Below are 576,716 nucleotides of genomic sequence, written 5' to 3' on the forward strand. Positions count from 1 at the left end.
GTGTATACTGTGTGATGCTGAGATACAGGGTACGGAGTCTTGCATTTTAGAACGTGATGAGTCACTTTCAAAGTTGACAGTTCTATAATTCCGTGATTTACACATCAGGGCAAAATTTGAGCATAGGCTGATGATTTCTGACTTGAACCTGAAAGTCTGTGGAATCGGAGGGTTCTTCAAAATGATAAACTACAACTCCCGGCAGGCCTCGGGGCTAGGTAGTCTTCCCCGCCCCCTCCCTTTTTTTTCCGCCAGAGCTGGGAACGACCAATGACGGTTAGTCATTTGAATAGACCAATAACGTATTAAACGGTTCAGGTTGAGGCGGGGCAGTCAAGTCATCCAATCGCACGGAAGAGGTGAAAACATATTAGCCAATCCAAATATGTGGGGGCGGGACCTAAGGTGGGGCGGTGAAAGAAGTTTGCTGACGAAGATGGCGACTGAGGCACAGAGTGAAGGGGAGGTACCAGCCCGCGAATCCGGCCGGAGGTGAGCTGAGTTTGGTCCAGTTTCCTGGGAAACGCGGTCTTGGGCTGTTAGTCCTGCCGCCTTTGCCTTGGGTCACGGTGACGCACGGTTCGGGCTTTGTTTCTCCCATGGCATTTCTCACCGTCGCGCCTGCAGGGGCTGAGGCGCGGGGGACGGGCCTCGGCGCTGGGCTCCAGCCAAGCCCCCCACTCCGTCCTGCCGCTGCCCGAGGAGGCTCCGCCCGCTGCGCTGGCTGCGGACGTCCAGCTGGGGTGGCAGCGCTGATCGCCTTGGCGGCGAGACTCCTCTTGATGGCGAGGAAACGGAAGACCAGGGCTGTTTAGCGAATTCCTCACTGTAACACACAGCTTTTCACATCTTCCCCAAGGCACTTAGTGCATTCAGGTCCGAGCAAGGATTTGAGTGTCAATTGGAAATGGTGTTGAGTCCTTGGGCCAGTTTTTAAACCTTGTCTCCACTTCAGTTTCTTCACCTGCAAAGGGACATGAGGATGCCTATTTCCAAGAGTCAAGATTGAATAAGACAATCCATTTAAAGCTAGCATTGAGCTTAGCCTATAATGACAACTCTAGATTTTCTTCTTCCTAGTTGAACAACTAAGGAGCAGATGTGAGACGGATCTGTAGTCCAGGACATCATGACTTTATTTCCACAGGTGTTCTTTCCTAAACAGCCACACCGAGATTTAGCGTTTCCAGGAGAGAATTTCGAGGTGGTGTTGCCTTAGCCTTGAGACCTAAGTTGTCTTAATTGATTGCAATTTTGTTTTTGGTATAATTCAATAGATTGAGTTTATTTAGGTTGCTCCAGCGTAACTCAGTAAAATACTTCGGTTTGGCGTCTTTTGGTTCCATTTGTACCGAATAGGAGATTCCAAGAATCTTGGGAAACTAATGACTTTGTGACCCGACTTCTTCCTGAGCCCAGATGAGCGTGGTTGAGTGTGTTATTTAAAATATGATACGGGGTCGGGCTTGGTGGCTCACGCGTGTAATCCCAGCACTTTGGGAGGCCGAGGCGAGCGGATCACCTGAGGTCAGGAGTTCGAGACCAGCCTGGCTAACATGATGAAACCCCGTCTCTACTAAAAATACAATAATTAGCTGGGCGTGGTGGTGGGTGCCCGTAGTCCCGGCTACTCTCGAGGCTCAGGCGGAGGTTGCAGTGAGCCGAGATCGTGCCATTGCATTTCACCCTGGATGACAGAGCAAGACTTCGTCTCAAAATAAATAAATAAATAAAAATAAAATAAAATATGATACACAAGAGTTTTCCACTCTTGAAGCTGCCTATAAATGGTTGATCATTTTTGTTTTGCTCGGGAACTGTAGAGATGATTGATATATTTGATTAGATCATCCTTCATCCAGTTCTTTAAAAAATTCTAAATTTTGGTGACAATCTGAGGACAAATAAAATACTATTCCATAGCAAGAGTAGTTTGAATTTCTTTTCTTTCTTTCTTTCTTTCTTTTTTTTTTTTTTTACACAGGGGCTCCTTCTGTCGCCCAGGCTGGAGTGCAGTGGTGCAATCACAGGTCCCTGCAGCCTTAACCTCCTGGGCTCAATTGATCCTCCCTCCTCAGTCTCTTGAGTAGTTGGGACTACAGGCACATGCCACTATGTCCAGCTAGTGTTTTTTTTTTTTGTTGTTGTTTGTAGAAATTGGGGTCTCACCATGTTGCCCTGGGTGGTCTTGAGTTCCTGGCATAAGTGATCCTCCTGCCTTAGGCTCCCAAAGTGCTGGGATTATAGGTGTGAGCCACTGCGCCTGGCCTGAATTTCTTTGTAGTCTATTCCCAGTTGAATTTAAATTTTGAGTGAGAGTATTAGTTAATTACATGATCAGTAGGTATTCACACAATCTTACCTGAACCTGAAACCATTTCATCAATTCCATATTGTAAAAGAGAAGTGAGCCGAGCGCGATGGCTCATGCCTGTAATCCTAGCACTTTGAGAGGCCCAGGCCGGTGGATCAGCTGAGCTCAGGAGTTCGAGATCAGCCTGGGGAACACAGTGAAACCCCGTCTCTACTAAAAACACACAAAATTAGCCGAGTGTGGTGGCGTGTGCCTGTAATCCCACCTACTTGGGAGGCTGAGACAGGAGAATTGCTTGAACCCGTGAGGTGGAGGTTGCAGTGAGCTGAGATCACGCCACTGCACTCCAGCCTGGGCAACAGAATGAGACTCCATCTCAAAAAAAATAAAAATAAAAATAAAGAAGAGAAGTTTGGGGTTTCTGTAAGGCATTTTGAGGGCAGGACCCACATATGTATTTATTACATATTCCCAGTACTTAGCTTTGTGTAGGTGGTCAATAATTAGTGAATAATAGTCTGTCATTTCTAAGAAAAATATTTTCTCGTGGTGATAAATACAAATTCTTTCTTGCTCTGCAGGGATTAATATTTATTTATTTATTTATTTATTTTTGAGACAGAGTCTTGCTCTGTCGTCAGGCTGGAGTGCAGTGGCACGATTTCAGCTCACTGCAACCTCTGCCTCCCAGGTTCAAGCGATTCTCCTGCCTCAGCCTCCCAAGTAGCTGGGACTACAGGTGCATGCCACCACACTCAGCTAATTTTTGTATTTTTAGTAGAGACGGGGTTTCACCATGTTGGCCAGGATGGTCTCGATCTCTTGACCTCGTGATCCGCCCGCCTCAGCCTCCTAAAGTGCTGGGATTACAGGCCTGAGCCACCGCACCCGGCTGCAGGTATTAATCTTTCTAATGTTCTGTTGATAGTGTGGCCCTTGTATTCCATAAAGAAGAGGAAAAAATGGTCTGATTTGCACAGATGAATACATATTTAAATATTGAATGCAGAATATGTGATCATTTAGAACTGCCCAGCTTTTTGTTTTTTCATCAGTATTTTAACACTGCTTCTAATAATTACAAATGCTTTAACTGCTTTTAATAAAATATTTATTTATTTATTTATTTATTTATTTTTGAGATGGAGTTTTGTTCTTGTTGCCCAGGCTGTAATGCAGTGGCATGATCTTGGCTCACTGCAACCTCCACCTCCTGGGTTCAAGCGATTCTCCTGCCTCAGTGTCCCGAGTAGCTGGGATTACAGGCATATGCCACCACGCCTGGCTAATTTTGTGTTTTTAGTAGAGATGGAGTTTCTCCATGTTGGTCAGGCTGGTCTCGAACTCCCGACCTCAGGTGATCCGCCTGCCTTAGCCTCCCAAAGTGTTGGGATTACAGGCGTGAGCCACCATACCGAGCCAAAAGATTTATTTTTAAAAACTTATTATGATTTTTTTTTGAGATTGGATCTCACTTTGTGACCCAGGCTGAAGTGTAGTGGCATGATCATGGCTCACTATAGCCACGACCTGCTGGGCTCAAGCAATCCTCCCACCTCAGCCTCTCAAGTAGCTGGGACCACAGGCATGCGCCACCACACTCAGCTAATTTTTAAAATTTATTCTAGGAATTGAGGCTCCCTATGTTGCTCAGGTAGGCCTCAAACTCCTGGGCTCAAGCATTCCTCTTGGCCCCCAAAGTGTTGGGATTATAGGTGTGAGCTACTGCACCTGGCCAAAGATTTAAACAGGGAAACATTGCTCTGCCTATAAAGATTCCCATGTTATGTTTTTGACCTGTTGATGAGGAACACCCCCTCCCTTCCATTTCTGGTCTTTATTAAGTAGAATCGTCCTTTACAATTTAACACATTTCATTTGTTATACTTTCAAGTTACTCTTAAGCAGACAATACTAAAGGGGAATTCCCAAATAGAAAATATCCACTGCCAGGCATGGTGGCTCACGCCTGTAATCCCAGTATTTTGGGAGGGGGAGGCAGAGACAGGAGGATCACCTGAGGCCAGGAGTTCGCGACTAGCCTGGGCAATATAAGGAGACTCTATAAAAAAATAAAAACACATAGTTAGGTGTGGTGATGCATGCCTGTGGTCCCAGCTACTTGGGAGGCTAAGGTGGGAGGATCACTTGAGCTCGGGAGGTGGAGGCTACAAAGAGCCATCATCCTGCCTTTGCACTCTAGCCTGGGTGACAGAGTGAGACCCAGTACAAACAACAACAACAAAAACAAAAAAAGAAACTATCCACTTTACCAATAATAGTATAAACAGAGACCTTTAAGGGTCAAAGAGAAAAGGTGAAAGCAGGAAATGAAATAAAGCTACTTCTCTTCATAATTGGCAGTAGGGAAATACACACAGCTTAGTATTTTTTAATTAAAAAGAGACATTAAAAGAAAGTGCTAACTGTTATTACATGAAGAGCCAGCTTAGGAACAGACTATAGAATGCCTGGAAATGTTTCTGGAGGACAGGGGAGGTGCCTGATTGTGGAAAGGGTTCTATATCCTGTTAATTTACATATACCTTAGGTATGGAATACTGGTTAGTAAACATGACTTCCTGAGCCTTGTTTTTTTGAGGCGGAGTCTCACTCTGTGGCACAGGCTGGAGTGCAGTGGTGCAATGTTGGCTCACTGCAACCTCCGCCTTCTGGATTCAGGCAATTCTCCTGCCTCAGCCTCCTGAGGAGTGGCAACTACAGGCATGTGCCACCATATCCAGCTAATTTTTGTATTTTTAGTAGACAGGTTTCATCATGTAGGCCAGGCTGGTCTCAAACCCCTGACCTCAGGTGATCCACCCGCCTCGGCCTCCCAAAGTGTTGGGATTACAGGTGTGAGCCACTGCACCTGGCCTGAGCCTTTTTTGTTAAATTGCTTTTTCTGTAATAAGACAGTAATGTGTTCCTTTGAGAAAAATGATTAAACCTTTATTGATCACAGGAAGACTTGTCTGTTCTTATATGCACAAGTTAAGTGAGAAAACCTGGTTTAAATATCTGATCTAGTTTTGTATTTGTGCTGTTAAATTCTTTTTTTTTTTTTTTTTTGAGATAGGGTCTTGCTCTGTCGCCCAGGCTGGAGTGCAGTGGCACGATCTTGGTTCACTGCAAACTTCATCTCCCAGGTTCACGCCATTCTCCTGCCTCAGCCTCCTGAGTAGCTGGGACTACAGGTGCCCGCCACTATGCCTGGCTAATTTTTTTTGTTTTTTTTGTATTTTTAGTAGGGACGGGGTTTCACCGTGTTAGCCAGGATGGTCTCAATCTCCTGACCTTGCCGGGCGCGGTGGCTCAAGCCTGTAATCCCAGCACTTTGGGAGGCCGAGACGGGCGGATCACGAGGTCAGGAGATCGAGACCATCCTGGCTAACACGGTGAAACCCTGTCTCTACTAAAAAATACAAAAAACTAGCCGGGCGAGGTGGCGGCTGCCTGTAGTCCCAGCTACTCGAGAGACTGAGGCAGGAGAATGGCGTAAACCCAGGAGGCGGAGCTTGCAGTGAGCTGAGATCCAGTCACTGCACTCCAGCCTGGGCGACAGAGGGAGACTCCGTTTCCAAAAAAAAAAAAAAAAAAAAAAAAAAATCTCCTGACCTTGTGATTCTCCTGCCTCGGCCTCCCAAAGTGCTGGGATTACAGGCGTGAGCCACCGTGCCTGGCCTGTGCTGTGAAATTCTATCTGAAGGATAATGAGGAGTAGATTTCTTCAGGGGATTTTCTTGAATATGGTTTTATTTTACATTTTATCAATGATCAGGTTGAGAGTTTGATCATATTTGTAAACAAGTCCTGTCTTGGAAGGAGGGGAAAGAAGAAAATAGAATTTTAAAATTAATCTGCATAAACTGGTAAGTGGCATGAAACCAAAGCATAAAGCAAAGCAGATACTGTTGTACAAGTTTACTTTGGTCAGAACAAGTGGGTTGGTAGTATTATAAAGAGTGATATTGGAAATCTGTACACTTTTTGTCATAAACATTAAATTTGGCTTAGGCTAGGTGTGGTGGCTCATGCCTGTAATTGCAGCACTTTGGGAGGCTGAGGTGGGCAGATCACTTGAGGTCAGGAGTTCGAGACCAGCCTGGCCAACATGGTGAAACACTGTCTCTACTAAAAATATAAAAATTAGCTGGGTGTGTGACAGGTGCCTATAATCCCAGCTACTAGGGAGGCTGAGGCAGGAGAATTGCTTGAACCCGGGAGGTGGAGGTTGCAGTGAGCTGAGATTGTGCCACTGTATTCCAGCCTGGGCGACAGAGAGAGACTCTGTCTCTGAAAAAAAAAAAAAAAAAAAAAAAGGAAAGAAAATTATCTGGGTATGGTGGCACATACCCACAGTCCCAGCTACTTGGGAGGCTGAAGCAGGAGGATCACTTGATCTCAAGAGTTTGAGGCTGCAATAAGCTAGAATGCTGCCACTACACTCTGGCCTGGGTGACTGAGACCCTGTTGTTAAAAAAAAATAAGTAAAAAAAAATAAATTTGTTTAAAAAAATTGTATTAAAAAACATAGCCATGTATCATCTTACCTAGTAAGTGTATAGTTAATTAATGTTAACTATATTCGCATTGTTCTGTGTCCAGCCATTTTTTATATGGAACATCTACAACTTACAAATCCATTGAAGCTTTAAGAGTTTATACTTTCGGTCTTGCACAGTGGCTCATGCCTGTAATCCCAGCACTTTGGGAGGCCGAGGCGGGCAGATCACCTGAGGTCAGGAGTTTAAGACCAGCCTGGCCAGCATGGTGAAACCCTGTCTCTACTAAAAATACAAAAAATTAGCTGGGTGCAGTGGCATGCACCTGTAATCCCAGCTACTTGGGAGGCTGAGGCAGGAGAATTGCTTGAACCTGGGAGGTGGAGGTTGTGGTGAGCTGAGATCATACCATTGCACTCCAGCCTGGGCAACAGAGTGAGACTCAGTCTCACAGGAAAAAAAAAAAAAAAAGTATAAAAAAAGAATATATACTTTTTTTTTTCTTTCTTTTTTGTTAAGAGTGTATAGTTTGGCTGAGAGTGGTGGCTCACACCTGTAATCCTATCACTTTGGGAAGCTGAGGTGGTAGGATCACTTGAGCCCAGGAGTTTGAGACCAGCCTGGGCAACCTAGCAAGACATTGTCTCCACTAAAAATAAAAAAAATTAGTCAGGCATGGTGGCACACGCCTGTGGTTTCAGCTACTAGGGAGGCTGAGGCAGGAGGATTGCTTGAGCCTGGGAGGTTGAGGATACAGTGAGCCGTGATTATGCTACCACTCTAGCATGGGCAACTGCGCAAGACCCTGCCTCAAAAAAAACCCAGTATATACTTTTTCCCCTCTTTCCCCGCTATGAAATAAACTTATATAATATTTACTACAGAAGGCTAGAAAAATATGTAGAAAGAAACCCGGGGCTGGGCTCAGTGTCTCACGCCTGTAATCCCAGCACTTTGGGAGGCCAAGGTGGGGGGATCACTTGAGGTCAGTAGTTCCAGACCAGCCTGGCCAACATGGTGAAACCCTGTCTCTACTAAAAAGACAAAAAGTAGCTGGGCGTGGTGTCAGATGTCTGTAATCCCAGCTACTCAAGAGGCTGAGGCAGGAGAATCGCTTGAATGTGGGAGGCAGAAGTTGCAGTGAGCCGAGATTGCACCGCTGTACTGTAGCTTGGGCAAGAGAGTGAGACTCTGTCTCAAAAACAAAAAACAAAAAATACAAATAAAAATAAGAGAAAAAAGCCAGGTGTGGTGGTGTGCACCTGTAGTCCCAGCTACTGGGGAGGCTGAGGTGGGAGAATTGCTTGAACCCAGGAGCTTGAGGCTGCAGTGAGCTATGATGATACCACTGTGCTCCAACCTGGGTGCTAGAGTGAGACCCTGTCTCTAAAAAAAAAAAAGAAAAAAGAAAAATATGTAGGAAAAAAGTAAATAAGCCACTCCAATTTACCAGATAGATACAACCATTATTAACATTGAGACAGTTTTTTTTTTTTTTTTGATAGAGATGAAGTTTCACTATGTTGCCCAGGCTGGTCTTAAACTCTTGGGCTCATGCCATCCTTCCCCCTTGGAACCCCAAAGTGCTGGGATTACAGGTGTGAGCCACCATGTCTGGTTCCTTCTGAGTCTTAAACTTTGTTATCTAAAATGTGACCTATCCAAGACTTGATTTCTATCTTGGTTTCACAATTTCCTCCCAATAAGTGCATCATTTCCGGTTGGAAACAGTACAGCAAAAGAGTGATTGAAATACAAGTATTTTCTTTCTTTCTTTTTTTTCTTTTTTGAGACTGAGTCTTGCTCTGTTGCCCAGGCGGGAGTACAGTGGCATGATCTTAGCTCACTGCAACCTCTGCCTCCCAGGTTCAAGCAATTCTCTCGAGTAGCTGGGACTACAGGCACTCGCCACCATGCCGGCTAATTTTTGTATTTTTAGTAGAGACCAGGTTTCACTATGTTGGCCGGGTTGGTCTCGAACTCCTGACCTCAGGCAATCCGCCCACCTCAGCCTCCCAAAGTGTTGAGATTGCAGGCGTGAGCCACCACGCCCGGCTGGAATACAATTATTTTCGTTTTTAGTCCTCACTGCAGCCCCATGAGGAATTATTATACTTAGTTTAGAGATGAGGAAACTGAGACTGAGAATGGTTATGAAGTGGCAGACTCAGAATCAAAGCCCAGATTGTCTGCCCCAAAGCCTGCGAGGTATCCGGGGAACCACACTGCTCCCGAAGATGCCCTCTGGTCACCTTCAGTGAACACTTTCACCTACACTTTTACTAACCATCTTTTAGGATGGGTTGTTTCCACAGATGCTGGAGTCTATTTATTTTGTGCTGATGTTTTGCTACTATTACCTGATATAAACTAAGTTCAACTAGGCCATAGAAACTACATAGTAATAGCCGGGCGCGGTGGCTCACGCTGTAATCCCAGCACTTTGGGATGCTGAGGTGGGCGGATTGCCTGAGGTCACGAGTTCGAGACCAGACTGGCCAATATGGTGAAACCCCATCTCTACTAAAAATACAAAAATTAGCCAGGCGTGGTGGCAGGCACCTGTAATCTCAGCTACTCGGGAGGCTGAGGCAGGAGAATCGCTTGAACCCGGGAGGCAGAGATTGCAGTGAACCAAGATCATACCATTGCACTCCAGCCTGGGTGACAAGAGTGAGACTCTGTCTCAAAAAAAAAAAAAAAAAGAGAAAAGAAACTACATAGTAATTTAAACAGAGAACGTTTAATAAGTTATTAACTATAACTGAGGATTCGAGTAACAAGGGATTGGCTAGTAAGAAGTAAAGAGATCTCTAAAAAATATAGAAATAGATACAGGAATCAGCTGAGATAGAATGTACAAGGAAGAGATTCCCCTAGGGCAGAGTTCCAGACCTTGCTGGAGATGGCATGGCCATGGCTGACTGAATGGCAGAGACATTGCTCTGAAGGGGAAGATACAGAAGGGAGGGCTCTGATTCATACTGGGACAAACAGACTTACACATTCATATTTGTTAGGATTCTTTCAGTTATATGTGATAGAAACTAAAACTAGCTTAAGCAAAAAGAGACTCTATAATTGGCTCAAGAAACTGAAAAGCCTAGGGGATAAATCAAGTATGGTTTAATCTGTATGGAAAATCTCAAATCTCAATGTCACTAGATATCTACCTCTTTACTGTCTTAGATCTAGTTTCCTCTGTTTTTGCTTCCTAAGAAGGCAGATTCTGTATAAAAAGTGGCAGTAATGGACCACCAACGGTGTCAGTCTTATATCCCACCAACTTAGCAATTTTAGAATTTCACAAGAGTCTTGGAGTTGAGACTTTTTATCCTAGTTTGACTTGTGGGCCTTTGCCTGGATTCGTGAAGGGAACAGAATGTTTCAGTTGGTTAAGCTTGGGTGACATGCTCATAGCCAGTGACCACCAGATCACATAGATTTGAAAGATGGGGAGAAGTTTTTTTTTTTTTTTTGAGACGGAGTCTCGCTCTGTCACCCAGGCTGGAGTGCAGTGGCGCGATCTTGGCTCACTGCAACTCCACCTCCCAGGTTCACGTCATTCTCCTGCCTCAGCCTCCCGAGTTGCTGGGACTAGAGGCGGGTGCCACCATGCCCGGCTAATTTTTTGTATTTTTAGTAGAGACGAGATTTCACTGTGTTAGCCAGGATGGTCTCCATCTCCTGACCTTGTGATCCGCCCCCCTTGGCCTCCCAAAGTGCTGGGATTACAGGTGTGAGCCACTGCGCCTGGCTGAGAAGTTTATTGCTTAAAGGAAAATGGGGGTGCTGTTATCAGAGGAAGGGGAAAATAGATATTGGGAAGGCAAAAGCAGCAGATGTCCACTGTGTTGTCTCTGTAACTCCCCGTGTACCTCTCTTTAAATTTATGTTTTGAAAAGGGTCGACCACTAATGTGTGGTGAAACCATTTTATGTTTCTTAATAAAACCCCAAGAAACCAAAAAGCACCTTAAGTATTAGCTATCGTTTTTCCCCCACTGTCTAAATCCTACTCGTCTTTAAGATCTAGCTCACATCTCTTGTATATGGGTGAAAGAGTCTCTCTCCTGAATTTTTTTTTTTGAGACTGAGTCTGGCTCTGTCGCCCGGGCTGGAGTGCAGTGGCCAGATCTCAGCTCACTGCAAGCTCTGCCTCCCGGGTTTACGCCCATTCTCCTGCCTCAGCCTCCCGATTAGCTGGGTCTACAGGCGCCCGCCACCTCGCCCGGCTAGTTTTTTGTATTTTTTAGTAGAGACGGGGTTTCACCGTGTTAGCCAGGATGGTCTCGATCTCCTGACCTCGTGATCCGCCCGTCTCGGCCTCCCAAAGTGCTGGGATTACAGGCTTGAGCCACCGCGCCTGGCCTCTCCTGAATTCTTGGAGCCTTTATTGTTTGTATCATGCGTTTGGCTGTTAATGATCTTGTATCATCTTTTGTGTTGTGGTCTTCAGCTACTATTTGAAATCGTGTAGCACTTAGTGAATTTTCAATTCCTGGAGGCCAGAGACTTACCTTAATTTTTGTCCCTATACCTTACAATACCTTAAAGTTACAAAGCAGTCAGTAGATCATGATTGGATTGATTTTAAATGACACATGAGTGACTAATTTCTTGTTTGGGTACCATATATCTCAGAAAAGCAATTCATCTTCCTATGCTGGTTGGTGAAAAGATTTATGATTAAGTTTGTGGAATACTGAATACTTCTGGCTGACTAAAAGTATAGAAAGTCTTTTCTTTTTTGAGACAGGGTCTCGCTCTATTATTACTCAGGCTGGAGTGGCAGAGGCAAGAACACACCTTGCTGCAGCCTTGACCTCCTGGACTCAGGTGATCCTCCCACCTCAGCCTCCTGAGTAGTTGGGACCATAGACTCAAGCAATCATGCCTGGCTAATTTAAAAACATTTTCTTTTTTTTTTTTTTTTTTGTAGAGACAGAGTCTCGTCATGTCACCTAGACTGGTCTTGAACTCCTAGGCTCAAGTGATCCTGACACCTTGTCCTCATAAGGTGTTGGAATTATAGGCATGAGCCACTGTGCCTGGCCAGAAACTTTTTTTTTTTTTTTGAGATGGAGTCTCGCTCTGTCACCCAGACTGGAGTGCAGTGGCATGATCTTGGCTCACTGCAAACTCCGCCTCCCCGGGTTTACGCCATTCTCCTGCCTCAGCCTCCTGAGTAGCTGGCACTACAGGCGGCCGCCACCAGGCCTGGCTAATTTTTTGCATTTTCTTTTTTTTTTTTTTTTTTTTTTAGTAGAGATAGGGTTTCACCGTGTTAGCCAGGATGGTCTCGATCTCCTGACCTCATGATCTGCCCACCTTGGCCTTCCAAAGTGCTGGGATTACAGGCATGAGCCACTGCACCCGGCCTCCAGAAACTCTTAAAAATTTTCAATTTGTGAGCTTCTGTAGATATGAACAAGTCATATGCCAGAACAAAAACCATTAGCTGTCTCTTGGATAGTATGTGTCACTCTGGACTTTGGAACAAATGAATATAGAAGTAGTCTTTTAGGACCTAATCTGATCATACATAGAAGTACTTCTAGTTTTAATTGCCTGAGACTCATGGCACTTAAAAGTCTGTAGGAGGCCTGGTGCAGTGGCTCATGCCTGTAATGCTAGCACTTTGGGAGGCCGAGCTGGGATGATCGCTTGAGGCCAGGAGTTTGAGACTAGCTTGGTCAACATAGTGAGACCCTGGGCTATACAAAAAAATTAAAAAATCAGCCAGGTGTGGTGGCACACACCTTTAGTCTTTACACTTTGGGAGGCTGATGTGGGAGGATCCCTTGAGCCCAGGTGTTCAAGCCTGAAGTGAACTGTGATTGCACACTGCTTTATAGCCTGGTCAACAGAGTGAGACCCTGTCTCAGGAAAAAAAAACAAAAACAAAAACAAAAACTGTAGGAAAAGAGAGGCTCATGAAGCATTGACTCTAATTTTCTGAGGAGCAAATATTTTTTAGATAAATGGTAAGAGACTGTATTGTCAGTGAAGCATCCTATAGAACTTTTTCCAAATTAATAGGGAATTTTGATGTTATCTTTTTTCTTTTATTTATTATTATTATTTTTGAGACAGAGTCTTGGTCTGTCACCCAGGCTGGAGTGCAATGGTGCAACTCCACTCACTGCAACCTCCGCCTCCCAGGTTCAAGTGATTCTCCTGCCTCAGCCTCCCGAGTAGCTGGGACTATAGGCGCTTGCCATCACACTTGGCTGATTTTTGTATTTTTAGTAGAGATGGGGTTTTGCCATGTTGGCCAGGCTGGTCTCAAACTCCTGACCTCAGGTGATCCACCCTCTTTGGCCTCCCGAAGTGCTGGATTACAGGTATGAGCCACACTGTGCCTGGCCTTTTTTGTTTGTTTTTGAGATGGAGTCTCACTCTGTTACCCAGGTTGGAGTGCAGTGGCACAATCTCAGCTCACTGCAACCTCCACCTCCCAGGTTCAAGTGATTCTCCTTCTTCAACCTCCCTCGTAGCTGGGATTACAGGTGTGCACCACCACATCCAGCTAATTTTTTTGTATTTTTAGTAGAGATGGGATTTCACCATGTTGGCCAGGCTGGTCTCGAACTCCTGACCCCAAATCATCTGCCCACCTCGGGCTCCCAAAGTGCTGGGATTATAGATGTGAACCACTGTGCCAGATGTTACTGTCTTTTTTTCTTTCTTTCTTTCTTTTTTTTTTTTTGAGAGTCTCGCTCTGTTGCCCAGGCTGGAATGCAGTGGCGCGATCTCACTGCAAGCTCTGCCTCCCGGGTTCACGCCATTCTCGTGCCTCAGCGTCCCAAGTAGCTGGGGCTACAGGTGCCTGCCACCACGCTCGGCTAATTTTTTTTTATATTTTTAGTAGAGACAGGGTTTCACCATGTAATCCAGGATGGTCTTGAACTCCTGACCTCGTGATCCACCTGCCTTGGCCTCCCAAAGTGCTGAGATTACAGGCGTGAGCCCCCGCGCCCGGCCAGATGTTACTTCTTTTTTTTTTTTTTTGAGACGGAGTCTGGCTCTGTTACCCGGGCTGGAGTGCAGTGGCCGGATCTCAGCTCACTGTAAGCTCCGCCTCCTGGGTTCCCGCCATTCTCTTGCCTCAGCCTCCGGAGTAGCTGGGACTACAGGCGCCCGCCACCTCGCCCAGCTAGTTTTTTGTATTTTTTTAGTAGAGACGGGGTTTCACCGTGTTAGCCAGGATGGTTTCGATCTCCTGACCTCGTGATCCACCCGTCTCGGCCTCCCAAAGTGCTGGGATTACAGGCTTGAGCCACCGCGCCCGGCCGTTACTTTCTTAATACAAATAACTTTCTTCCCATTGTACACTAGCGTGAGGGAGGAAAATTAAGGAAGGTGTCAGCAACAGAATTAATGCTTATTCATATGACACCCAAAAAGATAAAAATTACCAAGCAAATAAATAAGTCAATAAATTGGCATTATTGATACTCATCATTCTTGACTGAGAATATTACATTGTCATTCCATTGGGCAGAATCTTAGATTAGGATTCCAAAAATGTTTAGGTTAAGAAGGTAGGCAATCAAGAGTTTTTTCATTTCAGAATAGTTTGCCAATTTAATTTTGGTTAAGATGTATTATTAGTTTGAAATTTGGGCTAGGCATGGTGGCTCATGCCTGTGATCCCAGCACTTTGGGAGGCCGAGGTGGGAGGATCACTTGGGCCCAGGAATTTGAGACCTGGGCAACATAGAAAGACTTGTGTCTACAAATAGTAAAAAAAATTAGCCAGGTGTTGGTGGTGCATGTCTGCGGTCCCAGCTACTTGGGAGGCCGACGTGGGGGAATTGCTTGAGCTCAGGCAGTTGAGGCTACAGTGAGTCATGATTGTGCCATTGTGCTCTAGCCTGGGCAACAATGGGAGACCCAGTCTCAAAAAAAAGAAAACAAAAATAAAACACACACACACACACACACACACACACAAGCAAGCAAGAAAGAAAGTTGTTCAGGTTGAGATCAAATATAGGGGCCAAATATATTTTCAGACTTTTGGAGTCTAAATTAGAGATAATTTTGTAGTTTATACTACAAAACATTGCACAGCTATTCTTAAGGGCAGACCTTAGGGTATAAATGTTTCAAAAATTTTATCTAAGAAATTGGATATCGTTCCCTGAATTGTGGTACTCCTTATTAATGTTGAACTGTCTCTGATATTAAAAAGCACCACCAGCTTGGGCATATAGGGCCTGTTTAGTTTTCTCTTCTCTATGTACAACTTTCATGATACTGGCTTAAATTTGATATGTAGAAAGAGGGAAGACTACAGTCTTTTCTTTGATAGTTGTATTTCTTATCTAACAGCTTTCCAACAAAGTGACACAGTTAAAGCCATGTTTCAGAGCCTTTTAGAGTTGAAAAAGCAGTAAGAGAGAGTGAATACTTCTCTCAGGGTGGTAAATCAGATTTAGACAACTTTAAATATAGCTCGTATTTTGATAAATCTTGCCAAGGTTGTGGTTCTTGGAAAACAAATCAAGTTAGGCAATTCACCAGGGAGGAAACATTTAGTTTTGTGGGTATGCAGTTTTGGTATAGTCAGCCAAAAGATACATCTGCAGGATGCAGTTTTTTTTTTTTTTTTTTTAACTGCCTTGAATTTTGCAGATTCATGGCTTCAACATGTCTTAGAAGCACTTGCATTTCATTTTTCTGTAATTGATTTTTCGACTGTGGATTGTTTCCAGTCCTTTCACTGAGCATATCACCTTACATGTAGGGTTCCATCTAGTGGTAAAAGTGGTAATTGTAGACTATAAGTAGGTTATACAAATTACTATTTTTTTAGTATTACTAGATTGATAAATTTATGCCACTTTGACATGATAGGGCACAGTCCACCTGATTGATACTCATTTGGCACACTCTTCTCAATTCTGTTCACTAAATTATATCTTGAGTTAGGATGAAAATAATGCAGCTTTCAGGCTTTAATAATGCAGTGACTAAATTTAAACTGCTAAGAGTCCTGATATTGTCTGTACAAGACAGCATTTTCTGTCACTTACAGAAAGTTACGTTTGGCTTGTCAAGAAGAAAAGAAACATAATCCCAAAGCAGCAACCATTTAAAATAAAAGAAGACTGCCACAAGGATTCGTGCAGAATATTTAAAATTTTCCTGTTGAACAAAATGATTTCACTGATTTTTTTCTTCAGGGATGATGCTTTCAAATAGCTTATATGCATCTTTTGGAAATCGAAAGATCCTGGAATAGCGTCTTCCATGTGGGACATCTTGAAAGATAGTATTTTGGTTTCAGTGAGTTACGTGAATGAATCTCCAGTCCTTATCAGTGTGATGGTCTGTTTACAGAGTGTAAGTTTGTTTCTTAGATTTGTAGAATTTATAAAGAAAGAAAACTATAGCCTGTATACCAAAGACAAGGACAGTTCTTCCAGAAAAACTGGCTGCATCAAAAGTAGACTTCTGCACAGATTGTGAGGTTGGAGTGAAAGTGGTATTTGTTGTACCTGATGTAGTAACTGTGGTGGGAGTTGTAGAAGAGAAAGGCAGAGTTGTGGTTTTAACTTGGGATACTGGGAGTTATAATTTCCTTTAGGCTTCTGTATTTCCCAAGATTTCCACAAAATCCATAAAAAGTCATTGTGAACTCAACGTACAAAGCCTCAGCAAATCTGCTCAGGTTCACTGAGTGTGAAACACTGGATCTATGTGTCACTGTGGAATTGATTGGCACCAGAGTGGCAGTTGGCACAGAACAGAAGTCTGTCCCGTTCACCACACCACAGTCTCTAACTGTTGAATTATGTGAACAGTAGCTCTTATCTTCTTTACATTCTATCTAAAAGCAGGTATTATTAACAGTGCTTTAAAACAGGAAACACAGCTGTTGCAGCCTTCATAGATTTCTGGTGCTGGAGTGGTGACTGATGGGAAGGATGTCACTGGCACTGGGGTTATCTTGGAGGGGCGACCCACAGCAGTGGGCAGGAGAGCCCTGACATGGTGTCCTCAGCATTGGTATCCAGAGGAACGCTGCCATGCACAACATCCTGTCAATCTCCTGCAGGCCACCTGCCCCAAATTGTTCTTTTTGAGGGATCTTACCTCTATCATTCTTTGGGATAGTTGCCCAGAGCCCTTGTTATTTCTGTATGCCTACATACCTAGCTACTAATTTTCCTGCTTCTGGCCATCTATGTAAAAACTTTTATGATAAGGAAATTAATCTTTAGTATATACTTTGATTTTCTATAATATTTATATCAAATTGAAGTGAGATTGAAGCCAAAACTACTTGGTTTCTTTATTTTTTTTTTTTTCCGAGGCAGAGTCTCGCTCTGTTGCCCAGGCTGGAGTGCAGTGTCGTGATCTCGGCTCACTGCGAGCTCCGCCTCCTGTGTTCATGCTGTTCTCCTGCCTCAGCCTTCGGAGTAGCTGGGACCACAGGCGCCTGCCACCACGCCCGGCTAATTTTTTGTATTTTTAGTAGAGACTGGGGGTTTCACTGTGTTAGCCAGAGTGGTCTCGATCTCCTGACCTCGTGATCTGCCCGCCTCGTCCTCCCAAAGTGCTGGGATTTTAGGCGTGAGCCACTGTGCCCAGCCCAGTATTTGGTTTCTTTAAAAAAATTTGTCATGAAATGTCGATTATACATACAAGTTTATAGAATAATATAATCAATACTCTTCCTATTACCCAGCTTCAGCAAATCTTAAAATTTTGCCATATTTCGGGAGGCTGAGGCAGGAGAATGGCGTAAACCCGGGAGGCAGAGCTTGCAGTGAGCTGAGATCTGGCCACTGCACTCCAGTCCGGGCGACAGAGCGAGACTCCGCCTCAAAAAAAAAAAAAAAAAAAAAAAATTTTGCCATATTTGCTTCAAATGCTCCCCTTTTCCCATAGCTCAATGATTTAGCCACAAGAACGTTATTAGCACTTCAGGAACTCTTTTTTTTTTTTAAAGATGGGGTCTTGGCCGGGCGCGATGGCTCAAGCCTGTAATCCCAGCACTTTGGGAGGCCAAGACAGGCGGATCACGAGGTCAGGAGATCGAGACCATCCTGGCTAACACGGTGAAACCCCGTCTCTACTAAAAAGTACAAAAAACTAGCCGGGCGACGAGGCGGGCGCCTGTAGTCCCAGCTACTCGGGAGGCTGAGACAGGAGAATGGCGTAAACCCGGGAGGCGGAGCTTGCAGTGAGCTGAGATCCGGCCACTGCACTCCAGCCCAGGCGACAGAGCGAGATTCCGTCTCAAAAAAAATAAAATAAAATAAAAAAAATAGGCCGGGCGCGGTGGCTCAAGCCTGTAATCCCAGCACTTTGGGAGGCCGAGACGGGCGGATCACGAGGTGAGGAGATCGAGACCTTCTTGGCTAACATGGTGAAACCCCGTCTCTACTAAAAAATACAAAAAACTAGCCGGGCGACATGGCGGGCGCCTGTAGTCCCAGCTGCTTGGGAGGCTGAGGCAGGAGAATGGCGTAAACCCAGGAGGCGGAGCTTGCAGTGAGCTGAGACCCGGCCACTGCACTCCAGCCTGGGCGGCAGAGCGAGACTCCGTCTCAAAAAAAAAAAAAAAAAAAAAAAAAAAAAAAAAAAATAAATAAATAAATAAAAAAAATAAAAAAAATAAAGATGGGGTCTTGCTCTGCCACCCAGGCTAGAGTGCAGTGGCGCGATCTCAGCTCACTGCAACTCCACCTCCGGGGTTCAAGCAGTTCTGCCTCAGCCTCTCGCGTAGCTGGCATACAGGCGCCCGCCACCATGCCCGGCTAATTTTTGTATTTTTGTATTTTTTTTTTTTTTTTGAGACGGAATCTTGCTCTGTCACCAGGCTGGAGTGCTGTGGCCAGATCTCAGCTCACTGCAAGCTCCGCCTCCCGGGTTCCTGCCATTCTCCTGCCTCAGCCTCCTGGGTAGCTGGGACTACAGGCGCCGCCACCTCGCCCGGCTAGTTTTTTGTATTTTTTAGTAGAGACGGGGTTTCACAGTTTTAGCCAGGATGGTCTCGATCTCCTGACCTCGTGATCCGCCCGTCTCGGCCTCCCAAAGTGCTGGGATTACAGGCTTGAGCCACCGCGCCCGGCCTAATTTTTGTATTTTTGTATTTTTTTTTTTTTTTGAGACGGAATCTTGCTCTGTCACCAGGCTGGAGTGCTGTGGCCAGATCTCAGCTCACTGCAAGCTCCGCCTCCCGGGTTCCTGCCATTCTCCTGCCTCAGCCTCCTGGGTAGCTGGGACTACAGGCGCCGCCACCTCGCCCGGCTAGTTTTTTGTATTTTTTAGTAGAGACGGGGTTTCACAGTTTTAGCCAGGATGGTCTCGATCTCCTGACCTCGTGATCCGCCCGTCTCGGCCTCCCAAAGTGCTGGGATTACAGGCTTGAGCCACCGCGCCCGGCCTAATTTTTGTATTTTTTAGTAGAGACGGGGGTTTCACCATGTTGGCCAGGCTGGTCTCCACCGCCTGACCTCGTGATCCACCTGCTTTGGCTTCCCAAAGTGCTGGGATTACAGGCGTGAGCCACCGTACCCGGCCTCAGGAACTCTTTCATACCTTCATGCCTTCTCTTAATCACTGTCCACCAAAGGTAACCATTATCCTGAATATTATGGTAAATACATTTCTGCTTCTCTTTACAGTTTACCATTTAAGCAAGTACCTCTAAATACTAGTTTCGTTTATTTTTAAAATTTGATATGTCATCATATAGTACGTAGTTGTCTGTGTGTATGTTTGTGTGTGTGTGTGTGTGTGTGTGGCTTCTTTTGCTTTTATTTGTGAGATTTAGCTATGATTGTACATATAGCTAGAGTCTGTCCATTTTCATTACTATGTAATATTCCATTGCAAATAAACAAAGCCATTAAATTAAAATTCTGCTGGACATTTTGCTTTTTTAGTTTTGGCTGTTTAGAAAATAATGTTGTGGGTTGGGTGTGGTGGCTCATGCCTATAATGCCAACACTTTGAGAGCCGAGGTGGGTGGATTGGTTGAGGCCAGGAGTTTGAGACCAGCCTGCTCAACATGGGAAACCCTATCTCTACTAAAAATACAAAAATTAGCTGGGCATGATGGCACTCACCTGTAATCCCAACTACTCAGGAGTCTGAGGCATGAGAAGCGCTTGAACCAAGGAGGCAGAAGTTGCAGTGAGCCAGGGTAGTGCCACTGTACTCCAGCCTGGGCAACAGAATGAGTCTGTCTCAAAAAAAAAAAAAAAAAAAAAAAAAGCAGAAATTAATGAAATAAGCTGGGCGTGGTGAGTCACGCCTATAATCCCAGCACTTTGGGAGGGTAAGGTGGGTGGATCACCTGAGGTCAGGAGTTCGAGACCAGCCTGGCCAACATGGTGAAACCCTATCTCTACTAAAAATACAAAAATTAGCTGGGTATGGTGATGTGTGCCTGTAATTCCAGCCACTGGGGAGGCTGAGGCAGGAGGATTGCTTGAACTCGGGAGGTGGAGGTTGCAGTGAGCCAAGATTGTGCCATTGCACTCCTGCCTAGAAGACACAGCAAGACTCCATCTCAAAGGAAGAAAAAAAAAAAAGAAACTAATGAAATAAACAACAAACATATACAATAGAGAGGTTCAACAAAGCTAGAATTTGGAACTTTGACAAAGCTAATTACATTGAAAAACAAATTTTTTTTTTTTTTTTTTGAGACGCAGTTTCCCTCTGTCGCCCAGGCTGGAGTGCAGTGGCCGGATCTCAGCTCACTGCAAGCTGGGCCTCCCAGGTTTACACCATTCTCCTGCCTCAGCCTCCCAAGTAGCTGGGACTACAGGCGCCCTCCACCTCGCCCGGCTAGTTTTTTGTATTTTTTAGTAGAGACGGGGTTTCACCATGTTAGCCAGGATGGTCTTGATATCCTGACCTCGTGATCTGCCTGTCTTGGCCTCCCAAAGTGCTGGGATTACAGGGTTGAGCCACCGTGCCTCAACCAATCCACCCACCTCGGCTCTCAAAGTGTTGGCATTATAGGCATGAGCCACCACACCCAACCCACAACATTATTTTCTAAACAGCCAAAACTAAAAAAGCAAAATGTCCAGCAGAATTTTAATTTAATGGCTTTGTTTATTTGCAATGGAATATTACATAGTAATGAAAATGGACAGACTCTAGCTATATGTACAATCATAGCTAAATCTCACAAATAAAAGCAAAACAAAAGCTGAAAAACAAATTACCAGTATCAGGAACAAAGAGGAGGACATTACTATGGAACCTAGAGATATTAAAAAAGATAAGAGGATATTATATACAAATTTATACCGATAAAGTTTGAAGGTTTATGTGAGATAGACAAATTCCTTGAAATGTACAACTTAACAAAATTAACACAAGAAGTAAAGGAAAATGTGAGTAGTCCCATAACACAAAATAAGTGGAATGTGTAATGAAAAACTTTTTCACAGAGAAAATTCTAGGTTCAGATGGCTTAATCAGCCAATTCTGTCACATATTTAAAGAAGAAATAACACTAACCTCACATAAATTTTTTCAGAAAATAGAAAAATAAGACATTGGCCAGGCGCGGTGGCTCATGCCTGTGGGAGGCCAAGGCGGGCAGATTGCCTGAGCTCAGGAGTTCAAGACCAGCCTGGGCAACACCATGAAATCCTGTCTCTACCAAAATACAAAAAATTAGATGGGCGAGGCGGCATGTGCCCTGTAGTCCCAGCTACTCAGGAGACTGAGGCAGGAGAACTGCTTGAACCTGGGAGGCGGAGGTTGCGGTGAGTGAGCTGAGATCGTGCCACTGCACTCCAGTTCAGGCGACAGAGTGAGACTCTGTCTGAAAAAAAAAAGACAAAAAAAAAAAAAAAAGACATATTTCCCACCTGGGTGTATAAGGCTAGAACAACCTTGATATAAAACCTAATGAAGACATTACAAGAAAATAAAATTTAAGACTAATCACACTTATGAATGAATGGGAAATTTAAACTATAAGCAAACCAAATTCAACAACATATAAAAATGATAATACATCATAACAAAGTTGAGTTATTTGAGAAATGCAAGGTTGGTTTGACAATAGAAAATCAGTATTATTTACCATAAAGGAAAAAATTATATGATCATCAATAGATGCACAAAAAATTTTTGATAAGTATTTGATAAAATTAAACACCCAATACACAATTTTAAATAAATAAGTAAATATATAAATAAATATATATATCTCCTCTGGAAGGCAGAGGCAGCAGTGAGCCGAGATTGTGCCACTGCACTCCAGCCTGGGTGACAAGAGTGAGACTCTGTCTAAAAAAAAATAAATAAATAACATAGCAAACTGAGAATAAAAATATACCACCTGAATCTGATTTTGCTAAGTGATGAGTAAGGAAAGGTACTATTTTTAAATTTGCTTTATTCTGACAACTTGTGAAGTTGAGATTCTTTTTATGTTTATTAGTCATTAGGTCCCCTCTTCTCTGCATTACTAATCATGTCATTTGACTAATTTTCTGTTGAGTCAAGTGTCTTTTCCTTATTAATTTTTAGGATTACTGATTCATTCTGAATACTGATCCTGGTTATATGCATGGCAAACATCTTTTTTTAATCTGTGGCTTATCTTGTATTTTATTATTACTTTTAGAGTTTTGGATTTATTTATTTATTTATTATGAATGGATAGTATGTTCACATGAATATAAAATCCAGAAAATACAAAAGAGCATACAGTGAAAAGTTTCTCTCCCACTCTTCTTCCCCTTTTATCCATTTCTCTTTAGAGGCATTGTGACTTCATTTTTAAGAAATTTAATGTGTAGTGTCATTTGTTATACAGATAAATTTAATGTAGCTAAATTTATGATTCTTTGGGGATTGTGCTTTTTATGTCTTGTTTAAGAAACTCTTCCTCTGTTGCATTAATTTATTCTATATTGTTTTTTACTGCTTTTAAATTTGGCTTTTCATATTTAGATCTTTATTTTGTTTGGAATTTATTTTTTGTCTGTAATGTGAGGTAGGGATCACCCCTCCCCCATATTGTAAAACTACCTGTTCTATGCTTTTACATTTGTAACTGTTTCATCTAGTATAACTTCAGTGGTGACGGGAGTCTGCTTTTGAGCTTCATCTATGCATTGGCAAATACATTTAATTAACTGGTCTAGTTTTTTATCTCTATTTTTCTACTTGCAGATGAGTGCTCAGAGTCCTAAGTACTGCCTTTCAGGCCTCATAATGTGCCCTTGTATCCTCTAACATGTCTGGAATGTGTGTAGGCTGTGCTGGGGCAGGGAAAGGAGAGTTTCTTTGTCACAACAAACAAGGGGAAAGCTTTTTTCCTGTCTCTTCGATTTACCAATGCCTCATCAGAAGCTTTCAGCACTTATGTAAGAAATATATTTATTTTCTTGAACTTTAGTATATTTAGTTTGTTTTACAATATTGTAGAGTGGAAGGTTGTTTTTGCTTAAATATAGTAGTTTTTTCTTTAATCCTATAAATTTCTTAAGTTCTTAAACATGTTTCTTGATAATTTTAGCTTTATATTGTGGTATTGTGTATTCTTTGGAAAGGGATTAGTGGGCTTTGTGATATGGGGTAACTTTAAGAAAAATAACCCGCTATAACTCTTTTCCATCTTTCACCTTCCATTTGATTTCTCTTTTAACTATTTCCATCTCTTAGATATTGTTTTACCAGATGGTCCACATGGAAAAAGTGAGGAAGTAGGGGAAAAGAAAAGAACTAGCTTAAAGAAATTAAAGTGTGACATAATGAGAGAATGAACATGGGAAGAAAGGGGAGAAAAAACAGAAGGGAAGAGAAACTGAGATTGTTTACGTGTTACTTATGTGTTGCGAGTTCCAAGGTATCTTTTTTCTTGTATTCCTTATAAATAGCTAGGAGCAGTCTTGAACCTGTTTATTCTTCTCCCTGTTTGTGCTGTTTAGGAGGGAGTAGTTTTGGGGGTGATGGCCAAGTAGGAAGAATTCTGTTGAAAAACTATACATGTTGCTTTTAGTTTCTTTCTCACTTGTGTACAATATTTGATCCAGTTTAGTGCTGGAAGGGTCAACTGTGTTGAAAGTGTTAGAATCTTGAGTTTTGCTCTGGACATTCATAAAAGTCTGGAAGTTTTATGTATGTATGTATGTGTTTCTGTTTCAGGAATATAATGGTTGCTATTAATACACATTTTTATGTTAATGCTAATTTGATCTGAATCAGTTATTCAGAATTAAAAGTGATGTGAGTTCCAGAAAATGATTAGTTTAGACTCAATAAGTTATAAGACTCTTTTTGGTACTACACATTTTATGATTTTTCTGGCCCTCCTGGTAGAGTAGTGATTTCTCATTGGCAGTGATTATAAACAATAGTCCTGTATTGACCCTTGCTTCTTGACTGAAATAAGCTGATGTTAAAAAAAGAGGCTCTTGTCAATGATTTAAGATGAAGTTGCTTCTAATTTTATTTGGCTTTTATTTATCATCATTGACATTTGAACAGGAAAAATAACTAGTGTGTAAAAAGGTTGAGGAGACAAGCATTTTAAATTCTATTTTTTTTAGTTACTTCTTGGCTCGAGGACACACATTCCTAGTTTTTAATTTTTGTTATTTCTCATAACACATTATCATTTCAGAGAAAAGAAGGAATCTCCTAGCCACCAACTGAAGATGTGGACTGTTGATTAAATCATGTAATAATTTTTCAAGGAAATAGAGATGAACTTTGAAGTCTACCCATGCCTTGTTTTCACTATACTGTTATTATTAATTATCCATGTAGTATTGACAATGTCCTTTGTAGATTAGTTACATTTAGTATTTAGAAGTGCCGTCATTTTTCCTGGAATAGTGCTTTGGTACCTAGGGTATAATGGACCACTTTTAAGTTGTGATTGCTTTTACTGTGGGTATGTTTGTATGAGTCAGGTGAATTTCAATTCTGCCTGACTGAGATATGATAACTTGTCCTTTCTAGCTTGCGTTATGTCCATTTGTTGGTTATATAATAGATGACTGTTTATATAATAAGGATTAGAACAAGCCATTAGACTTTATTGTTAATGGATACAAACTATATGTCTTCTGTAAGAGTTTCAAGGATACAATTCTTAAATATAACAACATATTAGAAGTAAAAAGGGAATGATATGCTTTGGCTATGTCCCCACACAAATCTCATCTTGAATTCTAGCTCCCATAATCCCCATGTGTTGTAGGAAGAACCCAGTGGGAGGTAATTGAATCATGGGGGCGGGTTTTTCCTGTGCTGTTCTCTTGATAGTGAATAAGTCTCACAAGAGCTGATGTTTTTATAAAGGGCAGTTCCCCTGCACACGCTCTCTTGACTGCTGCCACGTAAGACATGCCTTTGTTCCCCCTTCGCCTTCCACCATGATTGTGAGGCCTCCCCAGCCATGTGGAACTGTGAGTCCATTAAACCTGTCTTTCCTTTATAAATTACTGAGTCTCTGGTATGTCTTTATTAACAGCGTGAGAACAGACTAATACAGTAAATTGGTACCAGTAGAGTTGGGTACTACTGTAAGGATACCTGAAAATGTGGAAGCGACTTTTAAACTGAGTAACAGGCAGAGGTTGGAACAGTTTAGAGGACTCAGAAGACAGGGAAATGTGGGAAAGTTTGGAACTTCCTAGAGATTATGTAGGGCTCAGAATACAGGAAGATGTGGGGAAGTTTGGAACTTCCTAGAGACTTGTTGAATAGCTTTGACCAAAATGCTGATAGTGTTGGCCGGGCGCGGTGGCTCAAGCCTGTAATCCCAGCACTTTGGGAGGCCGAGACGGGCGGATCACGAGGTCAGGAGATCGAGACCATCCTGGCTAACACGGTGAAACCCCGTCTCTACTAAAAAAATGCAAAAAATTAGCCGGGCGAGATGGCGGGCGCCTGTAGTCCCAGCTACTCGGGAGGCTGAGGCGAGAGAATGGCGTAAACCCGGGAGGCGGAGCTTGCAGTGAGCTGAGATCCGGCCACTGCACTCCAGCCTGGGCGACAGAGCGAGACTCCGTCTCAACAAAAAAAAAAAAAGAAAAAAAAAAGAAAAAAAAAAAAAACAAAAAACAAAATGCTGATAGTGTTATGGACAGTGAAGTCCAGACTGAGGTGGTCTCAAGATGCAGATGAGGAACTTGTTGGGAACTTATATAAAGGTCACTCTTGCTAGGAGGAGCCAAATCCTAATTTCTAAGACAATGGGGAAAATGTCTCCAGGGCATGTCAGAGACCTTTGTAGCAGCCCCTCCCATCACAGGCCTGGAAGCCTACGAGGAAAAATGATACTGTGGGCTGGGCCCAGGGCCTTGCTGCTTTGTGCAGTCCCTGGACTTGGTGCCCTGGGTCCCAGCTATGGCTAAAAGGGGCCAGTGTACAGCTCAGGACATTGCTTCAGAGGGCGCAGGCCCCAAGCCTTGGCAGTGTACAATGTGGTTTTGGGCCTGCGGGTGCACAGAAGTCAAGATGTCGGCTCTTAAGTCAGTTAATATTCTCCATTTACCTGAACTTTTTCTTAATTATGAAAACTGGAGAATTCCAAGGGGAAAATGTTGGAGCTATGTGTTCATTTTCTAATTGTTCAGTAACTAATTTCTCTAAAGCCTCCAGTTTCTCCTTACTCAGTGGCCATTGTTCTATCCAAATTGGCTTATCTGTTAACCAGGTATAAGTTCTGGAGGCTTAACAATGGCTGCCGTCAAAAATGATACCCTAATCTTTGGCAGGAACTTTGTCTTTCCACTTGAAGCAGTTCTTTCAAACCTTGCAATTTTTTTTCTAGTCCCATATCAGGGACATACCCTATTTCATGCATCATATGTTGACTTTGAGGGCTATATAATTGTTCTGGAATTAGAACTTGTGCTCCCTGTTGTTGTAATAAATCTCTTCCCCATAAATTTATAGATACAGAAATTACAATTGGTTGAATAGTCCCAGGTTGTCCATCGGGCCCCTCACAATGCAAAATATAACACTTTGATATACTTCAGGGGCTTTACCAACTCCAACTATGTCAGATTGAGTGGGTTGAATTGGCCATGTGGACGACCAGTGCTATAGAAATGACTGAAATGTTGACTCCTATATCTACCAAACCTTTAAATTTCTTTCCCTGAATAGTTATTTCACAGGTAGGGCATTTATTAGTAACTTGATTTACCCAGTAAGCTGCTTTGCCTTGTTTATTTGTGCTTCCAAATCTTCTTGTTCATTTAGTTTCACTTTTTCCCATTCCCACATACGGCACAATCAGGAGCTATGTGCTATCCTGGCTCTGCTATGCGCTATCATGGCCCTGCTATGTGCTATCCTGGCTCTGCTTTCCAGGGAACAGAAGTAGATATAACAATTTGAATTTCCCATTGTAATCTGAATCAGTGACTCCTATATGTATTTGTACCCCTTTTAAACTTAAGCTAGACCTTCCAAAAAGTATTCCTATTGTCCCTGCTGGCAAGGGACCATAGACTCCTGTTGGGACCTTTCGTGGCAGTTCCCCAGGCAGAAGACGCGCAGCTTTTGTGCAGCATAAATCTACTGCGGCGCTATTGGCTGTGGCGGGGGACAGACATTGTATGGGGGGTGAGGGAATGGCCTGAGCTGGAAATGCCTCGGTTTAGAATGGGGCCTGGGACGGGCCCTTCATGGCGTTTCCTGAAATTGGGTTCCTTCCTTTTTTTTTTTTTTTTTTGAGACGGAGTCTCGCTCGTTGCCCAGACTGGAGTGCAGTGGTGCGATCTCGGCTCACTGCAATCTCTGCCTCCTGGGTTCACGCCATTCTCCTGCCTCAGCCTCCCAAGTAGCTGGGACTACAGGTGCCTGCCACCACGCCCGGCTAATTTTTTGTATTTTTAGTAGAGATGGGGTTTCACCATGTTAGTCAGGATGGTCTCGATCTCCTGAGCTCGTGATCTGCCCGTCTCGGCCTCCCAAAGTGCTGGGATTACAGGTGTGAACCACTGTACCCGGCCTAGGGTTCCCTTCTTTATCAAACTTAGAGTGACACTGATTAGCTCAGTGTTTTCCTTTTTTACATTTTGGACATATTTCAGTCTCAGTATTCTTTTTTCCCCTATTGGGTGACTTGACTTGCTGATTTTTTCTACATTCTTTTTTAGTATGACCATGCTTCCCACAGTTAAAACAAGCTCCAGGAAACAGAGTATTTCCTTTATCCACTCTCAGTCTTACCATTGCCTGTGCCAACAAAGTAGCTTTATGCAGATTACCTCCGATACCATCACAGGCCTTGATATAATCAACTAAATGTGCTTTCCCTCTGATAGGTCGCAGAGCAGCCTGGCAATCGGGATTAGCATTGTCGAAAGCTAATAACTGCAACACTATATTCTGAGCAGCCGAATCTGCAATCATCTGTTTAAGATACTCCTGTATCCGAGCTATAAAATCAATGTGTGGGTCTCTTGATCCCTGTTTTGTAGCAGTGAAGGAAGGATATTGTTCTCCACCTGAAGTGATTTTTTTCCGAAGCTCTAATGTACACTCCCCTAAGCTGTTGTATGGCATCATCCTGCATGACCAGCTGTGCATGTAAACCAGCCCAGCTGCCAACCCCAAAAGTTGGTCTGCAGTTATATTAATTTGATGTTGGGCCTGGGCATTTCGAGCAGCCTGAATGGAAGCTTCATCTGCCCACCAAGTTTTAAATTGTAAGAACTGAGCAGGAGTTAGACAAGCTCGAGTAAGAGCATCCCAGTCAGTAGGAATCGTGCGACTGGAAACAGCAACATCCTTTAACAGTCCCATTACAAAAGGAGAACCTGGTCCATACTGATTTATAGCTTGTTTAAATTCTTTGAGTGGGCCAGGCGCGGTGGCTCAAGCCTGTAATCCCAGCACTTTGGGAGGCTGAGACGGGCGGATCACGAGGTCAGGAGATCGAGACCATCCTGGCTAACACGGTGAAACCCCGTCTCTACTAAAAATACAAAAAACTAGCTGGGCGAGGTGGTGGGCGCCTGTAGTCCCAGCTGCTCGGGAGGCTGAGGCAGGAGAATGGCGTGAACCCGGGAGGCGGAGCTTGCAGTGAGCTGAGATCCGGCTACTGCACTCCAGTCCGGGCGACAGAGCGAGACACCGCCTCAAAAAAAAAAAAAAAAAAAAAAAAAAAAATTCTTTGAGTGATTTAAAAGGAGAAGGCTCAAATGTAGCTATAATATTTGCCTGTTTTTCTGGGGGGTGTATTCTAACAGGGAACTGCCAAGCCTCTATATCACCCTCTCCTCTAGCTTGCTGAATTCTTGCCTGAATAGAACTAAGAGCAGTTGCTCGAGGCGCTGCTCGAACAGTCACTGGGGCAACTACTTTTCGCCCAGTGTCCTCTGGAAAAGAAAGATCTGGAGGGTCAGGCCACTCTTTTTCTTCAAAATAATAATGAGGGGATACAGAAAGGTAGGGATGAACCTCTCCCTCCTTTGATGCTTTAGCTTTAGCTGGCAAACAAACCTGCTCTGTAACCTCTTCTGTTACTTCATTATACTCTCCTTCCTCCTCATCATTAATGTGAAAAGGTTCCATGGTGGAACGAACCAGAGCCCACACTTGTCCCATTGTTACCCTGATGCTTCCGAGCTTCCCTTCTTAATCACCAGGGGGATTGCTTTAAGAGTACTTCGGGTGTTCTCCAGCTTAGTTTTCCATGTTCTCCAACCGTCGCTCCGGCGACCTTTTGACCTGGATTCGGGCCCCACAACTTGCTGAGACCAGCTTGGTCGGTGAGACCCTAACCCAGCAGTGCTAGAGGAATTAAAGACACACACACAGAAATATAGAGGTGTGAAGTGGGAAATCAGGGGTCTCACAGCCTTCAGAGTTGAGAGCCCTGAACAGAGATTTACCCATGTATTTATTAATAGTAAGCCAGTGATAAGCATTGTTTTTATAGATTATAGATTAACTAAAAGTATTCCTTACGGGAAACAAAAGGATGGGCCGAAATAAAGGAATGGGTTTGGCTAATTATCTGCAGCAGGAGCATGGCCTTAAGGCACAGATCGTGCTTGCTATTGTTTGTGGTTTTAAGAATGCCTTTAAGGGGTTTTCCACCCTGGGTGGGCCAGGGGTTCCTTGCTCTCATTCCAGTAGACCCATAATCTTCCAGCATGGGCGTCATGGCTATCGTGAACATGTCACCGTGCTGCAGAGATTTTGTTTATGGCCAGTTTTGGGGCCAGTTTATGGCCGGATTTTGGTGCCTGTTCCCAACATGCTACCATGTAAGATGTGCCTTTGTTCCTCCTTCGCCTTCTGCCATGATTGTGAGGCCTCCCCAGTCATGTGGAACTGTGAGTCCATTAAAGCTCTTTTTCTTTATAAATTACCCAGTCTTGGGTATTTCTTCATAGCAGTATGAAAATGAACTAATACAGGGGTAAAGTAGGCATTGGGAAACAAAGAACAGGGAAGAAAATATTTCTGAGATTCAAAGGAGCTTTGCCAGGAGTATAGCCCAATGTAATGTAGGAGTGGAGACCCAGCTAAGATCGGGAGCCCTAGAGAGAAGAACCTGTCTGAGCAGAGGTTGGACTTAGATGATGATAGATGGGTCAGAGGCATCCAGAATTGAAGGATTTTAAAGTAAAACCTATTTGTGGACATGGGAAAAGCGGAATTAATTACCGTTTTGTGTACCTGTAAATGCCTTCCCCTCTGTGAGGCTTTGTGGTTATAAGGAACAGTGTTCAAGGGCATCTGGCTCAGTTAAAGGAAGCAGACTATAAGGAAACCTCTGCCTTTGCGTGGAGTCAGGACCAAGTAACCCAATGAGTAGTGCATAAGAAACATACAAAAATCATGTCCCAAAAGATTTTCTTCTGTGTTTTTCAGTGATGCCATCTGCGGTTTTGTGATCTGCAATGATTCTTCCCTTCGAGGTCAGCCCATTATCTTTAATCCTGACTTTTTTGTGGAGAAACTCCGACATGAGAAACCTGAGGTTTTCACTGAGTTGGTGGTCAGCAATATCACAAGGCTCATCGATTTACCTGGAACTGAGTTGGCTCAGCTGATGGGGGAAGTGGACCTTAAGTTGCCTGGCGGGGCCGGCCCAGCGTCAGGATTCTTCCGGTCTCTCATGTCTCTCAAGCGAAAGGGTAGGAGATGTGTCTGTGAAGGGTGGGCAGGCCTCAGCTGCTCCCTGGGCTTCTCTCTCGACATCTACACATTCACTGAAGAGTTGCTATTAACTTAGAGCTTTTTTTTGGCCGTTTTTTTCAGTTTTTATAAGTAGTAACACCTTAAGTAATTGTAATACAAATTGTAAAAACTATCTAGATAAGTAAATAATTAAACTAAAGCAAATATTTTCAGTCCCTGAGAGATGATGACATGATTAACTTAGGTAGTTATCAGGGGCATCTTGATTTTCGTGCCCTATTAATATGTGAAAATGATCTTTAAAAAACCATAGTTACATAGCTAGAGACTATAGAACAGAAAGCTTGGATTTTCTTTTTTTTCAGGGATGGGGTCTCACTCTGTTGCCGATGTTGGAGTGCAGTGGTGTCATACCTCACTGCAGCCTTGAATTCCTGGGCTCAATCTATCCTTCTGTCTCAGCTCCCAGTAGCTGGGACTACAGATGTATGACGCCATGCCTGACTGTTTTCTATTTTTTGTAGAAATGGGGTCTCACTATGTTGCCCAGGCTGGTCTCAAACTCCTGGCTTCAAGCAGTCCTCCCACCTCAGCCTCCCAAAGCGTGGGGATTACAGGTGTGAGCCACCATGCCTGGCTTTCTGTTTGTTTGTTAAATTAAATACTAACATGCTAGATATCTCCTTCTTACTTACTAGATATATGCTTCTTACTTAAAAAAGAAGATGGTATTTGCCTTCAAAGAACCTACAGTCTAATATTGAACTTGGAGAAAGCTGATTGAGAGTTATCCTGCTTGCATTTTCTGGTGCACTTCCAGTTCTAAGGTTTTTGTTTACTGACCATGTGAAAACGCTTGCTGAATTGTAAAATAGGATGCTTGAGTGGTTTTAAGTATGATGATTTTGTACTATTTGTGTGAAATACAGCCCTGTCATATCGTATGGTTTTTCAGAAAAAGGAGTGATATTTGGGTCCCCACTGACAGAGGAAGGCATTGCCCAGATATATCAACTGATTGAATATCTACACAAAAGTAAGACTACTTGAAATTTTATCGTTCTTTGTTTAATGAAGAATTCTGTTTTCTGTTGAGAGCTAACTGCCTTGAGTTAGTAGGTGCCAATTAACCATCAAAGGAACTAACCAGTGTTAATTTCAGGTGGCATGTTTTTAAATATATGTCCTTTCAAACTTCATCTCATATTCATTTGCTTTATACTCTCAAAGTGTATATAAATTAGACCGTGTCTATGAAGTCACATTTACCTCTTGCCTCAGAGAGACATTTCTTCTGGAAAAATATGTTGTCCCTAAAGAATTGTTGCATTTATTTAAGAGAGCATGATACCTTTTTTCTCCAGAATTCTATGCTTAAAACACACTCTTTACTTTTTTTTTTTTTTTTTTGAGACAAGGTCTCATTCTGTCACCCAGGCTGGGGTGCAGTGGTGCGATCTTGGCTCACTGCAGCCTTGACCTTCCAGGCTCAGGTGATTCTCCCACCTCGGCCTCCCTAGTAACTGGGATCACAAGCTTGCACCACCACACCCGGCTACTTTTTGTAGTTTTTTGTAGAGATGGGGTTTTGCCATATTGCCTAGGCTTGTCTTGAACTGTGCTCAAGTGATTCACCCGCCTAGGCCTCCCAAAGTGTTGAGATTATAGGCATGAGCTATTGCGCCTGGCCTAGGGATGAATAGTTGGGATGACCCTAAAGCTTCTGGGAATCTCTTAGGAATTTGACACATTAGAGTTCTAATTCCTGGAGCAGTACAGAGACTCGATTCATTCTGGGCTGGGAAAATAGTTTATAAGAGCCACAAACATCCACAGATGTATGTAGCCCCTCAAAATGAAGTCTGGGATAAACAAGAAGAGGTCTTTAGGGAGATTTGGCTTTTTTTTTTTTTTTTTGAGACGGAGTCTTGCTCTGCCACCCAGGCTGGAGTGCAGTGGCCGGATCTCAGCTCACTGCAAGCTCCGCCTCCCGGGTTTACTCCATTCTCCTGCCTCAGTCTCCCAAGTAGCTGGGACTACAGGCGCCCACCCCGTCGCCCGGCTAGTTTTTTGTATTTTTAAGTAGAGACAGGGTTTCACCGTGTTAGCCAGGATGGTCTCGATCTCCTGACCTCGTGATCCGCCCGTCTCGGCCTCCCAAAGTGCTGGGATTACAGGCTTGAGCCACCGCGCCCGGCCGAGATTTGGCTTTTTAAAAATTTATTTTTCAAGCTAATCCTGACCATCGATTGGGTTAAATTCAGATTGTCTGTACATACCTCAGGAGATTGAATGACTCCTGGGAGGACTACCTTTAGTTTGGAAGATCTCCAAGTGTCCAGGGGCGTTCAGATATGTCTCCTCAGGAGGTCTGTAGGTTCTAAACTACACTGATGAAAAAAGGCAAAAACTTACTTGAAAGGCTTTGTAAAAGGTCTTTGAAGTGTAGTCTTTAGACTGTGTATTTTAATCATAATATTTCTGCTTCCTTTTTGCCTGTCCTCTGCTTTCTTTTATGCTAAACAGACTTACGAGTAGAGGGTTTGTTTAGAGTACCAGGTAATAGTGTCCGACAGCAAATTTTAAGGGATGCTCTCAATAATGGAACTGACATTGACTTGGAATCAGGGGAGTTTCACTCAAATGATGTTGCCACTTTGCTGAAGATGTTTCTAGGAGAGTTGCCGGAGCCTCTGCTGACACATAAACATTTCAACGCACACCTTAAAATCGCTGGTGAGTATAGGAAGTAAGAAGGAGATGTAAATACATTTCTTTAAATTTAGTAAAGTTCCTAGGAATTTTCTGTTGCTTGTGACCCACAGAAATACTTCTATTAATATTGGTTAAGACTTCGTGTTGTTGCTGGACTTCTCTGGGTACTCAAAGGTATTGGCTAGTTAAATTTAATTTTAATCGAATGGCTTTCTTGATAAATAAGCTTTGTATTGAGATAAGGAGCTGGTAGTAATATATGGTCTGAGTTTTATTTATTTTTGAATCTCTGATAGATTCTCGAGTAGTGTGTTGAACATTATAGTTGGAAACAGGATCTCACTCTGTCACCTAGGCTGGAGTGCAGTGGTGCAACCTTGGCTCACTGCAGCCTTGACTCCCAGGCTCAGGTGAGCCTGCCACCTCAGCCTCCTAAGTAGCTGGGACTATAGGCATGCGGCATCACGCCTGGCAAATTTTTTGTACTTTTTGTAGACACTGGGTTTCGCCATGTTGCCGAGGCTCAAACTCCTGGGCTCAAGCGATCTGCCCACCTTGGCCTCCTGAGGTGCTGGGATTATAGGCGTAGGCCACTGTGCCCAATCCGTTTTAGTTGCTTAATAAATATATGCTTTTCATTGGATTGATTCATATATTTCAGAGGTTTACAGGTTTACAGGTTCGGTATTTGCCTTGGTTTGGGGTTTTTGCTCAGTATTTCTATGCCTCAGTTGAGGACATCTCTACTCTTGAAAAAAAATTTTTTTTTTTTTTTTGAGACGGAGTCTCGCTCTCTCACCAGGCTGGAGTGTAATGGTGCGATCTCGGCTCACTGCAACCTCCGCCTCCCGGGTTCAAGTGATTCTCCTGTTTCAGCCTCCCGAGTAGCTGGGATTACAGGTGCCCGCCACCACACCCAGCTAATTTTTGTATTTTTAGTACAGATGGGATTTCACCATGTTGGCCAGGATGGTCTTGATCTCTTGACCTTGTGATCTGCCCTCCTCAGCCTCCCAAAGTGCTGGCATTACAGGTGTGAGCTACCACGCCCAGCCAAGGAAATTTATTTTTTAAAAAAATTATTTGTTTTCTGAATAGAAACACATAGTTCAAAATTCAGATGATTCAAATAATATACAGTAAGAGCCTTCTCTCCTACACTTGTTCCCCAAGACCCAGTTCTTCTCAGAAACAATCAGTGTTACTGATTAAAAAAATTTTTTTTTCTTTTAAAAAAAGAAAACCTGTTCCCCAGGCTGGTCTCAAACTCCTGGCTTCAAGTGATCCTCCCTGCTCAGTCTCCCAAAGTGCTAGGATTGCAGGCATGAGCTGCAACCCCCGGACCAGTGTTATTGATTTCTAAAGTATCCTTCCAGAGATATTTTGTGTATTCCCAAGTATGTATATTCCTTTTCTCCTATTTTTATGTAACAGGTTATACACATGGTTCTGTGGTTTGCTTTTTTCACTTACTGTATCTTGAAGAATGTTCCATTTTCAGCTCATTAATAGTTTCTTCATACTCCTTTCTATCCATGGGGCAGGGAATTCATTCTTAAATTGCATGTCTGTTATGCTGCTATGGGCTCTAAGTGTTCACAGCATCAATATCCATTACTGCAGTTGCTTAGTTTTCTGCCCCTGAGTATTTTTCCTGTTTCTTCTAATTATATGGAAAAGAAATATAAGGTTTTTTCCTTTTTGAATAATTTTTACTACTTAAAGAAACAAGTGTTGGCCTGGCGCGGTGACTCACGCCTGTAATCTCAGCACTTTGGGAGGCTGAGGTGGGCAGATCATGAGGTCAGGAGATCGAGACCATCCTGGCTAACATGGTGAAAACCCATCTCTACTGAAAATACAAAAAATTAGCTGGGCGTGGTGGTGGCCACCTGTATAGTCCCAGCTACTCTGCAGGCTGAGGCAGGAGAGCAGAGCTTGCAGTGAGCGGAGATCGCACCACTGCACTCCAGCCTGGGGGACAGAGCAAGACTCTGTCTCAAGAAAAAAAAAAGAAACAAGTTTTGAATTAAAAAAATCTAATATGATTAGTTTTTTTTTTTTTTTTAGCACTTCGGAGTCTCGCTCTGTCGCCCAGGCTGGAGTGCAGTGGCCGGATCTCAGCTCACTGCAAGCTCCGCCTCCCGGGTTTCCGCCATTCTCCTGCCTCAGCCTCCCGAGTAGCTGGGACTACAGGCGCCCGCCACGTCGCCCGGCTAGTTTTTTGTATTTTTAGTAGAGACGGGGTTTCACCGTGTTAGCCAGGATGGTCTCGATCTCCTGACCTCGTGATCCGCCCGTCTCGGCCTCCCAAAGTGCTGGGATTACAGGCTTGAGCCACCGCGCCCGGCCTTTTTAGCACTTTTAGTAGCAATCCCAATGATGCAATGAGTAAATATTACTAGAATGTTATATAATTTTACAATTATTTTGGGGAGAAATAAAGATGTTAGACCTTTGAAAAATATTTGGAAAATATTCTTTTTTTTTTTTTTTTTTTTTGAGACGGAGTCTTGCTCTGTCGCCCGAACTGGAGTGCAGTGGCCGGATCTCAGCTCACTGCAAGCTCTGCCCCCCGGGTTCACGCCATTCTCCTGCCTCAGCCTCCTGAGTAGCTGGGACTACAGGCGCCCGCCACCTCGCCCGGCTCCTTTTTTTGTATTTTTAGTAGAGACGGGGTTTCACCGTGTTAGCCAGGATGGTCTCGATCTCCTGACCTCGTGATCCGCCCGTCTCGGCCTCCCAAAGTGCTGGGATTACAGGCTTGAGCCACCACGCCCGGCCTGGAAAATATTCTTTTATAAGTGTTAACATGAAAGATGCTTGTTTTGTTTGCTTTCCAGTTCAGTTCATTCATTTAGTGCAATATTTGAAATTCTCCCTTTTACCACCCCGTGATTGAATGTTCTTTGAGAACATACTGAGGCGTGGCACAGTTGTAGCCTTTCATATGCCTTGCTGATAACTGGAAAGAATTTTTGTTTTCAGTTTCATATTAACAGGGAACATTTTGTAGCAATGTTACCTGCCTTTCCTAAACCTGGAATTATTGAGGTTAAACAGCTTAAATAACACACTGTAATCATTTTTACGTCTGTATGAGTTGTACTCAAATGATTATTAGTGTCCTTTGAAATTCTCGTTATCCAGGGGACTGTTTTCATTGATAACCTTTTTAGTCTGTTAGAGAAGAACCAATAATTCTAACTCCGTTGGGAGCTGCCTGTTATAAGGAGCAGCTTGTGAATAAGGACATATTTATTCTCATTTTTCACTCTCATTTTTCTTTCTTTCTTTATTTTTTTTTTTTTTGAGGCAGCGTCTCGCTCTGTCGCCCGGACTGGAGTGCAGTGGCCGGATCTCAGCTCACTGCAAGCTCTGCCTCCCGGGTTTACGCCATTCTCCTGCCTCAGCCTCCCGAGTAGCTGGGACTACAGGCGCCTGCCACCTCGCCCGGCTAGTTTTTGTATTTTTAGTAGAGACGGGGTTTCACCGTGTTAGCCAGGATGGTCTCGATCTCCTGACCTCGTGATCCGCCCGTCTCGGCCTCCCAAAGTGCTGGGATTACAGGCTTGAGCCACCGCGCCCGGCCTCATTTTTCTTTTAGCTGTAAAATATCTGAGTGGGGAGAAGTGGAGTGAGTGGCATTATGAAAGGCATGTGTGGATCTTTTTTTTAAAATTTTTATATAGAGGTGGGGTTTCGCCATGTTGCCCAGGCTAGTCTCGAACTCCTGGGCTCAAGCGATCTGCCCACATTGGCTTCCCAAAGTGCTGGGGTTACAGGCGTGTGCCACTGCACCTGATTTGGATATGTGTTTATTTCTCTTAAGTATATACCTAGGAATTGAATTTCTTGGTCAAATGGTAACTCTCACTTTTTGAGGAACTGCCAAAATGTTTTCCAGGTGGTTATACCATTTTATATTCCCACCAGCAATATGGGAGGGTTTAATTCTCTCTACATCTTTGCCAACATTTTTGTCAATCTGTTTGTAGTTATAGCCATTGTAGTGGGTATAAGTAGTATGTCACTGTGGTTTTGATTTATAGTTTCTTGATGGCTAATGATACTGAGCATACAAAGCCTTATTGGCCACTTATATACTTTCTGAAGGAATGTCTATTCAAATCCTGTACACATTAAAAAAAATTTTGGCCGGGTGTGGTGGCTCACACCTGTAATCCCAGCACTTTGGGAGGCTGAGGTGGGCAGATCACAAGGTCAGGAGATCAAGACCATCCTGGCTAACACGGCAAAACCCCATGTCTACTAAAAATACAAAAAATTAGCTGGGCGTGGTGGCGGGTGCCTGTAGTCCCAGCTACTCGGGAGGCTGAGGCAGGAGAATCACTTGAACCCGGGAGGCAGAGGTTGCAGTGAGCTGAGAGTGTGTCACTGCACTCCAGCCTGAGTGACAGAGGAAGACTCCGTCTCAAACAAACAAACAAACATTTTTTTGGTCTTTTTATTGTTGAATTGCATTGACATTATTTTGTTGTTATGTTTTGCTGTAATCTTTGAATGATGTTTCGGCTTGAATCTTTTTTCTCCCTTTCTTTGATGGAGTTGAGGGAAGGATAATGGTGAAAGCACTGATTTTTCTTGCTGATATTTCTCCCCGCTTTGCAAATTCTCTTTTGTCCTCAAGATTTGATGCAGTTTGATGATAAAGGAAACAAGACCAATATACCAGACAAGGACCGGCAAATTGAGGCTCTCCAGTTGCTCTTCCTCATTCTCCCTCCTCCTAATCGTAATTTGCTGAAGTTATTGCTTGATCTCCTATACCAGACAGCAAAGAAACAAGACAAGAACAAGATGTCAGCCTATAATCTTGCCCTTATGTTTGCACCCCATGTCCTGTGGCCAAAAAATGTGAGTGTTGACGGGAAGAGTAAAGATTGCTTGGTTTTCTTGGGCTGGGCCTCATTCTATAGCTGTACGTTGGTGAGATTATCAGGAGTCCAAGGTCTAGCCTTCAGCTTTATGAGGTTGGGAACTTACTTTATTTATTAGTTCACTGAAGAGTCATCAGACCTGAGAGGGCCAATTCCTGCTAACTTCACTTATAAATCAATCTCTGATAAACCTACATGGCATTGTATTGTATTAGTGGAAACTCTTAGTGGGAAATTGTAGCTACTGAATAAACTAGAATATTCATTTTGGCTGTTTAGTGTGGAATCCTTAACAGGAAAGGCTTCTTGGGAAATTAAATTAGCTTCTGAAGATCGAATGTTATAAAATTAGAATAGAGCTGTATGATCTTATGGGATAATGTCACCAAGCTTATGGATTTATAGATGAGATGAAACTTAGAGCAATCCTGCCTTGTCCTAACTTTTCTATTTCCTGTATATATAGTCTTCTTGGATGAAGCTGAACTTGCTTCTTATTATGGAGACCATGGTCTTCTCAGTGACTTACATGAGAAATAAACTCATTCTCTCTCTCTTTTTTTTAATGCCTGAGGGATAAAAACACAGAGAAATAAATTCTCTGAAGTCTTTTTCTCTATTTTTTTGAGATAGGGTCTTATTCTGTCGCCCACGCTGGAGGGGAGTAACGCAATCACTGCTCACTGCAGCCTCATCTAAAGTCTTTTAAACAACTTCCTGACCTGGAGGTACATAGCTTATACTCCTGCCCACTTCTAATATGGTTTTACTACGTGATGGAGTTGTGAGCCAGGATAGGTGGGTTGGAAGCCAAACACCAGCGATGTTACCTATGTCTTCTACCTTTTTTTGAGACAGAGTCTTGCTCTGTTGCCCAGGCTGGAGTGCAGTGGTGTAACCTCAGCTTGCTGCAATCTCTGCCTCCTAGGTTCAAGCGATTCGCCTGCCTCAGCCTCCCAAGTAGCTGGGACTACAGGCGTGCGCCACCATGCCTAGTTAATATTTGTATTTTTCTATTTTTGGTAGAGACAGGCTTTTGCCATGTTGGCCAGGCTGGTCTCGAACTACTGACCTCAGGTGATCCACCTGCCGCTGCCTCTTGAAGTTCTGGGATTATAGGCATGAGCGCTGCTGCCTCTTGAAGTTCTGGGATTATAGGCATGAGCCACCGCGCCTGGCCTTTTACTTTTTTTTTTTTTTTAAAGCAGCTGTCTACAAGCCATTTTTTGTTTGTTTAGTCTTTTGCCTTTTCTATGCGTAGGCTTTTCCTTTGTAAACTGGGCATAATACAGTAAGTCCTCAACCTATTAACATTGTTGATAGGTTCTTGGAAACTGAAACTTTAATCAAAATAACCTATAACAAAACAAATTAGTTTTCTCATCAATGTTATAATGAAAAGATGTTGAAGAAAATGATGTTATTCGAGGACCTGCTGTATGTCGGTGCACTTAACGTCATAGTTTCCAAGAACCTATTGACGCCTTAAGTGAGGATATACTGTAATAGCTTTACTACTTACCCCACAAGGCTGTTGGGAAGATAATAGAAATAGGTTATAGTAATTTATAAAAAATTTTTGAGATTATAAGAAATGAGAAAAGGAAGGTAAAGGAGAGAGATTGTGGGAAACATTTTACTTAACAAATAACTAGTGAAAAAATAATAAAGTTCTGGGCCAGGAAGAGCTTCTGGGGGTGAGTAGGGAAGAAGAAGACACATTAACATTTGTCTATATTAAGGAGATCAAGACTCATAATGAAGGAATTTTAGAACTAGCTAACCAAGACTATATAGAAAAGCAGTGAGTAAACTGTGGTTATAAAAAGAAGTGGTGGCTTACGCCTATAATCACAGCACTTTGGGAGGCTGAGGTAGGAGGATTGCTTGAGGCCAGGAGGTTGAGACCAGCCTGGGTAGCACAGTGAGACCTCAAGACCTTGTCTCTACAAAAGGAAAAGACACATAAGCTGGGTGTCGTGGCACATGCCTATGCTCCTAGCTGCTTGGGAGGCTGAAGTGGAAGGATCGCTTGAGCCAAGGAGTTTGCAGCTGCAGTGAGTTATGATTGCACCACTGTACTCCAACCTGGGTGCCAAAAGCGAGACCCTATCTCTAAAAAAAAAAATATTTAAAAGCAAACAGAGTAACAAAGATACATGTTGAAAATGAGGGCTTTGGGATAGTAGAGTTACTGAAGTATTTAAAAAAGACAGGAGAAACAAAGGAAGGAAATCAATGACAATTTTACTGTGTTTTTAAGAAACAGATGTCACCTTTGGTATCAGTAGTGACCATTCTCTTTTGTCTTTGGAGAAACTCTAGTTTTCTAAAGAGGCAGTGGTGTCCTTGATGGCTGGAACAGATTCTGGTTTTTTTGCCCATTTTGAATCCTAGACTAGATTTTCTTTTTTCTTTTTCTTTTTTTTTTGAGACGGATTCTGACTCTGTCACCCAGGTTGGAGTGCAGTGGTGCAATCTCGGCTCACTGCAAGCTCCGCCTCCTGGGTCACGCCATTCTCCTGCCTCAGCCTCCCGAGTAGCTGGGACTACAGGCGCCCGCCACCAGGCCCGGGTAATTTTTTTGTATTTTTTAGTAGAGACGGGGGTTTCACCATGTTAGCCAGGATGGTCTTGATCTCCTGACGTCGTGATCCTCCAGCCTCGGCCTCCCAAAGTGCTGGGATTACAGGTGTGCGCCACTGTGCCCAGTCATCCTAGACTAGATTTTCTTTGCCAATTTTGCTTACATGTCTAATTTTCAAGCAGAATTAGGAAATGAAAATTGGTTTTCAGGGATTTCCTCATCACTTCAGGGACACATTGTTTTTCTAGATTATGTCATATCCTGCTGAACCAAAAAGTCTTTCCAGAATTAAACATTGTATTAGAGGCACCTAGGTTAGGGATAGAAACTTCATACATTTGAAAGAACAAGCTGGCCAGGCACGATGGCTCACGCCTGCAATCCCAGCACTTTGGGAGGCCAAGGCAGGCAGATCACGAGGTCAGGAGTTCAAGACCAGCCTGGCTAACATGGTGAAACCCCATCTCTACTAAAAATAGAAAAATTAGCTGGGTGTAGTGGCGCATGCCTATAATCCCAGCTACTTGGGAGGCTGAGGCAGGAGAATCGCTTGAACCCAGGAGGCCGAGGTTGCACTGAGCTGAGACCGCGCCACTGCACTCCAGCCTGGCGACAGAGCAAGACTCCGTCTCAAAGAAAAAAAAAAAAAAAAAAAAGAAAGAACAAGCTTATTGGTAAGTACTACTTTCCAGCTCTTAATGCCTATTGTTTGGTTTCTTTTCCTCTGAATAGGTCACTGCAAATGACCTTCAGGAGAATATCACAAAGTTAAACAGTGGGATGACTTTTATGATTAAACACTCCCAGAAACTTTTTAAGGTAGGTAAGGGATAGCATTTGGTTGGTAACAGGACAAAGAAAATGGAGCAAGGTGGGATCCTAAGTGGGGCTATAAAGATGACTAAATGAAAAAAAGGTCCTGAATGGGATTGCAAACCAGAATGGGCAGTGGCAAAACCCAGGGATAACAACCACTACGGTGGAAAGGAATAGGAATAGGAGGCTGAGTAGGGCTGGATCCTTTGGGTAACTGGCTCCACCCTCTGAGCCATTCTTCCTTTTTCGCAAAGGAAGCACATGTGGCAGCTGAGTGGTTTTATCCTGCCTGCTTACTGCCAGTAGAATTTTGGGGGTCATTTTGTACTTTTTGGCCCTTTCAATCCAAACAGGCTGTGTTTCTGCTGACATAATTTTCCTAAGAACTTTGTAGGTCTTCTGTGGATTTCAGTGGGATTCATTCCATTAGACAAAGGCCACATAAACAAATCTTTTGAAGATAAATATTTCCCTGCCTGCCTTGTTCACCTGCTGAGAAACCTAAGGGACAGAACCTTTAGGCTTCCTAAAGGCTTTCTGGTTTAAGTGAGAGGGTCTGTGAGGCACGCTTTTACTCTCTTGAAAGGGCCCTTTGTATGACTGAATACTCTGACCTTTTGCTGTTTCTAAGGTTTTAGCAAAAGGTAGCACAGTCACATCCTTGACCTTTTCTTTAGTGTATACTTCCTTGATAGTGAATCTCTTAATTTTAGCATCTTTTTTTTTGAGACAATGTCTCCCTTTGTCGCCCAGGCTGGAGTGCAGTGATACAGTCTTGGCTCACTGCAGCCTCAACCTTCTGGGCTCAAGTGATCCTCCCACCTCAGCCTCCACAGTAGCTGGATTCACAGGCATGCACTGCCATGCCTGGCTGATTTTTGTATTTTTTGTAGAGACAGGGTTTCAACATGTTGCCCAAGCTGGTCTTGAACTCCTGGGTTCAATCCTCCTGCCTCGGCCTCCCAAAGTGCTGGGATTACAGGCATGTGCCAATTTTAGCATCTTTTGCCATCTGGAGAGACTGAAAGTTTCCAAGATCATCCAGTTCTGGTTTCTTTTTTTCTTGCAGTAAAATACTTATAAAATTTGCCATCTTAACCATTTTTAAGTGCACAGTTCTGTGGCATTAAGTACATTCACGCTGTGCAGCCATCATCGCTGTCTATTTCCAGAACTCTTTTCATCTTGCAAAATTGAAACTCTGTGCCCATTAAGCAGTAACTCTGCATAACCCTCCTCCTATCCTTGGCAACCACCATTCTACTTTCCATCTCTATGAATTTGACTTCTCTAAGTACCTGATGTAAGTGGACTCATACAGTATTTGTCTTTCTATGACTGCCTTATTTACACTTAGCACAGTGTGTTCAAGGTTCATCCACACAGTAGCATGTGACAGGATTTCCTTCCTTTTTAAGGGTACATAGTATTCCACTGTGTTTATATACCACATTTTGCTTATCTGTTCATCAGTTGATGGACATCCCTTTATATTCCAGATATCATACTTTATCAGCTATGTGGACAAATATTTTCTCCTATTCTGTGGGTTGCCTTTTTACTTTGTTGATAGTGTGTTTTGTTTTTTTTTTTTTTTTTTTTTTTGAGACGGAGTTTCGCTCTGTGGCCCAGGCTGGAGTGCAGTGGCCAGATCTCAGCTCACTGCAAGCTCCACCTCCCAGGTTTACGCCATTCTCCTGCCTCAGCCTCCCGAGTAGCTGGGACTACAGGCGCCTGCCACCTCGCCCGGCTAGTTTTTTTTTGTATTTTTTAGTAGAGACGGGGTTTCACCGTGTTAGCCAGGATGGTCTCGATCTCCTGACCTCGTGATCCGCCCGTCTCGGCCTCCCAAAGTGCTGGGATTACAGGCTTGAGCCACCGCGCCCGGCCTGATAGTGTGTTTTGATGTGCAAATTTAAAAAAGTTTTATGAAGTCTAATTGGTCTATTTTTTCTCTTGTTGCCTGTCCCTTTGGTGTCATATCCAATAAATCACTGCCAAATCCATTGTCATGAAGCTTTTGCCTTATATTTTCCTCTAAAAGTTTTTATAGTTTTAGGTCTTATATTTATGTCTTTGACCCATTTTGAGTTAATTTTTGTTTCTGGTGTCAGGTAAGGGTCCAACTTCATTCTTTTGCATGTGGTTATATGGTTTTCCCAGCACCATTTGTTGAAGAAACTGTCCTTTCTCCATTGGTCTTGGTCCTTTTATTGAAAAGCATTTGAATATATATGTAAGAGTTTATTTCTGGCTTTCTAGTCTATTCCATTAGTCTACTTATCTGACTTTATACTAGTACCATGGTGGTGTGATTAGTAAATGTTGTAAAGGTGTTGTTGTAAATTCTGAAATCAGGAAGCTTGAATCCTCCAGGTTGGTTCTTCATTTTTGACATTGTTTTGGCTGTTCAAGATGCCTTGAGACTCCATATTAATTTTAGGATGGATTTTCTGTCTTTGCTGCAAAAAACCTCATTGGTATTTTGATGTTTCTAAGGTTGATAGGGATTGTATTGAATCTGTAGATTGCCTTGAGTAGTATTGACATCTTAGCAGTCCTTATCCAATAATATGAACATGGGATATCTTTCCATTTACTTAGTTTTCTCTAATTCCTTTCAGCAGTATTTTATAGTTTTCATTATACAGTAGTTCCCTCTTATCCATGGGAGATATGTTCCAAAGCCCCGAGTACATGCCTGAAACTGTGGCTAGTACCAAACCCTATATGTATACTATACACAAATTTCTTTTTTTTTTTTTTTTTTTTGAGACGGAGTCTCACTCTGTCGCCCAGCTGGAGTGCAGTGGCGCAATCTCAGCTCACTGCAAGCTCCGCCGCCTCCCGGGTTCACGCCATTCTCCTGCCTCAGCCTCCCCTAGAAGCTGGGACTACAGGTGCCTGCCACCACGCCTGGCTAGTTTTTTTGTATTTTTAGTAGAGACGGGGTTTCACCGTGTTCGCTAGGATGGTCTTGATCTCCTGACCTCGTGATCCGCCCACCTCGGCCTCCCAAAGTGCTGGGATTACAGGCGTGAGCCACCGTGCCCGGCTGAATTTCTTTTTTCTTCTTCACAATTTCACAGATAGAAGATGTATTCTTTTTTTTTTTTTTTTTGAGACTGAGTCTCGCTCTGTTGCCCATTCTGGAGTGCAGTGGCGCACTCTCGGCTCACTGCAAGCTTCGCCTCCTGGGTTCACGCCATTCTCCTGCCTCAGCCTCCCGAGTAGCTGGGACTACAGGCGCCCGCCACTACGCTCGGCTAATTTTTTTGTATTTTTAGTAGAGATAGGGTTTCATCGTGTTAACCAGGATGGTCTCGATCTCCTGACCTCGTGATCTGCCCGCCTCAGCCTCCCAAAGTGCTGGGATTACAGGCGTGAGCCACCGCGCCCGACCAGAAGATTTATTCTTATAGTGGATCTTAGCAACCTCAGCATATGACTTTTTGGTAAACTTTTTATTGACCCATAATATTTGTATATATTTATGGGGTACATGTGATATTTTGTTACTTGGATTGAATGTGCAATGATCAAGTCAGGGTATGTAGAGTATCCATTACATTGAATAGTTGGGAACATTTCAGGTCCCCTCTTCTAGTTATTTTGAAATATACCATACGATGTTGTTAACTACAGTCATCCTGCTTTGCTATTAAGTGTTAGAACGTATTTCTTCTGTCTCACTACATGTTTGTACCTATTGACCAACCGCTCTTTACCCTTACCCCAACACCTATCCCAGCATCTGGTAACTATTATTCTACTCCCTACCTCCATGAGATGAATTTTTTTTTTCTTCTCTTTCCTTTTTTTCTCTCACCATGAGATGCACTTTGTTTTTTGAGGTGGAGTTTTCACTCTTGTTACCCAGGCTGACGTGCAGTGGTGCAGTCTCAGCTCACTGCAGCCTCTGTCTCCTGGGTTCAAGCGATTCTCCTGCCTCAGCCTCTTGAGTAGCTGGGATTACAGGCACGCATCACGCTAATTTTTGGTAGAGACAGGGTTTCACCATATTGGCCAGGGTGGTCTCTAACTCCTGACTGCCTGCCTTGGCCTCCCAAAGTGCTGGGATTACAGGCGTGAACCACTGTGGCCGACCTGAGATCCACTTTTTAGCTCCCACATATGAGTGAGAATGTGTGATAATCTGTCTTTCTGTGCCTGATTTATTTCACTTAATCTAAGAACCTCCAGTTCCATCCCTGTTGCTGCAAATGACAGGATTTCATTCTTTTTTTATGGTGGAATAGTATTCCATTGTGTATATACACCAAATTTTCTTTATCATTCATCCATTGATGGACACTTACATTGATTCCATGTCTTTGCTATTGTGAATAGTGCTGCAATAAACATGGGGATGCAGATATTCCTTTGAAAACTGATTTTCTTCCCTTTGAATAAATACCCAGTAGTAGGATTGCTGTATTATATGGTAGTTCTATTTTTAGTTTCTTGAGAAATCTTCATACTGCTTTCCATAATGGCAGTACTAATTTACATTCCCACCAACAGTGTATAAGAGTTCCCTTTGGCCGGGCGCGGTGGCTCAAGCCTGTAATCCCAGCACTTTGGGAGGCTGAGACGGGCGGATCACGAGGTCAGGAGATTGAGACCATCCTGACTAACACGGTGAAACCCCGTCTCTACTGAAAAATACAAAAAAACTAGCCGGGCGAAGTGGTGGGCGCCTGTAGTCCCAGCTACTCGGGAGGCTGAGGCAGGAGAATGGCGTGAACCCGGGAGGCGGAGCTTGCAGTGAGCTGAGATCCGGCCACTGCACTCCAGCCTGGGCGACAGAGCGAGACTCCGTCTCAAAAAAAAAAAAAAAAAAAAGAGTTCCCTTTTCGGCCGGGCGCGGTGGCTCAAGCCTGTAATCCCAGCACTTTGGGAGGCCGAGACGGCGGATCACGAGGTCAGGAGATCGAGACCATCCTGGCTAAATACGGTGAAACCCCGTCTCTACTAAAAAATACAAAAAACTAGCCGGGCGAAGTGGTGGGCGCCTGTAGTCCCAGCTACTCGGGAGGCTGAGGCAGGAGAATGGCGTGAACCCGGGAGGCGAGCTTGCAGTGAGCTGAGATCCGGCCACTGCACTCCAGCCTGGGCGACAGAGCGAGACTCCGTCTCAAAAAAAAAAAAAAAAAAAGAGTTCCCTTTTCGGCCGGGCGCGGTGGCTCAAGCCTGTAATCCCAGCACTTTGGGAGGCCGAGACGGCGGATCACGAGGTCAGGAGATCGAGACCATCCTGGCTAAATACGGTGAAACCCCGTCTCTACTAAAAAATACAAAAAACTAGCCGGCGACGAGGCGGGCGCCTGTAGTCCCAGCTACTCGGGAGGCTGAGACAGAGAATGGCGTGAACCCGGGAGGCGGAGCTTGCAGTGAGCTGAGATCCGCCACTGCACTCCAGCCTGGGTGCAGAGCAAGACTCCGTCTCAAAAAAAAAAAAAAAAAGAGTTCCCTTTTCTTTACATCCTCATCAACATCTGTTATTTTTTTTTTATTTATTTATTTTTTTAAGACAGAGTCTCACTCTCTCACCATGCTGGAGTTCAGTGGTGCAATCTTGGCTCACTGCAAGCTCTGCCTCCTGGGTTAGCGCCATTCTCCTGCCTCAGCCTCCCAAGTAGCTGGGACTACAGGCGCCTGCCACCACGCCTGGCTAATTTTTTTTTGTATTTTTAATAAAGATGGGGTTTCACCGTGTTAGCCAGGTTGGTCTCGATCTCCTGACCTCGTGATCCGCCCACCTCGGCCTCCCAAAGTGCTGGGATTACAGGCATGAGCCACCGTGCCTGGCCCTTTTTTTTTTTTTTTTTTTTTTTTTGAGACAGAGTCTCACTCTGTCACCCAGGCTGGAGTGTGGTGGCATGATCACAGTTCACTGGGCTCAAGGGATCCTCCTACTTCAGCATCCTGAGTAGCTGGGACCACAGGTGCGTGCTATCACATCTGGCTAGTTTTTAATTTTTTGTAGAGATGAGGTCTTGCTATGTTCCTGCTTTATCATTTTTCCTAAAATTCTTCTTAACTATTACTAGTTCTGTCCTCTACTGTTATCAGTCCATCTGACTCAGTCTGGTTTTATCTCTTCCCAACACCACATCTTTTCCTAGGGATTTACAATGTATATACAGTTAAGGCCAATTTCCAATACTTGAGCAGTCCTTTTGTTGTTTCTCTATGAATTGTAAAATGCTTAAGACCTCAGATTTTCATGTAAGCCTGTTTGTCTAAGGCTGGCTCCCTTTCTGGATATTTTTTCAGCTCATAGCATCTTTGGGGATGGTGTTTTTTTTGTTTCTTTCCTTTCCCTCCTTCCCTCCCTCCCTCCCTTCCTTCCTTGTTTCCCTTTTTTCTCTTCTCTTCCCTCGCCACCTCTCCCCTCCCCTCCCCTCACCTCCCCTCGCCTCTCTTCCCCTCACCTCCCCTCCCCTCCCCTTCCCCTCTCCACTTTTTTTGTCCTATCCGTCCATCTGTCCATCCGTCCTTCCTTCCTCCCTCCCTCGCTCCCTTCCCTTTTCCCTTTCCTTTTCCCTTTCCTTTCTTTCTCTTCGTTTCCCCTTCCCTTCCCCTTCCCTTTCCCTTCCCCTTCCCTTCTCCTTCCCTTCCCCTTCCCCTTTTCCTTTCCCTTCCCCTACCCCTTCCCCTTCCTTCCCCTTCCCTTTCCCTTCCCCTTCCCCTTCCCTTCCCTTCCCCTTCCCCTCTCTTCCCCTTCCCCTCTCTTCCCCTTCCCCTTTTCCTTTCCCTTCCCCTACCCCTTCCCCTTCCCTTCCCCTAACCCTTATCTTCCCCTCCCCTTCCCTTCTCCTGCCCCTTCTCTTCCCCTTCCCTTCCCCTTCCCCTTCCCTTCCCCTTCCCTTCCCCTTCCCCTTCCCTTCCCCTTCCCCTTCCCCTCCCCTTCCCCTTCCCCTCCCCTTCCCTTCCCCTTCCCCTTCCCTTCCCCTTCCCTTCCCTTCCCCTTCCCTTCCCCTTCCCCTTTCCCTTCCCCTTCCCCTTCCCTTCCCCTACCCCTTCCCTTCCCCTACCCCTTCCCTTCCCTTCCCCTCCCCTTCCCTTCTCCTGCCTCTTCTCTTCACCTTCCCTTCCCTTCTCCTGCCCCTTCTCTTCCCCTTCCCTTCCCCTTCCCCTTCCCCTTCCCCTTTCCCTTTCCCTTCCTTCCCCTTCCCCTTCCTTTCCCTTTCCCTACCCCTTCTCTTCCCCTTCCCCTTCCCCTTCCCCTCTCCTTCCCCTACCCCTTCCCCTTCCCTTACCCTAACCCTTCTCTTCCCCTCCCCTTCCCTTCTCCTGCCCCTTCTCTTCACCTTCCCTTCCCTTCCCTTTCCCTTTCCCTTCCCTTCCCCTTCCTTTCCCTTCCCTTCCCTTCCCCACCCCTTCCCCACCCCTTCCCCTTCCCTTACCCTAACCCTTCTCTTCCCCTCCCCTTTTCTTCCCCTACCCCTTCTCTTCCCCTCCCCTTCCTCTTCCCCTTCCCCTCTCTTCCCCTTCCCTTCCCCTTCCTTTCCCCTCCCCTTCCTCTTCCCCTTTGCTTCCCTTCCCCTTTGCTTCCCCTTCCCTTCCCCTTCCTTTCCCCTCCCCTTCCCTTCCCCTTCCCCTCCCCCTCCCCTGCTCCTTCCCTTCCCCTTCCCTTTTCTTCCCTTCCCTTCCCCTTCCCTTTTCTTCCCTTCCCTTCCCCTTCCTTTTTCTTCCTTTCCCTTCCCTTCCATTCCCCTTCCCTTCCCTTCCCCTCCTCTTCCTTTCCCTTCCCCTTTCCCTTCCCTTCCCTTCTCCTTCCCTTCCCCTTCCCTTCCCCTTCCCTTCCCCTTCCTTCCCCTTCCCTTCCCCTCCCCTTCCCCTCCCCTTTGCCTACCCTTTCCCTTCCCCTTCCCCTTCCCCTTCCCTTCCCCTTCCCTTCCCCTTCACCTTCCCTCCCCTTCCCCTTCCTTGTCTCCTTCCCCATCCCCTTCCTCTTCCCCTTCCCCATCCCCTTCCCCTTTCCCTTCCTTCCTTCTTTATTTTCTTTCTTTTGACAGGGTCTCACTCTGCCCCCTAGGCTGGAGTGCAGTAGTGTTATCTGCTCACTGCAGCTTCGACCTCCCAGGCTCAAGCGATCCTCCCACCTCAGCTTCCCAAGTAGCTGGGACGGGTGCATGCCACCATGCCTGGCTAATTTTTCTACTATTTGTAGTGACAGGGTATACCATGTTGCCCAGGCTGGTGTTGAACTCCTGGGCTCAAGCATTTCTCCTGCCTTGGCCTCCAAAAGTGCTGGGATTACAGGCATGGGCCACTGCGCTTGGCCTTCTTTCTTTTTTTTAAATGAAGTTTACAGAATAGATGTCGTGGGCCCTTATATATTCTTGTTTGGAGAAAATTTCTGTTGGTCTTAAGCTCTGTTTTATAGTTTTTCAATTTAGAAATTAAACTGGCCAGGCGTGGTGGCTCACGCCTATAATCCCAGCACTTTGGGAGACTGAGGCAGGTGGATCACCTGAGGTCAGGAGTTCAAGACCAGCCTGGCCAACGTGGTGAAACCCCATCTCTACTAAAAATACAGAAATTAGCTGGACATGGTAGCGGGCGCCTGTAGTCCCAGCCAGTTGGGAGACTGAGGCAGGAGAATCACTTGAAGCCAGGAGGTGGAGGTTGCGGTGAGCTGAGATTGCACCACTGCACACCAGCCTGGCGACAGAGCAAGACTCCATCTCAAAAATAAATAAATAAATTAATTAAACTATACATATCATAATGTTTTTGTCACGAGACTCTTTAAAAAACCTTTATTTTGAAAAATTTCAAATATAGAGAAAAGTTAAAGAGTAAAATAGTGAATACTCATGTAACTCTCCCCCACTGTCAACAGATGTTATCATTTTGCCATATTCGCTTTATTTCTCTTTATATATGTTCCTACCTTTTTTTGGCTGATTTACTAAAAGTAATTGCAGACGACATCATGCTTCATTCCTAAGTACTTAAGTAAGCATCTCCTAATAATAAAAATATTATCTTATCACACTACTATTATCACATCTAAGAAACTAACAAGAATTTCTTACCATCTAACTTTCAGTACATATTCAAATTCCCCAGCTGTCCTAAGAATGTATTTCATACTTGTTTTCAATATATGCCAATCAACGTTTCTGTACTGGTTTTAATTATTATGACACTTTTAAGCTGCACACTCATGCTTTTTCTTCATGTCTTTTGTTGAGGCATCAAGTTAACTGTGTTGTTGAATGTCGCACATTCTAAATTTGTCTTTTCGTTTTCTCAAGTTATTTAACTTGTTCCTCTATCACCTTCCATGCAGTTCCTGTAAACTAGAAGTTAGGTCTAGAGTCTTAATCAGATTCAAATTAAGCATTTTCGGCAAAGATACTTCACAGGTGATGTTTGTGTGCGTCACGTTGCCTCACATGAGGAGGCACGGATTGTTTGATTTTCTCACTCTTCACGATGTTAGTTTTGCTAACTGCTGGATCTTTCAGTTATAAAGGTACATTTTTTTCCCCTTTGCAATTAGTAAATAACCTGTAGAATGATTACCTAATAATGGTTTTAGCATCCATTGATAATCCTGCTGGAATCTATGATTACATTGGGTATTAAAAATGATGATTTTCTAATTTTGTCATTCAGCCTTTATTAGCTGACTTTCTTCTTTGGAACATAGCTTTTCTTTGTCTCATTCTCTCTCCCTTTAAAAATGAATATTAAGGCCGGGCGCAGTGGCTCACGCCTGTAATCCTAGCACTTTGGGAGGCCGAGACGGGTGGATCACGAGGTCAGGAGATCGAGACCATCCTGACTAACACGGTGAAACCCTGTCTCTACTAAAAATACAAAAATTAGCCAGGCGCGGTGGCGGGCGCCTGTAGACCCAGCTACATGGGAGGCTGAGGCAGGAGAATGGTGTGAACCTGGGAGGGGGAGCTTGCCGTGAGTGGAGATCGTGCCACTGCACTCCAGCCTGGGCGACAGAGCAAGACTCTGTCTCAAAAAAAAAAAAAAAAAAAAAGAATATTAATATAAACTCATGGATTTTTATATTTCCGAAGTGTTAGTCAATTTTATTTATAATGTTGATATTCTCTTGGGCAATGTGGTGAAACCCCATCTCTACGAAAAATACAAAAAATTAGCTGGGTGTGATGGCATGCTCCTGCGGTCCCAGCTACTCAGAGGCTAAGGTGGTAGGATGACTTGAGCCTGGGAGGTGGAGGTTGCACTGAGTCGAGATTATGCCACTGCCCTCCAGCCTGGGTGACAGTGAGACCCTGTCACAAATAAACAAACAAAATTGATATTTAAATTATCCCAGATTTGGCCAGTGATAGCCCTTGTTAACTGGCTTCTCCATCTTTTTGACAGGACTGTATTATCTTTGAGTGTTTCCTTTCTGGTATAAAATGTTTCCAGCTCACTTCCTACTTGTGCTGGCCTAGATCTGGAGTAATTATTTCTCCAGGGAACTTTGGCTTCTGAGTGACACTAGGTATACTCATTGTTTCTGGTGTGTCATTGCTTCTAGGCTGCTTAAAAATTTTTTTTAAACAATTCTAAGTTCATATTAATACCACCAATTCAGATTTAATACTACAGAACGTTTTCTTGACTTCTTTTGTTTTGTATTTGTATTTCTTTTTTTCTTATATTGCAAATTTCAGATTTTTTTTTTCTTTTTTTGGAGAGTTTCGCTCTGTCACCCAGGCTGTAGTGCAGTAGCACAATCTGGGCTTACAGCAGCCTCTGCCTCCTGGGACCAGTCAATCCTCCCACCTCAGCCTCTTGAGTAGCTGGGTCCACAGGTGAGCGCCACCACACCCGGCTAATTTTTGTATTTTTTGTAGAGATGGGGTTTCACCATGTTGTCCAGGCTGGGCTCAAACTCCTGGGCTCAAGTGATCTACCCTCTTTGGCCTCCCAAAGTGCCGTGATTACAGGCATGATCCTCTGTACCCGGCCAAATTTTGGATTTTAATGGCATTTGTATATGTTATTTACTCTGTCCTACAATAAGCTTAAATTAATTTCAAAATAATACAACTGTTACTACTGACAGTAAGCCTATATAAACTTGCTGATTGAAGTTCAAGATTTTCTTGCAATTCCTTTTTCCTTGAATATATCCCACTAAGGATATATAGTCAGAATACAGTTTTTTTTTTTTTTTTGAGACGGAATCTCACTCAGTCACCCAGGCTGGAGTGCAGTGGCGCGATCTCGGCTCACTGCAAGCTCCCCCTCCCGGGTTCACACCGTTTTCCTGCCTCAGCCTCCCAAGTAGCTGGGACTACAGCAGCGCGCCGCCCTGCCCGGCTAATTTTTTGTATTTTTAGTAGAGACGGGGTTTCACTGTGTTAGCCAGGATGGTCTCCATCTCCTGACCTCGTGATCCGCCTGCCTCGCCCTCCCAAAGTGCTGGGATTACAGGCGTGAGCCACCGTGCCCAGCCAAGAATACTGTTTTCAAAAGTTATATGAAATAATTTCTTTCTCTGCTCACATTGTCAGTTTGATATACAGATACGTTCTTTTTTTTTCCTGTTGGGTGTTTGGTTTTAGGGCTTGCCTTTTTTTTTCCTTTTGGATTTAATTTTATGTTATGAACCTGTAGTGTAAATATGGTTCAAAAGTCAAAACTGGCCAGGTACTGTGGCTTAGGCCTGTAATCCCAGCACTTTGGGAGGCTGAGGCGGGCGGATCACCTGAGGTCAGGAGTTTGAGACCAGCCTGGCCAACGTGGTGAAACCCCATCTCTACAAAAGTACAAAAAATTAGCTGGGCATGATAGTGGGTGCCTGTGATACCAGCTACTTGGGAGGCTGAGGCAGAAGAATCACTGGAACGTGGGAGGCGGAGGTCGCAGTGAGCCGAGATCGTGCCGTTGCACTCCAGCCTGGGCGAGAGAATGAGACTCCATCTCAAAAAAAAAAAAAAAAAAAAATCAAAACCACATTAAAAGATGTACTTAGAGAAATCTCAATCCTTTCTAATTATTTTCATTGTTTTCTTGGTTATCCTCTTAGTGTTTCTTTTTATAAAAACAAGTAAATGTATATTTGTGTGTATATTGCTATTTCCCATTTTTTTCTTACACAAATGTACATTTACTTACTTTTCTCACTCAACAGTAGATCCTAGAAATCCTTCCATATCAATTCATTAAGTGTTTCTTCCTTCCCTCTGTCCTTTCTTTTTCTCTCTCTCCTTTCCTTTCCTTTTTTTCTTTCCCTCTGTTCCTTCCTTTCTTTCCCTCCCTGCCTCCTCTCCCTTCCTTTCTTCATAGTACTGTATTGTATGGATGTATGAAAGTTGATTCAATCAGTTCTCTGTTAAAGAACATTTGGGTTGTATCCAATTTTTTGATTAATCTTATACAAGTGTGTTTTGCATTTCTGGAGTTACATACTCAGGATGTGTTACCAGAAGTGAGGTTTCTGGGTGAAAGGGTAAATGCAAATGTAATTTTATTAGATGCTACGTACCCAGTTTTCCTCTATGGTAGTTGTATTATTTTGTACATCTACTAAGACAGTATCAGGGTAGTTGTCACAGGATTCTACTCCATAGTAATTCTAAATGGTATTTCTTTCTTTCTTTCTTTTTTGAGACAGAGTCTTGCTCTGTTGCCCAGACTGGAGTGCAGTGGTATGAATATGGCTCACTGCAGCCGTGAACTTCTGGGCTCAAGTGATTCTCACTGTTAGTCTCCTGAGTAGCTGGGACCACAGGCATGCACCACCATCCCCGGGTAATTTTTTTGTAATTTTTTTTTTTTTTTTTGAGACAGAGTTTTGCTCTTGTTGCCCAGGTTGGAGTGCAATGGTGAGATCTTGGCTCACTGCAACCTCTTGTCTCCTGGGTTCAAGCAATTCTCCTGCCTCAGCCTCCTGAGTAGCTGCAATTATAGGCGTACGCCACCACACTCAGCTAATTTTGTATTTTTAGTAGAGACAGGGTTTCACCATGTTGGTCAGGCTGGTCTCAGACTCCTGACCTCAGGTGATCCGCCCTTCTCGGCCTCCCATAGTGCTGGGATTACAGGCATGAGCCACTGTGCTTGGCCATTTTTTAGTATTTTTTGTAGAGACAGGGGTCTCCCTGTGTTGCCCAGGCTGGTCTCAAACTCCTGGGGTGAAGTGATCCTCCTGCTTCTGCCTCCCAAAGTGCTGAGATTACAGACGTTAAATGATATTTTCTACACTGTGATTTTAAAATGTGATCTGGAGACCACTTATAGTTTGTAAGGATTTGAGGGGGTGGTTTTTGTCAGATAGAAACATTCCTACAAATGTCTATATTTTTGTCTTTGGCTTATTTGAATATATACATGCCATGTTTGATTTTTAAAGTGGCAACAACTACATTGGTGTCTTCTCACAGTTTTTCCATCAGATTTGTTGAGGTATCTATTTGGTGGCAAGATAAAGGAAGCTATAGAGGGGCTATGAATTTTGAGGATCTTTGGCATTTCTAAAGTAATCTGCTGGTCACATCATTTTGAGAACCACTGTCCTTGTGGCCTGAGAGAATGTTATATCCTAGTAATCACTGGGTTTTGATTTTCTTTTATGTCCTGCCCAGGCTCCTGCTTACATTCGGGAATGTGCCAGATTGCACTATTTGGGATCCAGAACTCAGGCATCAAAGGTAAGAATAGGAGTCTGCTCTTAACCCAAACAAGGAGAACGTTAAGATTGGTGGAGTTTTAAAACAAAGTATGAAGTCAAAGTAAAAGCTTGGAAAATAAGTTTTTAGTATTATAGCTCAAAATTACTTAGTCATTTTGCCATAATGGAGAAGACTAAGAATTAAGTTATGTATTAGAATACAAATGCTCCACATGTGAGGTGTGGTAGCTCAGGCCTGTAATCCCAGTGACTCTGGAGGCTGAGATGGGAGAATTCAAGTCTACAGTGAGCTGACTGTGCCACTGCACTCCAACCTCGGTAACACAGTGAGACCCTGTCTCTTGAAAAAAAGAGTCCCCCCCACACTATTTTTATTTGCTTTCAGAGGCTCTCCACTGATAGATGGTGTCCTCTGCGTAAGAGTGATGACACAGACCCTGTGTTTCGAGGTTTTTCATAAAGTCCTTCTGATATAAATAATCTGTGAATAGCAAATGTGTTAAATATTTTGTAGGAATGAAAGGACAATTTTATCAATCTTATGTAATTAATTCCTATTTTAGGTTCATTGGTATGGTAAAACTCTATCAAATGGCTAAAAGACTTGAAACTACATGAGCTTAGATAGATAGGGAAATGTATAATGCTTATTCACAAGATTAGATATGATAATTTTTTTTTTTTTTTTTTTTTTGAGACAGAGTTTCACTCTGTTGGGTAAGCTGGAGTGCAGTGGCATGATCTCGGCTCCCTGGTCCTCTCACGTCAACCTCCTGAGTAGCTGGGACTACAGGCATGCACCACCATGCACGCTAATTTTTGTATTTTTGGTAGAGACAGGGTTTCACCATGTTGCCCAGGTCTCAAACTCCTGGGCTCAAGTGGTCCGGCTGCCTCAGCCTCCCAAAGTGCTGGGATTCAAGGCGTGATCCACCGCATCCAGCCTAGATATGATTATTGAGTTTTAAAAGTAAGAAGTTATGGCTGGGTGTGGTGACTCATGCCTGTAATCCTAGCACTTTCAGAGGCTGAGGCAGGCGGATCACTTGAGATCAGGACTTTGAGACCAACTTGGGTAACATGGCCAAACCCCGTCTCTATCAAAAATGCAAAAAATTAGCCAGGTGTGGTGGCAAGCACCTGTAGTCTCAGCTACTTGGGAGGCTGAGATGGCGGATCACTTGAGCCCAGGAGGCGGAGGTTGCAGTAAGCCAAGATGGTGACACTGTACTCCAGTCTGGGTGACAGAGTGAGACCCAATCTCAAAAAAATAAAAAAAGTGAGAAGTTAGGCACTTGACCTTTATGTGCCTGCTTGGGTCTCTTCCAAGCATACTTTCCTTTCTTTCCTGTTCTAAGCCTTTTAAAATAAACTTGCACTCCTGCTTTGAAAACAAACAAAAAAAAAAGTCAGAAGTTAAAAACTTTACAAGCACTTTTTGAGTACTTAAATTTTTCAAGTTCTATTCATCCTGTCATGGTTAGAAACTTAAGTTGTCCACTTGTGCTATTTTTTCTGCTCCTATTTGTTTCTCCCTCTTATTCAGCAAATATTCAGTGTTACTAGGAAAACAGTATTTGTTTCAACTAGTTTAAATGGAGTGTGGTTTTTTGTTAGAGAGCTGTTTTTGTTCCTCTAGCACTGCTGTCTAGTTGTCATATTAAGTTGCTATGTGTGGGAATGAGTATTAGCCAAGAGTCAGACCCGTTGGGCTCCCAGGTGGGTCTGTCACTTTAGTATCCAGATGACTTTAAACTTACAGTTTTTTTTTTTGTTTTGTTTTTTTGTTTTTGAGACGGAGTCTCGCTCTGTCGCCCAGGCTGGAGTGCAGTGGCCGGATCTCAGCTCACTGTAAGCTCCGCCTCCCGGGTTCCTGCCATTCTCCTGCCTCAGCCTCCGGAGTAGCTGGGACTACAGGCGCCCGCCACCTCGCCCGGCTAGGTTTTTGTATTTTTTAGTAGAGATGGGGTTTCACAGTGTTAGCCAGGATGGTCTCGATCTCCTGACCTCGTGATCCGCCCGTCTCGGCCTCCCAAAGTGCTGGGATTACAGGCTTGAGCCACCGCGCCCGGCCGAAACTTACAGTTTAACCTCAGTTTTTTTCCTCTGTCAGATGGGAATCATGATACTTTCCATGCTTACCTTGTTGAATTGTTGAATAAATTAATGAAATTAAAAGATGTTTTAAAAACTGGACTCATACAAATATAACTCTTGGTGGCAGTATTCTAAATGCACTTAGGTTCTCTGGGCAGGTCATGGGAGTGGGCTATTAATATAACCTATATTAATAGGTTCCTTGTTATCTGATAATAGTGTTAAGATTTTTCTTGTTCCTGAGTATAGGAGTATACTATGTCACCACTCTCCCTTTTTTTGTTCCAAGTTTTTATAAGAACCCCAAAACAAACTTGGCAGGATATATTAATTTACTCTTCTTTTAAATTTTCCTTAGGATGACCTTGACCTGATAGCTTCATGTCATACTAAGTCCTTTCAGCTGGCAAAGTCTCAGAAACGTAACCGGGTAGATTCCTGCCCTCACCAGGAGGAGACCCAGCAGCATACGGAAGAGGCACTGAGAGAGCTGTTTCAACACGTTCACAATATGCCAGAGTCAGCAAAGAAGAAACAACTTCTTAGACAGGTGCCTAAAGGCAGGGAAGTCGCGATGGGGCTTTAGGAGTGTAATCGTGGTTGTAGAATCAGTAGGTCATATTGTTAAGAATCTCATTTAATTTTTTTTTTTTTTTTTTTTTTTGAGACGGAGTCTCGCTCTGTCGCCCGGGCTGGAGTGCAGTGGCCGGATCTCAGCTCACTGCAAGCTCCGCCTCCCGGGTTTACGCCATTCTCCTGCCTCAGCCTCCCGTAGCTGGGACTATAGGCGCCCGCCACCTCGCCTGGCTAGTTTTTTGTGTTTTTTAGTAGAGACGGGGTTTCACATTGTTAGCCAGGATGGTCTCGATCTCCTGACCTCGTGATCCGCCCTTCTCGACCTCCCAAAGTGCTGGGATTACAGGCTTGAGCCACCGCGCCCGGCCTAATCTCATTTAATTTTTGGCTCAGCCAAGAAAGCAGGCTTGTCTATGGAATCTCCACGGCGATCTCTGTGCCACTGCTCCACTAGAGAAAGGAGTGGAGGCTCTTGATTTCTACAGTTAAGCAGGAGGATCCAAGTGTGGTTAGAGTGTCTCTCATTTTGGTCATGTCCCAAGTTTGCTGAGAGAGGACCAGCAGTTACACTATATTGTTCCAAAGTTTAAACCCTCCAGATTTTCTTATAAAATAACTTTTCTGAGTTTCAGTTTTCTTGTTTGTAAAATGGTAATAGTAACATCAATGTTTCATAGTTCTAAAAATTAGAGATAATCTATGTAGAGTGGCTGGCATAGCAAAGTCTAAGTGGTAACTTTTTACTAGCAGAGTCGTTTGCAGTTAGAGAACACAATAAATCAGGGCCCTAGTGTGATACTAGAAAGTAGGAATTCTGGTGGCTAAGTTTGTTTATGCTGGAGCTATGGGAACAGATTTACTATTTTGGGACTCAAAGTGTGGTTTAAGTAAATCCTGTGACTTTGGGTAGTTTCTTTCTCAGGAGATTAATTTTGTCTCAATCCCTCTTGAATTTTACCTGAACAGGCACGGTCAGCCTCTTGACTTTTATTCAACTGGGACTTTCTTGGAGGAAGAGTCTCTTTTTACTTATTTTATACCTACTCCCAGCATAAGGCCAGGTATAAACAAGTACTCAGATAATGGTGAACTGAGCTGTTCTTAAGAATTGACAAAGTCATTTGAGAAAAGTTTCTGCCATCTCTTTGAAGTTAGTTTGAGATCTAGCAAATTGTGTTAGAATTTTACAGGGTGTTGGCTGAGTATTGCTGCAGATTCAAACCAGTCTAGTGATTTAATTCTTGATAGAAACTAAGTAGTTTCATGTAGGACAGGTATAATGACTTCTTTCAACAAGAACGCTGATACCAGCTGGGCGCAGTGGCTCACACCTGTAATCCCAGCACTTTGGGAGGCCGAGGCAGGTGGATCACCTGAGGTCCAGAGTTCGAGACCAGCCTGACCAACATGGAGAAACCCCATCTCTACTAAAAATACAAAATTAGGGCCGGGTGCGGTGGCTCACGCCTGTAATCCCAGCACTTTGGGAGGCCGAGGCGGGCAGATCACCTGAGGTTGGGAGTTCCAGACCAGCCTAATGTGGAGAAACCTGGTCTCTACTAAAAAAAATCAGCCAAATGTGGTGGCGCATGCCCATAATCCCAGCTACTCAGAAGGCTGAGGCAGGAGAATTGCTTGAACCCAGGAGGTAGAGGTTGTGGTGAGCTGAGATCATGCCATTGCACTCCAGCCTGGGCAACAAGAGCGAAACTCCGTCTCAAAAAACAAAACAAAACAAAAACAAAATTAGCCAGGTGTGGTAGCTCATGCCTGTAATCCCAGCTACTCTGGAGGCTGAGGTAGGAGAATTGCTTGAGCCCGGGAGGTGGAGGTTGCGGTGAGCCGAGATCATGTCATTGCACTCCAGCCTGGGCAACAAGAGTGAAACCCCGTCTGAAATAAAAAAAAAAAAAAGAACACTGATACTTAAGAAAGAAAAAAATTTTGCACTTTTTAGAAAAACAGAAAATTATAGAGAAGGATAAGAAGAAAGCAAATCACTCTTCCTGCCAGTGTTTTTGTTGTGGGCATTTCTTTTGTCTTTTGGTCTTTTTCCTCTGGATATCTTTTTACATAGTTATGATCATACCATATACTTTAACATTTTTTCCTGTTTTCACTAAACATGACAAGTCGAAGCATTTGTTATGCATGCAGACAGACTCTTCCATACATTTTATTTTAGTTTTAGTTTTAGTTTTAGTTTTTTGAGACAGAGTCTTGCTCTGTTGCCCAGGCTGGAGTGCAGTGATGCGATCTCGGCTCACTGCCACCTCTGCCTCCCGGGTTCAAGCAATTCTTCTGCGTCAGCCTCCTGAGTAGCTAGGACTCCATGCGTGCGCCACCACACCCGACTAATTTTCGCATTTTTAGTAGAGATGGAGTTTCACCATGTTGGCCAGGCTGGTCTTGAACTCTTGACCTCAAGTGATCCACCCGTCTCGGCCTCCCAAAGTGCTGGGATTACAGGTGTGAGCCACCGCACCTACCCATCCTTCCATACATTTTAAATACTGTGTATCTTTCTTTTTTTTTGAGACGGAGTCTTGTTGTGTTGTCCAGGCTGGCGTATTGATGTAAGGGCTCAAATATGATCTTAAGTAAGTATGATCTTAAGTAAAAGATCATATTTGAGTGCAGTGGCTCGATCTTGGCTCACTGCAACCTCCGCCTCTTAGATTCAAGCTATTCTCCTGCTTCAGCCTCCCGAGTAGCTTGGATTACAGGCATGTGCCACCATGCCCAGCTAATGTTTTTGTATTTTTAGTAGTGATGGAGTTTCAGCACGTTGGTCAGGCTGTTCTCGAACTCCTGAACTCAAATGATCTGCCCGCCTCACCTCCCAAAGTGCTGGGATTACAGATACGAGCCACTGTACCCAGCCTGCTGTATCTTTTTGAAGAAACTATAATTTTATGGTGTTCTAATTTTTTCTCTATGATTATAAAAATTATACATGCTCACTATAGAAACATTGAAACTCTCAGAAATGTGTAAAGAGAACATAAAAATCACCTATACACATCCAGAGGTAAACACTGATAACATTTTAGAGTATTTCCTCCTAGTGTTTCTCTCCATGAATATGTGTTTCACATTGTTTTCTTTTACTTAAGATCATATTTGAGCCCTTACATCTGGGCCAAAAGAAAAAATCATAATATGTATTGTTTTATATTCTGCCCTTTTCATTTAACTTTATATTACAAACATTTCTCATATTATTAAAAGGCTATGAACAGTTTCAATGTTTATGTAATATTCTTTTTTTTTTTTTTTTGAGACAGAGTTCCCCTCTGTCACCTAGGCTGGAGTGCAGTGGCGTCATCTCACCTCACTGCAGCCTCCACCTCCTGGGCTCAAACAATTCTCCTGCCTCAGCCTCCCGAGTAGCTGAGATTACAGTGGAGCACCATCATGCCTGGCTAATTTTTGTATTTTTAGTAGAGACGGGATTATACCATGTTGGCCAGGCTGGTCTCGAACTCCTGGCCTCAGGTGATCTGCCTGCCTTGGGTTCTCAAAGTGCTGGGATTATAGGCATGGGTCACCATGCCCAACCTTAAATGTTTATATAATATTCTATTCTGTATAACCAAATTTATACATAATTTGCCTACTACAGGACGTATTTGGGAATTATATTTTTAGTTTATAAATTTTGTTCATAAGTATTTTCATTGTAGATTATTTGCTAGAAGTGGCATGATCAACAAGTATATATTATGTTTTTGGCTGCTATATGTACTAGGTCCCTTTTAATAGATAAGTCCCTCTTTTTCTCCCTTTCTTCTTGTTTTTCCCCTTAAAACATTGCCAGTTTGTTTGAATACACTTTAAAATAAAAACTGGGTAAGTACCCTTTACCCAATTCCCCGTAATATTAACATTATAAAAACTAAGAAATTAACATTAGTACAGGGCCGGGCAGGGTAGCTCATGCCTGTAATCACAGCACTTTGGGAGGCTGAGGCGGGCGGATCACCTGAGGTCAGGAGTTCGAGACCAGCCTGACCAACATGGAGAAACCCTGTCTCTACTAAAAATACAAAATTAGCCAGACGTGATGGCGCAGGCCTGTAATCCCAGCTACTTGGGAGGCTGAGGCAGAGGAGAATAGCTGGAACCAGGGAGGCAGAGGTTACTGTGAGCCGAGATCACACCATTGCACTCCAGCCTGGACAACGAGTGAAACTCCGTGTCCAAAAAAAAAAAAAAAGAATTAGTACATTATTTATTAACATTACAGATTTTACTTTTTTTCCCCCCAATATCCTTTTTGTTTTCTCCAGGATCCAATCCAGGGTGCCACACTACATTTAGGCACACACAGACACACACACACACACGCGCTCTCTCTCTCTCTCTCTCTCTCTCTCTCTCTCTCCCTTTTTGTTTTTTTTTTTTCTATTTTTTTTTGATACGGAGTCTTGCTCTGTTACCAGGCTGGAGTGCAGTGGCGCGATCTCTGATCTCGGCTCACTGCAGTCTCCACCTCCTGGGTTCAAGCGATTCCCCCGCCTCAGCCTCCAGGATAGCTGGGACTACAGGCGTGCGCCACCACGCCTGGCTAATTTTTTTTTGTATTTTAATAGAGATGGGATTTTACCATGTTGGCCAGGATGGTCTCAATCTCCTGACCTCGTGATCCCCCCACCTTGGCCTCCCAAAGTGTTGGGATTACAGTTGTGAGACACCGTGCCTGGCCCACTCCCTTTTTCTTTATAGTCGTGTGTCACTTGATGATTGGGATGTGTTCTAGGAAATGTGTTTTTAGGTGATTTCATTGTTGTGTGAACATCACAGAGTGTACTTACATAAACCTAGATGGCGTAGCTTACTACACACCTAGGCTGTATGGTGTAGCCTGTTGCTTCTGGGCTACAAACATGTACAGGATGTTACTGTATTGAGTACTGTAGGCATTTGTAACAATAGTATTTGTGTATCTAAACATAGGAAAGTTACGGTAAAAATACAGTATAAAAGATAAAAATAGTATACCTGTATTGGGCAGTTACCATGAATGGAGCTTGCAGGACTGGAAGTTGTTCTAGGTGTGTCAGTGAGTGAGTGGTGAGTGAATGTGAAGACCTAGAACATTGCTGTACATGACTGTAGGCTTTATAGTCACTGTACACTTAGGCTAGACTAAACATAACATTTTTTCTTCAATAATTAATTACCTTAGCTTACTGTAACTTTTTTGCTTTACACACTTAAAACTTTTTTAACTTTCTGACTCTTGTAATAACACTTAGCTTAAAACGTGAAAACGCTATGCATCTGTACAAAATATTTTCTTTATATCTTTATAAGCTTTTTTCTATTTTAAAAACTTTTAACTTTTTTTGTAAATTTTAAAACTTTTTAATTAAAAATTAAGACACAACCTGGGCGTGGTGACTCACTCCTGTAATCCCAGCATTTTGGGAGGCCAAAGTGGGAGGATTGCTTTAGGCCAGGAGTTCGAGACCACCCTGGGCAGCATTGACCTTGTATCCACAAAATTTAAAACAAAGTGAACTGGGCTCATGAGTGTGTGCCTGTAGTCCTGCTACTCAGGAGGCCTCAGCCTCAGCAGGAAGAATCACTTGAGCCCAGGAGTTTGAGGCTGCAGTGAGCTGTGATCCCTCCCACTGCGCTCCAGCCTGGGCAACAGAGCGGGCTCCGTCTCTAAAAAATAAAACCCAAAACTGAAGACACAAATATACACATAACCTAGGCCTACACAGGATCATTAATATCAGCGTCTTCTGCTTCTACATCTTATTCCACTAGAAGGTCTTCAGAGGCAGTGACACTCATGGAGCGGTCATCTCCTATGATAACAATGCCTTTTTCTAGAATACCTCCTGAAAGACCTGCCTGAGGCTGTTGTATAGTTAACTTTAAAAAAAAAATAAGTAGGAGTGTACTCTAAAATAATGGTAAAAAGTATAAATAATGATAAAAGTATAGTATAGTAAAGACATAAACCAGTAACATTTATTATCGTTTTTGTTTTGGAGATGGAGTCTCGCTCTGTCACCCAGGCTGGAGTGCAGTGGCGTGAACTTGGCTCACTGCAACCTCTGCCTCCCGGGTTCAAGCGATTCTCCTGCCTCAGCCTCCTGAGTAGCTGGGATTACAGGCGCCTGCCACCACACCTGGCTAATTTTTGTATTTTTAGTAGAGATGAGGTTTCACCCTGTTGGCCAGGCTGGTCTTGAACTTCTGGTCTCAAGTGACCCACCTGTCTCGGCCGCCTAAAGTGTTGGGATTACAGGTGTGAGCTGCCATGTCTAGCCCATTTATTATCATTATCAAGAATTACATACTATATATAATGGTATGCACTAGACTTTTATACAGCTGGCCGTACAGTAGGTTTGTTTATTCCGGCATCACTGCAGTCATTTGAGTAACACATTGTGCTGTGATGTTAGAACGGCAGTGATGTCATTAGGTGATAGGAATTTTTCACCTCCATTATAATCTGATGGGACTACTGTCATATGTGTGGTCTGTCATTGACCAAAATGTCATTATGTGGTACATTATTGTATTTGAAACTTATTTGTGGAAGAAACTATATTGTTTTCCATAGACTGAGTTTTTTTTTTTTTTTTTCTTTTGAGACAAGGTCTAGCTATGTTGCCTAGGCTGGAATGACGTGATCTCAGCTCACTGCAACCTCTGCCTCCTGGGTTCAAGCCGTCCTCCCACTTCAGCTTCCTGAGTAGCCAGGACTACAGGCGTGTGCCACCATGCCTGGCTAATTTTTGTATTTTTTGTAGAGACAGAGTTTCGCCATGTTGCCTAGGCTGGTCATGAACTCTTGAGCTCAAGTGATCTGCTGGCTTTGGCCTCCCAAAGTGCTGAGATTATAAGCATGAGCCACTGTGCTTGGCCTATAGTCTGGATTTTAATGATTGCATTCCTGTGATGTTATTCAACATGTTTCACAGTCCTCTGTTCATGCTATAAACTGGTAGTTAGATCTACTTCTAGAGGTTTGATCTGATTCTAATTCAGTTTTTCAGGCTAAGAACCCTTTATGTGTGGTGTATACTTTTTTTTTTTTTCTGAGTCTGTTGCCTAGGCTGGAGTGCAGTGGCACAATCATGGCTCACTGCAACCTCAACCTCCCTGGGCTCAGGTGATCATGATCTTCCCACTGCTGCCTCCTGAGTAGCTGAGACTGCAGATGTACGCCACCATGCCTGGCTAATTTTTGTATTTTTAGTGGCGTGTACTTTTTAATATGCATTTTAAAAAGGCTCTGGATACACCTTGCTAAATACCCTCCCAGAACATTTTGCCAGGTAACACTCCCCCCGAGTTGGATATGAGAGAATTTACCTTACTGTATCCTTGCCAACATCAGGAATGATGCATTTTTACTTGTCCCAATTTATTCAGGAGGGATACTTACTAGCTAAGCTCTTTAGACGTGGCTAATTTTTCTGCTTGCCGAGATAATTAACTTTGAGAACCTCTTGGTAGTTTTATGTAAAAGTAATTTTTAACCTCCAGAACTTGAACTGATAAAATTTCCAAATTTTTACAATTCCGAAATTTTAAAAGTATAGTTAGAAAAGGCAGAAGAGGCTGGGTGTGGTGGCCTATGCCTGTAATCCTACGCCTGTAATCCTAGCACTTTGGGAGGCCGAGGTGGGCGGATCACTTGAGGTCAGGAGTTCGAGATCAGCCTGGCCAACACAATGAAACCCCATCTCTACTAAAAATAGAAAAAATTAGCTGAGTGTGGTGGTGCACGCCTGTAATCCCAGCTATTCGTGAGGCTGAGGCATGAGAATTGCTTGAACCTGGGAGGCGGAGGTTGCAGTGAGCCGCAATTGTGCCACTGCACTCCAGCCTGGGCAATTGTGTGAGATTCTTGTCTCCAACAACAACCAGAAAAGGCAGAAGAGTAGAAGAGTTAAATGCTATATTATTATTACTTTTTAAGTGGGAAATGAATGGCTAATCAAAGCATTGAAAAAGCATTGAATAAGATTATTCAATGCATTGGGTCTTCTCGTTTTCCACTTTAGGTACCTCCAGAGAGCTGATGTTGATAGCATTGACAAGTCTGCATTCTGATGTATTTCCTCTGACGATATTGTTGGCTGGCAGTCATGATAGATGTCCATTTAAAGAGTTTTAGTAACTTAAAAAATTTCTGTATGCAATTTATGTTAAATTAGGGACTGTTTTAGATTGTGCCAATAACTGTGGTTCCAAGATGCTTTGTTGCAAAAAAGTCTTGGTTAGCAGCTGAGGATCGTGGGTAAATTTCATAAACTCTCCAAGTCTCAGTTTTTTTGTCTGTAAAATAGGGACAGTAATTCTACATTCAAAGAATGTGGTGTGCAGAGCCCCTCAGAGCAATTGAATCCAATTCTTTTGGCATCATCATTTCTGACTTTGTGATTTGCTTGTTGACCTCCTAATCCATCTATGCACAGACTCAGTTTTTCCTGGACTTTTATTTACACTTAGCTATTAGTTGTCACAGAATGCTGTGTCTTGATGGGAAAATATTTATAAAATGTTCTCTATGTTTTCTTTTAGTTTAATAAGCAGTCATTGACCCAGACACCAGGGCGAGAACCTTCTACTTCCCAGGTACAAAAGAGGGCTCGTTCACGCTCCTTCAGTGGGCTTATTAAGGTAGGTATGCTGGGCTGTCATTTTCAGCATTGATTTTTAGGAAATGTAACAATGTGATTTTTCTTATGCATAAAAAGTTTTCTTCTGTTTTTGGGGACCCTATAAAGGGCTAATTTATAAGGGGGTAAAGACAAAATGTTGAAAAGCTTTTATATTGCAAAGCGCTTTGCCGTGTTTCACATCAGAGAAGGGGCTCTGTGAAGTGAGGAGTACTAGAAGTAAGGGTCCTTCCTTTTCTTCTGGGGCTGAGGACAGAGTCTGCATTCCTGAGCAGTGTAAGCGGCCTCTTTTGTTTTCTGACCTGCTTCAAGTTACACACTTTTTTATGCAATTTGGTAAACCCGTGGAGAAATGAGGAAGTTGTGACAGACTAGGGAAACTGTTACAAAACTGAATTTTCTAATAGACTAGTGAGTTTTGATACCCTAGATTTTTGTGAGCTTAATATTTTTAACAGTTGTACTTTCTTCCATGTATCAAATTCAGTAAAAATCTTTTTAAAACAAATACAAAATATGCTTCCATGTTATTGCTGCTGTCACGGTGTTTGCAGATTAAATTTACAGATCTTCAGACTATTGGAACTTGTAGTGAAGGAATATTGCCTTCAGGTGGCAGTAGATAACTTGATCATGGGGTTCAAATTTCCATGCATGAACTAAGGCAAGGTTTTGGTTAACTTGGAGAGAGATTAGTACCATACACTGCCTTTCTTTTCTACTTTTCTTTTTTTTGTTTTTTGGAAGAGATTGCTGCCCCCAAAGCACTGAGTATCCTTTTTTTAATTTTTTAAATTTTTTTTATTTTTAGTTCTGGATACATGTGCAGGATTGCAAGTTTGTTATATAGGTAAATGTGTGCCATGGTGGTTTACTACACCTGTCAACCCATCACCTAGGTATGAAGCCCAGCACGCATTAGCAGCTATTTTTATTTAAAAAAATTTTTTTGAGACAGAGTCTCACTGTTGTCGCCCAGGCTGGAGTGCAATGACACGGTCTTGGCTCACTGCAACCTCCCCCTCTTGGGTTCAAGTGATTCTCCTGCCTCAGCTTCCCAAGTAGCTGGGATTACAGGTGCCTGCCACCATACCCGGCTAATTTTTGTCTTTTTAATAGAGAGGGGGTTTCACCATGTTGGCCAGGCTAGTCTGGAACTCCTGACCTCAGGTGATTTGCCCACTTCAGCCTCCCAAATTGCTGGGATTACAGGCATAAGCCATTACGTCTGGCCAGCTGTTTTTCTTAATACTCTCTCTCCCCCAACCCTACCCCCCAACAGGCCCCAGTGTGTGTTGTTCCCCTCCCTGTGTCCATATGTTCTCATTGTTTAGCTCCACTTTTTTTTTTTTTTTTTTTTTGAGACGGAGTCTCGCTCTGTCTCCCAGGCTGGAGTGCAGTGGCCGGATCTCAGCTCACTGCAAGCTCCGCCTCCCGGGTTTATGCCATTCTCCTGCCTCAGCCTCCCGAGTAGCTGGGACTACAGGCGCCCGCCACCTCGCCTGGCTAGTTTTTTGTATTTTTAGTAGAGACGGGGTTTCACCGTGTTAGCCAGGATGGTCTCGATCTCCTGACCTCGTGATCCACCCGTCTCGGCCTCTCAAAGTGCTGGGATTACAGGCTTGAGCCACTGCGCCCGGACTTTTTTTTTTTTTAAGATGGAGCCTCTCTCTGTCACCCAGGCTGGAGTGCAGTGGCTTGATCTCGGCTCACTGCAGCCTCCGCCTCCTGGTTTCAAGCCATTTTCCTGCCTCAGCCTCCCAAGTAGCTGGGACTACAGGTGTGTACCAACATGACTGGCTCATTTTTGTATTTTTAGTAGAGATGGGGTTTCATCATGTTGGCCAGGCTGGTCTCAAACTCCTGACCTCAAGTGATCCACCCACCTCGGCCTTCCAAAGTGCTGGGATTATAGGCCTGAGCCACCGCACCTGGCCAACTCCTACTCATAAGTGAGAACATGTGGTGTTTGGTTTTCTGTTCCTGTGTTAGTTTGCTGAGGATAATGACTTCATTTTATTTTGATTTTTTGGTGTTTTGCCCTGCTTTTCTTTTAAAAATTGTTATTAAGATCTATAATTCCAGCCACATAAGGAGCTCTTTGCTTAAAATTTAAAATTTTTGCCCTAAAAATAAATAACTTGTAATATTTATTTTTTTTATTTTTGAGACAGGGTCTTGCTTGTTGCCCAGGCTGAAGTACAAGTGGCACTGTCATGGCTTATTGCAGCCCTGATCTCCTGGGCACTCAGCTATCCTCCTTCTTCAGCCTCCCAAGTAGCTGGGACCACAAGTGCATGCCATCAGGCCTGACTGATTTTTAAATGTTTGTAGAGATGGGGTCTTGCTGTGTTGCTGGTCTTTTTTTTTTTTCGAAACAGAGTCTCTCTCTGTGTCTCAGGCTGGCGTGCAGTGGTATGATCTCAGCTCACTGCAACCTCCACCTCTGGGGTTCAAGTGATTCTTCCACCTCAGCCTCCCGAGTAGCTGGGATTATAGGCGCCCACTACCATGCCTGGCTAATTTTTTGTATTTTTAGTAGAGACGGGGTTTCACCATGTTGGCCAGCCTGGTCTTGAACTCCTGGCCTCGGGTAATCTGCCCGCTTTGGCCTCCCAAAGTGCTGAGATTATAGGCGTGAGTCACCATGCACAGCCTGTGTTGCTGATCTTGAATTTCTGGGCTCAAGCAATCCTCCTGCTTTGGCCCCCTAAAGTGCTGAGATTACAGATGTGAGCCACTGTGTCTGTAATTTTTTTTTTTTTAAGGTACAGCTGTTAGCATTTACAAATTCCTCTTACTGTAATTTTGGTCCTAGTTATAATTTATAGATATCTAGAATTCACTCTCAATCCTGACCTGGGGCCAGTAGCTTCTAGGACATTAGGCTTAGTTGACATCAAAATTTCCTTTGCCATCTACAGGGTGAAAAGGCAACCCCTGGATTGGGAGAAAATATTTGCAAATCATATATATGTTTAGGGGTTAATATCCGTAATAATCTAAAGAACTCCTGTAACTCAACACAGCAAAAACAACCTCATTAAAAAGTGGGCAAAGGCCGGGTGGATCATGAAGTCAGGAGATTAAGACCATTCTGGCTAACACGGTGAAACTCCATCTCTACTAAAAATACAAAAAATTAGCCAGGCATGTTGGCACGTGCCTATAGTCCCAGCTGCTCCGGAGGCTGAGGCAGGAGAATCGTTTAAACCCAGGAGGCAGAGGTTGCAGTAAGCCGAGATTGCGCCACTGCGCTCCTGCCTGGGTGACAGAGCAAGACTTCGTCTCCAAAAAAAAAAAAAAACCAAAGGAATTAAATAAACATTTCTCCAGAGAAGATGTACAGATGGCCAAGAAGCACATGAAAAGATGTTCAATGTTACTAATCATTAGGGAAATGTAAATCAAAACCACAAGTAGATACCACTTCACATCCACTAGGATAGCTATTATAAAAAAAAAAAAATAACAAAATAACAAATGTTGATGAGGATGTGGAGAAATTGGAATCCCTGTGTACTGTTGATAGGAATGTAAAATGGAGCAGCTACTGTGGAAAACAGTAATGCAGTTCCTAAAAAATTTAAAGAGAATGACCTTATCATCCAGCAATGCTACTCCCAGTATATACCCAAAAGAATTGAAAGCAGGGTCTTGAGGCAATATTCATACACCCGTCTTCATAGCAGCATTATTCACAATAGCCAAAAGGGAGAAGCAACCCAGATGTCTGTTGACTGATGAATGGATAACAAAACTTGGATATACAGATAATGGAACATTATTTGTCCTTAAAAAGGAAGGAAATTCTGACATATTCTACAATATGCATGAATCTTGAAGACATTATGCTAAGATAAATAATCCAATCATAAAAGGAAAAATACTGTATGATTCCACTGAGGTATCTATGAGTCAGGTTCGTAGAGATAGAAAGTAGAGAAGGTGGTTGGTTGTCAGGGGAGCTAAGAGTATGAGGAGAATGGGGAGATGTTGTTTAGTGGGTACAGTATTTCTGTTTGGGAGGATGAGAAAGTTCTGAAGATGGATGATGGTGCTGATTGCACAACACTATGAAGGTACTTAATACCACTGAACTGTATACTTAAACATGGCTAAAATAGGGGCCGGGCGTGGTGGCTCACACCTGTAGTCCCAGCACTTTGGGAGGCCGAGGCGGGTGCATCACAACGTCAGGAGATCAAGACCATCTGGCTAACACGGTGAAACCCCATCTCTGCTAAAAATACAAAAAATTAGCCGGGCATGGTGGCAGGCACCTGTAGTCCTAGCTACTCGGGATGCTGAGACAGGAGAGTGTCATGAACCTGGGAGTCAGAGCTTACAGTGAGCCAAGATCGTGCCACCGCACTCCAGCGTGGGTGACAGAGCTAGACTCAGTCTCAAAAAAAAAAGGTTAAAATAGTACATTTTATGTTATGTTTCTTTTATCCCGTTAAAAAAAAATCGCTTAGCTAGAATCCTAAAAGTGCATTTACTTGCTTATTCAGGGCTAGTAAAATGAAAATCCTTAGTTTATTCTCGTTTTTTTCTTCTCATTTGGAAGAATCTATCATTCCCTCTTACTTCCCTGTAATAAGATGATTGATAATCAGAAAAGTTATAGCCAGATGAATGTTTCTCTATGTGTTAGTCTTTTTTTTTCTTTTTTTTTTTTGTGAGACAGAGTCTCACCGTGTTGCACAGGCTGGAGTGCAGTAGCATGATCTCAGCTCACTACAACTTCCACTTCCCGAGTTCAAGTGATTCTCATGCCTCGGCCTCCTGAGTAGCTGGGATTACAGGCATGTACCACTATGCCCAATTAATTTTTGTATTTTTAGTAGAGACAGTATTTCACCATGTTGGCCAGGCTGGTCTTGAACTCCTGGTCTCAAGTGATTCATCCATCTCAGCCTCCCCAAGTGCTGAGATTACAGGCGTGAGCCACCGCTTCTGGCCTAAAATATTTTTAATTTGTGTTTTCCCTCAGCCTTATCAAGGTATAATTGACCATCTAGCCTGTCTCGATCCCTTTTTTGGCTAGAGTTTTTTCCTCTAGAACTCCTCTCATGTAAATTATTTATTAAATCAGAATGTTCTGAATATTGCTGCTGATATTTATAATGTAGGGTTTAATGTTCTAGTTTTGATATGTTCTTTTTTTGGATTTCAAATTTATTCTCTAAGGGAAAAAAAGAAAGATTTCTCCAAAGATGGTAGAATTGTCACTGTTGGCGGTTACATAAACTACATCATTTCTAAGCTGTTCAGAGATGAAAGAGCTTTTAGTCTTGCTCTGAATGTCAGTATAGTCATGTGACCCCCTTAAGAAGGCCTCTACCTTCTTGTCGCTATATTAGGAACTCTTATAGAATGTCTCCAAATGTTCCAGTCCTGTGTGAGTAAATGACAGGGAGGAAGAAGTGCCTTAGAGAAGAGCCAGCCTAAGTATCCCTTAGTGGTGAGTAGGGGGGAGGGACCTTTTAAGTAGTTGCCAGAGACAGCACATCTTTGGAGAAAAAATTATATGATGAGTAACTGGTGTTTCTATATTGTGAGTTAACTGGTCTCAGAAGCACACTGTAATTGACCTATATTAGCTTGTTTAAATCCACTTTAAAGTTGCTTCTAACCTTTCAATCCCTTTTAAATGTGGAGGAAAAGTGATCACTTAAACAAAAGTAATGATTTGGGGTTTTTTTGGTAACATGCTTTGGCCTGTCTTGTGTAAGATGGCCTGAGAAGGTCCGTACAGAGTTATCAGAATGCTGAGATTTTTTTAACCCAAGGACATTACAGTTTGGAAGGCCAGTATACAGTTTTGAAAGCTATAATAGCCTTCACCACTATTGATACAGTAGGTGTTTATAAATCAAATGTTTTCTGTTCTTAAATCAGCGGAAAGTCCTGGGAAATCAGATGATGTCAGAAAAGAAAAAGAGGAACCCCACTCCAGAATCTGTGGCCATTGGTGAATTGAAGGGAGCCAGCAAAGAAAATAGGAACTCAGTAAGACACTGTTCTTTGGACTGTCTGTGTGTTTATATTTGTAGAAAAGAGGAAAATTGATATACTGTCATCTTTTTTACTGTGTTTCTTTTGCCATTCAAATGGCTTTTTCTCAGTCCTTTCGTTTATGCTACCTTCTTTCTGTTGGTTTTCATTGATTCATTCAACAAACAGACACATTTTGAGTTCAAGAAGGATATCACTAGTCACAAGCAGATGAGTAATACCGTACAATAGCTCCTTAAACAAGTGCTGGAGGAAGCAGTTAGTTCTTACTGGGATATTCCACAGGTGACAGGTGACATTTGAGCCACAGGTGACAGGTGACATTTGAGCTCTACATTACCTGTGGGGTGGTGCTTCAAGATATCCTAGGCATGCCTACTTCATTAAGCCAGCAGTAAATCGGTTAAGATTAATGAGATATAAATATGTCAGTCTCAGAAAAACTCTTCACATTGAAATTAAACAAATAATTCATTTAGTAAAGTCTGTCTATAGGAATGCCATTAGAACATTGAAACCACTGTACAATTTTCTTATTACAGTTATTTTCTGGCTCTCCAGCTGTCACGATGACACCAACAAGATTGAAGTGGCCTGAAGGGAAGAAAGAGGGGAAAAAAGGTACTAATTGTACTTACTCTGTGTTCTTACTAAATGTAATTCCTTTCTGCATGTAGTCAGTAGCATTTGTTTGAATTCCCAGGATAGTACATTTGTAGTCAGAAGTGACATAAAAATTGCAAGACCAGGTCCTTGCCCTTGAGTTTATTCCCCAGATGGTTATTGAACCATCTACTCAGCATTGTCTTGGGTGTTAAGGGGTAGAGCTGTGAACACAGACCTACTTGGTCCCTGTGTTCTTGTACAGACAGGACACATGGGGAAAATACCTTAAGAATACTTGTGAAGCAAATTAAAAACAAGTGTAAATGGATTTGTGGAACCAAGTTCTACAGTGCTGGGAGCATGCTTATGGAATAGTTAGGTTCCTTTTCTGTGTAGGCTAGCCCTGATTAGTGAAGCTTTCCAGATCAACAGCTTGTGCCTAAGAATCCTGGACATCATATCGTACAGCATATTTTGGGGGCTATTTAGGACAAAGAGGACTGTTTAATGCTGGGACTGCTGATTGTCCCAGGCTCTTCTGGTAAAAGACTGCTGTGCCTTCCTCTGAAGGAGCCAAGTGGGTCAGTGGAAAGGCTGTGAGATTTGTGGTTAGTCCTGATGGGAGTTATCATTCCTCTGACCCAGGAAAACCACTCATTCTCTCTGAATTCAAGTTTTCTCCTCTGAAAATGAAGATAAAAGTTACATCTACTTCATAGATTTATTAATTTATTATGAGGCTCAATTGAAATAATGTTTTGGCAGCACATTGTCATTGTTAAAGCATTAACAAGTGGTTATAGTTGTTACTATAAAAAACGAGCTGAAACCTGGTCTTGTTATATAAGGCTCGTGTGGCAGCTGAAGTGAGTCTGGTTTGACATGATCATTTTATCGCTGGGACATGAGCATAATTACTATTTGAGACATCAGCAATAGAAAGAGAACAAAAGCCTAATCCTTTTGGATAAATTCTTTTCTGGAAAATTAGATTTCAGTATATTCTTCTTACTTATCCTTGAATGAATTATCTAAACTCTTTTTTCTTTCCTCCTTGCTTCTGTCTTCTATGCTGGACTGTCTAATTGAGACAAGATGGGTGTTTGAGTTTTTTGTGTCTAAATATTTCTGTATGTCCATGAATCAAAACCAAGCATAAGTTATTTCTGAAGGCTACATTGTTTTGTATCAGTTACACCTTTTGTTGCTTTCATTTTTGAAAGACATCTGGAAATAATATCTTTGTGTATTGACAGCTCTACCTTGGAAAGAAAGAAAGACATTTTTTAAAAACCAGTTTAATATTTCACCAGTAAGCTTTAGAGCAGGGATTCTTGACCTTGTCGTCTGTGGACTTCCTAAATGGTCTAATAAAGTTCTCGGTATTGTTGATGGAATCTTTTATGTAGGTACATATGTGTGTTTTTCTGGGGGAGAGAATATATAGTTCTAATTAGATTCTCAAAAATGTTAGTAGTTCAGAGAAGTCGAGATAACGAATGGCCCTCAATCGGATCAGGCAATGGCACTTTCACTTTACTGTCTCCTGGTCACTTCCTCTCTCTGGAAATGCCTTCCTAGTGTTATGATGCTATATTATTCTCGTTCTCCTTCTTCCTAATTCTTTTCCTTATCTGCAGTGGCTTACTGTTGTTTGCCTATTCCACTACATCTTTATTTTTTTCAATGCTCTATCTTAAGTTCTCTGCTCTTTTCTGCTCTTGCTTCTCCTGCCTCTTTGCAGCTTGGTCTCCTTCCACTGCTCAGCTCTGCTCTCTGTATGATAACTACTTCCAGCCTGGCAACTCCAGGTCTGAACTCTCTTCAGACATTGGCAGTCTCCAAGCCCACAGATCCAGGTGCCTGCCATATATTTCTTTTACACAACAATGAATACACAACCCCAGAGTTTTTGATAGTGATGTTTATAATAAAAGTAAAATATTCTTTGAAGAAGATAATGACATTTTATTACTATGATCAACAACATAATCCAAAAAGACTTTTATTTAGTACAGGATTTCTCAACCTTGGCGCACTACTGACATGTTGGTTCAGATAATGCTTTGTGACGGGAGCTGCCATATGCATTGTATAATGAGCAGCCTTCCTGGCCTCTACTCTGTAGATGCTGGGAGCATCCTTCCCCCTGTTGTGATAAGTAAAAGTGCTTCTAGACATTGCCAAATGTCCCATGGGGGTGAGAAGGCAAAGTCACCTCCACATGAGAACCATTGATTTAGCACCTACTTATTAATGGCCATTAGTTTCAGTAGTCAAAATCTTACCATTCTGCAAAGTCTAGCCTAAATCTCACCTCCTCTTTGAAACTTCCTCTGGCCAATGCAGCTAGATATAATACTTTTTCCTTTGAACTTACTAATGCTACAAAAATATTGACACTTAGTATGATTTACTGTATTTACTTCACATGTGTTGTCTTATCTCTGTAACTAGTTTCTCTTCTAGAAGACAAATGTCAGACTGAGTGTATTTGTGGCCTTCTGTCTCCTGTTCTTCTCTTCCTCTGAAAAATGACAGTGCCTTGTGCTGAGTCGACTTTTAGTAAACATTCACTGTTGAGAGGGGCATGAGTTCTGCATTCAGCTGGGCTTGGGTTCCATTCCCAGTTTTGCTGCTTAATAGCTATATATTAGTCCTCGGGCAAGTGAACTGTGTAGGCTGCGGATTCTTCCTCTGTAAGATGGTAGGAGTAGTACCTCATATACTGGTTATTGTGAGGATAAATAATGTACGTAAATAACTTAGAGCAGCACAAAATATGCACTTATTCTTAGCTGTTATAGCCATTAAGATGATTTAATGAATGAGATTATGTCAGGCAGATGTTTATTTGGTAGAGTCACAAATTCTTAATTAAACTCATTGGCCCTCAGTTTGGAGAAGATACTAAATGTAGACCCTGTGGCTTCTGAATGGGATGTCTGCAAAAAGAAATATTTAAGAACATGTCTAATGCTCTTGTTTTTCCTTCAACCTAGGATTTCTCTGAAGGATCCAGAGTTGTCTCCTATGGTCCATGCAGAATTTTCTCTTTAGTGGACAAGGTGTTACTCCTGCCCACAGCAAAGCTTGGACTTGCAGCTTGCTTGCTGCATTTTGAATTGTCAAGGCCAACTAATCCCATGACCCGACTGATACCTCTAATCCCACTCACTGGATGATGTTTGCAAGCTGTGCCTTCTGAGAGACTGCTTAGGCTCTCTCTCTCTTTTTTAATATGGGGAAACCACTAACTGTCCAACCAACTTATATAGCACAGTAAGGTGGGCTTCAGTGCTCATTCAATGTGTTTAGGCAGATTCCACTTTTGAAAAAAATATGGAATGTGTGCTCAACTGCCAGTAATTTTTGAAAAAGCACTGTCAGTCCTAGTGGATTGATGTTATTTTTAATGGATATTTTGGGTTTTTCTCTGTTTTGATAGTGTTGGGTATTTGGTTGTTTTTGTTGATTTTTTTGTTTTAAAAGCCATGTTTTTGGATGGGCTCTAAGCTAGATGCCTTTCCCTTGTTTTCACTTTGAGCTTTGGGAAAACTCTTTATCTTATGAGGCTGTATTCCTCAATACCTAATTTGTGTCCAAAGAATTTATAGCTTTTCTGGACATTTTTTATTATTTCTTGGGTCTGACACCAGAGTATTTGACCTGCAGTATTGAAAAAGAGAATTCAGAATGATACAGTATTTTAACAAATCTTAATTATTAAACTCTTTTCCTTCCTTCCATTTCTCCCACCCTTGTCCATCTCTTTCTCTTTCCCTTTTTCCTAATTGTGTTTTGCTGAACTTGTTACCTTCATTCAATTGCCTCTTGACTAAAACATCTCTGGTGCCAACGTAATACTTCTGAACCAAATCACTGTGACTCAAGAAAAGTCACTGACAGCATAGTAGAAGTTTGCTGAAATATTTGTATGTGGAGGAAGCTCTGGAGTGTGCCTAGGAGGGACTGGCTGCCTTTATGTCCCAGGATGAGTCTTTATGGGTGGGATTATATTGCACCCTCTGAGGGTGCAGGCTAGACCGTCTCCTGAGAACGAGTTAGAATCCGAAAAAAGAAGCCAGCAGCAGCCTCTGCAGGGTTGACAGGATTTAAAGGAGAGAATGTTCTTATTTGGAAGCAGCTGTGGCTTATCACCAATGTTCAAGGAGTATTACTGTGCCGCCCTCTCCTTGTCAGAAGGGGCACAGGTGGTAATTTGGAGATGGGGCCAGAGCTTCTGGTTTTTGGACTTGGTGTGTTCACATATGTTGGATGGAGCAGTGGCATGGCTTCGACCTAGTATGAACTGGTGTCTGCCCAGAGAGCAGCACGTGGCAGGGGAGAATGCTCAGGTTTGTGCCTGGCTCTGTGGAGCTCTATAACCCTTCTCACCCTGTGGGTTGGAGCTGAGTCAGGCCACTATGGGGAAGCAGTTGCCCCACAAAATGTGGTTTGCTGACCCATTTCTAAACTGTTGAATATGCTGCACCATTGCCGAAATGAAAGATGACTGGGGGAGCAGAGTTTGGCCTTGTGCCCAGCTGGCAGCCCTCTCTGCCAGCCTTTCTGCTGCTTTTGCTGCTGTAACAGCAATAGTGGAGAAAAATGTAAAATTTGGTCTTCCAGCTTAATAGAGTGTGAACAATAGATGGTTAGGAAAACAAAACTGCTTAGAAGCCCCTTTCTCTAGAGTAGTTTTATGTCATTTTAAAAAACACATATTAGCAAATTCATTTGCGTAGGTTTCTATTAAATACTTGACTTTTTTTTCTTATTAAGAAAATGAAATCTCTTACACTAGATAGCAGTTAATGCAAACAGAAAACCCTTTTGGTATCACCAAATTGAAATGGTGTTCTTCCTTAACTCTTCCTTCTTTCCTTTGTTTGTTTAGATGTGCTTCATCCTGAAGTGGTGCTGTGGTCTGTTAAACAGGGCTGGCATCAGGTAGAGGGAGCAGAGTGGTGACCTGATAGCTCCTTGTCATCGTGTTAATTTTTGGTTCTATTTAAGGGAAGTAGCTGAGATTTAGATGGACGTAGATGCTCTTTGGGTGAATGGAATCAGAAAGCAAGGGTTGTGTTCTGGGGTGAGGGTCGCGAGAGAGATATTTATCACATGCACATGCCTTTATATAGCTGGTCTCCTTGGGTTGTTTGTGTGTGTTTTGTTTATTTATTGAGTATGTTTTCCCTTGCTTTAGGGGTTTATAGGTCATTTTTCTTAATAGAAGCTGTGATTGACTTAGAATCCAAATTTGAGGAGTAAGCAGCATAACCTTCTACCTTGTAATATGTAACTATTCTAATCCTGTGGAATCTTACAGAAAACACAGACAAAACCCCTTTTATTATTTGCCACAGAAGGCTGCTGTCTCCCTTCTGATTTGGTGGGCAGGTATTGTTTTTGAGCCAGTATTTAACAGAGTTTTTTAATCTATAAGATTTTTTTTGAATCCATTTCATTGTGTTTGTTTTTCATGTTGGAACAATCTCTGTGGAAGTGCCTCTTCTTGTGGTTTTTACAACTTCATTTCTTTCTGGGGTCACCTGTGATGGGGTTTGATGTGGTGTCAATATGGGGCGTTGTGTTTGTGCCAGGATATACATATTAAACTGTAGGCCACCTTCCTGGTCCAGACTGTACTGTGTGAACCCCACTGACTGAATTGGTGAGAACCATAGGTGTTGGAGTTTATCACCTTTTACAATGATAAACTTTTACATTGGGACCAATGAATGTGGTGTGGAAAACCCTGCCAGCAGTGAAAGAGCATCAGGAGATACTGACTCTTCCTGAGTGCCAAAATAGGAGCAGGTAATGAACCATAACAAAAGGAGCAGGTAATGAATCGTAACCAAAACTACAGTTGATCCTCCACAAAAGAAAGCTCTTTACCCAGAATGTCCTTCCAGAATCATTCAGGAAGGATAAGGGAACACCCTTGGGAAATGGGCTAGTGGAGGGCTGTTGACTACAGTGACACCTGGGTGCTCCAGAGTTATCTGTTCTGTTAACCTAGAACAGAACAGTAGATCCTAGAGTGTCAGAACAGAGCCATTCTCTCCTCCTGAGCAGGAATGTTTCTGTTCAGCTTCCCTCACAGGAGCCTGTGTTAGCATACAGTTGAAAATACTGCCTTCTAGGAGAACCTGAGGTCACTGGGAACGTGCCCCACTGTGACTGGCCATGCAACCGGGTGATTTTTAGAAATAGATGTCTCTAGACTCTGTCTTCTTTCCTATAAGGCCTCATACAGATGCTTGACGCGAATGGCCCCCATTCTGAGATCATTTTTGTGTAGAACTCCTTTCCCCAGGAGAGAGCCTTATCTCTGCCCTCCTTTACCCTGAAACCTTCAAACAGAAGACAGGACCTAGATCTAAACCTAGATACTAGCATTTTGTGGGATTGTCTAGAATTTGGGAAAGATTTGGGTTCCTAAGTTGCACAGGCTTTTCACACCAGTGGTGATTAACTCAACTAAAACTCACTGTAGGAAGTTAGCTTCCCTAGACAGCTAAGGCTGAGATCTTCTACCAGTGTAGAGTTGACAGAAGCAGGCCAGCGAGGAGATGTGGGACATAATAGCCTGAGTGCTTGGGTTACCATGGAGACTGGAGTATGTGAGGCCATAGCCTATGCTAAAGAGCCATGGAGCCCTCCCCTGGCCATGTCTGGGGACAGATAGAACCTGTGGGGGAAATATTCCCTCACCCCAGGGTTCTTTCTGCAGAGCAAGGGTTGTCTTTGTCCTATCCCTCATCTTGCTCAACAAGAGAAACAAGGTTTCTTAACTGTTTTGTTTAAAGTTTTCATTCTTATTTGACTATATGTGTGTAATTGTGAAGAAACGATCCTATGCATTGTCTTTCTTTTATATTCTTGTAATATTCTGAAATTAAAATTGTTTTGTTTCACATCCAGAGGTTTGGCTGGTCTATTAGTTCACATTTTGACTGCTGATTTTGAAGAGAGTTTTTCTCTTGTTCTGAGGAAAGTGAAGCCTCTAGAAAGGCTCCTCTTTGGCTTGTTTTTAGCTGGGTGGGTGGGTTGAGGAGGAGCGGGGTTTTTGGCTGATAAGAAGAATGATTTGGAGCCTCCAGGATTCTGAGCTTCCTTATTTCCCATGACTGAGTCTAGAATGCTTCACGTGGGTTTCAGTTTCTCACGTAATTTTTATTTCTTCATTTAAAAAATAAGGAGTGATAGTTAACAATAACAGGAAAACCTAGATGAGGTTTTCATTTGAGGCGGGAAGGTGTGTTTAGACAGCTCAGGTTGAAATGTTCCTGCTGCTGTCTTAGTGGGCTTGGGCTGCTTTAACAGAACACCATAGACTAGGTGGCTTCTCAACGTCAAAAATGTGCGTCTTACAGTTCTCCAGTCTGGGGAGTCCAAGAACATGGCGCCAGCAGATTGTCTGCTGAGGGTGCACTCCCTGGTTCACAGACAGCCGTCTTCACTGTAACCTCACATGGTGGAAGGGACGAGGGATCTCTCTGGGGCTTCTTTTAGAGGAGCACTAATCCTATTCATGAGGGCCCTGCCAAAGACACTCCCAAAGACCCCTCTTCCCAAAGACCCTACCTCCTAATATCATCACATTGGAGATTAGATTTCAAAAGTAATTTGTGAGAATACAAATATTCAGTCTATAGCAGCTGCTTTGTTTTTCGGAGACAGCATCCTACTCTGTGACCCAGGCTGAAGTGTAGTGGTGTGATCTTGGCTCACTGCAGCCTCCGCCTCCGAGGCTCAGGTGATCCTCCCACCTCAGCCTCCCAAGTGGCTGGGGCTACAGGTGTGTGCCACCACACCCAGCTAATTTTGTATTTTTTGTAGAGAAGGGGTTTTGCCATGTTGGCCAGGCTGGTCTTGAACTCCTGGACTCAAGTGATCTGCCCACCTCAGCCTCCCAAAGTGCTGGGATTACAGGTGTGAGCCACTGTACCCGGCCTGTGGCTGTAATTTATTAGGCATGTGACTTTGGGTATGTCCCTGAATCTCCTGTCCCCTCATCTGTAAGGTGGGGAGAATGGTATCCATCTCAATAACAAGGATCTCGCATGGAGGATTTTAATCTAAGGTCTGTGGTTATGCTTCAGGACAATGGTTTGCCCCTGTAATTCTATGTAAAATTTTGTGTACATTTGCATTTTTCTAGGGGAGAGATTTCATAGCTTCTACAAGAATCTCGGAGGAATCCTTGACAATTAAAATACTGAGGATCACTAGCCTTACACAGTGCTGGCAGATGGCAATTATTCATTAAAGGTTAATTCTCTTTCTCTCTGCCAAGGATAAATTTTATAATCAGCAGGTCATTGATGCTGACATAGCTACTTTGATGACAAAGGTGTTATTTAAATCCTGAATAGAAATAAACACTCTACAGTTGTCTTTACTTTGTTAACCTACCCACACACTCCTCTTTTGCCATGTTAGCTTCTGAGGCGCTATTCAGAGCTACTTGTCCCTCTCTCCCCAGCCCCCAAGGACCAACTCCTATTACTCACTGTGAAGAAAGGAGCCAGGTCCTTGAAAATGAAGCATGGAGAGACTCTTAAAAGTTACATGTGGGAAACTGGGTGATGCCAAGAAAAGGGAGTGGCGGGGGCAAGAGGGACATTTTGAAAAACAGGAAGAGGACCAAAATGCTGAGTATGGTACTGAGCACATAATCATTAATCACTGAATTGTAGAAAGGACTGAAGAGGTAGACATGCATTAAATAGTGGAAAGGGGCCAGGCACAGTGGCTCACAACTGTAATCCCAGCACTTTGGGAGGCTGAGGCAGGTGGATCATCTGAGGTCAGGAGTTCGAGACTAGCTTGGCCAACATGGTGAAACCCCATTTCTACCAAAAATACAAAAATTAGCCAGGCATGGTGGCATGCACCTGTAATCCCAGCTACTTGGGAGGCTGAGGCAGGAGAGTTGCTTGAACCCAGGAGGCGGAGGTTGCAGTGAGCCAAGATCGTGCCACTGCACTCCAGCCTGGGTGAAGACTAAGTCTCAAAAAAAAAAAAAAAAAAAAGTGATGGAAAGGGAAGATAGAAAAACAGAAATGTATAGAGTTTTCCTCTCAGTCCCCCTTCCTGGTGGGCTAGTTCCATTACCTTTGCCTGCTATGTGGGCTGCCTGTATTCCTACCTGTATTCCTGATTTTGAGGGGTTCATGGAATGGGAACGGTGAAGACTGCTGAACCCCAGGCCAGAGGGTATGGTGTAGAGGACGTCATGCTTGCTGAGATGCGTCAAGGCCCAGCCTCTTGATTTTCACTATTAAAAAAAAAAAAAAGGAAGAAAAGTTGAAGTTGAGCAATGACTACGTCTTGGTTCAAGTTGATCATTAATATCTAATCCTTTATCATCAGCGTCCAGTGCCCAGATCCTGAGTGTTCCATCCTAGAATCCGGGTTAGGGTGAGTAGCTGGGGCCACTGGTGTCATGCTAGCTCTCCTCTTTTATTCTCAGAAATAGGTTGTTTTTATTTCCAATGCCTTAGTATTGAGGAATGCTTAATTCAATTGAACCATATCTGTGGGCAAAAGAGAAAAGAAACAGGCTAAAAATCATGAGCCCCAGGGGCAAAGAAACCAAAAAAAAGTGAGGCCAGTGGGCTAGAAAAGAGCTGCAATTCAAGCTAACAAGGTACACAGTTGACCCTCGGACAGTGCTGGGGTTAGAGGCGCCGGCCCCCATGCAGTCAAAATCCACATATAACTTTTGACTTCCCCAAAACTTAACTACTGATAGCCCTATGGGTAACATAAAGTCAGTTAACACATGCTTTGTATGTTACATGTATTTCATATAGTATTCTTATAATAAAGTAAGTTAGAGAAAACAAAGTGTTAAGAAAATCCTAAGGAAGGGAAAATATATTTACTATTCATTAAGTGGAAGTGGATCGTTGTAAAGGCCTTCATCCTCATCATCTTCACATTGAGTAGGTTGAGGAGGAAGAGGAGGGGTTGTTCTTACTATCTCAGGAGTGGCAGAGATGGAAGAAAATCTGCTTGTAAGTGGACCTGTGGAGTTCAAACCCATGTTCTTCAGCTGTACATGGTCCAGGGCATATATATACACACACACACACACCACACACACACACACCCCAACCTTGGGGGAAATGTCAGTTTTCCACATGGACACAGCTGGGGCTCTCTTGACTCATGGCAATTGCAAATTTAAGGTTGCAGTTGAGGCCAGGCATCATGGCTCACACCTGTAATCCCAGCACTTTGGGAGGCTGAAGCAGGCAGATCACTTAAGCTCAGGAGTTCGAGACCAACCTGGGCAACATGGTGAAACCCTGTCTCTACTAAAAATACACACATACACACACACACAGCTGGGCGTGGTGGTGTGTGCCTGTGGTCCCAGCTACCTGGGAGGCTGAGGTGGAAGGATCACTTGGGCCCAGGAGGCGGAGGCTGCAGTGAGCCAAGATCATGCCACTGCACTCCAGCCTGGGTGACAGAGTGAGACCTTGTCTTAAAAAAAAAAAAAAAACTTGCAGTTAAGATCAGCTCAGAGGGGAAAATAATAGCCCTCAAAGGAAAAATGTGAATGTGATATACATAGATATATTCTAAACGTTGTATCTAATTATAAAGAATGAATCACAAAATTAAGCATCTTAAATATAGGCATGAAAAAATAACCCTCAACCAGGAAGCTGCAGCTCTATCCGATTGCATCATTTGAGAACCAAGAAAAGCAAGTCAGCACACTAAGCATGAGAGAAGCAGAGGTTATTCCTCTGATGGATTCAATATTATTCATTTCCTTCCTTCCCTCCTTTCTTTCTTTCTTTTTTTTTTTTTTTAGAGGTGGGGGTCTCAATATGTTACCCAGGCTGGAGACAGGAGTTCAGTGGTTATTCGGTGGCTAGTTCAGGTTCTGATCACACCCGTGAATAGCCACTTCTGGGCACAAGTGATCCTCCTCGCTCAGCCCCCTGAGTAGCTGGGACTACAGGCACATGCCACCATGCCCAGCAATATTCTGTTCATTTTTATAGCTGTGTTAAGGAAGGTGCTTATATGAGAAGATTCTATCCAGGGGACTGAAAGTGTTGCAGTGGAAACACTATCCTTTTTAGAAAGTGGCATTCTTTGGAAGATATATCCAACCTCAATCTCTCCCATTGGGGTTGTATTGTATTTGATGAGCTAGGAAGTTTCAACCTAAAAGCAAACATCAGTTCCACTAAAAAAATCTCATTTGTGTTTTATTTGCCCTCAGCTCAATTAAAAAAACTAAGAATTCTTTGCTAGTCATTCTCTACGTGATCACCTTTCTTAGTCTCACGTTAGAAGCTTCTAGAAACAAGAGGCTGTGGTTTAATTCAACTAAGTTCCATTGGTTCACTTGAAGGGCTGAACATAGTAATTCAGACCCACATGACATTCACAGTGGATGGTGAAAATGAGTTTGATGGTTGGTGCCAGAGGAAGGAAACCACACCAGGAACCACAGCCATGGAGTCTGGATTCAGTTACTTTGTCTACATGAGAATGTATGAAAACTAAGTATTAGGTTGGTGCAAAAGTAATTGTGGCATTTTAATGGCAAAAGCCACAATTACTTTTGCACCGACCTGTTATATAATCTTGCTAAGTTTCAGTTTACTTAACTGTAAAATACAGATAATAAAAACCACTCTACTTCTCCATATAATGTACTCTGAAATCCAGATGAGATCATGTATTAAAAAGAACTTTATAAATTGTAAATCCCTGTGGAATGTGTACATGTGGCAAATAGCCTAAGAAAGTTCTCAAAAACCAGTATAGCTTTTTACCCCATTTGAAGTTGTTAACATCCTAGAGTCTACTGTGTGTCCAGCCTGAATGAAAAGACATTTCTTGACACTAAAAAATTAATGAAAATTGTGCGCCCAGAAGCCATTGCTCAGCACTCATGTTCAGAAGTGGGGATCGCTGAAGGGAGCGCCTTCTGCTCACATACTTCCCTTTTTCCAGCAGGGCCTCTAAGGAGTTCAAATTTCTTGTGAATGAAAACTAATTTATTGAGTATTTACTATCTACTGAACTCAGTGCTAGCCAATTAATTCCTTGTCTCATTAAACTCATACATCTCTGTGAGGCATTGTATTAGTCTGTTTTCACACTGCTGTAAAGAAGTACCTCAGACTGGGTAATTTATAAGGAAAGGAAGTTTAATTGATTCACAGTTCTGCATGGCTGGGGAGGCCTCAGGAAACACAATTATGACAGAAGGTGAAGGGAAAGCAAGGCATGTCTTACATGGCGGCAGAAGGGGGTGGCAGAAGGGGACTGCCAAACACTTTTAAATGATCAGATCTTGGCTGGGTGTGGTTGCTTATGCCTGTAATCCCAGCACTCTGGGAGGCCAAGATGGGCAAATCATCTGAGGTCAGAGTTTGAGACCATCTGGGCCAACATGATCAAACCCTGTCTCTACTGAAAATCCAACAATTAGCCTGGCGGTGGTGCACACCTGTAATCCCAGCTAGCCGGGAGGCTGAGGCACAAGAATCACTTGAACCTGGGAGGTAGAGGTTGCAGTGAGCTGAGATCACGCTGCTGCATTCCAGCCTGGGCAATAGAGCAAGGCTCTGTCTCAAAAAAAAAAAAAATAATAATAAATAATCCAATCTCCCACACTATCAGGAGAACAGCATGGGGGAAACCACCCCCAAGATCCAATCACCTCCCACCATGTCCTGCCCCTGACCTGTGGGGATTACAGTTCGACATGATATTTGGGTGGGGACACAAAGCCAAACCATATCAGGCACTGTTATCTCCAATTGTATAGAAGACACATATGAATAGTTTGATAACGTATGTTGTCAGCTACAAAGAAACACAGCTGACAAAGTGGCCAAGCTATCATCCAGGGCTAATGGACTCTCAAAACTGTGGTCTTAGGCAGGGGTTACACACCCTAATATCTATAGGAGCCAGGAAGGTCATGCAAGGTAATGAGAACCTCAAGCACTTCAAGATAGTTAAAAACACCATGGAAGCCAAACCTGACCCCTCTGCGGCCTGCGTTTGGCCCAGGAGCCCAGCTGGCATCCTCTGCATGACGCTGGGCTGCTTGGCTTCTGGTTGCTTCCTGGTCTGCACAGGACACTCCCAGAGCCTCTCAGTGCTGGCTCCGAGAGGACAGCAAGAAGCGTGCCTTCCGGGAAGAGGATAAATGGCATTCGGACGCAGGAGGACATCCACTCACCCCCGCTAACACTCCCCACTCCCCGCAGGAACTGCTTAGGGAGGGTCTGTCCTCATTTCTCTGCTCTTCTGCATGCCCTGCCCAATGTTTTTGTCTCTGGCCATAGGTGGATATTAAGCACTGGAAATGTGGCCCATCTGGACTGAGATGTGCCGTGTGAAATACCGGAATTCGAAGATGTAGGAAGAAAAAAGAAATGTAAAAATATCTTGATAATTTTTTACATTGATGACATGTTGAAATGAGATTTTGAATATGTTGGGTTAATAAAATATATCATTAAAATGAATTCAATCTGTTTCTTTTAACTTTTTTAATGTGGCTACTAACTAGAAAACATAAAATTACACATACGGCTCATGTTATATTGTGATTGTCCCAGAACCTCTGGGCCTCTAATCCTATGCTGTCCTTTCTCCTCAACAACCTACTCCACCAGAACCCGTGGCCACATCTTTTTTTCCTTTAGTTAGTCCTTAGTCCACTCTGGGGAGGAGAAGCAGGGAGAGCTGGTCAGAGGACAGGACAAACACTAAAAATGTCACCCCACCCCATGAGATACTACCCTGGTCATACAGACCCACCAAATCTTTCTGCTCAGGTTAGAGGCCTTGGGCCAGGGCCTTCTGCCTCTTTGATGAAGAGCCATGGGGATTTACTGGACATCTAATGACCCAGTGATCCAGGCTTTAATAAGTACTTTGATGTAACCAAAATTGGCCATTAATGAGAGGTCTTAAATTGTAGCCCCTTCTTAAACACCTGCCGTATGCGCTGTGTGACAGGACCCAGGAAGAGGAGAATGGAGAGGAGAGACATGGCCTTCTTTCTGGTCCCTGCTTCCGTCTTCCATGGGAGCATGAAAACCTACTCTTTCCACATGGGGAGGAATATAGAACCATCTGGTGTGGAGGAAAAGGGGATATATTTAGTCTGAAGCAAATCTTCAGCAGAGACATAGAATCAAAGACAGTCATAGCTATTTGGGACCTTAGAGACAATGGATCCCAATGGTTTCAGATGGGTTCATGCACCACCGCCAGGGTTACTGTGAGGAGGGGAAGGGGGTCAGAAGTATAGCACCTGATTCTCCACATCCTCTTCAGCCAGGGAGCTCCCTTGTACTGGTTTAGGGTAAGATTTTGTTTAAATAAGTGGCTTGAAAATCATTGAACTAGCCCATAAACCATGTGTTAGAGAAACAGTTTCGGAAAGATGGCAACTTAGGCCCAAGCTGATGCATAGTGAGGGGCAGTATGGGGGACTTGAGTCTATCTCTTTTAAAATCAACTCTATTAAGCATATAATTTGATACTTTTTTTTTTTTTTGAGACTGAGTCTCACTCTGCCGCCCAAGCTGGAGTGCGGTGGCACAATCTCGGTTCACTGCAGCCTCCTCGCCTCCCAGTTTCAAGCGATTCTTGTGCCTCAACCTTCTGAGTAGGTGGAATTACAGGCAAGCGCCGCCATGCCTAGCTAATTTTTGCATTTTTAGTAGAGACGGGGGTTTCACCATGTTGGCAAGGCTAGTCTTGAATTCCTGACCTCAGGTGATCCACCCACCTTAGCCTCCCAAAGTGCTGGGATTACAGGTGTGAGCCATCGCGCCCGGCCAGTTTGATAAGTTTTGACAAATATATACATCTCTGTAACCACCACTCCAATTAAGATGTACATTTCCATCACTCCAGAAAGTTCTCTCATGCCACTTTGCAGTCAGTTCCCATGCCCCTGCCCTGGGCTGCCAGTGATTTCATTTCCATCACTGGAGAGAGCTTTCGTTAGTAAACCCACCCCTAACTCACGGTTGGTGTGCTGACCATGCCTCCCACTCTCTGACTGACCCTATGTTTCCGGGTGTTCTGATATGGACAAGGGAGGATGCTTGTGACATGTTTCTGGGAGCAATAGCAAGAATGAGAAGACCCGTTCTGGCTTATGGGAACCTGAGTTCCTTGAAGGCCAGGGCTGTTCTTTATATTCTGTTTCCACACTACCTAGTACAATGCCTGGCACACACAAGGCCTTTGGTGAGGGTGGAAAAGTAAGGTGCAAGGGTGGGTGGGCGGAGGCCTGGAAAGATGTGTACAGGAGGTCCAGGGACACTTCCTGGACCTGCTACTTAGAGACGAGTTACATAAGGACTGGGGCTTGGGGCGCTGTGGGGCAGAGGCAGAGGTTTTGAGGGCCGAGTTCATTCGTTCCATGTGTGTTTATTGAGTTGGTGATGTTTCACAGGGAGTCCTCAGGGATGTCAGAGTCTTGGGTCGGGGGTTGAAGGAAGGGAGGTGCTGGATGGTCCAGGAAGGTAGGGCTGTCAATAGCCCGGGTTGCAGATGAGAGGAGGAGGGAAATGGAAGTCCTGAGGGGTAGATAGGACATGGTAGGATAAAGTGTGTTGTGAGAGAGCCAGGCTACATGGCAGGCATCGTTTCCCCAAAATGACTTGTAGGTAGTACTTTGGATAAACAGTTTTTTTTTTTTTTTTTTTTTGGAGACAGAGTCTCGTGCTCTCTCCCCTAGGCTGGAGTACAGTGGCACAATCTCGGCTTACTGCAACCTCTGTCTCCCGGGTTCAAGTGATTCTCGTGCCTCAGCCTTCCAAGTAGCTGGGATTACAGGCGCACGCCACCATGCCCTGCTAATTTTTATATTTTTAGTAGAGATGGGGTTTTGCCATGTTGGCCGGGCTGGTCTTGAACTCCTGACCTCAGGTGATCCACCCGCCTCTGCCTCCCAAAGTGCTGGGATTACAGGCGTGAGCCACTGTGCCTGGTGATAAACAGTTTTTAATAGTGTTTAATATGTGATAGAAAAAATATAATTTGTATGTTAAGTCTGAATTTCTAGATTCTTTAGGACCAGGCTAAAGTGTATATTTGGGGTTGTTTTGTTTTTTAGAGACAAAGTCTCACTCAGTCGTGTCATCCAGGCTGGAGTGCAGTGGTGCCATCATAGCTCACTGTAGTCCTGGGCTCAAGCAATCCTCCTGCCTCAGCCATCCGAGTAACCAGGATTACAGGCACATGCCACAGCGCGCAACTAATTTTTAATTTTTTTTTGTAGAAATGGGGTCTTGGTATGTTACCCAGACTGGTCTCATATTCCTGGCTTTAAGCAAGCCTCTTGCCTCACTCTCCCAAAATGCTGGGATTACAGGCGTGAGCCACTATGCCCAACTAAAGTGTGTATTTGAATTTGTGTCAAATTTAAAATGTTGAGGAAGAAATAGAAAAGTGGCCTGCGTGTGTGATAAAAATACTGAAAGTTTGCTAAAGTTTGGTGAAGATTACCATGGGCAAAATGGTGAAGGGGATGACAGGGTAGTTTTAGGCACAGGAGTTCCTCCGCAACAGATAGGGGCTCCACTGGATGGAGAGGGTAGGAGGGGAGCGGAGGGGACCCTGAATAAAAGAAGCTGTGAGGGTTTATAGGGCACTGGTTCTCAAACTGACCAGGCAGCTAAGTCACCTAGAGGTATTTCTGAAGCATGGCCACGCCTTACCCCTGGAGTCTCTGATGCAGGTCTGAGGCCCAGGAACTTGCATTTCTCATTGGTTCCCAGCTGGTGCTGATACTGTTGGTCCAGCATGACACAGAACCGCTGATGCAGAGGTGGCAGTGGGCGTGCAGTTTGTGCCCAGTGGTGGGTGTGGATACAGAGAGGCCGCCCACTGCGGGAAGCGGAGGGGCCGGTGTGGCTGGGAAGACACCCAGGCAGAAAGGTGGGATTGAGCCTTGCCCCACAGGACGAGAGCAAGCTCATGAGCTGGCGCCTGGTGCTGTGCACACAGTGGGCACCGAGGTGGGCAGGGGCCCAGGAGGGCGGCAGCTGGAGCTGGTCCTCCACAATTAGAGGGGCTGATTGCCTGGGCCACACACCTGCAGCCTAGTGCTAAAGGGGAAAAAGGGAAATAAATCCAGACCCTCTGAGAGTGCCTGAGGAGGCTGCCTACTCTAGTTCTTCTGCCATTTTGATTAGCTCTGAGAGAAAGGAAACCAGCTTCTGCCGAGCACTCGCTGTGTCTTAGGCATTTACATGGCTTACCGCGTTTAATCATCACAGTACCGTGATGTCGGTATCACCCATCTATTTTTAAGGACGAGGGAACTAAGGCCCTGAGAAGTGAAGGAACTTGCTCGTTGTTATCTAGGTGGACCTAGGATGCAATCAGCCTTGGGGCTGGCTTGTCTGATTAAACCTTCCCGAGGCTTCCCTCACCCCCAATATTATCATTTGAATGTGTAATCAATAGAAAATCAATATGTAATTAGTATAATCCATTGTTAAAGAGCTACTTTACCTTCTTTTTTCATACCAAGTCTTAGAGATTCAGTATGCATGTTACATCTGCAACCCATCTCCATTCGGATGAGTCACATTTCAAGTGCTCCATAGTCCTGTGCCCGCTACCCCTGTGGGACAAGAGCTGCCCGCGGGGATGAGAATGTCCTGTCACATGTGCCTGTAATCACCATTTCTACCACTAGATGGCGCAGGTGAGCTTCCCTGGTTCAATGCGTCAGGTGTTAAAGAGATGGGTGAGTGGGAACTTAAATTTCCCTGTCTTTATTTGTTTAAATTTTAATCACTTTCTGCCAGAAGTGAGATTGAAAGATTCCAAGTCACTACATACTTACTCTAGAAAAATCACAGGTAGTTGGGTCCGCTTGTGGCTGGGTATAACTGTAGAATGGAGTTCTCCAAGTTAACGTCCATGTAGAATACAATGTTTGTTAAAAGATAAATAATTTAAAAATTGCAATTTAAAGCTTACACATACATTATTAAAACTTAGTAGTAACTGTAGTAATTATTTAGAACTCAGGCAAAACAAGGATTTTTTTTGATGAGTATTTTCTCACTGGCATTGTTTACAATTGCAGGTGTATTGTGATAATAAAAAGGAGACCAACCATTAGTTAATTATTTAAAAAATTCTTCATGGACAAATGACTCTTTTGTTGTTGTTGTTGTTTTTTGAGATGGAGCTTTTCTCTGTCACCCAGACTGGAGTGCAGTGGTGTGATCTCGGCTCACTGCAACCTCCATCTCCTGGGTTCAAGTGATTCGCCTGCCTCAGCCTCCCGAGTAGCTGGGACTACAGGTGCACACCACCACTCTCGGCTAATTTTTGTATTTTTAGTAGAGACAGAATTTCGCCATGTTGGCCAGGCTGGTCTCGAACTCCTGACTTCAGGTGATCCGCCTGCCTTGGCCTCTGGAATTACATGTGTGAGCCACTGCACCCGGCTGACAAATGACTCGTGTTCTGCACCCAAGAGGAACTGATTCCACAATGCACCCCCTCTTCACCCCCCAGCCTTGTTCCACCATTGGTCCTCGCCATCCTGGAGTTTCCATTCTGTTTCAAGGATGAGGAATCTGAGCCTAGAGAAGCACAGTGTTCCCACTCCTGTCACATGGGTGCTAGTGGCAGACCTGGAACTGGAAGTCAGGTACCCCAGACTCCCTGCCCAGTGCTCCTTTCACTGGGTCATTCTGTTTCAGCAGTGGTGGCTGTGGCAGCCACTTCTGTTTCTCATGTCTCTAAACCCTGAACCTGAGACAGTGACCAAGGGCCCAGCCCCTGCTATGTCACTGATAGTCTGAGCATAGGGCTGGGACCAGAGGAGGCCCCCAGTAAATTGTTCAGTGAATGTTGAAAGGAAGGAAAGAAAATGCCCTCCAGGCATTTCAGAAGCTCCTCATTCCTGGAGGTGGGGGGATCTCAGCCAGCCATCTGGTGGTAGACTAACTACATTGGACCCACCATGGCGGGGACATCGATTTTGTCCTCATTGGAACAGACTCTTATTCTAGATATGGATTTGTCATCTCTTCCCAAAATACTTCTGCCTGTGCAACCATCTGTGTTCACGGAATACCTCATTCACTGTCATGGAATTCTATATAATATAGCTTCTGTCTTGCTCTGTTGCCCAGGCTGGAGTGCAATGGCACAACCTTGGCTCACTGCAACAACCTCCACCTCCCGAGTTCAAGAGATTCTCTTGCCTCAGCCTCCCGAGTAACTGGGATTACAGACACCCGCCACCACACCCGGCTAATTTTGTATTTTTAGTAGAGACGGGGATTCACCATTTTGGCCAGGCTAGTCTTGAACTTCTGACCTCAAGCGATTCACCTGCCCTGGCCTCCCAAAGTGCTGGGATTACAGGAATAAGCCACCGCGCCTGGCCCTCTTTTTACTTTCTTACTGTGGCTCCAGAAAATGTTGAATTACCTATGATATTTTAATAGGTAGTATATGTATATGGCACCATATTCAAAAGGTATGAAATATTGAGATTCACAGAATGGAAGAAAATATTTGCAAATTATGTCTCTGACAAAGGAGTGGTGTCTAGGATATATAAAGAAACCTTTTTTTTTTTTTTTTTTGAGACAGGGTCTTGCTCTGTTTCCTAGGCTGGTGTGCAGTGGCGTGATCACAGCTCACTGTAGCCTCAACCTCCTGGGCTCAAGCAATCCTCCCACCTCAGCCTTCCCATTAGCTGGCACTATAGATGTGTACCACCATGGCTAGTTAATTTTTTGTAGAGACGGGATCTTGCTATCTTATCCAGGCTGGTCTAAAGCTCCTGGGCTCAAGTCATCCTCCTGCCTCAGCCTCCCAAAATGTTGGGATTACAGGCGTGAGCCACTGAGCTTGGCCAAGAATTCTTACGACTCAACAATAATAAAAAAAAAATAACCCAATTAAAAAATGGGCAAGGATCTGAATAGACATTACTTCAAATAAGAAGCACAAATGTCCAGTAAGTGTATGAAAAGATGTTCTGCTGCTTGAATCCAAAGAGTGTTAGTTCATGTCCTATCCAGGAGACGATTTCCCCCACCTTGACTTTCCCTAGTGTCATTCAAGCCCCAGCTTTTAAGATCCCACCCCTTAGAAGCCTTCTCTCTCCAGGCAGAGCTTTTGGTTCCACTAGCTGAATTCCCATAGCAGCATGAACGCATCTCTTCTGGAGCCCTGGTCACTTGCACGGTGTTTATGTGACTGCCTTTCTCAGAGATGGTGAGCTCCTGCAGAGAAGGGATCAGGTCCTATTCACTCTTACATCTCCCCGGCTTAGCAGGGTGCCTGGAACACAGTGAGGACTCGGCGTCTGACTGGCTGGCTTGCAGGAAGGACAGCTGTCTCTATTTTTAATTTTTTTAGATATAGGGTCTCACTTGGGCTGGAGTGCAGTGGTGAGATGACAACTCACTACAACCTTGAACTCCCAAGGGTTCAGGCGATCCTCCCACCTCAGCCTCCTGAGTAGCTGGGACCACAGGCACGTGCCACCATGCCTGGTTGCCACCTCTATTCTGGGCTGAGAGTAGGAGGCTGTAGCAGGAAGTCAAACCTGATTAGGTAAAGACCACGGCTCAGAAAGGTTAGGGAACTGTGCAGAGAGTTCTGGAACTGTGGCTGCCTCCATCTTACTAGAAAGATGGAACTGCAATCTGAACCTGAAAACTCATCTATCTGGCTTGTAGATTTTTTAATATTCTAGTTTCCTGACTGAATGGGAGGCCCATGAGTCACTGTGGGGAGGGCACAGGTCTGAGGAGAGGCAAGGCAGTGAGTCCCCAGGTTTCAGCTCAAACAGAAACCCTTTGAGCCCTGAAGGAGGACGTGCTTGCCATAGGAGGGATCACGTGCTGGTCCTTCCCTCTCTGGCTCTGGTGGGTTGTTTGTGGAAACCCTTGGGTCCTAAGGAAACCCTTTCTCAGTCTGCCCCGTTGGCTGAGGGCAGATGTGGGAGATGAAGGATGGGCAGGGGCCCTGCTCTGTGAACCCACCCTGGACCTGCCCTGGAGAGCCGGCAGGGGTTGCTGGGCTCACCACTTCCTGTCTCTACAACCCCCAATCGCTGGCGGTTCACAAGTGGCCGTTGGATGTGCGAGAGAGATTTTCACAGAAAGTGTTTCTGTGGCTGCCTTTTAAAATTAGATGAACCTGGAATTTAAGGGTTAGCTCCTAGGTTTTGGGGTGAGCTTCTTGTAGAAATCCATCTCTTGTAACACCCAGTGTTGGCAAGTGTGCAGTGAGATGGGGACCCTCATACCTTGGGGTGAGGTTCTGGTGGGGGGCTTTTCTGGGTAGTCTGACAATAAATATCAAGCCTCAGACATTTCCCCTTGTGTTATCATTTACTTTCTAGGTATGATCATGTGGTTATGTGAAAAACAGTCCGTTTGTTGTAGAGACACATATTGAAATATCTATGGGTGAACTACACAGCAAACAGATCTGGGATTTGGTTCGGCGTCATACATTTGGGGTAAGGGGCATGGGTGGGGTATAGCTGAGAAAAGCTTGGCTGTGGGTCGGCTATTGTGGATGCTGCTGGATGAGGGGTTCGGGAGTTCGTGGTACTATTCTCTCTACATTTATTTATTTTTTAAATTCCATAATAAAAAAGTTCAATGATAAAGTCCCCTTTGACTTGGCATTTCTACTGTGATGACATCAGTTCAAACCCCCAGCATCACTCACCAGGCTTCTCTGTCTTCATTCCCATTCCTCCTCGGTTCAGAGGGATCATGCCCCATCTGTGTGCCCGCTCATAGCCCTGGGATCCCTAGGGCCCACCTGCCCCCAGGCTTGCAGATCCCAGAGCCTGTGGGTACCCTCTGGCCTCAGCATCAGGGACACTCTCCATCTACTCCCAAACCCCTCACCTGGATGGTGACTACTCATTCATCTGATGTCAAGTTAGTGTCATCTCAGGGGAGCTGCTGACTCCCAGGCAAAGTCACACGTCTGTAATACTCTCCATCCTTCATAGATGAGTCCTTCATAGCTTTCACTATCATTTGTAAGGATAAACTCTTTTTTAAATTAATTATATTTTTGAGACAGGGTCTCACTCTGTCGAGGCTGGAGCGCAGTGGCATGAACACAGCTTACTGCAGCTCGACCTCCCAGGCTCAAGTGATCCTCCCACCTCAGCCTCCCAAGTAGCTGGGACTACAGGCACATGACACCACGCCCAGCTAATTTTTGTATTTTTAGTAGAGACAGTGTTTCATTATGTTGCCCAGGCTGGTCTTGAATCCTGGGCTCAAGCAATCCGATTGCCTCAGCCTCCCAAACTGCTGGGATTATAGGAATGAGCCACCACACCCTGCCCTGATAAACCCTTGTGACTGCTTTTGTTTCATTGCCATCTGCCTCCCATACTAGACCGTGAACTCTCTGAGGGCAGAGACTATGTCTGTGTGGCTCACCACTGCATCCCAGAGCCACACACAGAGCCTGGCACATAGTAAATTAATGCAGAAGGGGACACATGTTTGACAAACATGTATCACGTTCCAGGCAAACTCTATGCATATAGTTGGCTGGCTGAGAACGTACAGTTGGGAATGTTAGGCAGGGGCCAGACCACAAGGGCCTTGTGGCAACATTAGGTGCAGATCCAGGGAGCCACTAAAGGTGCTCAAATGGAGGAGTGACTTGTGCTCCAGGCAGCCCCTCTGGCTGCCTCATGTTGGAAGGGAGACCCTGGAGGCCGGGCGGCCAGATGGGCTGGCACTGGGGTCCCATGGGGGCTTGAGCTCAGGCCAGAGCAGTGGTGATGGGGATGGGAACGGAGCCAGTGTTTGTGGCAATGATCCAATACGGCAGCTTCTTGGCCTTTCTTCCCTGAAGAAACAGTGCCTCTGCACAAGGGAGATGAGAAGGAGCTGTATAGGGCCCTGCTGGGGACACAGTATGTTCCACAGACACATCCCTGGATCACAAAGAGCTTTGCAAATGGTCACCAGGAAGTGATTATACAGCACAGTGCCTTGGGGCAGGGGCAGGGGCAGGACCCTTGTCCCTGAGGCCAGGGAGTTGAGGCTCATGATGGCAGAGCCTAGCAGTGGTGAAAGGCAAGTCATTTGTTCGGCAGTGCATTTTAGGGCTCGATGCAGAGCCAGCCAAAGGAGCTTGGGAGACCCTGGAACCTGAGAAGCCACTGGGGTCTCTGCAGGTCTCCTGGTTGGGGCTTCAGCTGGAGCCCAGGAAAGGCTGCTCCCAATAAGTGGTGATGTTGTGAGCTGGGTGTGTGCCGCCCACCAGCACTGTGCTTCCCTGGGACCTGCTGTACCACTGCTGTCCCAACGCATGTGCCACACTTGCTCTCCGTCCCCTAGGAAGCTTGTAATTGGCTGCAGGGCAGCCAAGTGACTCAGCTCCTCTCCTTGTGGGAAGTGGCTGTGGGGAGGCCAGAGGTTTGGGAAGATGCCAAATAAAAGCTATGTGATAGCTACATAGACTGAATGCTAACTCGTGCCAAGCCCGGTGTTGGGCTCTTTAAATGTTACTCATTTGACCTGAGCTAGGTTTCCTTTCCCTCTCTCCAGTAGAATTCTGTACCTTTAAAACACTTCTCACAGTTGTAATAGAGAGAATCGTTCATGCGTTTATCTATGTAACATTGGTCCTTCTCGCTAGACTATTAACTCCATGAGGGCAGGGATTGGGTCTCTTTCCTCTACTGTAGCTTCAACACCTAACACTGCCTGGCACAGAGTTGGCTGCAATAAGTATTCATTAAATCAATGAATGATCCCCCCAACAACCCAATGAAGTAGGTACAATTATTATTATCCTTGTTTAAGGATGGGCAAACTGAGTCTTAGAGAGCTTGAATAGTCCAAGCCACAGATCAGGATGTAGCACCCAGAATTCGCTCACATGATTGGCCCAAGGTGGGGGTATGTGGCCCAAGGTTGGCCAATAAAACTCGAGCTGGGGAAAGTGAGACTGCTGTCCTTTTTGTCCCTTGGCTATTGGGACGTGAGACTAGGATTGCTGGTGGCCATGCTTCCAGCCTAGTGGGGCAGCTGGCCTGAGAGTATGGAGTATGCAATGATGGAGAGAGACAGAGATGGAGACAGAGAGGTGGTGAGAGAGAGAGAGAAAGATTCTGAGTTCCTGGATACCCTGTGGCTTGGGCTGGCCTGGTTCCCCTTCCTTGCACTTGCAGTGGAGAGTTCCAATGGGCATAGTGATGAAATCTATCACCACCATTGGTGTAGTGGAAAGAGAATGCCCTGGGCTTCAGCTCCAGCTCCACCGGGCACTTAGTGTGTGACACAGCAAGTCCCTGTTGATCTCTGGGTCTCAGCTTCCTCAGCTATAAAATGGGATCATGAGTTCCAGCTCCTAAGCGGGGAATGGGAATAATGAGAGAGCACTAAGGTCTGTGACTCGGTGCCTGCTAGCCAGCAGTTGCCCAGGAAGTGTGAACTGCCCCTTGTAGGTGACTTTTGGCTGCAAGTAATAGAAAACTCATCCAGGACCAGCGTAAACAATGAGGGCTTTCATCCTCATAGGCCACAAGAAGATCGGGGGAGGGCATGTCCAGGGTGGTGCATTCAGAAGCTCAGTGTTGTCACCAATAGCCCAGGTTCTTTCTATCTTTCAGCCTTGCCATTTTCACAGTGGCAGTCATTTCCCTCAAGGTTGCAAAATTGCTGCCCCAGCTCCAGGCATCACACAATGCTGGCCTGAGGAGGAGGTGTTTCTTCTTCATGTCCCTTTGTAAGGGTGAGGGAAACCTCCCCAGCAGCTCCCAGCAGACGCCTCCTCAAGTTTTATTGGCTGGGATTGTCGTTCATCTAAGCCAGTCATGGTGCTCTATTCCCTTGTGAATGCTAGCATCGGTGTAGTGGAAACAGGATGGCCTGGGGTTCAGCTCCAGCTTCATTGGGCACTCAGGGTGTGACAGCGTGAGTCCTCTTGTCTGACTGGACAGACAGTGGCAGTACTCAAAGAGAAATATTCAGAGAGAAGCTCAGCTACTTTTATAGTAACAACTTCCTTCCATTTCTTTATAATTTCACCCATGAGTGCCTTCTTAAACTCTACAATTTAGTCTTTTTTTTTTTTTTTTTTTGAGACGGAGTCTCGCTCTGTTGCCCAGGCTGGAGTGCAGTGGCCGGATCTCAGCTCACTGCAAGCTCCGCCTCCTGGGTTTACGCCATTCTCCTGCCTCAGCCTCCCGAGTAGCTGGGACTACAGGCACCCGCCACGTCGCCCGGCTAGTTTTTTGTATTTTTTAGTAGAGACGGGGTTTCACCGTGTTAGCCAGGATGGTCTCCATCTCCTGACCTCGTGATCCGCCCATCTCGGTACAATTTAGTCTTACCCATGCACAAACTTTTAAAATAAATTGTAATTGTAGTAAGAAGCACAACATAAAAGTTACCATCTTAACCATTTAAAATGTATAGTGTAGCAGTGCCAAGTACTTTTTCATCTTGCAGCCTGGGCAACATGGCGAAACCCCATCTCTACAAAAAAAAAAGTACTAGCATTTATAAGGGAATATAACACCATGATTGGCTTAAACAACAAAGACCCCAAGGGGCCAGGGTGAGAGATGGAATGAACTTTGTTTGGTGAGCAAGGAGCAAGGGGAAAGTGGCTGTGTCTGCTGTGTTTGTTCACTGATGTTCCCCAACCATCTCACACAGAGCCTGGCCATAGCAGGCGCTCACTGGATAATCAAATATGTGCCCAGGCCTTCTTTCCATCCAGCAGGGTAGAGTCGGGGGAGCAGGTTCTTAGGTGGAGGGAATTCTTCAGATGACTGTGGTGATGTGTCTTTAAGAATCTTCCAGGCCAGGCTGGGCACGACGGCTCATGCCTATAATCCCAGCACTTTGGGAGGGCAAAGCGGGCAGACTGCTTGAACCTAGGAGTTTGAGACTAGCCTGGGCAACATGGCGAAACCCCATCTCTATAAAAAATTAGCTGGGCCTGGTGGCGCGTACCTGTAGTCCAACCACTTGGCTGAGGTGGGAGGATCGCCTGTGCCCAGGAGGTCGAGGCTGCGGTGAGCCATGATTGTGCCACCGTACTCCAGCCTGGATGAGAGTGAGACTCTGTCTCAAAAAAAGAATCTTCCAGGCCTTAGGGGGAGTACCCAGGACCTAGAACCCAGACTCACGGGCTTGTCAGGGACCTGTGGAGGAGGTTTTGACTCTCAGTGGGGCCAGAGGGTCCAGATTTTGCATGACTGCCTCAGTTCTTCTAGGTCTATTCTAGTTGCTTGGAGCCTTTTTTTTTTTTTGAGACGGAGTCTCACTCTGTCACCCAGGCTGGAGTGCAGTGGAGCTACCTCAGTTTACTGCAACCTCTGCCACCCAGGTTCAAGCAAGTCTTGTGCCTCAGCCTCCCGAGTAGTTGGGTTAGGCACCACCATACCCGGCTAATTTTTGCATTTTTTTTTTTTTTGAGACGGAGTCTCGCTCTGTCACCCAGGCTGGAGTGCAGTGGCCGGATCTCAGCTCACTGCAAGCTCCGCCTCCCGGGTTTACGCCATTCTCCTGCCTCAGCCTCCCGAGTAGCTGGGACTATAGGCGCCCGCCACCTCGCCCAGCTAGTTTTTTGTATTTTTTTTTTAGTAGAGACGGGGTTTCACCGTGTTAGCCAGGATGGTCTTGATCTCCTGACCTCGTGATCCGCCCGTCTCGGCCTCCCAAAGTGCTGGGATTACAGGCTTGAGCCACTGTGCCCGGCCTAATTTTTGCATTTTTAATAGAGGCAGAGTTTCACCATGTTGACTAGGCTGGTCTCGAACTCCTGACCTTAGGTGATCTGCCTGCCTTGGCTTCCCAAAGTGCTGGGATTACAGGTGTGAGCCACTGCACTCAGCCAGTTGCCTAGAGCTTCTGAGCAGCAGGCAAGGAGGGTGAAGGGGAGGGAGCAGGTGGAAGGAGGTGAGGTGGCTCCTCTAGGAGGGGTCTAAGGGCTACAGAAGATGGCAGGTTTCCTTGGGCAACAGCATGCAAAGGGTGGCAGCTGGGATAGGGGGACCAAACTTTTCTGTCGATCTAATATTTAGCTCATTCAGTGTCTCTTCAGTGAGCACCTGCATGTGCTAAACCAGGGGATAAAATGACGAGCTAATACAGGCATGACTTCTGCCCTCTTAGAGCTTAAAGCCTAGTGAGTGAGGCAGATGTGAATCAAATAATTCTAAAAGTAAATTTAAATTGTGACTATGGTGATCCACTTTTGGCCTCTCAAAGTGCTGGGATTACAGGCGTGAGCCACCGTGCCTGGCCAAGTTTTTTAAATTATATATGCCTTTTTAAAACATAATTGTAATTGCACACTTAAGAGACTACAGTGTAGGGTAAACATAACTTTTATATGCACCGGGAAACCAACAAATTCATATAACTCACTTCATTGCAATATTCTCTTTACTGTGGTTGTCTGGAACTGAACCTACAATATCTCTGGAATATGTCTGTATTTCCAGTAAATTGGTAAATCCAGAGGCTCGCTCAAATTCAGGTTCTGATTTTTTGACAACTACAGGTGATGGTGTGTTCTTTCCTCAAGAGGTGCACCTAATGTGTTATTTGTGTGTCTGTGTATGTGTATGTGTAAAGGGAGTGATGTTAACAGCTGCTGATACACAATGCCTAGATTCATTCATTCGTTGGTGGGTACAAAATGGTATTACTCTAATTTGATCATTCCTTTTTCATTAATTAACTGCAACATCTTTCTTAGCAGTCAGCCAGTAGAGAGAAACCAAACTATAATCAGTGCAACACTGCTTTTGCGTGTCTTATTTTATTTATTTTTTGAGACAAGGGCTTCCTCTGTTGCCCAGGCTGGCATGCAGTGGCATGGTCATAGCTCACTGCAGCCTCGAAGCGGGTAGATCGCTTGAGTCTAGGAGTTTGAGACAAGCCTGGGCAACATGGCAAAACCCCAACTCTCCCTCAAAATACAAAAATTAGCCAGGTATGGTGACATGGGCCTGTAGTCACAGCTACTCAGGAAGCTGAGGTGAGAGGATCACTTGGGCCCAGGAGGTCAAGGCTACAATGAGCTGTGATTGTGCCACTGCACTCCAGCCTGGGTGACACAGCAAGACCCTGTCTCAAAAAAGTAAAATACCTAATAAAAAATAAAGTGGTGAAAGTTGTTATTTTCAGGAGAGGGAAATGGGGACAAGGAACTGCCATTTTCATAAAAAATCTTGCAGAACAAGTTGTCCATTTATGTGCATGTATAACTTTGATGAAAAATAAAAGCTAAAATGAAAGGATAAGACAAAGAAGGATCATGGGCTTTGTATGACACAGACCTGTGTTTGAGTCTGGAATCCCTTACTTTGTTAGTAGGGTGTTTATCAGTCACACGACCTCTTTGAACCTTGGTTTTCTTATTTCATTTTACTTTTTTTTTGAGACAGAGTTTTGTTCTTGTTGCCTAGGCTGGAGTGGAATGGCATGATCTTGGCTCACTGCAACCTCCATCTCCTGGGTTCGAGCGATTCTCCTGCTTCAGCCTCCCGAGCAGTTGGGGATTACAGGCATGCGCCACTATGGCTGACTAATTTTTGTATTTTTAGTAGAGACGGAGCTTCACCATGTTGCCCAGGCTGATCTCAAACTTCTGACCTCAAGTGATTTGCCCACCTCAGCCTCCCAAGATGCTGGGATTACAGCGTGAGCCACCACGCCCAGCCTATTTTATTTTTTTGAAACAGAGTCTGTCTCTGTTGTCCAGGCTGGAGTGCCGTGGTGTGATCCTGGCTCACTGCAGCCTCTGCCTCCCAGGTTCAAGTGATTTTCATGTCTCCGCCTCCCGAGTAGCTGGGATTACAGATGCGCCAACATGCCCAGCTAATTTTTGTATTTTTAGTAGTGATGGGGTTTCACTATGTTGGCTAGGCTAGTCTTGAACTCCTGACCTCAAGTGAACAACCCGCCTCGGCCTCCCAAAGTGCTGGGATTACAGGTGTCAGCCACTGTGCTCGGCCAGTTTTCTTTTCTTTTATTTTATTTTTTTTTGAGACGGAGTTTCGCTCTAGCCCGGGCTGGAGTGCAGTGGCCGGATCTCAGCTCACTGCAAGCTCCGCCTCCCGGGTTTACGCCGTTCTCCTGCCTCAGCCTCCCGAGTAGCTGGGACTACAGGCGCCCGCCACCTCGCCCGGCTAGTTTTTTGTATTTTTTAGTAGAGACGGGGTTTCACCGTGTTAGCCAGGATGGTCTGGATCTCCTGACCTCGTGATCCGCCCGTCTCGGCCTCCCAAAGTGCTGGGATTACAGGCTTGAGCCACCGCGCCCGGCCAGTTTTCTTATTTTAAAATGAGGTGGGGGGTTGGGGTGAGGAGGCTAATTCCCACCCTGTCCAGATCTCACGATGGTGTGATAGTGAAGTGGAAGATTTTGTACGCTGTGCAGGATGAACCCCACAGGAAGTGTTATCATCCCCGATAAGACACAGAGCCTTGGTGACTATTAAGGGGCAGGCTGTGCTTCAGGTGCCAGAGAACCTCCGGCAAATCAAGAAGTGCCAGTCCCTGCAGTCCAGCCTCAACTTCTCTCCTCTTCCCTCTCCTCAGTCAAGAAGAAGCAACTAGTTCCACTTGGTAGAAAATGTGCCCGGTCAAATTCGAGCCTTTCTGAGTCCCATGCTTACCTGTGTGCTGCATTAATCTGCCAGCTCTCTGTCAAGGGGCTTCCTTCCTGTCGTGTGCCCCTCCCGCTGTCACTCTCCAGCATCCAAATGTGCTCTTCAGAAGTCACTTCCTCCTGGGAACTGAATCCAGACTTTGGAGAAGCTGCCACCAGTCCATAGTGGGAGTCAGGCTGCTTCAGAGTGTGGCTGAACAAATTGAAGATGATAATTAATAATTAAGATGGTAAGATGATTAATTAATTATCTTAACATACTTGTGTATACATGAGGGAAAGCTGAGAGTTTTGCCTCAAAGCACAGCTGGCTGGAGCGCTGGATTGCGATGGTCCTGAAGCCGAGTTCAAAGGAAAGGAGCGTGGTGATTAATTAGCGGCGTCTGCTGCGGGCCGGGGAGGGGAGAGTGGTAGTTTGCCCACTGTGCACTTGTCATCCTGACTGAAACGATTTCTTCCTGTTTTCTATTGAGGGACAACCTTCATAAAGTGCACTGATTTTAAGTGTATAACTTGATGTACATTTACATACTTATGCTCAAATGTGTATATATGTGCATAAATATTTATACACACACGTACACACATTGGCACCACCTAGATCAAAATACAGACCATTTCCAGAGGCCCAAAATGTCCCCTTGTGCCGGCTTTCAGTTACTGCTGTCTCAAAGGCAACCATTATTTTGACTTCTGTCACTACAGATGAGATTTACTTGTGTTCTATTTCATAGAAATTGGATTAAACAACATATATTCTTGTGTCTGGCTTCTTTCACTCAGCATAATGCCTGTGCAATTCATTAATGTTGTTCAGCGGTTTGTTCTTGCTCATTATTCCATCGTATAGCTATGCCACAATTTGTTTATCCATTCTCCTGTTGATGAACATTTGAGCTGCTTCCAGTCTGAGCTATTCTGAATGAGGCTGCCATAAATATTCTTCTACATGTCTTTCGGTGGACCTAAGCACTCATTTCTGTTGTATGTACATATATCTATATCTATACATCTATATTTATATATACATATACAAACATATATATATATCTAGGAGAGAAAGTACAGAGTCACAGGGTAGGTCAATGTTTAGCTCGTGGAGTAGCTGAGTTTGACTCACCAAGCCCTGAATTGCATCAAACGTGAATGGTTTCCATCGCACGTCAAACAGCGTGCTGGGCTCCAGGTATACTCATATCTGTTAAACTGAGACTCTGATTCTGAGATATGATATCAACTTAGAGCAAGTCTTAAAGAAAAGCAAACACCTAATACAACCAGGCAGCTCATTCTCTAACCTTTCCCTATTTTCATATTTTATAGTACTTCATATTTTCTTCTTCTTCTTTTTTTTAATACAGGGTCTTTGTTACCCAGGCTGGAGTGCAGTGGCGAGATCTCAGTTCACTGCAGCCTTGACCTCCGAGGCTCAGGTGATTCTCCCACCTCAGCTTCCCGAGTAGCTGGGACCACAGTTGTGCGCCACCACACCCAGCTAATTTTTGCATTTTTTGTAGAGATGGGGTTTCACCATGTTGCCCAGGTTGGTCTAGAGCTCTTGGGCTCAAGTGATCCACCTGTCTCAGCCTCCCAAGGTGCTGTGATTACTGACAGGAGCCGCCATGCCTGGCCTCCATATTTTCAATTACTTAATTGAACTTTGGTTTCCTGCAGGCTGTAATAAATCTTGAATTCCCCCCAATTCTTTCTTGACTTTTCAGAGGTTTGTTTAGGCTTGTTTTGCCAGATATCACATCTTCTTTAGCTTTCTTTGGTTGTCCTAGAGCAGGTCTATCTGTATTGGCTAGGAAAAGGGTTGGGGACACATCCTCAGTCCAGTAATCAGTTCCCTATGCCTGGAAACTTTTTTCCAATCAAGAAGAAAAAAACTTCTCCAAGAATGACCTCTTTTAACATGGGCTTTTGCTTTTTGAAATAACAGCTGCTGTATTTATAGTCTGTATCGAATACTTATGTTCGGCTACTAAATACTTCTGGCTGTAGAAGACTCCTGACTTGTACATTTGCTTTTGATTTTAACAAGGATCACACGTCTTGTTTCAGCAATATAGGGCCTTGTTCACGGTGGATGCACGATAAATATTGAATGAACTTAAAGAAAATCATTTAAGAAAACATTACATAGACTGTAACTAGGGGCGATGGAAAGTTCCTTCCAGCTCTAAGGTTTTAAGGCGAAGCCCTCAGAGGATATCTTCATCCTCAGCCTTGGGGAAGGAGTGGGGAGATGAAGGAGGGAGGGAGGGAGTGGCTCTTTTTTTCCGTGTAGACAGGAGTGGAGCTGCGTGGGCAGCTATCGGGGTTCCCTGGGTTGGGTGTATTCATCCAGCCTCCAGCTACTCTGGCTCTAAACAACGGTCAGTACTCTTGGATTTCTAAATTCTGTCTTTCCTCAAAGATTAAGGACCTGGGTTTTCTAGTCCCCATTTCAGTTCGTTTCCATTTCACAAGCATTTATTGAGCACCTACTAGGTTCCAGGGACTGCGCTGGGGGCTAGACTGCACACATGAGTTGCACAGAAGCTGATAGATAGGTGGGCAGGTAGACGCACAAAGACTTCATCTCAATATGTAAGCAGGGTGGCGCTGGGAAGGCATTCGGCTCTGCCCCCAGAAGTTCTGTGACCTTGGGGCAGCTACTTCTCCTCTAGGGGCGCTATTTCCTTATCCGTAAAATGGGATTGCAAGGCTTTCTTTCCGAAGTCGCGTCCGGCTGTACTGGGCAGGGGGGCTATGCATCTGTCCCCACCGAGGGACGCTGAGGACAGGGTGGTTGGACAACTGGAGGGGCCTCAGAGTGGACAAACCCAGAGCTTCCATGGGTGCGCCCCTCACAGACGGTGTCTGAAACCTCCCGAAGGGCCTCTGCGCCGCCCCATTCCCGTTTGTCCGGAGGCGCTGTTTTGACTGATCCAGTAGAGGCGCGCGGTTTCCGTTTGCTCGGCGCTCCTCTTAGGAAACAAACGCGCCCACCCCCCAGCGGCGGTCCAGATGGCCCGGCCCCGCCCTGCCCTTCCGCGTCCTCGCGGCCCCCGCCCCGCGCTCCCTCCCCCGGGAGTCCAGCCGTGCTGAGCCGCGCCGCCACGCCGCCGCGCCGGGGAGCCGGTGTAAGCGAACCCAGCCAGCACTCCGGGTTCCGCGCCGCTGCCCGGACGACGCGGGCCGGAGCTGGTGAATGTTTATGGAGGAGGATGAGCGATCCTCCAAGGACCCAAACGGGCTTGGCGGAAGCCCAAAGCAGCCACCAAACGGTCGATTTAAAAAACTCATCCTGCCTTCCTTGGAAACCTCTCCAAGCCTTTCCAGCCTGGCCTACCTCAGCTCCCTGACCCAGCTTCAGTACTGCGATGGTGATTTTAAATCTGCCAGCGGTGTTGACACCGCTGACTGGCCTTTGCAGGTGCCAGGTCTGGGCGTGAACAGGGGGCTTTGCCACCCACTGGCTGCATAACCTAGCAGCAGTCGACAACTCCTCCAAGGCTCCGGTTTCTCCTCTGTAAACAGAGCTAACAGCAACTCCCTTACAGCGTTACCTGCAGATCGTTCCTGTCCGACATCATTCCAGATGTGACATCAACAGCAGGCAGTTTTGTCATTGTGGAGTGCAGTAAAAAGGTTCAGGGTGTGACCTCTGGCATCAGACTGCCTGGGGTAAGATCTTCTGTCAGTGGGGCATGATGAACAAGTTTCTTAACTCCCTGGGCAGCAGTTGCTTAATGCTAGCGATCACTGGCAGCAGGAGACAAAGACCAGCGGAGCACCCGCGTTCTGGACCACATTTTCTCCCTTAGCTGAACCATCACTTATTATTTTTTATTGTGCTAATTATACACGTATGACAAAATTTACCATTTAACCACTGTAAGTGTACAATTAGTGGCATTAATTGCATTCATAGTGTTGTGCAATCATCACCATTTATTTCCAATTTTTTTTCCTCACACCTAACAGAAACTTTGTACCCATTAAACAGTAACTTCCTATTCCCATCTCCCTGCGGTCCCTAGCAACCTCTAATCTACTCCCTGTCTGTATAAATTTGTGTGATCTATGTATTTTCATACAAACTGTCGCTTATTTTTTTATTTTATTTTATTTTTCTGAGATGGAGTCTCTCTCTGTTGCTCAGGCTGGAGGGCAGTGGTACAATCTTGGCTCACTGCAACCTCCGCCACCCCGAGTTCAAGCGATTCTACTGCCTCAGCCTCCTGAGTAGCTGGGATTACAGGTGCCCACCACCACACCTGGCTAATTTTTGTATTTTTAGTAGAGATGGGGTTTTGCCGTGTTGGCCAGGCTGGTCTTGAACTCCTGACCTCAGGTGATCCCCCTGCCTTGGCCTCCCAAAGTGCTGGGATTACAGGTGTGAGCCACCACGCCCCGCTCTTTGCTTATTTTTTAAGCACCCTTTGCAGATCTGCAGCAGCTCTCTCAGTGCAGGAATAGAAAATGTGTTATTTAGTATTTAGTGTGTTCACATAAAATCAATACATTTGCTATACGAAATTTAGTGGTAATTTTATTCAAACTATAATTTGGTAATCACATTTTTATTTCTAAATTTTTTTGTAGCTTATTGTAGAAAATATAGAAGGGTATAAAATAAGAGGCTAGAAGTCAGTGATAATTCCAATGATGTTAACATTTGGGTGTATTTTCTTTTAATTAGATTAGATTTACTTTTAAGTTCATTGAATGTTTTTAGGCTAGGAGCTGCTGAATCTGGGTTTTTGCCATTTTGAGAAGGGCAACTACATTTGTAATGAGAAGGCCACCCACAGTCTGTGAGGGAAAGGAAAGGTCTAAGAATATCTGGGTTTTGTGTCAGTTACACAAGCAGACCCAGAACACACACATTTGCAGAAGTAGCTAAGGAAAAAGAAGAAGAAGGAATCCTCTAAAATTACTTGTACATAATGTTGTCAAACGGAACTTTCTCTGGACAGACCTGTTCCCTAAGTTATCCCTATTACCAATTTTGGCTTTTTAAAACAATGAACACACTAACCACATGCCTGTACTGCAGTATAAGGCACTTTCTTTTTTCAGGTTTTTTTTTTTTTTTTTTTTGAGACGGAGTCTCACTCTGTCGCCCAGGTGGAGTGCAGTGGCCGGATCTCAGCTCACTGCAAGCTCCGCCTCCCGGGTTTACCCCATTCTCCTGCCTCAGCCTCCCGAGTGGCTGGGATTACAGGCACCTGCCACCTCACCCGGCTCGCTTTTTTTGTATTTTTTAGTAGAGATGGGGTTTCACCGTGTTAGCCAGGATGGTCTTGATCTCCTGACCTCGTGATCTGCCCGTCTCGGCCTCCCAAAGTGCCGGGATCTTTTTTCAGTTTTTAAATTTATTATTATTATTATTATTATTTTTGAGATGAAGTTTTGCTCTTGTTGCCCAGGCTGGAGTGCAATGGCATGATCTCGGCTCACTGCAACCTCTGCCTCCCAGGTTCAAGTGATTCTTCTGCCTCAGCCTCCCAAGTAGCTGGGATTATAGGCATGCGCCACCACACGGGGCTAATTTTGTATTTTTAGTAGAGACAAGGTTTTACCATGTTGACCAGGCTGGTCTGGAACTCCTGACCTCAAGTGATCCACCTGCCTCAGCCTCCCAAAGTGTTGGGATTACAGGCGCGAGGCCCTGCACCTGACCAAATTTATTATTATTTATATATTTCCTTTTTTTTTTTTTTAGACAGAGTCTCGCTGTGTCGCCCAGGCTGGAGTGCAGTGGCGTGATCTCGGCTCACTGCAAGCTCCACCTCCCGGGTTCACGTCATTCTCCCGCCTCAGCCTCCGACTAGCTGGGACTACAGGCGCCCACCACCACGCCCAGCTAGCTTTTTGTATTTTTTTTTTAGTAGAGATGGGGTTTCACCATGTTAGCCAGGATGGTCTTGATCTCCTGACCTCGTGATCCACCCGCCTCGGCCTCCCAAAGTGCTGGGATTACAGGCTTGAGCCACTGCGCCCGGCCACATTTACTTTTTTGAGACAGGGTCTTGCTCTGTTGCCCAGGCTGGAATGCAGTTGTGTGAACACGGCTCACTGCAGCTTTGACTTCATGGGTTCAAGCGATTCTCCCAGCTCAGCTTCCTGAGTAGCTGGGGCTACAGGCGAAAGTCACTTTGCCCAGCTAATTTTTATATTTTTTGTAGAGATAGTGTTTCACCATGTTGCCCAGGCTGGTCTTAAACTCCTGAGCTCAAGTGATCTGCCTGCCTTTGCCTCCCAAAGTGCTTGGATTACAGGTGTGAGCAACTGCACTTAGCTCATAAGATGCCTCGGGCGGGCGCGGGGGTCCTCAAGCCTGTATCCCAGCACTTTGGGAGCCGAGACGGGCGGATCACGAGGTCAGGAGATCGAGACCATCCTGGCTAACTCGTGTGAAAACCCGTCTCTACTAAAATATACAAAAAATAGCCGGGCGAGATGGTGGGCGCCTGTAGTCCAGCTACTCGGGAGGCTGAGGCGAGAGAATGGCGTAAACCCGGGAGGCGGAGCTTGCAGTGAGCTGAGATCCGGCCACTGCACTCCAGCTGGGCGACAGAGTGAGACTCCGTCTCAAAAAAAAAAAAAAAAAAAAAAAAAAAAAAAAAAAAAAAGATGCTCTCATTGTACTACCCATTCAATCCCCACATGGCCCCAGGAGGTAGATCTTAAATAAATGCATATTTTACATCTCAGCTCTGCCACCTATGTGCTGTGTGACCTTGGGCGAGCTCCCAAACATCGTTGTGCTTCCAGCTCCTTCTAAGTTTCTTGGGAGTGTTAAATGATTTAATAGGTAAAGGTCTTGGAACAGTATGAGCCCCTGAAATTTATAGGTACAGTGGAAGTGTTTGTTAGTTGGTAGGATTATTCTTTACAGACAAGGCCCCCAAAATGCAGGTGGATTAATGAGCTCACTGATGCCACATTTTTGTCTTCTTCTTGGACTTTGGAGGACTGAAAGCTGACTCCGATGGAGAAGGAGATGCAGTGGAGAAGGGGATACGATGGAGAAGGGGGTGTGATGGAGGAGGGGGTGCGATGGGGAAGGGGATGTGATGGAGAAGGAGATGTGATGGAGAAGGGGATGTGATGGAGAAGGGGGTGTGATGGAGAAGGAGATGCAGTGGAGAAGGGGATACAATGGAGAAGGGGGTGTGATGGAGAAGGGGGTGCGATGGGGAAGGGGATGCGATGGAGAAGGAGAGGTGATGGAGAAGGGGTGTGATGGAGAAGGGGGTGTGATGGAGAAGGGGATGTGATCGAGAAGGGGATGTGATGGAGAAGGCGGTGTGATCGAGAAGGGGATGTGATGGAGAAGGGGGTGTGATGGAGAAGGGGGTGCGATGGGGAAGGGGATGCGATGGAGAAGGAGATGCGATCGAGAAGGGGATGTGATGGAGAAGGGGGTGTGATGGAGAAGGGGATGTGATGGAGAAGGGGGTGTGATGGAGAAGGGGATGTGATGGAGAAGGGGGTGTGATGGAGAAGGGGTGTGATGGAGAAGGGGTGTGATGGAGAAGGGGTGTGATGGAGAGGGGGTGTGATGGAGAAGGGGATGTGAGGAGAAGGGGATGTGATGGAGAAGGGGATGTGATGGAGAAGGGGATGTGATGGAGAAGGGGTGTGATGGAGAAGGGGGTGTGATGGAGAAGGGGGTGTGATGGAGAAGGGGATGTGATGGAGAAGGGGGTGTGATGGAGAGGGGGTGTGATGGAGAGGGGGTGTGATGGAGAAGGGGATGTGATGGAGAGGGGGTGTGATGGAGAAGGCAATGCGATGGAGAAGGGGGTGCGATGGAGAAGGGGGTGCGATGGGGAAGGGGGTGCGATGGGGAAGGGGGTGCGATGGGGAAGGGGGTGGGATGGGGAAGGGGGTGCGGTGAAGAAAGGGGTGCGGTGGAGAAGGGGATGCCATAGAGAAGGGGATGCGGTGGAGAAGGGGGTGTGGTGGAGAAGGGGGTGTGGTGGAGAAGGGGATGTGATGGAGAAGGGGGTGCAGTGGAGAAGGGGATGCGGTGGAGAAGGGGATGCGGTGGAGAAGGGGATGCGGTGGAGAAGGGAATGTGATGGAGAAGGAGATGTGGTGGAGAAAGGGGTGTGGTGGAGAAGGAGGTGTGGTGGAGAAGGGGATGCGGTGGAGAAGGGGATGCGGTGGAGAAGGGGATGCGGTGGAGAAGGGAATGTGATGGAGAAGGAGATGTGGTGGAGAAAGGGGTGTGGTGGAGAAGGAGGTGTGGTGGAGAAGGGGATGCGGTGGAGAAGGGGATGCGGTGAAGAAGGGGATGCGATGGAGAAGGGGGTGTGGTGGAGAAGGGGGTGCGGTGGAGAAGGGGATGCGGTGGAGAAGGGGGTGTGGTGGAGAAGGGGATATGATAGAGAAGGGTTTGGCTCTATGATGGGCTTCCAAACAGGGTCTCTTCCTTCCTACCTGCCATGGGAGGCAGAAGGGGCTGAGGCAGAAGACAGTTAGAGGAGAGATCATAGATCATATCTCATGCCTCAGCTTAAATCCCTGGATGACTTCCCATTCCCCTTTGGTGGGATGGGGGTGCTGACCTAACCCCGCATGAGGAAAGGCTTCTTGAGGAGTTGCTGCTTAAGCTGAGACCTGAAGGGTGCAGGGGGCCATGCCAGCCATTATGATGGGAAGACCATTCTAGGGTAGGGACCCGCCTGCACCGAGCGTTATGTGCTTAATAAACTGCGAGAAGCCTGTGTGGCTGAGGTCCCGTCCTCTCTGGGCAGTTTCGGGGCACTTGTCAGGGTCATGTAATTTTCTGTTTGTTTGACTGTCTTTCCCCAGCACACACAGCATGTTTTGAGGGCGTGAGGTACTGTCAAAAATCTCTTCCCCATTTCTGTTTCTGGCCAAGAAGACATAATGGGACAATTTTACCCCTCCTGGCTTAAACAACTGAAAAGCCAGGGAAAAATGGAAACAACTGTTATGAGACACTAAACAATGGGTAGTGTGGGGCAGTGTTTTCTGAGAGAGGGGAAACAAGTGGGATGAGCCCTGTAATTGCCTGGCTTACAGCCTGGAGAGAGTTTCCAGGCCACAGAGCAAGAGGGGGACCCAGGTGAAACCCGGCATCAATCTGAATGGAGGAGTTGGAGCTGAGAGTCCAGGGAGGCCAAGGTGGCTCAGGTTCCCACGGAAGACAGGAGAGGAAATTGCTGCATAGAGAGAACGAGCAGCTAGAGATCTGCCGATGGTTCTTCCCTGCTGTGCCACCCTCTCCCCCTCCAGTCTGCAGCTGAGAACTGATCAGTGCCTGTGTGTAAACTATCTGAAGGTGGGAAAGTTCCACCGACAAGGAGCAGGCAGAACAATCCTTGGAGTTCCTACAGGGTTGGGATTAGCTGGCATTCCCACCAGCCAGAGCAGAAACCTCCTAATTCACAGGGCATTGGGGAGAGCTTTCAGAAGGGTAGGGAAATCAGCCTTTGACTACAGGCTAGTCCTGGTCCTGCCTAAGAAAGCTTAAAAACAAGCCTCAAAAGAATCCAACTGGCTCCAAGCAACTTGACTCTGTTCCAGGACAAAGCTCAAGAATATTTTTTTAAAGTACAAGAATATCCAGCACCCAACAAGGTAAAATCCACAATGTCTGGCATGAAATCTATAATTACCAGGATACAAAGTACCGTAGCTCCCCTTTATCCATGTTTGCACTTCCTGTGGTTTCAGTTATCTGTGGTATAGTACAATAAGATATTTTGAGAGAGAGGGAGGCAGAGAGACCACATTCACATAACTTTTATTATCGTATATTGTTATAATATTCTATTTTTCTTATTAGTTATATTGTTAATCTCTACTGTGTCTAATTTATAATTAAACTTTATCAAAGGTATGTAGGTATAGGAAAAACATAATATAACAGGGTTTGGTACTATCCTTGGTGTAGACATCCACTTGGGGTCTTGGACAATGTTTCCCTATGTAGATAAGGGGGGACTACGTAGTAGGAAAGTATGATCCATATTGAAGAAGAAAAGCAATCAATCATTTCAAACCCAGAAATGATACATATAATAGAATTGGTAATGTAGTTATTACAACTATATTCCATATGTACATGAAGGTAGAGGAAAATATAAGCATGTTAAGAAGACACATGGAAGATTAAAAAAAAAAAAATCCAAGTAGATTTTCTAGAGATGAAAAGTACAATGTCTGAGATAAGAATTGTACCAGATGGGGTCAGTACGGTGACTCATGCCTGTAATCCCAGAACTTTGGGAGGCCGAGGTGGGCAGATCTCTTGAGATCAGGGGTTTGAGACCAGCCTGGCTAACATGGTGAAACTCCATCTCTACTAAAAATACAAACATTAGCTAGGTGCAATGGCACATGCCTGTAGTCCCAGCTACTTGGGAGGCTGAGGCAGGAGAATCGCTTGAACCGGGGAGGCGGAGGTTGCTGTGAGCTGAGATTGTGCCATTGCATTCCAGCGGTGACAGAGTGAGACTCCATCTCAAAACAAAAAACAAAACAAAAAAAACTTACCAGGTGGGATTAACAGCAGATTAGATACTGTAGAAGAAAAGATAATGCACACGACAATACACCAAGAGAAACTCACCAAAATGAAAGAGAGAAACAAGACTAAAAAAAGGAACAGGGCATCATCCATGGACTATGAGACAACTCCAAATGGTCTAATTATGTATAAATGGAGCCCCCAAAAAAGAAGAAAGAGAGGAGGGAACATTAAAAAAAAGCGAAGAAATAATGGTTGAAAACCTTTTTTTTTTTTGAGACAGAGTCTCGCTCTGTCACCCAGGCTGGCATGCAGTGGCCGGATCTCAGCTCACTGCAAGCTCCGCCTCCCGGGTTTACGCCATTCTCCTGCCTCAGCCTCCTGAGTAGCTGGGATTACAGGCGCCCGCCACCTCGCCCGGCTAGTTTTTTGTATTTTTTAGTAGAGACGGGGTTTCACCGTGTTAGCCAGGATGGTCTCGATCTCCTGACCTCGTGATCTGCCCGTCTTGGCCTCCCAAAGTGCTGGGATTACAGGCTTGAGCCGCCGTGCCCGGCCAAAAACTTTAAATTTGATGAAAACTGTGAACAAGATACAAAAAAGCCAATGAACCCAAAGCACAGATCTCTTCTATTTCCAGTGCGTGGCTCTCAGCTGGCATGCCATCAATGTCTGATGAATAGATGAATGGTTGCTGTCAGTGCAGGCTGTCTCCCTGCTTTCTCCCTTTCTTTTCCTCCTCTTCTCCCACCCCAGCACCCACTTTGCTTCTCTCTTGCTTCTAGTACTTCTATTTACCAGAGTTATCTTGGATGCCTATGGTGGTCTCTGGGCTATAAAAGCCACTAGGAGCTTGTCCTTGCTGTAGGCTTTGCCACTGAGAGCCTCCAACAATTCAGCCTCCTCCAAATTTGAGCATAGCCAGGGGTTTAGAGATTGAAGCTAAAATATCATGAGTCCTGCTGGCACAGACTTCCCGGGGACTCCTGTTTTCGTAGTTCCCCTGTGGTGGCAGGGCCAGGAGGAGTGCCAAGGATGGACTGCATGCTGTGTTCTGCCTGGGTGTGTGGCCTCATTCATGGCCCACCTCTGCAGCTCCTTTGCCATGTGAGCTCAGGCTGGTTGCTTCACTTCTCTGGGCTTCTAACTGTTTACTGGTGCTTGGATTTGATCATTTTTAAATCCCCTTACAGCTCTGACATCTTATACTTCCCTGCCACTCTCCCTTGACCATCTTTCTCTTTGATGTGCCTCATCCTTGCTAATGGTGTGTGGAACCTGTAGAGGAGGAAGGCAGGTGGGCCTGAGACCCATTGTCCCTACCAGGCTCCTTCCTTCAGTGGCTCCCCAGAGTTTTCAGTCTAATTCCAAACTCATCACTCGGCACACCAGGCCTTGATTCTTAGAGCACGGTCTCTGAAATCACCTGCATCAGAATTAGCACCGCCTGTAATCCACCATCCCCAGCTTGTTAACAGTGAAGATTCTGATTGGGAAGGTTGGGGATGGGTCACAGGAATCAGCGTGTATGATAAGCACCCCAGGAGGGGGTTAAAATGTATTGGTAGGGGGAAATTAGCTCATTCTACACAGGGTAAAAAATATGAACAAAGGCTGGGTGTGGTGGCTCAGGTCTGTAATCCCAGCACTTTGGGAGACTGAGGTGGGAGGATAACTTGAATCCAGGAGTTTGAGACCAATCTGGGCAACCCTGGGAGACCCATCTCTACAAAAAACAAAACAAAACAAACAACAAACAACAAACAAACAAAAAACAATTAGCCAAGTATGGTGACATGTGCCCGTAGTCCTGGCTACTCGGGAGGCTGAGGTGAGAGGATCGCTTGAGCCCAGGAGTTGGAAGCTGCAGTGAGCTGTGATTGTGCCACTGGACTCCAGCCTGAGCAACACAGCATGACTCTATCTCAAAAAGCAAACAAACAAAAAAAACCCAGACAGCAGAAAACAAGCATCTGCTGCAACTGTCTCCTTGCTACCTCCCAAGTCACCTCCCTGGAAGCACCAGATTCCAGAGACACTGGTTCCAGAGGTAGTGCATTTCCAAGCACATGCGTACGTAGACACATGTTTGAGGACAGGGCCAGGCCAGGTGATGCTAAAAGCCCAGTGAAGCCAGAGAAAGGCTGCACCAGGGCCTCTGGGGTGTGTACTCATTACCTCCATAACCTCCATCTGTGCTTCCCACCTGAATCCCCTGCCACGCTCCAGCCTTGCTGGACATGCCCCAGCTCAGCCATTGAGAATGCTGCTCCCAGTCTGTGTGACTTGCCTCATGTACTTCTCTTTGCTGAGAGAGCCTTTCTTCCTGTTTTTTGCCCAAAGAATGCCTATTTATCCTTCAAGACCTAGTTCAAGTGCCTCCTCTTCCAGGGAGCCTTCCAGCCCCACTCTGTGCCCTCACTCTGGGTTCTCTGCAATTCCACATTCGCTGACACGCAAATGAATATGCTTTCCTGCTTCCTGTTTCTGTGCCCCCACTGGACAGTGAGCCCACTGAAGGCCAGGGCCATTCTTGTCCCCTGTTGAATTGCTGAGTTCCAGTACAGCATATGTAGTACACAGATACTCCGTGAGTGGTGTTTATCTGATGTCTACTTAGCAGGCATTCTGTCTCACTTTTGCCTTTTGCGGCTTGGAAATCCACCCCACAGTGCTCCTCAGCCTCACCCAGGCTCTCCTGCTTCCTGGTGCTCCAGAAGGGGCTGGTGGAGGGGGGGAGAGGACCCTGTGCAGAAGCCGTAAAGAGAGCTCTCTCTCCTTGAATCACACGTGGGAAGTGGCCCTCAACTCCCAGCACACATGGCTGAGAGGACTCAGAGGGGACTCACGTCACTGGGCTGGGGAGACTCAACCCCAAATTTCCCTTCCAGGGGGTTGCCCTGCTGGTGACAGGTGAGCAGGGCTGGGCTTGGTAGAAGCAATGTGCCAGGCCTGCCTCCTCCCCACCCGTGCAGCGGGAGCAGGTGGCCTGGCTGTAGGGAGGGGGTAGGGAGACCCAAGATGGGGAGGGGCATGGGAGAGGAAATTGAAAAAACAGAGGGGGGCTTGGGGGTGTGTGGCCAGCCAGGCGGTTGTTTAACAAGTAAATGTGCCGGGCACGCTAATGAGCTGCGCTCATTCATGGTGAGCCGCCTCCTGAATCGGGGAGCTGGCCAGGTTCTGGGGTGGAGGAACCAGGGACGGGAGCCAAGCTGGGGAGCTGCCCGCTGTTTGGGCAGGGCCTCCCGTGATGGGCTGTCGGGGGAGTCTTTGTCCTGGGTCTGGGGGGCTCCTTCCTTCCCTCCCTTCAGAGGAAAAGCCAGGCTTTGCCAGGCAGCAGCAACTCAGCCCAGGGCCTGCTTGGGATTCACTGTCCAGGCTGGTTTGGAAGCTTCTAGGGCAGGGGCTGGTTCTCAGGAGCCACAGGCAGGGCTGATCTTGCACCCCTGCTCACTCCCACCCCTCCTCACACCCTCTTCACACCCCTTCACTCTGTCACTCTGAGGACTAAGGGGCATGTCACCCGGCTAATCAACACTCTCTCCCTTCTCCACATGAGTCTTGGCTTCGAAGGGGCCCTCCAAGGTCCTGGGACCGGGGAGCTACTGCTGCAGCAGAAGACTGGAGACCAGACATCTTCCACAGCCTAAGTGCTGTCTGTGACAGGCCTACTAAGTGCCAGGTGCTGGGGTGTGTGTCTGGGTGAGTGAGTGAGGATGCCAGGAGGTGGGCAGGGTTGTGGGGTGTGGAGAAGCAGCTGCAGGTACTAAGAGGGGATAAACAAAGCAGCAGGCACAGAGGAATGTTACTCGGTCTGAGGCTACCGGGAGGGCATGGATAGAGGGGCTAGGGCCCCATGGAGCAGGAGCTGGTGAGCTGCAGGGCAGGGGCAGCCCTCTCAGACTCCAGCCTGGTTTGTGGAAAGCTTCCCTAATATCCTACCACATAGGCACCCCTGAGAAAGCCCTGCCCCCTGAGAAACTGAACTGATGTTCAAGAACCTACTGCCCAGATGGAGGTCATGGACAGGGATGTGTGAAAACTTTCAAAAGAACTGTCAAAAGCCCATGAAATCAGCTGCATAAATTGTAACATACTGTGCTATGACAGTAGAGAGACTGCAAATTTTTCATCAACATGGAAAAGAAAAACAAAGAAAACCCCTGAGCCTTGGGTACCTTGTGGGTAAGGGTTCAACCTTGTGGAGTCTATCAACATCCTCCATCCCCACCCCGCCCAACACTGTCCCCACCAACTGCATCCATGCTGTGTCTGGACCCCGGCCACTCCTGAGACGGGAGGTGTTTCTCGGGCTACCCAGCAGTGTCCTCTTGCCAGGCAGCCTCACATTGGGGCGCTGACTTCTGGACACTGCCCCAGTGAGCCACAGCTGTCCTTAGCTTTGAGGAGATCTTTCATCTTTTCTGGGGTTGAGGAGAATTCTCTCCCCACCTGGATGTCCTGTTCATGCCCACGTCCACACATGCCTTACAGTGAGGAAGGTCCCTACCCAGCTGGGTGTGAGGCCTGGGTCTGACCGGGGTGGCCTGTGGGGTTCTTTCTCAAGCAGGCTGCCCAGCCCTATGCCAGCCCTCTCTGTCTCCTTTGATGACAAGATGGAATATTCGTTTTCATCTGTTTCCACCTGTCAGAAATGGAGGAACGCCGGTATGAGTGGAGGAAGATGTTTGCTAGATTTCCAAGTCTCCTTAATGTCTCGTCCCTCTTCTACAACAGGGGAAGAAGCCCGTGTAACTGTATGGTACAAATGTGCCCTGCTGAGCAAGTGTCCCAATCAGAGCCATTCTCATACTGGGCATGGGGCTGGCTTGTTACCCTCTGAGAAGTGGGTGCATGGAGGTAGGAAGGAGACTGTACTTGGCCTAGAGCTTTCGTGGAGCGCCCCCACCCCGTCCCGCCCCTGGCAAAGCTCCACCCTCAAAGTCCAGGCTAAGTAAGGTTGGTGGCTTGAGGATGCCACCTGGGGCACAAGCACAGGGTTTCCTTTAACCAAGAATTGGCATAGCGAGTCAGGTGGGGTCTAAAGGCCGCTGCTGCCGTCGGGGGATGGGGGAAACGGGTCTGACCCCGCTGGAAGGCGTCCAAGCAGCAAAATAAGACCTCCCTCCCACCCTGCAATAGCAGCTGGGGCCGCGGGTGCCGGGGTGCGTGCGTCTAAATGTGTGCATCCTCGCTGTGTGTGTGTGTGCGTGTGCGCGCGCGCGTGTGTGTAGAGAGCCAGGACTTGGCAGGTCGAGCCACACCCCCTCTTCCCTCCTCTCCCCTCCCCCGCAGCCCCCTGCCCGCTGGCGGCGCCTCGGAGGTTCCACCTTTGAAACTAGGCGGCTTGCAGCCGCCGAGTGGTCGTCGGGAGAGGGGGGCTGCGGGGGGAGGGCGGGGAGGAGCCCGGCCCTGGATGCGTGCTTTTCGATTGATGGATGACTGCCGGGTGGGAGCGAGCGCGCGGGTGTGTGTGTGATCGTGTGTGTGTGTGTGTGTGTGGTGTGTGCTCAGGGTGCGTGCGCGCGCGGGGCCTGCCCATTTTCCTCCTCGCAGCAGTCAGTTGGGAACTGGAGGGAGGGAGAGGGAGACGCAGGCGGCGAAACGGCAGAGGAGCCGAACGCCCTCCGCCCAAGGCGCCCTCCCTCCGTCCGCGCACAGGCGCCGTCGCTTGGAGGAGTAAGGTGCCTCCCAGCCCGCAGGGGCGCCGCGCGCAAGCCCGCGGGTTCTGCGGTGGCTCTGCCCCGGGACTGCACCTGGAGGCGGCCCCGGACGGGGATGGTCAGCGGCTACCGCCGTCTGGCTTGCGAGCGGGACGCGGTGAGGGCACCATGGCGCTGACGCCCGGGTGGGGGTCCTCCGCGGGGCCGGTCCGACCGGAGCTCTGGCTGCTGTTGTGGGCAGCCGCGTGGAGCCTGGGAGCCTCTGCGTGCCCCGCCCTCTGCACCTGCACCGGAACCACGGTGGACTGCCACGGCACTGGGCTGCAGGCCATTCCCAAGAACATCCCGCGGAACACCGAGCGCCTGTGAGTATGGCCCCCGCCCCTGGCTCCCTGGCTCCGAGATTGCCCTCCAACCCAGACGCAATTCCGGACTTCGGGGTGGGTGCAGGACCACTGGGGCCCGCCTGGGCTCTGCAGCCCACAGACGGGTCATTTCTTGCCGAGGTCTTTCCCGAGCCAGGAGCCAGGAGCGCTGTGGTTTCCCCTTCCCTGGGATTCAAAGGGCCCTCGGCGGTTTGTCAGCTCCGGTCCTCACACCTGCACCCTGCATTCCGCACCCGCCCTCCCCACTGCGCCAGCGCTTTATTCCTCCAGGGTGCCTGCGAACTGGTGCCAGAAAGCCTTCCTTGCATCCAGGAGGGACACTTCCCACACTCGCCAGGACAGTGTCTCCTTTTTGGGCACATGGGGCTACGGCCGCATTCTGAGCCAGCTGCGCAGATTACCGCTCCCAGAGCTTGCTCCTGACGAAGGGCAGCAGGGTGGAATGGAGGCGAAGTTTCTGGTCTGCCCCTTCTTCTCCATTGTTTGCCCCAGAGCCTTGAGAATTCTTCCCCTGCAGGTGCCACGCATTGGTCCTCTACTCACCCGCCTCCCTCCCCACCCAGTCATCCCCAACGCAGGCAGACAATGGGACCTGAGGGCTTTGGGTATGTGGCTTGGGGTTTATAACATTCAGCACCCGGAAAGGGTAGGTGTGTCTTGGATGGAGAACCGGGTGGATAATGCCAAGAGGTCAGGAGCTTGGAGAGGGGGGCCCAAGGTTAAAGATATTGACCATGACAAGTCACATAAAAACAGCATTTCTCTTCCCCTGTTCTCTCTCACTCGTAAATTCTTGAGGAAACTTGACCCTTTTCTAGACCCACTAAGCTAGTAGAATGTGTGTGTGTGTGTGTGTGTTTGCGTGTGTGTATTTACAGACCTTTATACTTTGTTTTCTGAGTCTCCTGCATAATGTATTTCTGTGTCAATTCCTAGTATTAAGGGGCCACCTTAATAGTGTGAGGCCATAAGAGTCCCCGTAATGGGCTGTGTGTGTGTAGATTTTGGTCACATGCAGGGCCTTTGTACTGCTCGCAGAGGGGACTGCACCAGGAGATTTTTGAACAGGGCTTTGGAGAAGGCTGCTGGCTCCTTTGAAACCTACCTACTCCTCCTTCCCACACTCCTTGGTGATTGCAGTGGCTCTCAGGAAAGGCGTGCATATTTTGATAACTTTCGAGCACATTTTCATGGCCCCCAGCTGGTCAGAGACAGAAATCTGACCCTGAGGAGAGCTGTCTCCTGAATCAGACTCTGTACCAAGGCCAGCAATCAGTGAGCACATATTTGCCCCAGACTCTTCTTGGCTGCATCTGAAAAATTTCTGTGGAGGCTTCAGAGAATTTGCAATCTAGATGCAATCTAGAGGGTGTGTGTGTGTGTGTGTGTGTGTGTGTGTGTGTGTGTGAGTGCTTGTGTGTTACAGGGCTGGGGAGAGGTAGTACCAAACTGAGTTTCCCATGGGCAGCGTGTGCATTATCCCGGAGAGGAACTGAGGGTCAGAAATCTGTCCAGAGGACCTCTGCGGTGGTCTGGTCACCCTCCATGCCTGTCCCCTCTGTACCTGCTCCCTGCTCCCCTTGCCTTGTCCACTGGAGTTTCTCCTGAAGCTGCTACCCTGGTTGCAGCCTAGTTCTAAGACACATTAGCTCCTCTTCTTTGCTTTTGAATCTTGAGTCTTAAAGTCATCTCCTCCATCCTTACTCACCACCTTTAGTGTTTAAGACTTCCATGAACTCTTTAGCTCTTTTGTGATCAGAGTGAGATGAAAGTGAAATTTCCTAGTATAGAGGAAAGAGGTGGTGTTCTGGGAGCTATACTACCTGGGTTCCAGCTCTGTCACCTATTAGCTGTGTGACCTTGGGCAAGTTACTTAACTTCTCTGAACCTTAGTTGCTTTCCATCAGGAAAATGGGGCTGAAAGAACCATAAGATATCTGGTTTTTGTGAGGATGGAAGATCCTGTATAGGAAGTGCCTGGTACCTTCTGATGCTCGCTAAGTGAGAGCCATTATTACGATAGGATAGGGAGGGGAATCTCATTATTTTAATTCAGCAAATGTTTCTGAGCCAGGAACTGCCCTGGGTGCTGAGGCGTCAGCAGGGAGTGAGCCCATCCCTGTCCTCAAGGGGCACATGGTCTAGAGAACTGGGCAGAGGACCTCTAATGGTAAGCTCTTAGAAGAGGGTCAGGCAGCCTCAGGGAACAGGCTGTGGGAACACTGGGGTGAGAAGCCCTTTTCCAGGGTGAAGGGGTTTCTCAGAGGATGGGTCACTTTATCAAGGTTGGTTTGGATTTTGCCAAGCACAGAGGGCAGGCAATCTAGGCAGAGGGAATAGCTGGGCTCCAGGCCCAGCACATTCTGCTGCTTTTCAGGTCATGGGGCCTGCTTTCTTGCAGACCTCTTCCCCCCCTCCCCCCGCTTTTTTTTTGTAGCGATGAGGATCTAGCTATGTTGCCCAGGCTGGTCTCAAACTTCTGGGCTCAAGCAATCCTCCTGCCTCCCCCTCCCAAAGTGCTGGGATTACAGGTGTGAGCATAAGCAAAAAGCCAGCAGGTGTGAGCATGAGCCAAAAGCCTGCAGGTGTGAGTATGAGCCAAAAGCCTGCAGGTGTGAGTATGAGCCAAAAGCCTGCAGGTGTGAGTGTGCCTGGCCTGATATGGGAAGATGGACCAGCTTGTCCCTGAGGCTGAAACATGCTGTGGCCAGTGGCCAGTGAGTGGAGTGGGACTTGAGGCTGGAAAGAGACGTTGGGAAGGGTCAGGAAGCCTTTCTATATGTGAACTTTTCCTCTGGAATTCCTAGTTGGAATCCAGGGGTGAGTTATCCTGGGGAAGTGGAGCAGGTCTGATCTCTGCCATGTGGGCAAAGCTTCCTGGACTGGGAAAGTGCAGGGAGCCCGCCTGTTCTCCAGGCAGCCCGTGAAAGAGCTGCTCGAAGAGGAAAAGAACATCTTGAAAGAGGCCTTGGTAAGAGCCCAGGCAGACTCAAAATAACTGTGGCAAATGCTCTCTCTAATCAATATGAGTGTCGTGCAGTATCAGAGCCTGAAACAGCGGCTTCTTCTGAGGCTGTGAAATTTTTATGGACTGCAGCTGTGCATTTGCCTGTTGTCCTTTGGGCAGTTTCTGCGGCAGCCTGTGAGGCCTGGCAACTTTGTGATCATATATTCTATAACTCTGGGTCCAGGCCTGTCCCTCGAAATGGAAAGAAATTGTCATTGGTTTGCTGTGGGGATTTCGGGGAAGAGGTTGTGTAGGCCGCAGAGCTGCTGAGGAAATTGTTTCAGCCAGAGGGGCTGTGGGGCTGGTCAGCTGGGCAGGGAAGGGGTGCTAAATAATTCACTGTAATGAACAATTAAAATACAGAGCCAGGGCTGGGAGAGGCGGCGGAGGAGGCCCAGGAAGCTTCCTCTCTTTGTACTGCCCAGGCACAGAGGGACCCAGCCATGGTCACCGTTATTTTTTTTCTTCCACAACGACCTTGACTTTCAGTTGGACTTGATTTTTAATTAAAAGAATCTTTTAACTAGAGTATCCAGGAGAGTGTAAGAGTGCAGTATGTGTGGACATCGCTGGGTCCCCCAACCCTCGGCACACTGGGTATTTGAGGCCTGTGGAAGATTCCCCTTGTGGGTGCAGAGAGGGGAAGTTGCCGGAGGGAGGCAGGCAGGGCCTTTGGGAAGGCCTACTGTTCTTTCTTTGCCTCCAGGCCCAGCACATTCTGCTGCTCGTCAGGTCTTTTTTTCCCTGTTTTTGTAGAGATGGGGATCTAGCTATGTTGCCCAGGCTGGTCTCAAACTTCTGGCTCAAGCAATCCTCCTGCCTCAGTCTCCCAAAGTGCTGGGGTTACAGGCATGAGCTACTATGCCCAGCCTTGCCGTCCTCCTTATGTGCCCTTCCCTCCTTGCCAGTTCGCCCACCCTGCTCTATCTCCATGCCTGCTGTACAGGCCTGGGAGGCCCTCTCTAGACTCAGCTCCCTGAGCTCGAGGTCTCATTTAACAGGGCTGAGTGGTCACACAGAAGGGAGGCTGCCCAGGGCACCTGAGGCTGATCCTCTGGGGAGCCTGTTTGAAATTCCAATAATAATTGTATGGTGACCTTGGTAAATGAGGTCGGGGCCACTGCAGCCACATCTGCCATCAGGGCCTGGTTGGATCTGAGCAGGCCACCATGGTCTCCTGTAGCAGAGACCTGAGCTGTGCAGGGGAGGTTCCTCCTGGCAGGGCAAGAGTCCCCTGCTTGCTTAGGCTTTGGTGTGGTTGCCAGCACACTGGCTTATTGCTGGGCTCTGAATGACTGGTGTTAGGACCCCCATGCTGTGCCTCTCCCTGCTCTGAGACCCAGTTTCCCCATCTGTAAAAGGGGATGACGACAGCTGTGCAGGTTGATAGTGAGCAGTAAGTGAGGCAACGTGCCACACTTGGCACATGGCTGGTGTTCGCCCTTGCCTCGGCCTCTGGGGCTGATGACACCTACTACCTCAAAGGGCCTTTGCACTCACTCATGCTACGGTTGTGAAAAGGCTTTGTGATTCAATCATTAGGATATTATTGTTATTATTTGGAAAGCTCAAGCTAGAGGCTCAAGGGTTTGGGTGGGGCAGAAGAGAGCTCAGGAGGTAAGGATTTGAGTGCTGGCTCTCTTGCAGTCTGTCTGCTTAGAGCACAGTCTGTCTATTTAGAACACTCATTTACCTTTCCTGGGCATCTCTGCCTCTTTCCCTCGGGATTTGGAGACAGAGTGAGGACCGTATGCAGAGCGGGTGGTCGTGATGGCAGGGCTGTGAAGTCAGACTGCCTAGGTTTTTAACCCCACTCTGCCACTCAGCAGCTGGGGAGGCCTTGGGCAAGTGATGGGGTTTAATTCCCTCATTCAACAGATAGCTAACTATTGAACGTCTGCATTGTGCCGGATGAATAGTGCCGGACAGAAACACAAACCCCAGTTTTAGTCCAGCAGGGGAGATAGAGATGAATGACATAATATAAGAATAAGCACATAACTGCAAGCTGGGATAAGTGGTCTGGAGGAAAGGGCGACTTCTCAGAACCGCATTTCCTTGCCCATAAAGTGGGGATGATGATAGGGTCTGCTTCAAAGGGTGGTCATGAGGATTAAATGCGGTAATGCTCGCAGAGGTGCTTCGCACAGGGCCTGGCAGACAGCAAATGCCCAATAAATGGTAGTATTATTGTTATTAAGGTGACAGAGAATTGCAGGGATGTGAAGGAAATTTGGACGTCATGCTGGATCCCAGGGTGGCCCTCCTCTTCCTCGTCAGGCAGCCGATGGGAACCCTGGGGCACAAGCAGGGGATGGGGGCTGATGTTCCTCGGTGCCCCTTCTTGTGCGGGGCAGGCGGGGTGTCGGTGGCTCAGGCTGCCCGAGGCTGCCAGCAGGGGCGGCCGTGCTCTTTTGGGGCTGGGCCACTCCTGCATTATTGGGAGCAGACGGGTGCTTGGCGGAGTTGCCGCCTCCAGTTCTGTGCCGGCATTAGCAGCTCGGCGGGGCTCTTGCTTAATGGGATTTTCTTCCGAAATGCTGTAATTATCGCCATACAAATACTTATTACCCAGAGCAGATGACGGCCGGGCCTTGGGCAGTAGCCAGGGAGCTGGGCTGTGCTGGGGGGCGGGGAGGGTGTGGAGAATTGGCTCCTCTTTTCGACAGAGCTCATGACCCCCTCCTCTCCTTTCTGGAACCCAGCCTGTGGCGGACAGACAGCTGTTGGGCACCTGCAGGGTGCATAGAGTCATTGAGAGAGGCCTGAGGAGCTTTCGGCCTGGTGAGGGAGAAAGAACAAATGTGTAAGGATGTCCGTAGAGACGAGGAGCACAGTGGCTACCAGCCCAGGCTTCAGTACGAGAATGGCCCAGTTTGAATCCTGGCTTCATCACCTACCAAGAGATCTTAGACAACTCACTAGCGGCTCAGCTTACTCATCTGTAAAATGGGACCAGTGGCAGCATTTACCTCGTAGGCCTTGAAGTTCAGATGAAATGATCTTTTTGAGACGTGATCTCACTGTATTCCCCAGGCTGGTCTCAAATTCCTGGGCTCAAGCGATCCTCCCACTCAGCCTCCCGAGTAGCTGGAACTACAGGCATGCATTACCATGCCCAGCTAATTTCTTAGTTTTGATAACTGTCCATGGTTATGAAAGAGGTTAATGCTAGGAAAAGCTGGCTGAAGGCAGCAAGAATAAAGATTAATAATTAGAGCAATGCCTGGCACATAGTCAGTGCCCCATCAGTGTGGAGATGAGTCTGATGAGAGTCGCTCGATGGGAAGGAGGGATTGGATTGTTGCTGTGTTGTGGAGGTAGGGTTTGAACCGGGGCTTCAGGACTGGACAAGACTTAGGTTAAGTAGTAAGGGGAAGTGAGGGTAAGGGAGTTTGGGAGCATTCAGAAGGTATGTGCCATGTATTTGGGAAGGAGAGTGAGAAGCAGACCCCCCTGAGGGGCAAAGATTTGTGTTGGTGAGTTCTGGGAGAGGAGAATAAAGAAATGGGTGGGCACCTAGGCCATGGGGCAGGGAAATGGGAGTCCTCAGAGGGGGTGTGTAAAACTTTTTATTAAATTTTAAAAAACAAATAAATGATTTTTAATAAACTTATGGTCTTGTGCATACATCACAATCCAATTTGCTTTATCATAATCACACACACACACACACTTTCTCCTCTCTATCACACACACTCATAGGTAATTTTTTTCTGAACCATTTAATAATAGCTTGGAGACGGCCGGGCGCGGTGGCTCAAGCCTGTAATCCCAGTACTTTGGGAGGCCGGACGGGTGGATCACGAGGTCAGGAGATCGAGACCATCCTGGTCTACACGGTGAAACCCCGTCTCTAAAAAAATACAAAAAAACTAGCCGGGCGAGATGGCGGGTGCCTGTAGTCCCAGCTACTCGGGAGGCTGAGGCAGGAGAATGGCGTAAAACCGGGAGGCGGAGCTTGCAGTGAGCTGAGATCGCGCCACTGCACTCCAGCCTGAGCAACAGAGCGAGACTCCGTCTCAAAAAAAAAAAAAATAATAATAATAATAATAGCTTGGAGACATTGTAACTTTTTTCCTTTAAATACTTGGTGGGTGTTTTCTAAGAACAATAAGGCTATCAACATCAGAAAATTAAATATCGGTGCAAAACTATACTCCAGAATTCACATTCAGTTTTTATCAATTGCCCGGATAATGTCTTTCATGGCTGTTTTTTCCCAGGTCCACAATCCTGCCAGAATCACACATGGCATTTAATGGTCATGGTCTTTAGTGTCCCTTAATTTGGAAGAGTTCCTCAGCCTTTCTTTGTTTTTCTTGACTTTGACATTATTGATATATGCAGGCTGATTATTTTGCAGAATGCTCCTCAGTTTGGCTTCATTTGATCTTTCCTCACGGTTACATTTGGGTTACGCATTTTTACTGGGAATGCCAAATAATGACTCCGTGTCCTTCCTGGTGCACCATGTCAGAAGGCGGGTGATGTCGGTTTGTGCCAGTATTGGTGATTTTGTCTTTAATCACTTGATAAGTTGATGTCTGCCAGGCTTCTCTGCTGAGAGGCTGTTGTTTTCTTCTTTGGTATTAACAGGTAATTTGTTGGGGGATTGTTTGAAGCTAGGTGCACATTCTGTTTCTCATCAAGTTTTCATCCCCCTAGTTTTAGCATTCATGATGATTTTCAACTCCATCATTTGTTCTCTATTAGTTGACTTTCTACGGTAAGAAAGAACTTTCCCTTCTCCCTCATCTGTTTTGTTTTTTTTATTTTTTGAGATGGAGTTTTTGCTCTGTTGCCCAGGCTGGAGTGCAGTGGCACAATCTTGACTCACTGCAACTTCTACCTCCCGGGTTCAAGCAATTCTCCTGCCTCAGCCTCCTGAGTAGCCAGGATTACAGGCACCCACCACCGTGCCTGGCTAATTTGTGTATTTTTAGTAGAGACGAGGTTTCACCATGTTGGTTAGGCTGGTCTCAAACTCCTGACCTCAGGTGATCCACCCACCTTGGCCTTCCAAAGTGTTGGGATTACAGGCTTGAGCCACTGCACCAGGCCTGCTTTCCTTCTTTTTTATGGTTTCGTAGTACTGTGTAGTGTATATGTACCACATTTTCTTTCTTTCTTTTTTTTTTTTGAGACGGAGTCTCGCTCTGTCACCCAGGCTGGAGTGCAGTGGCGTGATCTCGGCTCACTGCAAGCTCCGCCTCTCAGGTTCACGCCATTCTCCGGCCTCAGCCTCCTGAGTAGCTGGGACTACAGGCCCCCGCCACCATGCCCGGCTGATTTTGTGTATTTTTAGTAGAGACGGGGTTTCAGCGTGTTAGCCAGGATGGTCTCGATCTCCTGACCTTGTGATCTGCCCACCTTGGCCTCCCAAAGTGCTAGGATTACAGGTGTGAGCCACCACGCGCAGCCCACATTTTCTTTATCCAATCCGCTGTTAATGTCCTGCCACCACCTTGACTTTGACATGGTTAGACTGATTTTGGACTTCTGACTTCCAGAACTGAAAGATAATACATTTGTGTTACTTTCAGCCACTAGTGTATGGTAATTTGTCATAGGAATCTACTACAGTCATAGAGTTCAAAGCTATTGCAGAGGCCAAGATACGAGGGGAAGTGAGTCTGGATCAAGGCAGAGAGAGCAGAGAGAGTAAGTGGGAACGGCATGGTGGACTCTGAGGCTCGAGCCTGAGAGAGTGATCTTGGGACTGGAATAAAGTTGGAAAAGGCTGACTGATCCTGGAGGAGAAGTTGTGAATTTGGCTTTTGCCTGTTTTCTTTGAATTGCCACTAAAAATCTACATGAAAAAGATGGCCCCAGAGGTCATGATGGGGAAGGTTACTCTGGAGAGTATTCAGGCTGGAGAGAGAGATCGGGGGAGCCTCAGGGGAAGTGCTTCAACCTATGAAGGCAGTGGAACAGAAACTTTGGTAGGAGTAAGGATCTCCTGGGAGGCTGGCACAAAATGCAGATTCCCGGCCCATCCTAGAGGTGCTGGCTCTGTAGATCTTCAGCAAGGCAGTTCCGGTGATTTGGATTCTGGAGTGCCCAGGACACAGTTTAAGAAACACTGCTTGGTGCTGGGGTTTCCTGGAGAAGAAAGCACATCCTTCGAGGACTTACACACATTAGCTCCCACCCACGTTAGAGGGCAGGAGGAAGGGAAGGTGTTGAGGGAAGAGATGGTGGAGAGGCGGGAGGAACTCCTGTCCTGTGTTCGACAGTGGGGAGCACTGGCTACACGTTTGTGGATTTGAACCTGGGCCGAGTGGTTATTGCAAAGGCCAAAGAAGGAGTCTGGCGAAGAGGAGGAGGGTTAGCAGCGTGGAGAGCATTCAGTCTGTCTGAGGAGGAGGTCCAAGGAAAGCTTCTGGAACATGAGATCAGAGGTCACTGGTAAAGTGGGCAGAGCAGTTTCCTGGGAGAAGCAGAAGGCAGGAGGCAGATGGCCGGCAGCGAGTAGGTGGTAAGGAAGTTTGCAGAGGAGAAGACAGGCATGGGAACTCTGAAGGAGAGCAGGCTCAGGAGAGAGTTGCTTGCAGCATAGAGGCAGGTGGACTGGAGTCTCTTGGAGAGGGAAGGAGGGAGCCAGGGGTCTTGGGGAATGCGGGAAGGGGGAGGGCTGGTGATGGGCCAGAGAAGGACAGAAGCAGAGAGAGGTGAAAGGGAATTTTGATGGTGGCTGTTGTCGTGGTCGTGGCTTAGAGCCCCTCCCTCTCGCTGGCCTCAAATGAGCTGCTTTACCAGAGTTCCCTCTTTTACTCCTCATAACACTCCTGGGAGGAAGGTATTACTCACCTCTGCTTTGCAGATGAGAAGAAGGTTCAGAGAGGTGGAGCCATCTGCCCAGGGTTGAACAGCTGGCCGGTAAGTGGTAAGCTGAGATTCCCTGAGTCTTGAGGCTCTGAGACGTGCCTGTGTTTAGTTTTTAAATTTGGCTTCTGCTCTGTAGTCTTAATGAGGCCTGACTTCATTCACTCATTTCTTCATTATTTGCCAGATATTCATTCAGTATCTATAAAACACCTGCCAGCTGAGCGCTGGGGCTGTAAAGGCAGATTGGCCATGATTGATTCCTGCCCGCACATGTTTGCTGGGTGGACCCAGGTTGCAGGCTGGTATAGGGAGCAAGGTGTCTGGTCTGGGGTGGAGAATGGTGAGCAGAGTTGGGCAGATTCAGGGAGGTGGTGGTGCAGGAGGAGGTCAGTGGTGGATGGCCTCCCAGGGGCCTGCATGGATAGAGAGCATGGAGGCCTAGGGGCTGTCAGTGGAGCCCTGGCTGCAGGGCTGTGGTTTGGGGGTAGGCTGCAGACCTGGGAAGGGGATTGGCAAGAGCAAGGCGGGGCCTCAGAAGTGAAGGGATTGGGGTGCACTTTGGGCCTCAGGACAGAATCCCATGGAGTTGGGATTAGGAGCTGGGCCCTGACTACCTCACACCCGCTAGGGTTGGGACTGTCAAAAAAACAGAAAATAAGTGTTGACAAGGATGCGCACACTGTTGGTGGGAATGTGAAATGGTGCAGCTCCTGTGGAAAACCGCATGGTGATTCCTCAACAATTAACAATCGAATCACCATATGACCCAGCAATTTCACTTCCAAGTAAATACCCAAAAGAACTGAATGCAGAGTCTCAAAGAGGTATGTGTACACCCGTATTCAAAGCGGCATTATTTGCGATAGCTAAAACAAGGAAGCAAGCCACATGTCCACCAACAGATGAAGGGATAAACCAAATGTGGTCTCTCTATATAGAATAGAATATGATTCAGCCTTAAAAAAGGACATGCTGACACATGCTACAACATGGATGAACCTTGAGGACATTGTGCTGGGTGAAAAAGCGAGTCATAAAACGACAAACACTATGATCTCACGTATCTGAGGTACCCAGAGGAGTCACATTCAGAGACAGAAGGCAGAAGGGCAGTTGCCAGGGACTGGCGGAGAATGGGGGAGCTCTGTAGCGTAGAGTTGCACTTTGCAGGTGAAAAAGTTCTGGAGATTGGTTTGCACAACAGTCTGAATATATATATTTTAAAGTAGTACAGTATACTACAGAGCTAACTCTGCACTTAAAAATGATTAAGATGGGCCGGGCGCGGTGGCTCAAGCCTGTAATCCCAGCACTTTGGGAGGCCGAGACGGGCGGATCACGAGGTCAGGAGATCGAGACCATCCTGGCTAACACGGTGAAACCCCGTCTCCACTTAAAAAAACTACAAAAAAAAAAAACTAGCCGGGCGAGGTGGCGGCGCCTGTAGTCCCAGCTACCCGGGAGGCTGAGGCAGGAGAATGGCGTGAACCTGGGAGGCGGAGCTTGCAGTGAGCTGAGATCCGGCCACAGCACTCCAGCCTGGGTGACAGAGCGAGACTCCGTCTCAAAAAAAAAAAAAAAAGATTAAGATGGTAGATTTTATATTATGTATATTTTTACCACAATTAACAACTAATTTTTTTTTTTTTTTTTAAAGAGCTGGGTCCTGGGGTCAGATGTGCCAGAGCTCAAGTCCTGCTCCTCAACCAGCTGGGTGACCTGAAACAGGTCATCTAAACTCTTTAAGCCTCAGTGCCCTCATCTGTCAGTCAAGACTGATAAGGAGCCTCTGAGCCAGGTACCACTGTGAGGCTTAAATGAGCTGACTTGGTTGGGATACTACTGTAGCAATTGCTGTTTCTCCAGCCAAGGAAACAAGATCAGTCCCCAGGAGCCCAGGCGCAAGGGTGGAGTGGATCAGTAGCAAATGGGCCCTGGCATGGGGTCCCTGCCTCCTCCTCCTTGGGGCTTTCCCACTGATCACATGTCACATATCAGAGGTCCCAGCCTGGAGTTGGTGTCTGGCTGTGGCTCAGACTGGTGGGTTGGAGGACTGGGATGCTGGGAGCCCTGGCTTCTCACCTACTGAGGCCTGAGGATGTGGGGAAGGCCCAGCTGGCTCGGGAGTGCGTGCAAGGCCTCGACCATGGTATGCCAGCAGCCCCTGGGCTTAGTGGGCAGGGTTGTTCTGGCAGCCTGTATTCAGTGAGCACCTACTATGTGCCAGGTATCCTCATAGGTGCCGGGGATACAGCAGTGAGCAAACCAGCTGCGGCCTCTCCCCTTACAGGTAGCTGGGAAACTGGCCTTAGACAAAGGACTTCCTATTGACCTGCAACTCCGATGGCTGTCCGAGCTCCAGAGGAGATAAGTGGGCACCTGGACAAGCTGGTTTAGAGGAGGGCATTTGACTGGAGGCCTGAAGGCTGTTCGGACAGGGAGCCTGGTGCATGTGCTGGGGGCAGGGGAAGAGCTTGCTGAGCTCTAGGCTGCTCCAGGCCAGAAGGAAGCGCTGATATTGAAGGGAACGGGGGAGCAGAGTGGAAGCCCTGCAGCTGGGGGGCTAGTATTTTCCTATTAAAGGGCTGAGGAATAATTATTCTTCTACCCCGTAGGCCAAGGCAGGCTGGCCAGAGGCCTTTGCCCTTCGGGAGCCACAGCTACCCTTTCCTTGGGCTCACTCTGCCCTTCTGGGCTCAGGCCTCCAGGACTTCAGAGTCTTCCAATACCTGCCAAGGCTTGCAGCTGTGCTCAGGGATCCCTCTGTGACCCCCTCCTTCCCCATCAACCTCAATTCCTGGAAACCCCAGACTGTACCCGCTGGGGCCTCAGGCCCTCCTGCCTCACCACTGCTTGAGGCCAATGCTGGCTTTGCTCAGATCCTCATTACCCCCACTTGAGCCTGGGAGGTCAAGGCTACAGTGAGCTGTGATCATGCCCCTGCTCTCTAGCCTGGGCTACAGAGTGAGACCCTGTGTTAAAAAAAAAAAAAAAAAAAGGGTGGAGCTGGGATTCCAGCCCAGGCCTGTGCCTTCAAGGCCTGAGTTATTTGGCCCAAACACTGAACCACTTGGATTGGCTTCCCAGCTCTGACACTCAGCCTGTAGGCTCCATTTCCTCATTTGTAAGGTGATGTGAAAGATGCCTACTTCCAAGGGATGTTGTAAGAAGTACTTGGAGCTCATGTTTATGAAGCAGCCAGGCCAGTGCTGCCCTGTGGAAGGGACCTGCCCCATTCCACCGGCTACCCTGGCTCTCCTGAAGACTGAGACCACCCCCGAGCAGGAGGAAGACAACCTGTCCTTTCCTCTTTCCTCCTGAGGGTGTCTGGAATCACCCAGCTGTCTCCCTTAGCAGCTTGGACCCTAAGGATGCGATTTCCTTGCTCATATTGGGCTCACTTATGAGAATGGAAAGACCTGGAAGAGAGGAGGTTGTTGGTAACATGGGAGCATCCTCTGCGTGGAGCTTTTTTGGGGTGATGTCCATTTGGGGAGAATGTTTCTTTTTCTCTCTTTCTAAATTTCTGTCTCTCTCTCTCCGTCTCCCTCCCTCCTTTCTCTCTCTCTCTCTCTTTCTTTTTTTCTTTTTCTTTTAACAGGGTTCTTGGTGTCTTGCCCAGGCTGTAGTATAGTGGTGCAATCATAGCTCATTGCAGCCTCAACCTCCTGGGCTCAAGTGATCCTCCTACCTCAGCCTCCCAAGTAGCTGAGATGACCATGCCTGGTTAATTAAAATAAAACTTTCTTTGTAGAGATGGGGTCTTGCTATGTTGCCCAGGATGATCTCAAGCAATTCTCCCCTCTTGGCGTCCCAAAGCACTGGGATTATAGGAGTGAGCCATCATGCCTGGCTGGGGAGAGCACTTCTTAATGTGTGTGTGTTTATTTTTGGAGTAGGGAGACAAAGAAACATGGAAAACCCACTCAACTAATGCTATTTAAAATGTCAATTTTAATGCAAATTCTTTCCTGTATTCAAGAAATACTTATTGAAACATCTATCATGTGCCATGTTCTGTGTTGCACCCTGGGTGTACAATAGCAATAAAACACAGTCTGTGTCCCCAGGTTGCTTCTAATCTCATGTGGAGGCTGGGACATCAGTCAGGGAATCCTCCAAATCAGTATAAATTGACTCTGACTGGGGGAGGTGGCTCACGCTTGTAATCCCAGCACTTTGGGAGGCTGAGGCAGTTGGATCACTTGAGGTCAGGAGTTGGAGACCAGCCTGGACAACATGGTGAAACCCTGCCTCTACTAAAAATGCAAAAAAATTTAGCTGGATATGGTGGTGGGTGCCTGACAATAGCTTCAACCTGGGAGGTGGAGGTTGCACTGAGCTGAGATTGCACCACTGCACTTTGGCCTGGGTGACAGAGCAAGACTCTATCTCAAAAAAAAAAAAAAAAAAAAAAGCAATTGGCTCTGATTTGTGCTACAAAGGAGAGGGTCAGGGCGCTCTGTGGGCCTGTGATAGGAAGGTTTGCCAATTGGAGTTCATAGGCAAAGAGGAAGGAAGGAGCATTCCAGGCAGAGGAAGTAGCAAGTCAGAAGGAACATGGGGCAGGCTGGGTTGGTGGACACAGAACAGACCACTCAGGAGCTTGTAGTTCACTGTAAGGAGATTTTTTTTTTTTTTTTTTGTAAGATGGAGTTTTGCCCTGTCACCTAGGCTGGAGTGCAGTGGCACAATCTTGGCTCACTGCAACCTCCGCCTCCTGGGTTCAAGCGATTTTCCTGCCTCAGCCTCCCAAGTAGCTGGGATTACAGGCACCTGCCACCACACCCTGCTAATTTTTGTATTTTTAGTAGAGACAGTTTTCGCCACGTTGGCCAGGCTGGTCTCTAACTCCTGACCTCAGGTGATCCACTTGCCTCAGCCTCCCTAAGTCCTGGGATTACAGACATGAGCCACCGCACCCGGCCACTAAGGAGATTTGTCTTGATTCCAAGAGCAATGGAGATCCATTGAAGGCTTTAAGTGCGGAGTGACATGATCAGATTTGCATCTTGAAAAGACCACTCTGGCTGTGGCTTGGAGAGCAGATTGGAGGGGGGCCAAGGTGAACGTGGGGAGCCTGTGAGGCGGCGCTGCAGGGCTCAGGCTCGAGGATAGAGGCATGGGGCGGGTGTTGAAGCTGGCGGGTGGGATGGGGGAAATGCGCATGGGCCAGCCTGCAGATTGGGGTGTTAGGCCTCTGTGGGCCCCTTTACTGCTGTCTGGGCAGTGGCTGGGGAGGGAATTTCTTTCTTTCCTCCGTTCTCTCTGTCTGACTCTGTAGACTCTCAGCGCCGCAGCCTTGGCCAGGGTAAGATTTCAAAGCAAAGAGCTGGGTGTACCGTTCCCAAGCAGGCTTGTCTTATTCGGTGATAGCATGCATGGTTTCTTTCTTTCTTTCTTGTTTTTTTTTTTTTTTTTTTTTTTTTTTGAGACCCTGCAGGAAGGGTGAGCCTCTCCATCCACCACAGGCTGTGATGAGGAAGGAACGTTCTAGTCCCTGAGGTAACAGGAGTGGCTGGAGCTCCAGGGTGAGAAATTGTGAAGCTGGCGCCAGGAGCCCCCAGAACAGCCCGTGAGGGGCCTAGGGAGTTTATTCCTGCAGCCCCAGGAAATCCCAAGGTTTCTTTTGGTTCCTCACAAATACCCAGAGACTGGGGATCAAATTCTTGTTTCCTGAGAGGATTCAAGACATCCTTGTGTGTTTTTGTTTTTTCCTTGGTAACTTTGCTTCGGAGGATTTTCTCCAAAATCTTTTGCCACCGAGGTTTTCCTTTTAGGTTATGACCACACAGGAATGGAGGGAAATCAGGGCCATTTGCCACTGGAGCATTTTTCCTCCTTGGGGAGAAGGGTGGGTGTAAACTCATGACTTTTGGAAGAGGGAGAACCATCTTAGGGTGTCTTCCCTAGTCTTCAGCTTCCTGGGTCCTGCAGGGAAGTGAGTGACTCCTCCCAGTTCAACTTGGCCCTGCCAGTCCAGCACCGGCTGGAGCTGAGCCAGGGGACGCCACCTCCTGGTGGAGCCATAGTCCTAGAGGAAAGTCACAACAGTGGCAGTAGTAAAGATAATCGCAGCAGGTAATACTGCTGTAGAGAGCACGAATTGTGTGCCGGGCATTATTCTTGTGTTTTAGAAATATCAAGACATTTAAACCTCACCACATCTCCAAGTGGTGGGTCTTACCATCATCCTCATTTTATAAATCGGGAAACTGAGGCATAGAAAAGCTAACTTACGTGCCCAAGGTCACACAGCCAGTGTAATGGTGGAGCAGGAATTTGAAGCCGGATGGTCTGGCTCCAGAGCCCACACTCTTGGCGACTAAGAACACTTAGCTCAGACTGGCGGGGGAGCCCCCGAAATTGTTGTGTGGGCAGAGCACATGGTTTCGTTACGGAGCCCCAGTGCAGCTGTGTCCTCTACAAAGCCCTCAAGTTTTGTTCTTCAGCTCTGTCCAAGGCATGGCCACTCGAGGTGAGGGCATGGGATGAGGGGACAGAGGGAGAGTCCAGCAACATGAGGACTTGTGACGTAGGAGACAGAACGTGGAATCACACTGGCTGGGGTCTGATCCTGCCCCACCACTTATTAGCCGTGTAGCACCGTGCAAGTTGCTTCATGCATCTGTGCCTCAGTTTCCTCCTCAGCAAGTTGGAGAGCATATGACTCCTGTTACAGGTTGTGAAATGAGAGTGAAATGAGATGAAGCATGCTTAGGGTCAGGCCTGGAACCTGCACATAGTTGGTGCCCAGGAAGAAGTGGCAGGTGTGGGCTCTAGTGGCAAAACCTCAGGGAGCGCAGGTGGGCTCTGGATCTTGGGATCTTCCTGAGACTTGAGGCTGGGACCTGCCCGGGTGGGCCCACTCCACCAGCTGCTCTGGCTGCCCTGGGCTTAAGGTCCTAGCAGCATCTCCCAGTCTCCCCTGGCAGCTTGCTGGGGGAGGGGATTCTGTGGCAACATTGAGGACCTCCCATTGGAGGAATTAGATGCGGTAGGAAAATTCTAATTCTAGCAGCCTTTGATGAGGGGAAGTGGCTGGCTTAGGTTGTGAACTTGATCCTGGTGGGAGAGAGGATGGGCTACCCAGTGGAGGTCACTTTCTCAGCCTAAGTGGCAATAATGCCTCCTTAGGCAGCAGCCGTCAGACCTGGGAGCTTAGTGAGAGCTCTCAGGCTGTGGGCTGGGGTGAGGGGCTCTCCCCTGAGAGAAGGCATTAAGCTCTGCATTAGACAGCAAGGCTGATGGGGGCAGGCTGGGGTGGGCTTGGGCCTCTTTTGACATTCTGGCCCAGAAGCAGGGTCCCCAAGGGAGAGGCTGTGCTTGCCTTGCTGTCTGTGCCGTTGTCTTTTTCTCGCTGCTTGTCTTAGGTCTTGTGTGGAGTGGGGTGTAGGAAGTGAGAAACAGGAGTGGGACTAAGGAATGCACCTCTGCACCTGCACTGTGGGGGCTGGTACAAAAGGGTAAGAAGAGAGGTGTGCTAATGTGGGGTGTCATCAGAATGTCCTCTCCACCTCTGCCCTGCCTTAGTGGGAATTCCATCCTCAGGGATTCTTGAGTTCCATTTTAGGTGCCGCCTTGTTCAGATAAGTCAGTGTTTGTCTTTGCCTCAATTTTGCCATCTGTGGGAATAATTATCATAGTCAATTGCTTTAGTTGCCATGAAAAGGAATGAGTGATGAATGACATGTAAAATTCATCAGATTTTTCATGATTTTGACCAAGTAATTGCATTTACAGGAATGTATTCCTCCCAAATGCTCATCAACCTTTATGCAATATTGTTTATAATTGGACAATATCTAAGCAGCCCAGGGATACCAGTCACAGGGAATCAGGGAGAGAGTGGTCCAGTAACTTGGTATATCCAAATGAAGGGACACTTCATGGCCGATCGGAATCTTAGGTGGAAAATACACCGTGTATGATATTGTAGAAGGAGGGGGTAACATTTATGTCTCATTCATCCTCTTCAGAACCTTGCAAAACACTTTGCACATAGTAAGTCTTCTGTAAACATTTGTTGAATTATCTTAAGTATATAAAAATAGTTTCCAACAAAAACAGGCTTGAGGGCAAATATTTCAGAACATTAAAAGGAGTTATTTCTTAGTGATGGGATTATGTATGACTTTCATTTTTTTCTTTGTTTTGGAAATGGAAAAATATTCAGTAATGTGCATAGCACTCTTCTTTTTCTTTTTTTTTTTTTGAGATGGAGTCTAGCTCTGTCGCCTGGGCTGGAGTGCAGTGGCTGGATCTCAGCTCACTGCAAGCTCTGCCCCCCGGGTTTACGCCATTCTCCTGCCTCAGCCTCCCGAGTAGCTGGGACTACAGGCGCCCGCCACCTCGCCCGGCTCGTTTTCTGTATTTTTAGTAGAGACGGGGTTTCACCGTGTTAGCCAGGATGGTCTCAATCTCCTGACCTCGTGATCCGCCCGTCTCAGCCTCCCAAAGTGCTGGGATTACAAGCTTGAGCCACCGCGCCCGGCCAGCACTCTTATTTTTATATGCAATAACTTTTATTTATATGTTGGCTATTATGGATATTATATGTTGCATATTATGTTTGTTTATAAAAACAGATGTCTTTAAAAAATGAAAACACTGCAGAAAAGTATAAAAAAGAAACTGAGGTCACCTTGAGTCCTACCACTTAGTGGTGACAGCTATTACTATGTGGCACACAGCCCCCAGCACATTCTGTATTCGTGTGTGTGTGTCTGTTTCTACATAAGCAGTGTGTTAGTCCATTCTCACACTGCTAATAAAGACATAGCTGAGACTGGGTAATTCATAAAGGATAGAGGTTGAATTGACTCACAGTTCCACATGGCTAGGGAGGCCTCAGGAAACTTACAATCATGGTGGAAGGGGAAGCAAACACATCCTTCTTCACATGGTGGGAGCAAGGAGAAGTGCAGGAGAACGGTCCTTTATAAAACCATCAGATCTTATGAGACTTATTCACTATCACGAGAACAGCACGGGAAAGACCTGCTCAGACGATTCAATTACCTCCCACCGGGTCCCTCCTATGACACATGGGGATTATGGGAGCTACAATTCAAGATGAGATTTGGGTGGGGAAACAGCCAAACCATATCAAGCAGGTTCTTAGAAAAGGGTTGCCTTATGACCTTTTCCCATGTTCTGTGTCATGCACAACTTTCTTTGTCAAGACAAGCAGATCTGTGCCATTTTAAATGGCTGCATGACAGATGGCAGTTTCGCAGCTGTGCTGAATTCAACCAAGCAATGCTCTACTAATGTCCATTTCACTTGTTTAAGATTTTTCCTCTTATAATCAATGCTGACATATTTTTATAATAGAAAAACAACAACCAAAAATGCCTTTTGGTTTTAGGTTTGGGGATAAACATTTCAGCCCAAAGAAAACCAGCCCTGCTTGGGAAGAGAACCACTTTTAAAGAGCTTCATGATGACATTCTCAGTGTTTGAAGAAAGGCCAGGGTGCAGAGCGAGCAGGTTGGGGTGCAACACAGTGAGGCTCAAAGTGGCTGTTTCAGGAAATAATATTTAGTTCATTGAAAAATGACCTTTACATTGAGCAGAGCCATCTCATTTGGAGAAGGTGTCCCTGCAGCGTTTAGGGTGGGGAGGCGGCTCTGTCAGGGGCTCTCACCAATAGCTTGTGTTAGCTTGGGAAGGCCTCAGGCCCCTCTGAGAGATCCTGTTAGGAAAGTGATGAGGAGAAGGGAATGAGTTTTTGCAGCTGCTTCTGAGGATCAGGAGCCAGGCCCACGGGACGGGCAGCGAGAGGATGCGTTTAATGTTGAGACAGCCTGACCTGGTAGAAAAAGCCTGGCCTGCGGGTCAGATGGCCATGGGTTCAGATTTCTGTTCCGTCAATGACTAGCAGGTGACCTTGGGAAGGCACCTAGCCTCTTAGAGCCACTCTCATCTGTAAGAGGTGCACAGTTACTACTTTTCTGCATGGTGCTTAACGCCAGTTCCTAGATGATGCAGAAAAGGAATCCACGTGTTGTTGATCTTAGTGGAAGCAACCCTAGAACATCACCCAGACCAAACACTTTCTTTCTTTCTTTCTTTTTTGAAATGGAGTTTCGTTCTTGTTGCCCAGGCTGGAGTGCAATGGCGCGGTCCTGGCTCACTTCAACCTCCACCTCCCGCGTTCAAGCGATTCTTCTGCCTCAGCCTCCTGAGTAGCTGGGATTACAGGTGCCCGCCACCATGCCCGACTAATTTTTTTGTATTTTTAGTAGAGATGGGGTTTCACCATGTTGGCCAGGCTGGTCTTGAACTCCTGACCTCAGGTGATCCGCCTGCCTCAGCCTCCCAAAGTCCTGGGATTACAAGTGTGAGCCGCTGTACCCGGCCAGACCAGACACTTTCTAAACACCTGGAGGACAGGGACTTTGTTTCTCAAAGTAGCTTGGACTTGGGTTGAGCTCTTGGCCATACCTAGAACTTTTGACTAAAGTTGGCTAAGTGAGAAGACTGGGCTGTAGGTGAACATGGGGCGTGTGTGTGCGCCTGCGCGTGAGAATGTGTGAGCATGACAGTGTTGAGGAAGAGGTGGAGGCAAGCGGGAGCTGCCCCAGGGAGATAGATGGCAGAGGGGACAGCAGGAGTGAGGCCTGAGGGAGATTCTGCTGTGGGGGGCTCAGTGGGGGAGCTTTCTGGGGTAGGGAGAGCCTCACTCCTGGAATGGCCTGCCTTGGTGAGGCTGAGTGAGGCTGGGGGGGGGCGCAGACAGCTCTTCAGGTGGGTCCAAGGTGGCCTTGGAAGGAAGAAGGGGCCCGGCAGCCCGGCATGGGGTGAGAGGAGGAGCCGTAGGCCTGGCCCCAGGACCCAGATGGTGGGGGTGGCCTCCCTTCCTGGCCACCCTCCTGCTCACTGCTGCAGGACTGGCCTCCTGGCAGGCCTGCCATCCCCCTGACCCAGAGCCTCCGCTGGCCCTCGGTTTCTTCTCTGCTTGCTCTCTCCAGCCTTCTGTGATCTGGCCCGCCTTCCCCCAGCCCTGCTTCTCACAGCTTCCAACTCTCTGGCTGTCTGCTGCCCCCTTCACCCCTCAGCTACTCCAGGCCTGATGCAGTGTGGTCCTCGAGGCACGTCTGCTCCCTCCCGGTCGTGTGCAGTTCTTCCTTGTCTTGGAGCCTCAGCTTGAGTCCCGTTTCCTAAGTCCTTTAAAATTGCATGGCCCTCGGTGCTCTCTCTTGCTCAGAATACGGACAGCTCGCAGGAGCCAGTGCCACAAGACGATAACACTGGTGTCCCCATGGGGCCCTTTGCAAGCGCAGGCCATGCCCTTTACTTGCTTATACCCTGAGCTGACCCTATAAGTTAGACACAGTTGTCGTCCCCATTTTATAGATAAGGAAACTGAGGCTCAGCGAGGATTCTACCTGAATAGCCTCTCTCCTTGACTAGTTTCCACATTCTTCCCTGGGTGAATGGCTCATCTCTCCAACTAGACTGAGCTGCATTAGTGGGCAGAAACCACGTTTTCGGTTTCCACAGCACTCGCAGTGGTGCACCCTGTGCCCTGCAGTTCCAGTGGGTTGGATGTCAGCTGCAAAGAGGGCCCAGCTTGTTGGGCCTTGACACAGACTCAACTCACAGAAGCCTCCAGCCCCAGTGATGAGATGACTGGCTGATCCAGCGGGGAGGGCACCTGGAGCAAAGCCCCTGGCCTGGGGGCTCACCCTGCTCACCTCACTGCTTCCTTCTCTCCTTCTTCCTCCAGGGAACTCAATGGCAACAACATCACTCGGATCCATAAGAATGACTTTGTGGGGCTCAAGCAGCTGCGGGTGCTGTGAGTATGGGGTGCTCCCTCCCACCCCGCCCCCAGCAATGCCACTGTGGTCCTGGGCAGGGCCCTGGCTGTGGGTGGTAGGGTGGTGGACTGGCTGGGCCCCTCCACTGTGGAGTCGGTCTTGGCAAGACATCCTGAGGGGTGTCGGATGGGGTGATGTTGAGTCTTGAGTCTTAACTCGTCATAAGATCTGACGTCCTGTGCTCTCAGGGTAGTGCAGGGATCCTAGGACCTCAGTTCTTTCAGAACTCCTGCCTCCGCAGTTCTGAGGGTCTTTGGAGGAGCAGGGACCTCATGACCAATCGTCTCTGAGGTCAGAGCTGACAAGCCGCTGGGCAGCGATCTGCTCCAGAGCCCCCTGACCTGTGCCCCTTCCCAGGCTCTGGGTGTGCCCCTTCTGAGTCTGGGGAAGCCCAGGCTCTGTCCAGGGATTCCCCTCCCCTCTGCCCCCAGGCCTCCAGAGGGAGCCTCTCATACTTCAGGCTTTTGGAAACAAGGCAGAGAAAGAGAAGTGTCTGGTGGCGTTTCACCCCCTGCCCTGCCCCCAACGTCATCTGAGGCCCATGCAGGGGCACGCAAGCCACCTGCTTGCGGGTGGAGAGGGACAGATGCAGTGGGAAAAACATACTTGACTATCTCAAAAGTTATCAGGCAACAGTCAATCTGTTGGTGAAAAATGCTGCCCCACCAGCCGGATGCTCTGGGTTTCAGGGCACGTTGGCGGCAAGGGGACGCAGAGTTCCACAGAGCCAGGTGGTTCAGTTGGCGTGGGCACCCCACTCTTGTCTTCAGCAGATGGGGCCAGGCGGGGTGGGGGTACAGGCAGAGAGGGTGTTGTCTGCCAGTTGTAGAGTGTGTTGCTGCCTGTGTGGGCTCTGCCCAGTTGGCACAGGCTCCCCTCTCCCGATACTGGCCGGTCCCCCCTGTTCTGTCCCTTGGACATGTGCCTTCAGGGCCCAAAGAGGCCAGGGCACGTGCGCCAGCAGCTCAAGCCAGCCTGTGCTGCCTGCTGCTGGGCCTGGCTCCCTGGAGCCTGATTGGAGCGGAGACATGGTGCTTGGGTGCCCCGCGGCCTTCTGCCCTGGCAGACAACTTCAGAGGGTCGGGGGTTGCAAGTGTATTTTGCAGTGAGGTAAGATGCTGGGAACCCTGAGGAGCCCATGTTGGCGAATTTGCAAAGGTGTAAGGAAACTGGGTCTGCTCAGCCCACGCGTAGGCCTGTTTGAGGCTTGGGCATGGCTCCTGTCTTACTCCCTTGCCAATGCTGCCCTGGCAGAGGTTGCCTCTGCCCCTCCGTCGTGCCAGCTGTTGCTAGCAGCCCTTGTCCCACACACCTGTAGCTGTCCTTGTCTCTTTGCTTCCCCAGGCAGCTGATGGAGAACCAGATTGGAGCAGTGGAACGCGGGGCTTTTGATGACATGAAGGAGCTGGAGCGGCTGTGAGTCCTGGCAGGGTGCGGGCCAGGAGGGCGGGGGGCTGGCACGTGAGGGAACTGGCAGGCCAAGCTGCTGCCAGGGATGAGGGGCACTCAGGGGAGGGGACCCCACGCTCAGCCTGCCTCCTTCAGCGGATGGAGCCAGGAGCAGCTGCAGCTGTGAAAGTGGTCACAAGGCATGGTCACAGAGAAACCTGGAGTGGGTCCCTACCCCACATTCTCCATGCAACTGTCCCTGTTGTTTTTCCCTGAAGATATGTGAGGCCAAAAATTTACATAATAATACAGAGGAAGTGAAATTTCTTCCTGTCATCTCATCCTGACATAACTGCTGTCCATTGATTTGTGTGTCCTTAAAGGAAGCTGTGGTGTGCCAAGCGGACCCATCAGGGAAGCCCCGGGGGATTGGTGTCTTAGGTACACAGGGCCACAGTCCAGAAATGTGAAGGTGGAGGCGTGTTCTGATTCACATGGTTTGTTGCTGAATAGGGCTTTTAAGTTTGAAAATGGGTCTTGATCAAGTTTTGCATTTCAGTTTGGCAACGATGAAAAAAAAATGGTGGGGTGAGGTGGGGGATGGGCACTCATATTCACGGTGGTCGCCGATCGCTTCCTTCTGAAAGTGGACTGGCTGTAGGTGTTAAGAGTCCTAAAGTTCATGCTCTTTGAACCAGAAAGTCTGTTTTATTTTAAGGAAATAATCAGAGACATGGCTAAAAATTATATATCAGGATATTAATTGCACTTTGTTATTTATTTATTTATTTATTTTTGAGACCAAGTCTTGCTGTGTCTACCAGGCTGGAGTGCAGTGGCATGATCTCGGCTCACCACAACCTCCACCTCCCGGATTCAAATGATTCTCCTGCCTCAGCCTCCCGAGTAGCTGGGTATACAGGTGCACGCCACCACGCCTGGCTAATTGTTTTTGTATTTTTAGTAGAGATGGGGTTTCACCATGTTGGTGAGGCTGGTCGTGAACTCCTGACCTCGGGTGATCCACCTGCCTCAGCCTCCCAAAGTGCTAGGATTACAGGCATGAGCCACCACACCCAGCCATTGCACATTATTTCAATAGAAAAAAATTGGAAATTCATTCTAGTGGATACATAAGATATAAAATCACATTTCTGAAGAACAGTTAAGGCCATGGGAATGTGCTTGCAATATAATGTTAAATGGAAAAGATAAAAAATGACAATAGTATTACTAAAATCAATTTGCATGTAGATAGAATACAGGAGGAAGAAGACAACTGGAACCACTGACTCTCATTATAGTGAGTGGTGGATTATAGGTAACTTTATTTTTATTCTTTGTGTTTTTCTCTTTTAATGAATTTTCTTATGACAAGTTTATTATTATGATTATAGCTACCACCACTCTATGCTAGGAACCTGGGGCAGCTCTTTGCCTTATATTATCTCATTTAATCCTTAAAACAACACTGCTCTAAGTGGTATTTCACAGATGAGAAAGAGAGGTACACAGAGATCAAGTCACTTGTCCCCAGTTGTGCAGAAGAAGGGATTAGAACCCAGATCATTTTGCCTTCAAAGTCTGAGCTCTTAATGAAGATGACCTGACACCGCACCTTTCTTTTTTTTTTTTTTTTTGAGACAGAGTTTCACTCTTCTTGCCCGGGCTAGAGTGCAGTGGCACGATCTCGACTCACTGCAATCTCCGCCTCCCGGGTTCAAGCTATTCTCCTACCTCAGCCTCCTGAGTAGCTGGGATTACAGGTGCCCGCCACCATGTCCGGCTAATTTTTTATATTTTTAGTAGAGCCTAAAACTAAAAAAAACCACCAAAAAAACCAACTAAAATTGTTGTTTTAGTAGGTTTTACCATGTTGGGCAGGCTGGTCTTGAACTCCTGACCTCAGGTGATCTGCCCGCCTCAGCCTCCCAAAGTGCTGGGATTACAGGCCTGATCCACTGTGCCCGGCCCTTTCATTTTTATATTAAAGAAAATAAGATATTAAATAAAAGGAAAAGAATACGATTGCCTCGTTGCCTTCCTACAGCCTGGAAGAAAGCAAGGCGATCTTTCTTTTGTGTTCCACATCCAGGCCTCAAACGAAATGATAAGAAGCCCACAGCTAGACCAGATGTCGAATGCTGCATTTGTTTTCTTTAGAAGACTTAGAACAAAATACATGTTAATGACCTGGCTATAAGGGGCTGATCTGGACCTGACCCAACCTGGCTCCACCGCCGGTGCCGGGAAGGAGGGGAGGAGGGAAAGGGTCTGGGGGGTCGAGACATGACCCCAGTGGGTGAGTGACAGCTTCAGCCCTGCAGGCACCTTCCGGAGTGGTCAGTTCAGTGGCCTCCCACTGAGTTGTTGGAGACCAGTGTTGCATCAGTTAATCATAAAAGGTGATTAAAGTGCAGTCATTAAAAACCACACATACCAGCCAGGCGCGGTGGCTCATGCCTGTAATCCCAGCACTTTGGGAGGCCAAGCGGGGGTGGATCACTTGAGGTCAGGAGTTTGAGACCAGTCTGGCCAACATGGTGAAACCCTGCCTGTACTAAAAATATGGAAATTAGCCAGGCACAGTGGTATGTGCCTGTAATCCCAGCTACTCCAGAGGCTCAGGCAGGAGAATCACTTGAACCCAGGAGGCGGAGGTTGCGGTGAGCCGAGATCATGCCGCTGCAGTCCAGCCTGGGTGACAGAGCAAGATTCTGTCTCAAAAACAGTAGCAACAACCACAAAACCCCACACACATCTTAGACATTTCATTTTATGTTAAAACATAGAAATGTGCATTTACTAACCCCTCTTCTTTTTTTTTTGGCCAAAGTCTTTCTCTTTGGTGTGAAACACTGGAGTTCTTTCTGTGTTGTTTGCCTCGCCTAAACCACACACATATACCATGTTTATGATTTTTGGTTTTGGTTTCTGGAAGGTGGAGTGAGATTTTCCAAAGGGCCTTGGGAGCAATCTGGGGGAGTATTCCTGATTTTTAAAGTGACACCCACCCCCCTCCGCCACCGTCTTTTACTTAATTCAAGAGCCGTTTAATTATCAGCTTTCCTTTCATCGAATCTTTCTAAAGCATTCCACTTAGTTTTCATAGAGATGACTCTTTTTCCACTAGCATTTCATTCATTTATATAATAGGTAATTAAATTACAGAGTTAGAATGACAAGTGCCTCTGGCATAAATAGGTTTGGGAGTGGACATAACTGGTTCTTGTGAGCAGTTACAAACTCCAGTGTAGATGCAGCAGTGTGCAGTTGAGCTGGCTGTGAGGGATCAGGACTTTGTGGCCTCAGCGAGTCTGCAGCTGGAGAGGAGTGGAGTGTGCCCGGTCACCCTGGGAACTGGCCTGGCACCGTACAGTGGCCAGGATCGTACCATGGGAGCAGCCAGGATGGGGAGTAGAGAAAGGCAAGCTTCAGGATCCCACATCTACCATTCAGTAATGACTTGGGCGAGTCACTTACCTCTCGGTGTCCCTATTCTCTCATCTTTCAAAGATGAGCAACTCAACAAAGTCAGCAAACCTATCTTGGGTACCTATGAAGAGCCAAGCCACGTGGCAAAGTGGTGGCAGGAAACCTTTGTGAGGGGTGTTTGTTGGGAGTCACAGGGTGAGTGCATGAATGCTGTTGTCACTTTCAGGAGAAAGAGGCCCACCTTTATGCTCTGCTTTCCCGCCTGTGATGAGCTCATGCCCCTAATGCGTTTGCCCCTTGCCTGGCACATAGTAAAGGGCTGATTATGACGGTGGCCACGACTACTGTTATCATTCTCAGTAACCTTCATGTCCCTCGCCATGTGGAGTCCCTTCTTTAGTGTCCTTTAATTTTCCATTTTAAGCTAGGCATTGAATCATTTTCCTCCTAAATAATTTTCAGAAGCAGAAGTCAGAAAAATGAGAAAGGCTTGAGGGGAAAACCAAACCAAACCAGTGGTTATGAGTCAGTGTAAATACAGGATTAATTTACTGGACCAAGGATAAAGAATTTGGAGCTATCTGATGTCTACTCCTGTTGCTTTAAGGATTGTATTGGTGTTTTTTTCCCCCCAAGGCAATGAAGTGTTTCCCTAGGAGCCTGCCCTTAAAAGTAAACTTCCAGTGGGTCTCCAAAAGTTGACTTAATTGTCTGTACCATGGGGAACATGGCAGTGCCCAGTGTGGTGGCAGTGGCCTTTCTCACATATTAGATAAAGGACAACCTTCTAGGAGGTAACCACAGACCAGTTACTGCTGGCTACGTGGAATTAAGGTTTTCTCCTTCCCTCTGGAAGAAAGCTTTTGGCTGAGATGGCTTATCATACAGTTGTCCCTTGGTATCCATGGGGGTTTGGTCCTAAGACCCCTCAGACACCCCTGGGGCTACAGGCCTGGGCTACTTTCCCAGTTACTTTTTTTGTATTTTTTGTAGAGATGAAGTTTCTCTTTGTTATTTCTCTTTGTTACTCATGCAAATCTGAAGCCCCTGGCCTCAAGCAGTCCTCTCATTCAGCCTCCCCAGGTGTTGGGATTACAGGCAGGAGCTATTTGACATGCTTTTTTTTTTTTTTTCTTTTTGAAACAGAGTCTCACTCTGTTGCCCAGGCTGGAGTGCAGTGGCGAGATCTCAGCTTACTGCACCCTCCACCTCCCTGGTTCAAGTGATTCTCCCACCTCAGCCTCCCGAATTGCTGGGATTACAGGTGCACACCATCATGCCTGGCTGAGCATACATTTTTATTAATGATAAAAATAATCAATAAAGCTGTTTTCTTTTTTTTTTTTTTGAGACAGAGTTTTGCTCTGTTGTCCAGGCTGGAGTGCAGTGGCGCAATCTTGGCTCGCTGCAACCTCTGTCTCCTGAGTTCAAGCGATTCTCCTGCCTCAGCATCCCGAGTAGCTGGGATTACAGGTGCCCGCCACCACACCCGGCTAATTTTTATATTTTTAGTAGAGATGGGGTTTCACCATGTTGGCCAGGCTGGTCTTGAACTCCTGACCTCAGGTGATCCGACCTCCTCGGCCTCCCAAAGTGCTGGGATTACAGTTGTAAGCCACCATTCCTGGCTGCTATTTTCATTTTGAAAAAAGACCCAAAGCAAACAATAAAAAAAAGTGAAACCTCTGTTAAACCAAATGTGGATGAAATCAGGGCTGTGTGGCCATTAGGGTATGTCTCCCATTTCAAGTATAGTCAGGTTTCCAACTCACAAAGGGAGATAGCATTGGAATCAGTGCCTTAGAAACCACACAGCGCTTGCAGATGTGAAGTGATGATTATGATGGCTATGGGAAGAAATAGTGGAAGGAGAGGTGCTGGTGAGGGGCTTCCACAGACGCTCTATGCTTATCCTCCCCACGTGCTGGGGGGTGGAATCTCCACTTTACAGATGAAGAACTGAGGCCCAGAGAAGGTAATTTCCCTGGGATGCCACATGGACCCTGTTAGGTTTTGAATGCTGGACCTTCTGCTTCAGAATCCGCCTGGTGTTTTCTGAGAAGTCCTTTGGATTTCCTGGCCGTCTAGGTAATTTCCAATTCTTCTTCTCTTTTTTAGGCGACTGAACCGAAACCAGCTGCACATGTTACCGGAACTGCTGTTCCAGAATAACCAGGCTTTGTCAAGACTGTGAGTGACGTTCTGTGGCCAGAAAGTTCTCCCTGTGGTTTTGTCTCTCACCCTGTGGGAGGCACAGTGTTAGGTCAGTGGGGCCTGGATGTTCCCATGACCTTGACCCTGTGCTCCTCCCCTGGCAGGAATGGTCCAGGGCATCAAAGGCCAGGCCCTTTCTGTAGGAAGGTGCTGTGCAGGGTATTTCTCCATCGCAAGCACTTGGAAGAACCCACAGTTCATCCAGATTTGTGAGCTGCCACTGACGGTGTGGGTACAAGGGTATTCTGCCAGCAGGCACGCTTGTGGACGGTGATGCCAGCCTTTACAGGGGCTCATTCTTACCCATCTCTCACTGCGCCTTTGGTAACCAGCCTGGAGCTGAATATTTACTCATTCAACTAAGCCCTTCTTGAACCTATTTCTGTTTTCAGCTCTTTCTACCTTTTAGGGTCATGAGGTCTGTAAGGTTATTAACCATGGTCGTATTTTTATTTGCTGTCAGTGTACTTCTTTCAAGTTTAAAGGATAGTTGCTAATTCTGCTGCACCATGATTTGCCACATGTGTCTGTAATTTTTCTACCATATATTTCATTTTATGGGAATTGGGTTGGACAAGACCTTTTAGATTATCTAAGGAATCTTTTCTTCAGCTCCTTAGCATATGGTCCCGCAGTCTTTGCTTGGCTACTTCTAGTGATGGGGAGCTCAACAGTTCCGCAAACAATCAACTCTATCACTGGACAAATAAGTAAATTAGAAAATTTTTAACTCTGGGCCCTAAATCTGCTCTCCAGTAACTTATATTTTTCTTAGCTTTGCTTTTTATAATTACCTAGCTTTTGAAGAGCTGTCAGATTTTTGAATTTTGAGTTGTGAGGTTTTTTAGTTCCCTTAATTATTGTCGTTAATAACCTTAAGAACCACTGGCGGGGCCTTCTGCATGCCTGGCACGGCACTACTGGTTCGTCCTTGAAGGAGCTTATGGGTCAGTACCTAGGTAGAGAAAGGGGTAATAAGCAATGTAGGGAAGACTGAGGGGTGTGGGTTGGGTGGGAGGTGGCAACCTAGGGTTACCTGAGTGCTAAGGGGTCTGACCATGGGCTCCTAGAGTCGGGGGCTTGATTTTGTTTCCTCTGATTAAACACAGCTAGTTCTTTCTGCCTCTGCCATGATTTCTAGACCTGTCTCCAAGCCCAGTGATCTCCAGAATTTGTTGTTGATCTTACCTTCAAACTTTTATTTATTTTTGAGATGAGATGTTGCTCTGTCACCCAGGCTGAATACAGTTGCACGATCTTGTCTCACTGCAGCCTCAACCTTCTGGGCTCAAGCGATCCTCCCACCTCAGCCTCCAGAGTAGCTGGGATTCCAGGTGTGCACTACCACGCCCGGCTAATTTTTACATTTTTTTGTAGAGACAGGGTTTTGCCATGTTGCCCAGGCTGGTCTCAAACTCCTGGGCTCAAGCAATCCACCTGCCTCAGCCTTCCAAAGTGCTGGGATTACAGGTGTGAGCCACCGCGCCTGGCCAGGCTTTTATCTTTACAATGGAACTCTAATTTTTAGTCTGTTGGAATGGTCTTTCTGATCACTTCCTGTTGCTTCCTCCTCCTGGCCTGGAGGCCACTCCACAGTGACCTTTAGTGATGATCTCTTTTGCTGATCTTTGTCACCACCCTTGGGCTTGAGTTGGGCCTTCTCCAGTTTTCCTGTAACTGATAGGTTGCCCAATCCATTGTGTGCCAGGCATACACAGTGGGTGCTTAATTTTTCCCTACTTCATTGTGAAAGGCAGAAGATTCTTCCCAGCAGGTGCCTTCATGGTAATGTCTGTTGAACCTGTGGGCCATGCATGGTCTATGTGGTCCATGCTGTTGCTGGCCACATGCAGGCAGCTGGCCTTGCCCTGCCTTGGCCCTAGCAGCTCCTGTTTTCTCTCTACTGTTCTTTCTCTGCTGACTTGCAAGTGTTATAACAGCTCTGCCTTTCTGCAAAAATTCGTCTTGAATGTCTTTTCTCTCGGTCTCAGTTGTGCAATTCTTTTCCCCTCCTACATCCTCTTAACCTTTCAAGCTTTTGTCCTTGCTCTCCTGGCATGATTTGCCTCCTTGGGTCCCTTCTCCTTCCCATAGTGATCCGCTGCCCTCCAGCTTGCTGGGATCAAGGCATATGTATACTGTATAGTTGCCATCAAGCTCTGTGTGCCCACTTTCACTCTCCCTCATTGATTTTAAAATCTCCAAGACCCATCATGTGAATCTGAATCCACAAACTTCCAGCCCTTTACTAGAGATCATCTCCAGCCATATTCATTTTTAGGAGGGAGCTAACTTCTTTTGTCATAACCTTCTACCTGCCCTTGGGGGTAAAGGATAGCTCTGCAGGGGACTCCCTCCCTTCTTTACTCGAGTCCACCCTTCTCTTTGGACATTGGTGCCTTGCATACCCCTGTGTTCCTTCCTGAGGAAAATGACAACTTGGCTGCCTCCTTGGCCCGTGTCTGGGAAACTTAGATTCCCCCCTGGAATGGAAGGTGGCCTGGGAAGCAGAAAGCCAAGGGTCAGGTGGTCCTGGGCTTTTCAAGGCATAACTTTGGGTGGTTTAATTGCTCAGAGCCCATTTCTGTTACCCATACATGGTAGGACTAGCAAGAGTCTGAACTGGGACTATGCATGTAACATAACCAAGCCTGCAGCTGGCCCTCAGTGGATGTTCATCCATCATGCCCCTGATAACTCAGGGTGAGCAAATAGCCCCTCGGTGAAGTGGCTGCTCTTGTGCTTGATGTCTTGTCTGACACATGTGGCCATGAGGCAAGTAATGTCTCCCAGTGTTACTGCCAGTGAGACAGGTTGGAAAGAGGAAGTGACTTCCTGAGAGTCAGGATGAAGCCCTCTAACTCCTAGCCCTGCCCTCTTCATGGTTTCGTATTTTACAGGAGTCCTAGAGGAAAGGACATCTACATTTTAATGAGTATTAAATAGCCAGATTCTATAACCAAAGGCTGGCACAAGGAGATTAATTAGGGAGCAAAAAGCCATTGCAGAGGACAGCAGTCTGTGTGACACCTGCTCTTGGCACCCTATGGGGCTGGGAGCAGAGGCCTCTAGACACATTGGGAATCCTCATTGCAGTGGTCCCAGGCCAGCTGCTTTGGGGAAGGGGCTGGTTGGCAGCCAACAGAGGGACTTCCAGAAGGGCAGTGGAAGTCTTGGTGGCCCTTTGGAGGGTGTTTCTAGGCTCTAGAGCCAGAACTTCTCCCCAACACTTACTGCCTTTTCTTTCCACACATCAGGTCCTTAACTCTTAGCAGGAAACATTTCTCATTCAGGAGCATAGCAGGATTTGGGCAAAGGCAGACTCTTTTTGTTAGCTCTCCCCTTGACATTTCTTAACCTCATCTGTAAGCAAGGCATGCAAACCAAGAGGACTCCTGCAGGGCTCTGGGAGGACTCCCACACAGTGTGCCCTGCTTAGTTTCCACTGAGGCCAAGGCATTTGGTGGCCTCCAGGTCAGGCCATCTCAAAATGGGCACTGTCTGGGGGAAATGATTCAACAAACCTTATTCATCTGGTTGTTCGTCCCTGATGTCTGGGCTCACCGGGTCACCTTGGAGATGGTTATAGGGAAGGATAGAGGAGCAAGTGTTTAAAGATCTACTTGTTAATATTCTTCTAATATTACTGTGTATGCATCCACCCTGGCTCATTCTATTGACCTGAGCACCTGGCATTCTAAAGTATCTCTGTTAACTCCCGGAGTTGGTCTGGCCAAGGAGTATTCGGCACGCTTGGTTCCAGAAACAGAATACCCTGCCGGCTGGTGATAGTAAAGGTGGAGGTGGGGTTTTGTAGGGACACAGCTGGCAGGCTCCCAGGCTCCCAGAGCAGGAGGTGAGATCTAGCTGGCCCTCCCAGGGACCCGCACTGAGATGTGAGGGCTGTTTCTAGTTCTTTCTGAATATCTGCTTTGTTGTCCTGCTCTTCCCTGCAAACCAGTGTTCTGGGCTCATCAGCATCTCAGTTCCAGCCATGGTGCCAATTCGCCTCCTACTTCCTGTGACCTCAGAGCTCAGATCCACACAGTGTCTCAGGCCCCAGCTTTGGGTTTCTTGGAGAAAGAATCTGATCAGCCCATCTTAGGTCAAGAGGTCACACCAGACCAGTGAACTGTTGGCGGGGATTGTGGGATCCACTGGTGCAGTGACACTATGGTGCCCACCCTATCTCAGGAGCTGGAAGTGGGACCTATTCCCTTAGAAGGCAGTGCCTGGCATTCCTGGTCTCTCACTTGTTGACCTCCCCTTTGCTTTGGAGGGATCTGTTACTAATCCTTCCCATCTGGAGCAAATTATGGACTTTCATGCACAGGCTGTTATGCTAAATCAGCATGAAAATGGGGTTGAGAGAGACCAAATGTGCTGGGTAAGTCGTGGTCACCAAGTCTGTAGGTGGTGGCACAGCCCACATTTCAGTTGATTTTGTCTGTGTGGCCTCCAGAAGTTAAAATCCTGTTGGGGTTATTCTGCACTGATATTTCACCTGCTGTGGGATTAGTCTGTCCATTTCTTTCCTATGCAGGATCTATGGCTCAGAGAGGTGATTTGCCTTGGACCACAGAGCAACTTGATGATGGGGTTGGAATTAGACACCAGGCCTTCTAGGGGCCCTGACGAGCCTGAAAGTGGTCTTAAACCTTGACCTAGGAACCTCATATTTGGGGATCCGCCGTAAAGAAATAATAAAACATGAGCACAGACGTGTTCGTTGCTGTATTATTTAGAATATTGAAATATAGAATAATGAAAAGAATATGGAAATAACATATATGGCCAACACTGGGGGCATGATGAAGTAAATGATGATGTATCTACTTGATGGAATATTTATACAGTCATCAAAAATGGCCTTTTTGAAAGATGTCAAGTAATGTAGATAAATGTGTTTGATATCAAAAGCCAGGATTCCAAACTGCATTGACAATATGACCACTCGATAAATCACTCTAAATAACGCATGAAAACATATCTGGAAAATGCCAACAGGGATTGTCTCCGGGTGGCTTTTTTCTCTTCTGTGGCCCAGATGTTCTCTAGAAGCATGTGTTATGTTTATGGTAGGAAACCTCCCAGTTTTTCAATAAGAAGTGAAAAGCCTGTTGTCTGAGGTGAAGTGAATGCCTGTGATATGATGTTGCAGCGCTTCCTTTAACCGAGCCTGTTTGCTCTTCTGTGAAGTACAGATAGATAGTAAGGGCTGGCTGCCTCATGGGACTGATGTGACAAAGAGAGCTGTGACACTCTCTTGTGTCAGACGTGAACACTGTGGCATGTGGGAGGTGCCCAGGACATGTCAAATGAGTCCACATCAGGGCTACTTTGGAGGGTGGTGCAGCCCCGGGGTGACCTGCACCTGGACCTGTGTCCCGTGTTGATGTCGGGTTCCTCTTTCCCTTGTGCCAGCTCAGCCTCACCACTCTTTTTTTTTTTTTTTGAGATGGAGTCTTGCTCTGTCGCCCGGGCTGGAGTGCAGTGGCCGGATCTCAGCTCACTGTAAGCTCCGCCTCCCGGGTTCACGCCATTCTCCTGCCTCAGCCTCCTGAGTAGCTGGGACTACAGGCGCCCGCCACCTCGCCCGGCTAGTTTTCTGTATTTTTTTTTTTTAGTAGAGACGGGGTTTCACTGTGTTAGCCAGGATGGTCTCGATCTCCTGACCTCATGATCCACCCGTCTCGGCCTCCCAAAGTGCTGGGATTATAGGCTTGAGCCACCGCGCCCGGCCAGCCTCACCACTCTTAACTCACAACCATCCCCTCAATTTGCAGGGACCTTCCCCCAGCAGGGTTTTTTTTTTTTTTTCTTGAAGGGCTTAGGTGCCCCTGCAGAGACACCCTGAGGAGGCTGTGGAGGGAGGCTGGCATGTGGTGGGCAGGAGGGCCATGGCCTTGGCACAGTCAGTGCCTGGGCTGAGGATGTGGGAGATCTGCTTTCTGTCCTCTTGGGCACTTTCCTGAGCAGGCTGGGGGGAGCAAACGTGGAGCAAGTAGGTGATGCTGCCCTGGAGGCATTTCTTGGTGCCCTGAAATTACAGATGCATTCTGTACTTCCTTAGGGATGCCCCCATTGAGGGTGGGGCTGGAGTTTCTGCACAGCAGCATTCACACCTCTTCAGAAGAGAGCACACCCCCTTCCCCCACCCCCCTGCAGAAGTGAACCTGCCCCATGACATCCTTCACTGCCTCGCTCTCCCAGGGCCTCATGAAAGGTCTCAGGGACTGCAACCATCACAGTAATGGTTAGAAAGAATGGAAGGTTATTGTGTGCCAGGCTCATGCAGCAACTTACAAATATACCTGATTTCATCATCAGAACATCTCTACAAGGTCAGCACTTCCCGAACTTTGTAGATAAAGAAATGCAAGCTCAGTGGGTTTGTGACACACCCAAGGGGCTAAGCCAAATGCGAACCCCAGTCTGTCTGACAGTAAAGCTCATCCTTCCACACCACCCCTCACCTCCTCACCTCCCCCCTTCTCCACCCGTCCACCCATTTGTCCGTCCACCTAGTTATCAACCACTGCCCTTCACCTCCCATCTACCCTCCCACCATCTGCTAATCCATCAGTCAACCCACCCATCTCTCTCCCTACTCCTGACCTGTCCCTCCATCCCCCATCCCCTCCCATCCATTCTCCCATCCAGCACTCCCCACCCACTCACCACCTGCCTATCCATCCACTCTCCCACCCCCATCCATTAACCCTCCCCCTCCCCCGACTTACGCATCTACCAACCCACCTATAAACCCAGAGACCTGTCTATCCCCCAACTCCTCCCCACCTTCTTCCACCCCTGTATTCACTCCTCCTCACCTTCCATCTGCCACTCACCATCCACTGATCCAACAGTTCCTGAGGGCCTCCTGTGGGCCAGGCTCTGTGTTGGGTACTGTGAACCCTGGGAGTGATGTCTGCGTAAGATGGATGAGTGTAGCCCTGCCTCTTGGGAGGTGACAGGTCTATCATCAGTGCTTTTTGAGAACAGCCTGCCGCCCTCTGACCTATCAGTGGGTTGGAGCGGGTGGGGGCAGGTGCTGCACTGGCTGGACCTATATCTCCTGCCGGCGGGGGGGCAGGTATACCCTGGTGGCGGGTTACCTGGGTTTGGGAGTCAGCTCTGTCTCCTGACAGCGAACCCTCAGAGGATGTGGAGATGCTGTGTTCATGGGCATACACAGGTGTCAAGTTGAGGGTTAGAGGGATATGCTGGAAACCTGATTGCGTCTCACAGTAGTGAAACTCAGTCTTCACCAGGTTCAGGTGGGGAGCAGGGTGTCCGCTCACCATGCAGGCCTCCTCCTTGGCCTCCGATCTGGGGAGGATCTCTGCTGCTGTGCAGCCCTCCTCTTGCTGATCTCCTCCTCATCCAGAAGCCGCTTCTGGAAATCCAGTTCCTCTGGGCTTCCTTTTAGCCTTGAAACCAATATGTGTCCCGACAAGATTGACCTTTTGTGTCTCTGTTGAGCCTGGAAGGGGTGGGGGTGGGTGATTAAGGGCAGCCCAGGGCATTTATTTCCCCTTATTTATATCACTGCTGTAAGGACCACCATAACTCATTAACAGGGCCCTGGTGGTTGGAGAGGCATGGATGTGAGATTCACAGGAGCCCTGTTGAAGAATGCCTGGCCCTATCGACCCTGTCTCAAGCTGGGTTTAATTAAACTGTCAGCACTGGTCAGAAGAACAAAGCTTCCCTTCCCGTCTCGGTCCCCAGCCCCCATCAGAGGCAGGAGGGCATTCTCCGCTGAAATGAAGAGCTGTTAAAAATGGATCTATCTTGCCTCCAAGGGAAATTACCCAAAGCAGGAAGGTGACCTCGCTGTTGTGATGCATCCATGCCAGGCAGCAGAGCTGTAGAATTGAGCCAGGAGTGCCCGGAGACACCAGCACACGAGAAGGGGGCTCCCAGCCACCCCTCCCCAGCCAGAGCCTCCTTCCTGCCAGAGTCCCCTGGGGGCTCCTTAAGATGGCTGTCCATCACTCCTTAGACTTCCCTTTTCCCAGAAAGGAATTTCACTAGCTTTGTCCTTCAAGATATTAAGATGTTCCTGGCATTAATGGTAAAAAGGAGCTTCCTTGGTTAGACAATTTGGGGAAGAGCTGGGCCAAGCAGAGTCCTTTGTCAAGGACTATTCAGCCTGTTTAACACGCTCATGTGCACTGTACAGCTCCCAGGGCAGAAGTGGAGTGTTGCGTCTCCCAAACATATCTGACCGTGAATCTAAAAAAATTTAATTTTTTTTTTTTTTTTTTTTTGAGACGGAATCTCGCTCTGTCGCCCGGGCTGGAGTGCAGTGGCGGATCGCAGCTCACTGCAAGCTCTGCCTCCCAGGTTTACGCCATTCTCCTGCCTCAGCCTCCCGAGTAGCTGGGACTACAGGCGCCCGCCACGTCGCCCGGCTAGTTTTTTGTATTTTTTAGTAGAGACGGGGTTTCACTGTGTTAGCCAGGATGGTCTCGATCTCCTGACCTCGTGATCCACCCGTCTCGGCCTCCCAAAGTGCTGGGATTACAGGCTTGAGCCTTTTGCAGGGAATACCTTTTACCATCTCATGGGCCTAGTATTAAGTAACTTGTGGAAATCTCAGACAGTAAGAATCAGAGCTGAGATTCAAACCCAGGCCCACCTGACCCCAAATGCACATACTTACCTTCAAACTGTCAGTCCTTGAACTAGAGTATGATTAAGAGTTGTCTCAGTGGGGAGTTCATTAAAATTCAGATTCCCAGGGTCACACTCGTCAGAGATTCTGAGTCAGTCAGTGTGGAAGGGCCCAGGAATCTGCATCATCATCAAACCCCTCTTTATCTGGCTCATGCTTGAGAAGCCTTGCTCCCCATCAGGCATGATGAGTCTTAGGAGGGGCTTCCTGTTGGGTAGAGCCCCTCTTTGCTTCTGCCCCACCCGGTTCAGTGTGAGAGCCATGCTAAGTAAGCGAAGGCCCCAAGCGCAGACGCTTCACCTCCTGCAGCCACACAGAGAACAATTTGGGGATTATGAGTTGGCAATTATGGAGCACTCTGGATTCTCGAAGTGCTTTCCAATCATTAAATCTGAGCCTGCTGTCAAGGCTCAAGTGAAAGAGGCGAGCGTCCCACTGGGCCGGCACGGGAGTCTCCGGGAAGAGGGCGGCCGGCCTCAGATTGACATCTACTTGCCAGAGCGGGCTGATGTGCCCAGCATGGATGAATGTCCTAGACACAGCCCTGGTGCCCGGCTGTGGGCTTTGAATCCGGCTCTGCCCCTGCTGGCTAAGAACCACACAGGGTTTTACAAATGTGGACATCCGAGGGAGCCCGGGGCCTGAAGGAGGGCCACGGGGGGTGGTGAGCGGTCAGTGGGTCATCCCGAGAGAATGCCCAGCAAACGCGGGGTGCCCTGCATTTACAGGGGCTCAAAGGCATGAAAAGCCACTGGTCCTCTCCTACAGCATTACAAAAATCAGTGCAAGACAAATGGAATTTGTAACTATTGAGAAGATTCTGAATAGAGAGGCGTGCATGCAGGAGCGGGGTCTTATGAATAACTTTTAGGGAGTTGAGGATTTTAGAAAATCATTTCAAAAATTATACAAATATTATTTGTCAATTAAAACATATTAAAAATAAAAAAAATTATTTGGAAGAATACAATTTTAAAAAATTATGAAAATAATTTTGCTAGAGAGTGAACATTTGAAAAATAGAGAAAAGCAGAGAAAGACAGGAGATAAGGTATTTCGTTTTCTAGTTAAATAAGGCATTTAAAGATTGAGCTAACATGCAAAATTTAAAAAAAATAAAGTTTAGGCCGGGCATAGTGGCTCACGCTTATAATCCCAACACTTTGGGAGGCTGACATGGGTTAATTGCTTGTGCCCAGGAGTTCGAGGCCAGCCTGGGCAGCATAGCAAGACCTTGTCTCTACAAAAAATAAGAAGAAATAGCTAGGTGTAGTGACATGCACCTGTAGTCCCAGCTACTCAGGAGTCGAGGTGTGAGGATCGCTTGAGCCCAGGAGTTTGAGGTTATAATGAGTTACGATTGTGCCACTGCACTCCAGTCTGGGTGACAGAGCAAGACCCTGCCTCAAAAAAAAAAAAAGAAAAAAAAAAAAAAGTCTAGTACCAAAGCAATATATAGTTAGTTTGTTAAGCGCTCATGTGCCAAAAACTTTATGTGGATTCTCTCATTTTAATTGTCACGGTCCTATGCAATGGGTGCTATTATTTTCCCATTTTTACAGGCGGGAGAATTGAGGCACAGGTTAAGTAAACTGTTTGCATAGCTAGTTGTTGGCAGATCCGGGCTTGGAGTACAGGGAGTGTCACCCCAGAGGGTGTGCTCTTCTTCACCATGCTGTACACCCTTTTCATTGTAGAAAATGGGAGAATATGGAGAAACAGGAAGAAGAAAGAGACTGCTCATGAGTCTTCTGGGAAGGTGGTTTCAAGGTATTGAAGGGTATGGGAGACACAGGAGGGTGAAGAGGAAGAACTGGACTCCAGTGGAAGGAGTAGCTGTGCAGACACAGGGGAGGGAATGCAATTCCCTGTGAGCAGGGGCCCCATGGTTCTAGAGTGTTGTGTGAGCTCAGCCTGGAAGGAAGTGTAGATGGGCTCTAGACCTAGAATGTTCTGGAGTGAAGAGTTTGGATGGGTGATAGGAAGAGTGAACCATGGAGTATTCTTGAAGAGCGGAGTGACTTAGTGGAGAGTGAGCCTCAGTCACCCCCTACAAAGGCCTCCTTCCCCTCCTCCCACCTCTCTGAACCTGAGCCATGAACAAGAGGGACAGATGATCCCACCTCTGCCTCGCCTGGGTCTCCCATGGGTTGCTTGAGATGCCACCTTCCCATCACAGCTTCCTCCTTCCCCAGAAAGAATTGGTTGTTGCCTCCCCAGTGCCCTCTTTTTTTTCCTTTGTAACACTTTTTAAAAATCATGGTAAAATATACATAATTTATCATTTCAGCTATGTGTAAGTGCACAGTTTAGTGGCATTAAGTACATTCACAATGTTGTGTAACCATCATCACTATCTATACCCAAAATGTTTCCATTATCCCCCACATAAACTCTGTACCCATTAAGCAATAGCTCCTCATCTGCCTCCCTGCAGCTCCTGGCTACTTCTCTTCTGGCCCTGTGACTTTGCCTGTTCTCAGTACCTCACAGACATGGAATCATACAGAATTTGCCCTCTGTGACTGGCTTATTTCACTTAACGTAGCATTTTTGAGGTCCATCCACGTTGTGGCACATATCAAGATGTCATTCTTTTTAATGGCTGGATAATATTCCACTATTTGGATAGACCACATTTTGTTGATTCATTCAGCTGTTGATGGACAGTAGGTTGCCTCCACCTCTCAGTGCCCTCTTAGCAGTTGCTTGAGCCTCTGTCAGAGCCCCCACGATTCTCCTCAGCTCTTTGCCCTGCCTTCTCCACCAGATTGGACAGAGGCTCAGGCAGGGTCGTTCTTATTTCCCCAGCACAAGTGGGGTTAGTGTGGTTGGCAAGTGTGGTTTCTTTCTGGTGGCAAACACTGCCTTGAAGGCCGAGAAAGGGGTGTGACTAGAGCTGCCCGTTCCTTGCTGTCTGATTTCAGGGCTTGGGGCTCTATGGGTCTGTGCTGGGCTGCAGCTTCATGGATTTTGTAGACTCAGAACTTTTCAGCTGACTTCTGTTTTCCTCGGCCTGTGGTTGGCCTGGACTTGTGGCCCAGAAACACGAAGACAGTTATTTAGGGTTTAGTGCTGGCTTGCAGGATAAATAAAATCTACTGGGAGGTGTTCAATGGAGGGGGCTGGGGTACTTCTCTGTGGGGGTAGTCACAGAGCCCTAAAGAAGGCCCCTGTTTCCTGGGAGGCAGGGAAAGCTTGAGGAGGGAGTCAAGGGAGGAGGGGATCCAAGAGGAAGCATGGTCCTTTCAGTGGGTGGAGATGGGCATGATTTGGTGCCAGGCTGGACTCAGGGATGCGGTGGTGACTTGTACATAGTAGGGTTTGACTGACTCAGTTTTTGTTTAGGATGGGACAGGAGTCACCACCTCCTAGTTAGACCCTTCCCTTAAGCCATGACCCAGGTTTGTACTTGTAATTTTCAGCCAGGCATCAGTGGATCTTGAGCTCAAAGAAGTAATGATGGGCTTCCTCAAGCTCTTCGCAGTGTGTGCCCTAAGGCAAAATGTGATCACTCCAATGTAGTCTTTGATTTGGGGCTGGAATCCTATAGTTTGGAATCAGTTTGTGGTGCAACACTGGCTCTCTGATGCTAATGAGAAACCCTGGCTCACTTGATTAACAGTTGATTAATCAGCTGTTGAGTAATACAAATATGGGAAGATACATTATTAATAAATATAATAGCTCACATCTTTCAAATGTTGGGTTTGGGGTGGGGTGGGAAAAGTATCAAAAGGCATCTTTGTGGTGACATGGCCGAGAACTGCTGTCTTGTACATCTGGGCCTGTTCCTGCCCCACCTTCTCCATCCCATGCTGTAGCCCTCACTGCCACAGTCTGTCTGGCTTTGGCCCCAGCGTTTATGTGGAGCATCTTGGAGAAGCCTTATCCTTGTCTCAGAGGAGCTCTGAGTGTCTCCTCCTCTTGTAGGAGCTTTGGAGTAGGGAGAGGAGAATAAAGGGAAGGTAAGGAGCTGATAACTCCATACCCAACTCTTAATCTCTGACTCTTTTTCCCTCAGTCCTCTCAGTTCCAGCCACATTCTGACCTTTATCTGGCCATTTGTTGGAGCTGATGAGTGACCTGTCACGAGTGGACCCTCACATGGATCCTGCATACGAGAGTGGACCACAGCCTGGCAGAGAGGGGTCAGGCTTCTCACATCAGAATTGGGCCTGACCAGAGCCTGCTGAGGTGGATGCTTATCTGAAAGGAAGTGCTTGCCATTTAGGAAAAATGGACAGCATAAAAATAGGTCAGGCACAGTGGCTCACTCCTGTAATCCCAGCACTTTGGGAGGCTAAGGAGGGCGGGTCATGAGGTCAGGAGTTCGAGACCATCCTGGCCAACATGGTGAAACCCTGTCTCTACCAATAATACAAAAATTAGCTGGGTGTGGTGGCAGGTGCCTGTAGTCCCAGCTACTTGGGAAGCTGAGGCGAGAGAATCACTTGAACCTGGGACGCAGAGGTTGCAGTGAGCTGAGACCGCACCATTGCACTCCAGCCTGGGTGACAGAGTGAGACTCTGTCTCAAAAAATAATAATAATACTGTACATCATTTAATAATAATACTTGACATGCCCCCACATACCACCCCAGTCCAGGAGCACCCCAGAGGCAGCTCTGCTGGCTCTTCCAGTTGGTAGTTGGGCTCCTTGGCATTGAGTCCTCTCTTTTCCTCCAATGGTCCTGGGTACAGATTATCTGTGGGGCTCTGGACAGGTTACCTAACCTTTCTGTGTCTATTTCCTCATCTGTAAAGTGTTGGGGGTGTTATGACGATTGGGGGTGATTGTATGGAGCATGTAGTGTAGGTATTGCGATTATGATCATCACCCAAACCATTGCAAGTGATAGAGGGGTGGGCGGACATGTCCCGTCCTACCGCATTGCTTGAATGCAGAGGACAATTTGCTGTCCTAGAAGTTCTCACAAATTGGTTTTGGCTGGGGGTTGCCAGGTCCCGCTTCATCCCAGCTTCGGCGGGAGGTTGCAGGCTGGGCCCGGGAGCCTGCAGGTTGCCTCCCTGTTTGTCTCTGACTCAGCAGGGCCTGCCCTCAGTTCCACTGCCTGTCTTCTCTGCGGGGTACAGAGCTTCTTATCTCTCCCTTTGCATCTTGCCTCAGTGCACTCAGGATTTGGCAGGCAGCTTAGCCTGCTGCCTGAGAGCTTTACTCCTGAAGTCTCTCCTTTCTTTGGTTTATAGACTGAAAATGGGATAGTGACTTTATACACTGGAAGAAGAATGGCTACAGCCTCTTTCTCTGAATGCATTCCCCAAGAGTTGGCTTTAAATGTAGAGTTCTTCATTAGATTAACTTGGCATGAATATTAACATGAATTAGAACTTATTACCCTTAAATTCTTGATCTATAACAGAGCAAGATTTGAAGAAATAAACACCTGGATACAGTGCCTTACCTTTTTCATGGATTCTTTTTTTTTTTTGAGACGGAGTCTCGCTTTGTCGCCCAGGCTGGAGTGCAGTGGCACCATCTCGGCTCACTGCAAGCTCCGCCTCCTGGGTTCACGCCATTCTCCTGCCTCAGCCTCCGAGTAGCTGGGACTACAGGCGCCCACCACCTCGCCCGGCTAGTTTTTGTATTTTTAGTAGAGACGGGGTTTCACCGTGTTAGCCAGGATGGTCTCGATCTCCTGACCTCGTGATCCACCCGCCTCGGCCTCCCAAAGTGCTGGGATTACAGGTGTGAGCCACCGCGCCCGGCCTTTCATGGATTCTTAACTGAATAGATCTCTGCTTAGCCTAATCTTTTTTTTTTTTTTTTTTTTTTTTGAGATGGAGTCTCACCCTGTCGCCCAGACTGGAGCGCAATAGCGCGATCTTGGCTCACTGCAACCTCCGCCTCCCAGGTTCAAGAGATTCTTATGCCTCAGCCTCCTGAGTACCTGGGACTACAGGCCCCTGCCATCACTCCCAGCTAATTTTTGTATTTTTAGTAGAGACAGGGTTTCGCCGTGTTGGCCGGGCTGGTCTCGAACTCCTGACCTCAGGTGATCTGCCCGCCTCAGCCTCCCGAAGTGCTGGGATTATAGGTGTGAGCCACTGCGCCCAGCCTGCTTAATCTAATCTTAACTTTAACATTGAACCTCTAAGCGTCAAAAGTCCTTCCTAGAACATGTACATAGTTTTGTTACTTTGGGACTTCAGGTTATCTTGGCATTAGAAGTTCATGGAGGCAGCAGAGGTTGTTGTACGTAAATGAAGGGTTAATGTTCATATTCACAAAGACTCTTCAGCATTCACTGATGTATCTGCACCTCTGTTCTGCTTCACTGAAACCCAAACCCTATCCCTCCTTTTTTTCCAGTTCTAGACTGTCTTACCTCTCGTCAGTAGTAGCTTTTCTAAAATTGTGATAAAAACATATAAAGCTTACTGTCTTAACTCTTTTTAAGTGTCCAGTTCAGTAGTGTTAAGTATGTTCACATTTGTGTTAAACAGATCCCCAGAACTTTGTCATTTTGCAAAACTGAAAGTCTATACCCCTTCTGGAGTTCCTCCATTCCCTTCTCCCCACAGCCTGAGGTAGGTACCATTCTATTTTCTGTGTCTATGAATTTGACTACTTTAGATACCTCATATGAATGGAATCACATGGCTTTTGTCTTTTTGTGCCTGCCTTATTTCACTTAACATCATGTCCTCAAGGTTCATCCATGCTGTAGCATGCATCAGAACTTCTTTACATTTTAAGGCTGGATAGTATTCCATTATATGTATACCCCACAATTTGGTTATCCGTTCATCTGTGATGGACAGCTGGGTTACTGGTACCTCTTGGATATTGTGAATAGTGCTGCTATGAACATGGGTATACAAGTACCTCTTTGAGACCCTGCTTTCGATTCTTTTGGATATACACCCAGAGTGGAATGACTGGATCATATGGTAATTCTATTTTTAATTTTTGAGTAAGTGTCATACTGCTTTCCATAGCAGCTACACCATTTCACATTCCCACCATCAGTGCATAAGGATTCCAATTTCCCCACATCCTTGCCAACATGTTATTTTCTCTCTTTTTTAAAATAGTAGCCCTCCTAATAAGGTGATATGTCATCATGGTTTTGATTTGCATTTCTCTGATGATTAGTTTGCACATCTTAGTTGTGTTGAGCACAGCATGATTAGTTATGTTGGTTATTTGCATATCATCTTTGGAGAAATTTCTTTTCAAGTCTTTTGCCTGCTTTTTAATTGGGTTTTTTTTTGTTGTTGTTAAGTTGCAGCAGTTCTTTATATATTCTAGATAGTAACCCGTTATCAGATATATGATTTGCAAATATTCCATTTCATAAGTTGCCTTTCCATTCTTTTGACTGTGTCCTTTGACAAACATGGTTTTAAGTCTGATGTAGTCTCATTTTTCTATTTTGCTTTTGTTTTCTATGCTTTTGGTGTCATATCCAAGAAAGCACTGCCAAGTCCAATGTCATGAAGCTTTCCCCCTATGTTTTCTTCTAGGTGTTTTAGTTTTAGTTCTTACATTTAGGTCTTTGATCCATTTTGAATTAATTTTTGTATATGGTATCAGATAAGGGTCCAACTTCATTCTTTTGCATGGGGATATTCAGTTTTCCCAGCATCATTTGTTGAAGAGACTGTCTTTTCTTCATTGAATGATTTTGACACCCTTGTCCACATATACATGCAAAGGTTTGTTTTTGGGCTGTCTATTCTATTCTGTGGATCTATTTGTCTGTCTTTATGCCAGTACCACTTTCTTTTGATTACTGTAGCTTTGTAGTAAGTTTTGAAATCAGGAAGTGTGAGTCTTCCAACTTTTTTTTTTTTTAAAATAAGAAGAGAGATCTGGTTTGGCAGTATTTGTTGTGAAAAGGCTGATGACTTCAAGCTGAGGATAAGTCAAGGGTATGCTAAGAGGCCAGGCATGGTGTCTCATGCCTGTAATCCCAGCATTTTGGGAGGCCCAGGTAGTAGGATCGCTTGAGTCCAGGAGTTGGAGACCAGCCAAGGACCAGAGATCAGTGAGACCCTTACTCTACAAAAACAAAAAAATTAGCTGGATGTGGCGGTACACACCTGTAGTCCCAACTACTGGGAGGCTGGGGGGCTGAAGCAGGAGTATTGCTTGAGCCCAGGAGTTTGAGGATGCAGTGAACCATCAGCATGCCACTGCATTTCAACCTGCATGACTTAGTGAGATTCTGTCTAGTACAATACAACACAACACAATACAATACAATACAATACAATACAATACAATACAACACAATGCACTAAGGTGGCTAAAAGATATAGTCTCAGTTTGAATTAATAGAGGCAAGGTATCCTCTCCAGGGGAGGGGACAGTCCTGTTCTAGTCTGTGGTGATTCAAGCACATCCAGAGAACAGTGTTCAGAACCAGGATCTGTTTTATCGTATGTGCTTTGGGGAGGTCTCTGAACACGCTTGGAGGAGGGCGGCTACCACTGGGAGCCATCTGGAAACCATTTCATATGGGATAGAGTCAAGGGGCCTGGGGCTGTTTGTTGCGATGAAAAGAAAACGTAGGGGAACCCTGAGAGTAATTTTCAAATCTATGTGAAGGGCTGTCATGAGGACAAGGGAGCAGATTTGTTCCAGAAGCTGGGTCCAGGGGTGGAAGTGGATGTTGTTCTGCACGAGGCAGGCTTCCTAGACACGAGCTGGCTGCTGAAGGGTGGGCTGCTGTGTTTGTCACGTCATTCCTGGAAGAGTTCAGGGAGGGGCTGAATCTGCATCTGCCAGAACTGCCTGCTAGAGCTGTTGTGGGGAGCCAGGGCTTGATAGCCTTGGGGTGCTTTTAGATGCAGAGCCTCTAACAAGGGAGCCAAGGAGGACTTGCGAGCAGGGGAGAAGCCGATTCAAGCAGTGTTTCAGATGGTTAATCTGCTCACAGGCACAAGCAACTGGCAGCTGGTGGGAGCCTGGAAGTCCCCTAGCCCGAGCCGCAGTGTTGGAAGCCATCCCCTCCAGCAAAGCGGTTCCAGTGAGCTGTGTAACAAAATATTTACCAGACCTCAGATTCTGGCCCACATTTCAGAGTCAAATTTGGAACAATAAAAATCAACGAATCGCTTTGGAAATGATGTCTGATTTGTAAAGAGACACAGGAGGTTTATCCCTGGGCAAAACCAGAGGTGCCGAGGAGCCCATTCTCCCCTGGGCTGCCCCCACCCAGCCGTCGCCCGCTGAGCAATGACTCATTTCCCCCTTTGAAGTCCACGCAGTTGTCTTCAGGGCCCTGGTGTTTGTACCCCTCTGCTCCTTCAACAAAGGCCCTTCTGTCGGCCGATCTCGGAGGCCAAGCAGGGAAGGGTTAGAAAGGAAGGTATTGACTGAATACCAATAAGGCGGGGAAGTGTGTTTATGGAGAATGAGGGGCTCCAGGCAACTCGGGGGCCCACTCGTGCTGTGTTTAGCGGAGAATTCCCTTTGGCGGGTTTGTTTTACTAAAGGCTCTGGGGCCCAAGGAGGGTGGTGGGAGGGGAACAGGAGAGAGGGAGGAAATATTTCACAATTCGAAGTTGAAGCTTAGCCCCTTGTTGGGGAGGGGCCCGCCTGAGAGCTGCAGGGTAACAAAGAGGCAGTGTGGGCTGGTGACAGTTAGGGGAAAACACATGGCAACTAATGGGGTAGTAATGGGTAGGGAGGTAACCTGGGAAAAGCTGGTATGAGGCACATAAATTCTGGTGGCGAGACACCCGCCTTGCAGGGAGACGGGCCACTCTTTCACCCTCCCCATGGCCAGAGCTGGAGATGTTCCCACTCCCAGGGCCGTGGTTAGGATGAGGGATGGCGGGAAGAGGAAAAGCCATGCTGGGGTTTCATTGCCCTGCAAGGCCCCTGGAAAGACAGAGGAAGAGGGGAGCCTTGGGCTAAGTGCCAGAAATCAGCACAAAGCAGAGGCTTCTGTTGCTGCTGCCTACCCATTCATAGTGAGGGGTGACGGGCACCTTGCTGAGACCCTGTGGTTGGACCCCCAGGGGCACCCACCTTGTGAGAGGCTTTGCCGATTTCGGGAGTCCCCAACCGTTCAGCTGGTGCCAAGGGCCCAGTGCCCTGTGTGCACACTGACGTGCAGTGCCCTTGTAGGGGACCCAAAGACCGGGTTTTCCTGTTCATCCAGGCCACCGGAACTCTGCACACCATTTCTAGGAGAATCCTTTGGACATGTCAGCTCTCAAAGAGGACAGTATTTATTACCTGGGGGCTTTTGGAGGAAGCCATTTGGCAGTTTGGATTTGGACTTTTACGGCTTCCATGAGGTTCCCCAAACAACCAGGGGTGTCCCAGAGTTCAGAATAGTGTGCTTGCTGACGGGGGTTCGGTTCCCCGTCTGTCACAGAGCAACTGGTTCTTGATCAAGTTGATAATACTCTTTTCTTAGAAACCGAAACAAAAAAGCAAAGCCGCTTTTTATGTATTTCCCTTTCTTTGTGTGTGTGACCAGCTCTCCTCTCCACAGTGCTTAGAAAACATTTAGGAAAGAAGAGAATGGGGATGCCCCATTTGATGGGAGCCTCTTTCTCCTCCAAGGCTCCTGGCCCCAGGATCGTGAATCCTTAATGCGATTCCTGGCTGATGTTTGCAAAGTAGCAGCTGGTCTTAGACTCCTGAGTACCTCCAGTTTCCCATGGTGAGTGTCCCTCCTGAAGGCGACTGAATTCTTGAGATGGCCCCCAGCCTGATGCCTGGCTGAGAGGCAGCCCTCCTTTCCAGCCTCACTCTCCCTGACGTGGCTGTGGGGACCCTGGGCTCTGCTTCCCTCTCCGGATGCATGGATGCATTCATCCACCCGACCAATTCATTACAAGCCTGCCGCGTGCAGTCATTTGTCGGGCACAGGGAATATCAGGGTGGATTAGATATGGTCTTGGGCTTAGGCAGAGTGTTGACTGGTGGTGCTGCAGGTTGCTGATTCTCAAGTGAGTGATGTAAGCTGTGAGAATTTGATGACTGGTTGGCAGCCTGGCTTTTTCTCTCCTGGTTCCCATCCATGAAATGAAAAAAATTGGAATGTAAAAGGAAACAAATAGTGAAACATTGTATTTCACAGGCACAGATGCACACATATCAATTATACAGCTGTTCCAGCATCATCACCCTCCTCATCTTCCTCTGTCTCACATATATTCAAATTTGGTCCCCACACCTGGATGTCTGAATGTCTTGTACCTCTAAAGGCAACTAGAAAAAAAAACCAGTTTCCTACAAGTCACAACTCCATTTATAGGAAACAAAGGACAGGAAATCATTTTGGGCAGATCCTTACCGTAGATTTGTATAAGCAAGGCCCGGAACTCATGTATTGATGATTTTTAATAGCATCTTTCCCAGCCAGCTGGACATGGCATGAGACCTCAGTTGTCCCGAAGAGAAGGCTATGGACAACTGGTCATTTGAACATTGACCACAGACCAGACCATGATGACTGTCCCCAGCCTCCCTGCAAGAGTGCATCCCTTGCTGATAAGCGCCATCTGTTGATGGTGGAGGTGAATGCAGGTGTCCGCTGTACATTGCTGAAGGCACAGGTGACCTGGAGGCCTTTAAGAGGGGGGGCCGCTGTGCAGCTTCCATCTGGACTTTGCATGTAGTATTCTCTAGTGCTACCCAAGTACAATTGGCCACTGGTGTACTTGGTAGATTGGTTCTGCAGTCAGCACTATGGAACACGTGTATATAAAATGCCAGCCCTTGGTATACACAGGTTTCATAACCTGCAAACACTGTATTTCCCATCTGCCTCTGGCTGAAAAAAATCCAATGTAAGTGGACCCAGGCAGTTCAAACCCATGTTGTTCAAGGATCAACTGTAATCTTAGTTGGGAATCAGGCACAACAGGGAAGTTGAGTTTAGACTCTGGAATCCAATAGCTCTGCTACTTACTGGCTAGGGGACCTGGCAGGTTGCTTAATCTTGTTTAGACTCAGTTTTCTTATGTGGACAAAGGGCATAGTAAGAACCAATCTCAAATTGTTGAGCACAGATTAAATGAGATGATGCTGTTAATGGGGCCCAACATGTGGTGAACTATCAAGAAACATTAAGCAGCCAGCCTGGACAACATGACGAAACCCTGTCTCTACAGAAAATACAAAAATTAGCTGGGCATGCTGGGGCACACCTGTAATCCCAGCTACTTGGGAGGCTGAGGTGGCAGGATCACTTGAGCCTGGGCAGTTGAGGCTGCAGTGAGCCCAGATTCTGTCCCTGCACTCCAGCCTGGGCATAGAAAGAGACCTTGTCTGAAAGAAAGAAGGAAAGATGGAAAGAAAGAAAGAGAGGGGGGGAGAGAGAGAGCGAGAGAGGAAGGAAGGAAAGAAGAAAGGAAGGAAGGAAGGGAGAGAGAAAGGAAGGAAGGAAGGAAAAGAAGCATTAAACTTGTGTTTTTCTTGATAGTTAAGTTAGAGCCCGTCTAACAGTAGAAAATGTGGAGAACAACAACAACAACAAAAGCAATTACATTTCCCGCATCTTAATCCTCATCCTATACTTAGAATATGTTAGAGCAAAATTTTCCAGATGTGGTTTTCTGATTATTTGTAGATTTTTTTCCCCCCAAACAAAGAGAATCAGGCACCAAATGTGGCTGAGATTCTGGAAATTTGGTCTGGATATCAAGTTTGTGGAATTCATTCTAGCAAGAGAGGAGTGAGCCTCGAAGATGTCTCTCTCCAAAGTGCTTCAGTTAATAGCTAATGTTTCCTGACTATATAAAGGATTTCCTTTATTATTTAGGAAGAGGAACACATTGTTTATAAAGAAATAAAATAAAATAAAACTGGTTGTTTTTAATGCTGATAAAAGGATTGTGGTTAAATCTGCAAAGAGCTTCCTTTTTCTCTGGTTTGACCTCACTGCAGCCCTGCTTGGTGTGAAGTCCAGGTTGGAGGGATGCTTGCTGGTTTTTCCAGCTCATTTAACTCCGAGAGCATCCGTCTTTGTTGAGGGTGAGACCTTGACAGTTATCCGTTTTGACTCTAACAGGGAGGACTTGTCCCTGTTCAATCTGTTCTGATCTCCTGTCTCCATTGTTAATATCAGCTCACATTCAGAAGGGACCTAGGTTGAGAGGTGTTCCCAGTGACCCGGCCACTGCCCCCAGGCATGTCTCATCATGCCACAAGGACACAGTGTTGCCTCCTACACACCGACAGTGTGCCTTCAAATCTTGCAAGCTCTGCAGTTAGGAGCTTTGTTAAACATGGAAGGATCACTCATTTCTGCTCATTTCCTGGCTTTCAGGGAGGGCCCGGTCATGCTCATCAGTACTCTATAAAATGCCGGCCAGAGATGGTTTGCTTTTTGTTTTCATGTAAGGAACTGGGTTGTTTGCTTTTGTTTGTTTTGCGGGCGGGACCCTGAAGCTTTTTGTTATGTTTTACTTTGTTTTGTGTTTTGATGGGGGATTTCTAAAAGTAAGGATGCAAAAAGATTATATGACACAATTTACAAAATTGTGATAGCATATGGACACATTGATGGCGACCTGCTCACACTGTAGAAGAGGCCAATGCAAGTGAGTGGCCTTGAAATAGAAGTTTCCTTAGCTTCATGGTAAAGCCACTTAAAAAAAAATTATTTTTAAAGAACGGTTTTAGGTTCACAGCAACACCAAATGGAAGACACAGAGATTCCCCACACACCCCCTGCCCTCCCGTGGGTACAGCCTCTCCCCGCAGAAGGGTGCACCTGTTACAATGGATGAAGGGACAAGGTGACACAGCATCACCCAAGGCCAGAGTTGACACAAGCGTTCACTCTTGGTACTGTACATTCTATAAGGATTTATAGTGACTTTAGAATATGGCTTTATGAGTGTGTTGCCATTCTTTATTTATCACCAATGCCAAATGCAGATGCTGACATCTCAGGTTAGTCAGCCCGAGGGCCCCGTCCTAATGTTAAATTCCATCATCACTCCAAGGACCCCAGGAATCCAGGAGCCCACCCAGGGGTCCGGGGTGCCTTTCCAACCACCGTCCCTTCTTTATTCTTCCCCAGGGCACAGTGTGTCAGCTCCTGGGGTGTTTTTCTATGAAGCAGGTAAAATAGAATGATCTCTTCTTATGCCCAAGAGAAGTGGTTTTCACAGAGGACCCACTCCCTCCCCAACCTGGTCTCTGTCATTGTCCTTTTCGGAAAACCATCCGTGGCTGTTTAAATCCCCTTCTGTAGCTCCTCCTCCACTTGGCTGAGAAGCCCCTCTGGGGGAGACACCTGAGCACAGCATCCAGTGAGAGCTGCCCTGAGGGCTGGGGAGTGCCTGAGCTGTGGGTACTCACTGCAGCCCCCTGGGGTTACCTCTCCAGGCCTCAGGCTGCCCAGCGGGAAGCTGCTTCCACCCTGGCTTCCTCACTATTGCTCGGCCTCCAGTTCCCAGGATGCTGAACTTGCCCCATTTCCCCTTGCTGATTCCAGGTTTTCATGGATTTCTGCTTGTTGCTCTCTACCTCCCAAAGGAATGCTGTTCTGTCGCCCTGGCTCTTCAGGTCTGCTGTTCTCTTGAAGAGGCTTCCCTTCTAGGGAGGAGGGTAGAATTGCATGTCCCTTTCCTCCTCTTTCAGTGAGATGCTGATGGAGTTGTGCAGTGAGTGGACACCGGGCCTAAGTATTTTAGAACCATGTTAACTGACTGACCTGCTACGGACAGATGAAGACGCAGGCACACGGTCAGGTGATGGGGAAGGGAGCATGTGCCGCTGGCTCCCCAGCCTGCCTGGCTGTGCCTACTGGGTGTCGTTCATGAAGCCCGTGCCTTCGAGTCTGCAGGCACGGGGCTTTCCCCCGGCTGGGCCCGTAGGCCTCTGGCTTTTCCTAGGTCAGATCTTTAATTTTTCATTTGTAACACACTCAACAAATATTTCTGTTTCTGCCTCATTCTGGTCTTTGGGGGTATTGTGGTGAGAAAAAAGGCTGTGGTCTCTGCTTTTCAGAGCTGGTGGGTCCTGTTGGGGATGGAAGTCAATGTGAGCTGCATGAGAGGAGATTCCTCGTTTGGTGACTTGCCCAGGTCACACAGTGAGTAGGTGAGTGGCTGGGAGGGAGGTTCATCCAAAGGACTGCCTGATGGCAAAACCTGCGTCCTCGCCCCTCATCCAGAACCATGTGATCAAACTGGGAAGCTGGCCCCAAAAAATCAAAGGGGAAAGAGAATGTCATTTCTGCAGGCAAAAGGTGACAACAGAAGTTCCCCAAACAGGAGTCTGAACACCTTGAATCAGCTCTGGGGGAACAAAGTCCAGACTTGGGCCTGGCGTGGAGGGATGCTTGCCGAGGGAGAGGAGAGCCAGGGGTGGGCTCAGAGAGGCTTTTGTCCCATGAAGAGGCGCTCACAGCACCCAGGTGGGAGAGATCTGCAGCTCGGGCTTAGGGTGGGCAGGTGGGCTCCGAGGCCCCCACCCTCAGGCTTGAATGGAGACTCGGCCCACATGAGTGGTCTGTTCCTACCCAGGGGTGCAGAGAGAACAGGCGGCCCTTTCCCAAACTGTGTGTGCTTTTCCCAGGGGCCATTGTTCCTGGTTGCCAGGAAACCGCGGCCTTCAGGTGTCACCCGGGAGACTGGGGCCTGGGTATTTGGGTTTAGGTCAGGCACAATAATGCCTGCAGAATGAGATGGCGTCCCCAAGACCTCCTTAGTCATTTGTCACGCAACTGTGGCTGTGACTGTGGGGACACAAGGGCTGTGGGAGGAGGTGGGTGGCACAGGATGGGGTAAGCTAATGATCCCCCACCCAGAGCAGAGCAAACACTCCTCTTTGGGGAGAGGAAGTGAGGCCGCCCCAGCCTCTTGAGATGGCAGAAGACCTGCAAGGAATCTGACCAAGGTTCAGGGCCGCTCGCTGGGAGGTAGGGGCTCTCCAGCCCTCAGGCCTGATAGCGCCCCAGGAAACACGCAGCAGCTGAATGGGTTGTCTGCTCCGTGGCCAGATAGCCCAGCAGCACAGTGACAGCACAGAAACAGTCCAAAGCCAATGCAGCAAGGGTACAAGGCTGTCCAGAAATGATGGCAATTCAGAGTGACCCAGGGGACCAGGCGGTGAGCAGGGGATACAGGACCTGGGGGTGGCGCTGGAGTGAGTTTTTAGCAGGCCCACGAAACATCCAGATCCTTCCCTCCCCAAACCTTTCAGCACAACTTCTCATGAATGTGATTCCAAGTAAATAGAAGGTGATGGATGTGTAATGATATGTCATCTACTTGCAAAATAGTCCTTGTTTCACTTTTATTTTATTAAAAAAATTTAAATTGTGGTTAAATACACATAACATAAAATTTACCATCATAATGATTTTTAAGTGTACCGTTCAGTAATGTTAAGTTCGCCTCATTGTGGAACCGATCTCCAGAACATTTTGACTTTATAAAACTGAAACTCTATTGCCATTAAATGATAACTCTCATTGCCCTGCCTGCCAGTGCCTGGCAGCCACCGTTCTACTTTCTGTCTCTATAAAGTTGACAGCTCCAGGGACCTCATAGAAGTGGAATCATACAGTGTTTGTCTTAAAAATAAATTAAAAAAAAATTAGAGATGGGATCGCCCTATGTTGCCCAGGCTGGATTCACACTCCTGGGCTCAAGCCATCTTCCCACCTTGGCCTCCCAAAGGCTGGGATTACAGGTATGAGCCACCGGCTTGGCCCAGTGTGTATCTTTTTATGACTGGCTTATTTCACTTAGCATCATGTCCTCAAGGCTCATCCCTGTTGTAGCGTGTGTCAGGATTCCCCCCCGCCCCTTTTTTTAAGCTGAATAATATTCCATTGTCTGTACACATTTTGTTCATCCATTCCACTGTGCATGGACACTTGGGTGGCTCCCACTCTGGCTCTTGTGATAAAGCTGCCATGAGCATGCAACTCCCCAATTTCCAGGCTCACCTGAATTTACTTTATGACCGGTGACTGTTTTCATCTAAACCTCAGGAGAGCCTGCCCCGGCTGTGGGGCTGCCAGTGATCCATTTCATACCCCCCAAAGATGCTCATCTTCGGCTGCCTGACAGTGTAGCTGTAGCTGTGCTCCCTCTTGTGAAGAAGGCCTCCATCCAGGCAGGGAAGGAGACAGGCTAGGAGCCAGGAGTGCTGGCCCCACTGGCCCTGGAGATTGAGGCAGTCGACAAGGTGTGGCGTCTCAGAGGCACAGGAAGCTCCAGCATCCTGGCAGATGTGCGGGGGGCCTAGTGGGAACTGGACCCTCCAAAGGTGGGGGATACACAATGAAAAGTGGGGGTGGGTGACCCCTGGAAATACTGGGGCCCTTGGCATTTTAGATTCTGTTGGAGTTTAGGGACAGGGCCCAGGGCTCAGAAGAGGGTGGTGGCAATGGGCGGATGACTGGGTTGATAACCGGGGATGGGAGCCAAGGTGGCAATCAGCTGGACAACTTGGGTATCAGGTCTTGGCCATCTGACTGTGGACAGGCACCTATTGCATGGGGGCAGTTCTGGAGGTGGTTTGAGGCTCAGAGAACCAAGAGGACTCTCAGACATCGGAGCTGGGAAGGGTCATCATGGGAAAGAATGAGTACTACAATCCTAAAATCTGTCACCTGGTGAGGAGGGGAGAGACTGAGATTGCAGGGGATCCTTGAGTTGGCTTTGTCTGGGACCCCGGGTTACCTGAGCCTGCAGAGGGGCCAGACTGAAGCCTGCAGGGTCCAGGGTCTGGGAAGCCAAAGGAGGAGGTTGTGGCTGGCAGAGGGGCACCTCAGTTTGCAGTGCCTAGAACCTGAATCTTGAAGGCAGGGATCTGCAGGAGTGTGGACACCCCAGGGGTCCTGGGCAGTGAGCCTGGGGCATGCAGCCACAGGGCTTCAATGGGGCATCGTCCTGGAGCTTCATTTCTACTTTAAACATTTGGGGGATGGGCAGTTAAGTGATTAAAAATAGTTCTACATATTTCACTCATACAGCTGTTAAAGGAGTGGACTTGGGGGCCAGGCTGGGTTCCAAGCCCAGCTCTGCCACGTGGGCACGTTGCCTAACCTCTTTCTGCCTTAGTGTTCTCATTGGCAGCATGCGGATTCTTAGTCCCCACGCACAGGCTGGGCTTAGCAAATGCAGTGATACACACAAAGAGCTCTGCATGGTGCCTGAAACTTGGCATGTCTCAGTTTATGTTTGCGGCTGTTATTATCATGACTATCGGAAAACAAATGGGGCATTAAGGAGTAAAATGCAGAATTGGCTAGAACGTTTAAGATAAAATGAGAGACCTTCAAGAAGCTCTGTGCTTGGGACAGCTGGGCTCCAGTCCTCTGCCTTTACGGTGACGGAGCCATTAGGGAAACGTCACAGCCTCCAGAGGGCGGAACTCACATCTGCTGTTCACAGGGGTCTCCAGGGCCTGGCTGGTAGTGGGGTGCCAATAAGTGCTTGTGAATGTGGTGAGTGTGTTGTTGGCATGCCCAGCATGGCTGGCAGAGGCATGGGCCTGTGTGCCTGCAGTACTACTGGTCACACCCCACCCCCCGGTCCAGGGCTGGGTGGATGCAGCCTGAAGAAAGGCCTTGTTTGTGGCTTCACATCCACCAGAAGCTGTCAGCACCCAGGTGAATTTGTTTGAATTAGCTGCCTCAATGGGCCTGTTTTTGATGAGAGTGTGTGTAGTGAGAGATGCTGGCAGAATTTTAAAGGGCATTAGAAGCGTCCCATGGGCCCTGGATGGACAGCTGTGCAGGAAGGAGAAGGCTGTTTCTGGTCTGTGTGGCTGTTTAGGGCAGAAGGAAGTACCCTCCTTTGGTGCCAACTGACGGGGCAGGGCGGGATCATGCTGCCCACAATGCCCTTGCTCGGCCTGCTCCATGCTGTCGGCCTCACCTGGCGGGGTGTGCTTGGGCCCCACGGGCTCCATTCTATGTCCCAGCCACCACAGTTTCATGACCAAGATTGAGAATGTCCACGTGGCCAAGGTCCTGCCCACTCAGGGAACCATGGACTCTTTGGGGATCCAGATCCCAGGGCGTGTTCCCTGAACAAATCCAGGGAAGAAGAAAGGACGACAGCAATGTTCGCAGACATCTAGACCATGGACCAAATGGCAACTCCCTCCCCCATCAAAAACAATAGCGGTGCTGATGTGGTGTTTTTATGTGCCTTGTGATGTTCTAAATGCTTGACACATATTAACTCATTTAATCCTCCCAGTTGCCCTATGAGGTATAAGTACAGCTATCCTTATTTTACAGATGGAGAAACTGAGGCACAGAGAAGTTAAGTAACTTGCTCAATATCACACACCTAGAAAGAAGAAGAGCCAGGACTTGAACCTAGGCAGTCAGGCTCCAGAGCCCAGCCCCTGGGAACCACCATTCTACTTTCTGTTTCCATGAATTTGACCATGCTGGGTACCTTGGATAAGTGAGATGATACAATATTTGTCCTTTCGCAACTGGCTTTTTTCACGTGGCATAATGTCATCAAGGTTCATCCACATTGTGGCATATGTCAGAATGTGCCTCCTTTTTAAGGCTGAATAATATTCCACATTAAATACCATGCTTGTTATCCATTTATCTGTGGATGAACGCTGAGGCTGCTTCCACCTTTTGGCTGTTGTGAATAATACTTCCATGAACACAGGTGTACAAGTGTCTGTTTGAGTCCCTGTACATTCCCCTTGGGTATGTACCCAGAGTGGAATTGCTGGATCATGTGGTGATTCTATATTGCCATACCGGCCAGACTTTTTAATGCCAGTAAATCCCTGCATCCGAGCACGTGCTTGATTTAAGATTTAGAAATTTTTTTCATCAGCCCACTCAGGGTGCTATCCCAAACCTCCCCTTTCCCTGAACTTGGCTCCAGTTCCTGGCGGCAGAGAGACTGCCCTACCAGAAGAGGTCATTTCCTTCTGTTTTCCCTCTTCTCTTTGCTTTCACCCGCTTTGGGATCTAGGAGCGATGCCAGGACCTGAGAGCCGGGTGAGTAGTTGTGGGTTTTGTGGAGAGGGGCCGCCTTGTTTTTGAGAAACGGCCTGGCTGGGGGCAGGAAGGGGGCTGAGTGTGTGTTGGCTGTGAAGGCTCCATCAGCAGTAAGCTTGGGTGGGGTTGGGGGAGCAGAGCTGTGTCCACATTGTTTTCACTCCATGCCTGGTACCCGATGGTGAGGCGCTCAGGACCTGTGTGCAGGATGAGGGAGTGAAGAGAGCAGAGCTGGGGCTGCAGAGTGCTGGCCTGGGATGCCTGCTTGGGAGGCTGGTGAGATGGGCCACAGGTCCTCCCAGGGCAGAGGAGGGAGGGTATGATGGAGCAGCATGGAAATGACCCTCTCTCCCCTGGTTAGGGCCATTCTGCAGTTTTGACTCCTCATCTTAGAATAAGGAGTTGTGCTAGATGCTCCAGCTGCGACAGTCCACGTCTAGTAACAGTGAACCTGCGTGGGTCCTAACTGAGATCAGGCACTGTGATGGGTACTGAACTTAATCCTCACAACACACTGTGAGGAACTTATATTAGCTGCTGCTGCTTCTGCTTCTTCTTCTTCCCCTTCCCCTTCTCCTTCTCCTTCTTCTTCTTCGACAGAGTCTTGCTCCATCAGTGGCGTGACCTCAGCTCACTGCAATCTCTGCCCCAGAAGTTCAAGTGATTCTCTTGCCTCAGCCTCCCGAGTAGCTGGGATTACAGCCGTGCACCACCACACCTGACTAATTTTTGTAGTTTTAGTAGACAGGGGGTTTCGCTATGTTGCTCAGACTGGTCTCGAACTCCTGACCTCAGGTGATCCGCCCACCTAGGTCTCCCAAAGTGCTGGGATTACAGACACGAGCCACAACCTGGCCATATTAGCTTCTTTAACGTAAGTGAAAACTGAGGCACAGGGAGGTTAAGCAATTTCCCCAAGGACACACAGCAGGAAGCAGAGAAGCTGGGACTAAATGGAGTCAGTCTGCGCCTCACTTTGGATTTGCTCCTTTACCGCACTGCACCTTACAAAATAAAATAGCTAACTTTTCTTTCCTAAGATTTTTTTTTGTCTTAGTTTTCCAGGGCAAATATTTAAGGAACAGTGAAAGAATGGGGCTTATAGCTTGTTCTGCTGCTGGAAGGCTGGAGGGCCTGAACATCATTGAGTATGATCCTAAGTGAGATCTTTTCTCCCTCCGGCAGGATCTGGTGGAGGCCACAATTCATCACAGCAAACACGTCCTCTCCTTTCCTCTTCATCTTGCTCTTGCACAAACAAGAAACCTCAGTCACGATTCCAGCTGGGCATCCTCTGTCTCTTAGCAACCACCGCCAGCCCGGGCTTTGGGTTCTGGGCTCCAGGCGTGCCTTTCTTTGCTGCAATATTTTCTGTGGATCCTGCACACACAATGCAGGTTGTGGACATCAGGGCAGGAGGGGCCTGTTAAACTCCTGCTCCCAGAGCCCAAGGGAGGTGGGGAAGACCCATTCTGGGAAGTTAACTTTGTGGGGGTGAGCTGGTGGGGTGTCTCCTGGTGGCTGCTCACAGCTGTTTGCTGAAGAGGAGTGGGATTTGGGGAGTGTGTGTGTGTACACACGTGTGCTTCTAGCCATGGTGGGGGCATCGTGCCAGGAGAGAGATGAACACTCCTGCTTGTCCTGCTGGGCCCATCTTTATGATTACCCACATTTGTTCAAAAGGTTTGTTTCTCAAATGTGATGAAGAGCCCCCTGGGACTCTCTGGCTCAGGCTTGCAGGGAAGGGGAGGGACGGGGCCCTGGGACTGTAGAGGTCTGGTGAGAGGAAGCAGCATGGACCGAGGAGGGGAAAAGAGGGCCAGGGCTGAGGCCAACTTCACTTACAAGAGGCAGAGGGGCCAAGGGGGCTGACCGCAGGAAGGGCGGGAAGAAGGCATCAATGCAAGGCCTGAGAGCAGGGGCTCGGTGGTGCATTCGCTCCCTGACCCTGCATGGTGCCTTCCCAGGGGCTTCTTGGAGGCCAGTGTGGGATCTGGGCCTGTTCTGAGCGGCTGCTTGTCAATTCATGAAAAAGCATTGCCTCTGGGGTTTCTAGGTCTCGTCCCGGAAGAATCATTGCTTTAGTCATATATGAACTGGAAAGAACCCGAGAGAGGTTCTAATTCATGTCCTGTCTTTGCAGATGAGGACAGTGAGGCCTGGGACAGGAGTTCCTTGGAGTCATAGCCGGGTAGGAGCAGAGCTGGGAGCGGCCCCAAGGCTGCTGGTTTCCCCGCTGTGCTTTCTTACTTTGCTGGAGTCCTCCCTGCACACTGGTCGGTGCTGAAGCCACCATGTGCCAACGCATGATCCCTGAAGCTCTAGTGAGTGTTTAGTTTTAGAGTGGAACTTGCACACATAGAGGTGAGGTCTTGGAGGCTGTTTGGCTCATCTTTGTACCCAGAGGACGTGGTTCCTGATGAGGTCCTTGCTGGTCAGGCTGCTTCTGCACATCTTGGGTGACCTGGCCCTGTCCGGGAGAGATCCTGAGTTCACTTCCTAAGGAGGGAGTGAGTTGTGTCTTCCTGCATCTGGCAGGTACTGCACAGACATTGTCCTAAGTTATGGACAGCATAGGGCGGGAAGAGCCCTTTTCTCTTTTAAACTGTAAGGCTTGGCTGATGAGTCTGATTGGTTTGGATACTTTACAGAAATGTCAGACTGGAAACCAACTTCAAAACCTTTTTTTTTTTTGAGACGGAGTCTCGCTGTGTCACCCAGGCTGGAGTGCAGTGGCGCAATCCTGGCTCACTGCAAACTCTGCCTCCCAGGTTCATGTCATTCTCCTGCCTCAGTCTCCCGAGTAGCTGGGACTACAGGTGCCTGCCACCATGCCCGGCTAATTTAAAAAAATTTTTTTTAGTAGAGACAGGGTTTCACTGTGTTAGCCAGGATGAAATCGATTTCCTGAACTTGTGATCCACCCGCCTCAGCCTCCCAAAGTGCTAGGATTACAGGCATGAGCCACCATGCCCGGCCTTCAAAACCTTTAAAGCCTGAGAATGGCATAGATGGGAGGAGTGTTTGGCCGTATGTTGTATCTGGAAAAAGGTGACATCTGTGCATGCTTAGGGAGATAAGGGCAGGAAGTGCCAGGCGAGGGTCATAGGTCTTGGGCTTGAGCCTTGGCTCTGTCTCTTGTTGCTGTGAGTCTTGAGCAAGTCACACCCATATGTGGGACTGAGGGGCTTCTTCTGGAAAGTTCTACCAGATCTAACAGCCTGTGGACACTCAGGAACTGCTCGAGACCAGCCGCTCATTCATGTATTCCACAAGTGTGCGCTGAGCGCCCAGCTAGGCTTCAGTGAGGCTGGGGAATGCCTCCTGCCTCGGCTGTAAAGGTGGAGTTTATGGGCTGGTGTTGGAATCTGTCAGTCAACAAACAAAACCCTTGTGCATCCCTCAGACCTGCTCTTTGAGAACCAGTCTCTGGCCTTGAAGATGGTTCATCAGGTAAAATGTATCAGTGAAGAGGTTTGGTTCCTGGGAAGCTTTTAAAGCCTCATCTCCACCACCCTGAACCTCTCGGATAAAGGCCAGTTTGGACTCTGATACTTTTGGTGGCTCCTCAAACTCCTCTGGGGATGAATGTGGCGTGAACTCTAAAAAGCAGTGGGCACTGCATCCGATTCATTGTTCGCCCTGTGGGATCTTCTTCTCTAAGAGACACCCATGTCCCACGTGTCCCATGTGTACACGCACATCTGTTACAGTTTATAGCCCTCTCTCATATCAGCTGCATTAAATTGTCACACAGCCAAGGTGCTTCCTGTGTAAGCGAAACAGAACTTTCACATCTGAAAGTTATTAAAAATCTAATACCTAGTTTAAAAAATTAAATAAGACGGAGACATATAAAATGAACAGGAGTCTCCGTCCTATTTCAGATCTCGAGGTCCCCTTCCCAGAGACAGCTACTAAAATAGCTTCATGTGGAGGCTTCCTGAAATGTTCTTTGCATATAAAAACACAGATATTCTCTCTCTCTTTCTTCAAAATGGGAGCTTACCTATTTATTTGCCTCCTGTAGAGCTAAGAGACCACTGTATATCAGCACATCTACAGCTGGGCTTCTGTTCTTAGCACCACAGACTCAGGCTCTCTCTCTCTCTCTCTCTCTCTCTCTCTTTTTTTTTTTGAGACAGAGTCTTGCTCTGTCGCCCAGGCTGGAGTGCAGTGGTGCGATCTTGGCTCACCGCAACCTCTGCCTCCCGGGTTCAAATGATTCTCCTTCCTCAGCCTCCTGAGTAGCTGGGATTACAGGCATGCACCACAACGCCCGTCTAATTTTTGTATTTTTAGTAGAGACAGGGTTTCGCCATGTTAGCCAGGCTGGTCTCGAACTCCTGACCTCAGGTGATCCGCCCGCCTCAGCCTCCCAAAGTGCTGGGATTACAGGCATGAGCCTCTGCGCCCGGCCTACTTTTTTTTTTTTTTGACACAGGGTCTTGCTTTGTCACCCAGGCTGGAGTGCAGTGATGCGATCTTGGCTCACTGTAACCTCCTCCTCCTGAGCTCAAGCGATTCTCCCATCTCAGCCTTCTGAGTAGGGCACCACAGGTGTGCACCACCAGGCCTGGATAATTTTTGTATTTTTTGTAGAGACAGGATTTCTGCCATGTTGCTCAGGCTTACACAGTCTTATTATATGTATTTCATGGAGGGACACTGCATTATTTTCAGTCTTTTTGCTCTTATAAACATTGTTACAAAGAAACATCCTTGTTTGACTCTGTGTTCTCATATGGCAAGATCAGTAGGACCAACTCCTAGAAATGGAGGTGCTAAGTCAAAGAAAAGATGCATTTTACATTATGATGCCTATTGCCCAGTTGCTGTCTAGAAAGGCTGTTCCATCTTCACAGTATACAAGAAGCTCTGTTTCTCCACACCTTCTCTAGTATTGAACATTATTGACATTTTTCACTTTGCCAGTTTGATGGGCTGAAATACACCTTGTTTTAACTTGTATTTCTTTAATTATGAGTGTGGTTGAGCATCCCATTTTAATGCTTTTAAGGCCATTTGTGTTCTTTTTCTGTTAAACTACCTGTTTGAATCCTTTGCCTATTTCTCTATTCCATCTTCATTTTATTAAGAGTACACTGAAGCTCAGAGAGGTTAAGCAACTTATGTTGGGTCACACAGCGGGTAAGTTGCAGAGCTGAGACTAGAACCTAATTTTCCCTCTCCTGGTTGAGTGATGCTTCTAATGCCCATGCTGCTTCTCTGTCCAAGGGCTGGACTAGGTATACCTAGTGCTCCTAGGTGGGGAGGGGACCCCATGCTCTGTATTCCCGGGGGTGCCATTGGCTCTGAGTGGAACATGGCGGTACCTTCAAGACTGTCTGCAAAGCTTAGCCCTCTCAGGCTGGAATTGATTCTTAAAGTGCTTCTAAGTCTTGTCTCCCCCTGGGAAGCCGGGTGTGCACCCCAGTGGACATTTGCTTCTAGATGGTTAGAGGTTTATCCTGCAGCCTCTGCCGAGGCCCCTCTCCATCCACAGAGGAGATCCAGCTGGCATTATTGTTTGTACCCATGAATTATTGATAAGGCATGAAATGGCCTCAACCTTGGAATAGCAAGGCTCGAGGGAGGGCAGCCTCCATGCTGAGGAGGAGCACGGGGCTGACAGACCCCCCTCCCTGGGGGCCCAACCTTCCCCAGGCCAAAGAGTACTTTCGAATGTCGAAGGGCTTCGTAGTCCTCCTCTCCCCTGCCCTGTCAGGTTTTGGTTGGATTTTGAGCATGTGTCTTTTAAGAAAATGTGCAGGGGCAAGAGCTACCTTGAATTTCATAGCATGTTTCATATTTAGATTATTTAAAACTTTATAAGGTTATGCATACTCAGGATAAGATTCATATATCCCAAAGCTGTATCATGCAGAAAGTGAACTCCTGTGTGGTCTCACCTGCGAGGCTTCCGCTGCATAATGCTGTTAAGTGTGTTTTTCACTCATCCCCTGAGCCTGCATACATGTGAAGAGAGTGCTGTTTATTCAGGCAACAATGTCTGATGGAGGGATTTGAGGACTCCTTGGAACACATCCTGCTCCACGTGGCGGCTGGTCCCTCTGCTTGAGGGCTGAGGTTTTGTGGCTCTGCCGTGGCGGCTGGTCCCTCTGCTTGAGGGCTGAGGTTGTGGCTCTGCCGTGCGGCTGGTCCCTCTGCTTGAGGCTGAGGTTTTGTGGCTCTGCCGTGGCGGCTGGTCCCTCTGCTTGAGGCTGAGGTTTTGTGGCTCTGCCGTGGCGGCTGGTCCCTCTGCTTGAGGGCTGAGGTTTTGTGGCTCTGCCGTGGCGGCGGTCCCTCTGCTTGAGGGCTGAGTTTTGTGGCTCTGCCGTGGCGGCTGGTCCCTCTGCTTGAGGGCTGAGGTTTTGTGGCTCTGCCGTGGCGGCTGGTCCCTCTGCTTGGGCTGAGGTTTTGTGGCTCTGCCGTGGCGGCTGGTCCCTCTGCTTGAGGCTGAGGTTTTTGGCTCTGCCGTGGCGGCTGGTCCCTCTGCTTGAGGGCTGAGGTTTTGTGGCTCTGCCGTGGCGGCTGGTCCCTCTGCTTGAGGGCTGAGTTTTGTGGCTCTGCCGTGGCGGCTGGTCCCTCTGCTTGAGGGCTGAGGTTTTGTGGCTCTGCCGTGGCGGCTGGTCCCTCTGCTTGAGGGCTGAGGTTTTGTGGCTCTGCCGTGGCGGCTGGTCCCTCTGCTTGAGGGCTGAGGTTTTGTGGCTCTGCCGTGGCGGCTGGTCCCTCTGCTTGAGGGCTGAGGTTTTGTGGCTCTGCCGTGAACCCTTCTTGTGTTTCAGTTGCCAGCTGTTGAATCTTGTGACTGGGTCACTGCACTATGTTTCTACTCTGTCTCCAATTTTTTATTTTTCCCCAGACAGAGTCTTGCCCTGTCGCCCAGGCTGGAGTGCAGTGATGCCATCTGAGCTCACTGCAACCTCCACCTCCCAGGTTCAAGTGATTCTCCTGCCTCACCCTCCTGAATGGCTGGGATTACAGGCGCCCACCACCATGCCCAGCTCATTTTTGTATTTTTAGTAGAGACGGGGTTTCACCATGTTGGCCAGGCTGGTCTCAAAGTGATCCTGACCTCAAATGATCCACCTGCCTTGGCCTTCCAAAGTGCTGGGATTACAGACATGAACCCCTGCGCCCGGCCTGCCTCCAAATTTGCCTAGTATTGGGCTTGTTCTGAAATTGTTTGAGAACAAATGTGGTTCAGACATTCTGGAGGAAAGGAATGGCCCAGTCTCCCCTTGCTTAGCATTCTTTGCCAAATGAAGGGAGGTTGCTCTACTTCTTCTCTTGCTAGAGGGCTCACAATTTTACATTCCACAGGAATTTTGAAGGAGTCCGTTGTTTTGCAAAACTGTGGTGTGCTGATAAAAGGTGTCAGATTTTTAGGAGAAAACTATTTGACATATGTGACTTTTTGGCAATCCCTTTAGGGAAGACCGGGCGTTGACTTCTGAAGATCTTGTCTTTGGGAAGAGCATGACAAGATCTGTGACGTGCGGCAACTGTCACTGCAGTTCCCTAAGCCTCAGTTTCTTCATCTGTAAAGTGGGGATAGTAATAGCATCTCTGTTTTGGGGATATTGGTTGGGTTCTTTGAAGGGTGTTTGAAGGTTCCCTGTGCAGGGCTGCCCTCCACAAACATTAGCCCCCTTTCCTTCCTGGATAAATGACATCTGTTGATGAGGAGTGGAGTCGAAGGGCCTGGAGATGCCAGAGGGGATGAGCCTCAAGGTAGAGGCAGGTGAAATAGGTGAAATATAAAGCTGCTGAGCAGGTGAGGCACAGACTTGGAGGCTGTCTGAGGAACTCAGAGAAGAAGCAGCTCTAGGACGGACTTTCTAAGCCAGATCTAGTTTGCTGGCACTAGCAAGCAGCTTCCGGACAAGGAGCTCCCAGGAGGTATCACTGGCATTTGGCAAACATTTGCTGAATGAGTACAAGGGCTCCCCGGATGCTCTCTGAGCTCCTCTCAGATGTGCCTTCCTCACGCTCCACTCTGGGCTTGCATACACTGTTCTCTTGGCCCACCCAGAGTATGGACCTCCCTGGACAGATGCACATGCAAGTGTGTAACGCACATACACTCACATACACATCGTCCAGGCCATGTCTGTCCTCCTCTGGGTCTAAGCTGAAATACCACTTACCCAGCAAGGCTTCCTTCCTCACCTCGTGGGCTGGATGGGGTTCTTAGTGCCACATGCTCTCTGGACACCATGGCTTCACCTTTTTGTAACAGGAGTCTGTTTCTCTTGGAGGGCTGGGGTGCACATCTGTGTTCTCTGTGTCTGTAATACCCAGAATGGCCCTTGCTATCTATTAGATATTCAGTAAATGTTTGTTGAATGAATGAGGCACGAATCCTCTTCCCTTCTGATTATTGTTTACTTGAAACAGGGTTTCAGTTGCCTACAATGGAGTTGTGGGAATCTGTTGGTACTCATCTCAAGACATGGGAGATCCCATCTTCCATGTGGCTGGAATCCTTATCTCTGTAGCAGCCTCCGTCTCAGAAATGTAGTTGGCTCTGTCCTTGCTAGGGAGCTGGAGAAGTAGACACTAGAGTCAGAATGCCTGGCTTCAAGCGAAGGTTCCGTAACTTACTAACTGGATGACTGCGGGCAGTGGCTCAGTCTTTCTACACCTTGGTCTCCCATCTGTAAAATGTGTTTGTTAATTCCTGTGGTTACTTGCCTGACAAGATTGCTGTGTGGATTAAATGAGGTAATCCAGGAATATATTAGAGCAATTATCAGGTAGTGTGTGCTCAATAAGTAGAATTTATTTTTCCCGTTAAGCCGTATGTGTCCATCCTGTCAAGAATCTGGCATCGGTAAAGCAATGGGGTTGAGTGGGACTGCAGCTGATGAGGCAGGAATGGGCAGATGGAACGGAGCTAAGGTAAGAACTACACGTCCGAGAGGTCCTGCAAAGGAAAACAGGAGGGAAATTGGATGTAGCAAGAAGGCAAGGGTGGGCTTGCAGAATCATGCTGCACTCAGCCTCAGGATTTTCTGGTGTGTGATTAGGACTTAGGTTCAGATCTTGGCTCCACTACTTGACAATGATACATTAGTTTGGGTGAGTTACTTCATCTGTCTGAGCCTCAGTTTCTTAATCTGTAACTAGGTTAATAATGGTGACCTCACAGAAATACTAAAGGCTTAAGTAAGAGACCATATGAATGGCACCTCCACAGGCCCCAGTGCATAGTCGGGGTGCATTTGCATTTAAGAAGGGAAAGCTGGTGGGACTCTGCACATATTTGAAGGGACGGCAGCTCCAAGAGCAGGGTGGACAGATCAGCTTGACCTGGTGAGAGATTTCCCAAGTCTGCCGAAGGGAGGGGGTAAGCCGACTGCCTTCAGCGTGGCTTCGCAGGGTGACACCACTTATTGTGTAATTACGGAACAACGCGCATGAAAGTGAAAATGTGGGTCCAGATGGCGGGCCTTCCATGCTGTTGAGAGGCAGAGCTAATGAACTTAACAAATCACTGATAATTAATTTTCAGAAGCCAAAGGAAACTGGGGAGCAATGAATAGGTCTACAGAAGGAGGGAATGCAAAGTAGTGCCAACTGTCAGCCCAGAGAGAGGTGTGAGATGCTGGCACTTCCAGGCCAGGGAGACCGTCTTGACATCTAATAGTTTCAGGGGGACAGAGCCCAGAGAGAGAAGGCAGTCCAGGTAATATAGTAATAGTCGTGACAATATTGGTCAAGCTTGACTGAACCCTTCTACGTGGCAGGAGCTGTGGTAAGCATTTTATTTGGATCGGCTCTCATTTCAGGCAGCTTCTCCCATAGGGTAGGAAGAGAGAGTCAGAGTCCAGTGGCTGATAGGGGCCTTTATCTTAGTACCATGGAGCAGTGAGGTAAAGTGATAAGAATAGCTAATATTTACTGAGCACTTGCAGTGTGCCGAGCACTGTGCCGAACTCTTCCGGAGGTGTCGGCTGCTTAGCATCATAAACATCCTGGGAGGAGGCACAGAGAGGGTGGGCCACTTGCCTTGCGCCCTCAGCAGGGTGTAAAGCCTGTGAAAATGAGGAGCTGGGAAGGACTGTGCCGCCGCTCAGAGCTGCCTGTGCACACCATGGGAAGCAGGATTGCGAGTCAGGAAACTGCGTTTTGCCTCCAGTACCCCTGGCACAAGTCCTTGAGCCTGCCTGGAGTTTTGTTTCTTTAACTGTAAAAGGTGAGCAGTGGATTTGAATCAGGAGGTCACACACTTTTCAGACAGCAGTGCCGTGTATTCAAGTAAATCTCACAGGGCCTTTCTCATGGAGCCCCAAAGCTGTTTGGGACTCATTTGGGCAGCTGGGGATGAGCTCAACAGTCACAGGGAAGTGGTGGTGGGGAGCAGGCCTGGCACACTGTCTTCTTGCCCAACCCTGGGCTGAATCTGACCCTGCACTTACTAGCTGTGCAGTCCTAGGCAACTAGTTTGACCTCTCTGAGCCCTGTTTTACTCAACCGTAAAATGGAGATAAAACTTCAAGGGGTATTCATAAGGATTAAATGTCGTAGTGTTGTAAAGCTCTTAGCTCCATGGATGGTGCCTAATAAAGGCTCAACTAGAAGGTAACTGACAGATAAATATTTGTTAAATGGGTAAGTACTTTTGAATCTATGTACATATACATATATGTATATGTATATATCCCTTTGAAAAAAAATAAATATATTTCCTCCTAAACTTTCAAGACTGAGTGAGAAGAATTGGAAGCCCCAAGAAGATGGGCCAGTCTGCCAGCATTGGGCATATTTGCTCCAGGTGAGAATGAAGGGACTGATCTGGCTGATGGGGTGAAATGTTTGAGTCCCTTTGTCTTCCTCGCTGGCTGCCAACACAGAGTGGGCATCCACCGGGGCCCTTCCCACTGCTGCTGGGCCACCTCCTGCTTGTCCCTGGGGGTCAGATGCAAAGCCAGGGAGGATGGGTGAACCGAAGGCGCCGTCTCCTGAGTCCTCCCAGACCCTCCCGATGACCTCGCACCGCCCCGCCGCACCCCACCTTCTGTTCACGGCCCATCAGCCGGCTTTCTCCCTGACTGCGCTCGGATTTGAGCCATTGTGAATTCATGTTTCCAGATTAATTAGCAAGGCCCCATGTCAGATGCTAACTGGAACCCAGATGTCGGCTTGGTTCCTGCATCAAATCATTTTGTCCCTGTAATTGAAGAACACGGAGGCAGCAGCCAGGCTGGCCAGACCCACTCGCTTCCCCCGCCCCTTTCCATTAAAAGAGAAATAAGCCCACTCCCCAGCTGGGAGGATCAGGGAAGGGGATCTGCCCACCATTTCTGTGCCAATAGGATGGTGATGAGCTGACCCCTGACCTCCCTGTGAGGGTGGGGTTCCCCTGAGGAGTTCCCCATGGGTTTACAGGAAGGTGAGAGAGGTGGTGAGGACAGAGAACTCTTCCTAATTTTGACTTTAGCCAGATACCCTTTTCCCAGGCTAGAACACTGCCCCTCCAGGGGAACACAAGAGACCCCAGGCAGTGCCTGCCTGAATGGCCCATCACTGCTGGGCTGCGTGGAACCTTCCAGCTTCAGGGTCACGTTGTGCATGCCTGAGTGAAACAGACATGTCAGAGCAGGGATGTATTTCCCTTTCTCTCCAAACCATATGTTGTGCATGTGTGTGTATGCTTTTTGTTTTTTAGCTACCATTTATTGTCATGAATAACATTTTACATGTACTGTCTCATTTAATCCCCACAGCAATCCTAGAAGAGAGGATTTTTTTTAATCCCCATTTTTTCTGGTGAGGAAATAATAATTTCCTCACCAGGAATAACCCAAGGTTACATGGTTAGTGTGTGACAGAGCTGGGGTTTGAATCATTCAGTGTGTCTTTTAAGTAGAAGCAGCAGTTGCAGGAAAAACGAGCCATGTTTCCTTCCCCCTTAAGAATGTGTGTTCTCCTGGGAAGAAGAGGTGAGAACAGGTTTGGTCATACCTTCGCCTTTTCTGTTGAAGGTCAGAACCTACAACGGCCATTTTGGAGATAGAGGGGCGCTTTGATGGGTGGCACAGGAGATGCCAAGGGAGGCCAAGAGATGCATGGGCTGGAGTCTGGAGTGTGCCTGAAGCCTGCAGAAAGCCCTTAAAAGTGGGGAGTGGGCTCTGACTCCATGGCTAGGTCAGTGCCCCAAGTCCCGCTGCACCAAGAAGTGGAGGACAAAGTCCTGAAGGCCCTGTGTTCTTTGGGAATGCAAAGCCGAGGGTTCAAACCCAGCTCCAGCTTACTCAGCCTGTGACCTTGAGCTGCTTGTGTCACCTTTTTGAGCCTCAATTTCCCCATCAGCAAAATGGGCCTAAAACCTTCTTATACCATACAGTCCTTGTAAAGCTGCACTGAGTGTTATGTGATATTCAGGCCCTCAGGAAATGTGAGGGTACTGTGATGGGGCCAGACGCCTCAAAACGTCTCGATTTAATAAAGCAGAATCTTAAATAGTAAATGCAAAGATTTGGAATAGCCATGCTCAAACACTAGAGAATGCTTATTAAAAAATGTAGATTTCAGAGCTTTACCCCTGACCTGCTTATTGAGAATCTGAGACTGGAACCAGAACTCTGCATTTTGACAGATCCCCCTGGGGTTTCTGAAATGTTTACAGAACATTCAAATATAAGAGCTGGCAGTGACTTCAGAGATCTTTTAGGTCCCTCCTTCATTTATAGAGAAGGAACTCAGGTTGTAACTCGGATATGAGTTGCCCTCAGGGAGAGCCGGGAGTGGATCTTAGTTCACTGATTTTTCAAAATAGTTGCTGGTAACTGAGTGACTTGCATGTGGGTCACTTGCATGGCCCAAGCCTCATGGCCTTTTTTAGACTCAGCAACCAAAGAGATTATTTATATACTCTCAAATCCTACCCCTCCAATTTAGGTATACTGTCACCAGGTGGCAGTAGTATGCTATAGAGCCTCAAGGATTGTTCTTGGAAATCCACGCCCTCGTGGATTTATAACCTTGAATAGTCATATTTCTTTTTTTCGTTGTTAACATGAAGACAAACAGCTTTATTAAGCTAGCTAAATGCAAGCAAACATCAAGCAAATATCGACATGGAGAGTATGTTTAGAGCAAATTTTCCAAGCAAATAAGTTATCAGAGACAGGAAGCTATCTTTCCTTGTAATTATTTAATAGACCTTGTTCTTTGTCCTACATTTCCCTGTAATTTTTGTTTTAAATGTACCTGCTTTGCTCTTTGCATGCCCACTTCACGTGCTTTATTCTCAGATCTTTCAGGGTAGGGCTCCTTGATGTTGGAACTCATGTCCCTGGAACTTCTCTCTTCATGTCAAGTGTTTTTCTAAGTCTCTGTCTCGTAGAAACACAGAGACAAAATTGCTTTTTTTTTTCTTCTGATTTCATTTTCTCCTCTCTCTATGAAGCAAGGGATTGGCATGTCTCTGCCACCCACTGTAGTTAGGGATGGGGAAGGAGGGAGAGAAAACCGTGTTGGGTACTGACTGCGGACCAAGTTCCAAGCCATATGCTTTCCTGTTACCTCGCAACAGTGGGCAGCAGAGTGCGTTGTCATTTCACAGACAGGTAACAAGCTGACGGGCAGGGGGAGGGGCGGGCAGGAGCAAATCCTAGGTCTTTGGAGCTCCAGAGCCCACCCGTCCTCTCGTTTCCATGGTGGGCTGGGGATGGAGGGGATGTGGGCTGCCAGATGCTCCCCACCCCTACAGAGGAAGCCCAGATGCTCTGGGGTGAGGGCCAGGCCTAGTGACAGGCTCTCCCACCCCCAGCCTGCACCAGAGAGGAGTCAGGAACACCTGGGCCCCTCTCCTTGGGGAGCCCGACTGCACGGCAGCTGCTTCCCTGGCATTCTTGAGAGTGTTAATTGGGCAGGATGCCCAGCCCCCAGCCCCACTGCCTCCTGAAATGAGCTGGACCAGGGACAGAAACCCCACTGCCCGCCAGGCATAGAGGAGACAAGATGGGCTCCTGGTCAGCAGCTCAGGGAGGAGGCCCAGGATGCCAGGCTAGACCCATGGGTAGTGGGTGCTCCTCATCAGCAGCCTCTACTCTTCCCTCCTCTGGGGAAGCTGGGAAAGCAGTGTTGACCCCAGGGCTCAGGACAGGCCCTAAGGAAGAAGAACCTGGAATCCTTGCAGTGGGCTTCTGCTAGCTCAGGAGATGGTCCTCTCTAGCTGGAGGGAGGAAGTGAAATGGGGTGGTGATGAATTATTTGAATTATTATTTCTCTCTTTCCTCCTTCTCTTTCTCCTCTCTTACTGCTGCCTCCTCCTCCTCCTCTTTCTCCTTTCTCATCGTAATTGAAGACTCATTCAGTACCTGTCTGACCCAGGCTGCCAGCAGGACTCTCCATACATTATTTCATTCTCATATTTCAACAGCCCATGAAACGTATTTTGTTGATTCTACTTTTACACTAAAGCTCAGAGAGGTCAGGCAACTTGCCCAAGGTCACACAGCAGGTGAATTGGCACAGCCAAGGCTTGGATGCAGGTCTGACTCCAGAGCCTGTGCTCTGTCAGCTCGGCCCTCTGCTTCTCACACTCTGCCCATCAAGGATAGAGCCCTTTGACCTTATGGGAAGGTTCCCTTTATCCCTGGTGCCCCAGTCCTCCTGGGAGGAGTCTATGTTTTCTTTGTTTTCAAAAGACTTGGAATCGGACACAGGCTTCCTTTCTGAGCCTTGGCTCCTCAGAAGGAAGGGCAGAGAAACACCGTTTTCACAGTACAGTGAGAAGGCCGGGTGGCTCATTGGTGGGGACTGGATTTCTAGAGAAGGACCCAGGATGCTCAGGTGCCCAGTGCTGCGGTTGCTGTTGAGCCTCCCCTCAGCAATGACCCAGTGACAGAAAGATAGGAGGAACTCAGGGGTCAGGATGCCCAGGGCTCTTCCAGGCCTGGAAGACCTGCTCAGTGAGGGCCATCAGGGAGCTGAGGGCTGCTGGGAACACCCTTCTCAGACTGTGGTGCCTGGCTCCATGCTCCTCATCTCCAGAGAAAGTTTGCCAAACTTACAGGCACCCAGAATTGGCCCCCGGACCTGTGAGGGGTCAGTGAAGAAACTGAAGAGGTTTCAGGTCTCCAGAGCTGCTGAGAGGATTTGAAGGCATGGATGTGGCCATGGGAATGAGTGGGCTTACTCTCTGTTCTCCAGAAGAAGTAGGGTGAGTACCGGCAGGCAGGTCTCAGGGCAACTCCAAGGAACAGCAGGCTGGGAGTGGATGTTGAGCCTCAAGCCGTAGTGAGCTCTCTGGCCCTGGGCAAGGTCAAGCAGAGCCCAGGTAGGCAATCCCTAAACCAACCTTATGGGTAAGCCGGGAAGGGGCCCCTGCGCTGGGCCAGCCTTCAGACTCCATGATCCAAATGTTTCCTTGAAGCTCACATGGCCTCCGATATCACAATGGGAAGGGCCCTTTTGTGCTCTGCCAGGCCACTGCTATTTGCTGAGCGTCTAATCTGACACCAGGCAGTGATGGTGAACAAGACAGACAGCAGAGACTGTCATGGGCCACGGCAGGAACCGTCACAACAGCATGAGGTGCCATTTATCATGTGCTAAGGGTTTTCCATCATTATCTTATGGAATCCTCTCAACAGCTTCATGAAGCTGGAATTATTATTATCCCCATGTCATAGAGGAGGAAACTGAAATTCACAGTGGCCAAGAATTTGCCCAACATCACACAGCTAGTGAGGGCTTGGATTTAGATTTTTATTTTTTGGTTAGAGATGCTGGGGAGACGAGCTTCCTTAGGACTCTTCCTTGAGCTAAGGGATGACTCTAAGTATCCAGGTAGATGACTCCATCACCTACTTTGTCCTTTTTTTTCTCTCTGAGACAGGGTCTCACTTTGTCACCAGGCTGAAGTGCAGGGTGCAGTCGTGGCTCACTGCAGCCTCAACCTCTTGGGCTCAACTGATCCTCCCACTTCAGCCTCCAGAGTAGCTGGGACTACAAGTGTGCATCACTACACCGAATTAATTTTTAAATTTTTGTTGCCCAGGCTGGTCTTGTTTCCCAGGCTGGTCTTGAACTCCTGGCCTCAAATGATCCTCCTGCCTTGGCCTCCCAAAGTGCTGGGATTATAGACGTGATCTGCTGCACCCAGCCTGTACTTTTGATCTTACTAGGAAGACTTCAGAATGTGCAATAATAATTCCCTCTGCTGTTTCTATGATCACTTGGGTCCCCTTTCCATCAACTGGCCTCCCGTGGGCAGGCCCCAGAGTGGGCGTGAGTGCTTCTGAGGGGGCTCAGGGCCTCCGTGGCTGTTCCATGTTGACCCTAAGTGTTGCAGTGAATTGTCCTTTGCTCCCCTGGCTTGTAACATTATCACCATAGACAGTTACACTGTGACGTGGTCAGAAGCTGGGCAGGTGGGTGCTCCTTTGCCAGGTCCCTTGTCCTCACTCCTTGCCTTGCTAGGACAGTCCCTGAGTATCTTGAGGGGCTGGGAGAGCTGGAGTGGCTTTAGGCACCGGGTAGGGGGGTGGATGTCTTCCCCTCAATGCCTCACTCCCACCCCTGCCCCATCTGGGAGTCTAGTGAGACTCTCCATGTGACTGTAGGCGTGGCTTTATACCAGGTCAGGCCACCCTTTGGAACCCATAAAACTCACATCAGCCTGATCAACATGGAGAAACCCTGTCTCTACTAAACATATAAAATTAGCCACGTGTGGTGGTGCATACCTGTAATCCCAGCTACTCAGGAGACTGAGGCAGGAGAAACTCGTGAACCCGGGAGGCAGAGGTAGCGGTGCGCTGAGATGGCACCGTTGCGCACCAGCCTGGGCAACAAGAGCAAAACTCTGTCTAAAAAAAAAAAAAAATCCTAAAAGAAAAATGTTCAGGGCTGAGCATGGTGGCTCATGCCTGTAATCCCAGCACTTTGGGAGACTGAGGTGGGTGGATCACCTGAGGTCAGGAGTTTGAGACCAGCCTGATCAATGTAGTGAAACCCCTTCTCTACTAAAAATGCAAAATTAGCTGGGTATGGTGGTACATGCCTGTAATCCCAGCTTCTTGGGAGGCTGAGGCAGGAGAGTCGCTTGAACCTGGGAGGCAAAGGTTGCAGTGCCACTGCACTCCAGCCTGGGCAACGAGTGAAACTCCATCTCAAAAACAGAAACAAAAAACCCCAAAAAAGAAAGAAAAATGTTCGGAAGAGCTGATTCAGATGAGCAATCCTTTGACATTGCAAGAGGCTGTATATCAAATTATATATAATTATAATCAATTAATGCATCTTTGTAGATGATTAGAAAAAAATGATCAGGGACACAAAAATGACCACTAAATTTGATATTGCTTTCCAAGATACCTTTCAGGCCTAAAGTCCTCTGATTTCAAGATCTAGTGGCATCCAATTGCTTATTTAAAACATTTAATAACTGGGCTGGGCGTGGTGGCTCATGCCTGTAATCCCAGCACTTTGAAAGGCCAAGGTGGGAGGATTACTTGAGCCTGAGAGTTTGACACCAGCTTGGGCAACATGGTGAAACCCTGTCTCTACAAAAAATACAAACATTAGCTGGGCGCAGTGACATGTTCCTGTGGTCCCAGCTGCTTGGGAGGCTGAGGTGGGAAGACTGCTTGAGCCAAGGGGCAGAGGTTGAAGAGATTGTGCCACTGAGCTCCAGCCTGGGTGACAGAGTGAGACCCTATCTCAAAAAAACAAAACAAAACAAAAAGCAAATAACAGATCATGGGCTTTGGAGTCAGTCTTGGGTTACAGATTGCGTGGTTTCGTTCCTGATACTGGACTTTTCTAAATCTCATTGCCTCATCTGTGAAATGGGATGGTAGTACCTCACAGTGTGGTTGTGAAGATTAAACTGGACAGTGCTGTGAAGGCTCAGCACAGGTCCTGCCCATGAGTGTGGATTATCTGTCCTGGCCCATTGCTTTATGTGGTCCTGGGACCTGAGGCCCAGGAGACACACACTTTTATTTATAGTATGCTCTGAATTCATGTCTCCCAGCCTACAGGCTGTGGATGCAGAAAGAGGAGCTCAGAACCGTGGGAGGATGGAGGAGAAAACAGAGAGAGCTGGTGCCAAGGGGTGAGTACCGCGGGGCACTGTCAGGGAATGGTGGAGCCCGGCAGCGAAGCTTGGCAGACACTTCCTGGAGGAGGGGGCATCATTGCTGGGCTCTGAGGGTCTAGGAGACCTTAACTAGGCCAAGAGAGAGGTGAAGAAGGGAAGGATAGAGGGAACAGCCTGTGTAGCCTTGGACAGCGAAGGGAACGTGATATGTTTGAGAACCCAGAAATGGAGCCGACCTGTCAGGTCAGGGTGCAGGTGCGAGTGGGAAGGGGCAAGCTTGGCGCGTTCAGCAAGGACACACCATTCAGCTGAGGGGCTTGGCTTTAATCCTGAAAGTGATGGGGAGCCTCTGGCAGGTTTTAGGCAGCAGAGAGGCACAAATTCCCTCACAAACAGCATCCTGTGGTCCCTGGGCACCCGAGTCTTATTTTCACGGTGTGTTAAATTGACGACTATGAGTAACAGGGCTGTGGGCCATCTGGGTATGGATGCGAGCGCAGACATAAGCGTGTGTTCATGGAAACGAGCGAACGCTCCCAGGTGAGCTGCAGCCGGCTCCCGCAGCAAAAGCCCTGTTTGTCTGACACCAGGCACTTCAGAGAATAGGCATTATCAAAGCAAAACATTTGGTTATAAATATTTATAAATATGTGTTGGATTGAATTGCGCTTTGGTTCATTCACCATTTATGTCTATAAATATTTGAGAGGCTGCTTGGCATCATGGAAAGATGCAGTCTTTGTAGGCGTGGACAGACAGGGTGTGTTTGGTTTCTCACTCCGCGGCGGGAGCAGCTTGATGACCCTGGCCTTGTCACCTCACCTATCGGAGCTGTAGTTTCCACGGTGATAATGACACCCATCTTGCATAGTGACTGTGAGAATTAGAATAATCTCTGTAGAGTCTAGCGTGTGCCGATGACATGATGGACACTCAGTGAATACAGCCATTATTGTTGTTCATTTGTCTCTGTGGTTTTTAATGACTCGGACTCTCGGCTGGCCGTCTGAAGCATTTGGAGTCCCTTTTTGCCTTCAGATGTCCTTACCTATATTAGGGTCAGCCCTCTTTCTTTTCTTTTCTTCTTTTTTTTTTTTTTTTGAGACAGAGTCTCGCTCTGACACCCAGGCTGGAGTGCTGTGGTGCGATCCCGGCTCACTGCAGCCTCCGCCTCCCAGGTTCAAGCAATTCTCCTGCCTCAGCCTCCTGAGTAGCTGCGATTACAGGCACCTGCCACCAGGCCTGGCTAATTTTTATATTTTTAGTAGAGATGGGTTTCACCATGTTGGCCAGCTGGTCTCAAACTCCTGACCCCAGGCGATTTACCCCAAAGTGCTGGGATTACAGGTATGAGCCACCGTGCCTGGCCAACCCTCTGTTTGAAAATAATGCTTTAGAAATGATTTTTTTTTTGGTAACAAAAGAAAATTTAGAATGTGTCTTAATGTAAATGTTAGTGGCAAAGCATAATAATAAAATGAGTATCCATGAATTCACCACCAGACTAAAGCAAAAGAGCATAGCAAAGCTGCAGGAAGGTCCCATGCCCTCTCCAGCTCAACCCCAGCCTCAGCTCCAGAGGGAACCTCTGTACTGACTTCTGTGTTTATAACTTCCTTGATTTTCTTTTTGGTATTGCTACGTAGATGTATATTTCTAAGCCTTAGCTTAACTTTTGCTTATTCTCCAACTTTTTCATAAAGAAATCAAACTATGTATATTCCTTTTAAGAGCCTGGTTTTATTTTTATTTTTTGGACTCAACATTACATTTCTGAAATTCATCCATGATGATGTGGACTGTGGTTCATGCATTTTTCACTATTATGTGGCATTACCACAATTTACCCACTTTCCTTTGGGTGTATATTTGGATTGTTTTCAGGTTTTTCAGTTGCATATAATGCTTGGAACATCCTGGCAGGTGCTTCCTGGTGCACAGTTGGGAGAGCTTCTTCGGTGAATACCTGGGAGTGGAATTGCTAGGTCATGGGCATGTGCATCAACTCCACTGGGTCTTAGCAGATCGTTTTGCAAATGTAAAGCCTATGAAGAGAGGCTCTGTCATTGGAACTGTTTTGATTAGGCATTGAGTGAAGGGCTGGCACCTCTATATGGTTTCAAGCTGTGGAATTGTTTCTGTGCCTTCTTCCCAGGCACAGGATGTCCTCATTCCGTGATAGGCAAAGAAGGAGCCGACACATATTTTAAAAGTAAAATCTAGTTTCAGTGATTATTGGATGGACAGTGGGTCAATGAATAAGGGATTGGCCCTTTGCTCTGGGCTCTTCTGGGAAGGCATTAGAGGTCTGTCCTAACTACTGCCTGGGTGTGGTATATGAGTAAACTGAGCTGAACACAGTGTTCTTTCCCACTCAAATTCTGGCCCATTTGATGGAGGTTTGCAAGAGAAGAGCCAGGAGGACCGGGCTGTGTCTGCCCGCTGGCTCAGCTTGCACCCAACAGCTTGGCGGGGACTGAGAGGTTTGTCGGCGATGTTTCTCTTTAATGTGCTACGGAAGGGAAATGAGATGACTGATCAGGCACAAAAGCTGTGGAGAGCACACACGCCAGACCCGCCCCTCACCCCTCCTCTGTGCACCTGCCACTCCAAGGCTCAGGCAGCACTCTTCCAGTATTTACTTTGAAATGTTAATTTCCAAACTCCGTCCTTTCATCCCTTCCTCTCTGTTTGACAAGGCTAATGGGGTGAAGAGGGAAGATGGCAGAGTTAGAGAGAGCAAGAGATGCAGGGAGCGGCAGGAGCCCACAGCTTCTCACTGGGAAGGTTTCCTGTCGGGATGTTTCCAGAACCTTCTTCTGATCACCTCTCCTCCCTGAGCATCTCGGAGGCAGTCCTTCTGCCCTACTTTCTTCCTTTAAGCACCTCTGGAGAGAGTAGCTGAGGTTGCAGATGGTCTCGGAGCACTCACTGCTCATTACAGATAGGACTGCCGGCATCATTATCGCTAAAAACGAACCCATTGTATTTATTGTGACTTACTAAGTGTCAGGTACTGTGCTAAGCTCTTGAAGTGTCTTTTCACCTATTTCTCACAGTAACTCTGTGAGGTTGGTTTTATTTTTTTTCTTTGGTGGAGATGAGGTCTCTTTATGTTGTCCAGGCTGGCGTTGAACTCATGGCCTCAAGTGGTCCTCCCACCTTGGCTTCCCAAAGTGCTGGGATTATAGGTGTGAGTCACCATGCCTGGCCTTTTATTTGTTTTTTTAGATTGTAATTTTTGTTTCGTGTTTACAGATGAGGAAACTGAAGCTCAAGAAGTAAAGGAACTTGTTCCTTGTCACTGCACTCCGACCCTGGGCCTGTGCGTGATCTCAGGACCACCGAGTCCCGAGTGTGGCTTTTTTTTTTTTTGGGACTGAGTCTCACTCTGTCACCAGGCTGGAGTGCAGTGGCACGATCTTAGCTCACTGCAACCTCCACCTCCCAGGTTCAAGTGATTCTCCTGCCTCAGCCTCCCGACTAGCTGAGACTACGGGCACATGCCACTATGCCCAGCTAATTTTTGTATTTTTAATAAAGACGGGGTTTCATCATGTTGGCCAGGATGGTCTTGATCTATTGACCTCGTGATCCACCCGCCTTGGCCTCCCAAAGTGCTAGGATTACAGGCGTGAACCACTGCACCTGGCTCTTAACCACCAGCAGATACCATGTTGGGCCTTTCGTGAGGGCCCCATTGGGTGGCTGCTACCATTGCCATGGGGGAGGTGGATGTTCTGGTGTGCTGGGGGCACTGCAGGGAGGGGTGACATGGAGCCTGGGCCCTCGAGAGCTCTCGATTTGGTGGAGGAAAAGGACAAGTTAAAAGCATGAAAACTCACATTTACTGCATGAGCCAAGTGCTTCCTGGGAACTATTTTATTCACTCCTCAGCACTGTTACTCTCCTTATTTCACAGAGGAGGAAACTGAGGCACAGAGCGGTGAAGTGACGTGGTTAAAATGACAAAGGAAGTGGCAAAGCTGGGATGTAAACCCAGGCAGCAAGGAGAGCCTATCCTCCTACCCACCTCTCCTGCTGCACCTTCCAGAAGGTCCTCACAGAGGCGACCACCGGGTGCTGATGCCACCCCAGGGGACGGCACAACCAGCCCTAGAGAGGTGGAAGATGGTAGGGGTCACAGGACTTCCTAAGGGAGGGGAGATAGGAAGAAAGGAGGGCAGCCCAGGCAGTGAACTCTGGGGCAGATACCTCGGGGCAGGGAAGAGCTGGGCACGTGTGTGTGTGTCACTTAGGATTGTGTTTACCTCTGGACCGGAGCCTCACCCCTTTCATCTCTCTTCGTGCAGTGCTGCTGGTCCTGCCCACAGGTTAGTGACCCCTCGGTTTGTCTTCTTTTCCTTTGTGTGGGTGACATGGGCCTCGAGTGTGGTTGGTGGGTAGTGGGGGTGGCACCTACCTGTCCCTGGCCCAGCTCCTGCTTGAGCTCCCCAGGGAGTTGGCCCAATGGGTTGGCTCCCTGTCCTCTACCCTACTCACAGCTCAAAGGGCAGCACGTGGGGATGGGGCAGGGTCTTTGAGCCTTGGCAGGGCCTCAGCAAGGCAGGACCTGGACTTTCCCAACTGGACCTTGGGGGAAGCTGCTTGTGCATTTCCTTGCAATTTCCTTTGTTTTTCTTTAGTATTCTTCAAATATTCCTCTATGGCATAAAGAGAAAGGTCTTTGAGAACAGGAATTGGTCCATGACCAAAAGGGCTCCAGTGTCAAGGGGAATCAGCAGAGCTTTGAGGGCTTGTGTGATGCAGTTAGGATGTGAGGTATCCGGGGAGAAGGGGAGGCCTGGGGAATAGAGGCGGCGTCCCTTGGCCAGCTGCCCTGCCTTACCTGGGGAGAGATCGGGGTTTTATTTAACAAAGGAGGCTGAGTGAGTCTTTACAAACTAATCATAGAGTTAAAATAACAACATGTTACCATTGACAAAGCATGTTGCCATGTGCCATTCCATCCAGCCTCAGCAGCACGTGAGCCAGCTCAGGTGAGCATGTCTCCAGGAGGCCCCTCCAGCTGCAGGGGTACTTCCCCCAGGTAGAGTGCTTTGTCTTTTGTTTCCAACATCTTCCTGATGGTATTCCTGTTGGGTGCCTTTTCTGGCTTTGGGCCTGTGCCCTTGGCAAACATCCTGGAGGACCCTCAAGGCTCCCTCTTGCATTGTGACTGATAGCTCAGAGTTACTGCTGTACAGAAAGTTTAGATTACTGCCAGCTCTGAATGGATTACCCAGGATTACTGTGTGCCTTGACATGTATCAGCTGCCCTTCCGCTGGTTCCCCAGTCCTTGGAGAGTGTCACGATGCATGTCGCTGCAGATGTGGCATTTCTCTCCCAAAGAGCATTGTGCCCGTCAGTCCCTTGAGCTGACGTTTCCAGGGCAGGCTTACTCCAGGGTTCAGTTATCAAAATATGAACTCTGCCAGTACAGCCCTCTCTGGACCTCTGGCCTGTCTGCTCAGGGGTAGAGCGGCACAGCACAAAGATCATAGCCTTGGGGCTGATCCCTGGTCTCTAGATTCTGTCTCCACCATGCGTGAATGACCTAATTGGGCAAGTTTAAAAGAAAAAAGCAACACTTTAATTTGTTTCCTTATTTACAAATAAATATTTCCCCCAAATAAGCCTACCTCCCAGGGTCATTGCAAGGTCTAAATACACTAACACTTGCACTGCACCAGGCAATAAACACTCAGTACCCATTAGCTTCCTTCCTTTGCAGTCTGGCAGACCTGAGTCAGATGAGGCCTGATCAGGGGCTCAAATGATGCTACCAGGGCCAAGATTCATTCATTCATTCATTCATTCATTCACTCATTCATTCTCTCTGTCTCTCTCCCTCCCCTAATCTCTTCCACGTAGGCCTGATTTCTGATTCTCCCCTTCTTCATTCATGTCCCAAGATGTTTACAGCAGCTCCAGTTCTGGCCTTGCCTTACCTCCAAGTCCCCCAGAAATGATGTTAGCCTCTGCCTCAGAAGTCTCACACCATCATAATGGCTTTGATGGGATTCTGTTTCCATCTAGAACTAATCTTCATGGCCAGGGAAATTATGGGCTGGCCCTGGAGCTGGTCATCTCCACCTGACCACAAGACCAGAGTTTGGGAGGGGCAGATCTCCAGACAAAAGTTGGGGTTACCACTGGGAAGTCCCTGGGAAGTAGGGTGAGCAGAAGCTGCAGACAAAAACAAAACAAAACAAAAACCAGTGGATGACCACTATGGGTACTATCTGCAGGACCTTCTTGCCTGGAGGTTCTGTCCTATATCCTGACCTCCCGCATGCCTTTCCCAGCATCCACCTGATGATGCCCTTGGCAGAGGCCTCGAGACCAGATTCTGGGTGTGGTTGTTTCTCTGGCTGGTCAATTTTTCTGTTTTGTTCTTGGCCCTGGGCAGAGTCTGGGCTGAGGCTAACCTGGTGAAATGGCTTGAAATGTTGTTACCTGTGGCCTCCAGAGGGGCCATGGCTAACAACAGTTCATGTGTCCTGGCCCCATTTTCACTTCGAGCTCCTCAATTAAGAGCTTCCGGAGATGCCCTGTGGTCCTGTGATTATCCACATCTGGTTAGGCAGTCATCTGGAAGATTCTGACCCTGGTTTGATCTGCCATCTCTTCTGCCCGCTTCAGAAAATCATGTGGGAGTTCAGCAGTCTTTGATATGTTTTCTGTAAAGACAGGGATGGTGATTTACGTTCCCTGCTCTCATTACACCACGGTCACTGGAGGCCTCTGTGATGTAGCCAGAGCGCTCCCTGCCACTGACTTGGCAAGGAGGGCCTTGGGTTCCCTTTCATCTGGTTCTTGCTGCTCCTGGGGCCTCATTTATGTGTACAAGGTGCCCTTTCTGCACACAAAAGAGCTTGAGTGTGACCAGGCACCCCCGCTCAGCCTTTGTGTGTGTGTTTTTGAATCTCCTCATCTTCTTCATCATGACCTGTTTTTATCTTGTCAAATAACTTACCTGCATCTACGTTCGGAGATGGTGGTGAATGGAACTGAGCAGTTGTCAGATTTATTTTTCCTGCTGACTTTTTTATGTTAAGGAAGGGGCATACCCCCCTTCTTTCCATTTATAATTATGCTGGTCCCTAGGACACTGGAAGGAGCCAGCTCTGCCCCCTCAGCATCTTGGCTAAGTATTGGCCAGGTCTCTGTCACGTGGAGGGGGTCAAATAGGAGTCGTACATTTATTGGTGTTATTCAGCTGAATTTAAAAGTGGCTTATTCAGCACTGGGGCTAAGCCCCGCGGATAAGCTCGGTAGGTCACCATCTCATGGGTAGTGACAAGGGTGGGAGGTGGGGTTTGCTGGGAAGATGAGACCAGCATCAAGGATGAGATATCCATGCGTGACCCAGCATGCTTGGCAATCTGTGGGAGGCCTGACACCCCTCTGGGAGCATGAGGGATGAGTTCATGGAGGAGGCGGCCTTTGAGATGGGTTGTGACGTTGGGTAGGACTTCAGGAGGTGCTGAGAGGAGGAAGGAACTTGCACAGGTGAAAGCAAAGACGAGGGAAGATGTGTGGACTCAGGGAGAGGGAGGCTGTAGCTGGGCACGTGTGGTGGGGTGGGGGCTGGAGGTGTGGATTGGGCCTTGTTACAGGGGCTTGCATCCGAGACTGAAGGGCCTGGGATGCCTCAGTAGGCAGCGGGGTGTTATTGAAGGGTTTTGAGTGGGCACGTACATTTGCTTATGTGTGGAGTGACTGGATAGAAACTGAGGTATATAACAGTTGCTGATGTTAATTGAACACTTACTGTGTGCAAGGCATGTTCCTGGTGCCTTACGTGCATCATGTTCTAAATGTTGGTCACTCTTCTGTTTGGAACCCTCTGATGGCTACTGCTTCATCACAGTGACATCCAAAATCCCTACTCTTGATTACTTTTCCCCTTTCTCACTCCAGCCACCCTGGACTCCTTGGTTTTCCGTGAACACCAAGCATATTCCTGCTTCCGGACCTTGGCACTGACTGTTCTCTCTGCCTAGAATACTCTTTCTCCCAGACACCCATGGGGCTCACTCCCTTCTTCCTTTAGGTCTTTGCTCAAAGACCTTCCCCACCACCCTAGAAAAAGATAACTCCCACTCGGCATCCCCAGTGCTTTTACCCCTCACCTGCTTGATTCTTCTCTTTAGTACTCAATTCCACCCGCTACACCACAGAATATGGGCTCCACAGGGCAGGACTGTGTTCCTTGCTGTATCCCCGCCCCAGGAACAAGGCCTGGTGCACAGGGGCTGCTCAGCAGGTAGTTACTGCATGAGTGAGTGTTCTGTAGTCTGCACTCCTGCCGTGGGAGTTGCCTGTCATCATCCTTATCTGGCAGACAACGAAACCAAGTTGAAGCTCAAGTAACCGGGCAAGGTCACCTGCTGGGAATGGCTGGAGACTGCCCACCTCTGACCCTACCGTGTAACTACACCGCCTTGTCATGGTTGTGACTGGGCAACAACACTCATGTCTCTGTCTTAGGGGCTGTGTGAGGTTTTCTTCCAGCTTTATTTTGAACAGTGTTTTTGTTAGAAGGAACTTCATTCCCAGAGGATTCATTAATGGAGGGCGTTGTACTGCATGAAGAAATCGCTGTCTAACTTGGGTCTGGAAATCACACTGTGCGCTTTTCAGATGTGCTAAAATAAACGTTTAGAGGAGAAAAAAGGAGTCTGATTGTTGTAAAAATTAGGCAGTTTTAGGAGAGAGCTGGAAGCTTGTTAAAATCCTCACCAAGGGGCCTTGGAAGTCGTTACTAAGGAGACCAATGGTGGGTTCCTTTCTGGTTAGCAGGTGGGAGGGCACTGGGAGTTGCTTGGAAGCTGCTGCTGTGAAAAAGAGTGTTGGGGGTTTTTGGCAGGTGTGTGGTCCTCACTCCAGCATGGCTTTGTCCTGATCTGTCCTGCTGCAAAGAGAGGGGAAGCAGGAGACCTTGTCTGGATCTTGGAGAAGGCTGGCCGCGTTACCTTAGAGCAGCAGAAATGAGGAAGCACCCGACTCCCCATCTCATCGCCCCTCCCAGGCATGCAGCCAGCCCTCTCCTGGACTCCCTGATGTACTCGAACCTATCCTTGCTGGACGCTTGCTATTGGAGAGGTTGCTGCCCATACAGTCTCTCGACTGCATGGCTGAAGCTGCTCATCAGTTCTTCCGGGCACCAAGCCCAACCTGCTGTCCTGGGACTTGCAAGCCCTGGTCACCTGGCCTAGATCTGCCCCCCTTAGGGTATTCAGAGAAGCAGTTAGCCTCCCCCTGCGCCCTAGATTTTGATGGTAGCTCAGACTCTGAGCACCTGCCAGGGACCTGGTGATTGCCAGCTTCTCATATTTAGGATCCGTGCACATCCTTACATCACAGTGGAGATATGGAAGTGAGTTCCAGAGACCTGAACACACTTGGTCCTGGAGCTGCTAATGAAGAGTGGGCACACAGACCCAGGTTTGTGGGGCCCCAGGGCCTGCGCTCCCTGGACACTGTATATAAGCAGGTCTGCCAACCTGGCGGCTGCACTGTGACATCACGCAACGGTGCACATTGAGCTTGCTGTCATCTACGACTCAGTACCCTGAGCTGCTGCTGAGCCGGGCCTCCCTCATCCTCCCCTGTGCCACTGTTACAGAGTGATCATGGCAGCATGTCACACACACATCCTGTGAAGGACAGTCTGCGATGGCCTCTGATGGTGTCCAGAGTGAGCTTTGGCAGTCTCTAAGGTTGTCACCTTTGCATGTCCCTGCAGTGCCTCCCTGCAGTGCCTCACAAGCTTTTTTTTCCCCTTTCTTTCTTTTCTTTTTCTTTTTTCTTTTCTTTTTTTTTTTTTTTTGAGATGGAGTTTTACTCATTCTGTCGCCCAGGCTGGAGCACAATGGTGCAATCTTGGCTCACTGCAACCTTCGCCTCCTGGGTTCAAGCGACTGTCCTGCTTCAGCCTCCTGAGTAGCCGGGACTACAGGTGCCCACCGCCATGCTTGGGAATTTTTGTAGAGACAGGGTTTCACCATTTTGGCCAGGCTGGTCTTGAACTCCTGACCTCAGGTGATCCACCTGCCTTGGCCTCCCAAAGTGCTGGGATTACAGGCATGACCACCGTGCCCGGCCACCTCACAGGTTTTAATGTGCATCTACATCACCCTGGGATCTTGTGTCAATGCAGGTCCTGATTCAGGAGGTTCAGGAGGAGCCTGATTCTGCTCATACAAGCTGCCAGGTGAGGCTGACCCTGCCGGTCCACGACCACCCTTTGAGAAGTGACATTTGATCCCAGGAGAATAGGGATCACCCTGAGGGCAGGATCCCAGCTGGGTCAGGGGCAATTAGTATTTTCCAAGATCCATGACACTCCTGAATTTAATGACAGTTCAGGCCAGTTCCAACAGTGATCAGATCGTGGGAGAGATATTTAGTCTTACTGGCTGTGACTCAAGAGGCGTGACTCAGCACTCCAGACATGCAAACACATATCCACCCCCAGAGCAGGGCTGGTGCTGCCTGGTACTGGGGCCATGCTTCGGTTGTTCACGGCCAGTCCAGGCTGCTGTCTGAGGCCAGGAGGCATGTGCAGTGCATCCTCCCTGGCACAGCTGTCAGAGGAGGGCAGGCTGACTGCAATGGCTCTGTGACACGACATTGCTCCGAGCAGCATGGTGGGTGGGGGCGATGGGAAGAGCACCAGCTAACAAACTGCGTGAGTCCAGAGAAGGCACTTGACCTCTCTGGGCTTTCTTTTCATCTGCCAGAAGAGAGAGTTGAACTAGGTCATGTTTAAATTCCCCCCTGGGTCTGAGTTCCTTTGTGTGTGCACTCCCGCACTAGGGGTTCACTAGCTTCTTTGGCTGGCCAGAGAAAGTAGAGAAGTTTTGCTTCCAGGAGGGGAGATGGAAGTACAGCCTTCTGCTCCCTGAGAGGTTGTCCTGGATGTGAGGACAGCAGTGTTCTGGGTTGTCTGGGGAGGAGCGCTCCATCCAATAAGAAGAGGACCCAGGAAGCTGGTTCTGGTGCCTCCCTCTCCATTCTTCTCTGCACACACTCCATCTGTGTCCCCAGCGGGAGGACTATGACTCTCTTCCACCTGTATCTGGTCTCCTTGTGAGGCTTCTGAATGTGTCTTTGGGATTTGCTCTCCCTCCCTAGTGCTGCATGGCCTCCACAGTCCCCTTGGGGACACTGGCAACGTTAAGGGCTCAGTGCCAGCGTGAAGGGGTTCAGCTTCATTGATGCACAGAGAGGTGCATTCCCTTTCTGTTTTCTGCTCTTGTAGGTGGGCAGATAATACCCATGGGGCCCAAACCGGCCTGCGTCTGCACCGTCCCTAGAAATATGCAGCAGCACTTTTCCTCTCCTCCCTGAGCAAGCCAGGGAGCTCTGTGGCTTCCAGACCATTTGCCCTTGTGGTCACCTAAGGCTGAGGCAGTGGCATATCAAGGGGTGGCAATGGGAGCCCCTCCCTGGTGGGGAGGAGTACTGTATCACTGACATGTCTTAAAATTGCCAGTGTGTGATGCTATGAAAAGTGAACTGACTTTTATTATTGGTTTTGTTGTTATGATCATTATTTTAATGGATGAATAAACAATTATTGTTTCACATTTTTTGTTTTTTGAGACAGAGTCGCACTCTGTTGCCCAGGCTGGAGTGCAGTGGTACGATTGTGGCTCACTGCAGCCTCTGCCTCCCGGGTTAAAGTGATTCTCCTGTTTCAGCCTCCCGAGTAGCTGGGATTACAGGTGTGCGCCACCAAGCCTGGCTCTTTTTTTTTTTTTTTTTTTTTTCAGAGATGGGGTTTCACCATGTTGGCCAGGCTGGTCTTGAACTCCTGGCCTCAAGTGATCCTCCTGCCTTGGTCTCCCAAAGTGCTGGGATTACAGGTATGAGCCACTGCACCTGGCCAAAAATTTTATTATTGCTGCACAATCAGTGCACCTCTTGCTGGCTGCACGCAGGTGAACCACTCCTGCTGTGCCTCCCTTGCGGGGCCGACGGTCCCCTCACCCACTTCCTGAGTGCCCGGTCCCAGCTCAATGACTTGGGAAGGGGCGTATTCATGCCAAACATGTTTCTGAGTCGAAGTCTCTGTGCTGTATCAATCCAAGAGCCAGCAGGAAGGGTCTCCAACACTAGAACACTTCCTGATTCAAATCGTGTGACATCTTGTCACTTATTGTCAATGGGGAGATGCCTGGATTCAAATATTGTGTCTTCTAGGGTGATGGAAGTGAGAAAATTGGTTCTCTGGCCATACTCTAAGTATATATTGTCAGAAGATTTTAAATACAGATAAGACATTTAATTATTAAATGGCTTTTCAACGTGAGGCTCAAATGGAGCTTACTAATTAGCTGTCAGTTCTGTCACAGCCGTGACTGGTGTGCCCTGGGCTGGCTTCTCTCCTGATTTTCATGTATAAATTCCATTTCATGGTAACCAGACGCTGTGGGGCCACTGCCCGGGGTCTCTGGCCTCCCCCAGGCAAGAAGGTGCCAGAGCTGCCCTCTCCTTCTGGGACTGCCTTTCCCTGCTCCTAGGTCAGGGCAGGGGACCATCAAGTTGGATTTATTCGAAAAGGATAAGTGAAAGGAAAGACTGGAAGCACGCCACTCCCTGCGTACCTGACACACACATATGTACACCTGCAGAGAAAGAGGGCCGGGCCACAGGCAGAGATGGACACTGGGTGAGCCAGCAGCAGCCAGAGACAGACAGACGGACACCTACCCAGATGTACAACAGGTCCAGGAGCTTCTCCTCCTGGCTTCTGCCTGCCGCACCTCCCCACCGCCCCACCTCCCGCAGCACCTGGGGTCTTCTTCCCTTCTTCCCTTGGTGCAGTTTTGACTTTTAGAAACTCCGAGGTGGCTGTAGCCCTGCTCAGCTGTGTTGAGCCTGCTGCTCTGGATGGCCGAGCTGGTGCGGCGGTGCCTGTCTGCCTGCATCTCTTCCTTGGAACTCTTCCTGAGATCTCAGGCCCTCCTGTGGCTTCAGCCTTCCCTTTTCCCCAGGAGCCCCAAAGTCAAGCCCTGGCCCTTCTCTTAGTCCTGTCTCACGTTCCTAATGGCCTGAGGGAGGGGCAGTCACAGCATTCCCCCGACTGGACACACCTGCACTCCAACCTCTTGTTGCTGTTCACGTTAATCATGACAGCTAACAATGGTGAGGGGCACTGGGAACCAGGCGCTGGGCTGGGCACGTCACACACGCTCGCTCCCTCGGTCCCCTGACACCCCTGCGTGAGGAGCTGGTCTCATTTCCTGCTGCTTTATTGCTCAGGAAACTGGGGATGGGAGGGGCTGAGTGAACTGTCCAGGGTCACTTGGTGAGGCCAGCTCTGGAGTGCCTACTGACAGCCACGTGATACTCTTGCCCCCTATGTCCCCAGGCATTGTCCCTTTCTGGGGGAAGCCAGATCCCTCCATTTGGGAGTTGGGAGCCCCATCACTGGTGCTTTAAGGACTATTGTGGCCTCGCGAGGGACTCTCCTCCGCCCTTCCCCTCTCCCAGCCATCCTACTTGGTGCTAGGTGTCGTCTTCCTGAGACACCATGCTGATCCGCTCTTGTTTTCAAGTCTTCAGCGGTCTTGTGGCTGTGGGTTCAAGTTCCTCTCCCTTACATGGCATTCAAAGGCCTTGGGCACCTGCCCAGCTCAGGCAACTCCTAACTTGTTTCTCTGTGCACACCACGTGGACACCAGGCTCTTCAGCTCTAGTCCCAGCACACGCTGGGCTTCCTGCCTGTGCTCACTGGCTCTGCCTCGCCAAGTCCTCACCATAACCCTAGGAGCCCTCACCTCTCCCAGGTCCCTCCAGCCGAGGGGTGTCTTCTCTGACTGAAAACCCGGCCCCTGCCCCTCCCTGCCTAGCAGCTTGGCTTCATCCCAGTTACCACTTCCTCAGCCTCTCTTCCCCAGCTCTGAGTTGGGAGCAGCAGTGGGGCTTTTGTGAACAGAAAATGGGACTCAGCAACATGTCTGGCCCATAGCGAGAGCCCCAGAACTCTTAGCCACCTGGGTCATCCCGGTCACTGTTTTCTCGGGACTCCTTAGGGCAGGGCTGTGCCTGTATGCGTGTTCGCATTCCCTGCACAACTCCATCACTGTCCTATCTGTGGAAGGCACTTGAGGAATAGTGGTTCCAGCTGTTATGGTTCAAGGCTATTCTTTTTGCCAGACCCTGGTCGCTGGCAGCACTATCAGAATTTTGCAGGTTGGACTATAAACTGGGTTTGCTGATTCATTTGAAATGGCAATATCAAAATGATAACATTAACAAAATCATTAGGCTGGTGATTGCAAATGTACGTGTGGAAGTGAAAGGAAGCACTCTGAACAAAGCAAACACAGCTTGCCATATCTCTGAAGAGCATGGTAGAGAAGTACAAGGCCCGATGGCTGCCCACAGACTATGTATGGCTGGGGAAGGCCTTCCTGGAATAGTGAAAATAATGAGAAATTTAATATTTTGCTGGGGGCTGCAGATTGCAGACCCAGACATATAGCAGGGGGCTGCAGGATAGCAAAGTGAATGAATGATCAGAGTGGAGTAAATCAGGGAAGACTTCCTGGAGGGGGCTCCTTGAGACTTAAAAAACACCCACTATGAAAAGTTTTAGGTTGTTTTTGTATTAGCATCCACATAGGAAAGGCAAGACATCTTTGGTAAATAAAGAAATCTAAACTGTGGGTGTTCTTTCTATGCTTGTAACAGCTAGTTTTTCCTCCCACAGAAGCATCGTTCTCACCTCTAAACTCCCACCCCACCTCCACCATCTTAATGAAATGACCTTTTAGTGCATTGAGTTGGAAATGCTTTCTCTGTAAAAATTATTTCCTCCATGACCTGGGAGTAAATTATTTAGTGGTCTCTGAGACCTTCTACCACTGAAGTTTCCAGATGAGCCAGATGCATTCCCATGAACTCTGACCTTGCTTAGCAGACATAAAACACGACAGTGAATCTCTCCCGAGACAGCAAAGCATCAAGACGCTCCATGCTCTGGGATCCTCTTTCTCAGGCCCATCAGCGTAGTAGCTGCGAGGATGAGATGTGGTTGCAGTGTTAGACGCAGGAGTGTGTGTGCAGGACATGGAGGCCCTTGGGTGGGAGCCCAGCCTAGGCTAGGCAGGTGCTGGTGAAGAGCCTGGGGGCAGAGTCAGCCTCTTTTGGGTGCCAGGCACTGTGCACTCTCATCTTGCCCTCCTGGTATCCCTGAGAAAAAATGAGCGCTTTGGCTGGTACAGAACTCCAGAGAGGAGCAGGAAGGCTGTACGTTCAGCAGACAGCTGGTTGGGCGGTTTAAATTTGTCCAAATGAGGGTAAAGCCACCCAGGAGGGCTTGTTGGTGGCTCTCATTAAATACAAAACTAAATGGGATTTAATTTTTCTGCCTCTATGAGTCTTTTCACACCCATGCATTTCTAAATCACACCACGTGCCCTGATTCTTGAGAGAGAAAATGTGGTTACTAGAAGCGAGAAAACCACTGGCCCCTGGGTTTTTCTGGGTTTGCTGGGGAAGGGGGCTCTCCGCCTCCCCTGTCTCGGGGTCGAGCTGGGGCGGGTGGGCTGTGCTGTGGGCAGGTGGCGAAGCAGCTCCGCAAGAGGTGGGAGTGAGGAGCTGCTGACATTTCATTCCCGGCCCCTCCTGCTTGGGCTCCATGAAGCCTTTTTAGCTTGGCTGCTGGAAGCTTCGAGCTGATAATGATGAGGGAGTGTAAATGTCAGCGGGCTCCCGGCTTCAATCAGAGCTGTTAAAAATAAGCCTGGCAAGGCAGCTCTGCCAGAGGTGCGCTCAGAGAGCGGTGGGGAGGGCAGGAGGGGTTGGGGGAACAGGGCGCCAGTGGGGGGGCTCGAGGGTGCGATGGCAAGAGGATGTCAAGACTAGTTTCTGGCAAGTGGTGAGTGGAGGCAGGAAGCAGAGACAGACATGAAGGAAATATCTATTTTCTTTTCTCAGCCTTTTTTGTGATTAAAAAAACAAGTGACATCTCAAATTTCATTTGGAAAGTAAAAAGCAGAAGGCAGCGGTCTGCGTCCCTAAGCTCGGGCCGCAGCTGGCTGTTTTGTTTGCTGGGGTGAAATTCTAACGGTGCCTGAAATCAGAGTGCCTGGCACACCAGGGCAGAGGCAGGAGGTAGGGGGACAGCTGCCAGCCTCACTCAGGGTGAGAGATTCTTTCTCTGCTTGGCCACTGGGGAGGAGGCACAGCCCCAGGTGAGATCCGGGAGGGGCCTTGCACCTCTCAGCTCAAAGGGTGCCCTGTGGCTGGCAGCATCAGCTTCTGCAAGGAGCTGGTCCGGTAACACAGATGCTCATGCCCACCCCAGACCTGCCCGTCTGAACAAGTCCCCAGGGGATTTGTGTGCACATTAGTGGTAGAGAAACACTGCTTTAGAGATGATAGCATCTGTGTCCTCAGACGGGAACGCGAAATTCCAGAGTGGCAGAGGGATGCACCCAAGGTCACACACCTGGTGCAGGAAACGAGGGCCTCTGAACCAGGGTCTGGAGCATTTTTCCATCCATGTGATGTCCGTCATAGGGCCGGGCACAGATGCAGGTTCAACAAGTGCAGCAGTTACTTCTCTTCCTGCTGCAGTATAGTGGCTTTTCTAACCGGGGGAATAGCGTCAGGGACCAGTTGGCTTTGCCAGGTGGACTTCAGTTCTCACTAAGAATCTCCCCTGCACGGGATTCAGTCCTATCCCTTTCTTCATTCGGGACACGCTAGCTTCTCCCCGCTTGTCCCAGAGTTGGTATCTGAAGCTATGCAAGGAAGCAAGGTGCAAAATGGACGTGGAAGGCCCAAGGAAGCCCCAAGAAGAGGGACCTTCCAGGGGAAGTAGTGGTTGGTCCGTAAGAACAGCATTAGGATGTAGTGAGGTCAGCAGCTGGATGCTGGCTGGAAAGCATGGATGCAGTTTAATTGGGTTTCTTTCTCTCTCTCTTTTTCGTTTTTGAGAGGGAGTTTTGCCCTGTCGCCCAGGCTGGAGTGCACTGGAGCGATCTCTGCTCACTGCAACCTCCGCCTTCTGGATTCAACTGATTCTCCTGCTTTAGTCTCCCTAGTAGCTGGGACTACAGGTGCCCACTACCATGCCTGACTAATTTTTGTATGTTTAGTAGAGACAGGGTTTCACTATGTTGGCCAGGCTGGTCTCGAACTCCTGACCTCAGATGATCCACCTGCCTCGGTCCCCCAGAGTGCTGGGATTATAGGCATGAGCCACTGCACCCGGTCTATCTCTTTCTCTCTTTCTGGCAGTTGGGACAGGGGTAGGGTAGAGAATTAAAGTGGAGAATTAAATAATTTATTGAAATGTACTCATTTGCATTTAGTTGTTTAAAATAATTGCGTAAATTGTAAAAGTTCTTCCTTCCACCCAAGGGGAGAAAAAACTGATAAGATGACATAAAGTAGCTTTAATTAATTGTAATAAAATTCAGAGATATTCATGCCTTCATTCATTTAGTCATAGATTGATGCATTCCACGACTTCTTATTAGACTCTGACTTCTCCCTAGGCACTGTGCTCGATGCTTATCAGACCAGGCAATTTCTGGTCCTAGTGCCACTGTCACCTGCTCCACACAGCTGCATTCTTCTTATGAATACTATTTAACCCAGGTGCCCAAACTCGACATTGTATCATTTTTTAGAGTGGAAATTCCTCCTGTCTTCCTAATTAGAGGCCACATGGCCTCACATAATCATCACTTAATAAGGCTGAGACATCCTTAGGTGCATAGCATTTGGCCAGTTTTGGAGCCGTACAAGTTGGTGGAGGCGTGGTGGGACCAGACAGCTATGCAGGGTCACCATGTTCTGTTGCTCAGGCTGTGCAACTGCCCAAGGGTGACACCTCTAAAGGACACCATTCTGATTATAGATGTAGGTTTGCACATTTATTTTGATAATTTCCAAATAAATAGAAGCATCTTGAAGAAGGGATGCCTTTTTCTAATTCCCACAAAGGTCCCCTGTGGCCTGGCGGTGGCCCTGGAGGTTCTGGTTCCAGCCCCAGCTCTGGTTCTAGCTGCCTTGAATTCTTCCCACAGGTCAACATGCTTTTGTGGTCTTGGCCTTTTTCTACGTAGGATGCAGGGGGTCCTCTGGGGACGGGTGACCCTGCTGCCTTTCCAGAAGGTGAATGTCAGTCTTAGCACTGGGGGCATCCCTTTCCTAGGTGGTTTTTGTCACCTTCTGAAAATACCTCTCTTTGCCGTTGCTGGTTTCTTTGGCACTCACTCACATTTCAGCCACTTCTTGTTTGTGTCCTCCTAATTCTCCCTTGTCACCAGCCTAAGAGACAGTGTGGGTGTGAGGGAGGCCTATTCCCTTCGTCTCAGGGCTTTGCTTCTCTGCTGTGGTCAGGCCTACAGGTGCCTGCACATCCTCCACATGCCTTGGCAAGACGATGTTTCTGCAAATGGAGTGTTGGGTACTGCTAGCTCTGCTGGTCTTTCCTCAAAGGTGACTTCTATGCCTGCTGGAATTGGGTTTGGCTCTACATAATATAAAAACTTTTTAAAAAGATGACTTCAACTAAGATATGGGAGTTTTTCTCTCACATTAAAATATGGAAGCTCCAGAGCCAGCTGGGAGTCAGAGTCCCAGGATCCTTCTATCTTTTGCTCCAACATTCTTAAGCTTTATATTCCATCCTCAAGGTCACCTCATGGTTCAAGATGGCTGCTGGAACTCCAGCCATCTCATATAGGCTTTAGGCAGGAAGAAGAAGGAAAATGGTGAAGGAAGGGCACATTTCCCAACGGAGTCAGCCTCCTTCAAAGATATTTTTCTGGAATTTTTTTTGTTCAGCAACTTCTACTTAAACCTTGGCTACTCCAAGATGCAAGGGAAGTTGGAAATGTAATTTTTCATCTGGGCACATGGGTGGCCAAATCAAATTGCAGTTCTTGTAAGAAGGAAAAAGGGGAGAATGGATTTTGGTTGGGAACACCTGGCAACCTCTGCCACGTCTTGCTGCTTTTCCCCTTCCCCTACCCACCACCCTTCCAGGGTCTCAAAAAAGCTGTTCTAGAGAGCTTTGCAACACAGGTTATGTCTTCTGGCTGCCGCACTGCCCTCTTCTCACCCTACTTCACAGTTTTTTTTCTCTTTGCTCTGGTTTTCCCTCTGTCACTTCTCTGATGAATCCAGGGAAGGCAGTTTTTTGTACAGTGGTTAAGATGTGGATTAAGGTAGACCTGGTCCAGATTACAGACTGGACTCCCAGCCGTGTAACCTTAGGCAAATCATAGAACCTCTCTGGACCTCATTTTCCTCATATGTGAAATGGAGCCAACAATAGTCCAGTGGCCTTGTGGAATTGTTGTGAGGGATAAATAGGGGAGGCGTGCAGATCACTTAGCACAGAGCCTGGCACACTGCAAAGGGCTCAGTAGGTGTTGGTTACTACTATTTTTATTATCATTTTTGGGTCTTGCCCTTGGCATGGATCTTATAGTTATCACCAGTTAGTGGCATATTTCTTTCCTTTTGGGCAATTCTCATTCAGTCAAGAAATATTTATTGAGCATCTACTATACACCAGTCTCTCTTCCAGAAGCTTTTGGAATATTTGGCAGCACAGCAGGTAAGAATCCCTGCTTCAAGGAGCCGAGATTTCATGGGGAGAGTCCCATTGTGCTGGGTGAGACCCTCTGGCCCTTGGCTGCTCTTTTGCCACCAGAAATAGCATCCATGTAGGTATATAGGTCTCTGGGCCTTAGCCTCTCACACATGCTCTTATGGCTTCTGAGCCTTTCAGGTGCTTGACCAATGAGATGCCCCAAAGGCTGACTTTTGAATCGCATTGTTCTCATATTCACAAATCCTTGGGCCCACTTCAGCAGGTTAACCTATGCGAGTGCTTGGAGATGAGCGCATGTCTCTTCCCAGTTAGTTCATTTGCTTCTGACAGGAGCCTTCTAGAGACAGTCTCTCAAAGAAGGGTATGTGACATTTTTGGGGTCGCAGATCCCTTTGAGAATCGGACGTACCATGCACATAAGCACAATGTGCACACAGTTTTAGGGGCTGCACAGACCTTGGGCAGCCCACCCCTGAGGCTTCAGAGCCTCCAGGGGCCCCAGCTCAGAACCCTGCTTGACAATCTCAGGAGTGACCTGTGCCGGAGCTGCCTTGACAGCAAGCACGTGAAGGCAGGCTTCACAAATGTCGCTGCGTGCTAGTCACTCTTTCTTGCTCCTTGTGGGTGGCCTGGTTTGAGCAAAGACTTGAGATAAATGTAAGAAGATGAGGCAATGGTTAGCCAAAAATCTTCCTTTCTGCCAAGGTTGCCCTTTGACCTTTACTAATGTGTGACTGTGAGCAAGACTTCTCGCCACTCCTGGCCTCAGAGTTAGTTCGGGCCTGTAACAGACTGGAACTTGTTTAGATCATTTCTAAGGCTCTTTTCAACTTGGGAACTGCAAAGGCACTTAGCCCATGGGCTTGGCATTGGACAGAGCGGGGTCCAAGCCCTGCCCATGCTCCTACGAGCTCTGTGTGCTTCTGCCAGCTCCCTGGCTTCTCTCAGCCTCGGTGTTGTCATTTGCAAAATGAAGATAAAAACACGGTCAAAGTATGATTGTAAATGAACTAGAAATGTGACTGTCATACAAATATAAAGTGGTATGTGCCAAAAGTTTATATTTAATTCATGAATGAAGGGACCAGCAGGATGATAAAGTTGTTTCAAGGAGAATTTGTGGGGCTGAGAGCTTATCATCAGTGAAAATAGGGAACACCGAAATAAAACTACAAAGTTCAATACAAAATTGGTTAATGTTGGACAGGGTTAATAAACTAACCCTTGAGATTATTTTTTCTTTTTTTTTTTTTTTAGGCAGAGTCTCGCTCTGTCGCCCGGGCTGGAGTGCAGTGGCCGGATCTCAGCTCACTGCAAGCTCCGCCTCCCAGGTTTACGCCATTCTCCTGCCCCCGCCTCCCGAGTAGCTGGGACTACAGGCGCCCACCACCTCGCCCGGCTAGTTTTTTGTATTTTTTAGTAGAGACGGGGTTTCACCGTGTTAGCCAGGATGGTCTCGATCTCCTGACCTCGTGATCCGCCCGTCTCGGCCTCCCAAAGTGCTGGGATTACAGGCTTGAGCCACCACGCCCGGCCTGAGATTATTTTTTCTACCAGACAGTAATGGTTTGCAATTCTACCACCCAAAACTCTACAAGTTCGTGTGTAAGTGCACAGAGGATAGACCCTAATCAGTAGTAGATAGACAAAGGTGAGTCCCCTAAGGAACCTGGCTCACTTCACGGAAAGACATGAGGAGAAGTCCCTTTCCAGGGGAGAAGATGGCAGGAGTGGTGCATAGAGCATGTCTGAGCACATCCACACTGATTGGTTTTCAGATGCAGCTGCAAAGTTCATGTGAAATGGAAAAAAATCAAATCCGTGCTGTGAATCCATATCACTTGCCTTTTGCAAGAGGCAAATTCTCAGTATGGGGATAGGTGATAGAATGATATCAAACCAGACTGAACATTTGCTAGGATAGGTAGCTATCTTCTCAGCTGATGTCAATGAATGATCTCAAGTATATCACAAAGTAGTTTCTCCTCCAGCACTGCCTGTGACATTGAATAAACCACTCCTGTGGCAGTGAGGCAGGGGGCAGATGTGCTCTACAGCCATACTCAGAACCGGGGCTCCCCCAGGGGCTTGCTTGTCACCCCCTTCAGCACTAGCAGAGGGCCACTTTCATGGATGGGGCGTGGGCTTCAGAGGCAGCAGCCAGGGCCTGCCATGGCCCAGCACCTGCTGGATGGCTTGGGGCTTGCAATTTCACCTCTTCTGTGAAAGTGCCAAGGTGCAGAGCCTGGTGTGGTGCAAGCACTCAGTGAAGGGAGCTGTTGGTGGCACCCCCTTCCACCCCTTTCCACCCTGTGGCAGTGCTCAGTGTCCTCATCCTAAAAATTTTACCTCTTAAGGCTGTCGAGAGGGTTGCTTCTTGCTTTCACTGCCCCCCAACACCCCTATAATCCAGTTGCCTCCCAGAAGCCAGTTCTCTTTACAAAACGCCAACCAGACCCTGCTGCTGTCCTGCTAATACCCTTCAACTCACTTCGAGTCTAACCCACATCCCAGTCATGCCTCCGAGGCCCTCCACGACCCAATCTCTGCCTATGGTTCCAGCCACCACCTTCCTTCTATTCTCTGACATATCCAGCTCTTGCCCACCTCATGGCCTTTATGCCTGCTGGTTCCTCTGCCTGGGACACTTCCCAGGACTCTGCTTGGCTTCCTGCTTCTTGTCACTTTGTTTCTCCCTTGACAGACAGGGAAGCCCCCCAACCATGCGGGCTGCAGGGCCCCTCCTTCCCACTCCCTCTCCATCCTGGCTCCTGTTCTGTTTCCTTCACGGCACTCCTCCATCTCTGAAATCACGTGGGTGGCTTTTGGCTCCCCCAGTGGGATGGAAGCATGGAGCTCCCTTGGCTTGGTTGCTGCTCTGCCTAAGCCCGTGGTCCGGCCCTGAGAACGGAGAGGGCCTGGATGAACAGCAGCGGCAAGGATGCTGGTGACAGGCACATGTGCCAGCCGGGACTGAGCTGAATGCTTGTCACATGCTTGTCGAATCCCCACGACAGCTAGATACTGTTACTATTTGTTATTCCCGTTTTATACAAGAAGAAAGTGAGGCACGGAGAGGTTAGGGAACCAGCTCAGAGTCACCCAGCTAGTGAGAAGCAGAGCCAGGATTCAACTCAGACAATCTGGCTCCAGAGTTTCTGCCCTTTGCTGATGTGTGGAATGCTTGTTGGATTTGTGATGTACGAGACAGAACATGAGCCATCCTCCCCGGTGAACCCCACCCCTCCACGATGACAGGCTGTCCCTGCTGGCCTTGATCCCTCAGCCTTCTCCCCCAGCTGAAGCCTCCCTCCCCCAGCCGTGAGTGAGGACAGGACTCCATCCACTGCCTCACAGGGATGTGATTTGGAGAAGGGGCTGCAGCGGCCAGAATTCCATTCCCACCTCTGCCTGGGATTAGTCACACAGGACACATCCCTGTGGGCAGGTCACCTGCAGGCTTCACACTCATCTTCAGAGTCTGACACCTCTAGCCATCGGCAAATTCTCTCTCTGCCTGGTCAGCCCAGAGAGACAGCGAGCAGCGGAGCCCAGCGCCCCGGAGCTGAGCCCAGGGCCCCAGCAGCCCCACGCTGCGTTCTTTTCATTTGCACCTTAGTTGGCTGTCAGGTGCGACAGGGGCTTGCTGCCACCCCTCACTGCTGCAAAAAGCCAAGTCCCAAGGCTTCCCAGCTCAGAGCCCCACCCCCAGCCATGGGGGGCTTGACCTCTCCCTGTGTCTTCCTGTCTGACTCTGTCTTTTTTTCGACTTTCACTCCTCTTTCTTTTTCATTCTGTTTTTGCGCTTTTCTCTGTATTGGTCTCCTGGCTCTGGACTGCCTCCCTTTCTCTCTCTGTCTCAGGTTCCCTTGCCTTTCCCCCAGATTGCTGCACCGTGATGGCACCGGCACCTGGGAGCTGGCTGCTGCTCCCGCAGGGCTTCAGCCATTGCTCTTCTGCAGTTTCTCCCCGCAGGGTGCAGCCCAGGCGTGCACCGGCAGGCTAGGAGGGTGGCTAGGGCTTCTGGCTTCCATTTGGCCACTGCTCATCTGATAAACAAGTGTGATCCAGCCTCTTTCTTCCCTGGGTCTCTGGATCCTCCCCATGACAGCTCATGAGGATGAGGGGAGGGTTTTGGGTGGGGATGTTGACACCAAGTCACCAAAAGCTGTGGCAGACACAGTGCTTCATTCCTTTGTGGACGTGGGCCCCTGTGATCCTGTCACCCACAGCCCTGGTTCCTGGCTTCTGAAGGTGCTCTCTTCACTCACTCCCCTTTCTTTTGTTCTCTTTCCTACCAAAAATGTTAGCAGGACGGAGAGATTTGGGCACACCCACACAGATAGACACACAGGTGTATTTGCTGAACTGTCTAAATTTAGTAGCAAACTTTCACCCATGCTATGCATAACTCTTTCCTGTTTAGTACGGTTAGCTGTATAAAAAAAGCTAATCCAGGGCGACCAGCAAAGTGCCCAAAGCATTTCATTTACATTCCCAGACTGGTCAGATGTCACCAATGATGGACTAGCCTAAGCCAGGACTCCCCCTGACATACCACTTGGATATTAGGGCTGTTGATCATTCACCACCTAGTATGAACGACTCTTCCAGGCCCAACATCCTTAACACCTAGTTAGCGTCAGTCATCCTGGGGCATTAGAAATACTGTGAGAAGGGGTTGGAGAAAGAGGTGGCACCATAAGAGGGGCACTGGGAGGGGAAGGACACAATGAGGAGTTTGAGGGACAGAGAAGATAGTGTTAGAGATCGTATGTGTAGAATGAGGGCTCTCAATCCTGGCTACATTTTGGAATCCCCTGGGAGCTTTGAAAAATCCCAAAGCCCAGGCTCCCTCCCTGATCAATAAAATCAGAATCTCTGGGGTGGGTCCAGGCATCAGTATTTTTTTTTAAGTTTCCCGGATAGTTCCAGTGTGCAGCTGAGTTTGAGAACCACTCTCTATCCAGTGCTGTGCCACTTGAATGCACCCACAAATCGCCTTATTAAAGGCAGATTCCGATGCAGCAGGTCTCGGGGGCTGCATTTCTGTCACTGCTGGTACAGCCATCTTCTTACCAAACTTTGGGTGGCAAGGCTTTAGTTTACCTGGCTTGTTCTCCAACCTGGCTGTGTTCTCAAACGAAGAAAGATGAAAATGGGAAATATTGTCTGGGCTGATCAAGACTCCATCTCCCCAGCGCACAGCTCTGGTAAATCTGAGTTGGAGATCAAGCTTAGAGTGGAGACCTCGGGCTCCCCAGGCTGGAATCAGATCTGCTCCTAGATGCTCCGGGCAGGAGCCGAGAGCATGATCAGGAGGCTCAGGCAGAGAGCCGTGCTTTGAGGCAAGCCTTTGTGTGCAAACTATTGGATCAGGGCGTGGCTGTGCCGGCTTGTAGGAATGGCCCAGGGGAGCATTTTTCACTCACATTAGCGTGCCTTCCTCCAGGAGGCTGGCAGAGGGCAGGTGCATCCTTCTCCACAGCTGTGCTGCCATCATTATTATCAGGAGGCTTGAGACTTGCAGATATGCAATGTGACAAATGCAGGGATGAAGATGGGGAGGGCCCTGGTGACCATGGGGAAAAGTGTTTGTTTGGGGGAACAGGGAGGCAAGCAGGAGGATGGTGAGAGGGGACTGGAGGGGACGGTCAGAATTTCCTTCTGGGGCTGTGGCCCTTCTGCCCAACACTGTCACAAAGGCAGGCTGGGCCTGGTTCAGGGACCTTTGTCATCTGCTGGAGAACAAGCTCCCTGGAGGAACGACAGCTGTGTATGAGGCTGGGTTGGGGGGTGGTGGTGGCAGAGGGCGTCATACACTTATCCAGTCCAGTCAGTCTTCAAGGGGACTGGTACTTGTTTTTTGTTTGTTTGTTTGTTTTGACGTACCTTATTTTTTTAGAGCAGTTTTAGGTTCACAGCAAAATTGGGCAGAATCCACAGAGATTCCCAATTTACCCCCACCCCATTCCCTCACAAGCACAGCCTCCCCTGTTATCAAACTCCCCACCAGAGCAGTACATTTGTCATAATCAATACATCTATGTTGACACATCATTATCACCTAGAGTGTGTAGTTTACAGTAGGGTTCACTCTTGGTATTGCAGACTCTATGGGTTTGGACAAATGTCTAATGACATGGATCCACTGTTGTAGTATCACGCAGAGTGGTTCCCTCGCCCTAAAAGTCCTCCATGCTCTGCGTATTCATCCGTCTCTCACACCACCTGCTGGCATCCACTGATTTTTTTTTTTTTTTACTGTCTCCATAATTTTGCCTTTTTCCAGAATGTCATACAGTTAGAACCTTTCATTCTGGCTTCTTTCACTTACACATATGCTTTTCAGTTTGACTTGATAGTTCATTTCTTTTCTTTCTTTTTTTTTCTTTTTTTTTTTGGAGATGGAATCCCACTCTGTCATCCAGGCTGGAGTGCAGTGGCATGATCTTAGCTCACAGCAACCTCTGCCTCCGGGGTTCAAGCGATTCTCCTGCCTCAACATCCCAAGTAGCTGGGACTACAGGCATGCACCACCATGCCCGGCTAATTTTTTTTTTTTTTCAGTAGAGACAGGTTTCACCATGTTGGCCAGGCTGGTCTCAAAGCCCTGACCTCAGGTGGTCCACCCGCCTCAGCCCCCCAAAGGGCTGGGATTACAGGCATGAGCCACCTCGCCTGGCCAGCTCATTTCTTTTTATTACTGAATAATATTCCATTGTCTGGATGGCCCACAACTTACTCATCCATTCACCTACTAAAGGCCATTTTGGCTGCTTCCAGGTTTTAGCAGTTAGGAATAAAGCTGCCATAAACACCCATGTACAGATTTTTTGTGTGAACATAAGTTGTAACTCCTTTGGGTAACCCTAAGGAGCATGATCACTGGATCATATGGCGAGAGTATGTTTAGTGATGTGGGGAACTGCCAAACCATCTTCTGAAGTGGCTGTACCATTTCGTATCCTCACCAGCAAGGGACAGAAGTTCCTGTTGCCCCACATTCTTGCCACTGGCGTTGTCAGTGCTCTGGCTTTTGGCCACTCTAAGAGTGGTGGAGGACCGTCTGTTAAGTCAAAACATCACAGACCCCTCCCAAGGGCTAGTTTGGACCTTTTTGAGTACTCAAAGATAATCATCAAATGTTGATTACATCCCACCTCTTTGCTAGGCGTAAAGTAAACATCCATGGCCCTTGCCCTTCTGGAACACAGAATTAAATGAAGGAGATAGATATTAATTACATAATTTCATAAATAACTGATTGATTAAAACTATGGTAAGTGCTGGCTGGGCATGGTGGCTCACGCCTGTAATCCCAGCACTTTGGGAGGCTAAGGCAGGCAGATGATGAGGTCAGGAGTTCGAGACCAGCCTGACCAACATGGTGAAATCCTGTCTCTACTAAAAATACAAAAATTGGCTGGGCATGGTGGCATGCACCTGTAATCCCAGCTACTCAGGAGGCTAAGGCAGGAGAATCACTTGAACCTGGGAGGCGGAGGTTGCAGCTGAGTTCGCGCCACTGCCCTCCAGCCTGGGTGACAGAGCAAGACTCCATCTCAAAAAAAAAAAAAAAAAAAAAAAAAGGTACATGCTAAGAAGAAAAAGCATGGGTAGGGTAGTTAGGAAGTGATGAGGAAATACATCATGTTTTTAAAGAAGACCTTAGGAGTCCAGCAGTGCCTTTGAATCTCTATCTTACTTGTCCACAAGGGTATCTGCACCCACATGGGAGATATAAGAAAAGTAACAGTGGCCGGGTGCAGTGGCTCACGCCTGTAATCCCAGCACTTTGGAAGGCCGAGGCAGGCAGATCACTTGAGGCCAAGAGTTTGAGACCAGTATGGCCAACATAGCAAAACCTTGTCTCTACTAAAAACACAAAACATTAGCCGGGCATGGTGGCACTCACCTGCAATCCCAGCTACTCGGGAGGCTGAGGCATAAGAATTGCTTGAACTCAGGAGGTGGAGATTGCAGTGAGTTGAGATCGAGCCATTGCACTCCAGCCTGGGTGACAGAGCAAGACTCTGTCTCATAAAGGAAAGGAGAGGGGAGGGGAGGGGAGGGGAGGGGAGGAGAGGGGAGGAGAGAAGAGGAGAGGAGAGGAGAGAGGAGAGAGAGGAGAGGAGAGGAGAGGAGTGGAGAGGAGAGAAGAGGAGTAGCAAGAGCTCCCGTTTATTGGGCCTTAAACCACCAGCCATGACTCTTACTTTCTCCCGTTTTACAGATATGGAAAATAAGGCTCCCAGAGTGTTTAAGGCCCATGGTGTTTAACCCTCATTCACTCCACACACAGTGCTAGGGGTGCATGAGGATACCCAGATATTGCAACAGCTGTGTGGCCTTTGAGGCTCTACAGCCCAGGTGGGGACCCCTGGTCTAGGAATGGAGAGAATGAGGCAGGCAGCAGGGTGCCTGGCAGCACCAACCCTTTCCTGGGAGAGGGCTTGGCTGCGGGAGCTATTCTCTAGAAGTTGGAGAAAATGTCCACCCCTTCTAGAGAATCAGGAGTTGGGCCAAATTGGATGCTAAGGTGAAGGTTCCTGAGCCCTGAACAGTTTCTGGTATTCACAGTGGTGGTCAGAGCCACCCATCTTCTTCCTGTCTCCCCAGAATTTGGCTGCAGCCACCACACCAGGAGGTGTAGGTGCCCTGTGTGTTCAGGTTTTGCAGAGCTGGCCATCATTTCCACAACTAGGTGAAGATGGGGGCCAGGAGCCCTGGTGTCACTCCTGCTGAGGGCTCCTGGGTGGTGGCCCAGAGGTGTGCCAAAGACTGTGAGAAGTCAGGGGCTGATGGGCTCGGATCCTCCCTCCAAGCTGCTCCCACCACAGTCTTCACTCTCGGAGGCCTTGAGGATGCAGTCTCAAATGCAGCTGCGTGTCTGTAGGGACTTCTGATCGAAGCCTCTCACCACAAGATTCCAATGCCTGCCTCTTTGCCTTTCAAACCTGCAGGGGTTTGGAAGGAGTGACAGTTCCTGAGACACTTACAGGAATCCTGGGAGGCAAGGAGAAGTCCCCAGGCAATGCTCATGGCAGACAGGAGCTGACATTCCACATTCCCTGCAGCACGGCTGCTCAGGGAAAACATGTGAATCGTATGCCATTTTTGATGAGAATATGTCTAGAATTTATTGTACAAGCATCTAAGTTCTAAAACAGAGGGCCCTGAACATAATTTCACCTTTCCTTGATGACTCAATGTCAACATTATGAATGTTCACTATCGAACTCTGCTTTCTAAGCTTTCACCTCCTCCCTCCAAGTTCATCCATCAAGTGTCACTGCCGACATACGTATGCTTCCAGAAGCCTCGCCACACACCTGCCCATCAGTTTGAAGATTCTCATGTGCTGTGCCAGTGTAGCATAGTGGGTTAGCTTGTGGGTTCTGCAGTCAGGCAGCTTGGGAAAGTTACTATGCCTCAGTTCCATTATCTGGAAAATAGGCATGATCAGAGTACTTTTAATAAAATAGACTTTGGCCAGGTGCAGTATCTCATGCCTGTAATCCCAGCACTTTGGGAGGCTGAGGTGGGAGCATCGCTTGAGGCCAGGAGTTCAAGACCAGCCTGGGCAACATAGTGAGACCCCTTTGCTACAAAAAAATAACAATAATTAACTGAGCATGATGGGGGTGTGCCCAGAGTTCTAGCCACTCTGCAGTCTGAGGCAGAGAATTGTTTGAGCCCAGGATTGCCTGAGTCCAGGCTGCAGTGAGCTACGATTATGCCACTGGACTCCAGTGTGAGTGACAGAGTAAGACCCTGTCTCTATAAACAAACAAACAAACAAACAGTAGACTTTCTTTTTTAGAGCAGTTTCACGTTCACAGCAAAATTGAGCAGAAAGCCCAGAGAGTTCTCATTTACTCCCTGCCCCCTCCCACACACATTCTCTCTGACTATTAACATCCCACACCAGAGTGGTGAGAGCATGTGTCTCATGAGGTTGTTTTAAGAATTAAATGAGGCCGGGCGCGATGGCTTAAGCCTGTAATCCTAGCACTTTGGGAGGCTGAGGCAGGTGGATCACAAGGTCAGGAATCGAGACCATCCTAGCTAACACGGTGAAACCTCATCTCTATTAAAAAATACAAAAAATTAGCCGGGCGTTGTGGCGCCTGTAGTCCTAGCTACTTGGGAGGCTGAGGCAGGAGAATGGTGTGAACCCAGGAGGTGGAGCTTGCAGTGAGCCGAGATCGCGCCACTGCACTCCAAGCTGGGCGGCAGAGCTTGACTCCATCTTAAAATAAATAAATAAACTAATTAATTAAAATAAAATAATTAAATGAGATAACATATATAAAACATATAAAATACCTAGCACAGTACCAGGCACATAGTAAATGCACAGTAAATGTTGCCACTACCACTGTCATCACCACCACCACTAATAACAATTGTGTGTTACACAGGAGCCAGTCACAACCATTCATGTCTTAGGAGTAAAGTGAACAGTTTTTGTGCAAGGGTTTGGATTGTGTCCAGATGCCCTCTCAGCACCTCTTTGTGCTTGCATCTGTGTCCAGGCAGGCAGCAGGGAGGTCTGACTTCTGGAGAAGTGGGAACTGGGGAAGGATTCAGCTTCACCCCATATAGAAATAGCTCAGTGATGTGCATTGCCCTCAGCACATGCCTCTCCTAGGAGTCTAAGGGTGGGTCCCTTGAGACTCATAGAGGAGGTATCCTGTCTTTCTGGGTGTGTGTTATGGACCAGTCTCTCTGTAGGCTTTGGAGAAAGAAGAGCTGAGTAGACAAAGTTTGATGTGTGGGCTAGATGAGCCAGGTTGAAGGTGGCTGGGATCCAAGGTGAGTCTTTAGCCTTAAGCAGAGGAGGAGCCGCCAGATGGATTCAGTACCACGGACAGCTCCCCAGACAGCGACTCCTTGTGGCTCCTCGTAACTCTAGGCTTTTGTTGTGGCCACCTGCAGATCACCCTTAGCCAACTGGAAACCTTCCTTGCTCCTGTAACAGTCAGGGCTCTGTGTTTCTGCCTGCCTGGAAAGTCGTTAGGGTCTTATTCCCTTTGAGCATCCCTGTCTGTGCTTGTGGAAGGGGGCCTCAGGGGCTGCAGATGTCCCGGGGAAGCTGAACTCTTGCTATTCCGATCCCTCAGGCCCCTTCTTTCTTCTGAGAAACTCTTGAGGCCAAGACTGACAGGGTGTGACAGCCCTGTAGAAGACTGAGGTGTGGAAGAATGGGGCATGGTTTTTTTGGTAGAGAAATCGACTCCATTTCCCCTGAGGAAGAGGGAATAGAAATGCCCCAAGGACTCAGTGGTGCTCTGCTGGCCTACTTGGTGGGCTGCTCCTGACATGACTTCAAGTCAGATGTCAGTCTTGACATTAGCTGTCCTGCCACGTTGGTGGGACTCCCAGCTTCTCCCTGAAGAAGCTCGGATTCACAGCGCCTCTGCCCTGGTCACTTCCCTGAACAGAGCCCCTTCCCCCAGCGCGGCCTGGGTTATGCTTACCCAGCCCTGTCACTCCTCTCCTTGGTTCTCTCTTTTCAAACCACATTTAATCCTGCCTTTCCCAGCCCCACCCCTGGTCCAGGGCCACCCCTTGTCCTCAACCGACAGAACCCAAAGAGTCTGCCCCTCAGAGTCTGGATGTGTTTTCCTGAGAAAAATGATGCGTGTGAAGGGTGGCCTGCCTGCTGCATAGCCTGTGCATTCTTCAAAATACCCTAAAACCCACCTAGCTTGAGCCAGTCCAGCAAAGAGCAATGTAGCAGGTGGTGGCGCTGACCCTGCAGAACGACTTCTTCTGAGATCGAGTACCAGGCCATGAGTCTGGGCTGGGAGCGTGTGAGTAATTGTCCTGTGAAACGCATTGCCATGACAGAAGCAGACCAATTTGCTAAATGTCATTTTTGCTAAAAGCCAATTTGCCAAAAGTCAATTCATGGAATGGCCAATTTGTCAAATGACCAATTCGTCAAATTGATTTGCTTTTTTTAACTATTTGGTGTGAGTCGACTGGTTTGCATTTTATCTGTATTACAGCAGTTTAAGAACTGCTCCGTTTGTCCCTGCCCCAGCTCAGGGTGTTTGAACTGTAGTGAACCCGCCCCAGCCTCTTCCTACAGATGAATGGTGGAGCTTGGAGTCTTCCTACAGGAAGAGGCTGGGGTGGGGCAATCCGACTGTCCTTAAAAGGCTATTGTGAAGGGAAATGGGAAACTGCCCAACTAAAACCAAACTATTAAAGGAAACAAAGAAATTTAGCAAATTGATCCTTTGCAGAATTAGCTGACCTGTGACTTGTGAGGCTGAGTGTTTTTGGGCCCCCGCTGGGGATGCTAGTGAGGGTATTGCTTTTCTCTCCCACAGTCATCTCTATTTTTTGGCAGGGGGTAGCAGGGAGCTCCTTGCAGGAAATGAGCTCCTACGATCATCTCTTTATAGAGACTTGTAGGAGGCCTCTGTGCTTGGTTTTAGACCCAGGAAAGGCCACTGTGCTCTAAACCGTGTAGAATACCAGTCCCCGCAGGCCCCCTAGGCTGTGAGAAGCCCAGGGCCCGTGGGTAGGAGATGCAAAGGACTTTGAAGGCTGCACCTCTCTTTTGTTTGATATTTCTACCTATTTCTGTCTTTATTTTTTTTACTTCTCTGATTTCTGTTTTCTCTATTTTATAACATACCCTCATTGCTTCCTGCAACAAGGCAGAGAAGGCATTTGGACCTACTCTGAAGGCTATCCCATGGGCCTATTTCCCACACTCCAGCCCTGCCTCTCCCAGATCCTTGCTCCTGCAGTTCTACCCTGTGACCTGGAAGTCTTGTCCCAGAGCAGGGCACTGTGCTTGTTCTCCAGGGAGACACAGCACCTGAACTGGCATTGCTGTATTGGAGACTCTGGAAGATGCAGCATCTTCCCCTGGCAGAGTCAGATACTCACATCTGCACAGTGCCCATTTTCCCATCTCTGCCTCCGTGTCTATTGGCAGCTGGCCCTAGTCCCTCCTTAATGTTGGCTGGGGATTGTATCTGCCACACTGTCCTCCGTGCAGTTTCCTCCCAGCCTGGGAATTTCCCCACTGTTTAAAATTGTGAGCCTGGCTTCTTGGAGTATTTGTCACTTGGCAGATTTTTTCCCCATTTGTCTCCTCCAACAGGGACTGGAGAGGGAGGGTACTGGCATTTGTTGAATGCCTACAAAGCACCAGGTGCTGGAATCAGTGCTTCCCATGTTACTTTTTAAAACTTTTAATTGAAGTATAACATATATTCTGAAAAGTGTGCCAATGAGCGTACAGCTCACCACATTTTCACAAAGTGAACCTCATGTAACCAACACCAGATCAAAAAGTAAAACATCTTGAGTTCCTAGAAGCCTCCTGTACCTCCTTCCAGCCACAAATCCCTGCACCTCCCATCCCGACCAACTACAGTCCTGACTTCCAACAGCATAGATTAGTTTTGCCTATTTTCAATTTTATGTAAGTGGTACATGTGGTATTTAATCTTCACAACTCAGCAAGAGGGAGACATGATTAACTCTTCTCTACCCATGGGTAACCAGACTCAGAGAGGTTAAGTAACTTGCCCAAGGTCACACAGGCAGGAAATGGTAGGGCTTGGAGTCAAGCCCAACGTTGTCTGGCTCCAAAGCTCGTGTCCTTTTCTCTGTACATCAATTCTTTGTCCTCCTGCACCATCTCCCCTGCCCCTACCATTGTGTGTCTGGCCTGGGACCCTCTGAAGTCACTGGTCCTAACTGTTCCCTGTAGGTGCCTGGGACAGGAGCCTTGCCTCTCACACTCCCTGGTGCACTCCCGCCCAGGACTAGCAGGTCACCAGGGGCCTCCAAGGTCTCCGCGCTCAGCACCTGGTGTTGAGTAAGTGTGGAGGCCTTGCCCTGGTGTTCGTGTGCAGAGGCGCCTGCATTCCTCTGCATGCTTCATTCACCCTCATTGCCTGGTGCTGTGCCCTTGCCTTGGTGGCGAGGACTCATGCCTGCCACTTGCTGTTGGCAGAGTGGAAGGATGAAGCTGGTTGTGTCTCCTGCGTGCCCCTGAGCCTCTTGCTGCTTAGTGGGACTCAGCCTCTGAGCTGTTGTTCCTTGGCAGGGCTGAACTTTCGCTTCAAAGCGGGGCTGCCTTGTGGGATGTACCCCTCATGTCTCTATTGTGGGAACGCATGCTCAGTAGCTGCATAGCAAACAGCCCGGTTCAAGGAAATGTTACCCTGGGTGCTTTTATGGTGCGGCCATTCAAGATTGCTTAATGTCTCTGCCTAATGAGGTTTCTGCAACATTAACTCTGGTGGTGCTGGAGGGAGAAGGAGGTGGCTGCCACAGTAGGGTTTGCGGCTTCGCAGTGGGCAGGGAAGGGGGGCACCTCTTCAGCTAATGGGACCTGGCACATGCTGGGTGCTCAGTAAATGTGGGTGGGATGAATAAGGGCAAAACTTAGACCCCACCATCCACAGTGTCAGGCCCCCAAACTACCTGCAGGAACTTGGATACCAGGAGTTCCCAGGACCATGTTGGCTGTTCCACATTTTATTTTATTTACTTATTTTTTAAGTTTTTGAGACGGGATCTCACTCTGTCTCCCAGACTGGAGTGAAGTAGCGTGATCACAGCTCACTGCAGCCTCTATCTCATTGGCTTAACAATCCTCCCAACTCAGTCTCCTGAGTAGCTGAGACCCCAGGCACGCTACTGCGCCTGGCTAATTATTTAAAAACATTTTTGTGGCGATGAGGTCTTGCTATGTTGCTCAGGTTGCCTCAAATTCCTAGGCTCCAGTGACCCTCTTGTTTCGGCCTCCCAAAGTGCTGGGATTACAAGCATGAGCCACTGTGCCCAGACTGTAGTTCAATAATTAAAAAAAAAAAAAAAAAAAAATCTCCAGACCTCGGAGAGCATGCGTGAGCTTTAATTCCATGAATCTTATCATTCTCTTAGGAGTAGGAGAGGTGGTAAAGGAGAGGGAGCAGTCATTTCTTCAGGGTCACAGAGCTGTACCACTCAGGATTTAGTAGCGGCAGTTGGAAGCCTCATGGACAATAAAACTGATTGTCACCCACTGTGTGCCAGTCTCCTCTTACAAACTTATGTTACAGAAAAGGAAACTGAGGCCCAAAGAGGCACCAGTTGATGCTGAGCTTCGTTTTGAATCCAGGCTGCAGGGCTCCGCTCCCAGACTAGCTACTGCGCCCTGAGACTGCCTTTGGGGAAGCTTGCTGATCTAATGACCCTGCCATCTACTCCAGCTGGTCTGGCTCATGGCAGTCAGGGTTGCAGAGAAGTGGGGCAGGAGAGCACCCAGGATTAGGAAGGGGAACGTACCATTCAAAGGACTGCAGCCAGGCCCAGAGGAGGTGGCTAAGGCAGCTCCAGGATCTATCCTGTCCTGTGTGATTTTTTTTAAGAGATTGAGTCTCACTTTGTCACCCAAGTTGGAGTGTAGTGTCATGATTATAGCTCACTGTAACCTTGAACTCTTGTGCTCAAACAATCCTCCTGCCTTAGCCTCCGGAGTAGCTAGGACTATGTCAGTATGCCTGGCTGATTTTCTTAACTGTTTAGAGAGAATGGGTCTCACTATGTTGCCCATGCCTATCTCAAACTGGCCTCAAGCCATCCTCCCACCTCAGCCTGCCAAAGTGCTGAAATTATAGGTGTGAGCCGCTGCCCCCGGTTCCATCACGTATTTTCACAAGACGGAGAGGTGAGGGACAAGACTAAAGGAAACTGGGCTTGTGGCGGGCAGGACCCACTCCCCCTTCACTGCACCAGTGTGGTCTCTTTGACACCACTGCTGGGTCTCCTTTGCACCCTGGCCCCGGCCCCTACCTGAGCTTGAACTTCTGGGGAAGATGAAACAAACAGATTCACACTGAGAATTAGCTGCCTGATAAGCTTTCTACTTGCATCTTCTGGGAGCACCTGAGGTTTGTGAGTGGACAAAGCCCTGGCCTCTGAGTTGAGGCCCAAGGCAGCATGATTCAGGTTCTTATCATCGAATGCGCACCAGAACCCACCTTGAAGGTGAATTAGATCTAGTCCCTGACCTGGAGATAGGTGTGCACACATGCAGTATGCACACATGCGGATCTACACAGGGTAGATCTGGGGCACTTGAGTGTTGTTTCATGGGCTAGAGAGAGCAGGCAGGGAGGGGTACTTGCAGAATTAATTCCCCTTCTAGGTGGGAAGCATAGGATCTAAAGGGAGGTGTGAAGGATGGGCGGAGACAAGGCAGGATTGTCCAGCGAGATCCCAGGAGCATCTCCGAGCAGGATGTGCATCCCAGCGTCCCACCCAGGGGTATTGATAGCCTCCCTCCTACCAGGCCACCCTGCAGCGGGGACCTACAGCACAGACATCCCTTAAGAGTCTGTCTCCCATTCCCTGGCCTGAGGAGGGAGCCAGAGCTGGGACTCCTGACCTCCTGGCCATGCTGGAGATACCAAGTCTCCCTCTGCTGAGAGTGCTGGAGCCGATTCACGGGGGAGCTTCACACCTGCTCCTCACCCGTGCCCTCAGGCGTCTTCCATGCAAATTGGCAGAAATGCAGGAAGGGCATGTGGGACAAATGGAGTGGCTGGTCCCTGTCCCCCAGCCCTGTGAGTGCCTTCTCTGTTCCTCAGGAAGGCCAGCCTTGGTGAGCTGCAGCTGAGGGGTTGGTAGCTGCTCTTCCCTTTCTCCACTCACTAGGGGTGTCTGTGTCTAAGTCTCCCCACCTCAGTGCCCAAAGAATAGGAGTTGGCACCTCCAACCCTTGCTTTGAAATGCTAACCAGTACAGAGGTTATAATCCGATTTGTTTTGGCTCCAGCTGGGGACATGAAAACATTTGACACCTTTCCTCTGCTGGAGGCAGCACTTCTCAGACTTCAGTGTGTACCTGAGACACTGAGGGATCCTGCTGAAATGCAGGTTCAGGCTCAGGAGGTGGGGCCCAGAATATCTGCTTTCCTAACAAACTTCCTGGTGATGATGCTGCTGCCCATCCACCGGGTGCCAGGGACTCACTTGCTGAGTTATCTGCAGCGGAGTCCCGGGCAGCCACTTATTGATAACAGCTGTGTGAGGCTGCCCCGTGCTGGCACCAGCTATCAGTGGGCACACTGAGTGTGTGACAGACACAGCCTGTAATCCCATCCTCCCAGCATCCCTGGGAGGTCAATATTGTTGCAGATGTTGGGAACTAACTGCGGTCCTGCCGGAGGTCATGGAGTGTGTTGGTGGCCTTGAGCCTCAGCCTCCTGACTCCCAGGCCCTGACCCTCCCTCCTCCTCCCTACAGAGCCCAAAAGACAATTATTAAAGTGTGGGCAATGGCAGCCAACTCTGCCAGTCCTGGCTGAGAGCCCCACACTCAGCTGTGGTTAAGCCATGTGATAATTATTCCCATTTTACCACGAGAAGACTGAGGCTTGGGGGTTAGAAGATGTGCATGAGACCAGAGTCTGAGTCCTTAATCCAACCATCTTCTGACAAGGATCTAAACCCCCAGATGAGGTGCCCTGGAACCCTTGGGCTGCCCTGGTTCAAGGTAACCACTCAGGCTACAGGGGGCCGAGGAGCTTCCATGTGGCATGAAAGGCAGACAAAGTAAGGCCTGTGCCCTGCAATGGAACCCGAGTGGGCAGCAAGAACCCAGAGCCCAGTCCAGCCTTGGCGGGTGTCCAATGGCTCTCTGTGTACTCCCACCCCCGCCCCCACTGCTAATCCCCTTAGAGGCTGGTCTGCCAGCAGGGACCAATCAGGTTAGAGCGTGAAGGCAGATTAGCAGCCAGAACATGGGGTCTTGACCTTGGCTTCCCCAGCCCCTGCCTCCCCCAGCCTTGGTAGAGGATGGGGGGATTGGCAGAGTGTGCAGGAGGAGGGGCAGCGAGAGTGGGGTGCCTGGGGATGGTGCCAAGTCAGGGTGTGGGCCTGGCAGCCCCCTTCTCTTCAGGGGTGGGTGGCCGACTGGTGTTGCCGGATGCTTCCAGGCCCAGTGGGAGCTGCTGTTGATGGAGCTTGCCTCCTGGGGCACTTGATCTTAGCGATGGGGTTCAGGCTTTGCCTGCAGGGCCCTTGCCTCAAGCTGGTGTGAACTTGGAATTACTTGAGGGTGTTTGGTTGTTAATATCCCAAAGGATGTGTGAAGGGAAGAGGCGTGGTTGATACAACGATGACAAGTGCTTGCCCTTGCCTGCCTTCCCCTTCTGAGCCCACATCTCATTGGGTCTGCAGCCTGGTTAGGCAGAGCAGGTACAAGTAGCCGCAGCAAAGGTGAGGAGCTGTGGTCTGTCGCCGTACAGAGCCAGCCTGTCTGACCCTGAGCTCCTGCCTCTCCCTTGGCCAGTCCTAACTCCTTGTTTTGACCGGGAAATTGGAGAGGGATTAGAGCAGGGGACTCATGTAAGGATCCATTTTAGTTCATTGAGCTAAAAATTACTGAGTCCCTGCAATGTGCCAGGATACAAGGGAAAGTGAAAGAGAGTGTCTGCCAGGAGGTTATGGTCTGGAGAGGGAGATGGACGTTCACCAGAGTCAGTACTTCATCACAGTCAGTGCACCTGTATTTTACTACAAGCCTGGGTTGTGCCGAAAAGTAAAAGTGGGGGTGCTGGGAGTCTGTTGCGGATGGAGCAGCCTCAGGGGAGGTGTTTGTAGACTGAGGTGTGAAGGAGGAACAGCATTTCCTGGGTGAAGGTGAGGGAAGAGTATTCCAGGCAGAGGCCACAGCAAGTACACAGGTCCTGGGGATGGCAGGAGAGGTCTGGGAAACTGGAGGAATATCAACAGAGGTGAGAGAGTAGGCAGGGGTGCCTCTCCCATCAGATCCTGCAACATAAGTGCCACTTTCCATCCCCATGTTGCAGATGAGAAAACTGAGGCCAGAGAGGTTACATGACTTGCCCGAGGCCGCTGGTTTCAGTGAGTGGAGCCAAGTCTCCCCTGTGACACCCAGCTGTGGGCTTTGTCCTCTGCACCCTGGCCTCTCAGTGAGTGTTCCCTGAACCAGCATCCCCGCATCCCCCAGGTGCTTGTCAGAAGTCTGGGACCTTGTCCCACCCCTCAGCTTCTGCTCCAGCCCTGTATCTCCCCAGCTCTGTCCCGAGTCTGGCTCTGGGGATCTGTCATGGTGCCCTTGTCACTGTCCTACCCCTGCCCTCCTTCTGAACCCCTGTCTGGCTCTGCTTCCCAGGGCTGGGACAGGCCCCTGCTGCCCTGGGCTTGGCTGTCCTTCCAGTCGTGGATCCTGCCCCCTTCCAGGACAGCCGTTCTCGGGATGTCTCATTCTGCCCAGACACATCCCGGGCATCTCCTCACTTCAGAGCGTGTGACAAGGCCACATGGGAGGAGAACAGGCAGGAATGACTGGGTCTGAGGGAGATGAAGGTGTCCCAGGGCTCTGGGAAAACTGATGGGGAAAGGCTTAGATGGTGCTTTTGGGGGGTTTCCACGCAGACCAGGGGCAGAAGACATGATACACTTTATTTCAAAGGGATTTGGGAAAGATGAGACAAGTATTGGCAAGGTAGGAAGTCAATGGAGCAAAAACGAAAAAAAAAAAAAAAAAGAGCGAATATCTTTGTTACAGTTTGTGACGTGGTTGAGGCATCCAGGTCCAGGGAAGGCTTCTGGCGCCCCCTCGTGGGAAAGCTTGAAACAACAGAGCCTTAGAGTTGCTTAGGCTGTGCTTAGGGCAGGGACAACAGCCAGCATTTCTTGAGTGTTGCTAAACGGAGGTTGTGATTCAGAAGCTTAGGTACATAAACTCACACAATCTTCTCCAAAGTCCCACATGGTAGGTATTTTACAAATAGGGCACAAATAGGTATTTTACAAATAGGAGCTCTCAGGTGCAGAATTTCCCCAGGTCCATAGTTGGTCAATAGCAGAAACAGGAGTTGAACCTGGTCTTTCTGTCTGCAGGTGCAGGCTCCTTCTACCACCCACTTTGCTGCCACCAGACTGCATCTTCCTGAGGCTTCCAAGGTTCACCTGTTTTCCTCTGGCCTCTCCTGGGGCCCCAAATTCACTTTCTTATCTTCATTTAAAGAATGTGAGCTGCTTCCGGCTGTAGGCTGGCTGGCCAGGGTGGGGCAGTTCCACACTCAGCTTTGGGCCATCCCTCATCTCTTGACTGGCCCTTGGCTTCACCTGCCGCCTGCCTGCCTGGGGGTTGTGTCTTTCCTCTTTAAGCTTTGGTGCCCACAGCAAAGCCTGAAAGATGGTCAGAGCCTGGCGCGGTGCCTGAGCCTGTAGTCCCAGTTACTTGGGAGGCTAAAGTGGAAGGATCACTTGAGCCCAGGAGTTTGAGACCAGCCTGGACAACATAGTGAGACCCTGTCTCTACAAAAAGATTTTTAAAAATTTAACCAGGCATGGTAGCATGTGCCTGTAGTTCCAGCTACTCAGGAAGCTGACAGAGGAGGATCACTGAGCCCAGGATTTCAACAGTGCAGTGAGCTGTGATTGAGTGACTGCATTCCAGCCTGAGTGACAGAGTGAGATGCTGTCTCTAAATAAATAAATAAAATAGTTAAAAAGATGGTCAGATCACAGCCCTCTCCAGTCTATCCCATCACTCTCCCTGGCCTGTATGAGGCTTCTCCCAGCTGACACTTCCTTCCCAGAGCCTCTGCTCCTCCCCAGTCATACCAGGCTCTCTCATGCCCCAGCGTCTTTGCATAGACTGGGCCTGCCTGGAGTCTGCCTCTGCCTTCTCCCTCTTCCCTACTTAGTTCCTGGTGTGAGTCCTTATAGCACTGCTTTTGCTGAATCGTACTTTGATGCTATTATAAGAAACAGACACTCAAACCCCATTTATTATAAGGATCTGGTGTTATTGATTAGGCTACACTGTCATTTTTAATAAAGACCCCTGGGAAAATTCTTGCCTCATCTGAGTGCCAAACCAGCTGTACTCCTGAGAAGCTGATCCTTTTAGACTTATACGTGTCCCGTGGGTGCTGTGAACTGACTGGCTCTCCTTTCACGTTGGCTCTCAGTGATAAAGCTCAGAGCCCCGATCGGCCGTGCCTGGCGTGCGGTCACATGGTGCATGCATTCTTAGTACCCACCATTGATTCCTCCTCTTCTCTGTGCCTCATTTGTCACTCTTGCTCTCTTGCTTGCTGTTTTGAAAATCCCTATAAGCCATCTTAAAGCCTTTCTAGAACAAGGTTGGGTCTAAATCGATAAGCAAATCAATACGAATAAAAAAACCTTCCTTGCAGGGTTGTGGTGAGGATTAAATGGAATAATGAATGGATGTGAGTGCCGGCCCAGCGTTCCTTCCCAGGCTTGGCCAAAGGGTGAGTGGTCGGCTGGGCTGAGATAAGGGTCCCACTGGAGGTCCTGCCTTCCTGAGTCTGTGGACGTCCTCAGGCCACCACTCCTCCCTGCCCCCATCTGGCTCGTAATGCTAGTGCTCTCATCTCCCTGAGTCCCTGTGGGTCAGCGAAGGCGGGAGGCTGTGTTTGTCTTCTCCCCAGACCCCCTCTTTCAGTAGGCGTATGAGACCCCCTCCTCACCTCCTTTCTGGGACCCCAAATCCCCTATAGAAGCAACCACCTCTCTTGATGTGTGTCTTAGTCTGTTCCAGCTGCTATAACCAAATATCATATTGGGAGGCTGAGTTGGGTGAATCACTTGAGGCCAGGAGTTTGAGACCAGCCTGAGCAACAAAGTGAGACCCTGTCTCCACCTGTAGAGCAGCTGTAGTCCCAGCTACTCAGAAGGCTGAGGTGGGGAGGATCACTTGAGCCCAGGAGTTCAAGGTGACAGTGAGCTCTGATTGTGCTACTGCAGTCTGGCCTGGGTGACAGCAAGACCTTGTCTCTAAAAAAACGAAAACAAACTGCCATAGACTGAGTAGCTTATAAACAACAGAAATTTATTTCTCCAGTTCTAGAGGTGGGAAGTCCAAGATCAACGTACTGGCAGATTTGGTGTGTGGTGAAGGCTGCTTCCTGCTTCATAGACGGTGCCTTCTAGCTGTATCCTCACATGGAGGAAGGGGCAAGGCAGCTCTCTGGGGTCTCTTTCATAAGGGCACTAATCCTGTTATATGGATGGAGCTTGCATGACCTATCACCTCCCAAAGTCCTCACCTCCTAATACCATCATATTGGGGATTAGGTTTCAACCTATGCCTTTTTTGGGAGGAAACGATCTTTCAGACCATAGCAATGTGTCTTGCAGGCATGTGGGTGGGTCTGCACTGGTGAAGAGCTTAGCAATCTTCTGGTCCAGCCTATGAATTGGACAAATGAGGAAACTGAGGCCCCAAAAAAGCAGAAATGATGTAGCTAAGTCTCTAACACGATTTCAGCTCATTAACTTTGATCCTAAGCACGCCCCTCCCTTCCTTAGGGTCATGCTCCAAAGCACCGCTGGATGAGTCATCGACTGTTGCATAACCAATGACTTCAAAATACTGTGACTTTCAAGAACAAACAATAAACATCTCACAGTCTCTGTAGGTGGCTGGGTGGTTCTGGCTTGGGGTTTGTCATGAGATTGCATCACAATGTTGGGGGGTTGCGTCATCTGAAGGCTCAGCTGGGGCTGGAGAATGCTCTTCTGTGATGGCTGGCTCACAGGGCTGGCAAGGCTGTGCCTGCTGTTGGCAGGAGGCCTCGGTTCCTCTCCATGTGGGCCTCCCCAGAGAGCTGCTTGAGTGTCCTGCGACCTGGCTGGGTTTTCCCAGAGAACAAGAAGGGAGCTACAGTGTTTTTTATGATCTGGTGTCAGAGGTTATTGATTACCGCTTCCATCATATGTGGTTCTTCAGAAGTGAGTTACTGAGTCCTGCCCATATACAAGAGGAGGAGAATGAGCCTCTGTCTTTTGAAGGGAGGAATGTCAAAGAATTTATGGATGCCTTTTAACCACCACGACCTCCCACTTCCACACAACAGTCATACCAAACCGCATGAGATTCCCCCAGCCTGCCTGCTTCATTCCTTCCTGCCTCTGGGCTTCTGTACATGCTGTTACCACTGCTTAGAACACCCTTTCCTCATTTTTCATTTCTGTCTGGGATGCATCAACTCCATAAGATCCGGTCAGAGATCACCTCTCCTCCCTCCGGCAGACTTGCTCACTCACTTCTCTGTACTCTCCCATCTCTTTGGCTGTACTGCTCCTCCAGCCATTGTTGAAAGCTGGCATGTACACCCCATGAAAGCAAGTCTTTGGGGGTCTCCAGCAGACCATCAACTCTCAGTACACATTTCTGGAGTGAAGGATTGAAGGTCCACTCACTGGTTTCCCATCTGTGCCCTCTTCTGGGCGTGAGTGCTCTAGGGTAGACCATGCACGTGTGGTTAGCTCTGCATCTGCAAGCCCAGCCCCGTCACTGGTGCCTGCGGGCACTCCATCAAGGCGGGTTTGGTTTCATGTTGGGCTCCTATGTTGTCCTGGGCTCCTGGTTACTGAGGAACTCACGTGACCATGAACTGCAGTGTGGGCAGTCTGTTGTTTCCTGTGTCGCCTGCACAGCCCTGCTCCAAATCCAGTAATTTCCCTGCCAACCCACTCTGCTCAATGGCAGCACCCCACTTAGGAAGATGGAGAGAACAAGCCCACAAGTCCACAGACCAGGAGAACCATCAAGCCATTACTGCAGGCACCACCAAGGTAGCAATTTCTTGTATGAAGCAGGGACACTAAGAAGAGGATGTGGCAGCCAAGGAGCTCTTTAGGCAAGGAAGAGATGATAACAAGGATTAGTCAGGCAAAGACTGAACTGCGCCTCTCAAGACACATGGGGCTGGGGGAGTTGCTGCATAAAGACAGGCAGTGGGGAGCAGGCCACTGGGGACCCTCTGGGGAGCAGCTTCTAAATGGGTAGAATTTGGGGAATGTCTCCAGGAATATTGACAGACTACACAGGGGAGCTGGAGATATGGCACAAGTAACCAAGATCGGAGACCAAAGATGCCATGTGGAGAGCAGGAAGGGAAGGTGGGGCCGGGCGAGCGCAGGAGGAGGAAGCTTCCCCTGCAGGAAGGGGAGATGCCTCAGGGATGGCAGGTGGGATGGCTCTGGAGGAGGGACAGCTGTGTCTATGCTGCAGGCTTGAATCATCTCCTTTCCAGGAGAGAGAGCAAGAATGAGGGACGCTGATGGTGCCAAGGCCCCTTCAGACACAGCTACTTGGCTGCTTTTCTGAAGGCTGTAGGGGGACAGGACAGGAGGGGCTGGGTTTGAGGGAGGGAGTGCACAGATGTTGGTGCCCACTCTGTGGGGACTGGCAGGCAATTGCTTTGCCAGGCTTTCATTTTTCCCATTTTGTGCATGAGGAAACTGGGTTCGGGAGGGAAAGGGTGCCTTGCAGATACACAGCCAGGAAGGGGAGGGCCAGGACTCAAACCCCAGGCTCCTCCCTCCAGCTGCAAGTCCCCAGCCCAGAGACGGGGAGGTAGCTGGGGACTGAGCTCCCTCCAGGACAGCGTGCCTCTCTTCAGTTCCATCATTCATTCATCCATTCATTCATTCATTCAATGCTTGCGGAGTGGCTGATGTGGGCCAGGCACTGTCCCAGGTGCTGGGATGCAGCAGCGGCCGGTCCAGTGCCCTCTAGCTCAGCTGCCCCCTACCTTTCTGACTCAGGGCTCTGTGCACACCGCTAGGTTTCTCAACAGGGAAACCCAGACAGGGCAGCGCTGGCCTTGACAGTTCAAGGGGCAGTGTGCGGCGGGGTAGGGGGCTGTGGGCTGCGTTCTCGGACCCTGTGTGGTGAGGAGCTGAAAGGAAGGGCACTGTCAAAACCCACAGGCCTGGCCCAGGAGGAGGAGGTGGGGCTGTGGAATTGCCCGGCACTGGGGCCTACATCAGGACGGTCCGCCTCTGGTTGTTCACCTTCAGGACGCTGGTGTGTCCGGGGCAAGGCTCTGGGGCAGGGAGCCTGGGTCCAACCCAGGTCAGTTATTTCACATCTTGGAGCTCAGTTTCCTCCTCTGTGAAATGGGCGCAATGGCAGTTCCTACCCCCAGGGCTGCTGTACAAGCTGGGGCTCTGGGACCTGAATGCCTGTGTTCAAATTCTGGAGCCACCACCCACCAGCTGGATTACCTTGAAGAAGTTGCTTAGCTTCTCTGAGCCTCCCTTTTCTCCTTTGTATAATGGGGATGGTGATCATATCCACGCCATGCTCCTGGGAAGTACTCAGGGCAGTGCCAGCCTTGGGGGAGTGTGGCTGTGAGTAGGAAAAGCTGACCTGGAAAGGGGCGTTTGCCCACGTCTGTGGATGCCAGGGAGGCTGCTAAGAGGGAAGAGAGGCAGGTGGACAGGTGTCAGAGGCCCGGTCCTGCCAGGGAGTGGAGGAAGGGCCCCAAAGCTGGCCTGGAAGTCACCAAGGCTGAGGATTTGCAGTCCTGACAGCGTCCCCTCCCTCACATCACGGCATTCATGGGGAGTTGTGAAGTCCTCAGTGATCCCAGCCCCACTGCGTTCTCCTGACTCCCTGTGGCCCAGGCTCTGGGAGGTGCCCTGCTGCCTGCAGTCCCCAAGAGCACCGGGTTTGGAGTCAGGCCCTGCCTGGAGTTAAAGACCTGGGTGGGCCACTGGCTGGCTGGGTCATGGAGCCAATTTTGTCCTTACTGAGTCAGCTTGCTCAGCATAAGATACAGAGCGTAAGCCCCAGGCACACCCACCACAGACGGCCCAGGGTGCTGTCCCTCCCAGTCTGGAGCCAGACAGTGGTCATCAATCCCCCTCCAGAAGCACTTCTGTTGTGTGCCCCTTTGCAGCCCTGCACGATGCTGTGTGGGGCTGAACTGGCCTCTGTGGGTCCGGTGGGCTGACTTCTGTGGGCATTAGGCCATTCTCATATTGCTATAAAGAAGTGCTGAGACTGGGTAATTTATAAGAAAAGAGATCGACTTGGCTTACGTTCTGCAGGCTGTGCAGGAAGCAAAGGCATCTACTTCTGGGGAGGCCTCAGGGAACTTTTTCTCGTGGTGGAAGCCAGAGGCGGAAGCAGGCACTTCGCGTGGGGGAATGGAGAGGGAGAATGGAGGAGGAGGCTCCACACCCTTCAACAACCAGAGCTCCTGGAACTCACTCGCCATCGAGAAGTCAGCACCAAACCAGGAGGCATCAACCCCCATGACTGGATCACCTCCCATCAGGCTCCACCTCCAGCACTGGGGATTACCATTCAACATGAGATTTGGGTGGGGACAAATATCCAAACTACATCAGGTGGGGTCTGGCAGGGCTGATCATAGCTGCCCCAGGCTTCTCCTTCCAGCTGCAAGCCCCCAGCCCAGAGAAGGGGAGGCTGGGGACTGAGCTGCCTCCAGGACATGGTGTGTCTCTCTAATTTCATCGTTCATTCATTCAACAAATGCTTGCTGAGTGGCCTCTGTGGGCCAGGCGCTGTCCTAGGTGCTGGGGTGCAGCGGTGGCTGGTTCAGTGCCCTCCAGCCCACCTGCCCTGCTTCCCTGACTCATCACAGCACTCTGCAGGAACCTCTTTTCTGACCAGTGTTTTCTCTCCCTCTGACTTTATCCTCCCAGGGACTTGAGTGAGAACGCCATCCAGGCAATCCCCAGGAAGGCTTTTCGGGGAGCTACAGACCTCAAAAATTTGTGAGTACAGGCCTGGGAGGGAGAAGGGTGCAGGAGCTCCAGGGCCACTGCCGGCAGTGTCCTCAGGGTATACCCGAGCAAGCCGTGTAGTCCAGGCAGCCAGGGACCTGGCTCTCAGAAGGTTGGTGCCAGCACGGTCTTCTGGAATAATCTGGGGTTGGAGGAAACAGGCAGCCCTTGCCTCTCCCTTGGTTGCGATTCCGTGTGAGAGCCAATGGAGGGGGCCCTTGGGGACTTGGTGAAGCGTGTTATCAGCGTGGACAATATTTTCAGTCCATTTTGATGGCACAGTGTCTGTGCCTGCCTCATATTTGGGCTGGGAGAGCTGGGTTTGAATCTTCTCTTCTAGTTACATGTCACATACGCTGCTGCAAGTCAGTGAACATCACTGAGCCTCGATATGTTGTTCTGGAAAATGGGGATAATAAGATCTACTTCACAGGCATTTTCTGAGGTTTAAATGAGACATGGAAATAAATATGCTTTGTCAAATGATATTTAATTGTAATGGCTTATTATTATTACTATCCAAATTTATTCTGGTCCAGGCTTACCACCTCCCTGAGGTCTGACCACAGCAGGGATGGCAAATGCCTGGCATGCTTGTCACACATACCCCCTCCCACGCCTGTGGCAGACATTGGTAATCAATCACCACATTCTTTCCCACAGAGCTCACCTCACAGCTTCAGTTTACTCTGACAACAGCACTCCAGGTAGCCACCTCTAGTCAACCTCTTTGGCACTCAGGCTGAAAAATCTGTTTGCCAGTTCTGGCTGCCACTGCTTTGTGACTCTCCCATTTTTCAGTTGCCAGCACCCACTAGGTGGTCTCCAAAATGTGTGTGTGTGTAGGGGGATGCCTGCTCCCCAAGGGAAATGTAAGGTTGAGTAGAAGAATATAACTTTTACTTATATTTATGATTTTAATTGAAAATTAGAAAAAAAAAGTTAAGTTTTTACTAATGTTTACTATTTGGATTGACACATACACACGTAACAAACAACTAGGGGGCTGCTTCTTTTGAATGAATGCAGCACGTGGTCACAATGTTTGGACACCCTTACTCTAGGCAATGTGCCCTTCTCTCTACAACCTTTGTTTCCTTCACAGACAGCTGGACAAGAACCAGATCAACTGCATTGAGGAAGGGGCCTTCCGTGCTCTGCGGGGGCTGGAGGTGCTGTAAGTAAAGCACGGAAAAGGAAGGAGGGGTGTGGAGGGCCCTGCTATGCGAGTGCCAAGTGCCGCAGCCTGGGCAGCGGGCGTCAGGGAGACAGGAAGGGGGAAACCTGCCCTCCTAGAAGCACCTCGGAGGAGGGGAGGACAAGCACTCATGGGGTCATGCCTGAGCAAGCAGTGTGTCCCAATGTAACCTGCTCAGGAGGAAACCCAAGGGTTTCTGGCACTTGGCCTGGAATGCTTCCCCCTTTCCCCACTGCCTATCCAAACCCCACCCTTTCTTCCAAGCCAACCCAAGCCTGGGACATGTCCCATCACCCGCCCTGCTCCAGGTCTCCATCCTACTTGTCTTGGAGTCTATGGTGCCATCGGCTCACAGTCACCATCCCAGCTCAGGGCTTTCCTGTGGGGTGGGATATGCCTTGTGCTCTTTGGCTTAGCCCCTCCATGTCCAGCCCCGTGCTGGTCCACTTTAAGGTCGAGAGCTTCCCCGTTCGTTAGCAGGGCGACCCTGTCCCACATCGTCTGTTGGGCAGGTGCTAAATGACTCTGGTTTTTCCCATTTAGGACCCTGAACAACAACAATATCACCACCATCCCCGTGTCCAGCTTCAACCACATGCCCAAGTTACGGACCTTGTGAGTCAGCTGGGACAGCGGGGAGTGGGGCGTCCAAGCCCAGCTGATGCTGAGGGTGGGTGGGGGCAGGAGGTGAAGGTTCTGCAGACAAGTCATGGAGCTCATTCTCCCTCAGACCCCCAGAGGCCAGCCCAGGCTGGGGGCTCCATGCAGTCGGAGGTGGAAGGAGTTATATAATTGCAGGGCATCCAGTGCCACTTAATTTGATTTTTCCTTGGAAAACAAATGATTTGTTTTTGTGCTTGAAAATGAGCCAGGCGGTTTGGGGCAGTGAGCCTGTACGAGGTCAGTGTGATGACCTGGGCTTTGCTGGGCACAGCTGTGCCCAGAGCATGTGGGAGGGGAGGGATAGCAGCAGGATCTTCATGGGGCTGTGGATAATCCCCGGGTTGGAGTTGAGCTGCCTGCTTGACTAAATGTAGACTGTGTTTGGCTTGAACACAGCACCAGCCACCTGCCTGAGGTTGAGGGTTCCCACAATCTGGCTGGGCTGGGGGCTCCAAATGGGTTGTGAGCCATCCTGTCCTCTTGCAGCCGCCTGCACTCCAACCACCTGTTTTGCGACTGCCACCTGGCCTGGCTCTCACAGTGGCTGAGGCAGCGACCAACCATCGGGCTGTTCACCCAGTGCTCGGGCCCAGCCAGCCTGCGTGGCCTCAATGTGGCAGAGGTCCAGAAGAGTGAGTTCAGCTGCTCAGGTGGGTGCAGGCCCCTGCTGGGCCCTCAACTGTCCAGTGCCTCCTGCCCTGCCTCTTGTTCCCGCCCCTAATCTCAACATTAATACCTGGCCTGCCCATCACCTCCTGACCCCACCCATCAACTGGCCCCACCCATCACCTCCTGACCCCACTATCTGCCCCTCCTGCCCCATCTATCACCTCCCATTCTCACCATGGCCTTTGTCCCTGCGTGTCACTTCTTGCCTCCTCTCCTTTTCCCTCCTGTCCCCTCACTGCCTCGTCCACTCATCACCTCCTTTGTTCCACCTCATCCTCTTTTTGGCCTACTCAGTGCCTCCTCCGATGTCCTCTGGGCTCCTTGCCCCTGCTATCACCCCCTTCTCCCTCCTCCGATTGCCTCACCTCTGCTGCCTAGACAAGTCATTGAATTGGGCCCTCTAAACTTGGCTCCAAAAGAGGTGGGCCTCAAAGCCCACGCCCTTTCACCTTCCCCCTGGGGTTCTGTGATAGCCAGTTGCCCACGTCCTCCCTGGCCCCTTTGATGTCCATACTGCAGCCAGAAGAACAAAAAGAACCCACAAGTCTGGGCAGTCACTGCTCGTGTACTCACCTGGCCGTCAGCACTGTGTCGAGAGTCTGAATTGCCCTCAGGCTCTGCAAGCCTGGCCAGGGTCAGCGCCACCTCCCCTGCCTCCCGCTGCCTGCAGCTTCCCCAGCTGTGCCTGCCTCTGCCCCTTCCTGGTGCAGGTGCCCCCAGCCCTGACCTCACAGGCTGTTCCTCTGCTGGGCACACCCTTCCCTCCTTGTTGCCTGCTGACTCCTCCTCACCCTGCAGGGCCCAGGGAGCCTTCTGTGATCCTACATGAGGTCCTGCATTGTGTTTCTGGTGCATCCTCAGCACTTTGCTTGGCACAGGAAATGCTTGCTGAATGAATGGACAGTTCTCAGATTTGTGACAGAGGATTTAGAGGCTGACTGTTTCTCCCAAACCCGTGGACTGGGCCTGCCAGCCACACAGAGCTCTGAAGGAAAGCATCTCCTAGGCACAGCCTCCCGGCCTCAGTATGAGGCTCTTGGCTGTGGCTGTCACCTCCTCCACTGCACTGGCAGACACCCAGAGCAATGGCTGGGCTTGAACACCAATATGCTCAGCACTGCTGTGTGTGTGTGCATGCAGCTGTGTGTATGTGTGTCTGTGTGCGAAAACGTGTGTGTGTACATGCGGGTATGTCTCATGTGTGAGCCAGGACTGCCTCTGCATCATTGCAGCTGCCACAGTTTTTAGGAATGGGAATGGGTTAATCACTTGGACAATTTTTATTTTGAAATGAAACCTTTTCCTTTGCATTTGGAAGATTGTGGTTTCTATGAACAATTTTTATTTTGAAATGAAACCTTTTCCTTTGCATTTGGAAGATTGTGGTTTCTATTTTCAGACATTAGTTTCTACTCTGGAGTCTCATCGGCCTGGCAACCCTTTTCCTTTGAAGGCCACTGTCACAATATGCCAGGAATCCATGTAGCTTTGTCTCATTTGGTTCTGGTGCCCACCCTTTGGGGCAGCCATGGAAAATATTCGAAGTTAGAATGTCGGTGGGGGTATCAATAGGCTCAACCACTCTGCAGAACTGTGTAGCAGGATCCACTAAGGCTCAACGTCTGTCCACCCTGTGACCCTGCCACTCCTGCTAGGTGTGTGCATTTTTTTCTGCAAAAATGTCCAAAAATATTAAAGACAGCTTTTTCCATAATAGCCCCAAATTGGAGATGACCTGAATGTCCACCAACTAATTATAATATATCCATATAATGGAATACTACTCAGCAATGAAAAAGAACAAACTACTGATACATACAGCAACATGGTGAATCTCAAAGATTGTATATTAAGCAAAAAAAGCCAAGAGAAACTACTGTTTCATTTATGTGAAGTTCATAAACGAGCAGAACAAATCTTTGGTGATAGATCTCAGAATAGTGGTTACTTTAGCGAAGGGGCAGGAGGGAATCTTCTTGGGTAATGGAAGTGTTCTATGTCTAGGTAGTGGTTCCACCAGCTACATGCTTCAGAAAGAGCACTTTGTATAAATTGTACCTCCAGTTTTTCAAAGGCTCTTATTTTAGACACTGGGCTGGATCCTGGTTTTACCACTTATTAGCTGTGAGAATTTCTACAAATTAATTAATATCGAGGACTCTGTTTTCTCAGCTGTAGAATGGCAACAGTAATAGGCTCCTCTTAAGTTTAAGTGCAATACTGCATGTACTACACTTATTATAGAATGTGGCATAGAGTAAGTGCTTGAGTGTTTAGGAAACAGTCATTATCACCTTCATATGACAGATGAGGGAACTCAGGCTCAGAAGTGTTAAGTGACTTGGACTAGAATCCAGAGCTTCAGAATTCTAGGCAAGGATTTCTTAGTGTATGAATCACACACCAGTGCAGTTCCATTCAGATTCAAGTTCAGCAAACATCTGACAAGAACCTACTGTGTGCCAGGTGCCCACAGAGTTATACCAAAGTCCAGAATCTTATTTCATTAGTGATCCCCTCTGGTTCATCCTCATCTAGAGAAACTGCAGTGTGCACCCTGTCCCATCCATCAGTCTGTATCTGGGCTCAAGGGAGGTGCTGATGCACGACAGCCTGAGGCCACACCCCCCTGTTTCTGCAGGCCAGGGGGAAGCGGGGCGCGTGCCCACCTGCACCCTGTCCTCCGGCTCCTGCCCGGCCATGTGCACCTGCAGCAATGGCATCGTGGACTGTCGTGGCAAAGGTCTCACTGCCATCCCGGCCAACCTGCCGGAGACCATGACGGAGATGTGAGTACAGGGCAGGGCAGATGCTGGGGCGCAGCCGCTCGGCTGGCCTGGCTCCGGAGGGCCAGTGAAGAGCTGGAGTAGGCACTGCCTCAGGGCTTGCCCCAAGGCCCCTCAGTGACCATGGAGAAGACACAGGTTCCCCCTGCTGGGCTGAGCTTTGTGTCCAGGACTGGGAAACTCTGCAGGGCTGGGGAGGGAGTGTCCCTCTGTGGTCCCACCCAGCGGTGTGAGTCTGCTAGAATCGGGTTCTCAGCATCATTTGTGGGACCCTTTCAGTTACAAACACCTGGGATAATGGAACTCAAGTCAGCATTTTCTCTGTCTGTTCCAGCATCCTTACCCCAGACTTCAACTTCTGGAAGGCGGAAGGGAACAGGGGCAGGAGGGGCCAAAGGCTTGTTCAGGGTGGATAAGCCCAGCAGATAACACCCACGGCTGGGCTGACCTAGGCCCTTGTGCTTCTCCTCTGTTTTTTCTCCACAGACGCCTGGAGCTCAATGGCATCAAGTCCATCCCCCCCGGAGCCTTCTCACCCTACAGAAAGCTACGGAGGATGTGAGTGCCTCCTGCTGCTTCCTGGGGAGCTGGTACACGGCTGATGGAGATCCTGGGTGGCCCCACAGCCCTGGGGCAGGCCCTAACTCAGCACCCTGCAGCTGAGTGGCCCTGAGCCAGTCACCTGGCATTCCTGCCCTTCAGGCTGCTTGGCTGTGATGCAGGGACCTCCTTGCAGGGCTATCGTGAGGCCTGAGGGAATGCTGAGCCTGAGCCTGGCCTGTGACGGGAGCTGCTTGTCATCCTCCTATTTCAGCTTGGGTACCGATAGGAGCAATTAAGGATGGGAGGGGGCCGGGAGACTGCTAGGATGCATGGGAAAGCTTTGTCCATAACTTCCCAAGTTGGAGTGCCCCCTCCTGCCCAGCCCTCAGACTGCACAGGGAAATAGCGGCCACGGGCTTTTCAAATGGAGGAAAGATCTGGCCTCTCACTATTCTCATTTCAAAGCACTCCACCCTACTTCCGTGGCATCTAGGAGGTGGAGGGGACTGGGCAGGGCTCAGTGGCCATTGAGGGATTCAGATGCCCCTCTCCTTCTGCTCACTTTGCAGAGACCTGAGCAACAATCAGATTGCTGAGATTGCACCCGACGCCTTCCAGGGCCTCCGGTCCCTGAACTCGCTGTGAGTAGCAGTGCCAAGGCTTCCTCAGCAGCCCAGGGCATCCCCTGAGGAGGCTGGCAGGGCCCAAGGCCCTGGTAGACACAGGAGGAGGAGCAGGGCTATGCCCCCCTCCACACAGTCCCTGCCCACCCCAGCCTCAGTGGGTCATCCTTTGGCTGCAAAGGGTTTGCTGTTCCAGCTCCCTCTTCCTCACTGGTGGACCTTCTGACACTGGGAGCGGGAGAAGTGTGGAGAAGCTAGGCAGAGCTGTTGCCCCTGGCAACTGGGATGCACTCCCTGCCACGGTGAAGATTTTCCCAGCATTCTTTGCACAACCATCTTGGCCCCGTCCCCCCCACCGAAGCCCAGTGTACTGTGCTCCTGAGGCCTCTGCGGTCACCGCAGGGCCAGTGAGCACCAGCTCCAGTTATAACATCTGCCACACCTTGCTATCTTTTATCCCAAATGTGATGAATCCCAAGATGTGGTGGGTGCTGCTTGGACAGTATTTGCCCGCTCCTCCTTCCAATATTTCCCTTCCTTCAGGCTCTACTGGGGAAGTCTGTCAATAGAGCATACAAAAGGTAGTGCAGCACCCCCATCTCCCACTCACCGAGTGCCTCACTCCCCGAGGTCCTACAGCACTTTGTCTGTACGGAGAGCACACTCAGGGTGCCCTGGAGTTGGGCGAGTTCCCTGTAGGAGGGGCCATTTGTTACTCTAGGGGATGAGTGTTTTCACCTGCTCCTTGGCAGCCCAGGACACACGCTTGGCATAGACTAGAGGCCTGGCAAGTACAACAGAATGGAACTGCCCCGGCGAGTGTGGGAGCCTGCCAGCTCAGGGCCTTCTGTGCATGCCATCTTTTCTTGGAGCAGAGTCCAAGTAGAGGGTGGGGCTAATTGCGAATGGCACCCCTGAAGTTGTGCAGTATACACCCTACACAGCTGTACATGACAGCCTGGTGAGGGATCGTTGTCATTGGCTGAGGAGATCAGATTCTGAAAGTGGCCTGCCAAAAGGCAGGGCCCTTCCTCTGAGAAGTGAGTAAAGCTCTCCTAAGTTGGAACATGGCAGTCTAAAAAGGTAAAAAGTGAAGAACCCAATCAAGTGGTTTTCTGTTGTTCATGGGTACCTGGTCACAGCCTCCTCCCTGCATATAGGAAATGGATGATTCCAGTACACCCCACCAACACTGTCTATCTTGGCCAGCTCTGATCTTGCCTCCCTGCTTCAGTTCCTGCCCCCTCTGCTCCATTTCCCACCCAGCAGCTTGAGGGGTGTTTCTGAAATGGGAATCTGATGCTGTCTCAATGGCTTCCTGATGCTGGTTGGGTAAAGCCCAAGCTACCGCCCCATTTGTTTCCTCCATTCCAGCCACATTGGCCCTATCACCTGTCCACACAGGACAGGCGCACACAGCTCCCCTGCAGGGCCTTTGCTGTTGCTGTGCCCCACTCCAGGAATGATCTCAAAGCCACGTTTGAAGAAGAAGTACCCAGGATTTTTTACTCAGCCTGAACATTTACGAGTGTAGCTTGTGGGGTCCGATTATGATATTGGGAATGGCACACAACCCCCCTCCCCAAACCTCCTGGATGCTTTCACTGTCCCCCCGAACCCACCCATGTCTACATGTGTTTTTTTTGAACTTTTGTTTTTTATAAAAATCTATACATGGAATTCATGCTCAATGCAGAAAACTTTGAAAATGCGAAAGTATATTAAAAAAATGCTTGAAGTCCCACCATCCGGATCTCACACTGCATGTGCCGTCTGGCATTCTATTTTTTCCTGTAACTCTCTGAAAATATGTTAGTTATTCTTGTCCATGGGGTTTTCTCTTCTCTCAACAATCTCCTTTTGGATTCTAGACCAGATGAATTTCCCAGGAAGCACCCCTTTGCAGCCTTCTGTGGGGTCCACGTGGGAGGGTGGTGGACAAGTTGCTATAACAAATATACGCCATTAGGATGTGCTTCATGTAAATGGCTTAGGGGCAGCACTGTTGAGCTGGGGCCATCTGTAGAGCTGTGTTATCGCCCTGGTGGGCTGTCCTCTATAACTCTCCTCTCTGCTGCCTTTTCTCCAGGGTCCTCTATGGAAACAAGATCACAGACCTCCCCCGCGGTGTGTTTGGAGGCTTATACACCCTACAGCTCCTGTAAGAATGAATCCTGGGTGTCTTGGGTGGGACCCAGGGAAGGGCCAACATTCCTCTGGCCTGCTAGACTGTCCCTTTGGGCCTCTTTGGGGTATGGAACTCAATTGAGACAATGAGCTTGGAAGACAGGCAGACCCACTAGGGCTGAGAAAGTCTCCAGGGCTCTGTAGAGGCTAGAGAGGGAGGTAGAGGCAGCTTCACAGCTGCTCACAGGATGCCAAAGCAGAGAGGCTCCTGAGACTCAGCCCGTGCTCCTGAGGAGGTGTGGCTGGAGACAGAGCTTTCTCCTGCAGGGGGACACCCAGGCCAGCTCGGCCTCCTTGAACGATGAACTTTCAGGCAAGGATTTTCTCCCAGGGCTCAAGAGGCACAGAACACAAATGTGCCAACTCAGCTGTCTGGGGAATCCAATGGACCTCTGGGAAGGAGGAGGAGCCCCCCTGCCCCAACCAAAATGCCTTTGCAAGGTGGCTCTCTGCTTTCCCAGAATCCCACAGGGCATCTCAAGCAGTTCTTGGAAAGAGAAGAGTGGGTTGACTGAGATGTCCCTGTGCATGGAGAAGGCCTGCTCCTGTGGGCTCCTCCCTGTAATAACGCAGGCTGGGGCCAAAGAAGGTGCCCAGGACGTGAGATGGGTCTCATGTCAAGCCTCTCTCCTCACCACTTGGTCCTGGCTCTGCCCACAGGCTCCTGAATGCCAACAAGATCAACTGCATCCGGCCCGATGCCTTCCAGGACCTGCAGAACCTCTCGCTGCTCTCCCTGTATGACAACAAGATCCAGAGCCTCGCCAAGGGCACTTTCACCTCCCTGCGGGCCATCCAGACTCTGTGAGTGCCCTGATGCCTTCTTCTTCTCCCCTCCCAGCAGGCGGGCCTGGGGGAGGTTGCAGCCTCCAGGGACAGGCAGTTGTCTGGCTCTGGGCTGCTGGGCTCACTGGGGGTGGCCTCTTACAGAGGAAGGACACAGACCTGGGTTAGACCATCCTGGGTTCAAAGTCCACCTAGGCCTCTTATTGGCTGTGTGACTCTGGGCAGTTTCTCTGGGCCTCATTTTTATTTATCCATAAGATGGGGACGCCTTCCCATAGGGTTGTTATGAGATTAAAGAGGATGTTTGTACAAAGCTTAGCTCATTACAAGTGCTTGATAAATGCTGGCTTTGGCTAACAATAATATTGATGGTGATGATGATGATAATATATCACATTGATTCCAAGACACATGTTGTTTCCACATTAACAGCTCTGAAACTGGGATGCATGTTATAATCAGTGGTACATCACTTAGTTGGCAGCATTTTGTTTTTTATTGATAGTACAAAAAATAGTAGTGCCTCTTACAATTCATAATGTCAAATCAGATGAAATACAGTAATGACAATGGTGACTGTGAATAAAAAATTAGAGAGCAGTAAATCTGGTAATTGGTTGTAATATTTTATTGTGGAAAATTATAAGCAGATTAAGAGTAATACAGTGGACCAGGCATGGTGGCTTATGCCTGTAATCCCAATACTCTGGGAGGCCGAGGCAGGAGGATTGCGCAGGAGTTCAATACCAGCTTGGGTAACATGGCTGGGCACCCCATCTCCACAAGAACTTTTTTAAAACAAGTAGCCAGGTGTGATGGCACACACTTGTAGTCTCAGCTACCTGAGAGGCTAAAGTAGGATGATTGCTTGAGCCCAGGAAGTTCAGGCTGCAGTGAGCTGTGGTCACATCCCCTGCACTCCCACCTGGGCAACAGAGAGACCCTGTTTCAAAAAAACAAAACAAAACAAAACAAAAAAACCAGAGTACTAGTTTTCATCACCCAGCTTCCAATCCTGTACAATTAATTCCTTAATATAATTGAGTATCTAATCAGTGTTCAAATTTCCAAGTGTCTCTTGCATGTTATGCAATTCTTTTGTTTGTTTGTTTTTGTTGTTTGCTTTTTGACCCAGAGTCTCGCTCTGTCATCTAGGCTGCAGTGCAATGGCACAATCTCAGCTCACTGCAACCTCCACCTCCTGGATTCAAGTGATTCTCCTGCCTCAGCCTCCAAAGTAGCAGGGATTACAGGTGCCCGCCACCATGCCTTGCTAATTTTTTGTATCTTTAATAGAGATGGGGTTTCACCTGTTGGCCAGGCTTGTCTCAAACTCCTGACCTCATGATCCACCTGCCTCGGCCTCCCAAAGAGCTGGGACTACAGATGTTAGCCACCACATCAGGATTTAAATAAAGCCTGTGCAATATAATTGGCTGATGTTGGTTTATGTTGGTTGATGTACCTCTTAAGTTGCTTTTAATCTATGTGTCCTCTCCATTTCCCTTTTCCTTGTAATTCATTTGTTGAAGATACTGCATCATTGGTTCTGTAGGGTCAACACTTTTTTTATTGCATCCCTGTGGTGTAGTTTCACTTGTTCCTCTGTCCCCTCTGTGTCCTGCAGATTGAAAATTGGATCTAGGAGCTTGGTCAGGTTCAGTTTTGATTGATTTATTTGGCAAGATGACTTTATAGATGGGATTGTGGACTTCCCATCAGGAGGCAGACAGATGTCTGGCTGTCTCCCTTTTGTAATAAAAACAGCCATTGATCTCAGTGCTTGAATCCATTAATTCATTAGCAATCCTGAAATGGTGATTTTGAATTTGTATCAGTCTGTTTTTGTGTTACTATAAAGGAATACCAGAGACTAGGTAATTTATAAAGAAAAGAGGTTTACTTGGCTGACAGTTCTGTGGGGTGTACACCTATGGCACCAACATCTGCTTGGCTTCTGGTAAGGCCTCAGGAAGCTTACCATCACGGCGGAAGGTGAAGCAAGGGTAGGCATGTCACATGACAAGAGAAGGAGCAAGAGAAGGAGAGGGAGTGCCATGCTCTCTTAAATAACCAGATCTTGCATGAACTCAGAGTAAGAACTTACTCATTATCACGAGGGCAGCACCAAGCCAGTCACCAGGGATCCACTGTCATGCCTAACCTTGCTTTGCCTTCTCCCATGATTGTAAGCTTCCTGAGGCCTCACCAGAAGCCAAGTGGATGTTGGTACTATACTCGTCCAGCCCACAGAACTGTCAGCCCAGTAAACCTCTTTTCTTTATAAGTTACCTAGTCTCAGGTATTCCTTTATAGAAACACAAAAGTAGACTGATGCAAATTCAACTGAACACCGAACACCGATCCGAACGCCTCCCATCAGGCCCCACCTCCAACACTGGGGATTACATGAGATTTGGTGGGGACGAACATCCAAACCGTATCAGAATTCTAACATTCTTTTTTCATTTCTAATGCAGTTGTGACTATGCTTTAAAACAGAATCCTTATATTTAACTGGAATGTTTCCACATAAGGAAAATTCTCATCTGCTGTGTGGTTACACTTAGGCACATAGATGGTCCTCTCATTCTACATCTTTAAATCTGAGCCTGCAGTAAGACGGGATGTGCTGACTTGTGGGTCCTGTGGTGTGCCTTTAATGAGCATTAATTATGAATATTACTGTCCGTTGTTGTCGCTGTCATCCCTGCCCCTGTCTGTGCCAGGCAGTGCTCATCATCAGGTAACATCTACTTGGGGTATTGGGATAGGTTTCAAACAGGCTGAGTAAAAGGTGCAGCTCGGGACCCCCGGGGACTCTGCACATCACCAGAGATGTCAGCCACAAAGACAAACTCATTAAAGCCCACAAATTTGCCTGCAGCCCAACTCCTGCTAATTAATTTACTTATAGCCAGGGAGACCAAGAGGAAGCCCCATGGGAAACTTTGCCAAGTATGTGAAATTAGAGGGTACAGGGAGACACTGGCAAGGTGGACTATTTGAAGCAGCTGGCAGAATATCTGAGAGAAACATGCTAAGGAGATTTACTGGCCAGGGACCCACACACAGGAAAACCTTGGGGATGGGGAATGGAGTGAGAGACTCATGTAAGCCATTGTTATTTGCATGTATTATCTTAATACCTAACAGAGATGCTATGAAGATAGGTGCTATCATCCTGATTTTACCTAAAACAAAGACTGAGGGAGGTTATGTGACACACCCAATGTTGCAGAACATTCTGTAAAACAGGAATTTGATCTCAGGCATCTCTTCACCATCACCGAGAAATTACTTAGCTTCCCCTTTAATTGTGCTTTTTCTGTAAGAACAGAACTCATTATTGAAGGCTGTAAAGCAACACTGAACTTTCATGTACATCTATTAGATGTTACCGACTACAATGTGGAACAAGAATAAAAGAAATACAAATCCAAGGTACTGATCAAGTAATATTATTAGAACCTCAAGTGGTTCAGCTTCTTGACTGAGTCTTATTTTATTAAACCTGAGCAGGTTTAAATTTACCAAATCATATTTGATTTGTCCGTAGCTCCAAGATCTGTGGCCGAGTTCCTGTGTAACACTATTGATTTTGCTGCAGTTTTACTTGCCCCAAGAGATTTAACATTAAAAAAAAAAGAAATAGCCCTACTGAGATATAACTTACATACTAAAATTCACCTGTTCTAAGTATACAATTCAGTGATTTTTAGTACATTTCCAGAGTTCAACTATCACTATGATTCAACTTTAGAACATTTCCATCACCTTGCCTTCAAAATCCCTTGTCCCCATTTCCAGACTCAGCCACTGGCCATCACTGATCTATTTTCTTTCTCTGTAGATTGCCTTTTCTGGACATTTCATAAAAATGGAATTGTGTAGTCCAGGTGCAGTGGCTCACACCTGTAATCCCAGTGCTTTGGGAGGCTGAGGTGGGCAGATCACCTGAGGCCAGGAGTTTGAGGTTAGCCTGGGCAACATAGTGAAATCCTCATCTCTACACAAAATTCTTAAAAATTAGCCAGGTCGGCCGGGCGCGGTGGCTCAAGCCTGTAATCCCAGCACTTTGGGAGGCCGAGACGGGCGGATCACGAGGTCAGGAGATCGAGACCATCCTGGCTAACATGGTGAAACCCCATCTCTACTAAAAAAATACAAAAAACTAGCCGGGCGTGGTGGTGGGCGCCTGTAGTCCCAGCTACTCGGGAGGCTGAGGCAGGAGAATGGCGTGAACCCGGGAGGCAGAGCTTGCAGTGAGCTGAGATCTGGCCACTGCACTCCAGCCTGGGCGACAGAGCGAGACTCCGTCTCAAAAAAAAAAAAAAAAAAAAAAAAATAGCCAGGTGTGGTGGTCCATGCCTGTGGTCCCAAGTACTCAAGAGGCTGAGATGGGAGGATTCCTTGAGCCCAGAAGTTCAAGGATGCAGTGAGCTGATTGTACTACTGCACTTAGGCTGGGTGACAGCCTGAGACCCTGACTCCAAAAAAAAAAAAAAAAAAAAAGGAATCATACAATATGTCGTCTTTTGTGACTGACTTCTTTCTTTAGCATAATGTTTTTGAGGCTCATTCATGTATCAGTACTTTGTTCCTTTGATTGCCAAATAATTTTTCCATTGTGTAATAGACCACAATTGCTTGTCCCTTCCAGGTGATGGACATTTGGGCAGTTTCCATCTTAGGGACATTATGAACAATGCTGCTATGAATATTCACTCACAAATCTTTGTGTGAACCAACATTTTCATTTCTTTTTTGTTTTTTTGAGATGGAATTTCACTCTGTCGCCCAGGCTGGAGTGCAGTGGCGCAATCTCGGCTCACTGCATCCTCCACCTGCTGGGTTAAAGCAATTCTCTGCCTCAGCCTCCTGAGTAGCTGGGATTATAGGTGCTCACCACCACACCTGGCTAATTTTTTTTTTTGTATTTTTAGTAGAGACAGGGTTTTACCATTTTGGCCAGGCTGATCTTGAACTCCTGACCTCATGATCCACCTGCCTTAGCCTCCCAAAGTGCTGGGATTACAGGCATGAGCCACCGCGCCAGGCCAACATTTTCATTTCTTTTGGAATTTCTGGTTCATATGGTAAATTCCTGTTTAACTTTTTTAAAGAAACTGCCAGTGTTTTCCAAAGTGGCTGTACCATTTTGCATTCCCACCAGCGGTGTATTATGAGGGCTCCAGATTTCTCTCATTCTCATTCTCATCCTCAGCAACACTTGGTATTGTCTCTTTTTTTTTTTTTTTGCTTGTTGATTCTAGCCATCCTAGTGGGTGTGAAGTGGTATCTCATTGTGGTTTTAATTTGCATTTCCCTAATGACTAATGATTTTGAGCCTCTGCCTCCAAAGATTTTTAGCTGTGACTCCTTAATGCATATATCTAGAAAGACACTGAGAATTAGTCCTCTCTTCCTTTCCTTCCACTGCCAAAACTGTTCACAGAGGCAGCTGCATGGCCACATATGTAGCACATTTTTGGGTGTTCCTTTAACACGATTATTTTTTCCCAAACGGATTTTTTTTCTTCCTCCTGAGTGTTTTCCCTTTCCAGCTTCCTGCCCTTTGAAACTGTTAAAAATTCTAATTTGTATAAAATACTAAAGTTTACACAGAAGCCACCTGTCTCTGTGGGTGGTTCAAGTTTTATAGGTTGTTTTTGGCACAGCCTGTTTTTAGGAAGGAGATATTCTACGCCACACACCTTGAGTATTTTAATACATGCCTAAACAACACAATTAGATTGACTTTACACAATTTTCTGCCAAGATGGTAATAAAGGGAAGCAAGTGGTTCAGGCAGGGGCTGGGGCACTAAGTCACAGGCAGAGGTGGATGGGCAGCTGGGGAGGAGTCATAAGCAGTCCTTAAATCCTGGTATGTTTTAAATTAGCTACAAACTCTGCCTCCAGGATATCAGCAAACACATCCTGTCTGTGGAAACTGAAAGTTTAATAGGGGAAATAAATGTTGAGCTTGATGCAGAAGAGGTAGGAGGGGCCTGGTCCACCTGGTGGAGCTGAGAGGAGCAAGAACTCAGGCTGGAAATAGGGAAGGACACTGCAAAGGAGGGGTGGCGGGGACCCAGTTCCCAACCAGGGGCCAGAGGGCAGAGCCCAGGAGGTGATGGACGGCAGAGAGCACCGCCAAGGTCTGAGCTGAGCTGGGCACAGACCCTGGGCAAGGGTTTACTCTTCTGCTTGGAGAGTTCTGCAGCCCCTTGCAGGGGCCTGGGCTGAGACCAGTAAGTCAGATGGCCTGAACTGATGGCACTTAGATGGAGGAAAAGTGGCATGGCAGGGCAAGTCCCTTTGAGTTGGCCCGCTGCTCTGTCTCCCCGTACTTCGTTTTCTTTTTCTTTTTTAATTTGAGACGGAGTTTCGCTCTTGTTGCCCAGGCTGGAGCGCAGTGGCGCAATCTCAGCTCACCGCAACCTCTGCCTCCCGGGTTCAAGTGATTGTCCAGAGCCAGGATAGGTGTAGGAACACTCTTCCCAGGCTGTCTCGGTTTGGACAGCCATGAGCAGGGCATGCCCAGTGCTGTGGTGGCTCAGAGGTGGCTGGTCTGAACCCACTGTTTGTCAGAGCCCGCCCGTGGGCATGCCAGCATGGGGTTGCACACATCACGGCCATCTGCTCCCTGCTACCATCCCCAGGTTTATCCTGCTGACAACACAGGCAGCCTGCAAGAGAATCTGAGTGATTCCCCAGGAGGGGGCTGCTCAGTCATGGTTTCTGAGTTTTCTTTGTGTTGAGAGACAGCTGTAAAATGGTCAAGGAGAGGTCACTCCTGTGGTCTGGGGTGGGGATGGTGACTCCCTGTAAAGCCCAGGGACTCCAGCAGGCCTTGCCACCCTGGCCCCAGCACTCTCTATAGGAGACAGGCTGCTACCTGAGTCTGAAGGAAAGGGGACAAACCAGGGCCCATGGCCACTGGGGAGGGTCAGAGGCTGTGGCCTGGGCACCTGCAGTCCTGGGTTTTGTTACCTTCTCTGGGCCTTGGCTTCCTTGCCTGTGAAAGGCCAGGGGTGCTCTGGCCAGTCTCTGGGTCCTTCCTGTCTCCGCTCATGCTCGTGAAATGTCGCAGAGCAGAGGGAGGGAAAGGTGAGTGGAAAGAGAGGGGGCAGAATGAGGCTTAATGGGGAGTAGGACAGGGACAGCAGGAAGCTCCGGGTGGCAGAGACTTCTCCCCTGTAGTGCACTGGCAGGACCTCTCCAGAGCTGGTGGGCTGCACCCTGGCGTTCACCCCACTCTCCCTTTCCCGCTGTGGCCAACCCTAGGCTCCAGGCCACAGGCAGCCTCCTTGGCCCCAGCCACGACAAGGCCCTGTCCAGGTGGAGGTCAGCGTGGGTTTGCAGCCCTTGTTTCTCATAGCTGATCTGCCTGCTTTGGACAGGCACCTGGCCCAGAACCCTTTCATTTGCGACTGTAACCTCAAGTGGCTGGCAGACTTCCTGCGCACCAATCCCATCGAGACAAGTGGGGCCCGCTGTGCCAGTCCCCGGCGCCTCTCCAACAAACGCATTGGGCAGATCAAGAGCAAGAAGTTCCGGTGCTCAGGTACCTGCCTGCCTGCCCACCTGCCCACCTGCCTACCTGTCCACCTGCATACCTGCCCACCTGCCCACCTGTTCACCTACCTGCCTCCCTACCAGCCTGCCTGCCTACCTGTCTGCTTGTCTGTCTGTCTTCAGCCTGCTCAGGGACCCCCTGATGTTTCCTGGATGGCTTCCACAAAGGTGTCTTTCATGACTGTGAATCCAGGCTGGAGGGTGTGGGCCCAAAATTCTAGACTTGATCTGAAAGGTAGTTCAGTCTCACCTCGTTTTATTGAGGCCTAGGGAAGAAGCAAGGCTTGCTGAAAGTCCCAGAGGGAGGCCTCAGGTTCCTCCACTTTCAGCCAGTTCTCTCTTATGCCTTTGTTGTCAAGTCTTTTAAGACACTCAGGAGGCCTGGGAACCCTCCTTGGTGAGCTAGGAGCCTCCTCCAGGCTTTGGGATGCAGAAACAGCCTTAGCAATTGTAGTCCACATGGCATCTGGCTGGGGACAGTGTGGGGCAGCTTCTGAGCCTAGATCCTGGTCAAGGACCTGACGCCACCTGTACCCCATCCCCACCTGTAAAGTTAGCACAGTCCCCACCGTGTGCCATTGCAAGTGGGAGCTCGATGGTTTTGGCACTCCTTGCAAGAGGTTTAATTGGATGCGGCACCCCCAGCGTCAGCCTGGGCGAGGAACATGCGTGCTGTGTAGCTCACCCTTCTGCACAGGGACTGGGCACACGGGCTCCTCAGCCCTGTCTGGGGTGCCTTCATCTGAGCAGTGGGGCTGGGCCCTGGGCTGTTACTACAGGTCCTGGCTGATTCCTGCATTGTGGTATTTCTGCTTCTCTCCCCAGCCAAAGAGCAGTACTTCATTCCAGGTAAGAGAGTGGGGGGAACCAAGGCCAGCCTGGTGGGAATGGTGGCAGTGGGTGGGCAGGCTGGGGGCCTTGGTTGACACAGACTGCTGGGAGCCTGCCCTGGGCCCCTCAGCCCCTGCCCCCACCCTCTCATGGCAGGCACAGAGGATTACCAGCTGAACAGCGAGTGCAACAGTGACGTGATCTGTCCCCACAAGTGCCGCTGTGAGGCCAGCGTGGTGGAGTGCTCCAGCCTGAAGCTCACCAAGATCCCTGAGCGCATCCCCCAGTCCACGGCCGAACTGTGAGGGTCCCCGCCTCCACCAGCCCTCCCCTGTCTCTAGCTACCACTAACCCTCCTTGGCCTACTCCAGGATTTTCTTGGTCCAGCCCTGTCTGAGGCTGCACCACTGGAGCCTTTGGCTCAGGACATGCCAGCTGCTGGCTTGGGCAGGAAGAAACCTCACCCCTGCTGCCCTCTGCTTCATTCACAGCCCCCCTCACCCCTCAAAAGCAGATGCCAGTCTCTGGCACTCAGGGCAGGTCACCAGCCTGAATCAGGGATGGCTTTTCTCAACGATGCGTTTGTCTTCTTCTGGGGGCATGATTCCAAAACCCTTTGTTATTTTTATTCCTCTATCTAAAAATATGAATTTGTGTGCACATATGTCTATGTGCATAGATGCCTGCAAGCATCTGTCATTTACGTCTGTAAATTTTTCGTGGCATTTTTAATGTTAAAAATATCCCCATTCATATCCTCTCCCAGTACTAGGCCCAGCCTTCCTTTCAATAGGATCAGTTTGTTTTGCCAGATAAATTCTTCCGGGAGTCTTCTCTGTTTGAGTCCCAAATATTCTCAGTTTGGAAGGGATTTGAAATGTCTATCATTTGTGAACGTGCAAGTTCATTCTTGCCTCTTACAGGCGATTGAATAACAATGAGATTTCCATCCTGGAGGCCACTGGGATGTTTAAAAAACTGACACATCTGAAGAAAATGTGAGTTACCCGTTGGCGAGAAGGCGTCTGTTGGGCTGCTGGCCGGGGATGGAGAAGGGAAATGCCAAGGTGGGGGCAGCTCCCACTGTGGGGGCCAGGGCTGCGTGCACGGGGTGTTGCCTGCAGGAAGGGAGGGGCCTGAGCTCCTGGGTGCTGGCCACGTGTAATCCTCCCCCCCACCTCTTCTCCCAGCAACCTGAGCAACAATAAGGTGTCGGAAATTGAAGATGGGGCCTTCGAGGGCGCAGCCTCTGTGAGCGAGCTGCACCTGACTGCCAACCAGCTGGAGTCCATCCGGAGCGGCATGTTCCGGGGTCTGGATGGCTTGAGGACCCTGTGAGTATGCAGGGCTGGGGAGCAGGGTGGGCCAGCTGCAGGAGGTAGGTGAAGCCAAGGGAAAGGAGGAGAGAGGCTGGAGGGGCCCCTCCCCTGGGCCCAGCTCGCAGGCAGATGGGGAGAACTGAGGGTCCTGACCGTGCTGGGACAGGTCATCAAGTGTTGGTGACTTTATGGTGAGGCCTGTTCTCTTGTACCCTGGGGCATGGGGCCGATGCCTGGTTGGCATCAAGGGATGGAGACATGTGGGCCCTCCTAGAGGTCCCTTCCCATTGCCCTCTGGTCAGGCTGCAAGAGCACAGCATGAGTTCAGGAGTGGCTGGCACTACCGCAGGCAGGAGGGGCTGGATGACCTTGCCAGGGTGACTTAGTGGGTGTAGATGGGGGAGCAGTGATGTTGCACTGTCCCTGAGATGCTGGGATCCCATAACCCCCAGCCCAGCCTGAGCTGACCAAAATCTGGAGCTCAGTGGGATCCTGGGGTCACCTACTCCTCCATGATGCAGGACACCCCCTCCATCTGCCCCAGCAGAGCTGGCTCTTCAGATGATCCTGTGGGTGTGCAGCGTGTCCCATAGACAGGGCAGTCCATCGGATCTCCCACAGAGATGGAAATGTTTCATGTCTATGCTGTCCAGACCAGCCACCTCATGTGGCTGTGGAGCAGTTGAAATATGGCTAGTGCTACTGAGGCACAGAATTTTGAATTTCATTTTATTTTAATGCATTTAAATCTAGATAGCTACATGTGGCTAGTGGCTACCATATTGGACACCACAGCTCTAGGAAGCCACCTGCCCGGGTGTAAGTCCCAAATCTGCAGCAGGATATTTGTCTCTGAGCACGTATCCTGGAAATTTTAGAAGTAGATGAATGTGTGACGGGACTCCCTGTGGATTTTTGTTCCTTTATTTTACAAAAAGCAAGTTTTATTATGCACTATGTTTTGCAGCTTGCTGTTTTCACCTGTGAATATAGCTTTGCCATCTTTCCAGGCTGTTCCTACAGGCTGCCTCGTTTTTCTTTAAGCTTACCTAGTATTCCTTAAATGTGGGCATGGGGGCTGTCTAGTCAGCTGCATTCTTTCCAAGGAAAATAGGACAGAGGAGAAGAGAAGGGCCCATACTCCATCACTATCCAGAAATGGCCACTGTTAAATGTTGGTATAAACAACTGTCTTTCCAGTCTTTTACATATCTCTAAACCTGCATATGCATACATGTGCACACACATACATACGTGCATACATGCACGCATACAGAAATATTCTAATGGAATAGTACATTTTATTTAGTAATCTGCTTTTTCCTTAAACTTAATATGAGCACTGTTACATATTAAAATTTTTTTCCATTCTACATTTAATTCCTAATACAAAAAAAGTATTCTGCATCAATTTGAATGACTAGGTATTATATAATTATTGGCAAAGTAGGCTGTTTCTATTTTGTTTTTTATAAGCAGTGTTGTATTGATACCTGCTTTCGTGAGTTCAGGCTGCTATAACAAAGTGCCACAGATGGGAGTTTTATAGACAACAGAAGTTCTAGAGGCTGGAAATCTGAGACGAGGGTGCCAGCATGGACGGGTTCTGGTGAGGGCCCTCTTCTGCGTTGCAGACTTCTGACTTCTCATTGTGTCCTCACATGGTAGAAAGAGGGCAAGAGAGCTCTCTGGGATCTCCTTGATAAGGGCACTGACTCCGTTCATGAGGGCTCCACCCTTATGACCTCATCACCTCCCAAAGACCCCCCATCCTAATCCCATCACATTGGGGATTAGGACTTCAACATAGGGATTGGAGGGGAACACATTCATTCTGTGACAATATCTTTATTGTGAAGTTCATGGATAATGCATGATGATACTCTTGTTAGGAATTCCTAAAGATGGAGTAGTCCGGTGAAAACATAAAGTGTTTTAGGGATTTTGATACATCTCACCAAATGCACTTCCAGGGGGGTACAAAGGCATCTCTCTCCTGCCAGTGTGTGGAAGTGCCCAGTCACTCAGACTGTCACAGATCCTGAACGTCATTATTATTATTATTATATTTTTCATCCTTTTTCAATTTGGTAGGCAAAAAATCAATATTGCTTAAATGTCTTTGATTAGTAGTAACACTGAACATTTTTGTGAATGTTGGTAAACCATTTTAATTTCTTTTGTGAGTTGGCTATTCTGTGTTGGCTTGGTTTTTGTTTTTACTTTTGGTTGAGGAGTGAAATTGAGCTGGGTTTTTGTTGTTATTGTTGTTGTTGTTTAGGGAGACAGGGTCTGGCTCTGTTTCCCAGGCAGCTGGGGTGCAGTAGTGCCATTATAGCTTACTGTAACCTTGAACTCCTGGGCTCAAGAGATCCTCCCGCCTCAACCTCCCAAGCAGCTGGGACTACAAGTGCACACCGCCATGCCTGGCTAAGTTTTACATTTTTCTGTAGAGAGAAGGTCTCACTATATTGCCCAGGCTGGTCTCAAACTCCTGGTTTTAAGTAATCCTTGGCCTCCCAAAGTGCTGGTTTTACAGGCATGAGCCACTGCATCAGGCTTGGGCTAGGTTTTTGAAGATGAGCAGCAGTTTTCCCAGATGTAGATGAGGAAAAAGAGTATTCTAGAGAACTGTCACAGCCGTGTAGCAGGCTGAGGGCTGGTCCATCTCTGGGGAGGCAGGCAGGTGCCAGGGCTGAGATGGTCCGGGTCTGGATGGACATGGTCTCAGATCAGAGTAAGGGGCTGAGATGGTCCGGATCTGGGTGGACATGGTCTCAGATCAGAGTAAGGGGCTGCGATGGTCCGGGTCTGGGTGGACATGGTCTCAGATTGAGTAAGGAGTTTGAGCATGACTCTGTGGGCAGTTTGGAGGCCGTTAGTGGACTTGAAGCTGGAGAGTGATATGATGGATTAGGTTTTAGGAAGTCTCCTGGGCACTGATATGGAGCGTGGCCTAAAGACGGGCAGGAACTCTGCTCACCCAGGGCGTGGAGGCGAGGCCAGCATGGGGGCCGGGACAATGGCAGCGAGAGAGGGAGACAGAGTCTCGAGGTTTCTCAGAGGCAGGGCGGGTGTCTGGAGTGGACACAGGTGTGTAGAACTCGCCTCACCTGACCGGGGCCTGACTGGCACGGGTTCCTGGCTCTGCGGCTCGGGGTCTATGGAGGAGAGCTGTGAACGAGCCACGGTGGCTGAAGCTGCATGGCCCAGGGGGACGGCTGGCAGGCCTGCAAGGGCCCCTTCCCCTCCCCGGCTCCTCCCCAGGATGCTGCGAAACAACCGCATCAGCTGCATCCACAACGACAGCTTCACGGGCCTGCGCAACGTCCGGCTCCTCTCGCTCTACGACAACCAGATCACCACCGTGTCCCCAGGGGCCTTCGATACCCTCCAGTCCCTCTCCACGCTGTGAGTCCGGACAGGCGGGCGGGGGCTCTGGAAGCAACTGTCCCAAGGGCGTGGTCCTCCCGGGCAGCCCCTTTGAAAGCGCTCACCCCGGAGGTGCTGGGTCTTCGTGGTTTGCTGAAACGTGGGTTCCACATTTCGAGGTCTCCCTCCGGTCCTGAGAGCCAGTCCTCTTGGTGACGGGTGGTGGTCTGGGAGACAGTGCCATGTGGCTGTGTGGCCGTGGTGGACAAGAGGGGTTTGCTGGGACCACTGAGAGGGGCCGAGTGTCTCCATGGCCGCCTGGCCTGCCTCTTCCAGGAACCTCCTTGCCAACCCTTTCAACTGCAACTGCCAGCTGGCCTGGCTGGGGGGCTGGCTACGGAAGCGCAAGATCGTGACGGGGAACCCGCGATGCCAGAACCCTGACTTCTTGCGGCAGATTCCCCTGCAGGACGTGGCCTTCCCTGACTTCAGGTGTGAGGAAGGTAATTTGTGGCCCCCAGGTGGCGAGGGAGAGGGAGCCCTGGGTCCAGCCAGTGGGGTGGGGCAGGTTAGGAAGATGGGGGTGGACAGGCAGCACCCCCTGGCATGCCCTTGAGGGGAGAGGTTTGGTGGGGAGGGGAGGCCCTGTTTTCAGGAGAGGCGAGGAGACGCCCCTGCCTGGTGGTGTCTTTGTGTGGTTATAAGAGCAATAAAGTTCCTATCCTTAAAAAATGGGAAAATACGGATAAAAGAGGGAAATAAACTTGACCTCTTATCCTGTCGCTCAGAGAAAACAGTTCCTGTTTTAGTGTAGTTTATTTCTGTAATTTTGGTGAACTCAGACCTGCCTTTTGACTGTCCCTAAGTGCTCTAGACTCATGGGGTCACCTTATCTTAATATGCAATGGAACCCTTTTAAATCCCCCTCCCCTGTATGTAGGAAACCCTAGTCACTCTGCTTCAATGCCCTGTTTCCTGGGACTTCTCAGGGTAGCCCCATCCCTCATTTTATCCCCACAGTGCCAAGCACAGAAGGTCACTGTAGGAAGCAGATTTTTCTCAGTGCAGCCATCCTGTCCTTAGCATCTCTCAACACCCTGCCGCAGGGAATTTCTCCCTGGCTCACCTCAGCTTCCAGCTCCCTTCTCCGCTTCTAGGTGCTAAATTGCCTCCCTTCTCCCTGGTCTCTCCCTTTCTTGCCCTCTACCCCCCACCCCCAATAGCCCACTCCAGTGGCAGCTCCACTCTCAGCTGGCCCGGCCAGGCCACGTGGCTGTGGGGAGCTTTGATTTTCACCCCAAGAAACACCATCAGGGTATTTTTCTAAACAAAAGTAATGAATTTTCTAAGAATACTTTTGCTTCCGACTTCTAAAATTAAAAAAAGACTCTGTACTATTTACATATATCCTTTATTAATTCATACAAAAATAGCTTGCAAATCTTTTTACAAAATTCTGATTTGTTTAAAACCTAACTATGTATTTGGGGCATTTTCTCATGCCATTAACTATCCTTTGGAAGCATTATTTTTTCCAAGATACAATTTCCTTTTATCATTCTTATTACAAAAGAAATGCATCCTCATTCCTTAAAAACAACATCAACCAAGGACAACCAGAAGGAGGATTAAAAAAAGTTACTGACAGGCCAGGTTCGGAGGCTCATGCCTGTAATTCCAGCACTTTGGGAGGCTGAGGCGGGCAGATCCCTGAGGTCAGGAGTTCAAGACCAGCTTGGCCAACATGGTGAAACCCTCTCTCTACTAAAAATATGAAAATTAGCCAGGCATGGTGGCGCATGCCTATAGTCCCAGCTACTTGGGAGGCTGAGGCAGGAGAATCTTTAGAATTCGGGAGGTGGAGGCTGCAGTGAGCTGAGACTGCACCGTTGCACTCCAGCCTGGGCAACAGAATGAGAATCTGTCTCAAAAAAAAAAAAATTACTGATGTGCCCACTACCCCCCCAGCCCCCATGCCCCAACTCTGGATAACTCCTGTCGACATTTGCTATGTGGCTTTCCAGATCTTTGCTGTGTGGCACACAAAGGATCTTGCAGGGCCACCTGTGAAAACCGTTATCTGGAAGGCACCACAATTGATGTAAGCAGCCCCTGCTGCTGGGTATTCAGACAACCTCCCCAGTCCCACTCCAAGGCATCGTGCTGCCAGGAGTACCCTACTAGATGCTCCCTACATATATATTCTACTCCCCACTAGAACAGCTTCCTAGAGGTGAAAGGATGTGAATATTTCTAAGATGTTGCTGCTGAGAACCTGGTGGCCAATGGAGCAGGTTCTGGAGGCAGGCTGCTTGCTCCAGGCTGGGGCAAGTTTCTGAACCACTCTGTCCTTAGTTTCCTCATTGCTCCAATGGGCTGATAGTAACACATTCACTAGAGAGCTGTTCTGAGGACTCAGTGACTTCACCCTTATCATGTGGGGCCTGCATAACTGATGGTCACTGTCACCGGGGAGCATGTGCTACCAGCATCCCAGTGTCCTCAAGAACTCTGACCGTGGTGATAGTATCATCTCTCGGACACCCAATCAGCAGAAAGGAAGGCACAGATTTATTGAACAGATGAATGAATCAATGAAGGGATGGTGTGGTATCAAGGGCTCAGATTTTGCTTCAGCCAGACCTGGGCTCAGACTCTGCATTGCCTTGGACCAACTTTATGAGTCAAGCAAGTTGCCTAACGTCTCAGTAAAATGGAAATTCATCCACTTGTTCATTCATTCACTCAACTCATGTGTTTTGAGGGCTGCTGCGTGCCAGGCACTGCACTAGGCACTGGGCTCTATCAATGAAAAAAGAGGAGAAAAGAGGCCTAGGTCTCCGTCCTCCTCGTGCCTGCATTCTAGGGGCAAGGCTGCACCCCTGACTGCACTGTTGAGGAGACAATGTCGATCCGGTGCCCAGAGTAGCAGGCACTCCAGGGATGGGATGGTGTGCGGGCCATCCTCCTGCACTACTTCGACCAGGTCCACTTTGAGTCTGAGGAGAAAGAGATCAACTGAAGACCTATTTTAACCTCCAAACTGCTCTGGGGGCCTCAGTCCTAGTGGTGGTGGTGGCTTGGGGGGAGGTGTGGTGCAGAGACTGGCTGATGGCAAAGGTAGTGTCAGGGGGATCTTCTGATCTGAGAGACCCCAGAGCATGGCCCCGACTATAGGAGGCCCTACAGCAGCTCGTCCCCTTTCCTGACAGGGACTTTGTGCCTTTTTCCCTAGGCCAGGAGGAGGGGGGCTGCTTGCCCCGCCCGCAGTGCCCACAGGAGTGTGCCTGCCTGGACACCGTGGTCCGATGCAGCAACAAGCACCTGCGGGCCCTGCCCAAGGGCATTCCCAAGAATGTCACAGAACTGTGAGTAGCTCAAGGCCTTGCCCCCTTCAGGGGGGTCCACCGGACGGGGACAGTGGGGACATTTCCTGAGGGGCTGGGGCCTGGCAGTGGGAGGAGGAGGTGACCAAGGGCAGGCATTAGCTGACTAGGAGCTGGAGTTTGGGCTTTGCAGAAAACACTGCCTCCAGGAAGCCTTTGAGCTTCTCTTTGATTCCCCCTCTGCGGTCACCTGATATCACATGGCAGCGAATACTTCCTCCCTTTAAGCTCTGCCTTTAAAATAAGGAAAACATTGCTTTCCCACCTATCATTGTCTCACGCTCCTGTGTTGTGAAGACTTACAAATGTGGTTTTTGTAGCAGCAGTGTAATGTTCTTCACAGGAGTCTGCTATGATCCAGATAACAAACCCCCTTTTGTTGCATATTTAAGTTGTTTCCAATTTTTTTTACTGTCATAAATAGAACCAATGCTAACACCCCTTCACTGAAATCGCCAGTCAACGAGCGGTGCCTTTTTAGGACTCTTGCTGCCTTTTGCCTGATGGTCTTCCAAGAAAATCTGTTTCCTTTGCACTCCCATTGACAATGTGAGAAGGCGGCCTTCTTGCTTCCCTGGGTCAGCACTGAGTATGGTGGTGCTGAAATCCTGGCTGATTGGTATTTGGTATCTGAGCGCATGTGGAGGATTGGACATAGATGCATTTGACAAACAGGGATGGAGACCTGGGACCTCTTCAGCAGACACCTCCCGATGAAAGGCTCTGGCCAGCTCCTGACCTCTGACCTCTTCCTGTGCCCTTGGGTCGATCCCTCCAGGCCTGCAAAGCTGAGCTTTTCTCCCCCACTCCCGCCACCAGTGATGAAGCTTTCATTTGTTGTTTCTTGTATTACCAGCAAGGCTGGCCTTTTCTTCACAAGCACATCAACCACTATGGGCCTTTTCCTGGGCCCGGCCTGCCCCATCTTCACCCTGTTTTCTACTGCAGAGTTAGTGTCCTACAGACCTCATGAGTCCTTGTTTTCTCCTTAGAGCCTCCTAGCAGCCCTGAGAATAATGGGATGGGTGGGGTAGCCTACTTTCTTTGACTGAAGATGCTGAAGTTCAGAGCTTGCGAAAATCTTTTAACTTCTCTAAACCTCAGTTTTGTCATCTGTGAAATGGGACTACTTGGGTATATGGACAAGGGCTGCTTCGAGGATCAAATGAGATGGGTGGGAAGTCAGTTTGTATGATGCAGAGTGAGGGGTAAGGATGAGCACAGCCTGCTTTTGCTCCTCTCTGGGGCTTTTGGGAAGTGGGGGAGAGCTGTCCTGCATGCTGTAGTTATTGGGGGTATGGGGGGTTCCTGTGCTGGAGTCCAGCTTGGCTCAGCACCTGGCATTGGGCCACTGCTTAGCAACCTTCAGGCTGGAGGCATGAATGGTCAATGATGAAGGGAAGAGGGGGAGGTTCAGAGCATCTTGAATCCCAAGCTCTATCCTGTAGAAATGGGAACCTTGGGAATCTTAGGGCTTAGGAGGATTTTGGTGGGCTTGGTTTTAAGGACGGTGACTTGGATAGCAGTGAGTAGAGTGGAGGCCAGAAGCGAGGTCCAAGGTGCAGAGAACAGACAGAAGAGACTGCAACAGGAGCCCGGGCATGGGTGGTGGTGTGCAGTCGGCGGGTGGCATGACAGTGCAAGGAAAGGAAGCCGTGAGAGAGCCACGGTGGCACTGGCTGCAGAGCGAGGTGGAGAAGTGACATCAAGGCACAGAGCCTGGAAGGCAGGACGGCAGAGGGTGCTGACGGAATGAGGGAAACTGACTGGGCAGTCTGGCTGTGAATCAGCTTCACAGCCCATGCCAGCAGGTGGAGAGGGAGCCCTGGGAGCTGGCAGGGCCCAGTAACACGCATTTCAGATCTATTTGGCCAGGAAAAGAGCAGAGCAGGGAGGGGAAGGTAGGGGCTCAGGGAGTGTCCATGGACAAGGAGGAAGCTGGGAGGGTGAGAAGGGAAGTGAGAAGGGAACCAAGAGAGGCCATGTGACTCTTGGCTTTTTACCAAGTCCTTTGGGTGGCACCTTCCCAAATGGCTTCAACGATGTACATATTTTCTCCTCCTATAAGCAATTCTGGGCCCATTGTGTGGCCTATGTGGAGGAGAGGAAATGAGAGAGAAGTCCCTGGCTGCAGGGAAGGCTGTCCCCAGCGTGGGGCACCACCAGAGGTGGAGATGGGCACTAACACCGCTGCGTTCTCTCTGCAGCTATTTGGACGGGAACCAGTTCACGCTGGTTCCGGGACAGCTGTCCACCTTCAAGTACCTGCAGCTCGTGTAAGTATCCAGGCCGCTTGAGGACAGGAGGGCCTTTGGCATCTAACCGTCAGGACTCTGGCTTTCCTGGAATTTCCTACAGACCTCACTTCTGGGCAGATTCCGCTTTTTTCCTTTCCCTGCTCCCCTCTGGAAACAGCTGTGCCTAGAGCTGTTTTGCCACCTAGTGGCCATCATTGGCAATTACATAGCTCCAGGCCCTGTTGGGTTGGACCTGCCTCCTCCTCCTGCCCAGGCCATCTCCCCAAAGCTCTCTTGAGGCTGGTCGTGACTGTTAAGAGGGGTTATCCTGGTCGGGTGCTGTGGCTCACGCCTGTAATCTCAGCACTTTGGGAGGCCAAGGCAGGCGGATAACCTCTCGAACTCACGTTGGAGTTCAAGACCAGCCTGACCAACATGGAGAAGCCCCGTCTTTACTAAAAATACAAAATTGGCCGGGCACGGTGGCATATGCCTGTAATCCCAGCTACTTGGGAGGCTGAGGCAGGAGAACAGCTTGAATCCGGGAGGTAGAAGTTGCAGTGAGCCGAGATTGCGCCATTGCACTCAGCCTGGGCAACAAGAGCGAAACTCCGTCTCTCTCTCACACACACACACACACACACACACACACACAAAAGGAGGGGTTATTCTTGCAAGGTTAGGATCCAGGAGAAGCGGAGGGTGATGGAAGCCTTCTCGGTCCAGCTCAGCTCTCAAACCAAGTATGAACTATGGCAGCTACAAATACATACCTGTAACTAAGGTTTTCTTTAGGCTACACCTCTGCTTTTCTGTTATTTCCGCCTTTCTACTCCATGGAAATATACAAAATAAGCCTGAGGATAATAAGTTCAGCCCCTTTTAGTTTTCTAACCCACTTAACTCCTCACTTCATTTGTCTTTATCTGCTCCTTGGCCAGATTCTACCAAAAAGAAGTCCAGAGAACATTCCATCTTAGTGTAGTTTGGAGCAGTGCCACTCCAAGTGCAATCTACGGGCCTATCAGTCCCAGAACTGTTTCTAATGGGTTTGTAATTAGATAAGGTGCTTACACTAGAATCTAAATCAATGTATTGCTTCCTCCGTTGAGAAAGTCTTGCTATTGAAACAATGTTCGCTAAAGTAAGCTATGTGTGGTGACCGGGTCTTGGCTCAGGTTTCTTTTTTCTTTCTTTTTTTTTTTTTTGAGACGGAGTCTCGCTCTGTCGTCTAGGCTGGAGTGCAGTGGCACGATCTCTGCTCACTGCAAGCTCCACCTCCTGGGTTCACGCCATTCTCCTGCCTCAGCCTCCTGAATAGCTGGGTCTACAGGTGCCCACCACCACACCAGGCTAATTTTTTGTATTTTTAGTAGAGAGGTTAGCCAGGATGGTCTCGATCTCCTGACCTCATGATCCACCCGCCTCGGCCTCCCAAAGTGCTGGGATTACAGGCGTGAGCCACTGCGCCTGGCCAAGGCCCAAGTTTCTTATTGTGGGTTGGTGAAATTTACTTCAAGGACTGGCTACTTTGGGTGGCTCTGGCTTGCAGGATTTTGAAACTCCAATTTATCTGTTTTTGCTTAATGACCTGGCCAATGTGTGTTGAACATTCCAGTGGGAGGGGTGGAGGGGGGATGGACTAGTGTGGTTCAGTGGCTGGTGTCACAGTGCTTTGAGCCAGTGAAACTGCCTCTTGGGGGCTGTGCCACCTCCTCATCACAGGGGACGACCACAAAGTGTGTTGAACATTCAGTAGAGCACTTACATATATCTCCAAAGACAGTGGAATGATTTGGAATTAGATTAGAGGAACGTTCAGGAGGAGAAGATGAAGGCAGGGCACATCGTTGCATTTTCTAAATGTTTCCTGAGTGCATGAAGTGGGCAGATGTGAAGGCCCTGAAGTCATGGCCCCCTCTCCAGACTGTCACGGTTTAGGGAGGATACGGGGGAGGGGAGGGAGCACATAAGGGTTCCAACAGAGGTCAATGCCGATTAGGGCTGTGGCTCAAGGAGGATGTGATCAACTCAGGGAGGGGGCTGGTGGGGAGGGCATCTTGGAACACGAGTTCGAGTTCACTGGTGGGCAGAGGGAATAAGCTGTCTGGGGGCACAGAGTGTAGTCTGCTCAGAGAACTTCAAGAAACTTAGTGAATCCTAAGCCTGGGAAGCCTTCCGGGCGGGAAGCAGAGGGGCGGTGGGCAGGGACCAGACCCAGGAGTGCCAGGTGGCCAGCTAGAGGGCCTGGAGTCCACATGCTAGGCACGTGGGTACCACTGTGGGGTTTCAGTGGGGAAGTGGCTTCGTCAGCTTTGCGTCATAGAGAGATTGCTGTGGTGCCACCCTCATGACAGATGGATCAAAAGGGCAGAGCAGTGGGTGAGAGATGAGGTCAGAATCCAGGCAGGAGCCCGAGAGAGAGGACGCTGGCTCAGGAGGAGGGCACGTCGTGAGAGGTTACCAGGGCCACCAGCCAGGGGCGGATCAGATGGGTGGGACGAGAGGGCAGACGTGTGGGCAGGCGGCGTTATGGAGCTGGAGCCTGCGGGACGGGGCGTGGTGGGGAGCACAAGATGTGGACGGAGTATGAGTGTCTGTGGGCATCAGGAGGAGGAGCTCATGAGAGGACAGGCTGGGGCCACGGAAGGGGGGCGCTGCCAGCACAGGGGCGTCCGCAAGGGCACCCAGATTGAACTAAAAGGGGCATAGATGGGGTTTAGCGATCCCCATGCCTCTGAGGTGAGTACGAAGGAAGCTTCCACCAGAGACTGAGGAGGCACAGCCAAAGGCCCCCGAAGACAGTCGGGAGTGGAGGAAAGTGGGTGGCGGGAGTTTTGAGAAGAGGAGAAGGGCGGTCAGTTGTGTCAGATGCCACAGGTGACGTGGAGAGGCCACGGCAGCATCCTGGGCTTGCGGCCGGTGGACCGGCTCTGAATCTGGCTCTGCCTCTGGCCAGCTGGTGACCCTTCAAGATTCATGGGTCCCGCTGAGACTCTGGGTCTTTGTCAAACGGGGCTGCCCTCTCCCTGATAGGACTGCAGGGAGGGCTTCTGAACCGGCCCGCCTAAGGTGCTGGCAGGAGAGGAAGGAGAGAGTGCTGGATCTGGTCGGGAGCCCACCGACACCCTGGTGGGAGTGTTCCCATGGTGAAAAGGGGCAGAGCCAGGCTCTGCTTGCAGAGGGGTGGGGGTAGGGGTCAGGAAATGGAGGCGCCAAGCCTCCAAATACCAAGTGTCCCTTATATTTGCCTGGTGTGTACCCGAGGGAGTTGAGGGAGCAGCGTAGGGCTGTAGCTAAGCAAGCGCTGTGACCCGAGGCTGTGCACCACCTGGGCTCCTCTCCACCCCTGGCCAACTTGGCTGGGGAATGGCCCTGGGCAGAGTGAGGGAGGGGAAGAAGCCCAAGAGCGTGAGCCAGGGCTGAGTGAGTTCTTTCTCAACCATGATGCCTTTGCCTTTTCCAGGGACCTGAGCAACAACAAGATCAGCTCGTTAAGCAATTCCTCCTTCACCAACATGAGCCAGCTGACCACGCTGTGAGTCCCAGCAGGGCTGGGGTGGGCGCCCCGGGGCCAGGGCTGTGAGTCATTCCCAAGGCCCAGCCTGTGCTGCGCGTTGCACCCCAATCCCTCACCTACAGACTCCTTGCCCTCTGGAGAGGATGCGCGGCCCGAGAGCCTAAAAGACTTTCAAAAAACATCTTTCATGGTGAAATACAACATATGGTATATACAGAAAATGATAATGCAAAAAATAAATAGTGCAAAAAAAAGTACAGTTTCACAAATAATCATAAAGCTGGCACACATGTAGATACCAAGTCAAAAATTAGGGACACTCGGCTGGGCGCGGTGGCTCACGCCTATAATCCCAGCACTTTGGGAGGCTGAGGCAGGTGAATCACTTGAGGTCAGGAATTTGAGACCAGCTTGGCCAACACGGTGAAACCCCGTCTCTACCAAAAATACAAAAAGTAGTCGGGCGTGGTGGCGGGTGCCTGTAGTCCCAGCTACTCGGGAGGCTGAGGCAGGAGAATCGCATGAACCTGGGAGGTGGAGATTGCAGTGAGCCGAGATCATGCCATTGCACTCCAGCCTGGGCGACAGAGCGAGACTGTGTCTCAGAAAAAAAAAAAAAAAAAAAAAATAGAACAGGCTAGCATCTTGTCTCTTCCTGATCCTTATTGCTCTCTCCTCCCCTACCCTGAGGCAGCTGCTGTCCTGACTTGATGAGGATCACTTCTTTTATTTTCTTTACAGCATTACCATCGACATATGCATTTCTAAATAATATAGTCTAATTTTGTCCATTTTTAACCTTGTCCAAGTGGAATCATATGGGCAATAGTCTTTTGTATCTGGCTTCTCTTGCTTAGCATTGTCCGTGGGATCCATTCATGCCACCGTGGCAGCTGTGGTCTGTTCGCTCTCATTGCTAGCTACTGTTCCTTTGGAGGAGCAGGCCACATTTTCCTCATCCATTCTAGTCGTGGTGGATTTGGGGGTTGCTTCCAGTTTGGATTGTTGTGAGCGGCGACCCTCTGAACATTTTTTGTGGCCATATTCTAAGATATATAAATGCTGGCTTTAATTATATTCCAAGCAATTGATCAGAACATATTACCAAGTGTCCCTTATATTTGCCTGGTGTGTAAAAGTATCTCATTCACCTTCCCCACACCTCATTTTACAGATAGAACGGTAGAGCCAGTGCCCAAAAAAGGAAGGGGCCCTGACCCAGCCATTCTCCAGGAGCAGGATGTGGGCCCAAGTCAAAATACAAAATACAAAACATTAGCCTGGTGTGGTGGCGCACATCTGTGGTCCCAGCTACTTGGGAGGCTGAGGTGGGAGGATGGTTTCAGCCTGGGAGGCAGAGGTTGCAACGAGCCAAGATCACGCCACTGCACTCCATCCTGGGTGACAGAGCTAGACCTTATAAAAAAAAAAAAGAAAGAAAGAAAAAAGAAAAGGAAGGAAGGAAGGAAAGAAGAAAGGAAGGAAGGAAGGAAGGAAAGAAAGAAAAGAGTGCTATTCTTGCTAATCCCCTGCTCCTGCCTCTCCCAACTCTGAGACCCAGGCAACCACTGCTCTGCTTTCTGTCACTATAGGTTAGTTTGCATTTTCTAGGGTTTTACATACAAATGGAAACAGTCATTTTTGCTTGGCTTCTGCACCCAGCATGATTATTTTGAGGTTCCGCGTGGTGTGGTGTTGCGTGTGCCGGTGGCTCTTTTCCATTGCTGAGCAGTGTTCCCCTGCACAGGCGTGGATGTGCCACAGTTTGCTCGTCTGTCCATCTGCTGGGGACACTCAGGTTGTTTCCAGCACGGCGCTGTTGCCAGTGTGATTCCCTTATTCGTCTGCCTGTCTGCCCTGGATGGATTCAATTACTTGGAAGCATTTTGGGACAGTGGCTTAGCCTGTGGGTTCTGGGAACTGAAAGCTGTAATGAAAATCCCTTCTTAATAACTTTTTTTTTTTTTTGAGATAGAGTCTCTGTCGCCTAGGCTGGAGTGCAGTGGCACGATTTGGGCTCACCGCAACCTCTGCCTCCCGGGTTCAAGTGATTCCCCTGCCTCAGCCTCCCGAGTAGCTGGGATTATAGGCGTGTGCCGCCATGCCTGGCTAATATTTGTATTTTTAGTAGAGACGGGGTTTTGCCATGTTGGCCAGGCTGTTCTCAAACTCCTGACCTCAGGTGATCTGCCCACCTCAGCCTCCCAAAGTGCTGGGATTACAGGTGTGAGCCACCGCATCCGGCCCCTTCTTAATGACTTAATAATGTGACCCCGGAGAAATTCTTTCACCTCTCAAGGCCTCAGTCTCCTCATCTATAAGATGGGCGTAGTAACAGCACCTTCCTCTCTGTCACAGCTTTTCAACAGTAAATTATTGTAGATGACTTTGCCTGTCCACCCTGGAAGTGGTCAGCTGAGACAATGAGCTCCCCGCAGGCAGGTCCTGGTTGGGTGTCACCTTCCTAGGGAACTTGCCTAGGCACCTTGCTGGGGCAGCCCCTTAGGGAATGTTCTCAATCATAACAACAGCAACTCTCCTTTGTTGAGGATTGACTGGAGCTGGGCATGGTGCTAAGGGCTTCACCTGGATTTCACCCCCAGGACAGCCCTATGGAATTGGCATTATTTTTGTCCCTATTTTACAGTCGAGGGAACTGATTGAGGCAGAAGGAGATTAGGGGGCATGCCCACGCGCACCAGCTTCTCAGGGCACAGCCCAGCCCATGCGCTTGCTGGCTGCTCTGCCTCCCCTCACAGAGCCCGAGGAGGCTGCTGGGTGAGAGGGGCCTCCATGTCCTGGGCGGCGGCTGTGCCCACAGGGGCCAGGCACTAACATGGTGCCCTTCCTCCGCCTCCTTCCTCCACAGGATCCTCAGCTACAATGCCCTGCAGTGCATCCCGCCTCTGGCCTTCCAGGGACTCCGCTCCCTGCGCCTGCTGTAAGTCTCCTCACTTGCCATCCCGCCAGGAAATCCACCCCACCGAGGGTCCCGCCACCCACCTGGTGGGCAGCAATGTTCCCATGTCTAGGGCCCACACTGTGCCATGGTGGAGTCCAGAGCGCTGTCACTTAAGCCCCTGTGGATACTCTCATTCCCAAGAAGCTGGGGCGTGCATAGGAAATGATCTGAGAAACGAGGGTTGCTGTCACCCCCAAGATGAGTCTGTGGTGTTGGCAGGGGACATCCAAGATAAGGCGGCCCTTCATTTACATGTGAGACTTCTGTTCGGATTGAAACATGTTTGTTTGCAAGGGATTTGTGAACCTCTTCTATGAGTTCTCACTGGGAGGTTTTACCCTGGGATCAAAGCCCTCGATCCGTCCACTACGATGGCCTCAGTCAGCCCACCGGGGGCAAGGTGACGTTCTCCCAGCCCTAACCTGTGGCTGGCCTTCTTAACTTCCTTACTAAGAAGAAGTGCCTGCCGCTTAGGCTCCTCTGCTAAAAGAGGGAGGGCTCTGGGTGCACAGGTCCTGTCTGTAATATAAACGCGGTGTTTCAGTCCTCTGAAGGGCTGGGGGACAGGGCGGTCCACCTCAAGGGTTTCTTCCCTGTGGCCAGTGGGGCAGGGTCTCTGAGCTGGGGGCCATTTCCCTTGGGCCACTGATTGAGAGGCCTAGAGGGAAGGCACGGCCTGTCCCCTCTCTGCAGAGGGCTGGGCCTCTCCCTCCAGCAGGTCTCCCATCTCTGTCCGTAGATAAAGCACCAGCAGCCTCTTTTCTTCTCAGGTCTCTCCACGGCAATGACATCTCCACCCTCCAAGAGGGCACCTTTGCAGACGTGACCTCCCTGTCTCACCTGTGAGTACTCCAGCCCCTTTCTCTGGGTCTCTCTGGATTTCAACAGGACTTGGTTTCTGAGAAGACTCCACCTCCTGAGATTGTCAGAATTTGTTGCTTTTACACTGAAATTAAGCTTGTGAACTTCCCATGTGCACCTTCTGGGACTCTTATATGTCCAGTGGGTCATCAGCCACAGCAATAGAGTAGAAGAACAGTTTCTCACAAGCAGCAGTGAAGGTTGTAATGACCATTGATCGATTGCTGTGCACTTTGCCTGCCTCAGCTAATGTGCGCCTCACAGTTGTCCTACAACATAGGTACTGTGGTTCTTATCTTTCACACCAGGAAATGGATGGAGAAAAAGTGGGATGCTCGCTGGAAGCTACACAGCTGCAGAGTGGTGGGGTTTCTGACTCCTAGGCCAGTGCTCTGAAGCGCTCCGCTGGTACTGTGCCTCCGACTTCACACAGTAGGGGATGAGCTCTGGAAATTTACTGCCCCCAATACGTGCTGTCATTCGATATAGAACTACTTCCAAAACCATTTAGCTAGCAGTGCTATGAGAATTCTTTAAAAACGGTGGGCTTGATTCCTCAAAAATCTCAGTATAGGATTACCATATAACCCAGCAATCTACTCTAAGAGGTATATCCAAAAGAATGGAAAGCAGGGAGTGAAACAGATGCGTGTACACCAATGTTTGCTGCAGCATTATTCATAATAATGAAGTGGGAACAGTCTGTGTCCACAGATGGTAAACAAAATGTACTACATACATACAATGGGATATTGGCCATAAAAATGATGAAGTTCTGATGTGTGCTACCACACGGATGAATCTTGAAGGCATTATGTTGGGTGAGATAAGTCAGACACAAGAGGACGAATATTGTATGATTCCATATATATGAATCAAATTCATAGAGGCAAAAAGTGGAATGGTGGATGCCAGGAGCTGGAGGAAGGGGCCATGGGGAGTTGGTGGTCAGTAAGCACAGAGTTCTTTTGGGGTGATGAAATCGTTTTGGAAACAGGTAGTGGTGATGTACAACACTGTGAATACAATCAATGTTACTGGATTGTACACTTAAAATGGTGAAAGTGGCAAATTTCATGTGATATATATATTTTGCCATATAAAAATAGACAACATCAAGAAGCACTGGGCTGTGACAGGGCCATCCTAATTCTGGAGGTTGGGCAGGGCACTGAGCAGGCACACATTCTCTCCTGGCATCTCTTGGCACTACTGGCCGAGGCAGGATAGGAGAACTGTGGTCGCGTGGACTATGCCTGGGACCTCAGGTGCAACTGTCTCCTTTTGCTCTCAGCCCCATCCTTAAGCCCTAAAAGGCCCTGGTGGGCAGGCATACCCAGGTTGGAGAGCTTCTGGGGCCCCCAGCCACTCTTCTTGAAGTTCATTCACTCATCAGTCTCACTAGATTTTCTCTAAGGTTCACTTTTTCTACATTTTAAACTCTAAAACCAGAGTGTATATTTAGTATGGTCATGTTCCCCACCCTTCAGAAAGCATGTGAAATCAGCGGTGCATCAAACAGCATCGGGAGATAAAATAGTAATAGGTGTTGCTCTTTGAGGGTCTACCTGAGTCAAGTACTGCACTCTGCTTCATCTACAAGGTCTTGATTACCCCATGATTGAAATGGGAAGTGAGTTTTGTGTTATGCGACAGCTCCATATGATTGGCAAGAACTGTCTTGAGGACCACACTGAAGATTCCAGGGCTGGACCTGGACTCAGTGGGAGGGGTGCAGTGATTGATTTGTAATGTCTGCCATGGAAGTGGGAGGGGTAAGGGGCTGTGTCCCAGGTGGTAGGATTTGATTTATTATTTCTGTTTTTACAGTCCTAGGTTCTAAAAAGTTAGGCAGCTTCCCTAGGATTTGAATTTAGGTGTGCCTGATTCCAAAGCTCTTTATTTATTCTTTATTGCCTTAATAAATACATCCTGGGCAACCAGAGTGACTCTGGTGCTGAAGAATTTCCTAACACAAGGTTTCTGCCCACTGTGACCATTTGGGATCTTATAAAGAGAATTCAAAGGAAACAGTGACTAACTCTGAGCAAGTCCAAGGGGCTTCACAGAGGAGGTACAATTTATGCTGTCATTGGAAAGGAACTAGAGTTGGCCAGTTGGAGAAAGTGAGGAAGGGCATCCTAGGAAGAGGGAGCAGCACGTGCAAAGGCGTGAACACGAAAAAATGGGATGTTCAGGGATGCTGTGTTGTCCAGCATAGGATAAAGGGTGTTTGGTTGGGGAAGGAATGTGGGGTGGGAGGAGATGAATCTGGAAAGGGACATTGGAATTCTGTTGTGAAGGACCATTTATACCTGCTAAGGAGTTTGCACTTCATTGTATACAGAAGGGGAATTGTGGGGAATTGAGTTTCAGCAAACTCCTGGAAAGCCCATGGTGACATACAGACGGTGAGTGGGATGGGAGGAGGCAGGAGTGAGCCCTGCTGGAGGTGGTGCCTCTGGACATAGGTCAGGTTGGGACAGTGTTGTTTATTGTTCCTACTGACTTGAATTCACCAGGGCTTGTTTCCATCTGTGTTGGGTAATTTTTGGTTGCACGCTCATTTTTGCTGACATATCTTTAGGAATTCTGGAGAGCTAAGTTGGAGATGCTCCTCTCCAGAGAGCATTTGTGCTTGTCTCTGCTGGGCACCAGGGGCTGATGCTACCCTGGGACCACATAGCTTTTGTTGCATACCCCTGGGCATAGCCGACTGTCCACTTTTACTGCCCACCTTAGTCTTTTCAGCATCTAGTCTACATTTTATACCTTTGCATTCACCCTTAATATTTCTCTTCTACTCGGGGTTTAACTGTGCAGATGCGCGGTTGGCTACCTTTTCTCCTTCCTCATGAGAACCAAATTAACATCCAAGTACATCTTGTCTCCAGCTCAAAATACACAGGTTTTGTTTTTCAAATGAGAAGTGAGCAAACAACATATGTTTTGAGCAAACCAAAAAAACCAAAGCTGAAAAAACAAATTTTGAGCCTATACCCATCTATAAATTAAGACTTTCTTAAGGAGAACAGTAATATCAGGCCAGAAGCCAGATCTAGTTTATAAGAAATAAACCACTAAGTAAAGATCAGGTTAGCAGTACTTGTAGAAAATGGCATCAGTTTTACTGATTAAATGTGTTTATTAATTGCACCTAAGCTTAATTTCTCTACGAAATAGCATCTGTGTGAAAGAAACCTTCAGTGGTTATCAAGAAAGCTTGTGGATAAACTCTGCCCTTTACACCCAGGGTTTAAGATGGAAACAGGCAGCAGCCTGGAAGATGTGTGTATACTCATGTTCATGTGCGTGCAGATATGCACGTGTAGTATTGATGTGATATATGTCATGTGCACACATACATCGGTTGTCGCCTCTGCACTCAAGACCTGCAACTCTTCCAGACAGAATTCTTGAGCACTTATAAGGAGTTGAAGAGTGGTAAAAAGATGACATAGACCCACTGCATTCACTCCGGGCTTCATGAAAGCTGTATACAATTTGAAGGGAGGCCTCGCGCATTGCTCTATGACAAGTGATAATTGAGGGATAGCCAGGAGTTACCATCTAGTGTTCCTGGTTCCCGAAGGTGCTGATGTTACTGAGAAGCCCTGTTCCTGATCTGACTCTGGCCAGGGCCTCTCTGTCCACTCGCAGTGTGGAGGACGGGCGTGTAGAAGAGGGGACGTCATCATATTTAAAACCCTTGAACTCTAGACTAATCAGGACTTGGGGCTTTAGGTTCTTGTTCTGCCATCAACTTGCAATGGGTTTTCAGACAATTTATTCTTCTCTTGAGGCCTCTTTTCTCACCTGCACAAAGATGATTTCTAAGGTCTCACATGGTTCAAACAAGCTGTAATGATTGTGAGCACTCTTCACTGGGCTGCACTTCAATGTCCTGCACAATCCTCTGCTGCTATTTACTTTGCAGTTAACTCATCTTCCGTCTATCCATCCAGTCAGCCATCAGGAAATATCTACTATGCACCATGTCCCAGGCTAGGGTTCCCCAATGTCTGTCTTCGTTGCTATTATCTGGCATTTTGTTGCCTCTAATTTGCTGTAGGCTGGAAAGCTAGATGTCCAAATTCATTAAGAATTTGGCATGAAAGGAAATACGGAAGGAGTAAGTAAATTATGGCATGCCCATATGACAGAATAGCAAGTAATTAATAATGACAATAATGACAACACATTTATTTATTTATTTAGAGACAGAGTCTCGTTCTTGTTGCCGAGGCTGGAGTGCGGTGGCGTGATCTTGGCTCACTGCAACTTCCGCCTCCCAGGTTCAACCAATTCTCCTGCCTCAGCCTCCTGAGTAGCTGGGATTACAGGCGCCTGCCACTATGCCTGGCTAAGTTTTGTATTTTTAGTAGAGATGGGGTTTCACCATGTTGGCCAGGCTAGTCTCAAACTCGTGACCTCAGGTGATCCACCCGCCTCAGCCTCCCAAAGTGCTGGGATTACAGGCATGAGCCACCATGCCTGGCCAACACTATAATTTATTATTTGATGAAAACCCAGAATAAAGTAGACTGTACACTCTGATGTACAAACATACACACAGGAAATGAAAGGGAATACAGTAAAATCAAATCAGTTGCATTTATGGGATGACAGATGGTTCTTTTCTTTTTGAATTTCCTTTGCACTGAGATGTTGTGCTTTTCTCATGCTTTTAGACAGGCATTCATTCATTCACCAGACATTGACTGGTGCCTGCTAGTGCCTGACCCAGCTGGGGATTTAGTGGTTTCTGCCCTCAAATGACAGTAATGCACACAGATTGATCGCCTAGGAGTGGGATGGATGGTTCTGCGACTTGTGAGACAGCCAGGGGAGGCTATTTCAGTCCAGGTTACACAAATAGGAGCTGGGTAGGGCCTTGGCATGAGCAGATCAAATAGCTACTGTTTCAACTATTTCCATATTATGCCAGAGATCAACAACACAGGGTTATTTATACTTTGGCTGGGGTATAAACCTGAATCCACAGTCCTTTTGGACTGACGTGGCCTGGCTGCAGTGTCTGCCTCCCCAATCCCTGCCCACCAAATACATCTCAGTCGGCCCTTGGCTGTCCACTCCCCACTGAGTTCACAGGAGTTTTCATCGGGAGAAATAGTCCCCAGATGAATACAAACTACAAGTACTACTGAAGAGAGGGCAAGGCAGTCCTCAGCCACGAAAACCCAGCCTTTGGATAAATGAAAGCTTGTAATGTTGAATTCAGGTGTGGCTCAGAGTCTATTCAGTATAGAAACAAAGAAAAGCAAGTGTGGGCCAATCTAGAATTCATATTTTTGAATGGCTTTAGATGTGACTTTGCACCCATATTTTTTTTGTTGTTGTTGTTTTTTGTTTGTTTTTTGAGATGGAGTCTCACTCTTTTTGCCCAGGCTGGAGTGCAGTGGCTTGATCTTGGCTCACTACTCCGCCTCCCAGGTTCAAGTGATTCTCCTGCCTCAGCCTCTCCAGTAGAGTAGCTGGTATTACAGGTGCCTGCCGGCGCACCCAGCTAATTTTTGTATGTTTAGTAGAGATGGGGTTTCGCCCTGTTGGCCAGGCTGGTCTTGAACGCCTGACCTCAGGTGATCCGCCTGCCTTAGCCTCCCAAAGTGCTGGGATTACAGGCGTGAACCATCACTCCGGCCTGCACCCATATTTTTTTTAAGATGGGGAGAGGGGAAGGAGCACTTACATCTCAGGTGTCACTTTGCTGCCGTTTATGGAGGGACCTTAAGCCACATCACAGGCCCTCTCATTCACATGGCCTCAGATTTCATCTTTTTGGCATTTTTCTCTAAATGAGCTACAGAACGGAAATAAGGTATTCCCAATCATCTTTCAACTTGTGGCTCATTGCTAGGCCACACTCCTTATCGTGTGCTATAAAAAAACCTTTTTTTTTTTTTTGAGACGGAGTCATCAAAAAAAGACGCTCTGTCATCCAGGCTGGAGTGCAGTGGCACAGTCTCGGCTCACTGCAAGCCCCACCTCCCAGGTTCATGCCATTCTCCTGCCTCGGCCTCCTGAGTAGCTGGGACTACAGGTGCCTGCCACCACGCCCAGATAATTTTTTGTATTTTTAGTGGAGGCGCAGTTTCACCGTGTTAGCCAGGATGGTCCCGATCTCCTGACCTCATGATCTAACCACCTCGGCCTCCCAAAGTGCTGGGATTACAGACGTGAGCCACCGTGCCCGGCCAAAAAATACTTCTAAATAAATTGTGTATTTAGCTTTTGAATCACATACTTACGTGACATCACACTTTTTATTAGTATAAAAATACTAATCTGGTAAGTGCAAACATTTTAAATATACCACCATTTTTGAATTCCTGTTATCTTAAAAAGTCTTTGTTTTTCTAAACACACTGGAACTTCAGAAAAAAATCACCCATCCCATTAGCCAGGATGGATGATGTCAGCAAATAAGGAAAGAAAAAATGAAACACATGCCGAGTTCGAACCTGCTCTCTTTTCTGAGCTGTGTTGTTCCCTCGGCACCTCTTTTAGGTCACGCGTGCTTGTCTGTCTTCTCCCTCTAGGTTGCAGGCTCTTTATTGAAACATGAAGTGACCCCCAGAGATATTAAGGGAGCCACTCAAGGTCGCCCAGGCATGGGACAGCTGTGTGGGGGCCGGAGTCCCTGTCTTGTTCAGCCTGCTGTATAAGATTGTGAATCATCAGCTGAGCTATTTTGGGGAATTCCTGCTCAGAGCCACTGCTGCTTTAATCAGGCTGTACAGGTCTCAAGAGGAACCGCTTCCTCTGTCCTGCCCAGAAACAGGTGGAAAATGGCAGGGCATCCATTGGTTCCTTAGTCAATGTGCCCATTCTCATTCACGTTATTTAGCCTTATATTTTCAAAATAATGTTGATATCAATGAACTTTAGGCATAAGGCGTTGATTTTCCTATTTGCTGAGTCAGAGAACTCTAGCCCACCTTTTCTTCCCTCTTTCCCTCCCTCCCTCTCTTCCTTCCTCTCTTTCTCTCTCTTTCTTTTCTTTTTCTTTTTCGACTGAGTTTCAGTCTTGTCGCCCAGGCTGGAGTGCTGTATCACGATCTCAACTCACTGCAGCCTCCGCCTCTTGGGTTCAAGTGATTCAGCCTGATACTGCCTCAGCCTCCCGAGTAGCTGGAATTACAGGCATGCGTTACCACGCCCGGCTAATTTTTGTACTTTTAGTAGAGATGGGGTTTCACCATTTTGGCCGGGCTGGTCTGGAACTCCTGACCTGAGGTGATCCACCTGCCTTGGCTTCCCAAAGTGCTGCAATTATAGTCATGAGGTACTGCGCCCAGCCAGAACTCTGGCTCTTTCTTACCCTCAAATCCATGTTTTGTCCGTCTCTAAGTCTCTCATGTGGTTTAGTGGAGAGATTCTGAGCTTGCCCACCAGATTGGTAAGAAACAAAGGGGTTGGCAGTATGTCGGTGCAGGCATGAGAGCAGGCCCAGCCTTGTACTGATGGCCAGTGTAAGTGGATACAACCTTTGTGGGTGGGGGTGGGCGATTAGCATATTACATGTGCTTCCTCTGCCCCCCAAATGCTACTCCTAGTCATCTGTTCTAGAGAAATACACCACACAAAGAGGAGCCAGGCGTAGTGGCTTACACCTGTAACCTCAGCACTTTGGGAGGCTGAGGTGGACGGATCACTTGAGGCCAGGAGTTTGAGACCAGCCTGGCCAACATGGCGACACCCCCGTCTCTACTAAAAATACAAAAAAAAAAAATTAGGTGTGCATGGTGGTGCACGCCTGTAATCCCAGCTACCCAGTAGAATAAGGTACAAGAATCACTCGAGCCTGGGAAGCAGAGGTTGAGGTGAGCTGAGATCATACCACTGCACTACAGTCTGGGCCACAGAGTGAGACCCTGTCTCAAAAAACAAAAAACAAACAAACAAAAAAAACCCAAAGAGGCACGTATTATGCGTGTTCACTGCCATTGGAAAGAACCAGAATGTCCAGCAACAGGGACCCTGTCCATTGTGCCATGGGGTATCCGCTCTGGGATATTGCAGAACAGCTGGACACAATGAGATAGATGCTTACATGCTGACCGGGAAGATTCCCGAGACGTGCTGTTTAGTGACAAGGAGCAAGCTGCTCAGGAGTGATGTGATTTGTAAGGAGGAACCATGTGTGTACGTGTGGAAAGGCCTGGAAGGCTACACATCCGAGCATGGTGACCCTGTGACCGTGTGCCCCTTTGTGGAGGGCAGTGACAGTGGGGTGTAGACTTTTATTTTTTGTAATGTGAATGTATCACAATTTATATAACCACTCCCCATTGATGAACATGGGATTTCCAGTCTTTCCATTACAAATAAGACCATTGCACAGATGTCTTTATGTGTGCCCACAGGTAAACGCCCAGAAACAATGGCTGGATCAGAAGGCAAGTGCATGAGTCATATGATAAGTGTCAAACAATTCCCCTCCACGGGCGCTCTACCATTTTGCACTCCCATCAGTAACACAGGAATGTGCCTTCAAAAAAATTGAGGTGAAATTTACATAATATCGAATTAGCCGTTTTTTAAAAAGTATGCAACTCAGTGGCATTTAATCATTCACAGTGTTGTGCAAGGTGGACACTTTGTCTGCAACGTTTGAAAGTGGCTGACAATGAGAATGCACTCATGTGTTCTGTTTAATTAAAAATGAAAAGAAAAATAAAAGAGCATGGGCTTCGGAGGCAGACAGTGGTGCATCTGGATCCAGGGGCTGCCCTTCGCTAGTTGTGTGACCCCAGGGAAATTACTTATTCCATAGGAGGCTCAGTGCCCACGTCTTTGAGATGGAGAGGAGAAAACTTGCGCAGTGGAGCTGATGAGATGATTCGGTGCACAAACACAGGAAAAGCAGCTGTCTCATTGCAGCGGTCGATGTGGGTTGCTTTCTCCCCATGCACATTAGAGGCAGTGCATTTGTAGGCTCTGGCCCCAACAGCTCCCTGTTTCTCTGTGTGATCTTAGGCAAATTCCTCAGCCTTTTTGAGCCTTGGCTTCTGCACATGTAAAATGGGGATAGTGGTGTGTGGGGATGACTAAGTGAGACAATGCATATGCAGTGCTTGAAACAGCACTGGCAGCCGGGCGCAGTGGCTCATGCCTGTAATCCCAGCACTTTGGGAGGCTGAGGTGAGTGGATAACCTGAGTTCAGGAGTTCGAGACCAGCCTGATCAATATGGCAAAACCCTGTCTCTACTAAAAATACAAAAATTAGCTGGGCATGGCGGCGTGTGCCTGTAATCGCAGCTACTTGGGAGGCTGAGACAGGAGAACTGCTTGAACCTGGGAGGCGGAGGTTGCAGTGAGGTAAGATCGCGCCACTGCACTCCAGCCTGGGTGACAGAGCAACACTCCATCTCAAAAAAAAAAAAAAAAAAAGAGAGAAGCAGCACTCGCTACACAGTAAATGCTCACAAAATGGAGGCTAAGATTTTGCCAGTCCCTGGTGCAGTGCCTGGGACTCTAGGTTTCCAATGGGAGAGGGACCCCATGAAGCTCTAATGCCTGCTTCTCTCTGCTTTCTGCTCAGGGCCATTGGTGCCAACCCCCTATACTGTGACTGCCACCTCCGCTGGCTGTCCAGCTGGGTGAAGACTGGCTACAAGGAACCGGGCATTGCCCGGTGTGCTGGGCCCCTGGACATGGAGGGCAAGCTGCTCCTCACCACGCCTGCCAAGAAGTTTGAATGCCAAGGTGAGCCTAAGAGCGTGGCCCCTGCTGCTGGGGGCCCGTGGAACTGGCCCAGCACTGCAGGGCCTTCCTAACATGCCTGTGTCCCTGTGGCGACTGCTGGGCAGGGAGTCGGGACAGGAACAAGCCACCTGCGGCTTGATGACTGCCTTCCAGTCCTGACATATCATAGACAAAAAGAGCCAGGCAGAAAAATCTCAGGCCATCAGGGCTGTAATCCCTCCCTGTGGTTACATAAGGAAAATAAAAATAGCAGCGGTGCTTCTGGGAGCTCCAAGCCTCGTAGCAGAGCATGCGCTCAGACCTCCCTTTGGTAGGAATTGTGTTCAGCAGTTAACTTAGACCTCTCTCAGTCCTTGGTGGAGCAGGGGACCCAGCAGCCACTCTCCTGACATTTACAGAAATGCAGAGCCAGAGTGTCACTGGAGGCTGGTTCCGGCTTTGCCCTGGGACGCTCCACTGTGGGCATGTGTAAATACTCATTCAGGGATTGAGTGACGGCCCAAGCCCCAGAAGCCCTGCTGAGCACAGACAGGTGGCTGAGTGGCTGCTGGGGCCGGGCTTTATGTGCAGGGGTACAGCGGGGGGGAAGACACTGGAGGCCGTGGAGCACGGCCCCTGCCCTCTGCAAGCTCAGAGGCCACCGTCGGAAATGAAGCTGACAGCTGTAGGTTAATGAGGAGGCCCTGGGCCACCCTGCGTGCAGGATGCTGTCACAGCCTAACGGCTCAGAGGGGCCTGATCTGCGGCTTGGCTGTTGGGAGCAAGTCAATTTGTGCTGAAACATTTGCTCTGTGTTTATTTAATGGGGTGGGATTGGTGCTGGTGAGAAGGGGTTTTGTTTTGTTTTATTATTTTTATTGAAAGAGAACACACACACATTAAAGTACACAGATCATGAGTGAATGGGTTGCTGAAGTTTCACAAGCTGAACTCACCCAGGCAACCCGCACCTGGATCAAGAAACAGAACCCCAGCTGGGCATGGTGGCTCATACCTGTAATCCTAGCATTCTAGGAGGCCGAGGTGGGAGGGTCGCTCGAGCCCAAGAGTTCAAGCCCAGCCTGGGCAACGTGGAGAGACCCTGTCGCTACAAAAACAATGGTTTAAATTAGCTGGGCGTGGTGGTGTGTGCCTGTAGTCCCAGCTACTGGATGGAGATGGAAAGATTGCTTGAGCCCAGGTAGTTGAAGCTGCAGTGAGCCATGTTTGCGCCAGTGCATTGCAGCCTGGGTGACAGAGTAAGACATTGTCTAAAAAAATAAATAAATAAAAATAAAGGAAAAAAAAGGAAACAGAACCCCATCTTCACCCCAGAAGTCTGTCATGTGTCCTAGTCACTGCTGCAAAGTGTTTGTATTTCTGTTCATGCTCATGCCTCTTCAGCAGGAGCAATAGTCCACCCCTTCTAGAAGGCATCTTCTAGGGAAGCCTGAGTTTACTGGTCTTCCTATTTAGTCTCCTGAGATCCTGCTGCCACTCACGAGTGGCGTCCCAGGTGGCCTGTCTGTTACCTCTGCAACCAGTGCATCCTGGAGATGCTGGAGGGGCCTGCTGTAGCAGGAAGGTGGGGGAAAATGATCCTCCCTGGCTCAGGTGTGGAGGGGAACAACTCCTGCTCTCTGGTGTGGCCAACCTGCAGAGCCAAGCTTGGGCACGATGCTCACAGAGCCACCGTCTCCTCTCTGCCAAGGTGGCCACCTTCTGTCCTCCTAGTCAGCAGGTGTCAGGCTAGGGTCATTGCCTCAGAAGGGCACGAGGGGAAAGAGGAAGGGCTGGCCGACTTCGGTGGGTTAGGGCCTCATGATCCTTCTTACATGGATCATGCGGCCCTAATGGCCACGGTGCACAGCGCCTGCTCTGTGCCCAACCCTGTGCTGCCCACCCCTCCCCCTGCACTAACACCCTCCCCTTGCTGCAGGTCCCCCAACTTTGGCTGTCCAGGCCAAGTGTGATCCCTGCTTATCTAGTCCATGCCAGAACCAGGGCATCTGCCACAACGACCCCCTTGAGGTGTACAGGTGTGCCTGCCCCAGCGGCTATAAGGTGAGTGGAGGCAGATGCCGGGGAGGAGGAGGGCTCCTCCTGTGCACTGCAGGGCTGTCCCCAGGGCCCGGAGCACCGCCTGACTCAGAGCAGATGCTTGAGTGAACCAATGACTTAACATATGAATGAATGAAAGAATTAATTAATTAATGGAGTGGACGAATGAATGAATGAAAACAGCTCCTGGGACAGGGAAAGGCTGAGCTGCTGAGGGTCTGGCTGGCTGTGGGCTCATACTAACTCCCGGGTCTCCCTGGGGTCCCCATCACTGACTTTCCCCCCAGGGCCGAGACTGTGAGGTGTCCCTGGACAGCTGTTCCAGTGGCCCCTGTGAAAACGGGGGCACCTGCCATGCACAGGAGGGCAAGGATGCCCCGTTCATGTGAGTTACCTGGAGGGGCAGGAGCCTGGTGAGTGCTGATGGGTCCAGCACCTGTGCCTCAGGGCCCTCCTCTCCCTCAGGGATGGCCCAGACCTTCTGTGCCCTGGGGGGAGGTGGAGGCGCACTGTGGGGGGCAGGCATGTACTCCAAATCATAGCCAGAGGGCTCTCCAAGCTCACTGGGCCAACGAACGCCTTCCTTGCCCAGATGCGGTGGGAGCACAGAGAGACCAGTGGATGCCTGAGCCATACAGCTCCCCAGCTCCACGGTTGACCAGGGCTTGGAGTGGGCTCTGCTGCCTCCTGCTCCAGGCCTTCTTCCTGCTCCTGCCAGGTGCCATGGGGGCCTTTTTGAAGGCACTGGGAATCCATGGCCAAAGCATATACAATGCAGTGCCAAGGACCACAGCAGGGGTGTTTGAAATTCCTATAAATTTCCATTCAGGCTGGGCGGGGTGGCTCACGCCTGTAATCCCAACGCTTTGGAAGCCTGAGGTGGGTGGATCACGAGGTTGGGAGTTTGAGACCAGCCTGGCCAACATAGTGAAACCCCATCTGTGCTAAAAATACAAAAATTAGCTGGGTATGGTGGTGGGCACCTGTAATCCCAGCTACTCGGGAGGCTGAGTCAGGAGAATCGCTTGAAACTGGAAGGCAGAGGTTGCAATGAGCCGAGATCATTACTGCACTCCAGCCTGAGCAGCAAGAGCGAAACTCTGTCTCAAAAAAAAAAAAAAAAAAGAAAAGAAAAGAAAAAAGAAAAAAGAAAAGAAAATTTCAATTTATCCCAAAGCCTCCAATCTCCCTCGAACAGCCTGTGCCTGACGGTTCTGCCTGCAGGCAGGGACCTGGCCAGCCCCCTCAAGCTGCCACCCTGGGCCCCTGAGACACAGCTGGGGCTGCCACTGGGTGGGTGCCAAGGCCTGTTTGCTTTCTCTGGGGTTCCCCCATCTCATGAGTCACACTGGGCACTGTGGGAGGGGATAGCCCTCTGGCCCTGCCCTGAGCAGCCCATTTTCTGCTATTCAATGAAGGGGCCAGCCCTAATGACCCCATCTCTTAAGTCCTTCCAGAGCTGACATCACAACACAAGCCCCTCCCACTGGCTGCTTCCCCTGGGACCGCCCAATGAGCCCCACCCTCCCAGAGCTTTTCTGAGGAATACATAGTATTTAGTTGCTGAAAGTAAATTGCTGGCGCAATACATTGGCTCTTCAGAAAATGATGTTGAATCTGGGGGCAGAAATGGCTGAGCCTGCCTCTGCATACCCAAATTACCAGATGTAAAAATGAATCACTAAATGGCCTCTCTTCCCCTGGTTGCCTTGGATACAGCGTCCTTACACTCTGCGCCTAGCTTCCTCACCCTCCTCATTCCTGAGACGCCTCACCTGGGGGCTGAAAGGACACCCCCTTCACCTTGAGATGGGGAGATGGGGCACCCCTCACCTCACCACCTTACAGACTGGGGGCTGGGGGAGTGGGCTGTCCAGGTGGAAAGGGGGTGCCTCCACGAGTTACCCCTCAACCCCGAGGCTCTCTGGGGCGCCTGTTATCCCCTGACCTGTGTCCACTCCCGCTATCCTGCCCCAGCTCCTACCACAGGCCACTTTCTGAAATGCGAAGCTGACCCTGTCACCCCAGCTTAAAACCCTGCTGCTGGTCCCCTCCAGCCTTCAGGGAAAAAAATTTAACCGCAGACCATTTCCTGCAATAGTGTCTTTTTACTCACAGACTCCCCAAACACATTCTAAAAACCAAACACTCCCTCACACGTCCTTAGATTGACAGCTAAAATTTTCATTGTAAGTTTTTCATTGCAAAGGAGGCAATTTTCCAGATATTGTAAATATTATTAACATTTAAAAATAAAACTATCACTTTATTTGGGAGGCTGAGGTGGAAGGGCCTTAAGACCAGTAGTTGGAGACCAGCCCGGGGAACATGGCAAAATCCCCATGGCAAATCCCATCTCTACAGACAATTAAGAATTAGCCAGGTGTAATGGTGAGTGCCTATAGTCCCAGCTTCTCAGGAGGCTGAGGAGGGAGGATTGCTTGAGCTCAGGAGGTCGAGGCTGCAGTGAGCTGTGATCACACCACTGCACTCCAGTCTGGGCAACACAGTGAAACTGTTTCTAAAATTTAAAAAAGTTAAGTTTTAAAAATATGACCTTAAATCATTCTTTTATCATTCTCCAATGCAAGCTGAACAGCATATCATTTTGACACTATTTTTTTTTTTTTGAGACAGTCTCGCTCTGTCACCAGGCTGGAGTGCAGTGGCAAGATCTCGACTCACTGCAACCTCCGCCTCCTGGGTTCAAGTAATTCTCCTGCCTCAGCCTCCCAAGTAGCTGGGACTACAGGCATGCACCACCACACCCGGCTAATTTTTATATTTTTAGTAGAGATGGGTTTTCACCGTGTTGGCCAGGCTGGTCTCGAACTCCTGACCTCAAGAGATCCGCCCACCTTGGCCTCCCAAAGTGCTGGGATTACAGGCATGTGCCACCACACCTGGCCAATTGGACACCATTTTAAAATGACACAAACAAGTTCTTCTTTAACAGTTGAACATTTTACCTTGTTCTTTTTTCTCCTCTAACTAGTATTTTATTTTACTCCTTACCCTCCTGTCTTTTTTTTCTAACCGAATATGTTTTTATGCTAGAGTCTTTTCTTGAGTACTCTGCCATACATCTCTGTCCCCAACATGGGTACGTGTAAGGTAAAACTTAAAGTTTTTTTCTTATTTCTTATCACTATAAGCTTCTGATTTAAAGTTTCTTTTGCAGTGAGTTATCCCTACAGTAATTTGAAACAACATAACTGTATTATGGAATTGGGTTGCAGATTATTACACGTAGAAGGAAAATTTTATTAGAGTGTATCTCTCTTAATGAGATGGATGGGGTGCTTTTTTGTTCTGTTCTTCTCTCAGCTGGTATATGGGTGAATGTTGCAGAATGAGAGAGGACACAGCGGTTGATCTTTTCCTGTTTTGTTTTGTTTTTATAGATATAAATGCTGGGAAAGTTTGTTCATGTAAATAAACTGGTGAGATTAGGAGTTTTATTATAGCCATGTCACTCAATTCTTTGAAAGCCCTCCCGGTTTATATGCCACATCTCCACAGTGACCTGCCATCAAGATTATTTTTAATGTTCTATCAGCTGACAGTTCCATGAGGCCTTCCTTCAATTACTTCCAGTGCACAGAACTGGAAACCTCTTGACTTAGATTGCATGTATTCATTCACTTTCTAAACATCAGGATTCCTAACTGCCCCTTTATTTGGTGCCTGGAAGCATGCCCACCTTTCTACCTGTAGGGCTTGTCCCATCACCCCCCAGTCTGTAAGGGCTGGGGCTGGGACAGATGCCACCTTTTTAAGAGTTCTGGGCTGGGTCAATTTAGGGAGGAGCCCATGCAGATATTTGAAGATCTGGAAATTAATTTCTTGGACCTCTCTCTGATTCGCACACCCCTTGGAAACCTTGGCTGCCCCAGGGGAAGGTGTATCCTGGTTTGAAGGTCACTGATCCCCAGGGCCCCTCATGACCAGGCTCCTGCTCACTGCAGCCCTTTGCTCACCGTGCCTGAAGTCTGTGCTCCTGAAGTATTGGACTGTGTGGATGGGCAGGGCCCCTGTAGAAGACTGGCTGTGGGGTTCCCTTCCACTCCAGGCTTTTTTTTTTTTTTTTTTTTTTGAGACAGAGTCTTGCTCTGTCTCCCAGGCTGGAGTACAGTGGCATGATCTTGGCTCACTGTAATCTCTGCCTCACAGGTTCAAGCAATTTCCCTGGCTCAGCCTCCTAAGTAGCTGGGATTACAGGCACATGCCACCATGTCCAGCTAATTTTGGTAATTTAGTAGAGACAGAGTTTCACCATGTTGGCCAGGCTGGTCTCCAACTTCTGACCTCAGGTGGTCCACCTGCTTTGGCCTCCCAGAGTGCCGGGATTACAGGCATGAGCCACCGCGCCTGGCCACTCCAGGCTTTTACAAACACCACTGCCCCAGTCACCTTCCTCCCCTTCCTGCTCTCCCTTGTCAGGGTCCTTGGTTAATTCATCACCTCCTCCAGGAAGCCTGCCCTTATCACTCTGTGCCAAGGAGGAGCCAGGTGTCTCCTGCCCCTCTGTGCCACCTCCTTGGCTTCAGTGCTTACACCATCCTGGTCCTCACTACCTCTCCTCTCACCACCCATCTCCTCTAGCCTCCCCACTAGACTGTGAGTGAATCCCATGAGGGCAGGGTCAGTCTTGGTCACCTCTAACCCTGCCCAGCACCTGGCAAGGGCCTGACCCGGAGTAGGGACCCTAACTCTGTGGAATGGTGATATTGACCAGTAGCCACAGGCTTCCACCAGTGTTCCAGGAGGGCTGTCTCTCCATCCTCCCATTCCCCGCACAGGTGCTCCTGTCCCACCGGCTTTGAAGGACCAACCTGTGGGGTGAACACGGATGACTGTGTCGGTCACACCTGTGCCAATGGGGGTGTCTGTGTGGACGGCGTAGGCAACTACACCTGCCAGTGCCCCCTGCAGTATGAGGGTAAGCGCGCCAGGGAGCAGTGTCTGGGGGAGGTGGGGGACAGAGACAGCCCTGAGCCCCCATGCCCAGGAGTGGAAGGGGGTCCCTGCCTCAGTGTCTGCAGGATTCCTGTGGGTCTGGCCACCCAACAGAGCACAGGAGAGCAGCTTCTTTCCTGCCCCTTGCTCGTTCTTTCCCCAGGAAGGGCCTGTGAACAGCTGGTGGACTTGTGCTCTCCAGATCTGAACCCGTGTCAACATGAGGCCCAGTGTGTGGGCACCCCAGACGGGCCCAGGTCAGTGTTGCCCCTTTCCAGGGCCGGGGAGGAGCTCGGGCCCCTGAGTCAGACTGGATTCCAGTCTGGGCTCCGCACCTCACCCTCATTTCCTCATTTGTCCAATGAGTTTGGTCTCAGCTCTACAGGGTTCCTGAGAATCCATGCGGGGTTGGGGTAGAGGGGTGATGTGCCCAGCTTTGTGGCCACAGAGACCTGGGTTTGCAGCCTGACCCTGAATGTGTCACTTGCCTGCTCTGAGCTTGTTTTCTCATCTGTCAACTGGGTGCAACAGTAGCTTCCTCCTGGGATGGTTGCAAGGGTAAGATGAGAAAATGCATGGAAAGCACTTAGCTCCAGGTCTGGCATCTGTGAAGTGCTCCAGGCTATTATTCCAGATCCACCATTTCTTATCCCCAATTACAAAATCCACAAAATTCAGGAAAGCATCCCATCTCATGGCCAAATCTTATCTGACCTGGACGTATTTGGTAACAAAAGCTGCCCTGCACTGGTATGAGATTGCTTTTTGTTGTTATTCATCCCATGTAATGTGAACATGTGTAGATTTTGTGGCAGAAATGTGAGTAAGTCTGATGATGAGGCTGCCTCAGCTCCTACCAGTAGGTTGTGTAATATGCATTGTCTGACCTTACCAAAATCTAAAAAGTGTTGAATTCCAAAACCTGTCTGTCCCAGGAGGTTTGGGTAAAAGTTGTTGGTCTGTATTTTCATCATGGTTGTTATCGGCATATGTGAAAATGTTTGTTACTTGAAGACTGCTTTATAAAGGTCACACATTTTTAAAATAATGCTTCCCACTGCAGTTTTGCAAACATAGTCTCATTTCTGGGACCTCCGCCTTCCACCAGTCAGGCCAGCAAGGGGTGGTCAGGACAGAGTTTCCTGGGGCTTGTGGCTGAGGGACCCAAGCCCAGGGACTCGGATGGAGTCCCCCAGGAGCCCCCTGTCTAACTGGAGCAGCCTGAGGCCCACAACAGGAAGCAAGAGTCCAGGATTGTTGAGGCCTGGTTCCACGGTCAATGGGCCCACAAGAGCCTCCATCCAGATGGTGGATGGACACTGTACTCCTGCGGGGGCTCCCAGGGGTGGGGCTTGGCAGGCAGACCAATCAGCAGTGGTAGATTGGGCAGCATGCGCCCTCCTTGGAGGGGAGGATAAGGCAGGACTGCACATTGTCCAGCCTGGAGCTGCTAGCACAGTCCCTCAATCACAAAGGGTAAGCATTGTGCTTAGCTCTGGACCCGGGGCTGTGGCACACAGTGGAGTGTTGAGTGCGTGTTCTCTTAACTGCCTGTCCTGGTGGAAAGATAGAACTGACATGCTCAACTGTGCCTGGCATTACCAGCAACCCAAGACATATATCCAATATATAGTCATTAAATGAATGAACGAGTAAGTGGTGGCTTAGCTACTATAACATTTTTCAGACTGTAACTCCAGACTCATTAGTGGGTTGTGATCAATTGGATATAAAGGGAGCCCCAGCCCCTGTTTAATATTAATGTCAAGATTAACATTAAAAGATGAAACAAAGTATCAGAGAGCAACATGCCATCTTATATAATAAGGATAATTAGTATTGTATGAATCTGGTTTTGAGTGTGTGTGTGTGTGTGTGTGTGTGTGTACACGTACTGGGCTTGAAAGTATTTCTTATAGCCTGAAAAACACTGGACAAGGAAATGAGTAAAAAACCCAGGCAAGAGCACCCATCTGCCAGGTTGTGTGATTGAACTTCAGAGTTAGGAGTTTAGAAGGAGATCAGACAAGGGGACTGCTCAGTGAGGGCTGGAGCGCTCTCTGGAGGCTTCCTGGAGGAGGTGAGCTGGCTGAACCATGCTGGGAGAAAGGAGACAGTATTCTGGAATCCACGGGTGTGAAGGCAGGGAAGTGCTTGGTGAGGTGAGTTTGGTGTCGGGGGATTAGGAGGCCTGTAGGACAGAGAGCAAGGCCATTACTAGAAAGGACTACTGGAGTGTCCTTTATTGATTTGATAGGCAGACAGTAGCCCAAAGGGAGTATTTTGGGCCAGCACTGAGGCATGGTGGGAGCTGGGAAGCTGGGGGCTGACCTGAGGTCAAGGTACCCACTGAGCAGGGGGCACTAGCCCTACTGAGGACTGGGAGGCTGGGGAAGGAGGAGTGGGGGAGTCTGTGGAACTCAGCCACGTGGTAGCGGGTCCTGGGAGAACAGGGAGGGTGCAGCTGAGCCGCTGGAGAGGTCCGGAAGGGGCTGACACTTGGCCTTGGAAGTGCTGTTGCTGGTGAGGGTGGGTCCTCTGTGACAAGACTCCATCTCCCCCTGCCACTGGGGTCTACTCTTTCAGCCCCAGGCCTCTACCTCAAGTCCATGTGAGCTCTCTTCTCCTACTAGGAAAGGCTCCCAGGATGGGCTGGGGCCCTTTTAGATCCAGAGCTCTGTGTGACCTCCTGGAGATCCCCACAGCCTCCCTCAGTGGAACTTGAGGTTCTCCCTCACATGTACAGACTGTGTGTGGGGAGCTCTGGTGCACTCCCCTGGCCTCCCAGGCTCTGTGTAGCTGACCCCCCAACTACCCATGCCCCCCCCCACACCAGGTGTGAGTGTGTGCCAGGTTACGCAGGTGACAACTGCAGCGAGAACCAGGATGACTGCAGGGACCACCGCTGCCAGAATGGGGCCCAGTGTATGGATGAAGTCAACAGCTACTCCTGCCTCTGTGCTGAGGGTTACAGGTGAGCGGCCCCTGGACACACTAGGAGTGACTCCTTGTGGCTGTCAGCCCCTGGGCTGGCAGGAGCCTCCAGCCATGGCGAAGGAAAGGGGTATGGGTCAGAGCCTGGGAGTTGGATGCTGGGGTTTTAACCATGGCTCTGCCAGTCACCAGCTGTGCAGCCTTGGGAAAGTCATGTAACTGCCCAGGGCCTAGGCAGAGGACCCCTAACCTGTTTGGTGCAGGGGGTGAGAGGTGGGTGCAGATGACAGGGCAGTGTGCTGTCACTTATCTGCCTAGCTGAGCCTCTGAAGACATGTCCTGCCACAAAGGTTATCTACCAGCCCACTGGGCTCCCCTGGGAGGTTGGAGGGCCCACCCTCTCTCCGGCCACCCATGTCCCATGCTCCGTTCACTCATTTGTTAAAAAATCGCTTTATTGAGATATAATTCATGTAGCATACAGTTTACTCAGTTACATGTAAAATTCCATGGCTTTTAGTTTATTCCCAGAGTTGTACATCCATCACCACAATCGATTTTGAACATTTTCATTTTCCTCAGAAAAACCCCATACCCCTTATCTGTCACACCAGCCCCTCTTCTACCCAGCTCCAGGCAACTACTAATCTCCTACTATTTGTGTCTATATATCTGCCTGTTCTGGGGATTTCCTGTAAGTCGAATCGTACGATCTGTTGTCCTTTGTGACTGGCTGCTTTCACTCAGCATCATGTTTTGAGGTTCATCTGTGTGGTAGCGTGTGCCAGCACTTCATTCCTTCTTATGGCTGAACAATGTTCCATTGTATGGACATAACCACATTTTGTTTACCCACTCATCAGTTGATAGGCTTTTAGGTTGTTGCCACTTTTTGGCTATAATGAAGGCTGATCTTATCAACATTTGTGTACAGGTTTTTATGTAGACATACATTTTTAATTATCGGGGATATATGCCTAAGAGTGGATTTTCTGAGTCATATGTTAACTGTATGTTTAACTGTTTGAGGAACTACCAAACTGTTTTTCCTAATGGTTGCACCATTCCCACCACCAGTATATGAAGGTGTGAAGTGGTAGCTCATTGTGGTTTTGATTTGCATTTCCTCAGTGGCCAATGATGTTGAGCATCTTTTCATGTGCTTATTAGCCATTTAAAAATATCTTCTTTGGAAAAAAAATTCTATTCAAGTTCTTTGCTCATTTTTAAATTGAGGTATTTGTCTTTTTGTTATTGAGTTGTAAAGGCTTTTTATATATTCTAGACAAGCCCCTTATCAGATATATGTTGACAAGTATTTTCTCCCATTTTGTTGGTTGTCTTTTCTTGATAATGCACAAAAGTGTTTAATTTGGGTACATCTAGTTTAATAATTTGGGTACATCTAGTTTATTTTTTATTTTGTTGCTTGTGTTGTGGGTATCCTAAAAAACCGTTGCCTAATCCAAGGTTATGAAGATTTATACCTATGTTGTCTTCTAAGAGTTTTACAGTTTTAGCTCTTATATTTAGGTCATTGATCCATTTTGAGTTAATTTTTATCTTTGGTGTGAAGTAGAGGGCCCCACTTCATTCTTTTGCATGCAGATATACAGTTGTACTAGCACTATTTGTTGAAAAGATAATTCTTTCCAATTGAATGATCATGGCACTCTTGTCAAAATCAACTACCTTTAAATGTAAGGATATTTCTGGACTCCAAGTTCTATTCCATTAATCTGTATGACTGTCCTGATGCCAGTACCACACTTTCTTGATTACTGTAGTTTTTGTAATATATTTTGAAATTGGGAAGTGTCAGTCCTCCCAGTTTGTTTTTCTTTTTAAAGCTTGTTTTGGCTATTCTGGGTCCCTTGAATTTCTGTATGAATTTTAGGATCAGCATGTTGATTTCTGCAAAGAAATCAACTGGGATTTTGATAAAGGTTCTATTGAATCTGTAGATCAATTTAGCTAGTGTTGCCTTTTTTTTTTTTTTGAGACAGAGTTTTGCTCTTGTTTCCCAAGCTGGAGTGCAATGGCACAATCTTGGCTCACTGCAACCTCTGCCTCCCAGGTTCAAGCAATTCTCCTGCCTCAGCCTCCAGAGTAGCTGGGATTATAGGCATGTGCCACCACGCCTGGCTTATTTTTTGTATTTTTAGTAGAAACTGGTTTTCACCATGTTAGCCAGGCTGATCTTGGACTCCTGACCTCGGGTGATCCACCCATCTCGGCCTCCCAAAGTGCTGGGATTACAGGTGTGAGCCACCATGCCTGGCCCAGTATTGCCATTTTAACAATATTAAGCATACTGATCCATGAACATGAATGCCTTTCCATTTATTTAGATCTTCTTTAATTTCTTTCAACATTTTATAGTTTTCAAAGTATATGTTTTGCACTTAAAAATTTTGTTCTTAAGTATTTTATTCTGTTTGATGTATTATAAAGGAATTGTTTTCTTAATTTCATTTTTTGTTTGATTTTTGTGCATTAATCTGGTATTCTACAGTCTTGCTGAATTATTTCATTAATTCTAATAGCATTTTAATGGAATCTGTAGGATTTTCTTATACAAGATCATGTCATCTGGATGCATTTTATTTCTCCTTCCTTCCTTCCTTCCTGCCTGCCTGCCTTCCTTCCTGCCTTCCTGCCTTCCCTCTCTCCTTCCCTCCTTCCCTCCCTCTCCTTCCCTTCTTCCTTCATTCCTTTTTTTTTCCTTTCCCTTTTTCCTAACTGCCATGGCTAGAACCTCCAGTAAAATATTGAATAGAAATTGTGAGAGCAAATATCCTTGTGTTGTTCCTAATCTTAGGAGGAAAAAATTCAGTCTCTCATTATTAAGTTTGATGTCAGTTGTGTGTTTTTTGTAGATGCCCTTTATCAGGTTGATGCAGTTCACTTCTATTCCTAGTCTGTGGAGTATTTTTGTCATGAAGGAATGTTGAAGTTTGTCAAATGCATTTTCTGCATCTATTGAGATGAACCTTTTTTTTTTTTTTTTTGCTTTTTCATCTATCAATGTCATGTATTCCATTAATTGAATTTCAGAGGTCAAACCAGCCTTGCATTTCTGGCGTAAATCTCACTTGGTCATTGTATACAATCCTTTTTATGCTGTACTTGATTTCCTAGTAATTTGTTGAGGATTTTGGTGACAATATTTATAATAGATATTGGTCTGTAGTTTTTTGTGATATCTTTTGTTGTGATGTCTTTGTTTTTGGTATTGGGGTAATGCTGGTCTCACAGAATGAGTTAGAAAATGTTCCTTCATTTTTTATGTTTTGGACAAGTTTGTGAAGAATTGGTATTTATTGTTTTTAAATGGTTGGTAGAATTCACCAGTTAAACCATCTGGGCCTGGGAATTTTCTGATTACTAATTCAATTTCTTTACTAGTTATAGGTCTATTCATATTTTCTATTTTTTTCTTGGTTCAGCTTTGGTAGTTTGCATATTTCTAGGAATTTGTGCATTTCATCTATGTTATCTAGTTTATTGGTATATCATTGTTCATAATATTCCTTTATAATTCATTGTATTTCTATAAGGTTGGTAGTAATGTCCCTTCTTTTATTTCTTATTTTAGTAACTTGACTCTTCCCTCTTTATGCTTGTGTCTTAAATCTCAGTTTTCTTTTCTGTAAAATGTATATAGTAAAATCTGGCTTGCAGAGTTATTGACATTGTCAGTAATCACCTTGGATCTTGTTAAAAAGCAGATTCAGTGGGTTTCCCATTTCTATCAAGTGTCCAGGTAATGTTGATGCTGCTGGACCAGGGGCCATACTTGTATCCTGGTATCCTTCTGGCTCTCAGCTCTCTCATGAAAAGTGTTTATTAGAGCATCTTCTGTCACTTTAAGAATCCATTTTCTCAAGATGTTTAGTGTATTTCTCTCCAGGGCTATGGGAGAGGAAGATACCCCCTTCCTCCTTGGCCCTCTCTGACTTGTGTCCTTTTCTCTCAGTGGACAGCTCTGTGAGATCCCTCCCCATCTGCCTACCCCCAAGAGCCCCTGTGAGGGGACTGAGTGCCAGAATGGGGCCAATTGTGTGGACCAGGGCAACAGGCCCGTGTGCCAGTGCCTCCCAGGCTTCGGTGGCCCTGAGTGTGAGAAGTTGCTCAGTGTCAACTTTGTGGATCGGGACACTTACCTGCAGTTCACTGACCTGCAAAACTGGCCACGGGCCAACATCACATTGCAGGTGCGTGCCAGGGGGCTTGGTCACAGAGGGGAGTCAGGGAGCAGGGGACCCTGGCTTAGGCCAGAGCATCAAGATGTATCCCTGCATGGTGCCTGGGGAACTGGAAGGACTCTGTGTAATCAAAACCTTTTGTATATGGGTATCAAAATCTCGGCTTGAACTAATTTAAACACAATTAGAAAGGTTATAGTGTCACAAAACCAGGGCAGGGGTGGACGTGGTCTCATGGGTAACTGAATCCAGAAAACCAGACTTGCCATCATCCCCTCCCACCATTTCTTGTCCCATTTCTGAGGAGGCTGCTCCTCAGTGTCTGCCTCCAGTGCTGCAGACAGGCTTTCTACGTGTGGCTGGAATGTGGCCAGAATTAACTTTGGGCTTATACCTTTAACTGTATGTCCCTAGGGTCCCTTAAATTGTCCTTTTCATGCCTTCAGTTCCATCTCAGAACATCTTCCTATTGAGGGGAAAATAAAGCAAGTCCCACTTCAACAGCATTGATGAAATATATCAATATTTTGCTAAATATTTTTGGGGGATGGAGAGGAGAGTGGCTTATATTGCACAGCACATGATAAAGAACGTTAAACTCTCCTTTAGTCATCTTTCTCTTTCCCTCGAATTCCATTCCCTGTCACAAATGCCACATCTTTCTTCCCTCTCTTTTGTCCTCTTCTCCTTTTTTCTCAGAACTCTTCAGCCTCTCAAACATGTGCATTCTGCTCTCTTCCCCTACGTCACATCTCCAACATCCTATCCACTTACATAGTCTACATGGCAAGACAACAGCTAGCCTAACCGCCAAAAATAAAATTCACCAAAACCCTAACCAGCCATTGCCTCGGGCACGTCCTTGGTTTATCCTCATCTTTTACCAGACAGTGATTTACAAAGGCTCTTCCTTGCCAGCTCTAATTCGGTCAGCTCAAGGAAGATCTCTGATTGGCCTGGCGTTAGTCACATGCCCATCTCTGAACCAGCCGCTGAGTCCAAGGAGATGGGACAGTATGACTAGACAGCGTGGGTCATGTGCCCAGCTCCACAGACCAGAGGGCTCAGGGTCTTTACCAGAAGAAATGGAGGGAGGAGGACAAGACAGGGAAAAATGATCATGGCTCCTACAGCATCTTAGAGGGATCTCCCTCCTGAGGCAAAGATCTCACTTTTGCTTGCACGGTTCCAGTGACAGACACTACCTTCTGAGTGGCTCCTTCCACTAGGCTTGGTTGACTCTGGCTGTCAGAGAGCCTTCCTGAACTTGTCCTCTCTGTAGTTCCCCCCCTTAGCAGCTAGCTCCCCAAGGCCCACAGGACAGGGCTACCCACACCCTCCAGACAGGGGTCCCAGTCTAATTTCCCTCTCTGGGAAGATTTTCCTGAGGTCTCCTGGCTGCTTTTCCCGGCACAGAGTTTCCAGGCCTCAGTGGCCCGTCATCTTCCCCTGCCCAGACCTGGCCAGGCTGGCAGTGGATGGGGCTTGAACCAGAGGCTGCAGCCCCTATTGGCGCCCCCTGGAGGAATGGCCTTGGGGAGGCTGGCCAGGTGGGGGAAGAGAGGTCTGCACAGAACATCTCTCTTCCAATCTTGGGTGCCCTCTCTGTCCCACCTGCTAGCCTGTGCTGCTGCTGCATGGGGTGGGGTGGGAGAGAAAGTGCCACTGCCCATCAGGTCTCCACGGCAGAGGACAATGGGATCCTTCTGTACAACGGGGACAACGACCACATTGCAGTTGAGCTGTACCAGGGCCATGTGCGTGTCAGCTACGACCCAGGCAGCTACCCCAGCTCTGCCATCTACAGGTAGGGCTTCCTCATGCCCCCCAGCTGCCCTCAGGGGTACGGGACTGCCAGGGCGAGTTCTCCTGGGCCAAAAGCAGATGGTTATCGAGACCTCTAGAAACCTGGGCTGAGTTTGAAGGACACTTGAACCATCTGGTTTAGCCCAAGGTTGGGTCTGAGGTCTCTGAGGCCTATGCAGTGGCCCTGTCCTTCCCCAACCCACCACCACCTTAGAGGAGGCTCCTTAATGGGGAGGGGGAGACTCATAAGTTTGAGACCCCTGCCTCAAACCTCTCAGCCTTCCCCAGGGAGTCCAAGAAGGGGAATAAGAGGGATCAGGTTATAGGCCATTGAGCCCCCACAGTCCTTTTCCTTAGAGATTTGGTCTCCTGGGGAGAATCTGTGGTGTTTCTGGGGGAAGTGCCCAGGCAGGGATGGTCCAGACTGACACCCACTCCCTGGGATGGGGAACCCCCTCTTCTTCCAGTGCTGAGACGATCAACGACGGGCAGTTCCACACTGTTGAGCTGGTTGCCTTTGACCAGATGGTGAATCTCTCCATTGATGGTGGGAGCCCCATGACCATGGACAACTTTGGCAAACATTACACGCTCAACAGCGAGGCGCCACTCTATGTGGGAGGTGAGGACCTGGCCCTGGTGGGGCCTCTTTTGCTGTCTGGCCTGAGGCCAGCCAGGAGAGCTGGTGCCTAGGGACTGCACTGTGGGAAATGCCAAGTGGGAAGATGGTCCTGGTGGTGGCCAAGCTGCAGGTGGACTGGCCTCGCTGCCTGGAGGCCCAGCTGCTCTCTGCCTGGCTGAGACTGACCAAGAAGGATGGATGCTTGGGTTGGGTGCAAGGCCTGGCTTAGGGGAGGTCCTGGGACTGTCCAGGCTGTCTGCGACACATTGGGCACCTTTCCTCTTGGTTTTGGGCTAGAAGGGGCTTTTCAATGGCTTAGGGTCCATTCCCAGTCTTGGGGCCCTCAGAGGCCCAGAGCCACTGCAAGAAGACTCAGGTACGGAGTCCCTGCATCAGCCAGGGACTGCCTCGGCTGGCCTTAGAGGCTTTGCAGGCTAGATGACCCTATCGACTACCTGCAAGCATTTCTTGGTCTTGATAAGCAGGCTGTTGGATGCAGCGGGGCCGTCTCCACACCCTGTGGGGGGCGTGCTGAGGCTGGGGCAGAGGTGAGGGATGGCCCTGGGCCTCAGCCCAGCTCCGCAGCTTACTCCTTGTGCAGCTTCAGGCCAGTCATGAGCATCTGTCAAATGGGGCTTAGCAAGCCCTACTTCAGAGGGCTGCTGAGAAGGGACAGCCACAAAAGCAGTGACCCAGCGCCACACATGATGTCTCGGTCCTGCCCCTTTGCTACGGCTGGGGTCTCCGGGAGGTAAAAGCTGGTGTCCCAGGCAGAGAAGGCGCCTTGGCGAGGGCAGCCAGACTTTAGGAACAGGTACCTCAGAGCCGCACGTGGCAGCTGGCCACCACCAGGCCTGACACCCCAACTCCAATCACAGAGGAAGCAGCTTTTCCCTTTCTTCTGGGAAGGGAGCCTGGGCCCTCCAAGGTGGCAGAGGACCTTGGATCAGGGTTGCAGAGATGAAGGACAGAGGCCGCAGGCAAGAGGGAAGGCCATGGAGCTGCCCAGACCTCAGAGGTGGGTGCCCGGCATAGCCCGAGCCTGACTCAGCCCAGCTATGCTCCCTCCCCTACCCCAGGGATGCCCGTGGACGTCAACTCAGCTGCCTTCCGCCTGTGGCAGATCCTCAATGGCACTGGCTTCCACGGCTGCATCCGAAACCTGTACATCAACAACGAGCTGCAGGACTTCACCAAGACTCAGATGAAGCCGGGCGTGGTGCCAGGCTGCGAACCCTGCCTCAAGCTCTACTGCCTGCATGGCATCTGCCAGCCCAACGCCACCCCGGGGCCCATGTGCCACTGTGAGGCCGGCTGGGTGGGCCTGCACTGTGACCAGCCTGCTGATGGCCCCTGCCATGGCCACAAGTGAGCCTGGGGCACTGGAGTCGCATGCAACTCCCTTTGTTTCAATCTTGGGAACAGAATAAAAGACCTGTGAAGTCAGGGCCGGGTAGGCTGCGTCGGGTGGGGCTTGGCTGGGTTTGTCCTCACAGCGCCTTTTCTCTGTCCCCTGCAGGTGTGTCCATGGGCAATGTGTGCCCCTCGACGCTCTTTCCTACAGCTGCCAGTGCCAGGATGGGTACACGGGGGCCCTGTGCAACCAGGCCGGGGCCCTGGCAGAGCCCTGTAGAGGCCTGCAGTGCCTGCATGGCCACTGCCAGGCCTCAGCCACCAAGGGGGCACACTGTGTGTGTGACCCCGGCTTTTCGGGCGAGCTGTGTGAGCAAGGTCAGGGGCCCCCCTCCTGACGTGCACTCCCCAGGGTCCCCCACAAATTGCTTTAGCAATTTGACTCGTTCTTCCTCCCAACCTCGGCAGCCCTTCTGTCCTCACCCAGCCCTGTACCATGGGCTGCTATGGGGCTTTCAGGGTCCCTCCACCCTCTGGGCACTGCTCCCGGTCTCTCTTGGCCCAGTTTGCCCTGCAGCTCCCTTATCCAGGGTATGCGCCTCTTCTGGCTGGGGTCTCTCCTTGCAGAAGAGACCACCCAGGGTAACAGCTCCTGGCCCAACCTCTGTACCTTGGCCTCATCACCTCATGACCTGGGAGTGGCAGCAGGAAGTCCGAGGGGTGGGGACTCCTTCCCAGGCCGTCCCTGGCCTGCTTGACCAAGATGGCTTCTGCTGGAATCCGGACTGTTAAGGCTGGGCAGGGAGAAGCTGGAGAAACCCAGAACTCAGGCACCTTAAGGATCCCCTAGGCCACCCCCTCCCCAGCACGAACACTTTTCATAATGTTACTGCCTCCAGGGCCTCCAGTCTCTCTTGCACGCCTCTAGCAATGGGGACCTTGCCTCCCTCCGGCAGTTCAATCTGTCCTGGAGGGCCCTGGCGCTAGGACCAGACTGTAGGCCCTGGGAAGAAGCTTATGCATGTCAGAGGGAGGCGGAAGTATGCTGGGAACAGAGATGGGGTCTGAGAGCCAAAGGATCCACCCCACAGATGCTGCCCTACTCCTCCTCTTCCTTCTGCCTCCCTGGAGGCAGCGGCTCACCCATGGGCGTGCCCTGAGGCTTTCTTTTGGTGTCTGTCCCATCCAGAGTCCGAGTGCCGGGGGGACCCTGTCCGGGACTTTCACCAGGTCCAGAGGGGCTATGCCATCTGCCAGACCACGCGCCCCCTGTCATGGGTGGAGTGCCGGGGCTCGTGCCCAGGCCAGGGCTGCTGCCAGGGCCTTCGGCTGAAGCGGAAGAAGTTCACCTTTGAGTGCAGCGACGGGACCTCTTTTGCCGAGGAGGTGGAAAAGCCCACCAAATGTGGCTGTGCCCTCTGCGCATAGTGCTGGGCGTGGACAGGCGGGTGAGGGTGGGCAAGGGGGCCCAGCCGCTGCAGCAGCAGAGACAGTCGCCAGCAGCTGGGCTGGGGTGCAGGTCATCACAGGACGGCTCCTGGGCAGCTGGGCCCTCCTGGATGGGGTGGTGCCAGAGCAGCCTTTTAAAAGCAAATTGCGTCATAGCTGGGGGCAGCGGGGGTGGGCGAGGCCTGAGCTGCGGGCTGCCCTCTCCGGAAGTGCCTTGCACAAATAGGCGCTTAATAAATATTTGTTGAATGAATGTGTGCGTGAGGTCAGGCCAAGAAGTGCAGAACGATGACACCCCTCCTTATCTGCTACCTGAGTCTGGAGAAGAAAAATGACAGCTTTCCAAACCAACCCTTCCCTCTGGCCTGTGGCCCAGGCTGGCTTGGAGCTGGGTCCGTGGCCCCAGAAGCCTCTTACCCCTCTGCAGGCAACCATGAAGTACTCTCAGTCTCCCAGGGCAGCCAGCCTGGTTCATTCTGCTGCTACAGAATCTGCTGGTGGTAGGCTAGGCTGTGGAGCGGGGATGCCGCCTCCTGCTGGCCAGGGAGGGTCGGACCCTTCCCCGCTGGATTGACTGCAGCCACTGCTTGGGAACGAGGCTGTGGGTGGAGGTGGTTCTTAGGACCAGGCCGCTGAATCCTAAAGTTCTAGGATGACTACTGTAGCTTCAAGGAGGACTTCTGTGGAGGAAACAGCCACAGGGGCTGCTTAGGGTGGCAGACCCCACCAAAAAGGGCAGGGGGTTCTTTGCTCTAGGTAAACAAACATCATCCGCCTCTAGACACTGGTCACAGAAGGGGCATTGGTCCTGGGCTTCCCCAGCCACCAGTCAGCCACAAGCTGTCGGTGACCTATTGGCAGAGGGATTGGGTGTGAGGGTCTGGCCCAGGGGCTTGACCAGGGAGCAGCTGGTTCAGAGTCCTTCACACTGCGGGCCAGTAGGGAGCAGTGGAAGGGACAGTGCCCCAGGCATTGGGAAGTTCCCGCGGGCTCTATCACTCGGGGCAAACTTCTCCCTGCCTGGGCCTCGGGTTCCTCAGCTGTAAAATGGCCAGAGGTCAGAGGCAGGATGACTAAATGAATAGTGTAGACTCCCCGACTGTGGTCTTGGGAGGCCAGAGGAGTTAGAAGACCTATTTTCATTGATCACATCAATAAGTATATATGTGCCTAACCCAGGGCTGGGGACTGTGGGCGTTCTGGCCTAATGGACAGATGTGAACTCATCCCAGAGCATCGCAGGAATGACCAGGATGCCCGGGAAGAGTTGAGCTGAGTGGTGGCTCCAGCCACAGACAGTGGCCCAGGCCAGAGGGTTGCTGGCAATGAAGGAGCAAGTGTTGGAAGAGGCACTGAATACATGATTGCCTGACTGCATCGTCTTCTCTTCTATACACAGTGAAAACGTAGAAAGATGGTTTGTGAGGCCAAATTGTGAATTGGCTAAAGGGAGGCAAAGTTGTACTCTCTTTCCCCAGAGGCCTCACCAAGAGGGCACACCCCTGGGGAGTTCTGGTGGGCAGCGGTGGTGAGCATGTCTCTGCCCTGGCTCCCTCCACCTGTGACCAGGAGGTATGGCTGGGTGTATGTTCAGGTGAGGCTCAGAGTGTCATTGTGTCCGTGTCCCCTGCCCATGTCCCCCGCCCAGGGCAGTGAGGGGAGCCCTTGATGCTGATTAGAAGGCTAGAGCTGGGGTAGAGGGTGCCTGGCATGTCCCATGCCACGGGGACTCAACCTAGCAACTATGAGTCCTGGGGTCCCTGTGATGGGAAGAGGGCCCTGCCCTGCCTAACGTGGGAGGTGTCCTCATGGCAGGATCTGCCCCTCACCAGGGGGCTGGGATCTACTTGCTTGGAGCTCTGAGCAAGGCCACAATGTCTGGCCCCACCCGCAAGTAGACTGCAGCCTGGGCCTCATGGGGCTTCTCCCAGGACCACATGGCATCCCTCTCCTACTTTGAGTTTCCAGGCCACGTTGGGACCCTGCAGAGCATCTGCACCGGGCTGGATGGGGCAGAAAAGCTCAAGAGCAGCCATCTTGCCTCTTCCCTGGAAGACAGCTGCTCTGGGACTCGCCAACCCTGAGAAAGATAGCTTCCCTGGCCACCACCATTCCCCACCACCCTGGAGAAGCCAATTCCCAGGCTTGAAGGGCACTGACTGGCAGGTGGCCTCTTCATTCTGCAGGAGGTGGAAAGGGTACCTGTAGACAGGTGACGCTCACCCCTCACCTGGCGCCATGGGGCTGGGAGGTGAGCGGCTGGCGTATTTGTTCCCAGGGAGCACCATGTGAGTTTAAGGCTCCCCTGACCAGCCCCACCACATGGCCCAGACTCCTAGCACAGCAGCACTGACCTCGGTGCAGTCTGAGGATTGGAATCCACCATGAGGTGAGCTGAGAGCTGTGTGCCCCAGGACCAACTTTTTCTCCAACTTGGCCATCAACCAGCGAGTTGAGTCAGCACTCACGTTGCCTGTTCACACTCCGCTTGAAAGTCCGGAAGGCGGCTACTGCGAAATCGCCCCTCTGAGAAGTCCTCTCTCCACATCTTGCCCCGCTTTGTGAAGACCCCTAGTTCGCTCTGCATTTTAGACATGAAGAGATACAGCAGGGTGCGTCCCGAGGGAGCTGTGGCCTTGTAACACCACTGGCAACAGGGCCGGGGCTCCCGGTGAAGGTGTCAGGAAGTGGAAAAGGCTGGACTTTGTCTCCTCTTTGCCTGCTGGTAGCCTAACCGCAAAAGTATCTCTTTATACAGAATACTTACAGATTCTAATATATATTTGTATTTCATTTTGTTATAGTATTTTTATATGTTAAAGTCAACATCCAGTGTCTTGTTTTGCCTTTCAGATGCTATGTGGTCGTAGCATGTTTTGTTGGGGGTTTCTGTAGTCTTGTTTGAATCGACTCCTAGAGGCTGGTTTAGAACAGGCCCGTGAGGGAGCCGCACCTGCCCTGGAAGTATTGTTTTAGACTATGTCGATGTTGTCTGTTGTCTTCCATGTGAACATGACATTGATTCACTCTGCCTTGTTGGTCTCTTTTTCTCCATCGAGAGCGGGCCCGGTGCTGCTAGCATTCTCTCCTAGGGCTTCTGGGCTGATCACATATGGGCCATCATCCAGGGGTGGCTCCAAGGGGCCACACACATAGGACGTCTGTCCCTGGAACTCCCTGCCCTTCCTGAAGTCCATTCCTCCTGAAGAAGGAGGGCGCTCTGGGAGTGGGGTCTGTCAGTGCACAGCCGAGCTGGGGAGGCTGCTCATCCTCATCTCCCTTCAAGGAATTGCCGTGACATGGACATTCTGTAAGTTTGCGCACAGAGCCACACCCATCTTTAATCTGGCTCTGAGGGTTTCGGAGCCATCAGAGCAATCAATAGTGTGACTTCTCAGATGTCCTGTGAGTTTCACTTTCCTGTCCCTAGCACAGTGGCTCTTAGAAATTGGTGGAGAAAGCAGGCACACATACATCTGCAGTGGCTCCATCACCATTCAGATGAGAACACTGCAAGCACAATTTTATAGGACTCAGGATGGATGTCTGGGTAAGGCCACGCCTGGGCAGGCAGGCTGGGCAGGGTCACTGACACTAAACGGAAGCCTGAGCCAGGACCATGAGCCACAACCATGGGCAGATTTCCGTGGAAAATCGGGCCAGGGCAATGGTAATACAAGCCACACCTTAACAGCACATGGGTCATCTTGAAAGTGGCCAGTTGATATAACTTCCGTGCCTTCAAAAAAATTAGGGATTTTGGAGGAAATGTAATGAACAGTGTGCAGGAGAGAAAATGGCTTCCAATGGGGTTGGCTGCTGCTGTCTCGCGAGGCCAGTCGGTTACCTGTCAGTCACCTGGCCTGTCGTTCGCGTCGCCACATCTGATAAGGCAGCAGGCACACAGACCCATTCCCCTGCCGTGAAGAACCAGTGATCAAATGGGAACTGACGATCAGGGGCTGTGGTGTCCTGAAAGGCACATTTTTCCAGTCTCATGCCAGCTGACTCTTACCATGAGTTAATTCTGTCAAATCTTCATCTTTTTCATTTTCCTTAAAAAGAGAAGTCAGAACTCTCAATCTTTATGTAAAGAAAAGCTCAAAGTATTTTTTTAAACACGAGGCTGAAGAAAACACATCTGTAGGCCACCAGTTTGCTATTTCTGAGTTAAAGAAAAATCAGTGGCAAATGTCACTGCTAAAAGGAAATCCCCAGCCAAGGGAATGGGCACAGCCGGGCTTGGTTGGGAGGATGGAGGCCAAAAAGCAGTGCCCAGACTTCCAACAGGCAACATCCTGATTACTAGGGCTGCCAAGTTTTTCTGAGATTGGTGATGACACCTCTATCATCCCTAAACCCAAAGCCCTCAGAGTTAATTTTTGAGATGTCCCCTCACCCCAAAGCAGCCAGTCTGCACCTCTTGGGTATTTTCGTTATTCCCCTACAGGATGACTACTGGAGGAAAAGAGGTCTATCTTAACAATGAAAACAACTAACCTGGAATGAGGTAGTCTTCCAAATTCAGATTCAGAGGGGTGGCCTGGCAGTCAGCTGTGGGGTTATTTTTGCTGGAGGTGGTTCTGCATAGTGATGGCACAGTCAGATGAGCTTCTTGTGGGTCCTTACGCTGACCCACTTCAAGCAGAGTTGAAAGCATACAATGAAAAAACTCATGAGGCTAGCAAATGGAAGGACTTTTTCTGCCATACTCCAACAAAGGCATTAAGAGCTGGGTAGCCCTGGCCTGTGGCCTGTACACTTCCCAGTGGCTAGCCTGAGGTCAGGAGCTTGCCCTTCATTTTTGTTCCCTGTCCCTCAGGATGAAATGCTGGCACCTTTCCAACCCTGCCATGGGAATCTCAAGGATTCCTCCACTGTCTTTTCTTTTCCCTGAAGTTAGGCAGAACTCACAAAATGATTACTGACATTAGCAAACAAGGCTTCTCTAAGCCCTGACACTTGGTGGAAGTATTGCTTTGTGGTTCCTTCTGGCAACTCATCAATTTTGCCTTACGCTGCAAGTTGAATGACCAGCTCCAAGGCATTCTATGCGCTCTTCAGTGACTACACAGACACACTTGAATATCAAAGAAGTTTAATACGCTGCCATAAAATAAGCGCCTTGAAAAAGCTCATGGAATAGATGTCAATGTTAGAGAAACCCCTCCCACACATCCTCTGGCTCCACACCCCATCCCTCAAAACCAAACAAGAGAATCTGAAACAACACAGGAAATCCTTCCAAGCTTGGATTTCAGTGAGGGCCCCTCTACCAATAACAAGAACACAGGTTCCTACATGGCCTGATAGGAAAGCAAAACACAGAAGCACAAGAAGTCTACAAGATTTCAATATTTAAGAGACTTGGTACATATTCAAAGTTAAAATAACTCCAACTTTTATAGCTATACATATTGTTTTAAAGCAACTTAATATATTTTTAAATTTTATATATACACTCTCAAAGGTTCTTCAGGTGAGGTATGTAAACATTGTCTAATGAAAAATTTCAATGTTTCAAACCAACAAATTCACAGCATACATTGAATTTTCATCCATTAAAGACACAGTATATTCCTACACTCACTAACATAGTAGAAATCCAGGCCCAAGAGATACACACTGATCTTCTGGGTTGCCACTTGCAGAATATCTCATTTCACTGCTCTGGAAAGACACTGTCACACAGTCCGGGAGCACACGCTTGGTACCAGGACGGTGCTAGGCCCTCTGGAGGCCCTGTCCTTGGGCAGCTGGATCACTGGCTAAGACTCACAAGACAGCAAAAAGAGCACAACTGAACAACTACGAGATCAACCTCGGCAATGACAACACTGGGAGGAACCAGAAAGACCTTTAAAGGAACGGTAGAGATTCATTTTAGAGCTCCCTGAATCCACAGCCGGATCAGCAGCCCCTGCCCTAAACTCATTCAGAAGGGTTGTGGCCTAATAAGAATAAAAATCCAACGTGGCACCTGAGCTTCAGTTAAATTGCATGGGCCTCCTATGGCCCCCTGGCCCCTCAAAGGCATTCACGCTAGCCTCAATTAGGGCCCTGGGCTGTGCTTTTCATACAGGTTGGGGATGAATTTCTTAGTATTATAATGCATACGGGGAAATAATGCCATGAGTTTACAAAGATAACCAATGCTTGCATACAGTATTGGCCAATGACCTTGGAGGAGCTCAATTTTGAAAACTACTTGTTCCCTGAGGGTAAACAGCAGGCTTCTATTGAGATTAAATGAGGCTAATAAGGGGATTTTTCATACAAGGTAATAAGACTTGGGGAGCCTCAGGCCAGAATTCTATTGTACCCCCACATAACCTACAATGCCCCATTCCCCCCACCCCCTACCACTACAAGAAGTAGTCACCTCCCCAATGACACAATACAGGTCAATTTCTTTCCTCTTGCTTGCCTTCAGGATCAGCAAGGGAAAGTTTTATCCTAATGCACCCACTTCAATCTAAAAAAACACTAGTGAAAAATTCCAAACACCATCATAAATACAAAAGAGAAGACATATTCCAAAAGCCTAAAAAACTACATTACTTCTATTAATGGTTATCTGGGTGTGGGGTATTTATTTTCACAAAGTTTAGGACGGTCAAAAAGAGAGGCTGCTTAACAGCTTTAGAAATCTGCTGAACTGGACACGCTGGGAAAAATGGAGGAGTGACTGCCCTCTTTATACTGACCTACATGGTGTAATCCCAGACACGAAGGCAGCTTTAGACATTTCAAGCCCAGGCACGGAAGATGCTTATATGAAATGGGCTAGCTTTTAATGGTAGGTCAAATATAGCCAAAGGACATTGAACTGGCCACTTAAATTTCTATTGTAACAAGTCTTACATTTACTCTATAGCCAAATGAGCTTTGCCTCAACTAGATTCTGGAAACCCTATAAATTCATGAAAAATTGCAAATTTTTCAATCTACATGCCCAGTTTTGATGTGTCTGGTGCTGGCAGATTTCTCATCCCTTGCTGGAGTTCCATGACATGAAGGAGCGTGCAGACAAACAGAAGCAAAAATTCAAGTACAGCAACCTCTCTGGCAAAGGCAAGAGGTCTTAGCAAGAGCTGTTCTACCCCCACCCTATCCTCTGAGACAAGGGCCAATGTGGGCCCCGGAATAAATGTTATTACCTAGGATCTTATTGCTTATGGGCAACACATCAGAAAGAACACCTGGAAATCTGCTCTGCAGATCTGGGTACTGACCACTGACCAGTTTATCATACCCCTGTGTGTGTGTGCGTGTGTGTATATATATATATAAAATATAACCAGATGAGAAGAGGGGGCAGTTAAAGCTTAGATTTGATGTAACATTACAGATCAAACGCCCCAAACGCTCTCAACCTGCTGGTTTTTGTTCTTTCTCCATGTGTGAACTGTGTTATGAAAGGAAGTCCACTGCTCAAAATATATTCTATAATACTACGATGCAAACCAACATCACTCAAAACATGAATTTGTATACAGCACAGGTAATAAATATTTTTAGAAAACTATTTACAACATTACTTCTTGTGAACATTTAGACGACAGCAAAATTTATTTCTTCCTGCAAAGTTAAAAAAGTTCTGACTGTCTAGTTCAGTGCTAAATTCCCTGGCACCTAGTTTCTCATTCACATTTCATCTTAAAATCAGATTTGCTTACAAAGTCTCTTAAAAAAAAAACATTCTCCAGCATTACTGTTCAAGTGTCTGCCTCATTCATTTAGAAAAGACAAAGGGAGGCCGTAAGAAAATATGCAAATTATGGTTCAAATGGATGACAAAACCCCTGCGTGCCTAGTCCCAAAGCTCCCTGCTGTCCTGGAGTTGCAATTCTCAGTCCAGCCAGCCCTGCACAATGAGGATCATGACTTACATGGAGGTGCCCAAGGACAGGGCACAGGGAAGAGGAACATGATCATAAAGCACTGGTTCCATCCCATCCAGGGGTGCTCTGAATTGTAGGACAGGACTCCTGAGAAGTAAAGCTGACCACATCTTAGAACAGATGGTATCATTCTGTAACCACTGGTTACGGGGGGCTGGCCCACAGCTGCACAGATGCACACTGAGACAGGGAGGGGAGGGGAGGAAGAGAAGAGCCAGGTGCTCACGAGCATAGTCAAGGTGCAGAAGATAACATGCTTATCTCCCATTATTAACGAGAGTGTCAATAGTGTCTTTCACCAACATGAGAGAGGAACTAGAAATACACCTTAATGCTTTCTCTAGGCAACCAGTGGTTTCTCCGTATCTCACAGGCATGGGTTTGGGTTTCCTTGGGGCTACAACTAAGGCTCATTTTCCTGTACAGGCTGTTAAGTGTACAGCTGAATGTACCAACTGTGCATGCAAGAAGTAGGCTGCGTGGGGCACGCCCGATGCCATGCTGGCACAGCCATACCCACGATGGGAGTCCCACTTTGTTGTGGGATGGGGTGACAGTGGGGAGATGCACTTCTGTTGCATCTGCCCAAATACAGTGACGGTTTCAAGGCCACACCTTTCTGCTTTCACTGTTGTTTGGGGACTCAATGGTTGAGCATGGTAGCTGGGGAGGATGGGTGGCTAGAAAGAACACTTTTTGGAAAGCCCTTTTGACAGTTAATTTTCTTGTTAAAATAAATACTTTCTATAGAAGCATTTGAACAGGAAAATATCACTATTTACACAGTGAAATAAATTCCACAGTGGTGTGTATAAATATTATATATATGTATTTGAAACCAGTCACTAACACAGTCTCCGAGAACTATTTAGAATGCAGAAACCACACTAGTGAAATCAATAACCTTAAGCTATAGTGGCTCTAAAAATAATCCCTACCTGTGGTATAAATATACAAAATTATGCAAATCTTGTTTGTATAGTCTCTTTCCCAAAAATTAGCTCCCAAATACTGCAGCTTTAGCTACAAGACAACTATGAGGTGCAGATCATAGAAAAGTGGGGTAAAAAAAAGTTGATAAGTTGAATAGCATTTAAACTCAACAACTAAATACTAGAGGAAAACAGAGTTTTGAGATAAAAATGCTTCTAATGTGACAAATTTGTGTTCAGGGCTGCACTGGGGAAGTGGGGGACTGTCCCAGAGAATATGCCTCCTGGAAGGGAGCTGGCGGCATAAGCAGAGGCAGGAGGAGGAAGGGCAAGGTGCCAAGGATGGCTCCTCAGAACCAGCAGGTGACTCGGGTTGGACTGGAGAGCCCTGAACTTGTTCTGTCTAAAGCTGCCGGTGTCTTGACAAGATGCCACAGACATGCTGGTGTTTTTAAGAGAATGTGTGGTCTGCACTCGAAAGTCAAACAGGCAAACACCAGGCATTTATGTTCGCATATCACGACCAGAGCTTGAAGAGTGAGAAACCTTCAAGTATATGATACAAAAGAGAAATGAAGCGTTCTAGGGGTAAAACCAACACATTGCATACTTTCAGGGAGAGGCACTATTCTTGGCTTTAACTTCATGAGTAACTTGTTTGTGCTGAACTGCTGTTAATGGAATGTCTACCACAGTCAAATTCACTCTGATTCATAAAAATGAAGACTGTACTTTTAAAGACTGCATTTTTAGTTTTAACTACGTACCCTAATAGATATGATCACATGCCCACAATTCATTAACAAGTAGACAATTGGCAAAGGGGTATAATTTTTCTTAATGCAAAAGCATTATTCAGGAATAATCTGTAACAGCAGCTGTGTACTGAGATGCACAGGCAAGCTACTCTAAAATCTAAAAGAATTGCTGGACTGTATGAAAAAATGTTGGACTATATGAGAAAAAAAAAAAGTTCTGCCTGTCTATACAATTTGATCTTTAATGAGTACTGCAAGGATCAGTAGAGCTTTTATACAAGAGTCAGGAAGTAAATATTTTAGGTTATGTGGGCCACATATAGTCGCCTTTTTTTTTTTTTTTACATAACCCTTTAAAAAAGGGTAAAAAATCCATTTGTCCAACCCCTGGCATATTGTAATACCGTGAGTACCTGATTTTTTTTAAATGGACAGTCTATGCTTTCATGAGGCATGCATACTGAGCACCCCGTGTGGGATGGCCCCAGCTAGGGGAGAAAGGACGTGTCTGTGCTCACCCGGCAGCATAACCACACAACTGCCCTTCTGAACGATGGAGCAAAGGACATCTCCTGAGCACTGAGCATCAAGCACTGAGGCTCTGGGAAAAGGAAGATCAGACAGAGAGGAGGTAAGTGGAAGGAACTGACCAGCCTCGGCTCAATCCCAAGGCAAAAGCCTGAGCAAGGACACACTCCACAAAGTGCTCAGGGTGGTTCCCTGGGCCCCAGGACGGCATGACATGGCACAGCACAGCAAAGCCCTGAGAGCTCTGAGTTTCTGCCCGAGTCTGATTATCTATAAAGGAAAGAGGCTGGGTCTTCAAGTCTTCCAATCCATCCATTGTAGAATACAAGACTCTGTTCTGAGGTTTCAAAGGATGAATTATATTGAAGGCTGCCTCAAAAGACTTCCCAGTCTGGGCAACACAGCAAGACCTCATCTCTGCTAAAACTGGAAAAAAAAAAAAAAATTAGCTGGGTGTGGTGGCATGCACCTGTAGTCCCAGCTACTCAGGAGGCTGAGGTGTGAAAATCTCTTTTGAGCCTGGGAGATGAAGGCTGCAGTGGGCATCATAAAAATGAAGACGACTATACTTTTAAAAAACTACACTTTTAGGCCGGGCGCGGTGGCTCAAGCCTGTAATCCCAGCACTTTGGGAGGCCGAGACGGGTGGATCATGAGGTCAGGAAATCGAGACCATCCTGGCTAACACCGTGAAACCCCGTCTCTACTAAAAAATACAAAAAACTAGCCGAGCGAGGTGGCGGGCGCCTGTAGTCCCAGCTACTTGGGAGGCTGAGGCAGGAGAATGGCGTGAATCCGGGAGGCGGAGCTTGCAGTGAGCTGAGATCCGGCCACTGCGCTCCACCCTGGGCGATACAGCGAGACTCCGTCTCAAAAAAAAAAAAAAAAAAAAAAAAAAACTACACTTTTAAACTACATACCCTAATAGATAAGACCATACGCCCATTGCACTCCAGCCTGGGGCGATAGACTGAGACCCTGTCTGCGGGCGGGCGGGGGGGGGGGGGGGGGGGGCGGCGGAAGGGGGAAAAAAGGCCCTTCCACAATTCTGCTCATTTTAAATACAATAATCTTTTTATTTTTCCCCTGAAAAGGATTTGAGAGCAAGCATGGGGAAGAGCACTTACTGCTAGGATATGAAGACTGCCTTACACAGATTGATTTTATACTTAAAAAAAATTCCAGTATTTCAGTGGATATCAAGTCATAGTAAGACATCAAAGTAATCCTAAGAATTCAAAATGATAATTGTCTGTTTCAAAACAACTGAAACAATCAGTGATTTGGGGCCACTGACAAAAATTTTTCACTGACAAGACACTGAATCACATTAAAAAAAAAAAAAAAACAGCAAAGAAACTTGTATTTGTGTTGGTGCGGTGGCTCACACTTGTAATCCCAGCACTTTGGGAGGCTGAGGTGGGAGCACTGCTTGAGGCCAGGAGTTTGAGATCAGCCTGGGCAACACAGCGTAACCTTGTCTCTATTAAAAAAAAAAAAAAAAAAAAGATATATCCCCTTATCCTTGAGTTTTTGGAGGAGGAGGAAGACTTTAATAGCTTTTCAGTCATACTCTGGTTATAACTCCAATTTTGTAAATCATTATTAAAGCACTTCAAAAGCCTCTATGTTTTATTTGTTGGCTTACCTTTAATAAAATTATTTTGAAAGCATGTGACTGAAAAGGTATCGGTGCCAACACATTTTTATTTTCCTAAAAGCTGAACAAAATATATAAGAATGAACAATGCTTTGGGTTTGTGATCAGACTTTGTTTCTAGTCTGTGAAAAAACGTTTTCTACATCTAAATGTGACATTCAGAGGACTAAAAGTCCAACTAGTCTCAACTAATTTTACCAGAAACAAAATCTTGGTTTACTTTAATAAAGAAGAAATAAAGCCAGAGTCAGTTCTGTGTGAGTGAAATGAGAGGCCCGGCCACATAATTTTAGAACTCTGAATCCCTATGTGCTAATGGGTTCTGGCTCCATAGGGTAAGGTGGCCTCATTTTGGCTACTGTGATGGGTTTTTTTAAAGAAAGATGGAATGCTACGGTTGCTCAAGTTTAAGGGGATAGTAGCGCATATCGATATAACATGTCTTCTTTGTAGCAAGATAACTAAAGAGGAGGAAAAGAAAACAAAATTGAGACAAGGAAAACAGGAAGTAAAGAAGAACAGAGAGAAAAGGGCAGAAGAGAGAAGGAAAATCAAGAATATTTGTTCCTGAAAAGGATGACTTTCTCAAGCAGGGTCAGCGATGTTTTCTGAAGGTCTAGATAGTATCTCAGGCTGTAAGGGCCACACGGGTCTCTGCTGCAGCTACTCAACTCTGCTCTTGCAGTGTGAAAGCAGCCGCAGGCAGTACATAAGAAAATGGGTGTGGCTATATTCCAAACACATTTTATTACACAAACAAGTGACCAGCCTTGACAGATCATCTGGAATCCAAAAGGCAGCCCGCACAGAACTTGCAGATAGTAACACTACAGCATCTCCAGCTTGTATCACACAGCATGCTATATTTTCCTATTTGACTCTTAGGTCCACTAATCAACAGGAATGCTGCCCATAAATGTGAATGACAGCTCCCATCCTCACCACTGAACCCATTACAAAGCAGGAAAAGAGGTCAAACCTCAATTCAAAGTAACTATCTTGAAGTGATGCCTTCTACTGATGACCTATCTTAACAGTGAGAAATTCACCTGCATAGTATGTGATGCATAGAAGATCCCATTAGAAAGCACCACATATGTAAAGGGATGATTAAGGGCACCTCTTCTACCCATACAATTTTAGGAACAATACAGCAGGAGACTCACAGCCTAAGATTACTGTTTTAGATAAGGCTGCATAGAAGTCTTTAACAAGGAATCCAAGGGGCTAGTGACTGGTGACTTACAGACATTAATAGCATTCCTACGAAGGAAGCCTCAGGAGCAGAACAAAGGTTCGCAACCTTCCTGCTGTGCTGCAAGATTGTTACCTGTCTGAGGAAGTGCTAGGGGTGAGGCTCAGAATCCCACGTGAGGGAGTGGTCTCCTGCGTGTCCATCTACAGTAGGGAGTCTCATGGGATAAAAGATAGGTATCCTAAAGAGGGCCCTCCTCTAGGGGAGCTACGGCAGCTTCAGTGATTGCTTCCCAGGCATCTTCCAGCTTCTCCAGAAACTCAGAGAATACCAGTGTCCTTTGGTCATCAACTTCAGCCCCAAGACTGGGACTGTCATTTCACCAAGTGTACACCCAAGAGCAGAATTTCCTTTCTGATTTGGAATCGGAAGGGATGCACTGCTTTTGCATTTGGTGGTAAGCCATTCTTGAAGATGGCTCTGGGAAGAAGGTTTCTGCAGAGGGAAAACAATAACAGACTTGAGTCAATCCCACGCCTGAGCCTGGAGGTGTCTGGGAAGCTGCTTTGCCAGTACCTGCTGTAGCTATCAAACGGCCTTTCAGGATTGGCCCTCAGGTTTTGCTGTTTTCTTTCTTCTATTAACAAAATTAACTGAATCAGCAAAAGTGAGATTCAACAAATATAAACATTCTAAACTTTTAAGTGTCATAATTATGTAGACTCTCGGTCTATTTAAATGTCCTTATTATAAAGTATAAGTTGATTTTAAAGATGATCCATTGCATTGTTAGGTATATAAAATACATACATACACATTAACACCTTTTCTCACACACAGCCTAGAATGGGAAAGAAGGCTATTATCTTTAAGTGAGCTTTTAAAAACGAAAAAGAACTTAGAAAACAAATGGAATGAATTACAAACTTGGAACTGGAAAAGTTCCACCCACTCACTACCTTACACCTCTCCCTAACCTAATCCAAGCACCTTACAAGGTAGTCTGTATGCAGCCAAGGGGCACCTCTTCTGTACAGGAATCAGCATGCCCGACATTGGCAAACATCAGCTGTTTAAGTCACCACAAAAACAATATCCAGTGACAACTATATGAAAAGATATTTTTAAAACCTTAAAACCATTTTTTAAGATTAAATGAACCTATTCAAAACACATTAATGCCTCTGTGCAACTTAATGCTGAGAAAGAGTTGCCAACATACACACTCAGCAGTTTCATTAATATAGGCAGCTCTTGAATGGCCCAAGTCAAAGATACCAGAAAAAAAAAAAGACTCATCAGACAGAGAAGACATGAAAAACAGTCAGGGCTTCATAAGATACTAAGCTTCTCTAGCTATGAAATTCAACACAATTCTAAATTTCTCACCAATCAAATACTTTTCTCCAGTCTTATCCAATCATCAGAAGTTTCCATGATATACAGCAAACCTTTACCAGAATGGGTAGAAGGCCTGTATTATCATGATTTTCAGGAAAAAGTCCATCTGGGCTTATCTAAAGAGATCTGAAACAACCTAAATGGAAAATTTTTAAATAAAAAGGACAGGGCAGCAGCTGTTCATACAAGCCGATTTTGGTGACAGAATAGGTTAAGGAAGCTGGATGAGGCTTCAACAACCAAGCCTTTCTTTGCAGAGTGGCCCAATGGAAAAGTCAAGTACACGCTGCGCTGTAATCATGGAGCAAAGTCATAGGCACTAGGTTGAAGCCAATGCGCCAATCTCAGGCTTCACCTGGGAAAGGCAAACAAAGTCATTAAAATATGGTGGTTCTCAGTTCTGAGACACGGAACAGAGCCTGACATGACATGGCAGGAGGGATACTACAAGCATTTAACTACTAGGATGGTGTTAATCAATCAGAATGAATATCTACTCCAACAAGTACATTCACATTGGAGCATACAGCTAAACATCAGCTCTGGGGGTAGGGGGTGTGTGGGCTCCCCACAGATGTTGGAATTGCTTCCTCTAACTGCAAGGCTGCTCTAACCTTTACATAATTCTGTGCTGTTTTAGATCTGAGTCTGGTACCAAAGTGGTACTGGGGCTGCTCGCAGAGACACTGGGCTACTTTTAAACCACCTGTCCTTTGCTAATTACTCAACTCAGGGACACCCAAGCACACTGCATGGGGAAGAAAGAATTTTACTGTAAAATTGGGATTGGGAGACATGTGTGGCTGATAACCACATGCAAATGCACCCAAACACACATAGACATACACATTCTTAAACCTTTCTATTACTGGAAATAATAAGTTTGGCTTTCTTTGAATATGGAAGTACTCTGGGTAAGAAAGAAAATAAGAAGAGTCATTTTCATCCTAATCATCCAATTACAGCTACAAGATGAAAAAAAAAAAAAAAAAAATCCTAGACTTTTCCCTCCCAAAGTAGGATGGAAGCCTTGCAGGAGTGCTAGCAAGACCAGAAATGAAGAAGATGGTGAGAATTAGCAATACAGTTTGGGGATGCAAATGATGTTTTAGAGGTTATAAACAAAATTAACACTTGTGACATTATCTCTTGTCCCATGGGCACATAATTTAGAATACATGCTCTCAAATGACAAAACATCAAAGGTGAGAGGAGGGACCAACAATGAACATGATCTTTTTAAAAAGGGGGTAACAGAAATAGTAATCTTTTATAATTATAAATCCTCTGCATACCATAAAAATGATTTGGTTTAGCTTTCAAACATCATCTAAACAAACAAACAAGACAGAGAGGGAAGTTCACTGCTGGGGTTTGCAAAGAGGGGCATCTGTTCGTGGGCAGATGCTGCAGGGTGGCTGCTGAAAAGCTCCTTTTATGTGCATGATGGTGGTCTTCTCGGCTACAGTACAAGTGCTTGTGCATCAAGTATAAAATACAAGCCTTTAATCACATAGATCAGCTTTTTAGCTTTTGTAAATTTAAAAACAAAAAGGATAAATAAGGCACTGTACTTTTAAAAACGAAAACTGCTTAGTTCCAAGTTTAAAACCCAAGGAACAACCAGAATATAATATATAACTTCCCTTAGCCTCAGAGAAGGACTCTGCAAGTTCCCTTCTCCATGTGAGATGCATTTTTGGACATCTCAAATTACGGTGTTCTCCATTAACTGTAAATTTGAAAGGCTTGATAAGCTTATAAAAGCAGATTTAGTTAATGCAAAATAAAAGGTTACTTCTATAGAACAGTTTTACTCTTGGCTACCATCTTTCCAATCACTTTGCATCCAGCCGCCTCCGTTTGCCGTGCGAAGAGTCCAGCTTGGCCTTCAGCTTTCGCTTTCTCTGAGCTGCACTGCTCTCTGGGGTTTTCGTTGAGGGTCTGGCCCGAGTCTTTCCACTACTCTGCTTCCTATTCGTGGCTTTCTGAGGCCTTGAAGAGGATTCACCCGCCCCCTTCTGTTTTGCAGGTTTCGTCAGTGTTTCCGAGGCAATAGACTGGGTAGGCCTTTTGTTTGTATTCTCTTTTTCTTTCCTGGAGGGAGGGCAGCTCTTCCCAGCGGACTTTTTAGGGATCTTCACTTTATTCCCTTTCAAAGACGTCTTTTTGGGGGGTTGGCTGCTTCTGTCCCTTGCAGCTGGCCTCTTGGCAGCAGGGGTTTTGGTGACTCCATCAGCATGCTTTTCTTTGCTGGCTTTCACCGCAGGCCCCTTGTTCTTACCATCTGGAGGGCTGCTGCCTTCTGTTCTCTTGCGTTTACTCTGAACTTCTGCTTTAGGCAAGATTTCAGACACCTGCTTCCCTTTCCGTCCCTTCATTCCTTCAGTACTCTTGGGCTTAACAGGAAACCCATCTACATCCACTTGCAGGGCAAGCTTGGGTGACATCAGAGGGTTGATGCATACGCTCTTACGACTTGGCTTACTTTCCACAGCCAGACCATCTGGGCATTCCATTTTCTCATTCTTGATCAAACGTTGCTGGGCTCTGAGCTTTCCTCGAATATTGGAATATTTTCTAAGAATCCGGGTACTGGCTGGAGTGGGCAGGTTTGCTGGAGGATGGCTGTTTTTATCTTCCTTGACTTCCTCTATGCTGTCTTCAGAATTAGGGCTGGGGCTGACATCACTGCCATCCTCTGGCTCCACTTGATCAGGATTCTCTCGAAATTTAGCCCAGAGCTTCTGCGTTTTCCAATTATTCCTAGCTGGGGTAGCTCCAGGAAATTTCTTCAAGTGCTTTTTCAAGCGCTCAGCCTGTAGTGAACTGGGATATAGGCTGGAAGGAGAGTATTTCTGAAGAGGATGCTTGACAGGGGGAACGTCTCCTGGAAGGCGAGTATTGAGCTTCTTCACAATGACTAGAGACCGGGTTTCAGTTGTCTCTAAGAACCATTTACAAACATTAGATAATTTAAAGTTTGTCATAAAGAGCATCTGAACGGGAGAAAACTTCTGACCCTCCAACGAACCCCTACATTTCCGTGACCTTTTCTTGCTTTTCCAAATCTCTTTCAGTTTATCTGATTTGTTCCTTGCTCTTGGTGTTGGCTGTCCTTCTTTCTCCAACTGGATCCAGCCCTTCTGAACTTTCATGTACTGGGCATTGAAGTTGGCAATGAGCTCTTGGTTCTCCTCCTCAGCACACCATTCCATAAACTTTGGCTGTTCATCTACCACGGTGTCAACATCATCCTCATCTAGGGGGTCTCCACTCTCTGAAGCTCCATTTTCCTTTGGCATTGTGGGGCTTACTTGTGCAGCTTCCTTTTCTGAAGTCACTTTTGAAGCATCCAAGGAGCCCAGAGAATGAGCATGTCTTAGGTTGTAGGTTGAAGAGGTCAATCTTTTAGGCCTTGGCACTGATTTTGGTGGCCTAGCAGCATCACCACTTCCACTACTTGACAACCCAAGAGAGCTGCACGGGGCATCACTGTCATCATCTTTCTGCTGAGTGTTTTCGTTGTCTACCTCATTTACAGCCTTCTCCACATGCTGTGTGGGAATATGCCCTGGCTCTTCTTTTGCCTGTTCTGGGTCCCTCTTACAAGGAATACTTTCTGAGGGGATATGAGCATTCTTCTCATCCATTTTAGACTGAACATAGATTTCCAGTCTCTCGCCAGGCAGTGGCTGTCCAGCTGTGGTTATGGGGTCTCTGCTGGGGAAAATCTCTCCTCCTGACTCCTTGACTTCTTTGACCAGCATGTTTTTCAAAGTCTGCCTGGTGATGATTCCCCCTGCTTCGCCCTCCTGCTCGGCATCTTTCTCAGGGGGGTGTTCACTGACACTTGGCTTTTCTGTGTCCTCCAGAGCTTCCGTGTGGAAACTGTCAGGTGGAAGGCCCTCAGGTGTTGTCCCACCAGGGTGCACTTCTTTTTTTGAACGTTTTGCACTAGGATTTTTAGGAACTTTGATTTCAAGACAAGCTGAGGAAGAATTTGAACTTTGATTTCTTAGGCATCTGTCAGCAGAGGAAGAATCCAAAAGTTGACTTCTTAGGCACCTATCAGAGGCCTCAGGGAATTTTTTACCTTTTTTCTTTTTGTCTAAATTCTCTTCGAGTGAGTCAATGCTTGGATCACACGTGTCTTTTTCTGACAGGTATTTTACATCATCATCCTCTGCCTCTAATTTTCCTGTACCGCCTGCTACTTCACTTTCCTCAGTTCCACTGGGGTTTTCATCAGTAAAAGTCCTGCTTTCCTTCAAGAGTGGGTTGACATCTAGCTTCTGGGTGTCTCCAGACTCAACCTCGGCACTGATGCATTGGTCGTCCTCAGCCTTTCCCAGACTCATGGGGGGCTCCAACTCCACTGGGGAACTCTGATTTTCTGAGCACTGAGGATTTTCTTCTCTAATGACTGTTTCAGGAGGAGAATGAGGCCTAGAAATGACATCTTCACTGCCTCCCCCAGAAAAGCTTTCAGTGGAAGGAAGCAGGTGACAGTCCTGGGGTACACTCATCTCCTCCGTATCCAACAGTGCAAGTGGTGGTTGGTTGTGTTCAGAAGACATCCCACTTGCTGTGGGAGCTGAGACTGTGGGGCCACCTTCTGGCAGGTCCTCTTCAGGAAGGTGAGTGGGGAGAGGCCACCCCAGGCTGGAGGCTGTTGTTTCCTCTGACCTGGGGGAGCTGCTCAGACTCGGCTTCATCTCTGTGGGGCAAACCTCAGGCTCTTGAGGTTCTTTTCCAGGTGAAACGTCTCCACCTCCTTCCTCGTGAGAGGTTATTTCCTTGCTAGGTTCTTCAGGGTTGTCTTCTCTGGGAAGCTGCACATCTACTGTATGTCTAGGGGCTGAAATTGTAAGGGTCTGCTTAGGAGTGAAAACTGCTTCTGATGCCAATGCTGAGCAGCTTGCTTTTTCCTGGGAGTGTAAATTTCTGGCCAATGTACGAACAGTTGGCAGCTCACAACAGTCACCATTGAAAAAGTATCCCCGAGTACTCTTTCTGGCTGTTTTCCGAGAAGATAATATTGATTTTTGATTCTCAAAGTGGCATTCTGTTATTGGTTGACTGATATAAACAACATCACACTGGTTATCATAATCATTTATCCTCAGCCCTGATGCCCTTTTACTTTTCCGAGCTGTCTTAATGGAGGTTGATATCATCTTGGTTCTTGAGTGTCCATTTGCTGCTTTGTGTACAGTTGGCATAGGGCCAGGGCCTAACCAACCATCTTTGGAATGATCAAATTGGCCCTTATCACTGGGATGTAAATGGTAACCCACCTTATTTCTTCCCAGCGAGTGAAGATGGTTCTCTTGCTTTGGCCTTGCATCTTGTTCATTTGCCTCTAAGTCCTGGCGCAAAGGTGTTTTTGGACACTGTAAAGTATTCTCTTTGTCAGCAGTTCTAGATGAGTTCCCCATAAACCCTGAGTCCCAAGCCTCTTCTGATAAAGCCCTGAACGAATTTCTTTGAGGAATAATACAGGTATTGCCCTCCTCACTATTCTCAGCTGCCATTTTTACGGTAATTAGACTTTCTACTAAAGTTGAACTCTGCATATGGTCTTTACCATCCTCACATATGTTCACATTTGTGTCTTGCTCCTGTCCAGTGGTTTGCCCCTCCAAGTTTTTAGGGATGTGGTGGAAGTTCACTGAGGAAGAATTAGATGCAGTGAGGTATCCCGGAGTGAAACTATCCACTGAACTGCTATTAATAGAATTCGGTTTAGTGGTTGGAAGTTCAGAGGAATCTTTCTGGACAACAGTCAAGGCATTCTCTCTTCCATCTACAGGGTTTATCTCAGGAGGAGGCTCCTTCGGGGTCTGTTCCGTCAAGTGTAAAGGGCTGTGAGAGTCTGATGAGTCTACGAACAAATCTACAGAAGCAGAAGACTTCATATCGAGACACAGAGCATCTTTTTCTTTATGTTTGGTGCTGAGCTGGGCACAGCCAGCATTGCAAGTGGATACATCCATTGCTCCAGAATCAGAAGGCTGCAGGTCCTCAGTGCCTGGTTGAGATTCAGTGTACAGGTCGTTCAGAACACGAATGAATTGCTTTTGATGATGAGTACACAGTTTGACCATAAACTTCTCCAGTGGGGACTTCGACTGATTGTTAGAATCTACTGCTTTTGCCTCTGTTGAGTTCTCCCTAGAGAGAGAAAGAGAAAGAAGGAATTAGTATGGTCATTTACCAAAGAACCATTTTTACATTATAAAATTCACCCGATGTTATTAATTTCATTATTTATTTTTCTTTTTTGTAGATACAAGGTCTCGCTATGTTGGCCAGGCTGATCTTGAACTCCTGACCTAAAGAGATCCTCCTGCCTCAGCCTCCCAAAGTGCTGGGATTACAGGTGTGAGCCACCTTGCTTGGCTATCTGTATTATAAAGGGAGTGGGTACTTTGGCCAAAACTGCTTCTAAGTCTGCTCATGTAATTTTGATTCAATAAATATGAATTATTTACCTAATTTTAAGGTCAGCCTGTTATAGTCTCAAATTTTCCTGCTGTAAAAGTACTTTAAAAGTAATCTTCATAGTTTAAAAAGTAATCCCTCAAAATCATTTTTATCTTAAAGAGAAGAAATGCCGCAAATACTTTTTTTCAAAAAACTAAAATTTTGACCACACTATTAACTCTAGTTGGTCAGCATACACTTTACTTTATTTCAGGTCTGGGTATTCCTGTTAAATAATCATTGGTTTATAAGTTCACAACACTGACAAGAATTGAGGTGCACTACAGTACAAATCTTGGTTTAGAAGTACTTACAGAACTCACAGTTTTTTTTATTTTTTATTCTTTTTATTTTTTATGGAGACAGAGTCTTGCTCTGTGGCCCAGGCTGGAAGGCAGTAGTGTGATCTCAGTGCACTGCAACCTCTGCCTCCCGGGTTCAAGCAATTCTCCTACCTCAGCCTCCCAAGTAGCTGAGACTACAGGCGCACGCCGCCACGCCTGGCTAATTTTTTGTATTTTAGTAGAGACAGGGTTTCACCATGTTGCCCAGACTGGTCTTGAACTCCTGAGCTCAGGCAATCTGCCTGCTTTGACCTCCCAAAGTGCTAGGATTGCAGGCATGAGCCACTGCACTCGGCCGAGAACTTACAGTTTTAACATAGTTTCTCGGCATGACCAATTGGTCATGCTAATGCGGGAATCCTTCTACCTTTTCCTAGGAGCATAAAGGAATAGAAATCAATAACTTCACATATTTTAAAAGGTGAGATGACAAGCAAGTCCCAATTCACAGTCTCTTAAGTGAGGAGATAGCTATGAAGCCACACTAAACTGTACAGGCCTGTCACTGCAAGTAGTATTGTATCTTTACTCAAGGCCCACTTGCTACATTCTCTAAGACCTTCAATACACCTTTTACAATCATCCACAAGAAATCATTCTATGTTAAAAACCCCTTTCCACCATTTAAGTAAGTCACCCAGGACAAATTTTTAGAGCTTAGTGCAGACAGTGGGGACTGTGTGAAAGGGTGATGCTAGACTCAAGACATGCCACAGATAATACCTGCTTAGACAGCCAGGCCTTTCACTAGCTGCTTTGTGCTTCTGGATGTCTGGGTTGTACTGAACCCATGCAGTTGGTATGCTCCAATTTCCTGGAGTTTTATATAATTTCTTAAATTCCCTCTCTCTCTGTATGGATTATAATTCCTCAGGAGACTATTATGTGACTTGCCATGAAATACGGCAATGCACAGAGGCAGCTTAAATGTGTAGACAGATGTTTGATAATATCTTCTGGCTAATTCTTTTCTTCAGTCTTTTTCTGTCTCAGTCATGAGACACCTTTACAGGAAGACTGACCTTAGACAATCCACGTCACCTCCTACCTTCCCACCCTCCACTGGCTTCTGAGCAATGGGGTCACAGAGGAAAAGAGCACAGGCTGTGGAATATGGAGATCCGAGATTCCACCTATGGCCCTGACATTTACTATCTACAGGATCTTAGGCAAGTTACTTCATCTCTCTGAACCTTGGTTTCCTCATCTGTAAGTTGGGACTGAATGTCAGTATCTCAAAGGATTGTTGTGAGATATTAGATAACATACATAAAACATAAAGTGCAAAGCACAAAAGGGCAGGTGCTCAGACAATTTCAGTTTCTGTTCAGGACTTATGGAGATCTTTAAGATCAAGTGGTGAAAAGGTTGCTGAACATGGCTAAATACAAAACTAAGAAATTAGTCAAATCTGTTGCTTAACCTAAACTGCTTTACCAGAGAAAAGGTTACCCTGTGTTTTTGTTTGCACAACTAGCAAGAAAGCAGTTTTAGTCAGTAGTGCCATGGGTTCCCGAAAGGCCTACGTTAGACCATGGATTTGAAAGACTAGAAATGTCTTAGAAAATGCCTACCTCAAACTTTCCAATGATAACTGAATTGTGAATACACTAGGAAAAAAGATTATTATAGAAGTATTACAAAAGGTACACAAGTACGGTGAACTCTGAAGTACATGCTGGCGACGGGGACAAAATGTACCAAAGGAAAGAAAAGAAGAAAGCAGCTAGAAAAAACCTACTGAGTACTTTTCTATTTGTAAAGCAGACTTAGTAAAAGTTTCAAAAAGGCAACATATGGAATAAGCTCCTCCTGCTTTGCAAGAATGGCAAATATTATCTTCTTCCTTTGGAACAGGCAAGACATCAGTGACACCCTTGGATGAGTGACTGTTAGGACATTTCCAACTCTCTGACTCAATGAGATGTACAAGGGAGCTCAACAGACTCCTCATACAGCTGCAGACTTTTCTATTCATGGAGCAGGCAGGAGGAGGCCCCTGCTGAAGGACCCCTGGACCCCTTTAGGAGGACCTTTGTTGCTATGTCTATCAGATGAAAGCAACAGCACAATATGTGTTACAGGCTACAGTACGAGAGAGGAGGTGGAGAACCAGTAAGTAGTCCTGCTGCTTACTAGTTATGTGACCTTGTCCAAAACACTTAACCACGTCGGGTCTTAGTAGAGTACCTGCCCCATCTACCACTTGGAAATTCTCCAAGGAAAAACCTACAAAGTTTATACAAATATCAGCTACTATTACTGTCAGTGAATCAAATTAAAAGTGCTTCAGTAAAAACCACTGGGCTAGCTGGGCTTGCTAACATGAGCCTGCAGTCCCAGCTACCTGGGAGACTTAAGATAGGAGGATCGCTTGAGCCAAGGGGGTCGAGGCTGCAGGGAGCTATGATCATGCCACTGCACTACAGCCTGGGTGACAGAGTGAGACCCCACATCAAAAAACAAACAAACAAACAAACTTGGAGATCAAGAACATGCATTAATGCTTTCTTATAACCTAAAAGGGGCACATTTTCTGGATAAAGTTTAACCTTCAAGTACCAAACATTTTAAAGCAAATACTTAAAGATTCAAATTTTTTCTGATGGAAGTCTTAAAAAATTATATCATCTTGGAACATAATTTATTCTTCCTGATACTTGGGATCATTACCATATGGACTATTACTGAAGTCTGGCTATTATTTTTATTATACTAAATTGAATTAGATTAATAGTTTGGGGGGCGACTCAATTAAGTCTGACTTCCTAAAAAGCCACAGTGGTGGCCTGTATTGTATTAAATTTTCTTTCTTATTGGCTTCCAAACAGTGGCTGGTCTTAGCAGTCCTACTTCTAACTTTAGGAAAGAATTTTACTCACTAGCTGAGAAGCCATATCCCAAGTGCCAGAATGGTACTTTAAGTAAAAATAAATAGGCTCTGAATGAAAGCTTGAGGAACAGTTTTAGGGGTAAGTACATGAATTTTCTAACCACAACTTCTGCTGCTCAGAAGCCTTTATTCCTTAGTTCCTGGTTCTTGGACATGTTCCTGATGTTTCCAAGGTAGGTGACTATAAATAAGTGGGATGCCTTTTCAATGCATCAAAGAACATACTCCAAGTGCATTTTAGCAATACACAAAAAAGGGTCGACAAAGGTCTGTGAAGAAGGTGAAGAAATATCATGGCATCTAATTGTAAAATACTGAAGAGATAAATGGTTGTTCCTAATTCAAGAAGCACAATCATTGCCTAACTCTTTGCAAAAATTTTCTAGGTACTGCTTCATGCCTATAGCTGGGTTCTGGAAGCAAGCTTTAGTACTTGGAATTAACGAGATGCCTGGGGATGAATGACATCAAGGTATGCATGCAGTAAGAAGACAGAGTGCTATGAAGAAAGCTGAAGAAGCACTTTCCTCTAAAGTGATGCTCACACAGAATAAATGAGTAATAATTTAGTCCACAGGTATTATCTAACTTCCCTTATGATTGTGAGACCCTAATCTGCTGCTGTCCCATGTTTCAATAACTTAATAGCACCCCAATATCTTCATTACCTTTAACTAATGGAAGCTCTTCCAAAGGGCCATGCAACCAGCCCTGAAGCAACAACTGCGGCCATATGGCTCAAGCTAGTCCCCATTAGACAGCCACAGGTAGGTAGGAACGTACTTCACAACCTTATGGCAAGAGGCAGTGGTGCCTTCCATGCCACCACTAAGGCATGCTAAAGAAACATGTTCAGGATCCACTGAACTCTAACCTGGAACAATGTAATACAGCATGTGGATACTAAAAAACAGTAGCATCAGAGAGACTGACACAGGCTAAAGCAACCTTAAGAGACACTTAGAGCAGTAGTTTGTGGAAGCTCAGGAGAATGAAAAGAATAAACTTTTCTTTCCACAGAACTGCAAATGGCAACCTCCAGATAAAATGGCATCAACAAAAAAGGCCATTTGTATGTTTTCCTCATAAAAAGGATCAGGGACAATGTACAAGAGCAGGTATTAGGGTATTCTTGTCAGCCTGTCACTGGCCAGCTCAAAACCACCCCACCTGGTTTGACTGCATTAGTTCCTGAAAATCCTAAGCCACTGTGCTTGGTAAAACTTAATTATCTGGGGCCTTGTGTGTGTGGGTATATACATATACACATACAAGGAGTTTCGCTCTTGTTGCCTAGGCTGGAGTGCAATGGCATGATCTTGGCTCACTGCAACCTCCACCTCCCGGGTTCAAGCAACTCTCCTGGCTCAGTCTCTGAAGTAGCTGGGATTACAGGCGCCCACAACCACATCCGGCTAATTTTTGTATTTTTAGTAGAGACAGGGTTTCGCCAAGTTGGTCAGGCTGGTCTCGAACTCCTGACCTCACGTGATCCACCCACCTTGGCCTTCCAAAGTGCTAGGATTACAGGTGTGGGCCACTGTGCCTGGCCAGTCTTGAATATTTATCCTATAATTTTTATCTTGTATTGACTTTGTCTTGTTTTTGTCTTAGCTTCCCAAGCAGATGTAAGCTACTTGAGGGCAGGTAGGAATCATGTTTCATGTTTTCCTGTTTTCTCCCAGCAAAAAAGAGGAGAGGAAAAAGGGACATCTAGATCTAGGATGCTTCCTGAGTTTTCGTCCTGGGCAGCACCATTTACTCAGAAAGGAATAAAAGTAACAAAGGTAGTGGCTGGTGGTTGTTAGGGTGTGTATGTTTCTGAAGAGCTCTGTACTATATGTATTAGGAGATTTACACGATTCTGAATCTGAGATGTCTGGTAGGCAACTAGACACATAGGCATGATGAACCCACCAATAGCTTCCCTTCGATCTGAGGGGCCTTCACATTAATACTAACCTTTGTCCAGGTGTCATTAAAAAGCCCTGTCATAACAGCTAACTTTACAATATAGCAATAAAATCAGTTTGGCTGTGCCTCAAAGTTATCCAGCTTCCTACTTTTTTTCCTAGAACTTTTCTCAATAGCACGTATTTATTTTATTATTCTATTTTGAGATAGAGTCTCCCTCTGTCGCCCAGGCTGGAGTACAGTGGTGCAATCTCGGCTCACGGCAACCACTGCCTCCCGGGTTCAAGTAATTCTCGGGCCTCAGCCCCCTAAGAAGCTGGGATTAGGCATGTGCCACCACACCCAGCTAATTTTTGTATTTTTAGTAGAGACAGGGTTTCGCCAAGTTGGTCAGGCTGGTCTCGAACTCCTGACCTCACGTGATCCACCCACCTTGGCCTTCCAAAGTGCTAGGATTACAGGTGTGGGCCACTGTGCCTGGCCAGTCTTGAATATTTATCCTATAATTTTTATCTTGTATTGACTTTGTCTTGTTTTTGTCTTAGCTTCCCAAGCAGATGTAAGCTACTTGAGGGCAGGTAGGAATCATGTTTCATGTTTTCCTGTTTTCTCCTAGCAAAAAAGAGGAGAGGAAAAAGGGACATCTAGATCTAGGATGCTTCCTGAGTTTTCGTCCTGGGCAGCACCATTTACTCAGAAAGGAATAAAAGTAACAAAGGTAGTGGCTGGTGGTTGTTAGGGTGTGTATGTTTCTGAAGAGCTCTGTACTATATGTATTAGGAGATTTACACGATTCTGAATCTGAGATGTCTGGTAGGCAACTAGACACATAGGCATGATGAACCCACCAATAGCTTCCCTTCGATCTGAGGGGCCTTCACATTAATACTAACCTTTGTCCAGGTGTCATTAAAAAGCCCTGTCATAACAGCTAACTTTACAATATAGCAATAAAATCAGTTTGGCTGTGCCTCAAAGTTATCCAGCTTCCTACTTTTTTTCCTAGAACTTTTCTCAATAGCACGTAAGTATTTATTTTATTATTCTATTTTGAGATAGAGTCTCCCTCTGTCGCCCAGGCTGGAGTACAGTGGTGCAATCTCGGCTCACGGCAACCACTGCCTCCCGGGTTCAAGTAATTCTCGGGCCTCAGCCCCCTAAGAAGCTGGGATTAGGCATGTGCCACCACACCCAGCTAATTTTTGTATTTTTACTAGCAATGTAGTGATGGGGTTTCACCATGTTGGCCAGGCTGGTCTTGAGCTTCTGACCTGAGGTGATCCACCAGCCTCGGCTTCCCAAAGTGCTGGGATTACGGGTGTGAGCCACTGCACCCGGCCAATAGCACCTAAGTTTAGATGAATTTCACTTTATCATTTGAATATTTTAAAAATAAATCTCGACTTCCTGATATTTAATTCTATTACTATTTTTTAACATAAAAACATTTTTAATATGATACAACATAAAAATTAAGCATTTGCATTAACTTAGAATATTGTTGGGCAGCTAGTAGGGAAACCAGAAAGAGGCGATTTTTTGTCCTGCAAACCATTTCCTCAACTTGGCCTAAGGTCCAGGAAGCACTGTTTTAGTTCAGTGCAGATTATAGTCTGTATCATACGATGTCCTTCACATCTGACTAAATAAGGTCTTTATAAGGACAGTAATTCATAACAGATGTTAAAATGACTTGAGCTCATGCTAGTTCATGCTGCTTCTGCTCACTAAGAAGACTCTTTGTAATAGTCAAGTGAATTATTCTTTAATCAGAAATACCTGAAAACCACCACTAAAGCACAGTGAGATCCTAGGGATTGGTAATGGGAGGAAGTACTCCCACTTCTCATAAAGGAAAATAAAAAACTGGATTTCCAATACTTGAATTAGTTTTCAGTTTATCTCCTTGGTGAGAAACGGTATGCATGACCTTGACCACTGTCTTCCTATCTTCAGTTCCATGTCTAATTGTTAAGGGTGTGGTAAAAGGATAAGATAATATTCATAAACCCTTTAAAAGCTACAGTTTAAGAATGATTGTTGTTTCATAACCCCATCTTTAATGATTTACTCAATGATATTAATCTACATCACAAGTTAGACGTAGCTGAACTTGCCTACCAAATCAATAATACAACATGTAATTCCTGATGGAAAGCATTCCTGTGGTTAACACTGGTGGGTGGGCAATGCTTATGTTATCTTAGGGTAAAAGATCAAGTGGAGAAGGGATGTGGCACGGAGGTGAAGTGACAAGTCTGAGAGTCTAGAATTTGGGAGTGACGAACTGAGGTATTCACTCTCTAACTACCAGTAACTGCTTGATGGGCAAAGGCAATATCACTGATGACCAAAATACATTCTTCTTGACTGAAAAAAGATCAACAGCCACAGTGAATGATGTTTAGATAGGGGCTAATCTTAATAGCAGAAACAGGGAGTCCCAGGAAAACAGAAGGGGAAAGCAAGCTTTAAGAGAGCTGACTGTAGTCAAGAGTTGTAAATTACTATGGCTTGACTCTTTAAATAAAACATAAAAATGCTTCCTCACCCCCTCTTGAAGGCATAACAGTTATATTTTTTGCCAGACAATAATCTGAAATTCTGTCCCCTAATTTTCTCACTTCTTCTCCTTTAAGCACAGAAAGTATTAGTCAGGAGGGCCTGAAAAAATCTGCTGACAAGTCCCTGCTCTACAATGAGAAATTTATCTGCTCTTGGCTATTTCACATCTGTGTATCCTCCACACCTGACTATAAGGATATTCCAAGGGGTATGACAAAGTTGTGTACACATAATGGAGAAGGTTGGAATGGGATGTGGAAATTTTATTTTTCCACTCTTTAGAAAGCCATAGGTGTACTTTAAAACCCCTGAACAAACTTTTCTTTCCACAGAACTGGATTGGGAGAAGCAGTGAAAGGGTAGGCAAAAGTGAATACAGGAAAGTGATAAATGAAGTTCATAAAAACCACAGGTTGTTAAATATGCGATTTCCAGGTGGTTGAAATCCAAGTTATCTGAATTTGGATGTAGATAGAACCTAGATACAGAAAAAGCAATTCTCAAAATTGGGGTTAAATTATCCCCTTTCTGATCTCTATGAGATCAGAATCATAGAGAATGGTGAGGGGTTGAAACCAGGCTGTATCTCTTCACCCCTATAAAAGTCCCAACCTCAGTGACTCACCATTGCTAATGGCAACATGGTTATTTGTTCAAGTGTATGGAGGTACTGATCTAAAACAAAAGGCATGCAATCCCTTTGTAATAGCTAAGTTTACCATGTTCTTAACCATGTTCACTGAAAGAGCAGAATTAAGGTTCAAAAATCATGAATTATCGAAACTGGGGGAAAAATAGGTGTTTCAGAGGGAGTTTAATGAGCATGAAGGCATAGTTTGCTAGCTTTCTGTATCTTAAGGCTTAATATCCCTATATAAGGGACAGAGTAGATCTCCTAAATATCACAGAAGCACTTTAAGGCTTATATATTGTATCTCCTATTTTTCTTCATTTTAAGTAGATTGTCAAATTTATTAAATTACAATAAAAAATATAAACTATGCAGAAGATTCTCATGTTCATTCTTTAACATATTTTTACCCTACAGACAAATGTACCCAGGATGCCAAAATATGGTCAGAAAGTTACTTGGAGAGCTGGAAGTCAGGGCAAGGATCACTAAGCACAACAGGTCAATGCCTCCATCTGCTCTCTGGAAATGTAATAGCCTCACAAAACAGACATCTCTGACAAACTACTTCTGTGGTTTTTCCCCCTACCAAATTGACTTTTGTTTCTAACTTCATCATCCTTTGTAAGACTATGCAAAGTCTAAGGTATATACAAGTGTCAATTTAAAAAAAAAGAAGGGAGGGTTCAGAAGCAGTGAGAGACGTGAGATTTTGGACTGGATAACATACATTTAAAAATTTTAAAAAATTTTACCCCCTTTACCTCATTGATATTCATAGGGTGAGCAATAACACTAAATTTTTATTTTTTTAAGTATTTTTATTTTTTAAAGTATGAGGATAAGCAAGGTATATTTATCATCCTCTCTGGGGCACTATAGGAATTAATAGTCCTTTATAACTATTACCCACCCCACCCCTCCCTAGAAACACTCAAGGCTACAGCTGTACATGTTCTGGGGGTAGGACTGAACTAAGTATTAATAAAATCATCTCTACATTCAATTTTTTACTCAGGAATCTTGGAGGACAAAATGTAACTGAATGTGTAGGCACACATGCAGACATAAGAGTTATAAGGCCTGTTATTTAGATATCCTATGCTATATATTCTATCTCAATTTAGATATTTATTCTACCTCAATTTTTATTATTAGTTTCCTCACTTCCCTTGTCTCCAGTACATCATCCAGTTTAACTACAAGGGTTGACTTTCTTTGGAAAATGGTATATTGTATATCTCTGTCCCTAGTTTCTCCTCATTTTAGAGTCAGCATCACATTATCCAGAACAGCCATCTTCCTAAAGCCCAAATCTCATCTGGTTACTTTCTTGCATGAAACTCCTATAAGCTCCCCACTGCTTACACAACCCTCCTCGGCACCCTGTCCCTGGTGCTGCATTAGGTAGTTTTTCCTCTACTCTCAGTCTGCTTGTATCTTTTGTTAAACAATACTTTATGCTGCATGGTAACTATTGACCTAACCGTCTTCTCCATGGACTGTGAACCTCCTCTAGGTCAAGGACTTTGTCCTTTTCAACTTGGTAGCCTCAATGCCTAAAGCTTGGGACTCAGCTCACGGCAGGCATTCAGTCAGTCACAAATGGACTATTCAAATAAATTATTACGTAGTGAAAATAATTCTCCCAAATGCATTTTTCAAGGGAATTGAAAGGGGTAGAGGAAACATTTTTACATATAATCAGAAGGGAAAAGAATAATCTTTCAATAAAAATGAGTTCAACGAGCCAGGGAAAGAAGGGAATTTTGAAGGGCAGACAATAAGAATGTAGGTTTTGACTAAGCACACAGGCAGTCCAAGTGTGCTCTCTAAGGTACCAGGAAAACTGGGATGAAAAGGAATGGTTTACGTAATGGCTTTAAAACACCACTAGGTTTTCAACAGCCATTCAGAACAAGAAATGCTTTTTACAAAGTGACCTGGTACACACATCCCAGTTTGTATTGTAGATATGTATAATGATGTAAGTTTCAACAAAACATTATTTATCTTTACTATAATCCTATGTACTCTGATTCTATTTCTTTTTTAAAATGCTGGCTAGAGCCGCCCATGGTGGCTCATGCCTGTAATCCTAGAACTTTGGGAGGCTGAGGCAGGAGGACTGCCTGAGCTCAGGAGTTAGAGACCAGCCTGGGCAACAGGGCAAAACCCCATCTCTACTCAAAATACAAAAAATGAGCTGGGTGTGGTGGCACATACTTGTGGTCCCAGCTATTTGGGAAGCTGAGGCACAAGAATCACTTGAACCTGGGAGGTAGAGGCTGTGGTGAGCCAAGATCATGACACTTCACTCCAGCCTGGGTAACAGAGTGAGACTCTGTCTCCAAAATAACATAACATATAAAATAAAATGCTGGTTAGGATCTTACAATCCATTAATAGGCTGTAGCTGGTCAACCCAATGTGAAAAAATACCTGGTAGGTAGAGAAGAAATCCAAGAAGATATATATTTTCTCTTAATCCATGTCTGTCTAGTTAAAATTACACTGCCAGGTCTTCTTGGCAAAAATACCTCAAGTCGATTTATTTTTTACTCTCATTTATTTTTTGAGACGGCGTCTCACTCTGCAGCCCAAGCTGAAGTGAAGTGGTGTGATCTCGGCTCACTGCAACCTCCGCCTCCTGGGCTCAAGCGATTCTCGTGCCTCAGCCTCCAGAGTAGCTGGGACTACAGGCGAGTGCCACCACATCCGGTTTTTTTTTTTTGTATTTTAGTAGAGACAGGATTTCACTGTGTCTCCCAGGGTGATCTTGAACTCCTGAGCTCAGGTGATCCGCCTGCCTCGGACTCCCAAAGTGCTGGGATTACAGGCATGACCCCTAGCCTCGAGTCAATTTAATAGTTGTTGAAGGCTGGGCATAGTGGCTCACACCTGTAATCCCAGCACTTTGGGAGGCTGAGGTGGGTAGATCATGAGGTCAGGAGATCGAGACCATCCTGGCTAACATGGTGAAACCCCGTCTCTACTAAAAAAAAAAAAAAAAAATTAGCCGGGTGTGGTGGCAGGCGCCTGTAGTCCCAGCTTCTCAGGAGGCTGAAGCAGGAGAATGGCATGAACCTGAGAGGTGGAGCTTGCAGTGAGCTGAGACAGCACCACTGCAGCCTGAGTGACAGAGCGAGACTCCGTCTCAAAAAAAAAAAAAAAAACAAAAAAAAACTGTTGAAATGAGCACCTCTAAACTATGTCAGCTGTGATCTGATCTGTTGGTTTGAAATCCACAGAACCCCTAACTGATAAAACCAAATAGGCAGAATTGTCCCCAACTTCTCCCACTGGAAAAGTTTTGATAATTAAACATACACATTCACACCCTCAGCTCTTAGATCATTGTTCAAATTCTACTACCCATGCAAAAAGTCTACAAAGCATGTACAACTTTAACCTTAAAGTATACAAAAAATTTTGTATGCAATGGAAATGCACACAGTTAATTCCATGACTTTTAAATTTCTAATCTTAAGCATCTTCTACTTCCAAACAACTTTTATTCCATTTTAGTCTCTGAAAAGAAATAATAACTAATGGTTTGATTACATTACCCTAAAACAGTACCATGAAATGCAGGAAAGCAGCATTCCAGGTTTCAATCACAGTCCCAATATGTTTATGTTCTTGAACAAGATTGGCTGCCCTTTGCTTCAGTCTAATATGAACACAACGACCTCACTCTCAATGTTCTAATCAATACAGTTTCTTGTATAATGTCAATCTTTCTCACTCTTCTATCCCTCACACTAAATTCATGCCCATCAGGTGCTGTCAATGCCTTTCATTTATAGAACACTTACAAAGAGCCTGCCACAGTGCTAAGTATTTTACACAACAGAATCTCATTTAAACCTTATAGCAAATCTATGACCCTCTTTTACAGATAAGAAAACTGAAACTCAGGAAGGTTCAGTAACTTGTTCAAGATCATATAGTAAGCAAGTGCAAAGGTTGAAATTTTTTTTTTTTTTTTTTTTTGGAGACGGGGTCTCTCACTTTGTCACCCAGTCTGGAGTGCAGTGGTGCCATCAGGGCTGACTATAGCCTCTATCTCTTGGGCCCAAGTGATCCTCCCACCTCACCACCCAAGTAGCTGGGACTATAGGCATGAGCCACCAAGCCAGTTAATTTTTCTATTTTTTGTAGAGACGGGGTCTCACCATGTTGTCCAGGCTGGTCTCAAACTCCTGGGCTCAAGTGATCCTCTCATTTCGGCCTCCCAAAACACTGGGATTACAAGCATGAGACATGGCATCTAAAACTGGGCCCATCAAATCCTATCTCTCAAACTTGGGGTATTCTCTCCTCTCCTATCCATGCCCTACCTATTCTTCAAGACTCACCTCCTTTATGAGGGCTTTCTGAAAGTCACCTATTAATGCTGATTTTTAACACTGAAGTTTTATATGCTTTCAATATTTTTATGGCTAATTTCACAAAACAGATTTCATTCTCTTCCTAAAAAGCAGTGTTAAGTTTGCTCAAGAGCCAAACTCAATTAATAGTTAAAATTTAGTAAGTTAAAACTGAATCTAACGGAAAATTATTAGCAGGTACAATCCCTAATTCTAATTGTAGCTTGAGTCAAGAATGCCAAGTGGTACGGAGATAAGTAAGATGGTATGAAATCATGAGTATTATGGGCAACTCATTGTGTGAGGCGGGACAAGTCCCTCAAGGTTCCAAGTTCCATGTTTTTCACCTAAAAAAATGAAAAAGTAGAATGGGATCAACAGTACTTAATCAGTGGGTTAATAAACTTCCTGTGGTCACAACATGAATGTACTTAACAATGCTGAGCTGTATACTTGAAAATGATTAAGATGGTAATTTTAATGCTTTCTTTTAACCATAATAAAAAACCCAAAAAACTTCCTGTGGAGCATTTTGAAAATACTGAACATGTCTAAGCCTCATTCCTATTAACTGATTCAGTGGATCTAGTCTAGTGTAGGACACAGGCATTTATATTTTTAAAAGGTTGATTCTGCTTAAGACTGATTGTATCTGATGATTCCCAAGACCCTTAGTGCTCTGATATTCAAGGTAGACCTACACTGCCCACGACAGAAATAAAAATTATGAATAACTTAGTGGCTTTTCAAGTTAATATTTGCAAAAGTATCATCATATTCATATACCGTTCATAACAAAAACTTAAAATAGACTTTGTTTTAAATAAAAGGCATCTAAATATGACATCCAGATCTTATTTTTCCTTTAGAAAATATTTCAATGGAAAGGTGAGACCTGGGTTTACAAGACCTTATTCAATGAAGTTTCTACGGTATTTCCCAATGTTCATACAGATACGATTTGCATATTTGTCTCACATTAAATAGAAAATAACATTTTCTATCATTTTAAATATTTCAACTCGGAGTTGAAATAAGGTCTAAAAACCATTCAGTCTGTAACACCCTCACTTTACAGAAGGAAAGTGATCTTTCTAGTATACCAAATTGAAAGATAACTTTAAAATAATAATCCAGGCAAAGTGTGTTGGCTCACGCTTGTAATCCCAGCACTTTGGGAGACCAAGGTGGGCAGATCACTTGAAGCCAGGAGTTCCAAAACAAGCAGGCCAACCATGGTGAAACTCCGATGCTAATGAAAATACAAAATTAGCTGGACATGTTGGCACAAACCTATAACCCCACCTACTCGAGTGGCTGAGGCATGAGAATCACCTGTGAGCCTTGGAGGTGGAGATTACGGTGAGCTGAGATCGCATCACTGCATTCCAGCCTAGGAGACAGAGGCAGACTATTTCAAAAAAGTATCAAACCATTATCACTCCATACTGCTGATAAACAACAAACATTAAAAAATGACTAGTCGGCTGGGTGCGGTGGCTCACACCTGTAATCCCAGCACTTTGGGAAGCTGAGAAGGGAGGATCACGAGGTCAGGAAATCGAGACCATTCTGGTTAACACGGTGAAACCCCATCTCTACTAAAAATACAAAAAAATTAGCTGGACATGGTGGCAGGCACCTGTAGTCCCAGCTACTCGAGAGGCTGAGGCAGGAGAATGGCATGAACTTGGGAGGTGGAGGTTGCAGTGAGCCGAGATAGCGCCAGAGTGAGACTCCGTCTCAAAAAAATAATAATAATAATAAAAAAAATAAAAATGACTAGTCAAGAAACAGTAGTATTCTTACATGCCTATAAAACCTCTACAGTCGGCCAGGCATGATGGCTCATGCCTATAATCCTAGCACTTAGGGAAGCCAAAGTGGGAGAATCACTTGTGCTCAGGAGTTCGAGACCAGCCAGGGCAACACACTGAAACCCTGTCTCCATAAAAAATTGTAAAAATTAGCCAGGCATGGCAGCATGTGCCTGCAGTCCCAGCAACTCAGGAGGCTGAAGTGGGAGGATCATGTAAGCCCAGCAGGTCGAGGCTGCAGTGAGCCGTGATCACACCACTGCACTCCAACCTGGGTAATAAGAATGAGATCCTGTCAAACAAAGGAAGTAATTTGATAAATAAAATTCTGTGTTAAAATGCTTACCTTTTAGAAGCAAATAAAGTGAACACAACATAACAAGAGCTCTTATCTACTATATTACTTAACACTTTCTATTAAAAAAAGGATTATTCACTCATTTCAGCTACAAAACCTAACACCACATGACCTGAGCATATACTGTTATATTTGAATACAGTGTTTGGTGAGAGTCCTTGGGGGGAAAAATTCACAACTCCAGGATATGGCAAAAAAAAAAAAAAAAAAGTTTCCGTTTTCTCCATTTCACTTCCCTTATGCAATCTCCCTAATTTCCACACCTGTTAAAAACATAAGACCCCCCTGAATTAAATTCCAAAATAGCAGAATCAGAGAAAATTCCAGTTTAAAAGAAAAAGTCCTTTCTTTAAATAGGGCCTTTATAACTGAAGAGCTGAATATCAATTTGAAGATAGGATCACTAAAATAAAGCAAATTCATTTATGAGATGCTAAACTGTAATCTTACTACTGATCTGGCTGCCAGTTTATAATGAATAATGGCAGGAAATGACAATAAACAAGTATGGCTTTGGAACTTACAGTGAAATAATTAGTTCTTTTTTTTTTTTTTTGAGACGGAGTCTTGCTCTGTCGCCCAGGCTGGAGTGCAGTGGCTCCATCTCCACTCACTGAAAGCTCCGCCTTCCAGGTTCACGCCATTCTCCTGCCTCAGCCTCCCGAGTAGCTGGGACTACAGGCGCCCACCACCCTGCCCGGCTAATTTTTGTATTTTTAGTAGAGACAGAGTTTCACCATGTTAGCCAGGATGGTCTCGATCTCCTGACCTCGTGATCCACCCATCTCGGCCTCCCAAAGTGCTGGGATTACAGGTGTGAGCCACTGCGCCCGGCCAAAATAATTAGCTTTCTAAAAAAATTTTGATTTAAGTATGTGGCATAATTAAGGGGATCAAATAAAGCCAACAGAACAAGTCTGTAGTACTAACATAAATTGCTATTTTATAAACATCAGACCAAAGGCAGAAAACAGCTAGATAGCCAGTCTGTGACAAAAACTATTAAAAGATAAATTAGACCAATTAACAACAATAGCATCATCTTTAAATATAAAACACCATTAGAGGCCAGGTGCGGTGGCTCACACCTGTAATCCCAGCACTTTGGGAGGCTAAGGCAGGTGGATCATCTAAGGTCAGAAGTTCAAGACCAGCCTGACCAATATGGTGAAACTCTGTTTCTACTAAAAATACAAAAAAAATTAGCTAGGCGTGGTGGTATGCGCCTGTAGTCCCAGTTACTTGAGAGGCTGAGAGAGGAGAATTGCTTAAACCCAGGAGATGGAAGTTGCAGTGAGCCAAGATCGCACCACTGCACTCCAGCATGGGTGACAGAGCAAGACTCCATCTCAAAAAACAAACAAAACCAAAACCACCATTACAAATTATCAAAAATCACTTCAAACTGCCTACAGGTAATTATATCATGAGCTTGAAAAAGCAGTTTTCTTAACTATATTTCTCTTATTTCTAATCATAATGTACTAAAATTCAGCTCTCCTAACCACTTTAGAAAAGGCACCACTTTATAATGCAAAGTTTCTTTATACATTTAATTTCTAAAAACAATTTAAGGCTGGGCGCGGTGGCTCACATCTGTAATCCCAGCACTTTGGGAGGCTGAGGCGGGTGGATCATGAGGTCAGGAGATCCAGACCATCCTGGCTAAGTGGTGAAACCCCATCTCTACTAAAAATATTAAAAAATTAGCCGGGCATGGTGGAGGGCGCCTGTAGTCCCAGCTACTCGGGAGGCGGAGGCAGGAGAATGGTGTGAACCCGGGAAGTGGAGCTTGCAGTGAGCTGAGATTGGGCCACTGCATTCCAGCCTGGGTGACAGAGTGAGACTCTGTCTCCAAAAAAAAAAAAAAAAAAAAATTAAATGTTGACCAACATATATTCTGTTCTTTATGTCTTCTGGTAAAAGGAATTATCAGTATCCTGCCAAGAATGAGAACTACTATATAACCTTAATTGACTGACAATGTTGCTTTCATACGTATGCCTCAAGAAAACAGCAAACAAAAAATAGTCACTATTATTTTCTGATAAGGAATCCTGGCATTAAGTTTTATACTCTTAAGAAAATTATACAAAACTCACTCAAGACAGAAGAAGGTATTACGAAAACATCACTGTATCTTGTTTAACTGAATACATTTTTTAAAACGAATAATCCAATAAACAGGTAATCTGAGCGCCGAGGTATCAAATGAGTAGACACTGAGTTACAAGGCAGTATTGTACCTGAATTATGAAAGCAGAATCTCATAGCAGTAACTTTAAGAGATTTCATCTAGAAAGAATTTATCACAAAAAATCACTTTGATTACCATGTGTATTTAGAGTTGGAGTACAATCCAACTCTTACCCATTTTGTGAATTTTTCAAAAAGCACTAAAATCTTAGGAAGTAGAAACCAAGCTTTAAAAACAGTTTTTCACAACAAAATTTATTAGAAGAATAGTGGTTTTGCAAAGTCTAGCATCCAGTGAGAACTACCATACACAACATTACAGCTGGGAATGTTTCTCCAAAATGTCATGGTCAAATTATACAATGGAACCATTAAATCTTACACATGCACGAAAGAACTAGCGCTTTTGACGTACAATGCAGAAAAAAAAAACAAAAAAGGGGGGGACCACATGGATTAAAATTTTAAGTACTCATCACATACATTAAGACACAGTTTTAGTCCAGTCAAAAATCAGAACTGCATTAAAAAATTTAATGTAGTGCAATCAAACCAAAAAACTTAATTTGTGATCATAAGTGCTCTACTACATAAACATTGATCATAGCGAGGAACAAAAAGTTCAAATCACACAGTACAAAAAAAATCTGTAAATAAATATAAACTACAGTACAAGAGAAATATTAAATTATACAATTCCATCAAACTGTAAACAGTATATTGAAATGAGGTCCATAAGAGTAAAGGGGGTTCCTGTTTTGTTGTATGACACTTGAACTTCTAGAAATCTGAAAGATGCCATTTTCCATATCTCCAAAGACTATGGGTTTTATATGTGGAGAGAATTTATTTTAGATGTAAGATATCAAATATTAAAGCAGAGGAATAATCTGTTTTGTTAACCACAGATAGTACTGCAGAAAACAAAAGTAATTTTAAGAGACAAGTCTTAACGTTAAAGATGCAAAGTACTAAAACACTGGAATTAGAACTTCGCATCAGAAAAAACTTGTCACTGAGAACTTCAAGGCTACAAAATACACTGACAAAACTGTCTGCTGATATGCAGACCTAGACCTCTGCTAATTTTTTTTGACATTTTACATACTCATGTTACAACACCAACTTTGGCAGAATCACTACTGATAAACTCAAAGCACTCCTGGCCCAATGGTTCCATCACAGTGGCCAGTGCACAAAATTCTCTAAAGACATTGCATAAACTAGAATGTAGAGGTCAGACACCCAAGGACCAGTGCTTGAATTTAGTAGTAGTTATCGTGAAGAAGCAAGAGCCACATCAAGAAGGAACTGCATCTGTTAACAGCTTACAGAGCAGTTAGGAATGTCTTTTGTTTTAGTTGTGCTGGCTATTAGTGGCATTTAAAAATATATAGTTTAACTGTGTGTGTGTGTGTATGTAGTGTGCTGGCTATACATTTATGTACTTAAAAAAAAAAAATACACTGTTAACAGGAACCCCCACATTATCTGCTCAGTAGTAATAACTGAATATATAGAATGCCACTATAAGAGTGTGAGGCACCATGTGCTGGAGAGTTATATGCAGCTTTAAAATCTGTTTGGCTGAGTTATACCTGGATACCTGAACTGAGTTTTTAAAGTTGACATTCATCAGATGTGCTACCAGCACGTTGAAATAAAAGCAAAACAGAAAAATACAAGTCACTGTTAGGTTTAAGAATAGCATCAAAGTACCTGAATTGAGTGAGAAGAGTGTGTAAACTGTCCCTGAGGGTTTTTAAACAGTGTGTACAAGCTGGATTCCTAAGAACATTAGTTTTATTAAACAGTATGGACTGATAAAATACCAATGTCTGACAGCTTTAAGTGGAGGTTATAAAGAATTATATGCAAACACTCCAAATGTATAGGTTATACGTTTTTTTTTTCAAAGCAGCAATAAGCTGCTGTAAAGTATACATCCCACCAGAACAAGCAACATGTGGGAGTCAGATAAAGGTTTCTATCTTAGTCTGGTTTTCTGACAGCACAGCATATCAATATCCAATGACTATTATCATTCCTAGATCAGAATGTAACTAATTTCGACTAGCAATATAGGATTAGACTTTTAATCAAACACTTTGCTATTACATACTAAAATTCCTTAAACTTACTAATGCTGGTAATACTAACCTAGTTAATTATCCCCCCCTTGTTTTAGAAATATACCCTTCCACAACTTAAAAACATTAAGATCCATTTTCAGTCCTCTGGTGTAAAAAGCATGTCAGTGAATTAATATTAAAAATTTACAAAGTAAAAAGGCTTGAATTTCAGCCAAAGATTCTAAATACTGCTCATTCCCTGAAGACTTAAAGGGGAAGAGAATCCCTACCCATTTTCCTAGTGATTTATTTTTCTAAAATGGTCTGAAACAAATTTTTATTTTGGGGAATCTTCCCCCTCACCTTCTCTCAAATTCCAAATTCTTAAGCTTGAAATGCTTAATAAGAGAAAATGAGGCAATCACTTGGAATTGCTAGAAAGGTACAAAATGTTATTGTCTTTTTTTAAAATAAGATTTATATAAATGTGATCTGACCCCATATTATGTAGTATGTTTTATATTTCTAAATAATCATCCTAAAACTTACAGTACCTAAGACTCTGAAGATAAATTAAGACTTTAGTGTTGTAACAGAAAAAGTGCTGAATTATCCCTTTTCTAGTACTTTAAACATTTTGGACAAGTGCTTTCCTAGTGACAGTGAAGTTTGCTATATAACCTTCCACCACCAAGCAGGAAAAATAAAAAAGCCACCTGGATGAAAAAAAGACTTTTAGGAGTGTAGCACCGGGCATACCAAATAACAGAAGTTGTTTCGCTCATTCTGAGGGGGTAAAAATATTGTAGATTGAAATTCTATTTGGCTATTGACTGTTAAAAATCCCTGCTCTACTGTGTCAGTGTCCTGTGTCCAACTACCCCCAGCCCCCCACCCCTAGTCCCCTTACACACTATCCACTGAGAATCTAATCTCTAAAGAGATTATTTTAAAATTTATGTTGTCAGGACATACCTGAGAAAGGGTGCAATTATGCAGAACAAGGAACCCAAGACTGCACTAATACTGGTTACAGGTTCATAAATTCTTTCCCAAGACAAATCTAAAAAGTTTAAGAGGTATGGATCTTCAAATATGTCTTACTGCTTTAGATTTTTTTGGTATGTGTGTAGGGTCATTTCCAGTGTTGATCATCTTGAGCATGTTCAATGACAGTTCAAGATGGGGTAAAAAGTTCATTTCCACATTCAAATAATAGAGATTAAATATTATAATAATATTTGCTACATCCAATAAATCTATGATTAACTAAAAGTGCTTGCTTTTTAGCTTTTCTTGATAACAGCTCTAAATGAACTGGAAACCGTAAAATTACCCCCCAAACAGCTGCAGAATTAGCTCATGCTCTACTGTCAAATCAACATTAATTAGCCTCAATTCTCATTTTTAAACAATCTAAAAGATTTTTCTATCAAATCAAGATGGCATAACTTCACCATATTATCTTGTGACTCATTTTTAGTATCACAGGGCAGAATTTTTAGCCTCTTCTCAGAAGTCTACATGCTTTTTCCATCCTACTCCACCCTCCCTACCCCAATCTCCTTCTGAACACTTAGGGCTTATAGCTACAGTGTTGTGTTACAGGGCTAACGTCTGCTTCTTTAAAAGGTGACTGCAAGATTATTCAGGAATGAGGATACACAAATAAATGTCCTCTATTTTTCTTTCCATCACCATGTTCACAAATGCTATTCAAGTCTCCAGTACAGAATTAAACCAAAATAAACTAAGAAGAAAGAGCCTGGAGTTCTGTCTTCTTTGTACCACAATTATACGTTTTTCCTTTGCAGATTTTGAAAGCAATTCATTTTCTTTAAAAAATTCCTAGATAGCTTAGTAGTCTCCTAAATGGGCTGTTCTGCTGAAGCCATCAAGTTTTTAGTAATACTAGCCTGACCAAAGCATTAATGAAGACCAAATTCTAATTAAAGGTAACAAGGAAAACAATCTTTGATATCTTCAAGAAGGCCAAAATTTAACGTATAACTTTCAATATCTCCTATAAAACATAAAGCGGAGCACAATTCTGTCTATTGCCATATTCTATCACCAGTGACAGCAACCTGAATACACAGAAAAGACTGGTTAATATGAAAACAACCTCTGGCATTTAATGAAAGAATTATAAAAGCAAAAATACATGGTCTCAAAAGGAAATCTACAAAGATAAAAGCTGTTCATGATGCCGATCTGTCATGTAACTGCTACAACTACTCAAAATATTTTCAGCTTCTGACATCGAGCTGACTCAATTTGTTTTATGAAAAGAAACGAATCCATGCTTCACTATTATGGGTCAATGAGATGTAAGAGAATCACAAAGGCTTAGAACCAGGCCTGGCACTGTGTGCTTACTTGGGGGTAGAGGCAGAACAGATAGCTCGCTAGCAGCTCAAAGGTTGCTATGTACTGCCTAATGACAGAAGGTAGTTATGATATTGGTGTTAACAGGTAGTTGTTTTTAGTCTAATTTAGAGTTCTCTCCGAAACTTGGGAACTAAACTTCTCATTGTGCCTTTTTATAGTTTTTACCATCTGATCCCACATAGCTCATACTATAGCTAAGATAAATGTTGGGGAAAAGAAATGCCAATTGGTTGAGGTAATGGTTTATATAAGATAACCAGAGTTCTAAAAGCACTTCAATATTGTAAAGTAAAAGTGTACCAAATAAAGCTAATACACACTTCACACTTGTTGAGCTTGCTCACCAGAACTGAACAGTAATTAACTTCACATAAGGACCCCTATTATCACACAAAGCCTTACTCATATTCATGATCTGCTGCAGCAAAGGTTTATCAAGCAACATCTAAACTTCAGAACAACAAACTTAATATTAAAAAGTATTATACACAAATATAAATTATTTTTCCTGAAAGAGTGACCTTGTCCTTCATGGTATTTGGGGAACAGAAAAAAAGTGTATAGCTCATCACAAACGTAATTCAGAGTCACTTATAAGCCCACTGACCAAAGTAATATACTACATTACTGTCAAGCTGGATGACCACGCTGTCTCAGAAATGAGAAAGCTAAAGATAAAAATACCAACTAGATATCCTTGCACAGAATTAGTGTTTTTGATTTTATAGTGCCATAGCGTATCTACCCTATAATATCAAGGTTCTCTGAAAATGCAAAAAAATTATTTTAAATACATTATTTCCTATCAATAGTTCCAAGAGTGTTATATATTAATAATTTAAGTAATGTTATCTGCCTACTGGAAAATGTGAGGAAAAACAGCTTTCATGACAAAGACAGTTGTGAACTACACTTTCCCATACCATAAAAATGGTCAACTGTTGTTTGGGCCATGCAAAACTCTGATTAGCAGAAATTAAGCGTGCTAAGTAGACCAATCTCTATTACACATTTGTGAGGACATCCCCAAACCAGAATATCTACACTGAAAGTGCCAATACAGAATAGTGGCAAATCAAGAGATAAATCAAATATTAAGGAATCACTGCGGCACCAAGACTGCCAGTCAGCCGTGTGATGAGCCACCTCCGAGAAATACATGGTATAATGGAACTCTGAACACAAAATTTAACATTAAAAGTGCACCTGAATATTACAAACTAACTTTACAAAACCTATAATAAGGTAAAATATATATCTTTCGAAATATTCCAGCAGCTTTTTGTTTTGTTTTTTTTTTTAAGTTTTTCTTTTTTGAGAGGCTCATGAAATTTAAAAGGGACCACTAGCTAATTTCAACCATGCTTCACAAAACAATAATGGCTATTTTATATTGCAGTTACCAATGTAATGCAATTAGTGCTTTAAAATAATCTACACTCAAAAAAAGAGAGAGAAAGAGAGAGACCTTTGGAGGAAATATGCTTATTCAAAAGCTTCTTGGAAAAGAAAATTTACCTGAATATCAAGTCATGACTGATCTCAAGTGTAATGTTTAAAAGCTTCACAGACATGAATATTACAATCTTCAGGTCTCAGGACTTTTAATCTGAGAAAGTTTAGAGTTTGGTTTGTTTTTTAAATTCACTTTCTAACCAAAACAAATAATAGAAGTACTCAAATTTTCACTATTTACAACTCTCAGCCTACAATCTGAAATGACACAATACAAGTTCTCTTATTTAAACTGCAGCATTAAAGGGTAGGCACACCATTCTTCTGCTGCTCGATTGTCATCCACTGAAACACACATAGAAAATATTTATGTTAGTAAAATGATCACTCCATGTACACTACAATGACAAAATTTACATAACTCAACTCATACATCACTTATATAAACTACCACATAGGATTAAACCTCTCTGAACAGTAAACTCTACAAAAGTTGAACTTTTAGGGCCAGATTTTTAATGGGCCTTTAGTGATGCCTTTCTGAGAGGGGATAAAAGCAAGCACAAATTAATTTTCTCAAAGAACCTTTTTGCAGCAATCCTGGGCTACTGAATATCCCAAACATTACACAAAAAGGTACTATGGCTGCAATTAATTGTGTGCTGACAAATTCTTAAGTGTGTAACAAAGGAGGCGTTCCTTCATAAACTTAGTCCTTTGCTTTCAGCAAACTTTCTAAGATTTCCTTCAATTGTAGATGAAAACCATACATTTCATAAGGAATTTTTATTGCAACTTCCAACTAGGTGACAAAATATTGTAGAATCATAAAATGCTACTGAACCCAAACTGTTTTTTCTGTTAAGAAGTCTAGAAATCTAAGGGGAAACAGGCTCAGTTATCCACTGATTAAACTGCTACACAAAATAACCAAATCAAGAGGAACCCACACCCAAGCTATGTCAAGAATGAGCAGTGCATGTATTTTAATAACAGCAATGGTGTGCCTAACCTTTGAACACACAGGTTGCTGAGGGAAAACTTCACCTAATTTAATTAGTTGCTCCAAAGTTTCCAGGCAGAAATTTATGCCTTGGAAATATCTGGACCTCCCCTCAAACTGTTAGTATCCATCTGAAATCAACATCTAACCAACGCTCCAAGTTTAATGTTATTTTAAATACTGAAACTCCAATGTTTGTTTTTGGTTAAGCATTTAGAAGGGCCTGACCACCTTTCTCAGCAGATTAGAATATACAATATATGTGGTGTGGATTTTGCTTTGCACAAATAGTAATTTTAATCTGATCACAATGAAAAATTAAATTCCATGGGCTTTGCTTATTCTTGCAAAAACCGCAGAAAATAAACTTTCCTTACTTTCATTTTAAAAGCCCATCTCAAAAAAAGCTTAAGATATTCTTCAAGGAGTGCTTATACAAACATGATCTCAAAGGTCCTGAACTGTGTGCTAAACAACCATGAATATCAGCTAATTATCAGAAAAAGTCAAGAAGGGGGTATTATGTAGGATGCCAAAAAAAGAGAAAACAATTCTAACCAACAAAATTTAAAAAAAAAAAAAAGGAAATCTCTCCCACCCTTCTACTAGTATTTGGATCAGTTAAAAAAGGAATTCCAATGAGTCTGACTTCTGATTGAATTATTGTTAGAACTGATATGCATCCTAAATCTTATCAGGTTACCTTGGGATTTTTTTTTCTCTCACTACAAACATGGATCCTTCATTAACGTGGATACTGGGCAGACTACTGAGGCTGTAAAATCTAAGTATCACTTTTGCAATATCATAACTACTTACACACATTTCTTTCCCTATTTCTCCCATCCCCAATAAACAGATCTTGAATATCTTAATCTAGTTGCTGCAACGATACTCAGTCAGTTAGCACATCAATTCTGTAAAAGGACTGAAGATTACAAAGAAACCTAGTTTGCTAAAATGAGGCATCCTCCATTGTTTTATGTAATGTACCCTGACTGCTCCTGAGTAAATACGGAGCTCGTCCTCCATGAGATAAGGCTATATCCTCACTTGTTGGTGAGACCAAATTCTACCCTTAGAAAATCTCAAATGAAATTACAGCAAAGGTAGTGTTCAAAGTAATTAACTGAAGCATTTCTGAAGGTAGTGTGTGCACATTTTCCACCGCTTTCCCCTCTGGGTGAGCACTAATAGCTTGCTAATTTGTTAAGTAAATTTAATAGTGAGAAGAAAATTACAAAATGTAACTATAAATGACCCAATAATTATGTCAGTGAATAACCAAATTTCTCAAATTCAAAGGTTCATTGTTCTTCTTAGTTTTTTCTTTAGTTTAATCCTTCAATTAGTTGAATCGTAGATGAAAAATGTGAGTAATTTTGTATTATAAGATGGCTTTCCAATTTGCAGTGATAAAGCTCCCAGTATGACAGACGTAGTTTCTAAAAGGGGGCTTTTTTTCCTCTTCTTTTTTAAAAAGTAAAAACAAATATAACTTAAGAAAAAACAAAAAAACAAAACAAAACAAAAAAGCATGCAGGCTCTACAGGCAAGGAGTCCACTTCCATGTATCTGTTCTCTGTGAGGTAACTCAATTCTCTTTTGTAGAGAAACATGCAAAAGGCCAAACATATTCCGAGCCATACTGCACATGAAAAATTTAAAATATGCAACATTCAGAATGCACATTTCATCTCTGTACACACAAGTCAATGCAAAATCTGCAAAGAAACAAGTGTCACAGTAAATGAAATTACGTGCAAGCAATGATAGCTGAACAATGATGCAGTAGTGCTCACCCAGTTTGTACAGTAATTGGCACTCTACAGTATTCCTACTCGTTTTTTGATTCATTTGCACTTTGTGCTGCCTCTCCCTGGGGATCTAATTCAATCTTTACAGAAACATCTGGCCCCTCCGACCTCATTAATTTCATCTTTTTCTTTGGAGGGTTTTTCAAAGTGCCCAGCCTCTCCTTTACTTTGTACTCCAGTGTACTGTGGGGAATCCCATAAATACTCTGAGCTTTGGAAACACTCATTTTTCCACTCATAACCACTGAGATTGCTTCCTCCAGTATCTCACTGTTGTACTGTCTGTAACGCCCTCTTTTCTTCCGAGGCTGCTTGGAGCCAGGGTCTCCTTCTTGATCCGATGTGGGATATGGCTGTCCAGAGGTAGACTGCTCAGCATCTGAGCCCCAAGAATCGGGTCCAGCATCTAACATGCTTTTTCTATTTTGTTTTGGAAGAATAGCCCTTAATTTTTTACTAAGCGCGCTCTCCGTTTGTGAACCCATTACCAAAGAGCTATAGCTGTACTGATCACCAGTGCGAGACTCCCAAGAAAGATCCATTCCTCGAACTTGTGGTATCTTTAAATCTACAGGAGATGAATGGCTCACATCCTTTTTTCCATCTTGTTTTGCTTGAAGTGCCATTTTTGGAAAAGCAGAGTTTTCTGCAAGAAAAGGAAGGTCACTGATGTTGCTGAGTGCACCATTTCCCCTGAACTTCATACGGCTGAGGTTGAACTCGTAATGTGGTTTTGCCCAAGAGGCTTCCCTGGATAATATTAAGTGTTGTCCATGATTCTGTAATCCAGATGGCCCAAGGCTGGCAGCTGTGGACAATTGGTTTCTGCTCAGTAGTTCTTCACTAATCTGCAGGGATCGAGCCAGTGGAACTTTGAGTGATGTGGAGTGTCCAAAACCTTCCCTGGTTCCATCCTGTAAGCTTCTTGGAGGTACCCCATCACCACTCCGAAGTCCGTCTGGGCGGTACTGGCTGGGTCTCCCAGGTCGCCTAATTGGATGGAAGGAAACTGATGTGAGCAGGACTTGCACAGGTAGGGAGGGATGGGTGAGGGGACCACTCCTTTATTAGAAGGCCTTGCTTGGGTAACATCACTTTGTGTTATTTATTTATTTTTCTCTAAAATTAAAAAAAAATGGTCTCGGCAGTTAGTTTTAAAACTTGTTCACAAAAAAGGAAAAAGGAAAAAGAAAAAAAATCAGGAGCTTTTTGGGCAAAGAAAAATTAAACCTGTCAGCTGGTCTCTGGTTGGGTTCACAAATTTTCGGAGAAAAAGTTTCGCGCAACTGTCTGAAAATAGCATCTTAATTATTAATTACAAAGTAATCATCAGTCTCCATAGATCTACACAGAATTGTGTTGCCAATGTGACGTTACCACTAAACAAGTACAGTAATAAAAGAGTAAGCCAAATTAGTTATTTTAATTCAATATATTCAACATTCATGACAACTAGTTTTAAAACTGAAACCATATACATTACTGGAACCCATAGATAATTGCTCATTTATCCCACAAACAAGCTGATATTCATCATCAAAAAGCAAACAATTCCAAATAATATTGCTTATTTTGCTTGGGGGGGGAAAATATGTATATATGGCTAACAGCCCCAAAGGAGAAAAAAAAAAAAACTCCCCAACAAACCAAACCAAAAGACCCATTGCATTATAACTTACCACACGTCTTCATTTTAAAACACTACTAGTTGCAGATACATGAGTATCATGATTTTCCATTTGAAATAATCCAAGCTTAAAAGAAATTACTCTTTATTTAACCCTTAAGTTCTACTCAAAGTAATTACTGTCAGAGGGATATAAACAAGTTTTTAGCAGTTTTCTCTGGCTTAAAAAAAACCTCCCTTCTTGAAATATCAAACACCTATTTTGAAATTTCAAATGGACGGCTTTCAAATAATGTTTAAAAAATCAATTATTTAGACAAAGTTAATTCGTAAGGTTTTGACTTTCACAATAGAGAAAGATTATCAATATTAAGACTGACATGTGGCAAAACACGCCCAAGGGGGTGATTACATTAACTAGGCGTAAAACAGGGCTTCACAGAAATGATAAACCAGTTATATTCTACAAAACTGTATGGGGACTACTATCATCAGTAACACAATTAGGATAACACTGAATATTCAACTAAAAGATGGGCAATCCTATTGGTGCATTTTTCTTCCATAAAACCAGTAGAAAACACTTTTCATTCAGAGGGATAAAAAAAGCAACTTCAGCCATATAATACATGAACCTGGCAGCCAAGTTTACAGTGAATCTTAAGCAAAGGATGTGTATATGCAAACTGCACATGGACTTTTACATGTGTCCTTAAATTACACAACTCAAGGTTTTTTTTTTTTTTGGAGACTGGGTCTCGCTCTGTCACCCAGGCTTGAGTGCAGTGCTGCGATCATGGCTCACTGTAGCTGTGACCTTCTGGGCTCAAGCAATCCTCCCAACTCAGCCTCCTGAGTAGCTGGGACTACAGGTGCACACCACCACGCCTGGCCAATTTTTGTATTTTTAGTAGAGAATGGGTTTTGCCATGTTGCCCAGGCTGGTCTTGAACTCCTGACCTCAGGTGATCTGCCCACTTCAGCGTCCCAAAGTGTTGGGATAATAGGCGTGAGCCACCACACCTGGCTCAAGTATCTTTCGATATATAAATAGAACCCAAAGATTTGGGAACATGCTGACTTATATCTAGTATAAACCATAGTGAAAAGAAAGGGTTAAGAAAAAGATTAGTAAACTATGCATAATGGATTAAATTAATACTTTCTGGAAATGAAAAGTTTTGGAATTTTAGAGAAAGGGAGATTTTAGAAGTCTGTAAAGGAATCCTTCTATTTGAAGGTAGTTAACAGTAAGTTGGAAAAGGTTAGTCCACTTAGCATCCACTTGTTCCTTTAATATCTAAGTAACTTTCCCACACTGATCATCTGAAAGTTAAATAAGACTAAGTATTAACTAATTTAAACTTACCAAGTTATTTTTCATATCTAGATAAAGTTGATTTTTTGTCACACAGTTTTATAGAAATGCTTTTTCAACATGGTATCTGAATGTCTTTATTAATGTCTGACTTTTCTAGTTGGTTATTAGATACACACAGGGAGAAGACAGTTCTTATACTATAAAATCAGGGAGTCAGAGAATTTACTTTAGTCTCCTAAGAGTTATCAAAACTGAGCAAGTAATAATGTCTTGGTAGCCTAAGATGGTTATGCATCAACATCTACAATCAGTCTTTCAGAAAACTACATTTTCTGAACTGCCAGAGTTAAAGTACAGTTTAAATCAACCACCAAAACCAAACCCAAAAGAAACAAACAAAAATGAACACACATACACACAAATCCCACTAGAGATACCAAGTATTGGAGCTCAATTTTCATTAAACAGCTTCAGCACACATAACACTGTCTTTACATCTAAACTTTAGAATTATTTGAGTTTCACACTCCAAAACATGCCACAACAAAAAGTCTAAAGAAATAATTGCCATACTCATGGTTATTTACTATTTGTACTAAACTGACAAAAACTCATCTGTACTAGCCAATTTTACTTTGCACAGATTGCATTTTTACTTGATCTATGGTCCATATTTATAAATGACTTACTTAGAAGGGTTATTTTTTAAAATGTAAAAGGGAGACTGGCATCAACCTTTGATGAATTATCTATATGAAACTGTGTAAGGCTACAAATATTCTCCCTTACCCGTTCCCTTGAGTACTGGAGCAGCCTGGAGAGTGGCTCAGGGAAGTGCTGCCAGCACATGGACTTTTCTTAGTGGACAGATCAAGTACACCGTCTGCAGAGACACAAAGAAACACCTGAGGATATTAAAAGCTAGGAGCAAATGTAAACTGAATAGGCTAAAAATGAAAAAGCAGTAAGTAGGCTTATTCAACTAAGCAGATACGCTAGTCATATATTTGAGTTATAAAATCAATTCAATCCTGAAGCAACATAAATTTAGCAAGACATGTTATACTTAATATCCTCAAGTGCTAAATATATTATTAATGGGGCAAAAAGAAAAGGTAAAACATATTACTGAAGATGTTAAGATATAGTGAAATACTAGAAATAGCAGTTAACATAGCATGAGGTCTGCTGTTACCAGAATTTTTAAGACTCCATTTTCTAAATTTTCCTTGATCAAAGCATACAAGTTTTTAATGTCCCACAGCAGCATACAAACTATAGAACCAAATCCCTCAAGAGCTAAATCTACCTGAAACTCCAAAAGTACATACAAGTTGGATATAGAAAATTTTAAGTAAGATCTAAAAATTGTTTTTAAATGTAAGTTTTTGTCATTAAAGCACATGTATATACTAAACAAGATGGTCTGTAAGATGAATCAGTTAATGATTTATGATTTGGGTGTGTCCTAATAGTTTTCTAGACCACTATAAAAAATGTATACTTATATTCAATCTTTTTTTCTTTTCTTTTTTTTGAGACGGAGTCTCGCTCTGTCGCCCAGGCTGGAGTGCAGTAGCGCGATCTTGGCTCACTGCAAGCTCCGCCTCCTGGGTTCACGCCATTTTCTCGCCTCAGCCCTTCTCTCGCCTCAGCTTCCCGAGTAGCTGGGACTACAGGCGCCCGCCACCACACCCGGCTAATTTTTTGTATTTTCAGTAGAGACAGGGTTTCACCGTGTTAGCCAGGACGGTCTCGATCTCCTGACCTGGTGATCCGTCCACCTCGGCCTCCCAAAGTGCTGGGATTACAGGCGTGAGCCACCGCGCCCGGCCTGTATTCAGTCTTTTAAAAAAATTTGCAGAGATTCAAAATTCAATTGCTGGATTTTATGGATGTAAGAATTTTTCAATTAAGAAGACATTAAAAATTAGTGAAGAAAGCTGAAAGAAAGAAGAATGAAACTGTCTTGATATTGATGAGAGCCTGGAAGTACAACCATTTTTTACTGCAACTAGACCAAATCGCAAATTCGTGTTATTAATACATAAAATTAGAAGACTTTTTTCCCTCAAAGTCATTTTTCTCCTTATTGAAATACCTGGAAAAGAAATCTTTTAAAGCTACCACTCTGACCGAAATTAACAGAACAAGATAATACACAATGTCTTTGACTTTCAGTTGGCCAGCAGAGGGGTTTTACAATCTAGTTACATTAAAAATTACCCCAGGGTAGAAGCTACTTACAAATTGTATCAGAGGACATTTTATTTCAGGCTGTTAGAAGTAAACAGGCAACTGAGTTTGTAAACAAAAAATCACCACACTCATAAGTAAGAGTTTCGTCCTTTAGAGTCACTAATATTTCTAAAAATATAATTATAAGCTTATAGAACCAATTATCCTATTAGACATCTAACCCAATTATACATCTAAGAAGCAAATGTACTGCTTACAACATTTCCAACCAAAGACACTATTATTTAAAGACAAGTCAAATAGTCAATTTGTCTAATCAAACAGGCAATATATTTTAAGTCTACCACTAAAAATATTTTGCTTTTTAGTTGAAAACACATTCATTAAGGAAATATAATTTAAAATTTTTTTACTTCATTTGAAGTCTACATACTATAATGCTATCATGTAGTTCAAATTCCTCTTTGTAAGAGCATGCTGTCAATACAATGTATTATCTCTTAAGTGTAACAGTAGTTTATAACCAGCTAAATTAGACTAAGTGGTATCATTTTATGTTAACCTCCATTAATAGTTTAAATATAATTCTATGTTGTCATTCTCCTAATATAAACCTGAAGCTTCTGACGTAATATTTAGAGTGAAGAGATCTTTAATGAAAACTACCAACTTGTGGAAAAGAAAACAGTCATCAATAAAAAAGATACAACTTCGTAAATATGGTAACCAAAGGTACATGAGAAATGTGAACAAGTAGTAAGTCACCTGTCAATAAATCTCTCAGAACTCAGATATTTTGTTTGCTGTTCACCACACAGGAAAAGGATAAAAGCAAAGGAAAACTACTCAAAATTTATTTCAAAGAGGTTATTTAAGAATTAAATGTATTTTCCAAAGTAAGCATGTATTTCTCATCAATAAATCCACATAATCTCATAACCTTTCTGTATACTGAAGATTTCTATGAAAATAAAATCTCATTAGTACAGACATCACCAATTTACAACTTGTAGTGGTTCAAACAGTGGCTGAGTTGAAATGCTTGCTTCAATTTTTGTGAAATTAAAGGTAAAATGAGATCACAAAGCAACAGGAATACCTACTGAAGAAAATAAACTTCAGAGACTCAAGAAACATTTGCTAAACAAAACTGATAACCTGTTAACTTCATCACTTAATTAGTGTCCTCATCAACAAATTCCCTTTTGGAAATACTTTCAAGTTAGTCAGTGGATATGTGTGTTTATGTATGTGTTTCTGTATTTATAAAACATTGAATATATTTAACAACCTAAAGTATGTTTTGCTGCTTTCTCTATTTGTAACCCTAGTAGTTTCTTTTTCAAAATTCAAATACATGTTTTTCCTTATGATCTCATTTGCAGAGCATATAACTTATACTTACAAATAGAGGCATATTTCTCAGACAGGTGCTAGTCCTAGAAAATTTATAGTTAAGAGGAAAACTTACTTTTTCATAGGAATTTTAAAAAACATAAAAATACTATGGAAAATATAAAATGCTTATATAAATATCAAGCAAATGAAAGATTAGTGACAACTGTTAACCACCTGACTTTCCTGAGTGGTACATCAATCATGACCACGAACTGCTGACAGATAAGGCTGTAACAACTTTAGCTGTACTTCTCCATCACTGCATAATAAGAAATAATTTCAAAATCACATTAGTTTTTATGCTATTATTGCTGCTGATGCTCTAATTGCCAATGCTTTTTTTTTTTTTCTCCCCAAATTAAAGTATTCTGATAAGATAGAGGAGACCTTGACATCAAACCATACCTTGTTCGCTAGGTTCTGACTGAGACTTTCTGACAGTAAGGTCCAGAGGTGAGTCTTGGTCAGCCATGAGAAGTTTGCTGAGCACAGGGTTCTGAGTAGTTGCAGCCGTGGGAGAGGTGGTGACTGGAGATGCTTTCGGCAGGCTTTGGTTCTTTGTGCTATTGGGCTGGCTGGGGTCCTGAGTAGAGCTATTTTTTGAGGTATATTCAGCAGCAAATTGTTGGATCATTCGCTGCATGATCTCACGGGCCACTAGGGGAATATTGGGGTCGGAGACCCAGGGACTGTCTGTAAATAAAGATTTATTTACTTTTAAAGTGGGACAATGTACTAAAAAAAAAAAACAGCTTTCAAGTAAACATAAAATTTCATTTTATTTTTCTTAAAATGCAGTTATCTTAAAAATATTATCTCCCCTTTGACTTATATTTTCTAAGCTTTTGAGTTGTCAATTTTTAAAAATAAAATTTTCATTAAAATAATTCTAAACATTTTCCCCCATATAATAATTGAACATTATGAAATTAAATAAAGGGATAATAACTAGAATATCTTCTGGGCAAGAATCACTTACCTGACACAGAAATCCCAAAACCCTTCTCTTAGGAAATAATTACTCTCATGTTAACATACCTATAGGTCACATCAGGTCTCCCTAGATTTTTTCCTCAGTCACCTTCTCCTAAATATTTGAAGAATGCATTACTGAGTTCATGAGTGCTGAATTTACTTTATAGTAAAGACAGAAGGCATACCAAGATTATAAAAGGAGATACTTAATTTTCAGATCCATTGTAGGCTAGGGCAATCATTCTCACACTTTAGTGTTCATCAGAATCACCTTGATGGCTTGCAAAAACAGATTGTTGGGCTCTCTCCCCAGAGTTTCTGATTCAGTAGTTCTAGGGTGGGCTCAAGAACTGGCATTCTAACAAGTTCTTAGATGCTGCTGGTCTGGGGACCACAATTTCAGAACCTCTGGGCTAGGTGTTTAAATGCCAAATCTCAAAAACCTACGAAAAACCACATATTTTCCAAGGGCACTTTAAATAAACTCTGTCAACTAGTAAAACAATAGGGAAATAATGAAATAAACATCTAAATTATCAGTTTCTAGTCAGTGTTAAATTTAGACCATAAGAACTCATTAACTCAAAAAACTTTTAGCACTGAAAGAGACTTTGAAGGGCAAAAGAGGTTAAGATGAAAGGGAAAATGACTTGTATAAATATATTATCATCATGCCTCTATAATTACCACACTATAATAGTCAATCAGGAAGACTAAGCTTCTCAAGAGCTGAGACTGTGTGTGTTTACCTCTGTGTACCTCTAAATACCTAAAGTGTGTATTCAATTTAGCTGAATACTAAACAGGTCAATCAAATCAATCAGCACGAAATGGCCCTTTTAAAAAAATAAAATGAAGAAAATGTGTTTGTTTACCTCTGTGTACCTCTATATACCTAATCTTGCCTGGTCTAAAGTGTGTATTCAATTTAGTTGAATACTAAATACGTCAATCAACATGAAACAGTCCTTTAAAAAAAAAAAAAAAGGGAAATGTGATCTAAAGAGTAGGTGGCCACTACAAATTTATATAGGTGATTAGTGATAGACCCTCGATTAAAACTCTTCCCCTGGTCTGTTTTACCTGCGACCTTTGCTTCCTACCACACTTTTCAGGCTTTCCAAGACAGTTCTTAGGAAACCAAGGTTTCTTAAGTCTTTTAAAGATTAGCTATAGAAGGCAGATAACTTTACGCACAGTATTTTGGAGCTGTAAGGAACTTAAGAGTTTAATTTATATTTATAAAGTTAAAGAAAAACTGACTCTAATTACTAACTAAAATCTAAAATCTCCATAATAAACAACAAACAAACAAATACATCATCAAAACCTCACAGGACTCCTAAGAACAGGCTTTTTTTTCCCCCAAAGGATGATATTCAATACCAGAAGATGTTCACAAAGTTATGCTATTTATTTCATCTTCTGGGGTTTAGTGAGGCTCACTCTACTAGTAATAATGTTTCTGTCATACTAAGCAGTATTTATAACTCGAACTTTCCTCTCCATAAATAGAGACTATAAGTATTTCCAGTGGTTTAAAAATAAAGGTATGGAACCAGGTACGGTTCAGAAGTTGCTACAGTTACTGAAAATGGTTCCTCAGTGTTTTAATAAACATTTTATCCATACACTGCTTTTTAAATATCTCCATCCACTGAATTTTCTTAACAGTCATTTAACTTTCCAGTTAAGACCCATTTTTCTCCCTACATAAATCTCCATATGAACTATTGTATAAATTTCAAGTTTTAGTACATTAGTTTACCTTTTCACCCCTGAATAGTTGGAGAACATGTAATACATAAAGGAAATTTCCATACAAAAAGTAAAATAAAATTTATGAATTTATGAGATGCCTCTGTGTTTAAGCAGTATTAATAAAGAGCTCTGTGAAGAGTCAAAGATATTAGGACAAGGACCATAGACTCTTTGAGCACTCAATGTCTGCAGAATCTTGTCTCTTTACTGAATGAAAACACAGTCATGAGACAAGACAGTGTTTACGAATTACATCTCTGCCATTTGAATTTCTGTATCTTGTGAAAATTTATTGAACAAATTTCATTCTTTGATATACTTAAAATACACATCTACAAACATATCCACACCCAGGGGAACACAGCACAACTGAGTCAAATAAAAGCAACAAATCAGATCAAAAATAAAACTGCAGAAAAACATGTTATACCACAATATATCTTAAAAGGCAAATCTGATCTTTTTAATACAAGTGACAAAGCAAGCTGAAAAGAAATGTCATCATGACATTTGTAGAAGGTTTACTGTTCTTAAAATGAAATTATGGATTCCATATCATAAAAGCCTACTTTTATTCCATCTCTGATTCTACTTAACTATACATAATCTTTACACAAATTATTTAAAACATAGAATTTATAATACTTTGAAACAAGGGACCAACTCTAAGCATCTGAATTATTTATTAAAACAAAAGATTCTCTTCAGATTAAAATGTCCATCATATCCCTGGATACTAAACATTTTCGGTATTAATTTAAAGAGTACTAATGGCTATCTTGGAGATGGTTACAAGAGAATTATATCTAAAAATATCAATATTAATACATAAAGGGGAAGAAAATGTCCAAATTCCAAAGCAAGAGTTATTTCTCTGGGTATCACACACCTGTACTTAAACAAATAAACTCAACTTACAATTTCAGAGCATTCCCATCTCTTGAAATCTATCCTGAGACTGATTCCGAGGTAAGAATTCCTCCCCTAAAGGTTATAACCCAAAAGCTTAATTTCTTAAAAAAACTTTATAAAAACTTTAAAGTTACTCCTCTATGACAAAGGGATGGGACTAGTAGAAAAGTGTGACAGAACTTTTCTGTACGAGTCTTATGATTGACCTTATTAATGTCCCCTAAGCAAAGAGTGGATGAAAAGTGGTTCCTCCATGTAAATTAGGGAGAGGAAGTCCTCTTTTCAGATAACGAAGCTTGCTATAACACCACATCAGATCAATGACTCCGTGTATATCCTTCAGGAGAGGAGCTGCAAAGACATTTTATTTGGCAAGCAAACTGATAGAACTGCTCTACCAGTTGTTGATACTTAAATTTACTTTTAACAATCAAATGTTCATAAAACTAAAAAAAAATTATTTTGAACATAATTTTGGAATTCTGAGCAGTGTGCAGGAATAATAAGACATAGGAGACTGAGCTGCGAGATTTAGGTCAGGAGATGCTAGTGGGTGTTTAAAGAGAGTTACGGATGTACTAAACGATTTAATTCTGCCTAGAGTTCTCATGGAAGAAAATGGGGAAAAAAGTGCCACAGACAATAATCTCTGTGCATTTCTTAATTTTATATGACACTACACTTCACACCACCTTTTGGAAATACTGATCACATTAAGCAGAAGCCCAGCTAGTGTCCAACTGTAAAGAAACCCAACAGAACCAGCACTTATGAGACTTTTAACCAATGTCAAAGGGAAGGAGGGAATTTCCAGAGGAATGAGAGGTGTAAACTAGAATATATGAAGAATTATTAAAGAAAATGGAATCACTGAGTCTGCTGAAGATTAAATAAGAATATTTAAGATTATCAAGAGTTTGTATGAAACTTTCAGAACCCATTATAGTAACTACCATCTTGGAAATGGAGGAAAAGTGTAACCAAGAAGTATAAATCCATTTATAATTTCTTAAAAGTAAAGACTGTTCACTAGAAGGGAATATGAAGGGAACTTTCCTGAAGGTTCTGGCTGATGGCAATTATGCATTGTGAATAGAGAATAAATCTGAATGCCTCTATGAAGGACTTATAAGCCTCAAGACTCCATGACTGAAGAACTTTTCTGTATTTCAAAAGAAATGCAAAACATGCCTACAAAAGTTTCAAGGATAAAGATAAATTTTAAAAATGCAAGAGGTTGAGCTATTAAATGCCACCTCAAATATAGCGGGAAAAGTTTTACTACATAATAATTTCCCTAATATAGAAAATTTTAGTGAAACAAGACTGTATCAAGGAAAAAAATGCTTACAAATCTAATTTTATGATATAACTACATTTTCTCTCCAAATGAAATTTCAGGTTGGAATCACTAAAAGAAAAAAAAAAATCACAGTTGGTTTTAGTTATTGGTGATTAAAACAGTAACTGTCTCTATAAGTTGTCTAACAAAATATAGTACTACTGAGAGCTTAACATTTTTAGAATTTCGTAATAATTTTCTAAACTATTAACTCACCATCACATCAGAGCCTAAATGTGGTGAACAGGGTTTACCTTAACCCTAATTCCAATCTGAACTTGACCCAAGGGATATAGAACAATATAAATTATATCATCAATAAAGAAAAATGTTTTTAAGAAGAACTTTAAAAATGACATTGAAATTAAGGAGATTAATACAAGACAAGCAGATGCTAAATATCATCTTCACTGAAACCAACCTTTTCTATAAAAGACTGCATTGAGGAATTCTTCTGCTTGTCTCTCGAATCGAATGATTTTTGCTTGCTCTTGTTTAAGCAGAGCTTCTTGCCCACCTCCCGAAGCTGGTTCATCCAGACCGACTAAGTGTCCCTGCAAAAATACTTGGTGAAATAGTTGCACAAAAGTCTTTCCTCATTCAATATCAAAAGCATAGATACGAAATCAAAGACAAAGTTAGTAGCAAATAAGGCAAATTAATTTGATGCAATTAAAATATTTTAAAACTTCAGTATAAATTTCATGAAAAAGTATAAAAGCAAAATAAATGTAAACATATTCTTTAGTTGGATTTTATCCACTTTTTCTTTGACTATGAGTTTTGTTCAAAACTTAGTCTAATTAAACTAACTGCCAGAGGGATAATTTCCTTGAAAGCACTCTATTATACTATAGTTATCTTTCACAGGCAACTCAATTCAGACAGAATGTTTTCAATTTACAAGAAAAAAAAAAATTTTAATTTCAAATCTCATTTGAGGATCCTAGTATGAGATCTGTGTTTCACCAGATTCAAAACACAAACACTTTTAAAAGGTCATTAGGAAGAAAAACTCAGAATACATCTCAATTCACTACTCTGTCTTTAGATTACTTTTCAAAAACTGTGGTTCTCAAACCTTTAATGGGTTGTAAAATAGATGAATAAGCAGCACTAGCAAAATGAACTGAAAACTAGAATGCACTGCATGTTCTAAGTGTAAGCACTGCATTGTCTTTTGTTACAGTATATCTATGTTTGAACAGCTTTGAAATATAAACAGTGAATCCGAACGGGCGCGGTGGCTCATGCCTGTAATTTCAGCACTTAGGGAGGCTGAAGCAGGCGGATCACTTGAGGTGAGGAGTTCGAGACCAGCCTGGCCAACATGGTGAAACCCAGTCTCTACTAAAAATACAAAAATTAGCTGGGCATGATGGCGCATGCCTGTAATGCCAACTACTCAGGAGGCTGAGGCCTGAGAATCACTTGAACCTGGGAGGTAGAGGTTGCACTTGAGATTATGCTACTGCACTCCAGCCTGGGTGACAGAACAAGACTTTGTCTCAAAAAAAAAAAGTAGATCAGAAAGTTTCTCTTACCAAAAAGTTCCAATACGCTGTACTATAGCCATCCCTGAGATTCCCAGCCTCTAATCCCAGACTGCAGGAGCACTCGACCAAGTTGACAATACTTTGCACCTACCTCCACTCTTGTATCTTACAATAACAGAAAATAAAAGTATTTTTAAAAAGCTAAGCGCAGGACGGGCACGGTGGCTCAAGCCTGTAATCCCAGCACTTTGGGAGGCCGAGACGGGTGGATCACGAGGTCAGGAGATCGAGACCATCCTGGCTAACACGGTGAAATCCCGTCCCTACTAAAAAATACAAAAAACTAGCCAGGCGAGGTGGCGGGCTCCTGTAGTTCCAGCTACTCGGGAGGCTGAGGCAGGAGAATGGCGTAAACCCGGGAGGCGGAGCTTGCAGTGAGCTGAGATCCGGCCACTGCACTCCAGCCTGGGCGACAGAGTGAGACTCCGTCTCAAAAAAAAAAAAGCTAAGTGCATTTTTAAGTGTTCTTTAAGCTCTAGCGCATATAATTTATTTGAAGTCACTTTAATGTATTAATTAATGTCTTTATTTCCATATCTAAGTGCTATAAATAAGAAAATGGGACATATCTTGGCACAATGAAAAGGAATTAAACAACACATTGAAGACATGTTATGATGCACAAATGATTCCCTCAAAAATTTAAAAAATACCCACTGATATTTGCAACCGGCTTTCTATAATTTCTCATTCTAAGATTTATATTAAAAGCACAACCAAAATATGTATTTAGCATGGATTATATATTGTAAAAAGCTTAATATGAAGCACTGGCATAGTCAAACTAAAATAATGATCCTTAAACACTGTTATATAAGGCACAGTAAGTTTGCTATATAATGTATTAAAAAATTTAAATGAAATATTTTGTCATAAATAATGAGAACCTTTATTATAGTTGTATTTGCCAACATTCTCTTTTATAAATTTCTCCATCACATTAACTATTTTGAGGAAGACTGAACCATTTTCCAAAGCAGCTACATTATTTATATTCCCAAAGACAATGTATAAGGGTTCTGACTTCTCCACATACTTATGAACACTTATCTTTTTTATTACAACCATTTTAGTAGATGAGAAGTGGTACATCTCACGGTTTAAGGTTTGTATTTTCCTAATTGACTAATGATGTTGAGCATCTTTTCATGTGCTTATTGGCACATTATACCTTCTTCGGAAAAAAGTCCATTCAGATCATTGGTTTTTTTTTTTTTTGAGACGGAGTCTCACTCTGTTGCCTAGGCTGGAGCACAGTGGTGCGATCTTGGCTCACTGCAACCTCCACCTCCCAGGTTCAAACGATTCTCCTGCCTCAGCCTCCCGAGCTGCTGAGACTATAGGCACGTGCCATCATGCCTGGCTAATTTTTTGTATTTTTAGTAGTGATGGGGTTTCACTGTGTTGGCCAGGATGGTCTCCACCTCTTGACCTCGTGATCCACCTGCCTCGGCCTCCCAAAGTGCTGGGATTACAGGCGTGAGCCACTGCGCCTGGCCGAGATCCTTGCTCATTTTTTATTGAGTCATTTACCATTTTATTGTTGCACTGTAAGAATTCTTGATATATTCTGAAACAAGTCCATTATTAGATATATGATTTGCAAATATTTTCTCCCATTCTTTGAGTTTTATTACTTGATAGTACTGACGGTACTGTTAGTAGCATGAAAGCCTTAATTTTAATGAATTCCAATCTATATATTTTTCGTCACTTGTGCTTTTGATGTTATACCTAAAAAACCTAGCCATGAAGATTTAACCCTATGCTTTCTTCTAAGAATTTTATAGTTTTAGGGCTTACTTTTAGGCCTATAATACATGTCAAGTTAATTTCGTGTATGGCATAAGGAAGGGGTCCAACCTCATTCTCTTGCATGTGGATACTCACTTGGTTCCAGCACCTTTTGGTGAAAAAACAATTCTTTCCCCCAAAGAACTGTTTTAGGTCCAGGCGCGGTGGCTCAAGCCTGTAATCCCAGCACTTTGGGAGGCCGAGATGGGCGGATCACGAGGTCAGGAGATCGAGACCATCCTGGCTAACATGGTGAAACCCCGTCTCTACTAAAAAAAATACAAAAAACTAGCCGGGCTAGGTGGCGGGCTCCTGTAGTCCCAGCTGCTAGGGAGGCTGAGGCAGGAGAATGGCATAAACCCGGGAGGCGGAGCTTGCAGTGAGCCGAGATCCGGCCACTGTACTCCAGCCTGCAGCCTGGGCGACAGAGCAAGACTCCATCTCAAAAAAAAAAAAAAAGAACTGTTTTAGAACTCTTGTCAAAAGTCACTGGCCATACATTTTACTTCTGGACACTCGATTCTGTTCTACTATTTATATATCTATTCTCAAGCCAGCATCACATTAAGCTGCCCAAGGTAGTTTTATAGTAAGTTTTGAAACTGGTAAAGTATAAATCCTCGCAATTTGTTCTTCTTTTACAAGATTGTTTAGACTATTTGAAGTCTCTTAAATTTTCATATGAATTTTAAGACCAGCTTGTGAATCTCTGCAAATAAGTCAGTTGGGATTTTGGTAGAAAATGCACTGAATCCGCCTATCAATTTGGGAAGTAATACCATGGTAACAATGTCTTCTGATCCATGAACATGTCTTTCCATGTACTTTCTTTCAGCAATATTTTGTAATTTACAACATACAAGTCTTATACTTCTTTTATATTTATTCCTAAGTGTTGTATTTTTTGATGCTACTGTAAATAGAATTGTTTTCAAACTTTCATGTTCATATTGTTCACTGCTAGTGTATAGCAATACAATTATGTTTTTTTTTTTTTAAATGATGTGGTATTCTGAACCTTGCTGAACTTGTTAAACTCTAAGTGTTTTGTAGATTTCTTGGGATTTTCTATATACATCATCATGTCATCTGTAAACCAAGACAGTTTTACCTCTTCTTTTGCAATCTGAATGACTTTGGTTTCTTTTTATTGCCTAATTTCCCTGGCTAGAACCTCATGTACAACGGTGGATGTACATGGTGAGAGTGGACATCCTGCCTTGTTCCTGATTTTGGGGGAAGCTGTTCCATCTTTTAGTTGGGTGTTTCTGTAGTTCAGGTTGAGAAAGTTCCCTTCTATTCCTAGTTTGTTGGGTTTGTTTGTTTTTACATCAAGAAAAAGTGCTGGATTTGGCCAAATGCCATTCTGGAGGGTGTCTACAGAGATGCTCATGTGGTCTGTGTCACTTACTGTATTAATACATTGTATTACAGTAATAGACGTAAGAGTGTTAAACCAGCCAGGTACAGTGGCTCATGCCTGTAATTCCAGCTCTTTGGAAGGCTGAGGCCGGAGGATCACCTGAGCCCAGGAGTTCGAGACCAGCCTGAGCAACACAGAGAGACCCCCGTCTCTACAAATCAGTTAAAAAATTATTAACAGCTGGGCATGGTGGTGCACACCTGTAGTCCCAGCTACTTGGGGGCTGAGGCAGGAGTATTTCCTGAGCCTGGGAGGTCAAGGCTGCTGTGAGCCGTGATTGTGCCACTGTGCTCCAGCCTGGACAGGGCGAGACAAAACAAACAAACAAACAAACAAACAAATAAATAAATAAGGTGTTAAACCAACTTTGCACTCCTGGGATAAATTCCACTTGGTTGTGGTATATAACACTTTTTATATGTTGCAAAATTTGGTTTGCTAATGTTTTGTTGAGGATTTTTTTGTGCTGGTACTCATAAATGCTATTTGTCTGTAGTTTTCTTGTGATATCTTTGGTTTTCGTATAAATAATACTGGCCTCACAGAAAATTCCCTTTTCTTCTATACTTTGAAAAAGTTTGTGAAGAAACGTATTAATTCATCTTTAAATGTCTGATAGAATATGCCAGTGAAGGCAGAGCGTGGTGGCTCACACCTGTAATCCCAGCACTTTGGGAGGCTGAGGCGGGCAGATCGCTTGAGCCCAGGAGTTTGAGACCAGCCTGGGCAACATCATGAGACCCCATCTCTATTTAAAAAAAGAAAGAAAAAAAATATATACCAGTGAAGATACCTGGCCATAGGCTTTTCTTTGATGGAAGTTAATAAATTACTAATTTAATCTCAATGCTTGCTCTAAGTTGTATTAGTTCCCTAGGGGTGCTGTATTTTTTCACAAACTGGGTGGCTTAAAACAGCAGAGATTTATTCTCTCACAGCTGAATTTGGAATTCAGGCACCCAAAATTAGGGTGTCAGCATGGTCATTTTCCCTCTGAAAGCTCTAGAGAAGAGTCCTTCCTTGCCTCTTCCTAGCTTCTGGTAGTTGCTGACAATCCTTGGCATTCCTTGCCTTGTGGCAGTATAACTCCAATCTCTGTCTCCATCTTTACATGGTCCTCTTCCCTTTGTGTGTGTGTCTGTCTCCAAGTCTCTTTCTCCTTATAAGGCAACAGTCATTGGATTTAGGGTCCACTCTAATCCAGTAATGACTTCATCATAAATTGATTACATCTGCAAAGACCTTACAGTGGTCTCCTTTTATCTGCAGTTTTGCTTTCCACAGTTACCCATGGTACAGTACAATAATATATTTTGAGAAAAGAGAGAGAATATTCACATAACTTTTGTTATAATTGTTCAATTTTATTATTAGTTGTTAATCTCTTATTGTGATTAATTTACAAATTAAGCTTTATCACAGGTATGTGTGTACAGGAAAAAACATAGGGTTTGGTACGATCTGTAGTTTCAGGCATCCCCTTACAAGGGGGAAGACTACTGTTATTTCCAAATAAGGTCACATTCACAGGTACCAGGGGTGGATTCATGTTTTAGGGGGACACAATCCAATCTGCATCATAGGTTTATTCAGATTTTCTGTTTTGCCTTACATCAGTATTGGTAAGTTTGTAACTTTCTAGGAATTTGCCTATTTCATCAAATTCTCTAAATTGCTGGCATACACATTGCTCACTGTATTCCCCAATTTTTTTTACTTCTGACTTCCTCTATTTCATTTGTGATTAGTAACTTGAGTCTTTATTTTTCTTGATCAGAGCTAAAGTTTACCTAATTGATCTTTTTTAAAAAAACCAGTTTTTGGTTTTGTTGATTTTATCATTTTTTACATTACTTCATTTCTTTCTGCTCTCGTATCTTTACTATTTCCCTCTTTCTGCCTGCTTTGGGTTTAGTTTGCTCTTCTTTTTCTAGTTTCCTAAAGTGGATGATTAGGGTATTGATTTGAGATCTGCTTTTTAAATTTAAACTTCTAAGTACTGTTAGCTACATCTCATTCATTTTGGTAAGTTTTAAAAATTCATCTGAAACTAGTTTCTAATTTCCTTTGCCTGATCCAGTAAAAGCCAGGCCCCTTTGCAGGGGCGTGTTGTTGCCAATGTTTGAGGTTTCCTCCAACCCCAGGAGGGCTCTTAGCTTGTCTCTTATTCTGATTCTCTGTTAAACGTCTAACAGGGGAATCCTCAGAGCCTACTCTGGCTCGGGAGACTGCCTGATTCATGAATCAAATAAATAAATAAACATCTAACAGGTCTGTCATTTCACCTGTTGCTACAAATATGAGGGATCTTCCAGGTGTCTCTCTACTATTCACACAGATCTTCATCATTTTCAACACTTTTAGGTGTGAGATTTTCTAAGCCAGACAGTTCTGGAGTTCTCTGTTTATTTTTGTTGTTGTTAAGTTTGTTTTCTTTAAAGACAGGATCTTGCTCTGTTGCCCAGGCTTCAGTGCAGTGGCACAATCGCGGCTCACTGCAAGCCTTGACTTCCTGGGCTAAAGCCATCCTCCCGCCTCAGCCTCCCAAGTGGCTGGGATTACAGGTGTGTGCCACCACACCAGGCTAATTTTTAAAATATTTTGTAGAGAAGGAGTCTCACTCTTCTCTAGGAGAAGATGAGCAGGAGATGAGCAGGTGCAGTGGCTTAAGCCTGTAATTCCAGTACTTTGGGAGGCCAAGGCAGGCAGATCACCTGAGGTCAAGAGTTTGAGACCAGCCTGGCTAAAGTGGTGAAACCCCATTTCTGCTAAAAATACAAACATTAGCGGGGGGTGGTGGCACACACCTGTAATTCTAGCTACTCAAGAGGCTGAGGCAGGAAAAACACTTGAACCCAGGAGGTGGAGGCTGCAGTGCGCCAAGACCGCACCACTGCATTCCAGACTGGGCAACAGTGAGAGACTCTCACAAAAAATAAATAAATAAATAAAATAGCGCCAGAAGGTAAGGAAAAGTTAAAGAAACCAACTCATGTCATCTCCCCTCAGCTGAATTCTAAAATAATACATTATGTACAGTATGGCAAAAAACAAAAAGATGTGAAATCTTCTTCTGTAACTCAAAAACCATTTTCTTTGCATGTATTATTCCTAATACATTTAGGAATATTTATTTATTATTAAAAAACAAGTTGTTGGCATAAAACTAAATAGGAGTAAAGCTGGAGATGTAGGCCAGGTACGGTGGCTCATGCCTGTAAACCCAGCACTTTTGGAGGCCGAAGTGAGCAGATCATTTGAGGGCAGGAGTTTGACACCAGTCTGGCCAACATGGCAAAACCCTATCATCCCAGCTACTCAGGAGGCTGAGGTTGCAGTGAGCCAAGACTGCGCCACTGAATTCTAGCCTGGGTGACAGAGTGACACTCAGTCCTAAGAAAAATAAATACAAATAAAGTTGCAGATTTCAACTGGAATTTCTACCTCCTAGGAGGAGTTGCTTCCTTCACGATGCAGAAAGTGGTCCACCTAGATTGGTTGGCTCATAGGCAGAAGCGACTGTTATATAATCTACTGTGAACTTCTTAGAAGCATATATGCCTAGAAGTCCCCAGAGCTTATGACTCTATAGCTCTAGGGTAGAAAGTAGTCCTTAAGTTTTTAAGAAGCTCTCTCCTTAATAAACAACTGAAAACATGAGGGAGGGATGACGGTACAAGAGCTAAGGCATTTGTTACAGTGACACCACCATTAACCCAAAGGGTTTCCTCCATCTCTCATAGTCCTATACTGTTTATTTAATGGACTTTTGGCTTAAATTCAGTTACACGAAAATAATATAGGTAATCTTACCTAGAGAATCAATTTAAAGATTATAAAGCTTATTATCATCTTATTTTAATCATCTGAATCTGGATTAAAGATCACTTTATTATTTTCCTCCATTAAATGAGAGTTGTATTTAGAAACAAGTCTTGCCAAAGCTGTGAACTTTGCTAAGGTGAACATCACAACTTTTTTCCTGACAAAACACTTAGCAGAAAAATATATTAAACAAATGCTATAAAAATCTTCAACTTATGGAATCTCAAGAAACTAGAGAGCTGTAAATTGTTGAGTCAGAAGTCTTTTCAAAGTGAATTAATTAATTAATGAACTACATAAGAGAAATCAATATTGAAAAATTCAAGTGTATCTTTTTATTTGTGTTTTAATCTATTAAGAGTCTTTCGGCTGGGCACAGTGACTCATGCCTGTAATCCTAGCACTTTGGGAGGCTGAGGCAGGTGCGTCACGAGGTCAGGCGCTGGAAATCAGCCTGATCAACATGGTGAAATCTCGTCTCTACTAAAAATACAAAAATTAGCTGGGTGTGGTGGCGCGCACCTGTAATCCCAGCTACTCAGGAGGCTGAGGCGGGAGAATTGCTTGGACCTGGGAGACGGAGGTTGAGTTAGCCCAGATCGTGCCACTGCATTCCAGCCTGTGCAACAGAGTGAGACTCCATCTCAAAAACAGTCTTTCTACCTGTAAATTGAAACCAATTCCATTAAGCTACTAAACTTTATATTAATTTAATTGGGGACGTGTATTATCTTTTATTCCTCTATACAAATAAAGGTTTCACCATTTATCAATAAAAATTTATAAGCCACAATCATCTATATTTTCATTTTTCTTAAAGCAAATATATTGCACAGAAATCCTACAAGGTTTATGCTTTTATAAATAATGCTCGTTTTTCTCATTCTCTGGAAGATCCTGAAAAAAAGCTACCTTGTACCCAAAGCTATAAAGAAAAAGTAAAAACAACTATTATTCTCAACAATCTTAGCTATGAACTGCTAATCATTTGATACATACCCCTAAAAAACACATATGCAGATATATTAACTTAAAAAAATTAAATGAGATTCACACTGAAGATCATTTTACCTATTCTCAATATTAGGATTTTCTTTCTTATATTGTTATTCTCCAAAAACACCTTAATAAATGTACCATAATTTGCACTTAGACCAGTTTTTTATTTTGTTACTATAACTGCATTTTAATGAATTTGTTCTAGATTCTCATTATTTCCTTGGGATAGATTACTACAAGAGAAAGCATGAATCAAAAGAAACAATTTCTTCCTTTCCTGAAACATATTCGCAAACTTTTTTCTAAGAAAAAGTTATACCAATTTGTATTCCCACTTGCAGTGTTGGGGGTACTATGTTGCCACACTTGTAGACATCACATTTCATTGGTATAAAATGATTCTTTGGCCCGGGCATGGTGGCTCACGCCTGTAATCCCAATACTTTGGGAGGCCGAGCTGGGTGGATCACGAGGTCAGGAGATCGAGACCATCCTGGCCAACATGGTGAAACCCCATCTCTACTAAAAATACAAAAATTAGCCAGGCGTGGTGGCGTGCGCCTGTAGTCTGAGCTACTGGGGAGGCTGAGGCAGGAGAATAGCTTGAACCTGGGAGGCGGAGGTTGCAGTGAGCCAAGATCACACCACTGCACTCCAGCCTGGGTGACAGAGCAAGACTCTGTCTTAAAAAAAAAAAAAATAATAATAATAATAAGAAATAAGGTTCTTTGTTTCAATTTGCACTTCTCTGATTACTGGTAAGGAGCAATATGTTTTAACGGTTTATTGTTCTTTCATAGCTTTTTTCCTTTCCTATGAGTTTACTGGAAGCAATATAATGATTAACCAATAATTCTAGCACCATCTGCTGAATAACACTTAATTTTCCAAGCAATGTTTGAGGGTACTTTTTATAAAATCATCATAATAGTTCTACAAACATTAATTCCATTTTTATTTATTTATTTTTCAAATCCATCATCAATAGCATATTTTTAAAATTACGTAAGTCTTAGTATTTAGAGGAAGGAAAATCCCCTCTCATTATTTATATCTTTAAAATATCCTGGCCATTCTAGCTTTATTCTTCAGATTATATATTTAAAATCACTTATAAAGAAAGATCAAAGACCTAGATTAGTGAATTCTGCTATCCCCCCCGCAAAAGCTCCCCACAGACAGACAATGCGTTTTTGATCACGATAGCATTATACCTAGAAAGTAATTCAGAAAGAGTAGTATCCTTAAAATATTCAGTCTTAAATTTACCCAAGTGGACTTTAATGGATTTCAAAGTTTATTCATATAGTTCCCACATACTTATTATCTTACTTTTTTCTTGTCATTATGGAAAGGATTTTTCTTTTACTTCCTAACTGCTGCTGCTGAAACAAATGAAGAATATATTTATATATGTTTGCATATAAAATTTAATTTTGTATACAGCTTTCAAGGGAAAGTGTAGGTCATCTATCTTCAGGTTGTTATGTTCTCTGGTAGACACACTACTTTGTGTCCACGTCCCAATATCCTTCAAGTCATTTCTTTTTTTTTTTGAGACGGAGTCTCGCTGTCACCCAGGCTGGAGTGTAGTGGCGCGATCTCGGCTCATGGCAAGCTCCGCCTCCTGGGTTCACGCTATTGTCCTGCCTCAGCCTCCCAAGTAGCTGGAACTACAGGCGCCCGACACCACGCCTGGCTAGTTTGTTTGTTTTTTTGTATTTCAGTAGAGACGGAGTTTCACCATGTTAGCCAGGATGGTCTCGATTTCCTGACCTCGTGATCCGCCCATCTCGGCCTCCCAAAGTGCTGGGATTATAGGCGTGAACCACCGCGCCTAGCCCAAGTCATTTCTTTTAAGGGAATTGTAGAAGGTGGTAGGGAGAAGCAGAGAGAAAAAGAGCTATAGAAACTATCAATGCTGCCAGGCGCGGTGGCTCATGCCAGTGATCCCAGCACTTTGGGAGGCCGAGGCGGTGGATCACATGAGGTCAGGAGTTTGAGACCAGCCTCGCCAACATGGTGAAACCGCATCTCCAAAAATACAAAAAAATTACCCAGGCATGGTGGTGTGCACCTGTAGTCCCAGCTACTCGGGAGCTGACGCAGAAGAATCACTTGAATCCGGGAGGCGGAGGTTGCAGTGAACCAAGATGACACCACTGCACTCCAGCCTGGGAAACGAGCGAGACTCCATCTCAAAGAAAAAAAAAAACTACCAGTGCTTTTTGGTGTCACCATCCATCACCCAAAGCAGCGGAGGAGATACAATACTACATGGGCTGAGATATTTTCCAATAGGAAAAGCTTTAATAATAACATTAAAAATATTTCTCATAATTTGTAATAATAGTAAAAGCTTTACACATATACACTTCTATTATCTAATATGAGCCTTTATTATGTTTTCTAGGAAGGGCTATAAAATATCTAAAATATATTTTCAAATATGGAGTATGTCTAGCCCATTTTGTGCTGCTATAACAAAATTCCTGAGAGTAAGTCATTTATAAATAACAGAAGCTTATTTTCTCACAGTCTGGAACCTGGAATCCCACGATCACGGCAACAGTATTCAGTGTCTGGTGAGGGCCTTCTTGCTGCACTCTCACATGGCAGAAGGCAGAGAAGGGCAAGTAAGCTAGCCTAGCCCTGCACCAAGTCCCTTTTTAAATTCCATTAAGAAGGAAGGAGTCCTTATGGCCTAATCACCTCTTAAAAGGCCCTACCTCTTAATACTATCACATCGGCAATACCTGCATTTTGGAGCAGCCCCCACTGAAAGCACAGAAGTTGACCCTACGCTTTTCTCCACAATTTAAAGTAGCTCTCTCTCAGGGCCACTAGGAAAGTTTTAGGAAGTTATTTGGGTTGAAGGGAAATGACAGTATAAAAATACTGCTGAGAGAAATTAAACATGAATACAGGTGAGATAAACTATATAAACTCAAATACTACTACTGACGTGCCAATTCTTTCTAAATTAATTTAAGTTTCAATACAATCCTAATCAAAATCCTAAAAGGCTTTTTCAAGAATTGGTAAGATGATTATAATCTTTATAAACTTTATAAAGAAAGATCAAAGACCTAGATTAGCAAAACAAGTTTGAAAAACAAAAAAATTAGAAGACTCATACTACTCGATTTCTACATATAAAGATATAATAATAAAGACACTGGGGTAGTGGTGTATGGATAGACATACAGATCAATGACACAAAACACAGGCACACCTCACTTTATTGCACTTGGCAGATACTGTGTCTTTCACAAATTAAAGGTTTGGGGCAACCCTCTGTCAACCAAGTCTAGCAGTGCCATTTTCCCAAGAGCATGTGGTCACTTTGTGTCACATTTTTGTAACATCTGCAATATTTCAAACTTTTTGATGGTTATTATTTCATAGTGGTGATTCCTAATCAGTGATTTTTGATGTTACTGTAGTAATTATTTTGAGGTCCCACAAACTGCACCTGTATAAGATGGTGAACTAAACTGATAAATGTTAGCTGTGTTCTGATCCACTGAACACCTGTTCCCTTGTCTTTCTCCCTCTCCTCCGACCTCCTATTCCCTGAGACAAAACAATAGAAATTAGGCCAGTTATTATACTTTACAATGACCTCTAGTGTTCAAGTGAAAGAAAGACTTGCATGTCTCTCACTTTAAATCAAAAGCTAGAAATGATTGAGCTTAGTGAGGAAGGCATGCTGAAAGCTGACAGGTCAAAACATAGGTCTCTTATGTCAGTTAGCCAACTTGTGAATGTAAAGGAAAAAGTTCTTAAGGAAAATCAGATGCACTACTCCAGTGAACACAAAAATGACAAGAAAGTACAACACCTTTATTGCTCATATGAAGAAAGCCTGAGTGGTCTGGATAGAAGACCACTACAGCTACAACATTCTCTTAAGCCAAAGCCTAACTCAGACATTCAACTCTATGAAGGCTGAGAGATGAGGAAGCTGCAGAAGAAACGCTGGAAGCTAGTCGAGGTTGGCTTATGAGGTTTAAGGAAAAGTCATCTCTATAATAGCAAAAGTGCAAGGTGAAGTGGCAAGTGCTGATACAGAAACTACACCAAGTTATCCCAAAGATCACTCTAAGATCACTGATGAAGGTGGTTACACAAAACAACAGATTTTCAATGTAGACGAATAGGCCTCATACTGGAAGAAGATGCCAGCAAGGACTTTCATAGTTAGAGAGGACAAGTCAATGCCTGGCTTCAAAGCTTCAAGAACAGGTTGACTCTCTTGTTAAAGTCTAATGCAGTGGTGACCAAAGCTGAAGCCAATGCTCATTTACCATTCCCCAAATTCGAGGGTCCTTAAGAATTATGCTAACTCTACACTGCCTGTACTCTATAAACAGAACAACAAAGTCTGGATGACAGCACATGTGTTTATATTATGGTTTACTGAACATTTTAAGTCCAGTTAACACCTACTGCTCAGAAAAAAAAAAAGAAAGAAAGAAGATTCCTTTAAAAATATTACTGCTCACTGACAATCCACCTGGTCATTCAAGAGCTCTGATGGAGATGTACAAGGACATTAATGTTGTTTTCATGCCTACTAACACAATACCCATTCTGCAGCCCATGTATCCAAGAGTAATATTGACTTTCAAGTCTTGTTACTTAAGAAATACATTTTGCAAGGCTATAAGGATCTGGGCAAAGTAAATTAAAAACTTTCTGGAAAAGATGTGCCATTCTAGACACCATTAAGAATACTCGTGATTCAAGAGAGGAGAACAAAATATAAATATTAACAGGAGTTTTGGAGAAGCTGATTCAAACCCTCATGGATACTTGGAGAAGTTCAAGACGTCAGTGGAGGAAGGACCTGCAGATATTGTGGAAATGGCAAGAGAACTTGAAGTGGAGCCTTAAGATGTAACTTAATTGCTGCAATCTTGTGACAAAACTTGAAAGGATGAAGAGTTGCTTGTTATGGATGAGGGAAAAAAAGTGGTTTTATTTTTAAATGAGTCTACATCATGTTTTGAAGAAAGTAGTTTCTTGAGATGGAATCTACTCCTGGTGAAGATGCTGTTAACACTGTTGAAATAACAACAAAGTATGATATAGAATATTAAGCAAACTTAGTTGATAGAGCAGCAGTAGGGTTTGAGAGAACTGGCTCCAATTTTGAATGAAGTTATACTGCAGCTAAAATGCAAACAGCCTCACATGCTACAGAGAAATCTTTCCTGAAAAGAAGTTAATCCATGCAACAAACTTCATCATTGTCTTCTTTTAAGAAATTGCCACAAGCCACCCCAACTTTCAGCAACCAACAACTTGATCAGTTGGCAGCAGTCAACATCAAGACAAGACCTTTCACAAGCAAAAAGATTCCAATTCACTGAAGGCTCACATAATTGTTAGTATTTTTCAACAATAAAGCATTTCTTAAGTTACACACATTGTTTCTTTATGTAAAATGCTATTGCACACTTAACAGACAACTTTATTTGATTTTGAAGTAATTTCACACTTACAGAAAAGTTGCAGGAATACTACAAAAATAGCTATATACCCTTCACCTAGATTCACAAATTGTTATTTTGCCACATTTGCCTTATTATTTAGTCATTTTTGTTTTTCATTACTGTGTACAACACAGCATTTTCTCGAGCCATATGAAAATAAGTTGTTGCCATCATACCCCTCAGACCTCTTTACTCTTAAATATTTCAGTGTGTATTTCCCTTTTTCCTAAGAACAAGGATATCTGCTTACTGAACCACACTATATAGTTTCCAAATCAGGAAAGTTAACCCTGATACAATATTATCTAATATATGAATCTTACTCAAATTTTACCAATTACCCCAGTGACCTTTATATTCTCCCTTCTTAGTTTAAAATCCAATTTAGCATCACTCATTAAATTTGGTTTCCACTACTCTTTAGTCTCCTTTAGTCTAGAATGGTTCCTCAACGATTTATTTATTTATTTTATTTCATTTTTATTTATTATTTTTTTTTTTAGATGGAGTTTCACTGTTGTTGCCCAGGCTGGAGTACAGTGGCGCAGTCTCGGCTCACTGCAACCTCCGCATCCCAGGTTCAAGCAGTTCTCCTGCCTTAGCCTCCTGAGTAGTTGGGACTACAGGTGTGTGCCACCACGCTCGGCTAAATTTTGTATTTTTAGTAGAGACGGGGTTTCACCATGTTGGCCAGGCTGATCTCAGGTATTGAACTCCTGACCTCAGGTGATCCACCTGTCTCGGCCTCCCAAAGTGCTGGGATTACAGGCATGAGCCACTGGGCCCAGCCCTTTTATTTATTTTTAATGACAATGACATTTTAAAATAGGGTAGAACACTTATTTTATAGAATTTCTCTTAATTTAGGTTTTTCTGATGTTTCTTTATGATTAAGTTCATAATATTAATAACAGCTAAGAGGTGAAAGCAACCCAAGGGTCCACTGATGGATGGATGAACAAAACGTGATATATACATAAGTGGAATATTGTTCTGCTTTAAAAAGGAAGGGATTTTGACACATAAAACAATATAGAAAAACATAAGGACATTAGGCAAAACAAGCCAGTCACAAAATGACAAATACTATATGATTCTACTCATATATCTTGAATAAGCAAACTCATTGAGACAAAAAGCAGAATAGTCGTCGCCAGGGGCTAAAGAGAGGAGGAAATGGGAGTTACTGTTTAATGGACAAAGAGTTTCAATTTTACAATATGAAGAGAGTTCTGGAGACTGGTTGCACAACAATGCAAGTACTTAACTACTGATCTTGTACACCTAAATATTGTTAAGATAGTAAATGTTGTCATGTATATTTTACTGTAATTTAAAAAAATAAAAAGGTACAATCCACGAAGAAAATGTAAATAACTTCAAAAAAGATGGAGACCTAATAAAAGGGGAGCAGGGGAAGAGAAGCAGAACAAATACAAGCTCTCATAATCGAGGGGAAAGAACAAAGAAAGTCTAATGTGCAAATACCAGTTCATAAGAAAGGAGAGAAAAAAGTGAGACCTACACTCATGGGCAGAAAGAAAGAAAATACTGACTCTATTAAGACATTCAAATGAAACACTGAGGCTCTATGTAACTCTAATCCAAATTTTTATATAAGTAGGCATATTCTAAACTTACTCAAACCACTGATTAATTCTAAGAATCTCCTTAAGCAATCTAAGAAACTCCTTAAGCAAGCTATTGAAAACAGATTTTCAGAGAATCACAGAATTTTAGAGTCGAAAGATACCTCAATGTGTATACATTCCAATTGCCTCATGGTCTTTACACTGACAAAACGTAAAATACAAAAATAAGATTTTGTTTAATATCTAGACTTCAGTAGTTTTTTATACTTAAAAACACACTGCTAAATAAGGAAATCTTATTATTTTTCTTGAAACTTTACTTTTTATGTTGCTGGTGTAACTAGAAAACTTTGAACAGCGCTGCAGATGAGAGGAGTACAGTTACTACGGCCTATACCACCTTACTATTGTGTTAAACACTGATTTCATATCTGAGAGTTTCTCACCAGTCACTGTGAGTGCAAACTCAGCTGGCCACGGTTCCTATATTCAGGCATTCATGCCTCATTTAATTCCTGCCAACTGTAACTCCTGAAGTTACACTGACTGTATTCTAATTCCAGTAGGAATCTCCTACCAATGTTCAGTAACTAATATCTCTTACAATTTTGCCTTTTCCAACTGTTCCCTCCTTTTAAGTTTTAATTTCTTCCTCTCAGCTTCTTCTGAGTATAGTACTTAAGCTTCCCCCTTTAGCTCCCAAAATCTTTAATCCTTTGCCTATTCTTCTATGGTGCTGTTTTCATCATTCCTTTCACTGACAACTTTTCAAGCTAGTAGTGTATATTCATTTCTTAACTCCCACCAACACCCACATATTTATCAATGCTGTCAGACTTATAGTCTGTCCCTCACAACCAGAATTCTTGAGAACCTATTCTCTCAAAGCCCACTGTAGTATGTTTTGAGGGTACTTGCTCAACCCATCTGAGGTCCATCCTGGGAAATGGTACAGGAGTCCACGTTAGTGTGACGAATATGACAATCCATCCCCCCAGTCATTATAGAGTATGGGGCCAGGAAGATAACTGATGCAAAATGGGTAACTCATTTATTTTATGACTCTGTCTTATTTTTAATCTGATCCTTACTTCCCAAAATGAAGGTCTTCTATAAAACTCAGTATTTTGTGCTTTACTCCTCAAAAACTTCATTTGCTCAAATAGTCCAATCATATGTTTTCAGAAACCCTCTCCAATATATCTTCACCCCAGACCTTTTATTTCAACTCATTTCTCACAATCCTATCTACTGGACACTTCCAATTAAATGTTCACTCTCACCTCAAAATGCCTTGAGCTATCTCCATTCTCTCCTCGTAAAACTGGCCACTGCACCAAAACCAAAACTTCCCCTTCTCTCTTCTTGACTTCTAACTGACTTTTAATTCATCATGCCAAGCCATCTGCGGTGGAAGCCTAATGTCAGTATCACTTTCCTCTCCCTCATTTATCTATTTACGTAATCACTAAGCTTCCACAATTCTTTATTCCAGATTCTCTACGCACATCTCTTCCTTACACATCTTCACAGCCATGACTCTAGAACAGTTTCATTTTCTGAATTATTGTAAGACCCTCCCGTAATTTTCTCGCTGTAAATCCTTCTATACTACATTCTAAAAACAATTACCAAACCAACCACTCTAAAACACACACAGATCCTTTTAAGGTTCAGTTTGAGTTCTATCTTCTAGATTAAGCAACTCCAGTGTCATCTACTGCACCTCTCAAACTGCTACAGTACTTATATTTTCTTACGTTAGCCACTGTCTCTAAAATACTAAATATGGGAATGAGCATGGGATTTTACTTTTAATGTTCCCTGCCTATATGAGAACTCTGGTTTTGGGTGCACAGGGTAGATTGACTTAAATCACCTTATAGATTACAAGTCTAATTGCTTTTGCCACCCAGTTTCCCCAATATTCCACAAGCAAGGGGGGACCAGGTCTTTTACTTGTTATCCTCTCTGGCCAAACACAGAACCAGATATTTAATAATCTTGCCAAATGATTACTCTATTCATTGACTCTGACCACATAAAACTGAACAGAGCAGTCAACAATGATTTCTCTTTGCCTGTTTTGCAAACAACTCTACAAATTGGAGGAGAAAAAATAAACTCTTTGATATTTCATGGAATCTCTTACTGAGCACTGATTCATATCAAGCAGTTTTCTTTAATCCTTCTAAATAATCTATACCAAACATCTGGAAATACAACAAGGTTAGACCCAGCAATTTAGATTTGGACAATTAACTGAGCACCTAATTAACATGTATTAATATGTGATATCTATTTAACTCTGCATTCTATTTAAATCTCATATACAGGCTGGGCACAGTGGCTCACGCCTGTAATCCCAGTACTTTGGGAAGCCAAGGCAGGTGGATCACTTGAGGTCAGGAGTTCAAGACCAGCCTGGCCAACATGGTGAAATCCCATCTCTACTAAAAATACAAAAATTAGCTGGGTGGGGTGGCATGTGCCTGTAGTCCCAGCTACTCAGGAGGTTCAGGCACGAGAATTGCTTGAACCCAGGAGGTGAGGGTTGTAGTGAGCTAAGATCGTGCCACTGTACACCTGTGCGACAGAGCAAGACTCCGTCTCAAAATGATAATAAATTATATATATATATCTTCTTTAAATATCTCACGTTTCTTTCTCACTCCTAATACACAGAAACTTATTGAAATTTTTCTTCCATAGTTCCTTTTATATCACAGGTAAATACTTATTGATTTGTGGTATTCTGGTGTAAGATGACAGGCAAGTCACATCGAGCAGGTATGAATATGCCCAAAGTAACATATTCAACATAAATACACTTTGAAGAATGCAATATAAAAGTAACAACTAGATTTATCATCTGCTTGCTCGTAATATCAACTTTCAATGGGAACAATGTGAAGAAGACGTGAGAACAACCCTTGGACTACCAAAGGCCACGCACCCTGCATCTCGTGGCCAGCACCTACATCCTACCGCTGTCACCACCAGTATGCTTAGAGAAAGGCTGAAGGGGATGCTAGAGGAGATAATGCCAAGGTGAAGGACGAACCACAGAGATCTGCGAGGTTGTCTGCTAACCCTGCTCCTCCAAAGCCAGAGCCCAAGTCTCAAAGGGCCCTGCAAAGGAGGGAGAGAAGGTACACAAAGGGAAAAAGGGAAAAGCTGATGCTGGTAAGGAGGGGAATAACCCTGCAGAAAATGGGAAATGCCAAATCAGACCAGGCACAGAAAGCTGAAGGTGCTGCAGATACCGAGTGAAGTGTGTGCATTTTTGATAACTGTACTTCTGGTGACTGTGTAGTTTGAAATTCTGTTTTTTACCAAGTTTCATAAAAATGCAGAATTTGGTTTTGCTTCGTTTTATTTATATTATTATTATTTTTGAAGATGGAATCTTGCTCTCTCCCTAAGCTGGAGTGCAGTGGCGCAATCTTGGCTCACTGCAACCTCCACCTCCCGGGTTCAAGTGATTTTCCTGCCTCAGCCTCCCAAGTAGCTGGGACTACAGACACATGCCACCACGCCCAGCTAATTTTCTCATATTTTTAGTAGAGACAGGGTTTCACCATGTTGGCCAGGATGGTCTTGATCTCTTGACCTTGTGATCCGTCTGCCTCAGCCTCCCAAAGTGCTGGGATTACAGGCGTGAGCCTCCGTGCCCGACTTATTTACTTACATATTTTTTTAAGCTACGCTGTGAGCACACGGAATACTTCACTGTTGCTTTTGGGGGAAGGGGCATAGGTCACTAATAGAATGTCTCCGAAGCTAGACTGTTGCGGGGAAAACACCTTTCCCTTCTAATTTTGAGAGACTTCCTCTTGGCTCCCAGGAGGTGGGATTCCCTGACTTTGATACACGTAGGCACCATGGCACAAAAGCCTGTGGTATGGAAAAACAAACGCATTTTTAAGTCTTCTTCTTCCTTTCCACCTTTCAGCATAGGCTTAACTCCCTTAAATCCAGACATCTGTTGGGACCTGACCCCCAATAATCGGTTACCAGTGTGTCAGGCAATCTGGACTTTCCAGTGATGGCACCCCTCAAAAGAGCAGTGATTCCATTTCTAGATTGTGGATTTTCAGATAAATACTGCCATTTTCATTTCACTTCCTTAAAGTCTGGGTCAGCTCTTGAAAAGCTGTTAAACAACATGCTAAATGTGAAATGTCAACCCTCACTCTAAACTTTCCCCATTTAGATCATCAGATGAAGACTTCATTCGGTTTTATAGCGGCTTTCTGATTTTTGGTAGTCCACTGAAGAAGGGAGTTTGAAAGTTCTTCTATATTGTTAACGACTGTCTGCCCATGTCCTGCCTGAAATACTACAATTGTTTATTGAAAGTATCTTTAATAAAGCTGGATACAGTTTGGCTTGGGGGAAAAAAATTCAATGTATTAAAATAGCAATAAAGGCCAGGCGTGGTGGCTCACGCCTGTAATCCCAGCACTTTGGGAGGCTGAGGCAGGCAGATCACCTGAGGTCAGGAGTTTGAGACCAGCCTGACCAACATGGTGAAACCCCCATCTCTACTAAAAATACAAAATTAGCCAGGCATGGTGGCGGACACCTGTAATCCCAGCTACTTGTAGGGGCTGAGGCAGGACAATCACTTGAATCTGGGAAGTGGAGGTTGCAGTGAGTCAAGATGGCGCCACTGCACTCCAGCCTGTGCAACAAGAGCGGGACTCCATCTCAAAACAAAATAAAATGCAATAAAAACTAAAATGTTAAAGGGATATAATCAAACTTAATGCATATTCACGAATTGGAAGAAATTAAGAAACATTCAGCAAAATATGCTGATACAATGAAAAAGATCTAGTTACATGATTCTTGAGCTAGCTGGGCACTGAAAGGTTATCTGGCTTCAACCATATATCACTGGTTACTTTCAAAAATAAATGCCCTGTTCCAAGTAGGATGTGACCTTTCATCTCTGCTCATCCAGACTTACATATTCTTCAAAAACACAGATCAAGTTCGACCTTCTTTTTTTTGCAGAGTTTTTCTGTGTTGCCCAGGCACGATCTCGGCTCACTGCAACTTCCACCTCCTAGGTTCAAACGATTCTCATGCCTCCCAAGTAGCTGGAATTACAGGCATGGGCTACCATAGTCAGCTAATTTTTTTTGTATTTTCAGTAGAGATGGGGTTTTGCCTTGCTGGCCAGGCTGGTCTCAAACTCCTGGTCTCAAGTGATCTGCCTGCCTGAGGCCTCCCAAAGTGCTGAGATTACAGGTATGAGCCACCCAGCCTTAAGTACTAACTTCTTAAAACATTCTTCTAATATGCCAATCAAATACTGAACTTACTTTAGCCTTAAACCTAAGTGCATAAACTAATTTTATATTTTGGTATAACATCCTACACTCCCATCATCCTTAGTGAATCATCCATGTTATCTGTACTTTACAACAGCTATCTCTATCCCAGCCATACACAAGAACAGATTCATCAATGAAGCAGTCTGTTTTTAGGAATTAACTACTAAAAGTAATTTCTCTTCCTTCCCATCTCTCCCCCATCCTCTACTACTGGATTAGCTCTTCATACTATCAACATATCTGTAATCAAAAAATCTCATTAGATGGTTTTTCATTGATATACAAAATAACATAGTTACACGTGTATTTTAGTAAACATACATGTTTCAAAGCAATGACACTCTAGTACCAAGAGTACACCTAGTGCCCACACCTTGAATTCTTATACAGTTCTCTGATTAAAAGGAACTAGAGTTCTTTGGAGAAATCCAGGGCTGGGACAGGGAAAGTATGTTAAGACTGGAACATCTTTTCATGCCAAAAAGTAAAAAAAAGTGCTTTAAAGAAAACAAAGATGTCAAAAAGGACACAAGAGGCAACTTCAAAGGGCTCTAAATGGCCTAGAATAATCTGAACTGCTAAGTAAACAAGGACTGTAATGAATTATAATCCACAGATTGAAATAAGAATCCATGAGGTCGTACTGATATATTAAAACAACAACATAAACGGGGAGAAAGAGAAGCTCTTCCTTACAGTAGAATTCCAACACATAAATGTAGAAGAAATAATGGAAAGAGAAAATCATTTGGTAAACACCACAGTAATATTTTTTCAGGCAATGTTCATCAATGGATGCTAAAATTAGATGATAAAAAACTAGTATAATTTAAAAAGAGGATATTTACAATATCTCAAAGTACCTCCCCCAACAATGTATCCATTAGCTACAAAAAAGAAAAAAAAAATAAAAAAATAAGGAAACCTTAGAGAAAAGAGGCAGACAGCACCTTAACCAGGTGATCAAAGTAAATATCACCATGTGCTTTCTGACATGATGCATGAAGAATGGTACAGCATCAGTCAGACTGTAATCCTGGACTGGATCTTGGACCAGATAAAGGATACTGGTGGGATAACTGGCAAATCTGCAACGGTTTGCAGATTACACTATTGTATCATTGTTAATTTCCTGAATTTATAATTGTACTGTGGTTATATAACACGCTAACATTTGGAGAATCTGGTTAAAGAATATATGGGAATTCCTTTCACAATGTTTACAACTGTTTTATAAGGCTAAAATTAGTTTAAAAATTTGAAGCTTAAAGAAAGGTTAAAGAAGGTCGGATGCAGTGGCTCACACCTGTAACTGCACTTTGGGAGGCTGAGGCGGACTGCCTGAGGTCAGCAGTTCGAGACCATTCTGACCAACATGGTGAAACCCCATCTCTATTAAAAATACAAAAATATTAGCCAGGCGTGGTGGCATGCGCCTGTAATCCCAGCTACTCGGAAGGCTGAGGTAGGGGAATTGCTTGAACCAGGGAGGTGGAGGCTGCAGTGAGCTAAGATCATGCCTCTGCACTTCAGCCTGCATGACAGAGTGAGACTCCATCTCAAAAAAAAAAAAAAAAAGTTACAGAAAAGCCTCATGAATAAGCAGTACACAGAGAATTGTGCATATATGTAAAAACACTCAAAACAGCTATTATTATAATTTTCCAAGTTTATTAAGCCTCCTGACTTCTTAGACACTCATTTAATAAATACTTTAGAGTGCCCACTTTATATGCCCATAAAACAGAAAAAGGGAGGAAGGAAAGAAGTAAGTAGGTAACCGAGGCAGGCAGGCAGCAATTCACTCACAGATTCCTAACACAGCTATAATTGGTCATTTCAAATACACTTTCCCTCTTTCCAACTGAGAAATTTCCAACTGAGGATTCCCTCCCTCTTTCCAACTGAATTCCAAGACCTACTTAATTCTTGCTCTCCACTTTCCATGTTCCTGCTCCTACTGTTAACAAAATGCATATATTCTAAAAACATGCATCAAATCCCAGCTATGTGATTTTGCCCATAACTGAACATCTCTGACCCTTTCCACTTCTTTATTTAGAAAACTAGGGTGTCTTTAGTCAACTTTATAGGATTGTTTTGAAGATTAAATAGGAGCAGGAGGGCGTGGTGGCTCACACCTGTAATCCCAGCACTTTGGGAGGCTGAGGCAAGTGGATCACTTGAGGTCAGGGGTTCAAGACCAGCCTGGCCAACATGGTGAAACCCTGTCTCTACCAAAAATACAAAACTTAGCTGGGCATGGTGGATCACATGCTTGTAGTCCCAGCTACTTGGGAGGCTAAGGCATGAGAATCGCTTGAACCCAGAAGGCGAAGGTTACGGTGAGCCAAGATCACACCACTGACCTCCAGCCTGGGCAACAGAGCAAGACCCTGTCTCATAAAAAAAAAAAAAAAAGGAACAGGTAAAAATAACTGGCACATAGTAGATGCTCAGAACATGTTAGCTGCCTTTCCTTTACAAATTACATTCTCTAACTTCCGCAGGATCCTGAAGCATAGTTCAAAAAGTTTTCCTAATCTCTAGGTGAATCCCTGTTCTACTTCCCAAAGAGTCTACTTCAGATTTTTCACCTACATATTTCTAAAGGTAAATATAAATAATGTATTTGCTTTATCCATTCTACAGATTTAGCATTTACTGAAAATCCAACTAGCTAAAAGTATGCATAACTGCTGTTTCCCAAATATCAGGTCAATATTTCTAAGTGCTTTTCCAAATACTACCTAGATTATCTCACCATGCCAATCTCAAACTCGAGCTTCCAATACCATGCTCTATGCTGCCACCTATTGGCTATTACCATATTCTCCAGATAGTTCCTTCTATTTTAGAATGTTAAGCCAGCCTTAAAATGCAAGCCTCAATCCAACAGATATAATAAATCTCCAAAAAAAAAAAAAATTTAATTTCCAGACTCCAGTTCTTCTCAGACAAGATGCTCCAAGTGACTGCAAAGAGTTCCAACACAAACACTTTAAGTCTAACACAACTAAAGAAATACTGTAAATCTGACAATTCACATGATATAGGGTTTCTCTTTTCCTATTTTCCATTACAGATGTATGACTGTCTCCAAAAATAAACGCCAAAGACAGGAGATAATATCTAATGGAGAAAAACAGCTTTCCCAGAACCAGCTGAGTTGTCAAATGGAAAAATTATTTCTATTTAGAAAACCAACTAAAAACTGTAGAACCACAAACAGTAAAACAGTTATTTTAAGTGCTTCACCATTTCATGACTTTCTCTATCTGTATTTTCTTCTAAAAATATTCACACAAGCTGGGTGTGGTGGCGTGTACCTGTAGTCGCAGCTACTTGGAAGGTTGAAGAAGCAGGATCACTTAATCCAGCCTGGGCAACACAGTGAGACCCTGTCTCTTAAAAAAAAAAATTTATATAATATTTTACCCTTATACAGCAAGGGAAAACTCACAATCATATTACAAGAATATACTATATACAACTACCAAGCATAGAATGGCTCTCTTCCTTATCCTAACCTGAAAAAAAAAATTAGTAACTGTTTCTTCTTTTTATTCTTCAAAAATTCCTATTAAATGGCTTGTTCAATAAAGAGCCACCAGACACACACACACACACACAGAGTTTAAAATTATGAACTTCAATTTCACTGGAAGTTTAACTCAAAACAATGTTGCTTTCTTTTCTAGTCTTTTTGGAGACAGATTAAATTTTAAAACACTTTCTTCCTCAATTCAACAAAAATAGACCATTCCAAATAGTCAGAGCAACAACTTCTTCATGTAGAAAACAAGAAAATGAAGCCATAAAAGAAGAACATTACGAAGCACTTAAGTTGACTACATGATGGCTTTCAAATTTTAAAGCAACTTACCAACACAAATATGCAAGTTATATGCAGGGGTACAAGGAAGCATACAGCATGGTCTGCCCAGTTTTTAGCAGTTGACAATGTAGTTAGGAACAAAAGATTCAAACATGAAAAAGGATGAACAAAATAAGGCAGAATATTAACCGACAAGTAATTGGCACAGATAATATTGACAACAGTGTGAAAGGTTGAAACAGCAATAGAAACAGAGGAAGGATGGTGCTTAAGAGTAAAAGCAAGGGAATTTCTAGCTATAGAGAAATAGCTTAGTTGAAAGAAAACTGTATAGAAGACTAGTGGGACATCATTAGAAAGAAAAGTGGATTAAAATGTGGAGGGTACTGAGGCACTGTTAGGCTAATGAATCCAGAAGACAATGAGAAAGTCATCAAAGACTAAGTATAAGGTAACATTTCTACACCATTTAAGGGGTGAGGGTTGGGAGGAGTTTAACCTTGTAGGACTATTTAAGAGACTGAAGAAAACTAAGAGAGAACTATAGTAATGATTGTGGAAATGAAAAAAAATGAAATTCATTATGAGGGAAAAACTGATAAAATCTGGTCAATGATTTACGTTAAGAGTGTATAGGGCAGAAGAAAGTGTTCCCAAGGCTTTAAAACAGAGAATCGATGTACCATGAAAAAAAAAGTAAAAGACAGTAAACCACTATTAATAAATATTTCCAACAAGTGAAATGTTTTCTAACAAAATTCTGTTTATGTATAAAACAAAGCAATAAAACAACAAACACACAAAGGTTCAGCCAGTTTATATAACTGAAAATAACAGCATTCGTGCGCAGATGTTATGAAGTGTCTTAAAGTAGAACCACAGTATATCACAAATCTGCATGAATTAGCAACTGCTTGATCCAGATCTACATTACTGTTCTTTTTGTGCTAAAAATAACTCCCACTATTGAATTGCCACACATTTCATTTTCAAATAAACACAACAGTTTGAGACCTAATTAATTATTCTGCCTAGTGAACTATATAAATAAAATAATGCATGGGCCATGGGCAGTGGCTCAGGCCTGTAATCCCAGCACTTTGGGAGGCTGAGGCAGGCAGATCACTTGAGCTTAGGAGTTCAAGACCAGACTGCCCAATATGGTGTAACCCCATCTCTACTAAAAATACAAAAATTAGCCGGTGTAGTGGCAGGCACCTGTAATCCCAACTGCTCGGGAGGCTGAGGCAGGAGAATCACTTCAACCCAGGAGGCGGCGGCTGCAGTGAGCCGAGATCGTGCCATTTCACTCCAGCCTGGGCATCACAGCGAAACTCCGTCTCAAAAAAACAAACAAACAAAAAAACCCCACAACAACAACAACAAATGCATGGTAGGATATAGGTTTCTTAATAGGCTAATCAACAGGATGGAAATAATTTAAATTGCAAAACCCAGGATTACTATCAAACTCTTTCGTAAGTACAAAACCATACTTTCCTTTTCCTACAAATCCTCCAATGAAGTAATACAATGTTTTAAAAAATGAAAACTTTAAAATATTACACTAAATAAAAGTTTCACAAGCTTCTTAGTTACCTTTACTTTATCTCTTCTCAAACAACAGAATAAACAGTTTTCATCAAAAGTCCAATCAGAAATGCTTTCAGGTTCACAGTCTGCAAAAACAGTAACAAATTAATAGTCATAAAAGAGAATTTTTCAGAAAATAAATCAATTAATTTTAAAAATACTGTTTAACAAAAATCTAAGTAGTTAGGCCATATTTGTCTTAAAATTTTTAACTCTTAAAATTCTTAAGTCTTAACTGCTCACCAGTTAATACATTATTCATACATATATCAACAATATCAACTGAACACAAAAAGATGCTTACATGAATATAACTTTAATCCATATGAAACCGTGAATAAAAAGCAGACTGAGGCTTAAATCACCAAGGTATCATGTATGGCACCAGGAAGAATTTGAAATACCAAAAATATTTTGAATACCTTTAAATAAACTGAGATCTTTTAATAATGCAGGTCCAAACAGCCCTTCAAGAATACTTTCAAACCCTGAAAGGATAAAAACAAAATCCATTACCACAATAATATTCATTCTAGTATTGAATAATCTTTGCATAAAAAAAAAAAGATGATGTTTTCTTCCAGTTCTTAAGGATCCTGGATTACTATTAAAGGGATGCTTAGAAAAAGAGTGTCAATGACAAATCTAAAAGAGGCATTTGCATTTCTGTCCATGATTAACATTCAACACAAATTCTGAGCACATTCAAGAACAGGACCAATGAAGGAATGAAAATCTACAGATTCTCTAATCATTTTACAAAATCCCAAACACCTCTTTGTACAAACTCTCAGGCTCCATTTTAAAAGGTACTTTTCTCAATGAATCAGTCAAAAACTGCTTCAAATTTTTGACAACTTTCTAAAATAATCTAAATAGCATTTTTCAAAATACCAATTGAGACAACAGATTTTGAGTTAACAGTTTATGAAATCTTTACTGAGAAAAACTACATCACACAAACATAAGGTACAAGACTTTTGTAAAGAAGGTACAAGACTTAAAAGACTTTTGTAACTATTTAACATTGCCACAATAACTATGTGCTGGTTCCTTTATAAATGTAAACCCCCACTGATTATACATACAAAAAAAAGAGAAAAAAAATCAAACATACTTGTACACAAATTTTTTTTTTTTTTTTTTTTTTTTTGAGACGGAGTCTCGCTCTGTCACCCGGGCTGGAGTGCAGTGGCCGGATCTCAGCTCACTGCAAACTCCGCCTCCGGGGTTTACGCCATTCTCCTGCCTCAGCCTCCCGAATAGCTGGGACTACAGGCGCCCGCTACCTCGCCCGGCTAGTTTTTTTTTTTTGTATTTTTTAGTAGAGACGGGGTTTCACCGTGTTAGCCAGGATGGTCTCGATCTCCTGACCTCGTGATCCGCCCGTCTCGGCCTCCCAAAGCACAAATGTTTAAATTATTATGTCCTTCTACCAGTGTGAAAGAAGAAGAAAATGAAACAAATCAAAAACTTCTTTTCTGGCTTATTATCTCAAATACTGATGATCTACTGAATGATAAACAATTTAAAAATATCTTCGCCATCTTGCAATTTTTTTTTTTTTTTTTGAGACGGAGTCTCGCTCTGTTGCCCAGGCTGGAGTACAGTGATGTGATCTCAGCTCACTGCAAGCTGCACCTCCTGTGTTCACGCCATTCTCCTGCCTCAGCCTTTTGAGTAGTTGGGACTACAGGGGCCTGCCACCCCGCCCGGCTAATTTTTTGTATTTTTAGTAGAGACAGGGTTTCACCATGTTAGCCAGGATGGTCTCGATCTCCTGACCTCATGATCCGCCTGCCTCGGCCTCCCAAAGTGCTGGGATTCATCTTCCAATTTTTTTATGGGTCAAGAGAGTAAGGAGGAAAACAAGAGCAGGAATCAGACTGTATCTTTATACAACATACCAGAAATAACACATTAAAGCAGTGGTTCCCAAAATGTGTGCCATGGACCTCACTGGGAACTCAAATGGTTATTACAAACAAGAAGTCTTATGAATCCATATGCACTCTCAGTGTGGCCTTTGGGAAGAAATTAATGTCTTGTGCATTCAGTACACATACTACTTTTCAAATGCATAGGACTGTTACTACAATAAAGTAAATATAAAAAGTGTTACTGAATTCCTAGTAGCTAGGGGCACTGTGTATTCTGTAACATAATCTGTCGCCTAGGGGCTTGGCAATTTTTTTAATTGTTAAAAAGCATTCCCATGCTTAAAAGATAAGGTACCACTTAAATTAAAATACTACATCCTGCAGGTATACATAAGGCCCCCTTACATGTATCAATTCTTTGCCACAAATACAACCACAGAAAAGGATTTAGAAGGTAAGGAGGTAGAAATGATGGCCTCTGAAAATGGTATTTTGTGTATCTGGCTATAAGAAGATGGTAATGTAAGGGATTTCTTTGCCTTAGTATTAAGCCATAATTTTCAGGAATCTCTAGTTTATGTTATTTATACTGTAATAAGAGAGCTGGTTTTTCTATACGATATGATACATCCTAGATTCCAGATTTTTCATTTATTGTTGGGGAGTAATTGTTTTCCAACTCTCTTTAATTCCCATCAAAATTATTCCAAGGACATTAACAAAATCAAACTACCCACTCAAACAAATGGGAGGTATCTATGTCTGTTTATTATTTACCTACTAAAATTAAAATATATTCCACTAAATTGCTATGGTCCCCTCTCTTCCACACTAGGGAGGAAAAAGGGTTGGGGCAGGGTTGTGGGAGTGGGTAGGTAGTGGTAAGAGAAGAGAAGAAACTGCTAGATACTGCCTATCTTGGCCCTAGAGACTGGATATTTTCAGAACGATCTGACTTAAAAAAATAAATAAATCCCACAGTCTATCTCCAATTCTTAAGCCCTCCTGCCTGCCCTCCCAAAAGAAAATCTGATTTCACAAATAATAACGTATTTCAACACCTTGCAAGCATCAAACACACACTGCAAATAGCTAAAGGAAATTATTAAGCAGGTCTTATCCTGAAGAGCAAATCTAGTATTCTTTCACCTGGGTTTATATAACATTGTAACAAATTCCAAATTTGCGGGCTGAGCATAAATTCTTGAAAAGGAAAAAAGTAAATATAGCAAGAAATAATGCCAGGAAAGAAAAATGCAAATAAAAGCTTTGGGAGATAAAAATGTTAAAAAAGAACAGAATCTGATGTAAGAAAATTGGGCAGAAGATCAATAATACTAACAAAAACTTGAGTCACAGATCAAAAAGCAATGACAAAGAAAGAATAAAAGCAAACAAAAAATCTGGTCATAAACACAAAGATTTAATCACAACTATTTTTGCTCAAAATAGCAACTGTAAACAAGTCACTCCTCTTTTGCTCATATCTGCAACAATACATTAAACCTAACAAATATTATTGATTAGATACTGTAAAGTCATATTTTGCTACCCTCTGTTCACTGGATGTTAATGCCACTCAGTTTTATTAATATTAAATATTGAATTTAGCAGTTGCATAGCAACAGGGAATGTCTGATGTGCTATGCTTGACATTAACAAAAGGCAAATAAGGGAAGAACAAATATATTCAAAATGTATACCATGATAACACAGAAAAGCCAGAAAGTTCAATAACAAAATGCCACGGAAAACTAAATACTGGAAAAGACAGCCATGCCGTTATGTTCAATCACTAGGGCTTAAAAACTACCTTTACACATCACATATAAAGAAAAAAAAAATTTTTTTTATGGAAGTTGACTACTTTTGAAAGAAGTCCTATCCAACATCACAAGGCTGATCTCGTTTCTTCTTCACTGCAACCTGCACCATGTCTTCAGGCTATTCCTAAAACACTGTTTCAATAATGCCACCACCTCTTCAAAGTTCACACTGGTTAAAGAACAAACTCCAACTTCCTAATTCAGCAATCAAAACTGCTTATAATTTGATCCTACCTACTGTCAGCTGGCTTACCAGAGCTTTCCTGCTCATTCCCACAGCTCTGGTCAGGATGGTCTTCTGTTGTATTCAGTGATCATTCCTACCTCCTAATATATTTTCTCAAGCCTTTGCATCTCACCTCTGCTCAAATATAGTATCTCTCTCCTTCAAGATAATCTTCAAATTGTTCAACAAATACACATTCATTTATCCGACATATACTAACTGAGAGTCTGTCATCTGCCAGGGACTGTTCAACAGGCAGTGTTGAGCTGACATGTTACCTGCCCTCATTGATCTTTAGTTTCCAGTTTTCTCATCCTCAGAATTCTCAGATTGTTGCTTGATTTTAAATAAAAGTCAGTTGCCTAGTGTCTTCTCTGCTTTCTGCCATTTACAAGACACTGTCTTTTCAAGTATTTTGTAAAATAAAATTTGTCACAGGCTATTTAAACCCTATGTTCTCATTTTTCTTTTATTCATTTATGTCTTATCTCCTCAAGGAGAATTAACGCTCCAGGAAGGCTAGGAAGCAATGTTTCTCTTACAGGAACAATGTTTCTCTTATAGGAAGGCTTCACATATCTGATTAGCTTCTGATTTAATCACACAGCTCTCAAAAACAAAAGATAGAAGACTAAGATCTCCCACAAATTTCCCCCTTCTATCTAAATCACAATCCATTTCCAACGAAAAGGGGGAAAACAGGTTATAAAAAGTAAAAGAATAGGAATATATCAAATACAAAGCTAACTAAGGTCACCAATACAGCCTGTTCTTTTGGAAAAAAATTAATAGAATGAAAAAATGGTTTCTGGGTCTTGGGAACCTCTCCTCTGAGATAACCAGTATAGAGACTAGCAGTTTCAGGGAGGTGCTGAAGAAAACGTAGGAATATACCAGAAAATTAGCAATTTCCACATCAAGGTCCCCTGGATCTTGTACTCAAGCTTGTACTGAGCTTGCTGCTCAGTCTTCAATAAAGTACAGTCATGTGCCATATAACGATGTTTTAGTAAAGGATGGACTGCATATACCACGGTAGACCCATAAGATTATAATGGAGCTGAAAAATTCCTACTGCTTGGTGATTATAGCCACTGTAATGTTGGACTGCAATTACTTTATTCCTAAATAAATTCAGTGTAGCCTAAGTGTACAGTATTTATAAGTCAATAGTAGTGTAGAGCAATGTTCTAGGCCTTCGTGTTCACTTACCACTTACTCACTGACTCACCCAGAGCAACTTCCAGTCCTGCACTCTCCATTCATGGTAAGTGCCCCATCCAGGTGAGACAATTTTTACTGTACCTTTTCTATGTTTAGATACACAAATACTTACCACTGTGTGACAATGATATTGTGTGACAGTGATGGTATTTTCTACAGTATTCAGTATAGTAATATGCCGTACAGGTTTGTAGGCTAGCAGCAACAGGCTATACCAAATAGCACAGGTATGTAGTAGGCTATATTACCTAGGTTTGTGCAGGTATACTTTACGATGTTTGAAAAATGATGAAACTGCCTAAGGATGTATTTCTCATAATGCATCCCCATTGTTAAGCAACACATGACTGTATTATATTTTACAAAGTATCAGTTCAAAGGTGCTTGCTGGCAATAATAATCAATTAGTGTCCTAATAAACAAAGAGGCAAATGATATTATCTGGAGTTGTTTACTTAAAACTCAGAATGTGTGACTTGATGCCACCACCACACTGAGCTTCATACCAAGTCAGTCACAAAGTGAAAGTATTGGGTTGGTACAATAGTAATTGTGGTAATAATTTTAGAGCACTAGATTATACAATCTTTTATATTCTATCCAAGGTAATTAAGGTAATCAATTCTTTTTAACTGACACTCCAACTATCTCAGTGTGTTATTAAATCAAAGACCAGATGAACTTCTATAGATAATGAATAATGACCATTCAGGCTTCTCTTTCCCTTACTATCCCTGGTGATTCATTTCATTATTAGAGAACTACATTCATTAATAATTCTTCCTCTCCTCCTGAGCACATTCTCCCAGATGATGCACTATGATGAACCCCATTTGTTGGCTCACTTACCACTCTTAGAATTACCCAGCACAAGAACTGATGACGAAACCTGGCCAGATATACCAAAGAGAAGTAGCACTTTAATCACAACTAATGGGCCCAAACTGAAACAGAATTAATGAAGACAAAAACAGTAGGACTTGAAGAAAAATTATACATACTAATTTTATTGAGGCCAGGGAGAATAGTATTTTTTTTCTTTCTTTTAAAGAGCAAAGAGCTCTGAATAAAAGAGCAGACAACAAATGCTTGAAAAACTACTAAAATTACCAAACAGAATTAAGCAGAAAAATACACAACAAAATAGCGATTTAGAAAATCAACTTAAGAAATGTTCTACTATCAGTCTGGACAACATGGTAAAACTTCGTCTCTACAAAAAGTACAAAAAATTAGCCCAGGGTGGTGGCACACACCTGTAGTCCCAGCTACCTGGGAGGCTGACGTGGGAAGATCACTTGAGTCCAGGAGATGGAAGCTGCAGTGAGCCGAGATTGCGCCACTGCACTCCAGCCAGGGCAACAGAGGGAGACCATTGAAAGAAGGCAGACTGACAGACGGACAGAGAACGGATGGAAGGAAGGAAAGAAGAAATGCCCTAATATTGCATAGCAAAGTGTCAAAGACACATACATCATGATAAAAAGATTAGAGATGAGGTGGCCAGACGTGCGATATCTGTAAAACAAGATTTTTAGAACAAGAAAAGGCAAAGAATGAACATTTTAAACATTTAAATTAAAAAAAAAAAAGTTTAGAGAAGGAAAAGGAACCAAAAACTTCCTAATGTTGATTACTGACTTATCTAATGGGCTCCATGAAATACTGGGGCAGCAACTGGGGGTTAGAGGGGAAGCTACACATGTAGACTCTCCTGGTAAAATGTCTGAATTTCAACAATAACTCTTTACAAGCTCCAAATATGGAAAATATTTCACTTAATTTTACTTAAAATAAGAGGAAAGAGATCTAGACTACCAGTCACTTCACTGGTAAATGTAAATGCTAAACATCTATGGAGAGCTGGGTATGGTATGTGGTGACACACACACCTGTAGTCCCAGTTACTTGAGAAGCTTAAGTGGAAGGATTGGTTGAATCCAGGAGTTTGACCTGGGCAACACTGAGAGACCCCATGTCTCTTTTTATTTATTTTTTTACTTTTTATGTATTTTTTTGAGACAGAGTCTTGCTCTGTTACCCAGGTTGGAATGAGGTGGTGCGATCTTGGCTCATTGCAAGCTCCGCCTCCTGGGTTCAAGCCATTCTCCTGCCTCAGCCTCCGGAGTAGCTGGGACTACAAGGCACCCACCACCACGCCCGGCTAATTTTCTGTATTTTTAGTGGAGACGGGGTTTCACTGTGTTAACCAGGATGGTCTCAATCTCCTGACCTCGTGATCCGCCCGCCTCAGCCTCCCAAAGTGCTGGGGATTACAGGCGTGAGCCACCGCGCCCGGCCGACCCCAACTCTTAAAACAGAAAAAAGAAAGTTTAAAAAAAAAAAAAGCCTATGAAGCAGTATTTACAAAATTCTAGAGGAAAAATGTAGACAATGTGTTGCTTATGAATATTGATAAAAGACATTTATAGATATTCTCTGATTTTGAAAGTAGAACAGCCATTCACTGGGGGGGGGGGTAAGGGTTACTCAAAGTAGTTCCATTAAGAAAAATATGATTGAGAATAAAGATCTCCTGAAAAGGGAAAAGACTGTTTATATAAAAACTAATGGCAGGCTGCTATAAATACCTTGTCTTTTACTCTTTAATATGTGGTCAGTCTTCATTTTCATACTATTTTTGTTTCTTTTATTCCTTGATCAATCCCTATCAGCTTTTTTAGTTTTTCTTCTTTTAAAAACCTACTTTGATCTTCTCTATTATATCACTGATTTCATTAAATTTTGCTCTAATTTTTTTCAATTATCCATTTCTTTGGGTTTATTCTATTGCATTTTTGTCTAACTTACAAAAGATTCATTTACTTATTTTCAGGTTTCTTTTTTTAAAAAAAGAACCAAGTACAGGATGATTTAAAAGAACTAAAATTTTAAGTATTGTATATTAAGAGGTAATCTGTGATAAACAAAATGTGGTATATCCATACAATGGAATAAAATTATAATATGGATGAATAAGTCTCAAAACACATTGTGTTAGGTGAAAAAAGGACAGAAACAAAAGACCACATACTATGATATAAAATGTACTGAAATAAAATGTACTGAAAAAGCAAATCTATGGAAAGAAGAAAGTACATTAGTGGTTTCCTATGGCTGAGTGAAAATGAAAAAATAATTGCAAATGGGCAACACATTTCTTTTTGCATTAAGGGAAATATTCTAAAATTAGACTGTGGTGATGGTTGCATAATTCTGTGACTATAATAAAAATCGGTGAACTGTATACTTAAAATAGGTGAACTGCAAGGTATGTAAATCATGTCTCAATAAAGCTGTTTACAAAATAGGTACTTTATGGCTATTTGGTAAATATTTGTAATGTTTTAAGAAAATCTGGCCTATTAGAGCCAGTCTTGTAATTCTAATTTAAAATGTATACTTGAATAGCTGTTTTAGACTTTATGATTTTAAGCTGAAATTTTACTAAGTTTGCATCCTGAATAAGAATACTCACAAAACTTAAGAATGTTTACATTTACAATTTCAAAATATTAGATTTACAAGATTTACTTATCTAAGGTTTTATTAAATTGATATTTACAGAGAAAATAAATTTAATTTACACTTACAGATTTAAATGTTTTAAGAAGTTAAATTAAGATATTTCTCAAAAGTTTGTTAAAATTAGTTACAGAATAAGATCTGTATTTAGAGAGAACTACTTTTTAAGTTTATAAATTTAAATAAAGTGAACACTTAAAAATTAAAAATCAAAGTAACTGCATTACCTTTTCTATTCACAAAGCCATCAAGAATATTATTTTTTAAATCTCACATTTAATAAGAATTAATCAAGTGTTTACATAGAGCTCAGTAGTGTGGGGATACAGGGGTTATGTTTAAAAATATGCCCTGCCATTAAGATATTTATAATTCTAGTCAAGGAGTCAAAATTAACATGCTTTCCCACCACTACGCAGATAATTATAACTCTCCAATCCTTTATTTCTTGCCCCAAGACCAAATTTCTAATTTCCTACTTCATATTATCATCAAAATCTCCTAAATACCTAAAAACGCCCACCAAATCAAAATCATTTTACTCCTTTCCTTCATCTCAATCACAGATTCCTCCTGTATTCTGTATTCCTTACCAGGAAAATGGCATCACGAACACCTTCCCCCCAAGTTATTCAGGTTAGATAGAGACTTTAGTTAGTCACAATTCCATTCTTTCCATAAATCACCAAGTATTCCGCTAATTGAGTCCTATCCATTTTACTTCAGAAAGATTCGTCCCAATCTGTTCTCCATTTTCTATCCTTAAATTCATTCAGGTTTTCACTATTTTTTACCTTAACAATTATAATAAATGTCACTCATGTTAATAATAATGACAGTTATCACTAACTGCACCCTTATTTGGTATCAGGCAAGCACTACAGCAGGTGCTTCATGCCCATAACAAAATCTTCAGAAGAACACTGTAAAACAAGTACTATTACTACCCGGAACATGTAAACAAAACAAAACAAAACTGAAAATCAAAGCAGCCAATTCGTTCTCAACTGCAAAAGCCAATACCTAGGTTTAAAACCACGCCTGTGATTCTAAAGCCCAGGCTCTTTTCATTTCATCACACTACCTATTAATAACATCTCTTTATTTTTAATTTATCTTAGTATTCCCCCACACCACCATCTCTACCACCAGAATCCACCCTTCATGCTGCTGCTAAGCATCATTCTTTCTAGGTTTTAAAAACATTTGATAGCTTTCCACTGCTGCTAAGCATCATTCTTTCTAGGTTTTAAAAACATTTGATAGTTTTCCACTGACAACAGTGAAGATTTCAAATTTCTGGATGCCATGCATGATCATTATAGGTTCTGATCCCAAATTACCTTTTGTCTCTCCTGCTACCATATTCTGTATACATACACTATGCTCTGGCCGTACTGATCAGTCACAATACACAGTCAATGCTTCTATGCCATTTGAGCACAATATTGCCTCAGCCTAGTGTTCTTCCTGCAACCCTCAATCTAATTCTAAGGTATCACCCATCTCACCCCATAAGCCTCAGGCAAAGTTAGGAACATCCTCATCAGTACTCAAGTTGTACTATTTATAAACTACACCCTTTTTTGGTATTTAATCCACTCGATTTTGAGCAAAGAATTGGAGTTTATCCATCTTTTAATATCAGCCTGTTCTTTAAACTACCATTCTCAAGTAAAATGCTCAATAAATATTTGTTGGATGAATGCAAATACATTCTTTTAAATTCCTACATCATTATAATTGAGAGGTTGGAGATTTTACGAGGACTCTGTTTTGTGTGTCAGGCACGCTAAAGACTTGAAAAAATAGAAATAACAGAAGGATAATAGATATCTGACAAAAAAAAAAAAAAAAAAAAAGATGGCTTTCTGCTCCAGCTCAGCTAGGTTCCCTGTATCTATGGACAAAAACCAAAACATAATTAAGAGCTCTCTTTGCTGGCCCACGAACAGAGGGCCGCAAACTTTTTTTGTGGAAAGCTGTAATCATAGTGAAGATAGAAATAAAATAAAACAGATAAAGTACTGAAAAACAATGGTATTAATACATTAAGGAGGGAAAAGAAAGATATACTAAGTAGTTAGAACATTATCAGAATACAGTATTTACATACATAATGCCATAAATGAGATTTAAAGGTATTAAATAAGTTACCAAAATCACAGAGGTAGTGAGTAGCTAGGTCAGAATAAGTCTTTGGAAATTCAAGGACAGTTTTGTTTCATTTTTTCTAGTATATCAAACTGTCTAGGTTAACTATGCTTAGAAAGAAACCATTTAAATACAAATCTGAGGTTGATCAGGAATGAGTCAATTACATCAGTTCACAATCCATAGGCCACAATCCCTTTGAAGACCTCCGTCATTACAGGGTCGGTAAATCCATATAAGCACTGTTTGTAAATTAAATAAAAATGTGCTTATATAGCCACTAACTACTCTTTTTTAACACATTCTGCTACAAACAGGATGTGTTAAATATTTAAATATGTTTAAATACGTATTCATTTAAAAAGCACTACTGAATCCATAATCTCTTTTTTACATCACATTTTTTTCTCAAAGATACCAAAAGTACAAATTACAGTGTGAGAGGTAAGCATTCTTTTGGGTTTTTTTGCTTCTCTCTCTCTCTCTCTGTCTCTCTTTTTCTCTTTCTCTCCTTCAGTGGAAGTTTAAAGGAAGAACTCCTATTCCTTGGGAATAATGGAGTTAACTAAGTAAAAACAAAATTATAAGCTGAATGTTTTCCTTCACTTTACCTAAAATGGAAATTTCTACAGTTGAAAGAACTGAGATAAAAACTAAACTTTGAAAGTTCTTAGGGTTGGAAAAGTGGGGGTTCCTTTTCTATCCCTTCCCATCCTCTCCCTATTCTTTTGTCCATTTACTCTCTTCTTTCCAGAGTTAGCCCCAGCCTAGAACTAGCATGCTTGTGGGAGCTTTATACCGTTAGGAGATGCATTTATTATCTTCGGTGTGTGGAGATCTCAATAACTCTGTATTGTTTTAAAATTACTTTGGGCCGAGTGTCAAGGTTCATGTCTGTAATCCCAGCACTTTGGGAGGCCGAGGTGGGTGGATCACCTGAGGTCAGGAGTTCGAGACCAGCCTGGCCAACATGGTAAAACCCTGCCTCTATTAAAAATACAAAAATTAGCTAGGCTTCGTGGCATGTGCCTGTAGTCCCAGCTACTCAGGAGGCTGAGGCGGGAGAATCGCTTGAGCCTGGGTGGCGGAGGTTGCACTGAGCTGAGATCATGCCACTGCACTTCAGCCTGGGCAACAGAGAGAGAATCTGTCTCAAAAAAAAAAAAAAAAAAAAAAGGTAATAATAATAAATAAAGCTAATAAAATTACTTTGCAAGTAATTTACTGAAAAGAAAAGAAATTAAAGTTACTCATATTTTCCCCCATTCCTCACAAGCGGTGAACTCTATTTGAGATAAGTATTTCAGTCTTAATATATTTCTGAATAAAAAAAGTCAATGACATAAGGTATGACTATACGGTAATAGTGAGATCCTCCCTTATCCCACACGCCAGAAATAAATACCAGAAATGTCAGTAACATCCATATAAGTGCTACTGTACAAAGCAGTGAAGACAGCATTTAGAGAACTGAGAAAAAAATTATCTAGGATGCAAGATTTTTTTTCTTTTTGTTTTTTAGAGACAGAGTCTTTCTGTTGCCCAGGCTGGGTTGTAATGGCACAATCATAGCTCACTGTAACCTCAAAATCCTGGGGTCAAGCAATCCTCCTGCCTCAGCCTCCTGAGCAGCTTGGACTACAGGCATGCATCACAACAGCTAGTTTATTTTTAATTTTTTCTTTACAGATAGAGTCTTGCTATGTTGCCCAGGCTGGTCTCAAACTCCTGGTCTCAAGCGATCCTTCTGCCTTAGCCTCCCAAAACACTGGGATTACAGGCAAAGGAGGTAACATTTCTGAGCACTCAATGAAGTGAAGGAGCAAGCCATATGGAGACACATGTATGTTCTAGGCAGAGTGAACGGCACTGAGGTAGTTAAGGTATGAAGTATAGTATATTGAGAATTAGTAAGAAAGCAGGCATGGTCAGCAAGGTGATTAAGATGGGCAGTACAAGATGAGGTAAGAGATTTAGAGGTATGATCATATAGTCCACAGTGAGGAGACTGGATTTTGAATTTTAATAGAAATCCACTAAAGTTTTATATTTAGGTAGTGGTAGAGATAAAATAATCAGATATATATTGTTTAAGATTACCAGGTAGCTGTACAGAGAACGGATTATTGGATAAAGCATTAGGAGACTATTATGACAACAGCCTTGGCAAGAGGTAGTGCTAGCAATGGAGGTAGAGGGCAGTGACTACATAGAGGGTATACATCAAAGATAAAACCAACTTGCTTGATGATGTGCTGATGTGGAATGTGAGGGAGAATGACACTTAGGCTTTTGGTCTGCGAACTGAGTAAATGCTAGTCTTAACTTTCTAGGATGGAGAAGACTGGAGCATTCATGTTTGGCAGGCAGAGATTTAGTTCAGTTTTGGAGGTAAGTCTGAGATGCTACTTAGAAATCAAAGTAGATCTATGAAGAAGGCAACCAAACAGGTGACTTGGAAGTTGAAAGGGAGACACTGAGATGGGGCAATATAAAATTGGCAATCAGTAAAGTACAGATAGAATTTAAAGCTTTAGGACGAGGTAAGATCATATTAAGTTAAGGAAAGGAAGGAACAGGACCAAACACTGGAGCATTCCAATGTTTAAAGATTAGAAAGAAAAAGAGACTGAAAATTAAGATCAGGTCTTTTTTACTGTGCTGTCTTTACCATCTAGCAAACAACTTGATGGTAAGTACTCAAAAAATACTAGCTGATCTGAACTATTATATATGGCAGTGTTATTAAAATAAAGACATATCTTACCCCAACCCAAATGTCATACGAGAGGACTCTGAAAGGAAACCGATTCCTTTTAATATAATCAAACACATCTAAATATATCTAATTTATATATTTTAAAAATCATTACTTTTTACCACACTTCTAATACACCATAATATATTGCAGTACAAAAGATAAACCCTCAGTCTGGTCCCAATTGAAGGATGCATTAGAAAATTTTAAACTGTACCAAAGTTTGAGTCAGCTTTCAGATTTATATACAAAATTCTTAATAGTTCTCCCCTACTCAAAAACGTTCAACGATTAGCTACTGCCTGCGTAATAAAATTCAAACTGCTCCGTCTGGCTTTCAAATCCTTCCAAAAGTGAGCCTTTTCAGTGTACTTCAAGAACAACCTGCTTCTCAAGTAGGCCTTGATTTTCTGTGTCTTCATCCTTCTCTTCATCGTGTTCCTTCTAAAATGTACTCTCAGGCCGGATGCGGTGGCTCACGCCTGTAATCCCAGCACTTTGGGAGTCTAAGGAGGTCGGATCACGAGGTCAAGGGATCAAGACCATCCTGGCAAACATGGTGAAACCCCATCTCTACTAAAAATACAAAAATTAGCTGGGCGTGGTGGTGCGCGCCTGTAGTCCCAGCTGCTCAGGAGGCTGAGACAGGAGGATCACTTGAACCCCCAGGAGGCGGAGGGTGCAGTGAGCCAAGATCACACCACTTCACTCCAGCCTGGGTGACAGAGCAAGACTCCATTACCAAAAAAAAAGAAAAAGTTCTCTCAAATATCAACAGTCTTGATCCTATGTGGTCTTCAAGGCCATAGTTCGAAAGTCCCTTCCAACTATTATCTTTCCTCCCAAATGATTCCCAGTATTTTTCACTTTATTTTTCCTTCATTTTATTTTTTATTATACTTTAAGTTCTAGGGTACATGTGCATAACGTTTATATCATGTATAACTCCCCAATGCAATCCCTCCCTCCTCCCCCCTCCCCATGATAGGCCCCAGTGTCTGATGTTCCCCTTCCCGAGTCCAAGTGATCTCATTGTTCAGTTCCCACCTATGAGTGAGAACATGCGGTGTTTGGTTTTCTCTTCTTGTGATAGTTTGCTAAGAATGATGGTTTCCAGCTGCATCCATGTCCCTACAAAGGACGCAAACTCATCCTTTTTGATGGCTGCATAGTATTCCATGGTGTATATGTGCCACATTTTCTTAATCCAGTCTGTCACAGATGGACATTTGGGTTGATTCCAAGTCTTTGCTATTGTGAATAGTGCCGCAATAAACATACGTGTGCATGTGTCTTTGTAGTAGAGTAATTTATAATCCTTTGGGTATATACCCAGTAGTGGGATGGCTGGGTCATATGGTACATCTAGTTCTAGATCCTTGAGGAATCGCCATACTGTTTTCCATAATGGTTGAACTAGTTTACAATCCCACCAACAGTGTAAAAGTGCTCCTATTTCTCCACATCCTCTCCAACATCTATTGTTTCCTGACTTCTTAATGATTGCCATTCTAACTGGTGTGAGATGGTATCTCATTGTGGTTTTGATTTGCATTTCTCTGATGGGAGTGATGACGAGCATTTTTTCATGTGTCTGTTGGCTGTATGGATGTCTTCTTTTGAGAAATGTCTGTTCATATCCTTTCCCCACTTTTTGATGGGGTTGTTTGTTTTTTTCTTGTATATTTGTTTGAGTTCTTTGTAGATTCTGGATATTAGCCCTTTGTCAGATGAGTAGGTTGCAAAAATTTTCTCCCATTCTGTAGGTTGCCTGTTCACTCTGATGGTAGTTTCTTTTGCTGTGCGTAAGCTCTTTAGTTTAATTAGATCCCATTTGTCAATTTTGGCTTTTGCTGCCGTTGCTTTTGGTGTTTTAGACATGAAGCCCTTGCCCATGCCTATGTCCTGAATGGTACTACCTAGATTTTCTTCTAGGGTTTTTATGGTATTAGGTCTAACATTTAAGTCTCTAATCCATCTTGAATTAATTTTCGTATAAGGGGTAAGGAAAGGATCCAGTTTCAGCTTTCTACTTATGGCTAGCCAATTTTCCCAGCACCATTTATTAAATAGGGAATTTTCCTTCATTTTCAACATGAATGTACGTTTTATGTATCCAACTGAATTTTACATTCACTGTTGTAGTGTAATAAAAGGAGTACTACAACTCTAGGAAGTAAGAGATGTAGTGGTTAAGAACGTAAATTACGAAGCCAGATCACCTGGGTTCAAATATCTGTTTCTGCCTTTTAAAGGCTCTACGACCTTGGACAATTTTTTTTTTTTCCCCGAGATGGAGTGTTGCTCTGTCACCCAGGCTGGAGTACAGTGGCACGATCTTGGCTTAATGCAACCTCCACCTCCTGGGTTCAAGTGATTTTCCTGCCTCGGCCTCCCGAGTAGCTGGGACTACAGACGCCCACCACCATGCCCAGCTAATTTTTGTATTTTTAGTAGAGATGGGGTTTCACCATATTGGCCAGGCTGGTCTAGAACTCCTGACCTTGTGATCTGCCCGCATCAGCCTCCCAAAGTGCTGGAATCACAGGCATGAGCCACCACGCCTGGCCAAACCTTGGACAATTTATTTGTCTTCTTCACACCTCACTTTCCTTGGATATAAATTTATAACGTGATTAGACAAGTATTTGTAAATTATTTAGAATAATATCTGAAAACATATTAGGGGCATTATATTATAAAGTGTTAGGAAGGAAAGAAGGCAGAGAGGTTACGTTTTCAGTCTGTTAACACCTCTTTTGTTCCCTATGATTTAAAAGACTACATACAACAATAATTATAACTCTGTGTTGATGGACAAAAATGCATAAAGATTTATTGGAGGGGGGAGAGCTATATAGCAGCAAAGTATTTTATATACTATTGAAACTAAGTTGTTATTAATTCAAAATAGACTGCTACAAATGAAGGTGTTAATTATAATCCCCAGGACAAACACTAAGAAAATAACTATTATGTAGTAAAAGAAATGAGAAGGGAATAAAAATGGTACACTAGAAAATATCTATGTAACACAAAAATCAGTCATGGAGGGCTTGAACAAAACTCATATAAGACAGGCAGAAAGAAATACAAAATGGCAAATGTCCCTTCTTATCAGCAATTACATTACATGTAAATGGAGTAAAGCCTCCAATTAAAAGGCATGTAGGCCGGGCGCGGTGGCTCAAGCCTGTAATCCCAGCACTTTGGGAGGCCAAGACGGGCGGGTCACGAGGTCAGGAGATCGAGACCATCCTGGCTAAGACGGTGAAACCCCGTCTCTACTAAAAAATACAAAAAACTAGCCGGGCGAGGTGGCAGGCGCCTGTAGTCCCAGCTACTCGGGAGGCTGAGGCAGGAGAATGGTGTAAACCCGGGAGGCAGAGCTTGCAGTGAGCTGAGATCCGGCCACTGCACTCCAGCCTGGGCCGCAGAGCGAGACTCTGTCTCCAAAAAAAAAAAAAAAAAAAAAAAAAAAAAAGGCATGTATGGGCAGAATGAATTTAAAAAGCATTATCCAACAATATTCTGTACACAAGACATTTGATTTAGATCTGAGGACACAAAGAAGTTTAAGGTGAAAGAAAAGAAAAAGCCCATGCAAACAGTAACCAAAAAAGAAATGGAGTGGCTATACTAGTATCAGACAAAATAGGCACTGCGATGGTCTAAATGTTGGAGTCCCCCCAAAAATTCGTATGTTGAAATCCTATCACCTCCAAGGTGATAGTATTAAGAAGTGGGGCCTTTCGAAGCTGATTAGGAAAATAAGGTCAGTGCCCTCATAAATGGGATTAGTGCCCTTATAAAAGAGGCACTGAGAGATCCCCTCATCCTTTTGTCATATGAGAACATAGCAAAAAGACAGTCATCCATGAACCAGAAAGCGGCCCCTCACCATACTAAATCTGTTTGTGTCTTGATCTTGAACTTCCCAGCCTCCAGAACTGTGAGAAATAAACTGTTTTTTTATAAGCCACTTACGCAGCCCAAGTGGTCTAAGAAAGGCATTAAGACAAAACTACTTAAAAAGACAAAGGACATAATATAAAGAGTCAATCAATCAAGAACATTTAAGAATTAAAAACATATATGCCCCTAACAACACAGCCCCAAATTCTATGAAGCAAAAACTGACAGTGTTGAAGGAAGAAATGGTTCAACAATAATAGCTAGAGACTCCAACACCCTACTTTCAATAATGGGTGGTACAACTAAGCAAAAGATACATAAGGAAAAAGACAGACCTAAAAGACATACGCTGAACACTCCAACCAACAACAGCAGAATACACATTCTTTTCAAGTGCACTGGAACATCCTCTCCAGGGTAGCACATATGTTAGACCACAAAAAAAATTTTCAGTAAATTTCAAAAGACTGAAATCACAGAGTATCTCTTCCAACCACAATGCAATTAAGTTAGAAATTAATAACAGGAAAACTGAAAATTTTAAAAATATGTGGAAATTAAACAATACATTCTTAAATAGTTACTCAAAAAAGTAACTACAGGCTAGGTGCGGTGGCTCACGCCTGTAATCCCAGCACTGTGGGAGGCTGAGGCGGGTGGATCACCTGAGGTCAGGTGTTCGCGACTAGTCTGGCCAACATGGTAAAAATCCGTCTCTATTAAAAATACAAAAATTAGTTGGGCGTGGTGGCATGCACCTGTAATCCCAGCTACTCAGGAGGCTGAGGCAGAACTGCCTGCACTCCAGGGTGGGCGACAGAGTGAGACCTTGTCTCAAAAAAAAAAAAAAAAAAGAGTCAAGAGAAAAATCAATATCAATGAACCCAAAGTTTCTTGAAAAATATCAATATTGACAAACAACTAGACAGACCAAGAAAAAAGAAGAGAGAAGACTCAATTTACTAAAATCAGGAATAAAACTGGGGACATCTTTACAATCTTACAGAAATAAAAAAGATTACAAGAGAATACTATGAACTACTGTATGCCAACAAATTAGATAATCTAGATGAATGGATAAACCTCTAGAAACTACCAAAACTGACTCAACTAAAAAACTGAAAAGACCTGTAACAAGTAAAAAGATGAAAACTGTAATAAAACTTTCAACAAAAAAACCCCAGGACCATATGGCTTCACTGGTGAATCCTACCAAACATTTAAAGAAGAACACCAATCCTTCCTCCAACTCTTCCAAAAAAAGAGAAGAGGGGTGAAAACTTCCAAACTCATTCCATAAATTTAGTATTACTCTGACAGCAAAGACAGACATCATCATAAGAAAACTACAGACCAATCTCCCTCACAAATACAGACGCAAGAATCCTCAACAAAATATTAGCAAACCAAACTGAGCAGCATATGACCATCTATCACGGAACTATCCCAGAGATGCAAGGCTGGTTCAACATACAAAAATCAATCAGTTGAAAAAAACAGTCACCATATTAACAGAATAAAGCGGGGAAAAGAGAAACCTGATAATCTCAATTGACATAGGAAAAGCACTGGACAAAGTCCAACATCTTTTCATGATAAAAACACTCAACAATCTAGGAATAGAAAGGAGCTTTTTCATAATCCTGGTTATGAAACAGCTAACATACTCAATAGCAAAAGACTGAAAGCTTTCCCCTAATATCAAAAATAGGCAAGGATGTCTGCTCTTACCATTTCTACTCAACACTGTCTAGAAGTTCTAGCAAGGGTGGTTAGAAAAAAGAAAAGGAAATAAAAGGCATCAAAATTGGAAAGGAAGAAGTAAAACTACTTTTATAGATGACATGATTTTATATATACATAATTCTCAAGAATCTTTAAAAACACTACCATTAACCTAATAAACAAGTTCAGCAAGGTTGTAGAATACAAGATCAGCACAAGAAAATCAGTTTTAGGTTGGGCAGGGGTGACTCACACTTACAGTCCTTTGGGGAAGTGGAGGTGAGAAGATTGCTTGAGGCCAGGGGTTTGAAATCAGCCTGCATAACACAGCCAGACCCGTTCTCTACAAAATATTTTAAAGGTCAGCCAGATGTGGTACGTAGTCCTAGACTGAGGTGGGAGGATCACTTCACTCCAGGAGTTCAAAGTTACACTGAACTCGGATCATGCCACTGCACTCCGGCTTGGGCGACACAGCGAGACTCTGTCCCAAACAAAACAAAACAAAAAACCACACACACACCAAGAAAATAATGAGTGTTGGTAAAGGAAGTGAAGAAATGAGAACCCTCACACATTGCTGGTGGGAATGCAAAATGGCGCAGATGCTCTGGAAAACAAGTTAGGTGTTTCTCAAAAAGTTAAAAATAGAATTACCAAATGACCCAGCATTCTGGAAACTCCTAAGTATATACTCAAGAGAAATGAAAACAGGTGTTCAAAAAGTCATACATGAATGTTCACAGCAGCATTATTCATAATAATGTGACAGTGGAAACACTCAAATGTCCACCAACTAAAGAGTAAACAAAATGGAGTATAACCATCCAATGGAATATTATTCAACCATAAAAAAGAACTGTTAAGGACTCAAAGTTGATGTTACTCCCAAAATTCATGTTAACGCCCTAACCCCGGTGTGGCTATATGTGGAGACAAGGTCTCTAAGGAAGCAACAAAGATGAAATAAGGTCAGAAGGATGGGTCCCTGATCTGACAGAATTAGTGTCCTTGTTAGGACAGAAACCAGAGAAAGTGCACACACGCTCAAGATCACTTGTGCTGCCTCCCTGTATAAGCAGGGAGGAAAGGCTGTGTGAGGTTAAAGTGAGAAGGTAGCTACCTACAAGCCAGAAGAGGCCTCAGCAAAAACAAATACAGGTGGACCTTGATCTGTACTTCCGGCCTTCAGAAGTGTAAGAAATAAGTATCTGCGGTTTAAGCCACTAAGCCTGTGGTATTTTGGTTACGGCAACCTGAGCTGACAACATGAATGAGTACTGATACATACAACAACACGGATGAACTTCAAAAATAAGCTAAATGAAAGCCAGATACAAAAGGCCGTATATTGTATGATTCCATTTATATGAAATGTCCAGAACAGGAAAATTCACAGACATAAAAGATATTATGGAGGAAATATGGAAATAGAAGTGACTATGTAATAGGTATGGTCTATCTTTTGGGGGGTGATCAAAATGCTATACAATTAGATAGTGTAATGGTTGTAAAACACTGTGAATATACTAAAAGTCACTGAATTATACACACCTTAAAATAGCTCAAATGGTGAATTTTAATTATTTAAAAGGGAGTGAAATATCGGAAGATACAACTTGGATTACTCTCAAATACATGCTGAGTGAACGAAGCCAGTCTCAAATGGTTACATAGTGTATGATTCCATTTATATGACATTCTCTAAAAAACATAACTATAGCAAATGAATAGATCAGAGGCTGCCAGAGGTTTTGGGTGGGGCAATTAGAAAAGACAGCACAGGGAACTTTTTCAGGTCATAAAACTATTCTGTTTCTTAGTTGTGGTATTGGGTATACAAATTTACACATGTGGTAAAATTCATACAACTGTACACAAAAATGGTCAGTTTTACTACAACTTAATTTAAAAAACACAATTTCTCTTACACAAAAAATCCATCAGTCTATTTTGCACTTGACCAATGTTTATCTGTAACATCATTATCGGTCATTTGGAAAGCATTAATTCACTGAGGTATGTGCATTTTCCAAATGTTGACATATTTCATCATACAATATAACACCAAAAAAAAAAATTACACTTGTTAATATCACTACTGATCCTATCAGAAAGGTCTCTTAAGGGAAGTTCTCATGCCCGCAGTGGTGGATTTAAGTTTTCCAATATTCTATTATTTTTTTCTTGGAAGATGAAATTGACAACTTTTTTTTTTTTTTTTTTTTTTTGAGGCAGAGTCTTGCTCTGTCACGCAGGCTAGAGGGCAGTGGCATGATCTGGCTCACTACAACCTCCGCCTCCTGGGTTCAAGCAATTCTTCTGCCTCAGCCTCCTGAGTAGCTGGGACTACAGGTGGCCGCCACCAAGCCTGGCTAATTTTTGTATTTTTAGTAGAGACATGGTTTCACCATGTTGGCCAGGCTGGTCTCGAACTCCTAACCTCATGATCCGCCCACCTTGGCACCCCAAAGTGCTGGGATTACAGGCATCAGCCACCACACCTGATTACTGAAGTTCTGAGTGCAGTTCAACAAAGCAAATATAAAGAACTAGAATGATATATGACAAAGTCTTTAGCTGGACACGGTGGCTCATACCTGTAATCCCAGCACTTTGAGAGGCCAAGTGGGGCAGATTACTTGAAGTGAGGAGCTCAAGACCAGCCTGGCCAACATGGTGAAACCTCATCTCTACTAGAAATAAAAAAATTAGCAGGGCATGGTGGCGCATGTCCCTAGTCCTAGCTACTCGGGAGGCTGAGGCACAAGAATCGCTTGAACCTGGAAGGGGGAGGTTGCAGTGAGCTGAGATAGAGCCACTGCACTCCAGACTCTATCTCAAAAAACAAATACAATCTTTAAAATCATTAAGGGAAACATATCAAGAAATATTAAAACAGGGCATCCTTTTTACCAAAAATATAAAATCAAATCTAAAGTATCCTATAATTAGAACTTTAAGTAAAACATGATCAACCCAAATTCTTTTTTTTTCTTTTTGGTTCATCCTGAACAACCCAAATTCTTAACTGAAATCCTTTTTTAAAAAACATTTAGCCAGGTTCGGTGGCTCACACCTGTAATCTCAGCACTTTGGGAGGCAGAGGCAGGGATCACTTGAGTCCAGGAGTTTGAGATCAGCTTGGGCAACACAGGGAGACCTTGTCTCTACTTTAAAAAAAAAAAAAAAAAAAAAAAAAAAAAAAACAGTTCAATTAGCCAGGAGCAGCGGCACTGGCCTGTGATCCCAGCTACTGGGAGGCTGAGGCAGGAGGGTCACTAGGGCTTGGGAAGTCAAGGGTACAGTGAGCCGTGATCATGCCACTGCATTCCAGCATGGGAAACAGAGTGCAACCCTGGCTCAAAAAAATGAAAACAAAAACAAAAACAAAACCTATTTAACATTCTAATGCTAAAAGAGAAACAAATGACAAGTCAACAAACGATTAAGAATGCAATTTTTAAAAAGATATATTGTTACAATCTAGGCTCAAAACACACTGGGTCCAAATCTGAAAGCTTTACTATTTTCAAATGAGAAGTGATGTTCTAAATAACTGTAAAGCAGTGCGTTTCCTTAAATTAAGTATATACTAAAGCCAAAATAATGTGGTATTTATTTAAGGGCATTTTCCCAAAAGGTCTATAAATAGATTTACAGGAAACTTCCAGTTGAACAGTGATAGGTTTATTGGTGGGAACAAACTATTCAGAGAAGTATGTGAAGACATCTTAAAAGTCCTATTACTACATATAATGGATAAAATATGTGTTAAGTGCACACATATACCCACTCCCCTCCCCAACAAACACACACATCAAGCTAAGCTGAAAAGGTAGGTAGGAAATGCCTCATGTACCAGAAATGGAGAATCTGGAGGACAGAGCTGAGAGTGCACTGATTAATATGGGTAACATAGCAACTTGGGTTTTAATACACATGCAGGGGCAGAAGGGTCTTAAGAAATGAAACTGAGACTCTCGCATAAACGCTAGGACCCTAGACCTTACTCAAAAGTGTGGTCCACTGACCTGCCATATCAGCATTGGGCAGCTTGTTCCACAGAAATGTAAATTCTTGTACCTCAACCCAGACCTAATCAATCAGAGTATCTGGAAATGGTATTCAAGAATGTTAGTTTTAACAAGCTTTCCAGGTGATCAGGTGATTCTTATGTTTACTAAAGTTGGAGAAGTGCTGTCCTAGAAACACTGGAGAAGGGACTGACGGGGGGGGGGGGGCGGAATCCAAACACTAGCAAAGGAAGTTCTTCTCTTCCGAGGTACAGAGAAAGGATGAGTCCCACTGGACAAAGTGAACCCCTTGCTTATGCCCTGCACAGGAATCCAAATATACTACTTTAGCAGTTTTCAAATATGTTGCTCCCAGGATCACTTTATACTCTTAAAAATTACTGAAACCGCTAAAGACCTTTTGTTTATGTAAATTATATCTTTGATATTTGCTGTATTTGAAATTAAACAGAAAATGGACTCACATTCCATTAGCTGTCAGAGTGATGGTATAATTACATACCATAACCTCTGGAAAACTTCACTAGTGAGAGAATGAAGAGTGAAAGGCAAATAACAGCTTAGTATAATTATTATGAAAATAGTTTTGACCTCCTGAATCTTCAGAAGTCCCCAAACTTGTATAATTTATGCAAAATTATTACAAATGAGGTGAATTACAATATATTTAACAGTATAAACATCTGAAATGTTATATGGTATATATAATAATCATATTAATGTATCTGTGAGCTATAAATATCACTTTTAAAAAATCCATTATTTCTTAAGAAACTTCCACTCTTGATTTAGCCATTACACAATGTACACATGTATCAAAACATGTTGGACACCATAAATATATACAACTTTTGTCAATTAAAATAATTCATTAATTAAAAAGAAACTACCATTCAAGAGATTGAGAAGGTAAACCACAGACTGGGAAAAAAAATCTGCAAAAAACATCTGATAAAAGCCTGTTATTCAAAATATACACAAGATACTTAAAATTCAACAACAGGAAGACAAACAACCTGATTGAAAATGAGCAAACGACCTCTACAAACACCTCATCAAAGACATACAGAAAGCAAATAAGCATATGAAAGTTCAACATCATATGTCTGCAGGGAACTGAAAATTGAAACAATAATGAGATACAACCATACAACTATCAGATGGCCAAAATCCAGAACACAGATAACACCAAATGCTGGTGAAGACATGGGGCAACAGAACTCTCAAAAATGCAAAATTGTACAACCACTTTGGAAGACTGTTAGTTTCTTACAAAATTAAACATACTCCTACCATATGATAGATATAGCAATTGCACTTCTTGGTAGTTACTCAAATAAAATGAAAACATGTCCACATAAAAACCTGCATACAGGCCGGGCGCGGTGGCTCACGCCTGTAATCCCAGCACTTTGGGAGGCCGAGGCGGGCGGATCACAAGGTCAGGAGATCGAGACCACGGTGAAACCCCGTCTCTACTAAAAATACAAAAAATTAGCTGGGCGCGGTGGCGGGCGCCTGTAGTCCCAGCTACTCGGGAGGCTGAGGCAGGAGAATGGCCTGAACCCGGGAGGCGGAGCTTGCAGTGAGCCGAGATCGTGCCACTGCACTCCAGCCTGGGTGACAGAGCGAGACTCCGTCTCAAAAAAAAAAAACCTGCATACAGGCTGGGAGCAGTAGTTCATGCCTGTAATCCCAGTACTCTGGGAGGCCGAGGCAGGCGGAGGACCTGAGGTTGGGAGTTTGAGACCAGTCTGGCCAACATGCTGAAACCCTGTCTCTACTAAAAATACAAAAATTAGCCAGGGGTGGTGGCACGTGCCTGTAATCCCGGCTACTCGGGAAGCTGAGGCAGGAGAATTGCTTGAACCTGGGAGGCAGAGGTTGCAGTGAGCTGAGACTGTGCCACTGCACTCCAGCCTGAGCAACAGCATGAGACTCTGTCTCAAAAAAAAAGAAAGAAAAAAAAGAAAGAAAAATCTGCACATAAATTTTATAGCAGCTTTATTTATAACTGTCAAAACTTTAAGCAACAAAGATGTCTTGTAGTAGGTGAATGGATAAACTATGGTACATGGCACATCTAGACATTGCTAAAAAGAAATGAACTATAAAGCCATAAAGAGACATGGAGTAAGACACATTAAGAAGTGTATTACTAAGTGAAAGAAGCCAAGCTGAAAAGGCTACATACTATAGGATTCCAACTATATAAAATTCTGGAAAAGACAAAACTATGGAGACAGTAGAAAGACCAGTGGTTGCCAGAGTTAGGCAAGAGGAGGGATAAACAGGCAGAGCACAAAGGATTTTTAGAGCAGTGAAACTATTCTGCACACTACTACAATGATCAACACATGTGTCAAAACCCATAGAATATACAACAACAACAGTGAACCCTAATATAAATTATGGACTTTGGATGATAATGACGTGTCATCGTAGGTTCATCAACTATAATAAATGTACCACTGTAATATGGAGAAGTCAACAGTGGAGGAGAGTTGTACATGTGTGGGAAGGGGCATATAGGAACACTACTTTCTGCTCAATATTGCTGTGAAAGTAAAATTACTCTAGAAATAAAGTTTATTAACTAAAAAATCCCACCACTGAAAGGCTATTTTAATATTTGCCAACAAACTTTCTGTATCAGGCTGGATTTTCGTGACATACTTCAACCAAGATAACATATAAAACAGTTTAATGAAAAAGTAGATATAAGAATTCAGTTACCTTCTGTTAACCCGGACATTAAAGAAATGTGCAAAAAGGTAAAAGCAATGCCCCTTTTCCTACTTATTTTTTGTTTTGGGAAAAAACAATTTTTCATTAATATGTTGTTTAATATGTTAAGAGGTTGATTATTAGTTAAAATAATTAATACAATAACTCTTCAAAGAGCTCAATAATTTTTAAGGGTTCCTGAGACCAAAAAGTTTGAGAGCTGCTTATCTAGGACAACAAAACTCAAATGAATAGCAATTAGAGGAAGCTAGAGGAAGACAGCACCAGTACATCAACTAAAAATAAATGTCAGTGTTATCCAAAGAAGAGACAGACTACTATGAGAAATAGTGAATTACCAAACACTGAAAAGTGGTAAAACAATGGAAGACAGATTACATGGCTTTTAAGAGGATATTTCTACCACAACAATCTATAAAATATCATGGTACCACAAATATTGGTTAATATTCTCAATTAAAATAACATTGCTTTGGCTGGGCATGGTGGCTTACGCCTGTAATCCCACCACTTTGGGAAGCTGAGATGGGTGGATCACCTGAGGTCACGAGTTCAAGACCAGCCTGGCCAACATGGTGAAAACCTGTCTCCACTAAAAATTCAAAAATTAGCCGGGCGTGGTGGCGGGTGCCTGTAATCCCAGCTACTTGGGAGGTTGAGAAAGGAGAATTGCTTGAACCCAGGAGGCGGAGGTTGCAATGAGCCAAGACTGCACCACTGTACTCCAGCCTGGGCTACAAGAGCAAAACTCCATCTCAAAAAAAAAAAAAAAAAACCCAAAGCAACAACAAAAACATCGCTTTGCATCACAAAGCCAAGACTTGATATCTGCCATATTCGTAGACCAACAGCATATATTACCATCTTATATTACATATTAAATATGTTAAAATACCAGTTAACCATCATTAAACTGTATTCTAAAACTTGATATTCATTACTTTATGTAATCTTCACAACAATTCTGAGATAGGTACTGTTACTATCTTCCATTTAGAGTCAGATAATGAGGCCAAACAGCTACCAAAGGAGAGAGGCTGGGATTCAAATCTACATACTCTTTTCTCTAGGAGAGAGTTAGACAAACCTTTTCTGTAAAAGGCCAGATAATAAGTATTTCAAGTGTTGCAGACCATATACAATCTCTGTCCCTACTTCACGAAAAACCACCCTTAGCTCTCGAGACTTACAAAACAGACCACAGTCAAGATGAGCCTAACTAGGCTGTCTGAAAGAATCAAGTTCAAATGCACTAAGACATCCACTGTATGTAACGAATTTATTTTTCTTATGAATCCTAAATGATACTAGTTATATTTGATTCTTGGAAGACTTGACAGTCACTCAAACTGTGTTCAGTGGTTCACCTACGTTCAATACAAGAAACAAATATCAACTGTTACATCTTGGCTATATGGAAAAATATGATTCTGTGTATTTTTTCTAAAATTGTACTGATGACTCACTAATGCCAACAAAGAGAAGCAGAATTAAATCATATAGTGTTGCTCTATATTTCTGTGGTCCCCATTAAGAAGATAGATAACCAGCCAGGTGTGGTGGCTCATGCCTGTAATGTCAACAATTTGGGAGACCGAGGTAGGAGGATAACCTGAGGTCAGGAGTTTGTGACCAGTTTGGCCAACATGGCAAAACCCCATCTCTACTACAAATACAACAATTAGCCAGGCATGGTGGCGTGTGCCTGTAATCCCAGCTACTCTGGAGGGTAAGGCATGAGAATTGCTTGAACTCGGAAGGTGGAGGTTGCAGTGAGCCAAGACTGCACTACTGCACTCCAGCCTGGCTGACAGAGTGAGACTTCAAAAAAAAAAAAAAACCACAAAAAAAAACAAGGAATATAGATAACCTAAACAAGATGGCCTTAAAATATATTTTCTCAATGCTAGAAGGCCACCATTAACATCACCTTTGTAGTCTCACTATGCCCTCCAGGGAAAACCAATGATATAAAACATTTTGCAAAGTTGTATTATTTCAAACTGAGAGCTCTAAAGGTCACTGACATTATTAAAGAGAAGTATGTACTAAAAAGTTACACTGCCTTTGAGGCAATGTCAGTTTAAACCAAATAGAGCAAAACCAATACTTGAATGCAAAAGGCCAGCCAGATCCTTAAGGATTTTCAGTATTAACAGTGAAGCAACTGAAGCAACATTAAATATGGGAACACATGAAACATCATTAATCCACAAATCCCAAACCAATACTTCTTGTAACATGCCAGACATGCAAACAGAATCATAAAGATACAGTACTGGCCAGGTGTGGTGGCTCACACCTGTAATCCCAGCACTTTCGGAGGCTGGGGTGTGTAGATAACTTGAGGCTAGGAGTTCAAGACCAGCCTGGCCAACATGGTAAAACCCTGCCTCTACTAAATACACAAAAATTAGCTGGGCATGGTGGCACACGCCTGTAATCCTAGCACACTCAGGAGGTTGAGGTATGAGAAAAGCTCAAACCCAGGAGCGGAGGTTGCAGTGAGCCAAGATCGTGCACTGCACTCCAGCCTGGGCGACAGAGTGAGATGACAGACTGTCTCAAAAAAAAAAAGATGCAGTGTTGATACATAGTCTTCAACCTAGATAACCATTACATTTCAGAAGGTCTCCTAAATATTGCCTAAGAGCACTATGAGATATAATTTCTACAACTTTTTTACCAGCACTAGCAGTCTGTTTGTTTTTTATATTATGAAAATAACTATGATTTTTAAAGCTACAGAAGTACTCATTAGCCACAAACTCTGTGTGGAGATAGCTTGGAATAAGCTTCTGGCTTTTGCTTCAATCCTACTCTCCATTCATGACTACAATAAAATAACGGGAAATAATAAAAAGGAAAGCAGCACTGCATAGTGGTTTAGAATATGAACTCTTGAAGCACTGGGGTGCAAGGGGTTCAAGTCCTAGTTCTATCTTTTCTAGCTGAGTGGTCTTGGGAAAGTTCCTTAATTTCTTTGTGCTTCACCTGTGAAACATGTATGACGATATTATTTCACTGTTTTTATGAGGACTAAATAGATATTTGAAAAATTAAATAGTATTCAGCATATAGTGGGGATACATACACATCTTAAATGGAAAAGCAAACTAAAGGCCAGGCATGGTGGCTCAAGACTGTAATCCCAGCACTTTGGGAGGTCAAGGCAGGCGAATCGCTTGAGCTCAGGAGTTCGAGACCAGCCTGGGCAACATGGCAAAATCCTGTCTCTACAACAAATAAAAAATTAGCCAGGTGTGGAAGTGTGAGCCTGTAGTCCCAGCTACTCGGGAGGCTGAAGCGAGTGGGAGGATTGCTTGAACCTGGGAGGTCACGGCTGCAGTGAGCTGTGACTGCATTGCTGCACTCCAGCCTGTGCAACAGAGCCAAACAATGTCGGAAGAGAAGAGAAAAGAGAAGAGGAGAGAAGAGAGAGGAGAGAGGAGAAAACAGAGAAGAGAGAAGAGAAGGAAAAACAAAACAAAACACAATACAAAAACATCAAGTTGATGAAATGAGAAATCATGGTTAATGAACAATATGAGGCTGACAATGAAAGGCCACCTCATGACAGCTTTCTCATACCCCTGGAACTTAATATTCAGCAATATTATGCTCACAAAGAGTACCTACTACGTGGAAGGTAGTCAAAACTGAATTCTTTATTGTCTCCAAACCTGTGCCATCCAGTCGCCTCCTCCTTGGTTAATGGCAACTCTAAAGCTTCAGTTGCTTAAACCAAAAACTTTAGAGTCCTCCTAACCTCCTCTCTTTAATTCTCCTTTTCTCTCTTCTCACTTTTCACATTAATCTACCAGCAGTCTGTTAGATCTATCAATCTAATACATTTAGAGTCCTAATCACTTCTGTCCTCTACTAGTATATGGTACGAGCAACCTTCATCTCTCACCTGGATTGATGCAATAGCTTCCAGCTTGGTGTATATGTCAATTCTGCCCCCAGCACTCCTGGCCAATTATCAACCAGTTAGTTTGCTAAAACTAAGCCATATCTCATCCTGTCAAATCTCCTGCTCAAATGCCTACAATGCTGCCGATTTTGCTCAGAGTAAAAGTGGAAGTTGTCACAATGGCCTATACACCTTACATGGTCTGCACTGTCACTTTTCTACACTTTTAAATATACTAGCATATACTGATAATCTGCCTGGAACAATAACTGTATATGGATGCAAAATAGTACTTTCATTTTTCTTCATTAACTAAATTATTCAATGAAGAGCTTTCCACTATCAACTATTTGATTACCTTGTAATACACGTTGTGGGTGATAGGAGAAAAATGAAGCATTTATCCTCCCTATTATAAATTTTCAGGCCGGGCACGGTGGCTCACGCCTGTAATCCCAGCACTTTGGAAGGCCGAGGTGGGTGGATCACGAGGTCAGGAGATCAACACCATCCTGACTAACGCGGTGAAACCCCATCTCTACTAAAAATACAAAAAATTAGCTGGGCATGGTGGTGGGCGCCTGTAGTCCCAGCTACCCGGGACACTGAAGCAGGAGAATGGCATGAACCCAGGAGGCAGAGTTTGCAGTGAGCCAAGACTGTGCTATTGCACTCCAGTCTGGGTGACAGAGCAAGACTCTGTCTCAAAAAAAAAAAAAAAAAATCATCAGAAAAATGAGTTGACACCCTTGCAATCTCCAAAGATGATCAACAAATTATTTTTATTTTACTTATTTTTTTGAGACAAGATCTCACTCTGTCACCCAGGCTGGAGTGCAGTGTCATGACCACAGCTCACTGCAGCCACAACCTCCTGGGCTCAACTGAACCTCCCATCTCAGCCTCCCAAGTAGCTGGGACTACAGACACATATCACCACATTCAGCTAATTTTTGAATGTTTTGTAGAGACGGGGTTTTCACCATGTTGCCCTGTCTGGTCTTGAACTCCTGAGCTCAAGCAATGCATCCACCTCTGCCTCCCAAAGTGCTTGGATTACAGGCATGAGCCACTGCACCTGGCCTATTTTTAAAGTATCACCATGAACTCCTGAATTTTTGTTGATTTGATATAGCTAAATCCATTGTAGCCATTTTAAAAAAATAGTTTATTTTCCATCTTAGGCCAGTGAGAGCACACGAGATGACCCCTGGGTCCTCTGGATGCTTCACCTTATCTTAGCCAATATACAATAGGCAAAAAGATTTTACATTGATGTTTACATTTGTAATTCCTTGATTATAATAAAGACTGAAAAATTTTTAAATATGTCTATTGGCTGGGTGCAGTGGCTCACGCCTGTAATCCCAGCACTTTGGGAGGCCAAGGCAGGTGGGTCACCTGAGGTCAGGATCTCGAGACCAACCTGACCAACATGATGAAACCCCGTCTCTACTAAAAATACAAGAAATTAGCTGGGTGTGGTGGCAGTCGCCTGTAATCCCAGCTACTAGGGAGGCCTGAGGCAGGAGAATCATTGAACCTGGGAGGCGGAGAATGCAGTGAACTGAGATCGCACCACTGCACTCTAGCCTAGGCAACAACAGCGAAACTCTGTCTCAAAAAAAAAAAAAAAAAAAAAAAAAAAAAGCTGATTGGGCTTTTAATTCTTTGTGAACTGCCTATTCATTGCTTGTCCATATTTTCTAATGAGTCATTAATTTTTTTTACTTTCTGAATATTAAGAGTTCATTCTAATACATGGCAGAAAGTTATGTATTAATAAAAGCTGCAGTCTTTTTTCTCTTGCTTTTTGATTATATGGCTTTTGTCACATAAAGTATTTAATTTTTATATAAACACCAATTCCTTTATAATTTAAAGGCCTTTCCCATTTCGATATGTGCTACTGTTTGAATGTATCCCCAAATTTGATGTGTTGAGAAATTAATCCCCAAATTCATATGTTGGATGATATTTGCAAGTAGGGCCTTTGGAAGGTAATTAGGATTAGGTAAGGTCATCAGGGTGGGGTCCTCATGATGGGAACAGTGACTTTAAGAAGGGGGAGACCTGAGCTGGCACTCTTGCTCTCTTCCATGAGGTATCCTCCATGATTAGAGGCAAGAAGGCCCTCATCAGATATGGCTCCTCAATCTTGGACTTTCCAGATTTCATAGCTGTTAAGAAATCAATGTCTTTTCTTTGTATATTACCCAGTCTCAGGTATTCTGTCATAGCAACAGAAAACGAACTAAGACAATATGATAGGGGAAAAAATTGTCTATGTTGCTTCTATCTCTTTTATGTTTTTTTTCTTTTTTTTTTTTTTAATGTTTAAGTCTCTGACCCAGCTAGATATAACTAGCTATTTAAAAGTCAGTCTTTTACCAGTAGAATTTGGGATCTTCGAAAGCAAGATTCTACTAATTTTGTGCCTCCTACCAGTGGACCACGTGTGTTTTCTGCTGTTTTTTTCTGAGACAGGGTCTCGCTCTGTTGCCCAGGCTGGAGAGCAGTGGTGCAAACACAGCTCACTGAAGCCTCGAAGAACCTCCTGTGCTCAAGCAATTCTCCCACCTCAGCCTCCCAAGTAGCTGGGACTACACAGGCACCCCACCACACCCAGTTAACTCTTACATTTTTTGTAGAGACAGGGTTTCACCATGCTGCTCAGGAGCTCTAACTCCTGAGCTCAAATGATTGGCCCGCCTCATCCTCCCAAAGTGCTGGGATTACAGGCCTGGGCCACCAAACCTGGCCCATGTGTTTTCCAACACATGGTGTGAAGAAGGCAGTGGTGATGATGAACAATCAAAAATCCTATTTCCTCTGCTCTTAAACTAGGGCAACTGAGTTCTACTGAACTTTAACCACTGTAGAAAAAGGGGCAACACAGGATGAGAGTAAGAGAGAAAAAAACTGTGTTCTGTTTTATACATTATTATTATTATTATTATTATTATTATTTTGAGATGGAGTCTCGCTCTGTCGCCCAGGCTGGAGTTCAGTGGTGCGATCTTGGCTCACTGCAAGCTCTGCCTCTTGGGTTCACGCCATTCTCCTGCCTCAGTCTCTCGAGTAGCTGGGACTACAGGCGCCTGCCACCACGCCCGGCTAATTTTTTGTATTTTTAGCAGAGATGGGGTTTCACCGTGTTAGCCAGGATGTCCTGACTTTGTGATCCGCCTGCCTCAGCCTCCCAAAGTGCTGGGATTACAGGCGTGAGCCACCGCACCCAGCCGTTTTAGACTAGATATTATATAATGTATTGCCCTGGCAGCTCACAAAAATTTTAAGGGGTGGGGGTGCAGAAAATGAGTATGGAAATTGTGCTTCCAAGAAATGCTGTCTGGATGGACTCTCAAAGAATAAGCAAGTATTACATAATTAAAGAGATTGACAGGCTGGGCGCAGTGACTCCCAGCACTTTGGGAGGCTGAGACAGGTGGATCACGAGGTCAGGAGATTGAGACCACCCTGGCCAACATGGTGAAACGTGGTCTCTACTAAAAATACAAAAATTAGCTGGGTGTGGTGGTGCATGCCTGTAATCCCAGCTACTCAGGAGGCTGAGGCAGGAGAATCGTTTGAGCCCAGGAGCCGAGATCACGCCACTGCACTCCAGCCTGGGCAACAACAACAACAACAAAAAAAAGTACTCTAGTCACAGGGTACTCTACATGTAGATGTAGAGTACATACTATATTTGCAGAGTACTGAGAGTACATGATTTGCAGAATTACAAGCAGTTTATTATGACTGCTCGGTCAGTTATTGGCATAAAAAATACTACATAAATGTTAACTATTATTATGCTGATTACTGGGACATGGAGATAAATTGGGTAAAATAGTAAGCAGTAAACTAAAATATGTGTGGAAAGCCATGTTAGAGTTCAGATTTTATCCTAAAGATTATGAGGAGTCACTGAAGGATTACTGACAAGTAATGGCATAATGTTTTAGCAAAACTACACTGGCAATATAGGTCAAAGATTGGATGGGTATCCAGATACGCAAGAATCAGAAAGAATCTTTAATTATGTCACATGTGGAAGTGATGAAAACTTAAAAAATAGCAGAAATCTGCAAACACTGTGCAAGACATCTTACAACCATACTGATCTCTACTAAAGCTACAAAATAATAGTTTTATAGTACATGATATATATGCTCAACAATAAATATTTTTAGACTGTATCTAATGTTTTCTATTTTAGTAAAACGGAATTTCCATTCAGTAAAGCAAATCATTTTCAAGAAAATTCTTTCTGGGTCTTGAAGTGCCCCATTGTCTTCTCTTCTACAAGCAAGAGAGGTTGGCGAAAGCTCACGAATGTCCTTCAGTCAACCCAATAGCTGGTTTTCTAAAAACTCCATGATGCTATCCCTTCCCCCACACCGTTTAATCCTAGAAGAATATTTTAATCATTGTTCACCACAGAATTAACATCAAAACAACTTATTTACAGCCTGACCAATATGATGAAACCCCATCTCTACTAAAACTATAAAACTTATTCGGACTGTGGTGGTGGGCTCCTGTAATCCCAACTACTCAGGAGGCTGAGGCAGGAGAATCACTTGAACCAGGGAGGCAGAAGTTACAGTGAGCTGAGATTGCACCACTGCACTCCAGCCTGGGCCACAGAGGGAGCCCCTGTCTCAAAAAAAAAAAAAAAATTACATATATATATATGTATCAAAAAACAAAACAACTTACTTAATATTGAATCCATTCAAATATAGAATCAATTTAACACCACCACAGGAATTAGGATTAAAGAAAAGAATGTAAATTTCATAAACCTGGAGAGCATAAAACTAAAATAATTTACAAACTCAGCAATTCAGGGAAAAGGTGATGAAAAGAAATGTTAGAATGCTAATTTCCTCACCTTTCAAAGCACAACCACTGTCTAAAATGGAAAGTTAAAAAAATCCCAATGAGTTAGTTTTTTCCCCCTCATAATCTTTTTCCCCACAAACTTAGAAGAAGCTTTTAGAAACTAATTACAGTACTTCGTGCTGTGAATTAACATTTACTTCAAGATACCAATGGCTTCAATTTCCCTTTCTGCTAAATTCAAATAGAATTAAAGTTAATATTTAAAAATACAAGCAGCATATGTAACTCAATTTTTATTAAACTTATGTCTATCTTTCCAACCATCCATCCCTCCACTCATCCATCTTAGCCCTTTGCTCACCCTTCTATCTGTATCTATGCAATAAAAGTTGTCTACAGTGTTAATAATGGCAGTTATTTCTGCATATGGGATTTGGGGTAACCCTGCTGTCATCTAATACTATAGTATTTTTTAAAAAATATATTTACTGTTTTAATAAAAATAACCTTTTAAATACAAACCTCATTTGAAATCACATAAATATCTGCCCAACCCCAAATAGCTTATACAATAAGAACATCTTCCTCTATTGTGCTTCTGAAACACTAAGGCTATTATTGTTATAAGAAGAATTAACTGATAGTCTTTATCTTCATTATGTCAGTTATGGTCTTATGTTAATTTAGCTTGCTCCTTAGGGTAATTTTCCTTTTTTTTTTTTAAGACAGAGTCTTACGCCGGAGTGCAGTGGTGTGATCTCGGCTCACTGCAGCCTAGACCTCCTGGGCTTAAGCGATCCTCCTGCCTCAGTCCCCCAAGTAGCTGGGACTACAGGTGAGTACCGCCATGCCTAGCTGATTTTTTGTAGAGAGAGAGTTCCACCACGTTGCCCAGGCTGGTGTCGAACTTCTGAGCTCAAGCGATCCGCTTACCTTGGCCTCCCAAAGTGCTAGGACTACAGGTGTGAGCCACCACATTCAGCCTCCTCCTTCATTTGTAAACAGCACTGCCTCTGCATCTTGCTAAAATCCTCACTCAGTTCAGGTCACTCTGATTCTTTGGACACTCTTAAAATCTCATAGTAACAAAGGCTAAACTGTGTGGCTGCTGATACTGATGGGATCTCTGAAATTTCCACAGGTTCAGCAATACTTTTTACTGACACTGCAGTAATGGCATAAGCCACATGTGCCCTCACAATAGAGTTCACACCTAACTCCAGCTATGTGGACTATCAGACATGGCTACCTATGTAGAGACAGTAGCATGTGAGTTAGCTACAGACTGTGGGGCAAGCTACAGGGCTAGTATTTTGGGAGCAGTCCTCATCTCAGGTGTTTTTGATCAGAAGAACTGCTTCTATGTGGCACGGACTATGTGAGTCTATTTGGGACTCCACCAAAAGTTACAAAACTTCATGGGGAGAAGATGAACTGAGGACCACGATTCTATCTTGACTCTACGAAAGTGGCAATATTGTGACTTCAGAAGGTTATTAAGTCAGTTTGTTTACTGTTGTTGTTTTGTAAGATACATCTCCTAAAATGCTCCTCCTCCTTTCTGCCTACAATATCATGGTTCGATAATAACTGATAAACTACTGCAGTTACTTTTTAAAACTAATTTTACCAACTAATTTTCTAATCTCCTTAGAAAAGGCCTAAATAGGCCAGGCATGTGGCTCACACCTGTAATCCCAGCACTTTGGGAGGCCAAGGCAGGCCAGTTTGCTTTGAGCTCAAGAGTTCAAGATCAGCCTGAGCAACAGGGCGAAACCTCCATTTCTACAAAACAACCAAAAAAAAAAAAAAAAATTAGCCAGGCGTGGTGGCTCACGCCTGTAGTCCCAGCTACTCTCAAGGCTAAGGCTAGAGAATCACTTGAGTCCAGGAAGCCGAGGTGGCACTGAGCTGAGATCATGCCACTGCACTCCAGCCTGGGCAACAGAGTGAGACCCTGATTCAAAAAAAGAAAAAAGTAAAGGTCTAAATAAAGTGACCTTTTCCTATTCTGATTCTTTAGAAAAAAAAAAAATGAGCCAGGGAGTGGCAGCTCACACTGTAGTCCCAGCATTTTAGGAGGCCAACGCAAGAGGATCACTAGTAGCCAGGAGTTTGAGACTAGCCTGGGCAACATAGGGAAACCTTGTCTCTACAAGGAAAAAAAAAAGAAAAGAAAAGAAAAAAAAAAGCTAGGTGTGGCACATGCCTATAGGCCTAGCTACTTGAGAGGCTAAGGCAGGGGGATCTCTTGAGCCTGAAAGTTCAAGGCTGCAGTGAGCTATGATCATGCATGCCACTGCACTCCTGCCTAGACAACAGAGCAAGATCCTGTCTCTTATATATAAACACACATATCTGAAACTTAAAAAATCCCAGCATCTTGGTTCACATCTGCTCATTGTTCTGTACTTCGGGAGCTCAATATGATCGAAGGAAAACAAACTATTACTGACTGATATGGTACCAGTTGCAAAGATTTGTCCTCCAACCTAGAATTTATTAGTAAATTAACAGCACTTCTAATATGAATGAGGACAAGCAAAACTACTATTGTCCAAAGCTTTTGTACATCTCTAGCCCAATTTCTTCTTGCTCTAATTCTTAAACTCATGAGCGTCTTGGTTCTAAACAGAATGACTACAGAAGGACTAGGAGGGGAGAAGGGGAAGACAAAGCAATAGGAGGGTTATTTTAGAGGGCACAGACATGATGAAAGAATTTTACCTTAATAGAAGAAAACTGGAGTTAACTATTTCCAGTATCAAACAACAGATTTTTGAGCCCAGGTTTAATATTTGAGGATGATAAAATTCCAAATAGCACGTATTTTTCAAAACTTTAAAAAGACTTGAAATTAGTCTGTGAGATCTGAAGAGTCTATGAGATCTGAGCTACTCTTTATGTCTGGTAAGTTGACAACATATGAGAAATTTGTTCTGATTTGGGAAGGTTGTAATATGTCAGTGCCTACTGACTTTGGGGGATTTTATTATGGTTTTAATTAGTTTAGTGTTTTTTTGTTTGTTTTCCTTCTTACAGTAGAAGTCAAAACTTGGCCGGGCGCGGTGGCTCAAGCCTGTAATCCCAGCACTTTGGGAGGCCGAGACGGGCGGATCACGAGGTCAGGAGATCGAGACCATCCTGGCTAACACGGTGAAACCCCGTCTCTACTAAAAAAATATATACAAAAAATTAGCCGGGCGAGATGGCGGGCGCCTGTAGTCCCAGCTACTCGGGAGGCTGAGGCGAGAGAATGGCGTAAACCCGGGAGGCGGAGCTTGCAGTGAGCTGAGATCCGGCCACTGCACTCCAGACTGGGCGACAGAGCGAGACTCCGTCTCAAAAAAAAAAAAAAAAAAAAAAAAAAAAGAAGTCAAAACTTATGGTTTAGGGCCGAGCGCAGTGGCTCACGCCTGTAATCCCAGCACTTTGGGAGGCAGAGGCAGGCAGATCACGAGGTCAGGAGATAGAGACGATCGTGGCTAACACAGTGAAACCCCATCTCTACTAAAAACACAAAAAACTAGCCAGGCGTGGTGGTGGGTGCTTGTAGTCCCAGCTACTCAGGAGGCTGAGGCAGGAGAATGGCCCAAACCCAGGAGGTGGAGCTTGCAGTGAGCTGAGATCACGCCACTGCACTCCAGCCTAGGCGACAGAGAGACTCCGTCTCAAAACAAAAACAAAAACAGAAACAAAAACAAACAACTTATGGTTAGAAGTTTAGGCTCTGAAGTCAGATCCTGCCTATGAGCCCCATCATTCCCTAGCTTAGGCTTAATGATGGGCACCACAGGTAAGTCTCTATGTCCTCATGAAGCTTACAGTTTAGTGTACCTAAATATTTCCTTAAGAAGAACTGAGACCCTGGTGGATGCGGTGGCTTATGCCTGTAATCCCAGCACTTTGGGAGGCCAAGGTGGGCAGATCACCTGAGGTCAGGAGTTTGAGACCAGCCTGACCAACATGGAGAAATCTTGTCTCTACTAAAAATACAAAAATAAGCTGAGTGTGGTGGTGTGCACCTGTAATCCCAGCTACTTGGGAAGGCTGAGGCAGGAGAATCGCTTGAACCAGGGAGGCTGAGGCTGCAGTGAGCCAAGATCATGCTATTGCACTCCAGCCTGAGCAACAAGAGTGAGACTCCATCTCCAAAAAAGAAAAAGAAAAAAAAATTAATATATTCAACATCATCTTTGTTAAAATTCCAGTAGGCTATCTTGAAAAAATGGACAAAATATTCTAAAACTTATATATATTTACACATAAATATATTGTATTATTTTTACATATTAAGTAGATTAAATATGTATCTACACACATAAAACAGAGATGAGGTTTTGCTACGTTATCCAGGCTAGTCTTGAACTCCTGGGCTCAAGTCATCTTCCCGCCTTCCCATCTTGGCCTCCCAAAGAGATTACAGAAGTGAGCCACCACATTCGGCTTATAAATACATTTTTTGAGACAGAATTTCACTCTGTCAACCAGGCTGGAATGCAGTGGTATGATCACAGCTCACTGCAGTCTCAATCTCCTCAGCTCAAGTGATCCTCCCACCTCAGCCTTCTGAGTAGCTGGGACTACAGGTAGGTGCCACTACACCCAACTAATTTTTAAATGTTTTGGGGAGACAAGATCTCCATATGTTGCCCAGGCTGGTCTCAAACTCCTGGACTCAAACGATCCTCCTGCCTCAGCCTCACCAAGTACTGGGGTTACAGGTGAAGCCCACTGCACATGGCCAATATTTAAAACAGAAAAGACTGGATGGGCGCAGTGGCTCATGCCCACAATAGCAGCACTTTGAGAGGCGGAAACAAGCGGATCATCTGAGGTCGGGAGTTCGAGACCAGCCTGACTAACATGGAGAAACCCCATCTCTACTCAAAATACAATCCCAGCACTTTGGGAGGCCAAGATGAGCACACCTGTAATCCCAGTTACTTGGGAGGCTGAGGCAGAAGAATCACTTGAACTCGGGAGACAGAGGTTGCGGTGAGCCAAGATTGCGACATTGTACCCCCAGCCTGGGCATTGAGCAAAACTCCGTCTCAAAAAATAATAATAATAATAATCATAGAAAAGACTGACAAATACCAAAAATCCGGGAAAATGTGGAAAAACCAATCTCTCATAAATTGTTGGTGGGAATGTAAAGTGGTGGCATAACCTCTTTCAAGAGTTGTTTGGGGCCAGGCACAGTGGCTCATGTCTGTAATCCCAACAGTTTGGGAGGCCGAGGCGGGTGGATTGCCTGAGGTCAGGAGTTTGAAACCAACCTGGCCAACATAGTGAAACCCCGTCTCTACTAAAAATACAAATAATTAGCTGGGTGTGGTGATGCGTGCCTGTAATCCCAGCTACTAGGGAGGCTGAGGCAGGAGAATCGCTTGAACCTGGGAGGAGGAGGCTGCAGGGAGGCAGAGGTTGCAGTGAGCCGAAATTGTGGCATTGTACTCCAGCCTGGGCAACGAGAGCAAAACTCTCTTTTGATCTCTCAAAATCAAATAGGAGTGATTTTTTTTTTATCATGTTTGAGATACAATTAAAATGTACAGTAGTTATGACAGTTGTATACACCCCATTGCCATCACCCAAAACAAGAAAAAGAACACTTCTGAGTGGGGCGCAGTGGCTCACGCCTGTAATCCCAGCACTTTGGGAGGCCGAGGTGGCCTACAATCGCCACTCAACTGTAGTGTAAGAGATTGGCGGGAAAAGGATGCTAGCAAACCTTCAAGGAGGCTGGCAGTGTTCTATCTCTTTTTCCTTTTTCTTTTTTTTTTTGAGATGGAGTCTCGCTCTTATCACCCAGGCTGGAGTACAATGGCGCGATCTCAGCTCACTGCAATCTCTGCCTCCCGGGTTCAAATGATTCTTCTGCCTCAGCTTCCCAAGTAGCTGGGATTACAGGCATGCGCCACCACGCCCGACTAATTTTTGTATTTTTAATACAGACGGGGTTTCCCCATGTTGGTCAGGCTGGTCTCGAACTCCTGACCTCAGGTGATCACCCACCTCGGCCTTCCAAAGTGCTGGGATTACTGGGATTATAACTACTGTACATTTCAATTGTATCTCAAAAGAGAGAGGTAGAAACTGACAGAGTGTCTGCTTAAGAATGCCTTCATGCCCAGGCGCGGTGGCTCACGCCTTTAATCCCAGCACTTTGGGAGGCCAAGGCAGGCCGATTACAAGGTCAGGAGATCGAGACCATCCTGGCTAACACGGTGAAACCCCATCTCTACTAAAAATACAAAAAATTAGCCCGGCGTGGTAGCAGGTGCCTATAGTCCCAGCTACTTGGGAAGCTGAGGCAGGAGAATGGCATGAATCCGGGAGGTGGAGCTTGCTGTGAGCCGAGATCGCGCCACTGCACTCCAGCCTGGGCGACAGAGCAAGACTCCATCTCAAAAAAATAAAAAATTAAAAAAAAAAATGCCTTCATGCTTCTCCAATGGGAGCAATTGTACAGCTATGCATTTACAGAAATATCTAGTGCCTAGGTATATCTTTTCTTCCCGTAAAATTTTAACAATATACTCATCCAGCGCCCCCTTCCAATTTTCACAGTTTCCCTAATTTTTTTAAAACAGCCTAATATTCCACAGTTAAAACTGAACCTTATAAAGGCATGTTTAAGCATATCAAATGGTGAGACGAAAATATAAATTTTGTATAAACCAGTGTGAGTCTTAAGAGGGAAATTAAGATCTAACTTTCCTTCTTCTGTCTTCTGAAAATATATGTTGATATCCTACGGTCCCTTGTACCAACCACACTTCCCCCACCTCCTGCCCATAGTTAATCAACTCCTACTAATCTCTCGTCTCTCAAATTAAATTTTCTTTTCTCAGAAATTCTTCTGAGTTTCTATTACTCCAATCCATCCCCACTAAAGCACAATTATAGTCTTGAGCGCTTAACAACAGGTACACGGTCTGAGAAATATGTCAACAAGTGTGTTGTTGTGTGAACATCACAGGGTGTACTTACACAAACCTAGACAGTATAGCCTACTACACACCTAGGCTACTGCTCGTAGGCTACAAATTTACAGCATGCCACTGTACTGAATGCTGTTGGCAATGGTAACACAATGGTAAGTATGTGTATATCTAAACATAACTAAACAAAAAAAAGATACAGTAAAAATACGGTATTATAATCTTACAAGATTACTCTCATATATGTGGTCTGTTGTTGACTGAAACGTTGTTAAGAGGCGCATGACCATACATACACGCAGAGAACAATGTCTCTTTTCAGAGCTTTTATCTGGTTCCTCGTGTTACTGATGTCCCTATTTTTCCCATTATATTCTAAGTGCCATGCGAGCAGGAACAGAGTCTGCTTTGCACATCACTGTATCCCCCCCATAGCGCTTGGTAGCTAGTAAAGATGTTCACAGAACATTTGGCTCAGTGAATAAAAAATACAATCCAATCACACCATCTAAACAAAGACTGTCCCTAAAGCAAATAAGGATTTTTCCTTGTTTGAAAAATCAACTGAAAGTCAATATACCTTTATTTGACAGAGAACATTTTGGATTAGCATCTATGAGTCATTACTCGCGTATCTACTTCCTTTTCAACTTGGCTCTCAGAATATTGGACTGTACTCTGTGTCATTATTTCCTATCCTTTTTCTTCTACCTATTGGTCCCTTCTTAGTTGGGCACATTTATTCTTATAACCTTTAATCTCTGTTGTGTATTTTATGATGTGCTTCCAGAGTTTCTAAGATATTGGACCTAAAGAAATTAGGCAATAAGGTTCATAAACTACTGCCAAGTTAATATTTAATGGCATCATTAGCTATAGAAACATAACTGCTCAGGGACGGGTGTTTCACATCAGAATGTAAACATACAAAGTGACATTCCTACCAAAAAGCTCAAAACAGTTCCTCCAACACTCAGTAAACATAATGCTAACTGATACAGAAAGAATAAAGTGCCAAAAACAACAGATAAAATAGGCAGGTTAGAGATAAAAGATAGCATCATGAAAGAAGGCATCTAGCATTCTATAGAACACACTAAATCAAACCAAAAATATCAACTTAAACTTACTAGAGAAAAACTATTTTAGAAAACGCCTAAGGTAAATACAAGACCAAGCCTTCGGGCAAAATTTGAGCAGTTTTCCTAAACTCCTTTTGAGCAGTTTAAAGACTGCACACCACCAGTCTATGCTTTCTTGAAAAGGGACGACCTCAGAAAAATCTGATCATGCTATCCCAATCCACACACTTCACGTTTCCAAGCACTAACGATGCTATCAAACTTTTAGAATCCATTCCCAGAAAATCAATTCTGAATGTGAAAAAATCAGAAAATTCACAAGATGGACCAGGCATGGTGGCTCACACCTGTAATTCCAGCACTTTGGGAGGCCAAGGTGGGTAGATAACTTGAGGTCAGGAGTTCAAGACCAGCCTGGCTAACATGGTGAAACCCCATCTCTACTAAAAATACAAAAATTAGCTGAGTGTGGTGGCGCATGCCTGTAATCACAGCTACTCAGGAGGCTGAGGCAGAAGAATTACTTGAACCAAAGAGGCAGAGGGTGCAGTGAGCCAAGAGCTTGCCACTGCACTCCAGCCTGAGCAACAGAGTGAGACTCCATCTCAAAAAAAAAAGAAAAAGAAAAAGAAAACATATTACTTTGGCTGGGCGTGGTGGCTCACATCTCTAATCCCAGCACTCTGGGAGGCTGAGGCGGGTGGATCACTTGAGGTCAGGAGTACGATACCAGCCTGGCCAACATGGTGAAACCCCATCTCTACTAAAAATACAAAATTTAGCCAGGTGTGTGGTGGTGGTGTCTGTAATCCCAGCTACCTGGGAGGCTGAAGCAGGAGAATTGCTTCAACCCAGGAGGCAGAGGTTGCAGTGAGCTGAGATCACGCGATTGCACTCCAGCCTGGGCCACAAGAGCAAAACTCTGTTTCAAAAAAAAAAAACAACATATTACTAAACTTTAAAAAAGGTACTCACGATATTCTGAAATATATATTCGGTCTTGGACCTTCTTTAACTCCTAAAATCCTTAGAGACTACAAAGTGTTATCTTTTTGTACAGTAATGACTTGACGGTGCTGGCAATCCCTAGGTAGCTTCAGGATGGGAGCTGGTCACCAGGAAGACCAAGGCAGGATTAGAGGGTTGGGACTTGCAACCCACCTTCCAAACGCTGGAAAAGGGAAAGGGGCTGACGGTTAAGTTGATCACCAATGGCCAACAGTTTACCAATCATGCTTATGTGGCTGGACTTGTTGGTGCACGCCTGTAATCCCAGCACTTTGGGAGGTTGAGGCAGGCGGATCACCTGAGGTCAGGAGTTCAAGATCAGCCTGGGTAATATGGTGAAACCCCATCTCTACAAAAAAAATACAACAATTAGCCAGGGATGGTGGTGCATACCTGTAGTCCCAGCTACACAGGAGGCTGAGGTGGGAGGACTGCTTCAGATCGAGGCTAGAGCGAGCCAAGGTTATGCCACAGCACTCCGGCCTGGGCAACAGAGTGAGACGCTATCTCAAAAAAAAAAAAAAAAAAAAAAAGAAAAAGAAAAAGAAAATCATGCCTATGTAATGAAGCCTCCCATAAAAACTTAAAAGGATTGGGTTTAGAGAGCTTCCAGATACTTGAACATGTGGAGGTTCCTGGAGAGTAGTGTGCCCAGGGAGGGCATGAAAGCTCTGTGCCCCTTCCTCCATGCCTTGCCCTATGCATCTCTTCATCTGTATCTTCGTAATATCACTTATAATAAACTAATAACTGTAAATAAGTGTTTCCCTGAGTTTTTTTTTTTTTTTTTTTTTTGAGGCGGAGTCTCACTCTGTCGCCCGGACTGGAGTGCAGTGGCCGGATCTCAGCTCACTGCAAGCTCCGCCTCCCGAGTTTACGCCATTCTCCTGCCTCAGCCTCCGGAGTAGCTGGGACTACAGGCACCCGCCACCTCGCCCGGCTAGTTTTTGTATTTTTAGTAGAGATAGGGTTTCACCGTGTTAGCCAGGATGGTCTCGATCTCCTGACCTCGTGATCCGCCCGTCTCGGCCTCCCAAAGTGCTGGGATTACAGGCTTGAGCCACCGCGCCCGGCCATGTTTCCCTGAGTTTTGTGGGCTACTCTAGCAAAGTAATCAAATGCAAAGAGGGAGTTATGGGAACCCCAACTTGAAGACAGTCAGTAAGAAGTTCCAGAGGCCCAGACTTAAGACTGGTGTACGAAGGAGGAGGGTCAGTCTTAGAGACGGAGCCCTCACATGTGGGATCTGATGGTATCTCCAGGTAGACAGTGTTGGAATTGAAGTGGAAGACACCACCTTGGTTGGGCGCAGTGGCTCACCCCTGCAATCCCAGCACTTTGGGAGGCCGAAGCAGGCAGATCACTGGAGACCAGCCTGGAACATGGTGAAACCCCGTCTGTACTAAAAATACAAAAATGAGCCGGGTGTGATGGCACGCATCTGTAACCCCAGCTACTCAGGCAGCTGAGGCAGGAGAATCACTTGAACCCAGGAAGTGGAGGATGCAGTGAGCTGTGATCGCGCACTGAACTCCAGCCCAGGTGACGGAGTGAGACACCCTGTCTCAAAAAAAAGAAAAAGAGAGAAGAGAAGAGAAGAGAAGAGAGAAGAGAGAAGAGAGAAGAGAGAAGAGAGAAGAGAGAAGAGAGGGAGAGGGAGAGGGAGAGGGAGAGGGAGAGGAGAAAGACCCACCTAGTGTCCACTGCAGAATTGATTGCCTACTTGTTGGTGGGGGAAAAAAATCCACATTTGGTCACAGACCTCTTCTGTGTTGAAGACTGTGATTACTGTAATATGGTGTGAGCAGAGGAAAAACAGATTTTGTTTTCCCACACTCACACCACCACTGTCAAAAATATTTATAAGTGTTAAAAGAAGCTTACTGCATTCATCATTATGAACTTATGACATTTTCTTTACTTACTGTTATTTCATTTTAGTGAATTTTAGTGGGGTTGGGAGGGAGAGCATATGGATTTAAAACTACTTGCATAGGTCTCCTAAAATCTGTTTTTCCACTAAAGTCTCAGGTTCCTCAAAAATGAATTTGTCACAACACAAAGCTTCTGAACAAGAATTACAGTATCTATAGAAGATACCCACTTTCTATAAATTAGAAACCAAAAGAATATTCATAACATATATGTTTTTTTCAAAGTCCAGCCAACCTTAAAGGTGTTATCCAACTCTTCGTTTGCTGAAAATGAACTAGAACCTGGAAATATCATTCAAGTTATTAAGTTTTTGCTTGGACTCACCAAAATACTAAGTATCCCTACTTCAACAGCTAATTGCCCCAAACATACTCTTCCTTTTATACTCAGGATATTGGCATGTATTTACTGTAGGTGTTTCACTTCATTTCTTCTATTAGTTTTCACACATGACTGCTGAATAGAACACACTGAGAAATGTTTAGCTGTCCATCAACAAGGAACACAGGTTCAGCTAAACTCTTAACTATAGACTAAAAGGTAAAGTTCCATAAATATAACCAACCACAAAGTAACATCACATTTTCTGAAGATATCCACCGGGAAAACTTATGGTCAGCATTTCAAAATGATGGGATTACTCAAAATTAAATTTCAGCCATGTGCCAAATATAGTCTGTATTAGCTTTCTAGGACTGCTGCAACATATTACCACAAACTGGGTAACTGGCTGAAAACAACATTGCAATTCTAAGGCTAGAAGTCAGAAACCAAGGTACTGACAGGGCCATGATCCCTCCAAAGGCTCTAGAAAAGAATCCTTTCTTGTTTTTTCCTAGCTTCCGGTGGTTGCCAACAATCCTTGGCATTCCTTGGCTTGTGGCAGTATAACTCTAATCTCTGCCTCCATCTTCCGTGTCTGTATCCTCGTTTCCCACTTCTTCTGGAGATATCACTTGTTGGATTAGGGGCCACCCTAATCTAGTATGACTTCATCTTAACTGCAAAGACTCTCTATATAAATAAGCTAAAATTCACAGGTACTGGAGGTTAAGACTTCAATGTATCTTTCTGGGGGACACAATTCAACCCACCACGTCAGTCAATTTCTTTAAAATTAGATCTAGATTCATGGTTAGAATATTTACTAATTTTTGCCTAACCTATATCCATTTCTCTTAGGTAACAGTATCCAATTTTCATTTGAAGAACCACTCTTCTCCTTCAAGCCCTAAGGGAAGGATGATCTCAAGACCCTCTCCAAAAGCAGGCACTTGTTGCTGGTCAAGTCAGAGAACTACACTCCACTGGCCACAGTGACTGGCTCAGGGATGGGCTACATGACCCAAGCCTGGCCAATGTCCTTCCATCCACTCAGTCTGGCTGGTACTATACAGAAAGAGAGACACATCAGGCCAGGTGTGGCGGCTCACATCAGGCCACCACTTTGGGATGCCAAGAGTGGACTGCTTGAGCTCAGGAGTTTGAGACCAGCCTAGGCAACATGGTGAAACCCCTTCTCTACTAAAAATACAAAATATTAGCCAGGTTTGGTAGCACATGCCTGCAGGGCCTGCTACTTGGGAGGCTGAGGCACGAGAATCACTTTAACCTAGAGACCAGAGTTTGGAGTGAGCCAAGATCACACCACTGCACTCCAGCCTGAGTGACAAGAGTGAGACTCGGTCTCAAAAAAAAGGAGAGAGACACATGCCTCCTTCTGGCATACAAGTCTAGACTGGGTGCGGGGGCTTATACCTATAATCCTAGCACTTTGGGAGGCTGAGGTGGATCACCTGAGGTCAGGAATTCAAGACCAGCCTGGCCAACATGGTGAAACTTCATCTCTATTAAACATACAAAAAAAATTAGCCAGGTGTGGTTGCAGGCACCTGTAATCCCAGCTACTTGGGAGGCTGAGGCAGGAGAATCACTTAAACCCGGGATGCTGAGGCTGCAGTGAGCCAAGATTGTGCCACTGCACTCCAGCCTGGGCAACAGATGCCACTGACCATCTTTACCATCATACCTGCCAAAGAACAAAGCCAAAAGTACAACGAAATGCTTATAGATGGAAATATGGAAACATTCCTGATGATATCAGTTAAAAGTCCTGGATCCTGTCTTGTCAGAACCTAATTTTATGCTCTGAACTTCCAAGTTCATAAACCCACAAAATGACCTTTTTGACTTAAACTAATCTGAGTTGGGTTTCTGTCATTTGCAATACAAAGTGTCCTGATAAATATAAGCACAATACTGCAATGTGCCATATGGTTGAGAAGAGAACGTCACTTTTTTAAGGTTTTCTCAAATTTAGCAAAGAACAGGGAGAGCCAGTAGAGAAAGAATAGTTTGTATCTGTGTAAAGGACACAGATGGCCCTATCCACCAGGTCATCTGCCAGGCAGGGTTCTAGAATCTAAGTTACAAATTCATTCATGCTGGTTAAAAGTACGGATCTGCGAGTTCCTGACAGAAAAATATAAACAATATTAGAAACTGCCAGTTATTTAAAAAAAAAAAAAACCCTAAGTATCCAAACATTCATAAAATTTTCCCCTCCCTAATGACACTCCACATTATGATCATCCCTGAAAGTAATGACAAGCCAAATTACTAAACGCTAGCCAGAATGGTGACAATCATATTGAATATTTCTTTCTGACCGCAGCACCACTGTGAGGAAATTCATGATAGTCTCACCCTTTATTATGCCTATCATTATTTATGGTTTGTTTCTCTAGCAAACTTGTCACACACATAGTATGTCAGTAAGTATCCCTGTAGTTCTGGAAGGAGCATCAACATTTTATACTCACATACAATCTAAAAGGTCTTCTTTTTCTGCCTGCTGCCCACCTCCAACTTTTACCAATTTGTCTGTGGAAAATCCCCAGCCCTTTACTTAATCCACTTGCTGGTGCTTCAGAAACCTCAGAGTAACATGTTCTGAACAAAAAGGAAAGCATTCCACTTTGAAGTAAAACTAGGTAAAATGTTTCACCTGTTAAAGGTCACATTTCACATGTCTCATCACAATACACACAAATAGAAAAACTACAGTCCTTACTATCTCTAATACTTCTAATACAGTGGTTCTCAAGTGCACAATTCCTCCCACCTAACCTCTTTTAAAAATCACTGTGTTAAAGTCATTAAGGGTACACCAAACTGTCTAAAAATCAACACTCCCTCTTTCTCATTTTAGTTTTTATTTTTCCTTAAATAACTTGAATCACAATAAACAGAACACTACCTCTTACTCAATTTTAGTCTGGTACACTAGAAAAAGAGTGAGCTATTTTATGGTAAAAATACTTCAGGGGTTAGGGAATAGGGACTGGGCAGGATATACAGAGAGAGGTGAGACTGAAGAAATAGCCTGGGATCAGACATCTTGGAGAATCTTGCATGCTGGTTAAAGTAATCTTATTCACTTGACTATGGCTTCCAAACTTCAGTGTGTCCAAGCATCATTTGAGACACGTGTTTTAAAAACATAGATTCCCCTAACCTGCCCAAGATCATCTAGGGTAGTGGTTTTGTTCAAGCGATCAATACTTTGAAACAATGCTTTAGGTAATATTTTTCTAAAATTTTCTAAGTAGTCCTGGGTAAAAGGGAGGATGCTGTGGAATATTCACTTTCAATAGCCTCAATTTTCACTGTTCTGCAGGTGACAAGGTCATCAGCTGAGAGAGAAGTAGCAGTACATAGAGGCTAAAGAGCCACTGTGGTAAACTGCAGGGATCAACCAGGAATACACAAAAGAATTCCTACCACTGAGAGTCCAGCTGAAGCTGGACATAATAAATTTATAGCAGCATCAATTCACACAACCATTTACCCACATATAAAATTAACATCTATCGAAACACAATGGGATAATGGCATACTGGAATTTAAGCCTTTAACATTTCCAAGAAATACAAAAGTACAGAGGATGGCTTTGGGAATGGATGTCTGTTCTTTTTATTTCAATAATACACTAATTAAACTCTTCCATTTACTTAAATCATGTTTGTGGGTTGTGGTATCATAACCAACAATCACAACACTATTTTTTTGGCTAACATGTCTTGTGAGATAGAAATAACTACAAGTAAAATTAACTCTGCAAGATTCAAACATGTACTATACACACACATATATATCTATACTATCTTAGTATTCACAGGTGACTGAAGAATTCACTAAAAAGGAATAAGAGAATGCCTTGAAGTGGTTAAGTCTATTTTTTCTACTTCCTGAAATTAAGTAGATCTTCCCCTCATACTGCTCCCTACTACTCCCTTCTAGTAACAGTATCATCCCAGGTAAACAAACCTTTCCCAATTCCATAAGGCTAGATAATTTTTTTTTTTTTTTTTGTGCGTTGTCCACCTGTAGTGACCTATTTCTTTTCTGCTCCCCTCACAGAGGTATCTTTCTAGAGAAAGAAAACAGTATTAGCTGGGCACAGTGGTTCACACCTGTAATTCCAGCACTTTGGAAGCCCAAGGCGGGAGAATCATCTGAGCTCAGGAGTTCGAGACCAGCCAGGGCAACATAGGAAAACCCTATCTCTACAAAAATAATAAAAGATTAGCTGGGCATGATGGCACATGCCTGTGGTGTCAGCTACTCATCGATCACACCACTGCACTCCAGCATGGGTGACAGAGCAAGACTCTGTCAGAGTGGAGGGGTAGAGCAATAGGGTAAGAGAGTGGGGGCTGAAAGAGAGAAAGAAAGGAAGGCAAGCAGGGAGGAAGATGGGAGGGGAGATAGGGTAGAAGGAAAGAAAGGAAGGGAGGGAAGAGAGGGAAGGGAAGGAAGAGAAAGAAAAGAAGGGAAGGAAAGAGGATTAAAAAGCACATGAGGGGGGAGGGCCCAAGATGGCCAAATAGGAACAGCTCCAGCCTCCAGCTCCCAGCGTGAGTGACACAGAAGACAGGTGATTTCTGCATTTTCAACTGAGGTACCAGGTTCATCTCACTGGGGAGTGCCGGACAATCAGTGCTGGTCAGCTGGTGCAGCCCGACCAGCGAGAGCTGAAGCAGGGCGAGGCATCGCCTCACCTGGGAAGTGCAAGGGGGAAGTGAATCCCTTTTCCTAGCCAAGGGAAACTGAGACAGACAACACCTGGAAAATCGGGTAACTCCCACCCTATACTGCGCTTTACCAAGGGTCTTAGCGAACAGCACACCAGGAGATTATATCCCACACCTGGCCCGGAGGGTCCCACACCCACGGAGCCTCCCTCATTGCTAGCACAGCAGTCTGAGGTCTAACTGCAAGGCAGCAGCGAGGCTGGGGGAAGAGCGCCCGCCATTGCTGAGGCTTAAGTGGGTAAACAAAGCCACCGGGAAGCTCGAATTGGGTGGAGCCCACCGCAGCTCAAGGAGGCCTGCCTGCCTCTGTAGACTCCTCCTCTGGGGACAGGGCATAGCTAAACAAAAAGCAGCAGAAACCTCGGTAGAGGTAAATGCTCCTGTCTGATAGCTCAACCCCAGCACGGAGGTTGAGATCTGAGAACGGACAGACTGCCTGCTCAAGTGGGTCCCTGACTCCTGAATAGCCTAACTGGGAGACATCCCCTACCAGGTGCAGCCTGACACCTCACACAGCAGGGTACACCCCTGAGACGAAGCTTCCAGAGCAAGAATCAGACAGCAACACTTGCTGTTCAGCAATATTCCTATCTTCTGCAGCCTCCGCTGCTGATACCCAGGCAAACAGGGTCTGGAGTGGACCTCAAGCAAACTCCAACAGATCTACAGCTAAGGGTCCTGACTGTTAGAACGAAAACTAACAAACAGAAAGGACACACCAAAACCCCATCAGTACGTCACCATCACCAAAGACCAAAGGCAGATAAAACCACAAAGATGGGGAAAAAGCAGAGTAGAAAAGGTGGAAATTCAAAAAATCAGAGCACATCTCCCCCTCCAAAGGAACACAGCTCATCGCCAGCAACGGAACAAAGCTGGATGGAGAATGACTTTGACGAGTTGAGAGAAGAAGGTTTCAGTCTATCAAACTTCTCAGAGCTAAAGGAGGAACTATGTAACCAGCGCAAAGAAACTAAAAACCTTGAAAAAAGAATGGATGAATGGGTAACTAGAATAATCAATGCAGAGAAGACCTTAAAAGATCTGACAGAGATGAAAACCATAACATGAGAAATACGTGACAAACGCACAAGCTTCAGTAACCGACTCGATCAACTGGAAGAAAGAGTATCAGCGATTGAAGATCAAATGAATGAAATGAAGCGAGAAGAGAAGTGTGGAGAAAAAAGGGTAAAAAGAAATGACCAAAGCCTCCAAGAAGTATGGGATTATGTGAAAAGACCAAATCTACGTCTGATTGGTGTGCCTGAAAGTGACGGAGAAAATGGAATCAAGTTGGAAAACACTCTGCAGGATATCATCCAGGAGAATTTCCCCAACCTAGTAAGGCAGGCCAACATTCAAATTCAGGAAATACAGAGAACGCCACAAAGATACTCCTCGAGAAGAGCAACTCCACGACACATAATTGTCAGATTCATCAAAGTTGAAATGAAGGAAAAAATGTTAAGGGCAGCCAGAGAGAAAGGTTGGGTTACACACAAAGGGAAGCCCACCAGACTAACAGCAGATCTCTCAGCAGAAACTGTCCAAGCCAGAAGAGAGTGGGGACCAATATTCAACATTCTTAAAGAAAAGAATTTTCAACCCAGAATTTCAATCCAGCCAAACTAAGTTTCATAAGTGAAGGAGAAATAAAATATTTTATAGACAGACAAATGCTTAGAGATTTTGTCACCACCAGGCCTGCCCTACAAGAGATCCTGAAGGAAGCACTAAACACGGAAAGGAACAACAGATACCAGCCATTGCAAAAACATGTCAAAATGTGAAGTCCATCGATGCTAGGAAGAAACTGCATCAACTAGTGAGCAAAATAACCAGTTAATATCACAATGACAGGATCAAGTTCACAGATAACAATATTAACCTTAAATGTAAATGGACTAAACGGTCCAATTAAAAGACAGACTGGCAAATTGGAGAGAGTCAAGACCCATCAGATTGCTGTATTCAGGAGACCCATCTCACATGCAGAGACACACATAGGCTCAAAATAAAGGGATGGAGGAAGATCAACCAAGCAAATGCAGAACAAAAAAAAGCAGGGGTTGCAATCCTAGTCTCTGATAAAACAGATTTTAAACCATCAAAGATCAAAAGAGACAAAGAAGGCCATTACATAATGGTAAAGGGATCAATTCAACAGGAAGAGCTAACTATCCTAAATATATATGCACCCGATACAGGAGCACCCAGATTCATAAAGCAAGTCCTTAGAGACTTACAAAGAGACTTAGACTCCCATACAATAATAATGGGAGACTTTAAAACCCCACTGTCAACATTAGACAGACCAACGAGACAGAAAGTTAACAAGGATATCCAGGACTTGAACTCAACTCTGCACCAAGCGGACCTAATAGACGTCTACAGAACTCTGCACCCCAAATCAACAGAATATACATTCTTCTCAGCACCACATCGCACTTATTCTAAAATTGACCACATAGTTGGAAGTAAAGCACTCCTCAGCAAATGTAAAAGAACAGAAATTACAACAAACTGTCTCTCAGACCACAGAGAAATTAAACTAGAACTCAGGACTAAGAAACTCAAACAAAACCGCTCAACTACATGGAAACTGAACAACCTGCTCCTGAATGACTACTGGGTACATAACGAAATGAAGGCAGAAATAAAGATGTTCTTTGAAACCAATGAGAACAAAGATACAACATACCAGAATCTCTGGGACACATTTAAAGCAGTGTGTAGAGGGAAATTTATGGCACTAAATGCCCACAAGAGAAAGCAGGAAAGATCTAAAATTGACACCCTAACATCACAATTAAAAGAACTAGAGAAGCAAGAGCAAACACATCCAAAAGCGAGCAGAAGGCAAGAAATAACTAAGATCAGAGCAGAACTGAAGGAGATAGAGACACAAAAAACCCTCCAAAATATCAATGAATCCAGGAGCTGGTTTTTTGAAAAGATCAACAAAATTGATAGACCGCTAGCAAGACTAATAAAGAAGAAAAGAGAAGAATCAAATACACACAATAAAAAATGATAAAGGGGATATCACCACCGACCCCACAGAAATACAAACTACCATCAGAGAATACTATAAACACCTCTACGCAAATCAACTAGAAAACCTAGAAGAAATGGATAATTTCCTGGACACTTACAACTCTCCCAAGACCAAACCAGGAAGAAGTTGAATCCCTGAATAGACCAATAATAGCAGGCTCTGAAATTGAGGCAATAATTAATAGCCTACCAACCAAAAAAAGTCCAGGACCAGACGACGGATTCACAGCCAAATTCTACCAGAGGTACGAGGAGGAGTTAGTACCATTCCTTCTGAAACTATTCCAATCAATAGAAAAAGAGGGAATCCTCCCTAACTCATTTTACGAGGCCAACATTATCCTGATACCAAAGCCTGACAGAGATACAACCAAAAAAGAGAATTTTAGACCAATATCCCTGATCAACATCAATGCAAAAATCCTCAATAAAATACTGGCAAACCAAATCCAGCAGCACATCAAAAAGCTTATCTACCATGATCAAGTGGGCTTCATCCCTGGGATGGAAGGCTGGTTCAACATACGCAAATCAATAAATGTAATCCAGCATATAAACAGAACCAAAGACAAAAACTACATGATTATCTCAATAGATGCAGAAAAGGCCTTTGACAAAATTCAACAGCCCTTCATGTTAAAAACACTCAATAAATTCGGTATTGATGGAATGTAGCTCAAAATAATAAGAGCTATTTATGACAAACCCACAGCCAATATCATACTGAATGGGCAAAAACTGGAAGCATTCCCTTTGAAAACTGGCACAAGACAGGGATGCCCTCTCTCACCACTCCTATTCAACATGGTGTTGGAAGTTCTGGCTAGGGAAATCAGGTAAGAGAAAAAAATAAAGGGTATTCAGTTAGGAAAAGAAGAAGTCAAATTGTCCCTGTTTGCAGATGACATGATTGTATATTTAGAAAACCCCATTGTCTCAGCCCAAAATCTCCTAAAGCTGAAAGCAACTTCAGCAAAGTCTCAGGATACAAAATCAATGTGCAAAAATCACAAGCATACTTATACACCAGTAACAGACAGAGAGCCAAATGATGAATGAACTCCCATTCACAATTGCTTCAAAGAGAATAAAATACCTACGAATCCAACTTACAAGGGATGTGAAGGACCTCTTCAAGGAACACTACAAAACACTGCTCAGTGAAATAAAAGAGGACACAAACAAATGGAAGAACATACCATGCTCATGGATAAGAAGAATCAATATTGTGAAAATGGCCATACTGCCCAAGGTAATTGATAGATTCAATGCCATCCCCATTAAGCTACCAATGACTTTCTTCACAGAATTGGAAAAAACTACTTTAAAGTTCATATGGAACCAAAAAAGGCCCCACATTGCCAAAACAATCCTAAGCCAAAAGAACAAAGCTGGAGGCATCACGCTACCGGACTTCAAATTATACTACAAGGCTACAGTAACCAAAACAGCATGGTACTGGTACCAAAACAGATAGACAGACCAACGGAACAGAACAGAGTCCTCAGAAATAATACCACACATCTACAGCCACCTGATCTTTGACAAACCTCAGAAAAACAAGAAATGGGGAAAGGATTCCCTATTTAATAAATGGTGTTGGGAAAACTGGCTAGCCACAAGTAGAAAGCTGAAACTGGATCCTTTCCTTACTCCTTATATGAAAATTAATTCAAGATGGATTAGAGACTTAAATGTTAGACCTAAAACCATAAAAACCCTAGAAGAAAACCTAGGTAATACCATTCAGGACATAGGCATGGGCAAGGACTTCATGTCTAAAACACCAAAAGCAACAGCAACAAAAGCCAAAATTGACAAATGGGATCTAATTAAACTAAAGAGCTTACGCACAGCAAAAGAAACTACCATCAGAGTGAACAGGCAACCTAAAGAATGGGAGAAAATTTTTGCAATCTACTCATCTGACAAAGGGCTACTATCCAGAACCTATAAAGAACTCAATCAAATTTACAAGAAAAAACCAAACAACCCCATCAAAAAGTGGGCAAAGGATATGAACAGACACTTCTCAAAAAACATTCATACAGCCAACAGACACATGAACAAATGCTCATCATCACTGGCCATCAGAGAAATGCAAATCAAAACCACAACGAGATACCATCTCACACCAGTTAGAAAGGCAATCATTAAAAACTCAGGAAACAACAGGTGCTGGAGAGGATGTGGAAAAATAGGAACACTTTTACACTGTTGGTGGGACTGTAAACTAGTTCAACCATTGTGGAAAACAGTGTGGCAATTCCTCAAGGATCTAGAACTAGAAATACCATTTGACCCAGCCATCCTATTACTGAGGATATACCCAAAGGATTATAAGTCATGCTGCTATAAAGACACATGCACATGTATGTTTACTGTGGCACTATTCACAATAGCAAAGACTTGGAATCAACCCAAATGTCCATCTGTGACAGACTGGATTAAGAAAATGTGGCACATATACACCATGGAATACTATGCAGCCATCAAAAAGGATGAGTTTGAGTCCTTTGTAGGGACATGGATGCAGCTGGAAACCATCATTCTCAGCAAACTATCGCAAGAACAGAAGACCAAATACCGCATGTTCTCACTCATAGGTGGGAACTGAACAATGAGATCACTTGGACACAGGAAGGGGAGCATCACACACTGGGTCCTACTGTGGGGAGGGGGTAGTGGGGAGGGATAGCATTAGGAGATATACCTAATGTAAATGATGAGTTAATGGGTGCAGCACACCAACATGGCACATGCATATATATGTAACAAACCTGCACGCTGTGCACATGTACCCTAGAACTTAAAGTACAAAAAAAAAAAATTAGGAAAAAAAAAAAAAGCGCATTAGGGCCGGGCGCCGTAGCTCATGCCTATAATCCCATTACTTTGGGAGGCTGAGGTGGGTGGATCACAAGGTCAGGAGTTTGAGACCAGCCTGGCCAATACGGTGAAATCCTGTCTCTACTAAAAATAGAAAAACATTAGCTGGGCGTGGTGGCGCGTGCCTGTAATCCCAGCTACTCAGGAGACTGAGGCAGAATTGCTTCAACCCGGGAGGCAGAACTTGCAGTGAGCCGAGATCATGCCACCGCACTCCAGCCTGGGCGACAGAGCGAGACTCCATCTCAAAAAAAAAGTAAATAAATAAATAAATAAAAATAAAAATAAAATAAAAACGGCGTTAGATGGCCAGCTCAGACCTGTGATCCTAGCACTTTGGGAGGCCGAGGCGGGAGGATCACCTGAGTTCCAGAGTTCAAGACCAGCCTGACCAACAAGGAGAAACTCCGTATCTACTAAAAAAAAAATACAAAATTTGCTGGGCATGGTGGTGCATGCCTGTAATCCCAGCTACTCGTGAGGCTGAGGCAGGAGAATCACTTGAACCTGGGAGGCAGAGGTTGCCGTTAAGGCAAGATCACACCATTGCACTCCAGCCTGGGCGATGGAGCAAGACTCTGTCTCAAAACAAAACAAAAGCGTTAGACAGGCCGGGCATGGTGGCTCATGCCTGTAACCCCAGCACTTTGGGAGGCCGAGGCAGGTGGATTACCTAAGGTCAGGAGTCGGAGACGAGCCTGGCCAACATGGTGAAACCCCATCTCTACTAAAAATACAAAACATTAGCCAGGTGTGGTGGGGGGCACCTGTAATCCTAGCTACTAGGGAGGCTGAGGCAGCAGAATTGCTTGAACCTGGGAGACGGAGGCTGCAGTGAGCCAAGATCGCATCACTGCACTCCAGCCTGGGCAACAACAAGAGTGAAACTCCATCTCAAAAACAAAAAAACAAACAAAAAAACAGCGTTAGTTAAAACTTTTGGTTCCAGGTAATAAAAACCCAATTAAATGGGCGTGAGCAAAATTATCAGCTCAAGTAGGTTTTTTAGAGCATGCACAGCTGGATCCAAGTACACACAAATAATTCTTATCTATCACTCTGTATGTCTCACACAAATGCATATAGCATCACTCACAGGCAAGCTCTCCCCACATGGTAGCTGCTTCCCACTTTAGGCTATGAGCTTAGCTACGCTAGAGAAAAGAAATCTCTTTCCCGAGAACTCCACCAACCAAATCTCAGAGGGATCCCTGAACCACTCACTCACTGTGACCAATGGCCAGACATCAATCCCAGGGGCAAGTCAGCCTCATCCAAATCATATGGAACTCAAGAATGGCAGAAAAGGTGATTCTCTAAAAGAAAATCAAGACGCTACTGCCGTAAGAGGAGGAGAGAAAAGATCCTGGCAGGGCTGAAACAAGATATTCAGTAGAGAAGGTATGATAAAACACACACATAATGTTTCCTCAAAATAACAGTGGAATAACTTAGGGAGAAAATTAAGGATACCATCTACATGATTACAATCAGATGAATGCAATTACACTCTGAAGTCAGAAAATCTTAGATGCACATCACCAATTCTAGTACGTCTGTGAATTATTTAATTACCCTAGTCTCTGTTCCTATACAAAAGAATATCACACACTTTTCACACTGACTGTACATATTAATGGGAAAAATATGTTTAGCACCTATTAAGTGCCTGAAGAATACCTACTGTCATGAATATGAAGAAATGGGCCAGGCACGGTGGCTCACACCTGTAATCCCAACACTTTGGGAGGCCAAAGTCAGCAGATCACTTGAGGTCACGAGTTCGAGACTAGCCTGGCCAACATGGTGAAACCCCATCTCTACTAAAAATACAAAAATTAGCTGGGTGTGGTGGCAGGCACCTATAATCCCAGCTACTCAGGAGGCTGAGGCAGGAGGATCGCTTGAACCTGGGAGGTGGAGGTTGCGGCTGAGCATTCCAGCCTGGGCAACAGAGCGAGACTCCATCTCAAACAAAGAAATGAAAACTGATGCTTTCTGATATAGATTGTAAATGCACCCAATTCTTTGTCGCTCCATGTAACTAGGCCCTTTGCCAGGTAACTTTATAATATCATCCTATCATTACTGTAGACTCAATTATGTGATTTAGCCAATGAGTTATCTCATTTAGCCAATGAGATATTAGATATTATACAAGCAGAGGCTTGAAAAGGTGCTTACTTCTACATTCTTTGTATATTTCTGTCATGTCCGGGTGATATGGTTTGGCTCTGTGTCCCCACATGAATCTCACCTTGAATTATAATCCCCGTAATCCCCACATGTCAAGGGTGGGACGAGGTAGAGGTAATCGAATCATGGCAGCAATTTCCCCCATGCTGTTCTCATAAGAGTAAGGGAGTTTTATAAGATCTGATGGTTTTATAGGCATCCGCATTTCCTTGCTTGCATTCATTCTCTCTCCTGCTGCCCTGTGAAGAGGTACCTTCTACCATGAATGTTAAGTTTCCTGAGGCCACTCCAGCCATGAGAAACTGAGTCAATTAAACCTCTTTTCTTTATAAATTACCCAGTCTTGGGTATTTCTTCATAGCAGTGTGAGAACAGACTAAAATACATGGTAACAGGCCCAAGCTATCCTGCTGAAGGTGAGAAACATAGAACAGAGACTAGTTGCCCCAGTTATCCCAACTTAGGTCAACCTAGATCAGCCAAATCACCCCAGACATGGAATAAGTCCAGCCAAAATCAGCAGAGTTGCCTAGTCAACAACACAGCTGACTACATGAGCAAGCCTAGACTCGATTAGCTGAACCTCAAACTTTTGAGTTCAATAAATGCTTCTAGTTATATGTCACCAACGTTTTGTGATTGATATGCACTATTACTGTGACATCAGGTAACTGAAACACTGTCTTATTTTGGTAGGTGAATATAGAAAACACTTTTCATTCTTCCATTTATGATATTAAAAGGTGACAAACGGCTGGGTGCAGTGGCTCACACCTGTAACCACAGCACTTGGGAGGCCAAGGGGGACGGATCACTTGAGGTCGGGAGTTCAAGAGCCTGGCCAACATGGCAAAATCCCATCTCTACTAAAAAATACAAAATTAGCCGGGTGTGGTGGGACGTGCCCATAATCCCAGTTTCTCAGGAGACTGAGGCAGGAGAATCGCTTGAACCCGGAAGGCGGAGGTTGCAGTGTGGTGAGCCAAGATCACACCACTGCACTCCAGCCTGGGCAACAGAGCAAGACTCCACCTCAAAAACACATAAAAGGTGACAACAATATTAACAAAATAAAACGTATTCCTGTTATCATTACAAATTTACTATTCAAGCATACCTTTAAAACTGTTAGAAATGGAGTTAACTTCAACAAAGTCTACATGTCTTAAAATGTTTTAAGTTCATAAACAATTGAGAAAATAAGAAGAGACAAAGCTATTCACATTACAACAAAATGAAATTGTTTTATGGAAGTAATATAAACAATGACACAAATATAGAGCCAAAATATTCACTAAAAAAAGACTTAGTGAATATATTTCATCATGGAACTCTCTAGTTAATTTCACTCCCTTAACTATCACCACCACCATTGCTTCTACTTCTACCATTGCTTCTACTTCATGGAGCTCTATCTCTATGGGCTTCTGAAGAAGCCTGTTTCCCTAGAATAAAACAGATACACAGGTTGAGTATCCCTTATCCAAAATACTTCGGACCAGAAGTGTTTCAGGTTTAGGATTTTGTTCAGATTTTGCAATATTTGCATATACACAATGAGAATCTTGTGGATGGCACACAAGTCAAAACACAAGATTAATTTACATTTCATATATGCCTTATACACACTGCCTAAAGATAATCTGTGGGTTTTTGTTGTTTTTTGAGATAGGGTCTCACTCTGCCACCCAGGCTAGAGAGCAGTGGTGCATCTCAGCTCACTGCAATCTCCGCCTCCTGGGCTCAAGCAATCCTCCCACCTCAGTCTCCCAAGTAGCTGGGACAACAGGCTTGCGCCACCATGCTGGGCTAATTTCTTTTTAAAATTTTTGGAGAGACAAAGTCTCCCTATATTTCCCACACTGGTCTCAAATTCCTGGGCTCAAGCGATCCTCCCATCTGAGCCTCCCAAAGTGCTGGGATTACAGGCATGAGCCAATGTGTCTGGCCTAGCCTACAGGTAATTTTATACAATATTTTCAAAATTTTGTAAATGAAATAAAGTTTGTGTACACTGAGGCATCAGAAACCAAGGTGTCACCTTCTCAACCACCTATGTGGATAATGTATGATTGTGTGGCATCAGCATCATTCCTGACTCTCAATTTATATGCTACCAATAAGCAACCATTTTCTTACACTTATTCACACATAAGGACTAACATTAAAAAATATGACACGCGGCCGGGCGCGGTGGCTCAAGCCTGTAATCCCAGCACTTTGGGAGGCCGAGACGGGCGGATCACGAGGTCAGGAGATCGAGACCATCCTGGCTAACACGGTGAAACCCCGTCTCTACTAAAATATACAAAAAATTAGCCGGGCGAGATGGCGGGCGCCTGTAGTCCCAGCTACTCGGGAGGCTGAGGCGAGAGAATGGCGTAAACCCGGGAGGCGGAGCTTGCAGTGAGCTGAGATCCGGCCACTGCACTCCAGCCTGGGCGACAGAGCGAGACTCCGTCTCAAAAAAAAAAAAAAAAAAAAAAAAAAAAAAAAAATATGACACGCCATTAATAAGTGAAAAAATAATGTGCTTGGGGTAACTAAGCAGCACAGGAGCATCACCAGAATACCTGAATCAGCTGTTAAACAATAACATCAGGCTTTCAGTCTCCATCTACAATGTTATGTTCTCACTAAAAAATTACTGTACACTGTATTTATTTTGCGGGGGTGAAAAGAAACATCAGAAGCAGTTGAGAGACCCAGAAGTGGATCCTCTAAGAAAGTGGAGGCATTCTTCTGGATGGCTTTTTAAAAATGTTTGCTCCAGAGTCATCTGCCTCATTAACATTTTCTGTCTTAGAAGTCTTTCTTCAATTTAATAAACTGACATTATTTCACCATGTTCTCTCTCTGATTTTAAACACTGACACGATTTCACCACGTCACCTATAGGGCACTTTTTCTGGAGTGTTAACATCACCATCTTCATTGTTACTAGAAACACAATCATCTTGATTCATGGCATCCTTCATGCTAAACTTCGTTTGAAAACCTTCCACACACACACCTCTGTTCACTGCTGCTAGTGTGCTGCTGAAGAAGGTGTTGTGTTTTTTTTTTTTTGAGACAGAGTCTCGCTCTGTCGTCCAGGCTGGAGTGCAGTGGCACGATCTCTGTTCACTGCAAGCTCTGCCTCCTGGTTTCACGTCATTCTCCTGCCTCAGCCTCCCCAATAGCTGGGACTACAGGCGCCCGCCACCACACCCGGCTAATTTTTTTTGTATTTTTAGTAGAAATGGGGTTTTGTCATGTTAGCCAGGATGGCCTTGATCTCCTGACCTTGTGATCCACCCGCCTTGGCCTCCCAAAGTGCTGGGATTACAGGCGTGAGCCGCCGCGCCCAGCCTGAAGAAGGTGTTGTTATATTTACTCTTCATTCATCTAAGGATACCCTGGTCACATGGCTGAATTAAGTCACATTTGGTGAAAAGTACATGGCATAAGCATTTCTGATGAGAATTTCAGCTAGAGGATGACAACAGTTATCAAGGAATAAAGAATCCTACAGTCACCCAGTCCAGCTTCCCTGCAGTGAGCATGAGCAGTAGAACAAAATGCTTGTGAACAAAATCCCAGGTTCAAAATGCTTGTGAAGCCAATCAGAAAAGATGTCCCTGGTGATCCACGCCTTTTTGTTAGCATAATAATGGACTGGTAAGAAATTCACTCCTTGAAAACAGCAAAGATACAAGCTTTTGCCTATTACATCAAGTTTACTCTTATGCATGCCTGCTGCATTACTGGCACATTCCAGAACAGTTATTCTGTCCTTAGCATCCTTACTTCCTACAGGAGCCCTTGCATCAGCTGTAGTCAGTATCTTTCTGGAGCAATAACGCCAAAACAGTGATGTTTCATCAGCATTACAGGCTTGTTCGGGCATCAGATTTTCATCAGTGATGACCCTAGAAAATTTGTCAATAAATTTCTCTGCTGCTTCATGATCAGCAGATGGTTCAACACAAATCTTTTAAAATTTAAGAAGCCCAGCACGGTTGCTCATGCCTGTAATCCCAGCACTTTGGGAGACTGCAGTGAGAGGACTGCTTGAGCTCAAGGGTTTGAGAACAGCCTGGGCAACACAGCAAGACCTGGTCTCTACTAAAAAAATTAAAAGAAAAAAAAAAATCAGCCATGCATTGTGGCATGTGCCTGCAGTCCCTTACTTATGAGGCTGAGGTGAGAGGATCACTTGAACTCAGGAGATCAAGGCTGCAGTGACCTATGATCACAGAACGCACTCCAGCCTGGGTAACAGAGTGAGATGCTGTCTCAAAAAAAATAAATAAAAATAATAAAAATTTAATGCCATGTCTCTTCTTAAATTTCTGCAACCAGCCTGTTGAATATTCACAGTTCCCTACAATTTTCAGGTAATCAAGCTTGATCTTTCTTTTTAGATATAGGGTCTCACTGTTGTGGAGGCTAGTACTGAACTCCTGGGTTCACGTGATCCTCCCACCTCAGCCTCCCAAAGTGCTAAGATTACAGGCGTGAGCCACTGCGTCCAGCCTCGATCTTTCTGCTTCATGACTAGCATACCATTAAGTGGCATGTGTTCACTGTGATGCTGATGGATCTACTCTTTGAAGATCTAATCAAGATCATTTTCAGCTTTATGCAGTGCTTTTCTATTTTTCATTAACTTCTGCCCAACACTTTCAACCTAGAACTTGAATAATTTATCCTACTGTGTTTTTCAGGTCATATACAGTGGTCATTCCAACAACATACTCTTCTGTAAGACATTTCAGACATTGCTGTCAGTTTTTCCAACAGCTTTTCTTGCTAGTAATGCTTTCCCTTTTTCTTATTTGTTTTATCCACAGGGACACCTGCAGGTCTTTCTGACAATTCCAACAATATCTTTACGCCAGAGAGCAGAGAATAAGAAAAAAAAAAAAAAAATGAGTGATACACAGAGGCCTTGGTCTCATCATACGGAACCTGCCACTGACACATCTGGTCTGCACACATGCCATCTTATTACACTTTGAGGGCATACTTGCATGGGGGAATCTGGGCATATACAGGAAAGATGTATCTTAGCTGAAAAGCACTGTGAGGATGTTTTTTTTCCTTTGGGAACACTGAATAAACTGTATGTCGTGCACCTGCATTTTGACTGCAACCCATCACATGAGGCCGGGGGTGTAATTATCCACTTACAGTGTTACTTAAGTGTTCAAAACGTTTCAGATTTTGGAGCGTTTCAAATTTGGGATTTTCAAATTAAAGATGCTCAACCTGGCTGGGCGTGGTGGCTCACGGCTGTAATCACAGCACTTTGGGAGGCCGAGGCAGGCCAATCACCTGAGGTCAGGAGTTCGAGACCAGCCTGGCTGACATGGCAAAACCCTGTCTCTACTAAAAATACAAAAATTAGGCCAGGTGCAATGGCTCACGCTTGTAATCCCAGCATTTTGGGAAGCCAAAGTGGGCGGATCACAAGACCAGGAGATTGAGACCATCCTGGCTAACGCAGTGAAACCCCATCTCTACTAAACATACAAAAATTAGCCAGGTGTGGTGGTGCACACCTGTAAGTCCCAGCTACTAAGGACACTGAGGCAGGAGAATCACTTGAACTCAGGAAACAGAGGTTGCAGTGAGCTGAGATGGCACCACTGCACTCCAGCCTGGGCTACCGAGGGAGACTCCGTCTCAAAAAAAAAAAAAATTAGCCAAGTGACAGAGAGGATCTGTCTAAAAAAAAAAAAAAACAAAAAGATGTTCAACCTGTATATATTTTTAAAAATTAATTCAGTTTCTTAATTTGATATAGTTCCAAAAACATAGATCAATTTATTTTATATGCACAAAAACAAAGTATAAAGAAAAGATAGAAACACATCTTTTATTTCTTAAATGGGGAAGAAAGGTGAATGAAAAACTGTTATCATCCATAAAAGCTAACCATTTCTGAAATAATATTCCTGGTAGAATCCTAGCCTTCAGATCCAATAATCTGCAAATCCTCAGATTCTGCCATCTGAGAACATCCCTTCAGCATCCAGTTTTTATTTTTTGTTGTTTTGTTTTGTTTTTGAGACAGAGTTTTGCTCTTGCTGCCCTGACTGGAGTGCAACGGCACAATCTCAGCTCACTGTAACCTCCACCTCCCAGGTTCAAGCAATTCTCCTGCCTCAGCCTCCCGAGTAGCTAGGATTACAGATGCCCGCCACCACAACGAGCTAATTTTTGTATCTTTAGCAGAGACTGGAATTTCATCATGTTGGTCAGGCTGGTCTCCAATTCCTGACCTCAAGTGATCCACCTGCCTTGGCCTCCCAAAGTGCTGGGATTACAGGTGTGAGCCACCATGCCCAGTATCCAGTTTTTAAAGTGTGGTTATTTTAAAATCCAAGATCAAAAAGTAACAGTAACAGTTATCACTACTGTCATCGCTTATACTTCTGTTTCTGAGTCACAGAAACTACAGATTGGCAGGAGCATGATTTAACAAGAGAATATTCCTGTTTCTTCACAGCCTGGGCAACAAGAGCAAAAACTCTATCTCAAAAAAGGCTGGCGTGCAATGGCACAATCTTGGCTCACTGCAACCTCCGCCTCTCAGGTTCAAGCAATTCTCCTGCCTCAGCCTCCTGAGTAGCTGGGGTTATAAACACGTGCCACCACACCAGGCTAATTTTGTATTTTTAGTAGATACAGGGTTTTTCCATGTTGGTCAGGCTGGTCTTTAACTCCCGACCTCAGGTGATCCGCCTGCCTTGGCCTCCCAAAGTACTGGGATTACAGGCAGGAGCCACCCCGCCCAGCCTGGTCAAAAGTATTAAAACTGTTAAAAAGATTGAATTATCTACAAATTTTGATCTTTTAAAAGCAAGATAATGTAAATTAATGGAGAAGAGTGTTCTGTAGTTAACATAAAAAGAAAGAAACTGACATTGTGGCATGGGCAAGATGGCAAAGGGTTGAAGGCCCAGACAGTTTTTGCCTTTTTTCCCCCTTTTCCTGAGGACTTAAACTTTATTTTGGAAAAAATGGCAGGTTTTTGTTAAATGGTTAAAAATGTTTGTATGTTACCTCTCAGATATTACTCAGCATAAGAAAAGGAAAATGAACAGAATAAACTCTTGTTTATGGTAAGATTATGGGTAGAGAAACCAACATACCTTAATGTAACATAAAGCACATAAGCAATCAGTAATTAGAAACAAAGACGGGCAACTTAATGGAAATTCTAAAAGAAGGACATATGCATAATGCTGAATGAACATTGAAGAAGGTTGGGGTAACAAAGTGAGACCCCATTTCTACAAAAAATAAAAATATTAGCCAGGCACCACGGAGTGTACCTGTAGTCCCAACTACTTGGTAGGCTAAGGCAGGAGGATCACTTGAGGCCAGGAGTTGGAAACTGTAGTGAGTTAGGATGACGCCACTGCACTCCAAGCCTGTGTGACACAGTGAGACCCCGTCTTGCGGGGGGGGGGGGGGTAGGTAAAGAGCGTAAAATGTTGCATTCCAATCCCAGGTCTATCACATTTTAGCTGCGTGATTACGAATGAAATCTGCGACCTTGCGTGATTACGAATGAAATCTGTAATCTCCCTAAATCTGTTTCCCCACCTGTAAAACAGATGCTAACAACATCAAAGGTCTCTTGACCAAACAACTCATTCAGAACTGTCACCAGTGTGCTTTTTTTTTTTTTTTTTTTTTGGAAAAATTAAGTCCCACATGAATTCCTATTATAGCTTCTGGTAACTCCTTCCTAAAAGTCTTCTCAGCTAATGTGGAAAATTCTAGCTTCTCTTTTCATTTTTTGAGACAGGGACTGGTTCAGTCACCCAGACTGGAGTGCTGTGGCATGATTATGGCTCACTGCAGCCTTGACCTCCCAGGGCTCCAGCAATCCTCTCCTGTCAGCCTCCCAGGTAGCTGGGACCAACAGGCACACAACACCCCACATGACTAATTCTTGTATTTTTTGTAGAGACGGGGTTTCACCATGTAGCCCAGGCTGGTCTTGAACTCCTGGGCTGCAGCAATCCTGCCACCTCGGTCTCCCGAAGTGCTAGAGCCACTGCCTCCAGCCTGATTTCTCTTCTCTATCTTTACTCCATTTATCCAGTTAAATACCTTTACCTTTCACCAATAAAATGTACTAATCTTTGATATGGATATGTTACATAAAGTTAAGCAGAAGTTCTTCTCCTAAGGAGAAGGGGACCAAAGGGAAGGTTCTCTTTTAGATAAGATTGTACATTTGCAGCCGTAAGTCATGGGTCTTTTTGAAACTGTTTTCAGTAGATGTATGGGGATTTCTCACCATATGTCTATTTATTTGAACATGCCAGAACCTATTTTAATAAAAACTATAGTGAAAAACTACACACAGTAAATATATACACAAATAAAAACTGGTTATACAAGTCTCACAAGGGAAACAGCTTTATCACTTTACTCATACCTGTTTCGTTTTGATTTAAGAAGCCAGTATAGACAGGCACAGTGGCTCATGCCTGTGAATCACAGCATTTTGGGAAGGCTGGGACGGGAGGATCACTTGAGCCCAAGAGTTTAAGACTAGTCTGGGCAACATAGGGAGACCCCCATCCCTAGGGGAAAAAAAAAAAAATTAGCCAGGCATGGTGGTACACACCTGTGGTCCCAGCCTCGGGAGGCTCCGGTGGGAGGATTGCTTGAGCCTGGGAAGCTAAAATTGCAGCGAGCCTAAAATGCACAACTGTACTCCAGCCTGAGTGACAGAGCAAGACCCTGTCTTAATTTAAAAGAAGAAAAAAAATTTTTAAAGCCAGTACAACAAAATTCCAGTTTTTTTTGAGATGGAGTCTTCCTCTGTAGTCCAGGCTGGAGTGCAGTAGTACAATCTCGGCTCACTGCAACCTCTGCCTCCCACATTCAAGTAATTCTCCTGCCTCAGCCTCCCGAGTAGCCAAGATTACAGCTATACACCACCATGCCCAGCTAATTTTTGTATTTTCAGTAGAGATGGGGTTTTACCATGTTGGCCAGGCTGGTCTCAAACTCCTGACCTCAAATAATGTGCCTGCCTTGGTCTCCCAAAGTGCAGGTATTACAGGTGTGAGCCACAGTCTCTGGCCAATCGAATCATTTTTAAAAGACATATTAGCTCTATTAAACATTCATAGAAAAATGACCAGTTTAAAGGTTTTTCTCAGTAACAATGACCAAAGATTATGGACTTCTTGATACTCATCCATAATTAAAGTATTTTACTATAATCAGATAAGCCTATTTATAAGAGGTAAACTTTGTCAGCTTCTTTACTAGCTGAAAAAAAATTCATATAACCTAACACAAATGAAATTAGTGTTTATATCATTTATGGCGCAACAAAAGAGCCACATTTGAAACGTGAAATACTCATCAACACTGATGTTCCCCTCATTTTTTTACTCTTATTGAAGGCAAGAACCTTCCCGTTTTATTTTGATGGGAATTTCTCCTTACTACCTTTGTCACAACATCTTCCTGTGCCTGCTCGTAAGCATTATTTTGTCTAAGACTAACAATGTATGAGTTATCAAGATAGTATATTCATTTTTTAAATTTATCCAATTTCCTCTTCTCCTTCTCAGTAATTACACACTACTCAGCAACTTCCTTTTCTGTCACACAATTTAAAATATTGCCAGCTGAACCAAACTTAGGTCACAGAAGGTTGGAAGTGAAGAAAAGGCATTTGGCTAGATTCAGGAGTCCTGAATCCGGACCTCAATCTGCTTTACCCTGTTTGCTCCTCCACCGCCACCCCACACCTCCTTGAGGTCTCCGAGAAGAATATCAATAGAAGAAAAGGCCAAGCAGCTACACTGTTACAAGGCCTTTGTCACAAACTCCTATGAATTAGGCTGGTCAACACAGAAGACTCACCAGGTGTAGGATCAGTATCAGATATCCTCTGCTGCCTTTCCCTCTCCTAAACCTATGCTCCAGTCTCAGCTAATGGTGAAGAATGGCCAGTTGAGCAAGATAGGAAGGAAAATTAAGCCAGTGGAAACATTCAGCTCAGAAACTCATTTAGCTAACAAAACTAAAAAATCAAAAAGAAAAAAGGAAACACAAATAGGACTGTAACAGCTGAAGAGAAGGAGGCAAGGTATTCTAGTCAAGGCCAGAGAACAGAAAAATGAATCAACTCCTGTTTATGGTAAGATTATGGGTAGAGAAACCAACATACCTTAATGCAACATAAAGCACATAAGCAATCAGTAATTAGAAACAAAGACGGGCAACTTAATGGAAATTCTGAAAGAAGGACATATGCATAATGCTGAAGATTGAAGAAGGCTGGGTAACAAAGCAAGACCGCATCTCTACAAAAAATAAAAATATTAGCCCAGCACCATGGAGTGTACCTGTAGTCCCAGCTACTTGGTAGGCTAAGGCAAGAGGATCACTTGAGTCCAGGAGTTGGGAACTGCAGTGTTAAGATCATGCCACTGCACTCCAAGCCTGGGGGACACAGTGAGACCCTGTCTTGGGGTAAGGGGGAGGGGGGAGGGGGGAGGGGGGAGGGAGGGAAGGGAGGGAGGGAAAAGGGAGGAAGGGAGGGAGGGAGGAAAAGGGAGGAAGGGAGGGAGGGAGGGAAGGTAAGTAGGTTAAAGAGCGTAAAAATTTGCATTCCAATCCCAGGTCTACCACATTTTAGCTGCGTGATTACGAATGAAATCTGTAATCTCCCTAAATCTGTTTCCCCACCTGTAAAACAGATGCTAACAACATCAAAGGTCTCTTGTCTGTCACACAGTAAACACTCAATACATGGTAGCTTTTAAAAAACATTACAAGTAAACAAAATAGAAGCAAAAATTTCTCCATATTTAAATGTCTTATTTATTTCTTTAAACTTATGAACCACTTGATGGGGATGGGAGGTGGGAAAAGGAAGATGGTGCCATAATACAAAAGGATACAACCAAGATTCAATACTGAATATGGTGTCTGGGATTTGCTCCAAAATAATTCAGTTAGGGATTAAACAAGAATAGCCATTAGTTGATGCAGCTGGGTGTTTGTTCACTATTCTTTCTACTTTTCTGTACGTTTAAAATTTTCCAAACTGAAAGATTTATTTTAAATTCCTTTCCGTTTAAATGATATAGCTGAACAAGAAAACAAGTTACAGCATCCTTTCTAGCTTTGATAAATACTGAATCTAAAAGATGGAAAAAAAGGTAAAAGAAAACAGGATAATATCCAGTGGGCAGATATAACGGTAAATACCTACAAACAACCTAGAAAATACACTTGCATTGGGCCAAAGACGCTCATGCCTGTAATGCCAGCACTTTGGGAGGCTGAGGCAGGAGGACCACTTGAGGCCGGGGGTTCGAGACCAGCCTGGGCTACACAGCGAGACCTCATCTCTATCAAAAACAAAACAAAACAAAAACTAGCCAGGCATGATGAAACATGCTGTAGTCCCAGACACTCCAGGGGCTGAGGCAGGAGGATCACTTTGACCCCAGGAGTTTGAGTTTACAGTGAGCTATGATCGTGCCGCTGCATTCCAGCCAGGGCAACAGAACCAGACCTTGTTTCAAAAAAAAAAAAAAAAAAAGAAAACATGCTTGCATTGACTGGAAGGAAGAGAAGTAGCCAGGTAAAAGTTCACAAATACCCATGCAATGGCAACAATAAAAAAAGTGAAAAACAAGAGATCATCAAACTGAATCTGTGCATGTCTCAATTTAACAAATTCAACATTTGCTTCCTCTACATACAACATATACTTATTTCAAAAATTTGTATATGGCTGGGCGCGGTGGCTCAAGCCTGTAATCCCAGCACTTTGGGAGGCCGAGACGGGCGGATCACGAGGTCAGGAGATCGAGACCATCCTGGCTAACACGGTGAAACCCCGTCTCTACTAAAAATACAAAAACTAGCCGGGCGAGGTGGCGGGCGCCTGTAGTCCCAGCTACTCGGGAGGCTGAGGCAGGAGAATGGCGTAAACCCGGGAGGCGGAGCTTGCAGTGAGCTGAGATCCGGCCACTGCACTCCAGTCCGGGCGACAGAGCGAGACTCCGTCTCAAAAAAAAAAAAAAAAAAAAAAAAAAAAATTTGTATAACTAGGGGTGGGGCATGATGGTTCACACCTGTAATCCCAGCGATTTGGGGGGCCAAGGTGGGTGGATCATTCATAGTCAGGAGTTCAAGACCAGCCTGGCCAACATGGTAAAACCCCTCTCTACCAAAAATACAAAAACCAGTGGGCTGTGGTGGCACGTGCCTGTAATCCCAGCTACTCAGCAGGCTGAGGCAGGAGAATCACTTGAACCCAGGAGGCACAGGTTGCAGTGAGCCGAGATTGCACCACAGCACTCCAGCCTGGGGGACAGAGCCAGAATCAATCTCAAAAAAAAAGAATGAAAACTTTTTAGAAAATGTTTGTATAAACTGATCATCCTAAATGTACCAGAGGAGCCTGTTACTGTATTAAATCAGATATGAATTATGTTGTAAAGTGAAACAGATGTCTTTGTGGTAAATTCACATTTTCACATGTGGAATTTTATTTTACCAAGTAGGACACATTCTATAGATCCCTTTAGTTTCTCTTTCTTTCTTATGTACGTATGTATTTATTTATCTATTTAGAGACGGAGTCTTGATCTGTCGCCAGGCTGGAGTACAGTGGCGCGATCTTGGCTTACTGCAACCTCCACCTCCCGGGTTCAAGCGATTCTCCTGCCTCAGCCTCCCGAGCAGCTGGGACTCCAGGTGCCCGCCACCACGCCCGGCTAATTTTCGTAGTTTTAGTAAAGATGGAGTTTCACCATGTGGGCCAGGATGGTTTTGATCTCCCAAAGTGTTGGGATTACAGGCATGAGCCACTGTGCCTGGCCTCTCTTTCCCTTTACACTGTGAGTTTAGGAAAGGTAAAGCATGCTTTTACCTTCTGCAAAGCTCTAAAAAATCACCTACTTAGAGAAGTATAAACAATAATCATTTACTGATAATGATAAAATGATTCGAATTTTATTAAAAATAAGCTAATCATGAGATCAAACAACAGTCACAGACTATCTAATATTTTATGAGTAAAAATAATAATGCTCTCGCCGGGTGGAGTGGCTCAGGCCTGTAATCCCAGCACTTTGGGAGATTGTGGTGGGAGGACAGCTTGAGTCCAGGAGTTTGAGACTAGCCTGGGCAGCATAATGAGACCCCATCTCTATATTTTTTTTTATTTTTTATTTAATTAAAAAAAAAAAACAGGTTTTCCAATAACAGCAATTATCATGGGAAATAATACTGGTGTTCACATCTTCTAATTCAAAAAGAATGTCTTGGCCAGGCGCAGTGGCTCATGCCTGTAATCCCAACACTTTGGGAGGCCAAGGCGGGCAGATTAACACCGTGAAACCCCGTCTCTACTAAAAATACAAAAAAATTAGCCAAGCGTGGTGGCGGGCGCCTTAGTCCCAGCTACTCGGGAGGCTGAGGCAGGAGAATGGTGTGAATCCGGGAGATGGAGTTTGCAGTGAGCCAAGATTTCACCGCTACACTCCAGCCTGGGCAACAGAGCGGGACTGTCTCAAAAAAAAGTGTACCTCTGGGCTGGGCGCAGTGGCTCACGCCTGTAGTCTCAGCAATTTGGTAGGCTGAGGAGGGCTGATGTTTGAGCTCAGGAGTTCAAAACCAGCCTGGGCAACATGGTGAAACCCCATCTCTACAAAAAACTTGGGTATGGTGATGTGTGCTTGTAGTCCCAGCTGCTCAGGAGGCTGAGGTGGGAAGATCCCTTGAGCCCGGGAAGCAAGGTTGCAGTGAGCTGAGATCATGTCACTGCACTCCAATCTGGGCAACAGTGATGCTGTCTCAAAAAAAAAACAAGTTTGCTTCTAGAAGAGCTCAGTTCTATGTTTTCTTCTTACCTGAGACGTTACATAAATATTCCAGACTTTTCTAACATTAAAATATTATACAATTATTTCTACGGATAACAGGAAAGTATATACACTGAGAGAAACCCTAATTTTGTTAACAAGATTACTAAATGTTTTCCAATTGAGTAATTTTTTTTTTTTTTTGAGATAGAGTCTTTCTCTGTCACCCAGGCTACAGTACGGTGGCACGATCTCGTCTCACTGAAACCTCTGCCTCCCAGGTTCAAGCGATTCTCCTGCCTCAGCCTCCTGAGTAGCTAGGACTATAAGTGCCCACCACCAAGCTCAGCTAATTTTTGTATTTTTAGTAGAGACTGGGTTTCACCATGTTGGCCAGGATGGTCTTGAACTCCTGACCTCAGGCAATCTGCCCACCTTGGCCTCACAAGTTGCTGGGATTACAGGCATGAGCCACTGTTTTTTAATATCCACCTCTCCCATTCTACATTTTGAAATAAAGACAATAGAATAATGTGTAAGTTTGCCAGACGTAGTGGCTCACGCCTGTAATCCCAGCACTTTGGGAGGCCAAGGAGGGCAGAATACCTGAGGTGAGGAGTTCCAGACCACCCTGGCCAACATGGTGAAATCCCATCTCTACTAAAAATACAGAAATTAGCCAGGCGTGGTGGCACACACTTGTAATCCCAGCTACTCGGGAGGCTAAGGCAGGAGAATCGCTTCAGCCTGGGAGACGGAGGTTGCAGTGAGCCGAGATTGTGCCACTGGACTCCAGCCTGGCCGACACAGTGAGACTGTCTCAAAAAAAAAATTTTTTTTAAAGTGTAAGTTTTCTTTAAAGTATTAAATGTGTCATACCGATATATAAGATGGTGATACCACTAATAGATTTTCTGACACTTTCTGCTTTCTATGTCATTTTAAAGAGTTAATTATTCATCTAGATAATTGCACATTTTAAAAATTCTTGTGAGACAACGATACGTTTCTAAGTAATCCCCTTCAAGCTTTGTAAACAACTGTGATGCATCACTTCTTTTTTCCTGAGACAGGGTCTCACTCTGTTCCTCAGGCTAGAGTGCAGTGATGCAATCATGACTCACTGCATCCTCGACCTCCTGGGCTCCAGTGATCCTCCCACCTCAGCCTTCTGAATAGCTGGGACTACAGGTGCACAAAACCACACACAGCTAAAGCTAATTTTTGTATTTTGTGTGGAGACAAGGTTTCACCATGTTGCCCAGGCTTGTCTCGAACTCCTGGGCTCAATCAATTCGCCTGCCTCAGCCTCACAGTGTGCTGGAATTACAAGCGTGAGCCACCCCACCTGGCCTGTGATGGACTAATTTTCAATGATTCTGAAGTTGTAACAAACGCTGCTTTACTTCGAATAGTATTGTTATAATAGTTTTTAATACAATTGTAAAGCACAACCGAGTAGAATTTATTTTTTCTCTTTAGTCTCTACAAAACATTTAAAGTCTAAAGAGAAGTCCCTTTAGACAGGTCTAGACCAGGCGCAGTGGCTCATGCCTGTAATCCCAGACCCCATCTCTATTTTTCTTTAATCTAAATTTAAAAATATATAGAGGAAATTTTAAAAGACACGTCTGAAGAATATTAAACTTCTAGTCTCCCAATACCAAATTTGAAACATTAGTCTAAACCACTAGTTACAGCCATCATTTTTTTCTTTTAGCAAACTGACTTATCCTGCTCTTATACTAACAAATACACATTACACATGACAGGATCCTTCTATTACCCTCAATTATAAGAACTTCATTGTAGTAAAGACACAACAAATACTAGTTTTACAATGTAAAATTCACTGGCTTGCACAATAATGAATTCAGAAAAATGATTAAGTGATATGCTAAAAGAATCTACGGCCGGGCGCGGTGGCTCAAGCCTGTAATCCCAGCACTTTGGGAGGCCGAGACGGGCGGATCACGAGGTCAGGAGATCGAGACCATCCTGGCTAACACGGTGAAACCTCATCTCTACTAAAAAAATACAAAAAACTAGCCGGGCGTGGTGGCGGGCGCCTGTAGTCCCAGCTACTCGGGAGGCTGAGGCAGGAGAATGGCGTGAACCCGGAAGGCGGAGCTTGCAGTGAGCTGAGATCTGGCCACTGCACTCTAGCCTGGGCGACAGAGCGGGACTCCGTCTCAAAAAAAAAAAAAAAGAATCTACAACTCTCTTTAACAAAAAGTAAATTAAAACATGAAACAAAGGAGGAAAAACAAGACCAAAAATCATTAGAAGATGCCAATCATTACTACACAGCTTTCCTAACTTGCCCCTCACAATCCATTAAGCAAAAGATTCTCAATCTAATTCTGCCACCTACCCCATAAGATACTTAGTTTCATTCTTAAGACATCATTATACCTGACACTTTCTAACAGACCAAAGCTAACCAATTCAAAAATCAGAGAAACCAAGAGTCAACAAAATTAAAACACTTTAAAAACAGTATATTTAACCTAGCACGAGAAAACAAAACATATGCCGGTGGTGGTGGCTCACACATGTAATCCCAGCACTTCGGGAGGCCAAGGCAGACGGAAGGTCAGGAGTTTGAGACCAGCCTGGCCAAAAGGGTGAAACCCTGTCTTTACTAAAAACTACAAAAAAGCTGGGTATGGTGGTGCCTGCCTGTAATACCAACTACTAGGGAGGCTGAGGCAGGAGAATCACTTGAACCTGGAAGACAGAGGTTGCAATAAGCCGTGATCATGCCACTGCAATCCAGCCTGGACGACAGAGCGAGACTTCTTCTCAAAAAAAACAAAAAAGAAAGAAAAAACCAAAACGTTTGCCATAAATTGTATAACTTGTCAGATGTCTGAGTTTTGTAAAATGCAAACAAAAAATGTAATCTTAAATTTCAAAAATATTGCTAGCGAGATTCCTCTCACTACCGAAATTCTCACTATGTAAACTCAGAAATGGAATAGACTCATTCAAAACATTTGTGATTGGGCAATATTCAGCAAAGCTATCCTTCTCTATCCAAACTCTTGTCATTCACTATCCAAAATTGAGGCATAAAATAGATTTAAATAATATGGTATACCACATTATCTGAACTTGGTATTTGAACCCTCACCATAAAGAAGCAGAAATTTAGATATGCATAGCAAGGTAAATCTGTGCCATTACATAACCCCATCAAATAACTAACAATTTTAATAACTCACAGAAAGGATGTTTAAGAAAGCTTTTCTTGTCTGGGAGCGGTGGCTCACGCCTGTAATCCCAGCCCTTTGGGACGCGGAGGCAGGCAGATCACCTGGGGTCAAGAATTTGAGACCAGCCTGGCCAACGTGGTGAAACTCCGTCTCTACTAAAAATCCGAAAATTAGCCGGGCATGTTGGTGTGTGCCTGTAAACCCAGCTACTTGGGAAGCTGAAGTAGGAGAAGCGCTTGAACCCGGGAAGTGGAGTTTGCAGCGAGTTAAGCCGAGATTACACCATTGCACTCTGGCCTGGGCGACAGAGTGAGACTTCATTTAAAAAAAAAAAAACAAAAAAAAAACAAAAAAAGAAAGCTTTTCTTGAGAATTCTATTTCATTCCATTACCATGCTCATTATTCTCTTCGTAAGGTATTCTGCAGTTTAGCTTTTGTTACAGTGTATTTGGTCATGTGTTGATCTGTACTTGTTCTTAAATGGGGAGTATAATGACAAAAAATATTTGCAAAGCATACACTGATAAGTATATCCAGAATATATACATTACTCTTACAATTCAACAATAAATAATAACCCAATTTTAAAAATGGGCAAGGGATCTGAATAAATATCATCTCCAAAGGTATGCAAATTGCCAAGAAGCACATGAAAAGATGTTTAACATTGCTAGGAAAATGCAAATCAAAACCACAATGAAATATAACTTGCCTTTATTTTTTTGCATTTATTTGTTGGTTTTTTAAAATAGGGCTTCATACCTACTAAAATAGCTATTATATAATCAAAACAGACAATAACAAATGTTAGAGCGGATGTGGATAAATGGAACTCTCATACAGTACGGGTGGGAATGTAAAATTCTGCAGCCACTTTAGGAAACAATTTGGCAGTTTCCACAAAATTAAAACAAACTTACCACATGACCCAGTAATTCCATCCTAGGTACATAAGAAAACTAAAAACAAATGTCCACACAAAAACTTGTACACAAATATTCATAGAAGCATCATTCATAATAGCCCCAAGTGGAAACAACCCAAATGTCCATCAACTGATTAACGGATAAATAAAATGTGGTATGTCCATACAACGCAGTGTTATTTAGCCATAAAAGAAACAAAGTGCTGATAATGCTACAACATGAATGAATCTTAAAAACATTATGCTAGGTGAAAGAAGTCAGACACAAAAAGTCATATATTGTATGACTCCAATTACATGCAATGTCCAGAATAGACAAATCCACAAAACAGAAAGCAGATTATAGTAGCTGCCAAGAGCTGGATCACAGGAGGAATGGAATGGAGAACTGCCTATGGATGTGGGGTTTCTTTTTTAGGAAATAAGAATGTTCTGAGGGTGGGTGTGGTGGCGCACACCTGTAATCCCAGGACTTTGGGAGACTGAGGCAGGAGGATCAATTGAGCCCAGGAGTTCAAGATCAGCCTGGGCAACATGGCAAGAGCCCACTGCTGAAAAAAATAAAAATAAAATGTTCTGGAATTAGACAGTGATGATACATGTACAACCTTGTATTTGAATTAACTAAAACCCATTAAGTTGTTATGGTATGTGAATTATATCTCACTTAAAAAATGAAAAAAAAATTCAAGGTATGGACCACTGTACTTGGGATACTTGCTGAATACAAGAATGGTCAATAAAATGAGCTAATGGTTTACACTGGATTTTTATCCCCAGAGCAATGTGCAAGTGTATGGAATAGTAAAAGGGATTTAAAAATAAACACAGATAGACTAGAAGATAATTTATACAGTAGTGATGTTAAGTTTTTCACTTGAAACTATGAAAAGTAACAGCTTTGCTTATTTGCATCTATCCAATATCACAAACTTGAGATTCCACACAACAGATGGACACACTTAAAGGAAATATGAATCAAGAGAGAGGTTCAGAGGCACATCGAAACAAATCAAGCCCCTCTACTGAGCTTTCTGAGCTAGTCTGCAAGCCAGGGAAGAAAGCCAATCCCATTATTTAATATATACCTTTAATTGTCACATTTCACAGCAAATACTTTTTGACTCTTTCCAAATACCAACTCCAACTTCCAAGGATGAAAATCTGACAATCCTAAAGGTATTCCAAAAATAGGTTTGTAATAGCAATGGAAAGCATAACCTCCAAATGAGCTTGCTTAGAAGGTAATACTTTTGTGGATGATAATATTGTCCCTGTAAAGGTGGTTTAAAAAAGAATCTGTCGGCCGGGCGCAGTAGCTCAAGCCTGTAATCCCAGCACTTTGGGAGGCTGAGGCGGGTGGATCCCGAGGTCAGGAGTTCAAGACCAGCCTGGCCAAGATGCTGAAACCTCATCTCTACTAAAAATACAAAAAAAAAAAAATAGTTGGGCGTGGTGGCACGCGCCTGTAATCCCAGCTATTTGGGAGTCTGAGGCAGAGAATTTCTTAAACCTGGGAGGTGGAGGTTGCAGTGAGTCGAGATCGTACCACTGCACTCCAGCCTGGGCATAGAGTGAAACTCCGTCTCAAAAAAAAAAAAAAAAAAAAAGCCGGGTGCAGTGGCTCATGCCTGCAATCCGGCACTTTCGGAGGCCAAGGCGGGCAGATCACGAGGTCAGGAGATCGAGACTATCCTGGCTAACTGGTGAAACCCAGTCTCTGCTAAAAAGACAAAAAATTAGCCAGACGTGGTTGCAGGCACCTGTAGTCCCAGCTACTCGGGAGGCTGAGGCAGGAGAATGGCGTGAACCCAGGAGGCGGAGGTTGCAGTGAGCTGAGATCATGCCACCACTGCACTCTAGTCTGGGCGACGGAGCAAGACTCCGTCTCAAAAAAAAAAAAAAGGATTCTGTGTCATTTTCTAGAGTTCCACAATGATATCCTTAACTAAAGGAAGCATTCCTCCCCTGGGCTAAGGAAAAAAAAGTGTCGCAAACTGCAAGTTGCCTAACAAAAAGTCTCCACTTTCTAACATGCATTAGAAAATCCTACAACCTACCTTTGCAAACCTATCATGTATATCCCTTACACTAATCATGAACTGCAGTTTAAACTGACAAGTCATTGCTGTCCTCCGCTTTTGCTCATGCCATTTCTCATGAATGGAATGCCTTTTCCATATTCATCAGAATGAAGCAAAAATCTATCACCTTCAAGAAATCTTCCTTCATCATCTCAGGAGAGATTTATTTCACTTCTAAACACCACTAGCATTTGCTTGCACCATCATATGACACACTATGCCTTGTACAATAACTGATTATATTACATTTTCTCTAAGGTTTAAAAGTTCCTTAAGGTTGAGGCAGCTTTCCCAATAACTTTGTTTGCCCACAGTGCCTGATAAAAGACAGATACTTAATTAAATGAAGTAAACACCTAACTGCCCTTCATCCTAAAAACAGCATGGATACAAACAGTTAAGTGATTAGGCAGGTGCTCTGAAGTAGCAAGTTCTATCAGGCAAGCGACTTTGGGAGGCTGAGACAGGAGGAGTTTGAGACCAGCCTGGACAACATAGCCAAACTCTGTCTCTAAAAAAATTTCAAATAAAAATAAAAGTGGCATCAAATAACCAATTCTCCCTATGTAAGAAATTCCAGGCCCCCCTGTGTAGTTCCACAAGGCTAAAAAATGGCATTATTCAAATACTGCCTAGAATTGCTCCAGCTACAAGAACGTTTGAGGAAATTAGGGCAATCTGAAATAACTTTCTGAAAGTCAAAGAGACTCATCTGCTGTCCTATTTTTAGCCAAGCTACAGCTAAGCTGAAATCACCACAACTTTCCCCACATTAGGAAGAGCTTCTTGAAAATACGGCAAGGGCAAGGGGCAGCGAAGCAAAAGGTTACATCACATCAGGCGCAGAGAGAGCCTAGATCTTCCTGGAATCTAAATTGATCATCCTAGTCTCAGAGGACTGCTTAATAATCACCTGGCAACCAAATAGCCATCTTGATCATAATCACCGTCTGAACCCAAGACTAACTCCAATTCAACTGAACCTAATCATTTAATCACCAACTTCACCACCACCACCTGCCCCTACACCCTCCAAAAAAGTATTAATAGAAGGGAGAATTCGATTTTAGAAATGACTGAGAATTTTTAATCCAAAGTGCTGTAAATTAAATACTTTTCAGAAACCAAATGACCCTAAAGCATTCATCAGTCAAGAGAATCAAATAGGTTAACTGTTTAGAACCAATCCCACTAAAAGAGGAATTATTACATCGGAAAGTAAACAAATTACCTTTTAAATTGTGTAAGCATCACTGCCAGTCCTTTTAAATATAGAAAGTTCTTAACACTACAATTAATTCACTTAGAACTCTCCTCTTAAAGAACAAAATTACATATAATAAAAGAGAAAATATGAGGCCCCACTGATTTTAGTTCGGAGACTATAAATATATGTTACTGCTCGGATTAAAATATTGCTCTGCACTCTGGACTCTGTAATCTTCTGAACTTTACTACCTTTAAAGTGGAAATTTGGACTTAAAAGTATGCTTAAAGAAATCTGATCACCAGATTAAAATCTGCCTTCAAAAAGTGAATCAAAATTTTGATATTCCACTGAGATATTTACAGAAATAATTTGTCAGTCATAATTTTAAGAACCAAAAACACGGCCGGGCACGGTGGCTCACGCCTGTAATCTCAGCACTTTGGGAAGCCGAGGCGAGGGGATCAGGACGTCAGGAGTTCGAGACCAGCCTGGCCAATATGGTGAAACCCCGTCTCTACTAAAAATTAGCTGGGCGTGATGGCGCACACCTGTAGTCCCAGCTACTCGGGAGGCTTAGGTAGAAGAACCCCTTGAACCTGGGAGGCGGAGGTTGCAGTGTGCCGAGATGGCGCCACTGCACTCCAGCTAGGGCAACAGAGCGAAACTCAGTCTCAAACAAACAAACAAAAAAGAACAACAACAACAACAACACACCTTGGCAAGCAGCCGTAACTAACCACTAACTAGTAATGACTGATAAAATGGGGTCCTGAGGCAGGAGGCCGGGATTAAAAGCAGAGAATTAGAATAAGACACACTAATTAAAATAATCTAAACTAAAGCAACATGGAACTTAGAAAATCTACAGGACAGGACTACATTATAAATTTAAAAATCTTTCAAAGACTAAAAAGCCCTGCTGAAAAAACCAATCACTAACAAATGTGAAACATAAAAGAACTAAAAATTATTCAAAACAATTTCAGCGTTTGATACTAACCCACAATTCTGAAAACGCAATTTCATGCTTCTCAAAACCTGCTATATGCTCTCTTCTATGATAGTCCGAAATAACAAATAATTCAAAAAGTACTTAAACCGACGTAACATTTTAGTAAATGTATAATAGGTTTGAAAGAATAAAACAAGTAGAGATAGAGCAGAGTACAGGATAACCGAGAGCCAAAAGGCTGTTTCCTGGAGGGCAGCACCGGTCTTGGATTGGCAGAAGGGGAATTTTAAAATATATTCATGAGATGAATTATACCAAAAAAATGACTCATGCCTTTATTATTTGCACAAGCATATGTTTGAAAATGCACTTTCAACCTTTGGACAACCAAAGTGGTATCACATACCTTAAAGCATTGTTGCCTATATTAATTTTGGTGCTACAGTCTAAATCCTTAACGAAACTCACGCTATACATTTTCGTAATGAAACCCTGTAGAAATGGAAAGGCGTATATTCTTTAAGTAAAGGTTACCTGATTTTTCACTTGTTTAAAGTTTCAGTTTTGCTTTTCAATCTATTATCGAAAACATCCCTTGTGGGACATTGTAAAGGGCAGACCCTCCTGTCAAGCCAGAAGGCTCAAACACAAAGACATTGAGCTAACCAAGTGCTGTAATTCTTCCAAACTGAGCCTCTCCACACCCCCTCCACCCTTCCCCCCAACAGATATGTCTATTAAATCAGTGTCTGTTCTCCCCCTCGCACAACAAAGAGAACTTCTCACCGCATGAAATTGCCGCTGAATGGACACCAGAAAGCAGGATTTGCATAATTCCTTCCAACGAAACCCTGTCGGGAAGGAGGGGATGAGGGGCCCAAGCGAACGGATAGATTCTCCTACATTCTGCCGGGAAGACCTGGTTCCCAAGAATATTCCCCTGGGGGAGACGGGGCTGGAATTCTGGGCCTCCCCGAGGACTGGGCGTGGGGGACAGCGGACGACGAGAGGGCATCTCCCCACACACCAGCAGCACCGAAGCAAAGACGGGGAAGTAACAATGCTGGAGGACAGGAGAGTCAGACACAAGGATGAACTGGGGCTAGGGGGCGGCGGGCGGAGCGGAGACACCACACGGGCCACTTACTTTTTGGAGGGGGGTTAAATATATGAGTTAAGCCCTTATGGTCCCGCCGGCCGCCGCACAGAGGGAAACGGGACCTTGGGAGAGAAAAACAGACAAAACACACAGTGTGAGAGGCGCAGCTCGGCCGTCCGGCCCCTCCCGGGGCGCCCCCGTCCGCGCTCCCTCCGGCCCGCAGGGAAAAAGCCACCCGAGGGCGGCCCAAGGTCCAGGAGGCGGGGGGCGGACGGGGCATTCGGGCGAGGCTGCGGCTCCGGCCAATCCCCGGGAGGGGACGAGAGCGACCCCCGCAGAGGCTCCTCGGTCGGACCTGGTCCCACCCCCTCCTCCCCGCGGCACGACACCGAACACAAATACGCACACACCGACCCGTGCGTCGAGGATTAACTCCCCGGCCGCCGCCGCCCGCTGAGGAAGTGCAGCCGCTGCCCCCCGCGGCCATGACACCCCACTTGGCTCGGTCAGGCGCACCCGGGGACTGTGACAGCTCCAGCTCCCTCCGCCCCCATCTCCACCTCACGCTTCGCACACGCCCGAGCGCCGGGCGCCCGCTTGCCGCCCGCCGCGCGTGCACGCAGGGCTGGGGGCGCGCCCCGCGCGTGGGGGAGGGGTGGCGCGGGAGGAGGACGGCTGCGGCCGGAGCGCGGGTGGGGGCCGAGCACGCCCGCGCCCCTCCCGCCACCCCCAGTACAGCGCAGTGCCGCGGGGCGAGTCGCCACAATAAGCCGGCGGCGGCGCCGGGGTGCCGGGCCCGAAGCGGGAGCAAGAGCGGGAGCAGGGGCGGGAGCAGGGACGGAGGGGAGCCAGCGGGCAGGGATGGAGACCGGGAGGGGGAGGAACACGCGCTCCCGCCGAGAGCCCGCCCCGGGGAGGCGCGCGGAGGGGAGGGGCTGGCGCGCGCTCGGCCGAGCGGGGAGCCCGCCTGGAGGTCGCGCGCGCTCGCACTCCGGGGGGTGGGGGAGGGGGGAATGCTCGAGCGAGCCAAAGAGGGCGGGCGGGCCGGAGCAGCAATTGCCACTTCCCCAGCTCCCTCCCTGGTCCGGGGCGGTCGGCGGCGGAGAGGCCGGAGGGGCGGCGGCGGTCGGCGGAGGGTCTCACCTACACAGTGAATGAGCTTGTGGCGCCACGAATCCAGTTCTTGCCGAAAGCCGCGTTTCTCAACGGAGCATTGCTGCCGCCTACACACCCTCGCCATCTTCTGCCGCCCGCCCGGCCCAGCCTCCGCCGCGGCCCCGCGCACGCCCAGCCGCGTCGCCCGGGGCCGCGCACGCACCCGCGGCCCGGGCGTCGCGCCTCCCGCCGGGGGCGGTGCAGGGGCAGGGCCGGCCTCACCTCACCGTGGCCCCGGCGTGGCCCGGGGGCGGCCTGGGCCCTCTCGCCCGCGCGCCGCCAGCCGCTCGCTGCCCGCCGGGCCGCGATCCCGCCGTCCTTCTCCGCGGCTGCCGCCGCCTCTGGCCGCCCGAAACGGCGCCTTCCCACAGCCGGAGCTCAGCCCCGCCGGCCCCTCGCCGCCCTCGCACTGTCCCCCAAGGCCACGGCTGCCCCCGCCCTCCCCTGAGCTTTTTGTTTTTTACACCACCCGCATTTATCACTTCCAACCTGCCTATCGCCCGGCACCAACTGTTGCAAGTTCCGTAATAACTGCTGCTATGAACTTCTCGGTCGAAACTGCTCCTCCCCAGAGCCTGTTTAAGAAGCAGAAATAAGAATAAATGCCCGGATGCCCGTGGATGCACTGAACTCTTAAGATTTTCGAAGGTGAAATGGAAACATGTTATTAAGTCATTGGGAGACTTCGCTAACATTGGGAAACCTAGTAAAAAGTGGAAATCAAGCGTTTTAAATTAAAAAAAAAAAAGTTTCTACTAGCAAGACTGATCATACGCGAACTGCTCAGGGAATTTCGGAACATTGTGCTAAAGTGAGAATATTTAATATTTCCAAAAATAGACTTAACTAGGAATACTTAAAGCAGAGTATTGGAATTGCTTTAATTTGAGATTTCAGGAAAGGGCTTGGAGACAAATATTTTCGATGAGCAAGCCTCTTGAAATAATTGAATCACGCTGCACAGAGCACTACCTGTTTCATTTAAACATAATGCTGGTCTTAATTTTGTGACTGTTGCTTTGAAGAGAAAGGGAAGATGGGGAACGAAAGGAGAAAGGGCAAAGAAATGGGGTGGAAAGAAAAAAGCAGAAGAGATCGCCCTATACCAGTAGGCCTAGTACCCTAGGATTTTGGCCTCTTTCTACCACCTTTGGTGTTTAAGATTAAAGACAGTGCATTACTGCTTTTAGAAATTTAAATTTAAGTTTGAAGACTTAATTTTAATTACTGTAGTAGGTAAAGCAAAGTCGTTAAATACTTGACATCAGGGATCCCATTGGTGTATTGATTTAGGTCTTTTCAAAGGTAGTTCTCCGCACCAGCCACTGGCGGAATGGCGTATCTACCAATAATCAGATGGACTGGGTGGGCCTCGGGTACGAGTGGCTTGAGATGCAAATGCGAGGGTAGGAAGGCACCTTCCCCTCCCCCTACTCCCACCGCACCCCGCTAATCTTAAAACATTGAGCTTTCTAAAATTCTCAAACGTCCACAGTATTTCGTTGGCTTAAGAGTACTATCAAATGAAGACGCCAGGAAGTATTGAGTTTCCGGGTACATAATACTGTTCTGAGTGTTGAGGGAAGAGAACTAATATGGACAACCATCCTTCAGGTGTGATGGCAGGACATCTTGTATCACCTGAAACTTCCTGTCTTCGCCGCTAGGTGGTGGGTTTGAGTCTTTTGCAGCCTTTAACCAAGTTTCTAGGGTGTTTGGGGGAAGTACGTTTCAGTTTCAAATAAATGAACAACGTGTAACTCTAAGATGAGCAAAAATGTATTTTCCAACCACCCCCACGTTAATTTGTTTAAAAAGCAATCAAGCCAAGGGTAATAATTCCTCGACATAATCTCTTAGTCTCAGACGTATGGATTCAGACAATCCTAGAGGCTTCAGAGATCAATTCTGTAACTTAAGATATGAAATTGGAAGCCCAGACAAGTAAGGTGACTTGACCAAGATTACAAGGTTGCTGGGTAGAGAAAGGGCAACAAGAGCCAGGAGACAAGATTCCCAATTTCCAATTTAATGCTAGTTCCACTACTCTACTTTGAGTTCCAGTTTCTGCTTCACTTATTTTGAGTTGGGAACTAACTCATGATTGACCTGTCACAAAGACCTATTTGGAAGAAAGGATAGGGAGGCAATAGTAACAGCTAATATTCATTGACCACCTACTATATGTTTATCATTGCAGCATTGTTTCATTCCATCCAAATAATAATGGTATGAGTAGATATTTACCACATTTTCCAAGTTAGGGACACAAGACTCAGATGAGTTAAATATGTTTGTCAAGATCACATAGCTACCAAATTCTAACTTAAGATCTCTGTGACTCGACAACAACCCCTCTAAATTGTCTTAGAAGTAGAAAATTGGCTTGGTGCGGTGGCTCACGCCTGTAATCTCAGCACTTTGGGAGGCAGAGGTGGGCAGATCACATGAGGTCAGGAGTTCAAGACCAGCCTGGCCAACATGGTGAAACCCTGTCTCTACTAAAAATACAAAAATTAGCCAGGCATGGTGGAGGGCACCTGTAATCCCAGCTACTCAAGAGGCTGAGGCAGGAGAATCCTTCGAACCCGGGAAGCGGAGATTGCAGTGAGCCGAGATCGCACCACTGCACTCAAACCTGGGCGACAGAGTTGAGACTCCATCTTGATGAATAAATAAGTAAGTAAATAAACAAATAAATAGTCTTATAAGTAGAAAATAGACTCTGCAACTGGAAGATTCATTTAATTCTACATGACATATTCCGTGCACAGTTAAGCAGTTGGACAAACACTCTTGAGTTCCTATCACATGGCAGGCGGTGTCCTAGGCACCGAGGACACACAGATAGCTAAGACACAATTTCTGAACTCTGTTGCTTTGGGCTACTGTGAAACAGGGCCTTAGCTGTAAACTCTTTTACATTCTAGGGAGGGGCAGGCAATATAACATGGCAGTTAATAGGCTCTGAAGACAGCTGGGTTGGAATTCTGGCTCCATTTCTCAGTGGCTGTGTGACTTTGACAAATTAACTTTTCTGGTCATTAATTTCCTCATGTGAAAAAGAGGATAATAATAGTCTACAAGACGGGGTTTGCGTGAAAATGAAATGAAGCTATTCACGTACAGCGCTAGCACATTGTTAGCATGAAATGAGCATCTGTTCTCTGATTAGGCCTTCCTAAGCTCCTATCTCCTGGCCCAGTCTGCAGAATGATGGGAAACCAAGATGCTTCTGCAGTTTGGAGTCAATCTGTGAGAGTATGAAGGAATGACAGCAATGACCTCAGCCTTTGAAAACAACCTTCTCCGAGCCATGTTCTATAGTTCTCACAATAGCAGAAAAGGAGTGTCAGAGAAGGGGAGTAGGACTTGGCTTATCAGCATTAGATCAACTACTACCCGGTGTCTTATTAAAGGTGGCATGCAACATAGAAATGATCTTTGACAAATGGAAGGATGAAATGATTGGGGCCTTCTAAAAAAAGGACGTCCTAATGGGAGGCTTTTTTAAAAAAAATAGTCAACTTCAAATAAATTCCAATAAGCAACAGATGCTTTTTGAAGCATGTTTCAAAGATTATGTTATTTATTCTTCGAAACAACCCAGTCAAGTATCCCTATTTTATAACAGAGCACAGAGAGGTTAAGTAACTTGGCCAAAGTCACACAAGTTACAGATCTGGATTCAAACCTAGGCAGTCTGGCTACCTGGGTTCCAATCCAGATCTATAACCTGTGTGACTTTGGGCAAGTTACTTAAAGCCAGCTCTTTAACCATCACGCTGTTTTTTGCCTCCTGTGCTATTTCGGGGAAATGAGACCTAGCATCAGAGACGAGACCTAGCCAGACAGAAGGGAAGTCAGTCACTTGGTCACAAGGCTTTTGGTCTTTTTGAGAAACTACTCATGTAGTGGTTCTTTTGCTTAATAAAAGACTTTCAAGCCAGGCGCGGTGGCTCACGCCTGTAATTTCAGCATTTTGGGAGGCCAAACCGGGAGGATCACTTGAGGTCAGGAGTTCGAGACCAGCCTAGACAACATGGTGAAACCCCCATCTCTACCAAAAATACAAAAAAATTAGCAGGTATGGTGGCACACCTGTAATCCCAGCTTCTTTGGAGGCTGAAGCAGGAGAATCACTTGAAGCCAGGAGGCAGAGGTTGCAGTGAGCTGATATCGTGCCACTGCACTCCAGCCTGGGCAACATAGCAAGACCCTGCTTCAATAAATAAATAAATACATAAATAACTTTCAGAGTTTCTCTCTTTTCAGCCTGCCTACTGTATGCCACTGGCCTAGGAAACTTTATGAGTTTACTTTATGTTGTATGTGTGACATTTATTTTTCTTCTGTAGGTTTATTGAGATATATTTCACATACCATAAAATTCTCCCATTTAAAGTGTCCACTTCATCTGAAAGCAGGCACAATGGAGGGTGGCAGTGAGAGGAGTGGCAGCTCTTGGCTTATTCCTGGGCTCTTGGCTCTGGGTCTTTGGTGCATCTTTTAGCATGGTAGAAACGTTTGACTGTCCCAGCCGGATGCTGCCTTTCCATATAAATGAGATCTTTTCTGCCTGGCAACATGGTTTTACCCTCACATCCAAAAGCTCCTAGTTCCTACACAGCTACTGACTTGTCTGTTTTGAGGCAGTTCCCTTCTTGGAGGTTTCCTTGATACAGCTGTGGGTTTGAGTGCCCACTACCCCCATGTCACTAAGCTTGTTCTAGAGTTCTAGAACCATCAACCCCTGCCCCCCAAGCACCACCAATTGCAAAAGATTCCTCTTGGGCTCTTTCCCCACTATCTTCATCCTACCAGTCAGAAAGGAGGATCATTATTGGAGATCTACTGTTTACTAATATATTGGATGGAGGTGGTGCCCACCCTCTTGGCAGAGGAAAAGATTACAGCTACTAATGCCTCTAACACCAGCCTGAACCAGTTTTAGTATCAAAGGCAAGTGAGACATAGTGTTGCTGTTCATGACCTTGTCGCCAACACAGCCACCTCTGTTTCACCTGCCTTACATCCAGAGGTGCTTTATCCCTGGTGTGGAGCAGCTGACTCTGGGGATCCCAGGCCAGAATCATGAGGAGATAGACCATGGCCAGGATATGTTTCCAGCAGAGCAGCTCTGTCATTTGCAGGATTGCAAGGTGAACCTTCACAGAGCTGCCTGCGGTGACTGTATTGTTGCACCCAAGACTTCCAGCTTCCCTTACTGTCAGGGGACCTGCCTCACCCTCAGCAGTGAGCTTCATCAATCCAACTTTGCATGCAAAGTTTGCACTATAAGAGGGGAGTGCCTACTGACCTGTTCCTGGCTCTTTCAGACCTGTAGTCCCACCAAGGTCATTCTCTTCTCCCTAATGGTCCTGGATGACGAACATAAGATGAGCGTTCACCATGTGAACATCCTTGACAGAGAAGTGTGGCTGCTCTTGAGACACCCTGGAGCCTCTTCCTGGTCCCATACCCTCCTAAGTCTCGGGACTCACACTTAGTCTGAGTAGGGGAGTGGTACTGGTTCTCATAGCAACTAGAGCTCTTCGAAGGGAGGTAGGATTTGGCTTCTGTTTCTCAAAGCACAGCAAGAAGGATGGAGTTACGGCAGTAACCCCTCTTAGGTGCTCCTTTTTGGTGTGGACAGAGGCTCCCCCAGTGCTGTTCTCAGTAACTCCTATTACTGGGAAGCTGAGCCCATTGAGATGTGTGACTATTGCTCTGTCCTAGATTGTGTGAGTGGGCCAGGGTTAGTGCCACCTCTGGAGTTACTTAGGTGGAGAAAGAGGAACTGGAATTGGATGCATGTTAGCCCTCAGTGTAGGGGTAAAATTGTTACTGGTGTTAAACAAGACTGGCTTTGGACTCTTCCAAGCTCTTTAGCTGCCACTGTCCTTCTCTGTACCATAGGACTGGCGCTGGTCCAGAGCTGACCGAGGCATGTACATTCCTCCCCACCTAGCATTCCTGGCCTCTTTGGAGTGAGTGACGGCTCTGTCCAAGGCAGCATTCTGTCATGGGCTCGTTATGGGTAAAGGGCACCAAGGCCTTCCCTACCTAGTATCAGATGGGAGACTCTGAGTGAAGAACGTTGCTTGACAGATTGTTGGTGAAGGCGGCTTCTGGCATCGGAAGTTTTTCTTTTCCTTCCTTCCTTCCCTCCTTCCTTCCTTCCTTCCTTCCTTCCTTCGTTCCTTCCTTCCTTCCTTCGTTCCTTCCTTCCTTCCTTCCTTCCTTCCTTCCTCCTTCCTTTTCTTTTCTTTCTTTTTCTGAGATAGTCTCTATCACACAGGCTGGAGTGCAGTGGCACGATCTCAGCTCACTGCAACCTCCGCCTCCTGGGTTCAATAAATTCTCTTGCCTCAGCCTCCCAAGTAGCTGGGATTACAGGCACCCACCATCATGCCCTGCCCAGAAGATTTTCTTACTATCATTTAAGGAACTTGATGATATTAGCTTTTCTACTATCTTTAGTAGAACTTAGTACCATTACAAAATAATGAAAGAATAAAATGTACACTTCGGGGGGTTTTAGTATATTCACAAAGTTGTGCAACCATCACCACAATCACTTTTAGAACATTTCATCACCCCAGAAAGAAACCCTGAAACATCAGCAGTTATTCATCATTCCCCATCTCCTCACCTGCTGGCAACAACAAATCTATTTTTTCTCTATGAGTTTTCTTATTCTGGACATTTCACATAAATAAAATAATACAATATGTGATTTTTTTTTTCTTTTTTTTCTGACACAGTCTCACTCTGGTGCCCAGGTTGGAGTGCAGTGGTGCAATCTTGGCTCACCGCAGCCTCTGCCTCCCACTTTGGGAGGCTGAGGCGGGCGGATCACTTGAGCCCAGGAGTTTGAGACCAGCCTGGCGAAACCCTGTCTTTGCAAAAAAAAAAAAAAATCCCTGCAAAATTAGCCTGACTTGGTGGCACATGCCTGTAGTCCCAGCTACTCTGGAGGCTGAGGTATCTGTATTTACTTTTTATTTTCATTATTGTTATTATTTGAGATGGAGTCTCACTCTGTCACCCAGGCTGGAGTGCAGTGGCACTGTCTTGGCTCACTGCAACCTCTGCCTCCCGGTTCAAGTGATTCTCCTGTCTCAGCCTCCCAAATAGCTGATTACAGGTGTGCACCACCACCCCCAGCTAATTTTTGTATTTTTAGTAGAGACAGGGTTTCATCATGTTCGCCAGACTGGTCTTACACTCCTGACCTCAAGTGATCCACCAGCCTTGGCCTCCCAAAGTGCTGGGATCACAGGCATGAACCACTGTGCCTGGCCTATATCAATTTTTTTATTTTTTTGTTAAATATTTCATCGTTTAGATATGAAATTTTGTTTATGTATTTCAGTAAATGTATATTTTCATTGTTTTCACTTTTTGGCTATTATGAATATGCAGCTATGAACTTTTGTGTACAAGTTTTTGTGTAGACATATGTTTTATGTTTATTATGAATATGAATGTGTTCCATATCAATTTTGAAATAATTTCGCCGGGCACGGTGGCTCAAGCCTGTAATCCCAGCACTTTGGGAGGCCGAGACGGGCGGATCACGAGGTCAGGAGATCGAGACCATCCTGGCTAACCCGGTAAAACCCCGTCTCAACCAAAAAATACAAAAATTAGTCGGGCATGGTGGCGGCGCCTGTAGTCCCAGCTACTCGGGAGGCTGAGGCAGGAGAATGGCGGAAACCCGGGAGGCGGAGCTTGCAGTGAGCTGAGATCCGGCCACTGCACTCCAGCCCGGGCTACAGAGCGAGACTCCGCCTCAAAAAAAAAAAAAAAAAAAAAAGAAATAATTTCAAGTGACCGAAAAGTTACAAGAATTCTCATGTCCCCCTCACTCAGATTCCCCAAGTTTTAGTATTTCAACATATTTTCTTTCACTCTCTCTGCATGTACCTACTATATGGTTTTATTGTTGTTATTCTGAGTCTTTTTTTTTTTTTCCTGCCCAGGCTGGCGTGCAGTGGTGCAATCTCGGCTCACTGCAACCTCCGCCTCCCAGGTTCAAGCGATTCTCGTGCTTCAGCCTGTTGAGTAGCTGGGACTACAGGTATGTACCACTAGGCCTGGCTAATGTTTGTTGTTGTTGTTGTTGTTGTTGTATTTTTAGTAGAGACAGGGTTTCATCATGTTCGCCAGACTGGTCTTACACTCCTGACCTCAAGTGATCCACCAGCCTTGGCCTCCCAAAGTGCTGGGATCACAGGCATGAACCACTGTGCCTGGCCTATATCAATTTTTTTATTTTTTTGTTAAATATTTCATCGTTTAGATATGAAATTTTGTTTATGTATTTCAGTAAATGTATATTTTCATTGTTTTCACTTTTTGGCTATTATGAATATGCAGCTATGAACTTTTGTGTACAAGTTTTTGTGTAGACATATGTTTTATGTTTATTATGAATATGAATGTGTTCCATATCAATTTTGAAATAATTTCGCCGGGCACGGTGGCTCAAGCCTGTAATCCCAGCACTTTGGGAGGCCGAGACGGGCGGATCACGAGGTCAGGAGATCGAGACCATCCTGGCTAACCCGGTAAAACCCCGTCTCAACCAAAAAATACAAAAATTAGTCGGGCATGGTGGCGGCGCCTGTAGTCCCAGCTACTCGGGAGGCTGAGGCAGGAGAATGGCGGAAACCCGGGAGGCGGAGCTTGCAGTGAGCTGAGATCCGGCCACTGCACTCCAGCCCGGGCTACAGAGCGAGACTCCGCCTCAAAAAAAAAAAAAAAAAAAAAGAAATAATTTCAAGTGACCGAAAAGTTACAAGAATTCTCATGTCCCCCTCACTCAGATTCCCCAAGTTTTAGTATTTCAACATATTTTCTTTCACTCTCTCTGCATGTACCTACTATATGGTTTTATTGTTGTTATTCTGAGTCTTTTTTTTTTTTTTCCTGCCCAGGCTGGCGTGCAGTGGTGCAATCTCGGCTCACTGCAACCTCCGCCTCCCAGGTTCAAGCGATTCTCGTGCTTCAGCCTGTTGAGTAGCTGGGACTACAGGTATGTACCACTAGGCCTGGCTAATGTTTGTTGTTGTTGTTGTTGTTGTTGTATTTTTAGTAGAGACAGGGTTTCCCCATGTTGGCCAGGCTAGTCTCAGACTCCTGACCTCAAGTGATCTGCCTGCCTAGGCCTTCCAAAGTGCTGGGATTACTGCTGTGAACCACTGTGCCCAGCCTCCTGAGGCTTTATATGAGTAATCTGACGGAATGCTACACACTGGCTATACCATCACCCCTAAATATCAGGTGTGTATGTCCACTGTCCACTGTTTTCTCATGACGAGACTTAGTCATACATTTTGGTAGGAAACCTATAGAAATCTACAAAGAAAGAGAAGACAATCAGGCAAAGCAAAGCACTCCAAATCTAGATCATCGATTGCATAGCAAATATAGGGATACTCTTTTACATGAATCCTGCTGTCCTTTGTAGGAATGAGAAGTAGCCTTGAAGGGATCAAGTTGATCTGGAGATGGACACAACTAACCTTTACTTCACACCTCAGATAGAATTTACTATATGCACAAATCATTTGAAAACTACTGCTGGGTGTGGTGGCTTATGCCTGTAATCCCAACACTTTGGAAAGCTGAAGAGGGAGGATCTCTTGAACCCAGGAGTTCAAGACCAGCCTGGGGAACAAAGTGAGATCCCGTCTCTACAGAAAATAAAAAGCCGTTAGCAGGCGTGGTGGCATGCACCTGTTGTCCTAGCTACTCAGGAAGCTGAGGGGGAAAGATTGCTTGAGCCTGAGAGATGAAGGCTGCAGTGAGCTATGATCCTGCCACTGCACTCCAGCCTGGGTGACCCCTGTCTCAAAAATAAAATAAGGCTGGGTACAGTGAGTGGCTTACGTCTGTAATCCCAGCAATTTGGGAGGCAGAGGCAGATGGATCACTTGAGGCCAGGAGTGTGAGACCAGCCTGGCCAACATGGTGAAGCCCTGTCTCAGCTAAAAATACAAAATTAGCCTGGTGTCGTGGCGGGTGCCTGTACTGCTATCTACTTGGGAGGTTGAGGTGGGAGAATCACTTGAACCCAGGAGGCAGAGATTGCAGTGAGCCGAGATAGCAACACTGCACTCCAGCCTGGACAACAGAGTGAGACCCTGTCTCAATAAATACATACATAAATAAATAAACAATAAATAAATAAATAACATCACCTACTGACATGTGAGACATCATCTGTGGTGGTCCTGAGCTTTTGGGCAAATTTTGTCCTGCTTATCCAATTTTAATACTTTGTTCTTCCAACATAGAATGTAAGCTATTTAAAGACAAATGTGTTCAGTCTGGCATGATTTTTCTCAGCAGCTAAAGCCATCACTAGCAAAGAGCCTCTCTGTGGATAACAAACGTTTGAGGACTCTGGCCTATTCTGTATCTAGACGCTATGTCTTCTCTTTCTCTTCCATCTGCTCATTTTTCCATCATACTCCTATCTTAGACCACAGATTAACAGCTTTAGCTTTTCTTTCATTCCTTGGGTTGGAATCCTAACCTCTCTAAACCTCAGTTTGCTCATCAGTAAAATGGGGCTAATAATACTACCTACATCAAAGAGTTGTTGTGAGGATTAACTGATATAATCCGTGTAAATCATTTACCTGGCTGGCACATAAGGCTAGTGAATATTGATAATATTATTTCATTGATTTATTTACAAACTAATTTATGAATGATTTATATCAGATAGACCCTCCCTCCCCCACAAAGTTACTAAACTCCTCCCTAAAGCCCACTCCACAGATGCTGTCTCTGCAGATCATATCACCTTTTGACATGATTGGGTCTTATGGTAAAATATTGCTTTTTTTTTTTTTTTTCGAGATGGAGTCTTGTTCTGTCACCCAGGCTGGAGTGCACTGGCGTGATCTTGGCTCACTGCAACCTCCTCCTCCCGGGTTCAAGCAATTCTCCTGCCTCAGCCTCCTGAGTAGCTTGGATTACAGGCATGCACCACCACGCCCAGCTAATTTTTTGTGTTTTAGTAGAGACAGGGTTTCACTGTGTTGGTCAGTCTGGTCTTGAACTCCTGACCTCAGGTGATCCACCTGCCTTCGCCTCCCAAAGTTCTGGGATTGTCCAGCCAAAATCTTGATATTTTATCTAATTATAAAATATGCATACCTTCTTCCTTAGCATTTTTACTTCTAGGAATTTGATCTATAAAAATATTTTCAACAAGTGTATAAAGATATATATACAAGGAAGTTTTCATTGTGGAAAAAATAAAACAAGTCACAATGTCTGCTCATTCAGTGGAATGCCCTGTAGCTAGTTAAGAGAAAGTGAAATAGGGCCTGGCACAGTGGCTCACGCCTGTAATTCCAATACTTTGGGAGGCGGAAGTGGGAAGATCACTTGGGACCAGGAGTTCCCGACCAGCCTGGGCAACATAGCAAGACCTCATCTCTACTTATTTTATTTTTTAAAAGAGAATAAAATATGCTCTATACATAGATATGCAGTAAGATCTACAATACGCTTTCTTTTTACCTTTAAGCTCTGTTGGACTTGATACAATACATTTTTAAGTGAAAAAAGAAAGCTACAAAATTGCATGTATACTTTAACATGGTTAGGTTACAAATATTAATATGTAGCTGGGCATAGTGCCTCACACCTGTAATCCCAACACTTTGGAAGGCCGAGGTGAGAAGATTGCTTGAGCCCAGGAGTTTGAGGCCAGCAGGGGTGACACAGCAGAACCCTGTCTACAAATAAATAAATAACTCAGAAAATAAAAATATTAAATATATGTGTATACAAGCTGTGTCTGAATGTTTACGTATCCTCAAAATTCATGTTGCAACCTAATCCCCATTGTGGTGATATTAAGAGATAGGGCCTTGTATTAGGGTTCTCTAGAGAGACAGAACTAATAGGATATATATATATGAAAGGGAGTTTATTAGGGAGAATTGGCTCACACAATCATGAGGTGGAGTCCCAGGCCATCCGCAAGCTGGGAAAGAAAGAAGCCAGCAGTGGCTCAGTCTGAGTCCAAAGCTTCAAAACCAGGAAAGCTGACAGTGCAGCCTTCAGTCTGTGGCCAATGGCCTGACAACCCCTGGCAAAACACTGGTGTAAGTCCTAGAGTCCAAAGGCCAAAGAACCTGGAATCTGAAGTCCAAGGGCAGGAGAAGCAGAAGGAAACATCCAGCACGAGAGGAAAAAGAAGGAAGCAGAAGACCCAGCAAGCAAAGGCATCCCACCTTCTTCTGCCTGCTTTGTTTTTGCCATGCTGGCAGCCAACTGGATGGTGCCCACTGGCATTGAGGGTGGATCTTCTCTCCCAGTCCACTGACTCAAATATCAATCTCCTCTGGCAACACCCTCACAGACACACCCAGAAACAAGACTTTACCAGCCAACTAGGCATCCCTCAATCCCATCAAGTTGATACCTAATATTAACAATCACAGACAGGTGTTTAGGAGACAGTTAGGTGATGAGGACTCTGCTCTCATAAATGAGCGTAGTGTTCTTCTATAAGAGGCTTGATGGCCGGGTGTGGTAGTTCAGGCCTGTAATCCTAGCACTTGGGAGGGCCAGGTTCAAGACCAGCCTGGCCAACATCGTGAAACTCCATCTCCACTAAAAATACAAAAATTATCCAGGTGTGGTTATGCACACCTGTAGTCCCAGCTACTCGGGAGGCTGAGGCAGAAGAATCACTTGAACCTGGGAATCAGAGGTTGTAGTGAGCAGAGATGGGGGACAGAATGAGAATGTCTCAAAAAAAAAAAAAAAACAGAGGCTTGAAGGGGACTTTCAACCCTTCCACCATGTGAAGATGCAGGGAGAAAGCCCTATTTTTTAAAATTTTATTTTATTTTTTTGAAACAGAGTCTCACTCTGTCACCCAGGCTGGAGTGCAGTGGTGTGACCTTGGCTCACTACAACCTGCGCCTACTGGGTTCAAGCAATTCTCCTGCCTCAGCCTCCCAAGCTTTTATTCTGGCGGTGCTGGCAGCTGATTAAATGGTGCCCACCCAGATTAAGGATAGGTCTGCCTTTCCCAGTCCAGTGACCGAAATGTTAATCTCCTTTGGCAACACCCTCACAGACTCACGGACACACCCAGGAACAATACAATTTTTTTACTTTTTTTTTTTTTTGAGACAGAGTCTTGCTCTGTCACCCAGGCTAGAGTGCAATGGCACCATCTCGGCTCACTGCAACCTCCGCCTCGCGGATTCAAGCAATTCTCCTGCCTCAGCCCCCTGAGTAGCTGGGACTACAGGTGAGTGCCACCACACCCAGCTAATTTTTATATTTTTTTAGTAGAGACAGGGTTTCACTATGTTGGCCAAGCTGGTCTCAAACTCCTGACTTCATGATCCGCCCACCTTGGCCTCCTAAAGTACTGGAACTACAAGCGTGAGCGACTGCACCCAGCTTTTTTTTTTTTTTTTCTTTTTTTTTTTTTTTTTTGAGAAGGAGTCTCAAAAAAAAAAAAAAAAAAGAAGGAGTCTCTGTCTGTTTCCCAGGCTTGAGTGCAGTGGTGCCGTCTTGGCTCACAACCACCTCCACCACTCAGGTTCAAGCGATTCTCCTGCCTCTGCCTCCTGAGTAGCTGGGATTACAGGCGTGCACCACCTCACCTGGCTAATTTTGTATTTTTAGTAGAGAAGGGGTTTCGCCAAGCTGGCCAGGCTGATCTTGTACTCCTGAGCTCAGTTGACCTGTCGGCCTCAGCCTCCCAAAGTGCTAGGAATACAGGTGTGAGCCACTGTACCTGGCTTCCTGGATAGACATTTTAAGAATAAAACTGCACTCAGAATGACGTGAGTAGGATTTTAAATGTATGAGATCTTTTCCCGAATGACAATAGAATTAATTGATTAGTTAACATATAAATAGGCAAGGCCGGGTGTGGTGGTCCACGCCTGTAATCCCACCATTTTGGAAGGCTGAGGTGGAAGGATCATTTGAGCCTAGGAGTTTGAGACCAGCCTGGGCAACATGGGGGGACCCTGTCTCTACAAAAAATAAAATAGTTGGCTGGGCATGGTGGCTCACGCTTGTAATCCCAGCATTTTGGGAGGCCAAGGTGGACAGGTCACCTGAGGTCAGGAATTCCAGACCAGCCTGGCCAACGTCGTGAAAACCCATCTCTACTAAAAACACAAAAATTAGCCGGGCGTGGTGGCAGGCGCCTGTCATCCCAGCTACTCAAGAGGCTGAGTCAGGAGAACCGCTTGAACCTGGGAGGCAGAGGTTGCGGTGAGCCAAGATTGCACCATTGCACTCTAGGCTAGGCGACAAGAGTAAAACTCTGTCTCAAAAAAGAAAAATTAATAAATAAAATAACCAGCTGTGGTGGTGCAAGCCTGTGGTCCCAGCTACTCAAGAGGCTGAGGTGGGTATATCGCTTGGACTCGGATGGTCCAGGCTGCCATGAACCATGATCACACCACTGCACTCCAGCCTGGGCAACAGAGACCCTGTCTCAAAAAGAAAAAAAAAGGGTCAGTTTGAGAGAATGAGGAATTAAATATCTTCAGCATCATTTTTGATTTTTAAAGGAGTGACTCTTTTTCATAAACCCTGAAAATCATATTTTAATGCTGATCTATTTTTGCCTGAACGTTTGATGTTTTCTTCTAGTTTTCAGGAAACAAATAGAAAAACTAATTACTATTGTCTATGTTAGGTGACTGTAAGAAGTAATTTTTAATAGAATAACCAGCAAGGAGTTATTTATAGCTAGGTGGCAATGGAAAGCTGTTTCTATGTGTTACAGGAAAGAGAGGGTTCTTGAATCTCCAGCAAGAAGAATTCAGTGCGAGTCTGCAGAGTAAAGTGAAAGCAAGTTTATTAAGAAAGTAAAGGAAGAAAAGAATGGCTACTCCATAGACAGAGCAGCCTTGAGGACTGCTGGTTGCCCATTATTTATTTATTTATTTTTTTGCGACAGAGGCTTGCTCTGTCACCCAAACTGCAGTGCCGTGGCGCAATCTCAGCTCACTGCAACCTCTGCCTCCCGCATTCAAGCAATTTTCCTGCCTCAGCCTCCGGAGCAGCTGGGACTACAGGCGCGCACCACCACGTTCGGCTAATTTCTGTGTTTTTAGTAGAGACGGTGTTTCACTGACCTTGTGATCCACCCACCTCGGCCTCCCAAAGTGCTGGGATTACAGGCTGAGCCACCATGCCCAGCAAGGTTGCCCATTTTTGTGGTTATATATTGATGATATGCCAAACGAGGGGCAGATTATTGATGCCTCCCCTTTTTAGACCATATAGGATAACTTCCTGACGTTGCCATGGCATTTGTAAACTGTCATGGTGCTGGTGGGAGTATAGCAATGAGGATGACCGGAAGTCACTCTCATCATCATCTTGGTTTTGCTGGGTTTTGGCCAGCTTTACTGCAACCTGTTTTGTTAGCAAGGTCTTTATGAGCTGCATCTTGTGCTGACCTCCTATCTCATCCCGTAAGTTAGAATACTAACCGTCTGGGAATGCAGCCCAATAGGTCTCAGCCTCATTTTATCCAGCTCCTATTCAAGATGGAGTTGCTCTGGTTTACAAGCCTCTAACATATGGAAAATTTCTGTTACAATTCTTATAGCTGAAAAGGCATAACATGCCTCTGAGTTAGAGAAAATGAAAGTGTCTGAAACCAAATGAAGTAATCAAAGTTTAGGGTTTTTGTTTTTCCTTGGAAGACGGAGACTCACTCTGCCTAGGCTGAAGTGCAGTGGTGCTATCTTGGTTCACTGCAGCCCCTGCCTCCTGGATTCAAGCAATTCTCCTGACTCAGCCTCCAGAGTAGCTGGGATTACAGGCATGTGCCAGCACACTCGGCTAATTTTTTTTTCTTTTTTTTTTTTTTTGTATTTTTAGTAGAGATGGGGGGGTTCACCACGTTGGTCAGGCTGGTCTTGAACTCCTGACCTCAATTGATCCACCTGCATTAGCCTCCCAAAGTGCTAGGATTACAGGCATGAGCTACCGCGCCTGGCCCACATCTGCTTATTTCATCAGCTCTAGCCTTTACTGCACTCAGCTTATCATAAAAAGCAGTTTCACCTTTGTGGGTGGTTCTTAATCATGTTCTTTAGCAGGGCACGCCTATAATCCCAGCACTTTGGGAGGCCCAGGCAGGAGAACCACTTGAGGCCAGGAGCTCGAGACCAGCCTGGGCAACATAGGGAGACCCTGTCTCATTAAAAAATTCAAAAATTAGCTGGGCATGGTAGCACATGCCTGTAAGTCCCAACTATTTGAGAGGCTGAGGTGGGAAGATTGCTTGAGCCCCTGAAGTTGAGACTGCAATGAGCCAAGATTGTGCCACCGCAGTTGAATCTGGGTGACAGAGCAAGACCCTCTCTCAAAATATATATGTATAATATATATTATATATTTATATGCATATCATATATTATTATATAATAATATATTATATATATATAAAATGCAGGCTGGGCGCAGTGGCTCACGCCTGGTTGGGCAGATTAACTGAGGTCAGTAGTTTGAGACCAGCCTGGCTGACATGGAGAAACCCTGTCTCTACTAAAAATACAAAAATGTTTAGCCAGGCATGGTGGTGGGCACCTGTAATCCCAGCTACTCGCGAGGCAGAGGCAGGAGAATGGCTTGAGCCCAGGAGGTGGAGGTTGCGGTGAGCCAAGATCGCGCCATTGCACTCCAGCCTGGGCCAAAAGAGCAAAACTCTGTCTCAAAAAAAAAAGTATATAAGTATATATATATATATATATATATATATATATATACATGTTTGCAGATAATTCAGCAGTTATTTACTGCAAAAAGACAATACAGACATCTTAAGTACCAGTTTAGGAAAAAAATCAGAGTAGCTTACATGAATGTTTTGAACAATGATAGGAACTACTATTTATTGAACAAGGAGTCTATGCAAAGTCCTGAGCTAACCACTTAAGCTGACAGGGAAAATAAAACAAACATATAAAATACCTTATTCAAAGTCACTCCACAGGTAGGTGGAAGAATTTAAACTCAAGAGATTCCAATAATTTGGTTTTAATTTATTTCACTGTAGTGCCTCACCAATCAAGGTCAATGCTAACTTGGCTCTGTAAGTAATTAAAAGATAGATGTCAAACTTCCCTTTTACTTAGTCTGTACAAACTACTGGCATTTAACAAATCCTTGGGCTTGGCATGGTGGCTCATGCCTGTAATCCCAACACTTTGGGAGGCCAAGGTGGGAGGATCACTTGGGGCCAGGAGTTTAAGACCAGCCTGGGCATTGTAGCAGAATCTCATCTCTACAGATAATTTTTAAAAATTAGCTGGGCGTGGTTGTGCATGCCTGTGGTCATAGCTACTCTGGAGGCCGAGGTGGGAGAATCACTTGAGCCCAGGAGGTGGAGGTTGCAGTGAGCCCTGATCATGCCACTGCATTCCAGCCTGGATGACAAAGCAAGACTGTCTCAAAACAAAACAAAACAGAAAACCAAATGCTTGTCCGCTAAGTCTTTGAAGTTCTGCATCATTAAACTGGAATTTTTGTTTCTTCATAAATGCTCATGGATTGAGTAACACAGCTACTCTTGAAGGATGATAAAGCATTAGAATATCTTTAATAATTTAGTTAACTAATCCACATGCTTTTCAAAAATTATTTTTCAAATATTTTGGAAATTTTTTTGGAATAGTTATTTTATTTGTGATTTCTCATTTAAATGCCTTTTCCAAAGTTCAAACACTGTGTCACTAAAACTGTTATGCTGGATGTCTTATATGATTACATATGCTTTATGACTATTCTTTTGCCTATAACACAGATATATAATTTTCTTCTCAAGCATTGTCTTCTTGATCCAATAACAGTTCTTCAAACATCAATTGAAATGTAGAGGTAAAAAATTTGAAAGTACACACTGCAGAAAACTTAAAACTATTGATAAACTGATACAACATAAAACAGAACAGCTCCTATTCACAGACTGGGGTTACATTTCATTTTCAGAAATAATAAAGTAAGTACAGTAAACTGATAAATGACATCTCTTTTTCACATATTCAGTTTTTTGTTTTTGTTTTTGTTTTTTTTTTGAGAAGGAGTCTCACTCTGTTGCCAAGGCTGGAGTGCAGTGGCACAATCTCGGCTCACTGCAAGCTCCACCTGCCAGGTTCACGCCATTCTCCTGCCTCAGCCTCCCGAGTAGCTGGGACTACAGGTGCTCGCCACCATGCCCAGCTAATTTTTTGTATTTGTAGTAGAGACGGGGTTTCACCATGTTAGCCAGGATGGTCTCGATCTCCTGACCTCGTGATCCACCCGCCTCGGCCTCCCAAAGTGCTGGGATTACAGGCGTCAGCCACCGCGCCTGGCTGACATACTCAGTTTTTAAAAAAGAAAACAAACTCTACAAGTTGCTTTACAGTTGATGGCACCTCAGCATTAAAAATTCCCCCTTGCAATTTTTCTTGAAAATTACTCTGTACATCTTTCTGAAAACCTTTATTCTCTTAGTCAGCTTCTTCTTAACAGATGCTCTCCTAGATTCAGTGTTAATGATGTCAGTAAGATCTAGGTGTTCCAAACAGATAATGATGTTGCTACACAAATGCTCTTTCATGTTGTCCGATGCTATTAATTCTGGCAAACTCTGTTGGTCAGTTTTCCGATATGTCACCCTTTCAGAAAGTTGAGGATCAAAATATAGTCATCATTATACCTTTGAAATATGTTGAACATATCCTTTGGTAATCAATTTGCTTTACGACCTTTGACAAATCACTGAATTTCTTTGGCACTCATTTTCTTCTGCTATAAAAGAAGGTTGGACTAATTCTCAAGTTCTATTTTCTAATTCTATACAAGGAGAAGGTTGGACAAAGTGTTACCAAGTTTCCTTAGAGCCTGAGTTATCTAAGTTATTAGGATTCATCAATGTCACATGCCCAAAAGTCTTAAACAATTTTATATTTGTAGATTTGTATTTTATTTATTTATTTATTTATTTATTTTTGAGACAGAGTCTTGCTCTGTCACCCAGGCTGGAGTGCAGTGGCGCCATCTCTGCTCACTGCAACCTCCACCTCCCAGGTTCAAGTGATTCTCCTGCCTCAACCTCCTGAGTAAATGGGATTACAGGCGCATACCACTACGCCTAATTTTTGTATTTTTAGTAGAAACAGGTTTTTGCCATGTTGACAAGGCTGGTCTCGAACTCCTGACCTCAAGCAATCCACCCACCTCAGCTTCCAAAAGTGCTGGAATTACAGGTGTCAGCCACCATGCCCAGCGATATTTGTAGATCTTAGTAAAATACCACAATGTATAACATACTAGCCATGGTATCTTAATTGATATAGATAGACTCAGCTCTGTATGAACCTACACATTTCAAAGTGATGAAATTGATATTTATTTTCCATTTGGTGGTATAATACATTCAAAATGCAAAGCATCAGGAGTTTTTGGGAAGAAGATAACGTATATAGGAAATATATGCCTGCCTACTGGCTAAAGCCATCTAAACCAATAGCTCCAGAAGGAGCATCAATAGGAAACCCCAAAACAGCAATAAACAGCAACAAGCAAAATAAGTTTCTTTTTCTTTTCTTCTTTTTTTTTTTTTTTTAGATAGGGGTCTCACTGTGTCATCCAGGCTGGAGTGCCGTGGCATGATTATGGCTCACTGCAGCCTTGACCGCCCTGGGTTCAGGTGGTCCCTCCACCTCCTGAGTAGCTGGTACTACAAGCACATGCCACCATGCCCAACTAATTTCTTTACTTTTTGTAGAGACATGATTTTGCCATGTTGCCCAGGCTGATCTGGAACTCCTGGGCTCAAGCAATCTACCTGCCTCAGCCTTCCAAAGTGCTAGGATTACAGGCATGAGCCAGCACGCCCAGCCAAGTTTTGAAACAAAGGAATTATAAAAGAAATCTCATGGGTCCAGTTAGCAAATGTTGTATCACCAACACAGAGAAAAGCATCCAAAGCAAGCTCTTCCCATGGTATTCATAATGGCAGAAATTCAAACCCATGTAAAGATTCATATATAAAGCAGTGAACAAATGAACAAAATTTTAACATTTGATTATTAATAATAGTGGAAAAATAGAACCAAATTAATATTCACCAAAGGGAATTGGTTATGTAGATGAAACACCCTTTGACTGATTACCTCGTAGCCAGTAGAAAGTATCTTCAAGGGTTGGGCGCGGTGGCTCATGCCCGTAATCCCAGCACTTTGAGAGGCTGAGGTGGGCGGATAACTTGAGGTCAGGAGTTCAAAACCAGCCTGGCCAACATGGCAAAACCCCGTCTGTACTAAAAACACAAAAACAATTAGCTGGGCGTGGTGGCAGGCACCTGTAACCCCAGCTACTCCGGTGGCTGAGGTACGAGAATGCCTTGAACCTGGGAGGCGGAGGTTTCAGTGAGCTGAGATCTGGCCACGGCACTCCGGCCTGGGTAACAGAGTGAAACTGTGTCTCAAAAAAAAAAAAAAAGTATGTTGTTTACCATGTTTCTGGTTCTCTCCGCTTCTAGATATGGTAGCATTTCACTTCCTGGTCCCACTGTTTGGGTGGAACTACATGCTTGTTGTAGTCAATGAATTAATTGTGAGCAGAAGTGATACACACACATTTGCACTCCAGCCTGGGCTGCAAAGCAAGACTCTGTCTCAAAAAACAAAAACAAGAAGTGATACACATGAGTCCCAGGCTGGGTCATTTGAGTGTTGACACAGCACCCTCCTGGGTACTCTTTTCTCTGTGGATGGCAGCCAGAAACATTCAAGGTGACACTACTCTGTCAGTTTGGGTCGCTGAGTGAGTCTGATGACCTGAGCCATTCTGCTAACCTTCAACGAATACGTAAGGTGAACAAGTGTTGTTGTGAATATAGATCGTCTGTTACCTCAGCATAAATGAATTTTTGCAAATTAAGCCAACATTCCAGGTCAAGTCACTACACACTCCTTCCCACAAGGGAAACTACTATCCTTACTTCTAACTGAATATATTAGTTTAACTTGTTCTTACACTTTAAAAATTGTTGTCATACAATATGTACTCTTCTTTTTTTGAGTTGAGGTCTTGCTTTGTTGCATATGCTGGAGTGCAGTGGTTCAATCATAGCTCACTGCAACCTTGAACTCCTGGGCTCAAGCATCCTCACACCTCAGCCTCCTAGTACCTGATGTGCCACCACGCCCAGCTAATTTTTACATTTTTTCGTAGTAATGAAGTCTCACTATGTTGCCAAGGCTGCTCTTAAACTCCTGGGCTCAAGTGATCCTCCTGCCTCAGCCTCCCAAAGTGCTGGGATTGTAGGAATAAGCCGCCATGCCTAGCCCAGTATGTACTCTTTTCTAGCTTCCTTTGTTCAATATTGGACTTGTGAAATTGCTACATGGGTTTGTGGTCTGTTCATTCTCATTGATGAGTGCTATTCATTGTATAAACGCACTACATTTTAGTATTTGACTGTTAATGGGCTTTTAGGTAATAATTTCTATCATTTGACATACAAATAATGCTCCAATAAATATTCTGTTATATACCTTTTAGTGAACATATGTGTGCATTTCTGTTGCGTATATACCTAGGAGTGGAACTGCTGGCTCATAGAGTATGCGTATGTTCAGCTTCAGTAGATAGTGTGAAACAGTTTTCCAAAAATAGGTGTACCAATTTATACACTCACTATCAGTGTAGGAGTGTTCTGGAAGTTCCAACATTTGGCTTTTTTTGTTTTTTCACTTTAGCCATTCTGGAGGTAACTGGTGAAGTTAAACACCTTTTCACATATTTATTGGCCATTTGGGGGTTTTTTTTTTTTTTTTTGGAAAGCCACCTGTTCATCTTTTGTCCATTTTCCTATTGGGTTGTCTTTATATTTCATTAGACAGTAGTTCCCTCCTTATCTGTGGGAAATACATTCCAAGACCCCGAGTGGATGTCTGAAACCACTGATAGTACCAAGTCTCATGCAGGTGAAGTATCCCTCATCTGAAACGTTTGGGACCAGAAGTGTTTCAGATTTTGGATTTTTTCAAATTTTGGAATATTTGCAGAATACGCACTGGTTGAGTATCCTTAATCTGAAAGTTCAAAATCTGAAATCCAAAATGCTCCAATGAGTGTTTCCTTTGAGTGTCATGTCAGCACCCAAAAAGTTTCAGATTTTGGAACATTTTGAATTTTGGATATTTTAATTAGGGATGCTCAACTTGTACATACTATTTCCTACACATATATACACACTTACCTAAGAAAGTTTAATTTATAAATTAGGCACAGCGGGAGATTAACAACAGTAAAAAGTAAGTAAATAGGACAATCGTAACAATATACTGTAATAAAAGTTATGTGAATGTGGTCTCTCTCTCAAAATGTATCTTCATGTACTATACTAAAGATAACTGGAACTGAGGAAAATGAAATCACAGATAAGGGGGACTCCTGTATTTTGAGAGACAGACCACGTTCACATAACTTTTATTATAGTGTATTGTTATAATTGTTCTATTTTATTAAGACATTTTTATTAATCTCTTACTGTGCCTAATCTATCAGTTAAACTTTATCAAATGTATGTATCAGAAAAAACACAGTGCAGTGTATGTAAGATTCAGTACTATCTGTTGTTTCAGGCATCCCCTGGAAGTGTTAGAATATGTCCCCTGTGAACGAGGGGACACTACAGTATATTCCTTATTTATAAAGTTGTTTTTTACATATAGTTTATATATTTTGGATATGAGTCTTCTGTAGAATATGCGTATTATTTTGAATATCTTCTCCCATCTGTGCATTGGCTTTTCATTCTTGGGATATATTCTCTTTTTGGAGCATAAATTCTTAATTTTAAGATACTCCAAATTTTTTTCTTTTATAATTAGTGTTTTTGTCTTGTTTTTAAATGTTTTGCCTGCTCCAAGGTGAAGGAGATGTTCTGTTTTTATTTTTTTGAGACAGAATGTTTCTCTGTTGCCCAGGCTGGAGTGCAATGGCGCGATCTCTGCTCACTGCAACCTCCACCTCCCGGGTTCAAGCAAGTCTCCTGCCTCAGCCTCCCAAGTACATGGGATTATAGGCATGTGCCACCACGCCTGGCTAATTTTGTATTTTTAGTAGAGAAGGGGTTTCGCCATGTTGGCCAGGCTGGTCTCGAACTCCTGACCTCAGTTGATCCGCCCCCCTCGGCCTCCCAAAGTGCTGGGATTACAGACGTGAGCCACTGCGCCCAGCCTAATTTTTGTTTTCTCAGTTGAGATGGGGTTTCACCATGTTGGGCAGGCTGGTCTCAAACTCCTGACCTCAGGTGATCCACCTGTCTTGGCCTCCTAAAGTGCTGGGATTACAGGCGTGAACCGCTGCGCCCGGCCCTTGTTCTGATATTTAGGTCTTAAAATTTGACCCTATTGTAATCTGTAGTTTCCAATGTACAGGTTTCTCACATCTTTCATTAGATTTATTCCTAAGTATTTGATTTGTGAAGATATTCTCAGTGGGTTTTTTGGAAACTCATTTTATACTTGTTTAATGCTGGCCCATCCATAAATAAAATTGTTTAAAATAAACTTTTTGTTTTGGAATGATTTTTAGATGCAACAGAAAAATTGCAGATAATACCCTCCACCCAACTTCCCTTAATGTTAACATAACCGTTGTACATTTGTCAAAACTAAGAAATTAACATTGAAACAATACTATTTACTAAACTACACACTTTAACTAGATTTTAGCAGTTTTTCCACTATTGTCCTTTTTCTGTTCCAGGTTCTAATATGCCTGTAATCCCACCACTTTGGGAGGTTAAAGCAGGAGGATTGATTGAACTCAAGAGTTCGAAATCAGCCTGGGCAACATACTCGTCTCTACCAAAAATCAAAAAAATTAGTTGGGCATGGTGGTGCACACCTGTAGTCTCAGTTACTCAGAAGGCTGAGGTGGAAAGTTCACTTGAGCCCAGGTATTCAAGGTTGCAGTGCACTCCAACCTGGGTGACAGAGCAAGACCCTGTCTCAAATAAATAAATAAATAAATACCAATATTGCATTTAGTCTCCATGTCTCCTTGGTCTCCTCCAGCCTGTGGCAGGCTTTCCTTGCTCTTCCTTGAAACTTTGAAGAGTTCTGGTCAGGTATTTTGTAGAATGCCCCTCAGTTTGGGTTTCACTGTCGTGTTCTAATGATTACAGTGGGGTTATGGGACTTGAGGAAGAATGTCACAAGAGGTGAGGTGTCCTTCTCCGTGGATCATGTCAGCTGGGACAAAATGTCAATATGAGATATCATGGGTTGATACAAACCTTGATCACTTCATTAAGATGATACATGCCAGGTTTCTCCAATATAAACTTACTATTTTTCTTTCTATACTATCTTCTTTGGATGTAGTCACGAAGTCTGGTCCACACCCAAGCAGACTTCTCCTTTTTAAGTTCTCCTTTTTAGTCTTTTCCTGATATCCTCCCCATAAAACTATTGATCTGTATCTTTGACTGTATCTATTTTTCTGTTATCTATTATCTATGATGCATTATACCTATAATCTATTATGTCACTACTGCATTTCTTAGAGTTTTATGTAAATGAAATAATATAGTATGTACTCATCTTGTCTGTTTTTTTCACTCAGAATAATTCTTTTTCATGAGATAACATGAACCAGAATTGCTTTTTTTTTTTGAGATGGAGTCTGGCTCTTTTGCCCAGGCTAGAGCACAGTGGCACGATCTCGCTCACCACAACCTCTGCCTGCCAAGTTCAAGTGATTCTCCTGCCTCAGCCTCCCGAGTAGCTGGGACTACCGGTGTGCACCACCATACCCTGCTAATGTTTGTATTTTTTTTTTTTTTTTTTTTTTTTTGAGACGGAGTCTCGCTCTGTCGCCCAGGCTGGAGTGCAGTTGCCAGATCTCAGCTCACTGCAAGCTCCGCCCCCTGGGTTTACGCCATTCTCCTGCCTCAGCCTCCCGAGTAGCTGAGACTACAGGCGCCCGCCACCTCGCCCGGCTACTTTTTTGTATTTTTTAGTAGAGACGGGGTTTCACCGTGTTAGCCAGGATGGTCTGGATCTCCTGACCGCGTGATCCGCCCGTCTCGGCCTCCCAAAGTGCTGGGATTACAGGCATGAGCCACCGCGCCCGGCCTAATGTTTGTATTTTTAGTAGAGATGGCATTTCACTATGTTGGCCAGGCTGGTCTCGAACCCCTGACCTTGTGATCTGCCTGCCTCGGCCTCCCAAAGTGCTGGGATTACAGGTGTGAGCTACTACGCCCGGCCATGAATCAAAATTTCTAAAAAGAAAATGATTAAAAAGAATGTGTATTCTGGCTGGGTGCAGTGGCCTATGCCTGTAATCCCAGCACTTTGGGAGGCCAAGATGGGCGGATCACTTGAGGTCAGGAGTATGAGACCAGCCTGGTCAACATGGTGAAAAACCCCGTCTCTACTAAAATGCAAAAATTAGCTGGGCATGGTAGCATGTGCCTATAATCCCAGCTACTCTGGAAGCTGAGGCAGGAGAATCGCTTGAACCTGGGAGGTGGAGGTTGCAGTGAACCAAGATGGCGCCACTGCAACTCCAGCCTGGGTGACAGGGCGAGACTCTGTCTTAAAAAAAAAAAAAGAATATGTATTCTGCTCTTGTTGGCTGGAGTCAAATAAGTTGAGAATGTTGTTCAAGTCAGCTCTGTCCTTGCTTATTTTCTATCTACTTAATTCTTGGGAGAGGTGTATTGAAAATTCTGATTATAATTGTGGATTTGTGAATTTTCTTAAAGCCTTGGTCTTCGCATGTGCAGACAATGTTGACTGAATGCCAGTATTGTACATAAAGTACCATATATGCTCCAGGTGGTGTTCTAGCCCATCGTAGAGAATTCACCCTTTAATCTGTCGGGCTGATAGAGGAGGGTGCTGATCATCTCATTTCAATCTGGGACTGAGCATGGGTGGGATTAGGATGGGGGCCTGGGTATGGTAGAAGTGGATTAGACTCAGCCTATCTCTGATTTGTTCTCTTTCCTAGGGAATGGCCCTCTAGGGCTTTTAAAGTTGAGAAATAGGAGTTTGTTACCTTTCTTGAAGGTTTTCGGAAAGTTAAGTTCTGCTCTTAAGAGGTTTTCAGATTGGGTATTCAGTCTCCCACCCCAAGCATCTTCAAAATTTGGCACACAGCTTCTGCGGATGACTAGGCACCTCCATTTGACATCTGAAATATTCAATTTGTCTCCCTGCTGTTCCACATGTATACCAAAATCTCAGCTGATTTCACCGTTTTCTGTACTGGGAGCTTCTGCTCTGGGACCAATCCTGGATTCTCAACCTCTGGTTATACCCAGAATAAAAAAGTATCTAGATCCTCTGTATCAATACTCCTTGTGAGGCTAACTCTTATCTGTTTCCATTTTAGTCCCCTTTCTATTGGTAATACTCCGATATCATTTCTTTTTCAAATTTATATCTGATTTTTTTACTAAGATATACATTTAGTTTACCGTTCTTCATCTTGTTTACTGTGATTTCACTGTTCTTGAAATAAATATATCTGAATCACTTTTCAAATCTATATCTTACCTTCTTTAGGATTCTGAAGTATGCATAAATCGTTTTCCAAAAAAAGTTAAAAAGAGGCCTTCCTAGGACTTTGACTTCTGTCAGTATGACAGGCTACATACTAGAAAGCACCCTGCTACTCTAAAACAAGGAGATTCTGGAAAAGGTTTTTAAATACATTTTATTTCAGTAAATAAGTAAAATCTTCAAATAGTCCAAAAAAAAAAAAAAAAAAAGGCTCAAACCAGCATGGGAGCATGAATATAAGAGGCTTGGAGTTTGGTATTGCCCTAAGGGTAAATGTAAACATATGAGTGTTTACAATTGTTCAGAGACAAACTTTGGGCTAGTTCCAGAGAGGTTTCTTGAACCTGAGATTCCTAAATAAGGAAAAATATTGGAAAAAATTAAAGTAGTTCCAGAAGGGTAGTTCCTGTTGGTTTCTAGTAAAAGCATCAAAAAATCCCCAATTTAAGCCTTCAAGATCCCCAAAGAATAAGATAAATACTTACGTTCTTACAATCAGAATCAGAGATCAGCAAACATAAGAAAAAAATATCAGTCTGATTAAGTTAGAACAACAAACAACAGATTTAGACCTCCATGGTCTTCAAATATGGGAATTATAATATTCAAACTATAAAATAACTTTATATGAAATACTACGAAGTTTTAAATTGAATTACAAAACAAGCAACAAAGACGATCATAAATAATTGGAATTTTAAAAATAGAAATAAACAATGTATGTGAAAATGAAAAATATAATTGTTGACATTTTAAAACTTCATAAAGCCATGGCTGAAACAGCAGATTACACATGGATGAAAGGAGAATTATATCATGGAAGCTGAATCTGAATAAATTACCTAGAATGTAATAGAGAAAACAAGAAGATGGAAATTATAAAAGTGGGATTAACAGATGTGCAAAATAGAATAAATCTAATTTATGAATTTCTGGGAGATTAATTAGTGAGAATATAGAAAAATAAATAATTAAAGGATTAATGATTATTTTTCAATTCTGATGAAAGATATAAATTTATGAATGCCCAAAACATGATTTATAGCAAACTTGATAAATAAAAAGGACTCTAGTCTGGGCATGGTGGCTCATGCCTATAATCCTAGCACTTTGGGAGGCCGAGGCAGTCATAGCACTTGAGTCCAGGAGTTTGGGACCAGCCTGGGCAACACAGCAAAACTCCATCTATACAAAAAATACAAAAATTAGCCATATGTGGTAGCATACATCTGTACTCCCAGCTACTTGGGAGGCTGATTTGGCTTGGCAGGTTGAGGCTGCAGTGAACTGAGATTTTTGCCACTGCACTCCAGGCTGGGTGACAAAATGAGACCCTGTCTCAAAACAAAAAACAAAAAAAACCCCAAAAAGTTTAAAAAGGACTCTAGACCTAGATACTTTATAGTAAAACTCCAGAACACAGAGGTAAACATATTTTAAAAGCATCTTTAAAAACATTTTTCTATAAATGAATGACAACTAGACTACAGGATTTATAACAACAAAGGCAGAAGATATATTCATCAACAATATCTTCAAGGTGCGAAAAAAAATCATTAACTGTCAACCTGGAATTAGAGAAATCATTATCCACTTTGAATTATGTACCTAGAAGAATTATCTTTCAGGAATGAGGGAAGAATAAAGCTATTTTGAGGCTAATAACATGAGACAATCTGCCACAGCTGACCTTCACCAAAAGAATGTCTAAAAAATGACTTCAGGAAAAAGAAAACCAGTCTCAGAATGAAGACCGGAGATCCAGAAAGTGACAGTGAAGAAAGAAAGTGATGTAATCACCCGACAGGTTCCTCCTGCCTGCTGCACAGACAAAATCAGTGAGGCCTGCCACTGAGACCATGGCATTGCAGTGGAGAAAGAATTTAGTCGACCCAAGGCCAGACCATGAAGGAGAACTGGAGTTATCACCCTGATCAATCTCCCTGAAGGCTCAGAGCTTAGGGATTTTGTGGATAATTTGGTCGACATGGGGCTAGGGAATGGGTGCTGCAGCTTGGTTGGGGATGAAAACATAGGGGTGTGGAAACAATCCTCATGCGATGAGCTGAGTCTGCCTCTGGGTGGGACCACAGGACCAGCTGAGTCACGGCTCAGGAGTCTGGGTGGGGTCAATATGAAAAACATCTCAAAAAAGACCAATCTTGGGTTCTACACTATAGATAACATCTAGAGTGATGTTATCTATAGGAGCAATTGGGAAAGTGACAACTCTTGTGACCTCTGGCCACATGATGCCTGAGCAGTAAGGGATTATAGAAACGATGTCTACGTAAGAAAGAAAGAAAAGAAAGAAAGAAAGAAAGAAAGAGAGAGAGATAGGGAGGGAGGGAGGGAGATAGGGAGGGAGGGAGGAAGAGAGAAAGAGAAAGAAAGAAGAAAGAAAAAGAAAGAAAGAAAGAAAGAAGAAACAAACTCTTAAAAGAGTTCAGACCCTTACCATAATTCTATTCTTGTGACCTTTCATTAGTCTGACAAAGGTGGTTTTTGGTCCCAGAGCAAGGAAGGGGTTAGTTTTAGGGAGGGACTATTATTATCTTTGTTTTCAAGTTAAACTCTAAACTAAATTCCTCCCCAAGTTAGCAGTTAAAATTCAGAGATTATCAGATTGTTATAAAATGAAAATGCCCGTTGTGAAGGATTCGGAGAAAGAAAGAAGAAAGAGTAATTAATTTTAATTTTTAAAAAAAAAAGCAAAGAAGAAAAAAAAAATGCCAAGGCTTTCTAGATGTGGCCATGATGAAGTAACAGGTATTAGGCTTACTCTTCCATCAGAAACAACAAAATTGGCAAATATATGAAGCGACTGTTTCTAGGCACTGAACAACAGTCTTCCTGTGATCTTTGAGAAAATAGAAATACATGAGATGCGCTCCGTATTCAACACAGCTTTCTGCCCAGGTGCACTTTCCAAACCAGGGTGCAGAGGTGACACCTAATTAGAGTACAAAGATGTTGCTGAGCTGAAGAAGCAGAGATCAGAGTTCCAAATGGTAGTAGTGGCTGTAATTTTTTAGCAGAATAGGAGAAAGTAGAGATGTACATAGAAAAGGAGCTCAAGAAATACAAAGGGATTCCCTTAGTCTTTGGCTGAATACTAAGTGGTACATGCACAAGAAAACATCCACAAATTCTGGCAGAAAACAGCTACTGGTGGGTTGCAAGAAGAGAGATAACTTGGAGTCACTGGGAGAGTGTAGGAATACCAAATTATAGTTTTGAATAGAAAAAGAGAGTCTCTCTGAGCCTACACTGGCTTCGGAGGCTGCTTGATTTTAAAAAAACAATGGCTAGGAGCGGTGGCTCACTTCTGTAATCCCAGCACTTTAGGAGGTCAGGAGTTTGAGACCAGCCTGGCCAACATGGTGAAACCCTGTCTCTACTAAAAAAAAAAAAAATATATATATATATATATAACCCTGTCTCTACTAAAAAAAAAATATATATATATATATATATGTATGTTTATACACACACAAAAAAATTAGCCGTTGTCATGGCACATGCCTGTAATCCCAGCTTCCTGGGAGGCTGAGACCGGATAATTGCTTGAATCTGGACAGCAGAGGTTGCAGTGAGCTGAGATTGCGTCCCTGCACTCCAGCCTAGGCAACAGAGTGAGACTCCATCTCAAAAAAAAAGTAGAGAGACCTTGATGTACTTCCTGGGCATTGAGTTTGGATCCCAAAACTTTCATGCTTTAGGAATAGGGCTATTTTGTCTATAGAATAAGAGAACTCTATAGCAGCCCAGAAAAAAACTATGATAAGATAAAGCTGATACAAATTAAATTAACTTACTTCCAGGAAAAAAATGAATAAGCTTTCACTTTTTTTTTTACAGGAAGACAATAAAATCCAAATGCTTTACAATGTAACACACACAACGTATAACAATCAATAAAAATTACCAGACAAGGTACCAGGGATGTGGGGGAGGACAGAAAATAGAAACACATCCAGATATGATATGTATATATATGACATATGACATATATATATTTTTTATTTTTTGGGGGGGGGTTTGGGTTTTTTTTTTTTGAGACAGAGTTTTGCTCTTGTCGCCCAGGCTGGAGTGCAATGGCATGATCTTGGCTCACTGCAACCTCCACCTCTGGGGTTCGAGCAATTCTCCTGCCTTAGCCTCTTTGTGTTGTTGGTAGACAGGGTTTCACCATGTTGGCCAGGCTGGTCTCAAACTCCTGACCTCAGGTGATCTGCCCACCTCGGCCTCCCAAAGTGCTGGGATTATAGGCATGAGCTACTGTGTGTGGCCAACATATATATACATATATGACAGGGTCTTAGTCTGTCACCCAGGTAGAGTGCTGTGGCGTGATCATAGCTCATTGCAGCCTCGATCTCCTGGGCTCAAGTGATCCTCCTGCCTAAGCCTCCTGAGTAGCTAGTGTATACTACAGGTGTGTACCACCACACCCAGCTTATTTTGTATCTTACTTTGTATTCTTTGTAGAGACAGGGTCTTGCTATGTTGTCCAGGCTGGGTATGAACTCCTGGGCTCAAGCAATCCTACTGCCTTAGCCTCCCAAAGTGCTGGGATTACAGGCATGAGCCACTGTACCTGGCCAATGACAGATTTTTGAAGGACCTTAAAATAGCTATTATGCATATGTGAGGTCCTTGAGTGCCCAAACCATGCCTTCTCCCAAGGAGGCAGTATAGGGCAAGGATTAAGAGGATGGGCTCTGGTATTAAGTATACGGCTGGGTTCAAACCTCAGATATGCCATTTGTTATGTCAAATTTAGAAAGTTATTTAAATTGTTTGAGGCTTGGTTTACTTAACCTAAAATAGAAAAAAAAAATTGATCTCACAGAGTTGTCCTAGAATTAAATGAAATCATGTACAAGGAGTGCTTAACACATGAGCAAGAGATCCATAAATATTATCTATTATTACTCATATGACCTATTTGTCAAGAAAGAGACAAAGTCTGTAAAATATTTGAAGAGATTTATTCTGAGCCAAATATGTGTGACCATAGCCCATGGCATAGTCCTTAGGAGATCCTAGAACATGTGGCCAAGGTGATCGGGGTGCAACTTGCCTTTATACATTTTAGGGAGACATAATTCATCAATTGGTACATGTAATATTTACATTAATTCTATCTAGAAGAGCAGGACAACTTGAAGCAAGGACTTCCAGGTCATAGGTAGACTTAAACATTTTCTGATTGGCAATGTGTTGAGTTATCAATAGAAAGGAATGTCTGGCTATGGTAAGGATTTATGGAGACCAAGGTTTTATCATGCAGATGAAGCCTCCAAGTAGCAGGCTTCTGAGGGAATAGATTATAAAAGTTTCATATCAGGCTGGGCTCAGTGGCTCACACCTGTAATCCCAGCACTTTGAGATGCTGAGGCAGGCAGAACCCTTGAGTTCAGCTGTCTGAGACCAGCCTGGGCAACATGGCAAAACCCTGTCTCTCCAAAAGGTACAAAAATTAGCTGAGTGTGGTGGCATGTGCCTTTAGTCCCAGCTCCTCAGGAGGCTGAGATGGGAGGATTGCTTGAGCCTGGGAGGTTGAGGCTGCAGTGGGCCCAGATTTTGCCACTGCACTCCAGCCTGGGCAACAGAATGAGTCCCTTTCTCTAAATAAATAAATAAATAAATAAATAAGTTCCTCGGCTGGGCGCGGTGGCTCACGCCTGTAATCCCAGCACTTTGGGAGGCTGAGGTGGGTGGATCACCTGAGGTCGGGAGTTCGAGACCAGCCTGACCAATATGGTGAAACCCTGTCTCTACTAAAAATACAAAAATTAGTCAGGTGTGGTGACGTGCACCTGTAGTCCCAGCTACTCCAGAGGCTGAGGCAGTAGAATTGCTTGAACCCAGGAGGCGGAGGTTGCAGTGAGCTGAGATTATGCAACTGCACATCAGCCTGGGTGAAAGAGTGACACTCCATCTGAAAAAAATTAAAAAAGAAATAAATAAGGCTGGGCATGGTGGCTGATGCCTGTAATCCCAGCACTTTGGGAGGCCAAGGCAGGCAGATCACCTGAGGTCAGGGATTCGAGACCAGCCTGGCCAACATGGTGAAACCCTGTCTCTACTAAAAATACCAAAAATTAGCCAGGCATAGTGGTGGTCGCCTGCAACCCCAGCTATTCAGGAGGTTGAGACGGGAGAATTGCTTGAACCTGGGATGTGGAGGTTGCAGTGAGCTGAGATCGAGCTGTTGCACTTCAGCCTGGGCAACAAGAGTGAAACTCCATCTCAAAACAAAATTAAAATAAAAATAATAAAATAAATAAATAAATAAATAAGTTTCTTATCAGACTTAAGGTCTGTGTTGATGTTAATGCTGGTTAACTTTTCCTGAATTCCAAATGGGAGGAGTATAATGAGGTATGTCTGACCCTGCCTTTCCATCTTGGCCTGAACCAGTTTTTCAGGTTAACTTTAGAATGCCCTCGGCGGAGAGGAGGGGTCCATTCAGATGCTCGGGGGGCGGGGCTTAGAATTTTAGTGTTGGTTTATATTCTACTCCTTCTGGCCGAGATTTGACAGAGGTAACATCAATGGACACCTAATTTTGATTTTGTCCCGTAATGTTGTTGGGGTGGCATGGCTGTCCCTCAGTAGAGAACTCCCGCCTGCCACCGTGGCCAAAGGACTTAGAGTCAAAACACTTACAGGCAGTTTAAATGTTCTAGGCCAGGTAGAAATGAATATGGACAGGCATTCATTACCCTCTAAGTAAAAAGCCAGCTAACAAAAAGCCAAAGGTGAGGTTACAAAACTTACTTATCCTTAACTTCTATGCATTGAGCTGCTATAATCTTGGTTTTAGTTACAGACTTGTAGCAATCAGCTATACAAAACATAAGCATTGTTAAAACCTTTTAAACTAAGGAATTTTAGACACTTGTGCTGCAATACTTTTTGCAATCTTTTAGTAATTTGTCCTAAGGTGGGTGATAACATTTTTTAAAAAATATGTTTATCTGCATAAATCTCATAACTAGGAGTATCATACCCAGGGGGCTTTGTCATGAGGTATTTTTATATACTACCACTAATAATTTTCTTTTACTTCTACAGGAAGCAGGAAATTATTTATGATTGGGGTGGATGAAAAGGTGCTACACACGAGCCTGGACAACAGAGTGAAAACTATCTCTACAAAAAGTACAAAAAATTAACCACAGCCAGGCATGGTGCCTCAGTCTGTATCCCAACACTTTGTGAGGATGAGGCAAGCAGATCACTTGAGGCCAGTTCAAGACTAGCCTGGCCAACATGGTGAAACTCCATCTTCACTAAAAATACAACAATTGGCTGAGCATGGTGGCTCACGCCTGTAATCTCAGCACTTTGGGAGGCTGAGGCGGTCAGATCACCTGAGGTCAGGAGTTTGAGACCAGCCTGGCCAATATGGTGAAACCCTGGTCTACTAAATATACAAAAATTAATCAGACCTGGTGGCGGGTGCCTGTAATCCCAGCTACTCAAGAATCTGAGGCATGAGAATTGCTTGAACCTGGGAGATGGAGTTTGCAGGGAGCCAAGATTGCACCACTGCACTACAGCCTGGACAAATGAGACTCTGTCTCCAAAAAAAGAAAAATAAAATTAGCTGGGTATGCTGGTGCACATCTGTAAACTCAGTTATTCGGGAGGCTTAAGATGGGAGGATCACCTGAGCCTGGGGAGGTTCAGGCTGGAGTGAGCTGTGATCATGCCACTGCCCTCCAGCCTGGGCAACAGAGCACGACTCTGTCTCAAAAAAAGAAAAGAAAAAGTGCCACATAGTAGCTCAAAAGACAAGACCCCTTGTTTTATCAGCTGTTTAGGCATCCCTGTACCCATCCTTGATTTGGAGGGTCTGAACGAATTCTGTGCCTCTAAACTGGCCCTTACAATCTCACACGCCTAACTCTTCCACAACAGTCCCTGGGCCTAGAGGGAGGTGCTTGTATAGTCTTAGCAGCAGGGCATTTGCAGTGAAAAACAGATTGGGCCCCGTGGGATGCCAAATGAGGCAGATTCACATCTCTAGTCTTCAGAACACCATGATTCTGGCTTCCTTGGAAGTAAAACAAGGAAAGATAAATAACTTTAATATTTTGACTATCAAAAGAGTACTTGTGTGTCAGAATAGTAAAAGGAACCTATTCCATTAAGGTACCAACTAAAAATATGAAGAAAAATTATAATCTTGTACTTTTTTTTTTTTTAGCTGGAGTCTTGCTTGTCACCCAGGCTAGAGGGCAGTGACATGATCTTGGCTCACTGCAACCTCCGCCTCCTAGGTTCAAACCATTCTCCTGCCTCAGCCTCCCCAGTAGCTGGGATTACAGGCATGTGCCACCACGCCTGGCTAATTTGTGTATTTTTAGTAGAGACAGGGTTTCACCATGTTGGCCAGGCTGGTCTCACACTCCTGACCTCGTGATCCACCCACCTCAGCCTCCCAAAGTGCTGGGATTACAGAGGTGAGCCACCGCGCCTGGCCTAATGTTGTACTCTTTAGAGGATTATTGTAGCCAAGAAATAATTCATGATTCAATCTGCACTCAAAAAAAAAAAAAAAAAAAAGGCAGGGCTGAAATCTTGTAACAAGTGTTACACTTTTCCTTTGAAACAGTTTCTCTCTCTCTCTCTCTCATCTCTTGCCTTCCTTTTCTATTAAAGAGAAATTATAGTAAGACCAATTTGTGTGCAAAATAAGTTTTAGGCTTATTTTACTTAAGTGGCCTGATTATTCGCACAAAGTGCAGCAAGAATCGATTGGCCATATAGGCTCCTTTTACCTTGGCTTTATTAGAACTTTAACTAAAAATATGTTATCCTAGTTAAAGTCTTGGTAAAATAACCAGTGTCTCCAATTGTCCTATTTTAAAAGAAAAGACACTTTACTAAACTTATACAAATAACTATATTGTCATAAAATCATGAACAGTTTTTGAATTTGCAGGAACCCAGATAGAGAGAAAGGTAAATTTGCTCACAAAACATACTTCACCCAAATTCTCCAAACCATAAATAACTAAAAAGAAATAGTTTTTTTTTTTTTTTGACTCTTCTTTATCCAGAGCAGCAGCCTTCCGAAGAAGTTATTTCTTCACCTTGGAAACTGTCATTCACATAGCAGCTCTTGACAGATGAGAGCTATGTATCAGGCACTGCAGAATCTAGCAGCTGTTCACATAGTAGTGGGGAAAAATGATGCTCCCTGCTCAGGAGTATCTCCTCCTCGTATTCCCAGGTAGCAAGATCCTATGTAAATTGTTTTTATTTTATCATGGAATTATTCTGGGCACCATTATTTCCATTAGCATAGGGGTAGCTTCAGCTGACATCTCATAGCAAGGTAGTAAATGGCCCTCAAGTGGAAATTCTCTAGTTCAGTAGTTGTCAGTGGGAAGCGCTCGGTCTTTTGCCATAAGCCCCAAAAAATGCTCCACAAAGGGCTATTGGTGGAGGATCTGTCCCTATCAGCACTCCAAGTTTTTATCCTTATATATTCTGTGGGCTCAGGCAATCTTACTAGTTCCCATTTAGTATGTCCAATTAACATTTCTGAAAGTGCAGATTTACCAGCCTTCAGGTTTATAGTACTAGATAGGGAAAATATCCCCTGGTCAGATACAATACTCATTTTCTTTCTTTTTTTCCTTTTCTTTTTTATTTTTGTAGAGATAGCGTTTTGCCATGTCGCCCAGGCAGTTTTTGAACTCCTAGACTCAATCCACCCATGTTGGCCTCCCAAAGTGCTCGGATTACAGGTGTGAGCCACCACATTTGGCCCAATACCCTTTTTTTCTTTCTTTCTTTTTTTCTTTCTTTCTTTCTCTCTCTCTCTCTTCTTTCTTTCTTTCTTTTTCTTTCTTTCTTTTTCCTTCCTTCCTTCTTTCTTTCTTTCTCTCTTTTTCTCTTTCTCTCTTTCTTTCTCTGTTTCTCTCTTTCTTTTGAGATGGAGTCTTACTCTGTCACCCAGGGTGGAGTGCAATGGTGCAATCTCAGCTCACTGCAACCTACGCCTCCTGGGTTCAAGTGATTCTCCTCCCTCAGCCTCCCAAGTAGCTGGGATTACAGGTACCTGCCACCACGCCTGGCTAATTTTTGTATTTTTAGTAGAGATGGGATTTCATCATGTTGTCCAGGATGGTCTCAAACTCTTGCCCTCAGGGTGATCCACCCACCTCAGCCTCCCAATGTGTCGGGATTATAGGTGTGAGCCACTGCACCCAGCCCAATACCTACTTTCACAAGACATTTAGGTATAGGAGTCAGTCACAACTATCTTACATAGACTGTTTAAACATTGCAAGCTTCATCATCCTATCAACCTGTACTTTTTTGTTTTGTTTTGTTTTTGAGATGGAATCTCTCTCTGTCCCAGGCTGGAGTATAATGGTGTGATCTCGGCTCACAGCAACCTCTGTCTCCTGGGTTCAAGCAATTCTCCTGCCTCAGCCTCCTGAGTAGCTGGCATTACAGGCACCCGCCACCATGCCTGGCTAATTTTTGTATTTTTAGTAGAGACGGGGTTTCACCATGTTGACCAGGCTGGTCTCAAACTCCTGACCTCGTGATCCACCAGTCTCAGCCTCCCAAAGTGCTGGGATTACAGGCGTGAGCACTGAGCCTGGCCTAACCTGTACGTTTTTATGTTCTGGTCCCAGGAACTTTTCTTTTCTACCCCCAGATCATGTTACCTTTTCTGGTAAAAAGAGATTTGGGTTCCCAGCAGGGAATGGAGCCAAGGAACTCAGGTTCTTTTGTCAGTTTTTATCTTAACTTGCCTCAACATCGCCCCAGGCAATGTCAGCTCTCTCATTATAACCTTAGCCTTTTGTTTTTTCTTAAATTTCCTTAATCTGGGGCAAATGTGGAAAACTAGGGTGGGGTCCTTTAATGTTGGGGGACAAGCAGAGGTTCCCTTTCGTCCACCCAACCTTTGATAGTGTTGTAAAGACCTTTGCCTCTAATCTCAGCAATTTTCATTTTATTTATTTCATTTCATAATAACCATCTAAAGATTTTCATCACCCTTCTAGGGCAAGTCCTTTCACTCTCTTTGCCTTTCCCTTTTTTTCTTTTTCTTTTTTTTTTAATTACCATAATATTAACCATCTGTAGGACCTATGAGGGATAGCAAATTTGATAAGTCTTCTCAAACAGAACTCCCCAGGATTCTGCAGGAGTAATGTTGATAGGGACAGGAGGCAGGGAAATTCTGGGCAGAAGATGGCAGGTCCCTGCTTAGGGGTCCCACCCTCAAGCCTGGGACCGCAGCCCCAAGTGAAAACATACATTCCTGCTTTCTGGCTCAATATTGCCTTTTCCAAAACCAACCATGGCCTGCCCCACCCACCATCCTGTGCCTATAAAAACCCCAGGCTCCACCAGCAGAGCAGGAGAGGAAGAGGAGAAAAGGAGAAGCAACTGGATATCTGAGACTACAGTTGGACATTGGAGAGAAGCAGCTTGACTTCAGAGGGATGGCTTTAGGGTGTTGCTTTGGAGAGGAGTCTGGCTGGGGACAGCTGGACTCTGGGGGAAGATTAGCATCCCCCTCCATCTGCTTTCTAGCTCCCCTTCCCACTGAGAGCCACTTTTTTTTTTTTTTTTTTTTTTTTTGACAGAGTCTCACTCTATTGCACAGGCTGGAGTGCAATGGTGCAATCTTGACTCACTACAATCTCCACTTCCTGGGTTCAAGCGATTCTCCCACCTCAGCCTCCTTGAGTAGCTGGAATTACAGACAGGTGCCACCACTCCAGGCTGATTTTTGCATTTTTAGTAGAGACAGTGTTTCACCATGTTGGTCAGGCTAGTCTTGAACTCCTGACCTCAGGTGACCCACCTGCCTCAGCCTCCCAAAGAGCTGGGATTACAGGCATGAGCCACTACGCCTGGCCATGAGAGCCACTTTCATTGGCAATAAAATCCTCCTCATTCACCACTCATCGATTCATTTGTGCAACTGATTTGCCCTGGATGCCGAACAAGAGATTGGGTACCATGAGTGTGGATGCAAAAGGCTGTCACGCTGACCCTCCACTGATCTGTTAACATTTAAGCCATCTGTGGATGGCAAAGCTAAAAGAGCATGGACTGTAACCCTCCTTCTGGGGCTTCGGGGGTTGTGGGTACTCCCCACTAGATGCTGCTGCAGGGCCTACACAGAGCTTTACTCCTGCCAGCACCCAAAAGCACTTACCTCTGCTCCTGCATCCACTTACCTGTGTGCTCCCTCCCATGAGGGTTGGGCACAGTGGGTCCTAGTGAGTAGTTTGCCCCTGCTGGTGCTGAAGCAACTGACTAGCTCCAGTGCCCACACTCCACTTCCAGCCCATGAAGGGGTCAGGGAAAATTCCTGCTTCAGTGTCACCTGGGGTACCCATGTAAAAGGGGTTCCCTTAACCTTAATGATACAGGAGTTAAGAAGAAATTACTTAGGCAGATTGCAAGGGTACAAAAGTCCTCAGTAAGGTTTTCCTTTTAATGAAAAGCAGCCTTAAATCATTTTCCTTTCTAACTAAGAGCAGCCTGTAAAATTGAGCCACAGACTTAGATGCCAGCAGTTATGCCAATCATGTTCAAGATGGCAGCTCCATCTTCTCTTCTCTTTGTCAGCCACATGTATAGTAAGGAGCAGACAAGATGGTGCCAGCCAAGGAAAGAACTCATGTGCGTAATAAGACTAGGATTGGGTGACAAGCCTTCCCTGCATGCTATGTAAACGTCACACCTGATTGAACCAATCTGTGAGCCCTACATAAATCAGACCCAGCCTCCTCAAGCTGGACTATGAAATCCGATGCATCTGCCACCAGCTGGTCTTTCCTCTCGGAAGTCCCTCTCTCTCACTAGAGACAGAGCTGTTCTTTTTTTTTCTCTCTTTCTTCTGCCTATTAAACTTCTGCTCCTAAACTCCTCACGTGTGTCCGTGTCCTCAATTTTCTTGGTGCGAGATGACAAACCACAGGTATTTACTCCAGACAATGTAGCCACTTCACTAACATTTGCAATGACCTGGGTAATAGGCATATTCAGTGGGAGCATATCCCAGTCATCATAAAGCCAGTCCCACAGCATATCAGCTGCTTCATCAGGCATTCTCCACTTGGCAGTTTATAGGAAGAGTTGGGCAGTCCCTTTCTCAGGGTATACAGACCTTGCAGTGGTGTTTATCCAGTCCACTAGGCTGGTTGTTCTCTCATGAATAATGTCCTGTGCATTTGGATCACACATACTCATTGGCAATTGTTTAATAGTGAGCCGTGGGTCTTGCATTAACCCAAACATGCTGTCTTGTTCTGTAGCATTTAAAATTATGAAACTAGTATTCCATTCCAAGATGGCCGAATAGGAACAGCTCCAGTCTGCAGCTCCCAGTGTGATCGACACAGAAGAAAGGTGATTTCGGCATTTCCAACTGAGGTTCCTGGTTCATTTCACTGGGACTGGTTGGATAGTGGGTGCAGCCCATGGAGGGCAAGTCAAAGCAGGGTGGGGCATTGCCTCACCCGGGAAGCGCAAGGGGTCAGGGAATTTCCTTTTCCTAGCCAAGGGAAGCCATGACAGACAGTACCTGGAAAATTGGGACACTCCCACCCAAATACTGTGCTTTTTCAGAGGTCTTAGCAAATGGCACACCAGGAGATTATATCCCACACCTGGCTCAGTGGGTCCCACGCCCACAGAGCCTTGCTCACTGCTAGCGCAACAGTCTGAGATCAACCTGCGAGGCAGCAGCCTGGTGCCACCATTGCTGAGGCTTGAGTAGGTAAACAAAGCGGCCAGGGAAGCTAGAAATGGGTGGAGCCTACAGCAGCTCTGCAAGGCCTGCTGCCTCTGTAGACCCCACCTCTAGGGACAGGGCCTAGCTGAACAAAAGGCATCAGAAACTTCTGCAGACTTAGACATCCATGTCTGACAGCTCTGAAGAGAGCAGTGCTTCTCCCAGCACAGTGTTTGAGCTCTGAAAATGGACAGACTGCCTCCTCAAGTGGGTCCCTGACCCTGTGTAGCCTAACTGGGAGACACCTCCCAGTAGGGGCCAACTGACAACTCATACAGGCTGGTGCCCCGCTGGGATGAAGCTTCCAGAGGAAGGATCAGGCAGCAATATTTGCTGTTCTGCAGCCTCCACTGGTGATACCCAGGTGAACAGGGTCTGGAGTGGACCTCCAGCAAACTCCAACAGACCTGCAACTGAGGGATCTGACTCTTAGAAGGAAAACTAACAAACAGAGAGGAATAGCATCAACATCAACAAAAAAAAGGACATCCACACCAAAACCCGATCTGTAGGTCACCAAAATCAAAGACCAAAGGTAGATAAAACCACAAAGATGAGGAGAAACCAGAGCAGAAAAGCTGAAAATTCTAAAAACCAGAGTGCCTCTTCTCCTCCAAAGGATCGCAGCTCCTCGCCAGCAACGGAACAAAGCTGGATGGAGAAGGACTTTGATGAACTGATAGAAGTAGGCTTCAGAAGGTTGGTAATAACAAACTTCTGTGAACTAAAGGAAGATGTTCGAACCCATTGCAAGGAAGCTGAAAACCTTGAAAAAAGATTAGACGAATGGCTAACTAGAATAAACAATGTAGAGAAGACCTTAAATGACCTGATGGAACTGAAAACCAGGGTATGAGAACTACATGACTCATGTACAAGCTTCATTAGCCAATTCGATCAAGTGGAAGAAAGAGAATCAGTGATTGAAGATCAAACTAATGAAATAAAGTGAGAGGAGAAGTTTAGAGAAAAAAGAATAAAAAGAAATGAACAAAGACTCCAAGAAATATGGGACTATGGGAAAAGACCAAATCTACATTTGATTGGTGTACCTGAAAGTGATGGGAAGAATGGAACCTAGTTGGAAAACACTATTCACAATATTATCCAGGAGAACGTCCCCAACCTAGCAAAGCAGGCCAACATTCAAATTCAGGAAAAACAGAGAACGCCATAAAGATACTCCTCGAGAAGAGCAACCCCAAGACACGTAATTGTCAGATTCACCAAGGTTGAAATGAAGGAAAAAATGTTAAGGGCAACCAGAGAGAAAAGTCGGGTTACCCACAAAGGGAAGCCCATCAGACTAACAGCAGATCTCTCGGCAGAAACTCTACAAGCCAGAAGAGAGTGGGGGCCAATATTCAACTTTCTTAAAGAAAAGAAATTTCAACACAGAAATTCTTTCTTTCTTTTTTTTTTTTTTTGAGATGGAGTCTCGCTCTGTAGTCCAGGCTGGAGTGCAATGGCACAGTCTTGGCTCACACTGCAAGCTCCACCTCCTGGGTTCAAGTCATTCTCCTGCCTCAGCCTCCTGAGTAGCTGGGACTACAGGTGCCCGCCACAATTCCTGGCTAATTTTTTGTATTTTTAGTACAGACGGGGTTTCACCGTGTTAGCCAGGATGGTCTCAATCTCCTGACCTTGTGATCCACCCACCTTGGCCTCCTAAAGTTCTGAGATTACAGGCATGAGCCACTGTACCTGGCCTCAACCCAGAATTTCATATCCAGCCAAACTAAGCTTCATAAGTGAAGGAGAAATAAAATCCTTTACAGACAAGCAAATGCGGAGAGATTTTGTTACCACCAGGCCTGCCTGATAAGAGCTCCTGAAGGAAGCACTAAACATGGAAAAGAACAACCTGTACCAGTCACTGCAAAAACATGCCAAATTGTAAAGACCATCAATGCTAGGAAGAAACTGCATCAACTAATGGGCAAAATAACGAGCTAACTTCATAACAACAGGATCAAATTCACACATAACAATATTAACCTTAGATGTAAATGGACTAAATACCCCAATTAAAAGACATAGACTGGCAAAATGGCTAAAGAGTCAAGACCCATCAGTGTGCTGTATTCAAAAGACCCATCTCATGTGCAGAAACACACATAGGCTGAAAACAAAGGGATGGAGGAAGATCTACCAAACAAGTGGAAAACAAAAAAAAGCATGGGGTGCAATCCTAGTCTCCGATGAAACAGACTTTAAACCAAAAAAGATCAAAAGAGACAAAGAAGGCCATTACAATAATGGTAAAGGGATCAGTTCAACAAGAAGAGCTAACTTTCCTCAATATACATGCACCCAATACAGGAGCACCCAGATTCATAAAGCAAGTCCTTAGAGACCTACAAAGAGACTTAGACTCCCACACAATAATAATGGGAGACTTTAACACCCCACTGTCAATATTAGACAGATCAACAAGACAGAAGGTTAACAAGGATATCCAGGACTTGAACTCAGCTCTGCACCAAGCAGACCTAATAGACATCTACAGAACTCTCCACCCCAAATCAACAGAATATACATTCTTCTCAGCACCACATCACACTTATTCCAAAATTGACCACATAATAGGGAGTAAAACACTCCTCAGCAAATCTAAAAGAACAGAAATCACAACAAATTGTCTCTCAGACCACAGTGAAATCAAATTAGAACTCAGGATTAAGAAACTCACTCAAAACCGCACAACTACATGGAAACTGAACAACCTGCTCCTGAATGACTACTGGATAAATAACGAAATGAAGGCAGAAATAAAGATGTTCTTTGAAACCAATGAGAACAAAGACACAATGTACCAGAATCTCTGGGACACATTTGAAGCAGTGAGTAAAGGGAAATTTATAGCACTAAATGCCCACAAGAGAAAGCAGGAAAGATCTAAAATCGATACCCTAACATCCCAATTAGAAGAACTAGAGAAGCCAGAGCAAACAAATTCAAAAGCTAGCAGAGGGCAAGAAATAACTAAGATCAGAACAGAACTGAAAGAGGTAGAGACACAAAAAACCTTTCAAAAAATCAATGAACCAGGAGCTAGTTTTTTGAAAAGATCAACACAATTAACCAACTGCTAGTAAGACGAATAAAAAGGAAAGAGAGAAGAATCAAATACACACAATAAAAAATGATAAAGGGGATATCACCACCGATCCCACAGAAATACAAAGCACCATCAGAGAGTACTATAAACACTTCTATGCAAATAAACTAGACAATCTAGAAGAAATGAATAAATTCCTGGACACATACACCCTCCCAAGACTAAACCAGGAAGAAGTTGAATCTCTGAATAGACCAATAGCAGGCTCTGAAATTGAGACAATAATTAATAGCCTACCAGCCAAAAAAAGTCCAGAACCAGACAGATTCACAGATGAATTCTACCAGAGGTAAAAAGAGCAGCTGGTACTATCCCTTCTGAAACTATTCCAATCAATAGAAAAAGAGGGAATCCTCCCTAACTCATTTTATGAGGCCAGCATCATCCTGATACCAAAGCCTGGCAGAGCCACAACAAAAAAAGAGAATTTCAGACCAATACCCCTGAGAAACATCGATGTGAAAATCCTCAATAAAATACTGGCAAACCAAATCCAGCAGCACATCAAAAAGCTTATCCACCATGATCAAGTCAGCTTCATCCCTGGGACGCAAGGCTGGTTCAACATATGCAAATCAATAAATGTAATCCACCACATAAACAGAACCAATGACAAAAACCACATGATTATCTCAATAGATGCAGAAAAGGCCTTTGACAAAATTCAACAGCCCTTCATGCTGAAAACTGTCAATAAACTAGGTACTGACAGAACATATCTCAAAATAATGAGAGCTATTTATGACAAACTCACAGCTAATATCATACTGAATGGGCAAAAATTGGAAGCTTTCCCTTTGAAAAGTGGCACAAGACAGGGATGCCCTCTCTCACCACTCCTATTCAACATGGTGTTGGAAGTTCTGGCCAGCACAATCAGGCAAGAGAAAGAAATAAAGCATATTCAATTAGGAAAAGAGGAAGTCAAATTGTCCCTGTTTGCAGATGACATGATTGCATATTTAGAAAACCCCATTGTCTCAGCCCAAAATCTCCTTAAGCTGATAAGCAACTTCAGCAAAGTCTCAGGATACAAAATCAATGTGCAAAAATCACAAGCATTCCTATATACCAATAACAGAAAAACAGAGAGCCAAATCATGAGTGAAATTCCATTCACAATTGCTACAAAGAGAATAAAATACCTAGGAATCCAACATACAAGGGATGTGAAGGACCTCTTCAAGCAGAGCTACAAACCACTGCTCAGCGAAATAAAAGAGGACACAAACAAATGAAAGAAACTTCCATGCTCATGGATAGGAAGAATCAATATTGTGAAAATGGCCATACTGCCCAAGGTAATTTACAAATTTAATGCCATCCCCATCAAACTACCAATGACTTTCTTCACGGAATTGGAAAAAACTACTTTAAAATTCATACGGAACCAAAAAAGAGCCCACATTCCCAAGACAATCCTAAGCAAAAAGAACAAAGCTGGAGGCATCACACTACCTGACTTCAAACTATACTACAAGGCTACAGTAACCAAAACAGCATGGTACTGGTACCAAAACAGAGAGATAGACCAATGGAACAGAACAGAGGCCTCAGAAATAACACCACACATCTACAAATATCTGATCTTCGACAAACCTGACAAAAACAAGAAATGGGGAAAGGATTCCCTATTTAATAAACGGTGATGGGAAAACTGGCTACCCATATGTAGAAAGCTGAAACTGGATCCTTCCCTTACACCTTCTACAAAAATTAATTCAAGATGGATTAAAGACTTAAATGTTAGACCTAAAACCATAAAAATCCTAGAAGAAAACCTGGGAAATACCATTCAGGACATAGGCATGGGCAAGGACTTCATGACTAAAACACCAAAAGCAATGGCAACAAAAGCCAAAATAGACAAATGGGATCTAATTAAACTAAAGAGCTTCTGCACAGCTAAAGAAACTACCATCAGAGTGAACAGACAACCTACAGAGTGGGAGAAAATTTTTGCAATCTATCTATCTGACAAAGGGCTAATATCTAGAATCTAAAAAGAACTTAAATAAATTTACAAGAAAAAAACAAACAACCCCATCAAAAAGTGCGTGAAGGATATGAACAGCCATTTCTCAAAAGAGACATTTATGCAGCCAACAGACACATGAAAAAATGCTCATCGTCACTTGTCATCAGAGAAATGCAAATCAAAACCACAATGAGATAACATCTCACACCAGTTAGAATGGCGATCATTAAAAAGTCAGGAAACAACAGATGCTGGAGAGGATGTGAAGAAATAGGAATGCTTTTACACTATTGTTGAAAGTGTAAACTAGTTCAACCATTGTGGAAGACAGTGTGGTAATTCTTCATGGATCTAGAATTAGAAATACCATTTGACCCAGCGATCCTGTTACTGGGTATATACTCAAAGGATTATCAATCATGCTACTATAAAGACACATGCACACGTATGTTTACTGTGGCACTATTCACAATAGCAAAAACTTGGAACCAACCCAAATGTCCATCAATAATAGACCGGATTAAGAAAATGTGGCACATATACACTATGGAATACTATGCAGCCATAAAAAAGGATGAGTTCGTGTCCTTTGCAGGAACATGGATGAAGCTGGAAACCATCATTCTGAGCAAACTATCACAAGGACAGAAAACCAAACACCGCATGTTCTCACTCATAGGTGGGAATTGAACAATGAGAACACATGGGCACAGGGTGGGGAACATCATATATGGGGTTCTGTCGTGGAGTGGGGAGCAGGTGGAGGAATAGCATTAAGACAAATACCTAATGTAAATGACGAGTTAATGGCTGCAGCAAACCAACATGGTGCATGTATACCTATGTAACAAACCTTCACGTTGTACACATGTAGCGTATAACTGAAAGTATAATAATAATACAATAAAATTATGAAACTACCTTTGCAAAAATTATATTAGTGAGAAAAATTTTAACAGTAAGCTGAGCTAACCCACCATTCCATCTTGCCTTTTCCTTAATTATTCCTGGGGTATTAGGCCAAGCTAACTTTGGAAGACATTTAGGCTATCATTTAAATGATAATAGGCCTTGCCCAAAATTCAACCACTTCTTTTTTTTTTTTTGAGACGGAGTCTCGCTCTGTTGCCCAGGCTGGAGTGCAGTGACTGGATCTCGGCTCACTGCAAGCTCTGCCTCCTGGGTTTACACCATTCTCCTGCCTCAGCCTCCTGAGTAGCTGGGACTACAGGTGCCTGCCACCTCGCCTGGCTAGTTTTTTTGTATTTTTTAGTAGAGACGGGGTTTCACCGTGTTAGCCAGGATGGTCTCGATCTCTTGACCTCGTGATCCGCCCATCTCGGCCTCCCAAAGTGCTGGGATTACAGGCTTGAGCCACCGCACCCGGCCTCAACCACTTCTATAAAGCTACTAGGAGGCCAACAAGCGTGAGGGAGGAGAAGAGACTGAGTTATGTCTGCTAAGGTGCAGACATATATGATTCTCAGCCAATATTCTGGAGGTTATAAGATATGCAACTTCCCCAATTACCCCTGCAAATAGTACCAGTATTGTAGATTGGCCTTTTGAGTTATCTTTTCAGGTTGTTTGCATGTCTGACACCCATGGCTCCACCTAGATCCGCCAACCCTGCTCTTGTGGCCCCACCCAGAAGTGATTCAGCCCACAGGAGGACAGCTTCCACTCTCCAAGATCTCACCTTTGCTGCAACAAATCAGTAGCAAGCAGTTGTTACATGGCCACCCCTACTCCTTCCTCCAAATTGCCTTTGAAACACCCTTAACCCGTAAGCTTCCAGAAGAGATTATCTGAGTTAAATTCCATTTCCCACCTGGTATGGCCTGCCTCATGTCTATTAAACTTTTACTCTACTACAATGCCATAGTCTTTATGCAGCAGACAGGAAGAACCCCTCAGACAGTTACAAATTTGGGGGCTACTTAATAAAGATTTTACTTAAGTCATGTGAACTTGAATAGCTTTTGGGCTTATTATTTAATTTATAAGTACTCTTTAATTTTAAGCCAATTTGGTACCTTGTGGCCAAAACACATAACAAAACATGTGTACGTTCACATAAACATACACACACATACTCATACAAAGATCCTATAGTTTTTACTTCAGGACTCTAGCCATTTGATATTAATAGAAACTAACCAGTTTGCAAAAACAACAATAACAAAAAAAGGTTGTATCCTAACAGTGGTTTTTATCTCAGTACAAAAATAACAGCAGATTAAAACAGGCAGAAAAGAAAATAGAGAAAGAGAGAATGTAGGAAATCTATTGTTGCAGGTCGACTTTGCACTCTGCCGTGGGGCCCACATAGAGCAGATACAATTTCTTGATGTAATTTGCTCAGCAATTTAAAATGTGCACAAAAAGACCATAATATGTCCATTTTACAAAAACCCTTTCAAGTAGAGGTGCCATAAAACCAACAGGGTGCCCCCAAATGGGGTCATTCTTCTTGTTTTTCCTTATTCTGAGATTGTTTCTCACTTAAATAAAAAGCAAGGAGGAGCTGAGTTGTGGCCTAGGGTTTAGCAGAATGGGTTGAAATGTGCTGGTTGTGGGTGGGACTCCAGAATGTGTCGCCACTGAGTCGTTTCTGCTCTTTTGTGTCTCAGTTTTTCTCTCCAGAAGTCTAGCATCTCTGAGAGGGCTCAAAACATGGAGTGACCAGCTCCTGTATGTGCTTCTTGGATAAGCCTTTTTAAACTAATTTTGTTGGGGGTTCCCTGTAGGTTGCTAATGTTGTGGGGGCTCAACCCCCAAGTCACTCCCACTCATACACCAGTCATCCAGGGGGGCCTTTTGGCTGGGAGGAGCAAAATGTCCTTTTTCTTCAGAGCTGAGGAAACTCAGTCTCTCATTTATTTACAAAAATGACAGTTCAGTTCCCCATGCAAATGTGCAGACAAGCCAATTGAGCTTAGTTTTGGGAGAAAAAGCAATGGAGAAGATCCTTTAGAATGCACCTTCAAACAAGAAACCAAATGTTGTCCTCAAAAAGGAGTCCTTCTCCTTATCTTCAGAAAAAGGTAATGGAGAAGATCCTTTAGAATGCACCTCCAAAGCAGAGTTAGGATCCTCCACAACCACTTCCTAGGATTAAAAAAAACCTGGCTCAAAATAAATCAAGGACTGTCAACCAAAGGGAGGTGTGGGGATCAGGAGGACTTACCAGTTCCACTGGAAGAAAAGCTGAAGATGGGGAGACTTTTAATAGGTCCCTGCTGGTACCTTAGCTCTGAGTTCAGGCAGTTCCTTCGTGGTCCTGAGTCTTCTGTGAGGCCCCATGTTGGGTGCCAAATTATTGTCAATAAAAAGAGTCGAACTCTGTAAAATATTTGAAGAGATTTATTTTGAGCCAAATATGAGTGACCAATGGCCTGTGACACAGCCCTCAGGAGATCCTGAGAACATGTGGCCACAGTGGTTGGGGTACAGCTTACTTTTATACATTTTAGGGAGACATAATACATCAATCAATACATGTAAGATTTACATTGGTTTGATCTAGAAGGGTGGGACAACTTGAAGTTTGGCAGGGAGCTTCCAGGTCATAGGTAGATTTTGAAATTTTCTGATTGGCTATTGGTTGAAAGAGTTGTTATCAATAGACATGAATGTCTGGGTTACATTAAAGGGTTGTGGACACCAAGGTTTTATCATGTAGATGAAGCCTCCAGGTAGCAGGCTTCAGAGAGAATAGATTGTAAATGTTTCTTATCAGACTTAAGGTCTGTGTTGATGTTAATGCTGGCTGACTTTTCCTGAATTCCAAAAGAGAGGAGGGTACAATGAAGCATGTCTGACCCTCCCTTCCCATCATGACTTGAACCAGTTTTTCAGGTTAACTTTGGAATCTCCTTGGCCAAGAGAAGGGGTCCTTTCAAATGGCTGGGGGACCATGGAATTTTATTTTTGGTTTACATAGTGAAGGCTACCTTATTACAGGCACTTGTTTTGTTTTGTTTTGAGAGAGAATTTCACTTTGTCTCCTAGGCTGGAGTGCAGTGGCACAATCTCAGCTCACTGCAACCTCTGCCTCCTGGGTTCAAGCAATTCTCCTGCCTCAGCCTCTTGAGGAGCTGGGATTACCAGCTCCCAGGTAATCTAGGAGCTGGGCACACAGCACCACACCCAGCTAATTTTTGTATTTTTAGTAGAGATGGGGTTTCACCTTGTTGGCCAGGCTGGTCTTGAACTCCTGACCTTGGGTGATCCACCCACCTTGGTTCCCAAAGTGCTGGGATTACAGTCATGAGCCACTGTGCTGGCTCAATACTTTATTTTATTTTGTTTTTTCAGTTTTAATTATTTTTGAGACCGAGTTTCACTCTTTGCCCAGGCCGGAGTGCAATGGCAAGATCTCAGTGCACCACAACCTCCACCTCCTGGGTTCAAGAGATTCTCCTGCCTTAGCCTCCTGAGTACCTGGGATTACAGGCATGTGCCACCACACCTGGCTAATTTTGAATGTATAGTAGAGATGGGGTTTCTCCATGTTGGTCAGGCTGGTCTCGAACTCCCAACCTCAGGTGATCCGCCTGCCTCAGCCTCCCAAAGTGTTGGGATTACAGGAGTGAGCCAACACACCTGGCCCTGATATTTTATTTTTATAATTCTTTTTTTTTTGAGATGGAGTCTTAATCTGTTGTCCAGGCTGGAGTGCAGTAACACAATCTCGGCTCACAGCAACCTCCAACTCCCAGGTTCATGCCATTCTCCTGATTCAGCCTCCTGAGTAGCTGGGACTACAGGCACCCACCACCACACCTGGCTAATTTTTTATATTTTTAGTAGAGATGGGATTTCACCATGTTAGCCAGGATGGTCTCAATCTCCTGAACTCGTGATCCACCTGCCTCAGCCTACCAAAGTGCTGGGATTACAGGCATGAGCCACCACGCCCAGTCAATTCTTTTTAAGAGACAGGGTCTTGCCACATTGCCCAGTCTGGTCTCAAACTTCTGAGCTCAAGTGATCCTCCCGCTTCAGCCTCCCAAAGTGCTGGGATTACAGGCATGAACCACTGAGCCTGGCCTTTTTAAAAATAGAGACGGGGTTTCCCGACGTTGCCCAGGCTAGTCTCAAACTCCTGGGCTCAAGCAATCTGCCTGCCTTGATCTCCCAAAGTGCTGGGATTACAGGTGTGAACCACTGCACCCAGTTCAGTCAACATTTTGAATGAAGAAAGGAATGAATGACTCTAGGAGCTATTATCAAGCCCCGTGGAGCTAACATCTGGCCTGAATGTTTGATACCAGCTGGGGGGGGAGTAGTGAGCATTATGTTGTCAGATCCACTCAAGGCATCAAGCCATTGGCTGAATGGAGAAGGGAAGAGTGACACTGGCATCTAGCTTCTTGGGATGAAAAGTCAGCCAAGACACAAGTGCATTGAGTACTCATGTTTCAGGGCCCTCTTTGGGGAGAACAGAAGGCTGACTAGTGTCTGGCCAAGCTGGAAGTATCTACTTTATCTACTGCTCTCTGTTACTAATTAACTATGGGCGCCCCTATTGCCAACACCCTTGTGCTCAAACACAATTAAATTTTAAAATAACATGACTTTAGGAAGAACTGTCCAAAGTGCAGTGGTCTGTGGATGGGAGTTGCCAGGGTGTAGGCAGCAATGATAGCCAGGATCAGAAATCCTTTCTCCCTGTTTACTTTGACCAAGAATCAGACCCAAGTTCTCCCCTGGAGTAGAGAAGGATGGGGAATCTTCTGATCTGGGTGTGGTGATCTCTTTAAAATCTCAAACATGAGGTCGGGCGTGGTAGCTCACGCTTGTAATCCCAGCAGTTTGGGAGGCTGAGGCAGGCGGATCACGAGGTCAGGAGATCGACACCATCCTGGCTAACACGGTGAAACCTCGTCTCTACTAAAAATACAAAAAACTAGCCAGGCATGGTGGCAGGCGCCTGTAGTCCCAGCTACTCAGGAGGCTGAGGCAGAATGGCGTGAACCCAGAAGGCGGAACTTGCAGTGAGCTGAGGCGGCACCACTGCACTCCAACCTGGGTGATAGAGTGGGACCCCATCTCAAAAAAAAAAAAAAAAAAAAAAATATATATATATATACACACACACATATATATAGACACACACACACACACATATCTCTCTCTCTCTCTCTCTCTCTCTCTCAAACATAAGATCAAAACCTGATCACATGAAATCTGAACCTTCTGTATTACAGATCTTGGCCCTCATGGAACCCCTTTTGGCCTTGCCCAGGAGATGTCTGAACCCTAGAATCTGAGTAGGGTTGTGGGAAGAGCACTAGAGAGGTGGGAAGGGGCCTTCAGCTTTGGTTTGGACCTTACCCATGTGGCCCTGGGCATGTTCTGTAATCGTCTGGGCCTCAGAGGAAAACCAACTGGACCAGCATTCCCAAAGTATCCCCAGGATGTTAACAGGTGTTATGGAAAAGGGAGTTCTGTTAACCAGTGTTTCCCAAACTGTCGTATGGAATACTCACTGGTGTTAGGTGGGATGACCTTAGCAGGTTCTGGGATCAAATTAATATTTTTTCCCATTCTAACTAATTTTGGCAAATGATCCTCATTTTTCCATTTATAGTAGTGATACAAAATACTCTTTTAGAATGTACCTTTTAAAAGGTGAGTAGATTTAAAGATAGAAGATTAAGTCTGTAACAGTTCAGGTTGCTAATATGGCAAAAGGCGTGAAGGTAGTACACAAATGACTGAGAGTTGAGATAACTGTCTATTAAACCAAATAACGTGGCTTATTTGTTGCAGGACTCCTGAGGAATTTTGTCTTGTTGATGGGTACTTTGTTTCTTCCAGGAGGGATTTGGCACCTAGCATTTCTTGAATTTACTTGACCACAGAACCACTCTTTTGGCTGGGTGTGGTGGCTCATGCCTGTAATCCCAGAACTTTGGGAGGCTGAGGTGGGTAGATCACCTAAGGTCAGGAGTTCGAGACCAGCCTGGCCAACATGGTGAAACCCCGTCTCTATCAAAAATACAAAAATATTTAGCCAGGCATGGTCGCACGCATCTGTGGCCCCAGTTACTCAGGAGGCTGAAGCAGGAAAATCACTTGAATCCAGGAGGTGGAGGTTGCAGTGAGCTGAGATGGGGCCACTGCACTCCAGCCAGCCTGGGTGACAGAGCAAGACTCTGTCTCAAAACAAAACAACAACAGCAATAACAACAACAAAACCATTCTTTTGCTTTAAAGTAACAGAGTATCTTGTTAGATTCTAGTTCTGGAGATTGTACTTCCAAGAAATGCTTATGAGAAGTGAAGAGGTGACTTTTGGAGCTGATCTTCTTAGGATCTTGGTTCCTTCTCCTTCCCTATGTTGGATGAAATTCTTAGAAGGGAGCTGAGGGATGGAGCTGGAAATAGCCATCTAAGCAGGTTTAGATCATGGCTAAAAGCACATCCACCCCTAAATGCAATGTAATATCCTGGATTGGATGCTGAAACAGAAAAGGGATATTAGGGGAAAAAAAACTAGTGAAATTTGGAGCTTAGTTAATACTAGTTAAAACTAGTGGCATATAGTCTGGAGTTTAGTTAATACCAACGTGCCAAGGTTGCTCTCGTAGTTTTGACAATGTACTGTGATAATGTAAGATATTAACAATAGGGGGCTGGGCGTGGTGGCTCATGCCTGTAATCCTAGCACTTTGGGAAGCCAAAGTGGGTGGATCACTTGAGGTCAGGAGAAGTTTCAGACCTGCCTGGCCAACATGGTGAAACCCCATCTCTACTAAAAATACAAAAACTAGCCGGGTGTGGTGGCACGTGCCTGTAATCCCAGCTACTCTGGAGACTGAAGCAGGAGAATCATTTGAACCCAGGAGGTGGAGGTTGCAGTGAGCCGAGATCACACCACTGCACTGGGTGACAGAGCAAGGCTCTGTCTCAAAAAAAAAAAAAAAAAAAGTGGGAGAAACTAGCTATGGGGTATACAGAACTCCCTGTGCCATATTTGCAAGTTTTTTTTCTTTTGTAAATCTAAAGCTACTGTACAGTTAAAATGTTTATTTTTAATTATTCATTTTTTGAGACACAGTCTCACTTTGTTACCCAGGATGGAGTGCAGTGGTGTGATCAGCTCACTGCAACCTCCGCCTCACGGGTTCAAGCGATTCTCCTGCCTCAGACTCCTGAGTAGCTGGGACTACAGGCACGCACCACTAGGCCCAGCTAATTTTTGTAGTTTCAGTAGAGATGAGGGTTTCACCGTGTTAGCCAGGCTGGTTTCGAACTCTTGACCTCAAGTGATCCAGCCGCCTTGGCCTCCCAAAATGCTGGAATTACAGGCATGAGCCATCATGGCTGGCTAAAATGTTTATTTATTTTATTTTTATTTTTATTTTTTTTTGAGATAGAGTCTCGCTCTGTCGCCCAGGCTGGAGTACCTTCTCGGCTCACTGCAAGCTCCGCCTCCCAGGTTCATGCCATTCTCCTGCCTCAGCCTCCTGAGTAGCTGGGACTACAGGCGCCTGCCACCACGCCCGGCTAAGTTTTTGTATTTTTTAGCAGAGACAGGGTTTCACCGTGTTAGCCAGGCTATTCTTGATCTCCTGAAATAGTGATTCGCCCACCTTGGCCTCCCAAAGTGCTGGGATTACAAGCGTGAGCCACTGTGCCTGACCATAAAATGTTTATTTTTTTGAAAGCACATAAGACCAAAGTTTGGCTGGGTGCAGTGGCTCATGCCTGTAATCCCAGTACTTTGGGAGGCCAAGTCAGGTGGATCACCTGAGGTCAGGAGTTCGAGGCTAGCTTGGCCAACATGGTGAAATCCCATCTCTACTAAAAATACAAAAATTGGCTGGGCATCATGACACATGCCTGTAATCCTAGCTACTCGGGAGGCAGAGGCACAAGAATTGCTTGAACCCAGGAAGCAGAAGTTGCAGTAAGTGGAGATCATGCCACTATACTCCAGCCTGGCCGACAGAGTGAGACTCTGTCTCAAAAAAAAAAAAAAAAAAAGCACATTATACCAAAGTTTGATTCTCTGATTCTGCCACTAGGTAGGTGACTTTGGGCAAGAGATTTAACCTCTTTAATTGTTTGTTTCTTCGTCAGAAAAATGTGAGTTATAATAGTTATATTTTGATAGCTTGATGGGAAGATTAAATGATGACCTGACAATAAAGCATCTAGCGCAGCCACACCTAATACAGAGCAAGGCATCAATTCATACCAGGTGATCAAGGCTCAGTCGGAGCCAGGCACTCTGCTCAACAGGAAAAAACAGGGTTAAGTTGAAGCGGAACAGGAGAGTAGAGGAATCAAATTCACCCACTCACCAAACCGCTGCTGAGACCCTTCCATGCCCTCCATGTGCCTTTGCTGGTTCCGAGATTGGCCCTGTAGGGAGACTCCTAGTAACAGTAAAAGGGGGGGCATTTTGCATCCTCCTCAATTATATTCTATTCCCATCACCAGCCCTCCCAGTCCCAGCTCGGCCCCTCCAACATTCCTCAACTTCAAATTAAGTTTAGGGCCAAAGTCCCCTTGGGGCCAGAGACAGGAATACTTTCTAGACCGAGGACCTGAGGGTGCCGACCTCTCTGACAACAGAAGCTGCGGACAGTCAGGCTATGGTCATAAAATCCTCCCCAGGTCTTGGTGGGCAAGGCAGATATACTGGCTGAGAGAGACTGTGGTTCTAGAACACTGCTAACCCTTCCAGAGTCTGTGCCTAAGTAACAAGTGGGTGGAGAAGAGAAACAGAATTAGTCAGTTACTTCCATGTGCAGACAGACACTGGCATTTATTGCAGGCTTATCACAAAAGTCTGCTAGTTATTATATTTCGTAACAGTTATTGAAGGGTTGGAAGGAAAGCAAGACCTAGGAGACACTGAAAGGGAGAAAAACAGAAACAAAACCAAACAGTTTTATGGAGGGCCTTTAGCTCTCTTCTCAGACAATCCTTGTCCACCCAAAGTGTTAACACAGAAGGTTGAAGATAAATTTTATTCTCTAAAAATAAATATATAGGCTGGCCGTGATGACTCATGCCTGTAATCTCAGCACTTTGGGGGGCCGAAGCAGGTGGATCACTTGAGGTCAGGAGTTCAAGATCAGCCTGATCAACATGGTGAAACCCCATCTCTACTAAAAATACAAAATTAGCTAGGTATGATGGCACACGCCTATAGTCCCAGCTACTCGGGAGGCTGAGGCAGGAGAATCACTTGAACCCAGAAGGCAGAGGCTGCAGTGAGCCAATATTGTGCCACTGCACTCCAGCCTGGGCGAGACAGAGTAAGACTCAGACTAAAAAATATATATATGTGTGTGTGTGTGTGTGTGTGTGTGTGTATGCATAAAATACATGAGATTCTCCTCAGAGTAGTGTCAATGTAGGCTCAAGGGGATGGTGGTGGGAAAGAGCGGAACTGGTTTGGACAAGGCACTTGACTGAGAAGTGAAAGGTAACTGCATTCAGAATCACAGGTAGGCAAAATCTCACTATCTTTTCCAATGAGTTGCAGAAATGCTATTGCTTCTTTGCAAATTGATTTGTTTGTAGCTATTTTACTAAACCTACATTAATTTCAATACTTTTAACCAATTCTTTTTAGTTTTTAGTATTGAAACTATATCATCTCAAATATCTTTGTATTTTCATTTTTACTGTTTGTTCCTTTTACTTCTATTTCATATCTTATTGCAGTAGAAATAATTTTCAAAGCAGTACATAATTATAATTAAGAAATAGTGGGCATCATTCTTTTGAAGGGAATGCATCTCATGTTTCTCCTTGAATTTGATGTAGTTTAGATGAACTATTCTTTATTATGTCATGTCATTTTTCCCATAGAATGATTCATCTCTTCTCCTCTCTGCTAATTTAATTCCTACCCATTCTGCCAAAGATCATCTGAAATCTCACCACTCTCACCAAGTGCATATACAAAAGCATGTGTATGGATACCCAACTAGTCTTAATGTAGTTTTTTATATTTCACAGAGGATTTTCATATACAGATTCTCTTTTTTTGGCGGGGGCATGACAGGGACAGGGTCTGGCTGTGTTTCCCAGGCTGGTGTGCAGTGGCACTATCTCAGCTCACTGCAACCTCGCCCTCCCAGGCTCAAGCCATCCTCCCACCACAGCCTCCCAAGTAGCTGGGACTACAGATGTCACCATGACCAGCTAATTTTTGTATTTTTTGTAGAGACGGGGTCTTGTCATGCTACTCAGGCTGGTCTTGAGCTCCTGGATTCAAGTGATCTGCCTGTCTCTGCCTCCCAAAGTGTTGGGATTACAGGTGTAAGCCACCATGCCTGGCCCCATATAGATTTTCATTTGATGCTCTTTTTTGTGATGAAGTCTTGCTCTGTCGCCCAGGCTGGAGCGCAGTGGCACTATCTGGAGTCACTGCAACCTCCACCTCCCGGGTTCAAGCAATTCTCTGCCTCAGCCTCTCAAGTAGCTGAGATTACAGGCGCCCGCCACCATACCCGGCTATTTTTTTTTTTTTTTTTTTTTTTGAGACAGAGTCTCGCTCTGTCGCCCAGGCTGGAGTGCAGTGGCCGGATCTCAGCTCACTGCAAGCTCTGCCTCCCGGGTTTATGCCATTCTCCTGCCTCAGCCTCCCGAGTAGCTGGGACTACAGGTGCCTGCCACCTCGCCCGGCTAGTTTTTTGTATTTTTTAGTAGAGATGGGGTTTCAGCAGGTTAGCCAGGATGGTCTCGATCTCCTGACCTTGTGATCCGCCCGTCTCGGCCTCCCAAAGTGCTGGGATTACAGGCTTGAGCCACCGTGCCCGGCCTTTTTTTGTATTTTTAATAGAGATGGGGTTTCCCCATCTTGGCCAGGTTGGTCTTGAACTCCTGACCTTGTGATCCACCTGCCTCAGCTTCCCAAAGTGCTGGGATTATAGGCGTTAGCCACCGCGCCCGGCCATTTGATGCTCTTGACAACCTATGAAGGCATGTATTGTTAGGACTTCCTTTTTACATATAAAATTCAATCTTTGTGCAGTTAGGCAACTAGCCCAAGAATGTAAGTGAAATTGACCACAGTTTTGCATTACAGGAAAAAGATTTTTGTGTGGCAAGGAATTGCAAGAGTTGAGACAGTCCAAAGTTCACATCCAACTTGTAAAATAAGGTATTGAAAAGCATTTTAGGCCTGGCGCGGTGGCTCAAGCCTGTAATCCCAGCACTTTGGGAGGCCGAGACGGGCGGATCACAAGGTCAGGAGATGGAGACCATCCTGGCTAACACAGTGAAACCCCGTCTCTACTAAAAAATACAAAAAACTAGCTGGGCGAGGTGGCCGGCGCCTGTAGTCCCAGCTACTCGGGAGGCTGAGGCAGGAGAATGGCGGAAACCCAGGAGGTGGAGCTTGCAGTGAGCTGAGATCCAGCCACTGCACTCCAGTTTGGGCGAGAGAGCGAGACTCCGTCTCAAAAAAAAAAAAAAAAAAAAAGAAAAGCATTTTACAGGTTTAGCAAAATCAACAGGCTTAGCCCCAAATTCTGCAGATTAAGGAAATCTTGGACAACCTTAGCCATAGAAAATCGGTTGCTTCTCAAGTTATTGCTGCTCACAGTGCCATCAATTCATCCTTGTTCTGAAGTGTAAAGATCTGAAAAAAGATCTTACCAACCATTTGCAAGGTTGGACATTGGAGGCTACACCATCAGTTATTAATCTTGGACTGAACTCCTTATCTCTCAGATGGGGTAGACAATAGCATAAAACAGCCTGAAATAAGAGAGTGCCAGAGACGAGCCTTCTAAATTGTAAAGGGCTGAAAAGTATTATTTTAACATTCTAGGCGAGGCATGACGGCTCACACCTGTAATCCCAGCACTTTGGGAAGCTGAGGTGGGAGGAATGCTTGAGCCCACGAATTTAAGACCAGCCTGGGCAACAGAGAGAGACCTTGTCTCTACAAAATACAAAATTTTTAAAAATAAAAAAACCTGCCAGGTGTGGTGGCTCACACCTGTAATCCCAGCACTTTGGGAGGCCAAGGCGGGCGGATCACGAGGTCAGGAGATCAAGACCATCCTGGCTAACACAGTGAAACCCCATCTCTACTAAAAGTACAAAAAACTAGCCGGGTGTGGTGGCGGGCGCCTGTAGTCCCAGCTACTCGGGAGGCTGAGGCAGGAGAATGGCGTGAACCAGGGAGGCGGAGCTTGCAGTGAGCTGAGAAGGCACCACTGCACTCCAGCCTGGGCGACAGAGCAAGACTTCGTCTCAAAAAATAAATAAATAAATAAAAATAAAAAATTAAAAAAAAAAAAAAAAAAAAAAACCTAGCCAGCATGGTAGTACATACCTGTGGCCCTGGCTACTCAGGAGGCTGAGGTAGGAGGATAGCTTGGGCTGGGAAGACTGAGGCTACAGTGAGCTGTGATCATGCCACTGCACTCCAGCCTGGGTGACAGAATGAAACCCTGTGAAGGAAGGAAGGAAGGAAGGAAGGAAGGAAGGAAGGAAGGGGGGAAGGAGGGAGGGAAAAAAGGGAGGGAAAAGAAAAAGATAAAGGGTCAGAGAAACTCTTTATCTTCTAATCTTGCTGAGGTAAAGTCAGGATGTTTTGGAAAAAAAAAAGGAAAACTTCACTATGCAAGCAGTACAAACAATAGCATAACATCCTAAATACACAGAAAAATTATTTTACAGTGCCATGAGTCTGATGATAGGTTAAAGTTTAGACAAAGCTAAATATAACCATCATGACTTAAGAAATAAATATTTTCTTATGATTTCCTGAATCCTTATCTTTTCTTTGTTTCCCTTTCCTGGCCAACTTTCCCAAGACATCCTCAGGGTGTGAGAGTAAGTGCCTCCTTCCAGGAAAGGCTGGCTACCTTATGTGAATCTTGAGTCTAATAAGTGAGAAGCAATTCTCCCATACAGAACCACCTACACCTCAGGTGCCATGGGCTCCCAGAAACTCACTGCTGTAGTTTCTCTTCCAAGACTGGAGAGGAGCTGGTATATGTGTGGTTGACTGAACCTCTTTGTAAGACACCATAAGTGCAGGATGAGCTTCTAATGAGGGTGGTGGACTCTTTTGACCAACAGTTCTGGGGTCCATTGTTAGTATCTGTGATAGGAACATGTATGTGCTCAGGACTTAATCATTCTAGTGGATATGATTACAGGAGACAAAATCACAGGGGTCAAGGTGGAATGAGCACAAAAGGAGTTGGATGTTCTTTTAGAAGTTATTCTCTTTTTTTTGAGACGGAGTCTCGCTCTGTCGCCCGGGCTGGAGTGCAGTGGCCGGATCTCAGCTCACTGCAAGCTCCGCCTCCCGGGTTCACGCCATTCTCCTGCCTCAGCCTCCCGAGTAGCTGGGACTACAGGCGCCCGCCACCGCGCCCGGCTAGTTTTTTGTATTTTTTAGTAGAGACGGGGTTTCACCATGTTAGCCAGGATGGTCTCGATCTCCTGACCTCGTGATCCGCCTGTCTCGGCCTCCCAAAGTGCTGGGATTACAGGCTTGAGCCACCGCGCCCGGCCCTAGAAGTTATTCTCTTAAACTATAGTATGGTAACCAGAGGAATTGTTCTCTTCTACTGTAAAATATATTTCTACTGAATTTGGGACTGGCCATCTCAAACCAGTACTGTATATTCTTTCCTCTGAGAACTACCGACAAAACACTGCAAATTCTTTATGTCCAGCTCTTTACCCCACTACTCCATGCAAACCAAAATCTATCTTTACCAATTATCAGCTCTACTGTATGTTACAATTCATTTAAAAACTCCTCACCTATATTTTCATGTTAGACCTAGATTGATTGTGATTTCTTTTCTTTTTTTTTTCTTTGAGACGAAGTCTTGCTCTGTCGCCCAGGCTGGAGTGCAGCCGCCGGATCTCGGCTCACTGCAAGCTCCGCCTCCCGGGTTCACGTCATTCTCCTGCCTCGCCCTGAGTAGCTGGGACTACAGGCTGCCGCCACCATGCCCGGCTAATTTTTTGCATTTTTAGCAGAGACGGGATTTCACCGTGTTAGCCAGGATGGTCTCGGTCTCCTGACCTTGTGATTCGCCTGCCTCGGCCTCCCAAAGTGCTGGGATTACAGGTGTGAGCCACTGCACCCAGCCAAACTTTGGTCTAATGTACTTTCAAAAAAATAAACATTTTATGGCCGGGCGCGGTGACTCACGCTTGTAATCCCAGCACTTTGGGAGGCCGAGAACATTAAGAACATTTTTTCTCCTCAAAAATATTTACTATCAGGCCGGGCATGGTGGCTCACGCCTACAATCCTAGCACTTTTGGAGGCCAAGATGGGCGGATAGCTTGAATTTGAGACCAGCCTGGCCAATATGGTGAGATCCACCTCTACTAAAAATACAAAAATTAGCTGGGCGTGGTGGTGCGTGGCTGTAATCCCAGCTGCTTGGGAGGCCGAGGCACGAGAATTGCTTGAACCCGGGAGGCAGAGGTTGCAGTGAGCTGAGATCACACCACTGCACTCCAGCCTGGGTGAGAGAGCAAGACTGTAAAAAAAAAAAACCAAAAAAAAAAATTACTGCTCTTAAAATTGGCTGATCTTGGCCGGGCGCGGTGGCTCAAGCCTGTAATCCCAGCACTTTGGGAGGCCGAGACGGGCGGATCACGAGGTCAGGAGATCGAGACCATCCTGGCTAACACGGTGAAACCCCGTCTCTACTAAAAAATACAAAAAAAACTAGCCGGGCGAGGTGGCGGGCGCCTGTAGTCCCAGCTACTCGAGAGGCTGAGGCAGGAGAATGACGGGAACCCGGGAGGCGGAGCTTGCAGTGAGCTGAGATCGCGCCACTGCACTCCAGCCTGGGCGACAGAGCGAAACTCTGCCTCAAAAAAAAAAAAAAAAAAAAAAAAAAAAAATTGGCTGATCTTAGGAATTTTGGAGAATTATGATTTAGCAAGCCCGAAAAGATCTGTCCATAGAAACTGAAGCTCTGGCCAGGCACGGTGGCTCATGGCTGTTATCCTAGCACTTTGGGAGGCTGAGGTGGGAGGATCACTTGAGCCCAGGAGCTTGAAACCAGCCTGGGCAACATAGGGAGTCTCCATCTCTGCAAAATAAATTAAATTAAATTAAAGTTAAAAAGAAAATGAAGAGGAAAAGAGAAAAGAAAGAAAGAGAAAGAGAGAAAAAGAAAGAAGAAAAAAAAGAGAAGGAAGGAAGGAAGAGGGGCTGGGTGTGGTGGCTCACGCCTATAATCCCAGTACTTTGGGAGGCAGAAGCGGGGAGATCAGCTGAGGTCAGGAGTTCGAGACCAGCCTGGCCAACATGGTGAAACCCCGTCTCTAATAAAAATACAAAAATTAGCTGGGCATGGTGGTGCGCACCTGTAATTCCAGCTACTCAGGAGGCTGAGGCAGGACAATTGCTTGAACCTGGGAGGCGAAGGTTACAGTGAGCCAAGATCGTGCTATTGCACTCCAGCCCGGGCAACAAGAGGGAAACTCTGTCTCAAAAAAAAGAAAGAAAGAAGGGAAGAGAGAGAGAGAGAGAGAGAGAGAGAGAGAGAGAGAGAGAGAAAGGGAGGGAGGAAGGAAGGAAGAAGAAGAGGAGGAGGGGAAGGAGGAGTGAGGGAGAGCGGGAGGGAGAGAGGGAGGGAGGGAGGGAGGGAGGGACTTTAGCTGGGTCAGGGGTATTTTACCAGATGTAGCCCAGCCGTGCACAGTGCCACCTAGTGGTGAGCCTGCACCAGAGGGACCTTCCTTCTGGAAAGTGTGTGACTGCAGAGAAGGGGCTGGACCACAACAGGGTAGAACACTCCCTTGGGTGAGCTATGATAAAGTTTAGCAGCAGATGCTACACATTTACATCCTCTCTGGTTTCTGAGGTCTTGCCTCTCTTAGCTTACAGTTTCCTCTTCTGTACAATAAGGGCAGCCAGGTGAACTTGAGTTCCCTTTCTGGACTGTTTCTTTATATGGATCAAAATCCCCCTCTAAAGCTTCCCCTCATACTTCCTCTTTTTCTAGTTGCAAGTAAAGAAGATAATAAAATGAAAGTCTTTATTATGAAATGAGAATTTTGTTCCTAGTTCAGGTTGTAGAAGAGTGCTTAGGTGTAAGATTTATTTGGCAGAACTATAAATTGCATTTGGACTGCAAAATGAGGTTCTAGAATATGCAACATGCTTAGAAAATATGAGAGGCTGGGCACAGTGACTCTCACCTGTAATTGCAGCACTTTCGGAGGCTGAGGTGGGCAGACGGCCTGAGGTCAGGAGTTTGAGACCAGCCTGACCAACATGGTGAAACCCTGTCTCTACTGAAAATACAAAAATTAGCCAGGCTTAGAGGCAGGTGCCTGTAATCCCAGCTACTTGGGAAGCTGAGGCAGGAGAATCTCTTGAACCAGGGAGGTGGAGGTTGCAGTGAGCCAAGGTCATTCCACTGTACTCCAGCCTGGGCGACAGAGCGAGACTCTGTCTCAAAACAACAACAACAACAACAACAACAACAACAACAAAACCAGTATGAGAATGTTACATTTTTCTTTTCTAAATTGTGAAAACCACATTACAGAATATTTGGAAAATGGAAGGAGGAACATCGCTTCTATCACTGACATCGTGAACATGCTTCCACTTGTTTTTTTTTTTTCCTTTCGAGTCTTGTTCTGTCGCTGTGTCGCCCAGACTGGAGTGCAATGGTGTGAACTCCGCTCACTGCAATTTCCACCTCCCAGGTTCAAGCGATTCTCCTGCCTCAGCCTCCCAAGTAGCTGGGATGACAGGCACATGTTACTACGCCTGGCCAATTTTTGTATTTTTAGTAGAGACAGGGTTTCACCATGTTGGCCAGGCTGGTCTTGAACTCCTTACCTCAGGCGATCCACCTGCCTTGGCCTCTCAAAGTGCTGGGATTACAGGCGTGAGCCACCACTGCACCCAGCAATTTTTGTATTCTTATTAGAGACAGGGTTTTGCCATATTGCCCAGGCTGACCTCGAACTCCTGGGCTCAAGTGATCTACCTACCTTGGACTCCCAAAGTGCTGGGATTACAGGCATGAGCCACCACACCTGGCCTGCTTATATTTCTTTCTGTGTATTTTTATCCCTATCCTTTGCCCATTTTATGGGCTTGTTTATATATTTCTTTCTAATTAATTTGAATCATATATATAGATTCTATATATATAGATCATATATATATATGATCTGCCCACCTTGGCCTCCCAAAGTGCTGAAATTACAGGCATGAGCCACTGTGCCTGGCTCAGTTATTTATATTTTAGTAATATTTACACTTTGTTACAGCTTGCAAATATTATCTTCCAGTCTATAATTTATCTTTTGCCTTGTTTAAAAAAAAGTGTATTTTCGCTGAGCACTGTGGCTCATGCCTGTAATCCCAACACTTTGGGAGGCTGAGGCAGGTGAATAGCTTGAGGACAGTAGTTCAAGACCACCCTGGCCAACACAGTGAAACCCATCTCTACTAAAAATAGATACAAAAAAAATTAGCAGGGTGTGGTGGTGCATGCCTGTAATACCAGCTACTTGGGAGGTTGAGGCACTCACTACACAGGTGACTCTCTATCTAGAAGAAAACAAAGTTAGAACTTTGCCTCATATGACTCACACTATAAATAGTAAACTCCACAGAGATTGAAAATACCAATACAAAAAAGTAGAACTATTAAAATAGCAGAAAATAAAAGAGAACATTTGTTTTGCTTAACCTCTTTTAGCAAAGACTGTGCCAGGTGCCGTGGCTCACACATATAATCCCAGCACTTTGAGGCCAAATGACTTATTTAACATGCACATACACTTTGATCCAGTAATTCTACTTCTAGAAATGTACTTTATAGAAATAAAAGCACTGGTATATAACAATTTATATGTAAGGATGTCCATTACATCATTTCTTTTATAATAGCCAAAAAATCTGGAATCACCCTTAATGTATATAGGGAATGTTTTAACAAATTATGGCAAATCCATAGTAAGAAATATGAAGTTATTTAAAAGAATGCTATAGGTTTCTATATACATTGACTTAGAAAAATGTTTAGCACTGGCCGGGTCCAGTGGCTCATGCCTGTAATCCCACCACTTTGTGTTGGGGTGATCAGACCCAACACCAGGTCATGGGGGTAACAAAGTCCAGCAGAGTCAAAGGAATGAGAAAAAGGCAGTTTGAGAGAGAAAGTGGGACCAGGGGGCCATCGCGAGTATGGAGGCTGCAAAGGCCCCAGCTCTGGGATCCCAAGCTATTTATTGGTGCTCAAACGAAGAAACAGGTGGTGAGAATGTGGGGTTGAAAGGAAACAATGTGGCCGGGCGCGGTGGCTCAAGCCTGTAATCCCAGCACTTTGGGAGGCCGAGACGGGCGGATCACGAGGTCAGGAGATCGAGACCATCCTGGCTAACACTGTGAAACCCCGTCTCTACTAAAAAAATACAAAAAACTAGCCGGGCGAGGTGGCGGGCGCCTGTAGTCCCAGCTACTCGGGAGGCTGAGGCAGGAGAATGGCGTGCACCCGGGAGGCGGAGCTTGCAGTGAGCTGAGATCCGGCCACTGCACTCCAGCCCTGGCGACAGAGCGAGACTCCGTCTCAAAAAAAAAAGAAAGGAAACAATGTATCAAGTGAATGAGAAACATATGGCTGCTTGAGATAATAAGCAAGGAGCCAGCAAGTCTAGCACACATGTAAGCCCTGCCTCAGCTTCTCTCCAACACTTTGGAAGGCTGAGGTGGGTGGATCACCCTGAGGTCAGTAATTCAAGACCAGCCTGGCCAACATGGCGAAACCCCATCTCTACTAAAAATACAAAAACTGGCCGGGCGCGGTGGCTCAAGCCTGTAATCCCAGCACTTTGGGAGGCCGAGATGGGCGGATCACGAGGTCAGGAGATCGAGACCATCCTGGCTAACACAGTGAAACCCCGTCTCTACTAAAAATACAAAAACTAGCCGGGCGAGGTGGCGGGCGCCTGTAGTCCCAGCTACTCGGGAGGCTGAGGCAGGAGAATGGCGGAAACCCGGGAGGCGGAGCTTGCAGTGAGCTGAGATCTGGCCACTGCACTCCAGTCTGGGCGACAGAGCGAGACTCCGCCTCAAAAAAAAAAAAAAAAAAATACAAAAACTAGCCGGGCGAGGTGGCGGGCGCCTGTAGTCCCAGCTACTCGGGAGGCTGAGGCAGGAGAATGGCGTGCACCCGGGAGGCGGAGCTTGCAGTGAGCTGAGATCTGGCCACTGCACTCCAGCCTGGGTGGCAGATCGAGACTCCATCTCCAAAAAAAAAAAAAAAAAACCCTCATATTTCTGTATATGGATAGAAAAAATAAATTAAAAGTTATGCTTCATAAGGTTATCATTAGTTTCCTCAATGAGAGGGAATTGTAAGGAGGTTGAAATGTAGGAAGTGGAGATTTTGAAGTATCTTACAGACATGTATTTTTCGAAATACAGTGTCAAGAAAGAAGTCACATTATTAACTGGTTAATTATCCAAAAAGTAGACAAATTGTTTGGCCTATGGAAGGGGAGGTAAAAGGATCAATACCCATGATTTTCCACTTTGGGAGGCCTAGAGGGGAGGATCACTTGAGGCCAGGAGTTTGAGACCAGCCTGGCTGACATGGTGAAACCCGGTCTCTGCTGAAAAATAATAATAAAAAAAATTAGCCAGGAGTGGTGGCAGGCGCCTATAATCTCAGCTACTCGGGAGGCTAAGGCAGAAGAATCACTTGAACCCGGGAGGCAGAGGTTGCAGTGAGCCGAGATCACGCCACTGCACTCCAGCCTTGGTGACGGAGCAAGATCCTATATAAAAACAAACAAACAAAAACCATGTTTTTCCATCAAGAAGGCCAAAGGGAGGATAATGGCCTCAGACATGAACAGATTGGTAGATTTGATAGTCTTGTATGCTGTCAGGGTAGAAGTAGAAGCAGTGGACAGGAATTTCAGAAGGGCTAATTTTAGCACAATATGATGTAAGTTTCTAATCACTAGAAGTGATCAAAAACTGAAGCATCTGTCACATGGAGTTTGAGTTTTCCATTGCTAGAAATATTCAAGCTGAGGCTAGGTGACCATCTGTCATGTGTGCGGTGAAATAAATGTCTAAATTTGACTGGAGACTGTACTAGATGATTTTGAACAACCTCACAATGCTAGACTTCTGTGATTTTAATACCTGGAAAACCTTCATTAAGAAATAGCAGTGTAATGGCTGGGCAGAGTGGCTCACACTTATAATCCCAGAACTTTGGGAGGCTGAGGTGGGTGGATCACCTGTGATCAGAAGTTCAAGACCAGCCTGGCCAACATGGTGAAACCCCGTCTCTACTAAAAATACAAAAATTAGCTGGGCCTGGTGGCGGGCGCCTGGAGTCCCAGCTACTCAGGAGGCTGAGGCAGGAGAATAGCTTAAACCCAGGAGGTGAAGACTGCAATGAGCTGAGATCACACTACTGCACTCCAGCATGGGCGACAGAGCAAGACTTCATCTCAAGAAAAAAAAAAAAAAAAATTCACTGGGCATGATGGTGTATTCCCTGGGAGGCAGAGGTTGCAGTGAGCCGAGATCATGCCACTGCACTCCAGCCTGGGCTACAGAGCAAGACTGTCTCAAAAAAAAAAAAAAAAAATAGCAGTGTAAATGAAGGGCCTGAAGAATCAGAAAGGACATAATACAATATACAATAAACAAAGTCATCAAATACATAAAGGAAATTATTATATGATAGATGTGATGTTTCGAAGAAGCAAGGAAAAGATTGATAATTCAGTAAATAATGATAAGACAAATTGAATTATGGAGAATATAAAATTAGTTTTCTTCCTCATTCTTTACCAACATGTTCTTTATGAATCAAAGTTTTACCTGTTAAAAAGATTGAACTATTAAAAATTGAGTCTGAAAATAATGGCCACAGTGTTTTTATTATCCAGGAGTTGGAAGCCATTTTGAAGGAATATATTAAATCTAGAGGCCACAATTTAAGTAACTGGAGAATTGGACTCACAAAAAAATGTTTCTACTGAAAAGAATACTATCAAAGTCAAAAGAGGCACAGCAAAATAAAAAACATGTATTTTAAAGAGATGGGGTCTCACTATGTCGCCCAGGCTGGTCTCAAACTCCTGGGCTCAAGCATTCCTCCCGTCTCGACCTCCCAAAGTGCTGGGATTATAGGTGCAAGTCACTGCATCCTGCCTGAATATTTGTAAGAGCTATTTTCCTTAATACTTTCCTTAATATGGAAAGATCTTTTTTTTTTTTTTTTTTTGAGACGGAGTCCCTTTCTGTTGTCCAGGCTGGAGTGCAGTGGCACGATCTCGGCTCACTGCAAGCTCTGCCTTCCGAGTTCATGCCATTCTCCTTCCTCAGCCTCCCGAGTAGCTGGGACTACAGGTGCCCGCCACCACACCTGGCTGATTTTTTGTATTTTTAGGAGAGATGGGGTTTCACCATGTTAGCCAGGATGGTCTCCACCTTCTGACCTCGTGATCTGCCAGCTTCGGCCTCCCAGAGTGCTGGGATTACAGGCATGAGCCACTGTGCCTGGCCTGGAAAGAGTTCTTTAAAATCAATAATTTAGGCTGGGTGTGGTGGCTTATGCCTATACTCCTAGCACTTTAGGAGGCCAAGTGGGCTGATTACTTGAGCCCAGGAGTTCAAGAACAGCCTGGGCAATATGGTGAAACCCCATCTCTACACACAATACAAAAATTAGCTGGGCATGGTGGAGCATGCCTGCAGTCCCAGCTACTCAGGGAGAATGAGGTGAGAGGATCACGTGAGCCCGAGAGATCAAGGCTGCAATAAACCATAATCACATCACTGCACTCCAGCTGGGATGACAGAGTGAGACCCTGTCTCAAAAAAAATTAAAATTAAAAATTAAATAATGTAAAGATAATTACCCTAACAACCAAATGGGCAAAGCCCATGAACAGGTAAATCATATTGAGAAATATTGACTTTTACATACCTGAAAAGATGGTTAGTCTCATTCATAGTGAATTCCACTTTTCCATCAATAAGATCAATAAGTATTGGCCAGGCTGGTGGTTCACGCCTGTAATCCCAGCTGGGACTACAGGCACGTACCCCGACACCTGGCTAATTTTTGTATTTTCAGTAGAGATGGGGTTTCACCATATATGCTGAGCTGGGTGCTTTGCCTTTTCTAGTCAGAGGGGAATATATATACATATATATATATAATTATTATTATTATTTTTTCTTAGAGACAGGTGTCACTGTGTTGCCCAGGCTGAAGTGCAATGGTGTAGTCATAGCTCACTGCAGCCCCCAACTCCTGAGCTCAAGCAATCCTTTTGCCTCAGACCATATTGTCCAGGCTGGTCTCAAACTCCTGACCACCTGAAACGTCCGCCTCGGCCTCCCAAAGTGCTGGGATTACAGGCATGAGCCACCGTGCCCAGCCTTCTCTGCCTTTCTTAGATGGTGCTCTTTTACCTTTCTTTTTTTAATGTTTCCAATTGCTTTCACACTGGTAAAAGAATGCCAGACCCTTTCAATGACAGCAGCATTAATGCTCCATAAAAAGCAAAATTTGGAAACATTTGAATATCAAGTAAATTAATAGATATGTAAATACCTTTACTCTATCATACATGATAATTTTGTTACCAAAATAATTTACACATAGAACCACCCAACTTTAACTATCAAGTCCTCTTTTAGGCTAGGGAAATCTCATGTATTGATCCCTTTGGGCCTGGCCCTGTGTCAAGACCTTTATAGTTTTTAAAAAATAATATATATAGGCTGGGTGAGGTAGCTCATGCCTGTAATCCCAGCACTTTGGGAGGCCAAGGCTGGTGGATCACCTGAGGTCGGGAGTTTGAGACCAGCCTGACCAACATGGAGAAATCCCTGTCTCTACTAAAAATACAAAATTAGCTGGGTGAGGTGGCACATGCCTGTAATCCCAGCTACTTGGGAGGCTGAAGCAGGAGAATTGCTTGAACCTGGGAGGCGGAGGTTGCAGTGAGCCGAGATCGTGCCATTGCACTCTGCACGCCAACCTGGGCAACAGAGTGAAACTCTGTCTCAAAATAATAATAATAATAATAATAATAAATATATATGTATTTTTTTTTTAGATAGGGTCTTACTCTGTTGCCCAGGCTGGAGTGCAGTGGCACAGTCTTGGCTCACTGCAAGCTCAGCCTCCCAGGCTCAGGTTGATTCTCCTGCCTCAGCCTCCCAAGTAGCTGGGATTACAAATGTATGCCACCATGCACAGCTAATTTTTGTAAATTTTGGTAGAGATGAGGTTTCTCCATGTGGGCCAGACTGTTCTCAAACTCCTGACCTCAAGGGATCCTCCTGCCTCACCCTCCTAAAGCGCTGATATTACAGGTGTGAGCCACTGTGCCAGGCCAGAAGTATACTTGATAAGGCTCTCATACTATACATGAAAAAGTATCTCATTTTAAGAAAAACTGTGATGGGCAAAAGATATATACTATAAAACCTAAAGCAACTTCTAAAATAAAAAAAAAAACAGCAAATAAGCAAATAAAATAACTTGGAATCTTAACAAATATTTATTTAATGCAAAAAAAAAGGCAGAGGAAAAAAGTGAAAATAAGAGACAGATGAGGAAAAAAGAAATGCAAAGAGCAAGATAACAGATTTAAACTTAGCCGTATCACTAATCACCTTCAACATAAATAGTTTCAACGAGGTGTCAGTGAACTATAGCTTGAAACCAAATCATGGCTGTTTCCTGATTTGTTTGCTTGTTTGTTTGTTTTTTGAGACAAAGTGTCACTCTGTTGCCCAGGGTAGAATGCAGTAGCATGATTATGGCTCACTGTAGCCTCGACCTCCCAACCTCAAGTGATCCTCCCACCTCAGCTTTCCAAGTACAATTTTTTTTGGTATTATTTTTTGTAGAGTCTGACCTCAAACTCCTGGGTTCAAGTGATTCTCCTGCTTTGGCCTCCCAAAGTAGTGGGATTACAGTCATGAGCCACCATACCCCACCGTCTGTTGTCTGTTTTTGCAGTACTTGTGAACTAAAAGTGGTTTTTTACATGTTTTAATGGTAAATTTTTTTCTATAACTGACTATAAAATTGCTTCAGTTTTGCCTCTTGTCACACAAAGCCTAAAATATTTACTCTGTGGCCCTCTGAGTTTGCCCACCTGTGTGGTATAAATATCCCAATTATAAGGCAGAAAGTATAGCATTGGATGGACATTTGGGTAGTTTCCACTTTATGGCCATTATAAATAATGAAGCTATTAACACTCATGTTCAAGTTTTTGTGTGAACATATAATATGTTCTCAATTCTCTTGGATATATGCATAAGGAACGGAACTCCTGAATCATGTGGCACCTCTATGTTTAACCTTTTGAGGAATGACCAGACTCTTTTATTTTCTTTTTTTTTTGAGACAGGGTCTTGATCTGTCACCTAGGCAGGAGTGCAGTGGTGTGATTTCGATTCACAGCAATCTCCACCTCCCTGGCTCAAGCAATCCTCCCACCTTAGCCTCCCAAGTACCTGGAACTACAGGTACACACCACCATGCCTGGCCATTTTTTTTTTTTTTTTTTTGGTAAGGGTTTCACCATGTTGCCCAAGCTGGTCTTGAACTCCTGGCTTCAAGCGATCCACCTGCCTTGGCTTGCAAAGTGCTGGGGTTACAGATGTGAGCCACCACGCCTGGCCAGACTATTTTATAAAGTGGCTGCACCATTTTACTTACCTACCACCTGTGCATAAAGTTTCCAGTTTCTCCACACTCTCAACCAACACTTATTATCTGTTTTTATTATAGCCATCCTAGGAAGTGTGAACTGATATCTCAATGTGGGTTTGATTTGCATTTTTCTAATGGCCAAAGGTGTTGAGATTTTCTTTTTTTATTGGCTATTTGTATATTATCTTTGGAGAAATGTATATTCAGATCCTTTCCCATTTAAAAATTGGATTATTTGTGTTTTTGTTATTGGGTTGTAAAAGTTATTTATGTATGCTGGACACTAGAGTCCTATCAGCTATATAATTTACAAATATTTTTGTGGGTTTTTTTTTTTGCTTTCATGATGGTTTCCTTTGAAGCACAGATGTTTTTAATTTTGATGATGCCCAATTTACCTATTTTTTTCTTTGATTGCTTGTGCTTTTGGTATCATATCTAAGAAATCATCATCTAATCCAAAGTCATCAAAATGTACACATATTTTCTTCAAAGATTTTTTTTAACTTTTATTTTAGTTTCAGGGGTCCATGTGCAAGTTTGTTATATAGGTAAACTGTGTGTCACGAGGGAGATTTTTTTTTTTGAGACAGAGTCTCACTCTATTGCCCAGGCTGGAGTGCACTGGTATGATCATGGCTCACTGCATCCTCGACTTTCTGGGCTCAGGCGATTCCCCCACCTCAGACTCTCAAGTATGAGTATTCCCAACTTGTTATTTTTGTTTCAAGACTGAAAAAAAAAAAAAAAAAAGAGGTTCTGTGATATCTCATATAATTTCACCATCAGCTCATACTGCAAAGAAGTCAACTGGGACATTGATAAGGATTGCATTGGATCTGCAGGTCAATTTGAGGAGCACTGCCATATTTACAATATGAAGTCTCCAGTGTCCACTCCTGCTCACTTTTCTTTCTCTAATCTGACTGTTCAGCTCCACCAGCTTCTTCCCACTCCTGCCCACTTTAGCTTGCTCCAAGAAATTAAATTTGTCTTTCTTTTTTGTAGAGACCAGGTCTCACTGTGTTGCCCAGGTTGGTCTTGAACTCCTGGGCTCAAGCAATCCTCCTGCCTCGGGCTTCTAAAGTATTGGGATTACAGGCGTGAGTCACCTGCTCGGTTACTAAAATTCATCTTTCTTTCTTTTTTTTTTTTTGAGACGGAGCTCGCTCTGTTACCAGGCTGGAGTGCAGTGGGACGATCTCGGCTCACTGCAACCTCTGCCTCCCTGGTTCAAGTGATTCTCCTGCCTCAGCCTCCCAAGTAGCTGAGATTACAGACACACACCACCACTCCCAGCTAATTTTTGTATTTTTAGTAGTGATGGGGTTTCACCATGTTGCCCAGGATGGTCTCAATCTCCTGACCTTGTGATCTGCCCACCTGGGCCTCCCAAAGTGCTGGGATTACAGGCATGAGCCACCGCACTCAGCCATTTTTCTTTTTCTTTTCTTTTTTTTTTTTTTGAGACGGAGTTTCGCTGTTTTTGCCCAGGCTGGAGTGCAATGGCACGATATCAGCTCACTGCAACCTCCGCCTCCCGGGTTCAAGCGATTCTCCTGCCTCAGCCTCCCGAGTAGCTGGAATTACAGGCATGTTCCACCATGCCTGGCTAATTTTTGTATTTTTAGTAGAGACAGAGTTTCTCCATGTTGGTCAGGCTGGTCTTGAACTCCCTCCCGACCTCAGGTGATCCACCCGCCTCAGCCTCCCAAAGTGCTGGGATTACAGGCGTGAGCCACCGCGCCTGGCCCATTTTTCTTTATTTTGAAGAGAAATGCTCTATTACTTATCTCATTCTAACCCGGGCCCACTCTAAGCTCTAGATTGCTACAACCATGAGAGTCTATGAAGTATTTGGCCCAGCAAAGAGAGTGCACTTTCTGAGGATTTCTGCCTCCAGTTTTTCAAAGGAACACCTCCTTCTCCCTATTCCATATGCGTAACTCTCACATAGTTGTAATCATAGGTTTGGTTTTCTTTTTCACTCTTGTCGCCCAGGCTGGAGTGCGATGGCGGATCTTGGCTCACTGTAACCTCTGCCTCCCAGGTTCAAACAATTCTCCTGCCTCAGCCTCCTGAGCAGCTGGAATTACAGGCTTCCACCACCACGCCTGGCTAATTTTTTGTATTTTTAGTAGAGACAGGGTTTCACTGTGTTGGCCAAACTGGTCTCAAACGCCTGACTTCATGATCCACCTGCCTTGGCCTCCCAAAGTGCTGGGATTACAGGCATGAGCCACTGTGCCTGGCCTCTAATCACAGTTTATGTACTTACAAATTTGTGTTCTACTTTGATTTGATGTTATTTTACCAAATATATATACATAAAAATTTGTTATACTCTTTTTTGTTGATGTTGTTGCATGAATTTTCTCTTCATGAGTCTTATCTTTAAAAACTGTATAATTCCATCATGTAGAGATGGCACAATTGGCTTAATCATTTCTCTACTGTTAAACATTTGAGACATTCCTTTAACTTTTTTTTTTTTTTTTGGTATGGGGAAAAACTGTTATAAAATATTCTAAAATAAATAAAGTTCCCTTTCCTTCAAATTATTTTTGTGAAAATAAACCCCTAGGGTGCCAGGTGTGGCAGCTCACACCTGTAATCACAGCACTTTGGGAGACTGAGGTGGGTGGATCACCTGAGGTCAGGAGTTCGAGACCAGCCTGGCCAATATGGTGAAACTCAGATTCTACTAAAAGTAGAAAACTTAGCTGGGCGTGGTGACAGGCGCCTGTAGTCCCAGCTACTCAGGAGGCTGAAGCAGGAGAATCAGTTGAACCCAGGAGGTGGAGGCTGCAGTGAGCTGAGATCATGCCACTGTACTCCAGCCTGCGCGACAGAGCTGAGACTCCATCTCAAAAAAAAAAAATAATAATAATAATTTAGGCCGGGCGCGGTGGCTCAAGCCTGTAATCCCAGCACTTTGGGAGGCCGAGATGGGCGGATCACGAGGTCAGGAGATCGAGACCATCCTGGCTAACACCGTGAAAGCCCGTCTCTACTAAAAATACAAAAACTAGCGGGCGAGGTGGCGGGCGCCTGTAGTCCCAGCTATTGGGGAGGCTGAGGCAGGAGAATGGTGTAAACCCAGGAGGCGGAGCTTGCAGTGAGCTGAGATCCGGCCACTGCACTCCAGCCTGGGCGACAGAGCGAGACTCCGCCTCAAAAAAAATAAATAAATAAATAAAATAATTTAAAACTGGTGAAAGTAGGCACCTTTGTCTTGTTCCTGATTTTCAAGGGAAAGCTTTCAGTTTTTCACACTTGAGTACAATATTGGATGCGTTTTTATCATGTTTGGGTATTTTATCATATTGAGGAATTTTCCCTACATTCCTAGTTTTCTGGGAGTTTTTTTTTCTTTTAATTATGAAAGAGTATTGGATTTTGTCAAATGCCTTTTCTACATCAATTAAGTTGATTACGTGGTGTTTCCCTTTTATTATATTAATCTGATGTATTACATTGATAGTTTTCTTATTTTGAGCCACCATTAGGGTGGAGAGGCATGGATAGAGCACAGAGGATGTTTTGAAGGTTTGTTATTAGATGTATAAATGTCAATAATTGCTATGTATCTTGTTTTAATATATTTTATTAATATACAATATAAATAAATAAATTTTTATTTCCCTAATGACTAATGATGTTGTCTATCCTTTTGTGTGTTTATTTTGTCATCTGTATATCTTCTCTTGTAAAGTGTCTTTTATCTTTTAAAAAATTTGAGTCATTTGTTTTCTTTTTTTTGTTTGTTTGCTTGTTTGGGGTTATTTTTGCTTGGGTTTTTTTTTTTTTTTTTTTTGACATGAAGTTTCACTCTTGTTGCCTAGGTTGAAGTGCAATGGTGCAATCTCAGCTCACCCCAACCTCCGCCTCCTGGGTTCAAGTGATTCTCTTGCCTCAGCCTCCCGAGTAGCTGGGATTACAGGCGTGCACCAGCACACCCGGCTATTTTTTTTTTGTATTTTTAGTAGAGACGGGGTTTTGCCATGTTGGCCAGGTTGGTCTTGAACTCCTGACCTCAGGTGATCTGCCTGCTTTGGCCTCCCAAAATGCTGGGATTACAGGTGTGAGCCACCATGCCCGGCTGAAAAAATTTTTTATTTCCATAGGTTTTTGGGGAATAGGTAGTGTTTCGTTATATGAATTTGTTCTTTAGTGGTGATTTGTGAGATTTTAGTGTACCCACCTGAGCAGTATACACTGCACCCAATTTGTAGTCTTTTATCCCTCACCCCCTTCCCACCCTTCTCTCCTGAGTCCCCTAAGTCCATTGTGTTATTCTTATGCCTTTGCATCCTCATAGCTTAGCTCCCTCTTATGAATGAGAACATACAATGTTTGGTTTTCTGTTCCTGAGTTACTTCACTTAGAATAATAGTCTCCGGTCCCATCCAGGTTGCTGTGAATGCCATTAATTCATTCCTTTTTATGGCTGAGTAGTATTCCATCAGAAAATACAGATTTAAATCCAATGCCATAGCACTACAACCCCGTTAGAATGGCCAACATTCAAATGCTCAATGAGACCAAGTGTTGATCAAAATGTGGAACAGCTAGAACTCTGTTTTGTTGTTGGTAGGAATGTAAAAATGTACAAGTACTTTGAAAATCAGATTTGTAGTTTCTTTAAAAGTTAAAATAAACCTATCATACGATCCATATATTTCACTTCTAAGAATTTCCCCCAAGAGAATGAAAGTATACAGCCTATGTCTATGTAAAGACTTGTACATGATGATTTATACAGCTTTATTTAAAATAGCCAAGATTTAGAAAAAAGTCAAATGTCTATCAATAGGTGAACAGATAAAGAAACTGTGGCTGTCTGGGGTTGAAGAAAAAAAAAAAGAAGAAACTGTGGCAGATCTATGCAACAGAATACTGCTCAGCAACAAAAAGGAATGAACTATGAATCCATGGTATAGGCCAGGCACGGTGGCTCACGCCTGTAATCCCAAAACTTTGGGAGGCCGAGGTGGGTGGATGACCTGAGGTCAGGAGTTCGAGACCAGCCTGACCAATATGGCGAAAACCCGTCTCTAATGAAATATAAAAATTAGCCAGGCATGATGGCGGACGCCTGAAGTCCCAGCTACTCGGGAGGCTGAGATAGGAGAATCACTTGAACCCGGGAGGCAGAGGTTGCAGTGAGCTGAGATTGTGCCACTGCACTCCAGCCTGGGTGACAGAGTGAGACTCCATTTAAATAAGTAAACAAATAAAAATAAAAATTTAAAAATCCATACTATAACATGGATGAATTTCAAAATAATTATGCTAAGTGAAATAAGCCAGACAAACAAGTGTACATACTATGTGATTTCTTGTACATAAAACTGTAGGAGCTGGACATGGTGGCTCAGGCCCATAATCCCAGCACTTTGGAAGGCTGAGGCAGGAGGACCTCTTGAGCCCCAGAGTTTGAGATCAGCCTGGGCAACATAGAGAGACTCCATCTCCACTAAAAGTTAAAAAACTAGCCAGGCATGGCGACACGTCTGTGGTTCCAGCTTCTCAGGAGGCTGAGGTGAGAGGATCGCTTGAACCCAAGAGGTTGAAACTGCAGTGAGCCGTGATCATGCCACTGCACTTCAGCCTGGACAACAAAGTGAGACCCTGTCTTAAAAAAAATGAAATACAAACTAATGCATAGATGCATAGTGACAGAAAACAGCTCAGTGGTTGTCTGGAGATGGGGTAGGTTTGTGTGGCGGTCCAGAGGAACACAAAGTAACCTTGAGGGCTGATAAATACGTTCATCATCTTGACTGTGGTGATAATCACTGGCATGTTTGTATAACATTTATCAGGTTGTCCCTTTATTATTTATTTTTTATTTTTTGAGGTAGAGTCTCACTCTGTAGTCCAGGCTGGAGTGCAGTGGCACAATCTTGGCTCACTGCAACCTTCGCCTCCTGGGTCCAAGCATTCTCCTGCCTCAGCCTCCCAAGTAGCTGGGACTACAGGCACACACCATCACAACTAGCTAATCTGTGTATTTTTGGTAGAGACACGGTTTTGCCATGTTGGCCAGGTTGGTCTCGAACTCCTGGCCTCAAGTAATCCACCTGCCTCAGCCTCCCAAGGTGCTGGGATTACAGATATGAGTCACTGCACCCAGCCACAAGTTGTATCCTTTAAATAACGCTATTTTGAAAATGGGAGAATGTGCTTTCTATTTCTTCTTCTTATTATGATTTTATGAGATGGAGTCTCACTCTGTCACCTAGGCTGGAGGGCAGGGACGCAATCTCAGCTCACTGCAACCTTTGCCTCCCAGATTCAAGTGATTTTCCTGCCTCAGCCTCCCGAGTAGCTGGGACTACAGGCGTGTGCCACCGCGCCTAGTTAATTTTTGTATTTTTGTATTTTTAGGGGTTTTGCCATGTTGGCCAGGCTGGTCTTGAACTCCTGAACTCAGGTGATCCACCTGCCTTGGCCTCCCAAAGTGCTGGGATTACAGACATTAGCCACTGCACCTGGCTGCTTTCTATTTCTTTTCTCAACTTTGTTGTGATGGTATCTAATTTTTATGCTATCTCCTCATGAAAAAAAGTGTTACATGTATTTAAATGTTACTACTCCTAACATGTTTGAGAAACAGCAATAACAAGGGTAACAAACTTTCTTTTTGGTTTCTATATTTATGGAAATCTAATATTTGGACAGCTTAACCTTTTAGTACTTGATCTTCCAAAAGCCTGGACTTGAGCACTGGCACTGCTAATTATTAGCTCTAATGTTGAGACAATCATTTATCCTCTGTTGATTAAATTTTCTTATCTGTATAATAAGAATAACAGGGTCTACCTTGTAGGATTGTTTTGATCAAAGAAGATAATAAATGTGAAAGTGCTTTACACCCTGATAATGGCAGATCACATGTAAATTCACACCTGGGGCTTTGAGAGGTTAGGCTAGAGTGAACATAATTTCTTTTTCATTTTTAAACGATAGTAGTGGTAGAGAAACCAGGGCGTAGGCACTAGATTGGAGTTAGATTTCAATGCCTGTGGCATGTACCACATTCATAGACTGGTGGTTCCAGCAACCTAGTTTCTCATATTTAAATATGGCATCAGCATCCTCTTAACTTCTTTTAGAATGTAGCCTCCGCTTCCTCCAGACACTTCCCCAGCACGCTTGACAACCTCTATCCCCACTAGCCTGTGTTCCAGGCCAAAGCTAAATTTTGAGCCCCTTTTGTCCCTGAATAAAACAGAATTTATGTCCATTTCATAGTTAGCCTAAGAGCTTTTCCCTTCCCTGTAATATGGTGTTTCCCAGTGTGTGGTTCCCTAGCAGTTTAAGCATCACCTGGCACTTGTTAACAATGCAAATTCTCATGATGTTAGTAGTGGACTTGCAAAAATTTTTTTAAAAAGTAAAATTTTTAAATAATTAAAGCAAAACAAACAAACAAAAACCACAAATTCTCAGACCCCAACCCAGACCTAAAGTAAAACCCCTAGTGGGTGGGGAGCGGGGAGGCAACAGTCTGTGTTTTAATGATCCCTCCAGGGTGCTTCTGACGCAGGTTAAAATTCGAGAACCACTGCTGTAATATATACTGTTAACTCATGTTTTTACTGCCAATGAACTAGCTAGTGGCAAATTAAATAGTTTTTAACATTTAATGAACGGCCCTGTCTAGAAACATTTCCAGAAACATTTTCTAGTTTGTAAGAAGATCAAATTGCATTTGAATTCTCTATGTTTTTTATTATTTTATTTATTTATTTTTTTGAGATGGAGTCTCGCTCTGTCGCCCAAGCTGGTGTGCAGTGGCGCGATCTCTGCTCACTGCAAGCTCCACCTCCTGGGTTCATGCCATTCTCCTGCCTCAGCCTCCTGAGTAGCTGGGACTACAGGCGCCCGCCACCACCAAATACCAAAATTAGCCTGCCTGGCTAATTTTTCGTATTTTTAGTAGAGACGGGATTTCACCGTATTAGCCAGGATGGTCTCCATCTCCTGACCTCTTGATCCGCCTGCCTTGGCCTCCGAAAGTGCTGGGATTACAGGTGTGAGCCACCACGCCTGGCCTATCTTTTTTTTTTCTTTGAGACGGAGTTTTGCTCTTGTTGCCTGGGGTGGAGTGCAATGGCGCAATCTCGGCTCACTGCAACATCTGCCTCCTGGGTTCAAGCAATTCTTCTGCCTCAGCCTCACAAGCAACTGGGATTATAGGCATGCACCACCACGCCTGGCTAATTTTGTATTTTTTTTTTAGTGGAGATGGGGTTTCATCATGTTGGTCAGGCTGGTCTCAAATTCCTGACCTCAAGTGATTCACCCAGCTTGGCCTCCCAAAGTTCTGGAATTACAGGCGTGAGCCCTCCACACCCAGCCACATTTGAATCCTATCTATTGAGTGGGTTATGAGTTTTCAGACACACTTGGCAGTGAATTTTGCTGTTAGATTATAAAGGCATTTGGGGAGTTACTTTGACTTTTAGTATAGTGGAGTGCCATTTAGACAATCAAATTGGTAATTTACCTAATAATATCCAATTCTTAGGAACTTGAAGAATTAAAAAAAAAAAAAAAAAAAAAAAGCCTCCAGAGTCACCTTCCTTATACTGAGGAAGGAATTTTTCATTGGGAGACTGTGGTTTATGTTTTGCAAATTTGCACAATGAGCTTGTAGTAGAAGTGGCCATTGTGTTAAGACAAATAAGATAATCTACATGTGAATTAAAGCTAAGTACCAGTTTTCAAGTTCAATAGTGCCCTTTTCACCTGTTTGCTATTACCTGGGGCATCATTTGTTCATTTACCCAGCAGAGTAAGCCAGATGGTAGCACAAAACTTCCGGCTGGGGTGGGTTGTTATGCAACAATAGATAACTGATACTGTGACCACGTGGCTGCCTAGGGCACTCCAGCTTTGGAGCTCAGCTGGGAGGGAATGGACATCAGCAATGGGGGTGACCTATTCTTTTTTTTTTTTTTTTTTTGAGACGGAGTCTCGCTTTGTCACCCAGGCTGGAGTGCAGTGGCCGGATCTCAGCTCACTGCAAGCTCCGCCTCCCGGGTTCACACCATTCTCCTGCCTCAGCCTCCCGAGTAGCTGGGACTACAGGTGCCGCCACCTCGCCCGGCTAGTTTTTTGTATTTTTTTTTAGTAGAGATGGGGTTTCACTGTGTTAGCCAGGATGGTCTCGATCTCCTGACCTCGTGATCCGCCCATCTCGGCCTCCCAAAGTGCTGGGATTACAGGCTTGAGCCACCGCGCCCAGCTGGGGTGACCTATTCTTGAATAGACCATGGTAGTTGGACTAGGAATGTAATCATCCAGTGGATTCTTCCTGCCTGTTGCACAGACCAAATCAATTCACCAAGACCACAGCATTGCAGTAGAGAATAAGTTTGATTGAAGTGAGGCCTGCCCACATGGGAGAGTTGGAGTTATCACTCAAACCAGTATCCCTGAAGGCTCAGAGGTTAGGGTTTTTATGGCAAATTTGGTGGGCAGGGGACTAGAGAATGGGTGCTGCTGATTGGTTGTGGGTGAAATCACAAGCATGTGGCATTTTCCACATCCATTGAGTCACAGGACCCGTTGAGTCATTAGTTACAAGTCTGGGTGGGGTTACCTGAAAGATATCTTAAAAATCCAATCTTAGGTTCTACAATAGTGATGGTATCTATAGGAGCAATGGGAGAAGTTACAAATCTTGTGACCTCTGGCCACATGACCCCTGAGCGGTAAGGGATTACAGAAACTATGCCTATCTTATTAGAATTCAGGCCCCTCTCACAATCCCAACAATGTGGTCTTTTATTAGTTTTCTAAAGGAGGTTTAGTTTTGGGAAGGGCTATTATCATCTTTGTTTTAAGGTAAAACTATAAACTAAATTCCTCCCAAAGTTAGCTTGACCTATGTGCAGGAATGACCAAGGGCAGCTTGGAGGTTAGAAGTGCGATGGAGTCAACTGTGGCAGATTTTTCTTACTGTCATAATTTTTGCAAAGGCAGTTTCAGGAGCTAGGGTACATTAGAAAATATCTGTAGTTCATCCTGGCTAACACAGTGAAACCCTGTCTCTACTAAAAAATGCAAAAAACTAACTGGGCAAGGTGGTGGGCAGCTGTAGTCCCAGCTACTCGGGAGGCTGAGGCAGGAGAATGGCGTGAACCCAGGAGGTGGAGCTTGCAGTGAGCCGAGATCCGGCCACTGCACTCCAGCCTGGGTGACACAGCGAGACTCTGTCTCGAAAAAAAAAAAAAGAAAAAAAAGAAAATATCTGTAGTGGTGCCTATAAATTGGGTTCTTGAGTTCTTGGGGAGTATAGAAGCTTCCCAAAATGATGGAGGGTGAATTTCTATCAATCCTTGTAGGGAGTAAATTAAGTTTAATTTGATTTAGAAAAATAAAGAAATGTGATATTTCTTATATCCTATTGTTATGAAGCAAGTCCAAACAAACTTATGTAAATCTGTTTGTATATACAATGTTTATATTAAGGATTCTTCTTAATTTCCTTTTTTATTGCTGCAAAACTTGGGAAATAGTATTTTTCTTTTTTTTTAGATGGAGTCTCACTCTGTTGCCCAGGTTGGAGTGCAGTGGTGTGATCTCGGCTCGTTGAAACCTCTACCTACTGGGTTCAAGCGCTTCCTGCCTCAGCCTCCCAGGTAGCTGGAACTATAGGCATGTGCCACCACACCTGGCTAATTTTGTGTGTGTGTGTGTGTTTTTTAATAGAGATGGGGTTTCACCATGTTGGCCAGGCTGGTCTCAAACTCCTAACTTCAAGTGATCCACCTGCCTCGGCCTCCCAAAGTGCTGGATTATAGGCATGAGCCACTGCGCCCAACCAGGAAACAGTCTTTTTAAGCGGTGCTAGCTTACAAACTGCAGAAACCTTTTCGGTTTCCACTTGTGTGGCAAAAATAACAGTGCTCATGGGAACCACTTCTCTTGATCTCTTTCTTTATTACACAAAAAGTGTTTTTTTTTTTTTTTTGCGTACAATGAGATTGAAACTGCCTTTGCAAAAATTAAGACAGTGAGAGAAATGCAATGTGACTGACTCCATCTTGCTTTAAACGTCACAAACTGTCCTTGTTCATTCTTGGATGTAGGCCAAAACAACTATGGGAGGAATTTAGCTTATACTTTAACTTTATAACAGATGATAACAAGTGCTTCCCAAAATTAGCCCACTCCTTCCTCAGGGATTGAAACCTCTTTTGTAAAACTAACAAGGTTAGAATTATGGTTCAGGAGTCATGTAACTGGAGGTTTGTAGCCTCCCCAGTTGCTCCTACAGACAACAGCACTATTGCAAAACATCAGATTGGTGTTTGAGGTATTTTTCAGACCTTACATTCTGATGGACCAGCTGGCACCACTCAGACCAGTAACCCATACCAAGAAACTAGCTCAGTTGGTCTTGTGACCCCCACCCAGGAACTGACTCAACACAAGAAGACAGCTTTGATCCCCTATGATTTCGTCCCTGACCCAGTCAATCAGTACTCCTCATTCTCTAGCCCCTGCCCACTGGGCTATCCATGAAAAACCCTACCCTCCAAATTCTTGATGAGGTGGATTTCAGAATTATCTCCCATCCTTCAACTTGCCTAGCCCCATGATGAGTACACTCTTTTTTTTTTTTGAGTTGGAGTCTTGCTCTGTTACCCAGGCTGGAGTGCAGTGGCACAATCTTGGCTCACTGCAACTGGGTTGCCTACTGGGTTCAAATGATTCTCTTGCCTCAGCCTCCTGAGTAGCTGGGGTTACAGGTGCCCACCACCATGCCCAGCAAACTTTTTTGTATTTTTAGTAGAGACGGGGTTTCCCCATGTTGGCCAGACTGATCTCTAACTTCTGACTTCGGGTGATACACCTGCCTCGGCCTCCCAAAGTGCTACTTGGGAGGCTGCGGTGGGAGGATCACTTGAACCCTGGAGGCGGAGGCTGCAGGGAGCTAAGATTGGGCCACTGCACTCCAGTCTGGGCAACAGCGTGAGACTCCATCTCAAACAACAACAAAACAGAAACTTATTGGCTAGGTACAGTGGCTCACACATGTAATCCCAGCATGCTGGGGAGGCCAAGGTAGATAGATCAATGAGCCCAGGAGTTTGAAACCAACACGGTGAAACCTCATCTCTACAATAAATACAAAAATTAGCTGGGCATGGTGGCATGAACCTGTAGTCTCAGCTACTTAGGAGGCTCAGATGAGCGGATCACCTGAGCCCCAGGAGGTCGAGGTGGCAGTAAGCCATGAACATGCCACTGCACTCCAGCCTGGAGAGCATGAAAAAAAAAAAAGAAAGAAAGAAATGGAAACATATTAACCCCAAAGCAGTGTCAATAAGTCAGGGAAGAAGAGGAACCATTGAAAAAGATTTCTTTTTTAATTGTTTTCTTTTTTGTTTGTTTGTTTTTTTGAGATGAAGTCTCTCTCTGTCACCTGGGTTGGAGTGCAGTGGTGTGACCTTGGCTTACTGTGACCTCTGCCTCCCGGGTTCAGGTGATTCTCCTTCCTCAGTCTCCCTAGTAGCTGGGATTACAGGCGCATGCCACCATGCCCAGCTAATTTTTTTTTTTTTTTATTAGTAGAGATGGGGTTTCACCATGCTGGCCAGGGTGGTCTTGAACTCCTGAGCTCAAGCAATCTGCCTGCCTCGGCCTCCCAAAGTGCTGGAATTACAGGTGTGAGCCACCTCGCTTGGCCCCTAGTCTTGACTTATAATAGTTACACAATAATTATTTTTTAATTCTTTTTTTACAGTAATTATTAAATGAATGAATAAATAAACATTTGAGGCACGGTCTGATGTATTAGAAATAACACAGGCTTGGAGTTGTATTAGCCTGCATTGAATCTTGGCTTTTGGGTGTATGGCCTTGGGCAAGCTACTTGACTTCAGTATCTATCCCAAAAATGGATTCACAGTTTCTCTCTCTTAGAATCATTGAATGAAATGAAATGAATTAAATTAAATGAAACAATGCATATGCATGCTTATGTCAAAGCTGCCATTCTTTTTCCTTTGGGTGAGCATATAAGGTAGCTCATATTAAGCCTAACTTCTACTATAAAAGGGGAAATCCCAAAACAGGACTCATGAAACCAATGCCAGACACTAGAGCATAAATTCTATATTATTCTTTGGGGTAACTTCTATTCCTCTATGCTGCATTCTGGACATTTTCTTCTGACCCCTGTTCCATTCACTGATTGATTTGACTGTAGCTAATAAAGTATAAACCCATTTGTTGAGGTTTGTTTTTTTATTTGTTTGTTTTTCCGAGACTGAGTCTCGCTCTGCTGCCTAGGCTAGAGGGTGGTGGTGTGATCTCTGCAGACTGCAACCTCCACCTCCTGGATTCAAGCAATTCTAGTGCCTCAGCCTCCCAAGTAGCTGAGATTACAAGTGCGCACTACCACACCTGGCTAATTTTTGTGGTTTTAATAGAGATGGAGTTTCACCATGTTGGCCAGGCTGGTCTCTAACTCCTGGCCTCAAGTAATCCGTCTGCCTCGACCTCCCAACCATCTTTTGAGTTTTAAGTTTTTATTATTATACTCATGTAATGTGGTAAATTATACATAATATAAAATGTTTTTTGTTTTTTTTTCTGAAAACATGTCAGGTACATATAAAACTTATTGTTTTAAAACTTTTTTTTTTTTTTTGAGACGGAGTCTTGCTCTGTCGCCCAGGCTGGAGTGCAGTGGCACAATCTCGGCTCACTGCAAGCTCCGCCTCCCAGGTTCATGCCATTCTCCTGCCTCAGCCTCCTGAGTAGCTAGGACTACAGGCGCCCGCCACCACGCCTGGCTGATTTTTTTGTATTTTTAGTAAAGACGGGGTTTCACCGTGTTAGCCAGGATGGTCTCGATCTCTTGACCTCGTGATCCGCCCGTCTCGGCCTCCAAAAGTGCTGGGATTACAGTTGTGAGCCACCGCGCCTGGCCTAAAACTTCTTAAAGTGTACAGTTTTGTAGCATAAGTATATTCACATTATTGGGCAACCATCACATCCACTTATCTGCAGAACATTTCATTTTCCCAAACTGAAACCCGGTACCCATTAAACCAGGGTACACAGACCTGTATCGCTCCGTGGCCTGTTAGGAACTGGGCCACACAGCAGGAGGTGAGTGACCAGTGAAGTAACAAAGCTTCATCTGTGTTTACAGCCGCTCCCCATCATTTGCATTACCACCTGAGCTCTACCTCCTGTCCGATCAGCGGCAGCATTAAATTCTCATAGCAGCACGAATTCTACTGTGAACTGCACATACAAGGGATCCAGGTTGCCCACTGTTTATGAGAATCTAATGCCTGATGATCTGTCACTGTCTCCCATCACCTCCAGATGGGACTGCCTAGTTGCAGGGAAACAAGCTCAGGGCTCCCATGGATTCTACATTATGGTGAGTTGTACAATGATTTCATTATGTATTGCAATGTAATAATAATAGAAATAAAGTGCGCAATAAACTTAAGGCACTTGAATCATGCCACAACCATCTTCCCTTCCCACACCTGTCCATGGAAAAATTGTCTTCCACGAAAAAATTGTTTTCCACGAAACCAGCCCCTGGTGCCAAAAAGTTTGGGAACTGCTGCATTAAACAATAACTCCTGATTCTTCTCTCCCAACCTCAGCCCCTGGTAACCATTGTTACACTTCCTGTCTCTGTGAATTTTACTACTCTAGTTACCTCATATAAGTGGAATCATGCAATGTTTGTCCTTTTGTATCTGGCTTACTTCACCTAGCATATCTTCAAGGTCCATCCATGTCTTAACATGTCAGAATGTCCTTCCTTTTAAAAACTGACTCATATTCCACTGTGTATATATCACACGTTTTGTTTATCCATTGTGAATAATGCTACTATGAACATGGGTGTACAAATACCTGTTCAAATCTTTGCTCTTAATTCTTTAGTATGTATATCCAGAAGTAGAATTGCTGGATCATATGGTAATGTTGTTTAAATTTTTGAGGAACCACTATAGTGTTTTGTTGTTGTTGTTGTTGTTGTTGTTGTTTTGAGATGGAGCCTGGCTCTGTCACCCAGGCTGGAGTGCAGTGGCGTGATCTCAGCTCACTGCAAGCTCCGCCTCCTGGGTTCACATCATTCTCCTGCCTCACCTTCCCAAGTAGCTGGAACTACAGGCACCCACCACCACGCCCAGCTAATTACTGGTATTTTTTAGTAGAGGTGGAGTTTCACCATGTTTGCCAGGACGATCTCCTGACCTCATGATCTGCCCGCCTTGGCCTCCCAAAGTGCTGGGATTGCAGGTGTGAGCCACCGTGCCCAGCCACTATAGTGTTTTTCACAGCAGCGGCACCATTTCACATTCCCCCAGCAACATCCAAGGGAGGGTTCCAGTGTCTCCACTCCTCATCAACACTTGTTATTTTCTGTTTTTTGTTTTGTTTTGTTTTTTGAGGCAGAGTCTGGCTCCGTTGCCCAGGCTGAAGTGCAGTGGCATGATCTCGGCTCACTGCAACCTCTGCCTCCTGGGCTCAAGCCATCCTCCCATCTCAGCCTCCCCAGTAGCTGGGACCACAGGCATATGCCACCACACTGGCTAATTTATGTATTTTCAATAGACATAGGATTTCATCATGTTGCCCAGGCTGGTCTTGAACTCATGAGCTCAAGTGTTCCACCTGCCTTGGCCTCCCAAAGTGCTGGGATTACAGGCATGACCACTACGCCCAGATTTCTGTGTTTTTGATAATAGTCATCCTACTGGGAGTGAGTAGTATCTCATTTTGGTTATCATACTTTTGAGATACAGATTTTCTATTCATTCTTTATTTAGAGTTCAGTATTCAGGCAAAATTGTTAGTTTTTTTTTTTTTCTTTTTCTTTTTGAGACTGGGTTTCACTGTGTCACTCAGACTGGAGTACAGTGACGTGAACACGGCTCACTGCAGCATTGAACTCCTGGGCACAACCAGTCTTCCTGCCTTAGCCTCCCAAGTAGGTAGGACCATAGGCATGCACCACCATGCCCAGCTCAAAATTGCCAGTCTTGTCTTTTATCTCTTTAACCATAGTAAGCATAGGTATGTGACTGACTGAATGTGATAACTCCATCATCTGGATCTCCTGTGGGTCTGTCTCCACATCTGTTTTTTCTCTTGGTTTTCATTCATGTTGTCTTGTCAGCTCAACTGTTTGGCTTTTAAAAAAAATGTTGAACCTTGTGCCTGAAGTAATATGTAAATATTTTGAAGCTTAGGATTATGTTATTTTCCTCCAGAGAGGCAGTGCTAGGGGCACTAGCAGTCCAGTATTGCCCAAATCCAATTTTGGGCTTCTGTTCCTGCAAGGGTGGATTTATGTCTCATTTACCCTTACTCTGAAGGTAGCATTTTGAGGCCCTAACCCCAGAACAAGGTGGTGGAGCTGCAAGATACCCCAACCTGTTGTATCCTTAGACTCCAACTTTTATCCCTTAGCTCCAAAGACTGTCCAAAAGCACAGCTACATTTTTGCGCCTCTTAGGATGCCTCTCTCTCTTTTTCTTTATTTTGTATTTATTTATTTATTATTATTATTATTATTTTTTGAGACAGAGTCTCGCTCTGTGGCCCAGGCTGGAGTGCAGTGGTGCGATCTCAGCTCACTGCAAGCTCCGCCTCCCGGGTTCACGCCATTCTCCTGCCTCAGCCTCCTGAGTAGTCACCCGGCTAGTTTTTTGTATGTTTTAGTAGAGACGGGGTTTCACTGTGTTAGCCAGGATGGTCTCGATCTCCTGACCTTGTGATCCGCCCGTCTCGGCCTCCCAAAGTGCTGGGATTACAGGCTTGAGCCACCGCGCCCGGCCACTCTCTTTTTTTTTAAAGACAAGATCTCACTCTGTCACCCAGGCTGGAGTGCAGTGGCATGATCATGGCTCGCTGCAGCCTCAACCTCCTGGGGCTCAGGTGATCCTCCCACCTCAGCCTCCTAAGTAGCTCGGAGCACAGCCATGCACCACCATTTTGTAGAGATGGTGTTTCACCATGTTGCCCAGGCTGGTCTGGGACTCCTAGGCTCAAGCGATGCCTCAGCCTCCCAAAGTTGCTGAAATTACAGGCATGAGCCACTGTGCCCAGCCAAGACACTTCTTTTATTTTTATTTTTATTTTTATTTTTTTTTTTGTTTTCTTGAGACAGAGTCTCACCCTGTCGCCCAGGCTGGAATGCAATGGTACAATCTCATCTCACTGCAACCTCTGTCTCCCAGGTTCAAGTAATTCTTCTGCCTCAGCTGCCCAAGTAGCTGGGTTTACAGGCGCATGCCACCATGCCCAGCTAATTTTTGTATTTTTAATAGAGACGGGGTTTCACCATCTTGGTCAGGCTGGTCTCGAACTCCTGACCTCATGATCCACCCACCTCAGCCTCCCAAAGTGCTGGGATTACAGGCGTGAGCCACCACGCCCGGCGACCCCTCTTTTATAATTGACAGTTTCAGCCAGGTGTGGTGGCTCACACCTGTAATCCTAGCACTTTGGGAAGCTGAGGCTGGTGGATAACCTGAGGTCGGGAGTTTGAGACCAGCCTGGCCAACATAGTGAAACCCCAACTCTACTAAAAGTACAAAAATTAGCTCTGTGTGGTGGTGCACACGCGTAGTCCCAGCTACTTGGGAGGCTGAGGCAGGAGAATCACTTGAACCCGGGAGGTAGAGGTTGCAGTGAGCCGAGATGGCGCCACTGCACTCTAGCCTGAGCAACAGAGCAAGACTCCATCTCAATAAATAAATAAATAATAAATAAATAAATAAATAAAATCGACAATTTTCCACAGGTGAAAAGTGGCTCAATTCTGGGCTTTCTTCTCTGAATTTTCACCTTCTTTCAGTTTTTGGCCTCATAATTCTTTATTCCCTTGTTAGGTCTCTTATTATTTTTAATATTTACCCAACCTTCTTGGGTCATCCATAATAGTTCATTTTATTTTATTTTATTTATTTTTTTGAGATGGAGTCTCACTCTGTCACCCAGACTGGAGTGCGGTGGCGCAATCTTGGTTCACTGTAGCCTCAACCTCCTGGGTTCTAGTGATTCTCCTGCCTTAGCCTCCCAGGTAGCTGGGAGTATAGGCACGTGCCACTACACCTGGCTAATTTTTGTATTTTTAGTAGAGACTGGGTTTCACCATGTTGACCAGGCTGGTCTCTAACTCCTGACCTCAGGGGATCTGCCTGCCTCGGACCCCAAAAGTGCTAGGATTACAGGAGTGAGCCACTGCGTCCGGCCATGAATGTATAGTTCAAATACCTAGTACACTGACCTTGCCTTTTAAAACAGTCCCTGGCTGGTCTCAGCGGCTCAGGCTTGTAATCTCAGCACTTTGGGAGGCCAAAGCAGGAGGACTGCTTGAGTACAGGAGTTCGAGACCAGCCTTGGCAACATAGTAAGACCCAGTTTCTTCGAAAAATTAAAAAAAAAAATTAGCTGGGCGTGGTGATGACTGCCTGTAATCTTAGCACTTTGAGAGGCTGAGGCAGGAGGATCACTTGAGCCTGGAAGGTTGAGGCTGCAGTGAGCTATGACTGTACCACTGCACTCCAGCCTGAGCTACAGAGAGATCCTGTTTCAAAAAAAAAAAAAAAAAAAACATAGTCCTTAATTCATTAGGAGTGTGGTTTCCATGAATCGTTGGTAAAAGGAACACAGGCTTGAACACAAACACTTATCGATACCTGTATCTCACTGCCAGGGTGAAATCTAAAGCATTTAACACTAGCCTGGTTGATACACCTTCAGAACAGATGTTGCTGTAGGGTTGGAGCCCCCTGCTGGCAGTCCCCTGCTGTGTGTGACATTACTCCTTTGGTGGAGTCTCAGGGGGAGACCCAGGAAGTTACAGGGAAGGGATGACAAAGGCCACTTGGAAGAATTGGGCAGTGACTATTGATTAACAGTACGTAAAGGTAAGTAAAGGTGTTTCAAGTTTAATGCAGCACATGCTGTCTTATTCCCCTGGGAAGACAAGCCTGGAACAAGGAACTGTGTGTGTGGTTTACTGTGGACAGTGATCCCAGGGAGCAGGGGTGGAGACTAAGGAAACTGACCAGGGAAGAAGGCAAAGCCAAACCAGTCACGCTGGTGACTGCTGTGGGCACAGGGGCTTCCATCCCAACAGGAACTTCTGAGGAGTTGTGCAGATAGTGCCTCAAACTGACCACCCAATGGATGAAAGGCAGAAGTTGTAAGTGTTCCCCCATGAACTCCCATCTGGCATTGACAGAGAGTCATCTTGAAGGTTGTAACACCCTTGCGCTTGCAGGTTTCACATCAACGAGTGCTGGGGTGCTCCCGCAGGCATACCACACCACCGCATCGAAGAACCCTGCAGGGTCAGGGGAAGATGTGCAGCGCATGCTTGCGGGGAGGCAGGACCACAGGAGGTGAGTTGAAGCCTGCATAGAATTGTGTCCTCAAATAATAGCAGGAATCGAGGTGTGGTCAAGAGGATTTGAGGCAGTGCATGCAGCACCCAACACTTAGGCATTCCTGAAGAACCTTGTGTTTGGCGAAATCAAGCAGTTAAGAGTAATAGGGCTTACAGGGAAAATAGGGTTAGAGGCAGATCACTCCAAATCTATGCAAATCTGTAACCAGAATGCTAATAAAAATAGTGGTTTGCACATAAGGAGATAACTTGGACTGCCCGGACTGCCTCAGTGTGGCTGGAGACTGTCACAGTAGATATTTAAAATGTTCAATGTGATAGAGTGGGAACATGCTGGCAACACTTTAATTAGAGCTGGCCTGGCAAGTGTTGAAAGAATGCAGATGGTGGTGGGCTCTGAGTGCTAGTCAGGTGGATCCAGGAAGCAGTGCAACCTGGCTGAGAGCTGGGGAAAAGGGCTCTGGGTGTGGGTGCTCGTTGCAATTTTCCTAAAATATAGCTGAAATGGCTCATGCAATTAGTGTAGCAGCTGAGCTGAGCGCTTCTTCCTTCCCTGATGATGGCTATAATTCTACTTCTGCAGTGAGCTGATTCCCATAACAGAAATGTGCATTCTAGCAGAACAAATGTGTTTCTGGGTCTCACTGTATGGCTATTGTGGTGCATACTGGTTAAGTATTGGCCCATTTCACTGCCCCTGTGGGCTTGGCTTGCTCCATACTGATACCGCACTTCCTCATTTCGGCCCTCAGACTCCGCGCTATTGCCCAGCAGGTTTCTAGATGCAGTACCTTCTATAGCTCCTCACCTGCCATTTTGAATCCTGTTTATTGACAGGTGTTAATGTGGACAGCCTATTTATTAATGAACTTCTCTGGCTTAATTTATAAACCTTTCTCCTCCCATGAGAAAGTTCCCCATTCCCCTCATAACTGCCCCCATGAGAATCCCTGATGAGTGATCTCTGGTGCTTGGACTCCATCTCCCTCCCTTGCTTCAGATATACCCATTATATATCAAAATGACCTGCATAGGACACTGGGCGCCTCCTGTAATCCCAGTGGCTCACACCTGTAATCCCACCACTTTGGGAGGCTTAGGCAGGCAGATCACCTGAGGTCAGGAGTTTGAGACCAGCTTGGCCATCATGGCGAAACTCCATCTCTACAAAAATAAGATCAGCTGGGTGTGGTGGCACATGCCGGTAGTTCCAGCTACTCGGGAGGCTGAGACAGGAGAATCATTTGAACCTGGGAGGCGGAGGTTGCAGTGAGCCAAGATCACACCACTGCACTCCAGCCTGGGAGACAGAGCCAGACTCCTTTAAAAAAAAAAAAAAAAAGAGCTAAATAGGGATGAAGGAGATTAAAAACAAAACTACTAATAAAAAAGCAAGTCAGTAATTTATCACAGCTGTGGTAAACAATCATTTTTCTAATTATTGAATGAATAAAAGAATGCTAGTAATAATACAATGATGTAACTAGTTTCATCAGTTGCGATGTGCCAGGTGCACATGATGCATTATCTCATTTAATCCTTATACGACATTGTGTGCTCAGTGCCATTATTAGTGATATCAGGTCGTTACAGACGGAAGAAGGCTTAGAGAGGCTCTGTAATTTGCTCAGTCACCCAGAGTGGCAGAGAGGAATAAGACTGTTAGAATTTGAATTCACACATTTCTAACTATTTTCTGCTACCTTCTAGCATAAACCAATACATAATATGGGAAAAGTTGAGCTGCTAGGACATGGTAAAAAATAAGAGTATGTATATACAAAATCTATAAACACGGAAAGGAAGAGATTAGAAGAAACAGCTGCGGCAGATACGATAAAGGATCAGCAAATGCTCTTATTAAATTTGTGATTAAGAGTATGAAGAAGCTGGCCGGGCACGGTGTCTCACACCTGTAATCCCAGCACTTTGGGAGGCTGAGATGGGCAGATCACGAGGTCAGGAGATCGAGACTATCTTGGCTAACATGGTGAAACCCCGTCTCTACTAAAAATACAAAAAACGAAATTAGCAGGGCATGGTGGCAGGTGCCTGTAGTCCCAGCTACTCTGGAGGCTGAGGCAGGAGAATGGCATGAACCTGGCAGGCAGAGCTTGTAGTGAGCCGAGATGGTGCCAGTGCACTCCAGCCTGGATGACAGAGCAAGACTCCATCTCAAAAAAACAAAACAAAACAAAACAGAGTATCAAGAAGCCAATTACACACAGACAAGGACACAGACAATATACAGAAAAGAAAATACAAATTTAAGTAAGTGGTAAGCTTTTCAATAGTGCTGGTAATCAAATACATGCAAATGGAAATACTAATAGGATGTAATTTTACATCTATAAATTTGAAACACTTTTTGAAAACAAAATCAACACAAGTGAGGCTATGGAGACAGGGTTTTACCATGTTGGCCAGGCTGGTCTCCAATTCCTGACCTCAAGTGATCCACCCACCTCAGCCTTCCAAAGTGCTGGGATTATAGGCATAAGCCACTGCGCCCAGCAGAACATAAGCGATAGAAAGAGACTTTAGTTGTTTAAAAAATATTTTACAACAAATTTTCCCCAACAAAAGCAGAAATATTTTAAATGCTCAACACTAGAGAAATGATTAAATGAATTAAGTCACTTTACAGGATGGAATGATACCTTTTTTTTTTTTTTGAGACAGAGTCTCACTCTGTTGCCCAGGCTGAAGTGCAGTGGCATGATCTTGGCTCACTGCAACCTCCACCTCCCAGGTTCAAACGATTCTCCTGCCTCAGCCTCCCAAGTAGCTGAGATTATAGGTGTGTGGCACCACTCCCCGCTAATTTTTGTATTTTTAGTAGAGACGGGGTTTCACCATGTTGGCAAGGCTGATCTTGAACTCCTGGCCTTAAGTGATGCACCGGCCTCGACCTCCCAAAGTGCTGGGATTACAGGCATGAGCCACTATGCCCAGCCGGAATTATACAGTTTTACCAGATAAGACTCACAATGAGAAAACTACTTATGAAACAACACTGAATGGAGAAGAGTAGAGCACAAATATGTATGTACATAAACTGTGATTACAATTATGTGAGAATTATGCATATGGAGCAGGGAGAAAGACGTGTTGTTCCTTTGAAAAGCTAGAGGCAGAAATTCTCAGTGAGCTCTCTTAATCGTGCTGAATACTTCAAAGACCCTTATGTTTGTAGCAATCTAGAGTGTTGCAGCAATCTGGCCTGGTTAGAGTGAGATAAGTAACACAGCATTGCTCTTCAAAATAAAGAAAGACACATTTTTAATTTCCTAGAGCAAGCAAAGGTGGGCAGAAATGGGGAGAAGCTGGTGGAGATGAAGGGTGAGATCAGAGAAAGAAAGGTGGGCAAAAGGACAGGAGGCTGGAGACTTCAGGAGAAGAGATAGCCCAAGAGAATGTTCTAAGAACACCATGAGGCAGAAGTGCAAGAGAGAATGTAGGGAGAGAGAGGGGTAAAACGAAATCAAACAAAATAAATATCCCCAGAGAGCTGGAGAATTGGGGATCACCAGGAGGCTGACCTTCGGGTTATACAGGTAAAGACTGGAAGATAAGATTTCAAAAACTAAAAATAGCTGTTACGTTAGTAGTGGAATATAACTGAAAATTGAACATTTAATGTGCATTTATTTTTAAATTTATTCCTGGGAAAATACCATACTCCTTTTTTTTTTTTTTTTTCTTGAGATGGAGTCTCGCTCTGTCACTCAGGCTGGACTGCAGTAGCGCCATCTTGGCTCACTGCAACCTTTGCCTCCCAAGTTCATACAATTCTCCTGCCTCAACCTCCCGAGTAGCTGGAATTACAGGCATGCGCCACCATGCCCAGCTAATTTTTGTATTGTTAGTAGAGACGGGGTTTTGCCATGTCAGCCAGGCTGGTCTTTAACTCCTGGCCTCAAGTGATCTGCCCACCTTGGCCTGCCATAGTGCTGGGATTACAGGTGTGAGCCACCACGCCTGGTCTGAATACATTATGATATAACTATACAGTGAAATATTAGGCAGCTATTAAACAAGATTTGTTCTCTATTTACTTAGAGGTACACATGAAATAAGCAAAGTGAAGAATACTGTGTATAGTCCGTGTGGCAGAGATTGCTAAACATCCCCCGAAGAGTCATTCTCCCTATTTTCCTTTGGTAATAGAACCTCCACATTTTAACCAGGCACATGATTAATCAGGTAAAGACTCTGTTTCCAAGCCTCCCTGGCAATTAGTTGTGTACATGGTTCTAAATTATGGCCAAGGGGAAATGATTACAAATTGTCTGTGTACCACTGATATTTCATTTTGTTGTTGTTGTGGCGGTGGTGGTGGTGGTGGAGTTTTTTGTTTTTTGTTTTAAGTTCTGGGACACATTTGCAGAACGTGCAGGTTTGTTACATAGGTATACATGTGCCATGGTGGTTTGCTGGACCTATCAACCTCTCATTTAGGTTTTAAGCCCCGCATGCCTCAGGTATTTGTCCTAATGCTCTCCCTCCCCTTGCCCCCCAACCCTCGGACAGGCCCCAGTGTGTAATGTTCCCCTCCCTGTGTCCATGTGTTCTCATTGTTCAACTCCCACTTATGAGTGAGAACATGTGGTATTTGGTTTTCTGTTCCTGCATTAATTTGCTGAGAATAATGGCTTCCAGCTTCATCCGTGTCTCTGCAAAGGCTGTGAACTAATTCTTTTTTTATGGCTGCATAGTATTCCATGGTGTATATGTGCCATATTTTCTTTATCCAGTCTATTATTGCTGGGCATTTAAGTTGGTTCCAAGTCTTTGCTATTGTGAATAGTGCTGAGATAAACGTACGTGTGCATGTATCTTTATAGCAGAATGATTTCTATTCCTTTGGGTATATACCCGATAATGGGATTGCTGGGCCAAATGATATTTCTGGTTCTAGATCCTTGAGGAATAGCCACACTGTTTTCCACAATGGTTGAACTAATTAACACTTATACCAACAGTGTAAAAGCGTTTGTATTTTTTTTTTTTGTGCTTGTGCTTCTCCACTGCCTCACCAGCATCTATTGTTTCCTGACTTTTTATTTTATTATTTATTTATTTGAGATGGAGTCTAGCTCTGTCACCCAGACTGGAGTGCAGTGGTGCGATCTCGGCTCACTGCAAGCTCTGCCTCTTGTGTTCACGCCATTCTCCTGCCTCAGCCTCCGGAGTAGCTGGGACTACAGGCGCCCACCACCACACCCTGCTAATTTTTTGTATTTTTAGTAGAGATGGGGTTTCACTGTGTTAGCCAGGATGGTCTTGACCTCCTGACCTTGTGATCCGCCTACCTCAGCCTCCCAAAGTGCTGGGATTACCGGCGTGAACCACCGCGCCTGGCCATTGTCTTACTTTTTAATAATCGCCATTCTAACTGCCATGAGATGGTATCTTATTGTAGTTTTTATTTGCATTTTTCTAATGATCAGTGCTGATGAGCTTTTCTTCATATGCTTGTTGGCCGAGATTCCGTTTTTAGAGAAAAGTAATGTTTCCCCTTCCCCCTTCCTTTTCCCTTCCTGTTGACTAGAATACAGACATGGTGTAAACCACCCTGGAGAATGTGGCTAAGGCAACCCCCAAAGAATGATGAGGCTGTAGTATGGAAGAACCTTGGATCCAAGATGACCTCAGCGAGCTTAGAACCATCTCACTAGTTTTGGGTCACCTTTCTCAGGATGTTATGTGTGAGGGAGGTCAAATTCCATCTTGTTTAAGCCACAAATATGTTGATCTATTTCAGGAGCTGGATTTGAATCCCAGCATAAAGCAATTTACTTTTGGCATATAAAAGAAATAGTAAAACCCTTGGATATATGTGTGTATGGAACTTAGAAAAGGTGTGGAAAAACACATGCCAACTTGTTAACTTTGGCTGTCTGGCTGGTGGGTTGGAATGGAGTTGGGGATAATGAACTTTGTCTCCATGGGAGGGTATGATATTCTCTCAACTGTGTTCTAGGATGGCGTTTTATGTTGCAAGGAAGGGACTCATTAATGGAGTTCAGAGTACAGATTCAAAGAGGTCACAGAAACTCTAAAATCAGGAACCCAAGAGCAGCTGGGTTCAGGGGAACAGGAAAGTAGTCAGGAACTGTGGCTCATCTCTGCTTCTCATGTTGGCTTCCTGCTTGTGGCACAGATGTTACTTGTCCATGGCCCAGAAATAGTTGTTTCTTGATAGTGTCTAGATCAGTGGTTTTCTAAGTGTGGCGCTCTGGCCAGCAGCATCAGAATCACCTGAGAGCACGCTAAAAAAGCAAATTTTGGGGCCCTACCCTGAATCCACTGAATCAGAATCTCTGTGGGTCTCAGCAGTCTCTGTTTTAACCAGCTCCTCTGGTGAGTCTCATGAACATTAAAGTTAGAGAGCAACTGGTGTAGGTGATATTCCAGCTGTAATACCTATACTTAATTGGCAAAAAGTATTTCTTAATTTAAGAGAGAGAGAGAGAGAGAGAGAGACAGAGTCTCTAATAGGCTCAATTTACCTTATTTTCACCAGGCTACAGAGATTATAGATCACCTGTTGGCTGATAGATTTATTGGGTCAGGAGTCCATCCCTATTCCAATCAATGTTTGCAAGGGGACAGGGTCACAATTTACTTAAGTCTTTCCTTGTGGCTACACATTTGGAGAGTGTCATTTTTTTTTTTGCCATCGTACACACAACACACACACACACGTTCATAGAATCAAGAAGAGGGTAGATCAAAACATCACATTGTACCCCGTAAATATATAATGTATATAATTATTTTATTTTTATTTTTATTTTTACATTTTTTTTTTTTGCCATCGTACACACAACACACACACACACGTTCATAGAATCAAGAAGAGGGTAGATCAAAACATCACATTGTACCCCGTAAATATATAATGTATATAATTATTTTATTTTTATTTTTATTTTTACATTTTTTTTTTTTTTGGTCGTCCAGGCTGGATAGAGTACAGTGGTGCGATCTTGGCTCACTGCAACCTCCGCCTCCTGGGTTCAAGCAATTCTCATGCCTCGGCCTCCAGAGTAGCTGGGATTACAGAGGCTCATGCCACCATGCTCATCTAAATTTTTTTTTTTTGTATTTTTTTGGTAGAGATGGAGTTTCACCATGTTGGTCAGGCTGGTCTTGAACTCCTGACCTCAAGTGATCTTCCCGCCTCAGCCTCCTGCTGGGATTACAGGCATGAGCCACCACGCTTAGCCATTTTTGCAATTTTTAAATGCTAAAAAAGAATGCACAATGTTATGGCCTTTATGTCATTTTTACTTCCATCCACAGCGTGAGATTGTATCAGCACAGTACCATCAAATATCATAGTTAAATTATTTTTGCTTTTTGGCTAATTTAACAACATCACTTTCCAAACAAAAACAAGTCATACCTTTCTTTATTAAAAAAAAAAAATTGGTGCATGGTGGCTCATGCCTGTAATCCCAGCACTTTGGGAGGCTGAGGCAGGCGGACTACCTGAGGTTGGGCGTTCGAGATCAGCCTGACAAACATGAAGAAACCCTGTCTCTACTAAAAATACAAAATTAGCTGGGTGTGGTGGCACATGCCTGTAATCAAAGCTACTCAGGAGACCGAGGCAAGAGAATCGCTTGAACCTGGGAGGCAGAGGTTGCGGTGAGCCGAGATCACACCATTACTTCCAGTCTAGGCAACAAGAGCAAAACTCCATCTCAAAAAAGAAAAAAAAAAAAAAAAAAAGTCAGGGGTTGAGAATATGCAGCAAGAGTCAAAACAGAGGCTTGAAGGGTCAGTATCAGAGAGACACTGTCCGTGTTGTAATAGGCAAGTCATGAGGATGCAGAGAGGAAGGAGGAAGGGCTTATGGAGTGTTGTGAGCAGGGGTCATGGTAAGGGATTTGGGAAGAGTGCAAGGCATGGGCTGGGAGTCAGGGAAAGATGAAATGGTACTGGAAGATGTCACTCTCATCCTCTCATCAGAGCCACTTAATAGGTCTGCTAAAAGGTGTCTCAAGGTATCATGAGACATCTGGTAGCTCATGGGTTAAAAAATTCACATATATATGCATTATGGCCTTAGTACTTGCTTGTGAAAAAAAATTGGAAGCAGTATATTTTTACATATTTTCAACAATTTTTTTTTTTTTTTTTGAGAGTGTCTGGCTCTGTCGCCCAGGCTGGAGTACAGTGGTGCAGTCACGGCTCACTGCAGCCTCCACCTCCAGGGCCCAAGTGATTCTCCCACCCCCGCCTCCCAAGTAGCTGGGAGTACAGGCACACGCCACCATGCCTGACTGATTTTTGTATTTTTTGTGTGTATGTGAAGACAGGGTTTCACCATGTTGCCCAGCCTGGACTTGAACTCCTGGTCTCAAGTGATCCATCCGCCTCAGCCTCCCAGAGTGCTAGGATTACAGGCATGAGCCACTGCGCCCAGCCATTCAATAGCTATGTTTTTTCCAGAAAAAAATATGGGTCATAAAGGTGCAGGGAAAGGAAGAATAAATGGGAGATAATTTTGACCTCCTATAGATAATGAGGTTATTATATTTGGGCACTAACTGAGCTCTGTGAAAGAGAAGGGGAAACCAGGTCTATTTGCTGAAGCAAGTAAGGGCCCAGAATCTAAAGCATCACGTGGGTTAATACAGTAGTGCCAGGATTCAGAATGTAGCTGCTGTAGTTTGCATTTCTTGATTACTATCAATATGGGCCTTTTAATATATTTCTGTTTACTATTAATTCTCCTGTTGTAGATTGTCTGTTCTTTTGTGTGTTTATCTGCTGGGTTCTTTTCTCCTTCTTTTTTTAATAGCCAGAATAAGACCTTTCTATGAATTCTTTTTTTCTCTACTAATCTTTTGTTATATTTGTGATGAATATACATTTTTTTTTGAGACAGAGTCTCACTTTGTCACCCAAGCTGGAGTCTAGTGGCGCAATCATGGCTCTCTGGAGCCTCGACCCCCTGGATCCAAGTGATTCTCCCACCTCAAAGCCCCAAGTAGCTGGGACCACAGGTCTGTGACACCATGCCTGGCTAATTTTTAAATTTTTTTGTAGAGTCTGGATTTTGCCATGTTGCCCAGGCTGGTCTTGAACTCCTGAGCTCAAAAGATCAGCCCTCTTCAGCCTCCCAAAGTGCTGGGATTATAGACATTAGCCCCTGTGCCTGGCCTATTTTTTAATCTGATGTCTTCTTATCTTAATTTTGCTTAATAGCTAAGGTACAGATATGAAAAATTTTGCATAATTGAGTGTCTGCCTTTAGAGATACTTTCTGAGTTGAGAAACTTACCAATCCTTCACAGATTTGATAAATAATCCATTCTCATTTCTTTTCGATTTTATTTAATGTGACTTTTATATTGAATACTTCAAACCATCTGGAGTTTCTTTTTGCAGTATGTTGTTAAGATAGAAATCTGATTTAATTTCATCCCCAAATTACTATCCAATTATTCCAATACTATTCAAAGAAAATGCCCTCACCTCAGGGTTTTTAAAAGCTTACAGTATCATATAATGAATTTATATTTAGTGGTGTCTATTTCTGGATTCTCCATTTTGTCCTCTGCTGTGTGTTACTTTTCTTTTCCTTTAAAAATATTTTTTTTGCCTTTGCTACATTGTATTCCCTCCCACTTTTGTTAGATAACCGCGTATTTAGAAGAGAAATTATCCAGGGCACTCAGGGCAGAGTCCTATTGTGGTAGTTCTGGTGTTTTTTTGTTTATTTTATTTTATTTTTTTGGCCAACTGTTAATATGTAAGTAATCCATATGATAATATGTACATTTAACAGATAAAAGTACTACTTGTTTATTAGTATAAAAGTTATACAAGCTCTTTGCAAAGTTTTTATTAACGATTTTATTATTGAGATATGATTCACATAGCATACAACTGACCCATTTGATGTGTATAATTCAATAGCTTTTAGTATATTCACAGATATGTGTAACCGTCACCACAATAAATTCCAGAATATTCTCATTACCCCAAAAATAACCTCTGCACCCTTTAGCCGTCATCCCCCAATGCCCTTATTTCCTTGGTCTTGGGCAACCACTAATCTGCCTTCTACTTTCTGTCCATAGATTTGCCTATTTTGGACACTTCATAAAAACATCATAAATATTGCTGTCCTTTGTGACTAGCTTCTTTCACCTAGCATAATGTCTACAAGGTTCATCCACGTTCAGTTCAGCATGTATTAGTATTTCATTTTTTTAAAAAAAGATAGAAATGAAGTCTTGCTATGTTGCTCAGGCTGGTCTTGAACTCCTGGCTTCAAGCGATCTTCCCACCTTGGCCTCCCAAAGTGCTGGGATTGCAGGTGTGTGCCACAGTGTCTGGGCTTCATTCCTTTTTATTGACAAATAATATTCTGTCATATGGAAACACTACATTTTATTTATTCACTCATCAGTTGATGGCTATTTGGGTTATTTTCACTTTTTGGCTATTAAGAATAATGCTTCTGTGAATATTAATGTACAAGTTTTTGTGTGAACATAGGCTTCCATTTCCCTTGGCTAGACCCCTAAGAGTGGAATTGCTAGACCATGTTGTAAAAATTTTTGAACAGGATTGCACAAAGTAAGAGTCATCTCTACTGCCCCTCAACATCTCCTTCCCTAAGTCAGGCAAGTACTTTAATATTTGGGAGCATATCCTTCTTTGTTCCCAGCGTGCACATATGTATCCCTCCTTGTTTTCCCTATTCTTTCTTTACTTTCTTAAAAAATTACTTTCTCTTTTCCTCCTTCCCTTCTCTCTCTTTCTTCCTCTCTTCTTTAATGAAGATGGAAAGGAACCCAATGTAGGAAAGATCGTAGCCCAGGGGCACAGCCTACCCTGCAGACCATACATTATTGTGG

General features: G+C 45.0%; 4 protein-coding genes and 1 pseudogene across 28 annotated transcripts; 4 read left to right on the forward strand and 1 right to left on the reverse strand.

Moving 5' to 3' along the window:
* Positions 1-396: 396 nt before the first annotated feature.
* ARHGAP19 (Rho GTPase activating protein 19) lies at positions 397-80,481 on the forward strand. Of its 7 annotated transcripts, none has more exons than XM_033187229.1 (12): positions 414-492; positions 30,672-30,937; positions 31,897-31,977; positions 33,468-33,677; positions 38,308-38,534; positions 41,877-41,963; positions 55,544-55,609; positions 58,046-58,237; positions 66,823-66,921; positions 72,825-72,935; positions 73,484-73,562; positions 76,550-80,481. In XM_033187229.1, the coding sequence occupies exons 1-12, from the start codon at positions 437-439 to the stop codon at positions 76,558-76,560; spliced, it is 1,485 nt and encodes a 494-aa protein (XP_033043120.1). In that variant the 5' UTR covers positions 414-436; the 3' UTR covers positions 76,561-80,481. The 7 variants fall into 7 exon arrangements, with proteins under 7 accessions (XP_033043150.1, XP_033043120.1, XP_033043143.1 ...); XM_033187252.1 differs by having other exon boundaries at positions 73,503-73,562; XM_033187219.1 differs by lacking the exon at positions 76,550-80,481 and adding an exon at positions 74,804-76,528.
* Positions 80,482-119,301: 38,820 nt separating this feature from the next.
* Positions 119,302-249,590, forward strand: LOC117069257 (slit homolog 1 protein-like). Its single transcript, XM_033187268.1, has 12 exons — positions 119,302-119,775; positions 141,369-141,440; positions 142,807-142,878; positions 148,405-148,476; positions 241,290-241,361; positions 242,476-242,547; positions 243,112-243,183; positions 243,718-243,881; positions 246,542-246,689; positions 247,173-247,244; positions 247,799-247,870; positions 249,227-249,590. The coding sequence occupies exons 1-12, from the start codon at positions 119,579-119,581 to the stop codon at positions 249,384-249,386; spliced, it is 1,245 nt and encodes a 414-aa protein (XP_033043159.1). The 5' UTR covers positions 119,302-119,578; the 3' UTR covers positions 249,387-249,590.
* A 9,715-nt stretch (positions 249,591-259,305) lies between these two features.
* Positions 259,306-309,028, forward strand: LOC117069203 (slit homolog 1 protein). The gene is made up of 22 exons (XM_033187218.1): positions 259,306-259,540; positions 260,163-260,237; positions 260,430-260,573; positions 263,826-263,969; positions 264,267-264,433; positions 267,166-267,298; positions 269,524-269,592; positions 273,020-273,091; positions 275,943-276,014; positions 276,806-276,877; positions 286,463-286,626; positions 288,545-288,669; positions 288,954-289,051; positions 293,469-293,608; positions 293,789-293,882; positions 296,462-296,599; positions 300,539-300,776; positions 302,444-302,574; positions 303,041-303,195; positions 304,275-304,563; positions 304,715-304,926; positions 305,738-309,028. Exons 1-22 carry the CDS (start codon positions 259,389-259,391, stop codon positions 305,974-305,976), a joined length of 3,123 nt encoding a protein of 1,040 aa, XP_033043109.1. The 5' UTR covers positions 259,306-259,388; the 3' UTR covers positions 305,977-309,028.
* Positions 309,029-318,507: 9,479 nt separating this feature from the next.
* On the reverse strand, positions 318,508-475,400 carry LCOR (ligand dependent nuclear receptor corepressor). Of its 19 annotated transcripts, none has more exons than XM_033187125.1 (9): positions 475,181-475,309; positions 474,086-474,159; positions 473,725-473,789; positions 392,117-392,182; positions 391,701-391,780; positions 364,650-364,782; positions 359,644-359,931; positions 356,431-356,524; positions 318,508-326,552 (listed from the first exon to the last, which is right to left on the reverse strand). In XM_033187125.1, exons 3-9 carry the CDS (start codon positions 473,768-473,770, stop codon positions 322,214-322,216), a joined length of 5,046 nt encoding a protein of 1,681 aa, XP_033043016.1. In that variant the 5' UTR covers positions 473,771-473,789; positions 474,086-474,159; positions 475,181-475,309; the 3' UTR covers positions 318,508-322,213. The 19 variants fall into 19 exon arrangements, with proteins under 19 accessions (XP_033043016.1, XP_033043024.1, XP_033043033.1 ...); XM_033187133.1 differs by having other exon boundaries at positions 475,185-475,308; XM_033187142.1 differs by lacking the exon at positions 475,181-475,309 and adding an exon at positions 474,444-475,136.
* Positions 475,401-479,779: 4,379 nt separating this feature from the next.
* Positions 479,780-480,643, forward strand: LOC117069271 (annotated as a pseudogene).
* The last annotated feature ends 96,073 nt before the right edge of the window (positions 480,644-576,716 follow it).

Source organism: Trachypithecus francoisi, unplaced genomic scaffold (genome assembly GCF_009764315.1).
Source record: "Trachypithecus francoisi isolate TF-2019V2 unplaced genomic scaffold, Tfra_2.0 Contig01579, whole genome shotgun sequence".
Lineage (NCBI taxonomy): Eukaryota > Metazoa > Chordata > Mammalia > Primates > Cercopithecidae > Trachypithecus > Trachypithecus francoisi.

What these genes read in the sequence shown, in the direction of transcription:
- ARHGAP19 (XM_033187219.1), top strand. Translation starts at nt 437, where the DNA reads ATGGCGACTGAGGCACAGAGTGAAGGGGAGGTACCAGCCCGCGAATCC. An exon ending in CCAGAACTCAGGCATCAAAG is followed by an intron (nt 55,610 to 58,045) that starts GTAAGAATAGGA and finishes AATTTTCCTTAG; the next exon opens with GATGACCTTGACCTGATAGC. An exon ending in GAAGAAAGAGGGGAAAAAAG is followed by an intron (nt 73,563 to 74,803) that starts GTACTAATTGTA and finishes GTGTATTGACAG; the next exon opens with CTCTACCTTGGAAAGAAAGA.
- LOC117069257 (XM_033187268.1), top strand. Translation starts at nt 119,579, where the DNA reads ATGGCGCTGACGCCCGGGTGGGGGTCCTCCGCGGGGCCGGTCCGACCG. An exon ending in ATGAAGGAGCTGGAGCGGCT is followed by an intron (nt 142,879 to 148,404) that starts GTGAGTCCTGGC and finishes TCTCTTTTTTAG; the next exon opens with GCGACTGAACCGAAACCAGC. An exon ending in GCTACAGACCTCAAAAATTT is followed by an intron (nt 241,362 to 242,475) that starts GTGAGTACAGGC and finishes TTTCCTTCACAG; the next exon opens with ACAGCTGGACAAGAACCAGA.
- LOC117069203 (XM_033187218.1), top strand. Translation starts at nt 259,389, where the DNA reads ATGGCAGGCACAGAGGATTACCAGCTGAACAGCGAGTGCAACAGTGAC. An exon ending in TGACTTCAGGTGTGAGGAAG is followed by an intron (nt 264,434 to 267,165) that starts GTAATTTGTGGC and finishes CTTTTTCCCTAG; the next exon opens with GCCAGGAGGAGGGGGGCTGC. An exon ending in CAAGAAGTTTGAATGCCAAG is followed by an intron (nt 286,627 to 288,544) that starts GTGAGCCTAAGA and finishes CCCTTGCTGCAG; the next exon opens with GTCCCCCAACTTTGGCTGTC.
- LCOR (XM_033187098.1), bottom strand. Translation starts at nt 473,953, where the DNA reads ATGCCCTCTCGTCGTCCGCTGTCCCCCACGCCCAGTCCTCGGGGAGGC. An exon ending in TGAGAAGAGATAAAGTAAAG is followed by an intron (nt 364,783 to 391,700) that starts GTAACTAAGAAG and finishes GTATTTTTGCAG; the next exon opens with GGACACTTAGTCGGTCTGGA. An exon ending in GTCAGAACCTAGCGAACAAG is followed by an intron (nt 356,525 to 359,643) that starts GTATGGTTTGAT and finishes GTGTCTCTGCAG; the next exon opens with ACGGTGTACTTGATCTGTCC.